Source organism: Chlorocebus sabaeus, chromosome 1, assembly GCF_047675955.1.
Source record: "Chlorocebus sabaeus isolate Y175 chromosome 1, mChlSab1.0.hap1, whole genome shotgun sequence".
NCBI classification, from domain to species: Eukaryota; Metazoa; Chordata; class Mammalia; order Primates; family Cercopithecidae; genus Chlorocebus; species Chlorocebus sabaeus.
Window position 1 is genome coordinate 102,004,528 of NC_132904.1, and position 576,716 is coordinate 102,581,243.

The 576,716-nt window shown below is 35.6% G+C and overlaps 4 protein-coding genes and 1 non-coding gene across 16 annotated transcripts; 3 read left to right on the forward strand and 2 right to left on the reverse strand.

Annotated features, from left to right (window-relative positions):
* Positions 1–82,467: 82,467 nt before the first annotated feature.
* GRIA4 (glutamate ionotropic receptor AMPA type subunit 4) lies at positions 82,468–458,426 on the forward strand. Of its 5 annotated transcripts, none has more exons than XM_008020706.3 (17): positions 82,468–83,606; positions 84,073–84,252; positions 85,438–85,596; positions 224,598–224,837; positions 332,931–333,115; positions 363,809–363,862; positions 374,254–374,412; positions 379,385–379,552; positions 380,778–380,882; positions 385,962–386,072; positions 394,222–394,428; positions 399,866–400,236; positions 402,184–402,382; positions 409,135–409,382; positions 442,093–442,207; positions 450,383–450,630; positions 455,907–458,426. In XM_008020706.3, exons 2-16 carry the CDS (start codon positions 84,165–84,167, stop codon positions 450,626–450,628), a joined length of 2,655 nt encoding a protein of 884 aa, XP_008018897.1. In that variant the 5' UTR covers positions 82,468–83,606; positions 84,073–84,164; the 3' UTR covers positions 450,629–450,630; positions 455,907–458,426. The 5 variants fall into 5 exon arrangements, with proteins under 5 accessions (XP_008018897.1, XP_008018893.1, XP_008018896.1 ...); XM_008020702.3 differs by having other exon boundaries at positions 82,469–83,606; positions 450,383–450,517; positions 455,907–458,411; XM_008020705.3 differs by lacking the exon at positions 442,093–442,207 and adding an exon at positions 447,996–448,110 and having other exon boundaries at positions 82,471–83,606; positions 455,907–456,005.
* Positions 296,868–297,004, forward strand: LOC119626668 (U4 spliceosomal RNA). The gene has a single exon (XR_012088731.1). It is a non-coding gene; the product is annotated as a U4 spliceosomal RNA (small nuclear RNA).
* Positions 458,427–484,218: 25,792 nt separating the features above from the next.
* Positions 484,219–498,558, reverse strand: MSANTD4 (Myb/SANT DNA binding domain containing 4 with coiled-coils). Of its 4 annotated transcripts, none has more exons than XM_008020713.3 (3): positions 498,465–498,558; positions 486,760–487,375; positions 484,219–486,419 (listed from the first exon to the last, which is right to left on the reverse strand). In XM_008020713.3, exons 2-3 carry the CDS (start codon positions 487,219–487,221, stop codon positions 485,844–485,846), a joined length of 1,038 nt encoding a protein of 345 aa, XP_008018904.1. In that variant the 5' UTR covers positions 487,222–487,375; positions 498,465–498,558; the 3' UTR covers positions 484,219–485,843. The 4 variants fall into 4 exon arrangements, with proteins under 4 accessions (XP_008018904.1, XP_008018905.1, XP_008018903.1 ...); XM_008020714.3 differs by having other exon boundaries at positions 498,111–498,558; XM_008020712.3 differs by having other exon boundaries at positions 498,107–498,558.
* Positions 498,559–523,856: 25,298 nt separating this feature from the next.
* Positions 523,857–551,584, reverse strand: KBTBD3 (kelch repeat and BTB domain containing 3). Of its 5 annotated transcripts, none has more exons than XM_038005263.2 (5): positions 551,443–551,584; positions 550,641–550,841; positions 537,524–537,600; positions 535,949–536,193; positions 523,857–531,498 (listed from the first exon to the last, which is right to left on the reverse strand). In XM_038005263.2, exons 4-5 carry the CDS (start codon positions 536,179–536,181, stop codon positions 529,893–529,895), a joined length of 1,839 nt encoding a protein of 612 aa, XP_037861191.1. In that variant the 5' UTR covers positions 536,182–536,193; positions 537,524–537,600; positions 550,641–550,841; positions 551,443–551,584; the 3' UTR covers positions 523,857–529,892. The 5 variants fall into 5 exon arrangements, with proteins under 5 accessions (XP_037861191.1, XP_008018909.1, XP_008018908.1 ...); XM_008020718.3 differs by lacking the exon at positions 537,524–537,600 and adding an exon at positions 549,173–549,353; XM_008020717.3 differs by lacking the exon at positions 537,524–537,600 and having other exon boundaries at positions 551,443–551,583.
* Positions 551,585–551,776: 192 nt separating this feature from the next.
* AASDHPPT (aminoadipate-semialdehyde dehydrogenase-phosphopantetheinyl transferase) lies at positions 551,777–573,771 on the forward strand. Its single transcript, XM_008020716.3, has 6 exons — positions 551,777–552,031; positions 553,603–553,828; positions 565,292–565,413; positions 566,053–566,214; positions 569,661–569,732; positions 571,835–573,771. Exons 1-6 carry the CDS (start codon positions 551,849–551,851, stop codon positions 571,997–571,999), a joined length of 930 nt encoding a protein of 309 aa, XP_008018907.1. The 5' UTR covers positions 551,777–551,848; the 3' UTR covers positions 572,000–573,771.
* The last annotated feature ends 2,945 nt before the right edge of the window (positions 573,772–576,716 follow it).

Below are 576,716 nucleotides of genomic sequence, written 5' to 3' on the forward strand. Positions count from 1 at the left end.
CAGCCTGAGCAACATGGTGAGACTCTGTCTCCACCAAAATAATTAAGGAAAAAAAATTAGCAGGACATGGTCTTGCACACCTGTGGTCCCAGCCATTTTGGGCTGATCACTTGAGCCTGAGAAGTTGAGCTGTGATTGCAACACTGCACTCCAGCCTGGGTGACAGGCTGTCTCCAAAAAAAAAAGGTTGAATAAATTTAATAATTATGCTAATTTAAAGAGTTATCAGAAAACAAAGCTATCAATATACCTCTCTTTTCTCCCCATTACCAATCAATGACACTTACATTAAAACTAGTTTAAGATTTTGGATTCTGTTAAATCAATTGAAATAAAGAAAAATATATCAATAACGGTAATAAATATAAACTTACCAGTTAAACAACAGAGATTCTCAGATTTAAAAATTAAAAACTAACAATATAAACAAATAAAACAAACTTTCAACATAAACATATGGAAAGATTTAAAAAATTATAGAGGAAAATGATACTATAGATAAATACTAATCAACTACTGACTTGCATAGGAATATTAATATTACATATTTCAATTTTTAAATAAAATCTATATTGGAAAGACAGTTATTAGATTATAACAACATTTAACTTACTTAAATCTATAACAATTCTAAATACAAAAAATAAAATGGCTTCATATGATATAAAGCAAAAATTAATAAAAATTAAATTGGAAAATTGACAATTCTACCATTGGAATAAGAGACTTCAATAAACCTCTCTCTCTTAGATACTGATAACTACAATACAGAAAATCAGAAAAGGTATAGAGGTATATTGGGGCAATATAATTAAGCTTAATATAAATGGACGTACTTTACACTTTGCATCAATTAGAGAATGCCTGTTCCTCTTAAACACACTGGAGCAGTTTCAAGATTAATCATGGACTGGGTCTCAAATTCTGGGATGCAGGTAAGACTTTAGGGTCCACCCTGTGAAACAAGGACCAGCCCAGTCTCAAGCATTAGGAGGCTCAGCCTGGCTTACTTACATAAAAATTTCCATGAAAAGTTTCTCCCTTTTCCTCTACGTTTTTTTACAAGTTATATTTTTCAGAAAATAAAAATTTTCAGAGACTGTTCTGGTTGTGTCGGTGTTTCTTGGAACTAAAAGAACTTCGTTGAACATGGTATTGCCCAGAACAGAATAGTTATGGCACTGAGATTCTAAGAATGAGTGTTGATTATGATGAAGAAGGCTGTGTGACTGCCAGAAGGCTAGGCGTTGGACTACTTGGTAATCACTGCTGTAGAGACATGTAAGAAAAGTAGTAGAGAGGAGAGTGGGTGGTAGGTAATTCCTTGATTTAAGGAAGCCTGCCTTCCTAGCCACTCTCCCCCTTTAGGTGCTTTGTTTCAGTCACATTGGTGGTCTTTCAATTCCTTGGGCATGGCTTTTACCAGCTTTCAAACTTTGAAACAAAGTTTCAAATTTGAAATTGTTCATGGAGTGTTCTTACTCCTTCCTCCAGCCAACTTTCTCCCTGAGGCCCAGTTCAGATGTTACTTTCTGTGAAAAAACTCCTTGAGATTGCTAACTAAATGTTTCCCCAGTTATTCATTCTTTATTTTGTTCATAGTATCTATCACTGATGCATTTATATGATCTTTGTCAACATATATTTTATACACACTTCATATTTGTTTATTCCACTAGAGAATAAATGTTTTGAAATTAGAAACCATGTGATTTGTTCAACACTACATATTCAGTACTTAAAATAGTGCATGGCACAATTTAAAGGTAAAGAGAATTTTTCCTCCTACTCTGAGAATTTAAGCCTGCTGAAGTAAGCTGACAATGGATGGCTTAATAGAGGAAAAGGCATACAAATGCATTAATGTGCATAAACAGAAGAGCAATACAGAACATGAGACTCAAAGAGAATGAAACTTAAGTAGAACCCTCTCCATAGCAGGAGGGAGATTGGAGAATGTAAGCAGTTTTTGAGAAGTATTAAGTGATTTTTAAAAGAGATGAATGGGCCCAAAGAGCAGACAATAGTTTGTAAATTACTCTCTTTGGACTGAATGGGAACTGCAAGTTATAGGAAAGCTGAGGGGTGGAACTGCATCGTGAACAAAGGTCTTATTATGAAGATAAACTCTCCCAGATAATCTCTTGGGGTTGGTCTTAGAATAGATGAAAAGTCTACCTGGATATGGTGAGGACTTTTAGTCTTTTGTTTTCTCTGGAGGTTAATATTTCCTGGTTATTTAATGAGATTCTTAGGGGTGCGTATTTCAAAAGTGCTCAGCATTGTGGTATTATGAGCCCCAACAATATAGTAGATGTAAAGAAGTAAAAGCTAATTGACAGCTCTCAATCCATTAGTAACTTAGGACGTTAAAAGGATTAACTAAAAGGATTAACTAAATTGATCCAGGTCCTAGTCTGACTCTCATCCCCATAAGCTATGACCATGAACATGCTGTTTAACTTCTTCAAGTCATAGCCTCTGTATCTCTAAATTATGGCTGGTGGTGGGTGGGGATATCTTCTTCATTGTAATCAAATAAAAAGAAAAATTCTCAATACATTTCAAATATCTAGTACACAAGATAAAATATGAATGTTAGCTCAGCCCACTCCACATATTCCCACCTCTACTCCTCCTGCCATAAGAAATAGGATACAGAGTTATTTCACGATCAATTCTAATTAGAAAATTATAGGAATGCTAACTTTGATTAAATATAAGGAAGATAGGTCTAATATTTATTGCTGTCTACCAGGAGAAAAGACTACTTCAAGAGAAGCATAGATTAGATCCTTCCTTGCCTCTGGTCATGTTTAGAAAATGGATGACTACAAAAAGGAAATTCTTTCTTTGTAAAGCAGATGATCCTGGACAACCACAAAGGTGATTTCTAATTTCAAGATTGTATTAGTCTAATCTTTCCTAATAAGAGCTGTATTTTTATCCTTTTTATCATTTTTTGTCCTTCTTCTGGTTTTATTGTTTTGAACTTTGATTCTTTGATGTATTGAGCTTTATAACTAAATGCACTAAAATTAAACCTTAAAGTTAACTAGAAATATGCTTTAATTGGATTCACTACAGGCCAGAGTTTGCTATAATAAGGCAATTGTATCTTGGATTCCAGGCAATAGCATTTAGATTCTGAATTGCCAAAAGGACCTTGGCTTAATGTACTTTATCTTGTAAGACGGTATTCCAGCATAAGTTGTCATCTCCATTGACATCAGGATCTCAGAGACATCCATTGCTAATAAGCACATTAATTAGTAATTATGTAATATCATAATTAGCCAGCATATCAATTAAATCCTTAATAATGAATAGTGTACTATATGAGATCATGAACAATTTTATAAGTACTCTAATATAATTTCTTAATGTAAATTTCAACATATAATTTTGGGGTGAAATAAGAGTTTGCACTGGTAAGAGTATCATGCCACCACACACAAGAAAAACATCTGAATTTAAAACTATCACTGTGATATTTGAAATTTTGTGGTATTTAAAGTTAAATTCTCGACTCTACTGCATGAAAAGAGTTATGAAGGATAAATGGTGAGGATCAAAATTTTGCAGAGTTTGCTCCAGAGAAAATACTATCACCAGCATCATAATTACACAGGGTCCTTAATAAAAATTTAGACATTTCAACTCTTCCTAAGAGCTATTGGCTAGAAATATTTGGGATTGCCTAAGAACCTGTCTTTTTACCAATGCCCTAGATGAATTCTGCAAACATCACAGTTTTGAAACTCCTTGTACTAAAATATAGCTGAGGATAATATATGAGGACATAAGCAAATTGACTGTACTTAAAATGATGACTCAGGTGAGTAGATTTTTAAGGTAATGTAAAGGATTAAAATACTTTTATGGATGATTCTCATCTTATAATATTATTTTGAAGGTGTGTAATCTTGTGGCAGAAGCAAAACAGTTTTGTCCAGGCGGAAGGCACTGCAGAGGGGAACAAACTATTACCTGAGAGATTAAATAAAAATTAATTAATATATGGATATTGAAAATACAGATAAGCTGCAAAGTAAAGCTTGCTAATACTGAGAGCCATCAAGTTCAAATTGCAATTTAGGTTTTAGGGAATATTTAGCATATGGTGATTAAAAATGTAGGTGCAGAGGAAAAGTTTCCTATTTACTCTTTTTTTGATTGTTTGTTTGTTTTGGTTTTTTGACACAGGGTCTCACTCCATTGCCCAGCCTCCTGAGTAGCTGGAACTATAATAACATCATCACACCGGGCTATTTTTTAAAATGTTTTGTATGTATGGGTTTTTGTCATGTTGCCCAGGCTGGTCTCAAACTCCTGTGCTCAAGTGATCCAACTGCCTCAGCCTCCCAAAGTGCCGGGATTATAGGTGTGAGCCACCACGTCCAGCCCCATTGACCCTTTCTGAAGGTTCACTGGAATGACTGACAATAGACAGATGAATAGGAGAAAAAGTCATATAAATGTATTCACAGCATATGGACTTGGGAGTCCTGCAAATATGAGACTCAAACAAAGGCCAGATGGTTGAGGCTTCAATCTCCTCTTCCTTCTTAGAGTGAAATGGGAGTCTGTCAGTAATTTTAGGGGTAGTAAATAATTTTCAGATAAAATGAGTAAGCCCAAAGAACGATGGCCAGAAACAAATACATCAATACATCAAAGATTCTTTGGCTCAATACATCAAAGAATCAAAGTTCAAAACAAAAGAATCAAAGTTCTGCATCCTGGGGCAGGTGGTGGGAAGGTGAGGGGTAGACTTCACTGTGAAGAAAGTTTGTGTTTTTATGCAAATAAAGACCCAGATAATCTCTCAGAATTACCCTTAGAAAAATAGATGAAAAGTCTGTTTGCAGTTGGTGACAGCTTTTAGTTTATTTTCTGTAGTAGTTCATCTTTCCTGCTTATTTCATGAGATTCCTATGATGGGGGTCTCCAGACAATTGCACTTATTTTGCAAATAAGGCATTTTCGTTAGATTTAAAAAAAAAAAAAAATCCAGGCTGGGCATAGTAGCTCATACCTGCAATCTAGCACTTTGGAAGGCCGAGAAGGGAGGATCACATGAGCCTCAGAGGTTGGTACCATCCTGGGCAACATAGTGAGACCCTGTCTCTACAAAAAAATATATATATATCTATATATATATAGCCAGTCATGGTGGCATGCACCTGTAGTCCCAGGTACTCAAGAGACTGATGCAGGAGGATTACTTGAGCCGGGTAGGTCAAGGCTGCAATGAGCTGTGATTACGCCATTGCAATCCAGCCTGGATGGCAGAGGAAGACTTTGTCTCAAAAAAAATTATATAAATTATATATGTGCATGTGTGATTATATATATAGCCAGAGAACATTCCTTCCTGCTCTTGGGTGGGAAGGAAACAATAAAAGTTTAGAAAGTTTTTGTTTCTGAGGGAGCATTTATGGCCTTCTGATTTCTTTTAATTCAAAGCATTCAACATGCCAACACTCTCAGGTGTTGTTCTCTGCACCCCAAAACTGCATTAACAAAATTACAGGACCATGGAATTGAAAGGGACCTCCAAATTCACCAAGTTCAACTCTTTATTGTTATTGAATCAGCATTACAAATCCTTGCAATATTGAAGTCTGTTTGTTCAGCAATGGAAAAGTTGTCCAACTTAGTTAAATGTCCAAACTCAAGTTTGTTTTACACAAATACAAAGATAGATAGTAAAAAAGGAAGAAAGGAAAGAAGGAAATAAAGAAAAATGGCTGGTCTAATTTGTGGAGGTTGTTACCATCTATAAAATTATTTCTTTGCTTTTTCCATGTATATAGAAAATGATAAATTTTAAGGAAAACTGAGAGTCACATCTGGCAAGCTATTTTTGATTTACTGAGCTAGGAATAGCTGCAAAAACACTTCCTCTTACAGACTTGCATAATCAATCATTTGTTGCTTTCCCTTGCACATCAGCATTAGTTTTACATTACTAAGCATTTCTTTCATCTTCCAGCATTAAAAGAGGTCACAAAGCAATTTAGTTTAATTTTATATTTAATAAAATTAACAATATGTTTACTGAGTGATAGTTCTTTGCTTGCCCTTTTCTAGATATAATGGCAAAGACAAAGTCTTTAACCATCACAAGCTTCTACAGGTTTCTAATTTTATGAAAATTCTATTCTCCCCTCAAAAAAGTAAGAAATGGAAGAGCACCAAAAATAGACATTCTAGAATTTGGGCTGAAAGAAGATTCTTATAAGAATTCAGAATTGGCAACAAGTACTCAGTAATAGTAGAAAGAGCTAGAGAAGGCTTTATGACAGATGAACACGTGAGCTGACTTAAAATTTGATAAGCTTTGAATAATTCTTCACCATTTATCAGGTAAAGAAAGATTTGAAGGTTGGCATGAGCATGATTGTGTAGAGATCAGTGAAGGGGTAGCTTATACCTCACAGAAGCCTCTGAATACCAAGTCCTTATATGCTATAGCTGCTCAGCAAGAATGTAAGCCTTTTGATCAAAAACTGGAAAGACAAAAAATTGTATAATGAAAAGATTATGAATTTTGCAGTCAGAACAATTTCATTCCCAATCTTGTCTTTGCAATAACCAGTGATACTATCTAAACATTTCCTTGTGTTCTTTGAGATTGGGTTTCTTTATTTATAACATTAGGAATTATCAACCCTTTCTCAGACGGTAAAGATTTAAAGAGAGTAATATTGTGTCCAACAAATAATAAGCACTCAAAATATGAACTTTCTTGGTGCCATGTATAACTTCTTCACATAATAAGAACTTGATTTGTGTGATGTGGCTGACAGGATGATGATACTATGGGTATGTGACATCATTATATTTTTTCAAGCATGTTAGCTACATAAAACGTGAGAATGAATTAGACTGCACAAGGGTAATATGTAGACAGAAAAATATATTAAAGATGGAAACACAGGAGCAAACATAATTGCAGAGTGAAAAGAGGTAGAGAATCCCACCAAGACAGAGAACACATGGCCAGTATATGCCACTGACCATGTGTGAGAACAAACAGTGGAGCGTAGGAATATTGATGGCTAGTGAGTGAAAAATGTCAATAAAGAGTGTTCAATAGAGTGTCATGTGGGAGGGAAACCTGCAATTATTGAAACTTTTTATTGGATGGAGGCCATAGTTGAGCTTCACAAGAGCAGTTTCACCTGCAAGGTTCAGTAGAGAACCAGAGCTGAGGAAGTGGAGGCAGTGAATTCCCACTGCTCTTCAAGATTTTGACTAATAATAGAAGAGAGAGAAAGCTAGGTAATCAGGAAAAAAAAAAATGCTGTGTTAAAGTTGGAAGAAAGCCAGGAGGAAACAGGCGTAGATCAAAACAGGTCTCCATGGTGTGGGCTGGGAACAACTATTTACAGGGAATGAAGTGAAAAAATGAATGGGGATATTTACAATCTGCAATAAATGAAGCAGTAGGAAGTGCATCTTCACCACCAATCACAGGAAACATGACAACATTTTCTTGGATTAATCACTGTAAGGGAGGGATGTAGGAGGCAGAATAGGGGGAAAAAGAGGGATGCAGCTTGTTTTCTTTGCTGGAATAAATACCAGCAAAACTAATGTATTATAAATAGATATTAGTTATGAATAAAAACTCTACTAAATATCATTTAGTGCCTGCCTAGTTTCCACAGGGGGGAAAAAAAAATCAAGAAACAGGGAGAAAGGGAAACACTTAAGCTTTAAATGGACTCACTAAATATAAAAAAAGTTTTCAATATATATTTTCTTCTCTATTCATCTCAGGTTATAAAATGAACAACCTTGTCATCCAGGGAAGAACTATGATAGTGTTGCTTTGAGAAAAATAAAAGTTCATGTACAATGCCCATCAAGTGATCTATTATCTGAGAGAAGTTAGAAAAAGCCATGAAACATACCAGAGAGTATTCTGTCATCTAAGTACTAAAATAAACACACACAAACACCCCTCAAATAAAAGAAGACCGAAGTAAAATAGGCAACGTATTTGTAATTTCTGTTATATAAAATGTGAAACAAAGTTTCTCATTATACATTTATGTTAAATATCTAATTTCTTCTTTTTCATGAGCAACATTGACATTGGACCTCAGAAAAGATTCCACTTTGTCTTATTACAGTCTGTTTTCCCATTTGCTAACTTTTATTCAAATTTATTCACTTCCTGTCTTATCATGTTTTGCATTATGTTGATGTTCACTTGGAAATAGTTGTTTTCCTAGATTCTAATGATGTCTATGCCAGCAGCTGCAAGCTCACTGAGAACACAGCGAATGTGTATGCACAGTACAAAATTCTTCCAATTAGGACTGCTGCTTAATTGGTAAGATTGCTGTCAAGTAGCATGACCACTGCATTACATTTGAATCTGAATTTCGTGTAAATGTAGATATTTAGGAGCTTATTAGAGAATTTGCATGGAAATTGAAGGAGAAAATAGTTCATGTGTTTGGGGGAAACAAATTTAACTCAATTTTAACATTATTATTTCCTTAAACTACTTGAGCAGTATAGCAAACTAGTTACATGTGTCAGCTCTGGAGTTAGATATTGATAAGAATTCTAGCTACACCTTTTGGGGATCATAGACAAAGTTCTTAACCCATCTGAGCTTCAGTTGTTACATACGTAAAATGGAGGTAATTAAAGCCTCTACATCTTATGATTATTTAAAATTGAATTAAATGATATATGTCAATCACATAGCACAGTGTCTGTCAGTAAGTTCTCAATGATTTGTAGCTACTATTTAGTCAAAGACATATTAGAGAAAGTGTTCCAGGTTTCTTAATTCAATGCTATATGTTATAGACTCAGTAAATAGCATTACTGTTTACATTCCTTTCTGTTAAATTTTATTTCAATAGATTTTGGATGCTGGCTTGAAATAAAAATATTTATTTTTAAATGTACATGAATATATTTTGTGCCTTGCTTCAGGATTCCTCTATTCCCTCAGCAGATACAACTTGCAATTTTCTCTCCTCCCTTCCATACTGACTCCTGTTTCATCTGTAGGGGCGGAAAAGGTATAATACTTTTCTTCACTCATCATAAAGGTCATGGCTGACACTCCAATAACAGAAGATGGGTTAAGAAGAAAAAAGCGGAAGATATTTATTTAATGGAAGTTTTATGTTACATGGGAGTATTCAGAAAGACCCAAAGACTCAGGAAAAACTGTCTGTTTTTATGCTTAAATTTGATGAAAAATCGGCAGCCACGTAAAAATGTGACTGAATTAAAAAAGCATTATTTCATGGTAAGAGACTGAGTGAGGAAACACAGCAAGACCTGTCTGTGTTGCTTCTTGGTCTGTCTCTGTGGCATCCCTTCTTCCTAGATACAGGGCAGTAGGTCTTCCGGACTGAGGATCTTATGTCCTACAACTAGACAAGGAAGGTCAGAGAATTCCCTTATGGCCAGCTCCTACACAGAAAGGTCAGGGAAGGTCAGAGTAATATTTCTAGGATTAAGATCTGCCTTGGGGTAGAGGAATTACGGTTTATATAGTTTGCATTGAGGGAAGGGGGGAGCAAAAGAAAGTAGAGCAGGAGAAGTTTTGAGGATACTTTGCTTCTGAGGCCCTTCCAATATCCTTCAGTTCGAAGAAAGCCGGTGTCACAATTTCAGGTATCATTTTTTGAGCCCAAGTAGGCCCTCCATGGATGTGATTGGGCTGACGGTGGTCACGGCTTTCAAAAGCAAGAATGTCCACACCGTTTTCTCATACAATGGAAAATGAGTTTTTCTCATTAATGATGAAGAACCGTCAGCTGCCACAAAATTGTCATGTTCTGATTCTACTTTACCAGCCTAATCAAGCTCTTAGTGCCTACCCTGATATTTCTTCCCTTACCAGAAGTTCAGATTAGCTAATCACCTCGTAAACAATTGTCAGACTTTATACCAGTCACCATCTTTCTCATCTAGCTGATCAGACTTGGTGAACAGTGGGGAACATGTTACCCCTTAGAATTTATAGTGACTGTATTACCCCTTGAAATTTCTAGTGACCACTGACTCAGTAACTGGACATTTACCATCTTAGCTATCTTCCATATCAGTCTCTAAGCACCCCTCAGCCCCACTGCCATCACCACTATCACACACTGCTATCACCTTCACCATGGCAAGAGATAAAATGCAGAAGTTGAAGTTCCCTAAAATGAAGATCTGCTTATCCATAAATGGTATAAAAATTTACATCGTTTTCAGATACAGATTCTACCTAAGTCGTATAGTAAGACCAAACACCACAAGTTAATTCAAAATTTCTCAAGGAGAGTACAAGAAAATTTCTTTCATATCTTATCAGCCTGGGACCATTCCCACCACCAAAACTGGTGCTGAGTTTTAAAGAAATCAGGAAGACTAAAATATTATCTTATATGTCTACCAAAGAACCCACTTGCTACCTGATTCTAATAAAAAGAACAGATGTTCATCATATGACTTAATCCAAGATCTTTCTGTTTTCCCTAGGTATTTATTGAGTCTATCTTATCTAAAAATAGGAAGAGATTTCGATAAAGATAAAAACTGTATGTTAATAAAAAGAAAGGAGCTAGCAAGCAGATCCCAAAGATCCAAACGTAACCAACCAATGGGTTATCTTTGCCTGCTGCCTAGACAGAACTGATTTATCAAGACAAGGGAATTGCAATAAAGAATTTAATTCACTCAGAGCCAGCTGTATGGGAGACTGCAGTTCTATTATTACTCAAACCAGTCTCCCTGGATGAGGATTGGGATTTTAAAGAATAGTTTGGTGAACAGAGGTTTGGGAAGTAGGGACTGTTGATTGCTTGGGTCAGAGATGAAATTATAGAGTCAAAACTTTCCTCTTCCACTGAGTCAGTTCCTGGGTGGGGGTCACAAGACCAGATGAGCCAGTTTATTGATCTAGGTGGTGCCAGCTGATCCATCAAATACAGGGTATGAAAACCATCTCAAGATTCAATCTTAGATTTTACAATAGTGATGTTATCCATAGAAGGAACTGGAGAGGTTTTAGAATCTTGTGGCCTCGATCTAGCTGCATGACTCCTATACCATAATTCCAACTGTTGTGGCTAATTTGTTAGTCCTACAAAGGCAATCTAGTCTCAGATGAGAAGGGGTTTGTTTTGGGGAAAGACTGTTATCGTCTTTGTTTCAAAGTTAAACTATTAACTAAGTTCCTCTCAAAGTTATTTCAGCCTATGCCCAGGAATGAACAAGGACAACTTGTAAGTTAGAAGCAAGATGGAATTGGTTAGGTTAGCTCAGGTATAATCTTTGCAAAGGCAGTTTCACAAGTGCCTGTTACATACTCAGGGGATAGGGTTTGCTGAATGGAAGAGTTATTGAGGGATAGTTGTGTTTTCTTTTTGTCAACTAGTGTTTACTAAGCCTCTCTGTACTTAGCTTCAGAAATCTAAGAACATTATTTTGTCTATAAAACTCAATGTCAGAGAAGAATTGAGGGCAAAGACTGGGTGGAAAAGACAAATATTGGACTTGGATTCTAAAAACAGTGCAGGTGGTGGCTATGGTTATGAGATTGATATATAGATACAATTATAGCTAGATGGCAGACAGATAATAGATAGATGATAGGTAATTATGTCTGTAACATCTGAAGCTTTTTTCCCTTGTGTACGATTTTTTTTTTTTTTTTTTTTTTGGAGACGGAGTCTCGCTCTGTCGCCCAGGCTGGAGTGCAGTGGCCGGATCTCAGCTCACTGCAAGCTCCGCCTCCCGGGTTCACGCCATTCTCCTGCCTCAGCCTCCCAAGTAGCTGGGACTACAGGCGCCCGCCACCACGCCCGGCTAGTTTTTTGTATTTTTTTTAGTAGAGACGAGGTTTCACCGTGTTAGCCAGGATGGTCTCGATCTCCTGACCTCGTGATCCGCCCGTCTCGGCCTCCCAAAGTGCTGGGATTACAGCCCTTGTGTACGATTTTAAATGGATTATCTTAATTTTCAAAACATATATTTGCATTTCAGTGTAATTCCTATCATTTTCCCAAGGGAAAAATAAAGGAAATTTAAAATATTTTACCTTAAAATATACTTCTGACATATTTTCAGATGGCTACCCAGAGAGGCTACAGACAAGAATAGCCCTGCAAAGTTGCCTTATATGGAGGAGAGTTGCGTCTGTAGAGAAAATATGCATGAATGAAATAAACAGCCAGGCTTTCTCTGAGGCTCTCCCCTCTTGTCCAAATCTAGGAAAGACTAAAAGAGGATTTGACTTGTTTAAAGTTCTGACAGAGAAACATTTGCCAAAGGATAAGGTTTCTTTCTGAAAGTTGCTACCTGTGAAATTTCATCTGCATAAAAATAACACCTTTGCTCCATGCCTTTCTTCCTCTTCTCTACTCCTAGTAACCTTTTGTCAGTTGAAGAATTGCAAGATTCATACATTTGGAAAGGAGAGCATTATTTTTCATAAAGCGTTGAAGTCTGTAAGGTGGTCACTCTGACAAGCTAGGAGGCGTACGTAGCCTTTGGCTCTGTCTAAAGCAAGCAATTAGGGAAGGGTTAAAGGAAACAGAAATTTATGCTTAGCAGGGTAGGTGGCTTATTATATATTTAATAAGCCATAAGCATCGTGAATATTTACTAAAGGAGAAACATGTGCATGCACAATGGAGCTTCATGCCCCTTTATGGGTTGCATGTTCAAAAAATGGTGGTGTTAGCATGATTCAAGGGTGGAGTCTCTAATATCAAAAGGTGGAACAAAGGACATGAAAACCCTTATGAAGCGTATCCTCCACAGACTGTCCAGAACCACTCCCAGGTTTATGGTCTGTAATCAGGAAGGAATGTTGGTCAGCTGCTATGTCTGGACAACAAAGCAGAAGAGAAGTTCAGTTGTGGCCCCAGATGATTGGCTCAAGGCAATGAAGGAATGAGTCATCTGTTACTTGTTTCCAGAGTTGGTTTATTCTGTTTACTCTTTAAGAAAGAAATTTCATTAAAGGTTAATAAGGGGCATATTGAGACATGTCTAACCTCTCATCACATCATGGCCAGGGACTCAGTTTTGAAAGTTTTTCCGGGGTCCCCTTGAACAAGTGAGGGGTCCATTCAGTTGGCTGGAGAGGCTTAGGTTTTGATTTTTATTTCTCACTGTCTTCTCCCCATAACCTATTTTGCCATGCTCCAAACCTTATTCTTTACTATAACCTTAAGCTGGTGTGAAAGTCTCAACAATCTGGCCCTCTTTTCTTGAGTTTTTATATTGTATGACTCCCAGGCACACATGTGTATGTTAATAAATTTGTTTAGCTTATGTTCCTTTTAATCTCTCTATTATCAGTTTGTGTTATAAACTCAAGTTATCAAACCTTCAGCAGAAAAACTTAAACATCCCTACAATACTATTGATAAACAAACTAGAAAAACCCTTTAGTCAATAATAAACCTGAATGTTTCAAACCTTCAGCAACATTCTTAAAACTGTCAGCAGAGGACATGATCCATGGGTGCAAAATTCAATCTTTAGAGGATACCCCAGAATTCCATGTGATACTCTAACATGGTTCTGAGTTTATTATATGTGTAACTGGCGTTTGGAATAAGTGTTATTCTTAAGGGAATTTTGATGATTTTTATTGTTTCTTAATTTTATCATATAAAATCTTATTATACCTAATATACATAAAAAATAAACCTCATTTGGCTGGGCGCAGTGGCTCACGCCTGTAATCCCAGCACTTTGGGAGGCCAAGGCAGGTGGATCACGAGGTCAGGAGATCGAGACCATCCTGGCTAACATGGTGAAACCCCATCTCTAGGGCGCCAAGATGGCCGAATAGGAACAGCTCCAGTCTGCAGTTTCCGGCATTAACGACGCAGGAGATGGGTGAGTTCTGCATTTCCAACTGAGGTACCATGTTCATCTTACTGTGGCTTGCCAGACAAGTGGATGCAGCCCACGGAGCAGGGCAGGGCATAGACTCAACTGGGAAGTGCAAGGGGTTGGGAAATTCCCTTTCCTAGCAAAGGGAAGCCTTGACAGACGGCACCTGGAAAATCGGGACACTCTCACCCTAAGACTGTGCTTTTCCAATGACCTTAGCAAATGGCACACCAGGAGATTATATCCCGCACCTAGCTCGGAGGGTCCCATGCGCAGGGAGCCTTGCTCACTGCTAGCACAGCAGTCTGAGATCGAACTGCAAGGCAAGCAGCAAGGCAGGGGGAGGGGTGTCTGCCATTGCTGAGGCTTGAGTAAGTAAACAAAGCGACCAGGAAGCTCGAACTGGGTGGAGCCCACTGCAGCTCAAGGAGGCCTACCTGCCTCTGTAGACTCACCTCTAGGGGCAGGGCATAGCTAATAAAAGGCAGTAGAATCTTCTGCAAACTTAAATGTCCCTCTCTGACAGCTTTGAAGAGAGTAGTCGTTCTCCCAGCACAGAGTTCGAGGTCTGAGAACGGACAGACTACCTCCTCAAGTGGGTCCCTGACCTCCAAGTGGCCTAACTGGGAGGCACCTCCCAGTAGGGGGGCGACTGATACCTCATAAGGTCAGGTACCCCTCTGAGACGAAGCTTCCAGAGGAAGTATCAGGCAGCAACATTTGCTGTTCAGTGCCTCTGCTGGTGATACCCAGGCAAACAGGATCTGGAGTGGACCTTCAGCAAACTCCAACACACCTGCAGCTGAGGGTCCTGACTTTTAGAAGGAAAACTAATAAACAGAAAGGACATCCACATCAAAACCCCATCTGTATGTCACCATCACCAAAGACCAAAGGTAGATAAAACCCACAAAGACGGGAAAAAAAACAGAGCGGAAAAGCTGAAAATTCTAAAAATCAGAGCGCCTCTTCTCCACCAAAGGAACGGAGCTCCTCGCCAGCAATGGAAAAAAGCTGGATGGAGAATGACTTTGATGAGTCAAGAGAAGAAGGCTTCAAATGATCAGTAATAACAAACTTCTCCGAGCTAAAGGAGGATGTTTGAACCCATCACAAAGAAGCTAAAAACATTGAAAAAAGAGTAGACAAATGGCGAACTAGAATAAACAGAGTAGAGAAATCCTTAAATGACCTGATGGAGCTGAAAACCATGGCATGAGAACTACGTGACACATACACAAGCTTCAGTAGCCGATTTGATCAAATGGAAGAAAGGGTATCAGTGATTGAAGATCAAATGAATGAGACGAAGTGAGAAGAGAAGTTTAGAGAAAAAAGAGTAAAAAGAAACAAACAAAGCCTCCAAGAAATATGGGACTAGGTGAAAAGACCAAATCTACATTTGACTGGTGTACCTGAAAGTGATGGGGAGAATGGAACCAAGTTGGAAAACACTCTTCAGGATATTATCCAGGAGAACTTCCCCAAACTAGCAAAACAGGCCAACATTCAAATTCAGGAAATACAGAGCACGCCACAAAGATACTCCTTGAGAAGAACAACTCCAAGACACATAATTGTCAGATTCATCAAAGTTGAAATGAAGGAAAAAATGTTAAGAGCAGCCAGACAGAAAGGTCGGGTTATCCACAAAGGGAAGTCCATTAGACTAACAGCGGGTCTCTTGACAGAAACTCTACAAGCCAGAAGAGAGTAGAGGCCAATATTCAACATTCTTAAAGAAAAGAATTTCAACCCAGAATTTCATATCCAGCCAAACTAATCTTCATAAATGATGGAGAAACAAAATACTTTACAGACAAACAAATGCTGAGAGATTTTGCCACCACCAGGCTTGCCTTATAAGAGCTCCTGAAAGAAGCACTAAACATGGAAAGGAAAAACCAGTACCAGCCACTGCAAAAACATGCCAAATTGTAAAGACCATCGATACTAGGAATAAACCACATCAACTAATGCACAAAATAACCAGCTAACATCATAATGACAGGATCAAACTCACACATAACAATATTAACCTTAAATGTAAATGGACTAAATGTTCCAATTAAAAGACACAGCCTGGCAAATTGGATAAAGAGTCAAGACCCATCAGTGTGCTGTATTCAGGAGACCCATCTCACATGCAGGCACACACATAGGCTCAAAATAAAGGGATAGAGGAAGATCTGCCAAGCAAATGGACAACAAAAAAGCAGGAGTTGCAATCCTAGTCTCTGATAAAAATGTCTTTAAACCAACAAAGATCAAAAGAGACAAAGAAGGCCATTACATATTGGTAAAGGGATCAATTCAACAAAAAGAACTAACTGTGCTACATATGTATGCACCCAATACAGGAGCACCCAGATTCATAAGGCAAGTCCTGAGAGACTTAAAAAGAGACTTAGACTTCCATACAATAATAATGGGAGACTTTAACACCCCACTGTCAACATTAGACAGATCAACGAGACAGAAAGTTAACAAGTATATCCAGGAATTGAACTCAGCTTTGCACCAAGCAGACCTAATAGACATCTACAGAACTCTCCACCCCAAAACAACAGAATATACATTCTTCTCAGCACCACATCACACTTATTCCAAAATTGACCACACATTTGGAAGTAAAGCACTCCTCAGCAAATGTAAAAGAACAGAAATTATAACAAACTGTCTCACAGACCACAGTGCAATCAAACTAAAATTCAGGATTAAGAAGCTCAATCAAAACCGCTCAACTACATGGAAACCGAACAACCTGCTCCTGAATGACTACTGGGTACATAACGAAATGAAGGCAGAAATAAAGATGTTCTTTGAAACCAATGAGAAAAAAGACACAACATACCAGAATCTTTGGGACACATTTAAAGCAGTGTTTAGAGGGAAATTTATAGCATTAAATGCCCACAAGAGAAAGCAGGAGAGATCTAAAATTGACACCCTAACATCACAATGAAAAGAACTAGAGAAGCAAGAGCAAACACATTCAAAAGCTAGCAGAAGGCAAGAAATAACTAAGATCAGAGCAGAACTGAAGGAGATAGAGACATAAAAAACCCTTCAAAAAATTAATGAATCCAGGAGCTGGTTTTTTGAAAGATCAACAAAATTGATAGACCACTAGCAAGACTAATAAAGAAGAAAAGAGTGAAGAATCAAATAGATGCAATAAAAAATGATAAAGGGGATATCAACACTCATCCCACAGAAATACAAACTACCATCAGAGAATACTATAAACACTTCTACACAAATAAACTGGAAAATCTAGAAGAAATTGATAAATTCCTGGACACATACACCCTCCCAAGACTAAACCAGGAAGAAGTTGAATTCCTGAATAGAGCAATAACAGGTTCTGAAGTTGAGGCAATAATTAATAGCCTACCAACCAAAAAAAGCCCAGACCAGATGGATTCACAGCTGAATTCTATCAGAGGTACAAAGAGGAGCTGGTTCCATTCCTTCTGAAACTATTCTGATCAATAGAAAAAGAGAGAATCCTTCCTAATTCATTTTATGAGGCCAACATCATCCTAATACCAAAGCCTGGCAGAGACACAGCAGAAAAAGAGAATTTTAGACCAACATCCCTGATGAACGTCGATGCAAAGATCCTCAATAAAATACTGGCAAACTGAATCCAGCAACACATCAGAAAGCTTGTACACCAAGATCAAGTTCACTTCATCCCTGGGATGCAAGGCTGGTTCAACATATGCAAATCAATAAACGTAATCCATCATATAAACAGAACCAAAGACAAAAAACACATGATTATCTCAACAGATACAGAAAAGGCCTTTGACAAAATTCAACAGCCCTTCAGGCTAAAAACTCTCAATAAATTCGGTATTGATGGGATGTATCTCAAAATAATAAGAGTTATTTTTGACAAACCCACAGTCAATATCATACTGAATGGGCAAAAACTGGAAGCATTCCCTTTGAAAACTGGCACAAGACAGGGATGCCCTCTCTCACCACTCCTATTCAACATAGTGTTGGAAGTGCTGGCCAGGTCAATCAGGCAAGAGAAAGAAAGAAAGGTATTCAATTAGGAAGAGAGGAAGTCAAATTGTCCCTGTTTGCAGATGACATCATTGTATATTTAGAAAGCACCATCGTCTCAGCCCAAAATCTCCTAAAGCTGATAAGCAACTTCAGCAAAGTCTCATGCTACAAAATAAACGTGCAAAAATCACAAGCATTCCTATACACCAGTAACAGACAAACAGAGAGCCAAATCATGAGTGAACTTCCATTCACAATTGCTTCAAAGAGAATAAAATACCTCGGAATCCAACTTACAAGGGATATGAAGGACCTCTTCAAGAACTACAAACCACTGCTCAAAAAAATAAAAGAGGACACAAACAAATGGAAGAACATTCCATGCTAATGGATAGGAAGAATCAATATTGTGAAAATGGCCATACTGCCCAAGGTAATTTATGGATTCAGTGCCTTCTCCATCAAGCTACCAATGACTTTCTTCACAGAACTGGAAAAAACTACTTTAAAGTTCATATGGAACCAAAAAAGAGCCCGCATTGCCAATACAATCCTAAGCCAAAAGAACAAAGCTGGAGGCATCATGCTACCTGACTTCAAACTATACTACAAGGCTACAGTAACCAAAACAGCATGGTAACAGTACCAAAACAGAGATATAGACCAATGGAACAAAACAGAGTCCTCAGAAATAATACCACACATCTACAATCATCTGCTCTTTGACAAATCTGACAAAAACAAGAAATGGGGAAAGGATTCCCTATTTAATAAATGGTGCTGGGAAAGCTGGCTAGCCATATGTAGAAAGCTGAAACTGTATCCCTTCCTTACACCTTATACAAAAATCAGTTCAAGATGGATTAAAGACTTAAATGTTAGACCTAAAACCACAAAAAACCCAGAAGAAAACCTAGGCAATATCATTCAGGCCATAGGCATGGGCAAGGACTTCATGACTAAAACACCAAAAGCAATGGCAACAAAAGTCAAAATTGACAAATGGGATCTAATTAAACTAAAGAGCTTCTGAACAGCAAAAGAAACTACCATCAGAGTGAACAGGCAACCTGTAGAATGGGAGAAATTTTTTACAATCTACCCATCTGACAATGGGCTAATATCCAGAATCTACAAAGAACTTAAACAAATTTACGAGAAAAAATCAAACAACCCCATCAAAAAGTGAGCAAAGGATATGAACAGACACTCTCAAAAGAAGATATTTATGCAGCCAACAAACACATGAAAAAATGCTCATCATCACTGGCCATCAGAGAAATGCAAATCAAACCACAATGAGATACCATCTCATACCAGTTAGCATGGCGATCATTTAAAAGTCAGGAAACAACAGGTGCTGGAGAGGATGAGGAGAAATAGGAACACTTTTACAGTGTTAGTGGGACGGTAAACTAGTTCAACCATTGTGGAAAACAGTTTGGCAACTCCTCGAGGATCTAGAACTGGAAATACCATTTGACGCAGCCATCCCATTACTGGGCATATACCCAAAGGATTATAAATCATACTGCTATAAAGACACATGCACACGTATATTTATTGCAGCACTATTTGCAATAGCAAAGACTTGGAACCAACCCAAATGTCCATCAATGGGACTGGATTAAGAAAATGTGGCACATATACACCATGGAATACTATGCAGCCACAAAAAAGAATGAGTTCATATCCTTTGTAGGGACATGGATGGAGTTGGAAACCATCATTCTGAGCAAACTGTCGCAAGGACAGAAAACCAAATACCCCATGTTCTCACTCATAGGTGAGAATAGAACAATGAGAACACTTGGACACAGGGTGGGGAACATCACACACCAGGGCCTGCCGGGGGATGGGGGGAGGAGGGAGGGATGGCATTAGGAGATATACCTAATGTAAATGACGATTTAATGGGTGCAGCACACCAACACGGCACATGTATACATATGTAACAAACCTGTACATTGTGCACATGTACCCTAGAACTTAAAGAAGAAAAAAAAAGTACAGCCCTCAAAGTCTAAATGCCTATCTAGTTCTTTCAAATTATGATATATTCTGTTAGAAATCAGTTTCCTTTCTTGCCTTTCATGCATTATTACATCATATTACTTCAATTTTCCTTTGTCTTGCTTCTAGGTTTTTCTTAGTCACCCAACCTTTTCTTTTATGAAGGCCTCTATTGTTTTATATAATTATCACTCTAATAATACAAATGAGTTTATCAAAAAAAAAAAAAAAAAAGAAAAGAAACCTCGTCTCTACTAAAAAATACAAAAAAAAAAAATTAGCTGGGTGTGGTAGCGGGCGCCTGTAGTGCCAGCTACTCGGGAGGCTGAGGCAGGAGAATGGCGTGAACCTGGGAAGCAGAGCTTGCAGTGAGCTGAGATCATGCCACTGCACTCCATCCTGGGCAACAGAGCAAGATTCCATCTCCAAAAAAATAATAATAATAAAACATTTTAAAAACACGCATTTTCTTGGCATAAAATTAGTTAAGCCTTATTCCCCAAATAAAATTCTTTCTTTTGAGCAAAAACTTCAGAGAACTTCTAAAGTTCACCCTGATAGATATCTACCACAAACCCATGTTTTTTCTTCTTTCTAGAAGTGTCTAGATTTTATTCTGTTATTTGATTTTTCTTCCACATGATTAAGGAGGAAAGGATTCCATTGAGAACAACAGACAGTGGATCATAATGAGCCTAGGACAGTTACAAAGATTCCACTCCACTTTGCAGTGTAGTAGAGGAAAAACTAATTTTCCTTCTGCCTGTCACAGTTCCTAGATAGGACTGACCCCTGTAGCACTACATAAATTAACGAGAGAAAAACAAACAGAAGCTTAATAAGATGTATGCCTTCCATATACCTGGGAGATACTCAGAGAAATGAGTAAGTCTCCAAGAAATAGTTCAGGCTGAAATACAATCTTCAACTGAAACTAAACTGAAAATAGTTCAGGCTGAAATACAATCTTCTTTCAAAAGAAAGAAGGGTGTGAGGAAACACACAAAACACACTAATGGCAAAGTGATCAGAAGTAAACAAGAGCAAGGTTTGTTAAGCAAGGTTTGGTGCCTGCTTCATTGATAGAAGTCTCTACTGGTTTAGAGTCATCCTTTTCTTCCTGTTACAGAGACCTGAGACGCCGTTACAAATTTTTTTTTAATAGATGTACATTTTCCTGACGCAGTAACTTCTACTCTCTTAGAAGTTTCTCCTATGTCTGCAGTTTCTCAAAATAATCAGCTCAAAATGGTCTTTATGCCAAAGTGACATATTTTGGGGTGGCATATTTGGGTTTTCTACAGCCCTACTTTGGGTGGCGTATTTTTAGTCTCCTACAGCAGTGATTGTTTAGGTTTGGGTATGTGATTCGGACCAGTGAAACATCAGGAGAAATCTAAAGGGAGAGCGCTAAGGAGAATCCCTCACTCCTAATAAAGAGTTAGAGAGACAAGTCTGCCTTGTACTTTGGGTATTATTCTACACAGATGTGACATCTGCAATTGTTGAGAACAACTAAAGTATCACAGCATGTTGTGACACTGTGATTTGTAATAGGAAATAAACATTTGATTCTTTTACTCCTTCCTGGCCAAAGCTCCTAGACTCCTCGGAATTTCCTAAATTATGGGGGTGATAAATGTAAGAGGAGTGTCTTTTGTTATTCATAAAATGTTTACCTGAGTTTATGTAAATGAGATGAGTTTTGGAAAGCCCTAGATAAACACAGGATGGAGGCTGCTCATTCCCAAGGGAACCAACCATGTGACTAGAGGGTTAGAATTTTCCTTCAGACTCCCCAATCTCTGGGGAAGATAGAGGAGCTACAGATTAATCACCAATAACCAATGATATAGTCAATCATGTCCATGTAATTAAGCCCCCATAATAACACAAAAGGACAGGATTCTGAGAACTTCCAGGTTGGTGAATGCACAGAGGTGCTGGGCATGGGGTACACCCAAAGGGCATGGAAGCTCTCAGCCTCTTCCCACATACCTTGCCCTATGCATCTCTTCTGTTTGACTATTTATGAGTTCTATCATTTTATAATAAACTGGTAATATAGGAAGTAAATGGTTTTCCTGAGTTCTATGAGCAGTTCTTATAAATGATCAAACCCAAGGTGGGGGCTGTGTAAACTCTCAGTTTATTGCTAATTGGTTAGAAATACAGGTGACAACCTGGACTTGTGATTGGCATCTGAAATGGGGAGGTGGATGTGTCAGTATTGTACAATTCAGCCCTTAACCTGTGGGGTCTAAAATAGCTCTCAGTAAATAGTATCAGAATTTAATTGAATTGTATAACACTACTTATTGTTTAAAGAGAATTGGAGAGTTGTTTGGTGTGGGGAAAACTCCCACACATTTGGTGTCAGAAGTGTGCGTGTATAGAGAGTAAAATAGTTTGTTTTTCCTATACGCATCCCATAGAGGATGATTGACCCTTGATATGCTGGAAGGGGAACCTGCCTGACCTCTACCCATTTCCTCACAAGATAATGCATTTCTGCATGGTTTAAATCAGTTTCAGATGGGCTTTTATTATATCTTAAAAATCCAGTTCTTTCACCTTTATGATTCAATGGAAAGGGGATTCAAATTGCAGACACTCAGATTACATGTGGGTTAGCTGCAGCAGAAGACAAATTGGATGATGGGAGTGAATATTAGCTATAATTAGGAACTCAGAGCACTCTTGGCAAATTTACTAAAGCTAACATTTCTAAGTGTTTGTCATTTTGGTTTTAAGTTAAAAGTTAAGAAGCTTCAGGAATAGCTATATTTTTTGTATGGGAATGATAATAAATTATTTATTTATTTCTATCCATTATAAGGTTCATTTTAGCCCAATTCTAGCTGAATATATTACATCAAAGATAAAATATGATTTTTTTTATCTTTAAATGAAAGATTTATCATTCAGATGGGATTTAGACAATCAGTTCTAAGCATTTACAAACTTACAGTCTAGTTGGGGGAGATACCAACATTTAATATAGTATTGAACAAAATGCCATCAGGTAATCATGATGCAAACATGTGTCAATGACTTCAATGCTATTGTAAACACCCAACAGGTTCATCTTGTCTGCTGCTCAGATAGAGCCAATTGATCAAGTCAAGGGGATTGCAATACAGAGAGTATCTAATCCATATGGAGCCAGCTAAACAGGAGACCAGAGTTATTCTTACTTAAATCAGCCTCCCTGAAAATCCAGAGGCTAGAGTTTTTTAAAGATAATTAGTTGGTGGACAGCAGGCTGGGGAATGGAGTGTGCTGAGTGGTCAGGTCGGGGATGAAATCATAGAGGGTGAAGTGGGTCTTCTTGCTGTCTTGCTTCTTCCTGTTCCTGGGTGGAATCACAGAACTAGTTGGGCCAGATTATCAGAATACAGGGTCTTAAAAGTATCCCAAACACCAATTTTAGGTTTTGCAGTAGTAATATTACCCACAGGAGCAACTGAAGAGGTTGGGAATCTTGAGGCATCTAGCTGTGTGACTCCTAAACCATCATTTCTAATCTGGTTGCTCATTTGTTAGTTTTACAAAGGTGGTCTTGTTCCCATGCCAGGGAAGAGTTTGTTTCAGGAAAGGCAGTTATCTTGTTTGTTTCAAAGTTAAACTGTAAAGTAAACTCCTCAAGGAGTTAGCTTGGCCTATGCCCAGGAATGAACATGGGCAGTTTGGAGAATAAAGGCAAGAAGGAGTTGGTTTACTCAGATCTCTTTCACTGTCAATATTTTCTCACTGTTACAATTTTTGCAAAGGCAGTTTCACTATGGGAACACAGGCATTTCAATGAGAGATGCAAATGTCTCTGCAATTATCCTGTAGGGGGTGGATATTAGATTACAGTGAAAATATGATTGTAACTTATAATAAATGATATGAAGGTGAAAAATTCAGAACACCATGATGCAAAATATCACATGGTGAAGGAATGCTCCTTGCCAGTTTCTGCAAATAAAATCAATATTCTACCGGTTGATAGACTGGGAATCATGTCTCTCTTTTTAAAGTTTTCTGCAGTATGTCTACTGAGTTATGTCAGTTCTTCCACCATGTTCTTTCATGCCTTCATCTTTTTTTCCACTGTGCTACGGAAAGCTTCCTAGTGAGACTTGTCGCTTTCAGTTTGCATGGATTTCTGTTCTCTGGTCACCCTCAATATAATATTTTCAGAATACTGATTTTTAACATACTTCTTTCCTTCCCAAAACTTTCTGTGAATCTCTACTACCTGAAGAGAAGAATAGAGAGGAAAAATATTATCTTTTCTATTATAAGATCTTACAGTCTGGTATGAAAGTACAAAAAAATCCACAAACATAAATACTATTAGGGTTCAAAAACAATATCCCAAAATGAAGTCCTCCAAATCAGCCTTAGAAGTAAAAGTTTTCTCTCATCTTCTCCTGTCCTCCCATCTCTCAGTCCCATTGTCCCCCAAACATAGCCCCCAAAACTAGAATCTCTTCCCCAGAGACAGTCGTAGAAACCAGCACCTCTTTTCCCCAAAGTCAGCATAAAACCTAAAAATATTACTCTAATTTTCCCCCTGCCTTTCTGTGTAAAAACTGGCCATAAAAAAAATTATCTGAACTACCTGTTTGACTGCAGGTCATAAAACCCTAAGTCTAAAGAGGGTCCTTCCCCATATCTGAGAGAAAGTAATGCCTGCTCAGAGAGGCTAAGCAGAATCTAAACAGACTCAATCTATTAGTCTATTAACATTAAATCATACCCTTTTTGTCCAGTGATATTTCTATAAAACTGTCCATACTTTGTTGAATACAATTACAAAAGTGGGCAATTTTCCCTGTATCTTTGGGTCTTCATACTGAAGGCTTTCATGTATACGCATTAAATAAATTTATATGTCTTTTCTCTTATTAATCTGCCTTTTGTAATTTCATTTTCAGAGAATCTTCAGGGGGCCAAGGGGAAAGTTTTCCCTTGGTTGCTACAGTACAATAAATTATTAAAGAATCTTTCCTTTGGGGATTGTCTTTGAGACAGGGTCTTACTCTGTCGCCCAGGCTCCCACTCAGCCTCCCGAGTAGCTGGGACTACAAGGGAAAGCTACCATACCTGAATATTTTTTGTATAAATGGGGTTTCCTCATGTTGCCTACTCTATTGTCGAACTCCTGCACTAAAGCAATCCTCCCGCCTTGGCCTCCCAAAGTGCTGGGATTACAGACACGAGTCACCACACCTGGCCTTATTAAGGGATCTTTGATAGAAGTTTATTTCTAGTAGAAAGTAGCTTTGTGACTGACCAATACAAACTCTTCATCTAGATAGTGCTACCCATTAGCCCTCTTCACTCAAAAAACTTTTTATTTTTTAATCACACCTTTTAAACAGGACAGTCTTCCTGTATGGAAAATTTACTCTATCCAATTTATTTAATCTTAAATATTCTTCGAGGCCTATTTAGAGTTTAGCTTTCTTCTTATTTCACAGCCTCTTATAACATTTTAAAAATGGATTCAACATAGCCCTTTAACTCAATTCCCTGTGCTAGAGAGCACTGTAATTTATATAGAACAGCTTGTTGTATTTGTAAGTGTTTGAATTATCAGCATAGACTATCTTAAACGAAAGTAAAATTTACTTCTATCAGTCTAAGTTAAATCTAATAAATATACATTAAAAAAATTGCTTCTTGTAGTAAACAATTACCTAAATATCTCAAAACTTTATGACACATCTATATTTTTGCTCTCCTAGGCCAGCTATCAATAATGGATTTATTTGTTTCTTAAATGGCATTCATTTAGAAGCTTCACTATTTTATTGTTCTTACTACAGGACTTTGTTATGGAATTGTTAATACTTCCAAAATAAAAATAGTGCCAGGACTTCTGCTTTGGCTGTGGAAGATGAGCTTGTATTGGCAGATTGTTTCTAAAGAGGATAACTAGAAAACTGAATAAAATATTTTCTATATCACTGTTGGAAGATTGTTGTGATCTACGAAAGCAAAGGACGTATCAAAAAGTATCACAAAGAGAAAGGTACATAAAGAGGTGAGCCAAAACTTCATCAAGGAAATTATCACTACTAAGTCTTAGCCAGGAAGCCCAAAGCTGAGGAGGAAATAAAGTAGGAGGGTTTCTAAGAAACCAAGAAGTTGTGTAGAGCATTAGGCAGATGCATGGGGCTGAGTAGAAAAAGTGCAGTTCAAACTAGCCAAGGTCTTAGGAAAACCCCAATCTTTCCATTGGAACCCAAGAAGGTTGATAAACAGCAGAAAACACAAAATTTAAAAAGACCAACTCTCACAAAAACTGAAATCAATAGCCTCAATAGAAGTATGTATTAATGTAATCTGGCCCTTCCTTAATTGACTTTCAAAAAATAAAGTAAAATAAAAATATAAATCCTCTTTAAATAAATATAACATCAAAGGGACTAAAATAACAGTAAAATAACTCTATATTTTCATACCAAATGGCTGGAATTTAATTTAAAAAAATTACCAAGCCCAGTAGAAGACCAAATGACTGAAAATATTTGATAGAAAAGCTATAAAAAATAAATTAACATGCAGAGTGTACTAAGCAATTCTTGCATTGCTGTCAAGAAATGCCAGAGACTGGGTAATTTATAGGAAAAGAGGTTTACGTGGCTCATGGGTTTGCAGGCTGTACCAGAAGCATAGTACCAGCATGTGCTTCTTGGGGGAGCCTCAGGAAGCTTACAATCATGGAGAAAGTCTATGGGGGACCAAGCATTTCCTATGGCAGAGCAGAGGCAAGAGAGATGGGAGTGGGCCGGGGTGCCACACTTCACAACAAGCAGATCTCCCAAGAATGAACTCACTCATCACCAAGGCGATGGGCTAAGTCATTCATGAGAAATAAACCCCCATAATCCAAACACCTCCCACCAGGCCTTAACTCTAACACCGGAAATTATATTTCAACATGAGATTTGGTGAGAACTCATATCCAAACAATGTCACAGGGGAATGAAAGATTTCTGTATCTAGGAAGCGATATTTAACTAATTTGATAAATTTATTCAAGGAAATGCATAACAAAATGAAGAATTTAAACTCAAAGACAGAATCAACATAAATATACTCAATTCAAAATTATAGAATTATAAAATTCAATAACTGAAATTGATGTTTCTGTAGATAGTTTTAACAGAACAATGAACACAGAAGATGAAGTAATTAAATTGGTAAATAAAACAACAGAAAATATCTAGACTTAAGGCTAGAGGTTGGAAGAAGATAGATAATATAGAAAAGAGTGTAAAAAATATGAGATTTAGAAAAAGTCTGACATAGATTTAATTGAAGTCCCACAAGCAAAGGGCAGGAGAATGAAATTGAAACATCAATTTAAAGTGTTATTAAGATTCTACATATTCAAAGAAGAATAAATACAAAGAAAATCACACCTGTACACTTCTTCAACCTTCTGAAAACCAAAGGCAAAGAGAAAATCTGAAAAGCATCTAGAAGAAATGGACATGTGGTCTTCAAAGGAGAAACAATAAGAATGAAACTTACTTCTCAATGAAATGATAGAATCCAGAAGATGATTGAATGTCATCATTAAAAAACTGAAAACAACAACAATATAAACCCTTATCAGTCTAGACTTGTCTGCCCAGTAAACGTACCCAAAATAGAAATAAAAAGTAAAGGTTTCTTTGTTCATATTTTAAAAACTGGGAAATTTTACTACCAACAGACCCAAACTATAAAAATACTCAAGGTAATACTCTGGGCAGAAGAAAATCCCAAATGGAAGGATAGAAACACTAAAACAAATATAATACAAAAGAAATGGTAGCATGTGGTTAAATTTAAATGATAAATGACTGTAAAGACAATGTCCTATATAAAAACTTAAGTGCAAAGTAAAAATGACACAAAACACGTAAGGTGAAATGGCACTAAAATATTGTAACATTACTGAATTGTCTGAGAAAAAGTAAAATTACCAAATTACATTAGTCTGAAATATATTGTAATTGCAAGAAGGGCTGCTAAATGAAAGCCAGAACGTATTTAAAATTAGCAAATGAATGTGGAAATGGCATGCAACAAAATATTTAATTAGTCACAATATGATAATAAGTAAAAAGTAAAAAAGAAATTAGAGTGAAGGACAGTTCTGGAATGGTGAAGCGAAGACTTCTGTTAAACTCGTCCTCTGTAAAAGCAAGGAAAACATTTGGCAAATATTGCTAGAAATACATTTTCAGAGCTATAGAAATTAACCAAAGGCTGGCTGCCCTCTGAAGATCGTTTATTCAAAAACACAACAAAACTAAACAAAACAAAAAACTCTGCTAAACCTGAGTGAAAAGAGCAGGACTGGTTGTATTTTATTTCATTTATTTTTGTTTTTGAGGCAGCGACTCCATCTGTCACCCTGGTTGTAGTGTAGTGGTGTGACCATGGTTCACTGCAACCTCAACCTCCCAGGCTCAAGAAATCCCAGCAACTCAGCCTCCCAAGTATCTGGACCACAGGCACATGCCACCATGCCTAGCTCTTTTTGTTGTTGCTCTTATTGGAACGGGGTCTCACTATGTTGCCCAGGCTGGTCTCAAGCTCTTGGATTCAAGTGACCCTTTCACCTCAGCCCCTCAAAATGCTGGGATTACAGGAATGAGCCACCGTGCCTGGCCTTGGTAGTATTATTCATTGGATGTACTCCAATCTTCTTCTCCCAGGCCTGTGGTAACTCGGAAGGACAGTAGTCTAACAACTGCAGTAATTGTGAACAAGTACAGCCTTGCAGCTAAAGGAAGGAATAGTCTGCATGAGGAGGTCTGCAAAAAGTCCCATCCCAGAGCATTGTCAGTATTTCATGTTGATTTCTGGTCCCTGAGAAAGGCCCATTCACAGGGTGCTGTTTTTATCTGGCCTGACTCAGAATTTGTTCCACCAAAAAAAATGCCCTATCACCAAGCATGTATTGAAAAAAGTCAGCAGCAATGTAATATTGCAGCTTACTGAGAATATACCAGTCAGAGCAACAAGAGAGTCCCTAAAAGGAAGATTTGAGGAATATGGTAACCATGGGGGCTTTGCAAAGTTCTGACATATTTCTAGGGACTTAGAAGATTATGCACATGTGCAGGGCTTTGTGCAGGCACCGAAAAATCCAAAATGCACTCCAGCCTCTCTCCATTGTCTGACCTGGAAACCCCACGCAAGTGAGAGAAAAGGCCGAGGCAGAGTTTTAAACTGTCTGAATGTTAATACTCTGTGTTCTCAAACAATTTCAAGCAGACTGACAAAGGACAGAAGGAAGACTCACTGGTTCAAGACATTCAAGAAATCTCTGACCAATCATTAGTTGACCACTAAGCTAACCCAACATAATTAATTCTAATATTACAGAATTAGCCCAGAAAATTCACTAAACAAACAGAAAACAAAATGAGGAGACAATCTCATTTCTAATTTCAAGAGTTGCCACATTAACTTATCTAAAATTTCCAGGTTTTAGCAAAATTATAAAGAGGAAAGTATAGACCCTAATAGGGGAACAAAAGAGTCAATAAAAACTGTTCCTGAGGGATCTCAGCTCCTGTACCTATTAGACAAATATCTTAAATCTGTTATTATGAATACAGTCAAAGAATAAAAAGAATCTATAGATGAAGAATTAAGGTAATTGTATGTCTACATGAAAAGAATAAAGCTGCACTTCAACCTCCAACCATATACAAGAATCAACTCAAAATGGATAATACATCTAAATGTAGTCATTAAAATTACAAAACTCTTAGAAGAACACAGGATTTCATCTTCATGACCTATGTTAATTAATTGTTTTCTAGTTATATTTTAAAAACTCAGGAAAAAATAGATAAATGTAAGTTTATCAAAATTAAAACATTTTGTGGCCAGGCGTGGTGGCTCACGCGTGTAATACCAGTACTTTGGGAGGCTGAGGCGGGAGGATCAAGAGGTCAGGAGATCGAGACCATCCTGGCTAACATGGTGAAACCCCGTCTCTACTAAAAATACAAAAATTAGCCGGGCATGGTGGTGGGCACCTGTAGTTCCAGCTGCCCTGGAGACTGAGGCAGGATAATGGTGTGAACCCAAGAGGCGGACCTTGCAGTGAGCCGAGATCACGCCACTGCACTCCAACCTGGGTGACAGAGCAAGACTCTGCCTCCAAAAAAAAAAATTATTTTTAAATTTGCTGCTAATAATAGCAACGAAAATTCAAGAGACAACCCACAGAATGGGAGAAAATATTTTCAAATATATATCTTATAAGTGGCTTTTATCTAGATATATAAAAACTGTCTTAATAATAAAATAAAAATTCAATTTTTTAATGGACACAGTGTTGGAATATATATTTCTTCAAATATAAATGACCAATAAACACAAGAAATACTGTACAGATTGTTAGTCATTAGGAAATGCAAATCAACATGGCTTTAAATTATTTTATACACACTAGGATGACAATAATTTAAACAACAATGACAATCATTGGTGCAAACGTGGGGAAATTGAAATGTTTATATGTATATTACTGGTGCGAAGTTAAAATAGTGCAGACGCTTGTAAACAGTTTAGTAGTTCTTCACCATACTAAATATAGAGTTATCATATGTTTGGGCAATTCCACTCCTGGATAAATACCCAAAAGAAATAAAAACATACATTCATACAAAATGTATACATGAGTGTTTACAGCATCATTGTTCACAGTAGCTAAAAGTAGAAAGGACTCAAATATCCATTAACTGATGAATAGATAAATAAAATGCCATACAGCAATGCAATGGAATATTTTTCAGGTATAGAATAAAATGAAGTCCTGATACACGCTACAACATGGATGAAACTTGAAAGACATACTACTGGAAAGAAAGTAGTCACAAAAGACCACATATTGTTTGATTCCATCTAAAGACAATCTAATAGGCAATAAAGACAAAAAATAGATTAGTGGTTGCCTAGGTTTGGGTAAGTGGAGAGGTAAGATGACTGCTAATGGGTACAGGCTTCTTTTTGGGTAGTAAAGAATGTTCTACAATTAGATTGTGCTGATAATTACACAACTCTGAGACTATCCTACTTAATTATACATGCTAAATAGGTGAACCTTACAGCAACATTATTATCTTCCAATAAAACTGGTTAAACCAAAAAAGGAATGTCAATGAGTAGAACAAATTTAACACTAATAATAAGGGATATTTAAATCAAAATATATTATATTAACTATGAATTGACTAAATAACCCACTTAATACTCAAATATTGTCAAACTGAAAAATGAAGATGAGAAATAACTTTTAATATAAGAATAGAAAAACATTGAAATTTAAAAACAGAAAAAGATATAACTTGCAAACAAATTTGAAGAAAGTCACAGCAGGTATACTAATATCAATATAAACATACTTTAAGACAAGAAGCACGACTTGGCTAAAGAGGAACATTGTATTAAAGTTTCAGTGTAAAGAAGGATATAGCATTTCTGATTGTGCACGATATTGTTAGCCTCAAATATATGAAGCAAAAACTGAAGTACTGAAAGGAGATGTAGCTAAGTTACAACCACCATTAGAGATTTTAACATGAAGTTCATATCACAAGTAGATTTAAAAATCAGGAAAAATCTGGAAGATTTGAATAACATGATTGAGCAATGTAATATAACTGACATGTGTAAAATATACACATATCAACTCCAGAAAACAGGTTTTGTCAAGTGCACATGGAAGATTTATAAAACATGTGTGCTGCCGACTGGGCACAGTGGCTCACACCTGTAATCCCAGCACTTTGGGAGGCCAGGGCGGGCAGATCACCTGAGGTCAGTAGTTCAAGACCAGCCTGGCCAACGTGGTGAAACTCCGTCTCTACTAAAAGTACAAAAATTAGCCAGGCATGGTAGCAGGCACCTGTAATCCCAGCTACTCAGGAGGCTGAGGCAGGAGAATCACTTGAGTCCAGGAGGTGGAGGTTGCAGTGAGCCGAGATAGCACCATTGCACTCCAGCCTGGGTAACAAGAGCAAGATTCCATCCCAAAAAAAAAAAAAGAAAAAAAGAAAAGCACGCTGTCCTTAAAATGTTTCAATAAAAGAAGTAATGAAGGTATATGTTTTCTAATCACAAAACATTTATGTTAAAAATTAATAACAAAGAGAAAAATTTTAAACCAGTTTAAAAGATTGGCAATAACTTCTAAATAGCTTATGACTCAAATCAAAACCGCAATGAAATATAGAAAGTGTTTTCTATTCATTGACGTGAAAATGCATCATTAAAACTTGTAGAATACAGTTAAAACCCTTCACAGATAAATATTTTTTAATCTCAAACTATATGTTAAAAAAAACACCTAAAAATCAGTGGTATAAATATTTACCTTAAGAAGTTAGGGGAAAAGCATCAAATTTTATACAAAGTCACAAATGACACATAAATCAAATATAAAAGTGATAATCAAAAAAGCCACAATTTGATTCTTTGAAAGGGTTGATTAAAATGGTAAGCTTCTAAAAATATTAATATGTTAAAAAACAAGAAAGAATATATTGTCAATATCAAAAATGCAAAGGGAACATCAGTATAGATCTCACAGATTTTTTTTTTCTTTTAGAGACAGAGTCTTGCTCTGTCACCCAGACTGGAGTGCAGCCATGTGACCATATCTCACTGCAGCCTCAAAATCTTGGGTTCAAGTGATCTTTCTGCCTCACCCTCCCGAATAGCTGTGACTGCAGGCATTCACCAGCATCCCCAGCTAATTTTTTTTATGCTTTGTAGAGATAAGGTCATGCTTTGTTGCCCAGGCAAGTCTCGAACTCCTTACCGGAAGCAATATTCCTACTTCAGCATCCCCAAGTGCTGAGATTACAAGTGTGAGCCACCATGCACAGTCAGAATTTTAAATGTTTACAAGAGGATACTATTTAAAACCTCATCCTGAAAATTTGAAAATGCAAATGAAATCAGAAAATTTGGTAGATAATACAGTTTACCAACATTAACAGGAAGCGCTAAAAAAATTGAAGTCTTAATTTTATTAAAGATGGAAATCTGCAACCTGAACTTTCTCATAAATAAAACTTTAGATCCAGATGGCATTAATCTTTCATTCTTTTAAACATTTACAGGAAGTATATTATCCAAACTCTGGGGAATAAAAAGATAAAATAACCCCCATATCATTTTATGAGCAATGCATACTTGATCAAAATCTGACAAGAATAGGACGAGGAAGGAAAATTACCAGGCAATCTCGTAAAAACAGATATAATCATCCTGAACAAAGGAATAGCAATCCATATTCAGCAAAGTATAAAATGAATAATATTTCATATCCAAAATATGTATATTCTAGAAATACAATCCATTAGAAAAACGCATCAGTGCAAATCACCACATTCATTGAATGAAGTAGAAAGATATGATTATTTCAATATATGCAGAAAAGCATTTAATAAAATACAATACCCATTTATGATTTTGGCAAAGTAGAAATAGAAGCAAAATTTTCATTCTCAAAATGAACATACAGCAAAAACTGCAGTAGTTATTATACTTTTAATAATAAAATATGAAAGATTTCCATCACTGGTCAAGAAATATCACCGTTTATTCTCAATATTGTACTGGAGGTCCTGGCCAATGTACTTAGGGGAAAATTGCAGAAACGTGAGCTTAAGAAAAGGAGCAACAAAGTTATCAGTATTTATAATTTTATTATAAACATAGAAAATTAAACATAATCTACAAATAAACTAAAATGAATAAGCACATTGAGCAAATTTATTGCATACAAGGGCAATATTTAAAAAGTCAATTTTATTTCCATATAGTAGCTATCTATAATGTATATTTTAAAAATATGTATATTTAAATGATAACAACTGTGGCACTAGAAATAACAAATATCCAAGAAAAAATAAAACAAAAGGTAAACAATAAAATACAAATATATTTTTTTAAAAATCAGTGAACTACCTCCAGTCTGCCATGTTTATTGATTGGAACAAATAGCATTATTAAAACAGTCTCCCAAATGTATCTAAATTCAATGCAGTCATAATCAAAATCCTAGTAGACATTTGTGTGTGTGCTTACGTTACGTGTGAAAATTGACAAGCTAATCTTAAAATTATAAAGGTGCATGCTTTATAGCTTAGTCAAAGAATAGCTTAAAAATACTGAAAGAAGAAAAAATTCAGGATGTACAACACTGAATATCAACACTCATCATAAAACTACAATTAAAATAGTATTAATGTTCAGGACTAGACAAATGAAACATTGGAACAGAATATTTTCCAGAAACAAACACATATAGCACTGCATACATAGAGATACTACATATGTGATAAAGATGTCACTCTAGAGCAGTGGTTAAAGGTCAGTCTTTCCAATAAACAGTAATGGGTCAATTTTCTCTCAATATTGAAAGAAAAAATAAATCTTTACCAATACTTCACACAAATCAGAAAAGTCAATTCTAGGTGAATTCCAGACCTAAATGTAATAGATAGTTTAATCATGTCTATTGGAGATAACACGGAAAATCATATTTATTTTTTCAAGCTAGACACATATTTCTTAAGCAGAATGTAGAAACCACTACCATAAACAAAAATGGATAAATCGGGCAATATTAAAATTAAGAACTTACATTCTTCAAAGACAATTATATTGATTATATCTTGTTCAAATACATTGATTATATTGATTCAAAAACTATTGAGCCAGGTGCGGTGGCTCACACCTGTAATCCCAGTGCTTTGGAGGCTGAGATGGTATGATCCCTTGAGGCCAGGAGTTAGAGAACAGCCTGGGTGACATAGAATCCATCTCTACAAAATATTAAAAAGTTAGCCAGGCAAGGTGGCACATGCCTTTAGTTTCAACTACTCAAGAGCATGAGGTAGGAGGATCCCTTGAGCCCAGGAGGTCAAGGTTGGCTGCAGTGAGCTATGATCATGTCATTGCACTCTAGCCTGGGTGACAGAGTGAGACCCTATCAAAACATAATAAATAAATAAATGAATAAATGAATGAAATAAAAGCCACAGATTGTGCAAATAAATACCATACATATAACAAACTGGGAACACTTGTCAGAATTCATGCAAATAAACAAAAGATAACAATTTATGAAGAGAAATTTCCGAATGACCAAAGAATAGAGAATGCGTACATCTGCTGGTTTTCCTAGGACAGTTCTGATCCATGCCTACTGACATTGCTTCCAATTAGTAATTCTTATCATTCTCAAGGATTTTTTAAATTATCATAATAATACAAATGAATACAATTAATATATATTATTTTTAAAAATTTGCTCTTGAAATCTTAATTCAGACCACCTGTAAGAGTTAACTATTATACTGTGACTAATATCTCCCTTATTTTAGATGCTGTCCTCAATATATTCAGAGTAAAATTTATTTGATTTTAAGTAGCCATTCACTGCCTCAGACTTGTAGTCACCCTGTCATTTGTTTTCACCTAAACTGCTACCTAATGGCATTTTCTGCCTTTAATTCTACATTGGACAGGTTTTCTTTTTAGGCCCAAGTGTAATACACCCATGTTAGTTATGATTTGATTAGTTCTATTATTTAGGCACTATTTTAACTTCATGAGATATATTAATATTTTAATTTTTGATCATAGTCAAAAATTATTCATCATTGGTTTCCTCTGCATTCGTACTTCTGTGAATATATTAGCTACCCATCTCACAACTGAACAATCTATAAATTTCATACACATGCTATTAAAATGCTGAATGAAATTCGGTGATCAATGTAAGTTTACAAATATATTGACAAATTTAAATATTTTTAATTATATGGCTTGAAATACATGTGTATAATTCTATGAAATGAGTCGATATATAAATGCTCTATAAATCATGAGGTAAGCATAATTTTGTTTGACTATTCCAAGTGATTGGCAGTAGAGTATAAAGTGTTTAGATTTAGAGCCGACTGAGGAGGTTTGAATCCCACCTTGGCCACTTCCTGACTGCAGCACATCTCTTAGCTTACTCAACCTCTCTTAACACAGAGGAGTTACTTAACCTCCTCTGTGCTGTTACTTTATCTGTAAAAAGGAGATAAAGTATTATTCTGAAGACTAAATAGTCTAATTCCTAAAAATCACACAGAATACAGTTGTGCAATTGTGCAATATGATAGTTTTACTTACACATACTAAATGTTCAATAAATGTTCCAAGGAGAGTAGTCCAAGCTGGTCTGGAAATTCAGTGACGTAGGCTCCTTACATCATGTTACTTTGTCACTCCTGAGGGCTTTGTTTTTGTCTACAAAGTCAAAGTGGGTCATAGACATGATTATCCTCCAGATTGCTGGAAGACAGAAGTGTATGGAGAAGTGCACATTCAATGCCTCATGACTCATAATTGGAAGGGTGCTTACCATTTCCACTCATATTCCACTGGCTGCAATGCAGTTAGGTCATTAAACCTAGCTCTAGAGGAGCCTGATGAAGGGAGTCTATTATTCTCTTACTCTGCAAGAACGAGAGTAGATTTGGATGGGGTAGAAGCAGCCAGGATCGTATTTGGTATTGGCAATACGACGTTGTTGCCCCTGAGTGGTTACAATGGGTAACGCTGATTTAAGAAAATGTCTCTCTAAATGAGTGTTTCCCAGATAATTAAAATTAAGAAATTCTTCATGTAAATAACAGTAAGGTAGGAGAGATGGAGCCAAAGCTCAAATGCGTTTTAAACAATCTATACATATTAGGACGCTGAAACTTTTTTTTTTTTCTTCTTGAAACAGTCTCACTGTCACCCAGGCTGGAATGCAGTGGCGCGACCTCGGCTCACTGCAACCTCCATCTCCCAGATTGAAGCGATTCTCCTGCTCAGCCTCCCCAGTAGCTGGGACTACAGGCGCACGCCACCACGCCCAGTTAATTTTTTGTTTTTAGTAGAGACGGGGTTTCACGGTATTTCGACATCCTGACCTCGGGATCCGTCCGCCTCAGCCTCCGAAAGTGCTGGGATTACAGGCGTAAGCCACCACGCCCGGCGGAAACTTAAAAAAAAAAAAAAAAAAAAAATGCCATATAGAAAAACTGTCTTTACAGATACTGAAGTAACAATTTAAGCAAAATTCCCTCAAACTGATGTAGACATGTAACCTTTCTCCAAATTTATTAAAAGTGCCAGAACGGGGACTTTGCAGAATATACTTTGGGAATTACTTTTCTAGTTACTGCATAATTTCCAAATCTTTTGTATTTGCTGCATTCAAGGATTATACCCACGGCAGCAGGGAACTCACTGAAGTCAACCCCTGCAGGTTCTAGAGCCTGTTGTGGAATGATTGTGCCTGATTACGTTTCATACCTAATCAGCGAAAGAGCATATTTATTTCTGATATGTTGTCAGACAAAGTTGTTTTCAACAATTTTTAAGCCTGCAGTAAGCCGCTGGTAAACCCTCTCCTTTATAGCATAGAGTGGCTGTTATCGTGACAGTATTTTGATGAACCCAGGATCACAGGGCAGTTGAGGGAACTATGAAACATCCTAGTTTCTTCAGCCACTGTCTTTCCTCCAGATCTTTCTCTCATCTGTGCTGATTGTGCTTCCATGAGTAAAAATCTAACACCAGACAATTACAGCAATAAACTACATTTTCCTTCCAGCCTATGTGCTTTTAATGAAAACTTGCTTTTTACTTGTTTATTTTTTGATTTTTTTTTTCTTTTTTTGAGACAATGTCTCATTCTGTCACACAGGCTGGAGTACAGGGGCGCAATCTCAGCTCACTGCAACCTCTTCCTCCTGGGTTCAAGCGATTCTCCTGCCTCAGCCTCCTGATTAGCTGGGATTACAGGTGCCTACCACCACACCCGGCTAATCTTTGTATTTTTAGTAGAGACGGGATTTCACCATGTTGGCCCAGGCTGGTCACGAATTACTGGCCTCAAGTGATCCGCCAGCCTCGGCCTTCCAAAGTGCTGGAATTACAGGCATGAGCTACTGCACCCAGCCTATGATAGCATCTTAATAGATGAGAAAAACTTGAAAGTTAACTATTAATGCATGGCAGTGTTATGATATTTCACATAAAAATATGAAACAATATAGAACTATTATTTTCGTCTATCCTACAAAGATACAGTGTTCTATTTTTTCCTTAGGGAACATCTTAGTATCTACAGTTGAGGTAATTAATTGAAGTGAAACAGTATCTAATCTAAGTTGTATTGGTGATTAAAATTAAGTTTGGTTTATTATCATTCAAAATGAATAATGAAATAAGGACATGAATAGAAACATGCAGCCCTGGGAGAGAAGAGTTAACTGCAGGCTGAGACAGGATATTTCCCATTTCCAACTTCCTAAAGTTGAATCAGGAATCCAAATATGTACAGTGACCTCAAAAATGTCAGTAACAATGTGATAACTGTGTGTGGGAGAGAAATTTGATGCAAGGGTTCTTTTCCTGCAATGCTAAATTTAATGTAAGCATAGCTATTGGAAATTGGACTTTGTAGTAAAGAAATAAAACTGCCAAGGAAGTTCCCAGAGAAGAGGTTAAAAGCAAGGTCAGCTCTAAGGACGGAGCACAGAGGTCTAGTAATAACCTACCAGAAGAGAACCCACAAACAGCAGCATGTACTTTATCTCAAATAGCAACTGCTTCTTTTATAAGTGGCACACTTTCCCAAGCAGAACAACTTTTGAGTATAAATGTATGTAACCAGTGATATCACATGAAATGTTATAGCCCAAAGACAAACTTTTGCGATCAAGCATATCTACATTCCCATTGTAAATTTTCCAGTGGGAATAAGTAAGAACTTTCACCTTCCTTGTCCTAAATGTAAAAATTATTCATACTTTATTGAAACTCATTAAGTGAAAAAAATGAAATTTTGAATACAGAAACACAGAATTAATTCATTTGACAAAGCAAGTAGTTGATCTTGAACAAACGGGTACAATGAGCAGATTTAGGACAGATTTAGAGCATCCAGGTTTCAGAGACAAAATTACAACAAATTTAGCTTAAATATTTCAGTTTGGCTTTTGTTTGTGATTCTAGAATCACACAACACTTTATTCTTATAAAATAAAATGAGTGCTCCAGTGAACTGAGTAGAGGAGTTTGACTTTATAGGCAGAAAGGTGCCACAGAAAGCAGAAATAGAACAAAAGTGGATTGAGTGTTTTAAAATTACTTTCTCTGTAAATGTTAAAGTCTGGGGATTTCCTTATCATGTCAGCTAAAACAGGCCTGTTTGGGGATTTGAGTGTTATCTTTTTAGCTCTCCTAATTTCTTGGAAAGTCAGATAAAAAACAGTTTTGGCTTGGTGATATGAAACTTCAGCATGAGTAACTCCATTTTGGTTTGGTCTGTTGAGCCTAGTGCAGGAGCTCATTCTAAAGCAATAACCTCCTATAAATTCTATTTAACACAGGTAAAAAGGTTGTTTTCAATTGCTTTAGGCGTCTCTAGATACCTAGACTTGAGATTTTTCTGGAGAAGCACTAGAAGCAAATCAATTTGTTTCTTTTGGTTCTTTATAGCTTCAGGGTCTTCATCACCAGAGGGCCAATTTGGGTGATCAGAATGATTTTTTTTTTTTACAAAACTATCTCGGACCAAAGAACTCCGAGTAGAGAAAATATGTCAGAGTTCACTTTATCTTCCTTTGTTCCTCACTACCTTTTTTGAGTGTTTGAGTGGCATCGCTTTTCCTGAACCTAGGGGAGAATTTGTGAGGAGGAACACATACATAAAGGGAAAATAATCACTAGAATAACTTAGTTTGTATTCTACTAGAAAAGAAATGTCCTAAATCAGATTTTACAGATATCTATGTGTGTTCTGAAAATACGTATTCATCAATCTTTTTGAGTGTTGTTTACTTTTGAAGTGATGTCCACAAAACTAATCAAATAAATAAATGGTTTCCTAAAAGGCAAATATGTCAACAAAATTAAGTAAACTAATTGTCATACTCAAAAATAGTGACTAATGCTGCACCCAAAGGTTTTCTCTGAATCTAAAAAGATTGTAGGAAAATTTATTGGAAAAAAAAAAGTGAGGTTTAATGCTTTGTTAATTGATAAATATGCAAATTGTACATGAAAATATCAAAATGTTGACATATGTTTTTTTAACAAAAGAAATTAAATATATTCATTTAAATAATATTTACAATCAAATAGTGATTATCTCACAATCCTAAAGCATATCAATTCTGGAATGCTGAGTTCACAAAATGAAATGCTATTTAAGACACAAAAATTAGATATATAAAGTAAAAAAATGCATATGCATAAAGTGCTTGACCTATAAAAATAAAAAGTATGTAACTCAGGAGAAAAGCTGAGTCATTGATATCTTGCATAATCTGTTTTGGGACCCAACACTGTACATAATGCTGCAGCAACAAAATGCATAATTTCTATATCAATCACTGCATATTCAAAAGAACATACACGAACCTTCTCCGCAGCTATTTATTTGGAATAATCAACCTAGTCATGAGGCAGTACTCCCAGGGACACACATAAATCTACTTTTCTCAACCTGCAAGCATTATTTCATCCTAGTTTTGAAACAATTAAGAAACCATGAAATAATGTGAGAAAGCAAAGGCTTGGAACCAAGGGCCTGCCTGTGAGCTGTGTGATCTTGGACGGTAATATTGCCCTCTACAGCCAAATTCCCCCACCTCTAAAAATGGAAAAACAATGTCTACCTCACTGAATAATTAGGAGGGTTAGATGGGATAATATTGGGGGCTTACGTTTTAATTTTTAAAAGCTCAGGTCATTCCAGTAATTATTACAATTGTAGTTAAAACAACATAAACTTCCTTCAAACCCAAAAGTACTATGTAAGGTGTCAGGAATCTCAATTAAGAGTGTTCTTTGGTGATGAGCATGATGGCACTAAGCCTGCTGTGTCAAATTGCACTCAAGTTGTAAAGAGAAATGGTTTGGGCCATTCATATTTATTCTTGAGATTTTCTCATCACGTGTTTGGGTACAAATAGATAAAGATCAGATCAAAATCTGATTTTTAAATGTGCAGATTGCAACACGAGTTCAAGGTACCATCCTACCACCTGTTTTGTAGTAAGTTAAGAGCACTAACTGGAAATGAATGAGGCCTTGAGACTTCAGATAGAGATATTCGTGCAGACACAAATGAGGCTAAAATCATTGAGCTCCATAAATTTCCTTGAATCTACTTTTTCATCAGAAGTAACTCCTCCCTATTCTGAAGGAATTTTGCTTCTCTTACATAAAAACATGACAATGAATTCACTTAGGGCATTTTCCTTATATGAGGATATTGATTCTCTTCCAGATTCATTCTTATTGAGACTGGCATTCAGTATAGCTCTATAGCCAAGACCAAAAAGCATGAGCTATATTCTAGGAAGAGATGCTACATATACACACACACACACACACATATATGTATATATATGTATATATAATATATTGCAATGCTTAAAATATATACACATGCATATATTTAGACACACATATAAACATATCTACACATGCATATATGCACACATATACACATATATACACATGCATATGTATACACACATATATACACATGTATACACATGCATATATATGCATATATATACGCATATAAATGCACACATATATACACATATTGTAAACATCGCAAGATTTTATTAAATTTGTATGAAATAAGGAGGAGCTACATCCTCTATCATTAAAAATGTACATTGTGCGTGTTGTACCCTGAAGTTTTATTTTACTTATAATACTATGAATAAGTAAATAGAATCCAGAATAATACAAACTTCCACATTTTTTTCTTCCATGCTGAAAGTCATGTACTACTCAGTCCAGTATTTCATGAAGTTTCAATGCATTTAATAAGTGTTTAGAAACCTTTTTTGAAGCTTATTACTTAATAGTGAAAGACACAATCAGAGAAATGCATATTCTTTCTGCTGCAATAAAAATGACTGAAAATATACACTGAAAAGAGTAAGTCAGGCTTCCTTTCTCAGCCAGTAGTGTCAGGAAGCTCGTATAAAACATTACTGAAGGTAAGAATAAACAGTATTAGAAAAAACATGCAATGTGGCAATATATTGGAGGTGCAGGCATTTATAAAATCTCTTTGATTATTCTATTTACTAGATTCTGATTCAACAATGAAATAGAATAAGAACAAATTGTTTGTGTTCATAGGCCTTTCAAGCATATCAGATCAAATGACACATACTGGGTAGTCCTTATTTATCCAGAAAAAAAATAAAAATAAAAAACATTAAAAAACCAGAGAAGTCGCAGATGCAGAGTTCTGCTGTTTATTTATTCTGAGGTAATGAAATGCAATCTATCCAAGTTGGATGTCAGATTTTTGAAGAAGGACCCTAGTCTTTGGACTGTGTAACTTATGAAATCTATGGCTGCAGAAGTACCTGGCCCTCCTATGGAAATGATTAGGCAGTGGGATTCATCATCCATTTGTTGTTGTGTCATAAGGCAGACCAGTGAGACCACCGACTTTATCTGCCACTTCATTCTTAGTTGAGTGTACATCAGTCCGTCTAATGGTATAATCAGACACTGGATTCCAAGCTTTGTTGATGAAGTTGTATAGTATGGTAAACCAGTATTTAGAAGCCCTGATTCACCATCTCATCATTCTATTTACCCTGGATATCTATCTTAAGCACTGATTGTAGTCAGTTTTAACAGGGGAAATTTCAGCTCACAAATAGTCCTGCTAAACAGGAGGCTAAGTCCTTCTTTGTCAGCCTATTATTCAAGGTATCAATCATGAACAAGTTATTTTTAGCTCTCAGAGCTACAAAAGGAAAGATTTATAGAGAAAACATTTATCCAACTCTAAATTTCTTAATTTGAATAAAAATATTTTATAGTGAAAATTTAGTTTTCTCCATTGATAGACCACCTTCTTTGACTGGAATCAAAAGTAATCAAGGGAAGAAGCTTAGCACCTATGGGTACTTTTGATTTCAACGCCTGCTACAATCAACTGAAAATGAGTGATTCAGTTATTCTATTGTCTGTGAAGACATTCTAACTTTAACACAATTAAGCATATAGGAGAATATTAACAAATCTTTCAAATGAGATGAATACTGATTATAATTTGTTTTCTCTCACACAAAGATTTGCTGATTATCTTGTGGCAAATGCTTATAGGAAGTGCTTACATATTTGTCTTATTTTAAAAGAAAAATGTTCAAAATTTTATAAGTTTTTGTGATAATCAGTGGTGGCAATTAGTATGCCATTGGGTAGTTTCAGAAAACTAAGCAAGTAATTATGTAAATATTATTTAAAATACATATGAACACATTCCTTTTTGAAAGAAATGTTGAAAACGAAGATCTTGAAAACATTTCTATTTGCATAATTTTGTTGCTGAGAAAATATATCAACCTATAAAAATTCTTAAATGCACATTTCAAACAAATGTGTTAAAATTACCTCACAACAATGCACAAAAATCAGTTCCAAATGTATCAAAGACCTAAATATAATAGCTAAAGTTATAAAATTTCCAGGAGGAAATAATTGTTACTTTAGGTTCAGCAATAATTTCTTAGCTATAACACCAGAAGCATAATCCTTTAAAGAATAGAATGATTAATTACACCTTCTTTATTATTAAAAATTTTGCTCTGAAAGACACCATTAAGAAAATAAAAACAAAATCCAAGTTACAGAATGGGAGAACACATTTGCAAATCACATATTTTTTGTGTCATTTTATTTATGATTTGCAAATCACAAATCTGGATACAAATGCTTGTATCCAGAATACAAATCAACAAGAACAATCCAATTTCTCAATTTTAATAATTGACAAAAGATCTGGATATTTTACCAAAAATATATACAAATAATTAATAAGCACATGAAAAGATGCTTAATATTGACACAAGATCTGGATAGATATTTTATCAAAATATATACAAATAATAAGCACATGAAAATATGCTTAATATTATTAGTCATATGAGAAATATAAATTAAAACTACAAAATGAATCAATACTGAATGACAATAATAACAATTCTGATAATACCAAATGTTAGCAAGTATATCCAGAAACTGAAATACTCTTCCTTTGCTGGTAGGAATATGGAAAGGCACATCCACTTTTAAAAACAGTTTGGGAATTTCTTAAAAAGTTAAACATAAACTTGGTATGACCCAGCAATTCCCACACTAGGAATCTACTCAGTAAAAATGATCACAGGAAGTTACCCAAAAACTGATATGCAAATATTCATGGCAAAATGATTCATATTAACCCCAAATTGCAAACAATCTAAATGTTGTCAACCGATGAACAAAACCCAAAATGTGGTAACTTCATGTATATTATTTTATGAATGGACCTCAAAGCCATTACGCTAACCCAGACATAAAAGACATATTGTATGTTTCTAATTACATGAAATTCCCAGAAAAGAAAAATCTATCAAGACAGAGAAGAGATTGCTTGTCTAGAACTGTGGGCAGAGGCATGATTTAAGTATAGTCATAAGGAGACTTTCCGGAATGAGGAAAATATTCTGTAGCTGAATTAAGGTGAGAGTTGTACAGCTCTAAAATGTATGACAAATCAATGAATTTTATACTTACACTAAGTGAATTTTATTGTGTGTAAATTATATCTCAACACATAAAGGAAGGAAAAAATAACTATCAAAAAACAAATAGATAAAGTAAAATAAAATCATTAAAATGTTTAATTTACTCCAAAGAAGACAGAAAAATAGAAATAGTTAATAGAGGCAGAGAGAGAAAGAGAAAACAAATGACAAGATAAAACCTTTAAATCAAAAATAGCAATAATTATATTAAACATAAAAGGTTAAACACTCCACTTAAAAAGTATGGGTAGTCAGTTCTTGTGATAGTTTGCAGAAAATGATGGTTTCCAGTTTCATCCATGTCCCTGCAAAGTACACGAACTCACACTTTTTTATGGCTAAACATCATTCTCAGCGAACTATCACAAGAACAGGAAACCAAACACCACATCTTTTCACTCATAAGTGGGAGCTGAACAATGAAAACACATGGATACAGGGAGGGAAACATCACACACCAGGGCCTATTGGGGGGTCGGGGACTAGGGAAGGGATAGCATTAGGAGAAATACCTAATGTAGGTGACAGGTTGATGGATGCAGCAAACCACCATGGCACGTGTACGCCTATGTAACAAAACTGCACGTTCAGCACATGTACCCCAGAACTTGAAGTGTAATTAAAAAGAAATATGGGTAGTCAGAATGATAAAAAGATAAAGCCTGGTAATATGCTGCCCAAAAGATATACACTATAAATATACAAACCAATTGAAAGTGAGAATTGGACAATATATACCAGGTACACTGTAACACAAGGAAGCTGGTATGGCTATACTGACAAAGAAAAGTAAGTGTAAATGGAATATTATGTAATGATTAAATGATAACTTTAATACAAATATATAGCCATCCTAAATGAGCATGTAATAAATAACAAAGCTTCAAAATACACTATAAAACTGACAGAAACAAAATGAGAAATCAAAAAATCTACAACAAATGTTGGAGATTTTAAGACCATACTCTGAGTAATTTTGAAAAAACAATGAGTATGGAGAAAGCCTAATCAACACTCTGGAAAAACTTGCTGTTACTGACAACTGCAGAACAGTATACCCAATACTTCAGCATACATATTATTTTCATATGAAACGTTCATCAAAATAGACTATATGCTGGGCGTAAAATTTTAAATTATTAAAAGATATCCGGAAAGGCCAAAACAATTGAAAATCAAACAATGCACTTCTAAATAATCCACAATTCAAATAAAAAATCACAAGGAAGATTAGAAAATATTACATATTGAATAACAATAAAAACTCAATGCATTATAATTTGTAAGCCCCATCTAAAGCAGTGCTTATGAAAAATGTATGATTTTAAATAATTATACCAGAAAGCCAAAGAGGCTGAAAGTCAATTATCTCCATTTTCACCTTGAGAAATTAGTAAGAGTAAAAGAAACCTAAAGACAGTGGAATCAAGGATATAAAAAGGATAAGACGTAGGGGTTAACGAAATAGAAGATGAACAATAGATAAAATTAGGAAAGCCAAAACTTGGTTCTTTGAGAAGTTCAGCACATTTCATAAACATCTAGCATGACTGAAAATAGAGAGAGAAAAAACAGACATCACCAAGATTAGAAATGAAAAAGAAATACACTGTAGATACTGCTGGCATTGAAAGGATAATAAAGGAGTATTATGATCAACTTTTCACTAATGAATTCAGTCACTTAGATGAAGTAGAGAAATGCCAATATAAGTTACTAAAAGTGATTTAAGAAGAAATGAAAAACCTAAATAACCTTATGTGTATTTATGAAACTGAAATACAAATTTATATAGCTCCTGCAAGTGGAACACTTTCCAAGTAGTTTTACTGATAAATTTTTCACACACTAAAGGGAGAAATTATAACAATTTTATTTAAAAAGTTTTAGATAATAAAGGAGAAGGAAACATTCCCTAATTTATCTCATGAGAACAGTAAAGCTACAAAGGGAAAGATCTGACAAAGACATTGTAAGGAAAGAAAATTGCAAACATTCCTCACAAACATAACCACAAGTATTTGCAAATTAAATCTAAAAATATATAAAAGAAATAAAACATCTCAGCCAAGTGGATTTTAGCCCAGAACTTTCCTAAATTTGAAAACTTCTACTCTTAAAAACAACTAAGAAAATGAAAAAAACAAGCAATAGTGGCAAAATGTTTACTACTGTCTGACAAAGACCTTGTATCCACAATATATAAAGATCTCTTACAGGTCAATAATAAGACAAAAACAAACTAACTAAAACAAAAATGAGCAAAATATGAGCAAAACACTTGAACAAAACATAAGTTAACTATTTAGATTCATAAGATGTATTTACTTAAGTGTTTAATATCAATAAGGAGTAATGTGGTATTGCATTGTGGTTCTGATTTGTATTTCCCTGATAATCAGTGATGTTAAACATTTTTTCATACATTTGTTAGGCATTTGTATATTTTCTTTTGAGAATTGTGCATTCATGTCCTTAGCCCACTTTTTGAAGGAATTATTTGTTTTTGTTTTATTTTTCTTGTTAATTTGTTTGAGTCCCTTGCAGATTCCAGGTACTAGTCCTTTGTCAGATGCATAGTTCATGAACATTTTCTCCCACTCTGTGGGTTGTCTGTTTACTTTGCTGATCATTTATTTTGCTGTGTAGAAGCTTTTCAGTTTAATGAAGTCCCATCTATTTATGTTTGTTTTTGTTGCATTTGCTTTTGGATTCTTGGACATGAAGTATTTGCCTAAGCCAATGTCTAGAAGGGATTTTCCAATGTTATCTTCTAGAATCTCCTTGGTTTCAGGTCTCATATTTAAGTCTTTGATCCATCTTGAGTTGACTTTTGTATAAGGTGGGAGATGAGAATCCAGTTTCATTCTTCTACATGTGATTTGCCAATTATCCCAGCACCACTTATTGAATAGGATGTCCTTTCCCCACTTTACGTTTTAGTTTGCTTTGTCGAAGATCAGTTGGCTGTACTTGGTTTTATATCTGGGGTCTCTATTTTGTTCCATTGGTTTGTGTGCCTGTTTTAATGCCAGTACCATGTGGTTTTGATGGCTATAGCCATGTAGTTTGAAGTTGGGTAATGTGATGCCTCCAGATTTGTTCTTTTTACTTTGTCTTGCTTTGGCTCTGTGGGTTCTTTTTTGGATCTGTACGAATTTTAGGATTGTTTTTTTCTAGTTCTGTGAAGAATTATGGTGGTATTTTGATGAGAACTGAATTGAACTTGTAGATTGCTTTGGCAGTGTAGTCATTTTCACAATATTAATTCTACTCATCCATGCGCATAAAACATGTTTCCATTTGTTTGTGCAGTATTTTGTAGTTTTCCTTGTAGAGGTCTGTCACCTCCTTGGTTAGGTATATTCCTACGTTTTTTGTTTGTTTGTTTGTTTGCAGCTATTGTAAATGGGGCTGAGTTTTTTATTTGATTCTCAGCTTAGTCGCTGTTGATGTATAGCAGTGCAACTGATTTGCGTACATAAATTTAGTACCCTGAAAATTCACTGAATTCATTTGTCAGATCTAGGAACTTTTTGGATGAATCTTTAGGGTTTCCTAGGTATACAATTATATAATTGGTCAACAGCAGCAGTTTGATATCCTCTTTACCGATTTGGATACCCTTTATTTCTCTTGTCTGATAGTTCTGGCTATGACTTCCAGTACTCTGTTGAATAAAAGTGGTAAAAGTGGGCATCCTTGTCTTGTTCCAGTTCTCAGGGGAATGCTTTTGACTTTTCCCCATTCAGTGTAATGTTGGCTGTGGGTTTGTCATAGATGTCTTTTATTACATTAAGGCATGTCCCTTCTATGCCAATTTTGCTGAGGATTTTAATCCTAAAGAGATGCTGAATTTTGTAAAATGCTTTTTCTGCATCTGTTGAGATGATCATGTGATTTTTGTTTTAAATACTGTTTACGTGTTGTATCACATTTATTTATTTCCATTTGTTAAACTATGCCTGCATCCCTGGTACAAAATCCACTTGATCATGGTGGGCTATCCTTTTGATATGCTGTTGGATTTGGTTATAAAGTATTTTGTTGATGATTTTTGCATTTATGTTCATCAGGGATATTGGCCTGAAGTTTTCAATTTTGTTTTGTCATTTCCTTGTTTTGATATTGTGGTGATACTAGCTTCACAGAATTATTTAGGGAGGATTCATGTTTATCTTGTGAAACAGTTTCAATAGGATTGGTACCACTTCTTCTTTGAATGTCTGATAGAATTCAGCTTTGAATCCATCTGGTCCTGGACTTTTTTTGTTGGCAACTTTTTTAAGTTACCATCTCAATCTTGCTGCTTGTTACTGGTCTGTTCAGAGTTTCTATTTCTTCCTGGTTTAATCTAGAAAGTTTGTGTATTTCCAGGAATTAATCCATCTTTTCTAGGTTTTCCAGTTTGTGCACATAAAGGTGTTCATAGTAACCTTGAATGATCTTTGGTGTTTCTGTTTTATCAGTTGCAATGTCTCTCATTTCCTTTCTAATTGATCTTATTTGGAACTTCTCTCTTCTTTCCTTGGTTAATCTTGCTAATGGTCTGTCAATTTTGTTTATCTTCTCAAATAATCAGGTTTATGTTTCACTTACCTTTTGTATTGTTTTTTGTTTGTTTCAATTTTATTTAGTTTTGCTCTGATCTTGGCTATTTCTTTTCTTCTGGTTTGGGTTTGGTTTGTTCTTGTTTCTCTAGTTCCTTCAGGTGTGACTTTAGTTTGTCTATTTGTGCTCTTAGACTTTTTGACATAGACATTTAATGCTATGAACTTTCGTCTTAGCATTGCCTTTGCTGTATCCCAGGGGTTTTGATAGGTTGTGTCACTATTATCGCTCAGTTCAAAGAATATTTTAATTTCCTTCTTGATCTTATTATTGACTCAAAAATCATTAAGGAGCAAATTATTTAATTTCCATGTATTCACATGGTTTTAATGGTTCCTCTTAGAACTGATTTCCAATTTTATTTCACTGCGGTCCTAGAGAGTATTTGATATAATTTTTATTTTCTTAAATTTATTGAGACTTGTTTTGTGGCCTATGATATGGTCTATCTTAGAGAATGTTCATATGCTAATGAATAGAATATATATTTTGCATGTGTTGGTTAGAATGTTCTGTAAATATCTGTCAAGTTCATTTGTTCCAAGATATAGTTTAAAATCCATTGTTTGCTGACTCTCTGCCTTGATGACCTGTCTAGTGTTGTCAATGGAGTATTGAAGTCCCCCACTAATATTGTGTTCCCATCTATGTCATTTCTTAGGTCTAGTAGTAATTGTTTTATAAATATGGGGCTCTAGTGCTGGGTGCATATACATTTAGGATTGTGACATTTTCCTGCTGGATTAGTTATTTTATCATTATATAATGTCCCTCTTTGTCTTTTTTAACTGTTGTTGCTCTAAAGTCTGTTTTGTCTAATACAGGAATAACTACTCCTGCTTGCTTTTGGTTTCTATTTGCATAAAATATTTTTTCCACCCCTTTATGTTAAGTTTATGCGAATCTTTTTTTTTTTTTTTGAGACAGGGTTTCACTCTGTTGTCCAGGCTGGAGTGCAGGAGTGCAGTGGCATGATCTCCACTCACTGAAACCTCTGTCTCCTTGGTTCAAATGAATCTCCTGCCTTAGCCTCCTGAGTAGCTGGGACTACAGGAATGCATCACTATACCCAGCTAATTTTTGCATTTTAGTGGAGACAGGGTTTCACTATGTTGGCCAGGCTGGTCTCAAACTCTTGACTTCAAATGATCCACCAGCTTCAGCCTCCCAAAGTACTGGGATTACAGGCGTGAGCCACAGTGCCCAGTCTATGTAACTCTTTATGTGTTAGGTGAGTCTCTTGAAGACAGCAGATACTCGGTTGGTGAATTCCTATCCATTCTGACACTCTTTATCTTTTAAGTGGGGCATTTAGGTCATCTACATGCAATGTTAGTTTTAATATATGAGGCACTATTCTATTCATCATGCTGGGCATTGCCTGAATACCTTGGTTTTTTTTTTTTTTTAATTCATTGTGTTACTGTTTTACAGGCCCTGTGAGGTTTGTGTCTTAAAAAGGTTCTATTGTGGTGTATTTCTTTTTTCACCTTTCTCTGATGTCTCCTTGAGTAGCTTAATAATCAACTTTCTTAGTTCTTTTTTTGGCAGTTCAGAGATTTCTTTTTTATTTGGATACATTGCTGGTAACTTAATGTGATCTTTTGGGGGTGTTAAAAAAATCAAAACCTTGCTTTTTCGTATTACCAGAATTACTTTTTTGGTTCCATCTCATTTAGGTAGATTATGTCAGAGGAAAGATGTGGGGAACTTAAGGGCTGCTGTTCAGATTATTTTTTTCTCATGGGGTGATCCCAAGGTTTTGTTTCAAGATTTAAAATACCTTCTAGCAGTTCTTATAGTGCTGACTTGATATGCTGGCTTGAAAATGGCAATTCTTTCAGTATTTGTTTATCTGAAATAGATTTTATCTTTCCTTCATTTATGAAGCTTAATTTGCTGGATACAAAATTCTTGGCTGATAATTGTTTTGTTTAAGGAGGTTAAAGACAGAACCCCAATCCCTTCTAGCTTGTAGGGTTTCTGCTGAGAAATCTGCTGTTAATCTGATAGCTTCTCCTTTATAGATTGCTGATGCTTTTGCCTCACAGCTCTTAAGATTCTTTCATTTGTCTTGACTTTAGATAACCTGATAAATATGTGCTTAGGTGATGATCTTTTTGAGATGAATTTCCCTGCTGTTCTTTGAGTCTTTTGTATTTGGATGTCTAGATTTCTAGAAAGGCCAGAGAAGTTTTCCTTGATTATTCCCTCAAATACATTCTTCAAACATTTAGATTTCTCTTCTTCCTCAGGAGGTTTGGTTGTTTAATATGATCCCAAATTTCTTAGAGGCTTTATTCATTGTTGTTATTTTTTTTTCTTTGTCTTTGTCAGGTTGGGTTAATTCAAAAGCCTTGTCATCGAGTTCCAAAGTTCTTTCTTCTACTTGTTCAATTCTATTGTAACTTTCCAGTGTATTTTGCATTTCTCTAAGTATGTCTTTCATTTCCAAAAGTTGTGATTGTTTTTATTTATGCTGTCTATTTCTCTAGAATTTTTCTGTACATATCCTGTATTTTTTTAAATTCCTTTATGTTGGTTTTCACCTTTCTGTGATGCCTCCTTGAGTGCCTTAATAATCAGCCTTCTGAGTTCTTTTTCTGGTTATTTGGAGATTTCTTCTTGGTTTGGATTCACTGCTGGTGAACTAATATTGTCTTTGGGGTTGTTAAAAAACCCTTGCTTTGTCATATTACCAGAATTGTTTTTCTGGTTCTGTTCCATTTGCACAGACTATGTCAGAGGAAAGATCTGGGACTCAAGGGTTGCTTTCAGATTCTTTTGTCCCACAGAGTGATCCCTTGATGTGGTGCTCTTCCCCTTCTCCTAGGGATGGGGCTTCCTGAGAGCTGGACTGCAGTGATTGTTATTGCTCTTCTGGGTCTAGCCACTTACGGAGCTATGGGGCTCCAGGCTGGTACTGGGGAATGTCTGCAAAGAGTCCTGTGATGTCATCCATCTTTAGACCTCTCAGCTGTGGATACCAGCACCTGCTCCAGTGAAGGTAGTAGGGGAGTGAAGTGGACTCATTGAGGGTCCTTGGTTGTAGTACTTTTTAGAGCAATGGTTTTCTTGAATGCTGGTTTTGCTAGCAGTGAGGTTGTCAACATGGACAGACTCAGGACCTCTGGTTAGACAGGATGTTACAGATGATGGAATTAGCTTTTCTTTTTTTCTACTTTCTTGAGTTGTTCTTTTATGAGTTACTATAATGGCTTGAGTTGGTTGGCCTCCAACCACAAAGTGGCACTTTCAAGAGAGCTTCAGCTGTGGTAATATACAGGGGATACAAGCTTGCCCAAGAGTTGCCTGGATAAGTATTTGGGTGCCACAGGCAATGAGCAGGAACCCAGAGCTCCCAAGAGATTATGGCTTTTGTCTTCAGCTACTAGGGTTGGCAGAGAAAGGCCAGCAGGTGGGGGTAGGTTGGGCGTGTCTGAGCTCAGACTCTCTTTGTGCAGGACTTGCTGCAGCCGCTGTAGGAGATGGGGATGTGGTTCTTAGGCCAATGGAGTTATATTCCCAGGGAGATTATGGCTGCCTCTGCTGCACCACACAGGTTGTGAGGGAAGTGGGGGAAAGCCAGCAGTAACAGGCTTCACCCAGCTCCCACACAACCAGCAAGGTCCATCCCATCCCACCATGCCCCACCTGTAGCATTGAGTTAATATCCAGGCAGCTGGTGGGCAGAGCTGATATCTTGCCCCAGACAACAAGCCTCCCTGCTGAGAAAGCAAGCAGGGCTTTCATACCCTGCCCCCGTGGCCACTTTTGTGCTTGTATCTGCACTTCCCATTTACTACCCCCACCTCCCCTCTGTCAGATTCCGCCCAGGAAAATACATGCACTGTCAAAATTATTACAAAGTTCAGCTGGCCCTTCCCCAATTCCAGTGGCAGGAGGAACCCTGTGAGATAAAGTCCGAAATGGCTTCCCTGGTACCGGCATTGCCTACAGGGCTCTTCCTGTTGCTTCTCCTACTTTTATATTTTGCTTGGCTGCCTAAATCTGTTTCAGTTGTATGAAAGGTTAAATCCTTCTCCCGTGATTTAGATTTTCAGGTTCCCCAGTGAGGATGTTTGTTCAGAGGTGGACTTTCCCACTCTCACACTTTGGGCACTCAGCTTTTCAGCCATCTCACAGAGTCTGCAGTGGAGAGCCACTTCTTTCAAAGTGTCTGTAAATTCTTTGGGTTTTCCTGGTATGTTCCTGGGGTGGCTCTTGGAGCAAACCTTCACAGTGTGAGTTTCCACATGTTGTTCTGTCTGAGTGGAAGCTGCAAATCAGTCCTGCTTCCTAGTCACCATTTTTTTGCAATTTTTAATTTTTGTTATTTTAAATGTATTACTTTTGTTATAAATAGTGAAAAAATAATACAATCTTTAAACACATTCTTATGTGGAAACAGATTAATACAATCATTAATAGAACAATTGCATTTTTGCTTTGTTGTATTATAAGGCACTGGACTTTTAATTATTTGGAAGATATGATATAGAACAAATTGTAAATGTATTTGAAATACTATAGAGAATAATCCAAATTAGCTTTTAAATATCTATGTTATCATACATAATTTTTAAAAATTATATGTGTACGGTTCTTCTTAAAAACTAGCATTTATATTGTTTGTAGGACATTTGATATCATTCTTCTCAGGGAAATTCTAGGTAGCGAAATAAAAATGGGAAAATTATTTCCTTTCCTATGCATGTTTTACGCAGTCCTGAAAACTTAAAAAGTATTACATAGTAATATTTTTTTCTTTCTCAAGGACAAAAGAAAATTATAATAAATATATGTTTGTACTTGAAATTGTACTTTACATGAGTAATTAGCAGATCTTAAGATAACATATTTATCTCTCAGAAAATTATTTGATGTTATTTCAACATTGAATTAATTTTATATTTTATTTTGTATGTAAAAAGGAACAAAGAGCTAAATCACCCATACAGAAGAATTCTACATACTTTATGTAGATACCTTGCTCTCAAGAAGTTGGAAATTAACTTCCCAGTCCTTAAATGTGGGCTATACATAGAGTCTTCCTTCCAAAGAGTATGGTATGGGAAGGCAAAGTTAGGTGGAAAATGACTCCACAGTGGAAAAAGCTGACAAACACTCCCTCAGCCAGGTGATTAAGGTCAAAATCAACAGTGATAAATCATGTTGAATGTATGTACCTTTGATATGATGTGATAAAAATGGTAGTTTTCCTATATGACCTACCTCCCCCAAACTCATATTCCTTGTTTAGCCATGAAAGTAAAATCAGACAAATGTCACCTCTGAGAGTATTCTGAAAATATCTGACCAGTACACTTAAATATTGTTAAGGTCATCAAAAACAAGGGAAGCTCAGAAATTGTCACAGCTAAGGGGAACTCTAAAGAGATATAAATGTTAAAGGCAATGTGGTATCTTGGATAAGATTCTAAAACAGAAAAAGAACTTTAGGGAAAAGCTAAAGAAATCTTAACAAATTATGTACCTAGGTTAATAATAATGCATCAGTATCTTTAATTGTAACAAATGTAATATACGAAGGAAATACCTTAATACAGTTATGTGCCACATAATGAGGCTTTGGTCAGTGATGAACTGTATGTATGATGGTGACCCCATAAGATTTTAATGGAGCTGAAAAATTCCTACAGCCTAGTTACTTCATAGTAGCTGTTGTAATGTTGTAAAGTAATCCACTATTCATGTGTTTGTGTTGATGGTGTAAACAAACCACTTGTTTGTGGTGATGGTGTAAACAAACCACGCATTTGTGGTGATGGTATAAACTGCATTGCTAGTCATATACAAATATAGTGCATACAATTGCGTATAGCATATAATAACTGACAATAATAATGAACCACTGTTACTGGTTTATTTGTATCCTATACTGTCAATCATTATTTTAGAGTGTAACCCTTCTATGTATTAAAAAAGTTAACTGTAAAACAGCCTGAGGCAGGTCCTTCAGGATGTATTTCAGGAAAGGCGTTGCTATCATAGAAGATGACAGCTTCATGCATGTTATTGCCCCTAAAGACCTTCCAGTGGGGAAAAAAGGTAGAGGTAAAAGACAGCAATATTGATGATCCTCACCCTCTGCAGACCTAGGTTCATGTTGTGTCTGCTTGTGTCTTAGTTTTTAACAAGTATTAAAAGTAAAAATACATAAATAAAACTTGTAAAACTTTTTAGAATAAGGATATAAAGAAAGAAGACATTTTTGTTCAGCTATACAGCGTGTTTGTGTTTTGAGCTGTGTTATTACAAGAGTCAAAAAGTTTTAAAAATGCAAAAGTTTATAAAGTAAAAAGTTACAGTAAGCTAAGGTTAATTTACTATTGAGAAAAGAAAAATCCTTTTTTTACATTTACTGTAGAAGTGTATAATGTTTATAAAGTATAGTGTAGTGTACCTTCCTGTCCTAGGCCTTCACATTCAGTCACCACTCACTCATTGACAACCAGAGCAACTTTCCGTCCTGCAAGCTTCATTCATGGTAAATGCTCTCTACAGATGTACTATTTTTTTAATCTTTTTTTTTTTTTTTGAGATAGAGTCTCGCTCTGTCACCCAGGCTGGAGTGCAGTGGAGCGATCTCGGCTCACTGCAAGATCCGCCTCCCGGGTTCACGCCATTCTCCTGTCTCAGCCTCCAGAGTAGCTGGGACTACAGGCGCCCGCCACCTTGCCCGGCTAATTTTTTGTATTTTTAGTAGAAACGAGGTTTCACCGTGTCAGCCAGGATGATCTCGATCTCCTGACCTCGTGATCCGCCTGCCTTGTTCTGCCAAAGTGCTGGGATTACAGTTGTGAGCCACCGAGCCCAGCCTATTTTTTATCTTTTATGGGGTGTTTTACTGTATCTTTTCTTGTTTAGATCTGTTTGCCATTATGTTACAATTACCTACAGTATTCAGTACAGTAACATGCTGTACAGGTTTGTAGGCTACATGATATAACCTAGGTGTGTAGTAGACTGTGCCATATAAATTTGTGTAAGTACACTCTATGATGTTCGCATGACAACAAAATCGTCTAAGGACACATTTCTCAGAATGCATCCCATTGTTGAGAAACATGACTGTAATAGGAGAAGCTGCCTGTGGACACATGGAAATTTTCTGTACTACCTTTGTAGTTTTTCTATAAATTTAAAGTTGTTCTAAAAAATAAAGGTTATTAAACTATGTCCTAAAGTAACCAAATAAATAAATACGGCATATTTATTTTTGAAAACTTAAATATCCATAAAATACAGTAAAAATATCATCTAAATCTCGCCGTCCAGAGATAATTACTGTTAATGGCCCTATGCGTTTCTTTTACCTTCTTTTACATATAAATAAGGATATGTAATTTTACTCCACTGGGATCTTAAATGCACTATTTTGCATTTCACTTTTGCACTTTACCTTGTATGCTAAGTATTTCATCATGATATTGCATAGACTTTTTTCCTTTCTTTTTTTTTTTTTTTCCTTTTTGAGACAAGGTCACACTGTGTTGCCCAGGCTGGAGTGCAATGGTATGATCTTGGCTCACGCAGCCTCGACCTCCCCAGGCTCAAGGGATACTCCCACCTCAGCCAAGCAGCTGAGACTACAGGCATGTGCTTCTAAGCCAGGCTATTTTGTGCAGTGACAGGGTTTTGCCATGTTGCCCAGGCTGGTCTCGAACTCCTGAGCTCAAGTGATCCTCCTGCGTTGGCCTCCCAAAGTGCTGGGATTAGGTGTGAGCCATTGTGCATGGCCTGACATTGCATAGATTTTGAAACATAATTATATTAATTGTATATCACTGAATTGAGTTTATATATTATAACTAATTTCTTTTAAAAAATAACAGCCTAAAGTTTTTAAAATTCGGTTAATTTTTAAAATAACTATTATTATTTTAGTAATAAACTTTTATATAATATAAAATTATTTCTTCAAGATAAATTCTGGGAGTGGGTTAGAGCAACAAGTAATGGCATTATTTTGATGTTTAATAGACAGTTTCTTTCTGGAGAGTATTGAATCAATTGGGACAATTCCTTGCCTGTTGGGTCATGATTTTTAATACTTTATGCAGATTTCCCTTCAATATCTTCACAAGGTATTATCTCAAAAATTAATTTACAACTTATAGCTATAGAAGTTTATTTTTGTACTTGGTCTACATTTTTTCTTTACACATAACCATTATATTAGTTTTTAAACCTCTGCTGTATGTATTAGAGAAACACTCTAGATCTAATTTAGAAATCACCTTTTTATTTTTAATTTTTTTGTTTTGTTTTGTTTTGTTTTGTTTTTGAGACAGAGTTCCACTCTGTCTCCCAGGCTGGAGTGCAGTGGCGTGATCTCGGCTCACTGCAAGCTCTGCATCCCGGGTTCACTCCATTCTCCTGCCTCAGTCTCCCGAGTAGTACAGGCGCCTGCCACCACGTCCGGCTAACTTTTTGTATTTTTAGTAGAGATGGGGTTTCACCGTGTTAGCCAGGATGGTCTCGATATCCTGACCTCGTGATCCGCCCACCTCAGCCTCCCAAAGTGCTGGGATTACAGGCGGGAGCCACCGCTCCAGGCCTAATTTAATTTTTAATTGAAATGTAATAATTGTACATATTCATGGGGTAGTGATGTTTTGAGACATATACTGTATAGTGATCAGAGCACGGTGATTAGCATATCCATCATCTTAAACATTAATCATTTCTTTGTGTTGGGGACATTCAATATCCTCCTTCTAGCTATATGCAACTACATATTCTTGTTAACTATATTCATCCTGCAGTGATATGAAACACTGGAGACTATTCCTCCTATCTAGCAGTAATTTTGTATCCTTCAGCAAATCTCTCCCTATCTCTGCCTTCCCTCTACCCTTCTCAGTCTCCAGTATCTTCCATTCTACCTTTTACCACTAAAAGGTCAACTTTTTTTTTTTAAGCTTCCACAGAGGAGAGAAAATATATGGTGTTTAATTTTCTGTTTCTGGCTTTTCACTTGACATAATGTCCTCCAGTTTCATCCATGTTGTTGCAAGTGGATTTCATTTTTTATGGCTGAATAATATTTCACCATGTATATGTACCACATTTTCTTTATCCATTCTTCTGCTGTTGGACCCTTAGGTGGTTTCCATATCTTGCCTATGTAAATAGTGCTGTCATAAACACGGGGGTATACATGTCTCTCTGATAAACTGATATCATTTCCTTTGAATAAATAATGCCCAGTAGTGGGACTGCTGGATTATATGGTGGTTCTGTTTGCAGTTTCTTGAGAAATTTGCATCTGTTCCTCATAGTAGCTGTAATAGTTTACTTTTCACCAATAATGTTTGAGTTTCCTTTTCTCCACATCCTCACCAACATTAGTAATTATTTTGTCTTTTTGATAATAGGCATCCTAACTGGTGTGAGATGATAGCTCATTATGGTTTTGATTTGCATTTCCCTGATAATTAGTGATGTCAAACATTTGTGTGTGTGTGTGTGTGTGTGTGTGTATATGCAATTTGTATGTCTTAAGAAGTATATGCTCAGATCATTTGCTCGTTTTTACATAGGATTATTTGGGTTTTTTGCTGTTGAGATGTTTGAGTCCCTTGTATATTCTGAATATTAATCCCCTGTCAGATGAGTAGCTTTCAAATATTTTCCTCTCATTCTGTAGGTTGCATTTTTACTCCGTTGATTCTTTGCTTTTCTGTGCAGAAGCTTTTTAGTATAGTATAATCCTACTCATTTATTTTTGCTTTTGTTGCCTGTGCTTTTGAGGTCTTCTTCAAAAAATTATTTCCCAATGTCCTGAAACATTTTCCCTAAATTTCCTTCCAGTAGCTTTATAGTTCCAGGTCTTATATTTTGGTCTTTGAAACAGTTTTAGTTGATTTTTGCATAACGGGAGAATCGGGAGGAGGGGTGCTAGTTTCATTCTTCTGCATATGTTTATTCAGCTTCTCAAGCACAGTTTATTGAAGAGGCTATCCCGCCATGTCTTTAATGGAAGCTTGTTTTCATCTGGATATAAAATATCTTTTAATGTTGTTCCCCCTCCGATTTTTAGAGCAATATTCATCGCAGAGTGATGGAAAAGCCATAAACATGTAAAGACTCATAAAAAACAATCAAACACCCGTAACCTCATTGTATTAAGGAACCAGTTTTAGCGCTTTGGCATTTTTGTTTCTCATCTCCTTTTTCTTGTTCACTTCATTTTTATTAGTGATCTATCTAACTTGCCTTCTTTTAAAGAACTCAACATCATATAGTAAACATTTTCCCATCGTTGAAGATTTTCATAAACATCACTTCAAAGTTTTCATAATATTTACTTGAATTGACATAATTTCCCTGACTGTTAAGTATTTGCGTGATCTTTTCCAAAATTTTTGTCACAAATGAAAGAGAAAATCATTTCCATGTATAAATTATATTGACTTTCTGATTATTTAGTTACTAGAAAAGAGAATAAGGATCACAAAAAGGAGAATAACCAGTTGAATAATTCAGAAAGTTATACTGGCTACATGCTCTGTAGTGACATATTTATCTTATCTTAAAGTCGCTAGTCTTGAATACTCAATTAAAATATGTGCTCATTATATGAGCATGAAAACGACTTTGTGAGTTTGATTTGCATTTCTTTTATTACTGGTGAAGTGAATCATTTTTATGTATGTATTTGTGTGTATACTCTTTTATTAACTATGCATATGTGCCACTGGGGCAATATGTTTTTATTGTCTATATAGGTTCTCTGTATATTTCAATTTGTTTCTTAGAGTTGCAGATATTTACTCATATAAACTGTTTCTTAAGAGGGTTGCTTTGTGTACGATTAATTGAGCTTATCTATATTATGCTGATAATGTGGAAAATCTTGATATCCCATAACTCAGACAGTGATAGTTCCTGAACCTATTTTCAAATTGAAATAGCACTGTCAGGAAATGGATTGTAGTATGCTAAGAATTGATTACAGTAGACTCCTAATAAATATTTTGATTGACTTATTGAAACAACCAAATGGTTCTTTTTCCAATTTCATAAAATCATATGCTTTATTATAATCTGACACTGTCACACTCCCTAATGTATTTGCCGTTACAAAGGTGCCAGAACCATTATAGTTTGTATTTCAACTAAAAACAGATTTGTTAATTGTATTTCTCAGTAAATTGAATTAAACTAATACCTCTAAACTAACACATGAGTAATAGGAACAAGGCATTAGAATGACATAAATATATTTTGGTTTACTATTTCTGGATGATAATTTTAGCACCTAGCCTATTTATAGAAAGAGTATAGACTTTCTTCCAATCCTGTATGTAAATAAATATTTAAGTAAAATATGCCAGATAAAATAAATGCTTATACAAGAACACTTAAATTTATTATTTTAGTACTGGTTCAGTGCCTTCTTGCAGTCCCTGCTAGTGAGATCATCTCTCATGTTTTATTCAGTATATCTCAAAACTTAGACCCTTAAATATCTAAAACCTTTAACATCACTTGTCTCATGTAACATGCTTCCTTAGGAGAAAAATTTGAACTAGGAAAATAAGACTTCTAAGCATTAATCTAGCTGCATCAAATTATACTATATTTAATTCATTAAAACATTTCTTTAAAATATCTGAAAATGAAATACTAACCAAGAAGGTCGCCACTATCAACTTTGTGAGTAGGGAGATTGGAAGAAAGAACTTTAAATTTCATGACAATTGGATTTGAATCATTTTTATAGAATTTGAAGAAAATCTTTTTTTGAAATAGTTTAGTAATCTTAATAAAGTGACCTTAGCATAAATGGAACCTTTCAATTTAGATCAAATATTTAGTCTTGTTTATTTTATTTTATTTAATTCAGCAATTAAAAATGCAACTCAATCCATTTGCAAATAAGTTTTTGAATGATATATGCGTATATACAATATATACATATGACTGGTACTATAGTGTATGCTATGTAGGTATAAAATTTTAGATGTGGATATAATATTCTTTTACTTAAACCACTCAGCCTGTGGTATTTTTCTGTGGCAGCTCAAGCCGACTAACACAATATTCCATGTCTGACTCACCTAACATAGTCAAAGAATGCACTGGATTTTTTATAAACAATTACATCATATAGTTATTTTTATCAAATTACTATCACATAAAATCTTCAAACCAGTACCACACATATTAATAAGTTGTGTTTGCTCTATTTTGGATAGATATTTATTAGTTCATTTTATATGGAGAACTTTGTGGTTACTGATTTATCATGCTGCATTTTGCTGTTTCTCCCAGTTTCATGTTATTCACAAGCTAATAGCATTTATTTGCGTCTTCATCCAGGTCACTGGTGAACATATTCAATAAACTTGAGAACAGAGCTTTCTGGCATACCAGTAAAAACTTCTCATCAGGTAGGACATCAATTTATTAGCCGATTTTTTAATGATAAGTATCAGGATGATTCTCATGGTCTATAGGCCTTAGTAAGTCTTCTCTTGTTTACCAGTTTTATAATGTTTTATCAGTATATGTCATGATAGAGAGATGCTGCTGCTGCTATCACTGGTGATTACTATCACTATTTGTAAAACTCCCTTCCAAAATTTCTCTGTCTTATATTATCTGAAGAATAAGGTCATAATTTGTTAACTTTTACATACCCAGTATCCAGAAATCCATGTCATAAATAACTACTCATTCTTTGTTCCTTAAATTAAAATATATGTTGGGCCTCCCTGATAATGTGGCAATAGCAATCAAGTTGGAAGAGCAACTGTTTATTAATCAGGGACATACGGTGGTGGTAGTTGTGCCAGTGCCAATTGTTTGATAAGGATTTTAAGTTACCTGTTTTATCTACCAGTTTAGCTAATATTCTAATAAGTATTCTATTTTACCTGCTACCATTTATTGCAAAATCAATAAATTCATTAACATTTGATTTGTATCAATTTTCATTTTATGCCACATATTACTTCAAAAATGATTAAGATGGCTTACGAGAACACCAATGATGCAGAAGGACATAATGTACATTTAGAGTAAATTTTTTAAAACAAAGCAAAGAAAAAGAATTTTGCAAAACTGATGGAGCCAGGAATGAAGTCTGTACACAAAGTGCAGGCCCTCAAGTCTTAGATACATGTTGGAGCCTGGCTACAATTTGCCTTTAATATTGGAGCAAGCAGCAGAAAGAGGAAAATGTGATTCACAATGCAATTCCTAACAACAAGGTTCCCCCAACACCCAAAGCTAAATTATTTAACTCTTTTTTAATGGATTTAGATGAATGGGCTTTTAAAGAAGCCCATTTTGCGCTTTAGCTGATTTAGCTGAATGGGCTTTTATAGAAGCTCTTTTACACTTTAGCAAGTTCAAAAGGCACGAGTCGGAAGGAACTGTGTCGACTTTGTGGAAGTAAGTCACCACGGTTCCTTCCAATTCTTGCCTTTTGCTCTTGCTGCCCCATCTGCTTAATTTTTTTCCATTATCAAGCATTATATATTTAGTGGTTTCCAGAAACATTCCATGTAAGCAGATGTCAGAACATCCATCCACAAATGTGTATTCATCTGTATCTATACTATATAACATATACATATAGTATAAAACAGAAAAATAAGTATTCTAATTTACAGGAGAATATTTAAAAATCTGCAAATGAATCATATCGACCAGACTGTCTAAATAATGCTAACTTCTCAAGACTATTAATTTAACCACACTAACAACTCAAAACAGTTTTTCTTTTTCCTTATAAAAGACAAAATGAGTATTCTCCATTTAGTATTTTTTACTTAGCTCCATAAAAATGTCCCGGTCATGTTTCACACACATAAAATATTGAACATTTGAAATAATAGTGTAATCTCAAGAAATATTAAGGATCCAAAAACTGATCTGGGACTTGAAGAAAATAAATCTGACATTCTATAAAAGTACAATTTATTTAGCAATGACTTTTGTTTTTCCTAGTGTTTATTCTATAGTGCTATAATTTAAACTTCCCATTTCACTGCTTCTTCTCACCTTTATAAAGTAATCTTCTAAAGACATTTTAAGGGACAGGGCATGGTGGCTCAAGCCTGTAAGCCCAGCACTTTGGGAGGCCTAGGCAGGCAGATCACTTGAGGTCAGGAGTTCCAGGCCAGTCTGGCCAACATGGTGAAACCCCATCTCTACGAAAAAAATACAAAAATCAGTCGGGTGTGGTGACACGTGCCTGTAATCCCAGCTACTCGGGAGGCTGAGGCAGGAGAATTGCTTGAACACGGAATGCAGAGGTTGCGGTAAGCCAAGATTGCACCACTGCACTCCAGCCTGGGCAACAGAGACTCCGTCTCAACATAAATAAATAAATAAAGACACTCTGAGGAAGACAGACTATAAGCTCTTTGAACTTCCTTTCAAATGAACCTATAATGCCCAGAACAAATTATGTTTTTAGTTACCATGTTTAAAGGACTTATCGAATACAAAGGTATTAATAACACATTGTGTTTGATAGAGAAAATTGTGTTAGTAATCATTCTAAAATTATATTTCTTAAATTACTTTATAAAAATATAGTTACAAATAAACTATAATTTTTTCAATTAAAGTAAATGCATCACACTGTGACAATATGGAATTTTAAAAACATTAATAGTATGGATGAAATGCCAATTGATGAAACTTTTTTTTTTTGAGAATGGAAAAAGAAAGACACTTTTTAAAATGAAGATCAAGTGTTAACACAGTGATTTATCCCTGGGTTTAATAGAGAGTTTAATTTATTATGATATTTTATTCAAGAAGACTCTTTTTAATATTGTGTCTCAGATGGATTTATACAAAACTGCATCAAGCAATATTAAGCAAGAACAGTTAAATTTGCACTAGGAAACTATTAAAAGCATAAATGTAAGAATTTATAAGGTGTGCTTGTTATTTGGAAGAAATGGAGGAAATGTAAGAAAAGGAAATAATAGTTATCAGTGCTTAAAAAAAGCATTTTTATGTAATCTGAAGGCCACATAAATGGCCATTACTTGGTTGTGATGACAATTATGGTTATTGATACTGACATGTCAATTTTCTATATGTGATCCAGAGTCACTCTTGATCAAGATCAGAATATAAGCAGTCATCTAACAGTAGACATTGGATTTGCATTTGGAAATAATGGATAAATTTAGCAAGAACAATAGTTACACACATACACACACACTCACACACACTCAGATGTTCTTTCACCATCTCTATAAGCTTCCTCCAGCGTTAGAGCTCTCATAACAACTAATATTCATATATCTTAATAAATATTTATTGTATTGTTTCTATGTAATTTCACTTGATCATCTCACTGATTTTTGTTTTTAGACATTAACTGATGAAAAACAAGGCAGAATAAGCAGAGCAGTATATGATCGGGGTGAATCTGGGGTCAGGTGTACAGGCAAGCCTTTTTCTGCCATTTTTTTCTAGCTGCTAGCTTACCCCTTTAAATTCCTTTCTTTAGGATCTTATTCTTGTTCAGTGGGTATAACCAATACCAACCCAAAAGGAACTTCACAAATATTCAAAATACTGATAGCAGAATGTTTAAAATGACAATAGTTACAAATATATAGAAAAATCTGAAAAATAATAGGCAAGAGTGACTACTATTGCTCTGGAAGGATTGTAAGATATGAGTGACTCTTCCATTTCCAGAATAAAATATTATTGCATCACAGTTTCAGCATGCACAAACGAAACAACTATGCTAATCTAAATCATTGCTTGGGTATCCATAAGGATTTCCGCCAATTTAATGAATTTAGTTTAGACATGCCGGCATCAAGAAATCAGAAAAAGTAGTGAGCATTTAGCAGCAGAAGTTGATGACTTTAAAGTCTGTAAGTAGGGATTAACAGATCTCATTTTAAGTGAGAATAGATAACCAAGCTGGGATAAAATGGAGAGGTTCTTAGTGCTTAGCATTTACTAACGCCCCATCATTTTTATACTTGACACCTGGAGTTCTTTATTCTATGCCTTAGATTTATCTATTTCTTAATTGTTCTCTGCTCCACAGGGTCTCCAGTGAATCCTCAAATAATTGAAAGCATTTATCTCCCCAGTGGTTGGGCTTTGGTCACTGTTGGACTGAAACAGCTCAGTAAACCGATCATCGTGTTCATGTAAAGCTGTCAGATTTTAAGATGAAATGGCACAGCATCCACAAGGCAGCCCTTTCAACTAGTTAATTACTTTAAATCATTTTTATATTGACATTTTTGTACGCTAGTGCTAGTTACGGTAGCAATAGCATTAAAATCTAACATGGATCTGATATCATGTCATGTAGTAATTCTCCCTCCGCAGATACAGAAACCATAGCTTTAACCCTTTAAATTGCATCATACAACTAAAATAGATGGATATTTTGAAAGGTACCATTGCCAATGGATGGCCATGGTAGAAAACTTTAAAGGAAATGGATAAAACTGAATACTGGGAATCAGAATCACAACTTTGTGATGGCCTATGTACATTAAGTTTAAATACTATGCAACATGTAAAAGTAGAGAATTAGAACAACACAGAAAAGCAATTATATTTTCATGTGCAATTCTACTCCCAAAAATAGTGTCTTTGAAACACTAGAGTCCTCTCCTCTAGTTGGAGATATCAAAACTTGAAAATATTTGTTTAGTTTTTCTCTATGAAATAACAAGAGTGGTAATATTGAAATATATTGTAAAGTACAAGTGGATTTGCTAATAATAGTAGGGCACCTAAGCTAGGTAGAATTATTTTACCAGCTTTAACTTTTGAAGGAAAGAATGAATTTAGCTAAATTTTCTTACTGATCCTTTAACATATACAATTATTAAGGCGAGTGTAATAAGAAGTCTACATTACAGAAATATCTACTACATTATAAAAACTGGAAACATTATTTAAAACCAGAAAACCTACAGAAGAAAGATGCAATGTCAGTAAATGGAGAGAGAAACCAAAATAGGAGGTAAACAGAAATTGTTTTATCATATAACATCTATTACTATATAATCAATAAAAAACAACAATAAAATATTAGCCATATAATCTAAAAGTTTTTAAAAATTACCCATGATAATCAGAAAGATCAAGGTACAATCCAAAATTTCATCGAGTTCAATGAATTGCAAATCATTTAAAATATCACTCTTATATTTTATTTATTTTATAATTAAAATTTCCTTATTAAAAATTACAACCAATATACTTTTATCTGTAAGTGTAATAGAATAATTTGTGAATAATTTATACAACATAAAAGTTTTCAAAATCACCTAAAATTAGACTACTTCTGAGGAAATAATAAATGCTTTGGTAAATATCCTATCATAAATCTCATAAGTTACATAAAAATACATAACTTACGTACATATTCTATGTACTCTTATTTGTTCCATCATAGATATTTATGTTGTGCTTTTTTCTCCCCTTCTTCTTCTCTCCTCCCAACCTCCCGTTTTTCACCCTTCCAACTTCCTACTGCAAGATAACTAAATAACATTGTACCCATCATCTATACCACTCCTCAAATATGCATTTAATCACACACACATATATGCTTATATATGTTAATAAGCAATGTATATACACACATATAGACATATATCTGCATGTGTGTACATATATACATACATGTGTATTCACATATAAAAGGCACTTTCATCATTTGTATTATAGAAATGATACAATAATATATTTGTCTTTGAATTTTTTTTCTCACTTTTGAAACAGACTAGAAACCCTTACACATTTTCTTCTATTAATTCATGGTACTTCATGGGATGCATATGCCACAATTTATCCATTCATTTTCTTTACATTTCTCCTATCTCTCTCTCTTTCCTTCCTTCCTTCCTTCCTTCCTTCCTTCCTTCCTTCCTTCCTTCCTTCCTTCCTTCCTTCCTTCCTTCCATTCCTTCTGCTTCCTTCTTGGTAATACTAAAAACACTACAGCCAATATATTTCTGTATATAATCTGATGTATTGATACACTTTTTTCCTTTGGGATACTTTCCTAGGACTTGGATTGCTTCATATTATATGTAAGCTTTTAAGATTAGTAGATGTGACCAGATTGATCTTGAAAATGGTTGTAGTAATACTTAATTAAACAATTAATATATGAGACTGCTGAATCTCCATTAGTACAAAGTGTTAGTATTGTTTAATTTTTGTCAGACTGCTAAGTGTAAATGTTACATTGTAAAGTCATACCTCATTGTTACTTTAATGTTTGTTGGTCCAACTTCTGGACAGTAAAGAGAACCTCACTACATTTTTTAGGCCATTTTATTTAATCTTTTCTGAATTTTCTACCTATACCATTTTCCTCTGGCTTCATTAGAATTATGAATTGTAAAAATCTTTTGAACATTATGGATATCAATCTTTTAAATGCATATAATCACTTTCTCAAACCATTATGAATTCTCACTTTTTATAGTAAGAATACATAAAATACTTTCATAATCAGAAACACTTGATATATGCATAGACATGCCTTTTATATTTTAGCTTTTAGATTTACTGTCTCAAAGTTCTTTCTAAATCTTAGGTGATAAAATAGATTATTATATATTTAATTCTGATCTAAAACACTAATTTTAGACAAAGATTGTCAGAATACATAAATAAAACAAGACCCAACTATATGTTGTCCACAAAAACTCACTTTAAATATAAAAAAAGAGCTAGGTTAAGAATAAAGAGGTGGAAAAAGATATGCCATGTTAACAACTGAAAAAAAAAATTAAGAATCAATATATCAATATCAGACAAAGCAGATTTCAAGATAAAGAAAATTATCAGGGATAAAGACTGGCATTACATAATGATGAAGGAGTCAAATCTCCAAAAGTATTGTATGTGTATGCACCTAATAACAAAGCATTAAAATACTTGGTGCAAATATTTACGATACCACAATGAAAAACAGACAAATTCACCATAATGGTTAGAGCTTTTAATGCTCCCTTGTCAGTAATTGATAGATCCAGCAAGAAGAAAATCAGTGAGAATAAAGATGTGATCAGTACTATCATCAACATGATCTAATGGATATCTATAAAATATTCTATCCAATAATAGCAGAATATGCATTCTTTTCTGGTGCACATGGAATATTTACCAATATAGACCACAAATGTACCATACCAATGCAAAATATTAATCATAGGAGAAACTGGTCATGGAGTTTCTGGAATTTTTTGTACCCTATAATTTCTCTGTAAATCTAAAACTATTTTAAAACAAAAATTACAATAAAAATGCAGATGAGAAATTTAAGTATATTTAGAACTGTAATAGTCTAATAAGTACATTATACATGGAAACTCATAACAATGGGTTTTAGATCTCTAAAAATATATAAAAAATTAAGATTTTAAATTGGTTACACATTTAGAAAGAAATGCAATTAAGTTATAAAACATATTTTCAATACTAGCATAGATCTCTTTTAATTAGCAAAATAGACAGCTTTGAACATATTTTCAATACTAGCATAAATATCTTTTAATTAGTAAAATAGACAGCTTTGAATATATCAAGTGTTGTTTCTAATTATGTAATAAATTTCAATATGTAATGTATGATTTAATTATAAATGAAATAAATACTCAGAGAAAATATTTTGGTACCTGTTATAGTTTGTTTGATCACTCCAATTCTCATGTTGAAATATGATTTCCAATGTTGGAGGTGGGACCTAATGGAAGGGTTTGGGTCATAGAGCCATATTCCTCCTGAATGCCTTGGTGCCTTTATTATGGCAGTGAGTGAATTCTCAACAGTTACCACTAGACTTGGGTGTTTAAAAGAGCCTGATGCCTCTCCTATATCTCTCTTGCTTCTTCTCTCATCATGTGATCTCTGCATGCACCAGCTCCCCTCTCCTTCTGCCATGAGTAGAAACAGCCTGAAACCCTCACAAAAAGCAGATGTTGGCACTATGCTTCTTGTACAGACTGCAGAACCATGAGCCAACTAAACCTCTTTTCTTTATAAATTACCCAGCTGCAGGTATTCCTTTATAGCAACACAAAGGCACTAAACAGTATCTCTATTATGTTGTTAACAGTAACACAAAGGGTCTAAAAAGTACCTCTATTATGTTTCTTAATTACATTGGTGCTTGTCTTAATAGTAGATTTTAAACATTAATATCAATGTTTATATATAGTCAAAGGCAGTGTCACGACAATCAAATGCTATGATAAAGAATTATGAAGGGCCTAATATTAACTATGAAAAAGCATTTGACAATAAGAAAAAATCTGCACAAAATGCCACTTAACATTTCAAGTTATTGTTTATTGCAATTCATTAACAAACCAGTCAATATACAAATGTATATAATGGCAATATAATTATTTCATGACAGAAGTCAGTGGTCTCCTGTTGACAAATGATCATGTCATTGCAACATGTCCTTACCACTATGTTTAAGGTAGTATGTGGCTTAAAATTTACCTGATTTAAATGAGAAGAGCTTTCTGTAAAGTTCACACTCCTTCACGTAGAAATCATAATTTAGTATTACTCTTCTATGAAAATAATATAACATTTAGGAATATGAGGCAATATGCCATCTTCTAGTACGATGTAAGTCTTCTTAGACTACTTGAGAGTATCTGAATTATTGAAGAATTTCAATCTTTGGATGTTTTTACAAGCCAGTACAAGAATTAATAATTGTTCCACAAACTAGACACACATTATTCTTATACCTAGATTATTATTATACCTAAAGTGTAACCAAACCTGTGAAAATAATTAAAACAGTTTTTTCTGAATCAGATAAATACACATTATATATTGTGTTCAGGCATTGCTTTGCTTTTTGTCATTTACCTTTTATAAACAAAACTGTTGGCTGTTTGAAAATTTACAAATCGTTTTGCTGTGTAAAATATAAAGAACTTGCCAAGTTTCAAACCCTTATTTCATATTATATATTCATTACACATTTAAGATTATTTAATTCCTATATATACAGACTAATCAGTTTTCAATGGATTCTCACAGAACTGAGTTTTACCCTCATTTTGTTTACAGCACTCTATCTTACACTACAGTTACTTGTGAGTTTGATATCTCTAGGCAGGGTATTTTTATGCACTTTGGTATCTTCCCCCAAAACACAGCATCTTCACATTGTAGGTGTTCAACAATCATACAAACTTTTGTACCTCTCTTCTCTTCTGGTCTCCCTTACCCTCCCCTCCCCTCCCCTCCTCGCCCTTCCTCTCCCCTTCTCTCTTCTTCCCTCTGTCCCTTTTCTTCTGCGAGTAAAATGGAAGGCTTATAGGCTGTGGAAGGCTTATAAGTGTGTCATAGAATACTGATCTCAGTTTTGGGGATAAACAGATGATGATTTGAGCTTCCAGAAACTTTTTGGCCACTCAAATCTATATTAAAGTAGAATTATCCAGGCCTTCTCTAAGGGAGATTCAGATGAATTGGAGTCATTATCTACTGTCTCACAGGCAGTTAGCACATTGAAGGATAATCAGCACTCACTGCTCATCTGCAAGGTCCAGAGGACAACCACAAAGGTGATCCACCACATGGCTGGATCCACCACATAGCGAGATCCACCACATGGCTGGATCCACCACATAGCCAGCCGCAGAACACTGTCCATTACAGAAGAGGCCTATGAAACTTCTAAGGAATTCTTCTAGATGCCTATGGAGCTTGTAACTCAACCCAAGGCACTGCCAACTGAGGGTCAGAGGATAGGGAAGTTGAGTGGGTTTCCTAACAGGTGACTCTTCAACTGATCACTCCCAAATTTTATCTTCAGATATACTGAATAATTCTGTACCTTTGCAGTTGATGTGCTTTGCAATAGCTTCATGTTGGCGGTGAGGTGACTCTTCCAACAATGCATGTGAGTTGTGTAAATCAAGAATCATTATTCTTTTAATACTCAACATGAAAAACTTTTATTATAGCCAAGATCTGTACCCATTTTTACAAGAAATTTCAATTTAAAGTTTTCAATTAAAAAGACAAATTGTTTAATAATCTCAACTCTGGAAAAGTGGTAAATAATTATAAAAATCAGTTGACATTTTTATTACTAACTTCTGTGAAGTTGTTAGTTTTTCATAGATGAAAACTAACAAAAGTGTGGAGAAGTTAGCAAATAAAAAGTCATGAAGAATTGCATTTAGCCATTCAAAACATAAAACCTGATTTAAAGAAAAATATAGACAAAAATAGGTTCACAGGAAGCTCAAATTTCTTCTTAAAAACTGAAACAAAATTATTTTGAAGTTTGACCCAGATTCATAGCTCAGTATTTTCCTTATACTTTGCAGTTAGTTATTTTTATTTGTATTGTTTAATACATTGAATACTTGCATATCTATATCCAAGCCTGATATTGATGTCTTCAAGTACATTTCAATTTTAATTTCAGCTCCTCATGCCATAATCTGGAAAAGGTGGAAGGCCCCACTTTAGAGAGACAGGCTCTATCCCAGATGTTCCATGAGCTCTGAAGGAGCTTCCCCTCTTACCAGTTAAATGAATATAAACTGAAATGTCTTCAGCGGAGTACCAGGCTAGCACCTGGGTGCTACAGAAATGCAGAATACTAAGTAATTGCATTTAGCTGGAGAATCACAACAAAAGTGAATACAAGAAGAAAAAAATGAGGGTGAATAAACATACAAAAAGAGAAGATAAAAGTTATTTTTCAGATAGAGAGAACAGTATGTTCAAAAATATAGGAGCAAGACATTTTTACTGAGTTTCATGCTCTCATATCATTTCCTCTCAACTCTCTGCAACTAGTTTTAATCACTCACTGATAAGCTTAAACTGGTTTTGGAACTTCATCAATAGCTTTTTATGATGAATGACCAATTTTCTGGCTATGTTATGTGTGATCTCTGTAGCATCTGGCACAGTTATCATTCTCTCTTCTGGATACTCTATTTTCACCTGAAGTCCCTGACACCATTTTCTCCTGCCCATCTGCTTAGTCTGATTTCACTTCACGGTGGACTCCTCTGGAAAAAGTCCTAGGTCATTTTATTTTCCTATCCTACACCCTTTCCCTGAATTTCCTGTCCCTTCCATCTGACGAGTGACCACAGGTAGGCTGACCTCTCCCAGATTTACACATCTGGTCCACATCTCTTAGCTGAGCCTTGGATTCAAATGTTCTATTGCCAATAAGATGTATCAATTACGTATCTATCAAAGTAATGAATGAATCATAAAATTAACTCATTTCTTACCCCCAATCTTTTCATTTTATTATGTCTATATTGCATCAAAAAATCATTACCCCATTCACCAAAACTGGAAACCCAGCAGCCATCTTTTCTCTTGATCTCTAAATCCTACGCCATAGTCATTTCATGCAGTCCTACCACTGCTATCTCTGAAATCCATCTACTACTATGTGCCACTGCTTTATCAAATTATGAGAAAAATACAGTTTATGAAGTTTTAATATGCAGATTTACATTTTGGAGTAAGACCCCTGGTCCCTATGTTAGCCCTCCATATGTCCATCCATCATACATGAGTTTTTCATAAAAATAGTGGGATTCATACAATCTAAAACGGTTAAGAATGATGCCTTAAATCATTGCTTTCAGCATTTCTGAGCAGTTTACATACTGCAAGATGCTTTCAAAATGGTTAATTTCATAAACACAGGTCTCTAAATTCTAGATATTTGTCATTATTTGCAAGGAGAACTGGACTGACTATAAAAACCATATGACAACACAGAGGTTTGTTATTAATCTAAGGCAAATTACTTGAAAGAATTGGCAAACTTAAGAAAAAGACAGTGTTCTACATATGCTGATCCGTTAGGTAAAGTCGTTGTCAGTAAGGTGTTATATAACAAAATTTTGTACACATGTACAGATGTTTGAAGCAGATGTGTAGACACAAATACTTTATCCCTTTAAAGCATAGATGACATTTTAGTCATTGAGAAAATAACTGCTTTTTGGTAAAACAACTCATATTATTTTTAAAAAATCCTTCTGAAAATGGATACTTGGGAGTATATCTATCATCATGTGGTTTTGTTGCTGATAAAAATGTACATGTATCTCCTAGGAAACAAATCCGCTTAGTTGAAAAACTCAGGAATGTAGCCTTCAAGTAAACAGTCCTGTATATTTTAAACCTATTACTAAAATAAGACTTTTGATAAAAGTACAAGAGTAATTGGATGAAAATTTCAACACATCAGTTTTTAGTAATTAGTGTACAGGATTGAAAAATAAATATGGTAACAAGGTAAACACAACACAGTGAACTTGTTCTAGTTGGAGTTATATGTTCTTATGGTGTATTTTTCAACTTTGATAGCCATTAAAACCAGTACCAAAACAAACTGAAATTATAACCCCACCTTCAAATATCTATAGCATAAAATATTAAAGCAAAATTTCGGAATGAATAGAGTACATTTGATCACACTGCTCTCACAAAAACATTAATAAATAAAATATACAATAATATGAAATGTAGAATCTTATTAGACTTTATTAAAGATTATGAAAACAATAACACTTAAGAAAAAATAAGACTTTTATCAAGTAAAACTCACTTAAAATACCTGTATTTTCTACTTTTCAATTTTTATATTTGCATGATCTTATCTCCAAATACATTATGTTGAAGTGTAAATATATATATTACGTATATAGATGTAATTTATAAATACTGCTAAATATATATTGGGACATATGCTCATTTTATTTTATTATTAGAAGGGTGCAATTAAGAATTTTGATATTACTATCTATGCAATGTTAAATGTCCTTCATAAGATTGAGGTATTTACAGATGCCTTGTGTTTTCCATGCCTATAATCTGTCTCACCCAAGTTCTAACTTACTCTATGCATCTAGAATGAAAACTCTGCAAATTCCCAGAAAGTCTACCAGTAGAAAACATACAACCCCTCTTCAATGTCTTTTTATACTCAATGTTTCTGTCCATTTGATATGTTCCTTCTCTGCCCATGTTACCAGGGATTTTGCTTATTTGATATGGATTCTACCTCCAAGCAAGACAGTCTGCATGCTTTTATGCTTGTTCCAGAAGCATTTTCATTTGTTTGGTTTTGGGTTTTTTACATTTTCTTTTCTATTCTCTTTTGAGATAGAATTTCGCTCTGTCGCCCAGGCTGGAGTACAATGGCGCCATCTCGGCCTACTGTAGCCTCTGTCTCCTGGGTTCAAGCGATTCTCCTGCCTCAGTCTCCCGAGTAGCTGGAACTACAGGTGCACACCACCACACCTGTTTAATTTTGTATTTTTATAGTGACAGGTTTCACCATGTTGGCCAGGGTGGTCTCAAACTCCTGACCTCAGGTGATCCTCCCACCTCAGCCTCCCAAAGGGCTGAGATTACAGGCATAAGCCATCGCGCCAGGCCCTGTACATTTTATTTTCTCCAATTGCAAAGCAAACTTCACCCACTTTTCTCCATCAATCCATGAAACTTAATATTTCATTTGAAAGTAATCTCCCTTATTACATACTTAATTTTTATTTTAAGGTAGGTCATGTTCACTTTTTTTGTGATTTTATTAAAATATATCTCAAGTAATATTTTACATTTGTACAGTACAATCAAATATTTTACTTATGTGCAATATCTATCCCTTCCCACAAAATTCCTATGAGGAATATAGTTATCAATTTTATCTGTAGCTGTACCCCACCCACTATTTCAGAATGGTGAGAGATTAGTAGATATTATCAATCTATTCTTTAATAACAGTACATAAAAGCATAACCAATTTGGTTTAGTATACATGTGCAACAGATTACAATTTACTGGCTTTAAAAAGTCTGTATTTATCACTTGTTGTGATGATTTTAAAGGATATATTAAACCAGCAACATCAAAATGATCACAATAATAATAACAATAAATTTTAATTTGAATGATATTGTCTGGGATAAAAGTATGCAAAAGAAAACAAAAATTACCCAGAATTCTACAATCCCTTGAGAATCACAAATAATGCTTTCTGTAATATGCGTGTGGCTTTATATGCAGAATTATATCATAATTCATGTAATTTTATAATACACTTTCTTACTATATTTTTTCTTTCTTCCAGAATGAAAGTATTGAACAAATATTCAGATTTCAATGGTATATTTAGAGAAGTAGTTATTCAGCACTTTTATAAATGCCTTATCTATAATCTCTACATTAGACTATGAGGTGTTCTCGGAAAACACACATTGCATGAGAGTTTCTGAAAGGTCAGGGAAGCAGAGAGGTTTGTGAGCAAAACCATCTTGAAAGTGAGGTCATTATGGCTCCATGTTATTTTTGTTAAAAATGCTATGCAAAATATATTCAGTCACAGCCAAGGATATTTTCAAGAGAAGGTAGTAGGATAAGGTGTGACTAAATATATACAACTCCATCTCCTTAGGTGCTAGAAAAGAAATGGGGGAGAAGAATCAGAAAACAGGAGAGAAAATGTTCGGTACAGAACTTAACTCAACAAACTGAGATGAATAGGATGAATAATAGGAACTTGGAGATGAAGGGGTGACTCCAGTATAAATCACTTTGAGTTGTTTTAAGAACCAAGATGGTTATATAACTAGAGTGTCCACCTTTATTTTCTTTATTTAATATTTTACCCTTCCCAACAAAGTAAATATTTCCATATGAAATAAATAAATGTCCTTCCTTCCTTCCTTCCATTCCTCCCTTCCTCCTTTCCTCCCTTCCTTCCTTCTTTCCTTTTTCAAAATAGAGTCTTGCTTTGTTGCCCAGGCTGGAGTGCTGTGGCATGATCTCTACTCATTGCAACCTCTTCCTCCCAGGTTCAAATGATTCTCCTACCTCAACCTCCTGAGTAGCTGGGATTACAGGCACCCACTACCACGCCAACTAATTTTTGTATATTTAGCAGTAACGGGGTTTTACCATGTTGGCCAGGCTGTTCTTGAACTCCTGACCTCAAGTGATATGGCTGCCTTGGCCTCCCAAAGTGCTGGGATTACAGGTGTGAGCCACTGCACCCGGCTTAAAGAAATACATATTATTTATCTAACTTTATTACCATGGCATTGTGTTAATTGTCTCAGTAATTACTGATATTTCTACAGAACTGTAAAAGTACATGTATTTTCCTTCCTAAATGTTGTATAAGCTTCAGCTTAAATTAGAGCCCAAGCAAAGATAACTGGTACAAACCAAACTCTTGGTTTTTCTCATACATATATATGAGAAATGTATAGTCCAAAAAGTACAGGCTCTACGCCAAAAAGATGTTGTTTTGAATTCTGCTGCACCATTACTAACTGAGTGACACTGGGCCGGTTACTTCATCCCTCAGAGCTTTAATTTTCTCATCTCTAAAACAAGGCGAATGCTATCTCAATTGGAGGATTGTTTTAGGAACTAAAAATTACATTATTATATCATAGTAGTTGCTTAATAAAAGACAATTATTATCACTACTGTTATATTGTACAAAGTAAAATTAAATTTTAAAATACTGAACATGTATTTTGTGAATATGTCCAGTGCAGATGTTTAAATTGGAAAAAAACATAATTTAACATTCACTTTACAAAATCTGGATATCATTTAAACGAATTTGGTTATCCAAATAATTTTATTAATTTTCCGTCAACCGCCTGAATATGAATCAAGTTAACAAAATGACCTGTGACTCAATAGGATAAATACTGTTAACAAGTAAGAGGGAAAATGTATAGCTCGAAGCTTCATTTTGTGTCATTTGTCAATTTAGGTAGCAAAATACATATTAATGTCTGCTCTATGCCAGGCTTTTCAGAATCTGGCTTTTTTTTTTTTTTTTTTTTTTTTTTTTTGAGATGGAGTCTCACTCTGTCGCCCAGGCTGGAGTGCAGGGGCGCGATCTCGGCTCACTGCAAGCTCCGCCTCCCAGGTTCACACCATTCTCCTGCCTCAGCCTCCCGAGTAGCTGGGACTACAGGCGCCCGCCGCCGCGCCCGGTTAATTTTTGTATTTTTAGTAGAGACGGGGTTTCACCGCCTTACCCAGGATGGTCTCGATCTCCTAACCTCGTGATCTGCCCGCCTCGGCCTCCCAAAGTGCTGGAATTATAGGCGTGAGACACCACGCCCAGCCCCAGAATCAGAATCTGGCTTTAATCAAACTCCTGAGCCTAATTGGCTACTAATCCCCATCATGATTCCTACCTTTGGCTACTCATTGTTCAACTAAAACACAATCACCTCTTCCCTTTGGAATGCGCCTCTGTTTCTTAGCTCATGAAAATCTTTCAGCCTTTTGTAATCCAGTACAAATATTTTCTTTCCCTGATGCTTTACTAGACTATTCCTCTCCTAGAATAGGCATTGAGATGCAGAACCAGCAGTGGGATAGAAGTATATTCTTGCTTAATATAATATGATGTTTGCCTAGAAAGAGATCACATCCGGTTTCTACCAGCAAAGTAGGGTTTACAACATAATTCTTTGTATTCACTTCCATGTGTGTGTTTTTGCATATATGTCTATGTTTGGGATCCTTTACGTGTTGGGAACAAATGCCATGATGAATAAAACACTTTCCATTCCTTCATGATACTGTGATCCATAGAAAATGTTCTAGAAATATGTGGTGAATGGATGAGTGAAAGAGGGAAAGACAGCCAAGTTCTCCTCAGTGACCTCTTTCAATTACAGTGACTTGAGAGAAGAATGAGGAACATAAAACAAGAAAAGTAATCTTTTTAGTGTAACGAGGATTCTCTAGTCCTGGAAGAGAGATAATTTATCAGCATTAAAGTCACGCACAATGTCAATCAGTTTCATGGAGGGACCATGTGAGGTAGACAGATGACAAAAGATTAATCAAGCAACTGCTATAGGGCAAGATTAGTGTGCTGATTTCATGCAAGGTTGACAGGTAGATAAAAAGGTAAAGCAATATATTCTTTGAGGCACTAGGGTATTGTTCCTATTGCTGGAAAGTGACAGCAGCAAAATATATGAAAATTGGAAAGTATCAGCTTAATTGGAGAAAAATATATAGACACTGAAAGAACTAGGTTTTGCAAAGAAATCATTAAGCTAATAAATACACAAATAAATTTATTAAATTGTTGGTAGTCATTTGAATAATATACTCACTTCTTTTAGGACAGAATATCACAAACAATGCCATGTATTTATACTAATGTTTGTAAAATTCGATGTTTCCCAGGAATACAAATAACTAACAATAATAGACACGGGTTTTCAGTAATCATCAGTAGCTGAAAACAAAAATATAGTACCAAAAATTCAATTGTTTTTGGAGAACTTAAGTTTAGGTTTAATATCATAGATAAACATGTTTAACTCGATTGTGGGAGCTAGGTTTCTTAATGTTGGAGAAGTAAGGTATGGATCAGCAAGAAGGGAGATTAGAATGAATCCTTTAGTACTGAATTTGAGTTGCAAACATCAGTAACAGCTCAATTTTAACTTAATACATAGATAGATAGAGAAACAATTATAGGTATGTACACCAACATCGGTTATATCTGTATATATATATACTCTCCTATGTGAGAATCTGGAAGCAATGATAACTCAGTAATAGCAAGCCCATTGCCAGATCTTGGTTTTTAAATACCATTCTGCAATGAAAAGAATCAGGACTCCTTATTGAAAAGGCTTATACTAAGGCTAGGGCAAGGAATACAAAAGATAATGTATAGAGAGCTTCCTGTAGTGACAATAAGCATGGAAATGATCAGAAAACAAAAGGATGGACTCATATCAATAGCTCCCAATGTCCAATGCTGGACCAACTTGAGCAGCACAATAAATAACAAATAGCATAGTATCAGACTATATAACCCAAAGTATAAAATAAACCTAAATTCCCATCGATGATAGACTGGATAAAGAAAATGTGATACATATACACCATGGAATACTATGCAGCCATAAAAAAAGAACAAGATCATGTCCGTAGCAGGAACATGGATGGGGTTGGAGACCATGATCCTTAGCAATCTAACACAGGAACGGTAAACCAAGTGATGAGAACCCATAGACACACAGAGAGGAACAACACACACTGGTGCCATTTGGAGGGTGGAGGGTGTGAGAAGGGAGAGTATCAGGAAAAACAACGAATGAGTAGTAGGCTTAATACCTGGGTGATAAAATGATCTGTCCAACAAACCCCCGTGACTCAAATTTACCTATGTAATAAACCTGCACATGTATCCCTGTGCTTAAATGTTAAAAAAAAATATAAATACATAAATATACATGTGTCCACCCTGATTTAAATTAATGAGTAAGTTTTTTAAAATGGGAGAGGAAAGACAATGCTTCAATACAAAAATTTCAAGTAATTTATGTAGATACTCTCCCCTCATGGAGAGTAGGATATACTTAGTTACTCACTTCCAAGGAACACAGTATGGAATGGAAACAAACAAACAGTTAATTTAGAGTGGATAAAATGTGCAAAAACACTTTAACCAACTGATGAAGGTTAATGTCACCAGTGATGTCAGGGGAAATCATGGATTCCATTGTATGATGTGTTGAGAAGAGCATTTCACCTGTATGGTACTCTTTCTGAAAATCCATAACCACAGTCTGACCCTGAGAAAAGTATCAAGCAAATCCCAATTGAGAGACATTCTACAAACACTAGTACTCATCAAGCTGTTGACATCATATGAAAAACAAAGATGAAACTGTCACAGAACAGAACAAGGAGCTATGACAACAAAATATAATGAGTTGTCCTGAGCTGGATCCAGGCACAGAAAAATACGCTAATGGAAAAACTGCTAAAACTCTAAATAAAGTCTGGTGTTTAATTAATAGTGACATAACTGTGTCAGTTTCTTATTTTTGACAAATGTACCAGAATAATGTAAGATGATAACATTATGGAAAACTGAAATTGGGTGAAGGGTACAGGGGAAATCTCCGTAATTAGAAACACTGATGTAAATAAAAGTTATTCCAAATGAAAGGTTTATTTTAAAAAAATATGGTTTGGTTTCCTAGCATCAGATTTCTGATCTAAAATGCAAATCTGGTCATTTTGCCCCCTTGCTTATAACCATTCATTGTTTCTCTGTTTCTGTGAGATGAAGAAAATACTTCTGAGTGAGATGGTACAGAACCATCTCTTGCTTTGCTTTCCAGCTGCACTTCCACTACTTCCCTTCATATAACCTGAAGTCTAGTTTTACCAAGCTTTTAGCAGTGTTCAGAAAGACATAATTTTTCTCCACCTGATAATCCCTACAAACACAGAGTAATTCAGTTCATTTTTTTTTTTAATCTCTGTGAGTTTTCCCTGAATTCCCTCCAAGTCAGAGTTAGACACTCTATTTTGCTCACATGGCACTCTGCACCTCCCTCTATAGGAGCCTTTATCACATTTTGGGGGGCAACTCAGTATTGACAAGAGTTGCCAGTTATGTGCCAGAACTGTGTTGAAAGTTTACATCTATCCTGTCAGAAAAGAAATGTTAAGTAATGTATCCAAGACAATACAGCTAAGAAATTGAGGGCCTGTAATCTGAAACCAGTAACTAATTATTATTCTGAAAGCCTGAGGTCTTTCAGGTAGAACACATTACCTTTCTGAATGCTATGGATTCTTGCACTTTCCTTTTCACCTCCCTGACCCCTCATCACACCTTAAACTCATTAACTCGGTAGGTTTTAATAAAGATAGCCCAGTCTCTGAAATCAGACAACTTGAGTCCCATCCTTAGTTATGGTTTCATCACTTACCAAGAATATAATCTTGAGAAAGAATCTACATCTTTAGTTGGGTTTCCTAACAAATGCAAGGAAACCTAAAGTTTTTTATAGATCAGGTGATATAGGTATGGCTTTAGCACAATACCTTGCACATTAGTGAGCGTTCATAAACATTAGGAGTCTTCTAAGAATCTCAGGGATTTTGTTTTGTTCAACTTTATATCTCAGACACTTGGAGAATAAATACACATCATAGGTGCTTAATATGTAACTATTTGACATATATGTACATCTGTGTACATGTACATAGGTATATAATACATGTATATATGATGTATTTCTATGTATCATACTGATAAAATATATTTGATACATATATTAATAAATATATATGTATACAATTCAGATAAAGAGAGTTTAGGTTTAGAAAGGAAAATAGAGGTTTTAACTACTTGGGAAAATAGAAATTAAAAACAACTGGGTTACTATTTTGGAAAAATATAGTTGTGTCCTCTGTGTTATATTAGTCCAGGTGTTATCATGACTGTTAAGTGGAGGGGGGCAGGGGGAGAACTTGTCCTGCATCTGCATCAATGATGCTATTACATCATATGAAAACTCAAATCTTTCAATTTTGAGAAGAATTAAAGTTAATAATTGCCTCTGGATCAGGAAGAGCTTCACTAGTTACCCAAGCAAGTGATGAGTTTGGTGGATTTTGAAATTTTAATTTAACTTGAATTTTATGTGTCATACTCTATTATCCTTTTACAAGAGAAAACAGAATGCTATTATTTACAGCCTTGTTTTTTAACACAGACAAATTAAAAAAGGAAAAATGCTTCAAATCTCACTTGACTTGCAAGACTAAAACTTCACAAACTAAAACAACAAACGTATGATTTGTAAAATACAGTTACGGGTAGGTTTTTTTTTTTTTTCATAACAATCTGTGGTGAAATGTAATGGTAAATCAGACACTTTTTTTTAAAGATGTGATTTTAAAAATAAAATGCAAAACTTAGGAAATAGAAAAGCACTCAAGTTTTAGCAGGGATTTTAAAATATCATCTATAAACTACAAATTCAGGTAATCAGTGATATCAAATAAAAAATCTTGAAGGAGTTGAGGTAATGCATATTTCAAAAAGCCGTTACCAGACTTTCTGCAAGTCCCTTGCAAGAATTCAACTTTAAGCATTGTATTCTCAAATATTATATCAGGCAAACCTAGGCAATTGCTATATTCTTTTAAAAAATTTAATGGCAGACGTCACCCTAAGTTCCCTAACTTTTAAGGAGAACCTATCCTTCTAATGATTCTCTCACACAGTTTTTTTGGAACAGGAGATTATATTTAGTAACTAGATCAGGAAATCTCAAACCATGCAGAGGAAATCAGAAACTGTTCACTTACGGCTACCACAGTGACTGCTTCTGAGTGTGGCACAAGCTCAGTCCAAGGCAGCCAGATGAAAGGAGAATCTTAAAGGTGACTCTGGAGAGGAAGTGAGACTGTAATCCCAAAACTTTCTAGGATAATTCATTTTCACTTCTACGCAGTCAAAACAACTATTGACATCATCAATGAAGTGCTTAAGTCTACCTGGAGGTGGCGTGGAGCAGAGTGAGCATTCCAGAGTCCCAGACAAGAGGAGATGTGCACGAAAAACACTATCTTCCTGTCAGACACCTGTGTCCACCACCCCAAGCACTGCCCTTCTGGTCCTTCATCAGCCTTTAGCTGTGTCCCTCCTTCTGCTGCCATGGACCACAGCACAGAAAGAAAGGGTCCTCCGGAATGGGTGACTGGGTAGAAAGCAATCGGGGCACTTTTCCTACTTTATACTTCACACAGTTCTGATTCCTATTTCTGCTTCACGCCTTTCAAACAGAATGTTAGAGGCCTCTTTCAATTTTCATTTCTCAGTCTTTCCCCCATCCCGTTCAGGACCCTAAACTTTGTCAGTTATTTAAATTAACCTTTTACCCCCTCCTCCCCTTCCCAGGATGTTTCAACTTCTCTGGCTCTCTTCCTCATCTTTACCTCCTCCAATTCTTTTCTCTTGGTCCTGGCCTCTTAAACCCGCCCGGGGCTGCCCTTTGCTTGTCTTTTCTCCTCCCATCCCTCGCTGAACCCTTTCACCTCATCCATTCCCTTGTCAGGCTCTCCAGATTCCCGGGCTGTTTGCTGGTGAGAAATCTTTGCTGCAGCGAGGACCGGAGTCCCCCGCGCGCAGCCCAGTGGCAGAAGAGGGCTAGGCTGAGAGGGAAGCCAGGACTATAGGAGAGGGAGGCAGCCCGTCCTCCTCGCGAACCTGCAAGGATGCGGCAGGGGCCCGGGGGCATGGGGAGGTACTAATCCCCCGGAGCCCCCGATTGGGGCTTGCAGACCTGGCCCGTGGACCAATTTTCTGCCTAGCGCAGCCGGGAAGCAGAGGTGCCAGGAAAACCAAGAGAGGGGCGCTGGGGGTGCCGATCCCCAGAGTCGGTCCCTCTGCTAACAGAGGAAGAAAAGAGGAGGGAGTCAGCGAGTGGTGAGAAGGGAAAACCTGTCTCCTGACTGGCTCCGGAGTGTCGGGGAGACTGGGGCGCTCCGGTGAGCACCCAGGGGGTGAAGCCAGCCGAGTGGTGGGCGAGGGGCGTGCGGAGGGAGTGCGCGCTCGGGGAGGGGACGCCAGGAGGGCAGCGTTGCTCCGGGCTGGTGCAGGCTTGGGGGGATGTCGGCTGGTGCGAGCTGGGGACCGCGTGCGGCGGCCGCGGCGCCAGTGTTTGTGTGTATGTGAGAAAGCAAGGGGCGAGCGCGAGTGCGAGTGAGGCAAAGATAGAGCGCATGTCTCATCCCTGCGAGCAGCCACTAGACGCTCCACCACCATCTTTTGCATGTGCAACATTTGCAGCCGGACAGAAAACCTCTCCCAGGGCTATGGAGACTGCGGGAAAAATCTGGCGGCTCGCGATGGATTGCTAAGGGGAAATAGTCATAATCTTAAACCACCGAAACCTCTTTCCTTTTTTTCTTTCTTTTTTTTTTTTTTTTTTTTTTTGGTTGATTTTAATTTTAGCGCCATCGTCTTCAATGCTTCTCTGAACAGCCTTTAGGAAGAGTGCGAGAGAAAGAGAGAGAGAGCGCTCGCCAGGGAGAGGAGAAAAGAAGATGAGGATTATTTGCAGACAGATTGTCTTGTTATTTTCTGGATTTTGGGGACTCGCCATGGGAGCCTTTCCGAGCAGCGTGCAAATAGGTAAGGTGTGTTCTGATGGGGTGTGCATGCGGCTAGTTGTAGCAGATATCCGAAAGTGAGTTAAATGAGTTGCTGATAAGCAATTCAGGGAAACCTTCAGCAGTTTCCTTCCCCTCTGTTTCCCTCTTCTTCCTTCCTCTCCTTTACAAAAAGACTTCCTTTTTAGTGCGGGTTCCTTTGGAATACACCCAGGACAGCCCACCCTTCCGTTCTCAACCCATAACCCTATTTCCACCTTTGGCTATAGTCGCTTAAGTAGGATTGAAATAAGTTGGGGGAAAGCTTTCGGGGAATTTGGTTGTATTTTGTATGATATTTATTTTCATCTCTTTCTCTAAAGCATAAAGTGATGTCGAGTTTGTTTAAAAAAGAAAAAAAAATCCACTTCTTCCCATTCTGGACGCCGCAGCTTTCTTGCTATTACAGAAAGACACTGTTTGGGGAAAAAGACATTTCCACCCGTACTCCCTGCCTTTTCTTGCTACCGGTTAGCAGATTCCAAAGTTAGATCCCTTTCCAGGAAGCTTCTCCCCTTTTATTTTGTTTTCTTCTTGAAGCTTTTGCCCTTATTTCTCTACCTCGACTCTATTTCCAGGGACACCCTCCATCCTTGGCTTTTCTTGCTATTCTCCTCTACTGTCTTTTAATGGGACGCAGCTATTGAATTTCTTCCAGCTAAGCCCAGCCTCAACACTGCATCATTTCTCGTGGATTGTGCACAAAACGGAGTTAATTAGGCTGAGTCCACGAGCTGCAGGAAAATAAAGTTCATTTCTTCTTTCTGATTTCCCTCTTCCCTGTGTGGCACTATATCCCTTCATTTCCGTATTTTAATGTAAATCTCTTTTCTGCTCATCTGCATGCATCTTAGAGAGAGATGCCTTGAGGTGGCTGATGTAGCAGTGTGCTGGGAATCACGGGGAGGGCAAGGGAGAGAAAGGAACATACACTAAATGGTCTCAGAGGTCATTGTGATCATGACACATTGGGACAAGAAAAAGCTAAGCTGCTCTAAACACTACTAAGCATGCACCTTAGGGACAAAGGGCAGTCTCCCTAGATGTGGCAAGTATAGCTCTTTAATTGTATGTGCTTGTGAATGGCAGTAGATTTGACTGTGCTTGGGGTGGGTATAATGTTTACAAGAGGAAACACTGAATGTGCTTTTCCTGCTGTTTTTAATAGGTGGCCTCTTCATCCGAAACACAGATCAGGAATACACTGCTTTTCGATTAGCAATTTTTCTTCATAACACCAGCCCCAATGCGTCGGAAGCTCCTTTTAATTTGGTACCTCATGTGGACAACATTGAGACAGCCAACAGTTTTGCTGTAACAAATGCCTGTAAGTAAAACATAAGTTATGAAAAATGAGAAGAGAATTAAAACCAAGCAATAGAGTCCTCTTCCTCTTTGTTATTATTTAATTTTTTTTAGAAAGAATTTCAAGATTCCCACAGTTGCCTGGTTTCAGGACAAATCAGAGTTAAAAACAAGACTTCATCTCAGGGATATTTAGCTGGTTTCTTTTGTTTTCTTTAATTTACTTCTTTTCTTTAATTTCTTTAATTTATTTTTCTTTTCTTTCTTCTCTTCCCTCTCTTTGCTTCTTCCTGACTTTCTCTTTTATTCATTAGCTGTCTGGATCATCCAAGTTAAATTCTCCTTTAACATTTAAGTGTTATTCCTATCATCTGAATGTCAATTTAGTGAAAATTGTGCTCAAGCTAGTTTTTTATTCTGTTGCTTTGGTTTTTCTTATTTGCTTTTCACTTGAGTAAGCATAGGTCTTGCATTTAAAGAAGACACATGCTCTTTTACATTGATGAAGGCCATGGAAGGCTTGCTAGTAGTGAGAAAAAGAGGGGAGTAGTGGTGTGGAGGATATATATTTGAGTCGGTTGGTTGACGCTGCAGATGATCTGGTGATGTCACTTGAGGCTGCCCTGCCCTTATATTCTGGGTTGTAAATGCCTCTTACTATCACGTAATGCATATATCCTGTGGATATAACTCCATGAATCCTTACCTCGATGCCAAATCACATTAGGCTCCCATCCACCTGAATTCACCAACCAACCCAGCTTTATCTACTATCCCACACAATGAAACTAAACGGGTGAGCTCACCTAATGCCATAAGAAAGCAGTTGTACAATTCCTTCTACTCTCACCAGGATAATGTATAATTTAACGTAAAAAAAAAATACAATCAACTCTGCATATTAGTTTAAAACACATTGAAACATGATCAGTCAATAGCAGTTGTATTGCCTTTTCCTTCTGGAAGGAAGTGCATGTTTCAAATACCTCCTCACATTTATATGCTAATTTATCAATGTTCTCAATTAATAAATTCAGGTAATGACTATAGATTTTTTAAGAAGCAGGAATAGTTTCTACATAAAATTTTGCATGTTTTCACGGTTAATAAAATGTTCAAGCTGAATTGTAAAGCCTTTTTATCGTATGAAGCTGGGTACATTTTTATTTAAAATTCTTTCAGTACAAGAAAGTGTAGTGAACAAAGAAACTAGTGAAATTGAAAACAATGTTTTTAAATTTGTCGGGAGGACATATGTTTCATCAACTTAAATTATTTAATTTGTGTGTGTCGGCTGTTAATTCATCTAGCAGATAACATGATTAATTTTTCTTAATTTTTGGTGTCTCTTTAACTGTTAATTCTTTTTGGAACTTAGTTGCATGAGGAGCTTGAAGCATGTGTCACTTTTGCAAAGTGTAGAATTATACTGTTTTTCAGGAAGCCTATAGATTCTATGAGTTGCTATTTAATTTTTAAAAATCTCTTGACATATTTGCTGATAAAATCAATATTGCATTAAAGCAAAAGGGAGTTATTTTTAATCAGAAGTACACATAAATTAGAACAAGGTTTGCGGGTAGTCCTTTTGGTAAAATTCCTCCGTTATTAGTTTTATGTTCTGAGTTTTAAAAGGGATGTCAGCATTCTGAGTAGTTCTAAGGAAAGCATTCTTGTTAATACCTAAATATTATTTGTTTATTTAAGTATTTGTTTCATGTCTCTCCTAAGATTCTGTCAGTACAAATCGTACTACCTTTAAAAGTAATCTATGATCCAAATACATGTGAAAGTACTTTATCAATAGTAATTATTTTAAAATATTATTATTATTAACTTTTCAGAGATTTCCTTACAAGTGGCAGATATATCTGTTTTATTTTGATTCATTTTTACAAATTAAGATCTTAAATATTCTAAAGTTTGTATTGTGACTTCCATTGTAAACTATATGAGGCTAATCCTCTTTTCCTCCTTTTTGTTTGTTAACCTCATTTGGGATAATTGTAACTAGTATTACTTTATTTATGTAATAAAAATATATGAGAAATCAAGTGTTACTGGTAAAGGACTTGTAAACATGGTAAGTATTAGCAAGTTGCATACAGAATTAAAAAGTAGAAAAAATATGAAACATAGAGTATGCTGTTCAATAAGGATTGAGAAAATTGACAAGAGTAAACTTTAAGTCTGTTTATTTGGAATCCAAGTAAAATGCAGTCTTAGTGATCTAATATTTGTTACAATCACATACAATTGATTTTGCGTATGTTTAAAATTTTTTTTGAGAAAACAAATTGTAAATAAGGAGAAAACATTTGCCAGCAGAGAAAAGGAAAGTTAATTTGACAAATGAGTATGCTGAACATCCTTAAGGCAAATCTAAGCAGAATTTGGGGAAAAAATCAACAGTCAGAGTGTGGGTCAGGTGATTGGTGTTTGTTGAATGGACTGACCAAGACCGTACAGACTCGTGATTTTCCAATCTAATTAAAGGTAAAACGTAAGCAGTAAACATAAGGCAGCCTCATTTATCAAGCTCTTTGCCTTTGAGTACAAAAGGGTAAAAATAGGTCTTGAAATTTAATATTCTAGAGAATTTACATGAAACTTACTCCTCACCATGAGATGGACTGGATTTTTAAATTTGTAATGTTAGATTAAATATAAAGACATAATATGTGGCTGGTTAAGTTTATTTTAGTCATGATTTTTCTACAGTGGTTCCTTGTGAAACTGCAGGATCTGGTCTTTCTGTGAATAAGGGCCATTAAACAGTATATGTGTAATTATTTTGTGGAATGTATACTCAAAAAAAAAAGACAAAGAATAAAGCATGTTAGTTATCTAGGGGACAACTTATTTAATGCTCGTTCATCTGCCTCAAAACTAAATTAGTGCTCTAAGAATACTATGGTAAGATAAACTATTCTATGTATAGAGTTTCCATACTCATAAGTCTAAACCTGATTAATTGAAACTTAAAATTTTGGGTATAAATCCCACATTCCTGAGGAGGGAACAATTTTGGCTTACAGTTTATTTCAATTATTCTATTGTTGGAAAGTCACACTTCGATGAATATTAAACTAAAATTATGTGAAATACAGATAATACAAAATTATGACCTATTATAATAACAAAAAAAAGTGAGTGTAATAGCCCTTGTAGTCAAATTTCAAGATGTAATTACAAGTATACATTTTTGTTGCGACGTATCCGAAATATGAAGTATGACACAATGGACATTTAAAAAATAAATTTAATATAGGCAACCTTCTTTAATTAAAATGTCATACTGTTGCATCACAGGTAAATAACAAAATAGTTACCTTTGCAAACAAAAATGCTAGTTTAATTGGATATGTGCAACACAAAACAATTTGAAATAACTCAAAAGCTGACTGCTTTCTCATATTTTTCAATAGTTAATGGATAGAAATATTTTGGTTTGGGGGATGATATATGTTCAGTTTGACCGGAAGTAATAATGAAAATGCTAAATTAGTCCATCTCCAAATTTTGCAAAAGATAAATATATTTTAGTCATTTTGATTATTAGTTTAATTCAGCTACATTGGAAATCCTGTAAAAGAATCAGCCCTTTAAAAATGCAGTCCCTGTCCAATATAATCCAGAAATATTCAGATTCTGAAATGAGTCATTTAAATCTCAGATGGCAATAGGAAGTACCAATAGAATGGATCAAGTACACATGTATTATCACCTTGATGAAATAATAATAGAATTTTATAGACTATTTTCAACTTTTTAAATTTTGATAGAAAGGACTAATTGATTAACATTTTTCTTGTTTTAAAGAGTGATATTTTTTACCTTGTTCTCTTTTTCTAGCTAGAATCATTTTATTCAGTTGTTTAATAGATAATGGATTGAAAAGGTAAAAATCACAAATAGAATCAATATTATGCTCTAGTAATGATGAAAAAGCTGTTCTTTTTTAAGTTAAATATGAATTCTGTGTGGACGATTTATTTGTGGACTCTTAAGTATCCAAAATGAGCAGTACTTTACAAAGTACTTGTAAAAGCATATGTAAAATAAAGCTGTTTAGTTAATTTAAATACATTGAAAATGTGACACTAAACTTAGTAGGCTCTGCAGGATTTTCCACATATAAAGTAGGTACTTAAAAAAAACTCACTGAATTTAAGTGTACTAAATAACATAATATTTTTTGTTTAATTCAACTATGTTTAAATATTTATGCACGTTTTCTCTTCCAGGATCATGAAGTCCTAAAAGGGCATTCTAAGAGTTTACATTGGACTAATATAATAATCTTAAACATGCTAAAGATAAAATTCAGATGACTTGACCTGCAAAGTTCTTAGTAAAGAAATACTAGAATTAAATAGTATTTGTCCTTTGCCTATATTTGCGAAAATGAGTGAGGTGACTCAACTGTGATTCTCATTGGCTTTTCTTGTTTTGAATTGGTAGCAAGCTTGTAAGTTGATTTTAAATAATTCTTTAGTTTTATATGTTTTCTCTCTTACTTTAAATTTTCATCCTGAGATTGATAAAGATATGAGTCATATTCTTACAGTTTTTGTGTTTCTTAAGTGATAAGATGATGCATAATTTGTATATATTTGATGTATTTTAGCGTTGTCATAGGATGAAGTTTCCATAAAGCTGTCAAAAAAATTCCTAATTTTTTTTCAATCTGGAAAGTGTTATTTCTCAAGGAGGAAATATTTTACTTCCTGACATTGGGAAATATATATATATATATATATGGATAAAATCTATGTATAAGATTTTATATGTATAAAATCCTATTAGTGTTATTATTGTTCTGGATTTTAAAATGAAGGATAAATAACAATACACCTTACACTTTATGACAACCCATAGATTTTTTTAAAACTATAGATGTGTGTGTATATATATATATTTACGTATTTATATATATATATGATTTTATTTGACCTCAAGCTAATCTTACAGTGAGACAGTCTAAAAAGAAAGTAATTATGTTCTAGTTAAGACAGCTTTGGTACAAATTAGTTACTTTACTTTCCAAAGACTCTCTGGTAATAGACTACAAAGCCAGAGCTTGAACCAATTCTTATACCTACTATCCTAGTACTTTTGCCAGAAGGCCATAAGGGTGTAGAAAAGATAACATCTATATTGAGCCTGCCTGAATTAAGAAAGAAAAAGGAATTGCCATTTATCTTTTCTCTAATTTAATTGCAACATTTTGAAGAAAACAGGGCAAAACAGTTCTGGGCAACTTATTCATGAATCACATGACAGTGAATGACAGAGCAAAGGCTGAAGTCATATTATGTAATGAAACCATCCATTCATTCATTAGATGAGATAATGAATTATCCGTTTACTCATTAAACATATTTATCAAGAGCAACTTTATTCAAGACATTATGCTAGCAGCTGGCAGCACAAAAACTTATAAGAGTAGTTGCTGACCTTAAGGAGCTGATAGTCCAGTGGGAAAGACAGACAAGTCAGTGATTACAGTAAAGATTACAGTGCAATATGGTAAAGTGCTGTGACAGAGAAATATTGCTAGGAGAGGGATGGACAGGGAAATGGGAAGGATAATTACACCAAACTTGGCATGGCATCCTAAGGATGATATTGCACGATCTGGTGTTAAGATCTAGTTGAGTCATTTGAAAAAGAACAAGGAAGGAGAGCATGCCTCGTCAAAGGAGTGGTGAATGAGGAGACACCAAGTTGTGGGAGAGCCAAGCGTCTTTGAGCCATTGAACATTGATTAGTATGGCGGTAGTATTGAATGTGAGGAGAGGAGGTGTGCTAAGGGGTGGGACTGTTGATCTCAGAGGTTATGTAGCTGTGGTCAGGACACTCTTCTGAATACAAAGAGGGACCCATAAATGATTGGAACACAATTAATGACATTTATAAAGAACAGGCTAGGTTGAAGGGGGAGAATGAATTGGAAGAGGACAAAATGGGACAAAAAAGACCAGTTGACCGAGTCTTAAAGTAATACTATTTAGAATAATGGCTGCTAAGATAAAAGTGGAAGCATGGAGGAAAGAGAAAAGCACAGAGATCTAATGCAGAATTTTTGATGGAACTTCATGATTGGTTGGATGTCTGTGTGGGAGGGTTCAGGGGAAGTGTGGTAAAAATAAAAGATGTTTTTCCAGTCTTCTGGCTTGGGCAAATGTTTAAATAGTGAGTAAAGAAGCAATGCACAGAAGGAGCAGATCTGAGTGGGGAGAGTGACTTTACAATGGACTTACTGATTTTGAGGTGTTAAAAATACATCCAAAGGGGGATGTGCAGCAGAGATTTGGACATGTGTGTCTGGAGCTTTTGGGTTCAGTCTAAGCTGAAGACAGATGATCAGTGAGCCTTGGAGACTTGGAAGTGAATGAGATCACCCAAAGAGAGCAGAAGCAGTGCCAAGAGTGCTGAGAATCAAACCCTAGGAAGAACCAATGTTTGAGGGGAAGAGAGAGGAAACAGGTAAAACAAAGAAGGCTGAGGACAAGGGGTCACAGAATTCAAAGGAAAATGAGGCAAGAGTAATTTAATAGAAGCCAAAAGATAGGGAAACTATCAAGTAAACAGTGCTCAACCTTGTTGACAACTGCAGAGTTTAAAGAAAGAATTGCAAAGATAATTGTAATATCTTCAACATAGGTCTTTCCTTTTCTTTTCGGAATGTTCTTCTGTACTTGGCCAGGGGGGGAAAAAAAAAGCAACCCCATAAAGATTCTAATACTACATATGTTTTTGGATATATTGGCCTAGAATGTTCTTTCACTTAGAGATATGGAGAGATAATCTCCTCTGGAGTTTTGAGCCAGATGAGTTTGAATTGGCAGCCTGATAGTGGGCAAGTTACTTAACACTTCTAAGTCTCGATTTCCTAGTCTATTAACACAGATAAATTATGTATATCACATATAAATTTTATGAATATTAGAAAATAATTTGGAAAATGTTCCACATATAGTTAGAAATCAGTTACATCTGTATTTCATTTTCTGTGTCATATGGAAATTGTATATCTGAACCAATTTTAACATTTCAAGTTACTTATATTTTATATTTATATTTTTTAAAGTCATTTTAAATAGATTTTTTGATATTTCATAGAAAATGTTTTGACTTCTCACTGAATTGTTAATTTGAAATCATGTACACAAGTCTAAAGCCATATTCATCGAAATTATTTTTAAGTCTTAAGAGAGGGTAAATTTATCTAAGATCTTTGGGCCCTTCAGAGAGAGGATTGTTTCATTGATAGATTAAAGGAGGTCAATGAATTCTCCTAATTTTATGCAAAATTGTGTGTGCTTGTGCACAGTGTGTGTGTGTTTACAGAGACACAATCAAACTTTTGAACAGCTTCTCAATGAGTTCCAGTCACAAAAAAGGCCCAGTACTTCAGCCCTAAAGGAGCCACACATAAATTAGATGAACAAAAGGCTCTTCATTCCCCATCTTCATCATTTTAGAAGCAGAATAGATTTTAGCCTTGAAACCAACCAGGAATTTTTTTTTAATGAAATCCATCTCTACTACCTTCTTCCTTAACATAGAAAATAATCAGTGTGTCTTAGCTGGAAAACCCCTTGGCTTGGTCCTCTGCCTCTCACATTGTCATCTTATAATTTTTATTCATTCTCTTACTACCCAAAGTGTTACATATTCTACATCAGCTCTTTCTATTTTTATCACCATTTACTTTTCCCTACCATCGCCACTCCTGGAACACTGTGTCCTTGAAGGTCATCAGTGACTTACAAATTAGTAAATCCAATTGTTATTTCTTATGCCTCGTTGTTTCAGAATAGTTTGCAGGATTTGACATTGCTGACAACTCCTTGTTCTTTGAAACTCATTCCTCCTCTTGTAATAATAATAACTACTATAATGAGTACTGTGTACCAGCTTTTGTGATCTCAGTTTTTACAAAACTCAAAAGTAGGCATTTTATTACTCTCATTTTATAGATGAAGAACCTGAAGATTTGCATAGCTTAGAAAATTTGTCTAAGACGACAAAGTATCCAGGGCATCTGAATTTAAAGTCAGTTTTCTTAGCCAATAGAGGATTTGCCTGCCATTCATACCACGGCATCTTGATCAGTATAGTATTGACAAAATGCCCAACATTCAGTGTGACTGTCGCCGGTTAACTCTTAATTCTGATATCAAGATGTTTTTCTTAAAGTTACCTCTGTCACAACTTTTACTTACCCCAACAAATATGGACATATTGATTTTTCTATGTGGTTTGTAACGCAGCACAAAAATTTCAGAATCCTAAATGGTAACACCCCCATTACTTTATATTGCCAAATTCATGTCATAAACACAACCAACTGTGAAAACGACTAAATGACTCTTTTGACTGTTATGTAAACAGTGTTGGATGCTTCATTAGTTGGCCAGCCTACATATTTTTATAGCAAAATTATTTGATTTCAGGATAACTGCAGATATTCAAAACTATTTTTCAGAATGCTTCACTTAAATATTTACTGAGCTATCAAGTATTTTGTTTCTATTTTTTTGGGGGGTCATATTTTTGGATTTCAAATAAATATGGTGATGAGTGTCCTAAAGAACACCATGCTACCTCCAAATTGCTCCGTTTTAGAGCATCATCAGGTGCCTCTGACTTAAGAAAACTATTGATATTGTCAATAAAAAATTTAATGCTATGTTAGAAATCAAAGATAGCAAATATTTGAGATATATTCCTTCTTTCAATAAGCCACTCTGTTTTTCCAGAAATAGCAAAAATTATACTATAAGCTGTAATCACTATTTGCTTATTTTTGTTGCTGATATGTTTATTCCAAAATGAGCAGACCTTAAATATATTATGCCCTGTGATTTTCCCATTTTTTATATTTTTATCTTAAAACTCACACATACTTGTAAAAATTTCAAATACTTTAGAAATCCTAAAAAGTTAGAATATTCCTTAATCTCAGCACTTGGAGCTAATCAGACTAAACAGTTTGCTACAGATCTTTCCAGACTTTTTTTTTTCTGTATAGACCTGGAGAAACAGACAGTACTCTAAACATAAGCTTCTAGTATATATCTAGAAATAAAAGTATTTAATAGATAATATTTTATAGCTATATCTTATTAATGGTTTATTTCTGTTAATCATAAAAGGTATTTTTTGATATTTAAAAACTGCTTCATTTTCTTGTACTGCTGCATAACATGCCATGGTATGAATTCTCTATTATTAATGTACTCAATCCCCTCAGGATCAACATTTAGGTCTTTGATATTACATTCAGGTCTTTGATATTACAAACTAAACAACAGTAAAACTTCCTGTACCTGAGTGACTATTCCTGCAAGATCAATTCCTGGAGGTGAAATTGCTATATCAAATAATTTAGATTTATGCTTTTAATAAATATTCTTTTCAAAATTTATTTAAATTTACAACAACCAGTATATGAGAATAATTTTTTTCTATTACTTGCCAACAGTAATGATTATCAGTTTTTTGAATCTTTGCTTGTCCTGATGGGTGAGGATGATTTCTCATTGCTGCTTTAATTTACACATTTTTGGTTAATTAGGAGGCTTAGACAATTTTCTCTTATTTATCAGATCTGTGTCCTTCTTTCTCTGTTCTTTTCCTTTGCAAATGTTTCCTTTTTCAGTTGTGAGAGTGTTTTACATACTATAGAAATTAACCCTTTGTCATATATGTTGCAAATTATTTTTCCACTTTCCCTTTGGCTTCCAGATTGATTTATGATGTCTTTTGCCACACAAACATTTAAATTTTTTATTTAGCCAAATTTGTGACTCATTTTCTTTATGGCTTCAGGATGTTGTGTTAGCATAAAAAAGGCATTCCTAGCCTTACAACTATAAAAATGTTATTCTGCTTTTTTAAACATATTTATAATTTTTAATTTTATATTTGTAATACTAACTCTTCTGAAATTTATTTTCTTATGTTAGAAACTGATCATTGTGAGGTTTTTTGGTGCTATTTATTTGCATAAGCTGCTCTTTTAAAAGTACTTTCAACTGCTACATTTGTGCAAAACCGATGCTCTTTTTTGACTGAATTTGAGCTTGGACAGAAATTCTGCTCTTTGTCTTCTGAAGCTGTCCTATTTGTTGTTCTTCACTTATTTACTCCTTTCTGATAGTCTTGCTCCTTCTATTATTTCCTTCTTTTTTCTTTCTTCTGATTGTCACTCACCACCTGATCAAATCCCCTTGCCTCTCCCTCCAAAATACATTACATTTTCACTTTCTCCATCTCTATTTCACCCTCCATGTTCAAATCAATGGTTCTACTTTAATTTTTTTACTTATATGAATTTATGAGGTAGAAATGCAATTTTGTTATATGTATAGATTGTGTAGTGATGAAGTCAGGGCATTTAGAGTATACATCACCTGAATAATGTGCATTGTACTCATTAAGTAATTTATCACCATCCACCCTTCTCCAACGCCCCCCATTATTCAGAGTCTACAATGTCTATTAGTCCAAACTCAATTGTCCATGAGTACACATCGCTTAGATTCCACTTATAAATGAGTGCATGTAATATTGGACTTCCTGTGTCTGACTTGTTTCACTTAAGATAATGACCTCTAGTTCCATCTATGTTGCTGAAAACAACACAATTTCATTCTTTTTTATGGTCAAGTAATATTCCATTGTTTTACATATATATATATATATATACCATATTTTCCTTATCCAGTACTCCACTGATGGACACTTAGATTGATTCAATGATGTTGCTGTTGTGAATAGCTCTGTGATAAACATATGAGTGCAGGTATCTTTATAATGATTTATTTTCCTGTGTATAGATACCCAGTAATGGGATTGCTGGATCAAAGGCTAGAACTATTTTTTGTTCTCGAATGAAAAGTTGTTCTCATTTGCATTCCCAATTGGTACTACTTTCATAATTTCATAATTAATCTCCTGCTTCTGCTTTTTACCTTTCTCCATCTACTTAACATATTTGAGCGGGGGGTACCCTTCTGAATTTATAAATCAGAGACTGTTACTTCTGTACCTAAAACCCTCCGATGACTTTTCATTGTTTTAGAATAAAATTCCAATCTTTACCATGGTCCTGCATGAACTGACTCTTGCCTACTTCTTTATCTTGTTCACCATTCTGGGGTCCACTCTGGTATGCCCTTGTACCTGCCATTCCCTTTTATTGGACTCCTCCAATACAGTTATTTGCCTAACTAGAGTTTTCTGAACCTTTAAGACTCAGGTTAAATGTCACCATCTCAGAAAACTTTGCTGGCTAACCTCTGTAGCCTAATTTATCCCACACCAAAACACCAATCACTCTATATCAAATTGCCAATGTAATGATCATCTTTGCTTTTTTTTGTCACAATCTGTAACTATTATTTCCAAATATTTGTTTACCTATTTATCATCTATATTTCTCATTAGAATAAAAACTTTCAGAGCTGTGTCTTACTTTTTAAACACTCTGTCTTCATAACCTCTCACAATGTTTGGTGCAAAATAGGAATCAGTAAATATCTTTGAATAAATGAATGAGAAATTGGTGGTGAGTTTTCTCTTCATTCATCTTTGGGGTATCCTTCAAATAGCTAACACTTTTCCTGTGTTATATTAGCAAAAAGTCAAGTGAAGGATATGAAGACAATGGGATAGTAGATCCAAAATAAATATTACATATTTTGTTTATCTTAAGCATTTTTTCTCATTTGTTTCCGTTAAATTCAATTTAACATATGAGCTGAGTATAAGGAAAATATATCCTAGAAGAAAGAAGTTAGGACTGTTAATGCAAATTGACGTACATTGCGCTGGTCAGATTGCACTTTGATAAATTTAAATCTGATAGAAGATAAATTCTAGGTGCATATAACATTTAGTGTCTGCTGACAAAAGAAATTGAAAATGCTTATACAAACCACTCTCAAAGTAGGAGAAAGCCCTTTTGGGAAGCCCAGGTGAACTAGCAAGCACACTCAGGAGAATCCCATCTGTTCAGACATTGGCTGCTTCCTCAGCACTTCTTGGAACTAGGAAGCTCTTGGAAAGAATGGGTTAGAGTCAGATGTATGACGTTACTCCTTTCAGTTCTTGATCATCTACATTGCACCTTCTATAGTAAATCTCACGAGCAATTTGTTAGTTTTCATAACCCTTTATTCCCTCCTTATTTGAAATTAAGTTATCCTTGGTTAATTACTTAATCTTTAACTACGTATACAGTCTTTCCTAGGCAAGTCTGAAAGGGAATTCATCACTTTTTGTTCCAAAAATTTAACATCAATACAAAGTGATCCCTTTTTTCCTCCCAAAAAAACATGCATGTCTCCTCCTTTCTTAATAGGAAGTTTGTTAAGTCAAAATGTTACTTTATCTTCTCTGACAACTAGGAAGCTCATTTCCAAGTGTACTATTTAGTAATAACATTACTCCTCATTTTCAACATTTTTAGTTGTTTTTACATCTTCGATTTTTCTAAAATCATATTATATATGTATGTGTAAGACATATGTATACAAGTACTACATATAGAATATATATACCTTTAGACTATGCACATTATTTTTGGAAAGTAGCACAGAGATACTGTGATTATAAATTTAAAAATGTCTATGTGATATCCCATTCAACACAGATGTTGGTCAGATTTTGCTTAAATAATCAAATTTCCTTTTTGGTAGTCTCTGTATCTTGTATACGCCTTGGAAGATAGAGAGAGAGGCAGACAGACAGACAGACATATATAGGCAGATAGATAGATAACCTGTCAACACTGTTAGACTGTGAGTTCCGTGACAACGAAGATGATACCATATTAAAAACTCTATCATGACGGCCTATTACAGTGTCTGGAACATTAATGTTCTGTACGCATATGTTTGCAGACTGTTCGTTGGAGGAAGTAGGGGAGAAAGAGAGAGAGACTGTTTCTTGACTGAATATCTATAACAACAAATTCTTAGCCAGAACTGAATAACACAAAACAAATCTGGTAAATCTTCTTATGACTCACACTCATTGCATTTTTAAAAAACAGGTATCACACATCCCTTTAGTGCTTTCTCAAGCTAAATAACATTTCTTTACATAACATAGTTTCTAAAACCTTTAACATCCAAATTCTGGCATTCTGGTTGTCCCCTGGACTTACTGAAATTTTGTTGAAATATAATAACTGAAATTAACTCCCACAATACGCTCCTGTTACGATCAGTATAGAATTAAACTCCACATTCCTGACACTCATGATTATGGCCTAACCTGATCTGTCTAGATGGGAATATTACTTCCAATTATTTAGGCATTATACATATAAAGAGTAGCCCAAGATTATTTGGGTCTTAATTATTCAGTTGCATCACTATATTGGTTCCTGTTAAGTCTATGCTCACACTCTGTTCTTTTTCCACACGAATTGCTACAAATTAACCTCTCCATAGAACATTTTTAAAAATTCACAGTTAGAGATCTTTTTTTATGTTCACTCTTAAAATTTAATTTGTTTGGAAACATCTAGACCATCCTCAATCTTAATTCAACTAGCTATAAACTATTTTAAATTCTGTTGGACTCTTTACTATATGATTATCCATATTGCTGATTAAAATGCAGAACAGGCTGTGATATAGGATAGATGTGGGATGATGCCAGGATATGAATGAATACATTTTAGGTACGTGTGGGCAGTTACATGTGGATTCTTTTAAAAATAATTAATTTGATCAAATTTCTCCATATTGTTCATAACAGTTGCCATTTCACTATACTGGTAAACTTTTTAAACTAAAACAAACATAAGGGCCGTGAAATCTTGGGGAAATATTTCAATGCAACTACATTGGATAAAGGAAAGCACACACACACACACACACACACACACACACACACACACGGCACTCAGATTGAAAAGAAAGGACAGAAGATATATAACAAATAATTCACATTGGAATAAATAAATAAGCCCAGTAAACAAACTGTGAAGTATATTTAACCTTAATAGAGAAAAATAAATTGAGATAACAATTTTACATAATAAATTAGCTAATTTTGGTGGTAAAGATGAAGAGAATGTTAAGTCACTCAAGATAGCTGGGACATTTAAAATTGATACAAAGCCTTTGGAAATCAATTTGTAACAATTTATCAAAAGCCATTAAACTTGGGAATCATTTGACCCCATGAATATAGGAAAACCTCTAGACACGAACATTTCATTACAGCATTACCTAGCAATATTTGGTTGGGGAATGGTTAAATTAATTAAGATCCAGCCAAGCTGCTTAAGGAAATCTGTTGATCGTGAGAGTTCTCCATCTGACTTGTGCCAACAGTTCTAGATTCAGGAATTTTTTATGTAGACACTTTATATGCTTTGTTTTTATTTTTATTATTTTTTATTTTCTTACAGAAGGGCCAGGGTCATGGTAGAAAAATGTTCTAGTCAGATGCAAAAAAAAAGATGCCCTCAAAATGTAATACTGATTTATGGAGCTCATAGAGCTAGTCGAGTAATTTTTTAAAGCACCAGTGATATAGAGGAGCACAGATATTCCACACCAGTCCTGACTGATGTTCAAGTAAAGATAGGGGCATTGTTTGTCTTGTGCAGATATTTGGAAATTCTAGTAAATGAATGATACAGGAAAACACTGCTGTTCATTTTACCCCAATATTTTCTATTTCCTTTTCTTCACCTCTCATAAGGTGTTGGGGAGAAATTCAGAAATTATATGACAATCTGCTTGGTCCTTGAAAGACACATGAGATTCTGCTATACTCTAAAGAGAAAGAAAAATATTTCAGGCAGAGAAAACAGCATTACAGGAAAAAGTGTAAGGTGTATGGATGACATTGGAGAACGATAATGTATCTGGAGAAGAGAGTAGGGGTAGCGGGGATGGCAGGTGGTGGAGTGGAGGGGTTGGGAGAGTGACTGAACAGCACTGGAGAGGCAGGGAGGGGCCTTGTAAACTGCCCTGGAGAATAGGATAAGGATGTTATGCCATATTCTGCCACAGAAGACAACAAGAATTATTTTAAGCAGTCTGTAACATAATTATATTTGTGTTTTAAAAAGACTTCTAACAGCACGGTTCATCATTCATGTATACAGCAAAATGTGGTTCCTTTCCTATAACAAATACACTAAGAAGCCGTTTCCTAGACAAGGAATGCTATTTTGTTACTTCAGTTGCTGTTTGTAAAACGCATTATTGTATGTAATCCTGCTCTCTGTTTTTCAGCAAGAACTGTTAGTTCTAGCCACAAATACTTAGCTTATCATTGCAATCATATATCTTCAGAATTGTAAACCAAGTCGGTCATAATAACCAGGTTGGAAAAGAGCTGGCATTTGGTGGGAGGAAAGTAAACAAAAATTAAGCACCTTTTATAATATGCATAAAGTCAATAAAATCTCCCTACCAATTAATACAGATGCCTATAGAACACTATATAGTCTATTACTGATTAAATATCAAGCATCCTTCACTTTTTTAAAGTTATTCTTGATAAAGGTTAATTATTTAATTTAGCTGGCACAAATAAGAATCTGTACTACAACTGTGACTTGCCACTCAATCCCATATTACAGAGTAATAAAAAATTGTTAAAAAATGAGTTGAACAATTGCAAGATTAAAATAATAATTAGTACAATTGCCATCATATATATGTGCGTATATGTACACACACACACACACACACACACACAGAGCCTGCCAAAGGGAAAAATACAGTGAGATAGTAACATAAATAATTCGCAAGATATGGTTATTCCTTCTCTTCAAAATAATGAATTATGAACTTTCATGTGCATACCTTTGCACACCATTATTTACAAATTTATTTCTTAAAAATAAAAATACGGCCAACACATATAGAGTTCAGAATAACTTTATAAATCACTATATTTGTTATGCATCATGTATCAGACCTTTCATGTACATATATAATATATACATACTGATACGGTTTGACTGTGTCCCCACCCAAATCTCATCTTGAATTGTATTTCCTGTAATCCCCATGAGTCGTTGGAGAGACCCGGGTGGGAAGTAGTTGAATCATGGGGGTATGATAGTGAGTGAGTTCTCACGAGATCTGATGGTTTTGTAAGGGGATTTCTCTCTTTGCTCGGCACTTCTCCTTCCTGCCTTCATTTGAAGAAGGACATGTTTGCTTCCCCTTCCACCATGATTGTAAATTTCCTGTGGTCTCCCCAGCCATGTGAAACTGTGAGTCAATTAAATCTCCTTCCTTTGTGAATTACTCAGTCCCAGGCAGTTCTTTACAGCAGTGTGAGAACAGAATAATGCACATACCTTTAGCATTTTATTCTTTATTTCACAAAATTTGCTAATGATTGTGTGTTATGCAAACAAAGTCACTGTGAAAATAAGCCTCGTTTTATAGAATTGATAAATCACAGATTAGAAAACAAGTTTCAATATTTTTATTGAGAGGACTTTGTTGCTAAAATAGTATTTTATTTTCAACACAGCAACGTCTTAACCTCTTTATCTTTAAAAAACCCCATCATCTCAGCCCAAAATCTCCTTAAGCTGATAAGGAACTTCAGCGAAGTCTCAGGATACAAAATCAGTGTGCAAAAATTACATTGTATCATATTTTAAAGGGCTAGTCTGGGCAAGATGGTCTTCTCCCCAAAAAAATAAAAATAAAAAAAATTAGTCAGCGTGGCTGCCACTGCTACATAGTCCCAGCTACTCAGGAAGCTGAGGCAGCAGGATCCCTTGAGCCCAGGAGTTGAAGGCTGCAGTGAATTATGATTGCACTCCAGGCTGGGTGACAAAGTGAGACACTGTCTCTAAAAAAATAAATTAAAAATAAATAAGTAAACACGTAAATAGGGACATTTTCCATTTCCATTTAGTGAGAGTAATACTCTATCTTTTGAAAATTATTGGACCGCAGGCAATGGGCTATTAGGCAGAATAGCTAAATTATAAATATTATTATATGGCTATTAAACTCATGATTTAGAGATTTTTAACATATGGGAAATACATAAGATATAATGGTGAGGGAAAAATATAGGTTCTCTTTTGATTGCCATTTCAAAAGAACAATAGTATATAAAAGAGACTGAAAAAGACTATATTCAAATGTTGATAGTGATTATTTTTCTTTTGTGTTATAATGCAGAATTTCCATTTTTAATGTACACAGTTCTAAATTTTTACATGTTTACAAAGAGCATATATTAACACTTTTCCTGATTCACAATACCTAAATAAAAGAAAATGTGGTGATTTTGTTACAAAATGTTGAATTTGTCTTGCTCTGTCCAAAGGAACAGATAAACTAAGGGGATCTTTTAGCAATTTAGTCATTATCAGCATTTGTTGTCTACATATCTTACCCACTTGGTAATTGCCATGCTTGATCTCTTTGGTTACATACTTTCATTAATTTAAAATGAAAATAAGCCTTAATGAACTAAAATTATCATCATTACATTTGCTTACTATAGCTCATTAAAAGAGCCAAGAAAATTTGTGATTCCAAGCATTTGTCATCATCAGTTGAAATCTATAACTTACTAACCATATCTTATTTTCAATTCTGTATAAAGGACAGTAGCTGCGTGAGTGAGCCTGTGGCTCTTGGCCATCTGGTCACTTTCTTTAGGTAGTCTTTTCTGACCACCCCAGATTGATTTAGGCTCCACTTTGCTATGATCTCAAGGCACCTTGAACTTACCTTACTATGTGATACCATGTGATATTATTATTTATTTACACTCCCCACACTGAGTGACTGGGATGCTATTGTATTTGTGAGTAAATTTCTACTGCTTGACTCATGGCTCAATGCCTGGCGTATAATAGCACTAAATTAACACCCACTAGGCGGGGCGCAATGGCTCACGCCTGTAATCCCAGCACTTTGGGAGGTCAAGGAGGGTGGATCACGAGGTCAGGAGTTCAAGATCAGCCTGACTGACATGGTGAAACCCCGTCTCTACTGCAAATACAAAAATTAGCCAGGCGAGGTGGCACGTGCCTGTAATCCCAGCTACTGAGGAGGCTGAGGCAGGAGAATCGCTTGAACCCGTGAGGCGGAGGTTGCAGTGAGCTGAGATCATGCCACTGCATCCCAGCCTGAGCGACAGAGCAAGACTCGGTCGAAAAAAAAAAAAACCCCACTAAATACCTGGATATGAAAACAAAGGGATTTAAGGATTGATGGCTATATGTTACTGTTTTAATTCAAATTTTGAGTATCCAAGTAAGGCATTAATGAAAAAAAAGATTAATAATTTTTTAAAAATATTAAAAAATTAATTAAAAAATGGAAAACAGTTTTTTATGGACTTTTCCATATGAGTAGGTGACTGGTGAAGGATCATAAAAGTCATTACTCATTAAAACACCTTGCCTTCAAGATTTACAATCTCAGAGTCCTATCATGAGAGTGTTGAAGTGAAAGGGACAGTCATACAAGTTGTCCTCCATCCTCCCTCTGAGTTCTTATGTCTCATGCGGACTATTTCACTTGAATTATGCCAGGATGCCTGCCCATGAGCAGGGACATCACAGCTCTTTGTTTAAAATTCTCATCTAAACCCCAAAGGTTCTTTCTCACTTCTACTCCCCACCTTGTTTATTACAAAGTATCTAGACCTACTAAAATCCTCTCACTTGTACCCAAAGACATTTTTTCTGTGTCTAAAGTAATATTTCACTCTAAGGACACAGGTCTCTTTGCTCCCAAGTAGATCACAGTCTAGTGAAGACCACTGAAAATCTCAGTGTAATGTGAAAAAAGCTGTGATTATATTGGGAAGGAGACAGCCAGCCCCACTTGTGCTAGTGCATGTATCTATAATATACTTTAAAATACGTTTTCTCTTTTCATGAGCCAGAAGGATAGTTTGGCTATCTCGAACAAAACTGAAATAACAGAAGAAAGAAAAGGACTGTGCATTACCCAGACTAATTTGATTAATGAAGTAAAATTGGACCGATTTACTTAGATGTCAGAATTTATATGGAGAGAAATGAGCAATGAAATAAAACAAAATCCTTTGGCAGCCCCAGATTAGACTCAACAATTTGTGAATCTGAACCACTTATATTGTCTCATAGATCACAAACTACTTGTCACTTCTATATTCTATATTACTTATGCATCTCTGTGTGTGTTTGCCACCAAGTTATTTGCCCCTGTTAATATGCAGCTTCTTAAATGTTCAATTGTAACTTTAATTAACTGAATGTTCACTTGGCAACTGTCTTGCTTTCTTTGCTGTGCCACACACTTTATTGAAAAAGAAAATCAGACTTGACATTGGGCCTTACAAAGCTTATAATATGCTGGAAAGACAGAAGCAACTTATTATGAAATAACGTGATAAGAATGTGTTAAATTACAAGGTGTTGTGCACTGTATCATAATTGCCAAAGAAATACTATTAGGAGGGGCCAGATTTTATAAAAATTAGACTTAGAAAGTGAAGTTTAATCTTGAGTGAATGAGGAGGCAAAGGAGGGGTATAAAAGAGTGTTGAACAGAGCAAATAAAAAACCCTAAGCTACAAAAAGGGACGAGGTGGCACAGGAAAGCATCTCATTTGATATGAATGAATAGTGTTGGAGGGAGGGAGAACAGGTGGGGAGAAGCCTAATTATAAATTCGGGACTTTAGAAGCAAATAAAATAAAAGTTTGAATTTGATAACAGGGATGATTTGGACAGGGGATTGATAATTCAAGGACAGTAATTCTGTCATGGGTATGTAGTATCAATTTAGAGAATGAAGAGGATAGATGTAAGAAAATGAAATGAACTGAATTAATGTCTTCCTCCTCTCTCATCTCTTATTATTTCTTATTGTTTTGGGTTTTCTTCAGTCTAAAGTTTTAGCTGACTTCCCATCTCATCTCCACAAAAGAACCTCTACTCCAAATACGTCTGTTTAAGCTTCCACTTTCCCAATTTCAAAACCATAGCACTGCTTTAATGTCTGTCATCATGTTTTTTCATTTGTAGAAACACTTCCATTCTTCCAAAATTGGCTCTCTGGTGTAGAAGAGCATAGCCTCTGGAGCAAGGCCTGGATTCAGCACCCAGCTTTGCTGTTCATTAGCTATGTGAATTGTTGGCAAATTAATCATCCTCTTTGAGTTTCAGAGTCTAAGTTATAAATTGACCGAACCTACAACTTGCCTTGATTTCACTAGAAATATGTAAAGCAATGTGCATTAAAATACATCATATGCAGTGTTTAGGGGCCAAGCATGTGGCTGACTATAATCTTAGTGCTTTGGGAAACTGAGGCAGGCAGACCACTTGAGGCCAAGAGTTCAAGACCAGTCTGGGCAACATAGCGGGACCCCATTTCTCCAAAATAATAAATAATCTAAAAGAAAGAAAAATGTTTGTAAAAAGTATTAAAAGTGTTTAGGCACAGACCTCTAAGCATTAATATAACCACAGTAAACACAGAAATAATAATTTGTAACATCCCCTGAGCCTCATATATACAAAATAAAATGCACACTTCAATGGCTGATGGAGGTGAGAGAAAAGGGGTCTTGAGAATTGTAACTTGGGAAGACGGTACTGTTCACCAGGAAATACATATGAAATAAAAGGTCCTAAAGCAATATTACGAGTTTGTTTCGGAGCCGACTGAGTTAGCTGTCAAGTGTGTCATAGTATGTTATGTTTTATTTTCTATGTTACAAGAAAGGTAACTTCTATAGGTGCTCACTAATGACTCAATGAATTAGTGCCATTTGAAAAGATGAAATTTATTATGCCATTATATGGATTTCTGTTTGAAAACGAACTTAAATTCAAAAGATTCATTTTTTAATGTGCATATGTTTCACAGCTGACAATGTTGGCATTTCTTAGAAGATTTATGCATATTTCTATTTATTTATTTTTTGTCAAATTCAAAGAAACTAATTTTAAAATGTCAATTTACAATCTGTTCAGTAGACTATGAGCTTCTTGAGGGCACAGTCTATATCTATTTTTCCTTTATATCCCCTGAATATAGTTCATAGCACAGTATATTTGTTGTAAACTCTAGTAAAAATTGTGGTAAACCCTTAGTAAATATTTCTGAATGCAAATGTGCATCATTATTCAAGCTGTGAATCTGCAGATAAGTGTAATTGCACTGGAGTTTAGAGACTATTAAAGAAAAACAAACTTATCTTCCATGACCATGCTTTTTTATCAAAGAGTCTCTAGATATAACTCATTACAATAATTGAAGGCAAGTTTAGGAATCTCTAGAATCACAGAAATACAAATTCTACATTCTTAAGACCTGTATTTCAGACTTAGTTAAATAACAAAACCAGACTCACAGACCTGGAAGAGAGTCTCTGAAATCACATAAATGACAACCAGTTTACTATTTACAAAACTTTTCCGTTAGCCTATCCTAACAGAGCCTCAAAACAATGCTGAGAAAGAACTACAAATGACCTGGAAACTGATACTTTTAGAAGTAACCTGGTGGTTGGTGCACTTAAGTTAAAAACAATTTCTTCCACTTCCCAGTTACCACATTGGGCAGGTTACTCAACCTTCCTAAGTCTCAGTTTCCTGATCTGCAAAACAGAGACAATGGTAGTAACCTAAAGGGCTGCTGTGAGCTTTTGAAAAACTTGCTTGTGGCCAGGCATAGTGGCTCACGCCTGTAATCCCAGCACTTTGGGAGGCTGAGGTGGGCAGATCACGAGGTCAGGAGTTCAGGACCAGCCTGGGCAATATAGTGAAACCCCGACTCTACTAAAAATACAAAAATTAGCAGCATGTGGTGGCACGTGCCTGTAGTCCCAGCTACTGGGGAGGCTGAGGCAAGAGAATCACTTGAACCTGGGAGGCGGAGGTTGTAGTGAGCCAGGACTGCGCCATTGCCATTGCACTCCAGCCTGGGTGACAGAGTGAGTCTCTGTCTCAAAAAAAAAAAAAAAAAAAAAAAAAAAAAGAAGAAGAAGAAGAAAGAAGGAAAGAAAGAAGAAAGGAAGGAAACAACGAAGGAAGGAAGGAAGGAAGGAGAGAGAGAAGAGAGAAAGAGAAAGAAAGAAAGAGACAGAGAGAGAAAGAAAGAAAGAGAGAAAGAAAGAGAGAGGGAGAGAAGGAGAGGAGAGGAGAGGAGAAGAGAGGAGAGGAAAACTTGCTTGTAAAGTGCTTAACATAGGGTCTGTTGCATGTACCAAGCTATTCCTGTGAATACTTTACTACTCGCCAAAGGACCCTCAACCAGAAATCAGACTGTAACTCAAGTCTCTGTTCACAAATTATACGATTTTTACCTATTTAAAGCCATGCTTAAGAGTTGGCCATTGTTAAAACTTCAGATTCTAACAGTCCCCAAATTTCCTAAGTTGCCTGTATTATTTTCTGGGTTTGCTGCATGATTTTGAAAATAAAACATTGCCAGTTATATTCTAGGTTTAGGTGAATGTCAGAAAAGCTTTAGAAAATCCATTCTAAAAAGTACACATTCTGTAGAGCTTGCACCAATATTTTATGAAATGATTTCAGGGTGTGTAATTTGGGAGTGGTGTCTGAGGACTATGGATACCTTTGTCTGTGTAACTGTGATGATGACACTTCACACATGTGTAGTACTTCACAGTGTTTCAAAAACGAGGCACTAATAAATTCAGTGATACACAATGTTTCTGGTAAGTGTATTGACAGTTAAAACTACAACTTTTCTTTCTCAAATATTTGCAGTAAGATGTAGTAGTCTTACATTTAAATATTTTCTAAAATAATAATATTAGAGACTTTAAATTATCTTTAATTTTCCTTCGAATACAAAATAGTATGGGGGAAGTTAACCTCTCTATAGGAAAATAAATGCTTAAGAGTGAAATAAAAAGTCAGTATTTGAATTACAAGCATACTAGGAAACTTTAGTTTAAATATATAATTTATGACTTGGAAGAAAAAAGTCAGGATTAGAAGAGGAAAGACAGTGTAAAGATCGGTCTTAGTGCTGATAACCATAGTAACTATCAAGCATAAGAATATATATTATACTTTTCAGTGGTTTTACTTGAGGAGAAGTGGCTAAATAAAATTGAAATATGAATGTAGAAATTACATTTTTGACAAAGGGAAACACTCTGAAGGACATTTTAAAATTTCTGTGGGACTCACAGGGGTGAGTCTTGTCCTGGATTCATGCCATTTCACAGATCATTAGAGACATGAGAAGAGGCTGCTCCTGCCCGCCTGCCCGGGCTGTGGCCTCAGTCCTATGCAGAGCTTCCAGCTCCGAGCATCCCAACCAAATCGTCCCTTTCGGTGACCCTCATCATCACTGCACTGGAAATTGTGTTAGTGATTAAGGGCAGACTTTGGCCTTGAATATGCAGCACTATTAACACGTTTTCACTTAGAATTTAAATATCACAGTAAATCCTATCCTCATATATTTTAACTGTTTTCTATAAATCATATTCTGAAATAAAAATAAGGTACTCCATATAGTTTAGAAATAGGAACTTATAGAAGATAATCTCTGTAGCACTGATATGGAAAGCTGCCAGAAGACCTAGCGAGCTGAATATTTCATATGAACTCAGAGGCAGCATTGCCTCCCAATTCTGTTTTCATGCATGTGTGCAGAAAGAACTCAAAACACTTGCGTTTAGTTATCAAGTGTATTTATAATCCATGAACATGAAACAGATAGATTTGGAATACAAAATAAGGAGCTTCCAATACACAAAGAATAAAAGACAAATACCTTCTTGCTTTTCATCAGTTCAGTTCTTATTCGATGATTTCTCAAATTGGATGCCTAATAGTATAACATTTTCATGTTTATTAAAGGCAGGTATTGTTCACGAAATGTACATTTTAAGGCAATGGGGAATCAAAGTTGCAAAAGTGGGAATAGTATAATATTCTTTACTTCTCTCATAATTTCCCATCACTTTCATTTTTATCCCTCAAGAATACCTTGCCATTTTACATTTTGTTCAAGGTCAGTCTCTTTTAAAGTTCAGAGTGACTTTTTATTCAAAGTCTCATTTACTTTCCTCACCCTACCTGACACACATACCAAATCAAAATATTGTATGTTTTTATCATTTTCTTTTCTCCATAGACATAATCACCTAAGTGATCTATACAATTCCAGCCTAAAATAGAAAGGATTTCCACCACCTCCCCTCTTTTTCCCTTGTGTTCCCAGGTTTCGGAAGTCCATTTTCTAAAGTCTAGCCTCATTTAATGCAGCCATATGGTGATACTTCCTCACTGGTGTGACAAGGTCATTGTTAACATATGCTTTGGAAAAAAGGATGCCTATTTAATCCATGAGCTCTTTGTAAAGGGAAATCATAAAACGATGACATGGAGTGACAATATCACTCAACAGTGAACCAATTCAAACGAACCACAGAAGCAAAAAATGCCCAAGTCTAACTGCACTCGACTAGAACTGAATCAGTGCAGTGTATGTACCTACCATCAAACCATACCATTCCTCTCAGTCCTATGTGTTTGAATTTTACCACGTAATCATTCAATCTGTTGCCTTTTCAGTTGGTTTTAACAGAACAATTACCTCAGCATGTTGCAATACAAAATGATTTTAGTGATATTGTTAATCTAAAATCTCAAGTATGGGACAGAGAAGAATTTAGAACATTTATAAGACTAAAACTCTACCAAATGCTGTTTCACTTAGATATTTTGTGCTCCCCATTATTGTGGAGAACATAACCATTTAAAAATAGTTTTATGAAGCTAGATAATTTTAATGATATGAGGTCTGAATAGAAGCTTTGTTATCCTTAACACTAGCAGTGGAAATACACAATTATCTCAATACATTTTATGATATTAACAATAGAATTCTACACTTGTCACCTTTAAACAATCCTTTTGCTTACAATAACATTATATGAAATTTTATTATAATATAATTGCTATTTAAAAAGTAATGCTTTTAAATTGGATTGAATTTCTCTGAGGAATAGTATCACCGGATTTAGTGCACATTGTGTAAGATGAATCACCTCAGGAAACAGGTTTGCATTTGTTAGCACAACTTTTTGTAAATATTCACTGAGTGCCTACCGTATGCATCATACCATACTAGGCACTGCAGAGAATTCAAAGAAAAGTCAAATAAATACTCTGCCCTCATGAAGTTTGGAGTGTAGTAGGAGAAATAAAACATGTAAATAGATAATTAACATGTAGACTAGAGAGTGGTAAATGCCTGCATGTTTTAGGACATGTTTTAGGAGAGTGTCTCCTGCATGTTTCAAGGTAACCGAGAAATTTCCAAGCTAGGAGAATATGGCAGTGCATCTTTGAAACCTAAGCAGATTTTTAATAACTCATATTTAAGGGTCATTATAGCATATTTTTACTTCAACAAGTAGGTAAAAGAAAATACAATTTGAACATAAAGATTCTTAAAAGCTAAGCCCAGGTGCAAATGACCACGAAGGAGGATGGCTTATCACAGATGAAGAACCAGTTACAAGTTAACACAGATAATTTGAGTCTAAATTCTTCTTTAAATTCATTCATTTATTTTTTAATTGACAAATACAAATTGTGTATTTTTAATTATGTACAACGTGATGTTTTCTAAATTCTTAATAATGATATATTTTGCTACTAATACATTATGTACATTTGAACTAATGTCACAGTGTTACTTGATAGATGACACAGGTTGCTTTTTCCGATAGAACCATAGTAGGATCCTGAAGTTGTCAGTTGCAACACATAATGGAAGCCATGCATGGTGATTAATGTTAAACCAAAGTAGCAGGCAGGTCATGCTGATGGGAACAGTGAAAGATGTTGTAAAAGAGATGGACCAGAAACATTGTGTTCAACTACAGGCTAACAAGGCCTGGAGCATCCACAAATAAGACCCAAAAGCAGAGTGTAGATGCAGCTACCCTGAACCTGCTGACAACTGGATTCTCTAGATCATATTGTTTTATTCCAGAAGTAATACATAAATCACTTTTAAACAAATATGATCAGGGCAAAGTAGTGATGTTTTCAAATACAGATTTTTCTCATCTGGAATCTGCACTTTAAGAGGGGTGTGTGTGTGTGTTTTCTCCATACTAGTTTCTCCCATAGTAGTGCATATTATTTGCACTCCATTTTTAAATAACATCTATGACAATTTGGCATTTTAATTAAAAATCACCATTCTCCATTTACTCTATTTCAATGTCTCTTCATTGATCCTCATTTTTTTTTCTTTTACAATTTTGCCGTTATAATACCTCAAATTTACTATCATTCTTTCACTTTGTACTCTTAAGGAATTGCTTTATTTCTTTTTCTATCTTTCCTTGAAGGATCAGAGCTCACTGTCTCTTCCTTCTCTAGCTTTCCCAAGATAACATTTATTCTTTGTTTTCCTTATCATCCTTTACTTTTTTATTAGTGAAGTTGCCGACAAATCCTTTTCTATTACCAAGCTGTTTTCAAATCAGTGTAGTACACGTAGGAGACAATCAGCAAACATTTCCTTAAATACTCAATATTTCAGTAGCATGTCTTCATTTTCTCTTAAAATGATAAACCAACCAAGAAAGCAAATAAACATAAAGCCAAAAATGCATCTTATTTCGCTTTTACTTGGAATGGGAATACTTAACTTAATCACATTAACTCCATGGGGAGGAGAGAATATTCATGCTATGTCAGATCTAATGTAGTGCTCCTTCTCTTTCCAACTCTGAGTTGAGCATTTCTGCATTCATTAAGTTCACTGACTTACTTTTGGGATAAAAGTAGAAAGAAAAATTTGGTGAAGGGACAAATACAAACATGAAATATATTTTAAAATTCTTTTTTTTTTCTTGAGACGGAGTCTTGCTTAGTCGCCCAGGCTGGAGTGCAGTGGCATGATCTCGGCTCACTGCAAGCGCCACCTCCCGGATTCACGCCATTCTCCTGCCTCAGCCTCCCAAGTAGCTGGGACTACAGGCGCCCGCCACCTCGCCTGGCTAATTTAAAATTCTTTTTAAACAGATGGAATTAGTTTTATGACAATAAGTTAGTTTAATGACAATATTTGAATAATAGTTGTAAAAAGGATCAGAGGTTTCTTGCCATATGAAGATCTCAGCATCACAGTCATATTTCCTATTCATGACTAGAGTCAATTATTTCTTGTATGTCACAGTATTTTTGAAAATAGAAATAATATTAAATGAAAGAATTCAAAGAATTTTTTCTAAGAGAAGTTCAAGATATCTTACATATTCAATGTAATATTTTGCTTCAAAATCATACCCTGTACATTTTTAATTTACAATGATGTTGCCATCATACTTTTCACATTAAAATAAAACCATGATCATTATAAACAAATTACGAAGTATCAATAAATAATGTTGTTTCTTTTACCAGGAAAATTAAATTACTTTCCTAAAGTGATGTGAAGTTTCAACACAGCTGAAACTATTGATCTGTATCTTTTTAGTTACTGTCCAGTGTTCTTCCATTGTTCCATAGTAACCTTACTGATATAAAAGAAGTAACAAATCATAGACTTTGAATAGAGCAGTAAACACTACATTTTTCACAGCCCCTTTTACAGATTACATCTTAATTTCCACTGAAATATGAAAATGACAACGAACACATGTTTCCTATTTTTTATGCTGCTTATAGCTTGGTAGCATTTGTCATACGTGTAATGGTTTTTTAAGTCAGCAATAAATGATTAATGGGAAAAATAGGTAGATAATACTTGTATTATGAGAGCATCATTTATATTAATTAATAACTACCTTTGAGCTTTTGAAATACAATCTAGTTTATTTCTGACAAATGATCGGATGCAGATGTTTCCCCAACATTCAGAAAAGGAAAATAAAGGGAAGACATTCGCTTACTTAAAAAGCTAGATATTTCCTAAGAATTTCAAACCCCAAAAACGCAAAACAAGAAAATTCATTTTAAAAAACTCATCTATTTCTTGTATTCTCAGTATTTCTTAGCAACACATTTACACTTGGTGGTTTATTTGGATAAATATTTTTAATTACAAAATTAATGTACCTGGGGGTAGAAAATTTGAAAAATGCAGTTATAACAAACAAAGCAATTAAAATAATAATTCTACTACCAAATAATAACAATGCACATACTCATTTTACTATTTTATAGACATTTAATTATAGTGTTCTATTCCAGATTAACATTTTATTCTATGCATTTTCCCGTTGGGTATTATTCAAAAATACTCTTTTAATTACCAAGTAATTATTTTATGAATGCTAGTAATTCATTTTTTTGGAATGTTTTTATTTTTTCCAGTGTTTGAGAACTTAAGTACCAGTTTGACCACACTTCTACTTATTTCTATTTAATGTATTTCTATTTTAAAGGTTCTTGACATTTGCTGTGAAATTGCTTTCCAAATGGACATATGTGTCCGCAGGCAGTGTATGATAACATCCTTTTCATCACATTGAATATTGTTATGCATTTTAGAATTAGATAACTAGTCATAGCTAATTATTTTCATTTTGTTTTGCTCTGTTTTTAATATATTTCTCAATATTCCATTTCTTTTGCTTATTCTTTGGTTTTCTATTCCTTTAACATGTAAAAATAACTTACATTAATTTGATGTTCTGAAGTCTCAAACAGAATATGTTTTATAACATTATTCTTAGCCTAATTATTATTTTTTATGATAAATAACTATGTTTACAATCATGGAACATTGCTCTATAGCTATTAATGAGCACTTATAATGTTTATGAGAATGTTTATCCAATATTTGTCATAATTTTGAAGAAAGTAAAAGTAAAATAAAATAGAGCTTTCATTTATTTTTTACATCTAGAATTATATTAGCATTTAGTAACAAGTAAGAATAATTATTACCCTCATATGTTAAATAAAATTCTGAAATTATCAACTATATTAATTTTAATCTGAGCACTACAGGTGTTAGACCTAAGGGCAGGTCGTAAGTTAAACTTAAATTCTTCTATTGTATTCAGTTTTTGCCCTCACTCACCATAGGCACTATCTTCCCAGCCCACTCTTGTCACTCATGCTCCTTATAGCAGTTACTGTAGCAGAAACTTGGGAATAACTTTTCTGCTTAATGACTTAGCTAAGACTAGAATATAGAGTGTATAAATGGAAACAGACCTGGCAAGTAAGACATCTCTGATTTTGAGGATATATTTTTTATTCTACAAAGAACCCTTGAATACATCAAGATAGAGCATATCTTACAAACATATGGGCAACCATATGACATCATTCTGTGTCACTACTAGTTTTGGTCATGTGAATCCAAAGAGCCCTTTGATGATGTTACTCACCAATACACTTTCCACTCGTATAAAATTAGATACCTCCCATCCTTAACTACCTTGTAGTAGGAAGAATGCCCTTCAGTCCACATTGTGTTACTAGGCCCAAAGCAGTGTTACTAGTAGTCTATTTCTTACAGCATACAAAACTGCTCTGTATCTGTTTGCCATGGCTGTCATAAGAAAGTACCACAGACTGTGGCTTAAACAACAGAAATTTATTTTCCACAGTTCAGGAGGCCGAAAGTCTGAGATCAAGGACGCAGCAGAGGTGGTTTCTTCTGAGGCCTTTCTCCTTGGCTTGTAGATGCCATTATCTCCTTGTGTCTTAATATGGTCCTCCCTCTGTGCATGTCTGTGTCCTAATTCCTCTTTTTATAAGAACACCAGTCGTATTGCATCAGGGCCCACCCTAATGACCTCATTTTAACTCAATTCTTTAAAGACCCTGTCACCTACATACAGTCACATTCTGAGGTACTGGGAGGTTGTAACTTCAATGCAGAAGCTTTAACAATGTATCCCATAACATGTCATTTGCAAGACTTGTCTATGTTCTTGCATATTTAGAAAAGGAGAGGTGGTCAGCAGGCCACTGAGAACACATGTTAAACTGCATCGCTCATGGATTCTGATTGAAATCCCTTATTTATGAAACAAGGTTACATGTACACTTTGAGTCTGTGAAATATTATGATGAAATTCCATTCATGTAATGGGTCACACCCAAGATTTCCTGGAAGGTTAGGGGTGACCCTTGCTCCTAAGTTGGGGCCTAAATCTTGGCAGTCATAAAAAAGTATTTCTTAACTAGGCTATACAATCAACATTCTCAATTTTAATGGAGAAAAAAAAGGCTGTCACCAGCACCTCTTCTCACCCACTCATCTACCCACCAAAGTTCCAGAAAACACCAGATGTATTTAATTGGTCTAGACGACATGTCCTAGATCCTGAGGTTGGGACTTTTGTTGGACTCATATTAATACCAAATAATTTTGCTTGATATTGTTGAGTCAAATACACATAGCTTAAAATCTTGTCTATGTTTAATTCTATTGCAAAGCCTTGTCCCCCACATACTATAACTATTCAGGTACATTTATTTTTGTGAAAGTATAGCATTATATCAGTCCATTCTCACACTGCTAATAAAGGCATACCAGAGACTGGGTAATTTATAAAGGAATGGTTTAATTGACTCATAGTTCAGCAAGGCTGTGGAGGCCTCAGGAAACTTACAGTAATGGCCAAGGGAAAGCAAACACATCCTTCTTCACATGGCAGCAGCAAGGAGAAGTGCTGAGCAATAGGGAGAAAACTATCTTATGAAACCATAAGATTTCATGAGAACTTACTCACTATCATGAGAGTAGCATAGGGAAACCACCCCCATGATTCAACTACCTACTACTGAGTCCCTCCCACGACATGTGGAGATCATGGGAACTACAATTCAAGATGAGATTTGAATGGGGACACAGCCAAACCAAATCAAACATCTCATATCTTATACCTATATTTTATTTCAGCTATAGATCATAGTTCAGTACAGTTTCCTATATTCATCATTCTATCTGTTTTTTGCTTTCTGAGAATATTATGATAGCATTCAAGGAAGTGACATTGATGTTAAGATCAAGAAAAGGAGAAGATCCTGTAGGATTCCTTAACATTGTTTTACTTTAGGAAATGTTGCCATCTATCAATTGTCAGCATCTCTGGGTACAATTACTTAAGCAGCTTTAAAGCTGACTCTCTTATCTATTTTTATCCCATGTTTCTTTATGATTTACTCAGGGATTTTAAAGACACTCTGCCATATGCTTTGCTGAGGTGCTGATATTCTCGGCTCTCTTGTTCCTGGTCTCCTACAACAGTAATAGTGAGAATTAGCCTCATTAAGAGTAGTGTTAAGACTACTCAGTGGTTATAGAAAAGGGGATAGTGGTGCTTCTAACACAGTGTTAGATGCAATATTCCTGCCTCAGGGTTTTTGTTGTTGTTGTTGTTGTTTGTATTTTGTTTTTTTGAGACACAGTCTTGCTCTGTCACCCAGGCTGGAGTTCAGTGACATGATCTCGGCTCAGTGCAATCTCCGCCTCCCAGGTTTAAGTGATACTCCTGCCTAAGCCTCCCCGGTAGCTGGGATTACAGGCCCAAGTCACCACGTTTGGCTAATTTTGGTAGTTTTAGTAGAGACGGGGTTTCACCATGTTGGCCAGGTTGGTCTTGAACACCTGACCTCAGTTGATCCACCCGCCTCAACCTCCCAGAGTGCTGGGATTACAGGCATGAGCCACCACTCCTGGCCCTTGCCTTGGTTTTAACTGAGTTATCAATATGATTGATATCAGGTATCAGAAGAGTATGATTAAAAAAACAGCATAGAAAGATTTTCAAAGGAAATTATTTATTACTTGATTTTGAAACAACTCATCTAATTCAAGGAGAAAAAAATGTGTGGTGAGAGAAAGGATTATCGAAATATTTTTTCAGAGAAAGTGACTACCATGCTATGAGGTCTCATGCCCCTCTTTGCTGTCCCAAAGCTACATCAAGCTCAGTGATCTATAATTGTTGAGTCTAACACTTTATCTTTTTAGGCCAGGCACCTGTGGTTCACGCCTGTAATCCCAGCACTTTGGGAGGCCAAGGTGGGGGAACGCTTGAGATCAGGAGTTTGAGACCAGCCTAGCCTACATGGTGAAACGTTGTCTCTACTAAAGATACAAAAAAAAAAAAAAAAAAAAAAAAATTAGCCCAGTTTGGTAATAGGCGCCTGTAGTCCCAGCTATTCAGGAGGCTGAGATGGGGGCATTGCTTGAACCCAGGAGACGGAGGTTGCAGTGAGCTGAGATCATGCAACTGCACTGCAGCCAGGGTGAAAGAGCCAGACTCCATCTCAAAAACTAACTTAATTAATTAAGTAAAAAAGAACATTTTTATCTTTTTAGAAAATCAAAATTGTACTTGCATAGTTGAAAAGGGATTGCTAGGAAATATGGTAAGGGCACATTGGCATAAGATGAACCTTAAAGAAGTTTTACTTATGCTGAGTTAGGAAATGATAGCCCATACCATTACATCACAATATGTAATTTTAAATAACAGGTATTTTACTTAGGTGAAAGAGAATAAATACTAATCTTTAATATATGTGCTCCTGAATTGATAAGAAGGAACTGTGTATGAGAAGCAAATAATAAGTTTCTAGAAGGTCTTACTAATGGTTTCTATTTTGGAAGTGGGAGGCCTGGGAGCCAAGCAGTGGGTGATGGGTAGGAGAAACAAGAAACTCCCAGCTCTTGACCTCCACCCCACTCCCAGGCAGACAATTGCAGGTGCCACAGGGCTGAAGAGGCGCAATACGACTATTCTATTTTGGTTTGCAGATGCAGCTTTATAATCAGGAAGTGTGATGAGAAGGCAAAGCTGAGCAGGAAAAGAGATGGGTCGGGGGAAAGAAGTGAAGGGATAAACCTTGTAGCTGCAAAAAGACACTTTACGCAAGTCCCATTAAAAAGAATTTTGTGACACAACAACTGTCTTGCTAGGGTGAGCTACTTGTGCCAATGCCGAAGAATGACAAAATTCAGATGTGCTCCTTGGCAGGGGAGTCAACCGATTTGAAAGGAAAGTGAGCAGAAAATAACAAACCCAGAATGCAGCTGTCTACTGCCTCAGGGCCTGCTTACACCCTCCTTCAAGCAGCTGAATAACCAAATAAAGCAACCAGTTCAAAGATTACAGAGAAAATTCCAACAGCATCTGTTTCAACAGGGAGGGGAAATCAAAGACAATTCATCAACACTATTTTGGGGCAATTAATAGGAATGGGTGGAATTGCCCAGATTAAGAAGTGAAGTTTATAAGAACAACAAAAGCAACAAAGAATTTTAGGGTAACTCTACAAAATTTCCTTTAAAAATGACAAGAAGGACACCACTGAGTAGAATTAGCATTTTTAAATTGATGAATAAAAGCAAAGGAGGATACAGTGGAAAAAATAGCACACAATGTAGAGCTGCAGAACCAGAACAAAAGTAACGATAGATAAGATATTACAGCCATGAAAGATAGTGTTGATCGAACATAGAAATAATTTTCTGAAGACAGATAACCGAGAGCAGAAAAAAATTGCAGAAATGAGTACAAGAAAGCTTATCTTGAACAAAAGTTCAATCTCTACATAGAAAGAGTTTGTTATATTCCAGTGAGCTGGTTGAAATTAGGGTAAAGAAAGATTTCCTACAAGCCATGAAGGAAGAAGAAGGAGATTACCTACAAGGCAAAATAAAGTCAGTATGGTCTTTGAAATTTTCCATTAATATTAGCTAAGAGATGATACTGTGATAGTATGTACAGGCATTGAGGGAAAACCATATTAGCTAGGAATGTTTACCAAGCAATGTGCTTACTTAGATGTGAAAGCAATATCAAACATGCAATAATTTGGAACATAAGTCACCTATCACAGTCTCTAAAAGCAGTACTAGAAAATGTATTTCAATAAACAGAAAATTTGGTCAAACACAAAACTTAATAGGAAATTTGTGGTATTGTAGATTCAGAGGAAAATATAATTGTTTACACAGTAATTCAAGATGGACATGGTGGCTCCACCTGTATTTCCAGCACTTGGGGAGGTCTAGAATGGAGGATTGCTTGAGTCCAGGAGTTCTAGACCAGCCTTGGCAACATAGTGAGACTCTGTCTCTACAAATAGTTAAAAATTAGACAACCACCCAATAGCCATGGAAATCCTAAGCAAAAATAACAGAGCTGAAGGCATCACACCACCTGCTTTCAAACTATACTAAAACTGTATCCCTATACTATAGGGCTATACTAACCAAAACAGCTTGGTACTAGTACAAAACAAACTAATGGAACAGAATAGAGAACTCAAAATAAGACTGCACACCTACAATTATCTGATCTTTGACAAACCTGACAAATATAAGCAATGAGGAAAGAATTCTCCATTCAATAAATGGTATTGGGATAACTGGCTAGCCAAACGCAGAAGGTTGAAACTGGACCCTTTCCTTACACCATATACAAAAATTAACTTAAAGACTTAAATGTAAAACCCAAAACTATAAAATTCCTGGAAGACAACCTAGGCAATACCATTCAGAACATAGGCCCCAGCGAAGATTTCATGACGAAAATGTCAAAAGCAATTACAACAAAAGCAACTATTGATAAAAGAGATTTATTAAATGAATAAATTAAATGAAAGAGCTTCTGCATGGAAAAACAAACTATCAGCAGAGTGATCAGACAGCCTATAGAATGGGAGAAAATATTTGCAAACTATACGTCTGAAAAAGATGTAATATCCAGCATCTGTGAGGAACTTAAATTTACAAGAAGGAAACCCATTAAAAAGTGGACAAATGACATGAACAGACACTTTTCAAAAGAAGACATCCATGCAGCCAACAAGCATATGAAAAAAAACTCAGCACCACTGGTCATTAGAAAAATGCAAATCAAAACCACAATGAGATGCCATCTCATACCAGTCAGAATGGCTATTACTAAAAAGTCAAAAAATAATAGATGCTGGTGAGGTTGGGGAGAAAACGGAACACGTATACATTGTCGGTGGGAGTGTAAATTATTTCAACCATTGTGGAAGACAGTGTGATGATTCCTCAAAGACCTAAAAACAGAAATACCACTTGACCCAGCAGCCCCATTACTGGGTATATATCCAAAGGAATAGAAATCATTGTTTTATAAAGACACATGCACATGTAGGTTTACTGAAGTGCTATTCACAACAGCAAAGACCTGGAATCAACCTAAATGCCCATCAGTGACAGACTGGATAAAGAAAAATGTGGTACACATACACCGTGGAAAACTAAACAGCCATAAGAACGAATGAGATCATGTCCTTTGCAAGGACATGGATGGAGCTGGAGGCCATTATCTTCAGCAAACTAATGCAGGAACAGAAAACCAAATACTGTACACTCTCACTTATAAGTGGGAGCTCAATGATGAGAGCACATGGACACATTGTGGGGAACAACACACACAGGGGCCTTTTGGAGGGTGCAGTGTAGGAAGAGGAAGAGGATCAGGCACGTGTCTGTAGTCCCAGCTACTTGGGAGTCTGAGGTGGGAGAATTGCTTGAGCCCTGGAGGCTGAGGTTGCAGTGAGCCATGATTGTGCCACTTTACCCCAGCCTGGGTGACAAAGGGAGCCCCTGTATGAAAATGAATAAATAAATAGTCATAAATTACTAATGATTATTGTGGAAAAATGGAACCAGGTTTAACTCTGTAAATAAAAGTAATAGAGTATAAAAATAATATCAAATTATATATAATTCAGTGTTACAAAAAATAAATGTGTTTACAAAAATACAGATTAGAAGATAAATGACATAGTGGAGGAAAGTATGACAAAAGACACTGTGGAGAGTGGAAGTCGATATAGTGAGGGAAATAAGCATGTTATCTAGAGTTTTAAAGGTAACTAATTGATATTTTTTCCAAAAAGAAGTAGGGAAATGGCTGAAGAACATACAACTATAGAGCAAAAGATAGAAAAATTTTAAAATATTATGGAAATCGAGAAAATTTAAAAATATAGAATAAGATGATAGTAATTGGATATTTACACAATAATATTCTATTTTTAAAAATTGAATATTTAAGTTATTTAAATATTATTTAAAATAATGCCTTTTATACTATATAAAATAATGCTTGATACTCTAAAGGGTACACAACCAACTCGAATGCCTCAAAGAGTTTAAAGATAAAATATTTGCAAAGATATCAATAAATGCAAAAAAAAAAAAAAAAGAACTAGGAAGGGAAGGAAGCAGAGAAAGAAAAGAAACAGTCTGGAGAAAGAGAAATCGAGAGAGGCTGAAAGGTAGAAAATTGTAATAATGAAAACCAACAACTGAGTGCCACTATTCTCAGCATTTGGCCTATGCCTGATAACTCATGTAATCATTTTAATAACACCTAAGATAGGTACTTAGGTTGGTACAAAAGTAATTGTTATTTTTGCCATTACTTTTAATGACCGAAATTGCAAATACTTTTGCACCAACCTAATATTACTACCGTTTCACAGACTGTGGACTAGAGAAGCCAACGGATTTTCTCAGGGTGACCTAGCTTGTGAGAAGTAGGACTGAGGTTCCAGCTGGGGCCATCTGGCTCCATTGCTCATCACCTTCACTGCCACACTCATGCTATCGTGCCTATCAAACAAAGCTGATGTTAATGCAGAAAAACATTAAATAAGACCAAAAAGGTCCCTTGCTACTTACAACTCTATAAATAAGTCACAATGAAGTTTTCATAATTAAGATATCAAACATTGTTATTGACATATATAAAACAAAAACCGTAAGATATATTAGGAAGAAATCAATAGAAATGCATTAGTAGTCATATTAGATTATAATAGATCAGAGAGTTAAGTAATAAAGATATAATATATTTTAAAAGACAATTATTCTGTTTATCTCAGCTAAATATCTCTGAGAATGTTTCAGCATGTTCATTTATAAGATCTTTCAATACTTTGATACAGAGTGTGAATTCATTTAGAAAACAATGTGTGCCATTAAGATAATTTCATCTAATTATTGGCCTTTGATTTTGTCTTAAATGATGTTTTCATCATTCCATTGTTCTGAATTCTATTTGATAGACAAGGCTTAAGATAAGCCAAACACTTTAGCTTTCTCTTTGATCTACATTAGTACTGGCCTATACATATAACCTTTCTTCTTTGTTGTATAACTAAAAATAACCTATGCAAAACAACATGCCTATTTCATAAGAAATTAGCAATTCTTTTAAAAGGATAAAAGATAAACCTCGTGAGATTTCCTTTGTGGACATTATTGTACAATGCTACTGCGAGTTTTAATTGGCTTCATCTTTCAGAAAAATAATTTTACTATTTTTATCAAGAATTTTTAAATGTTTATAACCTTTGATCTGTAAATTAATGACTATCTCAACAACAGAGAGGTAGATTTGAGCATTATTTTTAATATTGTAAATTATTCTCATTTCACAAACTAAGTGTTCAAATATAGAGCAATAATTATTGAAATAATGAATTACCCATAAAACTGACTCATATAATACACTAAAGAAATGATGCTTACAATTTTGAATTATCTAAGAAAATAGGTTTGAGAGAATATGTTAAAATAGAAAAAGAAAATCAGAACCCAAAACAACATGTATATAATATGATTTCAACCACGTAAATCATTGTATGAAGAAAAGACATTTAGAAAATAATGTGCAAAAATATTCTTTGAATGAGTGTTGAAGGAATAATTAAATGATGTTTCATTAAACTATTCTACATTTACAAATGTTTCAAAATTATAACTGAAAATGGCAGAAATACTTTCTTTTATTGGTTGTTGCAAGTCTCACCTCTTCGTGGGTTTATCCAGTGTTTATTTTCATGTGGAGGCCTTGAAGATTATAAATCTCAGTGAGGGTATTTTCCCAGATACCCTCACTGAGATTTATTGTCAGATAAATTAAAGCAACTTGTCCTATTTCCATGCAGTGGGAATTCCCAGTATCTACCTTATCTTTAGACTTCCTTATACTTAGAGCAGCTCTCTGAAAATGGAAAATAGGACATCAGGTATGAGAATGTGTAAAATTTAAATATTTTATTATGTATCAACCAAGAGTCTGAAAAAAAATGTTTCCATGATTGAAAAAGACTTGACAACAACCTAAAACTCTTGAACACAGCAAGACAAGGAAAACAGTTTAGATTCGAATCAAAGGGTTGCAACTTTTGGTGTGCATAAGAATTCTCTAGTTATGATGGGTAGACACTTTATAAAAATATGAATTCCTGCCTTTGAGTCTCTGCAATTCTGATCCAGTTGGTCTAGGGTAGGGCAAAGGAACTGGAATTTTTTCTGAGCATCCCAAGGCTATTTACACAGATGGTCCATGAAATGCGTTCACTTTAGACTTTGAAATGACAAGCTGGTTTTTCCTGTAGAAATCTCAGATGAAGATTGTCTATAAATATTCTCACTAAAATTAGACAATGTGTCAGTAATAAAAAAAATTATCTCTAACAGGCCCCTCTTCTAGCAAGAGTATATCAGTCAACAGGGTAGACCTCAATATTTTAAAGTAGGTGGTTGTTTGTGCAAACATTTTACACTTTAATCAACTGAAATACATAATTTATAGCGAATCTAATCTTATAACTTTTCTATTTACAAAATGAAATTTCAGGGAGATCAGTATCTTATGGATATCACTTGTCAATTTTCAAGTAACTTATTAAATACAAGTAAAATCTACTTAACTTTGGTAAAATAAAACTTCACAAAAGATGAATTTTTATGCCTAATGTATAAAGTCACTGAAAATACTAGTATAAAGTGGCAATCAATATAAATACTTTTTTTCAAGTAATATTTTCCTCAAATAATGCATACTTTGATTTGGCTCATGACCTCTTCGAAGTCTACAACTGTATTAGATGAACTGAAGCATTTGTGCACTTATTTCTGAATCTGTGATTCCCAAACCTCCATTAGCATCACCTAGGATATTTATGAAAATATTCAGCTATATCAACTCAGAAACTTTGGTGAAGAAATGGGAGACATAGTAAAATGGACATAGGAATCCCTCTTTCTCATTTTTTAGAGAAAACGTTTCCAGATAATTGTGATGCTCAGTAATGTTGCAGATCACTATTTGGGATGTAACTGGCTGGGTTGTGCCTGAACTGTTGGAGTCCTTTCCTAATGAAGACCTATCTTTTGGCTTCATTAGCCACTGGAGTGTTTTTCAAATACACCCAAATTGTTTATGACACTTTGATAACACTTTATATTGTCTTCATATCACTGCACTGTTTTCCTCTGCACATTTCTGCTTGAGGTTCCATTACTTTGGCTCAATATATAGTAACATTTGTGGTAGCCTGTTGTCATTTATCATTCCCATATCAGCTTAGTTGTAATGAGAATTGCTTCAATGCCAAAAGAATGAATAACACTAGTCCCTGAGCTAACTAATAGGACTGTGTCACTTTCTGTCCAAGACAGTACTTAAGTATTGTTGATGAAACAGGTCAAAATCCCACACACAAAGTAGTACATTTTAAACAACTTTAACTTAATTTAGAGCTTCATATACTATTAGAGCCAGAGTTGAGTGTTTCAGAAAAGTGAAGTTAACTTTCTGATATTTTACACTTATCAGGCATAAAGACTCCTTTTCTGTAATGGGTCATTAATGCAGTTACTGAAAAACCTTATGCCTATAGAAAGGGATTGAAATTCACTGGTATTTTATGACAAACATTCAGCATTTTGGCTGCATTAAGAAGAGGAGTCAAGGATTTTTTTAAATCAATGAGTGATAAGGATGTAAAACATGATTAGGTTCCAAATCATTCTAAGCTGAAGCAGAGAAGAATAGAAGGAAAAAAAATTAGAATTGTAGACAACTAGAAAGCACAGGAACAAGAACATACCGAGAAAGCATGGGAAAATGGAAAGAAGCTCATCAGATCCTTCTCATGCTTTATATTTAAACTGACTCAAGGTGGGCTGGGCCGAGTAGAGTTTTCTATTTTAACACAGGCTTCCAGTGTAACCCAACTTTGACTCTCAGGATTTTTTTAATGGAGTTTCTTTTATTTGTGGTTAATCAGAATGAAGAGAATAGAGTAGCCACCCAATAGTTTTACAAAATTGATTTTCCAGATGATGTGAAGCTATCAACTAGATCTTTCTGCCTCTTCATTTCAGATAAGTTCTGGCCTTTTTTATTTTCCAGGAAATTGGGCTTCTTTTTATGACAATATTGGGTCATGCTGATTCATACATGTATTCAGGGTGTTCATCCATCGATTATGTTACACTATAGTATCCCCTTATCTAGAGGGCATACATTCCACAACCTGCAGTGGATGCCTACAGCCAAGGATAGTACCAAACTCTCTACGTATACTATGCATGGATTTATTTTTCTTCTTTACAGTTTCACAGATGAAAGATTTGTTCTTACTCTAGATCTTAGCAACCTCAGCATACAGTTTTTTCTTGCTTTATTTATTTGAGAACTTTCATCTTTTTATCTGAAAGAAGCACTTTCCAGCTTCTCCTTCACATGTCTGAACTGCCAGCATCACTACCCTTGCATTTTGGGACCATTACTAAGTTACATTGGGATGACTGTACCACAAGCACTGTGATACCGTGACAGTCGATCTGATAACTCAGAAAACTGCTGGGTAACCAATAGGCAGGCAGCATGCACAGCATGGTGACTCTGGATAAAAGGATGGCTCATGTCTCCGGCATGACTGAGAAGGAGAGTGCAAGACTTCATTGCGTGACTGAGAATGGCATGCAATTGAAAAATGTATGGATTATTTAATATTTTTCAATTGTCATTGACAACAGGTAACTGTAACTATAAAAAGTGAAGTCTCAGATAAGGAGGGACTATTGTACTGGCCAACCAATCAGGTCATATTCAGGTGAATGTGAGCAAGTGTTTTTCAGAAAGAAATTTCTGGGTAAACATAAAAGGGTCAGTGCTGTGACAGAAATGTTTCCAGGATGTGAAAATTCTTGGCTGTAGAAAGAAAAATCAGGAAACACGGAGTCAAGAAAAGCATCCTGGGGAACATCCTGACTTAAGTCTTGAAGAATGAGTAAAAAGTGGGCAGCTGGGAAGGTAGCATGAGAGAAGCGTTTTGAGTTGGGCTTTGTTTTTGTTCTAGAATACAATTAGTTTGTGGGGAAAAATGACCTGAAAAAATAAGAACAGTAAAAATAAATAAAGAAAATGTAGTATGTATATGCAATGGAACACTATGTAGCCTTTAAAAAAAAAAAAAAAAAAGAAGGAAATGCTGTCATCTGTGACAACATGGATGGACTTGGAAGACATTAACTGAAATAGGCCAGGAAGAGAAAGTCTGTGAAATCTGAGAAAGTTGAATTCATAGAAGCAGAGAGTAAGGTAATGGTTAGCAGAGGTTGGTGGGATGGTGGGGCAGTGGTGGTAGGGCTGGAGAGATGTTGGTCAAAGGCTACAAGATTTCAGTTAAATAGGAATAAATTTGAGAGCTCTATAGTACAACATGCTGACTGTGACTATAGTTAATGACAATATATTGTATTCTTGAAGATTGCTAAGACTGCCCCCACTTAAAAAAAAAAAGATATGTGATGCAATGCTATGTTCATTAACCCAATCTGGCCATTCCACAATGTATAATTTAAAAATAATAATTTAAAAATAATCATAAGAACAATAATTTTATATCTATAATATTATGTGTATATTCATATACTGTTAACATTGTGAACTACACACACACACACACACACACACACACAAAGTGTTAACTTTCCTATCTTATCCTAGTTTTTTGGGTGGGGTTGACAGTAAAAAGAAGAGAAAATGATTACTGTGTCAATCTGGTATAATTGCTGGCTACTCAACTCACAGCAGCTACACCAGCAGGAGAATAAGTCTTTCTACGACATAATCCAGGAGTAACCACCAGGTAGATCAGCCGAAGTAGTCTGCATACATTTCTTACAATGACTGAGAAAGTTAATAGGGATGTGACAGGTCTGAGTATCTAGTAAGTCCCTAAGCAGCAAGTCTTGGTACAGACTCCTAAATACAACTTCAGATGACTGAAGTTGGCCTTCATGTTTTGTCCTCACAAACTCCTCTCAAAAACCTCCTGTGTTCTCTCTTAAGGTCAAACTACCTAGATCACATATACTTCTGACCCTAATTTCTGTTTATTTAATTTGTATCTGTTTTACTCAACCTGATATTGTTAATAAAAGAATGGGTGTTTGAGCATGGCAACTGGGAGAAGGAAAACCTTGTAGAGACCCTTTTCTTAATTGTGACTAAGGCAATATCCACATAACGTAATTCTCCAGGTAATCTATTCACAACATTACCAACACCCTCATTTCCCTTGCAACACAGCTTTTTAAAAATAATAGAATTATACTTTATAAGATAATTTTCTACATTATATGCATGACTCTTAGTGTGATATAACAAAGTTCTTTGTTTTATATTATCGCTTTGGATATTATCACTTGAGGAAAATAATGGCGTTTCGAAACTTTGAGTACTTACATCTATCTTTTTTGTATAGTAAGGATAGTTTCTTTTTTTATTATTATACTTTAAGTAATGTATACATGTGCAGAATGTGCAGGTTTGTCACATAGGTATACATGTGCCATGGTGGTTTGCTGCACCCATCAACCCGTCATCTACGTTAGGTATTTCTTCTAATGCTATCCTTCCCCTAGTCCCCCACCCCTCAACAGGCCCCAGTGTGTGATATTCCCCTCCCTTTGTCCATGTGTTCTCATTGTTCAACTCCCACTTATGACTGATAATATGTGGTGTTTGGTTTTCTATTCCTGAGTTAGTTTGCTGAGAATGATGGTTTCCAGATTCATCCATGTCCCTGCAAAGGACAGGAACTCATCCTTTTTAATGGCTGCATAGGATTCCATGGTGAATATGTGCCACATTTTCTTTATCCAGTCTATCAATGATGGGCATTTGGGTTGGTTCCAAGTCTTTGCTATTGTGAATAGTGCTGCAGTAAACATATGTCTGCATGTGTCCTTATGGTAGAATGATTTATAATCCTTTGAGTATATACTCAGTAATGGGATTGCTGGATCAAATGGTATTTCTAGTTCTAGATCCTTGAGAAATCTCCACACTATCTTCCACAATTGTTGAACTAATTTACACTCCCACCAACAGTGTAAAAGCATTCCTATTCCTCCACATCCTCTCCAGCATCTGTTGTTTCCTGACTTTTTAATGATCACCATTCTAACTGGCATGAGATGGTAACTCATTGTGGTTTTGATTTGCATTTCTCTAAGGACCAGTGGTGATGAGCTTTTTTTTCATATATTGATTGGCAGCATAAATCCCTTCTTTTGAGAAGTGTCTGTTTATATCCTTTGACCACTTTTTGATGGGGTTGTTTTCCTCTTGTAAATTTGTTTAAATTATTTGTAGATTCTGGATATTACCATCTGATCTTTTACAAACCTAACAAAAATGAGCAAAGGGAAAGGATTCCCTATTTAATAAATGGTGCTGGGAAAACTGGCTAGCCATACACAGAAAACTGAAACTGGACCCCTTCCTTACACCTTATACAAAAATTAACTCAAGATGGGTTAAAGAGTTAATCTAAGACCTAAACTCATAAAAACCCTAGAAGAAAACCTAGGCAATACCATTCAGGACATAGGCATGGGCAAAGACTTCATGACTAAAACACCAAAAGCAATGGCAACAAAAGCCAAAATTGACAAATGGGATTTAATTAAACTAAAGAGCTTCTGCACAGCAAAAGAAACTATCATCAGAGTGAACAGGAAACCTACAGAATGGGAGAAAAAAATTGCAATCTATTTATGTGACAAAGGGAGAGTTTCTTAAAGCTTTTAGATTTTTTTGTTTGAGTTATTTCCCTCAAGGTTGTAGTATTCATAGTGAATGTAGCTTTCCATAATCTGCATTGATATGATCAGAAATATACGTGTTTACCATATTAGTGACGTTTTCTTGAAGAAACAATATCAGTATGTGTTTCATATTCATAATTATTTTAATAGTAATAAACTTTGATTTACAAAGACGAAATGATATGCTGGAAAGAGCTAATGGGTGGAAGACTGTCTATCAGAAAATATGTACTCATTAATTCAATAATGAACCAGAGAAAAGAACATACATTAAAGGTACACTGATAATTAAATGGAATTACTTAAAGTCCTGAGTATAAACTACCATATGACCTGTACATTTAGCAAGATGGGTTTATTGCTCCAGAAAGCAAAAAGAATGTAAACCAATGAAGTTCAGTTTTTAAATCTTTCAGTCTAATAAAAGCCATAGAAAATCAATACCGAACCAAGGAAATAACATTATTTGATGTGATAACCTTCAGTTCCAATAGTTAACTCCAAATGAACAAGTCTACACTAAGAAAATAATTATTGTTAATTAATGTAACCTTAAGCTTTTCTCAGCCATTTTATCTGCAACAAACAAGCTTTCCAAAAGTGTACATTGCTTGTGTGATGGGTACACCAAAATCTTGAAGTCACCACTAAGTAACTTATCCATGTAACCAACACCACCTGTTCCCCAAAAGCCTACTGAAATAAAAATAATCATAAAAAACTCTAAAAAGTTAATATATTATTCAAAAATATTTTACAAATATTTGGATACATTTTTACCTTTGTTAGTTAACAAAAGAAAAGGGGTTATTCTTCAATGTATGTTGGTCTTCTATTGATTTTCCCTTAGTGTTACTGGTTGAGAACTGCTAACCTTAATGTAATAAATAATCACAAAAGCTGGAGAATAGATACAGGGGCTGGTTTATAATACTATCAGTGAAAGGCATTGCTTTTTAGTCTAAAGTATCTTTCCCAATCCCTTGGAAAAGCAGATCAGATGGGTCTCTGATTGCTACAACACTTTTCAGGTTCATAATCAACCACCTACTGATGGCACCCAGAAATGTTTCTGACTTTTATTTGATCTTGGCAGTATAATGTACTTTGTAGTCTGTATGGAATTAGAGGAACTTATGCAATATAAAGAGAAAAATATGATTCAAATATTAGTACAAATGGAATGTATTTTTTTCTTTAAAGGAGGTACATGGAAACTCTATTTTCTTCTCAGTTTTGCTGTGAACTTAAAAATATCCTAAAAAATAAAGTTTACTTTAAAATTTTAGATTTTATTATACCTTTTAAGTTAATTATCTATGTGTACAAGTATTTTTATCAGAAAAATTCTCATTTTAAAATATCCTTTCAGAGACACTGTTAACAGCATACTTCTTAAGTATAGTAGAATTTTTTTAAAAGTTAAGAAATATTAACATTGGTGTCCTATTGTCTCACCTTAAAAGATGTTTCAGTGTCTGGTCTTTCCTCATTCCAATTATCAGTACTATTATTGAAATAGGTATAGAAATTAATAAGATACATGTATTTCTAGTATTCAAATATGAAATACGTGTTTAGATGAGTTTGCTGCTTGCCATGAGTTTATGGGATAAAAAAGATAAGATGAATTTTTGTTTTTCAGCCTGAACAGCTTTATTCTTTTTAAACCTCTAATCTACATTGTAAACATGAGTTTCAGAATAACAATAACTGACCTTTAAACAGAGTATTTCAAATGGCCTGGAATTTATAAAATAATATATTTTGTCATAAAGGAATCTGGAATGTGTATAGGAAAACTAAAGAAAAAGTCACTCTTCTAGATAAAAAGTAGACATGGGATTAATGGAGGTGATTTCTGTGGGGACATGAATCCAAATATAACTAATATCATACAGAAAGAAATAAGGGTAAGAAGGAAAATTACTCATAAACAAAATGGCAGGTGAGAGAAATTATTTTGAGAGTTATATTTAACATTATCTTTGCAAGAAGAAATGTATAGGGATATAAGACTCAGCTCTGAAAGGAGCAAAGACCTCCTTAGTCTTTGTTGAATTTTTTGAGGAAATTTCTAAGAGATGTTATTTGTGCAAAAGTAACAAAATATAGTGAACTCAAGATTTTCTTCTGACGTGTGAATGGAAAGGATAGGTAAGTAATTAGAACTCCTGTTGAAATTAAATTCTACATTTCCAAGTCAAGATGATAGACTGAATCCATAGGTTATTCTCTTCTCCTTCCTGAAACCCCAATAAAATGATATTCAACTAGCAAACAGACATAAATCTACATTGATGACAATAATGGGATAAGTTTATCAGAATATTCTGGCATGTTAACAGAAACAAAGCCAAAAGGGAGTCAATGAACTTGGCCAAACTCCGAGGAAACTCGTGAAACAGAAATGCCTGGGAGTTCCAGTGCATTAGTTGCTTCCTCACTCATCATCTTTGTGGTAGCTGCTGGGGGTTGTCACCCAAATTTCACCTATGTCATCTTCCAAGCAAACTTGTTCTTATTGGCAGAGCATGGCTGTCACCACAAGAAGCTAAAATGCCAAGTACTTACTTATGAAGACTCTCTTACATCTTAGGCATGCGATTTGGCTCAATTCTGAACAAATGGAGGTGGAGAGATATTAAGAGACTTCTAGGAAAGGTTTATCTCACTATTGTAAAGTGTCTCTGAAGAAAACATTATTTTCCTTCATTGCATTTATTGTATCTACCCAGAATACCTGGAATTGCCACAGTTATTTGTGATTAGGGAACAAGCCTAATGCTGAAGTGAATTTATCAAGGATGGCAAAGAAGAAGGACAAAAATGAGTCTGTGCCCTAAGTAGCATCCCTAAACTTATAAATTAACCCTAGAACAACCTACCTCTATATTTATAGATGTTCCACACTGTGTAAGCCACTTTATGTGAATGTTCTTTTACTTGCACTCAAAAGCTCCTGACAATACAGCTTAAAATAAAGCTTCTTAATTGACAAGCTCCTTCTATTTCCAGTGAGTTCTAGTCAATTTTTTTTCCCCTAATTCTAAAATATAAACAAATGGCAGTGGACACCAGACTTTTTAGGAAAGGCTGTAACATAGGACTGAAATAACATCACAAAAATTACCACAGAGGAAAGTGAGAGATAAATAGAAGATACACTTAAAACTAAAATCCAACTAATGTTCTCAGAAAAATTCAATGTGATATCAAACAAAGTCATGATAATGTGAATAATGTAAGATACTACTGAAATTTAAAACAATGGCAAAATTTTAAAAATAATAAAAATGTTAAAATTCAAAGTCAAAGAAAGCTTCTAAAAGTAGAACTGCATACAAAAGAAAAACCATTAGACAGAAGAGAAGTCAGAGAGAATCAATTCAGGAGTTCTAACATTTGGTGAATAATATTTCTAGGGGGAGGAAAAAAATGAAGAGAAATTTAATTTGAAAATATAAGCACACAAAGATAATCCCCTAGATCTCAAGAATTTGAAATTCCAGATGGAAATACCCACTAGGTATCCAATACAATAATAAAATTAGAAATCAATCAGAACCCAAAGGATAAAGAGCAGCTGCTAAAAGGGAAAAAACTAGTTATCTACAAAGAATGAGATTGGGAATAGCAGCAGAACTCTCATCAAAAATATTGAATGTCCTATATCACACTAACAATGACTTTATAGATCTAGGGACATTTTTACCCTAGATTTTTTTGGGCTTAGAATACTCTAAGCAGTAAAACTATCAATCAATTTTGAGAGTAGAATGAAGATATTTTCAGATATGCTTGAACACAGAAAATTTATGTTACAGATACCGTTCTTGGAAAATTTATTTTTAAAAATGAAGGTATTGGGTTCAGGAAACAAGGAGAACAATAAGATGAAGTCTCATGATAACTTCTCTAGAGAATTAAGAGTCCATATTGTAGGACTGGGTTTTCTGAAACCGACAGAAAAAAAAAAAAAAAAAAAAAAACAGTTCTTAACACGTAATCTAATATTAAACAGATAGGGATTGGGGAATCGAGTATTATGAAGGCAAAATGTTGAAAGAAAAAGAATGCCCATGAAAAACTCCAAGAGATATCTATATATCTGTATCTATAGCTTCATATATAGATGCAATTGCAATCATTTGACACTATTTGTTACTGAAGTGAGAGAAGTTTCATTATCATAATAATGTAAACATGACTTACTTATTTTCAAAGTTTAGGATCTATCTGTAGATAAGTTTATAGAGAAGGTAAAGGAGACCTAGCTACAATTTCTGAAAAGAAAGCATATGTTCTTAAGCTTGACTATATAGAAGAAAAAATCCAAATTTCAAAATTAGAAAGGTGGATGTGAAAAACATTGAAGCAAACATTAGAAACCCTAACACCAATTTTCAAAGTGGAAGATGAGATATTTTCTAGAGTGACATAATAAGGAATTAAATATATTACTTAAAGATAACACAGATTATCAATAGATACCTTAGAAAGATGAAATACTGTGTTAGCAGGGTCTGGAGAGAAAAGCATGGGTAGACAAAATAGTTATATCTATTACAGTAGTAAGTTATGCCTTCAATTGATATACAAAGAAAGAGAAGTATAGGAGTATTATATAGAGATATAATAATGCAGAAAATGAGTATCGGTTTGTTTAATGAGGTACAGTCACTACTCCCTAGAAATTGCTTTAGATTGATACTGAATATACAAAACAAATAAACATAATACATAATATGTAACCCTTGTTTGGATTTTGATTCAGAGCTTTGGGTAAAAATTCATTTTGAGATAAGTAGAAAAATGTGAAGATGGGCTGGATATTAGATGAAATCAAGAAATGTATTTTGTTAGGTAAGAAAAAGGCATCATATTACATAACAAAACATTCATACTTTTAAATAAATTCATGCTTAATTTTTTATACAAGTTGATGTATAAGTTGATGAAAAAAATTACATATGGACTTTGCTTTTAAATAGTCCAGCTGAAACAGAGAGAGAAAGAGAAGAGGAAGAGATAAGTAGCATGGTAAATTCTTGGTATTTGTCAAATTTGGACGATGGAATATGAGGATTACACAAATATTTTTTGAGCCCACTTGTCCCTAAGGAACAGGACTAGAGAAAGATAGGCAAGAGATTTTCCTTGTCATTATAGAAATTTCTATATATATATTTTTTGTTTTTTCTTAATCACGCTCATGTATTTCTATGGGGAAAGGAAATTTAAAATGAATGTATTGTTTCCACATAACCATTAATGAACTGCAAAGTTGGATTAATAAGACCTTCAATGAAGAAAACTGTGTGTGTGTTTGTGTGTGTGTGTGTGTGTGTGTGTGTGTGTGTGTGTATACATCAAATGAATGTTTAAGAATATAAACTCAACAGAAGTTGGCAGAGTAAATGAATGCAGTGTGGCAAATCAGGTAAGAACTAATATAGCAGATGAGATTTTATTTGAGTCATAAAGTAATCATTGTTAATGCACTTATTGACTAAACTAAATTAAAAATTTGGCAGTCGAATATGTTATTATATTTAACCCTTCTAAAAATATTCATTTTACAGGTGAGAAAACTGAGTTTGATCAGTTGATTAGTTTGTCCAAGTTCATATATCTCTAAATGGCAAAACTGGAAGCTAAACCCAGGTCTGCCTGTCTCTAAACTCTATGCTTTTCCACTGATAAAAGTAACCAAGATCAGATAAAAAGGAAAGGAGAACTGCATTTTATGAGGCAGAAAGGCATGGGCACAGATACAGAGGAAGAAATGCTCTGAGTCTTTGGTGGGGAGAAGGATAGGGTGAGAAGCGAGAATGTCAGCAGACCAAAGTGGAGAGTTCAAGTTAGAGAGGAAAAAGGAATATGTCAAATCAGTAAGAAGAATCTGTAGTGTGCAAGCCACAGCAATATATAACTATTGAAATTTTAGCAAGAAAAAAAGGTTTTACTTGTTTACTCATTCTGAAGTGAAATTTTGAGAGAGATGGAAAATAATACATAACAAAGCAAGTGTTCCATCACAAAGGGGGCATCCATGGCAGAAAGATCTATTGATGAAAGTAAATGATGTGGCATAAAGCTAAACATTTCAAGAAAAGCTGGTGATTAAAAAGCAGAGAGAGTAAGTTCCCAGGCTGAAACTGAGGTTTTCTCAGTCACTGAGAATGACAGAAGGGTCCTCTGTGATCTTTAAACTCCCTATGTAGACATCAGTGTAGTGGCACTCACACTATCTCTGACACTAAATTACAGCCATGACACAGGGAGTAAATACATAAAATAGGAGTATTTCAAAACCAGTGAATAGGAACAGTTTTGCCAAAAAATAATTACATGACAGATAATTTAAAATATCTTTATATCATATCTTTATAAAGAAACATTGTCGCTGAACACCAGTAGTTATTATAAACTCATGCCTCTGAAAATAAAAAGTTTTAAAAAGGGCAACTGTCTTAAAAAATATAACTTTATATCAAGTTCATTGATTTATATAACTTTATTATCAAGTTCATTGATTTACTCAAGTCATTTTTAATTTAAAATATATATTCGAGGTTCATAACATTCCTAAGTAAAAAATTAAGAAAATTAATTATATTATAAAGCTCACAGTAGTACATTAGTTCAACAACTAGCTCTCATTTTAGTTATCAATAATTGGGATTCTCTAAATTCATCTATTTCTTCAACAGACATTTATTGCACATCTACTATATTCCAGGTCCTGAGCTATACAGATAAGTAGGGCACAGTCATTACTCTCAAGGAACTCATAGTCTCACGGGGAAAATCAACATGTGAATATGTTTTAAAGTGACAAGTACTGCAATAGAAATATTTCCAAAATGATACTTAAATAGAGACAATGACAGGACTAGCTTTACGAAGGGAATAGGGAAAGGCTTTGAAAAGAAAATCTAACATTTGAAATTCCATTTCTCAGAGAAACTAGATGATGAGGTGGATGACACCAGGGAGAAAGGTATTCCAGCATTAAGGAACAGCACTTATAAGAACATAGAGAAATAAACATTTTAAAACGACTCAAATATAGGGAAACTTTCAAAGCTTTATATGACTGGAAATTAGGGTCCATTTAGAAGATGAGACTGAAGTCAATAGGCCATTTATATCATAATAACATTTTCCTGGTGTATAGAGCAGAGTTTTTAAAGTATAAAAGCACACTTCTTAAGCTATATAACAGTGCTCAACTTTTCATTCATCTTTGTGAACCCTCCATAGTAGGTTAGTGGAAAAATAGCTTTTGGAGACAGATGCACTACATGAATGTGGGCCCTTACTAGATATAAAACCATGATAATAATATTTACCTTCCAGGGTTGTCAGGAAGATCGAAGGAAAAGCTATATGTATCACTAGTAGGAAAGAGTGTGAGCTTATTCTACTGCTCAAAAATTATGTGTTGAGTATCTAGTATGTGTGATGTTGTTGAGGGATGCCGTGAAGAATATAAGACAGCCAAGGTGTTGATTTTATGGAGTCTACATTCTAGTCATGTGCGTGATTACGATAGTCTCTCATATGAGGTCATATCTTTAGCTGAGATATAAGTGACTGGGCACCGGATAAGTGGAGGTCAGAGAAAAGAAGTCCAAATGAAGGACCCTAGGATCAAATCAACTTGTTGAGTTTGAGAACAGAAAGAAAACCAATGTGACCAGCAGCAGGACAGAGTAGCTGGTGAGCAAATGAGAAAAAGGCATAAGAGATCCAAGAGGTATGGGCACAAACAGACTTTGAAAGTCAGAATAAATTGTTTGATTTATATCCCAAATCAGGATGTAAGCAGGAAAGTGACACAATTTCATGTGCAAATGAAGAAGATAATTTTAGTTCTGTTAACGGTACTTTGTAACTTTGACACACATTGCCACTAATATTATCTAGCACTGTTTTCTGTGGTAGAACCAGTAGTCGTTTCTATCTGTAAGATAATATACTGAAACAACCAATTACAAATCTTATTTTGTTAAACTAGTGTGATCTAGTTATTCTCCTGTGAAAGACAGCAATATTCTGGCCAGTCTTCAAAAGAGAAATCACTTTTGGACCAATGGTTAAATCAGAAAAAATGTCATAGGATCTCAAATACAATTGTTTTTGCAGATTGAGAAATATGCTTAGTTTTAGTCTTTTGGGTTTTGTCTTTTTCTAATGTGCACCTCACAATAGAATCAATTGGGTGATTTCCATTTTGTTTAATGATGCCCCAAGGATCTAAACATTTGATTCTTTTTCCAAAAGAGTAAGCAATTATAAGAAACATTTTCAATTAATTTATTCAAATTCAAACTGGCACTATTTGTGAGATAATTTGGCAATATTTGGGAGATAATTCAAAAGGAATTAATTTGAGGTAATGACAAAGTACCTGACCATAATTCGATTTACCAAATATTTTAACTTTAGCAATTACTAAAAATGAAAATATACTCTTATGAAGAGATTTTTTTGGAATTCTCTTCTCAACTTTTCCTATTAGCATTCAAATACAAAATTCATTTTATGAGAGTCAAATTATTATATAAAGCAAGTCATTTGCCTCAATACTTTTCTCAACATCAAAAAGTATTATCTTAGCAATATTACAAAATTATGACTTTTTTGGCTGCTGCAATGTTTTCTTTTGCCTGTTTCTTTCTAGTGTGACAATATTGCAAATGGTTGCAATACTCTTAACTTAGCATTACATACTAGATCAAATACTAGTAATATATGTCTACCAGAAGAGAAAGTAGATGGTAACATCTATAATTAGAAGGTACTTTGAAGGAAGACCTCTGGACCTCCTACGACTCAAGAACTTTTACTTCTAGAAATGTATTCTTTTAGCTTAAGGGAAGTATCATAGATACTGTCTTACGCATCTGAATTGGTAAACTATCTTAGTTTGAATTATTTGTCTAAATAATTTGACCAGCAGTTACTCAGCAGCATGAAAAAAAAATAAAAGATTTGACATGGGATCATAATAATGGCCAATAATTATATAGTTCTTACAGTGTACCAGACATCCTTTTCAATATTTAGGGGTACTAACTTAAGACAATTACCTTATCAGATATACACTTTTATTCCCATTTTACGTAAAGAAACTGAGCCCCTGAAAGTTTAAGTTACTTGTCCTAATTATATAAATAGTAAGTGACAGTGAAGATTTTGACCCAGCCAGTCTGCTTTTGATCCCAGGTTATTCACCACTACTGTATCCTGGAGGTTACACTGGCCTTGGAGAATGAGAGCGGTATAGGACCAAGGATGATGCTGCAGGAAGCCAGGGCATTTTATGAGGCACTGGGCGCTGAAAGTGCAAGGAGCCCAGAAAATAGGAAGCACAGGTGTAAAGTGATTTCACTGCATTTAACATCTAAACAAAGCTATTAATTAATTCCTGTTTTTAATAGAGCCAAAATAAGAGGCATAAAGGACTGCTAGTTTCTCAATTATCACTGGAATTTAAGAACTTTCCCTTTGGGAATAATTTATGCCAAAATGACCCCAGGAGCATTGAGATAAAATTAGGGAGATATTATTATATCACATCTATTTGCGAGACACTTCCTTCAATGAATTTAATGCTCATAAAACATCTCACAGAAAGAAATACTGAGTTTGGTCTCCATTCCATTAATCAAGAAACGTTTATACTTGCTAGCTTGCTTGCTTGCTTGCATGTATGTGATGGATGAATGCTGTTGCCCAAGAAGGATCCTATTCATACCTTTCGGCTGGGCAGGGAATAACTAGTGATCGGTCAAATGAAATTCAGGTATTCATCAAAACCACGTGCCTTTCCATCTTATTTTGAATTTGTATTCTTTTAATGTTTTTCTGTATAGAAGTAAAGTGATAGCTATTAATAGGGAAGACTGTGTACTGAAATAACTTTAAACCATGGCCTCTGATCCATTGCTTCTCTTTCTCAAGAAAAACAATTTTAAAAACCATTATAGTTAAATATAAAATTAAGATAATTTATAAATTTACATTGATTGTACCATATTATTCACTAATCCCTTCATTCAAACAATTTATTTTGAATACTACTATATACCAGGTACTATGCTTACAATAAAATATATTTCCATAAATGCTTATATCCTTTCTAAACTATTCCATAGAGAGGTAAGGAAAAGAAAAGTAAATTACGTTTTATCAAAGATGCTATCTTGTAGATATGAAAATGAGTTTATTCCTTCATGGTTTCCAGATTGCCTTGCTTTAAGCAAGATATTCTGGAAAACCTAATCTCTTTTAAAAACTATGAAATAATGCATATATTCAACTGAAGTAGTGTTTTGCATATAGTAAGCTCTTAGTAAATGATTATTATATTTGTTGGTATTAATATAATTGAATAGGCCGGGCGCGGTGGCTCACGCCTGTAATCCCAGCACTTTGGGAGGCTGAGGCGGGCGGATCATGAGGTCAGGAGGCAGAGACCATCCTGGCTAACACGGTGAAACCCCGTCTCTACTAAAAATACAAAAAATTAGCCAGGCGTGGTGGTGGGCGCCTGTAGTCCCAGCTACTCGGGAGGCTGAGGCAGGAGAGTGGTGTGAACCCGGAAGGCGGAGCTTGCAGTGAGCCGAGGTTGCGCCACTGCACTCCAGCCTGGGCGACAGAGCAAGACTCCATCTCAAAAAAAAAAAAAAAAAAAAAAAATATATATATATATATATATATATGTATATAAAATTGAATAATTAAATTACTAAATATAATTCCTTAATATTTGGTGATGTAATATTTTTTGAATTAGTTTTTTATAAAAGCATAGCTAAGTACACTTTGTGGTTAACTTAAGTAAATCATACATACTGACTTTCTTTGTTTTTTCAACTTTTTAACCTGATCATTGCTGTACCTTGCATGAAACATTATTTAATTTTCTTTGTTTGCTTTTGCTTCTGAGTATCTCCTTTGTCATTTTTTAAATGCTTGTTTTGGTGATGTTTAAATTATGAAGTTCTTAAGTATCTTCCTAAATTAACTACCTTTTATCTCTGTGGAGTTGTACAGCACATGGTCTGTGCATACTCTCAAGATCAATCAGTATCTTCATTTGTTCATGTGAAAGTGTGAATGGGAGGCATGAAGTGGTTCCTACAATGAGTTTCCTAATTATATGTGTAAATCTGTTCAAAGTCACAGTATAACTACACATATTCAGAGCCAGTCAAAATACATATTCTGTGGACAAGATAATTCAACTAGGAAAAAATTTTAATCAAGAAAAACAATTATGTACACTATTGGATTTTGTATGCATCTAGCAAGGAAAAAATATAGCAAATTACCATTTATGAAGATACCCTATATTTAATCTCCTCTGGATTTAATGTTTATTAGAGATTATATATTATATTGTAGTATTATGCACAATAGCCAAGATATGAAACAATTCAAATGTCCATCAATGGATGAATAGTTTTAAAAATATTTTCTATATATACAACATATTTTATATATATTATATATGTATTATATATAGTCACTATGCTGTGCATAAATCTCCAGAACTTTTGAATCGTGTATAACAAGAATCTTGTGCCCTTTGACTAACATTTTCCCCTCCCCAAGCCCGTGGCAAACAGCATTCTACTCTCTGTTTCTATGAATTTGACTATTTTAGCTTAGACATATAAGTGAGATCACGCAGTATTTGTCTTACTGTTTCTGGTTTATTGCATTCCAAGTTCATCCATGTCGTTGCAAATTGCAGGATGTCCCTTTTTATGACTGAATAATACTCTATATACACACACACAGATATATATACTGTATTATATATTTGACATTGTCTAAGAGGGTAGATCTTTATATATATATATGTATATACACATAGACACAATAGAGTATTATTCACTATATGAATAGTTCTAATAATTATCATATATTGTATATGCATAAAATATTTTAAAAACTATTCATCCATTGATGGACATTTGAATTGTTTTCACATCTTGGCTATTGTGAATAATAATACAATAAACATGGAAGTGCAGATATCCCTACAAGGTACTAATTTCATTTTCTTCGGGTGTACACCCAACAGAGGGACTGCTGGCTCATAGGGTAGTTCTATTTTTAAATTTTTGAGGAATTGCTGTGCCATTTTTCATAATGACTCTACTGGTTTACATTCCCACACATCAGTATACAAAGGTTCCCTTTTCTCTACATCCTTGACAACACTTACTATCTTTTGTCTTTTTTTATTCTTTAAGATGGAGTCTCGCTCTATTGCCCAGGCTGGAGTGCAGTGGGCTTGCAAATATTTTCTCCCTCCCATCATTTGCCTTTTCACTCTATTCATTTCTTTGCTGTGCTGAAGTCTTTTATTTAGTTTGATACAATCTCATCATTTTATCTTTTTTGGGCTACCCTTATAGTTTAAAAGGCATCTAGACATTAATTCCAAATTGACTGCTTTAATACTGATGTCTTTCCTGAGCTCCATTTATCTGTCTCTAACCTTCTGCTGGACATTGCCACCTAGATATCCCAGGTATCACAATGTCAAAAACCCCTTACCCCTCTGCCATTTGCTGCTTTCTTAGAGTGCATGCCTTTCAGTTGTATGTGCAGAAAAGTTGAAGACATTTTTATAGTGTCTGCCACATTTGATACCTTTCATCAGTCACCAAATCCTGGTTGTTTCTACCACGACCCTCTCAGTTTCTCTCATGATCTGTTCCCTCTTTTCTGCTCTTACAACTTCTGTCCTAATTTAGACCCTAATTTTTTTCCTGGACAATTACAATAACCTTTTGTGTACCAGCTTTACACTAGTCTCTCACAACTTTAATCTCTCCACACCACAGTTAAAATATTTTTCTAATGTGTACATAAATGTATATATAAAAATATATATAATAGAGTCATATACTATGTCACATATATACAATGTTATATTCATATATTATGTCATCTATATAGATATATAAAATAGAATATCTTTTTGTTTAAAATAAAACAATACTATAATTTCCAAATTCACCCATTTAGGATACACAATCACATCTCCATGGTAATCTTCCTGACTTGGAGTATTTCAATCACATTTTTAAACTAACAAATGAAAAATCATGCTCTTTTTTCAAAATCCACCTCACTTTTTACACAGAGGTAATCTGTGTTCTCAGAGATCTGTTGTAATCCTCTATCACACTTCGTGATTTACCTGTTTGTGTCCCCAACTCAGATCTGTCCCCAATTCAGAGACTTTAAATATATGTATAAATTCTCCTTTATATCTCAAGTATGTAGAAGCTGGCCAGCTCATATTAGGTAGGTACTATTTTGTGAATAAATAAACATTGTGTCAAGACATTTCGTATGTGGCATAATTCTCTATTGCCAGTTTTAGTCATTTTTAACGAATTCCCTTAAGCAAAACCAAAGATGTAAATTTTGGAAAGTTGTTTCTGCAGGCTGCTGATCCCGGATGGATACATCTGTAAAACAGATATATTTTAAAACAGACATCTAGGCTTCTATACCCAATGGGAAAATTATACAGAAACAGCATGTGGGCTCAGAAAACAAAGGATGTTCATTTAAAATGTAGGCTCTCAAACCATCGTCTATTCTTCCCTTTAGATTAGATGGCTATAGTAAATGTGAGGTGGAACACAAATACAAAAATAAATTTTATTTTTCCAGAATAAAAGAGTAATAAGAATGTACTATTTGTTGAGTAAATTTACTTCTAGATTCTGGGAAAGTAATAAAAAATCTTAAGAGGTATTGTGCCTGTGTATTCAAGGAGAGCATATACAGTACATTAAATCTTCTGCTGTTTCCTTCTTATGTTGGTTTATTTCAAGGTAGTTTAATTTCCATGGATACTTTACTGCAACATTTTAAAATGTCATTCATTTGTAGAACACTTTAAAGTCCAAAAGGTCTATTTTCTAATTTTGTTTCATGTTAATAAAACAGAGACCCTGGGAAAGAAGGCTTTGCATTGCCATATCCATCGTCCAGATAAAAGCAGAAGTGTTTGTCTAATACCACCACAACTAAGAAGTGGTAGATGATCTAGATATATTTTAAGACCAGTTCTACTTTATTAAACTATATTACTTTTTCAGCAGTTACAAGTGCATGCAGCAAACATAATTTTGGTGATAAAATCTTCAATTCTAAATACCTGGGTATATTGCATACATAAGTGTATTATTGTAAATTTCTCATATCCTTAGCTACAGTTTGAAACAACTGAACTGGTAGTAACTAGGATATCATGTCAGCTAACAGTCATATCAGTATTTGGGTTATAAATAAAGGAACATAGGTGGGATCAAAGCCAATGCCTTCTGTACTAGCTTACTGTGGCTGCCATAACAAATTGCCACAAATGTAGTGCTTAAAACAAGCATCAATTTATTATCTTAAAATTCCAGAAGTCTGGAAGGGGTCTCACTGGGGTAAAATCAATAGATCAGTAAGGCTGCATCCTTTCTTGTGGAGGTAGGAGTCTGTTTCCTTGCTTCTTCCATCCTCTAGAGGTTACCTCATTGCTTGGCTTGTGGCCCACTTCCTCCATCTTCAAAGATGACAACATTTCATCTCTCTCTGCCCTTTGTCCATACTCAGTCACATCTTCCCCATTGACCACAGTTGGTTGCTTTTATGGATTCTTGAAATTACATCAGACCCACCTAGGTAATACCAGATAATTTTCCATATCTCAAGGTTTTTAACCTTAATCATATATGCAAAGTCTCTTTTGCTGTGTAAGGTAACATATTCACAGGTACCAGATATTAGAAAAGGGACTTCTTTGTGGGACCATTCTACCTACCATGATTTCTTATTAAAATAGATGAAGAAATAGCTTGAGGAAAAAGGAAGAGTTAAAGGCACTGTATAGAAAAGGTAGTCAACAGAGGTTTCATTTTTGACTTTGATAATAGATCAAATGAGTTTCCAAATAAGAATAACTTAGGGGCTGGGCACTGTGGCTAACACTTGTAATCCCAGCACTTTGGGAGGCCAAGGAGGGTGAATCACCTGAGGTTAGGAGTTTGAGACTAGTCTGGCCAACATGGTGAAACCCTGTCTCTACTAAAAATACAAAAATTAGCTGGGTGCGGTGGTAGACGCCTGTAATCCCAGCTGCTCAGGAGGCTGAGGCAGGAGAATCGCTTGAACCCAGGAGGCGGAGGTTGCAGTGAGCTGAGATTGTGCCACTGCACTCCAGCCTGGGTGATGGAGTGAGACTCCATCTTAAAAAAAAAAAAGAATAACTTTGGAATTAATTTTATAGTCAATATATTATGGGAATAAAAATTTTACAAGGTAATCATTTACTCTTAAGGAAATGACTGTTAATATTAGTAACGTTCTATTCCATTCTTACAGTTGATATTTAGGCTGTCTGTTAAAAATGTACATTCCCAGACTCCACTCACCCCATGTGCCTAATTGGGAAGCTTTTGATAGGGTTTATAAGTCTGTTTTTTTAATAGCCACAATCAGGTGATTCTGAGTGCTGTTTCCATTTACTTTCACATTGGAAATTCTGCTGTAGTGATTATTTCTGCAGTGCTGGCACTAGAACAGCTTAATCACTCTCACTGGTATTTGAACCTCTAACTGTGGAGAACATTTATCATTAAAAACTGACATTTTGCATGAGATGGCACAAAACAGAATTTTAATTGAGGGTAAATAACATGGCGAAAGCTTACAAAAATAAATTTTAAAGATTAGTTACTGCAATTCTTGTGCCATTTCAGGATAGCCTACAATTAAAATGAGTTGAATAATCACAGGTTTTGTTTGTTATTCAAAAGACAGTCATTGATTGCCCACTAAACACATAAAACTGGGCCAAGTGCTATGGGAAGATCAAACAAGTATTCTCTGTAGTCGCACCTTTAGAAAGCTTATTCAATCGTATCCACTTTGCTTCAAAGCTAAGGAAAGAACACTTTATTTATGTTAATTAGAAAATGAAGTTAGTATAACTCATAAGTTACCGAGAAAAATTAGTTTCAATATTAGTATATTCAGTTTACTATAAATATATCACAAATAGCAGGACACTTTCTAAAGATAATGTTAAAAATCTATGAAACTTTCCCAGACAAGTCCAGTGGTCCCATCAGAAACAGTTTAACTTTTGAACGTAAAACTTAGAACAATTTTCCAATGAAGAGCTCAGTATTAATCAGTATTTCCAATGATGATGGCATCTTTAAAGCCAAATTGTTTATAATTGTGTTTTGCTGCATTGGCACTTTTTATTCTAACCCAGAAACCCAGCCATACACACAATTCACCTGCGAGTACTGTAAGAAATACTATGTGTGCGTGTTAACCTGAGGATTTAGTATTTTAAAAATAGAATTACTTTTCCAAACTTTAGGACTTTTACCAATCTAAAATTACAGTTATATTATTTATTAAATGCAGGTATTCATTTAAAATTTTATTTTTAGACTATGACACATATTTCCTGATAGCCAAGTTGAACTTTCTGAATTGAAAATTAGATGGGAAAGCTCGATTAACTTCCCTGATTAAACCATTATAACCTATTCCCTATGCTCTTAGAGTAAACTCTAAACTCCAGATGTAGCTGAAAAAGTCTATACCATCTGATTCCTATTCACCTCTCCACTCTCACTGCATACGACTTACCTCCACCCACCTAAGTTCTCATTCATGCTCTCATATCTGAATGTATCTTATCATCTTACCTACCTCAGTGCATCGTACTGCCTACATTGTCCCCACATCATAAGTTTGTTGAAGGTGGAGCCCAAGAAGAAATTAACTAACAGAAGCGCTGTCCTCGGTGCTGAAACCATGGATTTGACTAAGTGCCTGACATAGCTAGCTCACAAAATAATGAAGAAATAAAGAAATGTAACATAAACAGTTATGCAGTAAGTGCTTAAATAGTGGGATGAACAAAGTGCTATAAATATGTGAAAGAGAATGTAGAGATCCAGATCAGTTATCTGAACTTACAATTTAAGTTGGCAAAACATACTAGATTGAGCTTCTTTTAAATTGATATCAGGAAGGCAGATTTTTCCTTCTCTCAGTTAAAAACAGTTTAACTCTTTAATCCTCCTTTCTGAAGAACGTGGAAATATCTTGTATCCACTCGCTAGCAATTCTATGAATTATGACAAGGTGGCAGATCATAATTTACTGTTCTTATTTTTTCCCACATTCATCTCACATGAAAGAGCTTTATTATACTTATTTTGAAGTTTCTCACTTTTCTTAAAAATAAAATTTGGACATTGAGTTAATGTTTGTTTAATAAATTAAAAATAAGTAAATATTAAAAACACAAAATGTATAAAATATCCATTATACTTAGAAATTTTATCACTGATAAGACTATTTCTAAAAATTAGCCATGTCAATTTATAAGATCAATGGAATATAGAATCAAAGTCAAGGAGAATCATATTTTTAAATGCAAATGAATTTTAATGTGTTCCTGGGTATTTTTAATGTACTGAGATTCAGAGAAAAGAATTCTTAACAATTATCTGTGTATGTAATCAACTTGAAGTTACATTTTCCATATCAAGTAGAACTTGCATGAAGAATGTGTAAATATATGTGGAACTGGATAGTGAGCACTTTTAATATGTATTTCTTCTATTTAATAGTGAAACATTCTACCAATTTATTACAATCATGTTTATGAAATATGCATATATTTCATTTTGATAGCTTGGTGCTTTAACATTTTACCACGCAAGTAAATCAATTTGACAATGAATTTTAGCAATGGTTGGTTAAAGAACAGTTTTGCTAAGTTGATGATTTGTGTGAGGGAGTTGCAGGGGAGGGGTGATTTTCAAATTTATTCAAATAGTCAAATTTAGACATCTGTAACTTAGCTACTAGATGATCTAGAAACATATCTGCCTCAGAATGATTTTGTATTGGCTTAGTTGAAAGAAAAGAGATGGAGCAGACAACCTATGAATATAGTAGTAACACTGTGGCCAAATATAGGCTATAGTATAATGCAGTCACTGAAGAAAAAATATTAATTACTATGTAGTTGGACTACATGACTTCCATTTACCCAAAAATTTGAAACTGTCTGAATAAGCAGTAAATCTATTCTAGCAATTTCATTAATATATGGGTGCTACTATACACATTGTATTATTATAGTTATTACTACTGGGAATTAAAAATTTGGATCCAGAGGATCCAGGTAGGTTTTCCTACTTCCCAAGTTTAAAAGAGGAGCATTGCAAGAAGAAAATGGAATCTTACTTTACTATTACTCTCCGATAATATAAAACAAACATTTTATTCCATGAAAAATAAAAGAAATGTAGATTCGAGCAAGAAGTTCAGTTGTCAAATCAAAACCTTAGTAGCGATAGCCCATCATCTTACAGATGAAAGTATTAACCTTCTCTTCTTAATCCTCAGAGACTTGTAAAGAATTGAACCTATAAGTGCCTATGTAAAAAGGGAAATCCCTGCATGGAGAACATTTTTAAAGTACTAAGAGAGCTCCTTGGGGAATGTGTTCTTATAGTAGCTGACAGGTAGAGGGTTCATCTTCTTTTCAAGGTTTTCATTATAGCTGAAACTCAGAAACGGTAGTCAATTAAGGGCACATGCTTTGAGCTGATTTCTACTTTTAAGTAATTAGGTATGACTTGATGGTTAGGTAGAGTAAATTCTCATGGGAAATTGCTTCCCCCTTGTGCTGGTACTATCTTTGTAAAAAATTAACATTTATTTATATGAAAAAACAGAAAATTTGGAGTGATTTTTGTGACCCAGTTAATTTGTAACTGAAATATTCTGCACATTTTGAATTTCATCAAAATGTAATTACTGGAGCCATCTGTTTATTGACATGGTAAAAAAAAGAATAGTTCCCAACATTTAGGATTCTAAGCATAGTTTATTTGCCAGTAAATTTAATAAACTAATCCAGCATTAGTGTTCCTCTGTTGCTTAAATTTTAATAGAAACTTTTAAGGTAACATAATTTGACTCTTCGAGATTTTTATCTCAGGTGTCATATTGTTCCCCAGCTGGAATTCAGTGTAGTGTCTTTGACCTATTTTGTTAAGAACAAGATCTACAGAGATCATGAAACATTGGAGTCATTATCCAGTTACTCTGAGTGTTTCCTATAATCTTGAAATCAGAAAACTATGTCTCTGTAATGGTTGATTGCCTACAGTAGTTGGTAGGCATGGCTTACCTAGTGCTTTTATAACTTCAGAATCCAAATACACCTTCTGAAATTTGGGAATCATATATTTTTGACAAATATGGGAATCTCTTAAATTACATATTCTGGTATTTATACTACTTGAGCTATTCAGTTTAAAAAATGAGAAATGTAGACACATTCCAGATGTCTTGAGTTCTTTCATTTGTTCCTAGTCTGGCTTTAGTAATTCCAAGGATATAATTAGCTACTTTTGAAACATTATCAATGTTTTCAATCCTATCATGTTAGTCTTCTCACGTTTATAAACATATTAATTTATTCAACAAGTATTTAACAAACACCTATGAATATTGCAAAATATGTTAGGAACAGGGATATGTTAATAAATAAAATAGAGAATGTTATTTTTTTAATTGTAGTATGTAATAAAGTATCTTAAATATTGGAAAGACTAAGGATTAGATTAGTGCTTACACTGCTGATGGATATATAAATTATTATAGAAAACGTATAAAGATATTAGGTAACAAATATTGTAGTTAAATATATATGAATATTTTCCAGGAACCAGCAGTTGGTATCTACTCTAGGAAAATACTAGCCCAAGTACACAGGAGGCAGCTTCAGGATTTTATTGCAGAATTGTTTGTATTAGAGAAAAAAGAGGAACAAACCAATGTCCTTCAGTAATGACTAAAAAAACAATTTGAACTCATAGATTCTAGTACTATGCGACATTTAAAGGACTAGGAAAATGTTTATTTTGATTTGTAAAACAGGTTTGATACCTCATATGTTAAAAATTGTAAAGAAAGAATCACTATATCTATAAGATATGTGTTTGTATATGTGAAAATTCATTAGAAGAAATCAGGAAATGTATGTATAAATTGATAACAGTAACTTGTAAAAAGAACTGGATATATGGGTGGTGACAGAAGTGAATTCTAGCATTGTCTTTCATATGATAGTGTAATATTTGTATAATTTAAAATCAATAGTGAAAATAAAGTTCAATAGGATGAACTCAATTATGGAAGCATGCACAGGCTAACCATGGGTGAAGAACAGGAAGTGACTTACTTTGGGTTGCTCTAGAAAAGGGAAAGAGTTCTTGTTACTGAATTCAATGATATTTATTGAGTCCATATATAACCCTGTCTGTGTTATCTTTAAATGTCTGTGTTACCAATTTATATCTTAACAGAAGTTTTCATGGAGATGTGATAGAGGATTTGTGCAATAGACTACATAAGTCACATGTTTTTAACAAGAAAAATATGCATTCCATTTGCATAATTCAATTACAGAATTTATAACGTACAAAAGTAGCCCTATATAATATTTTCAAATAAATAAACATGCATGAAAGAATTAAGATAAAATTATTGCTTTCACTGTTTTCAAGAGTGACAACCAAGTGATCCATTTTTAAAATTTTTTATTTATCTTTAGAAATGTTGCAAAGTTAAAAATTAAGCTGTAAACACTTAAAGACAAAGTACTTTTGCATAATCCCTGTGACTCTGTTGTGCCTTCTGGTCAATTAAAGAGAAGGTCAGAGTGATAATCACAGTCAAGAAATGCACTATTGATACTTGTAAAATTAACTGAGCAAATGGTTAATGGTGCAAACATAATTGAGATAGCATTCTAATTTTCCTGAACTAGGAAACATTCCTGATGATCTGCATGACCAGCTAATAAAATATCAGCAAATTAAGATGTCAAAAATGGGAAATAAGCAATGCACTAGAACTAGGAATTTTTTTCAAAAGGAATCTACAAATTCAAACAAAGAAGTAGTTTATTCATCTATCTCCTACCAAAAAAGAAAAGCTAAACGTAAATCAGAATCTGAGAAAGTGCTCGATATTGCGACTATACTTTTTTATGTATTTTAGCCCACCACCCTCTCAAACTTCTCATCTTTCATACCTAGTATTTCCTTTGAACTTAAAAAATAGCGCAACCACGCAGAAATTTTAGTCTACACAGAAGATAATAGTTGAATTGGTACCTAAATGAGGATAAGCAACTAGCCATGCCAAGATCTTACAGAAAGGGAATTCTAGATCCAGGAAATAGCAATCACAGAAGGCCAGTGTCGTTAATGTGCATGAATAAAGTTGATATTTTCAAATGATCAGGTCACAGAGACTGTGTGGATTACAATGAACTTGGACATGTTGCATTGTGTAGCATATTTATTTGTCTGTGTTTCCCATAAATCTGTTTATAATTCCATGAGGACAGAAACCATGTCCATCTTATCTCCCCATATATCACTAAGGCTTCACATAGTTCCTGGTATGAAGTAGAACTCGATAAATATTTGTCAGATAAAACAATAGATAATCAACCTATTTTTATTGAATTTGGTGATCCCAACTGTAAGGTTTTTTCAAGTATGCACTTTTAAAAATATTGTACTATAGGTATTTCATAGCTGAGAGCAAGTTATATTTAAGCCAAGATTTGAGTCACTAATAACAAGAAAGTCCTCTTTGAGTGTACATAAAGCTCACGTGGGTGCCCAATTACGCCCATACTTTAAGATAAATCTATTTCAGCATTGATGACAATGTTTTTCTTCTCACTTATAACTATAATGAGCCTTACTCATTATCTTCATTGTTAGTAAGCAAGTATTTCAGAAGATTAAAGAGGGAGTAATAGCTGAAAAATGTTGTCATTTGTTTTATTCACTTTAATTCTGTTTTTAATTGGGGAAGCTAATGCTTTTCTATTTCAATTTTCTATTCATAAGTGTTACCTCATGAATGCAATACATTTTTTGACACTTCATGCAGGCAGCACTGAATTTGTATTCTACACTTACTTAAGCAATCCTCATTACCTGTTGCTCCATCAATAGGTTCTATGTGTAACCTTCAAAATTTATCTCTAAATTTTAGCTTTCAAAATTAATTTGAGTGTTTTTCCAAAAAAGCTTCTCATTGAAATTGCCATTCAGTTGATGTTAGTGAAGTACATCAAGAAATTATGAGCAGATGAAACTCTGAATAAGTTATTCCAGGATAATTTTCTTAAATACCATTAAGGTAAAAGTATATTATTTGAGGAAATAAATAAAGTAAAGCTAATATTTAATTCTGGAGTGAAATATCTGAGGTTTTTCAGGATGAAGTGGCCATAAATGGGGGAGGATTATAGTTAATTTTCCCCTTGAAAAACTTCTGAACGTAAATCAGAATGCCCTAAAAAACATGTAAAAAATTTGTTTTGGAGATGCCACTAAGAAGAGCCTAAATTAGTAGATGTATTAGGCTTCTCTAGAGAAACAGAACCAATAGGATGTGTATATACAGAAAAAAAAAATCTGGCTCACACAGTTATGGTGGAAAGCAAGTCCAAAATTTGCAGGGTGGGCTAGAGACCAATGTAAAAACCTATGCTGAAGTTCAAGTCCACAGGTAGTCTTCTAACAGAATCCCTTCTTGCTTGGGGATATCAGTGTTTGTTCTATTAAGATCTTCAGATGATTGGATAAGAACCACCCACATTATGGAGGACAGTCCCCTTTACTCAGAGTCCACCTTTTTAAATGTTAATGTCATCCACAAAACACCCTCTAGAGAAACAGCCAGAATAATATTTGACCAAATATCTGGGCATCTTGGCCCAGTTAAGCTGACACATAAAATTCACTAACTGAGTCCACCACACGAAAACTTGGCATCCATATGCATTTCTTTAAACCTATATTCTCCAAATATAGGCAATAACAAAGCCATACTTTGGACTAACATAATACAATCATTCTGCATACAATTGAGCAATCCTTATCCCAGAAGAGAATGCAAAGTCCCTGGGTGATATTTACTATTCTTGATATACTGCAATGAAATACTATGATATAAAGATAACAACACTTAAATATTGATATAAAGCAAATGCATCTTATGTTGTATGACAAGAGAATAAGAACAGGAAAAAAGACTATACATATAAATATATATACACACACACACGAACATATTCATGACAAAATAAGGAAGAACTGCTCATGACATAATTGTAGTTGGTATTTATAACAACCTCCTTTCACTACACATTGTGCATTGCCTTTGTGCCCAGCAAGCACTTCAGCTGGCTGTAGTTTTCATCTGGTGTGGTGACTTAAACCTTCATTCCTGAAGGATTTGGGCCATTAGAATCCTTCCTGTATATTGCTGTAGGCTCCCATTGACTTTAAACACGGGTCATGGTAATACTAAAAGATACTAAAAGATGCCCTAAGGGATCACCTGCATTTTAGACCTACTCTTCCTTACCTCCATTTGGAGTAGCAGTTAAATTTCTCCTTGGTAGTCAGGATCAATCACCCTAGCCAGCACAACAATTCCTTCCTTTGCCGGTTGACCTGGAAGCATGAAGAGTCCAAACTGGCTAAGTGGTAGCCTTAATATCTACTTTAGTTGAATCATTGCTATGTCACCTGGTAGATGCATCACTCCTTTTGAAACTAAGACCACTAAGCCAGCAGAGTCTCTTAAGGACACGGGGACAGGATACAAACATTTTGCTAGTGGGTCATTAGGGGTAATGGTGAGTGTTGCTACTCTCATTTCTAGCTCTTTGTTCCTGTACCTGTAAGTCCTGGCTATAGAAGCAATAATACCATATATTGGATGTTGATTCAGAACATATACAGCCTCTTGAAGAACCTTGCTCAGTGCCCCAGCCCTGCAAGGTTAATGCCTCAGAGCTGGATCTTCAAAAAAAAGGTCATTTCACCATTTTATGAAACCAGCTGCTTGAGAATGGTGAAGAACATAGTAAGACTAGTGGTTTTTGTGTGTATGGGCCAATTGGCACACTTTATTTGCTACAAAGTGAGTTCCTTACTGGAAGCAATGCTGTGTGGGATTTCAAACATGACTGTGATCTGTAATGGGGTCCTGAAACTTCTGTGTGTGTGTGTGTTTTTAAATATATCCTCAAAATGGAGGTTAAGGAATGACTCAAATTCTGATCTGTATTTACCCTCCTCCCTTCCTCAGTGAGCTTTCTCAGCTAATTTTCTGGCAGGAAGTATTGTTTCCCTATGAGACTGTAGGGAGTGACTTCTATCACCTTGTCCTATTTAACAAGTACCCATCTCAGGGTAGATGACAAGCCACAATTACAAGTAACTCACGTCCTTGCAAGCAGACATCTTCCCTGAGGCATTTGTGCTCAACTTCGCTCATACTTTACAACATCCTCCATACAGATCATCCAATGACTCTGGACTCAGTGGATTCCATGTGGACTTGTAAACCCTCTCTAGAGAGGTTTGTAAAGTCTTAGAATCCAAACTCCACCCTTACAGTACTGGTATACTTCTAATGGCACATTCCTTCCTTTTACTGGAGTCTCCAAACAGACCAGAATTACTGAAAATCATGGAGTAAAGAGAGCAGCATATGATCCTTGGGGAGTTCATTTGACTCGATAATAAGTAGTTGAAAACACTATTTTGTAAAGCAAATAGAGATGCTGTGGGAGAAAATAATTTTGCATGCACATGTTGCTAAAATTAGAGATTTCAAAGACATGTCCTGATTCTTGGCCACTGAGGGACGTGAGGACAGACCTGGAAAGAGATATGGGGTGAAACAATTCAATTTGTTTACTGTTTTCTGAAGTTTATGATATTTCCTTTTTTATATTTGTGAAGTGGCACTTAAGAAAAGTCATGAAGAAATGTGGCTTCAATTAGAAGCTCTAAGAAAATATGAATGCTTATGTAACACAAAATTCAAATATCTATATTTCTAAAATGTAAGCTCTATAAGATCAAGTGCTTTGGCTCATGATTAGCGTTTATCACTGCACTATCCAGGACGGTAGCCACATGTGGTTATTGAGGACTTGAAATGTGGCTAGTCTGAATTGAGATGTTCTGTAAGTGTAAAGAGCACTCCAAATTTTCATGACTTCGTATGAAAAAAATCTTGTTAAATGCCTCATTAGTAATTTTTATATTGATTACATATGAAATTGACAATATTTTCAACATACTGGGTTAAATAAAATATATGATTAAAAACAGGCTGGGCGCAGTGGCTCACGCCTGTAATCCCAAACTTTGGAAACCTGAGGCTGGCGGATCACTTGAGGTCAGGAGTTCAAAACCAGCCTGGTCAACATAGTGAAACCCCATCTCTACTAAAAATATAAAAATCAGCCAGGCATGGTTGTGGGTGCCTGTAATCCCAGCTACTCGGGAGGCTGAAGCAGGAGAATCACTTGAGCCTGGAAGGCGGAGGTTGCAGTGGGCAGAGATCACACAACTGCACTCCAGCCTCGGCAACAGAGCGAGATTCTGTCTAAAATAATAATAATAATAATAATAATAATAATAATAACAACAATTTCATTGATTTGTTTTCTTGTTTGGCTACTAGAAAATTTCAAATTTCACATGTGGTTCACATTATATTTCTACTGGACAGTGATGACCTAGTATATAGTTTATACTCAATAAACATGTGTTGAAGTAATATTGAATTAATATCTTTATTTTATTTTACTTTTGAGATGGGGGTCTCACTATGTTGCCCAGGCTAGTGTGCAGTAGATAGGCACAGTTACAGTGCACTGCAGCCTCAAACTTCTGGCCTCAAGTGATCCTTCCACTTCAGCCTCCCAAGCAACTGGGACTATAGACATGCATCACTGCTCCTCTAAATGTTTTTCTTATAGATCATTGCTATATCCTTTCATCTAAAGAAAAGATGATGACAGAAACCAGAACATATTTAAGACAAATTTTCAGAAGTGTGAACAAGTCATGTTCCTTTGTTGTATTTGGAAGGCAGTACTTATGGTTTAACACCCTACCAGTGAGATTAAAGCAACTAGCAACCAACTCATTTCTTACACAGAGGTATGGTCAGCCCTGCTCCTACTTACAATTCCAGTTGTGGGCACTCCCCAACCCTGTGCACGAAAATCAATCATGCTCAGATTTTCTTTTTCCGCACTCTTATTTTAACCCAGTGTTCAGATGGTAGTTTGCTCCTATGATTAATTAAGCAACACTGCAATCTGAAGAAGAGCAGAACTTGGAACCCCAATACTAATCTCTAGGAAATGACAGTTGCCTTTACAGTAATGAACGATCTGAACCAAAGATGCAGTTGTCTTTAGCGAAAACCATATGCTTGAGCCTATGATGTACACTCCTGGTGTGAGCAATGACAAAACCTTCCCCCATCATGTAAAAATATCCCTTAAGTCATCCATTATTTTTGACAGGTCAAACACATTCTACTCAAAGGGAAAAAAATCTATCCTCTAATATTAATAGTACTTCTAAAATCCATAACCATTTATAATTATGGTGAGCCTGGATTTTTCTAGTCATAGAAATCTAAAAAATAAATTTGCTAACCTAAGGTTAAAACATTTAAGATGGAGTATAAAGAATAAAAAATCCATGATTTTTTTCTATGTACATTAAAATGTGTGTTACTTTTTCAGGTATTTAATGCAATGATATTTAATAACATATATACTTTAAATTTATATAGCACTTTATAATTTTCAAATATATCCTTGTATATGATGCCTCTTTAGATAACATATTAATAAATATTCTTAATATTTTTCTCTGCTTATATGCAGTACTTTTGGCACATGAAACTATGTTTTATTATAAAATACATAATAACAGAAAATTTAATTAAAATTAGAGCTGAGCTTAAACTTAACCAAGGCTCCTGAAGACTACAAGAATGCTTTTTTCGGTGTAAAAACAATGTATAACTCAGTTTTCAAGACATCCTTCAGGTTTTAATTTATGAAGCAATTATGAAAGATTTTGATCAAATAGTCTTTGTATGAAAATATTTAATTTCATTTGTTGTTTGTAGAAATATTTACTCCTTTTTTTACTCCTTCTCTGGTGTGGATAATAAAATGTTTACAATGTTAAGAAAAAACGAAGCCTTGACTGAGTATCATCTCCTTTAGCAAGTAATACTCAACACATTTATTTGAGCATTCAGCATAATTTTAAACAATGCAAGGTTGTTCACTCAATACCCTTATGACAAAAGCAAAGCAGAGAGAAAAATGAAGTTTTAAAGGCCTAATGGAATCAAATCCGTAAAGTAGAAGATACAGAAGAAATAGAAATAAATGCTTTTTTTTTTTTTTTGAGACTGAGTCTCTCTCTGTCACCAGGCTGGAGTGCAATGGTGCGATCTTGGCTCACCACAACCTCCTGGGTTCAGGAGATTCTCCTGCCTCAGCCTCCTGAATGGCTGGGATTACAGGCATGCGCCACCACACTGGGCTAATTTTGTATTTTATTAGAGACGAGATTTCTCCATGTTGGTCAGGCTGGTCTCAAGGCTCCGACCCATGTGATCCACCTGCCTCGGCCTCCCAAAGTGCTGGGATTACAGGCGTGAGCCACTGCACCTGGCCAAATGCATATTCTTAAAGTGAGGGAATGCCAAGCAGAATGTTTCAGGGGAAGACTAATATCAGAAGTATGATCGTGTTTCTGTCTTCAAGATGTTCTTATCTTACAAATATCATCAACGACATTAAACAGATGGAAAACACAGTAATAACACCATTTTTTCATGGTTCCACCAGGTATCAGTAACAACCATATATAATTCCAATGTTCTGTATGTCAGGCATTTGCTTGGATGAATGAGTTTGATTTCATTTCAATTACTAAAATAAAGTTAGATGTTGACTTAGAGTGACCACACTAAAACAAAACAAAACACCTTAGGTGGTTTTCTCTTCTGAGTAAAAATAAGGCAAACATATATACACACACACACACACACACCTTTATTTAGGTGTATATGTATACCTTAGGTAGATACCTAAATAAAGGTACATATATATAAACATAAAGGTATATATATATACACCTTTGTACATTTATACTTTTTTATATTTTTATATTTATACCTATTTATATTTAAACCTATATATATACACCTTTATATTTACCTTATATATACCTTATATAAAGGTATACATAGAAATAAAGGTATATATGTATATATACCTATTATATATAATATAAAAATATATTGTCTATAAAGGTATATGTATAAACACCTTATATATAATAGGTATTTTATAATATTATAATACCTATTATATATAAGGTGTTTATATATATACCTTTATTTATAATGCCTATTATATATAAGGTGTTTATATATATACCTATTATATATAAGGTGTTTATATATATACCTTTATTTATAATACCTATTATATATAAGGTGTTTATATATATACCTATTATATATAAGGTGTGTATATGATATACCTAATAAAGGTATACCTAAAGGTATATGCCTTATATATAATAAGTATATATATGTATATACACACACACCTTAGGTATATATATATATACCTAAATAAAGGTATATTGACTATATATAATATAGTATATATAATATATATAACTATATATAATATAGTCAAAGGTATATTGACTATATATAATAATAATATATATTATTGACTATATATTATAATATAGATATATGTTTATATTATATTTATATTTTATATTTATTTTTATATATTAATACATATGTATTTAAATCAGTCTTCCTCAATCTTATCTCAGAAGAGAAGAAAAAGAATTTGGTTTAAATAAAACCCATTCTAAAGGTAGGCACTTTGGAAATAAAATTAATTCTTTTAGAGTTGTTAATACCTTTTTATTTCATGCATCAGTATTTTTAATGCCCTAGAAAGCAGTGCATTGACTGATGATCTCATAATGAAAGTGGGTTTTTAAAAATTATCCTGTCTTACTAACTTTCATTGTAAAGATTACTTAACGACATTTGTTTCATGTATTATTTCTCATAAGTTATGCAAAGATTTGGAATTTGGAATAACTCTTTGCATTGATTCCTCTCGTCAGTTAAAACACAAAGTACTATTACTGGTCTTCTAGATAAAAAGGGACAATATTACTGGTATGCCTGAGTAGTGGTATTTATGATTACGTAGCACATCTATTTATCAATTATTTACCACCAGGATTTCTTTGGGAAGGAAGGAAAGAAGGAAGGAAGGCAGGAAGGAAGGCAGGAAGGAAGGCAGGAAGGCAGGCAGGCAGGCAGGCAGGCAGGCAGGCAGGAAGGAAGGAAGGAAGGAAGGAAGGAAGGAAGGAAGGAAGGAAGGAAGTTAAAAAAGAGACTCCTTATGAAGCATTTAGAAGACTGATACATGCTCACCAGCTGCAGTCTGTCTCTCTTCAGAAATGGATGACACTTCATCAAATTTAGATTCTCAGCCAGAGCTCTAATTTTCAAAATAAAATACAAACCTTACGTGATTTCATGTCCACATTTACCAGATTTTGACCCTGGCTTCAAATCACTGCCAAACTGGCTCTGTGACAGCATCAAATTATTATGTTAGCTTATGTGGTATTTCCATTTTAAGGGTCAGAACTGTCAAATGTCAGCACTTTCATGTAATTCAATCTAGTAAAAGAGCGCTAGTAACTGTGAGGTATATAAAGATTAATAAGATACACATTTGATACTAATTACTATTAATTATATAAAAGGGAGAAGATGTGTGAAAATTTATTATTTATATATGATCAGAAAAGTTTCAAGGTGAATTAGTTTGCATACAGAATGGAAGTAGGACGGAGGACATTCTAGGAGAAGAGAAAGCACTGACAAATATATGAAGATGGAAAAACTCAGGTTATATTAGCAAGGTTATAGGAGAAACATTACCCTGGTGTGGATTACTTGTGAAACAAAATAGAGGCATCAATCAAAAAGTCAACAGTAGCCTGATGGCAAAGATCCTTAAAATTAGGTGAACACGTTTGAAATCTAGTATACAATAAGAAAACAATAAAGATTTTTTTTTTTTAAGTCAGAAAAGTCACATTAAAAAAAGAATAAGGTGAGAATGTGGATGCTGGAGAAAGGGGTGGAAGACACTCAGTACTAAGAAATGAAATTGAAGCTACTGTAGAGAAACACAATAAAGGCCAGGATAAAGATAATGGCAAAAAGAGCTTCTTTTTTTTCCAACTTTTATTTTAGTTTCAGGTCCACATGCATGCTTGTTACCCGGAAATATTTTGTGATGCTGAGGTTTAGGGTATGAATAAGCATGTTGCCCAGGTACTGAGTAAAGTACCCAACAGTTAGTTTTCCAGTCCTTGTCTCCCTCCATCTCTCCCTCCTCTAGTAGTCCTTAGTGTTTACTGTTGCCATCCTTATTTTTCTGAATACTCAATGTTTAGCTCCTACTTATAAGTAAGAACAAGCGGTTTTTGGTTTCCTGTTCCTGTGTTAATTCACTTAGGCTAGTGGCTTCCAGCTGTATCTATGTTGCTGCAAAGGACATGATTTCATGCTTTTTATGACTGTGAAGTATTCCATGGTGTGTAAGTACCACATTTTCTTTTTCTAGTCCACTCTTGATGGACAAGTAGGTTGATTGCATGTCTTTGCTATCATGATTAGAGCTGCAATAATCATGCAAGTGCATGTGTCTTTTTGGTAGAACAATTTGTTTTCTTTTGGATATATACCCAGCAATGAGACTGCTAAGTCTAATGGTGTTCTAAGTTTTTTGAGAAATCTCCAAATTGCTCTCCACAGTGACTGAACTAATTTACATTCCTACCAACAGTGCATAGGCATACCCTTCTCTCTGTAGCCTCATCAGACTCTGTTGTTTTTTGAGTTTTTAGTAATAGCCATTGTGACTGGTGTGGGATGGTATCTCATTGTAGTTTTGATTTATATTTCTCTGCTGATTAGTGAATGTGTAATATTTTGGCATGTTTGTTGGCTGCCGTTATGTCATCTTTTGAAAAGTGTCTGTTCATGTATTTTGCCAATGTTTTAATGGAGTTATTTGTTTGTTGATTTGTTGAAGTTCCTTATAAATTCTGGATATTAGATCTTTGTTGGATGCTTAGTTAGCCACATTTTTTTTTCACGTTATGTTGGTTGACTGTATACTCTGTTGATAGTTTCTTTTGCTGTGCAGAAGCTCTTTAGTTAAGTTAGGTCCCACTTGTCAGTTTTTGGTTTTGTTGCAATTGCTTTTGAGGAATTAGTTATACATTATTTCCAAAGACTGATTTATAGAATGGTGTTTCCTAGGTAAAAAAGAAGAATTTGAGAAACCATGTGAGAAGTCAATCTATAAGAATTAACACATTAGTTGCTCTCCTGTTATGGACACGTAAACCACGAAGAAATATATATTTGAAAAAGACCTAGATTTGGCCCCCAGTGATCTTAGAGTGTAGTTAGGAGGATAATAAGTGTACATCAATGTTTATTATTATTATTAAATTGCCTAGTGCTCCTATGTGCCAGATTCTACTGCAGATGTGCTATATAGAAGGCAGAAAGTGATGTATTACTTGAAAGAGACAGGTGCTTGAGGGGCTTCTCCTGAGGAAGAGATCAGGAATACTCTGTGAAGAAGGTGAAATTATATTTGGGTCTTCAGATATTTGTAGACCTTGGACACATCAGGACTTGGCAATTGATCAGATATAAGATAGTTCGCAATTGAAGAACTAAGTTTTCCTCCCTAGAGAATGACAGTGCTGTCTATAGATATAAAGCATCATGGACAGTGACATAGTTCTCAGAATTATGATGGTGGATCAGGCATAGCCAGGTTGCAGGTGAGAGATACCAGTGCAGGTGCAGGGCTCTTAGTATTTAGAGGGCTCAGAGCTAGGCAGAAAACACTTGACACACTAAGATTTTCTCAATCACAGAGGCTCAGTGTCACTATAACACATCATTTTATCTCTAAAATGCATTAGAATATAACTGATCCTTAATGTTTCTATATATGTTTATAAAGTCATGATTATCAATTTTATTTATCTTCACTTTCTCTTCATTTCCATCAACACCAATAGATGCCTTTGATTTTAAAGTAGTGAAATTTTTAATCACAATTCAAGCATAACTTCATATATAGACCTAAGTAGAGAACAAAACACTGTGGTTATATGAAGAAACTAGGTAGTCTTCCTAGGTTTATAACCATCTCACATATTCTCTCTCTCTCTCTCTCTCTCTCTCTCTCTCTCTCTCTGTGTGTGTGTGTGTCTCACACACACACAGACACACACACATGCATCTACTAACTGGCACATTTCACAGATCTTCATAGTCTCTGGAAAAGAAGAATGAGAAAGATAGATTAAAAATAAAGTGGTATAGGAAATAAATACCTACTCTCAACAATATATATTAAGCTACTAATATGCAACAGAATTGTTTTACGTGATGCAGACACAAGGGTTAATGAAATAGAGAGGCATAGTTTTCATGATGCATATAATTTACCCATCATTCCTTCAACATAGCTGCCTTGCACCCACCTGCTATGGGAAAGAGATTCTGTTAGCAGAGTGGTTGTTGGTAACGCCATAATATGCAGATGATACATCATTAGCAAGATGGTGGTGCTAGGAAGAAAAAGTCTCACACGCTGTTTATATTGGAAGATCTGATCTAGTTTAGGTGATCAAGGAAGGCATTTCTGATGAGACATATAAATTGACAAATAAAAAAATGGCTTATGGTCGATGAATTGGGGAAAAACATTCTGGCAGATGAACAGAAAGGACCGAAGAGGGAGAGTGGGGTAGGTAACAAAAATAGAAGACAGATGTTTACATTTACTCCTAAAAATGGCATTAAACAAAGTATGATTATATGATATTTAAGACAATAAATATATTTTATGAGGAAAATGTTAAGTAGTTTAGCAATTATTCATGACCCTGGTTACTTGAAGGCATCACCAAGAAGAGATGGAATTTGATGAAATTGGAGAAACTGTAATTTGGCAAAAGGAAAAGTGTGTCAGAGCAGGGGACAGCACTTCTGCTGTCACTTAAGAGATAATGAAAACGCTCAAATAGCCTTTGTCTAAACCCTCCTTTGCCTGTTCTCCACTGACAAAATTTAAGGTTTTGTGCCTTAGTGAAATGCAAATATTCTAGAAAAGTGTGGTGAATTGTGTACCTTTTTTTTCTGACCCTTTTAATGACCTAGAACTTGGAGTCTCAGTTCTATTGTAAAACCACATGATAGTAAATTCAACTGAATTCTGGACAAATTAAAGCCAGCAATGTACTTCTCTATAAACAGGCCCCTAAAACCCTCAGTGTCATAATTATTTTCTTGAGAACATTACACATTTTATTGCCCAGATATTATTATCATTTAGAGAATTAAATGATGATAGATACCAAAAAAAGGACCACCATTAGGAACAAGGTTTTTGAAAAACACTGAACAGGACATTTAGCTTTCTGATTAAAACTCCTGATGTAGTTACAGCTTTAATTTGATTTTATTTTCTCTCTTCCTTTCCTTAGTATCAGCAAGCCATGTAATACAATGCCTCTGGTGCAGTCAACCCAGAACTTCGTGGTTCAGAGTCCAGCCTCTCTAGCAAATGACTTTTGCATTGCAGAGCTTTGTGAGGTTGTGACTAGTAGATACTGGGAAGCATGATTATTTCTTACTTTGAAGCTTAGTCCACCTCCACTGAAAACCATCAAGTTCCTGCTGGCAGCTTCTGGGCCACAAGTTTTTAATTAGTGCTTATCCTTACACCTTAGCTAACTCCCTTATCTAGGACCGCCTTCTGCTGGTCCTGGCAGGACCCAGGAATCATTTGATTTCATTTTCCCTTAGTGCCTATACTTACATCTTTTTTTCTTCAATGCTGTAGACAGAAAGATTGAGAGAGAAAGAAGAAATGCAATGCCTCCCTGCTTCTCGATGCTATAACTTTGCTGCCTTATTGGAAAGGGAGAATTCCTTGATTTCCATGGCAACTCCCACTGCTTCTGCCTTTAGCAAGATTACCCCTACCTTTCCCTTATGTTTAATAGTTTCCATTAATTCCTTAACCCGGCTCAAATTCACTTGCTCACACAAGCTACTCATTTTTTTTTTCTTCAAGAAATTAAGTGTTTGTACAAATTTAATATTTGAATAGTCTGCAAGGTGTATGTGTTTAAAGTTGGCTGTGTATGGCTTAACATTTTAATTAGTAATCATTCACTTACAGCCTAGTAGAAATTAGCCAACTCTGATAAGGGTACAGTACTCATAACAAGTGGGGGAGAGAAGGTCTGAATGGGGCTGTTGACGTACAAGAGATATTCCTCAAGCAAACATTCTAAATGCAGAAATTAGGAATGCACATAAAGCTTACTTAACAATAGGCTCACGGGCCGGGCACGGTGGCTCAAGCCTGTAATCCCAGCAGTTTGGGAGGCCGAGACGGGCGGATCACGAGGTCAGGAGATCGAGACCATCCTGGCTAACATGGTGAAACCCCGTCTCTACTAAAAAAAAAAAATAGGCTCACGTCGGTGTTGAAGATGTTCAAATAACAGAAATATGTAAATATCTGAAATTAAAAGATATGTGCATGCTCTCAGAACTTTAAGAGAATATTCACCCACCCATGCGGGGTAGTCATTTTCCTGCCAAGGATGAAGATTGATCTATGTGACCTTTTCCAGAGATTGTTTTTTTAATTCACATTGGAGATTCTGCTCACTTTTAATAAAGGCTAAGTTATTAAAGAAACATAATCAACTTCAAGAATAAATATTTAAACTCCATGAGTTAATTGGCCAATCTTTTTCTTCTTCTTCCTATGAATGGATATGTGTCTTTTAAACTCAGTTTTCATTTCCTCATCTTTAAAATGGGAAGGCTCAGTTTTTCTTTGGATCCTGAGGTCTGGCCATTCTCTTATATGAAGATTAGTTAGAACTGGCCTTTTAAGACAGGCTGTGCGTGTGTATGGGCTTGAATGTGTGCAAATGTGTGGAGAAGGAAGCATTGTTATGATTCCCTAATATAAAAATAACTGATTATATCAATTTTCTTTAATATAAATACATATTTCCATGGTCACAACAACCCAGTTAGATAGACTGATATATACTTGCTCAGAGTGACAAGACTGAACAATAATAAAAAAAAAATTGTTTCCAGAAAGTGGTTTTTAAATACAGGAAACAAAAATGAAGAAATAAAAATAACACAGAAAAAAAGTTTCTTAGAAAAAAATATAGTCTGTTTACTTTGAACACTTTAGCCATAGCAGCAATTTTCTCATGAAAATCGAATTTGAATTTTATAAAGATATCTGAATAATAAGTAGTTTGTTTGGCTTAATTAAAAATTAGCTCTAAACAACTATGCCTCAGTTTCCCCATCTGTAAAATAGGATAACAACAGCACTTACCTCATAGGATTATTTTGATGAGTAAATAAGTTATTTTTAAACCCGGGAGGCGGAGGTTGCAGTGAGCCGAGATCACGCCACTGCACTCCATGCAATCCAGCCTGGCGACAGAGCAAGATTCTGTCTAAATATATATATTTATATACTCAAAAATTAGCCGGGTGTGGTGGTGGGCGCCTGTAATTTCAACTACTTGGGAGGCTGAGGCAGGAGGGTCCTTTGAACCCGGGAGGCGGATGTTGCAATGAGCCTAGATGGCGCCATCGCACTCCAGCCTGGGAGACAAGAGCAAAACTGCGTCTCAAAAAAAAAAAAAAAAAAAAAAAGTTAATATGAAAATATATGTCTCTATATTGTAAAACTATGCATTAAAGAGAACATGTAAAATCAACACAAATTAAGCAATAAGTGAACCCCATGGTGGTGACCTATTTGAAAGATGCATCTCCAGAAGGTAACAGAATTTAGGAGATATAAAAATTTGATTGGATTGATGATAATGATGATGATGACAGTGATGACAACAATGATGATAGATAGAATAATAGTCCCCATTTATTAAGAACCCCCTATGGGTCAGATCTGCATTAGGCACATTACATATATAATCATTTCCTCTTTTAAAAAAAGAAGAAGAAAGTTGGCCTTAAACGAGTGACTTCTGGGTCTAAGACACCATAGCAAACATTATTATTTGGCATGCTTAGATTCTAGTGGGGCCTCTACTCTCAAGAAAACCAGTGCTATTGGAGATATGTGATATGAACTGGGACATGTTAAATAACACTGGAACATATGCTATTGCTTCACACTTCTGTAGCTTCATTCCTGATACTGGAGAGTAGCACTGTTTCCAAAAATAAGTCATAAGATCAACCTGGAAAAATCCATCTTAAGATGTTCCCCTTGACAAATCAAAAGGATAGCACACCATAATTATTTAACTGAAATAATTATTTAACTGAAAATAGCCATTTGTCTAATTGTGCTTTTATATAACTTTTTAGTAACTCATTATTTCAACTTTAAAAGTCAAATCCTAGGAAAATGGAATTGTGAAAGAGGAGACCTTGCATTTGCAAGTCAGTGCCTGAATTGCAGTCATGCAAAAATACAGTGATCTTATCTGTAACATATAAATTGGGTAATTTTTTATTTATGAAGTAATGCAAATAATTTAACATAGATTACTAACCTAACTCATAGTCTACTTTACTTCAGTTAAATGATGCCATTTTGTGCATTACTGAAATATAAATGGACGTGAAGCGTGCAAAATAAAATTATGACATTTTGGCACACTTTGTGCTTCTCAAAAAGAAAAAAAAAACACACGCTAGACTCTGAAGTCATCATATTCTGCTATTAAAGAGCTTGATCATATCTGCCTCATATTTCACTGAGGGCATTGAAAGTGTCAGTTATCTTTGCACCAGTTTATGTTATTAATAGGTTGTTATTCTTTATATTTTAAGCAGCCAGAGATTAAACGTCATAAACAAATAAAACAAAGGGCCATGGTCAAATCAAGCCATTATTAATAGAAAAGAAATTAGACTAAAAACATGACTAATAAAGTTTGCTATTTACTCTCTTGCAAACTCAACTAATCGTGCATGTTATGAAATAGTTCTTATCTATCACTCCACTCTTGCATCTGTTCAATATGCAGTTGTATCAGCAAACTGGCAGAAGACATCCGGGCAAGAGGAAAGAAAAACTTGTGAGATTATGGATTTCTGAAAATGACTAATTTTTTTAAAAAATCTCAAGCAGTGGTTTTGACTCTGAAAATACAGTAAACCTTCCCAATGACTGATGCAGAGCAGTCTATTTTTTTAAACTCAAGACTTTAAAAAAGGGAATGTAAATATTCTAGAGAGACGCATGATCTTACTGAAGACCAGAGTAAGAATCTGGCTTTTTTTTTTCTGCATATTTACACAGGGCAGTTCTTTTTAGCGTATTATTACACTCTTGGTTTGTAATTGCTGGTTTACATTTTTGATCATTGTAAATGCTAACGGAGTGCATGCTATTTCATATTTCTTTCCCTCCTTCCTTCCTAAATATGGATAATAGGCTCTATTTGACAAGACAGTTGGGGTTAGAAATACTGTATGAAATATGTCTTGAGAAATGTCTACAGCACAGAGATCAGAAAATTACCCATGAACCAAATCCAGGCTTTCACCTGTTTTTATAGTTTTATTGGAACATAGCCAGGCTCATTCTATGGCTAATCTTAGTTACAAAGACAGTTGAGTATTTATGATTGTATGACTCAAAAAGCTTTAAATGTTTACTATCTGGCCTTTAAAGAATTTTGCAAATTCATGGTCTACAGCACAGTAGGGACTTAATAAACGGTAATTATTTTTAATTCTGCAACACTGGGGAATTACTTATTTTACACAAACCACCAATAACTTCCAATGACCACCAACAACTTCCAGTACTTATTTTGAGTAGGCAAACTGTCCCTGTCCAATAGAATGACCGTTATATTTTCTAGTAATGCATTTTTAAGAAGAAACAAGTTAATTTTTTTTTTCTTTTTTAGATAGAGTCTTGCTCTGTCACTCAGGCTGGAGTGCAGTGGTGCGATCTCGGCTCACTGCAACCTCTGCCTCCAGGGTTCAAGTGACTCTCCTGCCTCAGCCTCCTGAGTAGCTTGGACTACAGGTGTGTGCCACCACACCCAGCTAATTTTTGTATTTTTAGTGGAGATGGGGTTTCACCATGTTGGCCAGGATGGTCTTGATCTCTTGACCTTGTGATCCACCCCCCTCAGCCTCCCAAAGTGCTGGGATTACAGGTGTGAGTCAGTGCTCCCGGCCACAAGTTAAATTACTTTAACAATGTTTTATTTAACCCAATATTATTATTTCAACATATGATATTATCATTTTAACATATAATCAACATAAACATTATTAAATATTTTATTAATACATTCTTTAAAATCTTCAAAATCTGATGTTTATTTTGCACTTACCGCACATCCTAATTCGGATGTCAATTTTCATCTATATTTCATCTATATTTAAAATTACTAAAGTTTACTCTTGAAAAATTTGATTCATATATTTACATGGTTCCAAGCATAAATATGTTTTTCAGAATGCTTTCTCATATGTTTTTATAAAGCTTTCTAATAACTAAACTAAATATCAAGGATTTTAAACTTAACTAAAGTTAAATAAAATTTAAAATTTAGTTCTTTAATTACACTAGCCACATTTCAAATGGCTACCATATTAGAGGCATTTTAAGCAATATAGGATTTTACTTATTTTTATTAATAACAATAAGTCATAACAGCCACCATTGACTGACCACTTAATTTGTTACAAAAATCTAAACAGATATGGAATCTGGGGACTCAAGTTAGCAAAGTAACTTGGACAAGGGTACATAGCTAGTTCAGTAGGAAGTCTGAACCCAAGATCTTATTTTAAATCACACTTTTTCTCCTATTCTACCTCAGCAGAATAGGAGAAATTCTGCTATGCAGACCCCAATTCATCTTTTATATGCCAAACCACTGTCTGTTTAATTAATTTGAACTTAAAAATCTTTGGGAAAAAAATAAATATGTATTTTCAACTTGTGTTTTAGCCCTGCAGAAGGCTATACTTGGCCTCTCAGGTTTGTTGGTTTTGATCTATTTTGGTTTGTGTTTGAGAGGTCCTATTATAGAGCTTTTATATCTTCCATCTCTTCCCAGCTGATTCTCTTCTCTGTGGTGCTGGTGTCAGCCAGGCATACTACCCCATGGCCTGGCCCACGGCCGGGGCCTTCTCTCCTTGTCTTGTTGAGCTCCTTATGCTTTTCATCCTGGAGAGAGAGAGAATGCGTGTGTGTGTGCGCGCATGTGTGGTAGGGGGTGGTTGTCTTGCTTTTCCAATTACTCTTACTTTGATTTGAAAAGGGTAGCCTTTCTTAAACAATGCCAGTCCATCAACATTTCTTTCCTAACCTGCAAGGCACCAATCTCTGACTGTGTTTGGAGCACAGCCTTAAAGTCCTTTTTTCTTTATGTAGTTACATTTATTTTTGTTTGCTAAATACCTGCTTCTTTGACAGGAGATGAGAATTTAGTTGCTAGTTTTTTAAGCTTACTTCCTGGCTAGGAGCCATTACTTAAACCTGAAGATTATGGAAGCCAAACTCTAGAGGCTTGAGTATTCAAACTAATTTCGCTCAGTTATTGACATCTAAACACTTCAAACATTGTATACCATTGTATTCTAGTCTCACTTGGATCCAATTTATATCCCCTTGTTAAAAGTCTGTAAAAGGTCCTCATTCCCTCTGAAAAGAAGGCAAACAAGCACTTCAGTGACATAAAAGACTCAATTCTTTGGCATTTCCGTTCTTCTGAAGAAATCTTCAATTTCTTGAAGGCCTCAACCTCTCTTTTATGTTGGCTGCCCTCACTACCTGGGTCATTGATCACCCACCATATCTGCCCACCTCATCTTCCTTGGGTCCAGTACACTTAAACTGGTAAACTTAAAAGTTATTCCCTCTTTCAAGCTTCCCCTGAGCCCCAAAGGCATGTTACGTACTTGACCTTGGCTCACACAGTGGCCCAGGTGTGCCCTCTGAGTAGGACTTCTCAGTCTATGTCATTATTGCCTGTCTCTACTACTGGGATTTAACTTTGAGGACAAGGACGATATACTAGAGATATCTCTAGTATAGTGTATATCACAGAAGCTAATAACAAAACAAAACCTTAATAAATATTTACTGATTTAATAAAACCATTTATTTTAAGTGTGCAAATAAAATTAAGTTCTGTTTTATATAGTCATTAAATCATATGTGGGGGCTTCCTAAGTGCATTCAGTATGTATCCAAGTGGATGTTGTCTATTAAAAGTGTTTAAAATTTCATAATAATAAGCATTCTATTAAATAGAATAAGCACTCTATAAATAGCACTCCATCATTTGCTAGATACCATTTCTTACTGAAATTTAATTAATTGAAATGTTTGCACCTGGGAAAAGGATTTTTAAAGTTTCTTTTATTCTGTACAAAATATAATATCAAAGAGATAAGAATAGACTTTTCCTGACATATTTATTTCTGTTTTATTATTATTATTATTTATTGAAATGGAGTTTTGCTCCAATCTCCCAGACTGGAGTGCAGTGGCACAATCTCTGCTCACTGCAACCTCTGCCTCCTGGGTTCAAGCAGTTCTTCTGTCTCAGCTCCCCAGATAGCTGGGATTACAGGCACGTACCACCATGCCAGCTAATTTTTGTATTTTTAGTAGAGATGGGGTTTCACCATGTTGGTCAGGCTGGTCTTGAACTCCTGACCTCAGGTGATCCACCTGCTTTGGCCTCCCAAAGTTCTGGAATTACAGCTGTAACCCACCATACCCAGACAACTTTTCCTGATATATTTTATATTCTGAAATAGCTGTTGTTCATATTCTCTAGCATACTTGTTACTTTATTATTTTCTATTATAGAACAAAAGGAAAACAAGCACTTAAATGGAACACAGAGTGTGACTGTTTTGGTGGTATGAGAAAAGGCACTTAATGGTAGTTCTTCACCTGTATTGGAAAACATCATGCCTTTGAAGAGCTGATGAAAGCTAGACAGTCTCTCTCTCCTTCTCTCCAGAGAAAAGCCCAAATGCATGTACAAGTATATATACCAATTTTGCCTACAACTTTAGGAATCTCATGATGCATTCAATAAAAAGAGATTTTAAAAACCCTAAGCTAAATTAAGCCTGAAAAGAGCCTGACTCCGCTAAAAGGTGGGGCAAAGGTGGAAGGACACGACTCTGAAAGATGGGGAGGAAGCATGTGCTTTAGAAGAGAAGAATGCGCAAATTTGCTTTGCAAAGAAGGCACAGGTGTGCTTTGCAAACCTCTGCGGAATGCTCTCTACCTTAGATGCTCCCTAACAGGAAGACCTGAATTGTTTGGAAGCCAAGCCCTTGTGCTCCTTCATACATCCACTCATTCACCCATTTAATTAAGATACATTTATTTGGTTCCACTGTGTGCCAAGAACTGTGTTTAAGAGGGGGGGGGGGGGGTGCAATTGTGAAATGAGCACAAATTGTGAATTGAATCTTTTATGCCAATATGTGATTTTCTTGGATGAGTCATGAGAGTCCTAAAATTGTAGGCAAAATGGGTACATATACTCATATATGCATCTGGGCCTTTGTCTGGAGAGAAAGAGAGAGAGCCTATACCTTTCATCAGCTTTTCAAAGGCATGCTGTTTTCCAACACAGGTTAAGAACCACCTTTAAGTGCCTTTTCTTATTTTCTTTTTCCTCAAAGTTAGAGCCCAGTAGTAGAGATGGCAATGATTTGAAACATGGCACTTCCTCTGTATTTCTCGCATATGCTAGCATGTTATGCTGGAAATAAGGAAAAAGAGTTCATTCATTTAGAAGTTTCTACTTACCACGTCACTGATTTTGTACTCACTAGCTATTTTCACTTATCATTGCGATTGATACTATGTGCAAACAAATGAGGTTTTTAGTGACTTCTAGAACTATAACATATAGATTAATTATATTAATGTTAAATGTCTATAATGGAAAAGTATTAATGTGACATATAATTAATGTAATTATAGTGCAAGATTATTGTTTTAGGCATCATAATACTGCCTAAAGTAGGACTTATGTTTTTGTATAAACCTCATGAAAAACATGGCATCTGTTGGTTGCCCTGAAATTACTTATGCACATAGGGAAGTATCAAATTAAGATAGTAGTCATATGGCTTCGGTGGCACTCAGGTGGGGTCAGAGGCCATTTTATTATAATTCTCGGCTATTCATTGGCACTCGGGGTTGAATTTGTTTCCCTGGTAACAATGAACTGCTTTGCAATGAGACACGAAAAGAATCAAATCAATGTAGAAGTAATTCCTGCCTCAAGTAAATTTCAATAGAACCAACGAAAACTTCTTGTATATAATCCATCAGAACACCGGAGAGAATGTGTATAATCACTTTGGAAATGAGGACATAGCACTCTGTCTTCCACTCTCCTATTCATAGCATATAACACATCATATTGTTATCTGTCATATTTGTTGATGACACTAGACACTAATTATGATCCACATGCAGGTGTGGCTGAGAGACCTATTTAGGAATGACGGGACTTTTCACTCTGCACATGTCATGATGATTCCTTCGTTTTGCAGCTGCAACTGCTAGTCGCAGAACATGCTGCTATTTAAGGGGCAGCCACTTAGATAGGAAGTCAGCCCCAAGTCTTTGCACAAAAGAGCTACCCAATTGCTGAATATGCCATGTCAGTCCAGTCTGTGCTGCTGAGTTATCCTAACTTCCTACAACTATTTCCTGTTTAAGAGTTTATAGACTTTTCACCAAGTGCTCATGTCTTCCTTTGTATTCTTTACTCATGCCGAAACTGACAAGCTATGTCTTCATGAATATCATTTAAATGCTGGGCATTTATTTTCTCTTTCAGTTATCTATTTATTCAGAATATATTTATTGAGGATCCACCATGTCCCTGTTCCCTCCTCTGTACTACATGCTGCAAATAGAGCAGGAAGAGGACAAACCCGTTCCTAGAACCCTTTTGTAGGATGTTCCCAACTTATTATTTGATTTTAAAGATAACCTGTGAGTGAGATTGATAGCATTATTCAGGACACTAGCTACACTGTCTATACAAATCATATCACATGACCACACTGAAATTGGAACATGACCATAGCTTCAGGCACTGTCAATCTTCTGTCATCTGGAGACGGTTGCAACATTGATGTCATTTGTTGTTCCAGTTCTTAATTAGTATTTTCTTTCTCAGTCGGTTCTGCCAGAAGAGATGTCATAACTTTTATCTTCATCTTGACATATTCTACTTTCTATTTTTTTTTATTTCCTGTATTAAGGTGTAAGTTCCTTGAGGTCAAGGACTATGGTTTTATTTATCTTTATTTCTATTGCTACACCTTGCATAGAAATGGAAAGGTCCTGCCCTTGTTATTTCCTTTGCATGGAACACTTATCCCATGGACATGCATGGGGCTGTGTCCCTCAGCCCTTTACTCAGTTTAAACATCACCTTATCAAAGAGTCTTCCTATACTACCCTACTTAAAGTAGTAACTACACAACTCTTCTATCCAATCACTACTCACACATTCCTTTCCCCTTACCCCGCTTTATTATCCTTCATAACGTTTATCACTATCTGGCATAGTTACTTGTTTATCATCTGTCTTCAACTACTAAAAACCCCATGAAAATAGGAACGCTGTCTGTTTTATTCACTGTTGTATTATCAGCACCTGGGACAGTGCCTAGATCCTAGTGGGGCACTCAATAAATATTTGTCAATTGAATAAATATCTGTCGTGAATCCACACATACTTATACTGCCTAATAAAGCATAGATACATGATATTTTATTATATGACACTGGTAATATGTGAAGAGTGCACACAGGTGCCACCTTATGCATCCCTCTGGGATGGTGACAAAACTCACATTGCAGAAACATTTTTGATAACCATTGACTTGATGTGATGCATTAATTATGTAGCTGCAGAAAGAGGGGAATGAATCAGCTCATTTATGTATAACACTTCAACCTCAGATAGGTGAACATATTTCCAAAATCCTACCATATCATTCTCCTCTTCTTTAATTAGTGAAACAATTGTGTTGGCAATTGCAAGCTGATGCCAGACACATCTTGCTAAGCCAGAGTAGAACATCCCTATTAGTAGTTCCAATCCCATGTGGCCCAATTATTTTCCTCCATATTTAAGCCTCACTGACAACAAAAGTGCTCAAATCCCATGTGACAATTAGGCAGAGGTTGGCAAACTTTCAATGAATCTATCTAATCCTGCATTGCATCTTTTTTTCTTTTCCCTTATTTGTCAGCAGATGTCTATACACTGATGATAGCTTCCATTTACCCAGATGCTCAGGCCAGAAATTGGGATATTATCTTTAACTCCTCTCTTTTTCAGCCTTCAAATCCATGCACTCAAAATGCCAAGTCAGGTCTACTTTGAAACTCCTCTTCTTTTAATTCCCACTGACATTAAATGAGTTCAAGCCACTGTCAACTCTTGCGTGGATGAATGCATTCCCTTTTCACTGGTTGTCCTGCCTCTGGCTTTGTTCCTCTCCAGTGCATTCACCTCACAGTAAACAAGATTGCCTTCAAAACTCCAAATCTGTATTGACTTTTCTTTCTCATTGATATAAAGTCAAATTCTTCAGGTGTCATGAAAGGCTATCCATGAACATTTATGCCTCACTCGCCAGCTTCTCAACCATCCCTATTCCTTTGAATGTCAATCATTCTGAGTTACCTGGAAACTTATGCTTGTTCTTGCCTCTATACTTGGTGAAACCTCTCCCCCATTTTGATGAGGCTTATTCCTCATTCTGGTTTAGTTTGAAGACTATCATATCCAGAAAGTTTTTCTTGATCTCCTGAGACCGAATTAGGCACTTTTCATCTGTGCCTATTTATCGTGCTGTTGTCATTTCTTTCGTAGGATTTACTACACAGTGATGAAATTGCTTGCTTACTTTGCTTTTTTACCCATTAGCTTACAAATATATCTCCTGTGCTTAACACAGTGCTTGGCATGTAGTCAATGTTCAGCATTATTTGTTGAATGAATAAGTTCTTGACTGCAATGAAAGTGTATTTACACAGATTGAGATGACATGGGATAGGATATGTCTTCATATTATATCTACTTTGAAGTTACTTTTGGAAGTTCACAGACCTCTCAAGACAATCAAGGAGCTTTAGAATATGTAACTGTGATTTTAAGTAAAGCATTTCTTTATTTTGAAGCAGCATGCATCTACTACATATTGATCAAGAATGCAGTTCCATTACAAGAGAGCGTATGTGTTCATATGAATAGGAAACAAGGTTTATTTAAAGTATTGGCTGTTACTTTCAGCAGGTGTGAGGCAAACATAATTTTAACCTCCTTAAATGCAATTAAATAGTGTGGGGAAATCATTGATTAAGATTGCACTTTCACTTAGCCTCTTCCACCTGAAAAGTGCTAATTGTTGAATGTGTGACAGCACCAGAAAATGCAGAAGAACAAATTAATAAGCATAATACACATTTAGACCTAATACTATGAAATTTTAAAATGACTTCATTTAAAATTAGGTGTGTAACTTTAAAGTCAATGTTTTAATTTATATATTTTACTGAAGAGTAGATATTTGATCATAGTAATATACCAATTATTTTCTCTAGCCACTTGAATTTTTTTTTAAGAGACAGGATCTCACTCTGTCTCCCAGACTGGAGTGCAGTGGTGCAACCATAGCTCACTGCAGCTTTGAACTCTAGGCTCAAGTGATCCTCCTGCCACAGCCTCCCAAGTAGCTGTGAATACAGGTGCTGCAACCACACCTGGCTAATTTTAAAAATGTGTTTAGAGAAAGGATCTCACTATGTTACCCAGGCTGGTATCAAACTCCTGGCCTCAAGAGGTCTTCCCACTTCAGCCTGGTATTACATTGCATTTGTGTATTAATATTTTTTCTAGTTGTTGAAGAAAAGCTATCTCTATCTACACTTTCTATGATAAACCATAATAAGTTTTTATTAATTAAATATAAAATAAAGTAGCTGAAAACAGAAATAAATTCCTAAGTCGTTGTGATGATTCTGGAGCAATAATACAAGAAAATACAATGGTAAATATAAGTGTATGAAATTTTAAACACACACATAAGCACATCTATATAATTAGAAAACCAAACCAAATAAAATAATAATAATAGTCATAATGAAAAACCAAAGAATGAGAAATATCAACTAATGCTACCTAGATGGGAACGGGCACGAAAAGACATTCATATAAAAAAATATAAAAAATAAATGTTAACAAATCAACGTAATAACAACAAATAGGACAGATGGCATTTGATGTGTGCCAGGCACTCTTTTAAGCACTTTTCACATATTAATACATGTAATCCTATAAGATATGCAAAATTATTCTCCACTTTTTTTTTCTTTCTGAGACAGAGTCTCACTCTGTTGCCCAGGCTGGAGTGCAGAGGTGCAATCTCTGCTCATTGCAACCTCCACCTCCTGGGTTCAAGCAATTTTCGTGCCTCAGCCTCCCATGTAGCTGAGATTACAGGCATACACCGTGATACCTGGCTAATTTTTGTATTTTTAGCAGAGATAGGGTTTCACCATGTTGGCCAGACGGTCTGGAACTCCTGACATCAAGTGATCCGCCCACCTCAGCCTCCCAAAGTGCTGGGATTAAAGGCATAAGAAACAGAAGATAAATTACTTGTCCAGTGTTGACTAGCTAGAAAAGTGATTAAGTGTAGATTGAATTTAGGCATGGATTATTTTTCACATATAATTATGTATTGAAAATAAAAAAAATCAACCTATGCTAATGTCAAGATGCAATAAGCACAAAACTTAAAAGCAACCAGCTAAATAGTGACTTGTTATTTTTGTTTTAGAGTACGGTTAGATAATAAAACAAAAATGCCTTCATTTTATCTTCTGATTCATATGGTCATTCCTTATCATTTTATTCCAAATAAATAATTCAAAACTGTAAAAGATTTGTGCAAAGACATTACAACATATGTGAAAAGCAGAACTGAGTATAGCAGGGGTGGGTACTTGCAGTAAACTCTGAAAAATAATGTAGCCTTAACAATTGAGGAAATGTTAAATAGATTGGAGATGTCAATGTAATGAAATTTATGTGGCCATAAAAATGATATAATTCAAAACTAAAAACCAATAAAGAAAAATGTTCATGAAATCACATTAGGTGAAGTACAAAATACAACTTTTAAATACACTCTTATTACAACTATGTTAAAGTTATATAAGCCAACAAATAAATATTGGAAGTAAACAGGAAGACAGTACTTATTCCACAATGGAGGTAAAATTATGGATTTTTTTAAGTTTACTTTTTTAATATTTTAAGTTTTCTAAAAAAATAACTTTACTTTTTGATACACTTATACATAGAAAAGAATTAAGACAATGATTTTATTTTTAATTTGCTAAACTGTCAAACCTATGACCTTGTACCCTTTCAGCATTAGACACCAACGCCTAATATAAATAATTAATAGGCAGGTTCTTATAAATTTTTATAGACTTAACCTATTTTATCTAACCTTTTAGCCACAGTACATTCAAGTGCTGGAAATGCTTTTCTTTGTTGAAAAGAAATACTAGTTTTTAACTGCTTTTGTAAAAATGTACATAAAAGTAAATAGGAGGACTTAAAAATCTATTGATATTTTAGCATTATACAAATATCTTATATCTATAATTCATTATTCCTCTATGTCTATAAATATAATGAATGCTTATTCAATACAAATCAACATGTATAGGCTTGCTTTCTTCATTCAATGAGGGTCTACAAGGTACAAAGTTCTGTAGCAGCCACTAAAGAAATGGCACATTCTCTCATGGTGCTTGTATTAGTCAACTTAAAACATTATTATTTAATTTCAGTGTGGGAAGTGCTAAGAAGAAGTATAAGTTTTATGAGTACTTGTTAAAAGGGTGTCCAATTTAGGAATCCAGAAAGGCATTCCAGAGATAGTGACTTTAATCTGAGTCCTGAAAGATGACTGAGAATCCACTAGATAATGAGGTATTGGTTAAGCACAGGAGAGCATTACAAGCTGAGGGAGTTAGATATACAAAGGCCCCATAGAAAGAAAACTGGCCAGTGTGGTTATAGTCCACAGAGAAAAGAGAATGGTCAGAGAAGTAGACATCTGGACCAGAAGACTAAGGTCTTGGTAGACCTAGCCAAGGAGCTCATTTTTCATCTTAATAAAAATAGAGGCTTTTGAAACGTTGTAAAAAAAATGCACAAATCTGCATTTTTAAAGAAGGACACGAGTGGTTGCCAGGAATTTCTTAAGTGGAACTCCTAGGAAAGATGTGAAAATACCTTTTACAATTAAAACACAAAAATTAAATATTCTAGAATATATGTAAAAAGAAATGTTTAAGACTTCTATAAGAAAAAGTTTAAAACATTCCCAAAAGATAATAAAAATCATAAAAAGATAAAATAAAATAAGTTGCATACCTCATACTATACACCAGAATAAATTCTAAATAGACAGGGAATCTATATGTAAAAAAGAAAAAGCAAACAAACAAGAACCTGAGGAAAAGAGAGGTGAATTCCTCTTTAATTTCAGTATAGAGTAGTGAAATATTTTGTATTTCTCAAACTCCATAGGAAATAAAACAAGGATAAACTCATCTACAAATTTAAAAAACAAAAAACTAAACACCGTAAATAAAATAACAGACAATTGATAAACTGGGAGAAAATGTTTGCAATGTGTAACACAAAGTACTAATCTCCGTAATACATAAAGAACACTTAAAATTGAAGGAAAAAGGATCAATATCCCAATGAAAAAAACAAGAGAAAGACCTGAACTGACGAGCAAGAAAGAGAGAGAGAGAGAGAGAGCTTACTCAAGTATATCCGGTCCCCCAACAAGTTCAAATACAAACACAATTAGAGAAATAGTACAAATTAAAACAAGGGCAGTTCCCACCTATTACATGGGCAAACATTAAAAAGTATGACAACACACCCTCTTGGTGTGGGAAACAGGGACTGTCACACATTGTTAGTGGCAACTAACACGAACCTGCACACCTTTCTGGAGAGGAATTTAACAAAGTTTAACAAAACTGCATGTATATTTACCTTTCTCTCTAGCAATCACACTTTTAGGAATTTACCCTGAGTATACATTGCTAATACACATGCATGAGGTTATTCACTGCAGCATTGTTTGTAATTGCAAAATGTTGGAAATGAAGTAAATGCTCACACATAGGAGAGTGATTGAACAGAATTTCGTACATCCACACAGTGCAGTACTAAGAAACTGTAGAAAAGAATGAGGAAAACCTCTATACACAAATACGAAGTAATATCCAAAATATATTAACTTAAGGAAAAAAAAAAACCAAGTGTAAGGCATGCCAGTTGCAGGTCCTTGCCAACATGAAGGGGATAGAAACTGCCCTCAAGGCAATGCTGTGCTGAGGGGCTGGAGGAGTGGCGGAGGGGGATGGGATGTGAGGCTTCTTTCTGTGTGCAGCCTGTGCATGTCTTGCTGCTGCTTTGCAGAAATGCTTCAATTACTTGCAGTCCTTTGCCAGATGAGGCAGGTGTTCAGTGCCCTGGTTCCTCATCTCATCTGGGCTTATGCCAATGATATAAAATTTGGTGCAGTTCCCTGAGCCTTAATGCTTCAAGTGTAGATTTTGTAGCTCTTACTAAGGGATGAAAGGAAAAGAGTGATTATTGAATAGAGTCGAAGAAGTTCCAAAGTAATAAAAGATGGTGTGATCATTGGAAAGTCAATTGACTTAAAGGATAAATATAAAAACATTGAGGCTAAACTTGTTCAAGATGTTGCCAGTAATATAAATGAAGAGGTTAGGGATGCACCATCACCACCGCTGTACTGTTGCTAATCCAGGGGAAAACAAGAGAGGTATGTTAGCCCGAGATGCTGTAATTGTTCAACTTAAGAAGCAGTCTGAACCTGTAACACCCTCTGAAAGACATTTCTCAGGTTTCTATGATTTCTTCAAATAGAGACAAGGATATTGGCAACATCATTTCTGATGTAATAAAAAAGTTTGGAAGTAAGAGCATCATCACATAAAAGGATGGAAAAACACTGAATGATGAATTGGGAATTATTGAAGGCCTTAAGTTTGATCAAGGTTCTATTTTTCCATGCTTTATATACATCAAAAGGTCAGAGATGTGAATTCCAGGATACCTATATTCTATTTAACAAAAATAAAATTTCTAGCATCCAGTTCATTGTACTTGTCCTTGCAATTGCTGATGCTCACAGTAAACCCTTGGTAATAATTACTGAAGATGATTATAGACAAGCTCTAAGTACATTCATTTTGAATAGGCTGAAAGTTTGTCTTCAGATTATAGCAGTCAGAACTCCTGGCTTTGATGACAATAGAAAGAACCAAGTTAATGATATAGCTATTGCTACTGGTGGTTCAATATATGAAAGAGGCTGACAATAAATCTTGAGGATGTTCATCCTTATCACTTAGAAAAAGTTGAAGAGATCTTTCTGGTTAAAGATAATGTCATACTCTTCAAAGGAAAAGGCAACAAGTCTTAAATTGAAAAATATATCCAGGAAGTAACTGAACAGTTAAATATCACAACTCATAAAAAGGAAACCCAAAATGAGGATCTGGGGAAATTTTTAGATGGAATACCTGTGCTGAAGGTTCATGGGACAAGTAATGTTAAAATGAATGAAAAGAAAGAGTTACAGATATCTTCAATGACAAATGAGCTGCTGTTGAAGAAGGCATTGTTCTAAGAGAGACTTGTGCTCAACTACAGTGTGTCCCATCCTCAAACTCAGTAGCTTCAGCTAATGAAGATGGGTAAGTTAATACAGGCATTATTGAAAGAACACTCTGAATTCTTGCAATGACCAATTTCAAGAATGCAGGTGTTGAAAGACCATTAAGAGTTTTAAAATGCAGAATTCGTCAGAAGTTGATTATGAGGCTATGTTTGGAGATTTTCCAAATGTGGTAGAGAAAAAAATTACTGATCCAACTAAAGTTGTAAGACTGCTTTACCATGTGCTGCTGGGGTGGGCTAGCAGCTAACTACAGCAGAAGTTGTAGTCATGGAAATTCCTAATGGATGGACCCCGGAATGGGAGGAATGGGTGGAGCAGGAGGACATATGAGAATTAGCATGTTCTAACCCTTAGACTGTTGGTTTGACATTTTTAATTAACTGATGAGAAGCTCAAGAAAGTGTCACGAATAGCTTCAGAGAAGTCACTGAAGAAAATTATTGAAGAAATGTCTGGCTGATATTTAAGAAAATCACTGTAACCATCAGTTACTAGTTTCAGTGGATAATATGATAATGATTCGATGCCATCATCATCCAGATAACTTATTTTATACTTTTGGACAAAAAGACATTTTTGCATTTTAGAAAATATTTAATGGAGTGTCAACAGTATGCTGTCCTTCGTGTAATAAAGAGGAATGAGAAAGTATACATTAATCCACTCATCTCTTCAAAACAAATGCCAGAAATAAATGAGATTTGTTATCAACATAGGGTGGCTGGGAATTGAAATGAAAGAATGTGAAAAGAATGATACTTCTTTCAGTATACTTTTCTGTAATACACTGCCCTTTATAACATTTCCTCCATAAAAACAAATACAACCAACCAGAATGTAGAGAGAAGCTAAAATGAAAAACAAATAATAACATATGAACCTAACTGTACTACAAATAACCCCATGGTTATGTTGTTTATTTGTAATGCAGTTAGGATCATATGTTATTAGAGAGGAAAACAACTTAGGTAATTTGGGAAAATATTATTTAATATTTTGATTAGTTACTATACACAAATATGGTATGCTAGTTAGTAATTTTGTCTAGGTGTATTGGTTAGCAATTCTGTAACTATTTTATATGTATACCAACATTGAGCAAATAAGTAAAACTATTATGGATGATAAGGACCAAGTTTCCCACTGTTGGAGAGAGAAGTTGCAAATAAAAAAAGGGGGGGAAAGCTAGAATAAGCACTCTTGTGTTGGGTTGAAATAAGAAGAATAAGTATGAGTTCATAGTTTTTAAGATAGAGATTGAATTTTAGATGTTGAAGTAAATGTAGTAAATGAACTAAATGTAGATGTGTAGATGTGTGTGTAAGTATCCACACATAATGTGGATATTCCAAGAATATTCCAGTAACGATGAACACACTTGGCATCCATTCTCCAACTGAAAGAGCCAGGGCTTCTTAGTAAAATGGCTGATTATATCTGAGGAAGGGAAAATATAAGATGATAAAGGACAATCTTGTGGTGCCAAAAAATAAGGAAATGCTTATGAAATGACTGGGAAAAGCATATGGAAAGGATTCAGGAGCTACAAATGAGTAGCTCTGGGACATCATGAGTAAAAAAATGAAATAGTGGTCATAATGTGTTATTACCATAAAATAAAAATCAATGCCATGAGCCCAAACTGATATAAGTAAATAAATGAATAAATAGATGGAGGAGAAGCTCCAGCTTTTCCATATAGTAAACTTCCAATGAATAATGTAGAAGGATGGAAGGGAAACAGAAAATCATCATTAGGTAAACAACACAGTCATAATTGCTGCAGGAAAGAATCATCAATGGATGCTAAAATTAATAGGTGAATGTATAATGAGAAACATAAATTTACATAGTCTCAAAGCATTTCTTCACAAAATTCTTTTTAATTATTAGAGGGGAAATAGTAACTTAACAGTGGAGAAATCTAGTGGACACCATCTTAACCAAGTGATTGAAGGTAGCACCACCAGTATTAAGACATATGGGCATGACATTCCTCCACACTGAGAAGGGTACAGCATCATTTCTGTGGTATTTCTGCCACATGCAAAAACATGAGACACCCAGGAGGAGGAGGTGGGAGGCAGACAGGAAGAGAGGAAAAAAAAAAAGGGATAGCTATTGATGGAGATTTGATACTCCACCTCCATTAAGATGTTGATAGTGAAGACAGGAAGATATGGAGGCAGTAGGTAGATTACAAGAAAAATTGTGAATCAACAGAATTTGAGGATCAATATGAAACCATCATTCTTAGCAAACTATCATAAGAACAGAAAACCAAACACCACATGTTCTCACTCATAGGTGGGAACTGAACAATGAGATCACTTGGACTCGGGAAGGGGAACATCACACACCGGGGCCTATCATGGGGAGCGGGGAGGAGGGAGGGATTGCATTGGGAGTTATACCTGATGTAAGTGACGAATTGATGGGTGCTGACGAGTTGATGGGTGCAGCACAGCAACATGGCACAAGTATACATATGTAACAAACCTGCACGTTATGCACATGTACCCTAGAACTTAAAGTATAATAATAAAAAAAATAAAAAATAAAAAATAAAAAAAAGAAAAGAGAAACAATGGATTCTGAAGAGACTAGAAGGAGGTTTAAGGAAGATACCTAGATCTGTGGGCTGCTGTACAAGTGGTTGATCTTGCCTTGTATTAACTACAGGATAAACTGGAGGAGACAAAGTTTTAGGGATAATTATCCATTAATTTAATGTTCTCAATTCATCAGTACTGCCATCCCAAGCATGTAGCATATCCTTACTGAAGTATTTTATTATTTTATTTGTTTATTATTTCTTTTTATATTATTAGAGTCAGATAATCAAATTATATCCAAAGAAAAGCTAGTCTTACATTGGTGAAATTCACACTTGCAGGCCAGCTTACCTTGCTGTGATACTTGTCCTCATGAGACCTGGGGTCAGGGTGTGAGAAGTCCTGTTCATTCTGGTTTAATCTGTAGTAAAAAGAAGCACCTTTTTCCTACTTCATGGGATATCTCTTTGTAGCTTAATGATATGTAGAAGGCAGTAATGGCCTCAGGTATGTCATGGAAGAGACCCTTAAAATGAGTTCTGTTCTCACAGTATATTGTCAGAAAGATCCCTGGCCCCTGAGCCCATCACCACGCAAGTATTCTATTTGAAACATAGAGAGAATTGCCATCAGTTTTCTCCTTTATTTTATATATAAATGTCAAAAAAAGAGACATGAGGATTTTAGATGTGAAATATTAGGCTTAAATTTAGATATTTTCTGTTTGAAGTTTGGTAGATTTATTCAGTATTAGTTTATAGACAGAATATCTGGAGAAAGAGAATGGGCCTTGAACAAGCTAGTTCTGGGTTCAAATTTCAGCACTGCCACTTAGTCTGTAACAGGTCTGTGAACCCTAACAATAGGCATAAATTATTGAAGCCTCATTCCCCTAGAGTGCAAAATGGAGTAAAAGACTTGACTCATAAAATTCATGGAAAAGTAACTGAAATCGTTGCAAAACCAAGTATGGTATCGAGTATGTGTGTTTTCACAAAATGAATGGATATTTAGCAAATATTAAATACATGAATGGGTTATATTTTCATTTTTGTTTCCTACTATTTTATTAGGAAACAAAAACTAAATAAGGTAAACCCTAGCAATGAAATCTCAAAATTATTTTTTTCTTGGTGGAGTCATTAAGAAAAATTAATTACTTAATTTGTTTGAAGAAGATCATAAATACCAAGGTAGTGAATCAATGCTAAAGCAAGCATAATTATCATAAAAGTATATAATAATTTACAGATTAGGTAAGTTTTAGGTATGTGGTAAGAAATATAATGTATTATTATTCACCTGATCTGGATCAAACCTAGTTGGGTTCTTCCAAAGACAACATTTAAAAATATTTTTTAAAAATTATTCCTTCATATGATAGAACATACTGTGAGTTTGTTCAAACTTTTGCTCTGATTATAGAACTTGATTTATATGAATTCCATCTGTATACTCCCACTGGGAAAATAACTTGTAAATGAACCAAAGAGTGACTGATCTCTGAAAATAAAATACTCTCACATTGAACACTATCTCTTTGAGCGAAATTATGAAGAAATTATGAATGGTGATATAAGGAAGTGGAGAGGAGTTATTTCAGTTAATCAACGTTGATTAATCATGTTCCATGTCCAAGACATTATAAGTAATGTTGTGGCTACATCATTTTTAAAGTGTGGCACCTGTCGTTAATATTGGGAATCAAGTAGGCCTTGAGGCTCAATTCCATTCTGGCTCAGGGATCTATCAAAATTATGATCATGGGCAAATTATTAAAACCTCTCTAAATTCCTCTTTCACCCTCTGGAAATGTGAATACCACAACACTTACTTTGTGAGAATTAAATGTAAGATATTGTTGAAAATAATTGGCAGGAAATAAATGTCTAAATATCTTTCTCTTTCTATGATAGAGTTTTTGAGAAGATTAAATTTAACATTTTTAAATTTTTATGTTTAAAATTTATTTATTTATGTATGTTAAAGGTTATAAATCATTATATAGATATATGAAATTGTTATTATAAATAAACATGTAAATAGGTATAGCTCACTGTCATTTATCTGGAAGGCCAACCTCAACCAATGAATGCATATTTTGGCATTTGCTTTTTCATAGCCAAACTCTCATAGCAAGACCTTGGAAAACAGGATGGATTTTTCTCCATGGTAGAGAACTGATGTCCTTAGTTTAAATGAAACTGTGTAAAGTGAAGTCTCTGTGTATAAAAAGAGAAAGCTGTTGTTATATTAGTCAGATAGTGAGGATAAACTAAAGAAAAGTGAAAGGATATATATATATACACACATGCATTCTTATTCATTGCTTTGTCAGTCCTTTACTAATTTATCTTACTTAGAATGAGAAAATACCATAGAAATGGAAAAGGGATAAGATAATGAAAAAGTTTCCCCAAATAAACGAAAATTGCAAAGGAAATTCAAATTTATTTTTCAAAAAGATTATTACAACATTTCAGCCTATCCTATTTTTTGTGCATAATTTTAAAAATTATGTTTCCTTGTTCCTTTTACTATACTTAGTGAATCCCTTTCATACAGGTCTTTTGTTTTGTTTTGTTTTTGTTTTGTTTTTTAATATGGAGAAACCTTTCAGTAAATTGCCCATAAATAAATCATTGCAGCCCAAATTTAAAAGCACATTTGGCCTTAGACCATTCCTCATAACTAGTGAAAGCTCAAAAGTATGAGCATAATGTGGGGAAAAAAAAGAAAAAAATTATAAAGAGCTCAGCAAAAAGGACTGAATAAAGGGAAACCACATATTTAATTTAAATGTCTTGTACAAAGTCTGCATATTACCCAATGCTTTTAATATAGGATGAGATATTGAATATCATAATGGAGATATAAAAATCTGCATTTATCTTTAGAACTCTAAACAAAACTCTTCTACTAAGTCACGATAGGTTGATATCACAGTATAATATAAAAAATACTAATTCTGAATACAGGCCAGGCATGGTGACTCACTCCTGTAATCCCAGCACTTTGAGAGGCTGAGGCAGGTGGATCACCTGAGGTCAAGGAGTTCGAGACCAGCCTAGCCAACATGGCGAAACCCCATCTCTACAAAAAATACAAAAATTAGCTGGGCGTCATGGTGCCTGCTTTTAATCCCAGCTACGCAGGAGGCTGAGGCAGGAGAATCACTTGAACCTGGGAGGTGGAGGCTGCAGTGAGCTGAGATGGCACCACTGTACTTCAGCCAGAAAGACAGATTGGACTCCATCTCCAAAAAAAAAAAAAAAAAAAAAAAAAAGTCGGAAATTCTAAATACATTTATTTCTGCACATATGGACACATACTCAAAGGAAATTTACAAAATGAAATTACTTGTTAAAATGATGGAATTATGGGATCTTTTCCAAATTTTTCTCTAATACTTGCACAGATAAAAGCAATGCTTAATTTAGAGAAATACTACCATGCATTATACATTCCAATTTTACCTGAAAGTTTTTGCCCTTTCCTGTGTGATTTGTGGGGGATAAAAGCTTTCAATCAATTTTCAACTACAGGCTTTTCTACCTTGTACAAGAAGCTTTTTAATTTGGGATTGTTGTTAAATTACTTCAGGAACATAGTTCAGAAATTATTAATTAATATATGCTAATTAACAGCACAAATATTTTAAAGGTGCACAAATAGGTCCAGAATGGAAATTTAAAGTAGCTTGAGGCCATTGAAGTAACAAAAGGACAATTCAAAAATAATTAACAACAGACCCAGAGGACCAGTAGTGGGTACAGCTGCAAGGAAACACTTCTGTGTGTGCTGGCCGACTGTAGACCATCAGCGGCTCTTCAGTGAGTACAGCTGTGCTCAGCTAATTTTGTTTGTTGCCGCAATAATCTAGAAACTACTAAACGTAGAGAGGCTTTGAGGCAGGATCTATAAGATTTAGGTTTTACAAAATGTATTCGGGACTTGTAGGTGAGAATTGTGGGATTTATGCCTCAACTTCCCCATTTATATTTATGGAAATATTATTTAGAGACTGCTTTGAGATATAAAATTAATGATTTTGCTTCTCAAAAATTGATGACTGTTTGGTAATTTTTAAATTAAAATATTATAAAAATTAACCAAAAATATTTTAAATTTTGAAAAACAAAAATATATATAATTGAAACTCAATTAATAAGTGCAATTTGTATGTAAAAAAATTCTGCTAGAGAATAAGTATCATCAAATCACATTGTTTTAAATTTCTTAATATTTTAGCAATCTGATACCACTTTGAGATAATTAGGTTGAATGCTTCCCTACAGTAAATAAGTAAATAAGTCTCCATCATAAAATGATATATCCATTCTGTCTGAAAGTAGCTGTGATCTCAATAAACAGTTGATCTTGTTGCCTAAATATCATCATATATAAGACTTGAGTATACTTTATTATAAAATATCAATTGTCTTACAAAATGATTCATTTCTAGTAACATCATCTTAGGAGATGTATTTTCAGATAATTATATTATTCAGATTCACCAAGACCCTATATTGCTGAAACAAGACAGACCAATAAAGATATTTATTAAACTATGATGATAACATCTGCTTTAGAAATGTAAATTAATTATAATGAACAGAATAATTATTTTATTATCTTTAACCATTTTAGGCCTTCAGTTGGGACAGACCCAGAAGTGTGTGTGTGTGTGTGTGTGTGTGTGTGTGTGTGTGTTCTGACTGTTTCTGCAGGTGTCTTTGAGAGACTTTGATTAGTAAAGGGTCTAAGTTAGGTTCACTAATGTCCACAAAAGGTTGACAGTCAAACCATCAGCTTTTCTGGTCTCCAGGGTAATAGATTCACCTTCAACCAGTAACTAAGAATCTACTGTCAAGGCCAGACTGGATGGCAATAACAATCACAATTGATTGCAATAAAATTATCATTTTAAAAATCTGAAAAAAACAGCTATTATATCTTATGGATAATTTCTAAAGGTGGACTTTCAAATCAGTGTAAATCTGATCTTTGAATTTTAGTCAATAAACAGCAATTACTTATTTTCTACATGTTACCTTAGCATTCTAAGGAGTCGCCAGTCACGACAATGGTCATAATCAAAAGATGCTGTAACCATACTATTAAATCTTTTCATTACACTTGCTGAAGGCATGTTGTCGAGGACATTTTCTATTATATGACTACCTTTCCTATATTAAGTTTTATGTTTGAAACATCTTTTAGAATTTAGTACTAGAGATATATCTTTAACCTCTGACCAGACCTGTTATGTTTAATCCCCACTGAAAATAAAATTATGTAGCTGTCTGTTTCCTTTTTTGTTTTGATGACCAAGCCTACAGATAGATGTTGGTCTCTCATTAATAGTCAAATGATTAGTACAATAAGTCAGACCAGGAAGAGGTCATTAATATCAATACAAAAGATTAAGAAAGCTGTACAGAAAATACCAAATTTGAGCCAGTTCTTAGAGAATAGAATATATTTGTGTATTAGACCGGCATAAAGGATTTTAAAGAATGTGATTCTGTACTAGTTAGAATACGCTAAGCTGCAGTAACAAAATGACCCAAATAATTAAGGATCATTAAAGGAGAAGTCGTAACTCTACAGTGGGTTTTCAATTCAATGGGGTTGGGGTTTCTCTCCACTTTGTCTTAAGAGACCCAGAATCCCTTCATCTTGTGGTGCTACCATCCTTTAAAGCATCCATGTCATCTGCCTTCGGCTAATAGGAAAACAAGTACAAAGTATACACCGTAGGTGAAATGTGTCAGGCCTGAAAATGGCCCACGTTATTTCTACTCAATGCCCAACGGGAAACACTTAATCACTCAGCTGCAACTAATTGCAAGTGAGGCCCAGAAATGTAGAGGCAGGGAATGCCAGGAAGGAGAGGAAAGTAGACATACAGGGCTCCATTACAAATATTAAAAATAGCAAATTAAAATGCAATTAATCTTGGCATAGTAAAAAGCATAATTTTATATTAGACATGACTATAATTTCCCTTAAGTTTCTTATCCACTGCAACCATCCTTTTTCTCAACATATGCAAGAACTTATCTACATGAACATACAGAGGTTTTGGAAACAATTGAAGGATCCCAGATTGACAGGAAACCATTATATCTTGTGGAACACATTTTAGCTACTATTAAATGTAAATTTTTCAATAACACAGAAGAAAGACATAAAACAGCTTCTATTTACATAGTAAAGTAGTATACTTATTTCTAATTCATTTGATAATGTATATAATTCAAATTACTTTCAGTTGTTTTATTTATAATTGGATTCTCAATTTTCTTAATTTTAACAATTTTAAATGGTAATACAGGGGTTAAAATGGAATCACAATCACTGAAAACCTAAATTATCTATGTTGTAACACACTGTGCTGTCCTATTTCTGATGACTCTGGTCAGAAAGCTATTGGTGGACAGTTTTGCAGAGACTCCTAAAGTGTACATCGTAATTGTACAGAAAACTCTATATATCATTAGCAGCATATCAATGCACACAGTATAATTCCCTAGAGAAGAATACTTTGCATTTAACATCAATACCACTTTCTCTAGACACATCCTATTATGAAGTTTCACAACTCAGCAGAAACATCTGTATGTAGCAGGGGGGCAAACATTATGTAAAAGCAGGGAATGATAAAAAAATTCACTCTCATTTGGACTGTAATTTAATCTTTGACTAGACAAGATACTATGTAATAATGTAAATTACCTTGATGCCTTACTTTTAGAAGAGGAAATTGTTCTCACATTTTACAACTTGATAGGCAGTTGCTCTAATCCATTAAAAAAAAAGAGAAACTGAGTCTTTGCCTTTGCTTACTCTCTGCAATCCTTATTATTCAGTGTTACATGTAGGTTTATCTTAACAAAGTCCTCCATGATAATTTATTCATTAATCCACAGAATATTCCAAACAAGTGAATATTTTCCCCTTTTTTTAAAATGAGGTTAACATTATCTTTATCTCCATAGAATGAGTCACTAGAAAAGGAGGATTGGAGCTAAGAATTCCTGAATCCAATCATGTCCAGTCCCATAAATCACCTTTTAAAATTCATTCTTCCATTTCAGAGCATGGCAAGCTCCATACTAGCTAATTTTTTTCTGTGACTATAAATATACCATATTTGCCCTAAAAGGGTAAAAAGAAAAAAAATCTTAATGGGAATTCTGCTCCTACCTGAGCCACTCCAGCAATTATTTTCTTAGCAAACTCTTAATTATAAGCCCTTAGAGAACAAGAAATAAAGCTAAATCTCACTATCTCTCCAAAAGCAAGATTCTATGTTGTAAGACTCTTTAATTAATCCAATGCTATATGTTCCTGAATTTCTAAAAAGACATTTTTAGAAATTTGTTTTTTATTTTTCTTGAAAGGGAGGAATAGTCATTCCAGGGGAGAGCAATATAAATTCCAATGATAATAAATTTTCCCAACTTTCAAGTCATCTTGCAAAGACTTACAACAAAGAAAAGATGTAACATAGAGTTAAATGAAGATTTTTAAACACAGGCTTTGTTCTCTTGAAAAAAGAAATGGATCAATGGTTGGTTAACTGTGCTCTAAAATTAAAATCAAAATTATTTACTATGGCTTACCTCAAACATATGCCCAGTGTATGGAAAAAGTAAACACTGAGTCTTAAAATACTTAAGGCTAGAACAACCTGTGAAGCCAATGTATAGAATTAGGTGTGGTCACACAAGTATATAGACTACATGGGTAGCACTGACTGAGGATCAGCCAATTAAGCTCTTCCAAGCTTTCATTAGTGCAATTATTTTAAGGGGGCATGTTTAGATCCTTGGCATAATTCACTAAGAACTGATGCTTGTAATGGAGAATGAGGCTCCAGACAATGGTACCAATAATATAGTACCATAAGCACAGTCTCTCTCCCACCTCAGCTGTTGTGATGCTTTGCGTAAAGTAAATGTCAACAAATTTGATTCACTGGATGAATAAATGGATGGATATTTGAGGGAGGTGGAGAAGCATTCAAAGACCTTAAAACCCATATAAATAACAACAGAAAACGATTGCTGTCTCATGATACTACAAATAGAAAAGAATGAGGAAACTAATTTCAGTCCACTGTAGGTGGAATAATTACCTAACACATGCACAGGGTTCATGGTGGTAATGGTTGTGTCTCTACCTAGTTAAGAAACACCTCCTAAAAGGAGTTACTTGAAGGCCAAAGTTTACTGTTAATGTGGGTACTCACGGAGGGAGAGGGAATGCACGCATGATTTTCCATTCCACTGCTCCCTTGGCAGCTCATTCCTTTGAGCTACCAGAGTACTGAAATGGAAAAGATTTGTGCTTGCTGAAGCTCCTGGAGCAGAATTCTTGTCAATTCTAATCAGCTGCTTACTTAGGAGTTTGGAACAAGCCAGGGGACACAAGGTAGGGAGTCAGGCATGAATGAGCTTACACCAGAGGTATGCCGTGGAGCTCCAGATCTGAGGCATTAACGCTGTTGAAGCACTTATTCTTAAAAAGCTGATCTCTCTTTTTTTTTTTTTTTTCATTTTAAAAGGAAGTTGACTGCTGACAGTTTAACTGTATGGTGTTGATTTCTAGAATGGACAATCTGAGCTTCTTCAGGCATTGGTACCTGATCTTAGCACTCAATTTTTACATTGAGAGTTTGCTGAGTGCTACAGAGCTCTATTTTTCACTCTAAAGGCAGGGATAATGGAATAGGATTCTCCATTTTCCCAATCAGTCATTGTGTTTGCTGGACAGAATTGTGATTGGCATTAGGAACTATTGGAGCGATTAGGTAAACATAAAGTTGTCCCATGAGCGGCTGGCTATGTTTTGGGAGATTAAGATTCCCGATCATTGGTGGACATTCCTCTCATCAAATTAGTAATCTTTCTTTGTGCATATGTCTGCTTTAAATTTTATGAATATTAGAAACAGGTCATTGGAAAAATCTGAGCTGACAAAATGCGTGTATAAGTAAGAGCCACTTAGAGCAGTGACTGAGCTTATGTAGTCCAGGATATGACACAGCAGGCAGCAGGACATTACAGGCACTCAAGGCAGAGCTCAGTTTTTAAATAAACATGTATGCTCAGTTTATTTTGAAAACTAATGAAGAAGCCCTCATGACTCATGGGGCTTTTCTCTGTGAAGTCCCTGAGTAAAGGGACATAAGTACGTACCACAAAGGTGGTGGTCAGCTTTTTCTTTACCAGTGACTCAGATGTGTTCAGGCTCTATAGGGAAAGTCACTGATTGGGGAAAAAAAGCCTGAGTTGGCATGAAAATTTTTCCCAAGAATGGCGACAGAAATTACAAATGTGGCAAGTTTCCCATTCTATATTGTATTTTTCACTGCAACTAACACTCTTACAGATCACATTTGCTCACATTACTGTAAAAAATCCTGACAATTGGTCTTTCACTCAGTCTATTTCATCCTAAGATTCCTCAGCAGTACTACTAATTATTGTATTTTAATTTTTAATGTACTGCAAAATGTATTCACTTGCCTTCTGTGAAAAGTACCTCTTCTGATTGTCTGCATTCAAGGGGTAAAAATGTGTCAGTATGCCACCTTTGACCTCTAAACCAATATTTTTTTTGGCCAAATGTACTTTTTTAAAAATTAGGAGCTAACACTTTAAAATTGTGAATTTCCTCATAAAAATTCATGTTTTTTTCTGACTTTTCCCAGAACATGTAAGATGCAACATTGCTGGGCCCACATGTCTACATAGCAATCACTGGCAGAGTAGCAGCAAACAGCCTCAGACAGCCAAGTAGTTTGCAGCCTGCCAGGAGCTGTGCCACCCCTCATCATTGCTGAATTGTGGTTTTGTGTATACAAGGCGACTTAAAACAAAATGAAAATCTTTCTTGTATCTGAAATTCTATCCAACCCAAGAAAAGGAAATATGTGGCCTATGAAATGATGAGTTTCTCAAAAGATGTGAAAAGGTGTATTTCTTGGTAGAAATGAAGAATGTGTAAACAAAATATGTCCATAGCTAAAGAGTGCAATTTTTGATGCCGTTAAATACCAACCAGTGTAAGAAGTGGGCTAGTTCATGACTTTACAGTCAAATTGCTTCACTCACTCATTCTATTTGCTTGACACCTTAGACATTTATGTTACAAATTAATGCATTAATACACATCTTGCTTCCTTCATTGTCAAATGGCCATCCACATTTACAAGGAATGTGCAAATGGGTTGAGTACATAAATCTCCAACCTGTCATATCACAGAGAAACTGCAGGATTGTGCAGCATCACAGATTCAGGCTTCAGCCCAATTGGCTGCTCATTTGGAATAGTATCCCCCAGTCCCCCTAGGTATAGCAGGAATAATTAATATTTTGAGATTATTTGATTTAAGCAATTCAATGCCCCATGGCCCCCAGACTTTATCCAATGTTTTAATAGAAAGACTGTTGGTTCTCAGAAGTCAAGTCAAGTGGGAATAGGGCTGCCTAACTTGATGAATATTTTCTCATGGACAGTGTTCAGTGGTTTTGGGTCCTTCTTCCTGGGATCAGAGCCTTGTTCCTATATTGTGGCTTGCTGCCTATTTTTCATCTAGCTGGTCACACCATGATTTGAGCCCTATGTTTAGGGGTTTTTAATATCTAGAATATTAAAATTAAAATATATAATTAGCAATCTCTTTTGCTAATTAAAGAATCTGGATGGATTCATTGCAAAAATTACTATTTTAGGAACAGATCACTAAGGAGGTGGAAAGATTTTGAAAAGGGATAATATTTCAGTTTTTCTGTTATTGGCTTAAGTTTATTTCTGAGTAGCACTTAAGACCCAAGAATGCCCTCCCCTTCCTTTTCACCTCTGCTGGAATTTTCATTTCCCTTTCACCTGTCTCCTCCATTCTCACAGACTGGCTGGGGAAATAACCAGATTCAAGGATTCTTACAGTTTAATTTTAGTTATTACCATAACATTCAGGAATGTGTTTTGTTGTTTACAAATATGATCTCTGAACCTGGACTCAAACAAACATATTAAGGAATATTCTATAATTCGATGTGTTTCATTGATTTTACATATATTAATATTGCAAAGCACTGTACAAATGCCAAAGAGAGATTCCTGCCAAAGATCCTGCCCTAGCAGGGTTTGCAACCAAACAGAACAGAAAAACTTAATTAAACAAGCAATTACACAAATTACTTGTGCAATTATTAATTCTGACCTTTATATTATCTCCCTTCTGCGTGGAATATTCTTCCTTCAGCTATTCCCATAGCAGGGTAAATTTCATCCTCCCAGTCATCAATATTGGGCATAAGGAGCTTCCATGGCCTGTGATTGGAGAGCGATTGGTCTTAGCTCAAAGACTGTTTGCTTTTTGTGGAAGAACTAGGCATTATCTTCCTGCACTGAAAATAAGGCTTAATTTTTTTCTTGACTATAATAGTAGTAAATGTCAATTACAGTAAATCTGATGCAAGCTGGAAATTATAAAATAATATATATATACATCATATATATAGTTGTCTCTCAGAAATAGCTATTCTTGATAACACATGTTCTCTCTTCTCTTTCCTAATTTGAAATCATGTTTTATATTAACTATGAAATTGTGAAACGTTTCCATAGTTAAAAATCAGATGGTTGCTAATTTCCCTCTACTGCTATATTATTGAGGTAAGAGTATTTTCATATACAGACAGTTCCTGACTTTTTGTGGTTGGATTTAACCATTTTTCCACTTCGTGATGGGTTCATCAGGGTATTAAGTTCATTTTCAACTTATGATGTTTGTGAATTATGATGAGTTTATTGTGATGCAGGCTCATTGTAAGTTGAGGAGCATCTGGACTTACAGTGTTTCAACTTACAATTTTTCAACCTGACAATGGGGTTATTGGAGTATTAAGTGCATTTTCAACTTACGACGTGTTCTACTTATAATGGGTTTGTGGAGACATAACCCAGTTGTAAGTAGAGAAGCATCTGTACTAGTCTTTTAGAATCATATACCAGAAGTTACCTGATATAACATTTAGGACTCCGCATAGGTAGTCATACATTTGTTCCTTAAAGGTTGTACCAATTCATTATTTCTATCAACAGTAAGCAAAAGTTCCCATCTCATCATAACTTTACCGATACTGACTATAATTTCTTTAATACCTTCTCTACTTTCTAAGGTTAAAATGGTAAAATTTAATGTGCTTTTCTGCAATTATATTTTAGTTTTGTTATACATGTATATATGTATAATGGTACATGTATTTTATTAAGATATAAATATATTCCATGTCCATTGTATTACACACATAAAATAAGTAAAAATTTAGATAAATATTTAAAATGTAATCTCTTCCACCAAATTTACATAGTCTAGGCATTTTTACAATGAAATAATATTATCACCAAACTAATAATCACATACTAAAAATTTGTGACTTCTATAAGTCGACTTAAGCGTATTTTTTCTTTTAAATGATTTTTACTTAACTAAATATTTGAACTTTTAGTGATATTGAAAATCAGTTTTAGTAATGCCACAATTAATTCTAGGAAGAACATATCTGGATCTTGGGACCCGCTGATGGGTAAGGTTGAAGAAGTAGACCACTGGCTAAAAAGGAAAGGGGGGAAAACCCCTCCTAATTACATACAAACATCTCAGCAGTGAGCAATCATGAGAAAGGAAATGCTGGAAAAGTACTTGACATTTAAATGTCAATTTAATCAAATTATGCAATTTTAAAATGTAGCTGAGTGTAATGGGCTCTTTAAATTCTTTAAAACATTCTTTTATCTAAAATGGTCCAGAGATTGAGCATTTAGGTTCATTGAACTGTCTTTTGAACCAATATCCTTAAATAATAACTTACTGAATTAGGTCATCACACTTTTAAAATAAAAAAAAAATTATGTTTTTTTCCCCAAAATAAAAGATATCAGCATATCTGATGTAAAATAATAATTGGTCAGCATTTATGGTAAGTCAACGAGATAATGTTGGAAAGGACAAATTGGAGAGTTAGGATGTATAAATTCTAGGAAGGAAAATATTTAGACTATGAGAAAAACAGGATATAGGGCTCTTACTTCCCTACTAATTTATTTCCCTTAATTTTGGCACGAATTAATCTTAACCCTAGCTTCGTCGTCATCCTTGATCTAGACCATTCACTGGAGAGAGAACTAATCATTGCTCGCTTCAACTTCCTAATATATCAAATTTGTGTGCATGTGTGACTATGGACAGTAAGTAGAAAGTGATGAGAACAAGATACCAGGGAAGTAATTGATTCAATTCGGTCCTAAAGTTCAATAAAATTTGAGCTCTGAATTTATAATGAACTCAATGCAGCGTCATCAACAACAAAACAAATAACGGACATTTTTCAAAAGAAGACATACAAATAGCCAACAAACATGAAAAAATGCTCAACATCACTAATCATTAGAGAAATGCAAATTAAAACTGCAGTGAAATATCATCTGACACCAGTCAAAATGACTACTATTAAAAAGTCAGAAAATAATAGATTGGGAAGGATGCAGAGAAAAGGAAATGCTCATACAGTGTTGGTGGGAATGTAAATTCGTACATCTCTAGAGAACAATATGGAGATTCCCAAAGAACTAAAGCCAGAAGTACTATTCGATCCAGCAATCTCACTACCTGATATTTACCCAATAAACATATGAGTGCAGGTGTCTTTTTTATATCATTATATAAATGATAAGCACTAATAAGTTTATTGTAGTGATATTTACCATGGCAAATGTAGGGACAGAATCAATAACCTAAGTGTCCATAAAAGAATAATTAGATAAATAAAATGTTATATATATATATACACACACACACACACACCCCATTATACACACACACACACACACATACACACAAACAATGTAATACTATTCAGCCATGATAAAGAACGAAATCCATGAAATCACATCTTTCACAGCAATATGGATGGAACTGGAGGCTATTATCTGAAGTGAAACAACTCAGAAACAGAAAGTCAAATACCACATATTCTCACTTATAAGTGAGAGCTAAATAGTGTGTATACATGGACATAGAGCATGGAATGATAGACATTGGTGATTTGCAAGGACTGGGGCGCAGTAGGGGATGGTGATAAGAAATTACTTAATGAATGCAGTGTACATTATTTGAGTGATGAATACACTAAAAGCTAAGACCACCACTCTGCAATATATCTATGCAACAAATTGTATTTATAGCCCTTAAATTTATAAATTTTTTTTAAAAGTTGAGCTTTGAGCCTAAACACGAATAATGTGTCATAGATTTTTTTCTTCTAGGTTGACAGTCAAATACAATTTTTATGTTGTTAAAGGAAAAAAACATTGTTTGATTACATTGTTTTTACCAAAATAATGAAGAGGTTGTCTATATGTTCAACTGGGAGCATCAAATTTAGAAATCAACATTTGCATTTGAATCTTATCTCTGCTACTTAGTCCTGTGAGCTTGAGAAAATCTTAATCTCTTTGAGCTTCAGTTTTTTCACTTATAAAATGAGGATAATCAATACTTTATAGGATTTGAATGAGGATTAATTAATATCTTGTTAAATGTGATTATATATAGAATAATTAAATATATAGAATAATTCAAGCATTGAAACAGTTTAAGCATGCAATATTAGCTATTTCTCATCATCTGTGTTCTTAGTAGCAAGCAACAAAATCTAATTCTGGCTCACTGAGTCAAAAATAAATTTATTAAAAAGTTCTAAGTATTCTCAGAATATCCTAGAGGACTGGATAACTAAATCTAGGACAAAAAGACATGAACGTTGCACAAATTCACAACATAAACGTGAGTGGCAAGTGAGGACACTCATGCCTTTGCCTGGTTTCAGCCTCACACACAGCATACAGAATGTCCCACCTGGAATTCACTGGAGCTAATACCTGATTATAGCCATAGAGGGCACCTATGATTGCTACTTCTACACATCATGGATAACTATTTGGATTAGCAGAATCCATATCATGACCTACATCAGTTAGGATCTCATCATGTGTCAGAAACCACATGATTTATTTGCATGGGGGAAACTAATATAAAGAATCATTAATTAAAAGAAGGAGATTGGAAAGCAGGGGCAAGATGGCTGAATAGGAACAGCTCCAGTCTGCAGCTCCCGGCGAGACCAACACAGAAAGAGGGTGATTTCTGCATTTCCAACCGAGGTACCTGGTTCATGTCACTGGGACTAATTAGACAGAGAGTGCAGCCCATGGAAAGCAAGCTGAAGCAGGGTGAGGCATCGCCTCACCCAGGAAGCACAAGGCATCTGGGAACTCCCTCCCCTAGCCAAGAGAAGCCATGAGGGACTGTGTTGTGAGAGATAGTGCTATCTGGCCAAGATACTATGTTTTTCCCATGGTCTTTGCAAACCGCAAACCAGGAGATTCCCTCGGGTGTGTATACCACATGGTCCCTAGGTTTCAAGCACAAAACTGGGTGGCTGTTTGGGCAGACACCGAGTTAGCTGCAGGAGTTTTTTTTTTCATACCCCAGTGGCACCTGGAATGCCAGCGAGACAGAACCGTTTACTCCCCTGGAAAGGCGGCTGAAGCCAGGGCGCCAAGTGGTCTTGCTCAGCAGATCCCACCTCCAGGGAGCCCAGCAAGCTAAGATCCACTGGCTTGAATTTCTCACTGCCAGCATAGCAGTCTGAAGTCAACTTAGGACACTCGAGCTTGGTGGGGAGAGGGGCGTCCGCCATTACTGAGGCTTGAGTAGGTGGTTTTCCCCTCACAGTATAAACAAAGCCTCTGGGAACTTCTAACTGAGTGGAGCCCACTGCAGTGCTGCAAAGCCACAATAGCCAGACTGCCTCTCTAGATTCCTCCTCTCTGAGCAGGGCATCTCTGAAAGAAAGGCAGAAGCCCCAGTGGCTTATAGATAAAACTCCCATCTCCCTGGGACAGGGCACCTGGGGGGAGGGGCGACTGCAAGTGCACCTTCAGCAAACTTAAATGTTCCTGCCTGCCAGCTCTGAAGAGAGCAGCGGATCTCCCAGTACAGCACTCAAGCTCTGCTAAGGGACAGACTGCTTCCTCAAGTGGGTCCCTGAACCCCGAGCCTCCTGACGTGAAGACACCTCCCAACAGGGGTCAACAGACACCGCATACAGGAGAGCCCCGGCTGGCATCTGGTGGGTGCCCCTCTGGGATGAAGCTTCCAGAGGAAGGAGCAGGGAGCAATCTTTGCTGTTTTGCAGCCTCCACCAGTGATGCCCAGGCAAACAGGGTCTGGAGTGGACCCCCAGCAAACTCAAGCAGACTTGCAGAAGAGGGACCTAACTGTTAGAAGGAAAACTGAAAAACAGAAAGCAATAGTATCAACATCAACAAAAAGGACAGCCAAGCAAAAACTCCATCTGAAGGTCACCAACAGCAAAGATCAAAGGTAGATAAATCCATAAAGATGAGGAAAAACCATTGCAAAAAGGCTTAAAATGCCAAAAACCACAGTGCATCTTCTCCTTCAAAGAATCACAACTCCTTACCAGCAAGGAAACATAACTAGTCACAGAATGAGTTTGACAAATTTACAGAAGTAAAGGAGCATTTTCTAACCCAATGGAAAGAAGCTAAGAACCTTGAAAAAAGGTTAAAGGAATTGCTGACTAGAATAATAAGTATACAGAAGAAGCTAAATGACCTGATGCAGCTGAAAAACACAGCATGAGAAGTTCATGAAGCATACACAGGATCAATAGCCGAATCTATCAAACGGAAGAAGGGATATCAGAGATTGATGATAAACTTAATGAAATAAAGCACTAAGACAAGATTAGAGGAAAAAAGGATGAAAAGGAATGAACAAAGCCTCAAGAAATATGGGACTATGTGAAAAGACTAAAACTACATCTGATTGGTGTACCTGAAAGTGATGGAAGAATGGAAACAAGTTGGAAAACACTCTTCAGAATATTATCCAGGAGAAATTCCCCAACATAGCAAGACAGGCCAACATTCAAATTCAGGAAATACAAAGAATGCCACAAAGATACTCCTCAAGAAGAGCAACCCCAAGACACATAATCATCTGATTCACCAAGGTTGAAATGAAGGAAAAAACAAATTAAGGGCAGCCAGAGAGAAAGAGCAGGTCACCCACAAAGGGAAGCCCATCAGACTAACAGCAGATCTCTATGCAGAAACCCTGCAAGCCACAAGAGAGTGGGGGCCGATATTCAACATTCTTAAAGAAAAAAATTTTCAACCCAGAATTTCATATCCAGCCAAACTAAACCTCTTAAGTGAAGGAGAAATAAAATCCTTTACAGACAAGCAAATGCTAAGGGATTTTGTCACTACCAGGCCTGCCTTACAAGAGCTCCTGAAGGAAGCACTAAATATGGAAAGGAAAAACCAGTACCAGCCACTGCAAAAACAAACAAAAATGTAAAAACAATCAACACTATGAAGAAACAGCATCAAATAATGGGCAAAATAGTGAGCTAGCATCATAATGACAGGATCCAATTCACATATAACAATGTTAACCTTTAATGTAAACGGGCTAAAAATGCCCCGATTAAAAGGCACAGACTGGCAAACTGGATAAAGAGTCAAGACCTATCAATGTACTGTATTCAGGAGACCCATGTCATGTGCAAAGACACACATAAGCTCAAAATAAAGGGATGGAGGAATATATACCAAGTAAATGGAAAGTAAAAGAAGCAGGGGTTGCAATCCTAGTCTCTGATAAAACATACTTTAAACCAACAAAGATCAAAAAAGACAAAGAAGGGCATTACATAAGGGTAAAGGGATCAATGCAACAAGAAGAGCTAACTGTTCTAAATATACATGCACCCAATACAAGAGCACCAAGATTCATAAAACAAGTTCTTAGATACCTACAAAAAGACTTAGTCTCCACACAAAAATAGTTGGAGACTTTAACACCTCACTGTCAATATTAGACAGATGAACAAGACAGAAATTAACAAGGATATTCAGGACTTGAACTCAGCTTGGAACCAAGCAGATCTAATAGACATCTAGAGAACTCTCCACCCCAAAACAACAGAATATACGTTCTTCTAAGCACCACATAGCACTTATCCTAAAATCAACCACATAAATGGAAGTAAAACACTCCTCAGCAAATGCAAAAGAACGGAAATTATAACAAATGGTCTCTCAGACTGCAGTGCAATCAAATTAGAACTCAGGATTCAGAAACTCACTCAAAACCTCGCAACTAAATGGAAACTGAATAACCTGCTCCTGAATCACTACTGGGTAAATAATGAAATTAAGGCAGAAATAAATAAGTTTCTTGAAACTAATGAAAACAAAAACACAACATACCAGAATCTCTGGGACACGGCTAAAGCAGTGTTTGGAGGAAAATTTATAGCACTAAAATGGCCACAGGAGAAAGTGGGAAAAATCTAAAATCCACACTCTAACATCACTATTAAAAGAACTAGAGATGCAAGAGCAAACAAATTCAAAAGCTAGCAGAAGACAAGAAATAACTAAGATCAGAGCTGAACCTTAGGAGACAGAGACACAAAAAACTCTTCAAAAAATCAGCGAATCTGAGAGCTGGTTTTTTGAAAAAGACTAACAAAATTGATACACTGCTAGTCAGACTAATAAAAAAGAAAAGAGAGAAGAATCAAATAGACACAATAAAAAATGATAAAGGGGAGATTACCACTGATCCCACAGAAATACAAACTGCTATCAGAGAATACTATAAACACTTCTATGCAAATAAACCAGAAAATGTAGGAGAAATGGATAAATTCCTGAACACATATACCCTCCTAAGACTAAACCAGGAAGAAGTTGAATCCCTGAATAAACCAATAACAAGTTCTGAAACTAAGGCAGTAATTAATAGCCTACCAATCCTAAAAAAGCCCAGGACCAGACAGATTCAGAGCCAAGTTCTACCAGAGGTACAAAGAGGAGCTGGTGCCATTCCTTCTGAAACTATTCTAAACAACAGAAAAAGAGGGACTCCTTCCTTACTCATTTCATGAGACCAACATCATCCTGATACCAAAACCTCGCAGACACACAACAAAAAAGGAAAATTTCAAACCAATATACCTGATGAATGTCAATGCAAAAATCATCAATAAAATACTGGAAAACTGAATCCAGCAGCACATTAAAAAGCTTATCCACCACGAGCAAGTTGCCTTCATCCCTGGGATGCAAGGCTGGTTCCACACATGCAAATCAATTAATGTAATCCATTACATAAACAGAACCAATGACAAAAACCACATGGTTATCTCAATAGATGCAGAAAAGGCCTTGAATAAAATTCAATGCCCCTTCATGCTAAAAACACTCAATAAACTAGGAATTGGTTGAACATATCTGAAAATAATAAGAGCTATTTATGACAAACCCACAGCCAATATCATACTGAGTGGGCAAAAGCTGGAAGCATTCCCTTAGAAAACCAGCACAAGACAAGGATGCCCTCTCTCACCACTCCTTTTCAACATAGTATTGGAAGTTCTGGCCAGTGCAATCAGGCAAGAGAAAGAAATAAAGGGTATTCAGTTAGGAAGAGAAGAAGTCAAATTGTCTCTGCTGATGACATGATTTTATATTTAGAAAACCCCACTGTCTCAGCCCAAAATCTCCTTAAGCTGATAAGCAACTTCAGCAAATTTTTTGAAGAATTTTACAAAATCTTCAGCAGATTTTGTATCTCAGGATACAAAATCAATATGCAAAAATTAAAGCATTCCTATACACCAATAATAGAGAGCCAAATCATGAGCTAACTCCCATTCACAATTGCTACAAAGAGAATGAAATACCTAGGAATACAACTTTAAGGGATGTGAAGAATCTCTTCTAGGAGAACTGTAAACCACTGCTCAAGGAAATAAGAGAGGACACAAACAAATGGAAAAATATTCCATGCTCATGGATAGAAGAATCAATATTGTGAAAATGGCCATAGTGCCCAAAATAATTTATAGATTCAATGCTATTCCCATCAAGTTACCATCGACTTTCTTCACAGAATTAGAAAAAACTACTTTAAATTTCATATGGAACCAAAAAGGAGCCTGTATAGCCAAGACAATCCTAAGCAAAAAGAACAAAACTGGAGGTATCATGCTACCTGACTTCAAACTACGCTACAAGGCTACAGTAACCAAAATAGCATGGTACTGGTACCAAAACAGATATATAGACCAATGGAACAGAACAGAGGCCTCAGAAAAAAACACTATGCATCTACAACCATCTGATCTTTGACAAACCTTCTAAAAACAAGAAATGGGGAAAGGATTCCCTATTTACTAACTGGTGTTGGGAAAACTGGCTAGCCATATGCAGAAAACTGAAACTGGACCCCTTCCTTACACTTTATACAAGAATTAACTCAAGACGGATTAAAGATTTAAATGTAAGACCTAAAACCACAAAAATCCTTGAAGAATACCTAGGCAATACCCTCAGAACACAGGCCTGGGCAAAGACTTTATGACTAAAACACCAAAAGCAATGGCAACAAAAGCCAAAATAGGCAAATGGGATCTAACTAAACTAAAGAGCTTCTGCACAGCAAAAGAAACTATCATCAGAGTAAACAGAAAATCTACAGAATGGGAGAAAATTTTTGAAATCTATTCATCTGACATAGGGCCAATATCCATAATCTACAAGGAACTTAAACACATTTACAAGAATAAAACAAACAACCCCATCAAAAAGTGGGCAAAGTATATGAACAGACACTTTTCAAAAGAAGACATTCATGCAGCCAACAAACATATGCAAAAAGCTCATCATCACTGCTTATTAGAGGAATGCAAATCAAAACTGCAATGAGATACCATCTCACACCAGTTAGAATGGCGATCATTAAAAAGTCAGGAAACAACAGATGCTGGAGAGGATGTGGAGGAATAGGAACACTTTTACACTGTCAGTGGGAGTGTAAATTAGTTCAACCATTGTGGAAGGCATTGTGGCAATTCCTCAAGGATCTAGAACTACAAATACCATTTGACCCAGCAATCTCATTACTGGATATACACCCAAAGGATTATATATCATTCTAATATAAAGACACATGCACACGTATGTTTATTGCAGCACTATTCACAATAGCAAAGACTTGGAACCAACCCAAATGCCCATCAATGTTATATTGGATAAAGAAAATGTGGCACATATACACCATGGAATACTACACAGCCATAAAAATGAATGAGTTCATGTTCTCTGCAGGGACATGGATGAAGCTGGAAACCATCATTCTCAGTAAACTAACAGAAAGAAAAAACCAAACCCCACATGTTCTCACTCATAAGTGGGAGTTGAACAATAAAAACATATGGGCACAGGGAGGGGAATATCACAAACTGGGGCCTGTCGGGGGGTGGCGGCAAGGGGAGGGTAGCATTAGAGGAAATACCTAATGTAGATGATGGGTTGACGGGTGCAGCAAACCACCATGGCACATGTATACCTATGTAACAAACCTGCACGTTCTGCACATGTATCCCAGAACTTAAAGTATAATAAAAAATAAGAAGGAGGTTAAGTACTAGGAAACAGAAAGGACTCTAAGCTGTCCAGTAATATTGAGTGCAAAATAATAGCTACTATCTCTAGGCTGAGGAAGCATGAACAATAAGGAATTAAAGAATGGGGGAAGGCTCCCTGCCAAGGTTGAAATTTAGACTTCAAAGAGAGTGTGGCTACTCCAGGAGAGTGCAGCCTGCAAGTAGCAAAGAGGTCACAAGCCATTGCTAGCTTCTAGAAGTGGCCTTCCTTTGCCTGAGGATGTGGGTGGCCCAAACATATCTATAGAAGTGTCCAGCGTTGAGTGGAGGGTGTGAACCAACAGAAGCATTAGAAGCTGCTGTTGTGTGGAGAGTGTGCAAGTTTATATTAGCAGCTGTGTGTTACTGAAGGGATGGAGACGGTTCTGATAGGATGAAGATGCTTACAAGCAGTCATGGTTTACGGAGAAGTGTGGTCTACTGTGAGTGCTGCTATAACTCCTCAGTGTGAACTACTGGACTCCTACACGGAAAAACAATAATAGAGGACCAAACCCCAAAGAAGATGTCTTCTTGCTGCTTCCACTTTGTAGGGTCACTCCAGTGCCTTCTATTAATGAAGTTAGGATTCTACCAGCTGGCAAAGCTGGATTTTTGCACAATCCAATGCCAGTATCACAAAGCATGGCAAAGAAAAGTAGATTTGGAGCTGAGAGGCAATGAGGCAATAAGTTAATATCTGGCACACAAGTTCACAGCTTTGTTGCCAGGGAGGCTGAGAAAACAGTATCTGGCACTTTCAGGCTCCAAGACTCATGAGGTGGTGAATTACCTAAACATAGGCAAGTTTTTCAGATGTCAGGCAGCAGAAAAGAATGACTAACATCCATTACGCTCTTATTAATTGCATAGCACTTTGCAGTTTATACATTCCTTTCACACTTATTACCTCATTTGATGTGTCTAAATGTCCAAATTGTGTATCCCACACTTAAACAGCCTCTTTATATTGTTATCTCTCATATTATATTCTTTCCCTGTCTAAATCAATGTATAGAAGTAGATTAATTGCATATACAAACTCTCTTTGTCAGATATATCATATACCTGAATGCATTGTTATTTTGAAAGACTTAATACATCTCCATATATTACTACCTTGCTGTCACAAAGTTAAGAAAATAATTATAACCAACGTTATCTTTAATATCACACTACTGGATGATGCCACACTTTAGAGAAGATACAGTGTCAGTATACGTATATACATAGATAGAAGTGAGTAGGCCATATATATGATGCATGTATGAAATTGTTATTTACCAGTAGACATTAATAGACTTCTACATAATACAGAATTGTTGGGAGGTTTTTTGTATCTTTAAGGATTTGTTGTGTTCATTCTTTAGTTTCTCCTTGGTTTCCATAAATGTCTATACTTTTTTTTTTTTTTTTTTGAGATGGAGTCTTGCTCTGTCGCCCAGGCTGGAGTGCAGTGGTGCAATTTCGGCTCACTGCAACCTCTGTCTCCTAGGTTCTAGCAATTCTCCTGCCTCAGCCTCCCAAGTAGCTGGGATTACAGGCGTCTGCCACCATGCCCAGCTAATTTTTTGTATTTTTAGTAGAGACGGTGTTTCACTGTGTTGGTCAGGCTGGTCTCAAACTCTTGGCCTCGTGATCCTCCCACCTCAGCTTCTCAAAGTGTTGGGATTACAGGGGTGAGCCACCGTGCCTGGCCAGACATCTATTCGTACTCTGCTTGTTGATTATCCTGCTCCAGCAGCAGTCGATACCAATAACCACCCTTTCCATTTTGAAACACTTTTTTTCTATTGAATTCCATGATATCACACTGTACTGGGTTTTCCTTACTTCTCATGCCTTTCCTGGTAAGGTTACTTTACTAGCTTCACTGTAAACATTTTTCCTGTGTTCTTTTATGTTCCCATAATGATACCCATATTATCATTGGTCATTAGATATATATGAATATATATATGTGTGTGTGTGTGTATATATATATATATAATCTCTTGTATATATTGACCCATGGCCTTTAGACACTAACAGATCTGCTCAATTGGCATTTTACCTTGAATTTTCTCCAAGTATCTCAAACTAAGTATGTATAAAATTGGACTCACTAAACCTCCCACAGTTTACTCCAATTTGGTAAATGGTAAACACAACAGCATTCGGCCAGTTGCTTTAGCAAGAGACTAGATGTAAATTTTGCCTAACACTCATGTGTAATTCATCACCAAAGCCTACTAATTCTACTTGCTAAATACACCTTGAGTCCATGTATTTCTCTTGCTCTTCACAGCCCTTGCATTCTAAGCTTTCAACAGCTCTTGCCTAGACTACTGCAATACCAGGATCAAGTTCCCCAGGATCCATTACAGTTCCATTTAATTAATTTTCCCTACTATAACTAGGATTCTAAAATCATAAATCAGATTATTTCACTCTCCTGTTTCAGAACAAGATGGCTTCCCATCATCCTTAGGATAAAGTCTAAAATCCACAGGGATACTTACACTGTTCTCCAAGACCTGGCCTATTACTTCCTCTTCACCCTTATCACTCACCACTTCCCCTCCCTCTCAGACACCAAACAAAATTGTTCAGTTTCTTTATAGCACTTTGCAATTTTCATTTACGTCTGAGAAAGTGTTTTCTCTACTTTGTGACTGGCATACTCCTAGTTATCAGTCAATTTAAGTTTGCATCCTTATTCTATCCTTTATTCCTTTATAAGCACTAATTTTATAAGCACTAATATTACTAATCAATACTTGGTCAATGTAAGAGTGAGGATCACATGTGAATTCTCTACTGGGGTGTTCCCCCAGCACCTGGCAGTGTCTAACTGAGAGTAGATGCTCAATATTGTTGAATGAATCGTTGTTACAGCCACGATGATATTAAATACTGCCATATAAAGTTTTAGTTTCACATATTCTCAAAATCATGTAACACGTTTTACTTATTTGTATATTCTCAGCCCACAACAGAGTACCTAAAATACAATATGCAAATCAGCAAACATGCACTGAGCTAACAGATAGCTACCTCAAACATGACACACTATTCAAAAAATTAGCTTTTAGATTAAATCCCTAGAGACTTTCCACCATGAAACCAGTGAACATTATCAGAAAAAAAAGAAAGAAAATCAAGTTGCAAAAATAAAAATCTGCTTAGACTCAATATAGTGAACCATGGATGTCTGTAAGTGAACAAACAACTCACTTGTCTTAATCAGCAAAAGAGAAAGGATAATAATTTATTAAACATGTAAATACTACTGATTAAATATTTTAATAATTAAAATGTGCTCAGACTCATTAGTAAATATCCACCGAAGTATTCATCCTACTCTCTGGGTGCAACAATTTCATAAAATATAGTTTAAATAACAAGACACAAGGTAGACATTCCTTTCTCACAGGTCTCCTCTCCCTATAGTAGCAAGAAATTCATTACATACATTTCTATTAATTTCTATTAATTTATAAGTAGGATCTTACTGTTAAATTGTTCCTACTATTTGAATGGACTTTGTATCTCTACTTTTTATCTAAGCTAAGGACATCTGCTTTACTTTGTCAGTGTCTAAAGGCCATGGGCAAGTGGCCTAATAACTGTCTTCCTCTGTAAAAGGAAAGAATCCATCTAGATAGTCTCTAAGTCTCATATAGGCATAAAAATCCATAATCTGGGAAAGTTGTTTTCTCCCTAGCACTAGAAGGATACACACTTACATGCTTAGATGTACATTTTTAAACCGACAATAAGCAGCTCAAATTTAAGAGCACCAGGTTAAAATGAGCACTGTGAAGATCAGAAATTTTCCTTTGGTAATATATTTAAATGAAGAAGGGGCAGCAATTGTCCCAGAAAACTGTCAGTTCTAGACAATATGCTGCCCACAAATAGAATTTATCTTGGCACACTCTAAAATAAATAAATGTTTTACTTGGTGGCCCATGCTTAAAAATTGGAAGAATATTCACAAATACTCAGTTATAAAGATTCTATCAAAAATTCAGAATACCCAGACACATTGGGCCTTTAATTCCTCTTGACAACAATCATTTTGGGATGACAGTGGCACCCCTTGTAGTGGGGTAAGTACTCTCGGATTAATTACTGACTTCACCACCCTGCCCTCGGCCTGTCTCATCCATTTACATTACATTCCTAGGCCCTGTGGATGCTGTACTTTGCAGTCTTCATTTAGAGTAAATTAATGGTAGGTGGATATCAGAGCCATGTTGAAAGAACAGTCATTCTATCTCTCTCTAAAAAGATGCCTGTGTATGCTGGAAAATGTTATATTTGAAATATTCATGATTATTTGTTCAGAATAATAACTGTTACTATACAATTTCTGAAAGTTATTATTTTCTTATGTAGTATACTAAATACTCAAGTTATTTAGAAAAAATTTAGAATCTCCTTGTATAATATATGTACAGTATACATGTTTGTTCATCTCATAAACACCTGATATAAGTTACTTTATATACATAATCAGACTTTACACTGCATAAATTATTTCACTTTAGATACAATGATTAAACTTTTTTATTTTATTAGCTACGAAACAGATATACATACATTTAAATTTTTTTCAAAAGGCTATATTCTAATATAAAGTCTGACCTTTTGGTTTTAAGGGATTCGAACTATTCTAATATATGTTATTAGAAAAAAAATGTTACTTTAGTGTAAAAGCAAAGAAATATATACTTCAAGTTTTAATGCCTTTAAGATTAAGAGTAGAGTGATTATTGTATCAAGCCATATTCTATTCTACTGTTACAATTTCCTAAAACCCAAGGCACTTACTGCTTTCATCACACACAAACACACATGCAGAAGCAGTAAGAGAAAATTATTAATGGTGTTATTTGAGTAATAAATCATGGTTTAATATCATAGGGAATGAAATAGCATTTTTATTAGATAGCATTCTATTCTGTAATATTCTAATAACAGAGAAAAGACGTAAAGAGCTTTATAAATCAGAATTTATTTAACTGTGAAATCTCTGGAAATGGTTCTGAGAATTCAAAAAGCTGTTGCTTTAAAAGTATAACTTTAATAAGTAACTGGAGTAGTTGATTATTTCCGTTTCGTGTTGTCCTTCTTGATGTACAGCCCAAATGTTTGAAAATTGTTTTTGAAATTTGAATACAGCCAAAAAAATGACAACACACAATTAAATTGACTGCTTTATGTCTTTTTGCTAACATTTGACTACTAGTTCAATTATTATATTCTAGAAGAGGAAGAAATTGTTTTTACATGTGAATATTAACCATGCAAAAGTTTAATATTTCCATCTAGCCATGGTTAGCTGTAAATTCTCTTTCAGGATTTTTGCAGGGGACTTTAGTATGGGACAACTACAAAAATAAAAGAAAAATGTATTGAAACATCGGTTACTGCAATTTTATTGTTCTGAGTTATATATATGTTTGTCCTTTTTAAATTGACAGCAAAAACTCAGTTTGCTTTAAGAAGTGGCTTCTTAAGAAGAAACCAATTTTCCATAATCCCTTAAGACCTACTTCTGTTTCCATGAAGTATAAGTATTTTTAGAGTGCCTCTTCCAGTGGCAATAAAGGTATAATGGTCAAAATCCCTTCAGCAGAGCAGGATGGAAGAAGTACTTAGCCAGTGATTTTCTTTTCAAGTGGTGGAATGAAATGAACATGAACTTTGGAAGCAGATATAGGTTACAAAATTGTTCTTTCACCACTTAGATGTATAAACTTATATTAGTTGCATAAATTTACCAAATTTCATCTTTCAAAAAGAAAAGGGAAAGCAAGAATACTTCCCTATAAGAATGTCATAAAGTTTAAAGGAGATAAGGAATATAAAATGACTATTACAGAGTCTCACACATCGTGGGTGTATAATAAGTTCTCCCCCAACTCCTACCCTCTTCGCTTTCCCCATCTAACTGCCTGGATGGCTCCCTCTTATGCGTAAGACATGGCATTAGGATACTTGGATAGGTATCCTTGGTCTAAAGCAGAGCAGGCAGTCTCATTTAATGAGTGTAAGTGAATTTAATGTGTAAGTGAATTCCAGACAAGTTGCATGTAAATTAACTTTGGTAACTTGTGCCATCTTCAATACAGTGAGGAATTATTCATTCTGTAGATTAATTGGGCTAAATATCTTCATGAATCTCAAATACCTTTCACATATGACCTCTTGTTTGCCTCCATTCACTGAGTTGTTCATTCAGCAAATATTTATTGGCCACCAGCTATGCGCCAAGCATTATGCTGAATGCTGGAGGAGAAAAAAAAAGAATGGTGATTAAAGCAGTCACAGTTCTTGCTACCACAGAGTTATGTGGAGTGGTAAAAACAGACATTAAACAAATGTCACCAAATTCTGGATCCAAAATAAGTGATGACACTTCAGTTATTCAGGAAGTGTAATATTCATGAGAATAGTTGTTTCTAAAACCCACTCAAATATCTGCCCAAATATTATTCCATTCCATTTTTAATTGCTGTTACCCACTTCCAAAATGCATTTAAATGATTTTCAGGAAGACAGCTGTGTCTCCTCCAATGAAGGAATGCTTTCAACCTATTATTTAGACCCTTGAAAAAGTGTTTCTCTGGCATAAAAAGAATATTACTGTAATTATGTGACTCAGTTATATAGTACAAAACATAGATGATGAATCAAATGTTTCCATTAAGGGATCACTTAAAGGTAAAAATATATCCTAAATCTTTGAATGCTAAACAGTAAATCACTGGGTGCCTCTTTCCCTATACTTTGTTTCTTCATGATGGGAAGTTGACAAGTTAAAAAAACAAACAACAAAAAAACCGCACCTGTTTTGATTAAGATGCTTTTTAGAAATGGCTTTCTTCCTTTTCTCTCACCTTCCTTCCTTCCAAAAGCTCACTTATTGGAGCCCTTACGGTTATAGATTAGTAGCATAAAAGAGTGATGTGATCTTTGCAGCACCCAAATTACTGCCAAGGAAGCCATCTTTACACTGAATGGAATCTTGCTCCTCGTGCTGAGTATTGCAAATAGCCTTCTGCTTATTCTTTTGTAGGCCTTGGAAGCAAAGTGAGCCATGTGTTTCTATTATGATGGCCTGACTCCGGAAAGAAATGTGCAAACAAGCCTGTATATTTTTACTGAGCTCTCAATTAGTTTAATTTAGAATTGAAATGTGCTTTCTAGCTGAGATGTCACAAAACTAAAGAGAAGCATGTGCAGGACTGTATAAGTGCAGCCCATGATTATATCTCATTGTGATCTTTGATGGTGTTGTCCAGAAGCAGCTTCAGAGAAGACATCTGAAACACTGAACATACTTAATTGGGATATAATTAAAGTGAAATATTTTTGTGTAATTTGCATTTCAACTTGTCATTTATGGTGATTAGCTTCAGTAACTTTATGTACTGTAGCTAACCACTATTCAGAATTCTAAGAAAATTAGCGTTTACATATTAATAACCTATGATAATGCCTTACAGGTATAAATTAATGAATTCTGGGCCCAGCATGCTATCCACCATCTGATTGAGCCTTTTCAAATCTGAACATGAGGAGCTTATCATTTTACCATCAAATAATTAGAGAAAGAGGAATTTCTTGCCTGGCTTTGTAAAGTTTTCAAATAAACTGTCAGTGTTTTAAGAAAAATCATTTTTTAATATCCAGAGGGGTAATAAGATTTATTTTAAAAGAAAGATAAATAGCAGGATTCTGAAAATCAACAGGTAAAAATTAAGTAAATATTGAATGAAAAACAAATATTCAGGATAGTCCAAGAGGCTGAGCAGTGAGAGTTTGGGAGAGGCTACAAGACCTGAAATTAACTGTGTTTCACACCCAATTCTAGGCTCTACACTGCCAGATGCACTGACAGCCTCATCACATTCTAGCTAGCAAAAATTAAATGTATGAAAATGACAACATAAGATCACCCTGATAAAACATAAAGAGGCAATTTGTGTCAAGTGTAAAGGAGAATGTCTTAACTGAGTTTAGATTGTTAAACAATTAATATATAGCTTATGATTATAATTGGTTTCCTCACAAGGAGTCATTATACTTCTTTGTTTTAATAGCCGCCAATTTTCGAAAACTGAGCTTTAATTAAAAACTATTGGTGAGTTAACGCATGGTTAAAAGGGGAGGGAGATTCACTGCAGAAACAGAAACTTAACTGCCAGAGTCAACTCAGCAACCTGAAAGTAGACTCTTACGGCTTTCAGTCAGTCATTCCACACCCTCGCAGTCTCTCTTCCTTTCTTATTTCTGTTGCCAGAAACCATGATATCATTCATTCTGCAAATATTAATTGAGCACTTTCCATGTGCCAATTTTAGGGGCTGGGGATATGTCAGTGAAAAACAATCCAGTTACTTCTTCTTGTGGAATGTGTATTTTCCTAGATAAAAGACATAAATAAGCAATCAAATAAATAAGATAATTTCAAATAGTGGTAAGAGCTATGACGAAAATAACTGTAGTAAGGAATGATGGGAGCTATGAGAACCTCAGGACAGAGAGGAGTCAGAAACGGTCTCCCTGAGGAATTGACAGTTTTGTTGAGAAAAGAATGGTGAGAAGTCCAGCAATATGAAGATCAGGCGAGAGCAGCTACTGTAAAGGCCCTGAAGTGAGAGGAGAAGATAAGTTTAAACAGGAGAAAAAGGGAGAGTTTGGCTATGGTTAGTGAGCGGTGCAGCGTTAAGTGACTTTAGTAAAGGCAAAAGTCATTGTGCCTTTTAAATCACATAGGTATCACTCATGATGAGAAGCCACTGGAATTTTAAGTAGGGATGAGATGCAGTGTGTATATATATGTTATATATATTATATATATACATGATATAGATAGATAGATAGATAGATAGATAGATAGATAGATAGATGCACGTACCCAGTTTAGGTACAGAACATAGAAGTCTGAGGGCTCATTCTGGTAATCCCAGAACTTTGGGAGGCTGAGACGGGTGGATCACATGAGGCCAGGAGTTCTAATGGGATGTGAAGGTGCATGGGTGGGGAGACACCTCATTTCACAGATTTCATAAATCAAAGATTAGGTAAGATATGTGTAGGGGTTTATAACTCTATAGTTGCACTGATTTACAATGGAAGGTTGCAAATCAGTGCAATATATATGTGTGTGTGTATATATATGTTATATATATGTGTGTGTATGTATATATATATTGCCTCTCTTGATACCCTGTAAAGTCATATTCCTTTGAAGATACATTTAGCATTACATAATTACTAAAGCCCACATTTTATTGGTATCTAACACAGTTGCTACTGGAATGGTGAACCCAAAAAATCAATTTTTTGTGTTCTGTCACCCAAGCTGGAGTACAGTGGTGAGATCTCAGCTCACAGCAACCTCCACCTCCCAGGTTCAAGCGATTCTCCTGCCTCAGCCTCTTGAGTAGCTGGGATCACAGGCGCCTGCTGCCATATCTGGCTAATTTTTGTATTTTTAGTAGAGCTAGGGTTTCATCATATTGGCCAGGCTTGTGTCGAACTCCTGGCCTCATGTGATCCACCCGTCTCAGCCTCCCAAAGTTCTGGGATTACCACATGAGCCCTCAGACTTTTATGTTCTGTGTGCCTAAACTAGGTATGCACATAAGGCCTCCATTTTCTTATCACTATGTTTTTGTTCAAGCAGTTGGTGTGCATTCGTTTACCTAACATTTCTAGGTATCATTTATCCCTGAGGTATTTTAAATGTGATTTTATTCAAAAATAGAAGTACAGGCACTGAAATCCCAAGGCATTTCTCTATTTCAGGGAGGTCATCTAGATGATTCAGCATATGCTTACACTACTTTAAAATAACCATTAAAATGTTAACAACAACTGGATAAAGTCTCACAGACAACTCAGGGACCTCTAAAAATAAATCCTCCAACGTAATTCTGAAAAATCTTTCTCTATATTATTTGATACTTTTGAGCTTTCATTTCTTGAAAAATTCTACCCTCTCTGACTTCATCTGCCAGATCTCCTATTCCTCCGATAATATCCGCTATTATTTTGAAATGAATTGTTTTCCACATTTATATCATCAGACAAGAGTTTTTCACTGCATATTCTTTTTGTAGAATCTCATGTGGACTTTCACAGCCATTTCCTTGAAAATTTACATATTTAAACCATTTCTTCTTGCTCCACTTCATTTTCTTATATGCAACTACCAGCAAGACACCTGACACCTCAAACTCAACATGTCCAAAATGGAATCCAGTGTTTTCTGTGTATTATAAAACTGTACTTCTCCCACAGTATCCAAGAAAAATCTTTCCAAGCTATCCAAGCTATCACCCAAGGTGATACCACCACTATCCATTCATTCATTCAAGATACAAACAAAAAGTCATCTTTCAGTCTTCCCTCCTTCTCCTCCCTCTTTTTCATCCTCCTCATTCAACAATTTATTAGATTCTGCCTATTTATCTCCTAAATGCTCCTAAATATTTATCTCCTAAATACCTCTACATTGTATGCCTACCACACCTGCTTTAATTTACCCTTTTATGATCTCTTTCTTGGCCTACTACAATAGCCTACTTATTGGTTTGTATGTCTTTAATTAATATTCTTCAGCCTAACCTCCACAGACAGGTAGGAATTCCTCCAGTGAGCCTTCCCTCCACTCCACCCTCTGAGAAGTACCTCTTCCCTGTGCTTCCCAGTTCCCTCTGACTGTTCCTTATTATATTCATCATCTTGGATGATCAGTTTAGAGCCCTGTCTTGTTCACTAGACTGTGAAACTCATCTTAGTGGGAATACTATTTTGTATTTTCTTGCAAGTGTTTAACACCGTGACTGAAATAAACTAGGCAGTACATAAATGTTTTTTGAATAAAGGAACGAGTGGTAGTGTTAAATCCACCTTTTTTTTTTTTTTCCCGGCAGTGCATGCTTTCTACTAAAGAAGGAGAAAACACTACTAAGCATACTTTTGACACAACCTTAAACAATTTGCCCCAAACCAAGAAACAGTTATATTCATATTGGAAAAAAATGCATAGATTACTTATCCGAATTCAGATATCCTACAAGGCTAGGAAGTTAACATAAATACTTGAAGTATCATAGTAGTAGTGATATGGAGTGGTAAGGCTTGCAGTTTGCTGAGGAATACACACCTCACCTCAGAACATTCATATTCAATTGGGGAAAAAATGTAGCTGTCAAATAAGGCTCATCTTCTCTAGACCCAGGACTTCAAGGTAGTGACCCTTGTTGCAAGATGTACTATAAAAACCTTTAGTTTCTGTTACCTTAGCTCAGAAAATGATGACACTTAGATAAATGCACCTTGTACATCACATAGAAATTGGATAATATTAAAGACAAGCCAAAGAGTTTTAGTAGCTTTTCCTTTTCTGTTCTGCTTTCTTCCCATTTCCCAGGCCCAGTGTAACCACATGTTTTGTGTTACACTGTTAATTTAGGGCCAACTTTCTTATAGTGCTTCTAGTTTTTATTGCTTCCTTCATAATGACATTTTCCAGCTGCAGATTCCAATCATGTTTCTGTTTGTATGGATACGGTACATTTCAAAAAGGGAATAGGTAAACCTTTTAATACATGAAAAACATTTTTAAGTCATATGCTCTAATCTAGTTGACTAAATAAGAAGAAAATAAAAACTCTGAAGACAGACTTTTGAAGTGTTAGATAAGGTTCTATAATCTCTCTTTTCTTGTGCTAACAACTAACTTTTTTTTCCCAAAATGTGAATAATAGTAACAATAAAATAATGATGATAGTAATAAATGAGGTTATATATGTTAAAGTTCTTTATAAAGTTCTTTATGAAACATCTATGTAAAGTAATATATTTGTTTGTATTGTTGTTTGTTTTTAAATATTCTATCTACCTATCCTAACCCTTCTTGGTAGCAACAAAGGCTAGCAAGATTATTACTCAAGGCAGCAGGCTTTTACAATGCTATCAACTTGAGCCAGTTTGCCAAACTGGAGCAGCAGAATGTGTTTAGTTCTTAAGTTTCCATCCATGTAGTAATGGTCACTTTTTAGAAGAGGTAAAGTGGCAGAAAAACACAAAACATCTACCATATCTACACCAACTAGTCCAGAAGAAGAAGAAACACAGAAATGCAGTTCTAAGCCAACATACCCAGAACAATGCCATTAATTCACAATCCTCATAAGTTTACCTCTATTGTCTCAAATGCCTTCTTAGTTTTATCTGTAAAATATAGTTTCTATCTAGTTCATATGTTGTTCTAGTTACCATTTACAATATTCGTATTAGTAAAATATCACTAATATGAAGAGGACTTTCATAATTAAGGCAGTCAGGAATGGGACTTGCGGAGTTCAGTCTATATTAAGACTTTTGTCTTGCTTGGCCTGGTTTTAACCTTGTTGTTAGCTTATCTCACTCATGTGCTTAAGAATGTAAACATTTTATAGCCTCCTCTATTTCAGCTTGCCTGCTTCTCCTCAATGTTCTGCTGACTGTTCTTTTTCCTATGAATTTACTGACTCAACACATCCTATTTCTGTAACTAAAATTAATACATTTCCCTCTTCCAATATTAGTAGGGATTTTTTAATACTACCCAACAATTATTGCTATAATTATAATATTTTCATAAACATTTATGGGATATGTTTGCTACATGTCATGTCTAATAATAATTGTGTGTGTGTGGGTGTATATATATATATATATATACACGTGTTTCCATACGTGTGTGCGTGTGTTTAGTAGGTAGGAAAAAGACAAGTAATTGTATTACAATATCATTACAGTATCCTAGTTATGAAGTAATAAATATTCTGAGATGATTATAATATATGAGATCATATAAAATGATACTATTCCTAAAAATATTATTGTGATTTTTTAATTTACTTGTTCACTCAGAAAATATAGCCCTTGGGAAGGTAAGATAAGAATCTCAAGAAAACCATGGCTATTGTTACAGATAGACAACATCAAAAATAATTACAACAAATACTGTTATGAAAATTCAGGTTTTTTGTTTTTAGAAGTGCACAGAGTATTATGGCAAAAAAGAGGAAAGGTTGTTAATTCAGTTTAAAGAAATCAGGGAAAGTTTGCGGAAAATGAAATTTCTACATTATCAGGATTGACAAGTCATAGAAAAGGTAAATATTTTAAGGGTTATGCCAAACATAAAATTGGATAAATTCTGACCTTAGATCACAGAATCTTACAAACAAAGGGAGCAAAGACCTCCAGTTCCATAGATTATGGATTCTATAACATTAGCATAATTATTAAGAACAATTAGAAGGATTAGGTTTTTATAATCGTTAATTTTTTCAAATGTATAGTGAGTCTACAGGAAAGTAAATAAAATATCAAAGGGACAGAACGAAGAAACAGAAAAAATTTAGACAACAGGAGCAGGTACTGAAGCTTCCCTTGGGGAGGTTTACATGGGAAAATGATTCTCAAGGCCTTGAACCAACAATTGGCAAAAAGCTGGAAATGAGATCACCATACAAACAAGGATTTGTAAAGTCTACAGCATCAGTGAGAAAGTAGACATAGGAAAAAAAAAATCTGTTCCCTGACTCAAACAGTAATCCTAGAAACATCCTGGCTTCCCTTGAGTTCTGCATAAAAAATAACATAATTCCATGAGAATTTTGATGTATTTGTCTGCTCTCATGTGAACTTTCTGTTCAAATTTGTACTATCTGCAATTTCTAGGAACTCATAAATGAAGAAATTCACAGACACATGTACACACACAAACACAGGCACATCACTTACAAACACATATTGGAATAATTGGGATAAGTAAATGCAAAAACACTCTGCAGAAATACTTCTTCAAAAGAGCCTTCTTAAATTCTCACAAATAGAGCTTTGCTGAAAATTAGTTCACGATTCAAAATTACAAAAAATATATGTTGACAATCCACTTAAAATACAAATTAGAATACACACAAAATAGTATTAAATTACCAAAGATTTTAGGCAATAGGAATATATGATAGAGGGAATGAAATGTTTAAGATGACTAAACACATGTGGAACTATAATACTGTACAACAGTAACACGTATGACAGGAGGGCAATGTCTAAGATTAAAATGCTTAAATGTCCATGTATTATTCAGATGGAGTATGGAGATATTTACTAAAATCAGAATTTTATGTCAAGTATCAATATAAAACAAGAGCAACAACTGAAAGAATAAATATAGAATATAGAAAATTAAGAAAAGTTGACAAACCCAGTAGATGGTTTACTATTGGGAGAGATGTGTATTAGTATAAGCTTGTGGAGAGAAATTTAGTGATATTGATCAAAACCAAAAAGATTCACACTCCTTATTTTATAATTTCACTTCTAACAATATATCCTAATGAATAACCAGGTATACATGAAAATGGTTATCATAAGAGCATGTTATCACTGCCAAAAATTAAAAACAGCCAAAATGCTCAATATTAAGTTCAACCAAAATGTTCAATATTAAGAAATGAAAAAAATAAATTTTGGCACATACCTCAAACAATATTTATTAATATACATGTCTATATAATATTTATTAAATGCTTACTATGGGTAGGCACACTCCTTAGTACTCCTAAGTACTGTACACATGTATTTTACTTGTTAGCTATTATTGCATAACAAACCATCTCAAACTGAACGGCTTAAAATAACAGTGATTTCTTCTGCCCATGATGTCACATTTGGGGCAAGGCTTAATCTCTACTTCACACAGCATCAACTGGGACAGTTTAACCGAGGGCATTTCTAAGATTATTTATTCCTAGTGCTGTTAACTTTGTTCTGGCAGTCAGCTTGGAACTTAGTTATGGCTGAGGTATTGGTTCCTTTCTATGTGGGTCTCATTATGTCACCTGGGCTTCCTCACAGCATAGTGGCAGAGTAAAATGTTTGTATACCCCCAGAGAATGAGAATGGTATCCTCAAAAGTCACATAGAATCATTCTTATGATACTTTTTTTTTGTGTGTGTGTGACAAGAGTTTCGCTCTTGTTGCCCAGACTGGAATGTAGTGGCATGATCTTGGCTCACTGCAATCTCCACCTCCTAGGTTCAAGCAATGATTCTCCTGCCTCAGCCTCCCGAGTAGCTGGGATTACAGGCACGTGCCACCATGCCCAGTTATTTTTTTATTTTTTTTATTTTTATTTTTTGAGACGGAGTCTCGCTCTGTCGCCCCGGCTGGAGTGCAGTGGCCGGATCTCAGCTCATTGCAAGCTCCGTCTCCCGGGTTCACGCCATTCTCCTGCCTCAGCCTCCCGAGTAGCTGGGACTACAGGCGCCTGACACTGCGCCCGGCTGATTTTTTTGTATTTTTAGTAGAGACGGGGTTTCACCATGTTAGCCAGGATGGTCTTGATCTCCTGACCTCGTGATCCGCCCGTCTCGGCCTCCCAAAGTGCTGGGATTTTTTTTTGTATTTTTAGTAGAGATGGGGTTGCACCATGTTGGCCAGAATGGTCTCAATCTCCTGACCTCGTGATCTGCCCACCTTGGCCTCCCAAAGTGCTGGAATTACAGGTATGAGCCACCACGCCCAGGCCCTAGAATCACTTTTGTGATACTTTAATAGTCAAGGCAGTCTCAAAGGTCAACCCAGGTTCAAGTGAGAGGAAAGACTCCATTCTGAATGGGGAATTAGCAAAGTTCTAGAAGATAACGTGAAAAAGGAAGAAAACCATTGCAATCATTTCTCAGAAAATTCAGAGGCACAAAAGAGGCAAAAGACAATTAGGTACATGATCTGGAGTTCAAGAGAAAGATTTGAAGTGGGTGGTACAGTTTGGGAGATCATGAGAACATAGATGGTAACTAAAGCCACAGAACTGGATGATTTCACTTAGGAAATATATTTAGAATGAAAAGGCAGATCGAGAGAGAATGTTAAGGTACACCAATTTTAAAGGAGCAGAGTAAGAAGTGTTCAAAGACACTAAGAAATGCCCAGAGAGAGCAGAGAGAGCATAGCTGTGGTGTTAGGAATGCCAGGCAAAGAAGCATCTGAAAGAAGTGTCCAAATGTATCAAGCATACCAGGGAATTCCAGTAAGATAAAAGCTAAACTCTAAGATTTAGGATGCAAGTTGGTCGCTAGCAAAATTGAAGAGACTAGTTTTGGTGGTTGGAAAATGTGGAAGCCAGATGAATTGAAAAGAGTGTGAGCAGAAGACTCCTTCAACTATATGGCTGTAAAAGAGTAGAGAGATAGGAAGCATGAGGTCAGGGAAGTTCTTTGCTTTATGAAAGAAAAGACTTGTGCTTGTTTAAAAGCAGTTAGAGGAACTTCTTAAGAGGTGGAAAACTGAAGATACAGGAGAAAGAGAAGGGCCATAGATGGAAGAAAGAACTGTGCTCTTCCTCACCATGCTGCAATGGTCAGTACAATTCAGCACATCTCTTGGATTATGTCCCATAACTTGGGAAACACTGAGCTAAGGCGATGTCCTTTGATTTGTATGTGATATAGAACTACAAATCATCACAAATTATATAATCTTTTGACTTAGCTTGGCATCTGGAAGGTGGCATCTGGAATGAAAGTGGGAATGATACTGATGAGAAGACATATTTAGTTGACACAGTCAGGTAAAAAATAGAGTAGTATCATGTGTTTATTGTATGTCTTCATTTATTTAATACATAATCCAAGTGATCTTGTTAGTGAAACAGAACACAGAACGTGCACTTAAAATTATAACATTTCATTGCAAGCCTTATTCTGATTAGTGTTTATACCTTAAAATATAGATCAACCTAATATCATTGCATGTATTTAGTGGCTAAGCATTAATTCTCATTTATTTTGCCATTTTATGAAAACATTAAAATTTACATTTTTCCATTTTATGTATTCTGAACACATTCAATTCAGCTTAGTTTACTTTCATTAATTTACGTTTGAGTTTATTTATATAATATAAGAAGTTTTATTGTTTGAATAATTATTTGTATGCTAAGTAACAATAGATGCCATAAGATTCAGCCAAGCAAAATTTTGATTAAAGAGTGTTTTCAAAGCTAGATTATAATACTATATATGGAAAGAGCTATATTTTAAAATTTGAACCATTGGGTCAAATAAAATACTATCCAAGTTAGCATACCAACATAACAACATTGAATAGTTGACTGACAATCTATCCTCATACACACAAAACCCAATAACGCTCACTTGCCAAGCCTATGATCTAGATAAAATAGGAAAAAATAAATGTTTAAAAGAATAAGACTACAGCTATAAATTTGCAAAGGGAATGTAAAATGCTAGTGACAGAATACATCAGAAGCAAATTTATCAGCCTAAGACTATAGTTTCAAAGTAAGTATATATGAATAGAGGAAGAATGACAGACAACTATGAAAAGCAGAATAAATAGATATGTATGATGATGCAAATGAATGAATGCAGTAGAAGACAATAAAATATCAGAAAATACTGTTTGTTGAGGTCCAGCATAATAAATTAAAATATTAAATAGTATAGTGAGTACCAGAATAGTGAAAAGTTATAATGATTACAATGAAAACAATATAATAGGAATAAAGAGTAGATGGATTTTATGTATAGCACAATTGTTGTTTTTGAACTTTAGCAGTGTAGTACACTTTGGACATAAAATTTTATACTGTCAGTTGTTCGATATTTAAAATAGATGAAAGCAGAAGTGCTCTTGGATTTTTGTGAGGGTGGAAGGGAGGGATACCAAGAAAAGGAGTCCAGCACTGCCCACCCAATGCTTTCTCAGCAAAAGTCTTCATATAAAGCTACATGAGTACTTCCAGGGAACTTATGGGGTTCCTAGAAAAACACAATTTAGAAGCCAAAGCTTGAAAATCGTATGGTTTTCAAGTGGCATACTTTAAAAGATTATGTAAATATTCATTATATGCATAAGTTAAAGTACATGACTTCTAAATCTTGTTTGTTTATATTTTCTAGAACAAGTATTAAAATTTGTGTATAGTTTCAGCACCAAACTAAAAGCCAGGATCTCAGATTTGAATTCCATAGCTCTTCAATTTACTTTTTTCAGTAGAGTAAAATAAAAATTAATCGAACCATATTATTTATCATGTAAAGCTTGAGAGTTGGCCCTCAGTTTGCAAGAAAACCAGTAGAACAAAAAATAGGAAAACATGAAGGAGCCGGGTAACTCCAGGTTCTACTGATGTTAAATGTGGACCACTTACATACTTGCATCCAAAGACTTGGTGGAACATTTACAGATTAGGGTCTAATGCAGCAACTTGATTTATTAAATCACTTAAGTTATCAGAATTGCATTAAGTTAAACTTAAGATGCCTGAAAGTTAAATTAGAATCTTCCTTATATCTTGCAAGAAAATTATAGCCAGTCACATTGTTAGAACAAGCCTGCCCTGTTGGTCAGTCTTCTCAGAGGATCAAATTCTAGTTCCTTGGTGAGCATAGAATTAGTTGATGGCTCTTCTTTGATAGAATTTCTGTATAAACCTTAATATAATATCTATCAGAATAAATGGTATTTCTGTTTAGAATCTGAATACCTCATTTCTTGGTTTTGAATCAACTGTAGTATTTCATTTACTAAACCTTTTATTCTCTTATTAAAAAATAAAACTATTTAACTACACAAGTGCATATAGAAAATCTGTGTTAAAATCTGCCACTTATTAATCACATCCTATGTCCTCATAGCATAGCACTTTTACATAATTTCATTTAATTCTTGCCATATTATGTATTCATAGCTAATGCAAGTAAGATTAGTAAGTAAAATCAGAAAACATAAAAATTGTATAGACCTAAACACTTCTTAAGCTAGCTACATAAGCCAAGAAGAAATAGGACTGTTAGCCATACATGATAAGCTGTAAGAATTTGGAATTCAAATATACTTTCTTTATGGTATCTCCTTTGCAGATTTCTGTCCCTTAAAATATAAATTGGAGAAACTCACACCAATTTGGACCAGAAATCAGTTCTGTTAAAAGAGTAATAAAAATATGATTGGAAAAGAATTTTGAGAAGAATCTTTTTCTATTTAGATGTTGCCTCACCGTTTTTGTAGCAACTGGGAGCATGGACCAAGAAAGGCAAGATGAGGCTGTGTACCTGTTTCCCTGGGGTCCTCTTACTTTATTTGGCTTGCTTCTGTTGGGTTTTGGAATTGGTTTATCTTTACTTTTTGGTCTGCCTAGAACGTGCGCAGCTGGCCCCAAAATTCACTAAACCTCTCAGATATGCCAAGAATGACTTTCTAGCAGCCTAACGTCTGTTTTCAAACATGATTCGAGGAGACTCTAAGACTGTGATTAAAATGAAATTGCCACAGCAAGCAAACAAAAAGTAACAATTTAGGCGGAGTGAAAACTATAATCCAATTCAAGAATAGAACATATGTACTTATAGTTTATGCGGGAGGGCAAAAGGTATTATAAATGTTCCTTCAATTAATACTCAAAAATTTCAAATTTATATTATTATATGTTTGCATGTAAGAAAAAAATGCAGAAAATAATTTTGGATTTGTCACACCTAAAGTTCTCTAGCATAGGATTTGCCACATTATTATGGAAGGCCATATTTTTTTTTTATTTTAGTCAAATTTCCCTTTAATCCAATTGTCTTCTTAATGCAGAATTTTAATTCAGATCAGCTTTACTCAATGTAAGGCTTTGAGTACAAGCCCAAGAATTCATTGATTGTGCAATTAATTCTACACTTCACTTTTACTCTTTATCTTATATTCCTGACAGATCCAATGATTCGGTAATTTTTATTTTTTTTTTAATTTTCTAGAATGTAGACTTTAAAGTCAACAATTTGAGTGTGCTAATAGTTTGTGGTGTTTTCTTCCTCTTGTTTCAGTCTGTTCCCAGTATTCTAGAGGAGTATTTGCCATTTTTGGACTCTATGATAAGAGGTCGGTACATACCTTGACCTCATTCTGCAGCGCCTTACATATCTCCCTCATCACACCAAGTTTCCCTACTGAGGGGGAGAGCCAGTTCGTGCTGCAACTAAGACCTTCGTTACGAGGAGCACTCTTGAGTCTACTGGATCACTACGAATGGAACTGTTTTGTCTTCCTGTATGACACAGACAGGGGTAAGTCCAATTTCTTCATCTATATCAGCAAAACTCTGATTTTCAATGTGAAATGGCCTTATATGACTTTGGTTTTTTAGCAAATTGTTTTGATCTCTAACATCGCTAAAATCAGAAAATGGTTGATGTGTATTTTTATCTTGGCGAAAAATTTCTAATTAAACGAGTTTCAGATTCACAAGGTTATTCATTAGCAAACCATGCTCTGTAACTTCATTGAAGTTAAGATAACTATGTGAATAAGAAAAACAAACCAAAGTGCTTTTCCTGCTCTCACACAACAATCAACAAAAACAATTCTGTGACCTCTGGTCACCAACATGTGTGGAGGTTATTCCCATACGCCAGCTAAGTGACCCTCCAGAGCACTTCCTTCAATCCTGACATTATCTACCTGGAGTTATTTGGCATCAGATCCTACAGGTTGAAGGCTCAGTCCTCCACAAGACTAAACTTCACTTCGGAAGCCAACCAGCTATAACTTGGGGTTCCTGTGACCCTTCTCCTTGGGTTTGATTGATTTGCAAGAGCATCTCAGTGCTCAGGAAAAACACTTTACTTTCATTTCCTCCTTCATATAAAGGATATTACAGAGGATACAGATGAACAGACAAATCGAATAAATGGATGGAGAGAGGTGTGGGGAAAGGAGTGTGGGGCTTCCATGCCCTTCCCAGGTGAGCTACCCTCCAGGAATTTCCTCATGTTCAGCTATCTGGAAGCCCTCCTACCTCTGTCCTTTAGGTTTTTATGAAAGCTACATTATGTAGGCATAATTGATTACATCATTGGCCATTGACCAACTTAACTTTCACGTTGCTCTTTCTCCCCAGAGGTTGGTGTATGGGACTAAAATTCCCAACATTCTGATCCTGCCTTTGTCTTTTGGTAACAAGCTGCCATCTTGGAGCTATCTAAGAACCCCCAACCACCAGTTATCTCATTAGCATACTGAGACAATCTTCTGTCCCTAGAAATTCCAGGGATTTTAGTAATGGTAAGTCAGGAAACAGAGGAGGACCAAATACATATATCATAATAACTACTTTTAAAATTTTTTCTGTGATATTTCAGGTTCAGTGATAACATAAATATGTTACTTTACTTCTAAGGCAAATGACTTAATGTTTTGGAACATATTAAAATAAGTGATCCATAACGTTGAGTTTGGAATACAAAACTCTAAGCAAGTAATTGAAGGGCCATGACAATAATGATAGAGGTTTGGCAATAAGACTTCTGCTTGCTGGCAACCTTTCACTTTACCAGTTTTGAAAGATTAATAAGTGATCCCATGTCACCTGTGTGTGGGAGAGACAAGGTAAATAACTCACATATTGCATTATTAACAATCCATACATTTTGTTCAGTGGTTGATATAGTTTTATTTTTCAGCTGGAGGAACAACTTAAGGAGTGCCCATGCATGTTTTGCAGTTCTTGTTTTTTATTTTTATGTTTTTCTTGTTTTTTATTTAGTGACTAGAATCATATCAATATATTATATTTAAAAATAAGCATTAAGGGATCATCTGTGGGTTCTGTCTTCAGTCCTTTTTTCCTTCAGGTTTAAGAGTTATGAAAAGATAAGAAGTTAAAACAAAGGTTGTAATAGGCAGCATTTTAAGAATATTCTTGAATGGAAGTCTATGTATGAAATGAGTAAGGGTAATAAATAGCCTTTTCTATCTACCAAATGAGTAAGGATAATAAATATCCTTAAATCTTTTCAAAATATTTTTTTCAAACTTTTGAAGACATAATCTACCTTCCAGAATCCAAAGTATAATCTCCTATATTCAAAGATGAAAACCCATTAAAAGAATTCATCTTTATTACTAAAATTTACATTTTTAATCAGATGCAAACAGTGTCATTTAAGGTGTCATACCAATAGTGTTTTTAGTACATCATTTCTATTGGTATTCTTGGTAAATTTCCCTTATAGAAACAAGCTCAGCAGATTTAATATCATCATCACATTTTCTGTAAGGTTGCGGCATACTTTAATTCTCGTTTGGAAATATGGGAATCTACTTATATTGCCTACTATTATTTGTTATTGGTTAACAATCTAAAGCATCCTAGGGGATGAATTACATATTAGAAGAAAACATCACCCTGTTCATTTCTAACTGTTGGAAAAATCCTTGAGCAACAGGACACTGAAAATTGAATCATAATGTCAATAAATATATATCATGGTATAGATGAGATGTTGCTACCTGTGGTTCATTATGACATATCCTAGTTCTCCACCTTGGGCAGAAGATGCTTATTTTACAACTTGCTCTCATGGAAATACCAGTGGAACCTGTATCTCACTTTTTCCTTATCTCCCTGTATAAATCCATCTCTGGCAAGAAGAGGGTTATAGGTATAATTCATGCATTAGTGGGGACACAGAACAGGGATTAAGTTGGCACTTTGCTTTTCTATCCATTTTTACTTTCCAAGGTCCTTCCTTATGCATAGCAAGTCAGATGCTCCAACCTTGAGTCATTCCCATTACCTCCTACCATGAGATCTCTCTACTATAAGCAGGCATATATGTGGTTATTTAAAAACTCTTTGTCTCATTAACTTTCGGCCTGTAGAGTCTTAAACTCATCATGGTACAGCCATGACTTCTTCTAACAGTAGTGTCTTATAAGCCTTTAACCTACTTACTGGCTTTCTGCCCAAAGCCTACTTTTTGCATACAGTCATCCTAGAATTTAACTGTTCTGCTTCTACCCAATTGACACAACTTCTAGAATTTCTTAGTTCTCTTCAATTGTTGCTTCAGAATGAATAACTAGTTCTTAGCATTTTCTCCTATAGTAATTATCCAACTCAACTTCAAAACAGATATCTTTATTTCAAGAAGTAATTGCCTAAACAAAAAATAACACGTCAGGAAAATGACTGTTTCTTGATGTTCATATGGTTTTCCTTGCCATGATACATCATGTTTCCCAACATTCTTGATCTAAATTGAGTGCTCTCAAAGCAGAAGGAAAATTTTTTCTCCCTTAGAAATTGTCGTGCTTATTTTATAAGTTTAAGATCACAAACTCTATTTATTTCCCCTTCGATACTGTGCTTATAATTATGTATCACTCTCACCAACTGAGGTATGAACAGATGATTAACTCATGATAAACATAGCCGAGAGTAATTCACATTTTCACATCATAAAGAGAAAAAAAGACTTCAAATAATTATACACATCAACATTAAAATCAAAATATTTCAAAAGTAATATACAAAATCCAAGTGTAAAGAGATAAGATAGTAAGTAAAATACTATCTTATTTCTTTTGATACTTTTTGGTATATCTTGGTACTTTTCTTTCCTCCTGTACTGTTATCATGAACTGATTATCTAAACATTTTTTTCCATTTTAAATAACTGGCTGAATGACTGAATTTCTTTACCAACTTGAGTGGAACACTATTTTCTGATGCGTCATGAATCCATATTTTGGAATAAGGTATTTTGTTGGGCCGCACAGTCATTCTGATATCTTAATCCCGACAGTGCCAAAACACTCTCTCAAAATACAAGAGCTGACTCTATCATACCTTGGAGTAGTGTTTTTATGTTGAATTATGGCAATTAAAGGAATGATCCTCTATTTGCTATGATAGAAGTCCTGTGATCTGCTACTAATTAACTGTATGAACTTGCCTATGTTGTACTTTTGGCTGTATCTGCTTTTAAAAAACATTAACTGCATTATCTTTAAGATCTTTTCAAATTATCTTTAAGATTTCGTTCTATTTTTTAATTCAAATATTCTATTCCCTACCTGGAAATGGTGAACAGCAACAGAAAGATAGCACATGGCATACCTGATCTTATCAGCAGGAAAACCTGCTTCTTTTCATTTGACTACCTCTCAAAGAAGAAAAAAAAAGCATTTGTTCATTTATTTATTCAATTTATTCATTCAACATTCAATAAATATTTATTTTTCAATTTGTCTGTATTGGACACCTTAGTAGGTACTGAGAATTCAATGATGAGCAAGACAGTAATGAAAATGAATGAAGTTCGGTGCTCTGACTTCATTAGGAAATAGCACACAACACTCTATTTAACAACCAGAAACTTGCTTTTGACATATAGCTTAATATTTTAAAATCTTAATTTGGAACACAACTGCTTTCCAAAAAGATCATTGCCTCTTTCTGGAAAAATAATTAGAAAAATCGCTTAACTACAAACTTTAATAAGATCTTTGAGTTGATAAGTAAACTAGTCCCACCATACTCATACTGGTCAAGAGAACTTTCTGTGATGATGGAATTGTTCTGTAATCTGAGTTATCAAGTGTGATTATCTCTACCACATGAAGCTATTGCAGGTTTAAAATGTGACACACAACTAAGAAACTGAATTTTTAGTTTTATTTAATTTTAAAAAATTTAAATTTAAATAGCCACATTTGGCTCATGACTACCATACCGGACAACATAACACATCTAACCAGTGAGCTCATATGAAATAATACATTTCACTATGACTGAAATTTTTAAATCTCTTATTGACTCATAATGTACTACAGAAGAAAAGAACTTAGTGAGCACTCTGCGCATAACACTTTTGCTAATAATTTTCACATGGTGTTGTGTATACGTTTACATATCTGTTCTTCCCCCAGAATTGTGTTTCTCTAGTAATCACTGTTTTTTCTTACATTTACACCTTTTTTTGTCTAGCATAGTAACCCCTGAGAGGCTTGCTATGGATATTAATTGAATTAATGAATTAATCTAGTGAAGTGCTTGACAATAGGTATCAAACAATTTTAGGGCCTTAATAACTAATGATGTAATTCATTTTTTATTAATAGTGTCATATTTTAATAGATCAAATAGCTAACAGAACAGCCAAAATGAAAAGCTGACTGGGATAGGTATTACTTGAATTAAATGCAATTTTGTTATCACAAAAAAAAATGTTGAGCAGGCTGAAAGATAACATTTTTGATTTAGACCTAATTAAACAAAATATACAGAAAATATTTTAAAAATCAGTTTTTCTGGTAATAGAAAACCTTTACTTTTTTTCAAGCCAAATTAATATGATGTCAATTCCTTGAGCGGAGAAGATATCAATTTAAATATGTTTAATATAAGCAATGGTTATTTTCCCATTTGAAATAAAGGAGTACACTTTTTACCTGTGTGTATTGTCCAGATTTTCAAATGTTTATGATGGGTTTATGGCCATTCCTAACACCCCAGGTAACAAGGTGAATTTACAATTGAGGGAGATATGAGCAGAATACTAACATTTTTTAAATTTCTAGTGATCGTTGCTGGTATTTTTAAAAGCTGTTAAGAGGGCCAGCAATTTTGATCTCATGCCCAGATTCTGCAATGGCTGACAATGACCTCGTTTTACATAATCCTGACTCTCTTTAATGCTTAATGTTCAATGTTTTGCTCACATTACTGCTATGGAAGTTTGTGGTATTATTTTAGAGGTTTCTAAATATCTTGTATCCAATATCTCAATAAATTTTGTAATATTATGTAAATTGTTCCTAGGAGAGAGATATTTGGCAAAGCATAGAGCAGAAAATTTTCCTTTGGCTCGTTCCCTTTGGTCTGTTTTGTTTCTTGTTAGCATTTTTTTTTTACAAAAGTATATTCTACATATTGCATAACATATTTTCAGAAACCTAGGAAACAATGTCCTGGGTGGTATAATATGCATATGCTGCCATTGCATGCTAAAGCCAATGCAAGAGGTGATGAGGGGATGGAAAGAGTAGCATGTTTATGCTGGAGGAGAGATAGATCTTATTATTTTATTTCTACTTTTTGGTTTTTAGTATATGTATGTCTTTTATTTTTAAACTGCCTTTAATCCTCTTGCAAAAAAAAAAAATGTTGAGATTCAGGTAACAGAAAAAGGAGCAAATGACGAGTTAGAGGCATGAAACACCTTTAAATGACATACCTTTTATTCCCTCCAAAATAAGTCTCTATAAATCATTCCAGAGAACTCTCCTATTTTCCTTTTGGGTTCTCGACTCCAATACTCTTCTTCTCCATTTTGTTATTGCATTACAATAAGAAATATTCTTTTATTCTTTCCCATTTTCTCCTCCTTCCTTAGGAACCTAGCGTAATGAGTAGCTAGGCAAGATGATTTCAGGCTCACTGGGAACGTCCGTCCTTCTCTTTTACCAGATATGGATGCTGCGATAGTTAATTTTATGTTTCAACTTGACTGAGCTAACGGATGCCTAGATAGCTAGCAAAACATTATTTCTAAATGTATCTGTGAGGTTGCCTCCAGCAGAGCTCAACACTTGAAATGGTAGACTGAGTCGACCAGATAGTTCTTACTAGTGAAGGTGGGCATGAGCCAATCCATTGAAGGCCTAAATAGAACAAAAATTTGGTGGAAGGGTGAATTTGTTCTCTGTGCTTAAGCTGTATCTTCCATCTTCTGCCCTTGGACATTGGTGTTCTTGGTTCTCAGGCCTCTGGACTCGGACTGGTACTTATGCCATCCATCCTCTGAATTTCAGTCCTTAGGACTTAGGGACTAAGACTTACGTCATTGGCTCCTCTGGTTCTCAGGCTTTCAAGCTTAGACTAAAACTTCACCACTGGTTCTACTGATCCTACTGATTATTAGATTTCTCAGTCTCCATTATTGCATGAACCAATTTCTTATAATAAATCTCTCTGTATGTATCTGTATATATTCTATTGCTTCTGTTTCTCTGGAGACTAATAAGGTGCCTCAAAACCCTTAAACCCTAATTCATAAGTAATATAGGAGGATGACAAAGCAGATATCTCCAAGGAATACAGCATATTGACATCAGTTCACAACGAATTAAAATTACAGATACCAACTGCTTTTTAAAAATGTCTTTCAGATAGAGGTAGAATCAGGAAGGTCAGGGGTAACTGTATACCTGTCAAGTGGATTGGGAGCTATGCACAGAAAAATGCTCAGTGTCTGGACTGCAGATCACAAGCACCATTCTTTTCCTAATTTCTCCCCATCTCTGATTCCTAATTACCACATTCCACCAACACAAATCTACCATTGATTTTACTTCTTAAAATTCCCATGGTTCATTTTTTCTTATTAAAAGCAAAATTAGAATAGCAAAAGAATTAGTTTACATATAACTTTAGAAAAACTAAGAATCTGTCAGGTTCCAAGCTCATATGATCCCAAGAAGAGATTTACCTTTAATGTTTGAGAGTACTAAACCCTGTTTTAATAACTCAGGGAAAAAACGTATTTCCTAACAAATGCCCCCTGCCCCCAAAAAAACACAAAACAAAACAAAACTTCAAGTCTAAAACCGTCACTGGGATGAAGAGGAGTTTCCTTTTTGTAAATCTTTTATGAAGACTCTCTGGAAAAAAGTCTCATCAGGATTTAGAATAATTTTTATCAGTCATCCAAATATATTTGCTTACAAACTCTTATTACATTTATAGCCAGACTGACAGTCAGTATTTACTTGTTGCCAGCTACCAAGTATGAGGATCATCCATTCCAGCAGGAGAAGGAGAACAGCTAACTGTGTCTTTGGAGCATACATTCCTGCCTTCCTGCTGGAGCCAGGCTAGTGGGAGAGCAAAAGGAGATACAAGTATAAAAATAACAATTGTGCTTCCTATGAAGATTCTCACTTGTAACTAAGGGAGAAATAACAATCAGAATCAGGCAAGGGAGTTCAACTCTCTTCAGAGCATCTCCTTTGGAGTCACCGCAACACTCATTACTTGCCTTCATTAACCGAGATTCCACAGGCTGTTACTACTTAGGATTAGAAAGTGGAGAAATGAACTAAGGGGTGAGTGAATGGGATAAAGGCACATAAATGACTGTCTTTGTAAAGAGGGTTATGTGTCCGGCTTCTTTTTCTTGGTGAGAAGAGGCAAAGGGAGTGCCTATCCCTCACCTCCCACTGTCCCTAGTTACAGAGTGAAGGATTCGAGGGCAGATGCTGGAAGTCATCCTGAAGGAGTACTGAAATCTAACAAGATGAATGAATCAGAACAGAGGTGCTGAGCAAATAATATTGATATGAAACTAAAACAAGGGTAGTCAAATAAAGAAGAGAGCAGAGCAACTAGCAGCAAAATAAACAGTGGGTTGACAGAATGGAGAAATCCTAGAGATGAAATACAGAAGCCTGCAGAGGGTTTCCAGGTGCCAGCAGTTCATTCGAAGGGTTAAAGAAGCCTGAATGGGATGGCAGGGACATAAATATGCAGTCCTCCATGAATATTTATACTGGGTCAGTTTCGTTGTCATCACTTACTAGGTTCTGGACACACATTGTTGACTGACACATCAACTGGGTGCTGTTCTTCCTTTCCTGATTCCTTCCCATTGTCAGTATTCAGGCACTGAATATGAGATGAGAGCAGATCTGAATAAGACCTCTAGAGGCCCTGCTCACTGGAAAGGTGATGGTGCCCTACTCCATGGAAATTCAAAATTCCAACAAACAGATTACAAAATAAGAGTATAGGAGTCCAAAAGTTCTGATTTTTTCCCATGGTGATTATTTTAATGAATTTTTTGAAATAATAAAATTGTATACAAAATTTTTTGGCTGGGTCTGGTGGCTCTCGCATGTAATTCTGATACTTTAGGAGGACAAAGTGGGAGGATCACTCAAGGCCAGCAGTTTAGGACTAACCTGGACAATATAGCAAGACCCTGTCTCTACAAACAATATAAAAACTAGCTGAACATGGTGGTGTGCACCTGTAGACCTAGATACTCTGGAGGCTGAGGTGGGAGGATCTCTTAACCCAGGAGTTCAAGGCTGCAATGAGCTATGATTGGGCTACTGCATTCCAGCCTGGGTGACAGAGGGAGATCCCCATTGCTTAATTTTTTTTTTGCTTTTATAGAGCCCTGAGCATATGCAGAAATTTTCAGTTGAGTTAGTCAACCATGTTCGAGGACTAAGGAAAGAGAACATGTTCCTTAAAAATCTTTAGACTGATGAAACGTGGTTATAATAGTTTAGCAATTTTCTTACCATGAAAATAAGGCTGTGTAGGTTTTCTTACTGGTTCCATGTTTTCAGTGACCCACAACTTACTTAAAGCAATAAATTTGCAAATGAATTATGATTTCCTGACAATATATTTTTTAAATGTCATTTATCTGAAGGTATGGAGGAAAAGATCTTTTGAAAGCTCTGATGGAACACCTTGCCTCAAGAAAAATTGCCTCAATGAATTTTCCCTTTTACTACAAAAAAGAAACAAATGTATATAAATGATAATGTACAATTAAGGTTGAAATACAGTATGAAATCTATGTCAAAAGTATGGTTTACTTAACAGATATGCTTTATAATTTATTCATCATGTTATAACAGGTATTGTATCAGAACTATGGAGAGTAGTAACTTCCTATTTGTTGTAGTGGAAGAGAATTCTCAGATACAATATATAAATTCCTTATAGTTGGACTTGTGATATACCTGCCAATATTTTTATTGTTAAATGGAAATTTTCTATTTTATATCAAATAGAAATTTTCAGTTCTATAGCACAGATGTTGTCAGTAGAGGACAGTCATAATATCGCAATGTTAAGTGCCTGAATTCAAATACCAGCTTTACAGCTTATTACATGTTTGACCTTGGATAATTTCCCTAATATCAAGAGATCTCAGCTTTCTAGACTGACAAAATAGCATTAATAATCAAATCTACTGGGTCGTTATGTGTTTTATATAAAGTCCTTATAAGTTCCTGGCATTATTATATTAAGTTATAACTATTATTCTTTTATTACCATCATCATTAATATGTTATTAATTTATTCTTAAACTAATAAATATTTATCATTTTAATATCCTTGATCATGAATCAAGGTGTTTGGTTAATATTTTATATTATGAGATTTAAACCTTCATGCGCATTTCTCATTACTACTGCTAAATTCATGAAAAAACAAATCAAAATATAAATTGTGATAGCTTATTTTCTTTTTCCTTCATAGACATCCCTTGCTCTCATTGCCCCTAAAATGCTGACATTTACCTGGGTTCTGTCCTCGGCTACTTTGACTGTAAACTTCTTCAATACAAACTACATATGTCACATTCTTAATTAGAATGATTTCATGAGTTCTCATTACTCTTCATATAAAGTCCAAATTTAAAAGATGCTCCACAATCTGTCTCCTGATTGTTTCTTCCATCTCATTTCATAGTCCACTTCCCCTGAAATATCAAGATTCAGAGAAAATGGTTTTTCCACAGATTTGTGCACACTAAGTTCTTTCTCTTGCCTTGACAGCTTTGCAAATGTCATTCCTTCAACCTTTTTCTTGGGTAACTCTTATTCACCATTTGGGTCAGAGCATAACTTCCTCTGGAAGTCTTCTTCCACACACTTACCTTCAAGTGAGTTAAATCCCCTTCTGTGCATTCCCATAGCATCTATATTATCTCTGTCAAACACTTTATTCTAACTATGTGTTTAATTATATCTTCATCATCAGGCTCTTTAAGATTTATCAGAATAGGGACTCTGTCTTGCTCATTGAACAAAAATGGTGCCCCCATACAGTCACACTTAATAAATATGAATGAACGAATCACATGGTCTCAATTCCATTTATATAACAATGACTTTAAAATATGTATTTAGAACTCATTCCTCTCCCCTGAGCCAGACTCATTTACATAGTAACTGTTAAATATCCCATTTGTATCTCAAAACTCATTATTTCAAGAGTGAATTAATGCTTCTTTTGGTTCACTACTTCCTTGCTTCTTTTGGTTCATTTTCTATCCTAGAGGGTGACACATGCTAGAAATACAGGAGCCTTCTTTACTCCATGTTTTCCCTTCATGCAATCATATCTAACCAATCATTAATCCTGCCAAATGTGTATCACCTAAAAATATCCTAAATGCATTTCCTCCTCTGCATTCTAACTACTGCTGCCCTTGTTCTGGGACTCTTCACTCTCCCACATCAACCAACTTTTCTCCTTGGCCCCAGTATTGCCCTCCTTAAATCCAACTTCTATGCACTTGCCACAGTGAACTATCTGCTAATAATTTTTTCTTGGAATGTTGTTCCTTAGTGATCTATAATTTATATTTATCCCAATGTACTTGACAATTTTGTAGCAAGGTTATATTGGCTTTCTAGAATATGATGCAGAATATGACATACTTTTCTGTTTTCTGGATGAGTTTACATAATGTTTAAATTAGTTTCTTTTCAAAAGTTCAGTAGACTACACCTTAAGATATTTGTGCATAAGCTCTGTAAAAGCTTTTTAACCAATGCTTTGATTTCTTTCATGATTCTAAGGCCTATTCATGTCTTTTTTTCACTTCTCTTTCTGTCATGTTTGTTAAGGTACATAGCATGCATTGTTGTGAAGTACTCAATGGATTCTGGCCAGAAAACGTGTTCTCTGATATTAATCCTTTGAAATCCTTTGGGATTTTTTTCACATTCGAGTACATGGTCAATTTTAACAATATTTCATAGGGCTTTAGAATAATATTTATTTCTGATTTTTAGCTACAAGGTTCTATATAATCATAATGCACTATTAAGTTTGAAATACAGTGCAAGACCTATGTCAGAGGTTATATTTGTTCAAATATTCTGCATCTTTATTAAATTTCTGACTGCTTGACCTAACTGAGAGAAGTACAAGGAAATCTCCCATCTTGGTCACATTTGTCAATTTCTTACTCTAATTCTATAATTTTTTACTTAGTATGAGATATACTTTGATACAAAATATTTTGGAATTTTTAGCATCTTCCAGGTAAATTGAACCATTTTTAGATTAGGTAATGAACGCCTCTCTCATTTGTCATGCTTTTTGTATTGAGGTCTGTTTCTTCTTCTACTAACATAGAAGTTTTCTTTTGGCTCATGCCCTATTTGTCAAAAGTGTATCTTTTGACATTTTTTATTTTCAATTTTCCTGCATCCTTATGTTTTAGGCATATCTTTTTGGCGCCACTACTGCCATTATGCACTAAGTACTTTATTATGTCTGTTAACATATTTAATTTTCCAAAAACTTTAAAGGAAAATATAATTATTATCCTGTATTATTCTTGAGTTTCAACACTTGGAGAGTTTAAATAATTTGCCCAAACTCACATAGCCGTCAGTGACAGAGCTAGGACTCAACTACCTCTGTCAACCCAACTCAACTCAACTCCAACGTGGCAGTGAAAAGTAGCCACTGACAACACATAAATAAATGAAAAGGCCTGTGTTCTGATAAAACTCTATTTATCGATACTAAAATTTGAATTCCAAATAATATTTATGTGTGAAAAAATGCTACTCTTCTTTTGTCCCACTCTGCTGCCCCAAACATTAAGAAATGTAAAAACCATTCATAGTTTACATTTTATACAAAGACAGGCGGTGGGCCAGATTTTGCCCATCAGCAATAGTTTTCAATATGTGTACAGATTTCCATAAAAGAATGCTACATTCTTTAAATATTGTGTGATTATTTAAAAGGTTAACCTGTGTTAATTGAAAATTCACTAATGCGTTAGAAGCAATTTCCTAATTATATGGATAGTGTTACTACCCATGTGTGAACACATGCACAACCCCCAAGATACCCTTTGCTCATGATCTTTTGAGAAGTCTTAATTTTTTTTTTTTTTTTTTTTGAGACTCAGTCTCACTCTATTGCCCAGGCTGAAGTGCAGTTGTGTGATCTCCGCTCACTGCAACCTCTGCCTCCCGGGTTTAGGTGATTCTCATGCCTCAGCCTCCGGAGTAACTAGGATTACAGGCACCCGCCACCATGCCTGGCTAATTTTTGCATTTTTAGTAGAGTCGAGGTTTCACCATGCTGGCCAGGCTGGTATCGAATTCCTGATCTCAAGTGATCTGCCCACCTCGGCCTCCCAAAGCGCTGGGATTACAGGCGTGAGCCACCACACCTGGCTTGAGAAGTCTTAATAGTTAAACTATAAATTGATACATTTTTGTTTAGAGTCAGGTAATAACGTTTCTGACAATTGTTTTCTGAATGGTTTTGCCTCTAATTAATGAGTGATTAGAATATCCTTCTAACCCAGCACAACATTAGCCAAATCTCTATCCTTTATAGTACTTATCTGTTTTGGAAATATTTACTTGCCACTTATGTTTTTGTTTGTTTTGAACATTTTTTTGTGTCATAGATTGATATGGTTTGGCTTTGTGTCCCCACCCAAATCTCACTTTGAATTTTAATAAGCCTCTAATGTCATGGAAGGGACTTGGTTTGAATCATGGGGATGGGTTTTCCCCGTGCTGTTCTTAGATAGTGAATAAGTCTCGCGAGACTTGATGGGAAGGGAAGTTCCCCTGCACATGCTCTCTAGCCTCCTGCCATGTAAGACGTCCCTTGCTCTTCTGCCATGATTGTGAGGCCTCTGCAGCCATGTGGAACTGTAAGTCAATTAAACCCCTTTCCTTTACAAATTACCCAGTCTGGGGTACGTCTTTATTAGCAGCATGAAAGCAGGCTAATACATAGATCAACTGTTTAATGCATCTTAACAGATTATACAATAGCAAAATTGTGTAAAGAGGTTTCAGAGATCAATGACAGAGATGCGATTGTTGAATCATATTGAGGAGTCATGTTTCAGTGCTTGGTTGGTTTATACATGGTGCTAAACTAAGTTGAGTAAGAGATACAAAATAAAAATATAGCATGGGTAAATATTAGGTTCAAAGTGTAAGAGAGTTTAATACTGTTTGAGGAAGGAAAAGAAGGGAATTAAGAAATATAATTTTCTAGAAGAAATGGGAGTGAGAGGAGAGAGCACTCTAAAGCAAGGAGGTAAGAAAGTTCATGGAGTTTTGCAGAGGATAAGAAGTCTGGTTTGATTAAAACCTTTGGCACATGGGATGTGTATGGACATGGAAGTTGGCGATGTGGGTGTGAGGACAGTGTTTCACTAAGATTTCATTAGGGTTCTGTGTTGGCTCTGTACCACTGTGTATTTATTTAAGCTATTTTTTTTTAAAGTCTGTAATGTAAATTGACTCAGCTATTCATGGCAGAAGAGAAAAGATCGATTGACCTGATGACAATAGCCCTAAAGATTTTTATTGGTTTTTTCCTTCATATGATAATGTCTACCATCTGGTAACAAATGCAAAGATTTTAGTATCTTAAGACAGGAGTCATAAACGTAAAAAAGACTACATCCTTACCCTCTTCCAAGGTTTGTTTTAAGGGTTTCATTCTGTTTTGATGGACGCCAGGTTAAGATCATAACAAATAAGCATCCTCTACAAAAGAAAAACAGCTTAACTCCTATCTGTACAGCCGTCTGTCATTGCCGTTTGGAAGGCACATGAAAGAATTTTGTGAGAGACATTCCTCTCTGGACCTTTTGCGTCCTTTCCAGATGATACCCTGCCAAAAAAGGATTCCATGCCATGGGTATTTGATGTGAGTACACATTATTCTCTGTCACTTCACTGGGAACCATTTAGCTCTTATGAATTTTAGCAACGGGTATGTAAGATTTCTATCAATTCTCACTTTAAAAAGATTTGAACTATGACTCATTTAAAAAGCACTTCTATTTGTAAGTATCTTAAAATACCCAAACACAATCTTGAAAGGACAATTCAGAAATAGTACATAGAATCTGAAAGTAACACTGAAATGTTGTCACTGATGCATTCTAAGAGATTATTTTTTCTGTAATTTAATATTTTGTTTTGTTTTGATTTTGTTTTGTTTTTTGAGATGGAGTCTCGCTCTGTCACCAGGTTGGAATGCAGTGGCACAATCTCAGCTCACTGCGACCTCTGCCTCCCAGGTTCAAGCCATCCTCCTGCCTCAGCCTCCCTAGTAGCTGGGACTACAGGTGCCCGCTACCACACCCAGCTAGTTTTTTTTGTAGTTTTAGAGACAGGGTTTCACCATGTTGGCCAATATTCTGTAATTTAATATTAGACATGATGAATTATGTTAATTCCTATTTGCATTTTGACCTGACATGTTTGTTATTTGAATCATTTTAGTCATTGAATGTTGTGAAGTTTATATTACCTACATTACATTATTTCTGTTTTCACTCAATTATATATGAAATAAATGGTATGAGGAACCACAGAGTCTACATGCTTATTCAGTCTTAAAAATACCCTTCTAAAGTAAATTTATATTAGAAAGAGACCCCGCTTCCCACTCCCACCCTGGAAATCTGTATGGATTTATGCAGGAACTCTATATAATACATTGAAGAGTTAGCAGATTTTAAATGGTCAAAATGGCTGTTGAACTAGAATGACAAGTTTGAGGTGAGTTGTGTTCTTCCATATTGTTTATGTTACCTTCATATTACTGTAGCCAGGAAAAGGTAGGTAGTTTATAAAAATAAACAGGAAAAAAAAAAAGCAGTAGAAAGGGAATTTTTTACTTTTTAAAAAAATAGTCCTCTTAGCAACACCTAGACTGGAAATTATTGTTTCTTGTCTAAAAACATGGGAACAAGGTAGATTTACCCTTACTAGATCCAAGAGACCAATTAAAGACATGTAGTTGTCAGCAGGAGGTCAGCACTACCCATTGGAGCAGATGTTACTATAGCAAGTAGCATGTGACCAGAAGTGTATGACCAATGATGCCTTCAGCCATATGTCTATACGGGGTCTAAGATTTGCCCTTAGAGGGAAGGGAGCATTGATGCAGTATAATATCAAAAAGTGAATTCAAACAGCAGCCCAACTTAGCAAAAGCCATTATGCAGCCTAACTCAGTACAGATTAATATAAAGTGTAAAGTGGAACAGAATTAATCAGGGTTTTTCTGATCTGACATAGAGAAATACTCCTATTCCAAACTATAATTCTGCACACAGATATTTAGATTAAAAAGACATAGAGTAACACTTTAAACAATAAAAACAGTATAACTGCATCAACAACAATAGCAAGGGTTAAAGGACTTAAGAGTCTTCTACTTTAAGCAAATCGGAGGGAGTGAGTTTGAAGAAGCCCAGATGCCAGTATATTGAAATCACTGATGAGAAAATGAACAGCTAAGTTGAAACAAATGTGGAACGGATGATGCTGAAGCCCACAGATAGTACCAAGTCTGAGGCTGTGCCTTCAGGCACCCACAACGACTAGTTTATCAGTAAACTTCAAATCTTCCCGAGTCTGAAGGTTTTCATTCCAAACCTTTAAAACAAGGGTCAGCAAACTACAGCCTGTGGACCAAATCTGCCCAACAGCATTTTTTATAAATAAAGTTTTATTGGAACAGAGCCATGCTCATTTATTTACATTTTTTTATGGCTACGTTCCCACTTCTACAGCAGTATTGAGTAGTTGCAACAGTTATAGTACAGCCTGTAGTATTTTCTAGCTGGCTAGCTCCTAACATAGAGGAGCTTGCCAACCCTTAACTTAAAACCTTCATTGAAAAAATGATTACTTCAATAGAATTGTCTTATGTGAAAAAGTTAATTAGGTTTGTGTTTCATTACTAAGAAAATGAAATTTGCATAGTATGAAAATACCTTTTCAAAACTATTCATAAAATCAACTCAATAAACATATGTAAAGTTTTTCAGGATTTGTGCATGGTGGTGACTATGGATGCCATGGAAACAGTACTATAAATCCATAATATAAATGTAGGTATTTACACTAGACCTAACAAAGCATTAGTTTTCATATCTTTAACAATAATAATTAAATATTGCTTTCAATTACTGGATAAATAGAACTCAAGTCTTTCTATTTAAAGAATGGTATTTCCCATTTTTCAGGCTATGATAGAATTGCAAGCCTGATCAAAGTCACTGGTGTGAAATATCAAACTAGGGATTATGCTGAACATCAATTGTTTGCTTTCATGTAAGAGATATGACTATGAAGAAAACTATTCCCCAAAGTCATCTCAAGCATTTAGAATTTTCTACTATTTATCTGTGCATGGTAGTTGAAGTAAATCTCTGCATAAAGTAATGGATTTTCACTTAAGTCATAATTTTTGTTTTGTTTTTTACTACCTTACATTTTGTGTTATTGATATGAGCTTTGGACATTAAATTTGGAATAATTGCAATGTAGTAACATTACTTTTTAACTTTAGAATGAGTTTAGACTTATTTCTAAAATCTTGACTGGGTCTGTATATACAACTTAGTTTTATTTGACAACTTACACACCTACTAATTCAATTAAGAAGTGAACTAAAGGTAGAGGCACCATCATCTTTAAGCTGGATTGTTAGCAAGTTACTCACGGACCATCAAATTACCCTTCTGCTTGAAGCTGTCCAGTGGCTTCCTAGCTTATTCAGTGTAAAATCAAAGTTCTTATGATGGCAAACCAGGAACACCCTATCCCACAGCCTTTGTGCATGCTCTTTGCTCTGCCTGGAATACTCTTGCCACACGTGTAAGAAGACCTCACTGCTTCCCCTCCAAGACTGCTTAATGTTACCTTCTCAATGTGGCCCTCTCTGACCACCACCATTCTCCATCCTGATATTCCCTACTGTCCTTTCTTGCTTTATTCTTACCTGTAGCATATTTTATCTCCTTATATTCTATTACACTTCACTTATTTAAGGTAGGCTCTGTTACAACAAGACATTTGATTTGTTTATTTGCTGCTGTATTCTCAGGATCTAGAATTGAAACTGTCACATAGGAGGTGTTTCATATATCTTTGCGAAATAAAATTTAATAAGTGAATTAAAAAATGGGGAACAATAATGATGAAAGCAGCAAAGGACTGGAGCACGTGCGATCACTGAATAGTTACAGGGGAAAGTGGTCAGGAGCTCCTGAGGCCCGCTAATGAATGATCAGGAATGCTTGGTCCCTAGGATATACAAGAATTCATGGAGTATCTGAATTTTTATCATTTACTAAGTTGTCTATACTTGAACAAGGAAAATATGTATGTTTTATTTTAGCATTTAACAACAATTAGTTACCATATAAGAAGTGTCTATTATGTTATTAAAAGATGCCTAAAAAGGAGGGGAAATCTCTAGAATGCTTTGTTCTCAATTTACCAGGTTTAGCCCAGTATGTTTTGATGACCCCTTATGCATGTTTTGGAGAAATAAGAATCATATGCCACAAAAATGCAAACAGAAATTTAAAAACTGAGCAGGGAAAAAGACTGATCATAGATATTATGAAAAAGTTGCTTTTAAGTAATATCCGAGGTTCTTCAAGAATTTATAATCTCATAATGATAGCAAACACTTATATAGTACTTCCAATGTGCAGTATAGTTTTAAAAGTTTTACACATATAAATGATTTTAATCTTTGTAGCATTCTAATGAGGCAGGTAGTATTATTTCCATTTTTCAGATGAGAAAACTGGGACCCATAGAGGTGAAAAAAACTCATCCAACATTACACAGGGAGTGGAAGATCCAGGCTTCAAGTGCAGGCAGTTTGGATTAAAAATCTATGCCCTTAACCACAACATTATGCTGCCGATGAGGACCTCTCCCTTTAATTTGAATCACAGTCAGCCAAAGAAAATAGTAGAGTAAGCAGGTCCCAGACAGTTAACACATAACACTATACAGCACTGGACAGTCCCAACAGTTCCTGAAAGGATAAAAGAAAAGAGAACCAGTCACAGATCCAAATATTTCAGCTTTAGAAATTTATTTCAGCATGGACATCTGAGTCCTGCAGCTGCTGTGTATGGTCTTTTGTGTGGTCACAGGTGTTGGTTGTACTATGAGAGCACATAATGGCAGATGACAAGGCAAGCATAGTAGGGAATGCCAGCCCCAGGAGGTAATGCCAAGTTTAATACTGAAAGTAAAACATATGTATGTGCCAATTTTCTTCTAAATGCATTTTTATTGAAGAAAAACAAAGTTGTCTTCTAAAAAAAATCATCTGTGTATGAATAAAGGATGATATTGGCATAAAAACAGTAGCACTAGTAGGCTTAAAAATTAAGATTTGGTTTAAAAACTGGAGGAAATAAAGTGATAAAATCAGGCAGTTACATCAAGAAACAATCACTTGAGGATGAAATCAACAACAATCAGCAGCTACATATTTCAAGTTTGGGAAGTCAAAGCATTGCTTCAGTTTTCATGTAAAAAAGTCTTTAAAAAAAAGAGAAGAAATAAATTATACTCAGTACCTTTTCACAAATAGAACACACCTGCTACTTTTCTATTAGCAGATGGCTTATGTGAATCAGTATGAATAAGTGATGTTTTGGGAAAGGGGGGTGAGGGCCTTCCTACTATGAGTTAAGCTGTTCTATTGGATTAAACAAATGTCCATGGATTATTTGCTATGTATACCATATTGGAAAAAATCCATATATAAACTATAGACTTAACAAAGAGAAAACAGAACACAAATCTCATGAATGTTAAGCGTACTAAGCAAGTAACACACAGGAAGTACAAAAAAATGTTAGAATTCAAACAAAGAAGACCCCATATCAGATTTGAGACTACGGTTCCAAGTAGGAGGTAGAATTTGAATTAGTACCTAAGACTTAATATAGCCTTTCAATGACAAGAAAGGAAAGGCATTCCAGGGAGAGGAAGTTGAAAGAGTAGAGTAGAAGAGGTGAAAAGGTGAGGATCAACATTCATGGCAAGTAGTCCACATTTTCTGGGGCACAGGCTCAGTAACTTGAGAAGCTTGAATTCTAGTAAGAGAATTATGAGGCAATGGTCAAAGACTAGGTCTTGGTCTGGCTCTCCAGACCTGGGACAATGACTGGCATATAATAGGTGTTTGGTTAAAGTTAGGTAAAATGAAATGGCAGGCTTCTGTAAAGATGACCATACTGCAATGTAAACTGTGTTCTCATTGAGGCACATGCAAGACTGTGCAGAGTTACGGAGAAGGCAAATCATTTTGTTTCATCAGGGGAGGCTTCAGAAAGGGTAATATTTGGGCTGAGTAGATCTTAAAGACTGAGATTTCCAGATGATGTGGAGGAAAAAGGGTGTTTCATAGAGAGAACAGTGTACCCATGAGTATGATATATTATGCAAATGGTAAGTAACTCAGTATGGCTCAAGCAGAGAGGGAGTGGAATGGAGGATACTTTGAGAGAGAATGGGGCTGACAAATTTGTTTGAGACAGTTGAGAACAGATAATGTCAGATTGTGAATATCCCACCTGAAAATTTGAATTCTGTGCTCTAGGTGAGGGGGAGGGGGTACCAAGAGTTATTTTAAAGTACCCGTAGTGACAGGACAAAAGTTCATCTTTCAGAATTATAACACTAAAGCAGTATGGAGGATGAACCGGAGGTGGGAAGAGTCTGCAGGCAAGAAAAAGTAACCAGGAAAGTCACAGCACAACACATGAACAAGTGAAAATGAGCATAGTAAAACCCACATATGTAAATGCTAAGAAGGCGTCAATTATATGATTCATCAAAATAGGCTGGCTTTAGTCAACATTTATCATTTGGATTTGGAGCCAAATCTTATTTTAGAGATATTTTTCCCCTAATTTAATTTAAAAGCAACAGAAACAAGTTACAAACTACTAGTTACTTTAACTCATGGATCTCTACACCTACTGTATATTTCCATATGTACTAAATGTGCTAGTAACCATGTCAATGCTACATTTTTGTTATGTTATAATATATCCTTTATATTACTTTTTTGGTGTGTTTAAGTGATACACACATAGAGTATGACTGATCAAGTGCTCTAATTTGCTATTCAACTTTATAGTTACTCTAACATCGTGATGCAAGGAGAGTTTCACCTGTGGTGACACCTTATTTGTATTCTTAACGTCCCCAGTTTGAAAACAGACTTTATTTGTGGGTAAATTTTTATTTGGTTGTTTAACTCTGTAGAATTCTGTAATTTCACAAGGAAAGAAAATTCCTTCTTAAAACCCTCGTGTTTAATATAGGAAATGTGTTGGTCAATATCTTTTTCCGTTTATGGTGCATATTTTTGTCAAACTATACATTTTCTTTCTTAGTTTCTCGACATATGTTTGTGTAAGTTAAATAAGTTTGGATACTTGGTCAAACTTTCTCAGCCTTCCACTTCACTCACCCAAAATAAACGCAAAATTTATTTTGAGCATTTCAATATATGGTTTAAGAATATCCTCCCATTTAACATTAGTTTTAAATAAACCAAATCATCCAATTTCCTCCTATTTTCCAGTTGTCAAGTAGTTCTGGAGAAAAGCATAAAACGGGATCACTTTGTTCCATTATGCACTGACTGAGACCCTCATTTCTTCTGAACAATTCTTCTAGTTATCCCAAGTTAAAACCTACTACTTTTCCCCAAAGCCCATATTCCAAAAATTTTTCCAATTTTCACAAATATCAAGCTGGACTTTCTCTACCCTTTTAATTCTCTACAGATTAGCTTGCCTTTACTAAGACCATTTAACGTGAGCCCTTCAGTGTTCTGAAAACATCAAAATGCTCTGAACACTCGTCCATCCATTTCCTCTTGTGTTCTTCGTGCCATCAAGAAATAATTATTCCCTTCATCCAAGGTTGATTCTCCAAATGAGCCCATGTTTTCATTCATACTCAAAGATGCCTTTCTTTAATTATCTGTACTCCCTCCTTAACCTTAAGTTTCTCCTCCTCCTCCGTCTATACACATGACTACACATATCCAAAATTTCCCCAACCTATGAACAATCAAATATCTTCTATAACCTGTACTCTCTTAAGCTGCTATGCTAGGTTTTTCATTGCCATATTCATTGAAAGCATACTCTACAAAGCTTTTTCTGCATCTTTACTCCTTAATCCTTTGCCATTCTAGTTCTATCAATGCCCACTCTACAGAATTTAACCTCTTCAAAAATTAACCTTCCTTTGTCCAAACGCTATTTTGCACTATTTTTTGAAACATTATGCTCCTATGATTATGTTCAGTATTGCACGTTTTCTGCCTTATATCCCTGATCCTAAACGTAAGTATTCTCTATGTTCAACCTTTATTACTCAACTCTGTTCTGTCAACATTCTCTTTGGGGCCAATGCTGTTTTTGCCATTGCTCTAAGATTTTGATATGAACAGTTCCCAGATCCCTATCTCTATATGAAATCATGCTGAAGCTTTCGTCCTTTTGGCAAACAAGTTTCTCTAAGAAAGTATAAGGAACATTTTTTTGTAAACCAGATATTGATTTACACGGTGTATGTATGTTAGCTCATTCTTAGAAACTATGCACTGAAGTAATTTGGAGCAAAAAATCATGATTTATGCATTTTGCTTCAGAAAAGAAGTTCAGCTGACCTTTGAACAATATGATTTTGAACTACGCAGGTCCATTATATGTAAATTTTTTAAATAATCATATTGGAAAATTTTTTGGTGATTCGTAACAGTTTGAAAAATCTTGCAGATGAACCACATAGCCTTGAAACATCAAAAAAAAGGAACAATTTAGGCATGTTGCGAATGCCTAAAATATATGTAAATACTAGTCTATTTTATCGTTTACTACAATAAAAAATATGTACATCTATTATAAAAATTAAAATGTATCAAAACTTACACACACAAACACAGACTGTACATAGCTCCATTTGCAGTGAAGAGAAATGTAAACAAACCTAAAGATGCTGCATTAAATCATAACTGCATAAAATTGACGATAGTACATACTAATCCAGTGTAATAATTTCATAGCCACCTCCTCTTGCTAATGCAGTGAGCTCAAGTGTTGTGAGTATTCACTTGAAGCGACATGTGATTCTAATCATCTCTACCTGAACAGCACAACTCTCCACTAAATTGCCTATTGCAGTAAAAAGAGATTACTCACGATTCTCCATTGTGTTCAGTGAATACCATAAACCCTGAATAATGCCAGCGTACCCATGCCACTGATAATGCTGGAAGTGCTCTCAATAAGCATAGAAATGTCATGACATTACAGGGGAAATTTGGATAGTTTGGTATGTTCCATAGATTGAGGTCTGCAGCCACAGTTGCTCACCGTTTCAGACAGACAATTCATCTTGTAAACAGACAATGGAAGCTTACAGCATCGAGAAACACAGTACAATGCGGTAAATGTATTTTCTCTTCTCTATGATTTTCCTAATAACATTTTTTCTCTTACTTTATTGTAAGAATATAGGATATAATACATATATAAAATATGTGTTAATCAATTTGGGGGGGAGTTAAAAGTCATACTCAGATTTTTAACTGAGTTGGGGGTGGGTGCCCCAACCGTCACGTTGTTCAAAAGTGTGTATATTGTCCATAAAATGTGCACACACACACACACATATTTGCATATACTTATATGTTTGTGTCCCTATTAACAATATGTAAATTTGTGTAAAGAATATATGTGTCTTTTTTGTATTATATTTATTTTTAAACTTTTCCATAAGTTCAAATTATTTCCAAATAAAAAATTATGAAAATGTGTGGGATGTAACTAAAGTACGGAAAGGAAATTTCATAGCTTTGAAGACATTTATTATAAAACAAGAAAACTAAACACAAATAAGCTAAGCTTTAACTCAAGAAGCTAAAAAAAGAAAGTGAGAGAAACATCTCAAGTCTAAACATGGTAAAATGAATTAAATAATGCAGATGAGGGGAGAAATGAATATACATGATTACAAAGCCACAGAGAATTTTAAACTACCTGTTCATTGCTAAATAGTGTCCATTTCCTCTTCCACCTCCCCCTACTCCTCCTTCTCATTCTTTTTTTAAAAAATGATTGACTTTATACATTAAATGTGCTTTTCTCCAAGTTTGTTTATTGAAATTTCACCTTCTTACAAGTACAAGGTACAGGTCTCTTCTTTGTCCTTATGAGGGAGAAAGAAGAGACAAATCTAAAAGAAACATAGCAATGGTTTCAACCAAGAGGTTGAGCATCTATTTAAGAAAGAAACAAACAAAATAGCAGGTATATATTAATTTTGTATAAAACAAGCAACTAGATTGAAAAAAATTAAATGAACTGTCTTTATAATAACTGAATTCATAATTAATATTTAAATCTATAATGTTTATCCATGAACTAATATAATATCAAATCCACACATATAATTAAAAACTATAACAATTATAGAGTTTTAAAATATTACCCTTGGTTTATACAAGAGTATCATTAAAAGTAAGAGTATATTTAAAGTAATAAGTACTAATAAGTAATAAAAATATCATTAAAAATAATATATGGGATTTAAATTTTGTTTAAGATATAAAATTAATTATGCTACAAAGAGAGAATATTATTTTATTTTTTGTATATGTTTTATGGAACATTTATAAAAATTGACTATATATTAAATTCCATAAAAATTAGTAGATTCCAGAAAAGTAAAATTTATAGAAGCCATATTTGGTAGTATAGTGGATAAACAAATATATGCTAATAGCAAAAAATTGATCATTATAAATCAAGATTTACATAAATATATTTTTAAATATAAAAAAAGAGCTTGAGGCAAAGAGGAAATCAAAAATTTAATATGAAACTATTTTAAAATAATGAAAAGAAACCAAAATAACACTTTAAATAATGAATCATACCCATACTGACATATAATTTATCGACTTAAAAAGTTTATTAAATAGTGAAAGATAAAAGTAAATCTATTACATGTAAAATAAAAACAGCACTTAAGACTTATAAGAAAAGATGGAAATATGAAATAATAAAAGTAGAAATTGAAGGAATAGGGAAAAATGTATATCTTCATTTCAGGAACTTGTTTCTTCAAAAGGCAAATACGTTTTAACATTCATCTCGAAGCAGTATTAATGTTCGAGGCTAATAAAAAATGCAAAGGCATACTGGCGGTAGGAGAAAGGTAAGCAGGAAGTAGGTGCCTTCTTACCAGATGTTACAATTTATAAAATAAAAATATTCAACTCTATTCCTGATCCAAAATTTATATCCCTATCAAAAAAAGAGAACAAAGAAATGAATTATACTTAGGGATTTAGTACAAGATAAGGATGACATTTCAGGTCAGTTTGAAACTTTTGGATTACACAATATGGTGCTTGATCATTTGGTTATTTGAAAAAATAAAATTAAGTCCCTGCATTTTATCGACTCTCACAACACATTATCAATATATATTAGTTTTCTATGGATGCTGTAATAAATTACTGCAAAGTCAGTGGCTTACAACAGCAGGCATTTATTCTCCCCCAATTCTGGATGTCAGAAGGAAAAATTAGCTTCACTAGGCTGAAATTAAGGTGTTCGCAGGGCCAGGCTTCTTCTGGAGGCTCTAGAGTAAAATCCATTTCTCTGCCTTCTCAGGCTTCCAGAGCTCCATTCCTTGCATTGTTCAGTACTTGGCCCCTTCCTTCATCTTCAAGCCCAGCAGCCTAGCATCTTCAAATCTCTCCCTGCTCCATCTTCACATGCATTCTCTTCCTGCATCCCTCTTACCAGGACACTTGTGATGACAGAGCCACACGGATATTCCAAGATAATCTCCACATCTCAAAACCCTTCATTTAATCACATCTCCAAAACACACATTTTTCACAGAAGATAATATTCACAGGTTCCAGGAAATAAGATCTGGATATTTTCAGGGACCATTATTTAACTTACCATACAAAATAGTAAATATTGACATGTAAAATCTGAAGGCATGCTAAAGATACTCTATACGCTTATTTATTTATATATTTATGTATTTATTTGGCCAAAGGAGATATGGCTAAGCATAAAAACAAAGAAAAAAAATTTAAAGACAAAAATAGGTCTGGAAAATACTTTAACTTTCTGTATGAAAACAAAATTCACAGGCAAATGACAGCTAGGAAAAACCATTTCACTGTATATGACTGGGAATAAATATAAAGTTAAATTACAAATCAATATGAAAAAATAAACCAAATTTAACCAAACCAAATTTTAAACCAAAATAAAGTCATTCCATAAAATAAAAAATATGAATGTCAACAGATATATAGAATATTTTCAAGCTTACATTAAATAGGTAAAATAAATATTAAATAGGTAAAATAAATTAAATATTAAAAAGGTAAAATACTATACACTTGTCAGAAAGTACCTTTTTAAATAATGACACCCAACTTTATCAAGCATTAAGAAAATAAGTCCCCCTCAAATATCATCAATGGCGGCATTAATTTTCTCCATTTTTTTGAGAATATTTTGTAATACAGACTAAAACCTACATTAAGAACTTCCACTTGTCAGAATTTTCTTTTTTTAAAAATCTGAAATTTGCATAAAGACATACTAAAAATGTAATGTAAATAAATATATTTATAATTTTTAATACAAAAGTAGATACTATTTATTGAATACTCCAGCATATCCAGCTTAGTATTTTGGAAATAGTACCTAACAATTTTATTATAAAATTATTTTTCCCATTTTAAAGATAAAGACACTGAGATTCAAAGAGGCTAGGAGAGTTGCTACAAATTACTTAACTACTAAAGAATAAGTCATTGTACACAATACACTAAAGATTGTATAGTTTGACAATAAAATCTGCCCAATTCATTATGATGTTAGGGTATTTATTACACTATTATTTATGGCAGCAAAAAAATATTTAAATATGCAACACCTGAATTTAAAAATCATATTTTACCAATATAATATGTAGAAAGGAATAATCATATTTTCAAAAAAATTATATGAATATATCGAACTTGTTTCAACATTATTAAGAAAAAATAGAACAGTATATTCTTTGTGACATACGTATGGATAAATAGAGAGTAAAGAGAGAGACTGATTCATAAAACAGATGGTTTATATTTGAATTCCACGTCTACCACTAACCACATTGGATTGTTATGGAAATCAAGTGAGATAATTCATATAAACTGTTTAGCAGACTGCCAGGTACATAGCAATGCTCAACAAACACATATATCTCAGATCTCACCTGCAGTCTCCCTAGTCTCTAAGGTCTAGATAGAAGTTCCTTGAATCACCGTTTCCATGGTTTGGAAAGTCCCAAAGATTCCTGTATTCAGTGTTGCATCTCTCCCTGCCTTGCAGAGAGCCAGATGTGAAAGTCCACCCTCACAAAGCATTTGTGAGTAGACTTTACTGAAATGCTTGGGGTCATGAATAGAGGTCCATCAAGCACCACCAGTTTAAAACAAAAATTCTTGCTCCCTTTTCCTAAAATTAAAAAAAAAACAAACAAACAAAAAAAAAAAGAACTGCGTTTTGGATAAATCTGTACCAAGATGTTCTACTACCATGACACTAACAGGGAGCTCTCTTGGCCCTGCATCCATGTGGTACCCAGTTTTATTCAGGGAGAAGAGTGTGACTTCTTCTTGGAAGTTTTAGTGCCAGCCAACACCAGCACATAACCACACACACATTCATGCACACACACAGAATGTTATAAATGAAAACCATGCTCCAAACGTTATTAACAGTGCTTATTTCTGAAATTGAGATTGTATAAGTGATTTTAATTTTTTTTCTTCCTACTTTATTTTACAATAGAGTTCTTCTTTAATGAACAGGTATTGCTCTTAAAATCGGAGGAAAAAAACATGTTTTAAAAGAAAGAAAGTTGGAATGAAATAAATCTAAGAAAATATTCCTTCAAAGCGGATGATTTTTATTGTCATTTAGTTACATGCTTCAGTTAACTAGAAATTTTTATTTACATGAGATGATTTGTGAAATTACCCAATAATGTCAGGCAAATGACAATATTCAAATATATCACTCCTGAATAAGATGAAACATTCTACATATTTAATATTCATGTGTCTTTCCTTACATTCTTATATTTTATTTAAACAAAAGCTATAATCATCTTATTAAACTAAGTTTCATTCATTTTAATACATGACCATTCAAGAAAATCTTTAAAATTGTTTCAATGGTACCTAAAATAATAGATTGTTCAAATAATATCTTTTCTATAAAAAACTTTATGGATCCAAATAACATCAAGATGAAGCATAGGTTCATGGAAAAATGGCAGAGAGCCTGGAAAAGTTCAGCTTTTCCATTCCGTTTCACACACTGAAGTGACAACCGTTCATCTCAATCATTTTAATCATAAAAATAATATATGCACAATAGGAACCACAAAAAAAATTACTTTTTATAATTATTCAGTTGAAACTAACAAATCCACTACAGCCAGCATTCAGGGTTACATCATAAATCGTATGTTCAAGAATGCAGAGACCTCAGAAAGGGACAGAGACGAAGAACTGAATGAAGACCCATCCGGGCCAGACAGTAGGACCCTTTTGGGTTTCATTCTTCATATTTTTCTATAGTCCAGCTTCCCTGTATTGCAAGGGGGACTCAAAGATAGTCACTTTGCAGATACTGATTTAAATACTGAAATTAAACCAAACTGAACCGAACTAGGTAAAGTCCTTTCCAGTTTTATTCCAAATTTCTAGAAAAAAAATTCAATTGGCTCAGATTTGGTAAGGAATTCTCTTTGTTCAAACAACTGAAGGCAGTGCTTTCCTCATGTGTAGTTTTCACCTATGCTTTTAAAGTCCTTCTAGCTTTTGTGAACTAATATTATTTTAATATAAATACAGGGATTCAGTTAATGAATTGGACAGTCAGAGAAGGGGATCATTGCATACTATGAACAAATCCCTAAACAGATCCTTGATGATTGCTTTTCTAGTTTTGGTAAATGAGTATAAATAAAACATTAAGAACACTAAGTACAAGGGGGGCTGGGCACAGTGGCTCACACCTGTAATCCCAACACTTTGGGAGGCCGAGGCTGGTGGATCACAAGCTCAGGAGTTTGAGACCAGCCTGGCCAACATGGTGAAACCCCATTTCTATTAAAAATATGAAAATTAGCTGGGCATGGTGGCGCGCGCCTATAATCCCAGCTACTCAGGAGGCTGAGGCAGGAGAGGAGGAATTGCTTGCACCCAGGAGGCGGAGGTTGCAGTGAGCTGAGATCACACCACTACACTCCAGCCTGGGCGACAGAGCAAGACTACGTCACAAAACAAAACAAAACAAAACAAAACAAAACAAAACAAAACACCAACTAAGCATAGGAAGGCATTATTAAAGATTAAATCAGTGTTGTAATAGTATAGATAGTATAGACCTTAGCTCATGCTTCATTCATAGGATCATGGTAAGCTAACTATAGAAGGATAAAATGTACACATATATAATAGCTCACATTTATAGATTATTATGAAAAATCAGTCATTTCCATTTAATGGTAGTTATTTCAAAGCTATGGAATCTTTCAGTGGGGGCATATCACACTGACTAGAGGAATTGCTTTAAAGGGTAGAAGTATTAAGATAGTGGAATTGTGGAACATTAAATAGTTCTCAAAGAGATCATCGCAACACACTGAACCGTAGGTGTACCCTGACTACCTGCTACAGTGGTCTCCTATGTGTAATCTTCCCCTATGCTTTTAAGCCCTTATTTTCGATACCTAACATTATTTCATTATTTAGAATATACACTTTACTGCCTACTAATAATAGGGAAAAAAGGGTCAAATTTATGGAATATTGATATGATTAACTTGTGATGCAGGCTCTGTTGTTAGTGGGAGAAAGAAAAGCAACAGACCTGAATAATAGAAACATGAAATATGCCAACGACCCTGAGTATCTAATACTCTGATGAATTAAGTATAATCTCTATTTTCTAGAATGGAACTATTATTCAACATCATAAAGTATAGAGTACCTATTTCTATCAATAAGATCTGCATTCATGCAGGTAAATTCACTGGTTCTCTACAGCACTGCGTAAGAAATTTAGCTCACACTTCACATTTTACTTTAAATGTTGCCCATAAAGTTTTTTTTTAAATCTTATTTCATTTTTAGGTATCGTATACAAAGGAGGACAAGACTAAAACTAAATATTCCAAGATGAATATAAATTTTAATGTAGATATAAAGAAAAATATTATTGCTGAAAGATTAAAACCTCACTAGAAGTAATGCCACTTCCTTTTTGTTCTTATTATTTTCTAATTAATATATGAATTTGTATTAGAAGTTTTACAAGATGAAATAAAAGAAAAATAATCATAACCATATCATAGCCATAATTCAACAATGAAAAATTATGCACTTTAGTCTTCAGGGAACTTGGCACACTCCAAACACTAACACCTTTTGTCTGCCTTCCAAAAATGTAATCATCTTATTTCTACAGGTTTGATTAGTTTAAAGTGACAAAAGAAAAATAGCCAGATACTCTTGTGTCATGCCTTTTTTTCACACACACACACATATCACAACTGGAGCCGTTCAACCTCTAGCTCATGTCACTATTATCTAATTCATCTTTTCAGTTGCCGTTTAGACTGACTCAAGTTCAAACACTGAAGGACAAAATACTATTTAGACTTTTAAATCAGTTTCAAAACTGATCCTACAGTCAAACTGCTAATAACTTTTGATCTTTATACTAATTTAATTACAGGAAGTTGAAAATTTGCATTTGTGTTTTCTAATTTAACATTTGCGACAAAACCCTTTGAAAATGTTAACATTGGTCAGACGTAATACATGTTTTCCCCCAGGACCCCATTCTGTCATATTGTTTCCCTGGTGTGTCTACAGGCCCACATCACAACCTGAAATTCTCTCACACAATGCTCCCATTCTTTTGGACAAGGACTCCAACAGAAGCATCTTATCTGTGGATCTCCCAGTTGTTTTACTGCCTTTATTTATTCATACATGCCCTTGTTCTTTTCTCTCCCACAATTTGAAGTCTAAATTTTGTTGGGTTTTTAATCACAAGTTAAGTTTCTACGTAAGTAAATTGCATACCTATTTCCTTTTTATTTTGATTCACAATTTCTGGGGTACATTTTATTTTATATTTTGATAATTCTGTTCATAGAAAACAAAACGGAATGCGTCTATATAGAGTAGGTCTTAGTTCTTAAAGAAAAAAAACTTACCTCATTGGTATTCTTTAAATTTATAGGTTGGTGTAATTGAATTTACAGTTCTTTTAACAATCATTTACAAACCCCACAAGAATCAGAGACACAAAAATATGCAGTGCAATTTCTGCTTGCTTTTGAAGTTACAGTGAACGCAAGAGTAAATTATACCCAGATGGCCTAGAACAAGTGATTAAAAAGACACCCTACCACCATTCAATAAAAAGAGGCATTTGTTTCTTCACTGCAGATTTGTTTATTTTACAATTAACAAAAGGGTATTAGGCTTTTTGAGTAATTTTGCTTAAGGATTCAAGGGAGACAGTACCCCTTTGTTAATTGTAAAATAAACAAATCTGAAGCAGAAGATGGTGCCTAGGAAAATTCATCTTGTTTTCCAAAGCATAGATGAAAGCTTGCAACCTGTTTCCCTTGCTGAATTTGAGACCTGTACGATCAGCTCGGGGGCGACACATTTGGCCCAGGTCTGAGTTTTCTTATCTGTTTCCTTACCAATATCCCTTGAGCTGATAGTTAAGATATCTTTCCGCTAGGGAAATATGTCTAGCCTGTGCCTCATTCCCTAAGAATTGTTCTAGATATTTACTAAAAAATCTCACAATTAATCAGTGCTAACTTTTTAATGAATAATTCTGAGTAATGTGCAACCTATCAAGATATGGGTTTGGTGTTAACAGTGTTTCTTAAAAATGAAGTTGAATTTTCAAAAGTTTTCATACCAAGAAATACTCAGCTTCTCTGAGGCTCCTAAAAGGTGTGCTTTTGTTTCAGTCATAATAATAGAAAATTAGTAATGACTTAGTAGGAATCTTTGTAAAAACAAATAATACATGATTTCCGTGTTTCTGTAATGGTGTAAATTTTCATTTTCCATTACGCTGCATCAAACCATTAAAGAAAGTTATAGAGTTCAGTTTGTAAGGGTGGTTTTTTTTTCACATTAGGCTCCGTGGAATCCTAGAAGTCTGAAGATAGTCTTTGGGGTCTGTGATTTCTCAAGTGTGAGAAACACCATCTTAACCTGAAGGCTGCATTGAACAGAGAAAGGGGTGTGGATTTAAGCACTATTATAGGTAAATGTTTGTGTGCCTCTCAGATCCCACCAAGGAACTGCCTCTTCCTCCTCTATGTAAGACCAAGATGACAATTCACAAACAGAAGAGCAATGCTAGTATGTTATGAGAAGGTCAAGGGCTTTTGGCTCAAATAGACCTGGCTCAGGTTTGAGGTCTCGTTTCAGCATTTACCGGCTAGTTTCTCAACTTTCTAATCTCAAGTAGGTTGGAAGACTGAGTGAAACATAAAATACATACATATATACATACATACATACACAAAATAATAAATGTAAAGTTTTATCAATATGCAACTCAATATCTGGCCCACCATAGCTGTTTAATAAGGGCTATGACCCCTTTACTCTGAGATGAACTTAAAACTGTAATCTTCTGAAACTAAATTTTATGTTCTTACTTGAATAATTCTGTGCTACCCTGGAAGAAAATTAAGAGTAAAATAATTCACGGAGAAATGTATTTTACTATGTCTATTTTTCTCCCCAAACATATAACTGTCAGAGAAGAAAAGAAAATATACATATTAGCTTTACCACTGCAGTGAACTAAAAGACATTTTGAACTAATCTAGTAGGAACAATTTAATGGATGCAGTTCTCAAACACTCGGGAAAGTTGAAACACAAAATGAAGGGAACACAAAGTCACATAATCTCATTTCAAGAGTCACTTTCAGTGTTAGCCCCACACAGCTGTTACACTGGGAATTATCCAATTGCACACAGATAGATCTCTTTCCATTCATTTGAATAATTCTGAATTCCTTTCAGAGGAAGCATAATGCCAGTGCAGAAGTATAAAGACTCAATAACGGTCATCCTAAGGAAGGATTCAACCCACCAGAACAGCTGCTCATCAGAAACATTGCAAAGCTTCCTTTATCATCCATAGGTTTCTTCCTAACATAGTTGAAATTTCAAAATGCATTGGATATTTTTTACTCACAGACAGTATTAAAACATTTTATGAACTATGCTTTTCAAAAAATGACAGACCTTGAAATAAAAAGAGATAAAACAGATTCTGGATGTTGTGTAAGTGTGTGTGTGTGTGTGTGTGTGTGTGTGTGTGTATAAAAATCTTATCAGTCTATCATAATTGAGGCTGAAAGGTCAAGAGACAGAATTATTTTAAGAAAATGCACCAGCACCTAGCTTCACAATACCCAGTGATGTGAAGCTGCATTGAAAAAGATGCATCATTTGAGTGTAGATTTAAATGTAACCAAATTATTAGAGCAGAATAGACTTGTTTGTAAGCTTATTTGGATTTATATCCTAACTTTGCTTCCTCTACCTACATGGCTGGGTTTGGATTGCTGAATCTCCCTGTACCTTAGCCTCACAAGTAAATGGAGACAATAATAGTGCTTTCCTGACATGGTTGTTTTTGGGAGATTAATAAAACCCACCTGTGAAAAACACTTAGAACAGTACCTGGGTCACTACTGACACTGTGAAGGTTATAGTTGTCTTAAGACTAATAAGTATTATTGACTTTATCCTAGAAATGTGCAGAAATATGTATTCCTACATTTGTTTTTACAAATTAATTGCAATACAATTTAGTGGCCTTATAACCAGAATCCATTTGGAGACTTTCAAAAGCACTTTTTGTAAACCCCTCATCATTTCTGTAATTTACATACAGGTTTGATCAATAGTGAATATTCACAATTCACTTTTGTTAATAAAATATTTAATTCAATATTCATCATTGAAAGGAGCGTTTCATTATTCTAACTGCCACGAGTGCAGGAGTCTGGCCTTTCTCATCTTTGAAACCCTGGTAGACAGCAGAGTGCTGGGCCTCTGTGGCCACTCAGTTAGCATGTGCTGCACGAATGAGAGCTATTTAGCAAATAGCAGATTTTCAGTAAATAATGAATGGGCTTGGGCTTTTTTGTACAAGCCATCTTTTCTACTTTACCCCAATAAACTGTCAATTTTTCACAAGTATGCAAAGTTAAAATTTTACAAGTCTTTTTTTCATTCAAAGTTCTAAACATTCTGTCCTCCTTAATTAAGCATTTTGTTGGCATCAATAAGATCTGTGTCGTAAGAAAGGGACCTGTTAAAGCAAAACATAACCCTTTTGCATAGAAAAAAATATATTTTTAAAAAAGGTCAACATCACTTATTGGAAAGAGTGCAGCCATGATTTGTAAATTAGAGATTCTGATTCAGTGGATATAGGATAAGGCCCAGGAAACTGCAGTCTTAGGCATCCCACATGATTCTGAATACCAGGGTTTGGGAAACACTGAGGTAAAAATAATAAAATCTACCATGTATTAAGCCCATGCAACATTCTAGCTACTGTTTATATGCTATATATAAATTAACTAATGTAATCCCTCAACATACACTTGTGCTGGATTTCAAATCCAGGCAGTCTGACTCCACAACCTATGTTCCTGCTGGTGCATACTGTAAGTTATTGGGGCTCCGATGATCAGAGACATTATCTAATCTCTCTGAACTTCAATTTCTTCATTTGCAAACTCAAAATTCATTTATTTAGGGTGAGAAATGAATGAGGTACAATCCGTCAATACCATGTTGAAAGTGTTTTGCATGTATATATAAATATGCATATATTGGTAATTGCTATTAGATTGATCAATTAGATCAATCTGAGAGACAGTATATTTTATTTCTATTAAATGAAGAATAAGCAGGGCTTTACAAAAAAGAACAGAATGAAAAATGGTAAATAAATAGAACACCAGTTAAGATCTATTTAGATGATTGCTATAAAGTACCAATGGGCATCAATTGTTTCTTGGAAAATCATCATGATCAAACATTTCTAAAGCATGAACCAGACAGATGTTGATGTATCTTAAACTTTTAGTGTTTTCTAAATCACAGTCCTTCCCACGGGAACTGACATTATAAATCAAGTGATGTTTATATCTTTAAGGTTATATGAAAATTAAAAGTTACTTGTATTATATTTGACATTGGATAGATGAGATTTCTAAACTGATATTATCTGCTTTTTACTCTGGTACTAAAATCAGATAACTAAAATAAAAGGAAATGGTGGCAAACTCTTGGTTTAATCTGTATAAACTGTCAATAATATCAACTGACTAAGAAAAAAGTATTAATGCCTCGAATGAAATATCTACTATTAGGTTGGGGGTGGTGGCTCACACCTGTAATCCCAGAACTTTGGGAGGCCAAGGAGGGCGGATCACTGAGATCAGGAGTTCAAGACCAGCCTGGCCAACACAGTGAAACCCCATTTCTACCAAAAAACACAAAAATTAGCTGGGCATGGTGGCCATGCCTGTAGTCCCAGCTATTTGGGAAGCCGAAGCAGGAGAATCGCTTGACCTCAGGAGGTGGAGGTGGCAGTGAGCTGAGACTGAGCCACTGCATTCCAGCCTGGGTGACAGTGAGATGCTGTTTCAAAGAAAAAGGGAAGAAAAAGAAAGTATCTGCTATTGACCAGCAATTTATGACAATGTTTTGTAAAATATCTATGCCCACATTATGACTCTTAAGATCACATTACTGAGTTGAATCTTCTATTCAAGAGGATTATGCACATGTACCCTAGAACTTAAAGTATAATAATAATAATTAATTAATTAATTTAAAAAAAAAGAAAGTGCAGCAATAAATTGTTTCTTTAAGGTTTACTACAACAAATTTCAAAAGTGGATCATTTGAACAATGTAGATGTTTATATCTCAGTATACCATTGATTTGTGGAACATTTAGCTTTCTTATTCTTGAATTTCTCCTTGTGTGAATTCTTTAGTTGAAAGATAACACACTAAACAGTATCCAAGATTGGAGTATAATCATTTATTCTTTTAACCTACAATTGTCATGTGTTGATGTTATATTATGTACTATGCTAGGTTCTGAGATTTAAAAGACAAATATTACACAGTATATAACCTAGTATTTCCCTTCTAATTCAGTAGAGGGAAAAATCTTTCCCCCAGGAAAGGTTTTTTATTAAACGTGTATGTGTGGTCTTTTAGTTTTTTGGGTTTTTTACTTTTTTGTAAGGTAAGCTTAAAAGCAATTTTGCTATTACTCTGCAGGAGAAGCTCTGTTAGAATCTTTAATTTACAAAACAGTGGTTTTAATTGAACCAGTAGCAATTATACTGTGAATTAGACTGCAAACATGCTATTATAATGCATCTTGGACTTTCAGAAAACAGAATTGGACTCCCATAAGCAAAGAGAGAAATCTCCTTCAGTGAGGAGGTAAACAGAAAGCTATCAGAGCCAACACTCACCCCCATGGAGACAGGCATTGTTCTCTGACTCTCCCAGCTTCTCCTCAGAAAGAGCTGAAAAGCACTCTTCCTTAGTGTACATTTTAAACTTTACAGTGATTTCCATCCCTGCCTTACGGCGAAAGGAACAGAGAGACTCTAACCTGGTAGGCCAAGCCAAAGACCATTCACTAATTGAGCACTGATCTCAGTTCCAGTTCAGAAGTCTTCCAAATTCATTTTTCTGTGTATAAAGAAGTCTAACGGCATTTCACTCTATGATAAATTCATATTCAAATTAATAAATACATTATTATATAAACCTTTATAATGTAAATTTGAGCAGTAGTAATTAATTTTCCCCAATCAAAGTACATAAGGCCCTACTGTTTGGGTAAAGGCTGTGTTAGACCCTCTGAAGTATACAGAAAACATAAGAACATAAGATACTGCTCTAAGTCAGAGAATTTAGAGAAATCCAAGACAGGGGAAACCTTTTGTAATCAACACAGGACAGTCTAAAAGCAGTCTAAAAGATGTCAAGAATTCCTTTCTCTCTTTTTTTTTTTTTTTTTGAGGCAGAGTCTTGTTCTGTCGCCCAGGCTGGAGTGCAATGGAGCGATCTCGGCTCACTTCAAATTCTGTCTCCTGGGTTCAAGCGATTCTCCCACCTCAGCCTCCTGAGTAGCTGGCATTATAGGCGTGTGCCACGAAGCCTGGCTAATTTTTATACTTTTTAGTAGAGACGATGTTTCACCATGTTGGCCAGGCTGGTATAGAATTCTTTACTTCGAGTTCAGAAACAGGAGAGCTGATGAAGACTGGGGGAATCACGTAAGTGCTATTCATATCACGCAAGTTTAATATTTGAAAATATTGCTTAAGTACTGTTTGTTTCTACATAAAAAGATGAATCATGACAGTTCCTTTAGTTTTGGGTTGTTTTATTGTTTTATTAGCATTACTATTGAAAATATAATATCCTTTGTATAATACGATCCTATTCAATGAATAGGAGTAAACTGCCCATTACAAAGAAGAGCTTCTCCCCTCAGATGAAAGATAGAACGGCATGTGGATTTAGTCAAGGTTTGATCAGTAAAGAAAGTACTATTGTTGACAATAAAATAATGTTCAATTAGAAAAATGAACTTTGAATGACCACATCTCCCAAAATACTGTATTTGCAATATGCTGTATTATAAAATGGCTTTCAGTTCTTCTAAATCAACTCATAAAATGGTACGTGATGGTTCTAAAATTAAGATAACTAAGACATTTTATTATTAGAAAATCAAAAAACGGATGTTGGCGTGGATGTGGAGAAAAGGGTACGCTTATACACTATTGGTGGAAATGTAAATTAGTACAATCTGTAGGAAAAACAGTATGGAGATTTCTCAAACAACTAAAAACTATCATTTCCCCTAGCAATCCCACTAGTAGTTATCTATCCAAAGGAAAATAAATCTTTATATTAATAACACAGCTGCAATATATGTTTATCATAGCACTATTCACAATAACAAAGTCATTGAATCAACCAAAGTGTCCATCAATGGTTGACTGTATTAAAAAAAAGTGGTACATATACAACATGGAATACTATGCATCCAGAAAAAAAAGAACAAAATCATTTCATTATAGTCACATGGATGGAGCTGGACACCATTATCCTAAATAAAATAATTTAGAAACAGGAAACCTAACACTGCATGTTCTCACTTATAAGTTGGAGCTAAACAATGAGTACACATAAACATGAAGAAGGAAACAACAGACACTGGGGACTCCAAAAGGAATGAGGTTGGGGATAGTGAGGGTTGAAAAATTATCTATTGAGTACAATGTTCACTACTTGAGTGACAGTATACTAGAAGGCTAAACCCTCCCATTACACAACATATCAATGTAACAGTCCTGCACATGTGTCCTCCCCAAATCTAAAATAAAATAAAATTGAAAAAATAGAATCAAGACTTTCTGCAACAATATCATTGTTACCTTCAATGAGCAGCTACAAATATCTGCAAATTAATGGTAAGAACAAAAAGCCTTTCCACTCACTACTAGTCAATATCTCCAGGACTGGTTGGATGAAAAACCAAAAATTGATCCTGAAATAAGGACAGTCAACTGTCCCTTGAAAAAATCTTATAGTTCTGATAAAATATATTTTTATGAAGACTAGGCGGTGACATGAAAATCACATTCAAAAAGTTGAATAATTAATGGTGGAATCCTTAAACCATAGGGAATTAGGACTTAGGACTAAATTATCTACAACCAAAAATACAAGTTAGACATTCCTAGTGACACACAGGTAGATAAAATAATTTAATGGGGTCTACCCTTATTCTGAAAATAAAATCTGACCAAAAGATAAAAAAGCATGTTTTTTAGAACAGAGAACATAAATTTTATAGCATTACAGATAGAACTGGTAAAGACCAAAAGGCATAAAAGGCATCAAAGACAACTTAAGATGTTAATTCCTTGACATGATGAAATATAGATCTACAAAAATAGTAGTCAAATGCTTCCAAGTCATTGGAATTGCAACTATAAAAGACCACTGAGAGTAGAGTCTCATCAATAGTTACAGGTTTATATTAGATCTCTGACTGCTGAGAAAGCTTTCCATGATGATTCAAACCCCCATTGATTTTTATCTTCTCTGAACTCATCAATAACATAAAAAGTCTAACACCAGTTATAACATTTATGTATGCCAAGCAAAATGCATATTCAAATAAGTGTTCATAGTGTTCAGAGACAGGTCATGTATGTCCTCCTGCCCCTCCTTTGTTCCTGGAGCATAATCAGCCTTGGTGCTGGATCTGACGGGCCTTCAATTAACGTGCTCTGTGACCATGAGCAGCTCTACCTCTTTAGGTAGCAGTTTTTCAGCTGGAAAATTATTAGAGTCAATCATACCCCTTTCTCACTGCAGCTCCAACAATCCAAATTCTTTTATCTTATTTCTGTTGACATGGCTTAAAAGAAAAACACTAAAGACAATATTTTGATGTGAAGTAAAATTTAAGCTTACATAAGCACATTCTCTAAGTGCATGTCATTAATTTCATTGTTGCTCAGGGTGACTTTACTGATCAAAAGAAGCAGCACCAAAAAATTGCTAAGTGAAGTCATTGTGGTATTCTTAACAGTCCTAAATGTCAATTTGAAGAATAGGCCGCTTCTTCTGAAGCACTCCTATTTAAAACGGAATGGACAGCAACACTGATGGATGATCAAGGCAGTCTGAATCACACAAGGGGACTTTATGCTTCTGCAAGTGAGAAGGAAAATGCAGAATTTTTTTCTATCACACTCTCACACAGCTATGAAATGCTGTTTGCTATTCAAAATGCAAAACTACCAACCAAAATCTAAGAGAAGATAATCCATTCTTTCCTTCCACCTGCATTGGTAAGCACCACAGGCTGAATGGGAACTTCTCCAAATCTTTTTATTCTGTCTCCCTTTGTACATTCTTTTACTACAAAAACTGTGTTCTCTAGCTTACCTGTCACAGAGACATCTGTTACCTTTATAGAAGCCAATGCACATTGCTGTGTGTCAAGCTTTAGTAATTCACTGCCAATACTAGGACAAATCTTTTTACAAAGCTTTGTATGAAAACTGTCTTTTGATCCATCAATCACTAAGGGTACATGTGTTGCTCACCCCTTAACTTCAGACAACAGTGGCAGATGATCTATGAGCTTAGTTATCTTCTCCCATGCAGCTAAAATGACACACTACCTCCATAGCTCCCTTGCCAGTTTTTAAACTACCCTGGCAAGCACAGAGAATTAATAACAAAACATGAAGCATCCCTAATGTAACCTTAATGCCCTTGTGCACCCATTCTTCCATTACTTTTTCATCTTTCTGCCTCAAGCCAGGGAACTAACAGGATTAGACATAATGCTATAAATTTTAAAATGTGGCAGTTCATGGAAGTCTTAGCACAGGTTTGCAAGACATAGAATTATCATGTTACTACTGACACTTTAAATGTAATGCTTTGAGATATGAGAAAAGTTCTGTGGGATTCAAAAAAGATGAAGAGAAAGCTGAGCTAAGTCTGGAAAATGCGAGTTAAAATAATGGATCATTAAATGTGGAAGCATATATCCTTCCATTTACTTTTTATGTGGTTTGATCATTTGCTTTCTTTGCTGCCCTGAAGAATCTTGGCTGTCCATTGCAAAATCCTCTTTGTATTGACAGCATTCTACTCTATTTATCATCATGCAGAGCCTGTGTCAGCAGATCCAATGGCCTCTCTGAGTGTGGCCCTCCCACTGGGTAGATGATGAGCTCGGCTGATCCATCCCTGAAAGTGCTGAGGGAGCTTCCAGCCCAGATGGCCTTCTTGCTGATCATGTCTGAGGGTTTTATTTTGCTTTTTTCCCCTTAAGTTGGCACATTTATTACAAGATACATGAGAGGCAGTTTGGTCTGAGCCAACAGCAACAACAACAAAAACTAGAATTATGAATTAAGAGTGCTGCTTTAAAATCTAAAGACAATGACCAAAGTAAAGATACTGTCTATCTAGAAGTAAAAAGAAATAATTGTGATATGCGTTTATATTTATATCAACACTAATAAGTCCAAACAAAGTGTATTTTGTTCGTTGGGCTCAACAAAAAACAATGATTGTGCAGTTAATACATAATGTTCTTCTATAGAGTTGGAAATGTTTTTCCAATTAATTTTTTAAGTTGAAAAATATTACAGATGCATTATACATGTGGGGCTTCCATATTCATCATTAATGAAGAGTACTCCCATTTCTGTCCTCAATTCTTAGTGATTGTTTCTCTTACCAATTTCTAAATGTGCCATGGAGTGGCAAGCTCTAGTCCTGTTCAGTTTTCTCAACTACCTAGAACATGTATCTGCACAAAAACTTGTACCTGGAAATATTATCTACTCAGTGGTTCTTTCAACCGTTCAAAAGGAATGACCTGGCTCAACTTATAGAGAACTTGTCATCATAGGGTAGAGGAAAATAAGGCACCTAAGTGTCCAAAGACACTACAGCAATATGAGTTTGAATGTCCATTTGAAGTTAACATCAGAAATTTAATGCCAAAGTGAATTACATGTGGGTAATGTCATGAATGCTCTATAGCGTTAAAGCTTAGTAAGAGGATTTATTCCAGGATGACAAATAGGAGATTTAGAAGGGCTGGGGACGTTCTCAGGGTATTTCATGTAAGACAGTTTATTCTCATGGAACTGATATAATGTTGACTCAAATGAAAATAGAAGCAGCAATACCACTTACCCTTAGATAGCTGAATTCTTTTAAAATATGTTTTATAAATGCCACACGTCAAAGATATTAGAAAAAAATTTCAAGAATGCCAAAGCATAAAACTATACTGGTTTCTTCTCATAGGAAAAGCAGGAATAAAATAATACTGAACTTCATAATAACGATTAAGTTTGTAAGATAAAAGTAAACATCAATTTGTGGAATATGATGAAATACACATAAAGTACAAGAAATAAACCAACATCAAGAACTAGAATTTAAATTATGTTAAAATAGTTTAAGAATATTCAGATATAAAAAGTCACTTGCAAAAGGGGCGGTCATAGTCAAATTTGAAATTTATTTTGCCTAAAAGCATTGTATAAGAGCATTCCAGTGAGAGAAGCACTTTTGACACTAACAGTGAACACAAAATCCTCACAACTTATAATTAAATTTTTTGGATATTTTTATTATAAGAAGCACCATTTCTTCAAGAATAAATTAGGTATTTTTTCATGTGGAAAACAAACACAACTTTTAGTCATAACTTTGTTACATGTTCCATATACCACCCAAAGTTTTGCTTGCATACCTTTATATTGGAGAAGTAAATTTTCAAAATTAGCAACACATACTTTTAACATACCTGAAGATATATGCTTATTTCTTCCAATAAATAGCAATAAAAGGAATGGCAGTTATACATATAATTATTTTAAAACCTATCAGTTTAATTTTAATTTCTAATTAAAATCCTTATCTAAATTGTTCAGTTCAATAAAAGTAATTTAATAAATTAAGACACTGCCTTCAACTGGCTTATAGTTTAGAGCAGGAGACAGACCCTAAATGAATATTTAATATTGCATCTGGGCACTTGGTCTGATCTGTGCCAGTTTACCAACCAGAGTTTGTCCAACATACAAAGATAGGCTGCATATGATCCCTACTGTATACTCAGAAATTGAATTATTGAGATGTTCAACAATACACTCAAAGTCATTTCAGATTCTCAGACTTTCCCTATATTCTCTTATTTAAGGAAAAGTACACAGTGTAAACAAGTTCTTGTGCCATCAGGCTAATAAATCTCATCATTTCATTTAAAATACTTTGAGTCAGTTCAAGAAACATTTATAGAGAACTATCAAATGCTGAGTACTATGCTGACTCCTGGAGATGTAAATAAGATGGAACTACTACTCCCAGGGGGGCTAGGTTAGATAAGGCCGATGGAGTGAGGTCCAGAAAGTCTCCATAAGTCTGCACCATTTCCCTTAGGTTTACAAACTGTGGACAGCGACAGGGATACTACATGGACCCTATTCTACCACTTCCCCAGGGGTAAATAGAGGCAAAGGGACAATATAGGTCAAGCACTAGGATTATCGCATCTAGGGTTCCTGCTGGGTCTGTCTTCTGCTTCATGGGATAACAGACCCATAGAATCCCACAGCAGGGACCATTAAAAATGCATATAATATCACTTTTTAAAGGGCTCTGAGAGCTCCACAATGCGGGACTCTACTACCTCTCTTAAAATGGATCTTTAAACATTCTTAAGACGGCAATGGATGTTCACAGATTTGAAAGCCTCCCGTGAAGTTGTTCTTCCCACAGGAATTTGGAAGCAGTGATTCAGTGGGTGCAACAAAATCTCTGCTTTCCTGGAGACCTTTAGCTCTACCAGACACGGGGTCATGGAATATCTGGTAGACATAGAGTTTAGGGGAAGGAAAGTGGGGATATCAATACACAGGCAGAGAATTTCACTCCTCCCAAATGTCCAAAAATACAGATATGTCCAATGTGCTATTTGAACACCAAAGGATGTTTGGAGGATTCCTAACCACAGTAGTTAAGCAGTGTGGGGAAGAATGGAGAGAACTCTTCACAGAGTAAGTGATATTTTAATCTCGAAGAGTTAGTATTTAATCAGGAGCAGTAGGCACTCATGAAGGAAAAATTGCACGAGCAAACACAGAGATGTGAGAATTATAATTCTGCATATCAAGAAGCCATAAATGTAGTCGGCAGTTATGATAATGTCTATTTTAAGAGTGATGACAATCACTCAGTTTCTTAAATGGCTCCTTTGTCCACCAATTAATTCCAAATTCCAATGGCTGATTAAAAACTATCATATTCAGTATTTGTGGGTACTTACTGATCTTAGAAGAAGACAAAGCAAAAAGAGGAACATTCATGTTTATGAACATTCATGTTTATCTGTGATGTGCTAGAGACTGCTTTCCTTTTCCAATGGAGTGAAAACCCTGTGATACAGGGGTTTTGGCTTGTTATTCACAGCTCTGTCTCCAGCAAATAGAACAGGAACTGGTGTATATACATACATATATATGTATGTGGTGTGTGTGTATGTGTCTGTGTGTGTATATATACACACACACATATATATCTCATGTATATATCTCATGAGATATTTACATATATATATAGGGAGAGAGTTATGGTTGTGGTTATGGTTATATGGCTATAAAGTAACAAATAGGGATTCAATGATAAGACAGATCTGGGACCTGTCCTTACGGAGCTGACATTCTAGTCCAGGGGGTTTAATCTTGGAGATGGAGAATTGTAAACTTCTATATAGGAAAAAAATTACATCTTAATTATACCTTTAGTTTTCTTAACCTGTAACTCAAATTTAGCATTAAATTAAATTATGAATATAGGCCATAAACCACTGAGGTATTAGCAGTACCTGTGACTTTGTGAAACATTAAAAATCACAGATAATTACATATCACATTCCAGTGTTGCAGACATCTGAGAAGACCATTTTTGCTCATAATGATTTTGAAACTGTTATTGACACACCATTAGGTTTTGTTATTTAATGCATTAATAAAGAATTAGGTATCTTATCATATCACAAATTTAGTTTTAATACTTTGAAATTGAATTTCAGTGTAACTGGTTACTTTTGTAGTCTGTGTAATTTATGCATTTAAAAGCATAGTTCTGAGAAAAAAATTACAGACTTCACCAGAATGTTAAACAGGTTAAGGATACCAGTAATTGTTAAGAACTCCAGTCTAGAAGGCGGAAAAGAAATTAATTAAACATGTGATTATTATTCAATGGTGTGACAAGTGAACTGATAGAGGAAGAATACAATGTTATCACCATACACACACATAGTAGTTCAGAGTGGCCTTCAAAGGATTCCTGGAGAAGTCATGCCTTGGTTCCCCCTGAAAAACCAGGAGGAGAGTATGAAATATTCAAGAAACTGAAGGAAATTTATTACAAAAGGAACTAGAGTATGAATGTATGATGTGGATGTTTGGGTGCAAGAGATGAGGGGTAAGAGATCATCTTAGGCCAAGTACGATAAGTCTCAAAAGAGTTTGCACTTCATTCTAAGGGTAATGGAAAGCTAGTGATGAGTGTTACAAACTGAAAATAAAAGATCACTCTGGAGAGAACTGATATGGGGTGGGGCAAGCATTAAGCCAGGGAAAGCAACACTTATGGTTGCAATAATTTGAGAAGATCAGAGATCTGCATCCTTGTTAGAAAAATAGAGAAATAAAGAAAATCAACATGGTGCCGGAACATCAATGCTTATTATGCATTTATATTCAACTTTATTACTATATTATTGTTGTTATTAGCATAAACTTTATAGCCGTTGCCTAAAAATACATTTATGTTTCTTTCAGTGGCTTAGATAGTACAAAGTAAAATAAAGGAAATAAGGTAAGAGCTTCAGCAAATGACAAGTGGCATTTTTGCTGAGAGTTCATGCAGGAAAGATTGCCTGCCACAAATGCCTTCAGGGAGACCCATTTCTAATCATTATCCTAAGCTTTCAGTTTTGACGTAGTGACTTCTTGATAACCTGTATCATTTTAAAAGATATTTAGATCAGGTGTTTCCATTTCAATTTTATCTTCAGTCAAAACCCTCTCTTTTCTGTACTGTTCATTCCCCAGGATGCAATTCAATATTTTCATTGATTCTATCCAACTTATCCATTATCCTAAAATCAAATGCAGTACATTTGGCAAGACCGTCCAAATGTTTTGCTCCCTCTAGCATGTGTTTATTTATTTGGGTGCTTTCTATTGATCAAATCTTCAATCTGTCATTTTTCTTCTTCAAACCTTGAATCTGAAACATGATACAACTTTGATATTGATTATATAAGTTGGCAGCAATTAGTGAGATTTGGAAACCATGTGAGCTGGCCTCTGAGAGCATTTAGAGTTTCCACTGTAACTAGCCTCATGGATATAAATTCTCATTTTAGTCATACATTTCCAAAATTTGATAAATACTGTGTCATTACTGCAATTACCCTCAATCAGTCCCCTTTTGTGTGGGATGATTGCCATCAATGTTCTGGTTTCTCCATCTTCCTGTGAGGTGTAAAAGAAAACAAGTAGACCATAGGTAGTGAGTAGCTATCTGTAGTTTATACATATGGGAAACTAAGAAAGTAACATTAAGAAAGAAAAGTTATCTTTTTGCTAGAAAATAAAGTGGTCCCTTAAGTAAATCCAGGAAAATCTATTTTTCCATAACATTTAAAAAATATTTGTACTAAACATGCACTGAGCAATAGATTAATACTTTCAGAGCTACTGACACTTTTGTAAACATCTCAGAGAAGGTTTTGTCATTGGCCTTTCTTTTCCTTACAATGTAAACTTTAAAGTTGTATTTTGGTAATAAGAAAGAAGTCCAAAATAAATCCAGGGACTATACAGAAGGCACCATGTTAGAAGCGTTGAGAGGTAAAAATACCACTGGCCAGGCTCACACCTGTAATCCCAGGACTTTGGTTGGCTGAGGTGGGTGGATGGCTTGAGCTCATAGGCAACATGGTGAATCCCCATGAATGTAAAAGATAAAAAGTCAGGCATGGTGGCACATGCCTATTGTCCCAGCTACTCCAGAGACTGAGGTGGGAGGATGGCTTAAGCCCAGGAAGTAAAGGCTGTAGTGAGCCGAGATCACGCCACTGTCCTCCAGCCTGGATGACAGAGCAAGACCCCGTCTCGAAATAAATAAATAAATAAATACATAAATACATAAATACATAAATAAATATATAAATAAATAAAACAGAAGAAAAAAGGAAGTAGTATAGCATTTGTGTTTAGGTTAAAAACAAGGCATAAGCAAAGCCCGCTAACAATACAAAGGTATGGAATAAAGGTTTATGAATAATGTACTCCTTTTAGAAGAGAACTGTGGTATATGTGTAACTTCTATAAAATCAATGTATTTTGGTTCCACAAATATAAATAATCAGGAAGCTGATTATATAGTGAGCATTTGGGCCTAAGGTTACACTGTAGCTTTCAAATTACCACACCATAAAGTCTCAACTCTTATGTATTTTTCTTGGAATACCACCTGCCATATTAAAATTTATTCCCCACTTTCACCTCTAATTCATTCGAGTCACTCAAGACTGCGGTGTCCTTAACTGTAACCTATCACTTAAATCAGCTTAATCATGCTACCTTTTCTGAAACTCCAATGAGTTCCTTTATGTCTTGTTCATTTCTCTTTTGCAGGACTTGTAATCAGTACCACACCATTGGCAAGTAATTGTATGCCATGTTCTGTTATTCACTCTTGGCTTTATGTGCTCTACAACAAGAACATAAACTCCATAAATGCTTGCCTTTTAGGGTCTAGCACAGAGCTCAATGTATTTAATTAGTTGATTGCTGACTCAAATTTAAACAACGGAAATTACATAAATTTTTGGAATGAGCTGATGCCAAGTTTGAATTCTGTCTCATCTGTGTATTCATTTATTGAGCAAATATTTATTGAGTACCTGCTATGTGCCAGGAACTATCCTAGATTCAGCAATAACAACACTACTAAAATCAATAACAATATGCATGTATATAAAACCACACATAGACATAAACACACACACACACAACACTTTCTATGCCCATGAAGCTTACATTCAAGTAGTAGAAGTGGACACTTAAAAAGATGAATTAGATAATAGCCTGACAAAGAAATATAAGTAAAGCAGGTAACAAGGATATGACGTATTAGATAAAGGAATAGTTGAATCACATGAGAAAGTATATTTAACAAAAGACCTGAAGAAGGTGAGGGAGTTATTCCTGAGGACTTCTGTGGAAGAGCTTGCTGGGCAGGAGGAACACCAAATGCTGATACCCTGAGTGAGCAAGCAGCGTCTTTACAGTGTTTCAGGAAGAGTGACAAAGCCAAAGTGGGTAGAAAGAGGGTACAAAGAAAAAAAGAGGAGAAAAGTATCTCAGGTATGTAATGGATGCTACATTTCTTGGGACTTTGCAGGCTTTCATTTTGACTAAGAAAAGGAGTGACACAATCTGACATATTTTAGGATCTCTCTGTATACTAATTAAGAATGGGTGTGGACAGAGACACAGAGGCCGATTAGGAGACTATGGCAATAATCCAGATGAGAAGATGGTTGAACTGACACTAGGAGTGGTGAAAAGTGGTCGAATTCAGAATATGTTTTGAAGGTACAGACAACAGGATTTGCTACTGAATGTGACAGAAAGGAAGGAGCCAAAAACCATGCTACGCTTTTTGACTCTAGCACCAGAAAACAGAATTGTCATTACTGAAATGAGAACAGAGGAAAGAATATTGGTGGGAAGTCAGGTAGTACCCAGGTTTTAACATTTTAATTTTGAAGTGCTTATCATTAAACCTACTGGACATATGAAGTAGGCAGTTAGATGTGTTGGTATGGAATTCAGAGGAAAGTTATTAGTATTAAGATGGTATTTAACTCATCCCCAGAGAGTGTTAGTTCATAGATAATAAGAGAACAATAAGAGAAATCCAAGTACCAAACTCTGCCCTATGGCACTCTGATTTTTAGAGATGGTTGAGATGAAAAGTAACCAACAAAGAGACCGAGAAAAAGAGTAGCTAGAGTAGCTAGCAAGGTAGAAGGAGAACTAGGTAAGTATGTTTAGATGCCAAGTATCAAATGGTTTTAAGGGAAGAATGATCAGTGTGGTCAAATGCTAAGAAATGCCCATTGGATTTAACAGCATGGTGGTTACTGGTGACCTTCACAAGGGCAGTTTCACTGAATAGAGTAAAAGCCTAATTTGAAGGTGTGCAAGAAAGAGCAAAAAGAAATAAATTGACGACGGCAGGAAGAGAGGACTCTTTCAAGGAGTTTCGATGTCAAGAGGATGGGAATGAGTCAGTTGCTGGAGGGAAAATGGGATTAAGATGGGAGAAATTACAATGTGTATAGGGCGATGAATAATCAACAGAGAAGATGATGACGATGCTGGAGACAGAGGAGAGAATTTCTGGAAATGTTGTTTAGTAGATAATAGCAAGTGGAACCCAGGATAGACATAAAGGATTTGGCCTTACCTAGGATTCACTCATAGTAACTGAATATTATTGTATTACTATTTTATTACTATTTAGTTACTGTGTGGAATATTTGCATAGACAGATATAGTGGTAGGAATTTGTAGAAGTTCTCCTATGAAGGCTTCAATTTTTAAATGAAGCATGATTCAAGGTCATCTGCTGAAATCGAAGATGTAGAAAAGTTGAGGAAAAAGAAGAAAGGATTAAAAATCATCTAGCAAATTAACAAAGGGAATGGACTAAGAACATATGAGTACAGTTACCAGGGATGATTTAGTATTTAAAGGAGAATAGTTTGTTTCACTGTCTTTCTCAAGTAACATTCAGCTGTAAAGACATAGGCTCAGAGTGACAAAGACTATTGGAGAGGGCAAAGGAGTTGAGGGTTTATGCATGCATGATTATGATTACTCATAAATTTTAAGTTGGGTTAAAAAGCAAGAAAACACATAAGGACAATGAAAGATAGAACAAAAAAAAAAAAGTAGGGCCAGTAGATTAATGATTCTAGTGGGATTACAGGATTCTTAGAGTATGGCTCTAGAGGGAATTGGTCAGAGGGTAAGTGATTGAAATTGAGATTATGGAGAACTGCAGTTTTTGCCTATGTCAAGAATATAAACGTGAGAGTGAGTGGCTACAGTGTGAAATGGTGAAATCAACAGAAATGACAAAGAGGAAGTTATACATAGCCTATATAAATATTGAGACTACCATTTACTAACTTTTAGCAAGTTATATTTTCTAAGCCTCAGCTTCTTTATAATTAGAATGAGGACGATAATGCCTCATTAGCTCAAAGTGTGGCTGTGAAGACTACTAATGATAATGTGTCAAGGTACCTATGCCTTGGAACACTAAGTCTAGACTTTTCAAATTATATCAAATTTAATTAGGGGACAAAAATTGTTTCTAAAAACAAAAATATATAAAAATTAATATAGACTAAATATTAAAAATTAATCATTTCAGCATATTTAAATTCAGACATGGCTAATCAATTAAAATAATTGATGCATTCTGAAAGAATAAGAAGTCAAATATTTATTCCTAAATCATCTTCAGTTATTTCCATAGTAAGCAAACTGTCCAATCTCCTTTTAGTTTTGCACCATGCAAGACTCATCTAAGCCACTAATTTACTTCTGCTACATTAAACATTTTTAATTTTAAAAATAACTTTAAGATTCATTCTAAGATATAAATAAATTAATTAACAAGGTTTTTTTCCATGAATGAGCTTCTTAATACTAGTCTAGAATCATAAAACACACTTAAAATATAGGATAGGTGCTTTTTAGGAGATAGATATTATACAGGAAGTCAACCCAGAACCTAAATCAATTAACGTAAAGTATAAATTAACTAACTATGGCATGGTATGAACAGTAACAAAAACCTAACTTACCCAGTAATTTATCACAATAGAAACATTAAATCCTAATAAAATTTAGCTATTTTGTCCAGGAAAACCCAAGAATAAAAATCTTAGAGAATGAAATTAGGAATAAACTAAGGATTTGGAAAACACAAAATCTTATTTCTTAAAACTCGGGGAGGAAAAAAGGAAGAAACTGTATTTAAATGTGTCTACCTGTTGAAATATTTAAATATTTCATATTTAAAATGATGAATCAAGTTTAAGTATGTGTGAAAAAATACAGAAAAATTAGATTGTGATATTGAATGTGAAGCCTCAATAAACTTTAGGACAGCAAATATTTAAAAACATGCAAGAAATTAGGATTATATACATTTGGGTTTTATTTTAATAAAGATTAGAGAGTAGAGAGAAAAATGAACATTTTAACAGAAAAAAATTAGAGAGTAATATGTTTATCTGAAATAATTACTTTCTGAATAAAAAAGTGCCAAATAGAATTTGAAGAAAGAAATTCAGAAATATCCCTAACTTCAGAGCATAAGTGAGTTCCATTAAAGTTAGAGACATGATTATTTTTTTATTTCAACTATATTATTTTTAATGAGGAGAAAAATCTTTCAATTGAAAACTTTTGAGTTATAAATAATAGCCACTACCATTTACTACCATTTATTGTCTACAATGTACAAATACTATGCTCATTGTTGGTGAGGTCAAACTAGGGAAAAAACTGTAGAGAAGCTGATTTTGACTTAACATAAGACAGGATTTTCTAATAATAAGTGTTATAATGAAAATGGAACTGAATTCCTTGGTAGATATCATGCTTCTGATCACTGAAGGTGTTCAAGCAAAGATTTCATGATGTTTAACTAAAATACTTTGTAATACCACGAAGAGTATGATACCTAGAGATGAGTCACAAAGGAAAAGACATGCAGGATAGCATTATCATAAAGCAAGGTTGAAGGAAAGGCCAGCATCTGGGATGCCAATTTGAGCAGGACAAGGCAGCAATTAGTGGAGATCCAAGTAAGGGGATGAGTTAACAAAGGCCTAAATTGGCAGGCAGCCTCACTGGGTCCAGATGGGCAGATGCAACTACATCAAAAAGACTCATCAGTTTAGTCAATGACCCAAAGCAAACTTATAAGCCCAGGGCATCTGAGTTCCAGAGGCTGGCGGTGAGAGAAGAGAGCAGAAGAACAGAAATTAGCCCAAAAGAGGCTGGAGTTCAAGAACAAGATTTCATCTGCTGGTAGAATACCAAAAGCAGAGTCCGCCTGGCAGTGCTGGACCAGGAGATGTTGAAAAAGAGCTTCCTCTATGCATTCCTATTTAAGACCTGAATCAACCTCTCAGATTTAAAACCATCTGAGATAACTAAGTACTTATAATATGAAGATGAGTAGGTATCCCTTGATAACAAATAAAATCCAAACACTTGATTAACCTCTTCGATGACCTAGCTGTCAAGATGTAGGAAGCATTAGTTAATTGAACTTTGGGCACAAAATGAAGAAAAGATTTTGAAATGCAACCAAGCTTAATATCAAAAAGTCAATTTATAACTATTAAAACTTCTCAGTCTATTTTCTCACTGACTCAACAATTTATTGAATCTATTGAAAAGTTTTCTAGATATTGCTTACTATTCAGGCCAAAATTTTTACAAATAAAAATATTGAGTATTTCTTTAGTGTTGAGCAAGATTTTTTTACAGGGATATAGACTACATCTCTTCCTAAGTTATATCCTACAAGGTAGTTAATTAAAAAGATTACGTCATTGAAAAAAATCAACATTTATTTTTTATTTGCTTCTTTCAAAATATAGTAATTGTTAGACTTTATTAATTTACATTAGATTTATTTGACTTACATTAGGAATATAAATATTATAGCTATTATGTAATATTTTATACACATGTGCATACATGTATACTAAAATCTTACAATAGTGCTATTCAATATAGCATTTAATTAGGTATATCTTAAATTTATCTTTGACTTAAATCACAGTAAGTAACTAACATTTGAAATTTTTAGCCAAGATCTTTCAACTGAAAAGAAATGTGATCTACCAGGTTACAGGAAATACAGATATGTATGCTTGTCTTTTATTATATTAACATCTCTAGGTTAAAATGTGTATTGAGCCCAGCACATTGCTTGTATGAAAATAACTTGTTTTTATACATCTAATGGGACCATTTAATGGTACCTTTTCATTTGCCATTTCTTAGACCGTTCTTATATACAGTATCTCTGTTAAAAATTACCAAATTCTTGCAGGAGACAAGGGAGATATTAGTTCCATACTACAGAGAAGAAGACTGCAGCTCTGAGAATTTAGGTTATTTGCAACTGTGAAATTTAGATATCTCTTGGCTAATGATAGATTTATGTTCATCTGTATAAATATATCTTCAATGTGCATATATAGATATATACATATAAAATTTTATATAGATGAGAGTCTCACAGGTGACATTAATATGCTTCATAAGGTGGAACAAAAGTCATCCATTATACATATTAATGTGAAAATTACATTACACTAAAAAGTTAATTGTTTTCACTGTATTAAGGCATAATTGAAGTAATTAAATCAATAGGCTGTTCTGAGAAATATTTTAGATAAATGTTCATGAACAGACCAATAAATTGAAGTGCTATTTCTATCATAATTCCATTTTTAATTAGTTAAACAACATATATTGTGTATCTTCCAAAAAAAGAACACTGCATGAGCTCCTAATGATCCTTGCTTGGAGCCTCAAAAATGTAGAAAAGGTGGCCAAGTTCTCAAAGTAAGCTGCTGATATAGTTGAGAAATTGAATAGATAGGTGATTCTGATTGGTGCTATACCAAAAAAAAAAAAAAGAGAGAGAGAGGGAGAGAAGAGCCATGATTACTAGTATCTTGGAGGTTACAGTGGAGACTAGCTGTCTGCTTTACGTTTGACCTTTTTTAGATTTAAAAAAAAAAAAAAAAAAAAAGGTACATTTGAAGAGGAGAAGAATGAGGAATTTGGGCATAGAAAATTAACAGACCTGTTCATTTGCTCTATATGACGGGAATTTTATTGTAGGATGCATTATTACTACCTATGCTTGATGCTGCATTTATTTAACGTGCAGATTGGTAATCTGGTGGCTCGCATTTATATTACAAACATAGAAAATGTTAACATCCTAATTGATAGATTTACATAATATGACATGTCACCATAATTTTTCTTAGCCTTTGAGGCATATAAACCTGATTATTAAAAACATGTTATGATGTAAAGCCGTCTTTTTGTTTTCCCTAATAAATAAGTGTAATTTTATGAACATCAAATGTTTTTGTTTCCAATTTATTAAAACACAAAAACAACACACGCACACACTAGACCACTGGACCATCCTCAGGAAATGACACACATGACATACTATAATAATGGGAGACTTTAACACCCCGCTGTCAACATTAGACAGATCAACGAGACAGAAAGTTAACAAGGATATCCAGGAATTGAACTCATCTCTGCACCAAGTGGACCTAACAGACATCTACAGAACTCTCCACCCCAAATCAACAGAGTATACATTCTTCTCAGCACCACATCGCACTTATTCCAAAATTGACCACATAGTTGGAAGTAAAGCACTCCTTAGCAAATGTAAAATAACAGAAATTATAACAAACTGTCTCTCAGACCACAGTGCAATCAAACTAGAACTCAGGACTAAGAAACTCAATCAAAACTGCTCAAATACATGGAAACTGAACAACCTGCTCCTGAATGACTACTGGGTACATAACGAAATGAAGGCAGAAATAAAGATGTTCTTTGAAACCAATGAGAACAAAGACACAACATACCAGAATCTCTGGGACACATTTAAAGCAGTGTGTAGAGGGAAATTTATAGCACTAAATGCCCACAGGAGAAAGCAGGAAAGATCTAAAATTGACACCCTAACATCACAATGAAAAGAACTAGAGAAGCAAGAGCAAACACATTCAAAAGCTAGCAGAAGGCAAGAAATAACTTAGATCAGAGCAGAACTGATGGAGATAGAAACACAAAAAAACCCTCCAAAAAAATCAACGAATCCAGGAGCAGGTTTTTTGAAAAGATCAACAAAACTGATAGACCGCTAGCAAGACTAATTAAGAAGAAAAGAGAAAAGAATCAAATAGACGCAATAAAACATGATAAAGGGGATATCACCACCAACCCCACAGAAATACAAACTACCATCAGAGAAAACTATAAACACCTCTACACAAATAAACTAGAAAACCTAGAATAAATGGATAAATTCCTGGACACATACACCCTCCCAAGACTAAACCAGGAAGAAATTGAATCCCTGAATAGACCAATAGCAGGCTCTGAAATTGAGGCAATAATTAATAGCCTACCAACCAAAAAAAGTCCAAGACCAGACAGATTCACAGCTGAATTCTACCAGAGGTACAAGGAGGAGCTGGTACCATTCCTTCTGAAACTATTCCAATCAATAGAAAAAGAGGGAATCCTCCCTAACTCATTTTATGAGGCCAACATCATCCTGATACCAAAGCCTGGCAGAGAGACACACAAAAAAGAGAATTTTAGACCAATATCCCTGAAGAACATCGATGCAAAAATCCGCAATAAAATACTGGCAAACCGAATCCAACAGCACATCAAAAAGCTTATCCACCATGATCAAGTGGGCTTCATCCCTGGGATGCAAGGCTGGTTCAACATACACAAATCAATAAACATAATCCGGCATATAAACAGAACCAAAGACAAAAACCACATGATGATCTCAATAGATAAAAGGCCTTTGACAAAATTCAACAGCCCTTCATGCTAAAAATTCTTAATAAATTCGGTATTGATGAAATGTATCTCAAAATAATTAGAGCTATTTATGACAAACCCACCGCCAATATCATACTGAATGGGCAAAAACTGGAAGCATTCCCTTTGAAAACTGGCACAAGACAGGGATGCCCTCTCTCACCACTCCTATTCAACATAGTGTTGGAAATTCTGGCTAGGGCAATCAGGCAAGAGAAAGAAATCAAGGGGATTCATTTTGGAAAAGAAGAAGTCAAATTGTCCCTGTTTACAGATGACATGATTGTATATTTAGAAAACTCCATCGTCTCAGCCCAAAATCTCCTTAAGCTGATAAGCAACTTCAGCAAAGTCTCAGGATACAAAATCAATGTGCAAAAATCACAAGCATTCTTATATGCCAATAACAGACAGAGAGCCAAATCATGAATGAACTCCCATTCACAATTGCTTCAAAGAGAATAAAATACCTAGGAATCCAACTTACAAGGGATGTGAAGGACCTCTTCAAGGAGAACTACAAATCACTGCTCAGTGAAATAGAAGAGGACACAAACAAATGGAAGAACATACCATGCTCATGGATAGGAAGAATCAATGTCGTGAAAATGGCCATACTGCCCAAGGTTATTTATAGATTCAATGCCATCCCCATTAAGCTACCAATGACTTTCTTCACAGAATTGGAAAAAACTGCTTTAAAATTCATATGGAACCAAAAAAGACCCCACATTGCCAAGACAATCCTAAGCCAAAAGAACAAAGCTGGAGGCATCATGCTACCTGACTTCAAACTATACTACAAGGCCACAGTAACCAAAACAGCATGGTACTGGTACCAAAACAGAGATATAGAACAATGGAACAGAACAGAGTCCTCAGAAATAATACCACACATCTACAACCATCTGATCTTTGACAAACCTGACAAAAACAAGAAATGGGGAAAGGATTCCCTATTTAATAAATAGTGCTGGGAAAATTGACTAGCCATAAGTAGAAAACTGAAACTGGATCCTTTCCTTACTCCTTATACAAAAAGTAATTCAAGATGGATTAGAGACTTAAATGTTAGAACTAAAACCATAAAAACCCTAGAAGAAAACCTAGGTAATACCATTCAGGACATAGGCATGGGCAAGGACTTCACGTCTAAAACACCAAAAGCAACAGCAACAAAAGCCAAAATTGACAAATGGGATCTAATCAAACTAAAGAGCTTCTGCACAGCAAAAGAAACTACCATCAGAGTGAACAGGCAACCTACAGAATGAGAGAAAATTTTTGCAATCTACTCATCTGACAAAGGGCTAATATCCAGAACCTACAAAGAACTCAAATTTACAAGAAAAAAACAAACAACCCCATCAAAAAGTGGGCAAAGGATATGAACAGATGCTTCTCAAAAGAAGACATTTATACAGACAACAGATACATGAAAAAATGATCATCACTCGCCATCAGAGAAATGCAAACCAAAACCACAATAAGATGCCATCTCACACCAGTTAGAATGGCAATCATTAAAAAGTCAGGAAACAACAGGTGCTGGAGAGGATGTGGAGAAATAGGAACACTTTTACACTGTTGGTGGGACTGTAAACTAGTTCAACCACTGTGGAAAACAGTGGGGTGATTCCTCAAGGATCTAGAACTAGAAATACTATTTGACCCAGACATCCCGTTGCTCGGTACCCAAAGGATTATAAATCATGCTGCTGTAAAGACACATGCACACGTATGTTTATTGCGGCACTATTCACAATAGCAAAGACTTGGAATCAACCCAAATGTCCATCAGTGACAGACTGGATTAAGAAAATGTGGCACATATACACCATGGAATACTATGCAGCCATAGAAAAGGATGAGTTCGTGTCCTTTGTAGGGACATGGATGCAGCTAGAAATCATCATTCTCAGCAAACTATCACAAGAACAGAAAACCAAACACTGCACGTTCTCACTCACAGGTGGGAACTGAACAGTGAGATCACTTGGACACAGGAAGGGGAACATCACACATCAGGGCCTGTTGTGGGGAGGAGGGACAAGGGAGGGATAGCATTAGGAGATATACCTAATGTAAATGATGAGTTAATGGGTGCAGCACACCAACATGGCACATGTATACATATGTAACAAACCTGCACGTTGTGCACATGTACCCTAGAACTTAAAGTATAATAAAAAAAAAAAAGAGAGAGAGAGACAAGTTTAGCTGCTCTCACTAACCATCTGGCCACTATTGGAGAGGACCTAATAGACTCCAGGCAATGACATTTGCCATGCAAGTCAGTTTAGTGAACCTGCCACAGACAGCTCCTCTTTAAAAAGCCACCCCATTAGGTACTGGAGGCATCAGTCCTCAAGAAAGCTAAAAAGGATGCACATCTCTGTCAGTAACAAAACATAAGCAAGCCTCTTCTTGAGGATGGGTCAGGGGGAGAAGAAAAGGAAATTCCATGAGGAGCTTTCTCAAAACATGCCTGACCCCGACCTTCCTCCTGAGATACAGCTGAACTACTAAAAAGAAGTTATGTATAAATTGTAAAGCCTGCCTGAATATTCAGATAATCTCCCCACCCGACCCTAGCACCTGTCAGAGTTTCACCTGACTCCTCAAGTCAGGAGTAAGCACTTTTGGGCATAACCCACAAAAAGGATAAGTTTGTAGGTCGCCTTCTCCAAAATTATTTTTATGAGAAAATGTAATATCTGTGACTGTGTTAAGCATTTTTTAAAAATTATTATTGATTACTGCTTATTTTTTATGGTAAGCATTTCTCAAGCTGTCTAGCGTGTATGCAATCCTGATTGTAGTGCCCCAATTTTTAGCAAATTTATATGCAAGATGAGTGGAGGGAGAGGGTTGAATTATTTGGGAGCGATGAGTTGCATTTTTACCAGAGCACAATTCCCCTTCCCTCAATTATAAAATTAACCATGCAGTCATTCTTTATGTAGTAAGATGAGAAAGAAAGCCAAGGATCAGCTGTCAAGAGGGCTGCGGGGAACACAGCAGCACAACTGAGAATCGAGGGTAAGGAAAATGTATTACAAACACATTGTGACTTTCAGATTTCCTTCACCAGTCTTAGACGATAGAAGAGATACAAATGAAAATTCTTATTGCAACTTATCTGGCAGGCAGAGGCAGAGAGAGAGACCTCTTATCCATCTCTTTAGTTCCTTTTTCTCTCACCCCATCTCACACATGCTTTTGGCCTGCCAAGTCCCAAATGTCACATCCCCAGAGGCAGCCTCTGGTGGTAGCAGCCTCAAAGCCCCATCCTGTTAGTGAACAAAGGGGTAACTGGAATTGCTCAGTCTGAGGATTTTAATGCCCCCCCATGAAGAAGAGAGTGGCATTGTCCATATGTTTTCTTGTTTTGAAAAAAATGAGACTGGGGTTGGGCTGCCTGACAAAATACAAGACACCCAGTTAAATTTAAATTTCAGATAAAAAATGCAGCTTTTTTTTTTTTGGAAAAGTGTGTTACAAATGTTGCATGGGACATATTAAAAAATATTTGATGTGTATCTGAAATTCAAATACACCTGAGCATCCTGTATTTTTACCTGCTATACCTGGCAACCTTAAACTGAGACCACATTACAAAACTAGGCCATGACGAAGCAGGTAAATGACATTCAGGGTTTGCACTCACTTTCCCTATTAAGTGCTTTCTCTGAGCTCGAATTCACAGAGACCAATACCCTTGTGATACCCATTTGTTCTGTTCTTACCCCTGAGCTTCACCTCCCCCTCTCTCCCCCATGCTTTTTAGGAAGGGAATCTGCAGACTGTGATTTTAGAGTAAGATGCTCCATTACTGCACTCAGGGCGGGTGACTAGAAGGCTGGGAGAGTGCAAGCAGGAGAAAAGAAAATAAAGCAAATTTTCAATACCTCACATCTTGCCAAGGATGAGCTCTGTTTAGTTAGAACATATTCCTTTATTTCACAAATACCTTTGAGTTCCTTCAGGGAGCCAGTATTCCTTTATTTTCTCCACATGATTGCCACTTGCTGGTGGAATCCCCTCTCAGTTTCTACCTGTGTGTCTCCACCCTTCACAGTGTAACATATAAGGGTTCCTTCGGCTTTATTTGATGTGAATTTATGGATAAACCAGGTTTGGTGGATGTGTTGCAAATAGTTGGCAATGAAAAATATTATTCCACTACCTGGGTCCATCTTCTAGTGTGATATCATAGTGGTCCATGTGAGGGCTTGGGACTCAGCCACCCTTGATTTGAGTCCCTTCTCTGTTAACTACTACCATCCTTGTCTTTTTAGGAAATTGATGTAACTTTTATGAACCTAACTTTTTATCTTTGAAATAGTAATAGTAGTGACTTAATTGGGTCTTGGAGGGCATTAAAAAAGAATATGAATATCAAGTGACTAGCAGGATGGGAATACAATGTCCCTCTTTCCCCTTTACTTCCCCACAGGGAAAGTACAATATTAACTACAAATAGTTAATATTGTAACCCAAATTAGAACTCTGGGCTTCTGATTCGTACCCTTCTTGCTAAATCATTCTGCTCATAAACAGATATTTTTATAGAGTTTGGAAGAGAAGATTATGAAAAAGGGCTTTGATTCTTACTTCAAGAAAGAAATTGGCCGGGCACAGTGGCTCGCGCCTGTAATCCCAGCACTTTGGGAGGCCGAGGCGGACGGATCATGAGTTCAGGAGATGGAGACCATCCTGGCTAACACCGTGAAACCCCGTCCCAACTAAAAATACAAAAAATTAGCCGGGCATGGTGGCGGGCACCTGTAGTCCCAGCTACTCTGGAGGCTGAGGCAGGAGAATGGAGTGAACCCGGGAGGCGGAGCTTGCAGTGAGCCGAGATCGCACCACTGCACTCCAGCCTGGGCGATAGAGTGAGACTCCGTCTCAAAAAAAGAAGAAAAAAAGGGAAGGGAAAGGGAAAGGGGAAGGGGAAGGGGAAAGGGAAAGGGGAAGGGGAGGGAGGGGAAGAGAGAGGAAGAGGGGGGGAGGGGGAGGGGAGGGGAAGGGAAGGGAAGGGAAGGGAAGGGAAGGGAAGGGAAGGGAAGGGAAGGGAAGGGAAGGGAATTAGGAATGACTACCTTGTCTCCTCATCTAGGCTGGGAAATACATATCACAGTGATCCTGAGGAGTGAGACATGCCATTTTTTATAAGGGTAGAGGGAAACGGGGGAAGGAAGAGGAATCATGAAACTACATCTCATCTATTCCTATTCAGACAATGGAATAACTGAAGATTATTAATAAGGAAGATTTCATCCATTAATTTGTTTCATATTTAGCAATGCTATGTAGAGTTTGAAATGTTTTCAGGAATCAACAGTGGTAATAAAATTCATGTAAAGAAAATTTCAAGGAGGAGATTGATACAGAGACAACCCTGCTTGTACTTTATAAATGACTCTTTAAGTGGATAAGCAATCAATATTTTCCCCTGGAGAAACATGGTGTTGGGACACTATTGCATTGCTTAGTTCCAGTTCTAACTAGGCTCTAGGAAAGCCCCTAACCAATAAGGATGATAAGTGGATAGGTTCTGGAGTCAAGAAATAAGGCTTTGAATAAGGGCTCTGCCACTTACCAGGTATGCAACATTTGGACATTTTACCAAAACTCATCTAACCCCTCATTTTCTTATTGGTATAAAATAGGATTCCAATAGTGTTCTTCTCTCCCCCGAGAGTGCTGAGTGCCTGATATGTGCTTGGCTCTGTGCTCAAAGTGCTGAGGACACATGAACAAAACAAGATAGGCAATGACAGATCGTAACAGCATGAAAAAAATAAATAAGAGGACATGAGAGAGACAAACTCTGTGTCATGAGAGAGAGTGGGCGGTTGCTTTAATAGGTGGTCCTGGAAAGCCTGCCTTTCAGGTGATATTTCTGCTGAGATCAGAATATAAGAGCGAATCAGTCCTGCAAAGAACAACAATAGCAGCAACAACAACCAAAAGGCAAAAACGTTCCAGGGGATGAAACAGCAAGTGCAAATGTGCTAAACCAAAAAAGAACTTGATGTGTTGCAAAATGAGCAAGGAAGGAGGAATGTGAGTTGAGGTCAGTGAGAGAATCAAGGCCTTTAGCACATGGTGAATAGTTCAGGTTTCATTTTAAGTGCAAAGTAAGTCATGAAGATTTTTAAAGGGATGGCATGATCTGATTTAAACTTTTGAAAATCACTGTGGCTGCTATGGGGGAAACTGTACATTAATATCTGGTATATAGTGACAAATAAATGCTAGTAATTAATATACTATTATTACCTCTAATATACTATTATTACCTATTAATATACTATTATTAGTACCCCTACTACACATTATTGTTGGTATTACTATTGATTCACACTCAAAATATTAATGACAGTGTCCTGTGTATGAGCCTGTGCAGAAATTAAAATGATATGGCAACTACTACTACATAAGATAAGGTATTCTGCAGCAAATGTTCCTTTGTGTGTAGGCTTGAGCAAGTTAATCTCTCTGAATTTCAGTCCTTTGATTTGTAAAATGGTAATAATGGTAAAGCAATTGTAGGATTTAAATGAGAAAACGTATATAAAATGCGTAGTAGAGTGACAGATAGTAGGCAAATAACTAATATTACCCATTATTACCATTTTAAGTATATACACAAAGGAAAAAAAATAATTGGCTACATTTTTCAACCTCAGGCTCTTAAGAACATGAAATATATACAGAAATAAATGCATAGCAATTAGTATGAGCATCTATTGTCTTACATTCCTGTATAGCCCATTCCCTTATTCCTTTCATTATAGGGAATCTCTCCCAATTAGTTCATGGAGAATCCTCACAAAAAATGGGGTAGATCTCGTTTTCCTGTAATCACAGAGGTGAACATATGGCCCAGAGTTGGACAGACTACAATATCCCCTTCCCAGCCATAGTGATTGGTTCAGAGTTGGGCATGTGACCCAAGCTTGGCCAGTCAGGGTCTATCCATGGACTTATCTGCCAGCCATAAGAAAAGACTGTTGCTTTGCTAGAGTGGAAATGCAGATAAGTTGAGTCGAGGGCTACCACTAGCCCTTTTTGCTTACTGAGAGATAGAGAGACAGAGTCCTGACAACAGGATTTAAGGCTCTAAACCAAACAATACCTAAAACCAGCCTTCCTACCTGACATCTCCAGTTACATGAATCAATACATTCTCTTTTTGCTTGAACCAATATGACGAATCAAAGATTCTTGTCTAATAGACCCATGCAATTGAAGATCAGTTCTGGAAGTACATTCATCCATTTGGAGCACAAATTTGCTGTTCCCCAAAACAAATCCTTTACTTGGTTTAGGAAAAGGGACTGAGAAATAGTGTTAGGTGCAAAAGAAGTGTTGATAGTTAAGACTCTTTTATCTAATGGAAAGGTAGATGGGAATGCTTCCTTTCCCAGAGCCCTGCTATTCTTCCTACTTTTCATCTGTTGTCTCACCTGACACCTGAATGCCCTCATGTGTCGGGTCACCTTCAATTCTGAGAGCTCTCTGAGTCTTTTCTGCTGCCTAGTCCATCTGCTGTTGACGTCGCTCCAGCTGTTACTGCTGAAAGCTGAGTGTGAAACTTTTAAATACACTGCCAAGTATGTTTAAGGGGTTTATATGAATGAAAAACGACCAAAAAAAAAAAAAAGTGGATGAGTCCTAAGAAGATTTCTTCTTTCTCACTTCTAAAGCATTAACAGAGTTTGGAAATAAAGTCTGCTATATTTAAGTTCTCAATAAATATTTTAGGAAATCAAGATAGCTTCAACAAATGTATAATTTTAAGGTCTTACCATCTTAAGAAATCTCACAGACATTTCATATGATTTAGTTTAATAGTATGTCAAGGTATTTATCCATTTATTCACACAATAAGGCTACACATTTCTAGGAATGAATTTAATTAAGCACAACTCTTCCTTACTGCCTAGCACCCCTCCTTTAATGCTTACCATGCTTTTGACCCCAAACTCACACTCTGCATGCGTGTGAGAGAGCATGATGTAACAAGAGGCAGCACAGTATAATAAGAACATATGGGCTTTGGATTTCCTATTCCCAAGGTCTCTGCCCACACGTCCTAGGTCTGTCGACCTTGGGCTAGGCACTTCACTTGTCTGTGCATTGGCCTTCTCCTCAGGAAAATATTACCTATCCTGTAAAGTTGTTTGTATTTAAAAATAGTATTAATACAGGTGTGTTGTGATAGTGTTTGGGTATGCATCCTCACCCAAATCTCATAGTGAAATGTAGTCCCCACTGTTGGAGGTAGGGCCTCGTCGGAGATAATTGGATCACGGGGGTAGATTTCTCATAAATGGTTTACCACCATCTCTCTTGGTACTGTTCTCATGATGGTGAGTGAGTTCTCATGAGGTCTGTTTGTTTAAAAGTGTGTACCACCTCACCCCTTGGTCTCTTACTCCTGCTTTCACCATGTGATGTGCAAACTCCTGCTTCACCTTCTGCCATGATTGTAACCTTCTAGAGGCTTCCCCAGAAGCACATGCTTTCTGTACAGCCTGCAGAACCATGAACCAATTAAACCTCTTTTCTTATAAATTACCCAGTCTCAAATATTTCTTTATAGCTATGCAAGAATGGCCTAAAACATGATGTCTCATAGTGTCTTACGTATCATAATAGATTATTTCCATCAGTAGCAGAGTAGAGTGGTTATAAACTCAGGCTCTGACTCGGTGCAGTGGCTCACACCTATAATCCCTGCACATTGGGAGGCCAAGGCAGGAGAATCACTTGAGGCCAGGAAATTGAGACCAGGTTGGGCAACTTAGTGAGAACCCATGTCTACAAAAAATAAAAATAAAAAATTAGTCTGGATGGTGGTGCACTCCCATAGTCCTAGATACTCAGAAGGAAGGCTGAGAAGGGAAGAGTGTTTGAGCCCAGGATTTCAAGCCTGCAGTGAGCTATGATTGTGCTACTATACTTCAGCCTGGGTAACAGAGTGAGACCCTGTCTCTTTAAAAACAAACTAACGCAGATTCTGAAATCCAACTGCTGGGGTTTGAATTCCAGCCTCTTCACTTACTAGCTTTGTTGTGTTAGGCAAGTTGCTTATCCTCTCAAAGTTGCAATTTCCTCATCTTTAATGGGGAAATATTAATAGTATCTATCTTGTTAGCATGCCATAGAGATTAAATGAAATGTTGGTAAATCATCATTTTTCTCAAACTTACTCAGTGAAATAGTAGTGAATTATCATAAAAGCAACATTCTAGTTACAGGATAACCTGGAAGAGGAATTAAGAGCTTTTGAATATCTAGTATGTACCATGGCTATTCTAGGCACAAGTCATAGAGCAGTGAAAAAACTTATGTTATCATGGTGTTTACACATCTGCATTCATATAGCATTGATACAACATTTGGGTGCTTTATAGTAATAAATCTGAAAACTAGCTCAGTGTTGTGGCCAAAGTAATAGTTTTTAAATTTTCTTTTTTTTCTATTCATTCCTTACAACTAGAGCAAGATGTGTCAGGTGTATCATACATTTCCAACCATTGTCATGTAAAGAGGACACTTTAAATTTTCAGTAAATCTCATAGTGATGGTTATAAATGATAGGATAAATTCCACTTCAAAATAATTACAAATATTTTCTGTAAATTCAGTGGATTATTGTGAGATTTATATTTTGAATACATTACAGAATATCATTAGTAGGTTATATTTATAGAGTATTACTTGCCTACCTGTGCCTTCTAATTAATGTTACATATTAACAGAAGAAAGATATTTCTAGTAGTGAAGGTCAGTGTAAGTGACGAACCATATTATTACAACACAGAAATCTGTAAGCACAATGAAAAACAGTCAAAGAACATGCACCAAAAATTAAATCCAGTGGAAAATATGGCAATCATTTTAATTTACTAAAGCAAGCACCTACACAAAGCAAGAACACAGAGCAGAGATACAAATGCTCTAGAATAGAGCTCAGGAAAGTAGTGTAAGAAGAAAAATAAATGGAAATAAATGTGGAATTAGAGAGACAAAGGAGAATCAACATTGCTAAAAATACAGTAAGGGTCATAAAAAGTGACCAAAATAAAATAGCTAAAGATTTTTCAAGGATTAGATAGCAAATTTCAGGTATAGAAGAGAAGACTGGCACAGGAGATCCCCAGAATGCATAAATTGAGTCCCAAGTGTTGGTTAGAAAAAAGTGATGTTTGGTTTGCAGCCTAATGAGCTAGAATTTGCCTGTGCCACCCTGATATGCAAAAGTCCCACAGTGTTGGAAGTGCAGGTCTGTTACTCAGGGGAGAGATGAATGCTACTTCACTATTACATTTGTTTTTACATTCAGAGAGTGGCACAGCAAAATAACCTGCATGTCTGGCTGGTGGTAATTCCATCCATTATAACCACTAATACTCACAGGTAAAGAGTGAATCTTCATCTTGCTTGCTTGCTATGTTATTTTTCTCTAACTATTCAATTAATATTTTATTACATACAATAGTAGTGACAGAGATAATTCAGATGGATAGCATTCCCAGAATGTTCACAAACATCCTCTAAATAAAGCTTTTGTCACCTTAGAGCATAAAATGCCTGCCTAGAGCAATTACATGACAAATACAACTTTCATATACTGACATCTTCCCTTCCTGTGCACTGGAGAGGGCATAATGGGAACCAAATGACCAGAGGCAAAGGAACAGGACAGAAAAGGCAGGCACAGAAGGGCTTGAGCTAATAGCCAGACATAAGTGACCTTTACTCCATGATGCTGACATCCATTTAATATAGGCCTCTGAAAATTGCTAGCAGTTTGATATGGGATTTTAGAAGTAATATGTTTTAAAATCTAACTAATCCCTTGTTTTTAATTTAATTTTTTATGTGTGTGTAACAAAGTCAAGCTACATTAATTAGGTTAAATTTCATGACCACACATTTTATACAAGGAAATCAGGACAATGGAAAACATTTTTCTCTTTAACTTTCTAAAATACATGGATTAAGGACCGAAAAAGCAGCCATTTGGGTTTGGACACTGTCAGTTTATTTTAGTATATAATTTGTCCTTTGAGGCATGGTGAAACATTTATGATTTCAAGAACTAGGGCAACTAAGGGTAGAAAAGTGGAAATGGCTCTTTACTTATTTATGTGCATGCTCTGATTGAAAGACATACAGAGCAGAATTTGAGAACCTGTGGTCTAACACCATACTATCTGATTTTGGATCCTGGCTCTAACTCTTACTATTTGTATGACCTTGTGTAAGGCAGTTAATAGCTCTGTACCTCCATTTCCTCGTCTGTCAAATTAAGAATGATCATGAGTCTATTTTGGTGACAATTAATTCTCATAAATCACTCATAACAGTACTCAGCACATAACATGCACTCAATTAACTTTAACTCTCATTAATTGCATCTTTACAAGCAATCAGAAAATTATACTTTCTTACTGAAAAATACAATCTTAGGTATCATTGACAGTGTACCAAAAGAGTTTCTGTACCCTCTGAGGGGTGACAGGCACATGAAACTCTCCTGAGTAGGGGATAAGGGTAGATAAAATTGCATGAAAAGTTTTCCTTTATAACATGCATACATTATCATACATTATTATATTTAAATCTCTCAGCAACACAATGAAATAGATACTACTATCTCTGATGTGCATTGAATTGTGTCCCTCTAAAAAATGATATGTTGAAATTCTCACCCTCATTACCTCAGAACATGAACTTATTTGGATGTAGAGTCATTTAAGATGTAATTAGTTAAGATGAAGCCATCCTGGAGCAGGGTGGGCCCCTAACCCAGTGTGACTAGTATCCTTATAAGAAGATGGTTATGTGAAGATGGAGATACACAGGAAGAACACTGTGTCACTACAAAGGCAGAGGTTGAAGTTATGCTGCTCCAAGCAAAAAAAATGACTAAGATTGCCAGTAAACCACCAGAAACTAGAAAGAGGCAGGGCAAGATTCCTCTCCAGGCTTTAGAGGGAGCGTGGCCCTCCAGAGGGAGCAGACTTCATAATTCTAGCCCCTAGAATTGTGAGACAATAAATTTATGTCGTTTTATTTATTTTTTTTCTTTTTTTTTTTTTGAGACGGAGTCTCGCTCTGTCGCCCAGGCTGGAGTGCAGTGGTGCGATCTCAGCTCACTGCAAGCTTCGCCTCCCGGGTTCACGCCATTCTCCTGCCTCAGCCTCCAGACTAGCTGGGACTACAGGCACCCGCCACCACGCCCGGCTAGTTTTTTGTATTTTTTTTAGTAGAGACGGGGTTTCACCATGTTAGCCAGGCTGGTCTCGATCTCCTGACCTCGTGATCCGCCCGTCTGGGCCTCCCAAAGTGCTGGGATTACAGGCTTGAGCCACCGCGCCCGGTCTTATGTCGTTTTAAACTACCCAATCTGTGGCACTTTGTTACCACATCCCTAGGAAACAAAAATAATTCTCTTTTCACAGATACGGAAACTCAGGGCTAGAGAGTAAGATCACATAACTCGTAGGTATAGGAAACCATTTCTGGATTCAAAGCACAACTTTTTCTATTGGGACATGTTGTCTCTTTCCATCTTTCCTTCACACACTGTTCACTCCAGCCATGCTCTTCAAATAACCCTTCCTCAAACATGCCAGGCATGGACCCTCTTTATCTTTTGTCATAGGGAAAAAATGTATATTTATTGACTGACTCCCCCATGCCAGGCATCTCACTGGGCAATTTTCATATGCAATATTATCTCAGTCTTGCATATGAAATGAATTTTCTGCCATTTTTCCTGCATGAAAATCCTCATTCTTCAACTGCCAAGTCAAATTCTCCAAATCCATCAGGTTTTCCATCTATGTTGTCAGAATTATTTTTTTCTGTTTATTTCTGTTGATCTCTAATTATTTACTATTATTCCATTTATCTCTAATTTTTGTTTGTAGGGGATGCACAGTCTGTAGCAATCTGTCAATTTCACTGAATTTTAAGATCTTTAGAGACAGGGTCAGAAATGTACGCCCTTCAAGGAACCACAGACGAAGTCACTAAAATTTTTACTTAGACTACACAATCTGAAATGTAGCTTTTCCTGATTTACATATGCCATATGCAATCTTTGTCCTATTTTCCAAGCCAAAAATTGATCAGCAGGCTGTTAAGAACAGAAGAAAGAGGGAAAACTTCCCTGATGATATATGAGGCCTGAACGTTTATTAGTTTTTGTTATTGTTTTTGTGTTTAAATTGATTCTCCATTTACTGCACTGTTGACCTCTGTTCCTCAATCTTATACCTTCTGTTCAGTATGAAATTTCACTGAATATTTAGACATCCAAAACTGAGAGCTCATTCAGTTTCAACACAATAAAATGGTAAGATAAAAGCTTAAACTTTTATGAAATAAAAGTCAAAAGTTGTATTTTAGAACATGGTTTCAGAAAATAATAACAACAATATAAGAAATCAAAGGAAAATCAAAATCTGAATGATTTAGTTAAAATTGTATTGAAGCAGTTTGTTTTTGGCAATATTGTTCCCTCTGAAGAAATTGTGGGAGGTGGGTATTAGGTCATTCTTGCATTGCTATAAAGAAATAACTGAAACTGGGTGATGTATAAAGAAAAGATGTTTAATTGGCTCACGGTGCTACAGGCTGTACAGGAAGCATAGTCCTGGCATCTGCTTGGCTTCTGATGAGGCTTCAGGAAGCTTATAATCATGGTGCAAGGCAAAGGGAGAGAAGGTGTCTCACATGGCAGAAGCGGAAGCAAGAAAGAGAGGGTGGGGGAGGAGATGTCTCATTTCACTACCACCAGATCATGTGAGAACCCACACGTACTGCAAAGACAGCACCCAGCCAAGAGGGATCCACCCCCATGACTCAAACGCCTCCCACAAGACCCCACCTCCAATAGTAGGGATTATAATTGAACATGAGATTTGGGCAGGGATAAATATCCAACCTATATCAGAGAGTCTTCATAATTTGAATTCTGTAAATTTCATTTCTTGTTCATAATTTTTCCGTAAAATTTATGCTAAAAAAATTCTTAATACCCACACACACTTAACACATTAGGCCAGTGGCTGGCACAAACCATGACTTATCATATTAAGCCGAGTCAGGCTGATCTCACTGCTGCTTCAAGGTACCCATAATGCAGCAGAACTACTGCACATTGCAGATGAGCTAGTCTCTGCTGCGCTCACCACGCAGGTTCCCAGAACCGGGAAGATCCTTTTGCTGTAGAACAATTTGCATTACAAAGAGATGCTAATACCTAAAGCCTAAATGGAACTGAAATGCTTAGCTTTAAGCCAGGCTATGCCTTTGTAGACGTAGGGTTATTTTAATTCTTGTAGCATCTTTCTTCAGAGTAATGAGGAACTTGACAAAGAATATAATTTCATGACTGGTATACAATAATAATCAAGATAAAGTTTAAATGACAGGCAGAAGGCATATAGCTAGGAGTGCTGCCCAATGCCTACCCCAGAGGAAATCAGAGTGGCTCTTTGAGTCAAAGGATGTGAAGTTTCTTTTACCCAAGACCTTTCTGTTTTCTTTCAGTTTGGTTTAACAGAATTGTGAGGGGGGGAAATACGAGAGGAAGTTAAACACTCACTATAAATGTTTATGCTTATGCAGGTCAGTGTCACCAAGTAGGTTGCAAAGTCTTAGGAGGGAAACTTGTTTTCATTACCTTTATGTGCCTGTAACACTTAGCATAATGTATGAAAAATGGTAGGGTGCCCAGGGAATGCATGGATTTTTCTACCCAAATTTTCCTTTTACCATATTTATTCATGTGCTTCTTCAACTATATGTTCATGTAATTTTACTTAAATTTTGTTTTGCTTTGGTAATTAAGTAACTAATTAAAACAAAGTATGGTGAATTGGAGTTTAATTATCCTTGTGGTATATTTTAATATCTTCTTAACATACTAATAGTATAATGACAGTTAAGAAAGTGAAACCATCTGGAAAAAGAAGATGGTCACAAAAGTATATAATAAAAATTGATTTTCTTATGGGAATGTGTAATATTTGCAAGGAAATTATTTGCAAGGACTGAGTAGAGTGTAAATGTTGAAAAAATGTATTTTTGGTTATTACTCTTTCTGCTGTCTTTAATACAATTGATGCTTCTGAACATTTCTTCTTCTATCATGTTGCAAGTACTGAGTTCTTTTCAGTATATATTTATAGCCTCTTCCAATGTTTTCTGCTATTTTAGAATGATAGTGGTACCAGGCAATATATTAATTCTCTTAGTTCAATCCCATTTCATATTTCCCCATTAATCTTGTTCAGGATTTCTGTCAGGATCTTCTCAAATGCATTGTGATAAAGCAGGATTCATATCGCTGCTTACAAAACTTCATTTGGAATCACAGTTAGTTGTTGGCAGATTCATGTATGTCTCCCAGCGGATTTAACCAGAGCTAGTTTTGACTTATAGAACACAGCTTGAATTACAGAAGCCACTATTTACAGACCGAAGAGGTGGATTTCTTTTTTTTTTTTTTTTTTTCCTTCTCTTGTCATAAACACCCAATTTCTTTTACAAGAACAGGCAAGAATTCTGTGGTTAGGTTCTTGTGGAAAAAAAATAAGGTAATAAGTCAAAAAGAGAAGAAAAAATACAGAAAATGGGGGGGGAAACCTGGGTAAGAGGCTTGAAGAACTGCTGATGGGAACTCAAGAAAGCAGGTGGTGGAAAGGACATTTTGCAGAATCAAGTGGATACAACTGATGGAAAGAGTGGTGCAGCACTCTCCCAAGATATTGTGGTTACTGCTATCTTATCCGAAACATAATAAATAAATCTAAAATTAAATGTTTCTAAGTCTTGACATAATGAACAAAGTATAATAAGATCTATGATATTGCAATGGGGACTGACAGTGGAGTTTGATGCCCCAGATAATTATTGACTTCTACATGGTTTAAATCTAAAGGAGGTTTTTGAGACGGGATTTTTTATTATTTTAATTAATGCATGTTTCATGGACTGAATTGTATCCCCCTCCAAATTCATATATTGTAACCCTAACCCCCCTGTACATCAGAATATAACTGTATTTGGAGATGATCCTTTCAAGATAAGATTAAGGTAAATTAAGCCATTAGTGTGGGCCCTAATCCAATTTGACTGATACCCTTATACAAAGGGAATTTGGACATACAGAGACACCAGTGGTGTGTGTGCACAAAGAAGACACCATGTGAGGATTCAGAGAGAAGGTGGCCATCTGCTAGCCAAGGAGAGAGGCCCCAGAAGAAACCAAACCTGCTGACAGCCTGATCTTGGACTTCTAATCTCCGGAACTGTGAAAAGAAATCTCTGCTGTTTAAGTCATCCAGGCTGTGGTGTTTTATTATGGCAGCCTTAGCAGACCAATATAGTAGGCATATAGTTTTAAAAGTCAAACAGTTCAGCTAGGCTTAAGAATATCCCACAGCCTCTGGTTCCACCCCCTGTTCATCCCAATTCTCACTCTCAATCACTTTCAGCTGTTTTCGTTTTTTCTTATGGTGTATACTTCCTTATTCTCAAATAGCATTTTATACTATTTCTTAATTTTTTATTAAACAATATCTGACTTCCTACCATGGAAGATGAAGATTTAGCTCCCCAACAGCTTATTCCACTATTACAAAACACACCCACCTATGCGTGTTGCTTCCCCAATATTCACAATAGAGTTGCATCACAATATTTGGTGTTCTCATTTCTATGCCTCTTTAAATATTATTTATAGTTGAGCCATGTAGAACAATGTGATTATATTTGTACCATATATTGTTCTCCCTGGAGTTAATAATTGCCTCACAGAATGCGCATAAATAGCTTTGTGCAGTGGCAGTATCATAGCCAATGAGGTTTATCTGAAGCACGATTATTACTAATTGAAAACAGAATGTGCATCAATAACAAGTCAGTTATTCCTCCAGGAAGATCTCCCAAGGAATCAAGGGTAGCCTTATCTTTGAAATATCTTGCAATCATCTGTGGGGTACATAATCTACAGCTGGAGATACTTGAGGCTTTTCATTTTGTGCCCAGTATAAGATGGCAGATGTGTTGCCATGGCCAGTATAATGATGCCTCCAGGGAGCAATGGTAGCCATCCAGGAGATACAGGCTTGATCAGACTTTGATTCCAATCAGTCTCATCAGAGAATGGTCTTCTCTCCATTGTTAGTCACTAAGGCCAATGAGCAACTCAGAAACTTCAATCAACAGCCACAATTTGTTTACCCTATTTATGGTCTCAAAGATGGATAACATTACTCTTCCAGTCTGTAGTTTTCCAAGTGTCAAACCAAAAAGCTAGGCCAATGGAAATCACCCAAGAATCAGTAGAACTATAACAAGATGTATCAAGGGGAATATTGGCCAAGACTATGAGAACAGCCTTGAGTTCTGTCCACTGAGCCAAGTGGCCACATTCAGTTTTGATGTTGCATGACTGGCACTTCACATGTACAGCTGCAGCAGTCAAGGGGACATCACTGGGTTTCAGCCCAGCCAAAATATTATTGAGCCAGGCCTAGGCATTTATGGGAACTGCTATGAACTGGGCATCCTGCTGAGCCAGCGATGTGGTTCAGGCAATGGAGTGCCTCCTTTTTACCTAAAGCTGAGATGCTGCTGGGTTCAGGCCAGCTACCTTCTTGAATAAGCATTTCTATCTAACAATTGAGGCTTGCTGGGCTTTTTCACCTTTTAACACAATTGAGTCCAAGTTGACTTACCCCAAAATGGAGACGTTAGGCCAGCCACAAGGCTTCTATGCCTCAGACATTCAGTTTTAACAAGAATACAGTAATTTACAAAAGCATGTACCTGGTATCTGCATCTAAGAGACAAAGAATTCCAAACCCCTTAGGGGTGCCTCTCAGTGAAGGCTGTCTCCCTTTGCCAGAGGATCCAATTGGCAAAATCATTAGTCGCAGTCATTTAGCTCAAGGGGTCGTTAGGTTTGGGAGACACATTAAAGGTACTAACACCTCTCTATTTGTGGCTCTTCTGAATTGGGAGATCCCTTATGGTATTTAAGAACATTCCTAGTACAGACATACAATACCAATTATATATTCTGCGTGGAAGCCGCAAAAATAGTACATTAAATTCTCCCAAAGAAACTGACTCACAGCACCACTTTAGCTTCCCTTTCCATGGTGAATTCCATCCAAACCCCATAGTTGAATTTGGATGTCCCCTCTCCTAAGCAGGACCAGATGGGCTGGTGGGCCCCGTATCCAACAAAGCCTTAAACATTTGATTCCCTTGCCTCCCTAGCAAACTCAGACATGTGTGTATAACCTTCAGTTCCCCTTGAGGACAAGCTGGCTTCAGCCCTGCCCCTAAACATCTTTCTCCTTAAAGCAGCTGAAATTGGGGTAGCATGGAATGGAGGGGATATGGAGTGGGGAGAGAGGAGTTACAGGGAGAAAGGAGTTCTATGCCATGAAAACAAGGCATTGCTTCACTTTTCATTTCAATCTATGCAGCCACTAGACTTGTAGACTTCTTTGGGTCAGTTTCTCATTCGCCATGGGACACCTGCGTCTGCATTACAAGCCAAATCCGGGGCAGTAAGAGCCTAACAACTAGTCAATGCCTCACTTATGGTTTCCAATTGGAACTTGTCTGTCTTAGGGACAACTATCCAAGAGGGCCAAAGCTTCCATATAGCAGCCAATATTCACTGCAAAAATATTCTTAGATGTCTTATTGTCTTCTCTGAATGGATCCAGGTTTGTCATGATAGATTGCAGGAGAAGCTGAGCCTTTAGATGGCGTTGCTGTTGACATTCATCTTTAACAAGAATTTCATGCTTCTCTCATTTTCAAGCAAATCGGACTAAATTCTTACAATTCTGGAAGTAACATATTTCTCTCCTTTCTCTCTCAGTGAGGGTATGCGATTCTGGAACTGTTTTCTGATAGGGAAAAACCTCTGCCTACCCAGAATTCATCTTCATAATACTTTTTACAATTGGGCAGACCTGAGATTGAACACCAAATTATCAAGGAAGTCTCCTGTGTGAAACAGAGTTAACAACTAGGGCACTATATTGGCAGCTGTCTTTGATCCTATTTCCTATTCTTTGGTCAGCAACCACCACCCCAGTTCCTTCTCATTAATAGGCAATAAGTGGAGAACCTTGTATAGCCTGGTTGACATACAGTTTAGTCAACATCTTTGTTATTGATACCTATGGATGTTTTTTCCAAATTCTATTAATCAACTTGTGAGACCTTCGTCCTTCCTCATCCAGAGAGTCCTACCTGTCACCATTCCAGCAACATTGCCAAACTGTCAAGAACTTTTATGGATCTGAGACTTTACTGACAAGCTAACAAGTTATCCTGGCTCCTGCTCTAAATCATAAAGCGAAAATGGTTTCCAGGCTTGGGGAATTCCATAGTTTCTACTTGAAACCTGAGCAGTTTCCAAAAGTATTTATTCAGACTAAGAATGAAGCAAATATTGTCAACGTAAAATAATGTTTGTTATATATGATACAATATCAATATCAGTGACATTAGTGGAGATTTGTAAATTATGTTGCTGATTCATTACTATTAAGCGGAATAGAAAATATTTAGAAGGAAAAAAATCAGTAAATTGGAGGAATAACCTGAAGTTGAATTTCTATTTCAAAAAATTTTCTCATGTTAAATAAACTTATCTTAAAATAAATCTTCATTTTTGAGTTTTACTAAAATGTTCTATAATTTTATTTTACAGTCAGAGGATGACAGAAAAGAGAATGGTGTGGATATTCTCGTACCACCATCGTTCATAAAAGGAAAAGATAATGAGATCTAAAAAAAACTGTCAAAATTTTCTTCCATTCATCAGTGCTGCAGAGCTAGAGAAGAAATAGAGCTACGCAGCATAACTGCTGATTATTTTATGATTTCATCACCAAAAGAACAGAAGAGAAATTAATGGGGATACCAAATAGGGAAAATATGCATTTATTACGTCTCCTTACATTTTATTACACTATATAAATATTTTTAAATCAACAACTTCTGGTTAAGTCAATAGACTATCAACTAAATTTGCTTTTTTATGTATGCCAGGATAAAATAATTAATCAGATTCTGCCAAAAACTTGACGTTTCTGGTATAAAGTAGGATTTTAGTGCACAATATTTAAAAACCATGTGGCAAGCACTTTTTATATGTAATGCTTTGTTAAGATACTATCAGTGGAAACGGGGCAGCTTTTTCAGTAGAATTTTTATTGCCATACTATTTTTAGTCATTAAAGATAGGTCCACAAGATCTTATTCCAATCTGACAACTGACATCACAAATGTGAATTAAATCAGTTTAGTCATTTTTAAATGCAGCTGAAGGGGAACAGTTCTGGATATTTCAAACATATTACTGTTTCTCTTTCACAAAATTTAATTTGTTTCTTAACTGAACTAGTGCCTCTGGGCGTTTGTAGAGGGAAAATAAAACCTCCAAGACTGTTTTGTTCTGTATAAAAGCCGCTGTGCTCAGAATGAACCCAGAAAGACATTTAAAGGTGAACAAATGACATACAAGCATACATTTCTTACGATGCAGTAGAAACTGTAGTTGGCACATTAACTATCACTACCCCTGTATGTGGTATGTACCCAGATAATTCCATATGTTGGAAATGCTACCGAGGCAGCATTGGCAGTTCCTACCTGAGACAGCTAATACAGGGTATTATCTGAGACTGCCAACATGGATGAAAATTATACTTTGGAAAGTTTGCACTTAGTCACAATGCAAAATGAGGACAGATTTAAACATGACATTTTGCCAGTCAGGAGACTTTCTAGAAGATGAAAGACTGGTGAAATAAATCCCAGTGTTTTCATAAAAAGAAATAAAATAAAAGAGTATGAGACTTTCAGAATTTCACTCTTTGTGAGGTCTGGGATCTGATTTTCCATACATGGTGTAACAAAATTTTCAGGAGGCAGTAATACAATTACTGAGAAATGGGTTATCTGAAATCCTCATAGCCTTATATCTTTGAGGACTACTTCTTGTTCCAGGGGTGTCCCAAGATATAATTTTTGACATGAGTTTCCTATGTTCAGCTACTTAAAGCGCTCCAAATGTTCAGAGACAATTTTCAGCCTTACCAGAAAGAATGGCTTGCTGATATTAAAAATTAAAAACTTGAAAATGGAGAAGAGAGATAGAGTTCCCAGTATTCCCAGACAGACTTGCAACAGGCAAAGGGGTTGGTTATAGAATCATCTAACAATAATAGCTGCTATTTATTGTGTGCTATATCCAGTGATGTACACACAAACATACACACACACAGACTGATAATCTCTAATTCTCAGCAGATCGTATTATAACCCTTTTACAGATGAGAATAATGAGGCTCATTAAGACTTAGTAATTTGCAGAAGACCATCTAATCCGTAAGGCAGAGAGCCTTGAACTGAGGGTATGTCTAAAATGAAGAAATGAGACATCAAGTCCCTTCTGAGTTGACACCCCAACTTCCTGGCAATGCAAGAGCAATGACTAGCTCTTTAGCAGGAGTTACGTGGAGTCAAGAGAAGAAGTGCCTCCTAATGCTTCATCTTACTCAGCCAGTCTGCCACAAATTGAGGAGACTTCAGCGGATGGCTGTGGAATGATTTTAATTACCACCCTATCTGCCAGTGACAACAGCGGCAAGGACTGCTAGCTTCCAGGAACAGCCATTGCAATCGTGTTTGTGGAAAGTGAAGGGACTTTGCCAGGAAGTTTAAATTTAAACATGATCAGCTACTCAAAGAGAGTTAGTCCTAGTGCCAGAGGGACCACTTAAAGTGGCCCAGCTATAAGAAGACATATTCCCCCACACTATGTTGACATATACTAACAGAGGTGCTGATATCTGTTTGGGGAGAGGTTTGCAGAAAGGGAGAAATGCATGTGATCCATTGGGACTGGTTTCACTTTCTGTAGATGACAGAAGTTGAAGAGAGAGAAGCAGAAAGCTATTTTATCCATATATAAGTTTAAAATTATAGACTCAAGGAAAGACAGACATAGGGAGTGCTGAGTTGGGCAGGCATGTGAATGAACGTGAATTGGAGAATGAGAAAATGTGCAGAAGAGAGGTGAAAAAGTAAAAAAATAGAAGCCTGCAGAAAATTATTTTGATGACTATAAAACAAAACTAACAGACTGATAGACCTGGTTAAAACCAAAAGCAGTTCATAAATCCGACATTGAAAGGATTGAAAGGACATTTTCAAAACACTACTTTGATTCTCTATTACCTGCTGCTTGAAACTCAAACCCTTTAGCTTAACATTGAAGATCTTCCAGTGCTCTTGACAAATTCACCATTCCGTATGCTGAGAATTTCACTAGTAAGTTTTCTAAATGGGCAGTGAGGTGACAGACTTGTATTTTAGAAATATCACTGACAGCATTATGGATTATTGATGGAATAAAATAGGAACCATAGGCAGGGTGACTACTTGGGAAACTAGTGCAGTGGCTTAGTCTCAAAGATGATGAGGATATGAACTAAAATAGTGAAAGTAGACGTGAGAATTGTGCTGGACCTGGATTTCAAAATACCAACTAAAATTTATTCAAGTTTATTCAAATACAGAATATTTTGTCTCAAGGCTATTTATGTAGAACCTGGAGGCTCCACTTAAGATGAAGACTTGGGAGGAAAAAGACAGACTTTTCTCTGCTGGCTGGCTCGTAGCCCCCATAGAGTTGATGGTGGCACTAGCCATGTAGATGATAAACTAGATCTCCGCAGATTTTCTGGTCTTATACACAGGTGCGCAGATAGTAGGTGGTCTATTTATGAAATTTCAAAGTGGAAGAAATGTTTGAAGCTTCTCAGTCATGGATTCTATTCCTTGCTTGAAGTTTTATCTACTCAATTGGACATAGGCATAACACATAAAAGGATAGGCAGAAGCCTGGCTTAAGAGACCTATTCTCCACCCAGGCAAAGGGCCTGTTTGACTCATCTCTGGGGCCTTCCTTTCCACTTTTCTATTGTTTCTCCCACTGCCTTAACAGATAGTTTTGCTGAATATTGCAGAGAATTATTTTGAAAACTATTTCAACCAAAAGTGTACATGTCACTTTTAGCTACTGATTTTATTTGTCTTTATCTTAGACTCCTAAGAGAGGTGAATTATGTAAATACACACACACACACACACACACACTTTTTTATTTATCTATCAACCATGCCAAATGTGGTTACTTTAAAAAGCATTTATTATTTCTAATGACTTTTTGTGATGACTTGACTCAGCTGAGCAGTTCTGTTCCTGTAATGATGGCTGGGTTTATAGTCATTTGGGTACTTGACTGGGATAGAATGTCCAAGATGGTTCATTCATATGACTGGCAAGTTGGTGTCAGCTCTCAGCTGGTATCTCCACTGGGTCTATTAACCAATATTCCTTTTTTCTCCTCCTTGTGGCTTTCTTGAACCATGACATCTAGGTTCCAAGAAGGAGTATTTCAAAGGATAAGTTCCAGTATGCAAGCACTTAGCAAATCTTCAATTGCATCTCTCTTAGCTCCACCTCATTGGTCAAGACTAGCCACAAGACCAGTGCAGATTAAGGGGAAAGGAAATAAGCTCCACCTCATGACATCAGGATCAGCATGAGCATATGGGAAAAGGACACTGTTGGGGGTTATCTTTGGAGACGCCTTACTAAATACACACACAACACTCATTTGTATGCAGTGTTAAAATGTGCGTTTAAAATGAATACAAAAATCCTTCCTGTGTTACAATATTCATACGTAACAATCCATGCTCAGAATATTGTCCCGTACTCATCAAGTAAAGGGAGAAACATTATAAAGTGTCATGGGTATTAAAATGAGTGCCTCTGATAAATTGTGAATTGTCCACAGACTCTTCTATATTGTAGGAAATCAAGGAATGAGCAACCATTGAGATAGGGGAGCAAGTGGTGGAGCTTTTGGGAGGGTTGCAGTGCTCAGCTCTGCAGGTTATGCTCCACATAGCATTGGCTTCTTCTGAGATGCCATTGTATGAATGACACCCTTCAGAGTTGTGCAGTGCAAAAACATCCACCATATCCCTGGCTCTGTACTTTCTAAATTGGGACACTGAGTAAATAGCAATGTAAAACTCAGGAGAAGTAAGCATAGCAGGGAAGACAGTGAATTCCACTTTGGACATGGTGGATTGGAGGGGCCTGTGCAACTTCCAGACTTAGGTATGTGATGGATAGTAGGATAGGAAATGTTGATTTGGAGCCCAATAAGGCTGGAGAATCAATGAGATCATCAAAGCAAAACAGATTTGGGAAGAAGAGCCTGAAACAATAACCCTGCAATGTATGCAACAGAAAAGTGGGCTCCAGTAGAGCATTCTGAGAAAGAGCAGTCAGAAAGCCACAGCAACTTGACATATATCTGCTGGAAAGAGACAGAGCAGTAAAAACCAATTCCTTAAAATGAATGCAAAGATGTCTGCTTAACACAGGGGTGATTAACTTTCTATCACTGTCTTTACACAAGTTCTCTGAGGGTCTCCCAGAGAGAAGGTGTTAATGGATGAAAAAGCTGCTTTTTCCTTCTCACTTTCTCCCTGCTGTGGAGCATCTAGGATGACCTTAAATAATGATTAAGTTTGCCTTGTGTAGTGCTTTACAGTTTACAGAGCATGTTCACTTACTTTATCTAATTTGTTCTCTACTGCAACCCTCTGAAGTACGCAAGGCTGGCATTAGTATCTTCATTTTACAGATGAGCAAACTGAAGCCGAGAGAAGTGATTATTCCAGAGTGGAACTGTCCTCTGACTCCCAATTCAGTTCTGTTTCCACTGAGCCGCTCAATTATATTAAAGATCAAGTCCTTGCTTTTCATTTGTCCATGGAGATACCTGGGTTATCTAAATTTTAAGGAGTTTTCTGTCTTAAAGTTTCTTCTCAGCCTTAGCAGAGAAGATGTGGCAGAAGCTGGGACTCAAGGGTGGCTGACATTGTCCTTCGTCATTTTTTGTGACTGTATTCCAACCCTCCTCTTTCTGGGGTACGGCTTTCAGAATATATGTTATTTTTTTCTCAAACAATGAAAAAAGGTAATTGGTGATCTCTGCCTTGAGTAATGCTATTGAGCAAATCTTACAAGTATGAAATTGAACATGCTTTTTTATTGATAGACACATCTCTCGTTATCTTTTAAATCTCAAATTTATGTCATTGTAAATCATATTTTTTTAAAATTTATCGTTACTGTTTCCTTCAAATTCCCACATCTTTTGGCAACCCCCTCTTTCAGCACTCCCTTATCAGAATTTTATTCTGAGAGCTACCATTTCTTCACACTGTATTTCTATTCAGTTTTCCTTTCTTGTCACGCGTACAACAGATCTTTACTGGATGCTTACCAGGTGTGAGAAACCATATAAGTTTTTGGGTTACAATAGGGTTATTATTCAAAAATAACCAGTGCTAATATTTGATGAACATTATTTCACCTATCTCCCTCCCTCTCTGTCTCATATGTACACATGTAGATATAAGCACATTCTTATTCTATATCTCAGTCCTTCCATCTCTTTGTAACATCTAAATTATTCAACACAATTATTAACCTGATAAATCAATCTGTACAAATAAACTGGAAGAATTATAGATGATATAGATATAGATACAGACAGATATAGGTCGTAGGATGGAAATAATTCTGCAAAAGTGAGTTCAAAAAATAATGCTATTTTTATACATAAAATAAATAATTATTCTACCTGAATTTATTAGAAGAAAAGGAAACTGGAACAAAAAGTTAAACAACTGATGAACTTCAAATAAATTCCAACAAAATATATTTCCCACAAGAATCCTTCACTATTAAGGAAAGAAAACTATAAATAATACTAAGAGGCCAGAGTCATTATAGTTGCTTTTGTTTTAGTCTTAACTACATGTTTCTATTTTTTAAAGTGTAGATTGGCTATGTGCTGTCAAAAGTGTGAAATAGAGAGCCCTTACATTTTCTCCTACCTATCCACAACCATATTCCAGTCCTGTTACCTTATTATTTCTACATGTTCAATACATGTTATATTCATATTATTTTTCTCTAGTCATAGTTTCTGGCTGAGTCTCAACTGTTTATTTTAATGAAATCAATGTTCACCAACAATCATTTTACTATGCCTTTCCAGAATACTTCATTTTAATTCATTTGCTGATTATTTGGATTATGTCAAGACAGTCAATGTAAAGGATGGTTGTTATAAAATGTGTTAACCGCCATGACTTAAGAAATACACAAAATTATGTGCTGCCAGGGACATCTAAGAATAAGTTGTAATTAGATAAAACGAGAGAATGGTCAAAGGAGCTGACACAGTTCCAGAAGTTGTTCTCTTTATGTCTCCACACTAAAGTACATAGAGATATATAAAGAAAGATATCCCTACTCCATATCTCAATCCTTTCATCTCTTTTTAATGTCAAAATTAATACTAATGTCAAAATGAGTACTAATACGGTAAGTTAACCCGTGCAAGTATAATAGAAGCTCAATGAAAAGTATTTAAGGTCTTATAGGACTTGGATCCCAAATTATTGCATGCCATTCATACATCTGTCCCCATGCATTACAAAGCTAAATTCCATGCTAATATCAGCCCAGACATTACATGAGTACAGCCTCACTAAACAGAGTGTCACTTGGCAGCATGCTGCTACATTTTGACTCCACTAATTAAGTGTGTTTTTGGAGAACCATGCTAGCATTCTCTGTGGGAAGCATACTGGCATTTTAAGGATAAGAGGACAGAAAAGGTCTTAAGTGAATCAAAGAAGTTATGGAAAATGTGGCTTTCACCAGAAATATGCAATAAAACATAGAGCTATTTAAAGAAGCTTTCAGACGTAAGTATTACTGTCCTGCTACAAAAAGACTTTTTTTATTTTTATTTTTTTGCTATCATGCTGTGTGGCATGAGCCGATAAGTTCAGTTCCCTGTGGGTTTGAGCAGACATCTAGGCCTAGAGCATGCCTGCAGCAAGTTGATGTACTAACAAAGAGAAAACCTATTTAGGCTGACTGTTTAAATGTCAGCCTGCTGCAAATAGTCTTCAATAAATTTTAACATCACCCTAGTAAATATAGTTCATTAGTATAGTGTATCTGATTCAAGAGTTTCAATCAATATATGTACAAGATCAGGGAATAAGACTTTTGATTCCTTATATTCTGTTATAAATACAAAGTAAGCCCTACTTTTGAGAAATGTGAATATTAAGTTGAAATTCCGAAAGACCTGAAATATGTTATTCTTTATTCCATGTTTCTTGTTACTTATTCAATAATTTATTTTAATATTTTATTTAATGTTACTATTAAATTTTATAGTTAATTATTTAAAAATTGAAACTGTACAAAGAAAAAATGTATTATATTGCCAACTTGTAAGTAGATAATTTTCTTCATCAGTTAAAATATTCTATGACCAGATGCACAAAATGTGACTTATACATGAGTGGTACAACCATCGAATGGCATAGTCTTTACTAATACATTTATACAATATTATAAATTTTACAAAGGTCCAAATCTGCGAAAAGACAGCTAGATGTGATATGATTTATATTGTAACTATACCATACCATGGTTTGCTGTCTTATCCTATATTATAATAAATAACAAATTAAGCTGTGAATGCAACAGTAGGCATAATCAAATGGTGTTGAAATAACAGCCATGTACACCTAAGATCTGCAAAGCCATGGATTGTGTGTGTTTCTTTTCTTTTTCTTTTTTTTCTTTTTATCATTTAAAGTCATGGATTTATATTAAATGATTATCTCACTAAAATTTGTGATTCATTAGCGATTTGGCTAGGAGGATTAGCAGGTAATACATATTAAACTACATTATTCTTTCACGGTTTTTAATCAACATGAAAAAGAGTGAAGGTCTTTTGAAAAAGCAGAGACTTCTGGTGTTAGTTAAGAGAGTGGTGTCATTAAAATGGAGAGCTAGAAAATAAAGTGGGTCACAAAAAAATGAATCTAGCAGATATACACTAGTCATTTGAGAAATCCGGTCTAAAAAAGGAGAAAATAAGACAATAATTAATTGGATAAGAAAAAGAAAAAAGCTTATCATGAGGAGGGTCTTACAATGTTTGAGGATAAAAGCTAAAAGCTAATAAAGGAAGATTTGGAACATCATGGAGAAGGAGGAGATAAAAGTAATAACAAAAATGTATTGTGAATTAATAAAATTTCAGTTCACTAATTGCTTCCTTCTCTTTTCTCCAGTAAAGAGAGGCCCCTAAGCTGGTAGAAATAGGCTCTTAGAAAAAGAAAAGAAAATACTTATAGAAGCATGGGAATCTTAAAATATCAATTATCTTGTATTCCTTTCTCCCTTCTCCAATCAGACCCAAATCATAGAACAAGAGGAGAAGGAACAGGAAAGTACTGGGTGCTGACTTGCTCTACTTGACCCACTTATCTTGCTCGGGAGGCAAAAGGAGGGAAATAATATTGGCACCACCTTATTTAATTTCAATGTGAAGGCTATCCGTAGAGATGCTTTCATTTTGGGGTGGCTTACTTGAAGGTTTTAGCCATTCCACTGGGTGATACAGTAATATGAGGAGCATAGCCTAGCTGATAGGTGGAGCTCTAATCCTTACCATCATGCCATCTGCCCTCTGTGTATTCTTTTTGTCCCTGCCTGGACAGGGTTTTTTCCTTCTCTTATGGACACTTGCCTCCCCTTAGGCTTCAACCTCAGCACACTTATAGATAACACTATCTGTACCATCATATTAAGTAAATTCTCAAACTTTATTTTCCACAATAATCACATGGAGAGCTTGTAAGCTCCACATCCAAAGATTCTGATTCAATAAATCTGGTACAGAGCCCAGAGATGTTCTTTTTAACAAGCACACTAGATGATTCTGATGTAGATGATTTAAAAGCCACACTTTGAGAAAACGTCTTAAATGATATTGTGCAGGGATGAATTTACTATAGGTGTATATTTCTTCTAATACTGATAGCTTTGATTTTATACTTAATGTGTATGCTAACCCAAACAACGTTTTTATAGTAGTCTTGACCTAGCAGCAGGTATTAGTCCATTCTCACACTGCTATAAAGAAATACCCAAGACTGAGTAATTTACAAAGGAAGAGGTTTGATTGACTCACAGTTCTGCATGGCTGGGGAGGCCTCAGGAAACTTTCAATCATAGCAGAAGGGGAAGCAGGCACATCTTACATGATGACAGGCAAGAGAGAGGAGCATTCGTGAAGGAGGAACTGTCAAACACGTATAAAACTAACAGATCTCATTAGAACTCACTCACTAGGAGAAGAATAGCATGAGGGAAAGAAGCACCCTCATGATCCAATCACTTCCCATCCGATCCCTCCTTCGACACGTGGAGATAATGGGGATTACAATTCGAGATGAGATTTGGGTGGAGACACAGCCAAACCCTATCACAGTAGGATGATCCAAGAGTTAAAATTAGTGCTTCCTCATTAGTGAGAATGTACCCACTACATCTTAGAACCACACTGAGTCTTTATGTGCTGGATCCAAGACCACAGCTGGAGTCAATGACACTGGAAAAAAAGGAAACATACCTGGTCCCTTCATTACTGAAGAAAGAATAAGGAGCACAGTGTGGATTCAAGTGTTCTGTGGTGCTGCAGATAAAGGAGGTAGATCTTTCCAGGTGTTCTTCATTTTCTCAGTGAAGTGGAACAATGAGGCCAACTGCTGAAGGTGAGATTAGTACAGGAAGGGGGAGAGTAGATTTGGAAATCAGAAGGCAAAGGAGAAACACTGTGTAGAACTCAATGAGGATTTAATGAGGTTATTTCATACTACTATAAAGTAAGTTCTCTCAGTGTGAAGAATTGTTTAAAACAAGAATTCCTGAATTTTGCATGATTTTTAAAAATTCTATTATTATATTTATTGTTTTTATCAATTAAGACAAAAATATTGAAAATATGTATTGGCATATTACAATTACCAAATAAGAGCTATTATTGTGTCTTGTAGTGCTAGGAGAGAAAACATGACAGAATGAGGAATTCTATTTCTATTACACTTATCTTTCCAATACACTCCTAATGGGACTAAAGAGATAACACCCACTCTGCTCCTCTTATTTGAACACACTTTATTTAGATTGGTTTCAAAATTATTGACCTGTTTTTGACTATTTTCAGATTTATACTAAGGTTTTGATCATTAAAATAAACTTTGATAAAAAGCTGATTGCAATGCTCAATAAAAGAAGATAAAGGTAAAAAAGAATTATTTAAGACTAGCATTATTTTCTAATAAAGATAAAGTTACCTAATCAAATAATTATGGTTCTCTTTCTGTAAGTTAAAATGTTTTATTTTAAATTAAAACATGGAAATTCCATTTCTGAAAATTAAGCAGTAACATCAGCCTTTTTCTACATGATGATGTAGCCTGTGTGTTTTATTTCATTCTGTATAGAGTAATGGAGTTTCTTCTGCTGTGGGGCTTGCAGACCCAGCCCACTACTTTATAGTTAAACACATTATACTGTCATGGCTCCCAGGTAAATGCCTTACTGCAGAGTCCTGGTTCTGATCCTGCAGAATGATCTAAGGAAACTGTGTTAAATTATATGTTTTAAAACAATTTGACCAACATTTGAAAAGTTATTCCAGATAATATTACTATATTTGCAATTGCTCTTATTTCCTTTGATTAGTAGGTTAAAATTCCTAAGGACTTTTGTTTATTTTTTAAGCAATAAGTCTTTCTTTCCATAAATTGAACTAAAATTTTCTGCCATTATAAACTCTTGGACACTTTTCTCATAGACGGTATTTAAAATCTTCAATAACCAATTTACTACCAACAAAATTGGTTACATTGGCTCAACAGATGCAGAAGAGCTGACACCCATTTGACTGTTAAAGGAGTCTAATCTGCCTGAGGCAGGATTGCTACCTCGCAAGTCAACTCAGGGAACTACTGCACTGAAGAAGATGCTGCCTCTCTCTTGGAGGCAGTATTAGTCACAGCATAGTGACTAATGACACACTCTGAAACCTGACCACTCCGTGAAACTGGCATGCAAGCTCCTGCTAACACTGCTTACTTCTTTGAGAATTTCTCTGGATCTTACCACCCACTCTACTTCTTCAACTTCCTCAGTGTCTTCATTGCCCTCCACCTGTTTAGAAGGACAGGGCCCTCATCCTACCCCATCCATGCATGCACGGGCCCCCTCTAGCTTTCCTTCTACTGCCAAGACTGAGTTCCCTTCCTTTCTGACATTATGAAAACATACATTATACAACAGTTTCTATTAACTCTAGAAAATGAGGCAGGATATTGTTGCTGGACTTTCGCAGTAGTGCATCTGGAGCGCTCAAATTCCATGTAATACTTTCCACTTTGTATGGAAGTTTATGTACCTGTTTATGTACCTGTCGTCTTTCTCGCTATTAAGTAGGATACCTCCTGCCTCCTTTGATGTAGTGTGAGCTGTTCATAGGCAGAGACCACTTTTACTCCTCTTTGCATGTCTAAATCCCTGATATGACTTCCATTATATTTACCGAAATAATAAGCACCAAGGAAATACTATTCTCTCAATTCTCATTTCTATTCTGACAGTGACTTCCTTTTTTTTTTTTTTTTTTTTTTTTTACCTTTTTTAGGTCATGTAATCGCTATCTCATTTTATTTTGCTATAAAATGGAAAAATGTTATTCTTCCTTACAAAACACACATTTCTGTGTGATGTTTTGTCAAAATCTTATATAAGCACAGCCAATAATTTCTGATAATTAATGGATTCAGGGTTAAAAATAAGAACCCCAGCCCATGAGCCGAGATCGCACCACCCCACTCCAGCCTGGGTGACAGAGCAAGACTCCATCTCAAAAAAAAAAAAAAAGAAGAACCTCAAATTACACACTTAATCATTAATAGTGGCCGATACTTCATTCTCATAATCAGCTTCTCTAGTTAATTCTCTAATTAGTTATAATTAGCATTGTTATTATATTATAAAGAAATGTTTTGAAAGTATATTGTTAATCATAATAAACTTTTTCTATTATTTTATTAATTTTGTTCTTTTACAAAATTTTATTTATAGGTAAGGGAAAAGTAAGCTTAAGCCTACCTTATCTAAACTTTCTGCAAATGCTGAACTGGCTAAGTCTACAATAACTAGATCCTTCTAGATTGTTTATGTTATTACCAAAATGAAGTTATATTGTCTTATAAGTTTATATAAATCAAAATTATTTTAAAACAATTTGACTAATATTTGACAAGTTATAACAGATAATATTACTACATTTCAAATGATTCTGATTTCCTTTGACTATTATGTTAAAATCCACGAGGACTTTTACTCAGTTTTTAGGCCATACATTTTTCTTCTTATAAAGTGAACTCAATTTTTTGGTCATTATAAACCACTGGACACTTGGACACAAGCATTTTCTCACTGATGCTATATAAAATCTTCAGTAACCCATTTCTACCCACAATAAAGCAGGTAATATTGTCACCAGAACACATTTATTCTTCTGCACTGGATGCTTCTACATGATTTTCATTTAGAATTCTGAAACTGTCCCTCAAATTTGACAGCATAACTCATGGGAACTTTATAATATGGTAGGGGAACACGAAGTGACTTATTTTAAAAGAAATGTCCAAATATATCTGCAGTATGTGTGTGAGGCATTTTAGAAGGCACCCTGTTGTGCTGTATAATATTGATGGCACAGTGCCATGCTGTCATAGACTTAAAAGGCTTGAGCAATGCAGTTTCTATACCATATTATAAGACTCTCCAAAATTGCTTCAGAGGCTCTCAAACAATTTCAGAATTCCCTCTTTAACTTTTATTAAACTTAAAATAGTACAAACATCTCACTGACTCAAAATATCGTGAAAAATTGTGCATTTCTTAGAAAGCTACAGTCTCCCAAAGAAAGTGGAATCTGAACTGCTTCTCCATTTTAGTATTTATATGGTTTCAGAAATTGTCTCTTTTCATCTATTATTAACCAAAAGGTTTTGACCTTTCTTTACTTTTGTAACTTTTTCATAATCAACTGCCCCAAATCCTCAAAAACTATGTTCTTGCCTTCCATGACTTAGAGAAAGCTCTAAAAACAAACAAATTAGCCTGTATAGAAATGGCTCCTTGTTTATTAAAAAGCCCTACAAATTTGAATTTTCTTTCAGTCTTCTTTAAGCATTTGGTTTGCTCCATGGCAAAATTTAGATGATTAGCACTGCTCTATATATCTTAATGGCTTCTCTTTCACCCTTGTTTCTCTCTGATATGTTTCATCACTGAAAAAGTCACATAAGTCAACATTCAAATACCTGAACCAAACATAAGGTACAGAGCGGGTTCTTAAAAAAAAAAAAATTCTTAAATCTTTAAAAAATTATTTTCACTTTTGTTTCTACATCTAATACCTTATCCTCAACACTTTTTCTTAAATCTTTAGTTTTGGCATTTGAGGACAAAATTAAGACACGAGCACTGTTCTTTGTGTGACCTTGTGGGCAGAAGGGGCCAGTTCTGCCTGTGGATGATTGGCACTCCTTCACAGCAGGACTGTAGGCCTAGAGTCCAATGCCCAGCTTTCTTACTAATCCACCTCCCAGAATTGGCAGGGAAGAAAATCAGGATAGTGTGGAGCGTTTTCTGGGAAGCTATTTTTTTTTTTTAATTTGAAAAAGAGTTTTTTATTCTAAAATTATGTCTTTCCTACTTTTCTAGAATTGAAGTGTTTCCTTTTATAAATTATGCAGATTTAGATCGTGGTTATAGGTTTTGCACTTTTTTTTTTTTTTTTTTTTTGTCATCCTGACTTATTAAAATAAAGACTTGGCAAATCCAAATGGGTGCCTCCATTTTCGTTGTTGCTGTTGATCCAAAGACCGTGGAGCCCTTGAGTCCAAAGTCACACTGAGATCTCACTCCATTTCGGATATGCAGTCTTCCTATTTAAACAGCTTATCTTATTCTCCCCAGGAGAAGCTAGAGATATCATAAAAGAGATTCTTGCTTCTGTACTGTGAATGTCACAGCTAATAGGAACACAAACAACTGTCTTTCACTCATTGAATTAATATTTACTGAGTACCTACTATGTACTAAGCATTGGGGGTATAAGTGGGGTGTGTTTTAATTTTTTTAATTTACTTTTTCACATGGAAGTCTCAGGGAAGAGCTCATTGAGAAGTTACCATTTGAGTGCAACATGAAAGGGGTGAGGGGAACATCTGGTTTTCTGGGGAAAAGCATTCAAGATAGAGGGAAGAGCATGTGCAGTGCCCTAAGGAGAGAGTATATGTTCTCTGACTGAGGAATGGCAATGAAACCAGTTTGACCAGAACAGAGAGAGCAAAGAGCCAAGGACAGGAGAAAGGTGTCCAAGAAGTAGAGGAAGAATGACATTGTAAGGACTCTTTCCTTTGCCCTAAGGGACATGGAAAGCTATTGGAGGATTTTGAGTAGAGGTGTACCAGGATATGACTTTAAATTTAACAGGATTAGTGTGACCGCCATGATAAGGATAGACTGAGAGGGATCACAGGCCAAAACAAGAAGAGACCTTAAGAAACTATTGCAGTAACTGAGGTGAGAGATGATGGGACTTGTACTAGGACAGTAGCAGCAAAGCTATTGAGAAGTTTCCATGTCTATTTTGAAGGTAGACCCAAAGGGATTTACTGACAAGATTAGATGGTACTTTCTGGCACACATTGATACTGAACCACTTTTCACATTGCTCAATCACCTAATACTTTGACTGTCAGTTTGCTTAAGCAGATCATGAGATAATCATATCATGAGTCTCAGCCACACCCTCTTAATCTTTTTCAAAGGTGTGGCCGCCACTGACTTTAAAGGAGAAATGAAAGAGTGAAAGCATTAAGATACAATAAAGATATCTCTTTCCCTGAAACACACAGGAAAGTGGAGTTTCAGGTCTGCTGAGGCTGGGATCAACCAATTGGTGAAGGACTCAGGAATTCTTACTGCACATCTGTTCCTGGAAGAATATGATGCTAAGAGAAAAAGAATCAAATTTTTGAATAACCTGTAACTGCCCTGTTAAAAGATTTATTATAATGGAAACTCAGAAACTTATTTTGCTCTTTTTTTCCTTTGCTGTATTCTGCAAATGGCTCAAATCCTCTTGAAGACTGTTGACTTCCCCTTAATTTTTCTCTGTCCAGAATCCCCCAAGGACAAGGACAATGTTCTCAGAGCCATGAGAGCAGTTTTGTTTTGGGGGTTTTTTGTTTGTTTGTTTTTAAGATCCTATAGCTCTTCCAAGTACTCTGCCTTGGGCAAACCACTCTGGTTCATCCTTTGTGTTCACATCAGGAGTTTGATTAAATTGTCACTATGATTCCTCCTAGCTGAAAAATGCTTTGATTCAACATGGATTAGAATTGGCTGTGGAATTTTCTTGCCTAATAGGGTCACTTGATCTTCAAATCTACTACTTTATGTTGTTTTATAAAGGATACTACTGGGTTTATTTAACAGTTTTAAATTGGTTGGAAACATAATACACAATAAATAATAACACTCAATATATAACTCATTAGAGCCTATCTTTGAATACTTTCATATACCTAAAAATTAATTTGGCTGTTCAGGAATAAAATCCAATGGATACACTCTGTCAACCCAACTGTATCACCTGTTTCAGTCTTCCAAAGCCAGGAAAGCCTTGACTGTTCTCCATGGGAATTTCACTGCGATTCCAATAATCTTGGTCTCAACATCTCGCAAACACTGGAGATCTAGAATCCTTTGCTCTCAAACACTTGATTCCAGTTCCTGGCCCTCAGTTCTAGTTACCTCAAAGAATTTCTAGTAGTTTCATAGGTTTCTGAAATAAAATGGAAGTGTTGGGACGATCCTATGTGACTCCTCAGAAGCATAGATATTGACCTTTGGCCAGATAAGGATGAGAAAAATAATACAAGAGACTCAAGAACTACCTGGATACTTAAGACCTCTTCATGGATAAAATCTGTGGACTTCATGTGACCTCCTCCATTGGTCACTTTTTTCTGTAAATGCTTTTTGCCAGCTCTCAGTTACAAAAAGAAGAGGAATTTGAAGATTATGAACTGCTTGATGGCAGTGTCTTATTTATCTCTGTTCTCTAAGACATAGCCTGGTAACTGGCTTCTGCATCTTGGTTTACCTACATAGTCCTGGTTTGTACCTGATATCCTAGTGTAATCTTAACAGTGCCCAATGCCCCCTTTCACTCTTGAAAGTGTCTTGGTATCTATGATAAATTGTACAGTCACTCTACTTACAATAAGCGATCAAAGTTAAACACTGTTGAGCTAAAAATTTAATGAAATGGATATAACTTCCCCTTCCAATTTCTATAAAGTGACCAACCCAATATGAGTGAGTTTGTGATACAAGTCACCTTCAGACATACTTGAAAAGATTTCAGATTATTCTGTGGACAAACAGTCTATTATTAAATATGCCAAATGGTTTTCTTTTCTGCTCCACTCTGACCTCATCATGTTTCAAGAACCTCTTCAAATGGAATATTGGGACATAGTAAATTATGAATTCTAGTGAGAGCTATGTTTTACAGCTGTATAATCCAGACCCTAAATGCCCTTGCAGGGAATAAAATGAAAATTAATGAACTGCAGAGCAATTGTAAAACAGGACCTTTGCATTAAGAACAAACTATTCAGTAACAGCTTTTAATAAGGTAACTATCCATTAACAGCATAATGTAGTCTTTGTACATTTCTAGGACTTATGTCACTGAGAAAATACATTAAGAATTATTTCTCCAAATATCCTAAAAGTTTCAGGTAATGGTTCCTTTATCTAGAATTGTTTTATTACTATCATTAGTGCTATACAGACTTTATTACTTCTGCTGCTGCTACCATTACTGCTACTACTACTATTAGCACTACTACCACTACTGCTACTACTATTGCACACATACAAACACACTTAGGGCACATTAGGGCAACAGTCCCCAACCTTTTTGGCACCAGGGACTGGTTTCCTGGAAAACAATTTTTCCACAGGGATGTGAGGGATGAAACTGTTCCACTTCAGATCATCAGGATCTTAGATTCTCATGAGAAGCACACAACCTAGATCCCTAGCACGTGCAGTTCACAATAGGGTTCATGCTCCTATGAGCATCTAATGCCCCTGCTGTTCTGACAGGAGGTGGAGCTCAGGCAGTAATGCTCCCTTGCCCACTGCTCACATCTTACTGTGTAGCCAAGTTGCTAACAGGCCAGGGACCAGTAGGGATCTACAGATCGCGGGTTGGGGACCTCTACATTAGGGCACAGGCTATAGTGTAAAATATATCGGCAACTTAAGGGGAAACATATTCCATAACAAATCTCTTTATCTCTAGCATTTGATACAAAGATAGCAGGTAATTCAAGAATACATTTAATGAGAGTCTAAAATGCTTTTTTTTTTTTTTTTTTTTTTGTTACTCACTGAATCAACATCCACATGTTTTAAGAGCCAGATGGTAAAGTGGCAGGATACGACATTTTATTTTGAATGCTGAAAAATTTACAGAAAAGGTATTCCCACCTCCCTATGGAAAGTTATTTTTAGACAAAGCTAAAATTTTCCCCAAAAAGCAACTTTGGATCTGTCAGGCAGAACATTTATATAATTGCTTAATTGTGACCTTAAAGTTCCAAACCATAATGGAGAAATATTAGATTTGGAAAACTTTAATTACTGGTGTTGAAACTGACCCATTCAAACCACTGAAAATCCCTGTAGATGGCCCTATAGAATATTTGGTTCTGGACATTGGAATTATCTGATGAGCCTGCCAGAATAGGTGGCTGGAAAATATACTCCATGAAATTTAACTAGTCGACTCGCTGAGAAGAATTTTGTAGAATTAACCACTTTAATTTTGGGTAATGTCTTCCAAAAATGATAATTTTGACATCTTTTGTATCAAGTAAGCCATTATTTGTGGCAGCAATTGGATGACAAAAGCCTTTGCTTTTCAGGCCACGTTTAGTTGATAAAAATGATGTCATTAGCATAATGGAGAACATTTGCTTATTATTTGTTAAAAAACTGTCTTTGTCTAAAATGTAAAAGGAGTACAAGATCACTAAGGTACAACTAAAATAAGAGAAGGGACAGCAGGCAGCACTTTTTTGTACTCTTTGAAATTTTTAAACTCTTGTGTTAGAGCTTTCTTAGTATTAAAAAAAAATTGATAAAGATTGTAAATATTCAACATGTACAACGTGATGATTTAGAATAAATGTACCCTCCTAATTGTTGGCACAATATTAAAATATAGTTTACTTTAAAGTGGTCATTTCAGAAGATGTAAGGTTAGAACATACGCTTTTTCTGTCCCCAGAATGTAATGAAAGCATAGTGAAAGTTACAAACTGTCTCAGGCAATTATTGGAATTTACATTAAAGTGGGAAAATAACAGGATGGGTAGAAAATTAATACCTATGTATTTCTTCTACCAAACATATTCTGCTTTGAGCTCAAAGCTACTTCAGTTAGTTGCTATCCTGGTGGGAAACTAATGGTGCACTCTAACTGTGCCATCAAGAAGTGCTTAATAATGGAACTGCTTTTAAAAAGGTGTGGGCAAGTTTTAGGGACACCAACAAGAAAAAAGATGGTGTCCCATCCCAGAAGTAGCAAGAGCAAGGAGTCTTTACCACCATAAGTCTGAATAGGCAAGGAAGGTGAAGATGTGGTTGTGTGGAGAGTGTAGCTGTATGGAGAATGCTGAATGGCAGAGACTAGGGCGTTTATTTAGAGATGCAGTCACCCCCAACATCAACCTGGCAGGAAAGGAATCATGTAAAGAATATGTGACTTCCTTGGGAGGCCAAGGCAGGTGGATCACCTGAGGTGAGGAGTTCAAGACCACCCTGGTCAACATGGCGAAAACCTGTCTCTACTAAATATCCAAAAATATTAGCTAGGCATTGTGGCAGGTGCCTGTAATCTCAGCAACTCAGAAAGCTGAGGCAGAAGAATTGCTTGAACCTGGGAGCCAGAGGTTGCAGTGACCCCAGATCGCGCCACTGTACTCCAGCCTAGGTGACAGAGCACTAGACTCCATCTCAAAAAGAAAAAAGAAAAGAATACCTGAATTCCCTCTTCTCCCTTTGATATGTCGCATGTGATTCCTTTTAATCAACTCAACTGGAAGCCAAAATACACAGCTGCAGACCATACTGGTCAGCCTCTTCTAACACTGATACAGAGCAAGGTCAGGCAAAATAAAAAGTGGATGTGGATCTGGACGGACACTAAGTATCTAGCTCAGTTCTTAAAGAGACACCTAGTGTAACCTCTGAGTGGCAATGACCAGCATAATAATAAATCTATAGATCTGGAATATACACACGTTTGCCTTTTGTAAAATGAATAGCTAATTGAGGAGCCAATTGGAGTGGTCCATTTGGCAATGATGCTGAACTACCTATTTAAACAGATTAACAGCAGCAGCACAGCCAAAGTAGTTTTCACTGTCAGGTGATGGATCAAATGAGGCAGGACCAGTGCACAAGCCCCAGATAAGGAGAGTGCTAAGCTATATAAGCTTGGGAGCAGCTCTGCTAGGACTATTAAGCCAGTATAAACAGAATTTCATACAACAGTGGTTATCCTTTACTTTCTGCAACCTTAACTACCAAACAAAACATAGACATTAATATCACACACTTTACAGTCATAATTAGTTCTGAAAACCAACCCTAGGATTCTCTACTGGAATTTGTTGTTCTCGGGTTTTTTAAGCCAAACTTATTAAAAGGATTTGAACTAACAAATTACTTCATGTATTTACTGTGTTCTGTCACACTGCAACTAAACTTGCCAGTTTTAGAAATATGATACCAGTGTTTGCCCAAATGTGTATAACAATTTAATTCGCCAGCACAATTCATTTGATTGTGCCTATCGGTTTCATGAAAGTAAACTTTGAGGCCGGGTGCAGTGGCTCAAGCCTGTAATCCCAGCACTTTGGGAGGCCGAGATGGGAGGATCATAAGGTCAGGAAATCGAGACCATCCTGGCTAACACGGTGAAACCCCGTCTCTACTAAAAAAAAAAAAAAAAATACAAAAAACTAGCTGGGCGTGGTGGCGGGTGCCTGTAGTCCCAGCTACTCAGGAGGCTGAGGCAGGAGAATGGCGTAAACCTGGCAGGCGGAGCTTGCAGTGAGCTGAGATCCAGCCACTGCACTCCAGCCTGGGCGACAGGGCGAGACTCCGCCTCAAAAAAAAGAAAAAAAAAAGTAAACTTTGAAAACCTTACTGAGTTTCTACCAAAATGTCAGTGGCACATGGTACCATTGTGAAAAAAAAGCAAAGCAAAACTGACGAATTGCCACATTGTAAATATTTGATGAAAAATAAATAATTTCATCTGACTTCTCCTCTTGATAATACAAACTTGGTTCCAATTTGTTACAGTTATATAAGTTATTGTATACTTTTTTTTGCATTCATTATAATTCTCAGGCACACTTACTCTAATTAAAATATAAGTACTTTTTGGCTTTACCATCTTAATACCTATTCAGAAAACTTGCCTACATTAATCCCTGCATCAATAAAAGTTATTCTACACCATAATTCAAACTTAATTTGTGAAATAATCCTATGGGATTTTGTGACTATTTCTAGAAGGGAAAAACTTGAGCAAGCATATAGCTAGATCTAAGTAGTAACTCAAAAGCTTTTTGACTAAAGTCGACCTAATTCTACGGTTTAATGTTTGATGTCCTTACAGAGAGAAGGCAGTTGATAGTGTGTCCTAAGCAGTGCCGGGACGACATCATTAACCAAACTGGACCACAGGGCAGCATTCACAGGCTATTCTGAAGAAAGAAACTGTGTTCATTATTGTAATCTTTGCAATAGTTGTAACGGTCGGGCTAGAGCAACCAGAGACATTTGGGGAAGGGAGAATTGGGAGAAGGGGGCTTTACCTCCCTGTGAGCTTAGAGGGAAAGCAGCAAACATACGCTCAATGTAAAGAGCAGAAGCCACCACATTCCTTGGAAATATCATAGTATCCAGCAGTGCTTCGTGGTCAGGGATATGTCTGGGTCAAAAATGAATCCTTAATAGGGGAATAAAATTAACCCAAACTGCATGGAATTAAGTTTTCATTGTATTATAGACCATATCATAGAGGAGAATAAAAAGCAGACTTTAATATCAGACGGAATGAGGCTTTACCAATTCATAGCTACATGATCTTGGCCAAGAACTTAACTTCTGTATCATCAGTTCCTTTATATAAAATGAAGATAATAAAACTAACACCATGCCAATAAAGCACTTAATACAGTATTGAAGGTCATGGATTTGTCAGGTCTTTAATAATTGTTATTACTATTACCTTTATTATTATTAGGCTTGATCAAATGGGAAGGGATATATAAAAAGGGCAGAATTTTTACCCTTGTCATTTAATTCAACCTAATTCCCTCTTCTTGAGCTTATTCTTTCCTTTGTGTGAAAAAAATAGGGAAATCAAAATGAATAAAAACTAGTCCCATACTTAAAGGGAACTAGACAGGTAAACCAGCAATTACAGTTATAATTTCACATCCCTGAGGTTAGTGACAGGCACACTGTACTTTCCAAGGTAGCATATAGAACTTATGTAATAAATGATTTAATTAATTCAGTGTAGCATGAGCTGTAATTACTGTACAAACAGCTAGGGAAATGTAAAGAAAAAAGGCAAAAACCCCACACGGATGAGGCCAGAGAAGGGTTGTGAAATGGTCTAAAGCTGAAGTTGAGGCTTAAAGAAAGATTAGAAGTTGCCAGTGAGTGTAGGGCATACAGACTCTCTTAGCACAGGGAATAGCCATTGCATTGTGTTAAATGCAAGAGAGAGTCTGGTTTATTCAGAGAACCACCAATCTTCAGTATGAGTTGAGTGATGCATACCTAAGAGACACAGTGAGAGATTGGTTTGGGAAGAACAACATCCATCCTGTCACCGCTCCTGGTCATTTATATTCCTTCTTTCCCTCATTTTCCTTCATAGCACTTACTACCTCTTGTCATTCTATCATAAATATATTTGTGTATTGCTTCTTGTCTGCCTCAGCCACTGGAATGTAAACTTCATGAAGGTAGGCACATCTTACTGTTCCATTTCTATATCTGCAGCCTCTGGATCAGTGGCCTGAAATATAGGAAATGCTCAACAAATATTCATTGAACGAAAAGTGAAAGAAGAAATAGAGAACTGCTCATGAAATGTCTTAAATGTAATATTTAGGAAGAAATGTCAGAATTGGTGTGGGATGAGGGTGAAGCTGAGCAATGAGTCTGAGAGAATCTCTTAGATTTCTGACTAAAGTGACTAAGTAAACGTCTAATGACCAAATATGGAATGCAAAAAACAGAACTAGGTTTTTGTTTTTCATCTGAAGGGAGTGTGGGATGTTGAGTTATACAGTATGACTCTCCCGGAGTTGTAGGGATGTATTTCTTCACCTATGAAGAATCCGCAATCTACTTCTCTCAAATGAACAGCAGCATTATAAGCTACTCTACCATGTGGAATGAAGCTGATTTTTATTTACAGCTATAGAAAAGATTATCATGACTAATAAAATCCTACATTAATCTTCTTCATTACATAGAAAGTCAAAGGTGGAAGATTAAGAAATTTAAATAACCTTCCTCGGAACCACAGGGTTGAAGTGGAAACAGAACGTTTGCAGTTAAAAGTAACAGAGGCTACCACTGACCCCATCATTTATCACCTAGCATGCTGTTCAAGAAATCACTCTGTATTTAGATAATCACCTCAGTGTCATTTCTCCACTAAAGAAATTTAATAGTGAGCAATCAAATGTATTCACTCTCAGTCCCTGACATGAGTTTACAATTACTTCTTAGAACTGAGCTAGCCTCAGTAGGATATAAAAATTAGGCTAATCATATGGTGAATACTTACTTCATCCTGTGTTTTTTCCTGCTAGGAACAGAAATTGTCTCCATAATTGTATGCAAATCCTTTCACCAGAATCATCACAAGAAAATTATGTACTGCTACTCCTGCTCTAAAGAAAAGACGAAGTAATGTTTTAAAATATCACTTTCAAATCAACCAAAATGAATGGTTTTGGCTTTGTGTATAAAAGCCAGATCCAAATTAATATTATTTACAGTACACAGCTTGGCATGTGAATATAACAAGCTGATACTTAATATGTTATGTAACACTTCTTTGAGTTTCGTTGCTAGTGATTGCTTTTATGATTAATTAATGAGATCTGTTGGACTCAAACTACAACATAGGGTAGAATAAATTAATTGGTCTTTTAAGAACCAGAAGTCTTCGGACAGCATTGGCTGTCTTGCACCCTCAATTAATGAGTCAATTTTGCAGGTTAGCTCAGGATTTGTTTTTATGAACCAAAAACATTTCTGTTTTTATCATTTAGAATGGAGTCCTTTCTGAAATGAATTTCACACTTACTTTAATTCTGAGTTTTTTGAAGCTTATTTTCCCTCTTATTAATGACTCAGGATGGTTGCTATGAATAAAGATTATGAAAATCGGAGATTAATATTAAGGGCTACCTTAGGATGTCTCTAAAGGTATTCCTGCTGAGATATGTGGGACTCTAGACTTCTACAACTCAAGACCTCCCTCTGCCATTTGTAGAGTTGTGGAGTTTTTGCATTTACTTGCCACATTATTTTAGGACCTAAATGTACAAAGTATAAATTAAGTAGTTTTCAGTCATTCAGATGCCACATAATATTACTTATTATTCATTCAGAAGCTGTCTCTGGGATGAACAATAAGATATTGCTGATATTTCATTATCTTTGATCAGCAGAAATGAAAATTTCATATGGCTCTACCTGATACAATGAAATATCTCCTGGCTCATATACAGATAAGTACAGAATTGGTTGGGGAGCGGGGGAGTGTAGAATTTAGAGAAAAGCAAACAATCAACACTCGCCTTTCTTTCCACTTTTTCTGGAGTGGGTCTCGGTGAGAGGAGCTTTGGCATCATGCCTGTATTAAGTTCAGTAGTCTCCTATTTGGATTCCCTGTCCTCTTTCTCTTTCCACTCTTCGGATGCATCATTTCCACTATATGAAGCTAACATTATAAAAGCAGTTTTATAAATCTGTCTCTTCTCTGCTCCAAAGCTTCCGAAGTTTCTAGTGTTTCACTATTGTTTCACGATTATCAAGGGAGTAATTTCTCAACCTTCAGTATTTAATTATCCAAAAGTATTTATTGAGTCCCTTTTAGATGCCAAGTCTTCTTCTAGGCACAGTGAACAAAACAAAGTTCCTGACTTCATGAGCTTACCTTCTAGTGGGGGAAACAGACAATAAACAAGGTGAGTGAGTAAAATCTAGAGTATATTAGGTGGTGGTGAGGTATTGAGGAGAAAGTAAAGCAGAGAAGAGAAACAGAAAATCATAGGATGAAGGAGTTGAAATTTTACATAAAGTGACCCAGAACGGCCTCACTGAAGAGAAGGCATTTGGGTAGAAACCTAAGAACATAAAGGCAGAACCCTGAAGACCCATCTTGGTGAAAGCACAGCAGGGTGAAGCCCGAGGCAGAGCACCCCTGGCAAAGAGGCCAGATGGCTGGTAATGTTTGAGAGTGAGAGAGAGGTAGATGACATCAGTATAAAGGAGCAATTGGAGAGTTTGGACCTGTAAGTGGTGTGATCTGGCTTGCCTGGAAAGTTCCATTCCTGAAGCTATGAGCAGTGTGAAGGGGAGGAAAGAAAAAACATGTAAACAGGCACTTGCAATAATCCTTGGCAAGAGGCTGGGGCCTAGGTGGAGGCAGTGTTGGTAGGGAGAAATGGTCAGGTTTTTGATATATTTTGGAAGGTAGTCTTTTTTTTTTTTTTTTTCTTTTTTTTTTTTTTTCGCATTTATTCATTTTTTTTTTTAATTTATTTATTATTATTAAACTTCAAGTTGTAGGGTACATGTGCACAACGTGCAGGTTTGCTACATATGTATACTTGTGCCATGTTGGTGTGCTACACCCATCAACTCGTCATTTACATCAGGTATAACTCCCAATGCAATCCCTCCCCCCTCCCCCCTCCCCATGATAGGCCCCGGTGTGTGATGTTCCCCTTCCCGAGTCCAAGTGATCTCATTGCCTGGGTATATACCCAAAGGATTATAAATTATGCTGCTATAAGGACACATGCACACGTATGTTTATTGCAGCACTATTCACAATAGCAAAGACTTGGAATCAACCCAAATGTCCATCAGTGACAGATTGGATTAAGAAAATGTGGCACATATACACCATGGAATACTATGCAGCCATAAAAAAGGATGCGTTTGTGTCCTTTGTAGGGACATGGATGCAGCTGGAAACCATCATTCTTAGCAAACTATCACAAGAACAGAAAACCAAACACCGCATGTTCTCACTCGTAGGTGGGAACTGAACAATGGAAGGTAGTCTTGACAGAATATGCTAAAATACGAGATGTGCTTGTGAGAGAAAGAACAGAATTGATGGTGACTGTGATTGAAAGGCCTTCACATCGCAGCCTCAGCCTTCCTTGCTAATTTCATCGCTCTCTCTGTTTCCATGCTGAAGTGTGCTGAAAAGTCCCTAAGCTGGAGAATGGAAGACTTGAGTTCAATTCACAGTTCTGCTATTTAGTGGGGTTATGCTTTGATATAAGTCACCTATGTTGCTTTTATTTCTTCACCTTTATGGTGGGGATAATATCTACTTCACAGGGCTGTTATGAGGTTCAATTGTATTGTGAAATACTAATAAAGCATAATGTAGTTTATGAATACATTACTCCAGCAGCCTGCTCTATTGACTATCAACAATTAATAATTTATTTAGCATTCTTCAAGCTCCTGCCTCTGTGCCTTTGTTTTATGATGCAGTAGCTCCTTCCTCCTCACCATCTTTATTCATCAACCCTTTCCATCCTTTAGGGACCATACCACAGTCCAAGTCATTCTCTCCATGGTGAAACCCCCTTTGAAAGGATCTATTCTTTTGCTTAACATGATTTCCCAAAGTATCGCAATATTGAATAGGTTTGACACTCAGAATTATGTCTTATATACTTTACATGCTTAATATTAGACAAAGACCTTGTTTGAGTGCCTGTTAACTCACAAACATATATTTTAATTCCCTTATAAAAACTACAATGGTTGTTCTTTATGCACATTGGAACTGTGAACTTTATACAATGTGACATAAAAAAGTATCAAATCAGAATTGTACATTTTATATAGTGTGATATATAAAATATATAGTAAAACAGATGAAAGAAAAAAATTATACTTTATGAGCAAAATAATAGCTGTATAGTAATTATGCCAGATATTTATTCTGATTGGAAATTAGTCGTTTGCTATTTGAGTTTAAAATTATTCAAATTTTTCAAAAATGCTTTACTTAAAATAGAAACACATTGCCTTTATTGGAAAAAGATGTTGGTGGAGGCCCACCATGCTAAGAAGATAAAAAATGGTGGAATCAAACTTGAAAAGAGATCCAGTGTATTCGCAGGGAATATTCAAAATCTACAGATTGTTTCCATTGATGTCTATAACCAGAGAGAAAAATGGGTTTCTCAGACCCCTGTCAGAATTTATTATACTACTTTGGGGGATGAAGGAGGTGGCTGCAAGGATAGTTTTCATCAGAAGTCAATTGACACCTGAAATCCAAACAGAAAAATATGTGCTTCTGAAGGTCAAAAAAACCCTAAGAGTTCAATCTGAAAATGGAAGTAGAATGACCACCAGTAGAATAGATAGTGGTCAGACTCAAATCATCTCTCTCTTTGTCATTTATGTGTCATTAATCACCAAACTAATTTATCCTGTATCCTTAATCTAGAAACTATTCTCCTTCCTCTGCATGGTCCTAAATCTGGCCCCTATTACTTCTCACCGGGATTACTACCATGTGGCTTCCTAAGGGATTTTCCCATTTCTGTGCTACCCACATCCATTCTATTTTCCACACTTCAGCTATAATCATCCCTCTAAGACACATTGTTCTGTCACTCTCTTCTGAAAGTCTATGAAGCAAAACCTAAATTCCTTTAAATGATAGAGAAAGCTCTTGTAATATATCCCTTGCCTGTTCATCTCTCCAGTCTTAGAAGCTCTTTCCACAGCCCATGCCAATTCTCCACATATCCCTTCTTGTCCTTCCAAACACACAAAATAAACTGAAGCTTTTGAAGCTTCTGAATGTGACCTGCTATGCAAGATAAAAAGTATATTCATAAAGTCTTTTAAGGAGAGTTTCCTGAAGCCTCCACACAACCTTTCCACTTACAACCCATTGCCCACAACTTAGTCACAGAGCCATATATCTAGCTGAAAGAGAAGCAAGAAAATATATTTATTCTGACTGTCCATAGGTCCAAGTTAAAATCTCCCCTTCATTGCTTTGGATGAAGGGGAGAAGTAGTAGAGAACCACCAACTTACAGACTCTATGACAGTGCTTTAACCTTAAAGATTTAAAGTATCAAATTTTCTTACAAGATGTCATCTGAACTAAATATGAATACTAGAGAATCAGAAGACAATAAATGTTAGTGTCAGAAAATGCCTTAGGAAAAATCTAGGACCCAGAATAACCACCTATAACAATGATTATTATCAATCCATCTTTGAAATTGAATTTTCTACTTTTACTCTTGAGTGTCTGTAGAAAAGGGAAAACTCAAGATACTCCATCTTATCTTGGGTTTACATGAATAGCTTCAAGCTGTAAAAGTAGGAAAATCTTTGCTTATTTTTAGTATGCCCTTTATGAACTATGGCATAAATAAATACTATAGTTACAGCTGCAGATAATTTTACCCAAGCTACAATGTTGGTTACTCCTCCATGTGCTGAAACCTGGGGGTCCAGACTGTGGCCTTTGAACATGTTATTTCAGTACTAAGCTGCTTTGGAAAGAGTCCAACCTAAATGGTTATTAAATCTACTCCACAGTTCCAGCATGGTGGCATTAAATTCAGTGAGGATTACAGAATCTTATTCCTTTCTGTAACTCAAATCAATATGTGGCATTAGAAACACACAGACATACACACCTTTTTCCTTGAATCTACTAGTTTTGGGCACTGACAAATTGTGCTAGACCAGAGATATTGATGATGTAGTAGCAAGTACCTCCATAGCAATTTACACAATTAATGAGGGAGGCTTTAATTTAACTAACTACAAGCTGCTGCTATGCCCCTTGCCATGTTCCCTTTTCAGGCTCAGCAACCTCCCATGGGACAGACCTAGTCTTCTCCTTCCCAAACCAGGTCCCATAATCTAGATGTTTCTCTATCCCATATTCATCAAAATGGCATACCCTTCATCTTATTACTTCATTATTCTGATGATATTCCTTGATTATTTCCACATTCTTACCTCTTCCCATTTTCTCCTCAATTTCAAAATCTGAAAAATGTCTTCTATATCCAGCATTCCATTAACCCTGCTCATGTTAAGTGCACCAATGACCTTCTCGTTGAAAAGCACAATGGACACTTTCTAGTTCTCATCCAAGTAAAGCTTTTTCAGGGCAAATGCATAACTCCTTCTTTTCTAAATACTTTCTTCCCTGGCACAAATGTATTCTGCTTCTCTTTCTGCTGTTCTGTGTGCAGACAGTTAAATAACTCTTGCAAACGAAAACATCAAATAAATAAGCCCAGCTATTGTTGTGAGTAGCAACATCCCTGAATTGGTGCTCATCCAAAATAGGTCATAATCCATGGATGATGTAATAAGTGTTGACGTGTAAGGGTGCAGTAGCTCAGGACTGCTTACCTCATTTTGATTTTATTTAACATAATTGATAAAATCTTTATGTGATATCATAACACTTAAAAATATTTTATATGTAATTGGCAGTGTTCTTTAGTAACTATGAAGAAGCCCTTAATTACTATTATAATCTAATAAGGTGATTATGTCAATGGTATGCTCTACTATTCTAAAAAATTATTTTCATCACATTGAATTTATTTATACAATGAGGTGTATTTTGCATAATGGATAGTTTACCTATCAGTTTTGCTAGATAGTAAATTATTTGTAAAAACAAGAAGCACATCTTTATCTTTTGTTTCACCTTTGCATTTCACATTGCCTATCTTTTTAAAAATGTTCTTATAGGTACATAGTAGCTGTATATATTTATGGGGTGCGTGAAATATTTTGATATAGGCATACAATGCATAATGATCACATCAGAGTAACTGAGTATCCATCACCTCAAGCATTTATTCTTTATGTTATAAACATTCTAATTATACTCTTAAAGTTATTTTAAAATGTACAATAAATTATTGTTGACTTTAGTCACCCTGTTGTGCTGTCAAAGACTATATCTTATCTATCCTATCTAACTATATTTTTGTACCCATTAACCATCCCCATTTCCCTCCTCCCTCACTATCCTTCCCAGCCTCTGGTAACCGTCATTCTACTATCTCCATAAGTTCAATTGTTTTAACTTTTAGCTCCCATAAATGAGTGAGAACATGTGAAGCTCGTCTATCTGTACCTGGCTTATTTCACTTAACAAAATGTCATCCAGTTCCCACATCTTTATCTTGATATACTTTATAGAATTCTGTATGTAGTAGGTTTTCAGTATATTATGTTGAATTAAAATGTTAGACAGCTTTTTAGAGTAGAAGCAATATTTAAAATATCCTTTACAGTAGTGAATTTCCTGTTCACTACGTGATATTCACCTAAAACTGAAGCATTCATTTTTTGGCCAACAATATTGTACGACAGATTTTCTAATAATTAGGAGATACAAATCATAGCCAGATGTGGAAATAGTATGACTTGACTTACGATTTTCTAGTTTATATAACAACTAAGTTACATAATCATAGATTCAACAGCAGTATTTTATCCTAGTTACAATATATTTCCAGCTATGTTAGCAAATAAATAAGACACTCACATCTGAATATCAATGAATAATCAGAGAGCATATCAGAATCAAACATAGCTTATAAAAGAATATAATTTTAGCCAAGCTCTGAAACTATTACTGCATGTCCTTTTCTCTGCAATGAAAGGATGCCATTTATTTCTGACTATGATTAATGGGGCTTTGTAAGTAACCAACTTTCTTTACCATTCAACAAAGATTGTGTCCTAGGGTTCTGTCTGATTCCAATTCGAGTGTCATTTTAAATCTAAAAAATCAGATAATGGAAGGCTGGATTTGAATTATAATTTTGTTTTTAGATTGAGTCCTTCACTTTTGTAAGGTAAGTGGGAATACCTATAAATTTCATCAGAAAGTGTGTGGCTCCACATTCTGTAAAAGTCATGTCAGCAGGAGAATAACAACATGCATCCCTAGTCCTGACATGAAGCCTGACAGCCACATGATGCCAGAAATGCAGCAATATTTAGAGAATCGTGCCAAGCTGTGAATTGAGCACAGGGAGAAGACTATTTCTATGTGTGGGGGCCGTTTTTATTATTTTTACAACACTCAAGCAAACAAAAAAATGTTAGCATTATTCTGGTATGATGATAAATAAAAGGAGAAAAAAGAAAAGTAATACGTCAATTGGTATTTTTAAAAGCATTCATTTTAAGTCAAAGAATATGTTCATAGGTGTCAAAAAATGATTTAAAGGAACATTGCCTCAGTTACCATCAGAGCATAAGCCCCCGCGACAGAATAAATGAGGCATGAACATATATATTAAGGAAGGTTTCATATCATCACGTTACATATGCGTTGAATGGGAAACAAGAGAAAGAGTGCTGGGGTTTTGGGGCAGGGGATCTAGGTAAGATTTGAAAAGATAATTACTGGCACGCATTACAAAAGGAAAGACTAAATGGAACAATAGATATACCAGAATAATTATATAGTAATTAACATGCCCTCTTTCTTCCTCTTCGGGGAATTTTTTTTCATTTAGATAAAAATGAATCCTGACTGCCACAGTATTTCATTTGGCAGGATATCAGGTAATTTATATTTCAAATATGATCTCATCATCGGTTCCATCTGTTGATCTTAACTGAGCATCAGTAATATTTGGAACTCTGATATGTAGAAAATATACCTGAAAAAATTAAAAATCCCTGAATCTATGAGACTCACATACCAATTAGAAAACTCAACGAATATGCCCTTATCTTGCAAGGGCTTTATATTTGTTTTAAAACTTCACTTTTAATCCACCCAGCTCTCTACCCAATTCCAGGATCACAGGAAGAAGAAACTACAGATAGTTGCTATAGAATGAGCTCAAATAAGTGTTAGACTTCCTTAAAGAGGACTAGAATATTTTGTTTATGCTAAACCATAAAGTAAAAATACAACTAACAGGCTCTGATCCTAACCAATCTTAGTGTATGGGATACTTATACATTCAAAGAATCTTTTTTTTTTTTAATCTTCTCTCACATTACAATTCAAAAATGAGAGATGGGACTGGGTGCTGTGTCTCATGCCTATAATCCCAGCACTTTGGGAGGCTGAGGCGGGTGGATCACGAGGTCAGGAGTTCAAGACCAGTCTGGCCAATATGGTGAAACCCCATCTCTACTAAAAATACAAAAATTAGCCAGGTATGGTGGCGTGAACCTGTAGTCCCAGTTACTCAGGAGGCTGAGGCAGAAGAATTGCTTGAAGCCGGGAGGCGGAGGTTGCAGTGAGCCAAGATCGTGCCACTGTACTCCAGCCTGGGCGACAGAGCAAGACTCCGTCTGAAAAAAAAAAAGGAGATGAAAAAAAGGCAAGACAATCAAGACAATGTTGGCCTGAAGATATACTCCAAATGCAGGAATTATGAGTTCACAGCTCCTGCCTTAATCCAGATGCTTGGACCAGATGCCTTCCCTTCCACATGCAGAGAGAACTAGATCAAGAACAGGGTGAAGACCATTCATTTTATTCTCTCATGGAAGGCTGTCTTCACATAATAAACGCCCCCACCTCTGGCAGTCTTGCATGCTCCTTCTCAACCTTCAAGACCCAATTCAAGTTGTTTCTCCTTTGTAGTATTTTTCCCTGTTCCATGCAGACAGCTCTAACCAAGCTTTCCCTTGAGCCAACCCTTTACCTTGAGTCGTGCTACACACTTTTTAAAACTAAGTTTCTCTTGTTTATTTGGTCATCAGTCTCTTACCGATTAGGAGTACCAGTGCCTCACCTAGTGGTCATTCAACTCATCCCCAGTCTGTATCATTCCCCTGCTGAGAGAGGAAGAGTTAAATAATGCCTCTCTAATATGCACCTGTCCTCATCTACAAATAAGGCACCGAGAATAATGGGTCCTCAGTAAATACTGTTGTACTATTTCTTTTACATCTTCTCTTCCGTAGTTGAACCAAAAATGTTGTTCTACCTTGCTCAAGGGCAAAGTCAAACAGTTGTTCAAAATGAGTTCCATCTAGTGAGTAAAATAACAAAAAGGGTTTATAAATTTCTATTGACTACAGGTGGATTTGTCTCATCAAAAAAAGTGTCTAGAGCAATGCAATGTTCTCCACTAAAGAGATTTTGAGAGTACAAGGTGTGGTGTTGCTACTTCATTCAATTGATATTTTAAGAGATTTTGTTCCCGTGACTAAAGAAAGAAAGAACAAATTATTCAGAAATCACCACACAGACTTTAAGTTTCTAAGCATTCAGTATATTTTGGAGTGTAACAGTGTTGATTTGGGCTCAGTGCCTGCATACGTCATTAAAGGGGAGTAATGTTTTTAGTAACTTTTTTTTCCCCCAATAGGATACTCGATACTCCAAGCTATTATGGAAAAAGCAGGACAAAATGGTTGGCATGTCAGCGCTATATGTGTGGAAAATTTTAATGATGTCAGCTATAGGCAACTTCTAGAAGAGCTTGATAGAAGACAAGAGAAGAAGTTTGTAATAGACTGTGAGATAGAGAGACTTCAAAACATATTAGAACAGGTAAGTCCTAGATTTTATGTTTTTAACCTAGACCCTATACAGAAAAATTTAACCTTTGATTGATTTCTCCCCATCAACATCTTCTCCCAACTTTTAATTTGGAGTGTGAGGTTTGAGAGTTTTCATTCCATGACTTATCTTCAGGACGAAATCACAATCTTTTATCACCAAAGACCCTTTTGGTTCTTAGGTCTCAACGTATTTAGAAAGCTATTTCTCACATATTCTTAAGACTTGAACAAGTGAAGGACCCTGTGTGAATCTTTAAGAGCTCCTGGCCTCCAGTTTTCAAAAATATGAATGTTGAAGATTAATCCCACCTAAAAACAGTACAAAAATTCTAAATTTGTGAGTGCATCTTTTTTAGAGGCACACTTACTTTAGAGAAGTGCTACATGAGAAATAGAAACATAAATTACTAAAGCAATAAAATAAAAGAAAATTCAGTGGCATACTGTATAAAATTTAGTGGAATACTGTATATAACATATTTTCTGCTAGGTATGATGAGTAAATACATTATTACCCCAGTGGAAATGGTTTTCAACTCTCCTCAAAACAGAAAAATCCTTGAATAAAGGTTTCAATAAATATTTGCTGATTTGATTTGAAGCAGCCAGGAAAAGATTAAACTGAGCTTTGCTGTTGTATTAAATGATAGGAAAATATCATCAAATAATGGATAACATCTGCCTTCCCCTACCCCTGCAGATCATGATAAAGCTTTAAAGGCTCTTTGGCTAAAATCGCAGTGAATGAATGCCATCTAGTGGTTTTAGAAATGCTTGCTCATATTTATCTATAGTATGTTAGTTCAGCCAGACATGGGCAACACAATTTTTTGTTGGTTAGTTTATTACATATCGTTTAACTGCATAATTATATGACTTGATTTCTAATAGTAAACTTGCCAATTTGGAGGCTTATTTATAGGAATAACTTTAGTATTCAATTATAAAAATGAAAATCAAAATATATTTCAGAGATTCAGCCTTACTATTTGCAGGCACGGGACTAGATGTCTTCAGTTTCCTTCCTCAACTATATTAACATTGGTAAAAGTGAAAAATAAAACAAAACAAACAAAAATGTTGTATTGCTAAAGTCTAAAGAAGCCAGACCATAAAAGGAAATAACAGAGTATTTGCTTCCTGTCATCCCTTTGTAGAAGAAAAAGCTATAGATAGATAGATAGATAGATAGATAGATAGATAGATAGACAGACATACCAAAGAAATATGTATATGTTATTTTGGGAAATATTAATTAAAAGCCTATACATTTATACATTACTCGGGCTTATTCTGAGAGAGTCCAAAAAATTATTGAAGTTGTAGCTATTCAATGTTTATGAAATTTTTAAATGGTTAGTTACAGAATCCAAGAAAAAAACCTTTCTTCTTTCTTAAGCAATACAGCCACTTTACCTCCGACTCCCATTGCCCTCCCTCCCACTCCCACCCCTGTATTGAAAGTTTGAGTTGTTTGACCTGAACAACTGAAGCTTTGTAAATAACTCACGATGAATCCCACAGAGCAGCCAATTCTAAGAACTGCCTGGATTGCCAAGTTCCTGTCAGAGGGTGAGTAAGGCTCAGAAAGACCCTCCACTTAGCACCTGTGCTTAAAAGACCAAGTCTGGAGGAGGCAGTTGAGTGCCTAAAGCACACTGACCTATTTCAGAGGCTTAGCTGGTTGCTAAGAAGAAAATCGGCACACCTGGGTGCTTTGGATAAACTCTTTGAATAAGCCATAAATGAGCTCTTGCTAAAGGAACTGGACATCTTATTTTTTTTGTCGTTTTAAAGAAATTAGAAAACTTGAGTGTCTACCTTTTCTATTTTTCTTGCCGAATTCTAAAAGGTTTCTTTTCTATCATGATTGCATGGTAATAATAATAATAATAATAGTAAGAGAACTTTGTCCATTTAAAATGCCTCTCAGGTATAAATCTCATAAATTGCAATAAAGTCGATTCCATTGTGAGAAAATAATGTACTCTTAATTGTCCTATAAAATTTTCCCTCAAGAAAAGCTGTGTTTTTATTCTGAACATGCTGTTGTTATTGTTGTTTACTATCTGTATTTTAATTCCTTGTAGCTCTAAATGAAACAACTTTTAATGTTTTCTTGGTTTTACTTTTGGCTCATCCACAAGAGCTAATCCACACTTTGTCAAGGATTTGTACATGTACCTTAAGACTCCTGTGTTTCAACATCCTCTTTCATAAATTAAGATAGCAAGAGGAAACAATTTCAAAACAAAGCATTTTTAAAAGGTAAAAAGTTAAATGCTAAATAGTCTTGATTAGAAAAATGCCTTTGAAAAGGTGGCCCTTTCTCAGAAGATGGTGAAATTAATACAATGATGATAACGTTCTAGAAGAATGGACACACTTCATATTAGTAAATTTCTATGGCTGGGCATGGTGGCTCATGCCTGTAATCCCAGAACTTTGGGAGGCCGAGGCAGGGGGATCACCTGAGGTTGGGAGTTCGAGACCAGTCTGACAAACAAGGAGAAACCCTGTCTCTACTAAAAATAAAAAATTAGCCGGGTGTGGTGGCACATGCCTGTAATCCTAGCTACTCGGGAGACTGAGACAGCAGAATCACTTAAACCCAGGAGGCGGAGGTTATGGTGACCCGAGATCGTACCATTACACTCCAGCCTGGGCAACAACAGTGAAACTCCATCTCAAAAAAAATAAAATAAAATAATTCTAGAAGGATGGGCACATTTCATATTATAGTAGCATGACATCAATAATTACTTCACTGACATCTTAATTTGTATCAATTTGCGAAAACATAGTAGAAATAGTTCAGACAATATTCTCTCAAAATACGTTAATGGGAAACTGTAGTTATAGAACCTTTTCATCTTCTATACATGTTTTCCAAATTATTTTTATGACATGAACTAATTAGTTCTTATAAATATATTCCTATTTAATATAGTAGTTAGACATACACTCATTCAAGCATGTCACAAAATGAGTTTAAGATCAAGTATTTGAAAATATGGTCTCATGTACACCACAAGAAAAAAATGGAAGAATATATGTAAATATCATCCACTGAGTCATTTAAGAGAGTAGAAACATATTGAAACCACAAAGTTAGATTTATTGTGATCGTATCAACTCCCATCAAACAAATTGGAATTTTGGCTCTCTAAATCCAATGGGCAATTTGGTCCACTCATTTGCAGAAACAAGCCTTGAAAAGAAACCTAAAACGAGAAGTATTTTTAAGTGTTTGCTGAATTTGTGATAAATTTTTGATAGAATATTTTTACTTAAATTGCTATGAGTTTGACTGAAAGATATAAATATCATTGTGGACCCTAGCTTTATTCCTTTCACCTAATTTTCTTCCTGTAACAATATGTCAATTATTTTGTAGAAGAGCTAGCAATAGCTTCATATAGCTGGAATCAAATGAACTGTTTCATATCAAAATAAGAGATTTATAGTGTGAGTCTTTTTATATATGATTTATACATGTATCTGTTAATTTTAAATTCTGAACTCTGTTGCTTGCAGAGAGTCCCTAGGGATTCTACCTAATAACGTTATCAATTGAACACTGAAGTATCAGATTTTGGTTCACATGTTTAACCTAGTAGCAAAAAAAGCAACAACAAACCTTATCTTAACTATCTTTCTGGCAGCCAAAGTAATTGAGCAAAATGGCACTTAAGGCTAGTGGTTGCTCATGCATTTTACTCTACTGTGATAAAAACCCAAGGGTCCAGCAGCTAGATTTGTGTGTTCCTGTTAGTGAAACCCTATTCCCATGAACTCCCAGCTGATCCTCTGGAACAGAATTATCACAATGGGTAGTTAGATGGTCTGCACTCGTCTACCTCTTTCTTTGGTCAGTTACATTATATCTCCCAAATTATGATGGTGCCAACAAAATAAAAATGAGTGTTTTCATTCTCTGAGAGATGGATAAGAAATCTTTAGTTGTTTATTTTTAAAAAGTAAATGGAATCACTTACCACCTATGATTCTTCTCCTTCTCACTTTAAATAAGGACAGTTGAGCTGAGATGACCTTGAAAACCCTTGCTCTCTCTAAAAGTCAATAATGCTGTTTCCAGTGAAGTCTTTTTAATGATTTGTTTGATCCTAAAGCAATGTATAATTTTATGCATGGGATATACCTGGAAAAGGAGCATGTATTAATAGTAAAACTTCAGTCAAGTGACCTTTTCTGGATATTTATTCATTCTACAAACATTTGTTAAGTCCCCACTCTGTGTGTGTGTGTGTGTGTGTGTGTGTGTGTGTGAGAGAGAGACACTACATATGCAGTGTGTGTGTATACATACATATATACACACACATATATACATACGCATATATGTAATATATATATAGTCAAGTACTCTGCTCTGCTGAAGATACAGTGTTAAACAAAACAGATACATTTTCTGCTGTAGTTAGTAACTTATGTCTGGTTAACTCAGGTTTAAACCAAAAATATTTCCTAAAATCCTACTAAAATATATTATTTCTTTTACAAATACATTATGTAGATGTACATAATGTATTGGATCTTACACTGCCTTGGGGATTTTGCTATGGGTGCCAGTTATTATTAAATAGATGAGATATCAAGGGCATTTGATAGAAAACTAGAACAATATTGATCCTAGTACAAACCATGGATGTATTTAAGTAATCTAACCAAGTATTTATCAGGAAAAGATAGGAAGTACTGACCTTACAGTATGAAGTAGATATTTAACAAAAGAATGGAGAAAATGTCTCTACAGTTAGACTCACAGATATCTTAAACCGCCTCTTTATCATGTACCCCAGATTTAATTGGAACCCCTTTCAGCAGTATTGCCACTTTTATTATATGAAAGGGAATTTAGTGTCCCATCAGATACAATGTGAATCTCAGATTACTGGCAAAACCAGTGACCTTCCCACACTGTTTGCAAATCAATCAAAAAAGCCTAAAAGCCACAGCTGACCTCTCAGAGGCTTATTGTGATGAAAAGAAGCCAATAATCCTACCTCAGGGCAAGATCAATAAGAAAGAGAGGAAAATTTCTCAAACCTAAATGTGGTCGTTTGCACATAATAGATGAAATGTAGACATGATCCCAGTTAACTTACTCTAAGCCCAAGGTCGCCTACCATGTTTAGTACCACCTAAGTGAGATGTTAGGACTCACAATTTTTGGCAAATGGTCAAATGCATGGCAATACTTAATAAACGCCTATGTATCTAGAGTTTGCATTTACAAATTTTCACAACTCTCAAACATCAGGGATCGTATCAAATCTAGAACTCTGCCAGTTCCCCCTGATTCCCAAAAAGTCTCTATATTGAATAAAGCATTAAAAGGAGCCAGAGGCTTAAAGAGCCTACCTCTGTATCCCATAACTGGTTGGGTCACTACCTAAAAGGAAAGGAACATTTTTGTTACTGGCTAATGGCCATAACGTCAATTTTTTGTACCAAAGCCAAAAAGCAAAACAAAACAAAACCCTCAAAAACAGAAGAGATAGAAGAAACAAAAAGAAGCACAACAAGAAGAGGAAAGATAGCTATAGGTATAAGGAGGAGAAGTCATTACAGGAGAGATCTCATAATTGGAGATTACAGCTTTGATTATTTGAATCATCTATATAGGATTCAGCGGCATGCACTCTGACAGTAGGAATGAGCCAACAACTGTAGGTGGGACAGCTCTGCACTTGACACTTCATACATTCATTCAACACCTGTATGTCACACATTGTTCCAGGCACTGCAAATGCCTGCTGTACAAACGTGAGCAACTCGTGGTCCTTACACAATGTTTACACTCAAGCTGTGAACTCAGAAACATGCATAAATAATTACAAGACAATTTGATGGCTTCAGAAACAGAGATATTACAAAAATGTATGAAGAATCCAGAAAATGAGGTAACTAAGTATAATCAAGGCAGTCCTAAATGTTTCACAGAAAAAAGAAGCATTTAAACTGAAAATGCATTGGATTTTCCCAGCTAGAGAAAAGGGGTAAGGGTATTCCAAGACAGAACGAACTGTAAAGAAAACAACATCTGAAAATCTTCAAAAAGTAATCAAGATTGGGCATGAAGCAGAAGTAGAAGCTGAAACGGGGCAGTAGACAAAGTTAAAGCTGTAAAGATTGGAGGTAGCAGAAACGTAGATTCCTTGCATTACACCAGTTTAGTTGTTTATCTTTCCTATTGAAATCTTATCTTTGTCAGGGCAGAGTCTATGTTTATTGTTACCAGTACATCCCCTAGTGACGACAGGGGTTCAAAAAACAAGTATTGAATAAATTGGAAGCCTAAATGAGCCTCACTTGAAGACACAGGCAGGAGACACATTTTGTATGTGTTTAAGGGAAGCCTTCAATTACCTGGGAGGCTTTCTTGTCCAGAATTTCACCTGTCCAAGACTATGGGACACCTACATGTCGCAGAGTTTGTTGTGCAGACTGAAAAAAGCAAGAGTTTCATTTCCATACATTAAAGCAACAATGGGCGAGATGCAACAGGAACAAATCAGGCATCCAAAGGAATTACTACAACAAAGAAATCATATCAGCAATTTCCCGCACTGCAGTACTGGCAGAGCTTGCTGCTTTGCTTCATTATAAAGCTCCTTTTGCATATCGAGCTTTGCTCAGTCAGGATCTACAACAAAGTAAGAAGAAACTCAAAAGATGTGAGGTTTTGCTAAGAAGGTGAATTTTACTTCTTTAATATTACTATTTAGCAGAACTGATTCAAATGTGCAAGTGCCATTATGATGCACTAGGTTTGTTTTCATAGAAAACAGAAACACCTTGACAGATCTGCTGGACTAGTGCAAATGGAATTGGTGGGGGTTAGAAAGGGGGGTCTAATTGTCTCCTAGCAACTGTTACCATGGTTGCAGCCATACCTCATTTTCTTATAAAGTAAAAAATAGGATAAAATAAAAGGAAAAGTGAAGGAGCCAAAGGATATAAGGTTTTCAAGGAAGAAGAAAAATATGATTGTCAGAATGCAAGTGCTTTTGTCTGGGAAGAATCATGAATTCTATGATTAGGTTAGGTTCAACTAAATATGTTTTAGTTGATGCTGCAAGAACACTTAATGGAACAATTTCTACTATTGTTTTTGACAGAAACATCCAAAACTTTAGCTTCTTTTACAAAGATAAAGGAAAATCTGCTTGATAATTTTAGAGGTATAAAATGAATTAGTTTTTCTAGCCTTAAATCAAAAGCAGCTGCATACAAGTATCTACTGTGGTTTAGGGAGAGGTAAGTTATATTCCTCATTAGGTAGAAAAGAGAGGATAACATCGTAATTATTTAAGTAGAATTTTGCATCTACTCCCCAAATGTTTAAAATGTTTAAAAGGCAGTGAGATTAACAAAAAGGAAGCAAAACATTCAACAGTACCTTTGAGGACCCTTTTCTGAGTCTTGTAAACATCATAAATATAACTATATTTTTATAAATTATACAGTATTTATATTAAACAGTTCAGTAATAAAGTGTACTCTCTGACAGTAAATGAAATGATACCCCGTTTTATTCACTTTGATTCAGTCAGAAAAGTAATGGAACAAATTCATTTCTAAACCTTCCCTCAAGATTAGCCACATAATTGGACACTAGTTCCCTGCTGATACAGATTTTCTCCAATCTCATATACAACTTGTGACAAGTTTGAGATTAGAAGGAAATAAAGTAGTGTAATTTTTACCAAAATAATAATGGTAAGGTTCACATAATCACTGGTAAAAATAAAAATGAAAGATGGATTAAGATTGGATAGAAGAAATTTATTTTCTATTTTTTAAAGTTTTTTCCCAGGGTCACATACACCAAACAGTTCTATTATTCATCCAAAGTCTGGACATAATTTGCTCCTGTATTTGACTTAAAGTGTTCTTTTTAAAACCACAGAACTCATACTGGGGGTTATATATATAGTGTGTGTGCGATGAAATAGACATATTCTATTTTTAATACACATTCTATTTTTATAATTTATTCTAATTCTTTTAGAAATTATTCTAATTTTATAACTAATTCCATGTTCATAATATAATTATATAAATATTATTCAGTAACACAAGAGAAACAAATTTTCTTGTCTCTGCCCACCACATTCTATTATTTTCCTTTCTTATACATGTACCACAACACTTATCCATTTGGTTATTTATTTAACACACATTTGTCCAGTACCTACTAATTTCCAAGCACTGCATATAAGTTACATCAATTTTAGTTGATGCTGCAAAGGAACTCTGAATGCAAAACAAAACAAAACAAAACAAAAAACAGAAGAACGTAATCAAATAACGTAGCACAATGTGGAAAGGTGCAATAAAAAAATAAAAAGGGGGAGTCTGAATTCTCCAGGCAGAGACACTGGGAAAGAGCATTCAAGGAAGATGGCCTGTGTGAGAACGGAGTAATAGGAGGGAGCTTCGTGTCCTGGGAAAGAAGTGAATGTGGATGGAGCCTAACCCACTGTGGGTATGAGATGGCCAAGGCGAATTAAAGACAGATTATGAGTGACCTCATGGGCTTTACTAGGAAGTTTTAAATTCATCATTGCATCATAGATGTCATTGGATGTTTTTAAACATGATTGACGTCGTGGTTTAGAGCCATAATTCCGATGACAACATAGAGAATGAACCAGAAGGTAGAAAGTGACTAAGCAGTGTACCTGATGACTAAGGAGTGTACCAAATAAGCAATGGTACTTCATCTGTAGACTGTATTTTTTATAGTCACATTTATACCAATGTATAACTTAATTTATTCAACATCTCCTTAAATATTTATTGAGTGCCTGTTACGGGTCAGGCCAGGCATATCCTCAGCTTAGGAAAAGCCCCTGCACATTGCAGTTTACATTTTAGTGGGGGAGCCACACAATAAAGAAACAAATATATAATGCCAAATAGTGATAATGAGAAATTATTCTTGCATAAAATTGGTTTATTAAATGTCTATTTTGCCAAACACCATTTTTGTTAAGATTTTAAGAAGTGTAACTAATCCAACTAGGGTTTTTAGAAAAATAAATTTGTTTTGGCAATTTTAATAGTATTGTTAGTCAATATGAATAATAGCCTTCAAGTTTTGACTGGCCTATGGGCAAACACAGGCAAAATAAACTGAGCTTGCTATGCAAAAATTACATACCCACAGCAAATGGGTCAATCTAGTTTATTGGGGACAGGTATTTTTTCTTGCCTTTTATCTCTATAGTTAGACCTTTGGGATTTTTAAAATGATATTTATAATAATATTTATTTTAATAATATTGGAGGTAATCATCTGAACAAATGTAAATGGTTCTAACTGATTTGTTAAGACAAGATATCTACTTACATCTGTGTCTTTATGAATCCACTTCAGAGGAAGCTGGTTGTCTATTACATATTTGAAATATAGCATAGCAAAGCCCAAATAAACTCAAATGTGAAAAAAAATCTGCTGAAATAAAAGCAAAGAGAATGACTCTGGAGTCATATGACTTTTAGAATTAATCACAATTTCATAAGTTAAATACAATTTAAAACATTCAAATGTAAAACCCTGACCAAAAACGATATTAGCTGAAGTTATTTAATATTGAAGGACATTACTTCCAAAATTATGAACAGAACATATTTGACAGTCTAATTGAGTCATTGTTGTGGGTGTAGATTATCAACACTGAAGGGAAATAAGAAAATGCTGCTAAAGCAACATTTATGTTTATGCCAAAGCAACATAAAGTCTGAAATGTATATGAAAGTTAGGGAAGGAGGTGAGCGAAAGATAATGCTCTAGGAAGAATGTCCTTAAACAACCTTTTAAAACTGCTCTACAGAACTGCATACCCTAGCTCTTGAGATTTCACTGTACATTAGCATATTGAAGTCTCTAAACATTCTTATGGCAAAGAAACCTCTTAAACCTTATTTAACCTAGTGTTCTTTGTAAAATTGGCCATAAAACACTTTCTTTGCAGGCACTTCTTAACAATTTATTTGCCTTGTATTCATCCAAGAAAATAAAAGAAAATATGATTTTAAAAAAATGAAAGAAGAAAGGACATTCAGATGATAGTATCTCAAATATAATAAAGAAAAGGTAATAACAGCAAGGGGCTAGGGTGAGAACATAACATATTAACAGAAGCCTCCCAGAGACAATGGCTCACACTGTCCTCTACACTGGAGAATCACGGAATCCTAGACTCTCAGGTTGACTGGATCTTAAAAGTTCATCCATCCTGTGAACAAAATCTTCACCAGGTGCTTATGAATTCCACGGTCGAACAATTTCATCTTCAACATATTTGACCTTAAATTTCAGCATATATTAAGCAATATATCCCTAACAATATATCCCTTTAAAACATTCATAACAGTATGTGATATTTGAAGATAACTCTTATTCCCATCACCACCATCCCCATCAAGTTTTCTTTATAATTCAAGAATAGATATCTACTCATTGATGATATGTCCAATTAGAGACATCTCAAGAAATTAGATATTTGACTTTCTGGTTAAGCAAAATTAACCGTATATACTACTACCTTTGGAATTATTATGTTCAAAAAGTATACCACAAAATGTAAATACCATTGAACTATACTGTGAATAGTTTAATTTTTTGTATATAAATGAATTGTTAATTTTTATTCTTTAATTTACTGAGAATTTTTTTGACAGGAATATCTTAGATTTAAAATGGTATATCATTTTTTTTCTTTTTGAAGTTCTGGGATATATATACAGAACTCGCAGGTTTATTGCATAGGTATGCATGTGCCACGGTGGTTTGCTGCACCCATCAACCCGTCATCTATATTAGGTATTTCGCCTAGTGCTATCCCTCCCCCAGCCCCCAACAACAGGCCCCGGTATGTGATGTTCCCCTCCCTGTGTTCTCATTGTTCAACTCTCACTTATGAGGGAGAACATGCAGTGTTTGGTTTTCTGTTCCTGTGTTAGTTTGCTGAGAATGATGGTTTCCAGCTTCATCCATGTCCCTACAAAGGACATGAACTCATCCTTTTATGGCTGCATAGTATTCCATGGTGTATATGTGCCACATTTTGTTAATCCAGTCTATCATTGATGGGCATTTGGGTTGGTTCCAAGTCTTTTCTATTGTGAATAGTGCTGCAATAAACATATGTGTGCATGTGTATTTACAGTAGAATGATTTATAATCCTTTGGGTATATACCCAGTAATGGGATTGCTAGGTCAAATGGTATTTCTGGTTCCAGATCCTTAAGGAATCGCCACACTGTCTTCCACAATGTTTGAACTAATTTACACTCCCACCAACAGGGTAAAAGTGTTTCTATTTCTCCACATCCTCACCAGCATCTGTTGTTTGACTTTTTAATGATTGCCATTCTAACTGGTGTGAGATGGTATCTCATTGTGGTTTTGATTTGCATTTTTCTAATGACCAGTGATGAGGAGCTTTTTTTCATATGTTTCTTGGCCACAAAAATGTCTTCTTTTGAGAAGTATCTGTTCATATCCTTTGCCCACTTTTTGATAGGGTTGTTTGTTTCTTGTAAACTTGTTTAAGTTCCTTGTAGATTCTGGATATTAGCCCTTTGTCAGATGGATAGATTGCAAAACTTTTCTCCCATTATGTAGGTTGCCTGTTCACTCTGATGATAGTTTCTTTTGCTGTGCAGAAACTGTTTAGTTTAATTAGATCCCGTTTGTCAGGTTTGGCTTTTGTTGCCATTGCTTTTGGTGTTTTAGTCATGAAGTCTTTGCCCATGCCTATGTCCTGAATGGTATTGCCTAGGTTTTCTTCTAGGGTTTTCATGGTTTTAGGTCTTACATTTAAATCTTTAATTCATATTGAGTTAATTTTTGTACAAGGTGTAAGAAAAGAGTCTAATTTCAGTTTTCTGCATATGGCTAGTCAGTTTTCCCAGCACCATTTACTGAATAGGAGATCCTTTCCCCATTGCTTGTTTCTGTAAGGTTTGTCAAAGATCAGATGGTTGTAGATATATGGTGTTATTTCTGAGGCCTCTGTTCTGTTCCATTGGTCTATATATCTGTTTTTGTACCAGTACCATGCTGTTTTATTTACTGTAGCCTGTATTTACTATAGTTTTATTTACTGTAGTTTGAAATCAGGTAGTGTGATGTCTCCAGCTTTGTTCTATTTGCTTAGGATTATCTTGGCTATACAGCCTCTTTATGGTTCCATATGAAATTTAAAGTAGTTTTTTCTAACTCTGTGAAGAAAGTCAGTGGTAGCTTCATGGAGATAGCATTGAATCTATAAATTACATTGGGCAGTATGACCATTTTCATGATATTGACTCTTCCTAACCATAAGCATGGAATGTTTTTCTGTTTGTTTGTGTCCTCTCTTATTTCCTTGAGCAGTGGTTTGTAGTTCTCCTCGAAGAGGTTCCTTCACACCCCTTGTAAGTTGGATTCCTAGGTATTTTATTCTCTTTGTAGCAATTGTGAATGGGTGTTCACTATTGATTTGGCTCTCTATTATTGGTGTAAAGAAATGCTTGTGATTTTTGCACATTGATTTTGTATCCTGAGACTTTGCTGAAGTTGCTTAACAGCTTAAAGAGATTTTGGGTTGAGACAATGGGGTTTTCTAAATATAACCATGTCATCTGCAAACAGAGACAATTTAACTTCCTCTATTCCTATTTGAATACACTTTATTTCTTTTTCTTGCCTGACTACCCTGGCCAGAACTTCCAATAATGTGTTGAATAGGAGTGGTGAGAGAGTGCATCCTTGTGTTGTGCCAATTTTCAAAGAGAATGCTTCCAGCTTTTGCCCCTTCAGTATGATATTGGTTGTGGGTTTGTCATAAACAGTTCTTATTATTTTGACATACATTTCATCAATACCTAGTTTATTTAGAGTTTTTGGCATGAAGGAGTGTTGAATTTTATCAAAGGGCTTTTCTGCATCTATTGAGATAATCATGTGGTTTTTGTCCTTGGTTCTGTTTATGTGATGGATTGTGTTTATTGATTTGCATATGTTGAACCAGCCTAACATCCCAGGGATGAAGGCGACTTGATCATAGTGGATAAGCTTTTAAATGTGCTGCTGGATTCGGATTGCCAGTATTGTATTGAGGATTTTCGCATTGATGTTCATCAGGGATATTGGCCTGAAATTTTCTTTTTTTGTTGTGTCTCTGCCAGATTTTGGTATCAGAATGATGCTGGACTCGTAAAATGAGTTAGGAAGGAGTTCTTCTTTTTCTATTGTTTGGAATTGTTTCAGAAGGAATGGTACCAGCTCCTCTTGTACCTTAGGTAGAATTCAGCTGTGAATCTTTCTGGTCCTGGGCTTTTTTTGATTGGTAGTCTATTAATTACTGCCTCAATTTCAGAACTTGTTATTGGTCTATTCAAGGATTTTGCTTCTTCCTGGTTTAGTCTTGGGAGGGTGTATGTGCCCAGGAATGTATCCATTTCTTCTAGATGCTCTAGTTATTTGCATAGAAGTATTTCTAGTATTCTCTGATGGTAATTTGTATTTCTGTGGGATTAGTGTTGATATCCCCTTTATCATTTTTTACCGTGTCTATTTGATTCTTTTTTCTTTTCTTCTTTATTAGTCTGGCTAGTGGTCTATCTATTTTGTTAATCTTTTCAAAAAACTAGCTCCTGGATTCATTTATTTTTTGAAGGGTTTTTTGTGTCTCTATCTCCTTCAGTTCTGCTCTGATCTTAGTTATTTCTTGTCTTCTGCTACATTTTGATTTTGTTTGCTGTTGCTTCTCTAGTTCTTTTACTTGTGATGTTAGGGTGTCGATTTTAGATCTTTACCACTTTCTCCTGTGGGCATTTAGTGCTACAAATTTCCTTCTAAACACTGCTTTACCTGTGTCTCAGACATTCTAGTACATTGTGTCTTTGTTCTCATTGGTTTCAAAGAACTTGTTTATTTCTGCCTTAATTTCATTATTTACCCAGTAGTCATTCAGGAGCAGGTTGTTCAGTTTCCAAGTAGTTGTGGGGTTTTGAGTGAGTTTCTTAATCCTGAGTTCTAGTTTGAGTTCACTGTGGTCTGAGAGACTGTTATGATTTTTGGTCTTTTGCATTTGCTGAGGAGTGTTTTACTTCCCATTGTGTGGTCAGCTTTAGAATAAGTGTGATGTGTTGCTGAGAAGAATGTATATTCTGTTGATTTGGGGTGGAGAGTTCTGTAGATGTCTATTAGGTCCACTTGGTCCAGAGCTGCATTCAAATCCTGAATATTGTTGTTAATTATCTGTCTCATTGCTCTGTCTAATATTTACAGTAGGGTGTTAAAGTTTCCCACCATTATTGTGTGGGTGTTGAACTTTCTTTGTAGGTCTCTAAGAACTTGCTTTATGAATCTGGGTGCTCCTGTATTGGGTGCATATATATTTAGGATAGTTAGCTTTTCTTGTTGCATTGATCCCTCTACCATTATGTAATGCCCTTCTTTGTCTTTTTTGATCTTTGTTGGTTTAAAGTCTGTTTTATCAGAGACTAGTATTGCAACTCCTGCTGTTTTTTGTTTTCCATTTGCTTGGTAAATCTTCCTCCATCTCTTTATTTTGAGCCTACATGTGTCTTTGCATGTGAGATGGGTCTCCTGAATACAGTACACCGATGGGTCTTGACTCTTTATCCAATTTGCCAGTCTGTGTCTTTTTATTGGGGCATTTATCCCATTTACCTTTAAGGTTAATGTGTTATGTGTGAATTTGATACTGTCATTATGATGCTAGCTGGTTATTTTGTCCATTAGTTAAAGCAGTTTCTTCATAGTATCAGTGGTCTTTACAATTGCGTATGTTTTTTGCAGTGGCTGGTACCAGTTTTTCCTTTCCATATTTCGTGCTACCTTCAGCAGCTCTTATAAGACAGTCCTGGTGATGACAAAATCTCTCAGCATTCGCTTGTCTGTAAAGGATTTTATTTCTCCTTCACTTATAAAGCTTAGTTTGGCTGGATATGAAATTCTGGGTTAAAAATTTTACTCTTTAAGAATGTTGAATATTGGCCCCCACTCTCTTCTGGCTTGCAGGGTTTCTGCAGAGAAATCCACTGTTAGTCTGATAGGTTTTCCTTTGTGGGTAACCCAACCTTTCTCTCTGGCTGCCCTTAACATTTTTTCCTTCATTTCAACCTTAGTGAATCTGACAATTACATGTCTTGGGGTTGCTCTTCTCAAGGAGTATTTTTGGTGTTCTCTGTATTTCCTGAATTTGAATGTTGGCCTGTCTTGCTAGGTTGGGGAAGTTCTCCTGGATAATATGCTGAAGTGTGTTTTCCAAGTTGGTTCCTCTCTCCTCGTCATTTTCAGGTACACCAATCAAATGTAGGTTTGGTGTTTTCACATAGTCCCATATTTCTTGGAGGCTTTGTTCATTCCTTTTCATTCTTTTTTCTATAATCTTCTCTTTATGCTTTATTTTATTAAATTGATCTTTAATCTCTGATATCCTTTTTTCTACATGATCAATTCAGCTATTGATATTTGTGTATGCTTCACAAAGTTCTCATGGTGTGTTTTTCAGCTCCATCAGGTCATTTACATTCTTCTCTAAACTGGTTATTCTAGTTAGAAATTCCTCTAACCTTTTTTCAAGGTTCTTAGCTTCCTTGCATTGGGTTAGAACATGCTCCTTTAGCCTGGAGTACTTTGTTATTACCCACCTTCTGATGCCTACTTCTACCAATTCATCAAACTCATTCTCTGTCCAGTTTTGTTACCTTGCTGGCAAGGAGTTGTGATCCTTTGGAGGAGAAGAGGCGTGCTGGTTTTTGGAATGTTCAGCCTTTTTGCACTGGTTTTTTTTTTTTTTAATTTATTATTATACTTTAAGTTCTAGGGTACATGTGCACAACGTGCAGGTTTGTTACATATGGATACTTGTGCCATGTTGGTGTGCTGCACCCATCAACTTGTCAGCACCCATCAACTCGTCATTTACATCAGGTATAACTCCCAGTGCAATCCTTCCCCTCTACCCCCTCCCCATGATACACCCCGGTGTGTGATGTTCCCCTTCCAGAGTCCAAGTGATCTCATTGTTCAGTTCCCACCTATGAGTGAGAACATGCGGTGTTTGGTTTTCTGTTCTTGTGATAGTTTGCTAAGAATGATGGTTTCTAGCTGCATCCATGTCCCTACAAAGGACACAAACTCATCCTTTTTTATGGCTGCATAGTATTCCATGGTGTATATGTGCCACATTTTCTTAATCCAGTCTGTCACTGATGGACATTTGGGTTGATTCCAAGTCTTTGCTATTGTGAATAGTGCCACAATAAACATACATGTGCATGTGTCTTTATAGCAGCATGATTTATAATCCTTTGGGTATATAACCAGTAATGGGATGGCTGGGTCATATGGTACATCTAGTTCTAGATCCTTGAGGAATCGCCATACTGTTTTCCATAATGGTTGAACTAGTTTACAATCCCACCAACAGTGTAAAAGTTTTCCTATTTCTCCACATCCTCTCCAGCACCTGTTGTTTCCTGACTTTTTAATGATCGCCATTCTAACTGGTGTGAGATGGTATCTCATTGTGGTTTTGATTTGCATTTCTCTGATGGCCAGTGATGATGAGCATTTTTTCATGTGTCTGTTGGCTGTATGAATGTCTTCTTTTGAGAAATGTCTGTTCATATCCTTTGCCCACTTTTTGATGGGGTTGTTTGTTTTTTTATTGTAAACTTGTTTCAGTTCTTTGTAGGTTCTGGATATTAGCCCTTTGTCAGATGAGTAGATTGCAAAAATTTTCTCCCATTCTGTAGGTTACCTGTTCACTCTGATAGTAGTTTCTATTGCTGTGCAGAAGCTCTTTAGTTTAATGAGATCCCATTTGTCAATTTTGGCTTTTGCTGCCGTTGCTTTTGGTGTTTTAGACATGAAGTCTTTGCCCGTGGCTATATCCTGAATGGTACTACCGAGGTTTTCCTCTAGGGTTTTTATGGTATTAGGTCTAACATTAAGTCTCTAATCCATCTTGAATTAATTTTCGCATAAGGAGTAAGGAAAGGATCCACTTTCAGCTTTCTACTTATGGCTAGCCAGTTTTCCCAGCACCATTTATTAAATAGGGAATCCTTTCCCCATTTCTTGTTTCTCTCAGGTTTGTCAAAGATCAGATGGCTGTAGATGTGTGGTATTATTTCTGAGGACTCTGTTCTGTTCCATTGGTCTACATCTCTGTTTTGGTACCAGTACCATGCTGTTTTGGTTACTGTAGCCTTGTAGTATAGTTTGAAGTCAGGTAGCGTGATGCCTCCAGCTTTGTTCTTTTGACTTAGGATTGTCTTGGAGATGTGGGCTCTTTTTTGGTTCCATATGAACTTTAAAGCAGTTTTTTCCAATTCTGTGAAGAAAGTCATTGGTAGCTTGATGGGAATGGCATTGAATCTATAAATTACCTTGGGCAGTATGGCCATTTTCATGATATTGATTCTTCCTATCCATGAGCATGGTATGTTCTTCCATTTGTTTGTGTCCTCTTTGATTTCACTGAGCAGTGGTTTGTAGTTCTCCTTGAAGATGTCCTTTACATCCCTTGTAAGTTGGATTCCTAGGTATTTTATTCTCTTTGAGGCAATTGTGAATGGAAGTTCATTCATGATTTGGCTCTCTGTTTGTCTGTTACTGGTGTATAAGAATGCTTGTGATTTTTGCACATTAATTTTGTATCCTGAGACTTTGCTAAAGTTGCTTATCAGCTTAAGGAGATTTTGGGCTGAGACGATGGGGTTTTCTAAATATACAATCATGTCATCTGCAAACAGGGACAATTTGACTTCTTCTTTTCCTAACTGAATACCCTTGATTTCTTTCTCCTGCCTGATTGCCTTGGCCAGAACTTCCAACACTATGTTGAATAAGAGTGGTGAGAGAGGGCATCCCTGTCTTGTGCCAGTTTTCAAAGGGAATTTTTCCAGTTTTTGCTCATTCAGTATGATATTGGCTGTGGGTTTGTCATAAATAGTTTTTATTATTTTGAGGTACGTTCCATCAATACCGAATTTATTGAGCGTTTTTAGCATGAAGGGCTGTTGAATTTTGTCAAAAGCCTTTTCTGCATCTATTGAGATAATCATGTGGTTTTTGTCTTTGGTTCTGTTTATATGCTGGATTATGTTTATTGATTTGCGAATGTTGAACCAACCTTGCATCCCAGGGACGAAGCCTACTTGATCATGGTGGATAAGCTTTTTGATGTGCTGCTGAATCCGGTTTGCCAATATTTTATTGAGGATTTTTGCATTGATATTCATCAGGGATATTGGTCTAAAATTCTCTTTTTTTGTTGTGTCTCTGCCAGGCTTTGGTATCAGGATGATGATGGCCTCATAAAATGAGTTAGGGAGGATTCCCTCTTTTTCTATTGATTGGAATAGTTTCAGAATGAATGGTACCAGCTCCTCCTTGTACCTCTGGTAGAATTCAGCTGTGAATCCATCTGGTCCTGGACTTTTTTTGGTTGGTAGGCTATTAATTATTGCCTCAATTTCAGAGCCTGCTATTGGTCTATTCAGGGATTCAACTTCTTCCTGGTGTAGTCTTGGAAGAGTGTAAGTGTCCAGGAAATTATCCATTTCTTCTAGATTTTCTAGTTTATTTGCATAGAGGTGTTTATAGTATTTTCTGATGGTAGTTTGTATTTCTGTGGGGTCGGTGGTGATATCCCTTTTATCATTTTTTATTGCGTCTATTTGATTCTTCTGTCTTTTCTTCTTTATTAGTCTTGCTAGCGGTCTGTCAATTTTGTTGATCTTTTCAAAAAACCAACTCCTGGATTCATTGATTTTTTGGAGGGTTTTTTGTGTCTCTATCTCCTTCAGTTCTGCTCTGATTTTAGTTATTTCTTGCCTTCTGCTAGCTTTCGAATGTGTTTGCTCTTGCTTCTCTAGTTCTTTTAATTGTGATGTTAGAGTGTCAATTTTAGATCTTTCCTGCTTTCTCTTGTGGGCATTTAGTGCTACAAATTTCCCTCTACACACTGCTTTAAATGTGTCCCAGAGATTCTGGTATGTTGTATCTTTGTTCTCATTGGTTTCAAAGAACATCTTTATTTCTGCCTTCATTTCCTTATGTACCCAGTAGTCATTCAGGAGCAGGTTGTTCAGTTTCCATGTAGTTGAGCGGTTTTGATTGAGTTTCTTAGTCCTGAGTTCTAGTTTGATTGCACTGTGGTCTGAGAGACAGTTTGTTATAATTTCTGGTCTTGTACATTTGCTGAGGAGTGCTTTACTTCCAATTATTTGGTCAATTTTGGAATAAGTGCGACGTGGTGCTGAGAAGAATGTATATTCTGTTGATTTGGGGTGGAGAGTTCTATAGATGTCTATTAGGTCTGCTTGCTGCAGAGATGAGTTCAATTCCTGGATATCCTTGTTAACTTTCTCTCTCGTTGATCTGTCTAATGTTGACAGTGCAGTGTTGAAGTCTCCCATTATTATTGTATGGGAGTCTAAGTCTCTTTGTAAGTCTCCAAGGACTTGCTTTATGAATCTGGGTGCTCCTGTATTGGGTGCATATATATTTAGGATAGTTGGCTCTTCCTGTTGAATTGATCCCTTTACCATTATGTAATGGCCTTCTTTGTCTCTTTTGATCTTTTATGGTTTAAAGTCTGTTTTATCAGAGACTAGTATTGCAACCCCTGCTTTTTTTTGTTCTCCATTTGCTTGGTAAATCTTCCTCCATCCCTTTATTTTGAGCCTATGTATGTCTCTGCATGTGAGATGGGTCTCCTGAATACAGCAGACTGATGGGTCTTGACTGTTTATCCAGTTTGCCAGTCTGTGTCTTTTAATTGGAGCATTTAGTTCATTTACATTTAAGGTTAAGATTGTTATGTGTGAACTTGATCCTGCCATTATGATATTAACTGGTTATTTTGCTCGTTAGTTGATGCAGTTTCTTCCTAGCCTCGATGGTCTTTACATTTTGGCATATTTTTGCAATGGCTGGTACCGGTTGTTCCTTTCCATGTTTAGTGCTTCCTTCAGGGTCTCTTGTAAGGCAGGCTTAGTGGTGACAAAATCTCTAAGCATTTGCTTATCTGTAAAGGATTTTATTTCTCCTTCACTTATGAAACTTAGTTTGGCTGGATATGAAATTCTGGGTTTAAAATTCTTTTCTTTTAAGAATGTTGAATATTGGCCCCCACTCTCTTCTGGCTTGTAGAGTTTCTGCCGAGAGATCTGCTGTTAGTCTGATGGACTTCCCTTTGTGGGTAACCCGACCTTTCTCTCTGGCTGCCCTTAAGATTTTTTCCTTCATTTCAACTTCGGTGAATCTGGCAATTATGTGTCTTGGAGTTGCTCTTCTCGAGGAGTATCTTTGTGGCATTCTCTGTATTTCCTGGATTTGAATATTGGCCTGCCCTACTAGGTTGGGGAAGTTCTCCTGGATGATATCCTGAAGAGTGTTTTCCAACTTGGTTCCATTTTCCCCCTCACTTTCAGGCACCCCAATCAGACGTAGATTTGGTCTTTTTACATAATCCCATACTTCTTGCAGGCTTTGTTCATTTCTTTTTCTTCTTTTTTCTTTTGGTTTCTCTTCTCGCTTCATTTCATGCATTTGATCCTCAATTGCTGATACTCTTTCTTCCAGTTGATCAAGTCGGTTACTGAAGCTTGTGCATTTGTCACGTATTTCTCGTGTCATGGTTTTCATCTCTTTCATTTCGTTTATGACCTTCTCTGCATTAATTACTCTAGCCATCAATTCTTCCACTTTTTTTCCAAGATTTTTAGTTTCTTTGCGCTGGGTACGTAATTCCTCCTTTAGCTCTGAGAAGTTTGATGGACTGAAGCCTTCTTCTCTCATCTCGTCAAAGTCGTTCTCTGTCCAGCTTTGATCCATTGCTGGTGATGAGCTGCGCTCCTTTGCCGGGGGAGATGCGCTCTTATTTTTTGAATTTCCAGCTTTTCTGCCCTGCTTTTTCCCCATCTTTGTGGTTTTATCTGCCTCTGGTCTTTGATGATGGTGACGTACTGATGGGGTTTTGGTGTAGGTGTCCTTCCTGTTTGATAGTTTTCCTTCTAACAGTCAGGACCCTCAGCTGTAGGTCTGTTGGAGATTGCTTGAGGTCCACTCCAGACCCTGTTTGCCTGGGTATCAGCAGCAGAGGCTGCAGAAGATAGAATATTGCTGAACAGCGAGTGTACCTGTCTGATTCTTGCTTTAGAAGCTTCCTCTCAGGGGTGTACTCCACCCTGTGAGGTGTGGGGTGTCAGACTGCCCCTAGTGGGGGATGTCTCCCAGTTAGGCTACTCAGGGGTCAGGGACCCACTTGAGCAGGCAGTCTGTCCCTTCTCAGATCTCAACCTCTGTGTTGGGAGATCCACTGCTCTCTTCAAAGCTGTCAGACAGAGTCATTTGCGTCTGCAGAGGTTTCTGCTGCTTTTGTTGTTGTTTTGCTGTGCCCTGTCCCCAGAGGTGGAGTCTACAGAGACAGGCAGGTTTCCTTGAGCTGCTGTGAGCTCCACCCAGTTCGAGCTTCCCAGAAGCTTTGTTTACCTACTTAAGCCTCAGCAATGGCCGGCACCCTTCCCCCAGCCTCGCTGCTGCCTTGCAGTTAGACCACAGACTGCTCTGCTAGCAATGAGGGAGGCTCCGTGGGCGCGGGACCCTCCCGGCCAGGTGTGGGATATAATCTGGTGTGCCTGTTTGCTTAAAGCACAGTATTGGGGTGGGAGTTACCCGATTTTCCAGGTGTTGTGTGTCTCAGTTCCCTTGGCTAGGAAAAGGGATTCCCTTCCCCCTTGCACCTCCCAGGTGAGGCGATGCCTCGCCCTGCTTCAGCTCTCGCTGGTCGGCACTCGCTAGTGAGATGAAACCAGTACCTCAGTTGAAAATGCAGAAATCACTGGTCTTCTGTGTCGCTGGCGCTGGGAGTTGGAGACTGGAGCTGTTCCTATTTGGCCATCTTGCTCCGCCTCCCTTTGCACTGGTTTTTCCTCATCTTCATGGATTTATCTACCTTTGGTCTTTGATGTTGGTGACCTTTTTTGTGTGGACGTCCTTTTTGTTGATACTGATGCTATTCTTTTCTGTTTGTTAGTTTTCCTTCTAACAGTCAGGCCCCTCTTGTGCAAGTCTGCTGCAGTTTGCTGGAGGTCTATTCCAGACCCTGTTTTCCTGAGTATCACCAGTGGAGGCTGCAGAACAGCAAAGATTGCTGCCTGTTCCTTCCTCTGGAAGCTTTGTCCCAAAGGGGCACCCATCAGATGCCAGCTGGAACTCTCCTGTATGAGGTGTCTATTGGCCCCTACTGGGAGGTGTCTCCCAGTCAGGAGGCACGGGGTCAGGGACCCATGTGAGGAGGCAGTCTGTCCCTTAGCAGAGCTGAAGCGCTGTGCAGGGAGATCCACTGCTCTCTTAAGAGCCGGCAGGCAGGAATGTTTAATTCTGCTGAAGCTGTGCCCACAGCCACCCCTTCCCCCAGGTGCTCTGTCACAGGGAGATGGGAGTTTTATCTATAAGCCCATGACTGGGGCTGCTGCCTTTCTTTCAGAGATGTCCTGTACAGAAAGGAAGAATCTAGAGAGGCAGTCTGGCTATAGCAGCTTTGCTGAGCTATGGTGTCCTCTGCCCAGTTCAAACCTCCCAGAGGAGGCTTTGTTTACAATGTGAGGTAATGGCAGAGGCATTGTGTCCCAGGTTGACTTCAGACTGCTGTGCTGGCAGCGAGAATTTCAAACCAGTGGATCTTAGCTTGCTGGGCTCCATGGGGGTGGGATCCACTGAGCTAGACAACTTGGCTCCCTGGCTTCAGCCCCCTTTCCAGAGGATTGAATGGTTCTGTCTCACTGTCATTCCAGGTGCCACTGGGGTATGAAAAAAACCTCCTGCAACTAGCTCAGTGTCTGCCCAAATGGCCGCCCCGCTTTGTGCTTGAAACCCAGGGTCCTGGTGGTGTAGACACCCAAGGGATTCTCTTGGTCTGCAGGGTGCGAAGACTGTGAGAAGAGCGTAGTATCCAGGCCAGAATGCACATTCCTCACGGCACAGTCTCTCACAGTTTCCCTTGTCTAGGGGAGGAAGTTCCCTGACCCCTTGCACTTTCCAGGTGAGGTGACACCCCACCCTGCTTCTGCTCACCTTCCATGGGCTACACCCACTATCTAACCAGTCCCAGTGAGATGAGCTAGGTATCTCAGTTAGAAATGCAGAAATCACCTGCCTTCTGCATTGATCTTTCTGGGAGTGGCAGACTGGAGCTGTTCTATTTGGTCATCTTGCCAAGGTCCCCAGTAGTTTAATTTTTAATTGATTGCTTTGAGCTTGTTGTACATAAATAAAATTATCTATTGGACTGAGTTGGATGTGCATGACATTTAGGATATGTACATGAACTGTCATTTTAAATATACATTTGGAAAAGTACAAGCTACACAAAACTAAATCCAAGTTATTTAAGCTTTTCTGCTAATTTGCTTTATTATGCATATATGAAGAAATTGTAAACCCAGACTAGGATGCATGAAAGTTTACCTGATAATTCTCCACCTGTGGGTCCCTGTCTTAGCCCCATGCAAAATGGAACTAGGAACACTTTGTGTATATACTGTTATTCAAATAAGCAATATATTCAGACAAGAGGTTATTTGTAAGAAAAATAATTGTGTCTTTGTTTCATTATGAGAAAGCTTGGATTTCTCATAAACAGGTTTGGTATTCATCGATTATCTAATATTATAGACAATGTTATTCTCACAGGTATATATTTTGTTCATTTTTCTCTTACGAAAGATACATTAATATTGGCCAAAAATAAGTCTGAATTCCTGTGGTCTAAAAAAGGGAACACAGTGTAGTGAAAACAGTGTGGAAACCATAGTCAAAAGACCCAGCTGGAGTTCCAGCTTCTTCACTTAATGACTATATTTATTTAATGTAATTATTTATGAAAGGAAGGAATTACCCCTTCCACCTACACCTTATTAGAATTATATTTATATTGTTTCTTACAAATGTCTAATTTAAAAAGAGCTTGCTTCTAACGGTTCTTTCAAGCTATTATGTGTGCTTCAAATTCATAATCACAAATGCCATACAATCGTTTACATCTCTTTGCAAATATTTGAAATCACTAAATTAAAATGCTATTAAATCAAAATGGAGCTGTGCTAAGAATAGTTCATAGTTGAGATGATGAGAATCATATTATCCAAGGCTTGTAGATGCAGAATTTTAGAACCACCATAATAGGCAGAGAGAAAGATATAATAATCTACAAGTGCTTTTCAATAGCCACTGGCAGTTCCTTGATGGGATAAAAGGGTGGCATGAAATGAACACAGGACCAGGAATCAAACAGCTGAATTTCAGCACTTGCTTTTCACTCTATAGTTGTAGGACCCTATCCAAACCATATCTCTTGTAGGGCACTCAATTTGCTAATCAATAAAATTGGGGAGAAGTGCATATAAAGTGATCTAAAATCTGTGACCTGAAAGGATGGAAAAGGTCATTTTTTTTTAACATTTGGAATAAAGTCAGAAAAAGAAATAATAAAAAACCAGTACTAAGAATAGATATTCACAAGTGAAGACACTTTGAAGGTGAAAATTTTGTTAGAAATATAAATAATTTACTAAATAAAGACACCGAATCATTACTATTAGCCTATGTGAGAGAGTAAACTTTTTTCAACAATTTAGATGTCTAAATAGAGGTATTGTATCTTATGCAACCTGAGTTTTTAATTATACCCAAAGAGTAAGTATTTAAATATAACAAATATATTATGCTACAGAGATGAAAAGCTTGGGATAGTCAGCCAACAAAAGTATTTTTTTACATTATCAATTCTACTACTACATTGGTTCAGTTTTTCACTTGGAGACTGTCATAGTTGATTTTCCCCAGAAGCTGACCTAAAAACAAAGATTGTGTGCAAACTGTTTGGGAGGTAAAGAACAGGCTGGAAGGGGAGTAGAGAAATCAGTCAATGAAAGACGCATTTGTCAAGCAAATCACCATCTGGGTGACAGGGGGTTAATCCCATTTGGAATGAGTATAAACTAATTACTGGAGGAGGCTAGTGTAGAACAAACACTTAGGAATCATGTCACTTGTGGGGCAAGGGAGTTGGATTACTTATGCGCCAACTCCTGTCAGTAATTGTATGTAGGCTGCTGGGAAGGAGGGCATTAATGCTCTGGCACTTCTAAAGTCTTCCCTCTCCAAGGGCAATGTCAGCTTTGTAAACCACGGAAAACCTTGAGGCAAGGAAATTCAGGTGCTGGCAGTTGGAAGGTGAGCAAGTATGCATTGAGATGACAAGGGAACAGATGGGGCAAGACGTTGATAGTATCTATTACGGTGACTGACCATAGAGACATCGGACTGTATGGCTTTACAGGACTCTGTCACCCAAAGGACCACCCTATCCCAACATCTTTCACTGAAAATCAGTCAGACTTTGCTAGGAACTTCAGAGACAGAGAGATCACTACTTTGAGAGGCAGCCATTCTCTTGATGGGAAACTCTTCTTTCTCTCTCCTTCCTCCAAAAAAGAGTTCTTCCTAATTAGAAACTTCCATAAAATTTCTGACATCTCCAAATATAGAAGAAAATAAACACATACAAACACACACATACACACACCCCTGCATACACATACACACACAGACCCACACACAAATGTGTATGTGCATTGGTATATCATTTCCTTTAAAATATCTGATAAGAATTTACACTACCTAGCCTCCTCCTAAATCTCATCTCACACTAAACGGCCTTAGTATTTTGGGGTCTGAAGTACTTTATTTTTCCCACCCCATTTTACATCACAGCCCTGAAACTGAAGTCCTACTGTTATCTTACAAGGTTGTAGTTTAAGTCTGTTGTTTGTGTGTAAAAGTCCCTTGCCTTATATTTTTCTTTTGATGGAACTGAAGTGATACTAAAGCTTTTGTTTTTATCTGCAGTAAAATATTTTAAAGCATTTTGAAAGTCAACATTTGGGGAACATTTCGGAGTCTGGAATTTCTGCAGAAAAAGAGGACTAGTGAAAGTGACGGCCCTCTTGACAATAAGTTTACAACATTTATCAGCATCATGGCCCTAACACCTCTGAATATGTTGTGCCATTTTCTCCATGTCACTGAATTCTCTGGAGCATGAAAACAACTGGGAGAGAAATTTCCAGTTGACTTATAAGATCAAATTAAGAGAAAAACCAATTATTTCTATTCTAGTGTGTCACTGTATGTCTTTACTTGGAAGATCATGTTCAATAGAATGATCACAGCCTGGTAGTAATAGTTAGAAATAATATACAGCAACTTTTATAGAAAGACCCCTGAGTACCTTATAAACCATTGATATGTAAAGGATCAATGTAAAATCTGATTGTGGATTAAAGGCCAAACTATCATTAATTTGCAAGTCTCAAATTGACCTTAATATATTAGTGTTTTTAACATTTGTACCCTGATTAACTTCTTTATTCATTCCTTGAGTCAATATTTATAGACACTATAATGAATAGACACTAGTCTATTCATTCTTAAAAGTCTGCCTTGTTCTCCTAAGCAAGTGATATCACTTCTTGAAACCCACTGCATTCCCCTTATTCTGCTCTGTATTTTAGCCATTTCTGTGAGTCTCATCCCCTTATGAGATAATAAACCCCCTTGTAACAGCAGCACTAACAGACTTATCTTTATAATCCTTAAATCTCTTAGCCTTAATCCTATAGGTAGGAAGCACTCCATTGACATTTGTTGAACTAAAGTGAACTGAAAAGTGAAGTCAATATGGAAAAGTGTCCTGATTCATTTTCTCCAATTTCTATCAAAGACTAAGGATTTGGATCTTGAAGATTGGTATGCCATAATTTGTTAATAAAACAGTTAAAAATTACAGTGTTTGTACCTGGCATTCACCTTATTAATATGCATAGGCCTAATTGCCTGATTATAGAACTTAATTATTTGACCAGCACCATGGATATTCCTAAACAACTCTCTGCTTCTTAAAAAACAAAAACAAAAACAAAACAAAAACAAAAACCCGCACACAGGGAAAAAAAAGTAATGACAAGAATCAAGTAGTGACTTCTCTTAAACACATTATTTTGGTAAGGATAATCATCGTTGAGAGTGTATGATTGATCCTTTCTAACCTATTCTACAAAACTCTAAACAGACACTTGATCATTATTTTTAGTCTAGTTGCACCCTCTGTTTCTTTTAAAAATATAAAATATGCAGATTCTCTGCCCCTACATTTTTCTGTCTTTAGGAAAGACCATAATTAATTTTGCAACCAAGTACTCACCCTGGGCATTGTTTTCGCATGACAACTAAGCCAACCACACTTGTGTGAAGACAGTGCCATTTTATATTCCTATCTTTCAACTCAAACTGTTTCTTTTCCCTATTTACATATTTTTAAAAGAGCAATTACATAGGAGATACAAGGTTTGGTCTGCACCTACAGTCAACTCATTCAAATTTATTCTTTACAGAAGATATTCTTCACTTTTGTTGAGAGGATGAAAGCCATGTGAAACCACAAATGACACTTTCAGTTTTACACAATCGTTTAAAAATAAGCAACACCCTATTTACAGGACACCACTCAATGGATTGTAAATCGAATTTTTTCACAAAGAAACTAAGGCAGTGAGAACTTCACAGCGTTTGTGCAGTACATTTGTTTTTTTCTCAGCCAGGATCTGGCTCAGCAGAGGTACTGATGCCCCTAGCATTACCAGCCAGGTAAAAAAATCTGCAGATCACTACTCCCCAAGCTCTTAGTTTCCAGAATGTTGATGCATATGGAGCTCTGCAAGACCTTTCATGCCAGGAATTTTGTCCCTGTCAGTTCCTTGTGGTATTATAAGTCCTCACCCTTTGAAAATTCGTTGTATAAGCTTTAATTTATTATAGTTTTTTGCTAAACAATCTTGAATGGACAATGAGTTCTCTATGGAAATACCCAGTGCAAAATTTTTACTAGTTCCGCATCTTTTTAACATTTACAAGAATTTGCACTTAAAATGGATTTTTAAAATAAAATTGACACATTTTTTAGTGCAGTCACAAAGAAACCACAAGCTGAGAGTGTTAAGAAATAAGAGGCAGGGTGGGGACAGGGGCTTAGAGAGAGTGCAAAAAGGCTTAAATAGCCACACCAGAAAAACATATAGTGAATCAGCAAGAGATAAATAATGGATTGCTGAGTGGCAACAACCCCTGCTGAAGCCAAATAGCAGGAATCTGTAGTAGACTCCATAATAGAATATGCCATTTCCTGGCTGAGTACCATCAAGCATCCTCCTGATAATTATCTTTTGCACAAGCTAGACTGGAGATTCCCAGAGAATAAGACGGCTCCATCCTGCTCCACCCATGTTAAATCACTCAAGTCTAGATTGCCCAATATGACACCGAATTCAGCTATTTCATAAACCGAGCTTTCTCCATAATCTCATCTATTTGTTGCTTGTCCTCATCTTCATGGAAAGATTCCCAAGGAAAGTTCTATTTTAGATAAATTGTGGACTAGGTAAATCTGGCAATATAAAACATGGAGAAAGGTTATATAAAATATTATAAATGTGTAGCTGAACTTCCAAGAAAGTAAAGAAAATCTTCAGCGGCCAAAAATGACAGGCAGCTGTGATGAAGGAAATTGCCAGATTGGGTAGGCTGATTGGGCATTTAATGCTTTCCCAAGAACAGAAGCTTTGTGTTCAGTCAAGTGAATACATAAAGCCAGACCATTGAACGGCAACAGCCCAATAAAAGGGTATAGTTGAAAAAATTCTGTCACCTGTACAGAGTCAACTAAGTGTTTTCTGCCTTGGCCTAGGCTTAGTGTAGTGAGGAAAGTATCTTCCTTCAGAATTTGTCATCACAGCCTTGTTCTTGAGACAGATTGTATTTTGAATTTATACCACACACTGTGGTCTAGGAATCTAGAAGCTGAGAACTTATCATAAAAGTGGCCCCAGGCCAATGATACCAGTGTTGCAGTATCTATTAGAAGCAAACAGAAAACATCTTTGGAGGGTTATTTTAAGAGATATTGGCAGTGAATTTCCCAGGATGGTTAAATGGCAATCAACCCTCATAGTCAGGAAGTACAACAAATCCTAAACAATATGAACAGAAATTAAAAAGTAAAATTCTAAACAACTTGTACTGAAACTGGAGAACATTTAAAACAGAAAGGTCTTGAATGTAATCAAAACAAAAACATAAGATGAGTAGAAATTTTATTTCACCAATAACCATGTATACAAAACTCTTTTCCAGCACAATTCATATATTCTGATTTTATTTATTTTATTTCTTATTTGTGTGGGTACATAGTAGTATATGTATTTATGGGGTCCATGAGATGTTTTGATACAGGCATGCAATGAGTAATAATCACATTATGGAAAATGAGGTAACCATCCCCTCTAGCATTTATCCTTTGTGTTATAAACAATCCAATTACACCCTTTTAGTTATTTTTAAAATGTATAATTAAGTTAAATTATTGACTATAGTCACCCTGTTGTGCTATAAAATAGTATGTCTTATTCATTCTTTCCAGCTATTTTTTTCTGTGCCCATTAACCATTCACACCTCCCTCCCACCCCCACTACCCTTCCCAGCCTCTGATAACCATTTTTCTACTCTCTATGTCCATCACATATTCTGATTTTAAAAGGGTTTTCCTATATTTTGTACAAAAGTCACTCAATTACACAGAATTGCTTGTGTGGGAATATTAAAATGCTTAAAATAATTTAATTTTTGTCTTTGACAATAAACATACATGAAAATTGTGGCTTTCACTGTTATCATTGACGACACCAGTGAAGTTACAAAGCTGCTCATTAGTAACTGAAATTAGATTTTCTCTTGTTGAAGGAATTTTCAGTTTTTCAGAGAATGAGAGTTGTAATCTCTAATGCAAAAATAAAACTGAACTTTTAAAAGATCTCTAGTATTTTTTAAAAGATGTTTGAGTTTCTAATTTCCTAAACATTTCTGAAAACATTCTCAGGAAAAAAAAAAAAAGAATCCAACAGAGAGAAAACCTTTTTGATGTTTTTTTTTCTTTTGTAATTATAAGAAAACACTACTGCATTCGTATACAGATGAGAATTCACTGAATATTTTCTGGCATCAGAGATGTCTATAAATAGATTGTACCTTAGAAAAACCTTGCTTGCTACTCAACCTACCCAGAGATGATTATTCTTACCCTATGAAGACACTGAGCAGCCTATCTTCCGTTTTTATAAATTATCAATAAGTGAAGTACATCTAAATTCTTCAGATGAAAATCATGTTAAGTTTCTACATTGATGCATTCTCATGAGAAATATATGTAAATGTTGGTTCATAGCATTGTCATTCTTTTTAAGGAGATTATAACATTTCCTGAACGAGGTTGATAGAATGTGATTTAAATAAAAGTGGTACTTTTCACCACTTATTTTGAATATGGCTTATCAGTTCTTCTAACTAGAATACGTGACTTTTATTTTTTAAAAACCTATCATTTTCCCATCATGATTTAGCATGATTCTACATGGAATTATGCTAAAATAGTTAATATTTTTTAAATAATATTTCAGTGAATTAAAATTGATTTTTCTCTTATTTTCTTATATCTTCACAGATTGTAAGTGTTGGAAAGCATGTAAAAGGCTACCATTATATCATTGCAAACTTGGTAAGAACTTCTTATTTTCTACTTTTCATAAGAATTGCTCAAGCACACAAGATTATTTTAACTGTGCCTTAAAATAATGCTTCAATAAATAGACTACATTACTTACTAAGCTTTTAATAACACACGTGATATTTTATTACAATGATCACTAAATTTCATAAGTAGAATTCCGTATAATTTTATGCAGATTAGCTTGGTATCTGCTAAAGAGACCTTTAAAAGAAATGATAATGGTTATTTTGCTACGATACCACTTGTCAAATTAAATAATTTTCTCTGTCTAAATGATAAATGCTACTTTATAGATAAAGATAGCCAATATTTGGATATTACAAGAATGATCTAAACTAACAGCTATGTTCTCTAATTTTAAGAATAACTGTATATAATGGCTATATAAGCAAATTTTTTAAATGGGAATAATGCAAATTTTTAAAAATTATGTCAACTTTCCATATGTAATATACAAATGGCTAACAAACAAAGCACTTCCATTGTTATGAAATTCTTAAAGGCCTGAGAGAAATCCTTTTAGATATCTTGGAAGGCTCATTGAATACATCTTGTTAACCATGCAGTGTAGGAGGTAGATTGTACATGGACTGGTCCATCCTCTCTTGTTTTATTATAAAGTACCATTTGCCCTAAGGGCCTGATTCCCAAAGTGATTTACACTGGAGAAGTTAAGGATGTTTTCTCCTTTTTCCATTTTTATGACACTTTTTTTTTTTTTTTTTTTTTTTTTTTTTTTAAGACGGAGTCTTGCTCTGTCGCCCAGGCTGGAGTGCAGTGGCGCAATCTCAGCCCACTGCAAGCTGCGCCTCCCAGGTTCAAGCCATTCTCCTGCCTCAGCTTCCCAGAGTAGCTGGGACTACAGACACCTGCCACCATGCCTGGCTAATTTTTTGTATTTTTAGTAGAGACGGGATTTCACCATGTTAGCCAGGATGGTCTCGATCTCCTGACCTTGTGATACGCCCACCTTGGCCTCCCAAAGTCCTGGGATTACAGGCGTGAGCCACTGCGTCCAACCCTTTTTATTTTTTATGACTATCTTGCGCTTAAACAGGAAAGAAACTGAAGGATGCAAAAGAGATTCAGATCTACCCATTCTTTCCATATGGCAAGTGAACTGTCCCACTTTGAGACAGGAATTTTCAGTCTTTAGTGAACTGGGTTTGGTTGTGGATCTGAGATATTAAAATACAGCAATATACTGTGAACCATTATTATATTGTGCTTCTTAGATAAAGTATAATCTTGCGACTTAATGGATTATCATGAAAATACTGAGAAATTTTGACTTGTCTTTTTCATTGCTTTTAGTAGGCTGTTTTAGTAGAGTGTTTCACTATTTTTTATAAAAATATAAAATTTAAGACAAATGTATTCTGATATTAATTACTATAAGAGAAAAAACTTAGGATTATGAGATATCTGTAAGTACAGTAAATTGTACAATGAGACTCTAGTGACTTTTATAGCAAATAGGAGGTTTTGTCATCTATTCTTACAAACAATAGAATTGAGGGGAAAAAAAATCAATGTGTTATATGTAGACTATCATTCCAAAAATGAGTTGTTGACATTGGCAATTAAAACAAATAAATCAGTACAAGATGGAATGAATTAATATTTATAACACTCCAAAGGATATCATAAACAGCCCTGGGAGATGGCAGTGTATTTAAGTTATCTAGGGTTCCAGTATATGAAGTAGAAAACCATTTTTGTTTGCAGTAGGGACTAGAACCATCACTTTCACTAAAAATCAGCAAGTTTTATTATATATGTTTGATATCTTTGTAATACATAATCAGATCAGTGACTGCCATGGACATACATTATAATATAGTATATTAATATGGATTATATTGACTTATTCATTTGTCCCTAAAGGACTCTTACTGATAACACTAGAGTAGTTTTTATTTTATTGAGCCAATCAACAACTATTTTTGAGAGTTATGTGCATAAGATTCTCAATGTGAAGTCAATCCAGAATCAAAATGAAAAATAACATCAACATCATACTTAAGGTTGAAAGATTGAATGATTTTCCCCTAAAATGAGGAACAAGATAAGAGTGTTCCCTCTCACCACTTCTACTGAACACTGTATTGAAGTTTCTATTACAGATATTTAGGTAAAATAAATAAATAAAAGGCATCCAGATTGAAAAGGAAGATTATATGTATATAAAAATACTAAGGAATCAAAATATATTTGTAGAACTAATAAGTTCCGCAGGGTTGCAGAATGCAAGGTGAATATACAACAGTTTGTTGTATGTCTATATATTAGCAATATATATTGTAAAAATTAAACCAAGAAAATATTTCATTGATAATTTACAATTACAATTTACAATTAATGGGGAACTGTTATACTTAAACCAACTCATCAAGGGTGATTTAACAGTATTAGTAAAAACTGATGTCTACAATAACAATTCTTACTTGTGATTGGGTGGTTACAAATATTCTGGAATATTTAAAATATTCTGTAGTCACAATGTAGAATATAAAAGCAGAAGGTATGAAGTCCAACCCATATTTACCAAAAAGAGAAGAATGAAATTTAGCAGACATCAATATGTGATGCATGAAATTGGGTCATGAATTTACAAACATGCATTTTTGTAAAAGTCAAGGACCTCCCTTATTTAAACAAGGTTAACTCTCTGGAGAAACTGAGTTTAAATATAGGTGTTCTTTAGATTCTTTAAAAATGATAATCTTTTAAACCAAGAAACAAAGTAAGGAATGTCACCAAAATACTGGCTTCCTAATGGTCTTTAAATTCTTTGGCTGAAATGCAGAAAGCAGATTTCACGTACTTAAACAAAATAATAGGCAATTTATTTGTGAATAAGGATGCAAATAGGTTGTGAATGCTCTCTGGCATTATTTAAAATTGTCTTCTCATTGTAAGTTGAACTTTTCTTCTTCAATTAACAACCATTCAATCTCCTTCATCATTGTACCCTGATAAAATGAGAATACATTTATGTATTCTTTGCCCCTCTGATCTTAGCTTTTGGAGCTATTGCAGTGTGCTGGCGTCTCACCTCCAACCAGGCCAAAAAAAGTAGAAATCCTTTCCCTTAATAATCAAGCCTGAACCTGCAAAAGGTCCAAGAGGGTCCACAGGGAGCTAACATCATCTGAAGAGTATGAGCTATGCCTGATATCTAATTGAATGGGCATGCCCCTCCCTGATTCTTGAAATTTCTCTGTGTTTATCTCTGCCACTATATTTAACAATTGGATATTAACTGTGAGTAAAACTTGTCAGAAATGAAAGATTGCTGCTATTCCTTTTTCTTTTCTATGTCCTATATGGGATTTGTATGTGGGTGCATGAATGTTTTATTAAACCCATCATCTAGAGGTACTGGTGAAAGCATATTATATCACAATAGATTAAATTCTGTTCCAAAAATTTCCCAGAGAAGTAGAGGCAGGAAAACCTTATCTGTTATTTGGTTTATCCTAGTCTGTTTCTTAAGAGATTCATGTAAGAAAATTGCTTCCCTACTTTGCCCCTAGACTTCCTCTTTCGTAGTTCTTCTTTCATTTAGCTGCTGGTTATTTTTTAAAAACAAGTATGATGATATTGTTTGCTTAAATTTTTTATTGGCCTCAGGCTGCAAATACAGTAAAAGACATCATATTTTTCATGACCTGATTCCCCATGGGTTTTCCAAACTTACTTGCTAATACGTGTCTCACTTCTCCTCAGAGTTTGAATGTCTCTCCAAATGACATATTGTGCCAACTCTGAGTCATTGCCCCAGTTTTTACCACTATCTTCAAGAGTAAGCATTCAAAACCTAAGCACTGCTCTACTTAAATATTTTAGGAAAAAGGATTTGCACTCTTGAACTTAATGCACAAAGCCCTTTAAGATTTTGTCCCTACTTGACCCCAGTCTTTCCCACTCCACCCCACAACTATCCCTTCTTCAGATCAAACTAATTCCCAGGCACCTAATGCAGCTTTCCTTTTCCCAGCTTTGTTTAGGTTGTTATCTCTATCAGGAGGTGTTTACCCCATCCAATCCCAGTCAGTGGTTACAGTCACTTCTGGAAAGCTATCCCTAAATATCCACTTTGATAGTCTCTTCTCTGGGTTCTCAGACTACCCTGAGTACCTGTGTACTCATAGTATAGAACTTATTCTTGTTTTTTCATTTATCAAATTATTATTTTATACCCCCTCTGTACCAGGTACTGTCCAACATCCCATGGTACAACTGCAAAAAAAAAACATTAGCACACTGCAAGTTCACTGAAGGCAGGAACAATGTCTCTTTTATTAACCTTACAAAAGAGTCCTTATCCCTATTCTTTATCTGTTGAACTCCTGCTTATCCTCCAGCACCCAGTTTATGTTATTGTAATTGTTTTTGTTATTATAATTGCTTTAATTTGGCCTTAAAAAAGATTTTTGATAGAAAAATGAGGTTCAGTGTAATTTAGCCAGGATCTCACAGATCTGAATTCTCAAAGAAAAGTTTGAAGCTCTGGCCTGATTGCAAAGAATAAATACACAAATAAATAAACAACTTAGGGAATAATGCCACCAAGTGACCATTTACTTAAGCATCTCCCACAGTACCCATCAGGGGGACCTAGCATTAAACACATTGCTCTGTATTGATATTCATTCCTCTAGCAGTCAAATAATTTAAATATGGCCACCAATAGCAACAAGGAACGGTTGACATTTGTCCCACTTGCAAGACAAATTCTTAGACTCTTGTTCTCATTTAGATTTTTTTATTTTATAAAGTATTATTTAATTTACATCTAGGAGAACACCTGGCTCAATCATTAAAGAGATATAAAATTACAAAATGTTCTGGATATATATAATTAAAGATGAACTGAACCTGTTTCTTACCTGTCCTCCACCATCTCACACACATACACCATTCACGCCTCATTCAGAACATAAAGGAAATTAAACATTAGGATACAGAAAGCAAAGTGACTTGTTTACATTTAGGTGTTTGGTTAGTTTCAGAATGGAGAGTAGACATGCTTCCCAAAATTTGCAGTCTAGCATGTCTTTATTGAAGTGCAGTGACCCTAGTTAAGATTCCATCAACTTGGCGACATTGTTTTACTTTTGTGCTTCCCATTTTTTAACTTTTCTGCATTAAGCATGTCTGACTGTACCACCTATCTACATGCACATGGAAAGTACATACTTTAAGTCAATTTCTTAACTAACCAATTTTTATAACATGGTAAGGGAGCAATTTCCCCCATTCTATTTGACGTTCTTTCCATTAATTGCACCGCAGCTATCTCATATGATTTAGTCAGCCTATGAACCTGAAATGCAAAATACAGCAGAAATGTTACCTAAATTAAGTAAAACTTAAAGATTGAGCATTTATTAAACAGTGACAAGATGATAGACTTGTAAATTTACATAGTCATCAGGATATCTGATACCTATAATTTTAAACATTTTATTTTCCCCCAAAAGATGTATGAACTGCAAATAGAAATTAAAGAAAAACCAAGTTGGATGTTACTCTAGAGAGGGGTAATTAACCACTGTGAAATCCAAGCAAAGTAGTAGCCCACTTTAACAAGTAGAAAGCCTTTCCCTTGATCTCCCCCTGCTCTCAGGGACATTATTTACTTAGTCACTTAACCACTGATTTCCTCCTGACTATGGAGTGAATAATTTTATTACAATGTTGCCCAGGAACTCTCAGTTCCACTATATTCTTCGGATAAAAACTGAAATCAAAATGGCCACTAAAATAAATGTTTCTGAGAAAACTGCTTCACAGTCTAGATCCTATCCATTTTCTATATGAAATGGTAAGAAAATATATGAAAGGAAAAATATTGCCTGTACGCAAAACAGACATAGCTGAAATTAACTGAGTCACCCACCATTCATTCAAAGCATAACTGAAAGGGGTTTATAATCAGACATGGCAATTTTTTCCTTTACCTTCAGCATAAGAATAGGATGGACTCTGAGAAATGTGAACTATTATTTATCAGCCAGACTTTACATCAGATGATTTTTCTGAAGGCTGCAGCTTTGCCTCTTCATCCTGCAGCTGTGGATAACGCTATGAAAGAAGGTTTGGCAGACCTTCTATTTCAGCCATGGTTGAAAGAAAATAATAATGTCGTCAATTAGCAGCTAATGCAATAGTTGAATTACTGTGGCTTTTAGAAAACATTGGAATCATTTGCCTGCCTGTGGGTCTGCCCTATAGTGTGATAGAAGCAAACAAATGTTCAACTGACATTTTACTCGCTGGAGATTGATGGACAGTGTTTTTCCCATTTCAGAAACATAGGCTTACTTTCTGGTGTCTAGTTTCTTTATCAACAAAATGAGAATGTAACTGATGAACTGTCAAATTAGCAGGCATATAATAGGCATGAAATAAATATTTGTTGAGTGACTTAATTGATAATAGTGATCATCTACTGAATTCAAACCAGATGTGCTGGATACCATAGCATTCTCATTCTCATTTTGAATGTGGAAGGTATAAGGTTAGAAAGTAACAGAAGTGGAATTCAAAGAGTGGGCTTTTCCAGGGGGTACAGTATCACACTGCCTTTCCTATAGATACTATGATAATTAATAAAATTTAAAACACCTCTGTGTAAGAATATGCAGGAGTATAAGGTGAAAAAGACAAACTCAAGAGGTGGTTTGTATGGCTGAAATCTTAGCTCTACCATACATTTGCTGGATGCCTTTGAATAGTTTTTCTTCACCCCCCTGAGCCTGTTTTCATATCTATAGGATAAGGCTAATAATAGGATCTATCTCATAACCTTGTTATGAAAACTAAACTAGATCAATAATCTGTGTAATGTGCTTAGCACAATACCTGGCATATAATAAGCTCAGCATATAATAGCTGTTAGCTCATATACCTGGGTCTCTTTGATAGCAATTTTGCTCAGTTGCCAGTAGACTGATATATTTTTTCTTAGATAGCCAAACAGCAATGCATATATGTTGGTTGGGAAGACAATCTACTTCATTATAGAAGAAAAAAGAGGAGGAGAAGGAGGAGGAAGGGAGGGAGGGAAGAGGAAAGGAAAGAAACAATCTGAAGACTCCAAAACCATAGCCAAGGTGCATTCAGAAGGACAAGCAACTCCAAGTCCTCATTACTTCTTACTCTAACTGCAGGATTATTGCTACACATTTTATTCCCACCAAAAAATGGACAAAACACTCTCCCTTCATTCTCTCAGCAAATTGAAGCATATTCATATTTTCAAAAGAACCTTTACTAAATACTAAGAGAAAACAAAAAGAAAGCAATTACAAAAGCTACAAGCTCTTGCGTGTGTGTGTGTGTGTGTGTGTGTGTGTGTGTGTGTGTGTGTGTGAGATTTACTTTTCTCTGAGCTAATACCTATGGCTTTATTAATTCACTTCCTTAATATGCTTTTTGCCCTTTTCTTGCTATTGTCTGTTTTACACTTTGTATTGTGTGTGGATTTTTATAAGGTACCTAAAATAGTGGCAATAAAAGGGAGTCGGGTATAAAACAAAGATGATAAATGGGTATATAGATGGAAGATAGATAAATGACAGATAATTGGTAGACAGGTGATGGATAATAGATGATAGATAATGGACAGATATAGATACATACATACACGGATAGATAAATAATAGAAAATGTGTAGACAATAGATATGATAGATAAGACGGAAGGAGGGAGGGAGGGAGAGAGAGAGAGAAAAACAAACAAACAAACAAATAATTAAATAAATAAATAAATAAATAATTATCCAGAATTTTTGAATCCTTGATAACTACCTCTAGGCAAGAAGGGATAGCATCCTTACCTCCCCACTTCTTCGCTCCATCTGGTGGACACCATCTTTTTTCCTGCCACACAGAAGTCCATGAATGGCCTATCTTGCTTTCGTCCCTTGGACTACCATTTCTCAGGGCACTTAGACTGATTCCATGACTTTGCTATTGTGAATACTGCTGCAATAAACATATGAGTGCTGATGTCTTTTTGACAAAATGATTTATTTCCCCTTGGGTATATACCTAGTGGTGGGATTGCTAGGTCAAATGTTAGTTCTATTTTTAGTTCTTTGAGAAATCTCCATCCTGTTTTCCATAGGGGTTGGACTAATTCAAATTCTCACCAACAGTTGCAGTTTTTATGTTTTCCCTTTTCTCCGCATCCTCACCAGCATCTGTTATTTTTTGAGTTTTAAATAATAGCCATTCTGACTGGTGTGAGATGGCATTTCATTGTGGTTTTAATTTTTTCTCTGATGATAAGTGATGTTGAGCATTTTTTCACGTTTGCTGGCTATTTGTATGTTGTCTTTTGGGAAGTATCTGTTCATGCCCTTTGCTCTTTTTTAAATGGGGTTATTTGGTTTTTATTTGTTGATTTAAGTTCCTTATAGATTCTGGGTATTAGTACTTTGTCAGATGCATAGTCTGCAAATATTTTCTCTCATTCTTTTACTCTGTTGATTGTTTCTTTTGCTGTGCAGAAGCTCTTTAGTTTAATTAGGTCCCATTTGTCTATTTTTGTTTTTGTTTCATTTGCTTTTGAGGTCCTAGTCATAAATTCTTTGTCTAGGCCAATATCCAGAAGAGTTTTTCCCAGGTTTTCTTGTAGGATTTTTGTATTTTCACATCTTATGTCGTCTTTAATCTATCTTAATTTTTGTATGTGGTGAAAAGTAGGAGTCTAGTCTTCCACATAGGGTCAGTCAGTTTCCCCAACATTGTTTATTGAAAAGAGTATCCTTTCCCCTTATTTTTCTTAACATTGTCAAAGATCAGTTGGTTGTAGGTATGTTTCTGGTTTCACTATTGTGTTCCATTGATCTATGTGTCTATTTTTGTACAAAAACCATGCTGTTATGGTTACTATAGCCTTATAGTCTTAAGTCAGATAATGTGATGCCTCTGGCTTTGTTCTTTTTGCTTAAGATGGCTTTGGCTATTCGAGCTTTTTATTAGTTCCATATGTATATTAGAATTGTTCTTTCTAGTTCTGCAAGAAATAATGTTGGTAATTTGATAGGAATTGCGTTGAATCTGTAGATTGTTTTTGGCAATGTAATCATTTTAATGACATTTATTCTTCCTATCCATGAGCATGGGATGTTTTTCCATTTTTATGTGTCACCTATTATTTATTTCATCAGTGTTTGGTAGTTTTCCTTGTAGAGGTCTCTAACCTTCTTAGTTAAATGCATTCCTGGATATTGTGTGTGTACGTGTGTGTGGGTGTGTGTGTGTGTGTGGCAATTTTAAATAAGATTGAGTTCTTGATTTGGTTCTCAGCTTCAGTGTTATTATTGGCTATAGAAATGCAACTGATTTGGGGGCATTAATTTTGTATCTTGAAACTTTACTGCAGTTGTTTATCAAACATGGTAGTCTTCTGGAGGAGTCTTTAGGATTTTCTAGGTATAGGATGATGTCATTAGTGAATAGAGATAATTTGACTTCCTCTTTTTCCTATTTGAATGCCATTTTTTCTCTTTCCTGATTGTTCTGGCTAAGATTGGAAGTACTATGTTAAATACAAGTTGTGAGAGTGGACATCCTTGTCTTGTTCCAGTTATTAGGAATAATGCTTCAAGCTTTTGCCCAGTCAGTATCATATTTGCTGTGGGTTTGTCATAGATGGTTTTAATTATTTTGAGATATGTTCTTTTGATGCCTAGTTTTTTGAGGATTTTTATCATGAAGGTGTGTTGCATTTTATCAAATGCTTTTTTATGTATCTGTTGGGAGGATCGTATGGTTTGTGTTTTTAATTGTTTATTTGGTGAATCACATTTATTGCTTTGCATATGGTAAACCATCCTTGCATCCCTGGAATAAAACCTACTTGATCACAGTGAGTTATCTTTTTGATGTACTGCTGGATTTGGTGTGCAGTATTTTGTTGAGGATTTTTATGTCTGTGTTCATAAGGGATGTTGGCTTGTAGTTTTCATTTTTGTTGTGTCCTTGCCAAATGTTGGTATCGGTATGATACTAGTTTCATAGAATGAGTTAGTGAGAAACAGGAGATTTTTTGATGCAATCATATTTATCTCCTGTATCCCCCTTTATACTTCATAAAAGGCAATCAGAGGCATTCAAGAAATACTTGATTTGGACTGAAATAAAAACATATCTTTGTCTCATTTATTGGATTTTGAATTACAGAATTTAACAGCTAGATATAGTTAGATTTTCCACATCTTCTTTATCATTTTCTACATTTTTTAGCCATTGCTTTATTTAGAATTTTTTAATCTGTACAGGCCATTAATTTATGTTACTATTGAAGAGCTGCCATGTATAATAAACTAAATTTAACAATCTTTGTATCAATTTTTATAGGGATTCAAGGATATTTCTCTTGAGAGGTTTATACATGGTGGAGCCAATGTTACTGGATTCCAGTTGGTAGATTTTAATACACCTATGGTAATCAAACTAATGGATCGCTGGAAGAAACTAGATCAGAGAGAGTATCCAGGATCTGAGACTCCTCCAAAGGTATTTGTTTATTTTTATCTACTGTATTACTGATAGTTTCAAAATTTAAGATGGAAAGTTTATTATACAGTTTTTCCATTAACATTTTGACAAACATAGTATGGCATGGGAAAAAAGCATTTTGTCTTTATAACTGCCTTGCACATGCACTTAATAATTTCTAAATTTCTGTATTTAAGAGTACAGTTGCTAGACATTAGCTCAAGCAGTTTACTATTATTATTACAGTACTATACATATGAATTTCCTTACAGAATTATATATATCTTTTTAATTGTTAACTAAATACTTCAAATGTGAAAGAGCATCCGTAACTTTTCCTCCACACAGAAATCTTCATGAAGTGATTTACAATGAGTAGGCAAATTAGGAAATTAGCAGAAATGTAAAATATACAAGCTTCTGCAAAAGTTTTCTTTCAAATTAACAGTGAAAAATCTGGTTGTTTTCATTGTTTTCTGACTGATATTGTGAAAGTATGCTATTAATATTTGCTCAGAAAAGGCTGGTAAATTTCTGATCATAAGCATATTTGATCAAACTAAACAGATAGATGACTTTCTTAGACCTCATGTTAAATTATGGCATAATGTTTCTTAAACTCCAACTTAGTGGTTTGAGCCCCTACCTAATAAGGCACCATCATCATCATTTGTTAATCTATTACTAACAGTGTATTCCAGTAAAAAGTTTTATATGTAATTTGGAAATTCAAGCCTAGGAAAAACACGATCTAAGGCTAAAGGATCTCAGCTTTGCTTCTATTTTCTAATTATAATATTTCATAGTGGCTATGTCAATTTCTTCTCAGAAATACTGGAATTTTGCCAGCTCAGCATACCATCTTCACTGCCTTATAAAATCACAGAATTTCAAAACAGAACATTAAATGGATGTCCACTATGTGTCAGGCACGGTTGTCCAATCCTTTGATTTTACAGATAAATACATGCAAATTATTAAATGGATATGTTAGTTGGCAGTCCTTGAGTCAGGGACTAGATTCATGGAATACACAGGATATAATTATTTTAATGTCTCCTATTTGATTATATCCAACTAGACTCGTCTATGCTATAGCTTTGGCCTCTCTGTTATATAATCGTCTCATCATTCACAACTCTTGGCATGATGCTAGGCATTCAGTAGCCATTTAATAAATAAATGCAGTACAATTAATTCTCATTATTCACAGTAGTTGTGTTCTATAAAGTCTTTTTAAATACTGAATAAGTAAATATAGAACTATTGCTCCCAGGGGTAATATAGGGTTAAGTTCTGCTAGCCTCTGGTTACAAACTTCTTGTCAACTATTCAGTACATAACCTTGTTTTATGGGTGTTTCTGTTTAAAGAAACCTTATTTAATGTATTGTTGGTTCACGGACATTGAACTCCTGGCCAACAGCACCGTGGCTCATGCCCGAATGAAGCTTATTTAACATGCACATTTTCTCCATAAGGCACATCACAGATTCCTTGCACTTAAGGGAACACTAAACAGCACGTCAACACTATGCTTTTGGGCCATGTTAAACAGTGAAATCATCAGCAAAAAGCACAAAACTGCAGAAAACATGGCACTAAATAGAACACAAAAAGGCCACTTGTTTACAGTATGAGAGCAGAAACAAGGAAACAGTGTTTCCTTGTGCAGCCACAGCTGGGACCTTGTGTTAGTTACTCAAATTTTTCACCACTCTATACAGTTCCACAAATAACCACAAAAGTGTCATAAGTATCGATTTAAGAGTCACAAATAAATATCAGCAAGGAGGAAAATTTGAAAATTTAGAATCCACAAATAATGAGGATTGATTATAATTAATTAAAGTGTACTCTTAAGTGTTTGATTTTTCAACCAAGATTAAAAGCATGACTTCTGATCGTGTCACCTCCCTGCTTTAAAAAAATCTCCTGGAATCAAGGTCTTCCATTCTATCGGCCAATCAAGACTTTACAGTTGCATGACCCTCTACCCCCTTTCTGATGCTCCAGCCAATGTGAGCTGCCCTGCATTTCCCCACCCTTTATCATTCCCTGTGCACATACTTTTACCTCAAAAGTCCTCCACCACCATGTCTACCTGTCGAAATCCAACCACCTTCCAAGGCTTTATCTCAAATTCCACTTTCTCTATGAAATCTTTTCTTTTTTTTTTTTGTAAATGTGATTCCTTCCCGCCTGTACTCTCCATAGTATTTGATTGGGCAATTCGCATCAGGGATTTAATATAATTATTTGCACACTTACTGTTTCACTCCTATAAACTCTCTGGGGCAGTAACCATCAAATACTTATCTTTGTAGTCTTCATGATTCCTAGCTAGAGTCTGGTACATTTTTCAAAGAGCTCTCAGATATGATATGAAATTTCATCCTCATAATAACCATAATAGAGAGTCACTATTATCTTGTTTCATTTCATTTTGCTCTGTTTTATACTCCATAGCCAAGAAAATGTGCTTCACATTCCCATAAACCTATGAGTCACAGAATTAAAATTCATCCCAGTTCTTTCTTCTCTAATCCCATACTTTTTCTACTGCACCATGATTCTGCCAATTCTGTCTTGTTATCTATAAATCTTAGTAAGTGAAATCATTTCATCATTCTAATCACTTATCAGAGCAGTAAATAACTATAGGGCACTATTTACCCTGCCTAAAAATGAAATGATTAGTAAGAATTTTCTAGGTGCCACCTAGAAGTTATCTGCCCGTAATTGTGGTTCCCTGGATTGTAGCACAGTAAGACACATAGAAAAGAATTACATCCTTTGAAAAGGTAAAACTGATTTAAACTACTGCTTCTTTCCATCTGTCAGCTCTATGACCTGTCAAATCCCAGGTCTTTGCCACTCTGGCTGAATGTCTCCTTTACTCTCACCACTCTGTGTGATACCTGCTCTTTTTTCTGGTTCACATATTTCATAAAAATGAATGCACTTTTTAAAACACAGCAAGTGTGTTTGCTTTTTGGTGCCATCTCTTCTCAGCTTCTTTCTTCCTGTTGAAAAAGCAACAATATTTTTATTTTTTCCTCCTTTGGTCCTCAAGTACCAGCATTGCACTTTTCTCTTGCCCTTTGCGACTTAAGCAAGATTCATTTTATTTCTCATTGTTATTTTCTTGCCTTAACAAAAAAAGATGGTTTGATGACTTTCTCTATTCAAAGATGTGTTGGGTCAGGCAGGGGAGGAGGCACATTCATTTTTGGTGTAGTACCTTGCTTAAACACCTTAGTTTTTCTCAGCTACCCCATCCTAATAATTGTGAAGGGCATGTCTCTCCAGAAGCTTGTTTTGTCAAGTCCTGGAGGAATATATAGGAAATTTACATGGTTCTTTTAAATACTTCTAATACAAGAGTTATATCCTATACTATTGAACAGTTCTTTGTTAGAATTAATGCTCCTTATTTTATCCATGTTTTAGTTTTTCTCTTCCCTGTAATGGTGGCTGCTGTGTCTCATGCCCATGTTGCCTAAGTTTACTTTCTTTTCTTTTCTTTTTTTTTTTCTGAGACAGGCTCTTTCTCTGTCACTCTGGCTGAAGTGCAGTGGCACGATCAGCTCACTGTAGCCTTGACCTCCTGGGCTCAGGGAATCCTCCTCCCACCTCAGCCTCCCAAGTAGCTGGGACTACAGGTGCACACAACCACGCCTGACTAATGTTTTGCGGTTTTTGTAGGGATGGGGTTTGGCCATGTTGCCCAGGCTGCTCTCGAACTCCTAGACTCAAGTGATCCACCCACCTCAACTTCCCAAACTGCTAGGATTACAGGTGCGAGCCACCATGCCCGGCCCTAAGTTTACTTTCTACAAATGGAATTTCAAATGATTTTTCTTCATTTGAAAACACAAAATCGAGGGGATCCTCCTCCACTTCCTACAGCACAAACCTACTGCTCATACAGGCATAGAAGGTGTTAATTATAAGGAACTGACCATATGGAATTTCTAAAGGAGACAATGTAGTTTTTGTCACGATAAGTAGTTAGTAGTTGATACTATTTAGCACAATGACTAGTACATACACATTTGCTGAATAAGTAGATCTGTCATGCTTCCAGAAAATCGTGCCCCATTTCCATGTGTTCAGGAATTTTCCAATAAATGTCTGCCAAAAGCGATCCCATGTTGATTTATTTTTATATTTAGAAAATTACATTTTTATCTCAACCTTTCCTCACTTTTTCTCCTAACCTTAATAATCTTTTCTCAGAGGTGGAGGGGAGCTCACTCTTTTCTCAGACAGAAGCAGATGGTCTATCCTTCACATCTCCACTTTGATCCCAGGTTATATCGAAAACTTAACAAAATGACTTTGCCTTCCTGTGCACCTTCATTGGGTGTAGTGTGGCAAGATTCATTCCTATTTAGCACAGTCACTGATGCATACACATTTGTTGAATAAGTAGATGTTATTTCTGGCATCATATTTCTGAATAACAATAAACAATTCCACTCATTCTTCTGGGAGACTAAACAAAGATATATACTTCAAGTCCATGAACTTATATTAAATCTCAGGGAACCTTGCTAGGCATTTTAGAGGAGGAAAAGATTAAGAGGCCCAGCCCTCCTGGGGCTCAAGCATAGAAACTGACTACAAGGCAGATTACACAGCTGCATTAGCCTTTGATACGTTACCTATTTGTACTGGGACACAACAGAAAGACCTTGCCTAAGGATCTTTCTTCTACCAACTGATGGAAAACTGTTTTATTAGAATTTCTATTTTTCAGAATGGTTTTTCTCCTTTTTGAGTCAGGATGATAAGATTTGGTATACAGGCTTTATATTAAAGCAAGAACAGAAATTTCTGAAGCTAGAGTCAATTAATTATCAGTAATTTAACCATCCTTCAGATAGAATGGTGCTTTATGTCATACACTTACAAAGACCCCAGACCGTTTCTAGCACTAGATAAGATGTTGACATTTACCATCATATTCATTTTCATTTGGTTAGTACACCTCTGCTCTGACTTATGATGGAGTCCTTGTGATGGCTGAAACTTTCAGAAGTCTTAGGAGGCAGAAAATTGATATCTCAAGGAGAGGAAATGCTGGGGATTGTCTGGCAAATCCCGCTGCTCCATGGGGCCAGGGGATTGATATGGAGAGGACACTCAAACAGGTAACTCACAATTTTATTTCAGTTCAATTCATTTCATGGTCTTCTTTTAGTTGAATGTTCAAAAAACAGACTAATTTATCCAAGCACAAATACGTACTACAATTGCTACTCAAATATATCAAGCCATCATTTTTGGGACATTTCTAGATAAAATACAAGGTAGAATTTTGCTGTTTACATTTTATGTGGATGCATAGTCAGGATAAGCTAGCTTATGTTTCTGTAATAACCCAAATCTCAGTGACTTAAAACAACAAAGGAGCTTTGCTTACTCAGACATATGCTAGATTAGCAGGGGCACTTGGCTAATTGTAGTCACTTGAGGACATAGACTGGCAGAGCAGTTACCATCTTGAATTCTGCAAAGGGAAATGGATAGTTGGGGGCACATTTCAAACTGGCAATTAAATTCTGTGGCTTAATAATATCACCTGTCCTGCCTATTTACAACTCACATGTCAGAAAGAGTCGCATGGGCCTAGCTAACCACAAGGTTAGCTAGGGTTCAGGAAGTATAAGCCCACCTGGGTCCCAGGACATTCCAGAACCAGAAATAATGACTACCTCTGGAGATCTTCAAATTGCTTTGTAACTTTGGATTAAGTAGTCAGTTTATTTCTGTCTTTTATAATTACACCAACACTATTTGTTCAGATAATTAAGGTAATATATACATATTTAATGTTACATTTTAAATGTTCTGAAATGTCACAGGTTCAAAACATAGGTAAAAGCAAATTAAAAGGAAATTTGGAATAAAATATATTTCAATATTTTCAAAAATGTCTTTATATGTTTTTGCTTCTTATATCTTAATTTTAATATTAGCAAGGTGAGAATATGATCTGGCATATATATCAGGGTTATTTAATCCATTTTGTGGATATACAAATAAAACTGAAAAGTAACCATAAAAAAATTGTGATTCCTATAAAAATACTTTATAATTGAGGGAGGATTCTTCTAGTAAAAATGGAAACTTTATAGTATTAAAAACAAATAAAACATATTCCTCTTCCAGGGGTATAGCAAAATTGCTTATATATCCCTTTGATATTTCTCTTTCAGATTCTACCCCAATAGCTCAAATACCTAATGGCATTTCAGTTAGTTGTTTATAGTTTATAGTTCCACTTTTTTAAGTAGTTGTAAGCCCAGCAGATGAAGTTGAAATTCCTATAAGTAAAATTGCAAGTGAACACATGTGGTTTTCTTTTTCACTTAGGTTCGAATTCAAGGGCTGACAGGGAATGTTCAGTTTGACCACTATGGACGTAGAGTCAATTACACAATGGATGTGTTTGAGCTGAAAAGCACAGGACCTAGAAAGGTGAGCCACAATCAAACTGAAAAACAGAATTCTCTGTTTACTTAGTTTGTATGTAACATTTTAAAGGCATACAGAAGAAAGATGGCTGGACATTTCCCTTTTTTGTGAGTACTTACAAATACTTTAGTACTGTCTTTATAATCAATGCTGAGATAAATGTGTGTGTCATGTAATTGATATTTAGTAGTGTGCCCAAGCTGAAACAAACTAATTTATACACTGTTTATATCCCTTATCCAAAATGGATGCAATATTTTGGGTGGGGTTAGCAAAAGGAATCCCACAAAACAAAATTGGCTCTGCAGAACAGAACATGAAGCAGTAAAGAGACATAAGCACCTCAAGGTAGTCATTTACAAAATTATTAGAGCAAGTATCAAAAAATTACTTCTAACGGGTGAACATATTTAGAATAGGCTGGGTGTTCTTGAAGTAATCAACTAGATAAATTTCAATGAGCAAAAGAGAAAGAAGACAGATGGTAAGATTATTGTTAGACTGAGAGGGAAAGAAACATCTAAGTTGTTCAGGAAGGTGCTGGTGCAAGGGTCCTGGATTTGGGAAGATAATTCTGCTAGTGGTAAGATGTGAGTAGATATAGCAGCAGTGTTCCCAGCATTCAAGAGGTACTTTATACAGTGCAACCATACAGCCCCACCACAGTAATTGGTTATAAGTGTTTTGTAGCTAACTCATGTAATTTTTAACATTCCTGTTATCTAGGAACTAGGATGTTCAGGGAAACAGACACTCAAGTTAACCTTATCTAAAAGCTGTATTTGGCTGTTTAAAAAAATTTCCAAAATATATTTTCATGCTTTTATGTAATAATGATAACTGCAACTTATGAAATGCCTGCTGTGTCCTAAGCACTGGACTTGGTGCTTTGCATGATTCCATCCTCATGACAAACCTATAATTTGAGTATTAGTATTTCTCTTTTTTATAAACGACAAAATTATGACCCAATGAGTTATCTTATCCAAAGCCCGTAAGTGAGAAAACATATTTAACTCTTAGTATTTTCTCCCTTACTGATCTACATAGGAAGAGACGATTTCCTGCTGGAGGAAAACAAATAAAGGAAGGCTGTATGGGGGAGGTGGGATTTTAAATTGCCAGGATGTTAGAGTTTGGAAGGATGAAATGGAAGGGGCAACAACCTGAAGAAAGGCTTGGAGGCAGGATCGTTAAAGTTAAGGTGATACATGGAAAATAGCAAAGGCTTTCCTAATTGCATTTTGCTTCAGACTACGATATGGGTGTGCTTCTCTATCTGTGAGAAGTTTGGAGCTGCCATGAAAACCATCTCTAGATTTCCATCTTCTTAATGGCATAGACTGTGTGGAGGCTGCCAGCTAATACATGGTAAACTGGAGCCTACCTGATCCAGATCCTGAGTGGCAGGAGATGGACAGCAGCCGGGGGGCCCAGCTGCACCTCAGGGCAGGCTCTTCTAAGGAGATTGACTGAAGCAAGGGAAGGAGACGTTAAGAAGAGCTCACTCTACCAGCACACAGCCAGCAACAAAAAAGAGGCAAGCTTTAAGCAGAGATCCTCTGCTAGCTGGGGAGCAGATAGGATATTCCACAGGCCTCTAAAAATGTTAACAAGTGGACAATGCTAAATGCTAACAGGTGGACAAAGGCAAGACTGACTCACCTCCTTGCCATACACCAGACCTTGCAAAATTTGCGATTTAAACAGAATCTTTTAAAATGCAAATGACAATTACTTATTTTACAAAACTTTAAGTGCAGAACATCAAATCATTCTCTATAAGAGAAAGAATAGTGGAAAAAGAAAGCTGGCGCTAACTAGAAGTAATATGAAGTGGGCTATTCATAGTACTGAATCTTTTCATAGCCTATTGAACCATGATGGCAACAAAAATTAAGACTTTTCAAAGAGAAACTTAAGGAATAAGTTGGGAGAGTGATGAACAGTACATCTTCACACCCAACTGACATTCATCTAAGGCTCCTAAAAGAAATATGCAGTATAAAATGGTGTAGACTCATCTATCTTCGTTTTTCCGTGGCAATGATCAACTCGGGCATTGTGTCAGGAATATTAAACTTAAAAATGAGCTACCATGAGAGACACTATGCTGGTGAAACTAGGCAATATGTCTGAGAAGTGAGCCATCATTCTTGTAAATTGAACACTTGCCAGCAAGGGAGCTATCTTTGAAAACAGATCAGAGAGTCAACCCATCAGTTTGTCTGACTTCTGCAACAGGAAAACTGATTGAGAGTCTCATTAAGCAGAAGCCACAAAGCTCTTTCTGAAGTCCCAGCTCCTAAGTATAGTGGAATCTTCTTATCACTCCAGTGACCCCCATCCAGGGCTGCAGAGGGAATGCTGCAGCGTTGCATGGTTTCAGAAATCTTTAATTGCAAAAATTTTATTTATTGAGAGCACATTATATGCCAGACACTGTAATGGAAAATTGATGTGCATTTTTTTATTCAATCCTCATGACAACCTAAAAATAAGAGATATATTTTTTCTCCTTCTATCGAAAAGTAAGGTTCAAATAAACTAAGTTACCTGCTCAGAGATGCTCAGCTAGAAAGAGGTGGAGCTTCAGTAGAAACTAAAATTCCTGCAGCTCTAGAGCATCACTCAAGATCTTGACTCAGGTTTCAAGATCTTGAAACGTCATCAGTCCCATTGCCTATAGGGATTTAGGGCTGGTGTGGGAATTAGGCCAGATTTTTCAGGGCAGGTCTAGTCAAAGCAGCTCTCCAAGGAACCAGCTTTGAGTAGAATAGGAGTTCCTCACAGCCGCTCAGTTCCTGTCTTTTCTCTGTTCTAGGCCAAGACTATCCTAAATACAGACACATTTTCTCACATATCTTAGTATAATTACATTTGCATACAAATCACCTTTAGGAGTTCAAAGAAGATTGATATTTTTCTGACATCCTTTATCAATTTAGTGATTTAAATGCTTCCATATTTCTGCTCTAGCATTACAAAATGACTTTTCACCCACTTTTTGTCTATAGGAAAAATATCCATTTCCCTGTTAAATGAAATCAGTCATGGGAAAAGTTCTTAATAAAATGCAAAATGCTATGAAGACTGGAGAGAGAAATTCCATCTTCTGTGAGGTCTGGGTGCAAACTTTAGGATCCCTTTCTTTAGGAACTGACTCCTTGTATAGACTTAGTTCTAAATAAGCCCATGGTCCACATGAAATCTAGCATTAATTGGTCCCATATCACAAAATATGACTTTCTGGTTTTTTAACCAGAATTGCATGTAGATATAAGGCAAAAAATTAAAGTTTGCTTTTTATTTTAATTTTCCAGCACTTCTGAATCATTTGTCTTTAAAAGGGGAATAACTGCAAACCCATGGTTTAGTTTTTAAATGCAAAATGTCAAGGTCTTGCCAATATCTAGGTACTCTCCAAAAATGTATCCCAGATCTGTGATTCTTTCTATTGTGGGACTCATTAATAAAGAAAAATTGTCTCTCCTGAAAATTGGCTGATGAGCTTTTCAGGATGGGTGCATTTTAATGGAGTGCTAAACTGTAAAACCCCTTTTCATGTCATATAACTTCATATGGAAAGGAGAGTTAACAAGAATCAACTGACTTAAGTATACATAAGAATTGAGGAGAGGGTGGGTCTCAAATATATACTTGTTTTAAATTAAAATTATCATATAATTATTAATAAATGTCAACCAGAAATTGATTCACATAGACTATTGAAAAAAACTTGCTGAACTTCTAATTTTGGATCAAAATAAGAAGTGTAGCAAGCCATATTAATAAAAAGTCTTTTTCTCCATCTGTTTTGTTATTGAATTATATATGCAACACTTGTGAATAATCTAGTGCCTCTTTCTGACATATTAATGCTTACTCTATTTTAATATGCTCATAAATACTAACATGGCAGTTGAGAAACCTGGATTAAGCAAGTGAGACTTCCAAAACATTAGAACAAATAGTGAATACAGACCAGTGAGCAAATGCATACATTTTATTGGAGACATGAGTTTTATCAACTGAATCAAGAAATTCAAGAAAGAAGTTTGTCAAGCAGTAAATGAACACCCATTTTGGGATGTCGCGTAGCATAACAGCAAAGCATGTAGACTTGGTGTCATAGAGACCTGAGTTTTGAATTCTGGCCTTACTAAAGTGTAACTTTGTGCAATTTCTTTAGCCTTCTAAAATGAATCCTCATCTCTAAAATGTGGATAATAATTGTCCCTACTCCATACTTGCTATGTATATTCACTTTAAGATGTATACTTTTAAAAAGCGTTGAATACATTGTCTGCCTCAGAGCAAGCACTCAATATGTAATAGCCATTATTATTGCTTAATGGTCTGCAAAAACCAAAGAATCCTAAATTTCCATTAAGATTCCATTGTAGCTTACTACTTTCAGAGTACTTAAAATTACTTAATTCATTTTTAAGAAAAAGTGTTTGACTTCTAAATTAAAAAATAATAATTTAAAATGAAAAAATACAAATTTAAATGTAATATTTGAAAGCAAAAGCATTGACCATTAATATTCATCTCTGATGCAGTTAGCATTTCAAAAAATGGTAAGATTGTTACCTAGTGGCTAGGTTATATCAAACCTAAAACCATTCCTGTTTTGCTTTAAAAATATGTAGGTTTCTTTTGCTTGGAAATATTCCATACATGTTCTTCTTATAAATCTGGCCATTCCCTTTACTATACAACCTGTAACTTTATTGATAAAGTCACACAAATTAATTTAGGGGGCACCAGTCTATCTCACTAGAGGAGGGGATCTGCATAAAATAATGCTCCGTGCTCATATTCCTTTTGGAATCACCCATTCCCAATCGTTTGGTCACTCCACTATTGTAAACAGTAAATTTTCCAAACATGTAACAAGACAGGATCCTTAGCACCAGGAAAACTGGCTCATGGGCAAGTAAGAACACTTCCAATCACTTTTTCTTTTCCACTGGCTTTTGTTTTGTTTGTTTACTTATTCATACCCTTCATTATTCTAAGAAGAACTAGAGTAAATGCTTCTAAAATATGTTTTCAAGCATGTTCTCTATTTGGCAGGTTGGTTACTGGAATGATATGGATAAGTTAGTCTTGATTCAAGATGTACCAACTCTTGGCAATGACACAGCCGCTATTGAGAACAGAACAGTGGTTGTAACCACAATTATGGTAAGTGTTGGTCTATGCTTTATGGTGTTCCGTTTTGTCCACAGGCAATTTTAACTCCCAGCGATGGTGAGCAGGGAGGGCAAAGCTGACTGTTAGCAATGGTGACATGGGTGTTCTGATCCACAAAAGCCTATTGAGGCTTTGAATAGGTTCGTCCTAAGCTTTGAGTACATATAGTACTTTTATTTGTATTATCTTTTGTCACATTGTTGTTCTTGGAAAAATGCTCAGATGTTACACATTGAGACTGTCAAACTCTAGTTGGAAATGTATGAAATGCTAAGACCCTAAAGCACAAAACAGTGAACATGACAAAGGTCAACCACCAATCACATAAATATGTCCAGTAGTAAACATATTATTATTGTTACTATGTTTTTAAAAAGCCAATGTAATAATAATAGTGTTTAAAATTATAATTTTCAGGTAGTTTAATCATTGGATAATGATTGTATTGCCTGTTTACAATAGCAAAGATGTGACTGTGAAGATTTTAATGAGCATGATTTATACAACTAAATGATTTAGGAATTAATTTTGTTTTTATTTTGAATGAGAAAAGGGTTTTCTTCCACCGATTATTTTTCTCATTGACCAGTGAGAAGTACACATTATAGTTTATTGAACTTCTAAAATTTAAGAAGAATACGATAGCTTCATTCGGCCACATCACAAAGTGAAAAGTCCTCTAAATTTTAAGACTGCTTTTTCAAAGAGATTCTGATGAAATTACCTTTTAAATAATAGAACATCTTATGTATTTTTCTCTTCTAAAGTCAAACATGCCCTTTAAAGTCAACGCTAGTCAAAAGAGATCAACAATTGGTGACCTTTTCTATCTCATTTAAAGTTACATATACTCAGTGCACGTCTCTTTAGGCAAAACAAGTTTTAAATTATTTATGGAAATCTTACTCTAAATAAATGGAAGTATTTTATGTAATTTAGTTTTTAGCTTTTGTCATTTTTAGTTTCAGGTTTTTAGTAATGTTGAGTTGTTCCCAAAAATGATATAAGGTTAAAGCATGAAAATGCCAGAGAGAAGCCTTCATATGTTGCACTTAGTTTTAACCGTGTTGCATCACCAGTCAGCAATTTAATGTAATCTGACAAGCCTTCAGCAGACGTTTATGATTTTAGAATGCAAACCAACCAACAGAGTTTTTGTGTAAACCTTCTAACTTAATTGTATAATATTTGCATGGGACTTGAAAGCAATATATATATATGTATGTTTCTTTTCCTAAAAAAGACACAGTAATGGAAAGTCATACTTCAGTACAGTCCTCCTCTTTTCAGCCTCTGATGAAGAATCCTATTTTAAGAAATTGATCAAGAAAGAAAAGAGTTCCGCGCTGTTCGACCATTCCTAACTAAGGCTCAACTCTTGTTCTCCAGTGTAGTAAATTTAAGCTTATTTTTCATGTGGGATTCTTCTTGGATGACCAACTCTGGACTACCAGAAAAAAAAATTTTTTTAAGTTCTGTGACTTTCCTGAGATACTAGAACAAAAGAAGAATTAATCTTCATCTTTCTCAAGAAATAGATGTTGACAAAGAATCATTTAGCGATTCTGACATATCAATTCCCCTATCTTGAAATGAGGTCACTGTACGTAAATGATGGAATTATATCACTCCATTTCCAAGGGTAGATTTTCTATAAGTAAATATCTTGGAATTTGTGTGCTTGTTTTCTGAATATATACAGTTGTTTTCTTTAAAGATCTCTTGGAATTTTGCCTGTTCTGTGTGAAATAAAGTGTTTTAATGTGCATTACATGTATAATATAGAGAATCTCCTTTCCATCCCTGTTATTAAAGGGACTGGACAAATAATTCTTAAAACCAAAATACTGAATTAATTTTGCAAGCATGGCTAGTTTTCAGGAAGCATGCTATCAAAAAAAGACTAAAAATGACTAAAAAAATCCAACTGTTTTCTATATATATCTATATATAGAAATATATAGATAAAGGATATTCTGTAAAGTTATATGTTGTTTGACAGTAAAGTCATCAATATTTTTGCTATCAAAATAGTATAATACTAGCATCTGTCTTTTTGTATGAAAATGTAATCTTTATATAAATAATACCTCTGGTATTTGCAACTGCATAATCATTCAGTAATTCAAAAAGACATATACTAGAATCCTTTTTCTGAAAGTGTTCCTTCAATTTGCTTTTGTTGAAAATGGTAGTCCAGGACCTGTAATATCCCTCCACTTCCTTCATTATGAAAGAAATCCCTTGTAGATAAACAAGATGTTGGCATCTGCATGTAATTATCCCCAAATTCAATTGAAAACTCCCAATACAGATGGAATTGGCTAGACATTTTAATATATGTGATACCTATATCTAGATATAGAAGAAGGCTGAGAGTGAGCACTGGATATAATTCATTTTGATTGACATTGATATGGTGTTATTGTTTTTCCAGTTGTCTGTCCTTTGTGTATGTTGTTATTTATATGTTGATATACTGTAACACTATATGCTATTGCTAAATAAAATTGATTGAGAAATTCAGTTACTCATAAATATTTATTGAGCGTCTGCTATGTACTAGGCACAGTTCTAGGCCCTGGGGATATGTCACAGACAAAAATCCTGCACTCAATGAAACTTATAGTATATTCAGAGAAAGCAGACCAGAAACATAATTAAGAATTATATTAGCTATCTTTATTAAATATAATGTAGCATTAACTTTTTATGGCTGTTGAAAGTTGTTTTTTCTTATAACAGTGTTGTATATCTTCAATGTGATTTTCATTTTAATAATAAATTTATTCTACCTGACTAATCATACTGAATATACCACAGCAAAATCTAGTGGAAACTAAATTAATATCATCATTTTTATCTTTAAGTCTTGTTGACTAAAAATTTTACAAAATCAATAAAATTTATAAGACTGTGACCATATTGATTTAACTTTTTGTATTAAAAGTAATAATTTCTACAAATAACCCAAAGAAGCCATATCTATTCCATGTGGTTTGGATAAATACAGCAATTGAGGGAAAAGCCGTTTACAGTAGATCTTGGGAGAAGGGAGGGTGGTGTTTTCCTCTGTAATCTTACTACTTTCTTGGCTATTGAACTCTCTGGAAAAGGGGAGATAATACAGTGATATTTCAGACGAGCTCCTTTTTTTCCCAAGGCTTTACTACCGAAGTTAAGAGATGCTTATGATGCATTGCTCAACTACAAAGATATTTCTTACCATCTCATGAACATAACAATCCTTTAAGCAAACTTTCCATAAAACCAAATGTATTCACTCCAGTATCAGAATTACGTTACAAACCTAAAAGCAATTATCCTTATCACACATGATCTTTCCAGAGCTTACTTTTTGTACTTTTTATAACATGCTTGATATTTTTTCTTCTCTATGTAAAATTCTGTAGATGCACTATACATATGTATGTGCATTATAATAACATACACACACACATTTATATAAAAATACTATATATATACACATACATACAGAAATTAAAATGTATTTTCTTCCTTATAAAAAAAATTAATTTTCCTCTTTCACACACATCACTCACTGAAGAGCTTATAAATCAGTTAGTTTTTAAATGATTTTGGCTACATTTAAATTTTTTCGGCCATTAGATTTACTTATTTTTTTCTGAATTGAATAATAATATCTTAATCTTCACTTTTAAGAATTTTATCTATGGGATAAATTATCTACATCCATTAAGATTTTTGGAGAAAACCAAATATCCACATAGAAAACAACATTGGTTAACACTGATCACATTATTGTAACAACTTTTAATAGTAATTGTAATAACTATATTTGTGATGTTTAGAAAATTTTGAAGCCTTTCTAATATTTTGTTTTGATAGTTCCACTTTTGCTAAATACAAATAATCCAAAAAAATTTCCTTGGTAGGAAAATTATATTTTATTGATTAAAAATCATCTTAATTAATTTACATAAATACTTCCATAAGTAAGCCCTAATGTAGCAGCTTTAAACAGAGAGTGACTTCTTTCCTGAAAAGCAGAGCAGATGTAGAACCCCATTCATCAGAGAAACTATCTTAATATAAAACTCCTGTGCATTAAGAAGAAATGTATTTTAAATAACTTTTAAAGAAATTACTGTCTTGCAAAACATAGTAGTTGATAATAATCATGGCAGGTTATATACATAAGACAGAAATAAGAGGTTACTCTATCCTTCTGATCATTCCGTTTTTATTCAAAATCGAACACCTGGGAATTCATAAGGCTGTCTTACAAAGATATCCCCACAAATCCTCCTTAATGATTTGCCAGAATTTATTTATTATATTGAAAAGATTTTGTATTTTCTTCCCCCTTAGTAGCCCCCAAACTTTGTATTAACTCTAATATGAAGTGTTCGAAGAGCTACTTGCAGACAACTTGTCAGATTGAGCATGGAGGAAATGAAGAGGTTGGGCGAATGTTGAATATTTGCTACTCTTTTGGACTTGACATGAAAGCAAAGCAAAATGAGACACAGTCAAAGAACCAGCAGAGCTGAGCAACCATGAGCGACATTGTTCAAGGAAAGCCTAGCCGTTCTCTTCCTTTAACCTCCCCACCTCCCTGGGTGCGATCATGTCATTTCTCTTATGCTGTCTGCATCACTCATCTTGAATCTCAGTAATTGTTTATGTCCCTGGATAGGCAAAAAAATCTAACTGCATTTCTAATCAACATCTGCAGTAAGCTGAAGTCTCTTCTAGTCTTTGTTGGTTTGCTCGGCAGGAAAACAATGACCTGATGGACTCCTGCTGTCCAAAATAAAAAAGAAAGAAAAAAACTGAAAAAATGAAAGAAGACATTAAATAAATATTTTACTCATATAGACGTGGGCCTGCTTCAGAAGAGATAACCTAGCATTTGTTAATATTTACTTTCCTTTAGAAAATCTGAATCAGAATTTCTGATAAAATTACTTTATAATGATACTGCTATTTAGGAAACACTGATAGGCCATGATATCTTTGTATTTATTTAGTGCATTCTCTACGCCAGACACTATGAGAAGAAATTGAAAGGTTTTTATCTACACTGTTTACATAGAAGATCATATGAAGAATTTCATTAAATGAATTTCATAAAAATGCAGAAATGCATTTCTTTAATATTGTTCCCTCATTAAGTCATATGAAATCTCAATTAATGGCACATATTTTGATAAATGCAATAAGTGCTTCAAAATTTTCCAGATATTTCATTAAGTCATATGGAATCTTAATTAATTGCACATATTTGGATAAATGCAATAGTTTCAAAAATTTCCAGATATTTCAAAATTGGCTAAGAACAGTGGCTCATACCTGTAATCTCAGCTGTTTGGAAGGCTAAGGCTAGTGGATCACTTGAGGCCAGGAGTTCAAGACCAGTCTGGCCAACATGGTGAAATTCCATCTCTACTAAAAATATAAGAATTAACCGGGAGTGATGGTGTGTACCTGTAATCCCAGCTACTTGGGAGGCTGAGGCAGGAGAATCGCTTGAACCTAGGAGGTAGAGGTTGCAGTGAGCTGAGATCGTACTACTATACTCTGGTCTGGGCGACAGAGCACAGCTAGACTGTCTCTCAAAAACAAAAACAAAACAAAATATCAAAATGCAAGATCAGCTCCCACCTCTTTCACTTGTTAGCTCTGTGAAATTGAACAACTGGCTTAACCTCCCTGAGTCTTCACTGTCCCATCTGCAAAGTGGGAAATGCCTACCTCAATGTGCCTGTGTCAAAAGTAAATGAAAAGACATGAAGAACTTTACATTGTGCCCAATACATAGTAAGCACTAAATAAGTAAGAGCTACCATTGTTTTTCACTACTATATTTTATTATTGTTCCCCACGCCTTATACTCCTTTGCCATTATTACAAAAAAAAAAAAAAAACCAGTGACTTTGATTGCAAGAGAACAAGGGGCATACTTTACTTATTTTTGTGTCCCTATCACCCAGCAAACTGCCTGGCACACAGTAGCTGCTTAATAAATGTTTGATTAAATAACAAATATGTAGCTTTTATTGAAGTAAATTGTTCATTATATAATGTAGTAGGCATTTAGCAAATTAGATTATAAATACTAGCTAGAGAAACTTGCACACACAAGCTAATACAGTAATATATGTATTTGAGTTCAAAAATTCATGTGTTCAAATATTGTAGACACTTGTGAATTGACCTTCAACCGTAGTACCAAATGGAGCCTTAGCTATACCCCTTTCGAAAAACTCTTCAACTTGTTACACTTATAGATGATAGTTGTACAACCATTTCAATCTGAATTGAAGCATTTTACAAATATGTGGCTCTTGCTTTTTTCTAAACACTCTTCCATATTTTAAAATGGTTATTGTAAAAAAAAAAAAAAAAACAGAGAGAGAGAAAATGTAAGAATTAGCTCCTAATGACTCTTAATATTCTATAGCATATTTTAGAAAATAATAATCCTTTGCAACAATTCACCAACTTTATAACCACATTTATAGTTTGCTAAACTCTTTACATTTTCACAATGTTTTCCATAGGCTACTGCATAATTTTCATCTATCTAAAGAAGAGACAATTGGTTGCCTTAATTTTATGCGTAGAAGAACTTTCTACCCAATTCCAGGGTTAGAATATTCATCAAATTCAAAAAAGTTGGAGGCTTCTGGGTCATTTGACCGTGCCAACCTAAGGCAGGATTTAAGAATACAGTAGAAGGACCAATCCTGGACAACTGCCCACTGTAGAATTATTTAGGGCATTTCTATGAGAAAATAAAATGTCCTATAATTCATATGTTTTATTAAATTTTTAAAAGAGGTTCTACATTTATGAAGTACTTAAAAACAATATCAGAATTAGTGTAGGTTGCCGTGTTATTCATCCAAAGTAACTTGCCTTCTATTCTAGAATTTTAAGAGCAAATTCAACTTCCCCAATTATGAATTTTCTGGGGAAAAAGAAAAGACTTTTATGAGAGATTACCAAATAAATGTTACAGTAAAATTTTGTAAAAAATGAATACATTATCTCAATAATGTAGCCAAAGGTGGCCACTCCTTGACTGCAAATGACTGGGAAAACTCAGATGTGACCAGGGACTCTCTCAATATTATGTGTTCAGCAGGTCTATCTTTGTTTGGTGGCTTTAGGTGCCACTTACAAAATCAAGTGCTTTTTGCTAAAATGTCTCTTTAGTGCATGTCTTTTAATGGTTTCGTTTAAGGGTGTGTGTTGTATGTGTGTGTGTATGTATGTGTGTGTGTGTGTGTGTGTGTCTTTAACTGAAAACTGTAGTAATTATCAGCCACGGATAACCTTTTTCATTTTATCAGGATTTCCATCATAATTATTCATCAAATTTTCTGTCTCACTTGCTTAGAAAACTAAATGGGAATATCACCTCAAGTGTATGCTCATTACAACTGGAGGAAAATTATCAGCATCCCTAGGGAAATGCTTTATAATATAACTAAAGTTCATGGAGCACAAACTATATTTAAAGCCAAAATATTGGACATTAGGAAAGCAGATTTAATGCAAATAACTATTTAAGAATTTTTAACTATTAATTCATTTTTTCTTTGAATGATAGTGTATCAAGTGCCTGCTCTGAGAAAGGCATCTTGCTAAACACTAGAGATCAAAGAAAAATGATGTAACCTTTTTCTTAAAGGAAGTCACAGTTGAATGTGGCTAAATAATATGCAGACTATGGAAACCTGTGACCTTGAATTAGTCTTTTATTAGGTGAAGCTGACTAATGAATAGTCTTTAATTTCATGAAATATTTTAGAAATACTCATTTCATTGCCAAAGAAGATAATTTATGCTTCTCTAGATAATTAGTAACTGATGCTTCTCCCATCACAGTCATAGTGCTAGGTTTTTAATACTTACTCCAATGGAAATTTAAAGATTTCCATTTTAGCATCCAATGCAAAGCAATTTAATCTCTGCTACCCATACTTACATATTCATCTGTTTTATTATTGATTTCTAGCTACACAAAATCAGTATGTGTGCCAATACTAAATACAATCTTTTGTCAAATTCTGAAATTGGAAATTTACATAAGGTTTTTCAAATGTTTTATAATTTCTCCTTTACAGTTCTACTTCTCTCATTATAGGAATCCCCATATGTTATGTACAAGAAAAATCATGAAATGTTTGAAGGAAATGACAAGTATGAAGGATACTGTGTAGATTTGGCATCTGAAATTGCAAAACATATTGGTATCAAGTATAAAATTGCCATTGTCCCTGATGGAAAATATGGAGCAAGGGATGCAGACACAAAAATCTGGAATGGGATGGTAGGAGAACTTGTTTATGGGGTAAGCAAATCAACTTATTGAAGAATTTACTTACATATACCTGAAACTTATTTTCCCTTGGGCACATAACAATTTTTAAATGTCTATTACTGTTTAATTTGCAGCTACATTCCAAGAAGCATAATCAGTGTTCAAATCTTCCTTTATTTTATTAATAATGCAATCCACAAACCATGAGAAAAACTGACACTTGATAAGATCAAAATTAGAAAGAAGATAAAAATTCAGAATATGCAGTCCTAGCTTTTTTAAATGACTTCAGGATCTGGAGTAACTGTTCTTTTAAGTTTAATGCTGCCGTGTATAGAACTACAAAACAAATACAATAGTAATCTTGTATTTGATAACTGTAGGAACAGGTTTCCTTCAACCATATAAAGATGGTCATTATTTTAGATAGTTATTTATACGTCCATTGTTTGTAATTACTCATAGATATCTTTTAAGTAATTGGTGAGGCAATCATTATATTACTTTATCCTCTATTAAATATTCATCAATAATGTCAGATTCTTACACTTCTGCTGAACACAGTAAATTTCAACTTTATGCAGTGCCGTCATTTTTTATACTAGTATACATAGCAAAACACAAAAGCTAGAATTTATTCCAAAGTGGACCTCACATGAAAGCATGCTGTGCTCCTCCCTTGAGTGTACTTGATATTGAGGGTACATATTCATAACTGAGGGCAAATACAGCATAAATGTTCCTGCCTGAATCAGAGCAATATCAAGATCAATGTCTTCAGCTACCACTGCAAAATGTCAAAATCAAACTGGCAATTATCACATGCTAGTAATAGCATAATATTTCAGAAGTCCAGAAACCAAATCTGTAGCTCGTAGGAAACTCTATTCATCAAGTAACCATTAAAATAACATATACTTGAAATGTAGTATGAAATTTCCTAAAAGCCAACTTATATTTCACCTTCAAAATGTAGTCTGATTAATCCTCACAAGACCACTTTGAAATGGAGAATTACACAGAATCATCCTTCTTTAGAAAACAATAAAGATAGAAAGATTTAGAACATAACTGAAGTCCTAGGAAGGACTCGCTTTCCAAGCCAGAACTGCAATTCAACAGTTTCATGATTCTGCATCTTGCCTTTTAGACCATGAAGCAATGAACATTCTTTGTACAGTACAGTAAAGTAACTAAAACCTCTGCAGAATGAGAAAATTGTTTGACATTATGAAGCAACTGGTTAGTTTTATATCCATAGGAAAGAATTGCTGACTGCTTAGGTGACCCTAAATGAGAAAAAAAAAAGGAGTTTAAAAAAATAGCAAAATGTATTTTACCACAGAGTTCATTGACTGTTTCATATTGAGCTTTAAATTCCAAAGAAAAGGGTTTCTAAAGCATTTGTTTTTTGGTTAATATTTTAAACTTTTGATACAGTAAGCATAACTTAGATGTTAATATTATTGAAGTTGTTAGAACTACTGTAATTCATTCCCTTTAGAAAATACTCTTGCATATTTCATCTCAAAAAATCATACTTGGATTACCAGTTAGTTATGAACAGCATAACTGACATGAGTTACTTTCTGGGGCACTTGTCATACATCTCTTCTCTGGAGTCCCTACCCACTGGAAAACCCAGACTCACTCTTTTGCAAGTGTTCTGACCACATTTCATTCAGGGCAAATTGTTTAAATAATGAAAACAAAGGATATGAAGGGAGTAGCATAATTCATGAAAAAGTTATGTCAGTCCTATACATGTCACAATAACAAAAATCCCAAAGTTATGCAGTTCTCAAAGAGACAAAAGATAACATAATGGCTATTAATATCATATTCATATTCATTCCTCAGCCAGTCTGCAAGTGGTTAAAGACTCCAATCTCTGATGCTTGAGTTGTCCACTCTTTTCCCAAAAGGAATCTTCTTCCGGGTCTCTTACACATTCCACAGTCTAGGTACTTTCCATTTTGGTGTCTGCAAAGTCTATACTTGTTTCTCAACTTTTTTTTGTTTGTTTGTTTGTTTTCCTACTGCTAACACATACATGAGTGCCTGGTTCCCAGGGCCCTAGTAAAACTAAATCCATTCTCTTCTATAGAACAAAGCCTAATATGTCTAAATGATTAACTTTGCAAAATTATTAAATTTGGATTCATTATATTTTTTTACTTTACTCGTTGCAAACTTTGTTGCTATAATTGTAATGAACCGATTGTCTGTGAAGCATTTACATGTTATCCAACACACCATGTGTGAGACCCAGAAATCCAGAACCTCTCTCACAGTCAGGTCCTTTTTGCTACCATGCCTGTGCAGTAAAGCAAATTCACCCTGATTTCCTGCAGTGTGCTGCTTCAGGGCCATCTCCTTGGCCTCTACCACACTTGGGGTGTGTGTGTGTGTGTGTGTTAATCCAAGGGAATAATTCTCAAAGCACATTCCACTAGCAGCAGAATTACCTGTGGGAGACATTTTACACACTCAAATTTGGAAATTACTGAGAGGTCATGAAACAATGCACATGCAACATCCCCGATGTTGGCAGAGGAAGCCCATGTGTAACCTATCTCTACTAGTCTCTTTCTAGACTCTCACATATCTCTAACTTTTTGAAAGTGTCCCTCATTGGACATGGATGTCACCACCTTCATCCGATGTTCACTTTCTATGGCACTTAGTTTTCTGTTCAGAAAACACCTGTATTTCTCTTTATGTGTCTTTTTAAGGCTTCTTCCCTCACTAGTGGGAACTTATATAAATTAAAAATTTCAGAAGATACCTCACAGAACAATGTAGTATGTGAAAGGAGGCATTTCAAGTAAGTGAAAAGATGTGTTATTTATTTATTCCTATTGGTAAAGGAGGATGACAACTTGGAAAATTAACAATTTTCTAACACTTCATCATCGAAGATACCAAAAAGTGATAGGAGAATTACAGATACTAGAATAAAATACATAATATTGATAGGAAAATGATTTTTCTAAAACATGAAACCAAAGGCTGAAAACACACAAAAAATAATTTTATATGGCTACGACAAAATTTAAAACCTATGTATTGCAAGAAAAGACCTGGAATTAAGTTATGGAAACAAAACAATTGATCATTAGGGGAAAAAACTGCAACATATATGGGAAATAAAAGTGAACATTTTAAATATATTTTAAAGTGCTCACAATTTACGAAGTTAAAAAAAATGAATACTCAATATGGAAAAGTGGGGGCAAATTATGATAGTAATACATAAAAGAACAAGTAGCTATTTGTTTTATAATAACAAATTCAAATTAGTACAAGGAGATCTAATTTCCTTCCAGATAATTGGGGAAGACAAGTAAAGATAAACAGGTCTTTTCTGAGGTTTAAGACAGAGCATGCCTTTACATAGTGCTGGAGACAGTAGAAATTTGCATAATGTTTCTGGAGAAAAGCTGGGCACAGCACATTATAAGCATTAAAAAGATTATTACTGTTTAGACCGGCCATTCCATTTCTACAAATTTATCTTAAATAATTAAAACATGTGTTAGGATTTGTCCTCAAAGATGTTGCATAGCTTCACTGTTCTAAATTTTATAAAACTGGAAACAATATGAATATCCCTCAAACTTAAAAAATAGTTGAGTACATTTTGACATTTTTCCATTAAAGCATTTGCAATCATTAAAACTTACTTTTAACTTGTATACTGAAATGGAAAAGTGTTCATTATATTATTTGAGAAGAGAAAAAGAATTGTAAGATGTAACGTTCTACATTATTCCTTTTTAAAAGAAATTAAAAACACTCTTCATAGCACAAAGTCTTTCAGAGTATATAGAAAGAAAAAACAAGAGTAGGTGATGGGAATAAAGATAACGTTTCCTAATAGGCTGAGTCATACTAATAAAATCATTAAAATATACTGATTTTTCTAAAGCTAGTTCACATATTACTTATGCAACAAAAATTATACACTAATGATAGCTATGGGGAAAGTAATAACCTTCCAGCAATGGTCTGACTCTTGTATATATGGGCTTTTATGATGTGAACAAAGTTTATTCCCTCTTAAAGGCATATGTGGTCAATTCTCAGTCACCCAAGGAGATGTGACTAAAATGTACCTTCCCCATTCTTACCCCACAGTTGCCCTTGTATCAAGCCCTTGGCCACTGTATAGAACCAGGAGTCCGAGGATATGTAAGAGTCATTGTAAGAGTGGCAGCCTCTATGTAAGAATTTGTATGTCTGAGCATGTTTCTGGTTCCATTTTAATGTCAAGTATATTCCTTTTAAAATAAATTATCAAAACTCCCTTTTATTTGTAGATCATGTGATAGTTTAGTTTTCGCACTACACTTGATTCCAGTTGATTTTAGAGGTGGGGTGATTTACACTCTACACCTTATTTCACTTGATTTTAGAGGTGGTGGTGATCTAACAGAAGCAGCCCAGGCTCAAATCCCAGAGCTGCCATGATGTGTGAATCTCCCTTCTCTGAATCTCAGTTTCATCATCTAGACAATGATAAGTATACGATTCTTATGAGGACTAAAAGAGAAGCTATTCAAAATATTTAAATCAGCATCAGATCAGCATCGGCCACAGAATCCCTTAATAAATGCTCACTATCACCTTATTAAGGCTTCCAATAAATAATCACAATAACATTATGAGGTAAACGGGGAAAAAGTATCCTCATTTTACAGCTATAGAAACAAGCTCAAAAAAATTGCTCAAAATCACAGAACTCTGAAAATGGAGGCTAGTGCCTTATGATTATAATATCTGAGAAATGAATCTACTGTTTTTCAAAATCTTTTTTTTTAATGAAGGTGGAGAAATCAAAATATGTGAATAGCAAGAAATAAATGCCAATTTCCAGATTTTTGTGTGTGTGCTGAATTGGAAAATATCGTCAAACAACGCATTTTCTTTTATCATACAAGCACAGGCTTTATGATCTGTTTTCTCAAGCTGGAAAGGAATAAAAAAGAAAAGACTGTTTGAAATTTGCAAGTCATAATATTAAGGGATGGCCAAGTAATGAATCAGTGGCAATGCTCCAAATGAAACAGAAAAGGCTGCAACATAGCAGCGTTCCTGGCCAGGAAATTCACAAATTCAGCCATATGGAAAGATTGTCAAGTCTCCTCTGCAGTGTCCCAGATCCTTAAAGACTAATACAGTAATTTGAGTTCAACTTATTTTTGCTTATCCACTCTTTTTCTATTTTCTATCCTTTTACCTAATTACTGGAACCTATAAAAATGTTTTGTGCAACTTAAGTAATATCTTATGAAAAAATTACTATTCATTTTCGTATCTATCACTCGTCTTATTCATTTTTGGCACTCCAAAAATAAATGTAGAATAAATGCATGACTGGTTAGCTTTAAATGGATCATTCCAATGCTAATTGCTTCATGAAATTCATTAACCTATGTGTCTCCATGTGTTTTTTCTCTTATAGAAAGCAGAGATTGCTATTGCCCCTCTGACAATCACTCTGGTACGAGAGGAGGTCATTGACTTTTCTAAACCCTTCATGAGTTTGGGCATATCTATCATGATCAAAAAGCCTCAGAAATCCAAACCAGGAGTGTTTTCCTTCTTGGATCCTCTGGCCTATGAGATTTGGATGTGCATAGTCTTTGCCTACATTGGTGTCAGCGTGGTCTTATTCCTAGTTAGTAGATTTAGTCCATATGAGTGGCACACAGAAGAGCCAGAGGATGGAAAGGAAGGACCCAGCGACCAGCCTCCCAATGAGTTTGGCATCTTTAACAGCCTCTGGTTTTCCCTGGGTGCTTTTATGCAGCAAGGATGTGACATTTCACCCAGGTTAGTTTCAAATCTCTTAAGTTCTTCACCAGTTTCCCAGTAATTCTAAATGCTGTGCAGATTCTCTCTCCACATGTTCTTTTCCTGAAGACAGAGGACTATTTGAAACACAGGAAAGACTTGCAATTCCCAAATAGCAGTTTCTTCCAAATTAGTACAAAATGTGGATATATCATAAACATTAACTTTCTCAATAGCAAAGAAACTATGCAATCTATCAGAACTCTCTCAAAAATCATTTAGTATTAATATTTCATTCACTAGTTTGACAAATGGAAACTGAAACCTAAATTGTAGAATAGGAATTCATTTCCATTTTGTTTCCTTTTAAAAACAAACACTTTTGCTATTATTGCAATTTTTTCCTATTATTGTTGTTGTTGCTCATTTTCAGAAATTAATGTTGGACTTAATTCTCATCTCACATAGCTTAAGGGAGATACCTGGAACCTGAGTCAACATAGTAGGTGCCAGATATACATTGTTTTACATAGCAATGAATAAATTAGCTAAGCAATAGGCAAGAAGCCAACCATGCAAACACTATGCTAGTTTTATGGAATGTTTTTCACTATCTGTGGAGTCATGGCTCCCTTCCTTTGAATACCAATAAGATATAATTTAACCATTATATTCACCAAAAATGCAACCTTCTTTTGCAAGAAAAAATACCTTATTTTTCTCATAAAGTAGCTGAAGGTGTGAAAAGTACTTGCTTTAATTGTTGACTATATATTAGCATCACAAATATATAGATTTCTTCCTTTTTAGAAATGTATGCTTTCTCAAAAAAGAGACATTTGGGACACAATGCAATTTGTGTTTCTTAAGACCTAGGAAAATTATAAATATGCTTAAATTCCAGTAACATAGGAATCTGACTCGAAAACTTTCAATTAAAGAACTAAACAGAAATCAAAGTAAATCAAGTAATGGTTTTTAAAAGCCAGGCGTAAGCAAATATTAAGTTAAACCCAATAGGTGTCTCTTTTATAATCATAAGTATTATAATAAGGGAGTATTTAAACTTTGTAAATGCCATGAAAAATATGAAATCATTCTTCAAGTTTTCAAACAAATGTTTTACAACAATTTGCCACAGGAATTTTAAGTAGTTTGATGGTTACGATAAGTGAGTTCAATGATGAACATTCTCTGAATTTTTTTACTCACCCCCTTCTCACATTTGCTCTGCACTCACACTCACCCACACATCCTTGATACCAGAGAAAGAGTGAAGAGAGAAAATTGTATATCAGTGTGTAAAGATGCTTTGAGACATGGTTCAACCTCCACTTAGCTCAGGAGTAGACTATCAAGCAAACAAACAAAAAATCCTCAACTATGGTCACTTCAAGACCAATTCTAGACCCTCATCTCACCCTGGCCTAAGTTCCATCATCCTGGCAGGGCTCTGACTGAAGGTAAAAACAAGTTCTCTCCTTTTGTCTCAGAAAGGTATCTACCAACTTGCATCAAATCTAAGACCCCAGTCACTGTTCATATGTATTGCTACTCTATGTACCACAAAGAGAGAAATAATGCTGCCAATTAAACCATGATACTATATTTTATCTCATCAACCATAGGCTGCATCCTAATTTCAGAGATGCTAAGAAATGAGGGCAGGAGATTATTAATGAATTCAACTAAGTATTCCCCTTACACAGCTGAAGAAAAGCTATTAAGTTTTACATTTCTGCCATATTCTTTAAACAATAAAAAGGAAATGGTTGTCATATTTTCAGTGGCATTTATATATTAAATACACCATAGAAGATATCAGATTATACAGAAATCTAGAATTATTCTTGAGTAGACTCTCAGAAAATAAAACAATACTTGCAATCATGATTTTTAAATGTGCATGGTGAATTGATGGTATTTCTTTTCTTTCTCTATGTTGGTTAGAGAAAGGAAAATGTGCATTATTTTATCCATGTTTAGATCCCTCTCAGGTCGAATTGTTGGAGGTGTTTGGTGGTTCTTTACACTCATCATTATATCATCTTACACTGCTAACCTCGCTGCTTTCCTGACGGTTGAGCGAATGGTCTCTCCCATAGAAAGTGCAGAAGACCTAGCCAAACAAACAGAAATTGCCTATGGAACACTGGATTCAGGGTCAACAAAAGAATTCTTCAGAGTAAGTTAAGGGAACAACTAACACTGAAATGTTTATCATTTTGAAATTCAGGCAATTTTTATAACAATTATATCATGGGCTTTAGCTATTATAAAGTTTACAAACACAATGGTAATAGCTACGTTTAAGGCTAGTACTTCTAACTGAATTTTATAATCACTTTAATTTGCAGAAGGTAATTGACTTAGTATATTGCAAGAGGAACACTCTCTAGGGAGTAGTAACAATGAAAAGGTAATTAAAACAATTTTACAACATAATTTATCCAAAACATTCCAATGTTGATAATGCTATGATAATATTGGATCTGGTAAGACTGGATTTATGTATGATTTTGGCTGATAGCATAAAAATGAAAACTTGACTTTTGAAGAATACATTCAACTTGCTGCATTTGAAACATAAAACCTTAATTGCAGATTATACTACTTATATGAGTTATATTATTCTATAATCTATTCTGTAACAATGAACTTCACAGCAACATATTTGCTTTCTCACAAGGTAATAACAGCAAGAACTTTTCCATTCTAGGCACCTCTCTAGGACATTGTATGGCATTTAGTTTGTGCTGATTTCTCTGCTTTGCAGATAAAAATTTTCCAATTGATATAACTGCATTACATATATGGATACCTGTATAATTGCGTTATATATATGGATGTAATTGCATTGTATGTCCCTTTGACCTTCCATCAGAACAATACAGGTTTTCTTTTAGGTTTTTTTAGTGTTTGTTCCATTATGGGGATGAATTTTTTTTATCAAAAAATCCTTTTTCTACTCATTTTAAATCCACAGCTCTACGCTTGGTAATGTCTGATAACAGATAGGCATTCATTTTGTGACTTCAAAACCCCAAATTTAAAAAGTTGCCAGAGTGACATTTTTATGAATATTGAACTAGGTAAAAACGAACTCTTTTTATATTTATGTCAATTGTTTAAACACTAGAATATGTAATAGCATAGAAGACAGAACATACATTTTATTACTTTCTAAGCTTTTGTGTGAAAGTAATAATAGTTCTTTGTTCGTGACTACATATAGCACTTGAGAGATTACATTTCCATTTTAAATGTATTTATTTATAATCTTCTCACTCAATTCGGCTTAATAATTATAAACAACAAAATGTGCTACTCCTTAGGCCAGCTTTAACTTTTGTATACTTGAATTTCTGTAAGATATTTATCCTTTTTAAAGAAAATTGATTATAGTATCCTAATATACTTCAGATGTTTACATAATATCATAGCAAGAGCAAATCACTCAAAAACTCAAACCCATCCTTGGGCATTGTTTAGAAAAGAAACTAGACAATCAACAATGTACTTGTCAACAATTTGGAGTATTATTATATATAATCCAAAATGTATAAGTTAATTACAAAACACTTACAGATTTTCTTAAAACTGTAAGTAATATTCATGACAGTAGATTTGATTCACAATAATCTATGGATAAAGTTAATTAAACAAACTTTTTTAAATTTACCTAGCACATCCCTATTTCTACAGCTTAATAATAGAAACATTACTACTCTAATGTATTTTAGCATAATTTCAGTACCGTGCTGTCAGTTTATAACTGCTCCCATCCATAAGTAAGCAGGTAAAATTTAATGATTTCGCCTAAAAATCACTATGTATATGCATCAAAATAAAATACAAGTTTGTGCTATCATTTGCACTTTACTGAAAATTGATGACTGTCATTTAAATAAAAGACATTATTTGCAGGCTCATCATTCTGCCTTGAGTGATAAAGGGAAGAAGAAATGCTATACTGATTCCCTGAAAATATTTCAAACATAACTCACTGTAAAGCTCTTTAGCATTAAGCACACTGAAAATGTTCATTTCTAATCTTTATAAAGTTAAAAATGCTTAAATTCAAAGAACTGGTGAGGTAGATAAGAGAATATATTAAGAGAAATGTAAGAATGGGGAAACCTGCTTCCTAGATTTATAGAGTCTTCCATACAAACTGTGCAAGCACCATTCCTTGTTTCCTTTCTCTCCAATCCAACTTCAGTTTTTAAATTGGAAGATTTTTATAATATAGGTATCTATTGTTGCAGAACATTCTGAACTCTCATGGGACAAGAAAATAATTTCCCCTGGCAGCACGCTTTCAGGAAAGCATAAATTTGGGTTCTTTGATAAAAATTTCATTCATTTCTTACCCTGTTTGCCTCCCTCCTCTCCCATACATGTTGACCTGGTTTAAATAAACCATTTGTCTGATGGGCTGAGGAAACCAGAATGTGAAGTGTATTTTTGTACCTGTCAAAATCATTTTCTCATAGGAACACATTAATGGTACATCTATCAGCTCCACTAGGCTGCCTCAGGCAATGACCTATACTCAGTGCTTCAGAAAAATGTAGCAGTTATAATCAACTGAAAAAAGAATTAAGCCACAGGGGAAAACTACATCTGAATTCAACTGTTGCCTTGGTTTTGCCCCATTATGAGACTTTATATGCTTCATGTTTTGTGTGCCATGGTAAGCCTAAACATAGAGGCATTTAAAGAGTCTGTACTTGTCACTTAATGCCAGCCTTGCTGTTTTGGTACTTTCACATTACTACACACCTGACTTAAACACAGTGATTTTCATTTCAATGCAGTTTTATCCTGTGCCTGTCTCAGTCATCAGTGAAATCGTGAATGCATAAATGATGTGCATTACTATCTCAGGGTTTATAATATTACCAAATAATGCATTGATGAGCTCTCACTAGAACATCAGTCTTGCCAAGTAAGCTACTAGAAGGGGGAAAAAATTCACCAGATAGATAGCAATGTAAACATTAACTATAATACATGACATTTGTACATAGTTTCTATTAGAAGCAGAAATGGTGGGATACTTAATTTAGGGACAATTAAAAGGATAGCACATTTTTTAAATTACAAGAATTGTTTTAAGCAATAAAGCAGTGCTTTAGATCAGATAGTTCCCCATGCTTTGAGTTTCACAATAAAGATGAAATAAATCGATCTGATATTAATTTTCTAATTTCAAAAAATAATGACTTCTATCTTTTCATTTTCCACACCCCAGTCTTTAAACATACACTACAGTTGAAGCTTTTAGGGACTTAAATGTTCCTTTATCATTGTACCACATACAATGACACTTGATACAGAGACCTACTGAGCTTGCTGGATCTGCAGAAATTTTCTTCATTTTAGCCTGTCTCATCAAATTTATAAATATTTGCTTGCCCTCCCTCCTTAGCAATCACTCTCTTGTAGTCACAGATAAGGCACAGGGATATTACTTCCAGTCCTACGCCACTCGATTCCCCCTTGTCCCTTTGTCCTGTGTATATGATCTTATCAGAATCAGATTTTCTAAACATAAGCGTGGTGACAAACCAGGCTAATTTCTTTTTTCAAAAACTTGCTTTTATCTTTCCATTTTATCTATATTTTTTCATTTTTATTGTACCTAAACCCTCTTATATTTAGCATAGCTACTCTGTGGATTACTCTTTCTTCCAGATTTTAAAGGGATTAGTTCAACTTATTTTGCACTTAAGGCATACATAATTCAATGTATTCAAACAAATGCAGCAGTAATTTTCCACATATTAATATATAGAAATGGACTATTAAAAATATCAATGACCAAAAGGTACTGTATTCTTTTTAAAAAGATTTATTTGCTTTAATACTATGCTGCATTCTATAGTCAAGTGATCTCTACAAATACCAAATCCTAAAAATACACGTTTTTCATTTTGCTATGTTAGTTTTGTTTAACTGTCCTATTCTTTTAATAAGCTACTTATTTGTAACTGGAAAATTGCCAAGTAATTAGCATGTTTTTCATATTCTTAATTCCATAAAATAGTTCAATTAAAGCAATATTCACACTGATTTTATTTCTTCTGTTTTCAATGTAGTGTACATAGTAAAGTATACAATGTATGTGAAGCTCTATACCTTTTTGGGTGAAACTCTCAAGTCAAGATTTAAATATATTTAAAAAGTAGTTATGTGTTTAAAGGAAGTTTACCAGAAGTTCTCTAAAAATTAAAATTATCAATATAGATATTGAGGGACAATCTGTATCAAGTGATTCAGAGAGGTAATATTTTTCAGAACTTGTAAAATGAAAGAGTTTGTTCTCTGGAACAGAACTCTATTTTTAGAGATGGGATGAATGAAGCATGGCAACATGGCATTCCTAGTGGATTCTATACTTGAGGGTTTGGAATCCAAGTACTTATCTGTCCTGGAAGGACATAGAATCATTGCAGTTTTCAAATATGAGGATTCTGTTGCCAGAAGTAATTTGTCATTGCCTAAATACACACACACACACACACACACACACACACCCCAATCTTTATATCATGAGATATTTTTTCAAGTGTTAATAGCATAAAAACATTACAAAAAATACTAAAAGATGTCAATTTCCCACCTTGATATTTATCAACATTTGGATATAAGTTACCGGCTAGGTGCGATGGCTCATGCCTGTAATCCTAGCACTTTGGGAGGCCGAGGCGGTGGATTACCTGAGCTCTGGAGTTCAAGACCAGCCTAGTCGACATGGTGAAACCCTGTCTCTATTAAAAAATACAAAAATTAGCTGGGTGTGGTGGTGGGTGCCTGTAATCACAGGTACTTGGGAGACTGAGACAGGAGAATTGCTTGAACCTGGGAGGCAGAGGTTGCAGTGAGCCAAGATCACGCCACTGCACTCCAGCCTGGGTGACAGAGCGAGACTCCATCTGTCCTCTCAAAAAAAATGAATATAGTTACCATAAAATATCTTTTCTTTGGTGTTCAAGTATATAAATCAGTGATTGTGTGGTTTATTAGTTAGGTTTATTGATTACTTATTTCCGAACTTATGAAATCAAAAATTTGAATCGTACTTTTATTCATTTCTTTCTTTGTCTGCCTGAATAATTTGTCTTTGTCCAGGTATTGAAGTTATATGTTGATTAGTAAAGAACTGCCTCTTGTTGAATTCTGTATTTTGGTAAACAAAGGAAGCTTAACGTAAATAAATGTACACACTACTCAGCATTGAGCCTCACACAAAGACATAAGTCTGAATGAGGTCTTCATTTTTTCTTTTTTTTTGGATTCAGATACAAAATTGCAGCCCCTTGTTATTGAAAACAAATGCAGTTGCACCAGACAAGATTCAGGCCTTTTTTTTTTTTTTTTTTTTTTTTTTTTCAGATGGAGGCTCACTGCAACCTCTGCCTCCTAGGTCTGAGCAATTCTCGTGCCTCAGCCCTGTTAGTAGCTGGGACTACAGGCATGTGTTGCCACGCCGAGCTAATTTTTGTATTTTTAGTAGACACAGGGTTTCACCACATTGGCCAGGCTGGTCTTGAACTCCTGATCTCATATATTGAACTTTATGATCAGGTGATCCACCTGCCTCAAGGTCCCAAAATGCTGGGATTACAGTCTGAACCACAGCACCTGGCCAAGGCTTTTCTATCTTATTAAACGTATCTTTTAGAGACATTTGAGTTCACTTAGATATATTCTCACATTAAAAATGTATGTGTGAATGAAAAATTTAATGCAAATGTAGATAACAAGAAAAAGGACTTGGGTAAATTAAGTAGTGAGAGTAACGCATTAATAGATAGAGCTCAAGTAGACAGAAGTAATTTACAAATATAAATAAGTTTCTTGGCTGGAGTCAAGAGGATTAGAATGACCAACTCCCTAAAACACAAAATTGGAAAATAGGAATCACTTCTCTTTGAAGTTCAATATATGTTCTATTTGAAAATTTTTTCATAAAAAGTCTAAAAATGTTTCAATCAACCTAGAGTTTGATTCTTGTGTTAGGGATATTTGGTTTATAAGCTATACCAGGTTTTGCCTCTTCCTTTGGTGTTCAATTACTGACTTGATATCGACTGTATTTTTGTATATTTCTTACTAGAATCATGTGCACTAAAATTTGGGGGCATGAAAAAAGAAAAAATAAAATAACAGTCAGACATGGTGGCTCACACATGTAATCTCAGCACTTTAGTAGACTGAGGCAGTAGGAGTGCTTGAGGTCAAGAGTTTGAGACCAGCCTGGGCAACATAACGAGACCTCATCTTAAAAAAAATTTTTTTAATCATCTGGACATAGTGGCATGCACCTGTAGTCCCAGCTACTCAGGAGGCTGAGGCAGGAGGATCTCTTGAGCCCAAGAGTTGTAGGTTACAGTGAGCTATGATCATGTCACTGCACTCCAGTCTGGACAACACAGCAAGACCCTGTCTCTTAAAAAAACTTAAAAAAAAAAAAAACAACAACCCTCCTTGTTTGTTATAACTAAAATACAGTATTAAAAGGAATTTTACAAACTTGAAGTAAAATCTTAGCTTTTTTAAAGTTTACCACGAATGTGATATAAAACATGATTTTAAACGATGAAGTCTCTTCATCGCAGTCTACATTGAAAAAAACAGTAATAGATCACTATTTAAGCAGTTGAGTGTCGTAACTGTTATGGCAAGAGGTTTGGGCTTCTTCAGATATGACTTTTAAATGTCTATCATTTCCATGATTTCCTTAAACAGTGTTAAAAGGCAGTTTTCCAATTTGAAAAGAGTAATATTACTATTATATTACTCTATAACAAATGGGAGTTAGAGAGCAATGGAAAGATACTAAAACTCTTTATTCTTATCTTGGTTCAGTGAATATTAACATGTTGTTCCCTTCTTTCCTGTATTTAATTTTATTTTAATTTCCTCCAGAGATCAAAAATAGCAGTGTATGAAAAGATGTGGACCTACATGCGATCAGCAGAGCCATCAGTGTTCACTAGGACTACAGCTGAGGGAGTAGCTCGTGTCCGCAAATCCAAGGGCAAATTTGCCTTTCTCCTGGAGTCCACTATGAATGAATACATTGAGCAGCGAAAGCCATGTGACACGATGAAAGTGGGAGGAAATCTGGATTCCAAAGGCTATGGAGTAGCAACGCCCAAGGGTTCCTCATTAAGGTGGGTGGAATAGTATAACAATATAACATGTGTTGTTATAGTATTCCACCTTCCCTGATGTGCCTGAGAGAATTATTTTGTTTTGTGTGTGAACATGGTATGTTTGTTTGTTTTCTTTTTCTCCATTTCATATATTTTGGTCAACAATCAGGTAATTTTTTTAAATTTTGGGATAATTAATCCTCGTTGACATTTATCTTTGAAGGCCATATAAAAACCAAACTGGTTGAACACTAGCTGCTTCCAGTGGGCCTAAGGCATGGGTAGCATATGCTTCTTTACATCTCATCAAATTTTTTTGGTCACCGGTATCTACACTATCATAATGTCAGTGATAATTCTACATTTTATCATTTTTTTAAATTATGCCTGGCCACTAGTCTCTGAGTAAGAAGAAATTAACCTCTTTCCAGCAAATCACTTTTTTTTCCATTTCGATATTTTATTTATTATGGCATCTTTCTATTTTAGATTATCTTGAGGTTGTTTTCATGCTAAGTTTGAAATCACATCTATTTATAAAAGCAATCATAGTCAGAGGAAAAAATGAGCTCTGGTTTTATAGTGCTTACTCAAGTCACACTCCTGCCTATTTTAAAGGGAGTGTGGTGTAAGTAAGATCTGTAAAATTAGACCCAATGGCAATCCAAAAATGCTTACAGATAGACCCCTGAAATGAGCAAACCATTACATGTGTGGATTAAGTGAGACTTTCATTCTTATGGAAATATTGGTTAAATCTGCCCTTTTCATCCTTTTGGTCCTGGACATAGAAAATTCACATGTTTATGTCCAGGAGGCAGAATTTCCTCTTTTCCTTAAGCAATAAAGGCTGCTGTTGAATTGATGGGGCTGGATCCCATCAAAAGCGATGATCGACAAATTACTCTGGTCTCAGTGCTGCTTAGGAGAAATGTACACAAAGCACAGATTCAAGAGGAAATCAGGATCTTTGCCAAAGGACTTAACCAAGAACCTGATCTTAAAAAGTGATGCCTCTGGTAAGCCATTGAAAAGTGAAGGTAATGAGACCTGTACTATTGCCTAGTACAAATGAAAGCAATATAAATATTTTAATTGTTTTCATTGGTTTCAAAAGGGTAACTGCAATGTGCTTTGATATGTGTGTTGGGTTGGGAAGGGTTGAGAGAGATATAAGAAATAAACATCAGTAATGGAAAAGGTTGTGTTAAAGCGATATATTGTGTTTGCAAGCAACACTGTAATAATTAGTGAGGGGTTTTATGGTATGTTACAAAAGTGCAATATTAAAAGAGATAAAACAAAACTAGCCAGTAAAGACAAATATGGTTATGGACTGTGGAAATTTTGAAGTCAGGCTTCATGTATGGAACATATATTCCGTATGAAACTGAAGAAATGTGCAGGGAGAAAGCCAAACAAATAAATTATCTGTACTATATTCTACCCAAAAACAATTTCAACCATTCAGAAACTTAAACTGGCATCAGGTTGTTTCATCTTTGAGGGTTTATTTTGTATGATGCAATATGAAGAATATGTCATTTCAATGAGGCCAAGTAGTAAAGAAATCTCTGTTGAAGGTATGGTTTTGACAGCACCTTAGCGTAAATACTTTTTTAAAAATAGGAGGGGAGAATGCAATGGTGGTTAATATGTAGATCAGTGTTCAGACTATTGATTACATTCACTGGATGTCTCTCTTGCACTTAATTAATTCTCTGTGGATATAGCTGCCTTGTCCTCTGTCTTGTGTCTACTGATAAAGTCAAGCTTCAGGGACTGAATTTGGCCTTCAGTGACGGGTTCGCCTGACTCCCATTAATGGCAAGAGAGTTCCCTCTTAAATGTGCCACTTTGTCAAATCCACACTACAGGGATTGTTTGGGGAAAAGCTGAAGGGCTTCATCTGTCCAGAACTGTATAATAATCACCCATTGGCTTCCCCCTCTTTTCCTGTCCTTCCCTGGACCTTGTTAATGAGGCAATTGTTAAATTAAGCTTCCTGGATGGAGAGTTTGTTTATGCACTTTGTTTTATATATGCCACAATTTCCTGAGCAAGCTGGCTCCTGCATGCCAAAACCACAGTCATTTTGTCCTGCCTTTGAGAACACTGGAAGGGAACTGAAGGCTGACCAGCATGCACCTCACCCCACCTCCTCTCTGTCTCATCTTCAGCCATCTAAGCAGGAGACTCATCAGGCTTAAATTCTCATTCTTATCCGACTAGGATTCTTCTGTTTCAAATGAGACAAACTAATGCAGAGATGGACTAATAGTCATCTTCTGTATAAATGATTTAGTTTGTAGAAGCAAATTCAAAATAATTGTATTCATCAGAGCAAGGTCAAGAGGACATACCTGTATCAAATTCTTTGAAACCTTTCTTATTCAGTTCCGTAGAGACTTAAGTCTGTTTTCCTATACAATCTATCTTTTTAAAATCAGGTCTTTAGGTTAATAGTTCTGGATGTAGTGAGACTTTTGTATTGTACTGTCATTAACAATGGCTTTCTCACAAACTCTGCTATTCAGATTCATTAGGCAACATAAGACTTTAAGCAAAAGAAAACAGTAATCTGTCCTATTTACATTTAAACAGAGAATGCAGACAAATGAATAGTTATGTTCCATTGGTCTAGGGAGTTTTAAATTCCCAGGTCTTGCTGTTTGTTTAAAGTGCTTCAGAAAAAACGTCACAGAAAAGAGAGAGTTTGATATATAATCAGAATTGAAAATTGGGACTTGGGTCTTTAATGCAGACTTTAAAATAAATGCAATAAGGATCATCGCAAAGAGTAGATCTGTAACTGGACTGAAAAATATCACAGCACTGATGACTAGCACCTGTCTTTACAGTAGAGAATGATTTACAGAGCTCTTTACTGTTCCAAGACTTTATTTCAGACTAGTGCTTGCTGGACATAAAGCAATTAAATTTAAAACCATTGATCTATCACTTACTAATAACAATGGCCAGAAATTGTTGGTTTATTGTATTTTGATATAGATTCTCCAATTCTCAAGTGACAGAACAATGCCAGGTATACGGATCTGGAATCTTTTTTTCACATGCACAGTACAATTTATACTTCTATCAGTGCCATGGTTTTCTTTCTCCTCCCTTTCCCAGTCCCCTTCGCAATCCAAAACAATTGTGAAAATCTTTCTCTGGTTGAGAAATGTCCAAAAGTTGTTTTAAAATATACACTTTCGATGGCATTGCAACGGAATGTAAAGTTTAGAAGAAAGAGGAAGTACATTTATTTTGACTTTACTCTCAATACTATCAACACTATCAATTTTAATATACAAATTGATTATAGTATAGACGTCTACTATACTATAGTATTTATGGTACAATAAAGTTGCCTACGTTACTGTCAAAATACTATCAACTTTGCCACGGTATCCATACTACACTGGTTACTAGACTATTGATTTTACTTTGTAATAAATAAACCTGTTAAAGGTTCTTTCGAGTGAATCATCATTCGGTTGATATGGATTTACTATTAAGTAGCTGTTAGATAAGAATATCCCTTTTAAAGATATTCATAGTGTCTAGTGTCTGTAAATACCTCCAGACAACAAAGCGGTGGGTCATATCTGAACACTTCCTCTGGACCTTAGAACGATTTGTATACTTGACCCTAATGTTTGAAGCCAAGTCAAAAACTCTAGTCACCTATACTTTTATTATTCAACAGTGGTCATTCCCATTCAGACTTTGCCTCCTCTAAAGATGTTTGTGGAACTGTGTCTAAAGTAAAACAAATATTCTGTCACTGCAAAAAAAAAAAAAAAAAAAAAAAAAAAGGATGCTTTAAAGGAAAGCAGTTCCAATAGAACTTGTATCGGGGGGTGGTGAGACCTGGAAAAAATGAGGCCCAGTTGTACTTGGCAATGACAAGTTGCAGGAACCCATGGCAACCGGAACCGATCCAGTGAAACCAAGCACATCACACTTAGGTTACAACAGGAAACTCAGAGCCCCACAGTAATAGCACAGCAGGGGGAGGAAGTACTCAGCATGAGAATTAGAATACCACATCTCTCATTGGACTTTTCCTTTCAGCATTGAACAAAACTACTGGCCTCATAAGACACTTGGCCTTAGCCTAGATCTACATTGGAGTGAGTAGAGTTCTATGTAGGTCAAATTATGCTTCTTCCACTTTGGAGAATTTGCTAGGGCAGGTGTATTAAACTTAGTATGAAAATTCATGTCTGAAAACTGTATTATCCTAAGGAGCTACTTTCACATATAAAATTTGTGGGATATATACTTTAGTTCAGGAGTACTTAGAAGGTTTATGAAGCACTTAGAAGGTTTTGGAAAAAGGAGTTTGCTGGATATTTTATGTGAGCATATTATTTTAGTCTTTTTTTGGTATTAGAAACAAGTCAACTGATAGTATTAAAGTAGATACTAGAAAAACTCAAGTGTACAGAAGTCTAAAGCTGAGTACTGAGTATATTTGGCCTCAAATGAAGAAACTTTTAACATGCCTTGTGGAAATGAGTTGCAGTGGGTTGGTACATAAACACATTTTTTTTATTTTAACTATTATGAAAAGAGATATGTATTTGCTTATGAATACCCTTCATTTTTAGTGCCATATTTAAAGATGCTATAGATAACTTATTTTTTCTAATCCCATTATATTTTGAGATACAGTCTGTTGGGCTAAGGAGTAGACAAACACACACAACAAAAATCATTTGCATCTCTCAACATATACACACAAACACACATAAATCTTTTCTGAGATATGCTTAAAAGAGCTACCTAGTTTGCTATTAAATATACTGCTATTGTGTGTACCAAGTATTTTGCATTTACAAACTAAGACATCACATGGTGAAGGTATCAATGCTACTTGTGTCCCAGGGAAAAATAATTGCACAGTAGAATCCATATACTTCATTCCTCTCTTCCCAGATGTTCACTACACTAGGAAGGATGAAACTTACCAGGGCCATTTTAAATTCTAAATTTTTCATTTAAATCCTTCCTATTTAATTAAAAGATAACTAAAATTACAACTCCTCATGAAGAAGGAAACAAAGGTTGCCCTTTTTCTAAATTTCTTTAAGACTCACAAGGCATTATACATGTTTGTGATTCTTCCCATTAGTTTTTAAAAAATGCTAAAATGATTTGCCCTCAATCTTTTGACAGTTCATTTAACAAATGACTCCTGAGTGGGGTCCAACTGATAATTTATCAGGTATGTTTTAAGTTGTTCATTCTTGAGGTACTTTATAGCAGCCTGAGTAGGTAACACCAAACTGAAAAATTTCTATATTCAAGGGTTAGCCTTTTGCTCTCCTTAGCGCTACACTTAGAAGTTGTGTTTTAGTAACTTTCCTGAGAAAATGAGTAATTTATGGCCATTTTAGTTTCTACCACTTCAAAAGGGATCAAATTTGACAAGATGAAACCGCTACCAAAATGTTTGGCAGCTTATGAAGTTTGATGAGAAAGCGAAGCTAGCTCTCAATTCTGACAATTCTAACAAAAGCCAGAATTGCAATCTGTTGTTCTTGAGCCCCACACAATTGTCTCACAGACAAAGCCTATGAATATAAAGATGATAGCATATTCAGATCAAAGGTAAAGCATTAATGTATGCATAGGGTTAGCATGTGAAGCGGAACGCTTGCTCACCCTTAGAAGTAACCAAAGTAGATATGAATGTATGAAGCTTCCGTGCTATTCCCTTTCTATTGAATTCGCCTTGATTTCCTCACTTTAAGCATTCTCTGGACCCATATTTAAATTCATCAAGAAAGAGATTTTTTGTTTCTGCTGTGCATACAATAGATTCTGACCATGGCAGCAAAGCCACTCTTCAGCCCTGTCTATACTAAATTATTAAAGAAAATATGTCAGATTAATTACTCTCCACTATAGGAATCTCAGGTTATAGGATCATGGCTTCTATAAAGTGGCTTACATTCAGTTCACAAGTGGCTCTCAATTTATCTTCAGAACGGCAGCAGAAGTCAAGTGACATATATCTATTGTTGTTGTTGTTCACACCCATTTGTGTTGGGTTCTATTCTCTAGATTGATGTTCCTAAAGGAAAGAGTGCCAGGAAGAAGCCACCCTAGGTGGCCTCAGCACAGGCTGAGCAGAGGGAGGAACCATTACCTTCTTCTGAGAGACCTTAACTCTTACATTAACTCTCACAACTCTGAACAGGCCAAGAAGGGAAGCATTATAATCACACTGCAGTGGATTCCTTCCCTTATGATCCCAGGGCCCTGTTAGCTGAGAGCCTGGTGGTAGAGTACGGAGGGACTGAAGAATAGAGGAAGGGGCCAGGTACAGTGGCTCATCCTTGTAATCCCAGCACTTCGGGAGGCCGAGGAGGGTGGATCAGTTAAGGTCAGGAGTTCAAGACCAGCTTGGGCAACATGGTGAAACCCTGACTCTACAAAAAATACAAAAATTAGCCAGGTGTGGTGGCACACCTGTAGTCCCAGCTACTCAGGAGGCTGAGGCAGAAGAATCACTTGAATCCAGGAGGTGGAGGTTGCAGTGAGCCGAGATCGCGCCACTACACTCCAGCTTGGGCAACACGAGATCATGCCACTGTACTCCAGCCTGAGCAACAAAGCAAGACCCCATCTCAAAAAAATAAAAATAAAAAATAGAGGGAGGAAGTAGCTCTTTATATTTGCAATAGGTAGACATGTGGAGAATATTTTAGACAAACACATGCAGGCATACAACACAGAGCTTTAGAGAGAGTTATGATAATCAGGTTTACCATAAAAATCCAAAATGCCTATAATACAGTACTAAAAATAGCTAACTTTATTGTGGATATATAATCTACCTTTCAGTGAAGAATTCTATATGATGCTGCTTTAATGCAGTTTTATGCTAATGATAAACATTTACTTAGTACATCATAAGTAAATAATGGTTTTGTACAAAACTGAAAATGTACTCCTTTGTTTCAGCACAGCATATGGGAAAGCACTCATCCACAACTTTAGGTGTCATTAGCTTCCTTTTGTCTCTAAAGATAGCATCAATCATGATGGGGCTAGTTTACAATTCTCATTTAATAAAAAAAAAAAAAGATAAAATAGTTTGGCAGTCATTTAGAATGAGCTGGAGAATAGCAATGACTCTGGTTTAGAATTATATTCCATTTTAATTTCACTAAAAATTAAAAAACTGTAGCTCATTTATTTTAATGTTTGTTCCTCTCCAAAATAATCAATCATTTAACTCTGTTTCTAAATGAAATAACATACATCTGAGATATTTGACACAAATATACAGTATCATACACCACCTGACAATATCTGAATTGAAAATTGCCATTCATCTCTTCAAAAAATCTAACCCTAGTCCTGAGCCTTCTCAGAAACAGGCATTATGTTGGTTATGAGAAGATTTTGTAAATAATTTTTATATTAATAGAAGTTAGAAATATTGTGAAAATATTGTTTATCCTCCCTAGCATCAAAAAAGTCTTTTTTTATGATTGAATGTGGTATCTTTTAAATGGACAAATTTCATACTTTATGAAAATCTAAAAATATTTGTTAACAGATGTCCACAGAATGAAATATACTTTGAAAAAGTTTGCGAAGCCATTTTAATACATACCTTTAACATCACACAATTCAAAAATAAAGAAAATTTAAAGGCACAACAACATCCCTAGTATCTAACTCCACCTTTCAACGTACACAATACTGAAGTGTTAGAGAAAACTATCATTTTAAATACCATCAACCACACAAAGTCATATTATATCCTGTTGAAGTAAACTAGATTTTACTGAGCTTTCTTTATTTTTTTTTTTAATTCTGGGGTACTCAATGAAGAAGTTGAGCCACAGATAAGTTTTTACAGAAATATTAAAAATTCAATCAGTTTTCTGTAAGTGCTAAATATTTGGGAGTTAGCCAGAATAAGAATTCAATTGTAGTCAATCAAACAAATGTGACACAAACAGCTTCCCACTTTCAAAGGCAATATGAGAGTATATAGCCCACTTTCTATTGTTGCTTCCCTACACAGAGGCCTATATAAAAACTGGCAAGAGCTACCAACAGGGCCTCTGCTATTGTAGAAGAGTGATTGTTTTGTATTTGATCCTGACAGATATGCAGCTTCTGAATATTTCTTTTTGAAATAATAACAGGCCAAAATCCTATTAGTAACTAAGAAAAGACATCATCAGTCCTAGTCCCTAAATTCTCATCTTTTCAGACATTTGCAACTAGAACCACACACACAAAAAAGAATCATAAAAGCATTATCAGCAAGTATAGCTATTTTGCATTGCTAGTGCCTTTAGCATAAAAAGTAAATTTTTTTCTGAAAAAGTATGAGTAAATTTAAAATGAAACCATGTATCGAGAGTCCTAAGACAGTCCCCTAACCTTTGGCTTATATTTGAAGCTAGTCAGAGGTAAATATAATTGAATAGGATCCAGGAAAAGTTGACTTCAGATTGTCTCCCAGAGGAAAAAGGGCATAGGACTAAAAAAAAAAAAAAGAGTTGCTTTCTACTAAGTGATACAGTAATAATATTGTATAAGCCATAGAATTAGTTAAATATGTCATTTAATTTTCTTTCCAAATTGTCCACTTTTAAAAGATTATGCTTAAATTTAGCTCATATAAACACCAAAAATTACAAAGCAGCATATTTAAGCGAAACAATAATAGTACCGTTCAGCATTATACTTTTTGAACCACTTCCACATACATATATATTTTCACTTGCTGTGTTAAACCCTCTTATGATGTTGTTTTATTATAGAGGAAGGCACTGTATAATAGACTTACGTGACTTGCCCACAGTCCTACAGCTGAGACTAGAAATGAGATCTTCTGACAATCTCCGGTGCTCTTAGGGGAGAAGAACAAAAAAAGGACATTTTAGTATAAACATAGATTCACTCTGAAAACTTACTAAATGGTTTTTGTGACGCTTTCATGCTGCAGTTTTAGCAACACATAAATTCAAGGCATAGTGAAAATATGCACATACAGCTCAACGTCCATAAATTTTAGCTTATTTTTAAAACCAGATAAACTCTTGTTGAGTTGAAAAAATTATGTACCTTTCAGGTCAACATAAAAATTTTACAATTAAAACTGCTTCCCAAAAATGCAGGGAAATTGGCTTATGATCCCTGACATCCGACTTGTTCAAGTAAAAGTAGAAGAGATTTTCACATCTCTTGGACAGGAAACAATGATGTGACATCTCTATTTCCTTCCCACTTTGAGAGTCTGAAATTCTGAGTATTACCCTAGGTCCTCTTAAGGAAAACAACAAAATTCTCATACCTCTTTAAAGTTGTGGACACTTAATAAAACTGAGAAAAAATTCATTCTCAGAACTTCTATAAAAGCTCAGCTGTTTTGGAATTTAAGTAAGTCACTTCTTTAGTAAATAGCTGCTTTTATTGCAACCTGTCTTCGTTATGAAATGGAAAACTACCTAAGGAAAGCACTCCTCTGTAAGAACCAACATAGCTAGAAATAAATGCAGGTCTTATATGCCTGTTAAAACAGACATTCAAAATTGTATGCCGACATCAAATGTTTGGCACGGTACAAATCTGACAAAATTCATTGGATTATATAAAAGGGGGAATAAAACAGCAAAAGTGAAGCACAGGCCTATAAAAGGACTTGTTTTGATTTTCTTAGAACAAAACTTCTATTTCCATATCTAGATATAATTTTAAAAATTGATCCACATAATGTGGTAGCCTGTGGTGTTTCAATATGAAATACCTGAGAAAGTGATTACTAAGGGCATCATAATAACCCTAACAACTTCAGCACTACCTAATTTCTTTTTCATTTTTCTCCTCATCACAAATAGCAATCACTTTATGCCCTGAAGCATGAAGACTTCACAGCCACTGTAATTTTACCCAATCCAGGCAGTATACCTATAGTTATTCTTATTCATAGATTCCCAGATCATTTCTAAATATAAAGATATCGTCTTTAAAACTCTGTTACGTAAGTGACTACCATGGATGAAATAGGTGTTTCATACAATACAATTTACTTTTTCCCCCCATTTTAAGCACAGCTTTACCATCTCTGCAGGTATTTGTTTCACAAAAACAGGAAATTCCTCTCTCTCTCTCTCTCTCTCTATATATATATATATAGGAATTTATAGTATTTCATAGATAAAAGGGCTGGTTTGTCAAAATAGCCATTTTTAGAATATTTATTAAAAACAATGAATGAAGTTAGATTACCAAGGAAGAACACAAAGGAACCCACATATATTATAGTTGGAGGAATTACATCATGCCATATTTATATCATGAAACTTTAAGACGATTAAAGTTCACAGGATAAATCTAACACTAAATAAATGGTAATAGTAGTAGATGGAGACAAGATATCATTGTACAACATAGAATCTGCCATAAAGTGTTTTTTCCCTGCACATTTTCATAATGGCTGTTAGAGTAATGATTACAACATCACTCATTTTTATGTCTCTGGAATATACTTTGACAAACTGAGGTTTCAAAGTACATCCATTATCTCACCTGATGTCATTTTACTTGATGAAGAATTTTAATAAGTTACCCAAAGTTAAATAACAATAGCACATGATCTTGTATGGGTTCAGGCTCATTCTTGGTCTCCACTCTCCTTCATGTCTCACAGAATTCAATCAATTGTCTGGTATTTGTTTTTTATGGGAGCCAATCACCCACCATCTCTGAAATTATGCCAAAGGGTAACTAGGACCTGATTCTAAGCTCTGTTAATTAGACAGCAGCCTCAACAGAGATAAAGTAATTTGAATAAGAAAACACCATATCATTTATCTACATAAATGAAAACAATAAAAAGGAAATAAAAATTTAATAACGACTATGTACCACACCCATGTATACTGGAACTTGATCCCCCTAACTCCTTGTAGTTGTTGCTTTTATCTTCATCTGGACAGATGCTGCTGCTGCAACTCAGGTTAAATAGCTGATGAGTGACAGAAGTAGAACTGGAGCCCACTACTGTCTAGGTCCCAAGCCCATGAGCCTCTCACTATGTTGCCTTGTTTCTCTCCAAAGTTACGGAATCCTGCTTAAAGACAAATTAAGGGAAAAAAAATCCCATCTTTATTCATCCTGCCATTTCCCACTGTGAAAAAATACAAGCACATAGTGTCGGATAATATCCATTTCCCAGATGTTTTTCTAGCTCTCCCATCTAATGACCGTTTAATTCTTTTTTTATTTTCACAATAATTATTGTTCATATCAGATTTAGTATTGCTTCAATCATGGTGCTGCTTGTAGCACTATCATTTTACTCTCAAAAGACAAAAGAAGGTCAGGGAGATGAGCTGAGAACACCCCAGCATACCCCTTCTTCCTAAGGAACTCCAGGTACTCACCATGATGCACCCTCCATTATTCACTCCAGCTGACAAAAATTACCCAAGCAATGCCCTTCTGTGAACTTCTACTCTAAGCCAATTTCAAGGTATTAGAGCTCTCTGGCAAGACAGACTGAAGGGCAGACAATATATTTTTCCTCTTACACAGCTAATGTTCATTCCCCTTTGGCTTAATTCTTAAAATGGGTTTTAAATTCAATTCAGTGAAAGCCCCAGTATATCAGACATTTGATAGTGTCTTGTGAGACCTGAGGAAAGGGCTGACCAGAACTGAACTTGACTTTAATACAAGACCATGTTCTATTTTTGTTTAACTTTGGGTATTTCTCCCCTAGGAGGAGGACAGAGGAGAACTAACCAGCTCCAGGACTAAGGTAAGAGGGGAGTTTTCTTTCAAAAGAATGGCTTCCATCCATTTGAAGGAAACCCCTCCCCCACCTGTTTTTTAATCCCTTTTTCTTTATATATTTATATTTTTTAACTCACCAGCATAAGGAAACCAGCTTGCCACTTGTGCATAATAGTCATTTGAACATTCACTTGCAAATGGTATAGCAGGAAAAAATAGAAACTTTCACAGAAGTCATATCAGTCATATGCTAATGCATTTATGTTTTCTATCATCATTAAATATTAGTACCAGTCTTCCATTAAGGCTTAGATACTTGCATAGGCCTTAGAAAATTTTTATCAGCTGTTAATTTCTCTATTTGGAGAATATACGTAGTTACTATCAGTCAAACCACAGTGGTCACAAAAATATCAAAACTAAAATCCAAAGCATTTGTATACAGAAATATATCATTATTAAGACAAAATTAATAAAATTAATCACTAATACGATTTTAATGATATATATTTGGAAATATGATCAGTCTGGACTTTTGGGTTGAAGCTATACAAACTTAATGAGATTTTTAAGGTGCCATAGGAAAACTGTGGTTAGAAAAATAGGAGGAAAGGGAGGAAATATTTTGTTAAGCAGCCTCTCTCCATGCTTATACACCCTCTTCCCAGGCCTCTTGTATATTTATTTTAATGGTTTTCACTATAACCTCTCACTTTTTGTGTTGCTGTCCATAGAAATCATTAATATTTCCTGACTTCGGTATTCTCTTTCAAATTAGTCTTTCCATAGAGCAAAACCAAGAGGAGAAACAAGTGAGAGAATTTAAAGGGGTGGTGCAGTGGCTCACACCTGTAATCCCAGCACTTTGGGAGGCCAAGGCAGGTGGATTTCTTGAGCCCAGGAGATTGAGACCGGCCTGGGCAACATGGCAAAACCCCGTCTTTACAAAAAAATAGAAAAATACTAGCTGGGCTTTATGGCGCATGCCTGTTGTCCTAGCTACCCAGGAGGGAGGATTGCTTGAGCCTGGGAGGTAGAGGTTTCAGTGAGTCATGATCATGCCACTGCACTCCAGCCTGGGTGACACAGCCAGACCCTGTCTCAAAAAAAAAAAAAAAAAAAAAAATGAAAGTTAAATTAAAAAATAAATAAAAACATCTAGAAGTTGAGATAGAAAAAGAAAAATCGACCATATGGATTATGAAAGGCACCAGCTTCTAGATCCTATTCAGCAATAATTATTTGTTATCATTTTCCACCAAAGAAGCTAGATCTTGTGTGACTCAAGTAGATTTTATGAAAGTTTTAAGATCAGGTAACAGAGACACTTGGGGCTCAAGAAGAAGAAAATTTTAGGAAAGGAGAAAAAAAAATGTACCAAAAAAATGAGAATTCATGCAATTTGTTGCAAAAAATAAAGAATCATCATCTTTCAGTAATACAGGTCTACCATTTTGCTACAAACGTGTTTAGAAGCCTCGCATATCCTTAAAGTTGGATTGTTAGAGCATGTAATGAAAGAAAATCCTTTCCAAAGGATATGTTTTTGTTAGAGGCTATTGTTTTCTGAGCAGGAACAATAGTGGCTATGTGATTAGGAACTTACATGAAAAGATACATTCAAAATAAGAAATTCATTTTAACATCAAAACATAATATCTATTATGTAGATAAGTATATTCTAATGGTTATCAAATCCAGAAACTTAAGCATTAAACTTTTAGAACATGGCATATTTTGTTGACTGATTGTCTGACAAAACCTAATTTTGACTTTCTCACTCACTGACTTCTTTAATGAAAAGTACAGGATATAGTTGAATCACATTATTTATTCTTAATTTATTCATCCTGAATTTTAAGATGCAGACACACAGACTCTCCACTGAAGCAGTCACACAAAAGAAGGAAATTGTCACAACATTGTCAGTGAACTCTTTATAGGTTAGAATTTGATGTTTACATGGACATTTGTTATATCAGGAAGATTTGTTGTACTTTAAATTCTTATAAAATACTTCATAGAAATCTCACTCAGGGAAACAATTGGTGGTAGTTCTACAGTGACTTAGCTCTTTTGGATAGCAGAACATTGAAATGAAAGCACCATTTTTCTGTTTTGTTGCTTAGTAAAGTGAAAAGCATTGATTTATAGTACTTTCACTCAATTTATTAAGTATATTTAAAATCGTTCATGAAAGTGTCCAAACTAATAGCTTAAGATACCCAACTTCTGACAAGTAGCAAATAACTGAACCACCATGTAATATGTTCTAGTATTAACACCAATAGAAGCAAATGTAGGTGAGACTATTTTAAAAATTTAAACTTTTTGTCACTTTTTGAAATTTGAGTTGTTTAAAAAACGGGCATTAGAATATATTTCTATTTTGAAATATGACTATGAGCCCTCTTGCTTTCAAAATAAGCTGCTTTGTATCTTCACTTAGAATCTCATAAACTTAAAATATTAAAGACTCATGGATTTAGAATCCTTAAGCTTCAACTATTTTCAGAGAGTAACAGAAAAGCTACGTATTCTCATAGATGTGAGTCCCCATGTATCTGAACTTTGAATAAAAAGCTCAGCTTCCCTTCATTAGCTTGTAATCTCTGTTTCTCTAAGAAGTACTCTTAGTTTGTAATCCCTATTTCTATAAGAAGCACTGTTTTTACTAAAGTTTCTTCTCTAATTTGTGTTGCTTTTCAGCCTAAACAAAATCCAGGCCAAAAGCTCTGATAGGTGAAGCAAGATCAATTAAAACACATTTTAAGTGATAAGAGCAATATCCAAATGCTGGCCTCCTGCTAAGGAACCTGAAATCTTAAATGAAAGAAGAAAGTGGGAACTTTTTATTTTTAAATTTTCATTCTCAAGAATTTAATGGAAAATTTATAGTCTTTGTATGTGAAGTTTAAATAAATTCATTTAGTGAGTTAAATACATATTAAAATATGCAGTGAAATAAATCTTAAACCAGATTTGACACTTAGTATCTGTTGGTAATAAATGTAATTTTTAATTTTTAAAATAAAGATAAATCATATTATTCTAAGAAGTAAATTTAGTAACAGAATAATTTTCTTCTTTTCTTTTTTTTTTTTTTTTTTGGAGATAGAGTCTTGCTTTGTCGCCAGGGAGGAGTGCAGTGACGTGATCTTGGCTCACTGCAACCTCCGCCTCCCAGGTGCAAGCGATTCTCCTGCCTCAGCCCCCTGAGTAGCTGGGACTACAGGTGTCTGCCACCATGCCGACTTGACTTCTGTGTTAGACAAACCCAGCTTCCTGTGTCACTTTTGCCACTTACTAGCCAATCAACTTTAGGCCTCACTATCCTCATCTGTAAAATGGAGATGTAATCCTACCATATGGGATCGTTATAAAGATTCAATAATAAGAACTTCACACAGTGTCTGGCTAAATAAAATATAATACAGTTATAATTTAAAAGTGTATGTAAGCTAAATTGTTGAGAAAACTTGAATGTCAGAAAAGTTAGAATAATATCTTGGAGGCAATCATGAATTCCTGAAGACTTTTGACAAGGCGTTCTAAACAAGCAGAGAAGCAAAGTTATTCTGACTCTGGGTAGCAGAGGATGGATTGAGAAAGCCAGTGGATCTGGTCTTGGGTGACAAAGCCTTCAACTAAAGTGATGCCAGTTGAAAAGAAATGAAAATATAAATATGAGAGTCACTTGTCATAAAAACAATTCTTAATGGATAATTGGCTAGAGGAAAGGAAGGGAAATGAAAATTCAAAGATGAGACTGAGTTTTTGTGGTTGGGCCTTATGATTTTGGCATTCCTTTTTACAGTTCTATTTCTTCTGTGTAGAATCTCCTAAGCCATGATACTGAAGCTTCTATATGGTACTGTTCTTGGGAGCCAAGATTACATGTCTCAAAAGATTAGAACTTAAATCAATATGAACTTTGTATGTGTGGAAAAAAAAAGACATTTTATCTTTGGAAGAAAATCCTACCATCTAGTTAAATCAAGTCATTTCATATAGATTACTGGTAATGCTTTTCAAAGAAAATTATCTGCTACCCTTCCTTCTCGGGTATTTAGGATGTATCTGTTCAGTTGACAAGACCACCTGCCTTTCAAGCTTTTTCTCAGCTCAAGGAGTATTTAGCCTGAGAGGATTGAAATTGCCATCTTACAATGGCTTCCAAATTTAATCAGGCATAGACCCTACCAAGCCTGACAAACTTCTCAGGAAAAAGAAAATTTCCCACAGAGAGCCATAGAAGGATGAATATAGTTTAGCTACACAGGGAAGAGTCACGATAGGAAATAAAAGGTATCCTGGTACTGTAGGAAGAGCACTGGACCAGAAGGCAGAAGACCTGCACCCCAGCTGGGCTTTGATGGACAAGTCACCTAACTTTCATTAGGCTCCAGGGTCTGCATCCTGGGGCCTAATGAGAAGGTTGGGCATAACCTCTTACCTACATTTTGATTCAAAAATTCTGGGATTCTAAGTCTTTAAAGCAGTTGATGAAAGTTTTTAGGAGTCAGCAAAGGATGGGAAAAGTAAAGATGATCTGTGGACCATGGAATGGAATTCTGGAAATCACATAAGGAGATGAAGAAATCAAGAGTCGGAGACAGTGGGGGAGTCCACACAGCAAATCACGGTCCAGGCAGGGCATCTGCATGAAAGACACAGTACTGTTGAACAGTTCACATGCTGTTTATGTAACAGAGACCAGTTCCTACATTTTAAAATTGTATTTTACTTACTTTAAAGTAAATTTACTTTAGAATAATATTAACCGCAACTTGAAAAATGAATGCTATTCAGAGATAACTTGAAGCACTTCACTAGCTAGCCATGGTCTCATTTGAAACAAAACTCTCATATGTATAATTTGAGCACAGTGATAATAACAAAGGAGTGGCCTGAGGCAGGGACTTTACTGAGTATAGTCTCAAACAGCACCCCAAGGCCACCACAAATAAATAAAATTTGTGGTATGAAATATGAATAGTTGATATTTTCTCAATATTATATAACTGAAAGCATCTTTTCACAGTTTTTTAAAAATTTTTATTGGTTTCACATTCAGTATTTAAAAATGGGAGTGGGTGTGGTGGCTCATGCCTGTAATCCCAGGCAAGTGGATTGCTTCAGCCCAGGAGTTCAAGACCAGCATGGGCAACATGGCAAAACCACATTTCTACAAAACATACAAAAGTTAGCTGGGTATGGTGATGTGCACTTGCAGTCAAACTTAGCTACTTAGGAGGCTGAGGTGGGAGGATTATCTGAGCCTGGGGAGGTCAAGGCTGCAGTGAGCCATAATCATGCCACTTCACTCCAGCCTGGGCAACAGAGTAAGACCCTGTCTCAAAAGATAAAAATAATAAAAAATGAAAATGTTCTGCATATGATGTAGCTGTACAATGATCATAGATTGAGGCTAGTACCTTGGAAATCCCTTCTCAATAAATCAGTCTTAAAACCTCTGCTCTATTAAAATTCTGAGCCACCGGATGTCATAGAAATGTTTTTATTTCTCTTACCTTTAATAGACAGACTTGGAAGTCATCACTAACTATTTTTAAAATAAATGTTATTCGAATTTAGAATAGATATATTTTTAATCTGTGTTCAAGATGCCCTTCCAAGGTCTGTGAACTCCTGAAATTATGTATCAGTCTGGGGTTTTGTAAGTTTGTGCATCTCTTCCTGAGAAAGTATTTGTAGTTTCATGGAATTCCAAAAGAGATCCATGATCCAAAGTAAGTAAGAAAATTCTACTCTGTGACCTAAAATTGACAAAATCAAGAAGCTAAGCTTCGTGAAATATTTGTAAATATTACCTAAAAAATACTCAACACTAAAAATATAATTAAAATTTTCATTTATCACAATCCCTAGCTAATGCTCTGGCTGAGTTACTGGGAGACATCCTCACAAAAATCACAAAGCTCCTTCAAAGAATCACATTCCTCAGACCCATGTCTCAACTAGAAATTAATCGTGCAAATTCCAATGAACATGCAATTTATAGACAATTGCTGGAATCCAGGCAAGTATCTGTTTAACTTGTTCAGCTCTCCTTGACTCAACTTGGAATACGAAATACAAAGATTTCCACACTAACTTAATTACATATATGTCATCCAAAACTCAAAGCAAAGACACTAAATCCTTCCTTATCAAAGGAGTTTTCAAGTGCTCATTGCAAATCATGCTGGGTCTGAATTGTCTTTCCACTTACAAAATTTTTTCTCTCCTTATTTTAATATTAAATTCCTGATCAATAGTACCATTTAATGCAAATCTTACTTGTCATTGCATAGGCAAACGAGTAAAAACTCAATATCTTTTCTAAAAACTTTTTGCATATATATGTAGAGCAATCTAGCCCAAATTCTGCCTTTGGAAATGAGTGCACAAATCCAATGAAGCAATAAGAGCCTTGTGCTTGTCTACTGGAAGGAATAATTTGGGAAGAAAAGTAATAGCACAGCTACAAGTTAAATTGAAAACTTAGTGGAGCATTGATAATGCTGAAAACTGGCTACTCTTCAAGGCCTAAATAGTTGATAAAGGGTAGAATTGTGAATGCAAAAGCCTTTCCTTAAAATTAGACATATTTAGTTCTTAACTCTTCATCATTTGACAGCCTATTCTTATTTACTTTTTGTGTTTTCTTGATTAATAAAATAGTCATTTGTTCTCAGTAGGTCATTAATTGACTTTACACAGAGTTATGGGGTTTGTTGTAAATTCTCAGCTTTTTTGCTAACTTGCTCCATTCACCTTTATTTGGAGGACATCATTAATTAAACTACAAAAGTAAATCCTATGTGATATTTGCTTCTCTCTACCTATTTCATCTTGTTATATGGAATATGCATAGAATTTTTGTGAAAATACTGACAATGGAGCTATCATTTAATAACAGAATGAATAGTCTATGTAGAGTTGGTTATTCATATTTCATGAAATTACTATTTTCTTATTAGCATGGTTCTGGGAAAACTATAGCACCTATATATGTATATGCATACACACACACACATATATATACATACATACACACACACACACACACACATGCACATACATTTGTTGCTCACGAAGCTTAAATCAAATGAGTTTTCTAATCTGGAATTTTAGTTTGATTTCAAGAAAGGTATAAAATAAATATGTAACATGATAGAATATAAAAATAAATCGTATTTTTTTAAGTCCTACAAACAAATCCAAAAAAAGACTTTTTCTTAGGGTCTCTAATACTTGTTAGGGAAAGAACATAGTTGCTAGCTATAAATCTCTTTTTCTGAAAACAGAGATATAAGCTTTTTCTTTTTTTGTAAATAGCCCACTAAGCAGGACTCAAGCCTATTCAGTCACATTCATTTAACTCAGCCTAAGGGAAAAGACTCACCTTGTCTATATAAATATGTGTGAAACAGCAAGTCTTCTCCCTAGGTCCCTAAGAGTTCTATTAACATCCTGTAGCTCCTATTTGATGGGGTATGTCTGCTAATTGATGCATTACTCATACTTCTCTGCCTGACCTGTTCCCATCAAATAAAGTAGAGCCCTCATAGAAGTCAAATACATCATATGTCCTCCAGCCTGTGACTAGAGGGACAAAACCAACTGAACTAAAGCAAACCACATAATCAGGAACAATAAATGTTTTTCTAAGAACTTTAAGAAAACACCTAATTTATACCTCAAATTTTATTTAATTTAAAATAGAGTATATTTTTTTGGCTTGAATAAAACAATTCCATTAGGTGTTATATTACAAAATAACTGAACAAACAAACAAACTTTGTTTGTTTTTTACTAATTAATACAGTATCACTTCCCACTGCCCAGAAAATTTTGGGTTTGTGGGGAGGCATAAAGAACAAATGCAATTTAAGTTCATCATAATCTTACACCCAGAGATTGTGATTCGTTGTATTTTCTTCCATATTCTTTTCAACAATCAACATTATATATACATATACTTATATATAAATGTATAGTTTATTCTCAGACTAAGATCAAAATGAATATAAATTTGTTTCTTTTTCCACTTAACATTATACAATAAGTACTTCCTCTTGCCATTGAAATTTTTTTAATGGTTATCAAACATCAATCATATGGATCATTCCTACTTATCAATACTATCACCCCAGAAGCTTTGTAACATATGGTACCCCAATTTAGAAAAACCTGATACAGTGGGGTTAGGTCTGAGCATCAGTATTTGCAATAGGCAATTATTATACTCAAGTCAAACTTGAGACCACTTGTGTAAACCAAAATCTCCTTAATCTTCCCTTCTTTTAGATATGTATATTGCGTTCAATGTTTTGCTATATATCCTCCCTTCTTTTGGATATGTATATTGTTTTTAATGTTTTGCTATATATCCTCCCTTCTTTTAGATATGTATATTGCTTTCAATGTTTTGCTATATATATATATATAATGCTATATATATAATGTTATATGTATGTATATAATGAGATTTATCATAAGTCATTCCGGCAGCACCTTTAATTTCTTAGGATTGATTGCTGAAAGGGGAATTATTTAATTAAGGGTGAGAATTGTTTTAAAGCTTTTGTTGTATAAAGCCAAATTATTTTCTTTTTGGTTTTTAATTCTTTTGAAAAAAAATTCTTCTTTAAAAAAGGGGATACATTTGCAGAATAGGCAGGTTTGTTATATAGGTATACATGTGCCATGATGGTTTGCTGCACCTGTTGACCCATCCTCTAAGTTCTCTCCCCTCACCCCCAAACCCCCAACAGGCCCTGGTGTGTATTGTTCCCCTCTCTGTGTCCATGTGTCCTCAGTGTTCAACTCCCACTTATGAGTGAGAACATGCGGGGTTTTGTTTTCTATTCCTGTGTTAGTTTGCTGAGGATGATGGCTTCCAGCTTCATCAATAGCCCTGCAAAGGACATAATCTCATTCCTTTTTATGGCTGCATAGTATTCCGTGGTATATATGTACCACATTTTCTTTATCCAGTCTATCTTTGATGGGCATTTGGGTCAGTTCCATGTCTTTGCTATTGTAAATAGTGCTGCAATAAACATATGTATGCATGTGTCTTTATAGTAAAACGATTTATATTCCTTTGGATATATACCCAGTAATGGGATTCCTGGGCCATGGTATTTCTGGTTCTAGATCCTTCAAGAATCTCCATGCTGTCTTCCACAATGATTAAACTAATTTAAATTCCCACCAACAGTGTAAAAGCATTCCTATTTCTCCACAGTCTTGCCGGCATCTATTGTTCCCCATTCTGACTGGTGCGAGATGGTGGTATCTCATTGTGGATTTGATTTGCATTTCTCTAATGATCAGTGATCTTGAGGGTTTTTTCGTATGTTTATTAGCTGTGTAAATGTCTTCTTTTGACATGTGTCTGTTCATGTCCTTTGCTCAATTTTTGATGGGGTTGTTTTTCTCTTGTAAATTTAAGTCCCTTGTAAATTCTGGATATTAGACCTCTGTCAGATGGGTAGATTGCAAAAATTCTCTTCCATTCTGTAGATTGCCTGTTCACTCTGATGATAGTTTCTTTCGCTGTGCAGAAGCTCTTTTTTATTATTATTATTACACTTTAAGTTCTAGGGTATATGTGCACAATGTGCAGGTTTCTTACATATGTATACATGTGTCGTGTTAGTGTGCTGCACCCATTAGCTACCATTTACATTAGGTATATCTCCTAATGCTATCCCTCCCCCCTCCCCCCACTCCACAACAGGCCCCAGTGTGTGATGATCCCCATCCTGCGTCCAAGTGTTCTCATTGTTCACTTCCCACCTATGAGCGAGAACATGCGGTGTTTGGTTTTCTGTCCTTGCGATAGTTTACTCAGAATGATGGTTTACAGCTTCATCCATGTCCCTACAAAGGACATGAGTTCATCCTTTTTTATGGCTACATAGTATTCCATGGTATGTATGTGCCACATTTTCTTAATCCAGTCTATCACTGATGGACATTTGGGTTGGTTCCAAGTCTTTGCTATTGTGAATAGTGCTGCAATAAACATACATGTGCATGTGTCTTTTTAGCGGCATGATTTATAATCCTTGGGGTATATACCCAGTAATGGGATGGCTGGCTCAAATGGTATTTCTAGTTTTAGATCCTTGAGGAATCACCACACTGTCTTCCACAATGGTTGAACTAGTTTACAGTCTCACCAACAGTGGAAAAGTGTTACTATTTCTCCACATAGTCTCCAGCACCTGTTATTTCCTGACTTTGTAATAATCACCATTCTAACTGGTATGAGATGGTATCTCATTGTGGTTTTGATTTGCATTTCTCTGATGGCCAGTGACGATGAGAATTTTTATATGTCTCTGTTGGCTGCATAAATGTCTTCTTTTGAGCAGTGTCTGTTCATATCCTTGGCTCACTTTTTGATGGGGTTGTTTGATTTTTTTCTCATAAATTTGTTTAAGTTCTTTGTAGATTCTGGATATTAGCCCCTTGTCAGATGGGTAGATTGTAAAAATTTTCTCCCATTCTCTAGGTTGCCTGTTCACTCTGATGGTAATTTATTTTGCTGTGCAGAAGCTCTTTAGTTTAATTATATCCCATTTGTCAATTTTGGCTTTTGTTGCCATTGCTTTTGGTGTTTTAGACATGAAGTCCTTGCCCATGCCTATGTTCTGAATGATATTGCCTAGGTTTTCTTCTAGGGTGTTTATGGTTTTAGATCTAACATTTAAATCTTTAATCCATCTTGAATTAATTTTTGTATAGGGTGTAAGGAAAGGATCCAGTTTCAGCTTTCTACATATGACTAGCCTGTTTTCCCAGCTCCATTTATTAAATAGGGAATCCTTTCCCCATTTCTTGTTTTTGTCAGCTTTGTCAAAGAACAGATGGTTGTAGATGTGTGGTATCATTTCTGAGGGGTCTGTTCTGTTCCATTGGTCCATATCTCTGTTTTGGTACCACGACCATGCTGTTTTGGTTACTGCAGCCTTGTAGTATAGTTTGAAGTAGGTAGCGTGATGCCTCCACCTTTGTTCTTATGACTTAGGATTTTCTTGGCAATGTGGGCTCTTTTTTGGTTCCATATGAACTTTAAAGTAGTTTTTTCCAATTCTGTGAAGAAAGTTTTTGGTAGCTTGAGGGGGATGGCATTGAATCTATAAATTACCTTGGGCAGTATGGCCATTTTCACAATATTGATTCTTCCTATCCATAAGCATGGAATGTTCTTCCATTTGTTTGTGTCCTCTTTTATTTCATTGAGCAGTGGTTTATAGTTCTCCTTGAAGAGGTCCTTCACATCCCTTGTAAGTTGGATTCTGAGGTATTTTATTCTCTTTGAAGCATTTGTGAATGGGAGTTCATTCATGATTTGGCTCTCTGTTTGTCTGTTACTGGTGTATAGGAATGCTTGTGATTTTTGCACATTGATTTTGTATCCTTAGACTTTGCCAAAGTTGCTTATCAGCTTAAGGAGATTTTGGGCTGAGATGATGGGGTTTTCTAAATATACAATCATATCATCTGCAAACAGGGACAATTTGACTTCCTCTTTTCCTAATTGAATACACTTTCTTTCTTTCTCCTGCCTGATTGCCTTGGCCAGAACTTCCAACACTATATTGAATAGGAGTGGTGACAGAGGGCATCCCAGTCTTTTGCCAGTTTTCAAAGGGAATGCTTCCAGTTTTGGCCCATTCAGTATGACATTGACTGTGGGTTTGTCATAAATAGCTCTTACTATTTTGAGATACATCCCATCAATACCTAGTTTATTGAGAGTTTTTAGCATGAAGGGCTGCTGAATTTTGTCAAAGGTCTTTTCTGCATCTGTTGAGATAATCACGTGGTTTTTGTCTTTGGTTCTGTTTATATGATGGATTACTTTTATTGATTTGCATATGTTGAACCAGCCTTGCATCCCAGGGTGAAGCCAACTTGATCGTGATGGATAAGCTTTCTGATGTGCTGCTGCATTCGGTTTGCCAGTATTTTATTGATGATTTTTGCATCAATGTTCATCAGTGATATTGGTCTAAAATTCTCTTTTTTTCTTGTGTGTTTGCCAGGCTTTGGTATCAGGATGATGTTGGCCAAATAAAATGAGTTAGGGAGGATTCTCTCTTTTTCTATTGATAAGAATAGTTTCAGAAGGAATGGTACTAGCTCCTCTTTGTACCTCTGATAGAATTCAGCTGTGAATCCATCTGGTTCTGGACTTTTTTGTGGTTGGTAGGCTATTAACTCTATTTCAGAGCCTGTTATTGATCTATTCAAGGATTCAACTTCTTCCTGGTTTAGTCTTGGGAGGGTGTATGTGTCCAGGAATTTATTAATTTCTTCTAGAGTTTCTAGTTTATTTGCATAGAGGTGTTTATAGTATTCTCTGATGGTAGCTTGTATGTCTGTGGGATCAGTGGTGATATCCCCTTTATCATTTTTTATTGCATCTATTTGATTCTTCTCTCTTTTCTTCTTTTTTAGTTTTGCTAGTGGTCTATCAATTTTTTTGATCTTTTCAAAAATCCAGCTCCTGGATTCATGGATTTTTTGAAGGGTTTTTTGTGTCTCTATCTCCTTCAGTTCTGCTCTGATATTAATTTCTTGCCTTCTGCTGGCTTTTGAATGTGTTTGCTCTTGCTTCTGTAGTTCTTTTAATTGTAATGTTAGGGTGTCAATTGTAGATCTTTCCTGCTTTCTCTTGGGGGCATTTAGTGCTATAAATTTCCCTCTACACACTCCTTTAAATGTGTCCCAGAGATTCTGGTATGTTGTGTCTTTGTTCTCATTGGTTTCAAAGAACATCTTTATTTCTGCCTTCATTTCGTTATGTACCCAGTAGTCATTCAGGAGCAGGTTGTTCAGTTTCCATGTAGTTGAGTGATTTTGAGTGAGTTTATTAATTCTAGTTCTAATTTGATTACACTGTGGTCTGAGAGAGTGTTATGATTTTGGTTCTTTTGCATTTGCTGAGGAGTGTTTTACTTCCAATTATGTGTTCTATTTTAGAATAAGTGCCATGTGGCACTGAGAAGAATGTATATTCTGTTGATTTGGGGTAGAGAGTTCTGTAGGTGTCTTGAACCAGAGATGAGTTCAAGTCCTGAATATCCTTCTTAATTTTCTGTCTCATTGATCTGTGTAATACTCACAGTGTGGTGTTAAAGTCTCCCACTGTTGTTGTGTTGGAGTCTAAGTATCCTTGTAAGTCTCTAAGAACTATTTTTATGAATCTGGGTGCTCCTGTATTGGGTGTATGTATATTCAGAATAGTTAGGTTTTCTTATTGAATTGTTCCCTTTACCATTATGTAATGCCCTTTGTATTTTTTTTTATCTTTGTTGGTTTAAAGTGTTTTTTTTTTTTTTTTTTTTTTTTTTGCCAGAGACTAGGATTGCAACCCCTGCTTTTTTTTTTTTTTTTTTTTTTTTTTGCTTTCTATTTGCTTGGTAAAATTTTTTCCATCCCTTTATTTTGAGCCTGTGTATGTCTTTGCACATAAGATGGGTCTCCTGAATACAGCCCCCCAATGGGTCTTGACTCCTTATCCAATTTTCCAGTTTGTGTCTTTTAATTGGGGCATTTAGTCCATTTACATTTAAGGTTAATATTGTTATATTTGAATTTGATCCTGTCATCATGATGCTATTTGGTTATTTTGCACACTAGTTAATGTGGTTTCTTCGTAATGTCATCAGTCTTTATATTTTGGTGTGTTTTTGCAGTGCTGGTACTGGCTTTTCCCTTCCATATTTAGTGTTTCAGGAGCTCTTGCAGGGCAGCCCTGGCAGTAACAAAATCCCTCAGCATTTGCTTGTCTGGAAAGGATTATATTTTTCCTTCACTTATGAAGCTTAGTTTGGCAGGATATGAAATTCTGGGTTGAAAATTCTTTTCTTTAAGAATGTTAAATATTGACCCCCAATCTATTCTGGCTTGTAGAGTTTCTGCTGAGAGGTCTGCTGTCAGCCTGACGCACTTCCCTTTGTAGGTGACCTGGCCTGTCTCTCTGGCTGCCCTTAACAGCTTTCCCTTCATTTTGACCTTGGAGAATCTGATGATTATGTGTCTTGGGGTTGATCTTCTCATGGGATATCTTAATAGTGTTCTCTGTATTTCCTGTATTTCCTGAATTTGAATGTTGTCCTGTATTGCTAGGTTGGGGAAGTTCTCCTGGATAATATCCTGAAGTGTGTATTCCAGCTTGTTTCCATTCTCCCTGTCTCCTTCTGGTACTCCAACCAATCATACGTTCTGTCTTTTTATGAAGTCGTGGAGGCTTTGTTCACTCCTTTTCATTCTTTTTCTCTATTCTTGTCTGCATGTCTTATTTCAGTAAGGTAGTCTTCAAACTCTGATATCCTTTCTTCCACTAGGTCGATTTGGCTGTTGATACTTTTGCATGCTTCATGAAGTTTCCATGCAGTGTTTTTCAGTTCCATCAGGTCTTTTATGTTCCTCTCTAAACTGGTTATTCTAGTTAGCAATTGCTCTAACCTTTATCAAGGTTCTTAGCTTCTTTGCATTGGGTTAAAACATGAATTTTTAGCTCATTGTAGTTTTTATTACCCATTTTCTGAAACCTACTTCTGTCAATTCTCTATCTGATCTTCCGTCCAGTTCTGTACCCTTGATGGAGAGAGATTGTGATCATTTGGAGGAGAACAGGCACTCTGGCCTTTTGGGTTTTCAGCACTTTTCAGCATTTTTCCATTGATTCTTTCTCATCTTCATGGGTTTGTCCAGTTTCATTCTTTGAGGCTGCTAACCCTTGGATGGGGTTTTTGTGGGGGCCTTTTTGTTGTTGTTGTTGTTGATGCTGTCGTTGTTGCTGTTTGTTTTTCTTTCAGTAATCAGGGCCCTCTTCTGTAGGGCTGCTACAGTTTGCCAGGGATTTACTTTAGGCCTTATTCATCTGATTTGCTCCTGCAGGGACATGTCACTCAAGGAGGCTGGAAAGCAGCCAAGATGGGTGCCTGCTCCTTCTTCTTGGACCTCTGACCTCCAGGGGCACCAACCTGATGCCAGTAGGATAGCTCTGGTGATAGGGTGTCTGACAACCCCTGTTGGAGGGTCTCAATCAGTTGGGTGGCAGGACCTATTCAAGGAAGCACTTTGTCCCTTGGTGGAGAGGGTGTGTTTTGCTAGGGGGAAACCCAGCCATCTGAGCTGCCCGGATTCTTCAGAACTACCAGGAGGAGAGGCTGAGTCTGCTGGTCCGCAGAGACTGCAGCCACCTCTGCCTCTAGGAGCTCAGGCCCAGGGAGATCCGAATTCTGTCCCTGAGCCTCTGGCTGGAGTTATTGGAGATCCTGCAGGGAACACCTGCCCACTGAGGAAGGATGGGTCGGGATTAGGCCTGAAGAGGCACTCTGGCTGCAGACTGCCACAGCGGGAGCAAGCTGTCCAGCCTCCCTGGCTCTAGCAGGGAAAAAGCACAGCCTGGAGCTATAGAAATGGGTGCTGCCCTTCCCCCACCCAGGTAGCTTAGCATATTAGGCAGTTGTGAGTCCCAGTGCTGGCGGCAGCCCCTCCCCCAAGCAGCTGAAAAGGCTTAGACAGCAGGCAGAGGCAGCTGGCGCTGGTTGCCCCTCCGCCCGCTCCCCCGCCCCGCCCGGAGTTCGGTAGGTTCAAGCAGATTCCAGCTGAGAGGCTGTAAGAATCTACATGTTCCAAGGTTGGGACGTTAGACCCGGGTGGCATGGGTTCGCGAGTGGGATCTTCCCATCTGTGGGTTGCACAGTTCCGTGGGAAAAGCACAGTTTCCCCGGATGGGTAGCGTACTCACCGCCTTCCTTGGCTGTGGGGAGGAGGTTCCCCTTCCCCACGTGGGTCACCACACCACACTGCTCTTCCTTCTCTCAGTGGGTCACGCAAGCCCTCTAGTCAATTTTGATGAGAGAACCTGGATACCTTGGTTGCCCGTGAAGGATTCAGAGGCTTATTATGTTTTTTCCCCCACGGAAGCCGCGGAACACCACAGCTTCTAGTCAGCCATCTTGGCCCCGCCCATCCTATCTCCGGTGTTTAATTACATCATCAGCGAATGACAATGCCTGTTCCTCTTATTAAATACTCAACTATACAAAGCACATCTTTATCTTTGCTAGTATGAATGGTGAGAAATGAATTTGCATTGCTTTAATTCACATTAGTTGTACTCCAAATAAGGCAGAATTATTTTTATATGATTTTAGTTTAACTTCAAATAAGGCTGAATTATTTTATATGATTTATGTTTCTTGCTGCGTAAGTTATCTATCCATGTTTTTTGCTGACTTTAAAGGAAAGTTCTTATTTTTACACAATTTCTTGTTGTCACACTATTTTTAGTGTTTTTAAACTATGTTAAGATTTATCGAGGACTATGAAAAAAACCTCTCAGCCTCATTCAGGTAAATATTCTGGATATTTTAACACTGGATATTTAAATTATATAGAATATGGTATGAAGAGAGCACTCCAGTGAAGAGGTCACAGGACTCAAACTATGTATACAGTACTCATACTCCTTATCTTGGAACCAGAAGTGTTTTGGATTTCAGATTTTTTTTTTTTTTTTTTTTTTTTTGGATTCTTGAATATTTGCATTATACTTACCACCAGTTCAGCATCCCTAATCTGAAAACCTGCAATCTAAAACGTTTCCAAAAAAAATTGTTTTAAGTGCCAACATGATGCTCAAAGGAAATGCACATTGGAGCTAATATTTAGGATTTCAGATTTTTGGATTAGGGATACTCAACTAGCATAACTAATGGATACTGGATACTTTCTTATAAGGATAATAATCCACTAACACAATTACACAGTAGTTAAGACAGATAAATTGTATTATTTCCTTATACTATTGCCATCATAGTCAACAATAAAGTGTTCATCCCATTAAGTGAGATGGAATTGAATGCGTTTAAACCAGACCAAAGAGAATACTGCAAATTATTTGTTCTACAAACTACATGTGTCCTGAATATCTTGTGGGCAGACAATGACAAAATCTATGAAGTTGTATCATTTGTCGTTTACAACAATATTTACAAATCCAGGAAATCAGAAAAATAAAAGTAAACTTTATGAAAACTTTTTAAATTTGCCCTGTTTGTTTAGGTTGACATTTTGTCAGATATACACTTTAATACCTCACCAATAGAGAAATTATACTATAAGAAATATGATGTAGAAGTAAATATAATGAGTAAGGCATAAAAGTAAGCATAAAAGCATATCCAGATCTATATAATTTAATGATAAGTTATTTATGGAGGGGGAAAGAATAAGCAATAAATGTCTTAGCCTACATTAAGCATGCTTTTCACAAGGAGATCTTACTTTGCACTAGATTAATGTGCCCCAAGTTATTAATAATAAATGGAAAAAATGTGCATATGTTAGTTCCCATACTAAAGTTTTGGTTTTATATGACATTTCAACAAAATTCTCATTAACAAAAGTAAGTCTCAAATGCTAGGTCAGTAAAGTACAGATTTTCATAATCTAATTCATTTGAAGGAAATTCCAGGAATAAAAACATTTGGAAGTTTTTCAGAGGTCCTGGAAGTTGACCAAGTGAGCATTTCATTCCAGGCCTGAATCAAATTCCCCATCATCTCATTACTATGAGAAAAGCTATTTGGGGAAGGGATTTTCTCACCTAGATTTTCACTAAAGCATACAAGGCAAAGGCAAACACATTACCTTGAACCTATTTCAGTCTATGCAAGTTCATTGTCAACACATCTGGCTCTCCAATATGGTTTACATATCTAGAAAACATGTGGTTGCTTTTTCCTCCTCTTCTATTTTTAAATGGAAAGCAATTCATTTCAAATGACTTTGCAAAAGCTACATTTAATGGAATAAAAGGAATAATTAATGTAAGAAATAGCTAAAAATATTTTTCTTCTACGCTTATCTGCTTGGCAGGTCACTATTACAGTGATACTGATATACTTAATCAGGGCAAGAATACCCCTTACAATCAATATGAATTTCTGACTTTGATTTTGAGTCTATGTCTGAAATATTTGAAGGGGATTTCACAACAATAATAAAATGTGCTGCAGCGAGTATCTGCTTTCTATGTCCCTCATTTATCAGACTTCTTATGGCTTCCTTAGCCTTGTTTATTATTACTTCTTCAGGATTTCGCTTTCTTCTTAGCTTGACAAAAAGTACTTTTCAACCTAGTCCAGTAAAACGAGTGAAGTAATTATATACATATATATGTCATTGATGATTTTTATTATTAATAACATGTAGAAGTGATTCATTCTATAAAATAGAACAGATGTCCAAATGGTCATTATATATGTGGTTTATGTTAAAGTTTAAATAGCAATCTAAGGAGGCCTTTAGACCTAAACTTATTACACGAGGGAATTACATATTTGGCTAGACAATTGTAGAAAACCACAGACACTTTTAACATGCACAGAAATCTTGAAATACTATCTCCAGATATTGATTACAAAATGCCTTCCACTATGCATCATTAAAGAAAGGTAAATTTCATATATGATGGTATTAAGTGGACTCTATTGAGGGACCACATGTTTCTGGAAGGAAAACTTGTAGATTAATTGTGAACTGGGTAGTAACTTATCTGTTGGTTCAGGGTATAAAATTACACACGTATGTGGATAGCAGTGTGAAACTAAACTGTTTTTACATGGCCTGTTAGATGGTATTAGAAAGATAATGTTTTAGAATAATTTTGTAGAAAGCTTGATTCCAAATAATTTTCTCAACGTAAAGCTTTTTTTCCTTATCCATTCCTTTATTTTGCTTTTTCGTTTTCTATTGTGCTGTGAAACTGTCTTTGGATATGGCTAATAACCCTGTTAAATAACCCTCTCATGAAATAATTTTAGTTTTATCAGAGAAATGGTCTAAACCAAGACAGAAAATAATTGGAATACTACTTCATTTTAAAAAATCTTAATATGAATATTTAAAGCTAAAATAAAATAGATTATAAAAATAATTTTCTCCAAAATAGAGAATTTTAGTAGTTAACCTTAATTTATTGAAAGACAAATTTAGTTCCTCGTAGACACAAAATAAAACAATTCCTTTCTTCCAGCAGAATTTTTTAAAAAATAGATGTCTCTGTCTTTATTCCTACATTTCAGTTTGGTCCTTTGGTGATTAAACTAACAACTTGATATTGTCACATTAGGAAGTACCTGCATTATTTTACACCACTATTGTGGCACTTACTTGGAAATGTAGGAATAGCTAATTATTTAATTAGCATTCAGTAAATGGACAGTCTAATTCTTAAGGAGAGTTAATACTAAAAACTCTAAGTGTGTGATTTTACTTATGAGAACTGTTTACTCTCTGAGTGGATCAGATCATCACAAAATGGGAAAGCACATTGTTGTACTGAAATATTATGAATACATTTTAAGACAATAAACATTTTAGTAGGCTAATTAGTGGTAAAATATGCAACACTTTAATTTATTGGTCAGCTAAATGTCATTTCGCTTGCAAATCAATTATTCAAGTGCTATTTGATAATATGATTGTTTTATTTTACCTATAATTCATTTACCATTAAGTAATCACCAAACTCAGTATTTATAAAATAGTATATCACAAACGTTACCCAGATTCCCTCAGTATATGATCCACTCCTTAAATTTAACAGAAATTTGATTAAATGATGGAAAAATCTCTTGAAATACCTATCGTGTCATTTAAAAACTGTAACTTGAAAGCAGGAAAGAAACCAAATGTATGGGAGGCAAAAGCCCATAACACAGTTTTTGTTGTTGTTGTTTATTTTTTTATTTATTTATTTTTTTTTTGAGACGAAGTTTCACTCTTGTCACCCAGGCTGGAGTACAGTGGCGCAATCTCGACTCAGTACAACCTCTGCCTCCCAGGTTCAAGTGATTCTCCTGCCTCAGCCTCCTGAGTAGCTGGGATTACAGGTGCCCACAACCACGCCCAGCTAATTTTTGTATTTTTTGTAGAGACAGGGTTTCGCCATGTTGGCCAGGCTGGTCTTGAACTCCTGACCTCAGGTGATCCACCAACCTCCGCCTCCCAAAGTGCTGGGATTACGGGCATGAGCCACCACACCTGGCCCATGACACTATTTTTTAATCCTCTAAAGAATAGCCAAAATAAGCTCCCCTATTTCCCTTTACAGAAAAACATGGAGGAAATCTAATCTAGTGGGTTTGTTTGCAGTCAGTATCACATGCAGCACGACATCCTGGGGTTTAATTACTTAAACAGTCAAACTGGATATGCAGTCCTAATTTCTAAATAGCATTCAATGCCTTTAAGAATCAACACAAAATTTAGATATAAGAATTTTTCCCTAGAGCTGCTGCTGTCTCTTTACTATCATGTAGCTTCCAGTCCATGAAGCAAATGATCAGGAAATCCTAGATTCTGAGAACAACTAAATTGAGCAAACTAAACCCATATAAAAAATAACGGGAGTGATAATTACTCTTTGTTTTCAGGGAATCAGTACAGAAAAATTAGTGGCTGGTTTGATGGTTTGTGTACGCCATTTTGTTTTACCTTGTGGGAATGAATTTTAATTTCATTCTCTTTTGGATCATTGGCATTCTTAGAGGCAAAGGAATTCAAGACACATTTCTTTCTCAATTACTAGTAAATCCCAGTTTATTACTGTTTTGCCAAAAAAAAAAAAAATCTATGTAATTGATTGATGATGAGATCAGTTATTTGACAATAAATGAACTGTGAAAGTGAACAACACCAAATACTGCATGTTTAATACATTTGAAATTAGTTACAATTGCTTTTGGTTTGGACTCCAGTGGAAGGGACCGCAGGATGGTAAAATGAGAGGTTTATTTAGCGTCTGGGAGAAGCTTATAAAGAGCTTAAGTCCTCATTCCTTCTAACATCTTAACAGCTGTGCAGTTTCTTACAAAATATGTTTTATCGTTTCAAGAAATGCTGTTAACCTCGCAGTTTTAAAACTGAATGAACAAGGCCTCTTGGACAAATTGAAAAACAAATGGTGGTACGACAAAGGAGAATGTGGCAGCGGGGGAGGTGACTCCAAGGTTAGCCTCAATGTCACCAAAAGCGGGTAAACAGTATGTAAAGTAATAGGTGCATCTGCTGGGAGACTTATGGTTTGGACTACTAATACTGGTCAAATTGCTAGTCCAGTCCCTTCACAAACTTACATATGCAATTACTGTCAATGCAAAAATATTTGCAACTATTATCAATTTAGTGACACACTAACAAACCTAATGAAAATTGTCACTGAAAATCTCTGCCTTTGAAGAGGTTGTGGATCAGACATTATAAGCCTATGAATCTCAATTTTGGAAAGTAGGAATGGATGTAAGTTTCTGAAACAGCAATTTAGGGAAGAGAGGGGAGAGAGCAGGGGGGTAAGCCTGTCTTGTTTTTTTCACCATTACTTTACCAGAACTTCTACCAAATATTGTTCAGTATCAACAATAGCCTGACTCCACATAGACCTGTCTAGGGTGCCTACAAAAAAGTTTTCTCCATCTAAAACTCTCAGATTCTATTCAAGTTAAATAACAAATCAAAGACTCTCATATGAACTACACATTTTTTGCCTTCCATAAATGGATCAAATTGCAAAATGATCAGAAAACAAAAACAAAATCAACTCAACTTTGTCTTCACTTCATATCTTAACTCCAGCTTCCTAAAATAATAGGGTTTTTTTTTTATTTCTAAGCAATATCTAAAGAACAAAAAAGTAGGCAATTAACAGAATATACTAGTGTCCCAGAGCCTTTCTTCATTATGTATCAATATTTTTAGACTTAAAGAAAACAGTTCATGGATGGGAAATTTCTCACCTAATCTAAAAAGCCTTTCAAATTAAGCTCACTTACACCTTCCCATCTAATAACTAGTTCTATTTCAGCAGGAGGGAGGACAAACTTTTGTCTCCATTCTAGGCACCGTCTTAAGGAGTAATAGCTTATTTTATGTTTTGGAGCTCCAACTATCTCAAATTTTCTGATCGTTTTCATAAATATATAAATATATACATAGAGAAAATTATTAAATTTTATACTAATAACCTAGCATTCTTTCATGCAAATTAGAAATAACAGAAAATATCACAGAATAACATCAGAGAAAATCAAAACAAAGATGATCTATTCCATTAGAAAAAACTTTGTTTTCAAATTTTTATTGTTATCACAAATATAAGAGAAGTAAAACACTGCTTTACAGATAAAATTTTCCACAAATATAAATAATGAAGTCCCATTTTGGTGTGCATTAAAGATGTTTTCTGGAGAAAAATAAACAAGCATAATAGAAATATATACGTTAGAAAAATCTATGTAACAAAAGTCATTTTAATTTATTGAAATGAACTGAACAACTCAGTCAGATTTAATTAGCTTGTATCCAACTCATTGTTTGGTACATAATGGACATTCAGTAAATATTTGTTGTCCAAAAGAATCAATTTCTATCTAACCCTGTAGTTTCCAAAATCAAATTGCTTGCTCTTACAGTTATGCAGTGACATTACTTTCACCAAACATGAACTAAAAAATGTTTTAGAATGAATACTATTTCAAAATTTAACAAGTAGGTTTCCAACATGTTATAAAAAAATTAACATAAAATGTTCTCCCAAAATGAAATACATTATGTTTTATTTTGTCCTCCAGGAATGTGTTTTTATACCAAAAAAAAAAAATCCACATAGGTTGTATATTGGTCTAAGGTTTATCATCAAGAGAATAGATTGTTGCACTCTAAATGTTAATAATACCCTACTCTGAATTTTAACTGGCCTGACTTAACTTAAATCACAGTAAATTACTAGGAGGCAGTTGTTGCTTTTTCATTTTCATTTTGTACCTTCTTCGGGTGACTGATTTTCTTTATAAACTTACCTTGCCCCTCCCATTTGGCCTGATCTTCATCAAAAGAGGTAAAATAAGGAGAAGTCTTGAAGTGAGAAATGCAGCTGACTCTAAAGCCTTTGTGTGTAAAACTAAAGCAGAAAAGACCAATGCTGCCAATTCAGTGCGGAAGGAAAAATACAGAGAGAACTCAGCACACACATGCTGAAATCCTGGCTTAGCTGACCTTCAAATACAGAATCTTGGTAGGAGAAAACTAACTATCCCAACAGTGACTCATCTAATGAAGAAAGGAAATATGGAAACCTGTACCACACATGGAAAGGTTTCTATGAGAGAGCTGACTCATTTGTCATTCACAGGACTGTAACCTCTCCAGCCTTCCATTCAGCAGCAAATTATTAAACTCGTGTTTGAACGCAGCCATGTGCCAGTCCCTGTGTAGAAATAGAGAATTACCACTGTCCTTTCCCTCAAGGAGCTCAGATTTAATATAACGAACAACTAGACTATTTGGGGTCACTGCAGCCGCTTCCCTGTCACACTCCAGGACGTGCAGTAGTTAGCGTCCTCACTCACCTGACAGCCATTCTCAGTGCTATAAAGTTCTGACCATAGCAGTCCTCAGCCAAGAGGCTTCACCTTGAAAGGTAAAAAATTAACAAAAGATATGAAGAACAAGGTCCTGCATCTTATATGAAATAAATTAAAGCAGAAATGCATGATTTGCAAGGTACAAATTCCTTCATTTGAAAACAATCCTTTGATAGTGTTCATATGAGTTAATATCATTGTGATATGGTCCTCTCTTATGATCATAGGAAATTCATCCTCACTCTTGGGAATAAAATAACAAAAATTTACTACTTGACAATGAATGAGCCAATTTTAAAATACTGATTGCAATGTCTAAAATGTATTCTCCACTTTGGTTAACCTGGTATGGTTTAGTCAAAGCACAAACCAGACAAAGAATTTTAGGCCAATTTTTATGCCAGTTATTCAATCCTGGTTCTAGTTAGAAATTTTGGCAATAGCTGCAACCATCAATCACCCATTATTGCAGCTACAAAATTATTTTTTCTGTTAATTTGATACTTTATTCTGTTTCTGCATGTGTAAAATATGCACACTCATAGATGTGGATATTCATATAAAAATTATTTTGTAAGTATGACTTTATCAATAATGTTTTCTCTAGGCATTATATTTGGTCGTGCACTTCCTGATAATTTGGCACTTTGAAGAATACAGCCATTTCTGACTTTGATAGATGCTATACTTACAAATAAGCCGCTTTCCTCTATCACAGCCTGACAACCAATGCAAGAATAAAGGAACTAGTACAGAAAATATGCATTCATCACCAGGAGAAAATGGAAAGGAAAAAATTTGTAGTAAACAAAAAACACTGAAGGAATCTAGCCCATGGAGAAGGACTCTCCTGGTAATGAATTCCTTGTTCTGATATTCCACCAGTTGAACATTAATTATGGTTGATACTAAATGTCTTATATTCAAAGTGTTAATCTAGTTTTACCCTCTAAAACCGGGTTACTGGTGTGAAATAGCAGAAAGAATAAAGAGGCCAGAGGGAAAAAGAAGGGCGTAGGAGAAAAGATTGCCTTAGGTGAGAGAGCCTAATGCAGTCTTCATCTTATTCACAATTTTGCCTTCAATTGTCCCTTCTTGGAGAAACTTAAAGGAAACTCTCCTCCAGTTTTCAGCACTGAGTCCTCCTCCTCCCAACCCACCCCATTCAAGAACTGCAATATAGGCTAATATAATTTAGCTACACATGTGTTACAAAGGCTTTGGGGAGCTTGTCTGGGGACCTAAAAACCCTTAGAGTATCAGTTCCAGACAAAGCTTGCTCTGGATTCAAAAATCTTGCTCTGTCATTTTTTAAATCGAGCTACTTTATGGTGCACCTACTCTGAGTCAGATACTCTGGAAAATACCTTTTTACATAGATAAATGAGATGTGACTTCTGCTCTCAAGGGATTTGCACATCACTAGTAAACCCAGAGGTGTGGTTATTGTAACAATCAGGTCACAAATGGAGGTTGGGGGTCAGGTGCGAGAGTAGTGGTTGGTATGGATAGAAAAATCTAGATTAATTGGCTTTAAAATAACCAGGCACCCCAATTAACGATAATCCTCAACTCACCCCACCCCTAAATTCAGCTTTCAGTAGAAAGTATTAAATCATGCTCATGTCAGATTTTAATCCAAAAATCAACATCATATCTAGGATCATGGCAAATGTATATTACTTCTTCAATGGAACAATAAACCTAAGCCATAGTTATATAACATTGAAACAAAATTTAAATTATATCCAGAAACCATATAAACAAAAATAAAAATTTATATTTTAGAATTTTTTTCAAAACTAACCATATCAAAAAAATGGGTTTTAGTTTAACCAGAAAGCCCAATTAACTAGAAACATCATTTTGTGAGTCTTCTGCTATTAATATTTTTAATTGCAAAAGTTATGAAGTCATACTATCAGGAATCCTGATTAGGCTACTGCCTCGCTGTGTAACTTGATAAATGAAGCTGCCTGTGCTTTGGATTCCTCATTTGTAAAATGTAAATGATGTTAGTGAACATGAAAAATGCTTTTAACAGTGCCTGGTACATAGTAAATGCTCAGTAAATGTTAGCTGTCATGATCACCATCATTCTTAATGCAATTCCTAGTTGTGTAGATAGGTTTTTGGAATGAATCCCCAATAAATGCATGTGTTGTAACTCCAGATGCACTCAGCATTTCCTAGAAGAACTGAGGCACATTAGGGGATACAGCCAGGCAAAGTGCCCAGAGGAATATGACAAGTCTGTCTCGGGACGAAACGAAAAACCAATAAGCCAACAAAACAGTAACAACAAAAGATCCTAAAAGTTTCTGCTTTCCCTTCATCATCTTGGCCTTCATATTATAATATGGGAGTGAAAACTGAAAGAATTATTAAATTCCTTGGAATATTGATGCCAGGTAATGACTGATGTCCTCCTCCCTGAAACTCCTAATACAATATTTAGTGTTGAAGGAATCAAAGATGGTAGAGGAAACAAATAGAGTCTCTTATAAATATAAATAGAGTCTTCTTATAAGAGGAGTTTGTCTATTTAGAAAAATCTTGATTACCTCTAACCTGTCTTTTTTTGTTGGTAAGAATTTGTGGAATACATTATAGTCACTTCACCTTGTACTTAAGAGTACATTAATATACTTTAAGATTCAAGATAGATGAAAAGATAAATAGGTGATAGATTCAAGATAGATGCTTCTGGTGATATTATTCATGTTAAAGACTGCAATTTAGAAGGAAAGTATCATCATGGGCTTATACTTTATAATAATTATTTAAATATTTGTCTCCTGATGACCTTCCTCTGCATAAGATGGTCTTTTGTAACACTGAAATCACACTCCTTTTTCAATTAGGTATTGGATGAAAGTGGTCAAGAAGTCGATTTCATGATGGATACTGTAGACATACTTTTACAGCATAAAATCAAATACCATGAGCTAAATCATAATGCATGCAAGGAATGAAATCAGTCCTACCTAGCTTCTATTTCAGTCTGTCTGTCAACCTGCAGCTACTTCCTTAATTTTGAAAGAGAACAAAAAGAAGCTTCTGGATTTTGAATGACTGCCACATTTATGTGGGGAAAATGGTAAATGTTCCAGAAACCCAACCAAGGCCAATAGTTTTGGATTCACAGTAATTGCATACATTTTATTTAAAAATCCTCCCTAGCAGTATGTGCCTGTTACCTAAAGCGATGGAGCAGGCCCCAGTTTTATGTCTGATTCTAAACCTGGGCCTACAGTACAAGACATAGCACCTACTGTGGCCTCTGCTCTGTCACTTTGCCATGCGATTCTAATGTAGTTTTACTTGAATAACATAAAATAACATATATAATGTTATTTATGTTATTTTCCACGTGAAGAACTCCTGTAAACCTTGCCGTTTTGAAACTCAGTGAGGCAGGCGTCTTAGACAAGCTGAAAAACAAATGGTGGTACGATAAAGGTGAATGTGGACCCAAGGACTCTGGAAGCAAGGTCAGTCGCTGCAGTTCGGTGCCTCCTCTTGTGTTCACAAAGCAGTAAACGGGAGCAATTGTTAAAAGTATATGGAAACCATAAAAACTGAACATTATACACTCAGCCACTGCCTAAATTAAAAGCTAACGTCATAAATTTCAACCATAGGGATGGTCTTTCCAGGAAACTGCAACCTGCTCCCCAATATTAAGACTTTCAAATTAAATTTAAACTGCAAAATTTTTTAAAATAATAAAATTCCTTCTATATTATTCTCAAACTTACGTACCACTAATAAAAGTAGTGTTTTGGGGGGTAGTTTTTATGTTCGTTTCGGAGGCAAAGACTTCATGAAATCATGTTATTTCAAGAACTGATGTATTCTCAAAACAGGAAATCTGTAGTAAACCAGAAAAAGGAGATTCTAAATATTAAATAAATGCTTACTCAGAGGTTCTGTCTTTTGTCACCATAGTGCCAAGCATTCCAATTTAGTTTGAAGAAGCCCTATTATATTTCTGTGCTGATAAACAGAGTGAACCTTTCAATTCTACTCACCCAGTTGAAATTGTTTTAATTAATCAATGTGTATGAATAATATTCTCAAGCTCTAAGATCTCTTAATCATAAATTCTTTTTAAAACAATGTAGGAAAAAAATTTTAAAATGCAGGAACCTACATGCCTAATTCTGTTGAGTAGAAATAAAAGTAGTGGAAATAGTTATGTTTTTATTTTAAAAAAAAAAAAACACAAGTTTATCAGTGAATCTAAATACCTACACAAGTTGATAGACTATAGTAACAGCACCTGAAAGCCAGAGCTGAAGGTTCTTGGAATCCCCTTTTATTTCTTTCTGTATTTTCTTTAAGAAAGAAAACAAATTACTGGATATTCTAAGATATTAAACACATGACTGGTTTAAATAGGAGAGAGCCTCAGTTAACTTAAGGAGACAAATTAATGTTAATGAATCCCTTTCAGGTCTTATCCCTATATTGTAATCCTTTCTGTCTGTCTTTTAACCAGAGTGGAATGAGACAAGCTTGGCCAGATAATTAAACCATTACCTGAAATCCTGATGTAAAGTCAGACAAGCGCAAATACTTAATGAGTAATTATTTTAAAAATGAAGCTACCCTAAATTGTTTGGCCCAGTCAGTTGATGTTGTGACTAAGGTGACAGTGTATATAGTGCATCTTTTGAATTAAATACTCACCTATAAAACTCTTTAAGGGTCGGAATCACATTTTGCACAAAACATCCTGCTGAGAAGATAATGACTACGGGGCATCCTTCAAGTAGCCTACCAAAATACTTCTTGCAATAATATTATGTCATAAACATATTTATAATTTATTAGACAATTTTGAATTCTTGTTACAATTTTAGTATCTTCCAATCACAAGAGTAGGACTTAGAGATTATTCTGGATTTATTATGAGATCATATGTGTACTGAAGCTCTGAAGAATAATATCTCTAAAATATTAATGGATTAAGCATTTTTAAGTGGGAATGATATTGTATTTTTACTTAATAAAAATAATTATAAATTCATCCATAAATAACTTATTTTTCAATTGACCATAATAATTTATATATTTTTAAAAGTTATCTTTAAAAAGTACTTGAGTTACACATATATAATTATTTATAAATAGTGTATAATATGCAAAAGTAACATTTTCCATGAGACTTCCCTTGTAGAAACTGAAAGAACAGATAATATGTACCTTGGCATATTATTTTCATATATTTGGTAAATTAATGATGAACGAAATGTGAAACTATCAGCTCAACAACTCCTTAGTTGCTCAACTAGGAAATGTGGAGTTGGCTTTATTCAAGAGAAATCTCAGATGTTAAAAAGCATATTCTAATAGAAGCAAAGCCAAAAGAGGTCCCCTTTCTCCCATAATTGGATTTTAAACTTGTCATTTTCAAACTTAACAATAATAACCCCACTTCTGCCACCCTGTGTAAATATATAAATGCTTATATATGGCTAAGTATAATGGTTTTCATTGCATATTTAATAATGATAAAATGTTACTGATTTCACTGAATGTAATTAGATACAATTTGTTGATAACTATTATAATTTTACTTCTCCCAAGAGCTATAAGCTTTATGTTTAAATTATAAACCTACATCAGTGACTTATACTTGTAAATAATTTCAGGTTAAATTAAGTGTTTACTTTCATTGGCTTTTTGGATTTCATGTGTTCTTTTACCTTTTGGATGTGACATTTCTGCAGTTAACTGAAATGTCTTTATCCCCCCCAGGACAAGACGAGTGCCTTGAGCCTGAGCAACGTAGCAGGCGTCTTCTACATTCTGGTTGGCGGCTTGGGCTTGGCAATGCTGGTGGCTTTGATAGAGTTCTGTTACAAGTCCAGGGCAGAAGCGAAGAGAATGAAGGTGGCAAAGAGTGCACAGACTTTTAACCCAACTTCCTCGCAGAATACCCAGAATTTAGCAACCTATAGAGAAGGTTACAACGTATATGGAACCGAAAGTATTAAAATTTAGGGGTAGGACTTAGGGCCGACTACAGTGAGTGGGGGATGCATCCTGTGAACGCAGTGTTGTGACCTGTCTGTCCGGTGGTGGTATTGCTTGCTTCTAATTAGAGCTTTATATTTTTGAAAACTTCAGTGCAAATTGGTTCGGTTTTCTTTGGCTGCAGATGTACTGTTTGAAACTTTATGTTGCCAATAGATATCTGCATTGCAAGGGTCAGAAAGATAAAAAACAAACCAGAATTGCTCTGTGAAATGATTTAAACAGTATATTCTACCTGAAATTTGGGGAAAATTGGAAATTAGATCTGGGCTTCCTTGCATATCGACTGGGCAAATCTTTCCTGTAACAGTTCAATTTTAGGGTAGGTGCTAAAAAATAAGCACAAAATCTGTTCCAAGTGATCAAAACCCAGATAGTTGCCTATTTTTGACAAGGTCATATTGTTTTCTGAGGACCAACACATGTAAAAACTCCAAGGCACAGAGTATGTGCTCAATGAATTTTGGCTCCTCTTCTAATTTGTTGTACATTAGTCATTATTCTACATTTTTAAAACATGAAATTCCACTTTTTATTTATCCGATGGTAGTCCTTGAGCCAGAACTTTAAGGAAGAGTGATGATCAGAATTTTGACTACAATTCACATTTATTAGATGAAATTCAACTTTTATGCTCAAAGTATCACAAAGGTAAATAGACATTTTAGGCAATACAGCAGTTTTTCCATCAGAGACATCAGCAATATTTGTGTCCTATAAGAAAGATTCAGAAAAAGATAAAAATTGCAGTGAGTCATTATGAGCTATTTTTTTTTTTTTTTTCATTTCAATTGCTTTTAAGCAATCCAGGTCAGCACCACTTACTCACATCCTCTCATCATGGCACAATAAAAAATTGTAAGCATTCAGTAAAATATAGGAGATGGAGGTTATTTTTAAAAAAATTTAAATGTGTACTTCTTCTTTCCTCTAGTAATAGGAAGTCGTTTTAAAATAAGATCTGAAAGGATTTGTTATTGCTCTTCCTAAAATCAGGACTCTGAAACCCATTTTCTAAAATTATCTATAATAGCTAACTGAATAGGCTGCTCAGTTTCATTACAATGATAAATGAGTCTTTGAACTTCCAAGAGATATTTGGTACTTGATGTACCCTAAAGTCAAAAACCCGATATACTTTCAGTAAGATGTACATCTGAGTTTACACCAGCTAAACACACTTGATTTTTATATTTGTTTATATGAAAGCTTTTGAAATACTTGTATCTTAAAGCAAAGAGTCAATGCCATCCCTTTTAATCAAGATATAATTGCTTTCATCCATAATGTAGAAATCAGTGACTGAGTACAATAGCACATAGATAGTTCCAAAATGATTCTTTCCTAATTTTGTGAAAAAGAATTAAGAACTAAATCCTCAATTCACTCGATCCAAACATTTTTAACATGTCTTATAATAGCAAAACTACAAAGTGGGATAATATCAAGGTGTCTTAGCCATTAGAGGAATGCTTTCATCTTAACGTTTACAGAGTTGATGAGAGACTTTTTTCAAATTGAGAAAAACAATACTTGATTAATTTTCAGAACCAATTATTTGGACTGAATTCTGAGATGAATTTTGTAAGATGTCCTTACTAGGTTTTGTTACCAGTTCATTAAAACTGACTTTTCTTTGACATAACAAAGGCACTCCAGTCATCATCAGCAAGGTACAAGGGTAGGAAGCAAAGCAAATAAAAAAAGGGTATTAGAAATTTTTAGAAAGAAATACTATGTATGCTATTTCATTTCTAAGTTCAGGGAAGTTATTAAAAGGAGATGTAAATTTGCACATCATATATATACAATTTATATATAACATTGTATTTGGAGTTACAACTTGACATTGAAGTTCACATGAATTGCCTCTTAGAGGTAGATTTGAACATTTAAGACAATACATTTCAAATAAATAGGAAGCATTCGTCTGACATTTTAAAAGGCAGTGGCATTCAAGATAAATGAAATAATCGGTGCCTGTCAAAACTTATAAGTAAGCAGTTTTTATTGTATTCTCAAATTAAAGGAAAACTTTCATAAACTCTATGACCATAATTATGGAAATGATTGGTAATTCAAAAATAATATTGCCCCAGAATCCCAAAAACAAAACCTGACACCTTCAATCTGTGGTAGATTCTAGTAAAAAGTGATCATCCCTCAAGGGAACATAAGCCACAGCAATCCAACAAAACCCAGACCATATGTAAAATTACTAGAAAGTTTTCCAGTTTGAGGAGTCTCAAAAGGTTCACATCAAGATGAATAGAAATGGCATTTTATGGAAGATGCAGATGATGTTTAAGTATAGGAAATAAAAATGCTAAAACAGATTTAAAGAAAAATAAGTCAAAATTTTATTAAGTAATACACTTCATTGCATTAATCTATAAAAAAGAAGGGTGTATTTGAGATTATATGGAGTTGTTCAACCTTTGGAAGTTTTCCTTTCCTCACAAACATGATCAAGAAAAGAAAGAAGGCCAGGCGTGGTGGTTGACGCTTGTAATCCCAGCACTTTGGGAGGCTGAAGTGGGAGGATCACGAGGTCAGGAGACCGAGACCATCCTGACTAACACAATGGAACCCCGTCTCTACTAAAAATACAAAAAATTAGCTGGGCATGGTGGTGGGCACTTGTAGTCCCAGCTACTTGGGAGGCTGAGGCAGGAGAATGGCGTGAACCCGGGAAGTGAAGCTTGCAGTGAGCTGAGATCATGCCCCTGCACTCCAGCCTGGGCGACAGCCTGGGCAAGACTCTGTCTTAAAAAAAGAAAAAAAGAAAAAGAAAAGAAAGAAAGAAAATAAAAGAAAGAAAACAAAACCAGATTTTTATGGCAAAAACCTTCTGTAAACACTTTTTAAAAATTACCATGCTTTTATTAATGGTATTTTAGCATTTCCTCTTGAAGAAAAATTAAAACAAAGCTAAACTAGTGGATTTTAACAAATAATTGTCTATTTTACTTAACATTAAATGTTGAAAGGGAATCTAAAGAAACATATTCAGACTTTGATCTTGGTTTTAAGTTTAGTGATTAGTATGAATTCTCTGGATTAGTGATTAGTATGAATTCTCTGGAACTATCTTTCCTAAATCTCTTGTTAAACAACAGATGAGTGGTTTGGAGACTGAGTGGTTTGGGAACTCCAAAGATTTAAGATGGGCTAATACAATGGTTTGGATCAGACTCATAGATGCTCATTTTTCTTGTTTTCCTCAGCATCTGGTTTTATCTAACTAATATAAACTTCCTAAATCTGCTCCCAAATTGTTTTCTTTAGAAGATTATGAAAAATGCCAATGCTGTAACCGGAGTGTTCCATATAGTTAGGTACTCACTAAAGGGTTCTGACCCCCAAAATGTCCATCTAAAACACATAAAACTGAAAAGATTACACTAGAAAGCTATTTAGCATCTTGATACCAAGTCTTGGCTTATGTTTCTTAAATCCATTTTGTTGCTAGATTTTCTTGATATAAATAGTACTGCTTTGCTAATGCTTCTTTTTATACACACACCCAAAAGCATACGTACTCTAATATTGAGTAGGAAAATATTCACCTCCAATAAAACAATCTCCCAAGAGTCTCACTTCAAAAACCGAGACTACTGCAACCATGTATCCTTTTTAGTTCCTTTGGTGAGATTATTCTATGTGAGTGAGGTTCTTCATTAAAATAGTGGGCAATGTATTCATTTACATTTTTAAGGTATCATTTACATACAATAAAATCTACCCTTTTTAGTGTACAGATTTGATAAATTATGAATAATTTTAGAATATTATCCTATCAGTTTCATTTACAAGAAAGAGAAAAAGTATCTTCCTATTTAAGGTCATTCATCCACTCAACAAATATTTACTGAGTGCCTATTATGTGACAAATAAAAGTCAGAAGAACTTTGATTTCAAGGGGCTAATAGAAGATAATCAGGTAGAAGTGTTGTTTTTCTCTAAAATCCTCATTATATTTCCATGATTTCTAAATATAAAAGCTATCCATGTTTCTGTAAAGACCGTATCCCCAATTCTGATTATGATGATAAGCATTAATTTTTAAGACTGTTTACTGAAACAGAACTGTGATATTGACCTTGATTTTGTCATTTATATGTCATTACTAGCAATTTGACTTCAACTTTCTGAAGTTTTCAGAGTAACTGATCTGTAAACATTTTTATTCCACCGGTTTTTACACTATTTACTGATTTCATTACTTAATATATAATTATTCTAATATTTAAGCTCCAGGGCAGAATAAACACAGGGATGGAATTTCCTAAAGATTTGGATAAACTTGAATTCACAACAGGAAATTAGATACATGATGAGTTGTGAGTTATGAACTAAGTCATAACAAACTTAGGGAATCGCTCCTTTACCCTATTTTCCTCTTAAGTTATAATTCTAGCTACTAGAAAGAATTTAGACAGTGAATGAACAGTAATGAGACTAACATAATAACAGTGCCTGTTTCTCCTTTGTATAATATTACCTGCTACCTAATGGATAAGGGACAGGAATTTACTGATTTCAGTTCCCTGACTCTTTAACCTCAATATGGGAGGTTCCCCAGTGATGACCATTCAGTTGGCTTTGAAACATATCCTTTTTCAGTGCACCCCTTTTAAATACAGTTCTTAAAATATGGAGCCTTAGTGTCCATAATAGCATAGAGTGAACTATATGTCACTAATTGTGCTGTTCTGGGTCATGTCTATAACCGGTGTGAATGAGTGAAGTGTCTGTGGATAGGTCTGTGTTATAAAACAGGAAGATCTGTCACGAAGTCTATACATATAGTTTGTTTAGGTACTTCATTAGTTCTGAGAGTCTAATCCTTGCACTGTAAAGACATTTCATAACAAGGAAATACTATCTAAAGAATGTTGTCAAACATAAAAGAGCTTTTAAGCTCATCCAGAAGTACTAAGATATACAGTGCAGCAAGTTAAAAGATGTTTCCTGCCCAGATTTACTAACAGTAGTTAAATATTATGATTTTAGAATGAGTTTTTCCACAGGTAGGACCACAAACTCTAGACAGATTCATTCTTCGGTGTAGTTAAGCTTTCCTTTCCCTGGATAAGCAGTTTTCATATGACCAAAAGAACATGGAAAAAAATGCAGATGTCTAATTATTGATATTTCGGTGTTTGTTGTGGAATATTTTGTTGAAGAAACAGAAATATGGTAACACTCCGCGTTCTTTCTGCTTCCTTTCCATGCAACCCAGCTGACCTTTTCTGAAGCCATAAGAAACAAAGCCAGATTATCCATCACTGGGAGTGTGGGAGAGAATGGCCGCGTCTTGACGCCTGACTGCCCAAAGGCTGTACACGCTGGAACTGCAATCAGACAAAGTTCAGGATTGGCTGTCATTGCATCGGACCTACCATAAAAACCAAAAAAATAATTGAGTGCCTTAATTAAACTGTGTTGGTGACTGATGGAAACGCAGCCCTGAGGAACACGCCACGCGCGGGTCTTTGCTAAACCAATCCTTTGGCTGAGAATGGGAAGTCCGTCCTAACGGGCTGGCCGAACATCAGCAGCAGCAACGTGTGCATGAGCTCAGCTCGGAAACCCAAACTCAGATTTTATATCAGGAAAACTCACAATTTAGGTTTTTTTCGGGGAGTGGGTGGGGGAGGGATCTGGGATGGGTGTATTAACAGCAACAAATTTCATTTGAGTGGACTCAAAAACTAATCAGACTTGCGAGTTAGCGCATTAAACTGTGAAGTTCTTGCTCAGAAAGGCCTTTGTCTTCACCGGAAAGGATAAAATAGTTATAGAAGTCCGTGAACATGCTAACCTGTGTCTCCAGAACACCCATATAGTCCATGGAAGAAAATCCAGCTGAGAAAACAAATCACTAAACTGTGATAAGAAAATAATGAACAAACATGTAAATCCTGTGGGAAAAAAAAATAATGGAAGTATTTACACTTACTTTGGAGAAAACAAATACTGAAACATGCTTGCTTTTTAACTGATGTAAATTCAGTAGAGGACAACACAATTCTTTTTTCTAACCATCTTAGGGAACAATACATTGCAATAATTGATATAAATGCCATCACTGTAATAAACTTTAGAGACTTTTTTTTATAAAAGTTGTTGGTCATCTTCTTGTTTGCTGTAAACTTCACTCTGTCACATGAGTCGGTTCACAGATTGCTTTTGTCTCACAACCAGGAAGAAAAGCAAAAGGAAGAGAACGTTTAGGTTCAATCACTAGTCCGCGGTGTAGACTCAGAAGAGACTATGGGTCACTCATGTTAACAGTATTATTTATAATCTTCTGTGTACAAAATTGTGGTTTTTGTACCCACCAAAAAGAATAAAACAGCAGATGTTCTTACAATATCTACAGAGCTTAAAAGTTTTTTCTTATCCTTATAAAAGTTATTTGAGAAATTATAAGACTATAAGAGAGATTGTAATAGTCGTGGGCCATAGTGGAAAATGTAGCTAGCCCTCATTATTTTTTGCATACTAAGCGACCCCTCTTTTTCAAATCTTTGACTCATTAACAGATTGAATTGTCAAATATGGAGTCTTTGAGTTGGGGAATGAATCACTGTCCTAACAACAACATACCTTGTAATTGTGTGTTGAAATTTTACTTGACTGTATTTTGCTGCATAAAATTGTGTGTCTCTTGGGCTTTTCCCCTTATTCCCATTGTTCCCTTTAAATCATATGAAGGCATTCATAATAGTTTGGGGTAGATAACAAATGAAGAATTAGTCTTTGTTTTCAACTGGAAATTGTAAAAAAAAATTATACCCATGTTTATTTATAAAAATCACCTTATGTATGAATTAAACTAATATGGTCCAAAAGAAGGTTTGGTTCATTTGAAATAATAAATAAATACTCTAATACAGATAAAAATCATGTACTTAGGGTATTGGCAGAAAGCACAAGTTAGGATGATTTCAGAAGTCTGGTCTTGAAGGATGAGTTGAGTTTTAATAGGAGGAGAATATGTAAAGAGCCATATGAGTGAGCAGTGGCCCAAAGCCATGAACATCAATGGCTCATTTAAGGAATGAATGCCATTAGATGGGCTAGTGAGAGCACAGGGTATGATATTATGGAAAATAAAGTTGGAAAAGCTGAAGGATTGATTTTCTTCCATCAACTCTCAAGATCCCATTCCCCATTCAATCTGTGCTGCAGTAAGAGCAATCTTAAACAGTATAAATCACACACACACACACACACACACACACACACACACACACACGTCCCTCAGGAAAAATTTCAAGCTCTTGAGAAGATCACATGAGCCCCTTCATGACCTGGCCCTTGCTTATTTCTTCCAGGACTTCTCTCACTTCTATCCAGCTACTCCCATCAGCAAATGAACCTCCAAAGCAGCACATGGAGCACTGCATAGACTACTTCCTCAGTGCGTAACTCCTCCCTGTCTCCTCTTTACCTGACTAACTTATAGTCATCTTTCAATACTCAAATTGAATTTTACTTGCCCTGAAAATGTTTCCATGGCTATCCACCACCTCCCTGCCTGTGAGACTGAGTTAGGTGCCCTTTTTAATGTCTTTCGCCCATCACAGCACTTACCATACTGCGTTGTAATTGCCTGTGTACTTGTCTGTATAACTACTAGACTGTAAGCTCCTTGAGGGCAGGGACTGTGTCTATCATGTTCACAGTTGTATCCCCAGCACCCAGCACAGTGCCTGGCATATTGTAGGTGCTTAATAAATATTTGTTGAATGAATACTTGAATTGAATTGAGTTAATTTAATTAAGTGAAAGCAGAAAAACAGCATCTTTTTCTATTAAGAGTCTCTAGAGTATATTTTAAGTAATATGGTCCCCAACTTAATGAGCATTCGACTCATGATTATTCAAGTTTATGATGATGCAAAAATGATATGCTTTCGGTACAGTACTCAATAAGTTATGTGAGATATTCAACACTTAGTAATAAAATAGGCTTTGTGTTAGGTGACTTTGAGGCTGATATAAGCGTTCTGAACACATGTAAGGTGTGCTAAGCTAACCTATTATGTTCAACAAGTTAGATTTATTCAATGTATCTTCAACTTACACTATTTCAACTGAAGATGGGTTTATTGGGATATAACCCCATTGTAAGTCGAGGAGCATGTGTATATGGTGAGCCAAATGAAGGTTGCAGGTTGGCTGATTTCATAGTGTTGTCTATGTCACTGGAAAGCATGGCTTTAAAAAAAAGTTGATCTGATAAATTTTCTGATCAGATGAGACTATATTCCATGTAATTGTATATAGCTGTGGATCATTTGTTTGACTGGATAAACTGTTGTAAAAAAAAAAAGAAAGAAAGAAAGAAAGAAAGAAAGAAAGAAAGAAAGAAAGAAAGAAAGAAAGAAAGAAAGAAAGAAAGAAAACCCACAACAGGGTTTTGGTGTGGTTTTTAGCCATATTTCCAAAGGTATCTTTCATTTAAGCCTCAGAGTGGATTCATGATATTAAGTTAGAGAGTTATTTCTTATAGTAAAGAATAATTTTGGCCAAAACAAAATTTTAAGTTTGACATCAGTAAAACGGGCTCTCTCTCTGGATTCCAGTCTGGTGATATGCTTTAAAACTAGGAAATATGACTTTAAAACATTCATGTTTAAGTTAAACATAAACTTAACTTTTCATTTAAAACATTTGGTCCCACGAAGTGAAGAACCCAGTTACCAAACAAGATCACCGTGTATTGATTCTGAACATATTGGCTAAAGCCAACTTTGAGGCTAGATCAGCTAGTTAAATGCATTCAATGTGCATATTAGAAAGATCTAAAGAGCCTTCAAGAGAACAACTTTGTTACACTCAATTCAATAACTATTTGTTCAAAATGTACTTGCAGATTATCAACTCATTCCATTTCCCTAAAGAATAGCACAGAGTAGTTGTTCAATATATTTTTGTCAATTCATAAACAAAACTTTACATATTAAGTTAGTATCCGTGGAAAAAAATATTCAGATAATTTTCCTAGAAAGTAAAATATCCCAGTTTGCAACACCAGTGAAATGGTGATAGGAATAAGAACTAAATGAAAAGTGACATCTAGGAAAGTTTATGGAAAACAGACAAAAAAGTGCAGATTCATCTGCCTTATACCTATTTAAACGATGCTGCCTGAAAAATGTACCTTTTCATACACGTTTATAGAAGGATTTCAGTTTCAGATAGTTCAGCGAGCCGGAGAACTTAACTTTTGTAAAACCAAATGCAAATATAGTAGGTGATACAATTATGCATTTTCTAAGCAGCTAATACCAGTAGTCTTTTCAAAGGAGAACTTTTCTTTTTCAATAAAATATTTTAATAAATTATAAAGAGCAAGAGATAAGACTTAGAAATTGTATCTCAAATAGCAACAGAAAACTCAATTGTTTTCCATGAAATAAGAAAAGCCTGTTTGTTGGTCTGTCTTTGACTTTATTTTCCTTTGGGGGGGAAAGTAGATTAAGAAAATGAGGAAAAGTGAAAGATAAAGGGAAAGAAGACATTTAGAAAGCAGAAAGCTGGGTAAAAGACCCATAGGATCCCCCTGGGTGGCCAAGAGGACTTGAGAGAACAGAAAAGTTCACGTATAATTTCTACACTGTTAGATGTGGAATGTTCTATGTAATCTTCTTCCTGTGACATGTGTGCCTCCAGTTTAAGTTTCCCTACATGCCACAGACTGGCATTTGTGGTTTCCTTGAAGGAGGGAATCAAAGAGAAAATTCTAAGTCCCATGTTTCCATGGATGTTAGGTTATAAATAACCCTAAAAATACGTCTCCTTCCCACAGAGATATGCAGAAATCTAGATTGAGATTTTGCTTCCATGTGGCAAAGAACAAGGGTTCATTTAATTTTTTCTGAATCTGAAGAAAATGGCAGGTTGACGAAACCTCCATTACATAAATACCTGTTTTTTAGCCACTAGTACTGACTAGAAAGTGTCATCAACAACAAAGTAAGCAAAAAACACAGAAAAATATATATCACTAAAGAAAATTTTTGTTAAATCACAATGCCTAGTACATGGCTTGAGGGAAAAGGTTACTTAAGAGTTTCGTAGTTCCGCAATCCCAAGTATGAAGACAGCCTGTTCAAGTAATATACCATTATGATTTCCTTCTCAGAGTTTGCACATTTCACCAAAACTTCTGAAGTTCCTAAACACTTAGTAATGGCTTAAAACCGTGTCTATAGAACATTATTTGTGCAGTTGGGTAGGTCTGTAGTCATAGGCAATCAGTGTTTCAATAAATGATTTAATGAACTGTTTGACTAAATGAATAAAGAAATGAATGAATAAAGACCCTCTAAAGTAATTCATGATCATTCCCTGTATAAAAACTTCTGCCAGCTCCTCAGAGCTAATTTCCAGCATAAATGGGAGTTTTTCAGCATTTATTTTTAAACAAAGAAGGGATTTGGAACAATTTTGTTCACAGCTGGCTCAATCTAGAAATTTGCCTAATCCTTTGACCACATTAAAGTGGTACTGTGTCAAACTTCTAAAACAGGGCATTTAAAAAATCCCATCTGCCTGAGATTTTCGCAGAACCATACTTCTCACCAATATTCTGTTTTTACATCTAAGCACAGTCAATGTCAGCCAGCATCTTTATGCTTCCAAGACCACCATCACAGTAGGTGGTTGCAGGCTCATTGGGACTTGCACAGGAACTGGTGACACTAATTAGAATAAAATGAAAACCCTGAGGCTCAACCCAGTAGGTCTATATCCATGTCATCTTTGGTCACAGTCTCACATCAAAATCATTCCAATAATCTCTCTCTGTCTTGTCCACGTTTTCCTCCCAATACTCTTCTGCACTTTTCTTCCTTCTCCCCATTCATCTTCCCACCACTTTTCTCTCTCTCTGACTTTGCCACCATTCTCCCTAGGACCCTCATATAAAGTAAGGAATCCCTGAACACCCTCAAGTTCTCCCCAGAGCACTGTCCCATCTCCTGATAATACCACTCCATGTACCACAAACCTAGAAGGAAAAGGAATGTCAGTCCTTAACAATTACAGCCCACATATAAAAATCCTTCCCCCTGAATGTTCTCAACATGAAGAAATGATAAATATTTGAGATGATGGCTATGCTAATGGTCCTTATCTGAACACTATAAATTTTATATATATACATATTAAAACATCACTATGCACCTCATGAATAGGTACAACTATCATCAATTAAAAATTAAAATTAAAACATGACAATAGTAAAAAAAATTTCTTCTCATCTAATCATACTGTTAAAATGCACTGCCTGCTTGTTCATTTTTGCCTGCTGACTTATCTATAATTGCCCCACATTCATAAATGATTTTGGCATTTGGCTTATTCTTCCTGTGCACCCCAAGTTATAGTATCATCCTAAACAACTTCAAGGTCAGTACAGATGATTCATCTAACCCTTAGCCCTACAGTTCTTTGACTTCCCATGGGTCTTTGCCTCAATGCTATTTGCACCAAAGGAAATGCATCAGACCTTGTGATCGTTTACCTTCTCATCTTGCTTCAGATGATGACCCACTTCTCTTCTTCCTTGCACCCTAGTGATTGAAAAGAGTGGCCTTTAATCCACTATTGAACTCCTCTACTTGGCTACGTCACTTTACCAAAATGTTCTTCCCAAGGTCACCAATAAATATCTCGTAGTCATATTTAAATAAACATTTCAATATGGAACAAAATCAAATTGATCTCTTTATGTATTGGCATGGATGATACTATTATATTCCCCCTAATTCTCTATTTATTTTTTCTCAGTCTATTTTATATTCCCCATTTCCCTCAACCAGTCCTTACATGTTGCTATTACTCAGGGTTGTAACCTTTGCCCCCTTCTCTTCTCATAGAAATATTCCACCTGGTTGATGTCACTATTATCAAACTGTCTACAGTCACTTATACATTATCAACAATGAAATCTGTGTCTTCCATTCAAGTCTTACGTACTCAGTTGCCTACCATTTATCTTTTTGACTTTGCTATTACAACATATCAAATTTCCTCATTTTTCATTCTACATTCCCACCTCCTCTTGTATCCCTGTTTCAGTGAGTGGTATTAGCATTCATCTAATCTCCCAAATCATGAGAATCATTCCATAACCTCTTTTCTTCCTCATTGACACATCCAATCAATCAACATCTTAAATTCCCTTATCTCGCATCTCTCCTTTCTCTGTCACGTACTCGTCATCCACATTGTGACTGACTTGATTCAGGGACTCAGAATTTCTCACTGTTATTACTACAACTATCTCCTAATAGGTTTCCTTACTTCTTGTTCACTTATATCCCCCTCTAGTTCACTTCCTACATGGCTACCAGAGTAATTTCCCTAAAACATAAATATGATCCTGTCACCTTCCTGATTAAAATAACTCTATGTCCAATATATGAGGCCTGTCAACATCTTCAGTGTTGTCTGTCACCTACTTTCTACTCCAATAACGTTAAATCACTCACAGCTCCAGTTTCCAGAATGCTTCATCTTCTTCCCCTTCTAAGTTTTGCCAGTTTTTCCCTCTACCTGGATTGCCCCTATTTCAGACAAGATTTCCAGTTATAATCAACAAAATCTACTCTAGCTTAGTTAAGCAACAAGTACATTTGTTAATGGAAATGAAATAGTTTCCCAGGTGGGTGAAGATAGAGAATCAGTGCTGAAGGCCGAGTAGCCAAGAATGATACTCAAATCAGGCCACAGATCTGCTCCCAAGCCATGTCCAACTAATAGTGGACACATATATGGAAGCTGGCAGGAAGGACATACAACATGAGAACATAGAACACTGCCGCTAGGACTTGTTTTTCTACTGCCTCTGAAGTTGGGATACCTCTCTGTGTACTCTATTACCTTCACAGGAAAGAGCTCCACGTATGGTCTCTTTCCAATTCAAACCTCAGGTAGGAGTATCTAACTGGTGGCGCTAAGTCACATGCCTATGACATAGCAAAAAGGGAGACCAAATACTAGCTATTACTAGAGAACCATAATGTGGAATATATACAGAAAATTATTCAAAAGAAGCTGAGTGGGCACAAAGTGTTGCATATTGCATTTTTCCTTTACACCTAATTGCTACTCATTCATCAGGAAACATTCTAAAAACCACTTCTTCAGGCAGACATTCTTGATTCTTTTAGTTTGGAGATCCTTTTCAAAAAAATTCCGTAGATCCTACGTTTACCTCTACAATAGCACTTATACCACTGTTACATGATTATTTTATCAACTTCTCCACTCTTTGGTTCCACAGGCAACAATGAGTAGCAGAAAGAACAAATTCTCAGCATTAGAATCAGACAAAACTAAGTGTGAATCCTTGTTCTGATACTGACTCTCTGACCTCTGGAAAAAGGCTGTTGTTCACATGCAAAATAGGAGCAATAATACCTAGCATTTGATGTGGCTATGAAGTTGAGAATAAATGTTTACAAATTGCTTATCACAGCAGCTGGTAATAGGAGCTCAATAAATGAAGCCACACTTATTTCTTTGTATAGCCCTGGGTTTCTGCTTCTATGAAATAAAACACTTCAAAAATGTTACTTTTGCCCTAACAATAGGAAAAAGCCTAATCATCTACAAAATTATATTTTTTGTTATAAATCAGAGCACTGCTCATGGTGACCAAGTAAACTGAATTCCAAAGAAGGACAAGCCCCTTCAAAAAGAGATGAGCTACACAGTTTCACAATCGGTACAGCAGAAAGGAAGTGGGCTGTACTGGCAGTAGCACAAATGGTAAGAATAATTCAGGTAAATATTAACCAATTCTTAAAGACCAAGTGTTGGTGAGTTTGTCAGTTTGAAACAGTTGAGGTTGCTGAACAAAGAGAATTTGAATTCACTTGGAAGCTGCTTCTTATGACCCTCCACTGGGTGATTAGAAGAAAGAGTGGGAGCAGGGTAGGAGACCCGACAGAGACTTCATTGGAGGGTCAGGTGTGCAGGAGGTCAACAGCAGCTACTGGGATACTTAACATGCCTGACTTCGCAGATCCTTATCTTCTACAAAGTAGAAGCCTTTTTAGGCTATTGGAGGAGAAGCAACACATTCTTTCATCTTCACATCACAGACAAAGAACCATTGCCTCCAGAGAAGGAACAGAAGCAAAAATTCTCTACCCCTGGTAGAGAGGCAGGAAACTGTCATGGGCCCAAGATCCTACACCTGTATCATTCAGAGGGACACTATGATGGAGAGAGGCAGAAAACTCCCACCCAAGATCAACCACAGTTTTCCTTTCAGGAGATGGAAGGGTAGAAATACTGAGAAAGTCCCATCCTTGAGGCTAAGGTGAAAACTGCCTGCCTAAGACTGAGGCTGGGCAGGCACAACAGAAAATTCTAGCTTGCTTCTAATACAAGCACAGCATTGATTAACAAACAACACCTGTCTACTACTGAAATGAAGGATAGGCGCACAGTGGAATAGAGGCCTCCACTGTGGCAAAGGAGTGCAGGAATGAAGGCAGAAATAAGGAGTAAGAGAAAAACCTTCAGGCCGGGCGCGGTGGCTCACGCCTGTAATCCCAGCACTTTGGGAGGCCGAGGCGGGCGGATCACAAGGTCAGGAGATCGAGACCACGGTGAAACCCCGTCTCTACTAAAAATACCAAAAAAATTAGCCGGGCGCGGTAGTGGGCGCCTGTAGTCCCAGCTACTCGGGAGGCTGAGGCAGGAGAATGGCGTGAACCCGGGAGGCGAAGCTTGCAGTGAGCCGAGGTCGCGCCACTGCACTCCAGCCTGGGGGACACAGCGAGACTCCGTCTCCAAAAAAAAAAAAAAAAAAAAAAAAACCTTCTTGAAATTCAGCCTACACCTTAGGCACAAGGGAACAACTGCTTATTACTAGATGACTTTCAAGCTGTCACTGAAAGTGATGATAGCAACAACAAAACCCAAACTCAGCTCAACCCCTAACTAGATTTACTCACCTCTCCCCAAAACTAAGTCCTTACAGAAAAAGAGAAGAGTCATTTACATATGTGTTGTATAGTACTCCCCTCAGTCCCTATTGTTCTTCTCCTACAAAGTCCAGTATTTAATTTTTTAAAAGTTTGAAAAGCAACAAAGCACACTTTGGGAGGCCGAGGCAGGTGGATCACGAGGTCAGAAGTTCGAGATCATCCTAACCAACATGGTGAAACCCCACCTGTACTAAAAATACAAAAATTAGCCAGGCATGGTGGTGCACCCGTGTAATTTCAGCTACGTGGGAGACTGAGGCAGAAGAATCACTTGAACCCAGGAGGCAGAGGTTACAGTGAGCCGAGATCATGCCACTGCACCCCAGCCTGGGTGACAGAGTGAGACTCCGTCTCAAAAAAAAAAAAAAAAAGCAACAAAACAATAACTCATTGCCAAGAAATAAAGCAATAAGTAGAATCATACTTAGAGACCCAGATGTTGAAACTATAACACAGGGACTTTTAATAAATGCTTTCATCAGAATTCTAAGATGACCCCTAGTGATGCGAGCCCTTCTTCTGTTCTTGAGTGTGGGTGAGATTTGTGAACATGACAGCGTATCACACCTATGATTATGATATGCTATATGAGAAAAGATTTTTTTCAGATGTTAAGGTCCTTGATAAGTTTAGTTTATCAAAAAGGAGATTATCCTAGGTGGGCCTGACCTAATAAGGTGAGTTTTTAGAAGGAATTCTAGAGGTTCAAAACAAGAAATCAGATAGACGTGCTGCTGTTAGTCTAAAAGAAAGGCATCTTATAACCTGCCATGTGACAAGGATCTGCATGAGTCTAAAACACATGTAAAAGTAAAATTGATGACAACAATTGCAAAAAAAAGGGAGAGAAGAATTTGAAGTATACTATTTTAAGATTCTTCCACTACATAAAATAACATAACATTATTTAAATGTAAATTTGATAAGTAGAAGTATACTGTAAACCCTAGGGAAAACACAACAAAAAATTCTATTAAAGGCATGACTAGTAAGTTATTACTGGAGATAAAATGGAATCATAAAATAAAACTCAAAAGAAAGGATGAAAAGAAAAAAGGAACAAAGAAACTGATGGACAAATAGAAAACAACTAGAAATATGATAGATTTAAATACAGCTATATTACTAATTATATTTAATATAAATGGTCTAAACATTCCTATTAAAGACAGAGACTGCAGTTAGAAGAAAAAGCAAGGCCCAGCTGTATGTTCTGTACAGGAAATCCACATAAAATGAAACCACAGCCACAAACACAATTTTGTAAATCCTTGATTCAAATTACTGAATGAATGAATAAAATTTGCAAATGTCAGAAAAATATAACATATGAGAAAAGAAAAAAATTAAATGGTGAGAAAGTGCAGAATCTGACCAAAGCTGTGGACGTGTATATATCTACAATATTTTACCTAAAATTTAAGGTGACTCACAAGCATCCTCTTAAAATCTATCCCTATATGCTCCTAGCTATACATGGATTGCAATTTTATCAATAGTATTTTCAAAATCTAATTCTTTGTTTATTTAATTTTCAACTGAGTTTTAAGGTTGCAACAAATGAGGTAAAGAACTAATAAGGCTCTAAACTTAATCAACAGTTTACTGTGTGCAGTTATGCAACAACTCAAAAACACTAAACTTGTGTGGTTCTCTGCTATACAATAGATAGCAGAAAAAGTATTCGAGCCTGATATTTACATGATTGTTATGTACATATTGAGGTGAGAATAGTTACAGTTAATTATTACCATTTAATTTAACTGTTAAATGTATGTGTTAATGTAAGTGTATGAAACATAAATTGGTATGAAATATAAATTGTTTCATACCATTCACTCATTCAAAATGCATTTGTAGTAGATCAGAACTTTAAGAATGTGTTATTTATTTGAATAAACCTAATTTATTTTCCAAGGCCAGGATTAAGATGAGGTAAATGTGGCATTTGCTTCAAGCATAAAATTTAAGAAGGAGCCAAAAGACTCAGTATGACAGAAATTTAAGCTTCTGAGTCTTTGCTTATGCAATGCCCTCTAATCAAAAGCTCCTCTCTGCTGTTTGTGTCTTTGCTAACAAATTCCATCTAGGACTCAGCTCAGGAGTCACTCATTCTAAGACTTTCCTGAACACCACCCTTAGGAAAAACTGGCCCTTGTACACGCTTCTGTGAGATCACTTACCATCTGTGTACTCTAAATGCATTTACTGTAAGCCAAATCAAAGGCAAAAACTGTTTCATACAATTTTGTAACTTCTATGCCAGTACAGGCATCCAGGAGCACTTTATAAACACTGAATGAAAGAAGGGAGGGAAAGAGAGAAAGAGGGGTAGAAAATGAGGGAGGTAGAAATAAGGAGTCATCTAATGACAAAGAAGGGAATGGATCATTATCCGATTAGGAAACACCTGGAGTAAAGTTTTGTTTAGGTTCTCTAGCTACATCAGTTAGGACTATTTCAGTTTGTTTTTTTGTTTTGTTTTGTTTTTTTGAGACAGTTTCGCTCTGTCCCCAGACTGGAGTGCAATGGCTCTATCTTGACTCACTGCAACCTCTGCCTCCTAGGTTCAAGTGATTCTCCTGCCTCAGCCTCCCGAGTAACTGGGACTACAGGTGCACGCCACCATGCCCAGCTAATTTTTGTATTTTTAGTAGAGACGGGGTTTCACCATGTTGGCCAAGATGGTCTCAATCTCTTGACGTCGTGATTGCTTGCCTCAGCCTCCGAAAGTGCTGGGATTATAGGCGTGAGCCACCACGCCCGGTCAGACTATTTCAGTTTTAAACAACAGAAACTCCAACTCAACTAGCTTACAGCAAATCCAATACAAAGAGAACAGACATATTCTAAAATTACACCCCGGATTTAATTTATGGAGCTATTACTAACTGACAACATAGAAAGGCCAATGTCACTGAAAAATGTGTATTACTTGCATTTCCTGAAAGAAGAGGGCATGCCACAACACACCATGCCAGGCTCAAGAGATGCATAGGGTTTTGGTCAGGAGGCAGAAGCAGTAATGAGGGGAAAGACCAGGCCACAGCCCTTATTGGCATTTCCATGGAAAAGGCAAGGCAGGAGAGGATGAACAGTTTAAGATTAATTAGTTTGAATAATTCAAGTGGGCTCTAGGCCCACCTAGGTGGACTGTGATTATCTAGTATCTGGCTCTGAGTTGATTTAGGACAGGGGAATTACAATCATGTGTCACTTAACAATTGGAATATGTTGTTCTGAGAAATCGGTCATTAGGCAGTTATGTCATATGAACATCATAGAGTGCACTTATACAAACCTAGATGGTACAGCCTGGTACACACCTAGGTGATAATGGTAGAGCCTATCGCTCCTAGGCTACAGACTTGTGCAGCATGTGACTGTACTGAATACTCTAGGCAATTGTAACACAATGGCATTTGTGTATCCAAACATATCTAAAGAGAGAAAAGGTAAGTAAGAATGTAGTATAAAAGATTTTAAATGGCACACCTGTATAGGACACTTACCATGAATGGAGCTTGCAGAACCGAAAGTTACTCTGGGTGTCAGTGAGCGAGTGGTGAGTGAATGTGAAGGCCTAGGACATTTGTGTACACCACCACAGGCTTTATAAACACTGTATGCTTTGGCTACACTGAAGTTATAAAAATATTTTTCTTTCTTCAACAACAAATTAACTGTAGCTTACTGTGATGTTTTTACTTTATATAAACTTTTTCCATTTTTCAAACTTTTTGATTCTTATAATAACGGTTTAAAACACAAACACATTTTACAATTGTACAAAAATATTTTCTTTCTTTTTATTCTTATTCCATAAGCTTTTTCAATTTTTAAATTTTTTTTGTTAAGAACTAAGACACAAACACACACATTAGTCTAGGCCTACACAGACCATCAATATCACTGTCTTCCACTACCACATTTTGTCCCACTGGAAGGTCTTTAGGGGCAATAACATGCATGCAGCTGTCATCTCCTAGGATAACAATGCCTTCTTCTGGAATCCCTCCTGAAGGGCCTGCCTAAGGCTGTTTCACAGTTAACTTTTTTTTATAAGTAGGAGTACATTCTAAAATAATGGTCAAAAGTATAGTATAGTAAATGAACTAGAAACACAGCTGTTTATTATCAAGCATTATGTACTCTACAAAATTGTATGTGCTAGACTTTCATACAACTGGCAGCGCAGTTGTTTACAACAGCATCACAGCACACACGTGAGTAATTTATTGTGCTATGACATTAAAACTACGACGTCACTAGGGGATAGGAATGATAAGTTTCATGATAATCTTATAGTATTACCATGGTATTTTTGCATGGTGTTGGAGACAGGCTAAAATGTCTCCTTATCCTGTGCATGACTGTATTGGTTTGGTGTGTGAGAGTTAGATAAAGGAGGTGGTTGAGGCATATAGACATGGGATTAGTTGGTTTGCATATGAAAGGCCTGCTTGGTGGAGTCATTTGCTATTTCTAAGAATTGACTAGCCCTGGTGAAAGCAGTCTCTCTTCAGTCAGAAGGGCCAAAAATACCAGAGCATTAAGAAATCAGAAAGGAACTTGCAAATATTTTCTCCCATAATATAGATTGTCTGTTTACTCTGTTGATAGTTTCTTTTACTGTGCAGAAACTCTTTAGTTTCATTAGGTCCATTATCAATTTTTGGTTTTGTTGCATTTGCCTGTAAGGTCTTAGTCATAAATTGTTTGTCTAGGACAATGACTAAAAGAGATTTTCTTAGCTTGTCTTATAGAATTTTTATAATTTCAGGTCTTCCATTTAAGTCTTTAACCCATCTTGAGTTAATTTTTGTATATGGTGAGAGGTAGGGGTCCAGTTTCATTCTTCTGCATATGATTAGCCAGTTTTCCCAGGACCATTTATTGAATAAAGGGTATCCTCTCCCCATTGTTTATTTTTGTTGACTTTGTTGAAAGTCAGTTGATTGTAGGTGTGCGGCTTTACTTCTTTGTTCATTATTCTTTTCTATTGGTCTATGCGTCTATTTTTGTACCAGTAACATATTGCTTTGGTTACTATAGCCTTATAGTATAACTTGAAGTCAGGTCATGTAATTCCTCCAGCTTTATTATTTTTGCTTAGGATTGCTTTGGCTGTTCAGGCTCTTTTTTGGTTCCATATGAATTTTGGAATAGTTTTTTTCTAATTCTGTGAAAAATGACATTGGTAATTTGAAAGGAATTGCATTTGAACCTATAGATTGCTTTAGGCAGTATGGCCATTCTAATGATATTGATTTGTCATATCCATAAGTTTTTCTATTTGTTTGTGTCATTTATAATTTATTTCATCAGTGTTTTGTGGTTACTTTTGTAAGAGAACTTTGACCTCCTTGGTTAAATGTATTGCTAGGCATTTTATTTTTGTGTGTGGCTATTGTAAATGGGATTGTGTTCTTGATTTGGTTCTCAGCTTGAACATAATTGGTGTATAGAAATGCTCCTGGGTTTTATATGTTGATTTTGTATCCTGAAACTTTACTGAAGTTGTTTATCAGGTCTAGGACTCTTTGAAGGAATCTTTAGGGTTTTCTAGGTGTAGGATCATGTCATCAGTGAATAGAGATAATTTGTCTTCCTCTTCTCCTATTTGAATGTCTTTATTTTTTCTCTTGCCTGATTGCTCTGGCTAAGACTTTCAGTGTATGTTGAATAGGAGAGGTAAGAGTGGACATCTTTGTTTTGTTCTAGTTCTTAGAAGAAATGTTTCCAACTTTTGCCCATTCAGTATGATACTGGCTGTGGGTTTGACATAGGTGGCTCTTATTATTTTGAGGTATATTTCTTCAATGCCTGGATTGTTGAGGGTTTTCATCATGAAGAGATCTTGGGTTTTATCAAATGCTTTTTCTGCATTTATTGAAATAATCATAGAGTTTTTGTTTATAATTCTGTTTATGGGTGGGTCACATTTATTGATTTGTGTATGTTGAGCCATCCTTGCATGCCAGAAATATGTTCACTATTTGGGTGATGGGTTCAGTAGAAGTCCAAACCCGAGCATTACACAATATATCCATGTAACAACCCTGCACATGTACTTCCTGCAACTAAAATTTTTAAAAAAGAATACAGAAAATAAGAAAATATATAGTTAATATTGTTGTGTTGAATGGATGCCAAATAGACAAATATTGAATCTAAGAAAACAGAACTTGGAGAACTTCATAAAACTAAAAATTCAGAATTATTTGATAGTTCCTGTAATAAGTAAGGTTGATCCAGCAGTTCAAATGATGTCATCAGGAACCAACTTCTCTCCTCTCCCCTCTGCCTTCTCTGATAAGTTCTACATAGAGGTTTCCTGAATGTACCATTCAATGTAGCAAAATAGTTTAATATATGTCTTTGGATCTCTCATCTCCATGGGGAGCTAAGCTGTTAAGGGGAAGAATTAAAGCTTCTCTTTCTCAGAAGTTCCAGTAAATACCTTCCCATGCTTCACTGTCTCTGAATGAATTATGTACATGTCTCTGAACTAACCAGTCGGAACCAACCAATTCCAAATAGAATATATGAAAAGGCTTAAGCCCATCATACACTACCCCTAGAGCTCGGAGTCAAGTCAGCCCCACTTGGATTAAAAAGATGAGAAATGCAATCATTCCTGGAAAAAAATTAGTAAGCCTAGGAAGGAGATATGGATGCCAAGTATCCCACAAAATGCCTGGTAATTATCATTTGTCACGTTGCTGGCACCAGTACTTATATCATAATAGTAAAAGATTCCAGATAACCCTTCCTTACAGGACAGTCTAGCATAGATTTACCCAAGTAGTAACTGCACTTGTTTGGAGATGTTTAGAAAACAATATAAAATTTATTCATGCATATTTTACCAAATAGAATGACAAATATTACAAATATCATGTTGGTACTTTATCTAAAGCAGTGTTGACAAAAAGAGTCAAATGCTGTAAAATATTTAAATGTATTTATTCTGAGCCAAATATGAGTGACCATTGCCTGTGACACAACCTTTAAGGAGGTCCTGAGAACGTATGTCCAAAGTGGCCGGGTGCAGCTTTGTTTTATACATTTTAGGGAGACATGACACTTCAATCAAATACACTCAAGAAATACATTAGTTTGGTCTAGAAGGGCAGGACAACTTGAAGCAGGGGTGCTTCCAGCTTATAGGTAGATTTAAAAATTTTCTGGTTGACATTGGTTAAGTCTATCTAAAGACCTGGGATCAAAAGAAAGGAATGTCTGGGTTAAGAGGTTGTGGAGACCAAAGTTCTTATTGCAGAGGAAGCCTTCAGGTAGTAGGCTTCAGAGAGAATAGGTTGTAAAATGTTTCTTATCAGACTTAAAATCTGTGTTGATGTTAATGATGAAGAGGTATAATGAGGCACATTTGACCCCCTCTTCCTGTCATGTCCTGAACCAGTCTCTCAGGTTAAATTTTAAAGTGCCCTGTCCAAGAAAGTCCATTTAGATGGTTGGGGGACCTTAGAATTTTATTCCTAGTTTACAGCAGTCTTTCATATCAAAAGTGATAGTATTTTAGTAGCACACCTGAAGTAAACTAGAAAATATTTAGAGGCATCTATACAGGACTTGGTGGAAATAGTTAATTCCATTTTCTCTATATTATGTAATGGTAATAGAAAATAAAAATAAAAATTACTATTGAATAAATTTCTTCATAACTTCCAAATAAAATATTTTCCAGACAACTTTATTGAGAAACTTGAGCTTGTTTCTGTAGCCATAACTTTTTTGAAATCAGATTGTATACTTAAATGACTACCCATAATTCAAGACAAAAAAGAGATAATCTCTTGAAATTCTTGATAGATGACATCAATCAGAAATACTATCTGCACAAGTAGGAGATTAAAAAAACATTTAAGTCATTTTTACAACCATTTGAAATTATGCAACAGCTGAAATTATATTTAAAGGATATAGTACATCTTACTTTTTGTTGATGAATGTACTACTAAAAATCCTTGGGAAAATGTGAATGGATTTGAATCCAGTCAAATTTTTTCATATCAATTATTTTAAAATAATGATAGTCTATTTTGGAGAATACACATGCTTTTGGAGCAGTCACTCTGAAGCTGGCATGAATGCCATTAAAAAGCACATGTACCACAAAGGTTCAGAGGACTGATATACATATATGAGGACAGAGATTTTTTGCTGCTGCTGAGCTACACTTCGTAGAGCTGCCTTCTCCCATTCCCATTTCCCACCCACATGTACCATGGCAAGACCTTGGGCTGGGTGCAGTGATCCTTCGGCATCTCCTCCAGCAGCTTCTCAGGCTTCTTATTCACAGTGGGCCGTGAGATACTCTGCAGTTAGCTACTGAGTAGATATTCAATGGGTGGCTGATTAACTTAGTTGGTTAAAGCATGGTGCTAGTAACGCTGAGTAGATATTCAAACCTCCTTAGTCTCATTCCTACCACTTGGCAGAGCAGCAGGTGCCAGGTGAATCAGCAGAAACTATGGGACTTACCTTTATGTCATGTCCCTGACAAGGCATCTTCTAGTTTGAAGACTTTCACTGACATTTCTAGGGCTGAAGCACGTTTGGAATCTATTCATAAACACCTATTAGGAAGCACTGCCATGAAAGTGCAAATTGCAAAATTCCCACTTCCGGCCTATTTTTTGGTAACAATGTGGTAAATATGTTGTAGTCAGGCAACCCATCTGTACCTCTCTTAGCTTTCACTCCCGATTTCATGTTACTTTCTTCAGTCAGGAGGCTGCTGAGATTGTGAGTGATTGGGTGTGGTAAGACTTCTGCCTCCATTGGGGTTCCTGTAGAAGAAACAGGGTGGTCCACTGGAGAACAGCTAGAATCCCAGGAGTGATTCCAGAAGGTAGGAAATCCCAAGAAGATCTTGGACTTTGGGGTTCTGTGAACTTGAAGGAGAAATTTACCAGTAACCTTATGAGTGTGTTAGATGTCAGTGACTCCAAAAGATAGAGCATAATCTGAACAGGTGGCCTGAGTCTTTCCAAACTTGAAGCCGGGAAGGTCCTGGAGAGCAGCGTCTTCCAGGTGATTTGGGCAGGACTGACAGCCTATCCTTATCGTGCAAGACCCCTTTTAAGTGTTCCTGCATTAGGAATATATTAGCAGCAGCCAGGTACGGCGGCTCACACCTGTAATCCCAGCACTTTAGGAGGCTCAGATGGGAAGATCTCTTGAGACCAGGAGATCAAGACCAGACTAAGCAAGATAGCAAGACTTTGTCTCTATATAATAAAAATTTTAAAATTAGCCAGGTGTAGTGGTGCATCTCTGTAGTCACAGCTATTTTGAAGGCTGAAGAGGGAAGATTGAGCCCAGGAAGTCAAGGCTGCAGTGAGCGAAGATCACACGACTGCACTCTAGCCTGGGCAACAGAATAAGACCTCGTCTCTTTAAAAAGAAGGAGGAGCAGGAGAAGGAGGAGGAGGAGAAGCAGAAGCAGAAGACGACGAGGAGGGGGAAGGGGAAGAGGAGGAGGAAGGAGGAGAAGGAGGAGGAGGAGGAGGAGGAATAAAATTAGAAACAAGGTCAGAGTTTCACTGAATCATCAGAGAAAAAACTGCCTATCTGAAGAGTTCTAGAAGGCAGAGAATCGGATTGAACAATCATAACATATATCTTGTCAAATAGAACTACTGGAGGAGAAAAAGAAACACATGTATTGTTTAAAGTTTTTTTTTTTTAAATATGTTGAGATCCAAGTGAAATAAAATATTATTAGATGGAAGCTACTTAACTCATTTATTCAAAAAATGAATTAATAATGTATGATGGGCCAGGCACTCTTTTCAGTGCTTGAGATAAAGCAATGAACAACACAATTAAAGATCCCTATTCTTGTGAAGCTTATATTCTAGCAAGAGAAGACGACAATACGTGGTAATATAATACATAAGTAAATTATGTAACACATTAGAAGTGACAATGTTCTGGAATAAAAAGAAGAGCAAGGTAAAAGGGATTGCAACTGGTGGGGAGAGGGATAGTTTGCAATATTAAATAGAGTGGTCAAAATCAGCCTTATTGAGAAGGTGACATTTTAACAAAGACTTGAAAGAAGTGTAGGAGTAAATCATACAGATACATGAGAAAAAGGGTCTTTAAGGCAGAGCGAATGGTTAGTGCCAACACCTAAGAAGAGAGCATGCCCAACACGTGCGAGGAATGAGAAAGACACCAGAGTGGTTGCCTTGTTGTGAGGGGAAATAATAGTAAGATACAAAGTCAGAAAGGAGGTAGGGGACCAGATCACACATGGTCTTCTAGGCCATTGTAAGGCTTCGACATGGTGAGATCTCTATCACTACAAAAAATGAAAAATTTAAGAGGTATGCTGGCATGTGCCTGTAGTCCCAGCTACTCGGGAGGCTGAGGCAGAAAGATTGCTTGAGCCCAGGAGTCTAAGGCTGCAGTGAACTATTATCACACCATTGCATGCCAGCCTAGGTGACAGAGTGAGGCTCTGTCTCAGAAAAACAAAAACAAATAAGCAAAAACAGATGGGAAGTAGTGCTGGGCACAAGTCAAAAAACTTTGGGTGTGAAGGGCCTTGGGGAGAGATGAATATCTAGGAATTATTCAGTCATTTTGTATGTGCTATTTTTAAGTGGGAGAGAGAAGAGCACATTTATGCAGTGATGCAAATAATCAGATACATAGGCTGAAGTCGAAGACTCAGAAAGGAGATAATTGATCATGTAAGTCTGAAAAGGCGGAAGAGGATGAGATCAAGACAATACCAGAACAGATTCTCTTTTAATAAGAGTAAGAACTACCCTAGGACTACATTCATTGTAATAATACACTGAACATATGGAATTGCCAATATTTGAGCATTTTTTTTACTTTTGCTTACTTACAAATTCTATAGGCTCAAGTTTCCTTGCCCTACAGATTTCAGATTTGCAAACTCCCACAATTGCATGAGCCTATATATATACATATGGTCTATACACACATATATACATACACACACATAGATACATATACACATATATACACACACATACGTGTGTGTGTGTGTGTGTGTGTGTGTGTGTATAGATAGATAGTTTTTCTGTCCATTCTATTTCTCTGGAGAACTGTGATAAATACATCAGATCTGAGGCGGGGTCTGAAGAGGACTATGAGTCACTGAGAAATTAGATATTTTCCCCAAAATTACACAGTTGGCAATTGATGAGTTCAGATTTAAAACAAAACGTTTTGACTACAGAACCTGCACCCTTAATCACTACTATATTTGCTACCATGCTGTCCTTCTTCGAGGAGGGATAAGAGAGGATAAGTATAGGTTTTAAGTTTGGTGTCCAGAAGTTGAGGAAGTTACTGTCTGATGGCTTCTACTTCCTCAAAAGCAAGGTTATTGACTGAGCATGAATGGAGGGCCAAAGGGAGGTTGGAAATGTCCAATGGAAAGACTTCAACATCATGTGCACTTGTTTTCTAGGGTGGCCCTAACAAACTACCACAGACAGAATGGCTTAAAACAAGAAATTTACTCTCACATTTCAGGAGGGCAGAAGTCTGACATCAAGGTGCCAGCAGGGTTAGTTCTTTTTGGAGGCTGAAGGAGAATCTGTTCCATGCCTCTCTCCTAGTTTCTGATGGTTACTGGCAAGAGTGTTCTTTGGCTTGCAGCTGTATCATTTCAATCTCTGCCACTGTCTTCACATGTCTTTATTCTCTGTGTGTATCCCTGTCTCCAAATTTCCCTCTCCTTATAAAGACACCACTTATTGGTTAATTCAGTATGGCCTCATCTTAACTTGATTATATTTGCAAACACTCTATTTCCAAATAAAACCACATTCACAAGTGCCTCATGTTTAGGGCCTTAAGATATCTTTGTGGGGACACAGTCCAACCACAACACCATGGTTTCGAAGAGACAGAGCTGTGAATTTAGAGTAGCACCAATCTGCCTGGGTATGAGTGAAATTGTGGTCATCTAATCTGAGCTGAGAAAGGATAGTTGTGGTAGGAGAACTTGGAGGGTTCATTGGACTTTAAACCCTGAGGATGAAAAACACGTGCAGCAAACTAGGAGGATCATAGGTTTTAGTCACTGAGCTGGTGTTAGGGTTCATGATCATGGAGGAGGAGTAGTAACTGGGCCCAGAATAATACTGTAGGACAAGGACAGGTGAAGTGGAAGAGATAGAACTGATGACAAAGATGCAGAACTAAGAAGCCAAAGCTTTCAGATTTTCCACCAGGACACTAGTTTCCTGGGAAACTCCTAGGATGACCAGGGTGAAGAGGAAGATGAGGCAGTTGTTAGCAAACGAGATGTGAGCAAGGTAATGAAAAAAGGAAGATGGCTTTAGCCAGCCAGCAGGTATCAGTTTCAAAGACAGTTTTTTAAAAATAATAGAGAAATAGTAATCTGGAAATACCATGGGGAGTCAAGAGGACTCAAAACCAACAATTGACCCAAGTCTCATAGGGGGGCACTGCAGAGTATATAGTAGGCAGGTAAGAATTGAAATCTTTGCCATCCTACTCATTTGCAAAATCATCAAAAACAACATTGTATCTAGATCAGGACACAGATAATCTTTAATGGGAAAGAGAATCCTCTGCACAGTACAGTCATCTCAGGGAACACAAAGCCAAGCTATGACCACGCCTGGTTCAAGTATGTACAGTACAGCCAAAGCAGCAGTCACAGAACACACGTGACTGCCAGGGCCCACTGCTATGGTTTAGGGGCAGTTCTCAGGCAAGAGGAGAATGAGTCATAAGCTGGACAGACTGGTGTTGACTTTAACACCTGTATTCAAAAAATTCCCAAGGAGACTTTGAAAGACATGATACCAAGTTTATATGATAAAATATTCTAATTTTATTCAGTGAAATTCATTTTGACACTTTTAAATTATGGTAAACAGTAATAGAAATGATAAAGCCCGTCCATCCTCCTGAAGTTTTGTGCCGCTAAATGTCATTTTAGAATAGAAAATGAAAAGGTGAAATGGGCACGGTGGCTCACACCTGTAATCCCAGCACTTTGGGAAGCAGGAGGATCTCCTAGCCCGAGTTCAAGGCTGCAGTGAACTATGATTGCACCACTGCACTCCAGTCTGGATGACAGAGCAAGACCATGTCTCTAAAACTAAAATTAAAAAAAATAAGAAAAAAGAAAATGGTAAGCTGAAGAGTGAAAGTGATATGATCAAAGGAAAATACAGGGAATATTTGGAGAGCAGCTTGACGAGCATACTTAGTTATGATAGCAGGAGGAAATCTTTAAAGGGTAGGCAAAGGACATTTGTGGACTTTATACTTCTCCTGACTCCTTACAAGAAAAATCAGTAATACCTCCACACCACTTTCCAGTTTTAAACTGCATTCTCATAAGTTATTATTCTAAACACGGTGAGTGACAGCGCACATATACTAGATATAATACAGAAAAGAACAGTGAGGCTCAGAGAGACTGACTGCTCCATATCAGTCATCTGAAGTGGATCTGGGGCTGGACCTACGGTCTCCCCTGAGCTTTGCTCATCTTCACTACTTCATGTCCTGTCAATTCTCAGGATGTAAGAAAAGGAGTACTTTGGTGTTGCGGGAAGTCAGGGACCTTGAATAGAGGGACTGGCTGAAGCCATGGCAGAAGAACATAAATTATGAAGATTTCATGGACATTTATTAGTTCCCCAAATTAATACATTTATAATTTCTTATGCCTGTCTTTACTGCAATCTCTGAACATAAATTGTGAAGATTTCATGGACATTTATCACTTCCCCAATCAATACTCTTAGAATTTCCTATGCCTGTCTTTAATCTCTTAATCCTGTCATCTTCGTAAGCTGAGGACGTATGTCGCCTCAGGACCCTGTGATGTGATGATTGCGTTAACTGCACAAATTGTTCATAAAGCATGTGTATTTGAACACTATGAAATCTGGGCATCTTGAAAAAAGAACAGGATAACAGTGATGTTCAGGGAACAAGGGAGATAACCATTAGGTCTGACTGCCTGGGAGCCAGGCAGGACAGAGTCATATTTCTCTTATTGCCGAAAATGGGTAAAAAAAAATATCGCTAAATTCTTTCCCCAGTAAGGAATGTTAATAATTAACAGCCCTGGGAAAAGAACGCATTCCCAGGGAGAGGCTTCTAAAATGGCCGCTCTGGGAGTATCTGCCTTATGCAGTTGTAGATAAGGAATGAAACATGCCCTCATCTCCTGCAGCACCCCCAGGCTTGCTAGGATTAGGAAATTCCAGCCTGGCAAATTCTAGTCAGACCGGTTTTCTGCTCTTGAACCCTGTTTCCTGTTAAGATGCTTATCAATGACAATGCGTGCACAGTGGGACATGAAACTTCATCAGCAATTCTAGTTTTGCCCTGGCCTTGTGACCTTGCCCTGCCCATTTGCCTTGTGATATTTGCCTTTGAAGCATGTGATCTCTGTGACCCACACCCTATTCGTATACCCCCTCCCCACTGAAAATTACTAATAAAAAATTGCTGGTTTTGTGGCTTAGGGGGCATCACGGAACCTGCCAACATGTGATGTCTCCCCCAGACACCCAGCTTTAAAATTTCTCTTTTGTACTCTTTCCCTTTATTTCTCAGACCGGCCGATGCTTAGGGAAAATAGAAAAGAACCTACTTTGGAATATTGGGGGCTGATTCCCCTGATACTTTGGGAAAGCTATTCTGGAAGTATAACACAGGGAGGACTGGATAGGAAGAAACTGAGAGGTTGCTGGAATACAGGCTACACATGCCTCCATGCTAAGGACTACATGTGAGATTGAAGGAGGCTGTTCTGAGCCATCAGCAGGAGAAAATACAGGACTTGATCAACAACTTGGATAGAATGAAGGCAAAAGACTCAAAGACACATCTAAAATTTCCAAGCAACCTGATACAAATGGTGTCCCTGCAGAGAGAAGATGATTCACAGGTATGAGAGAAAAGAGCTAATGAATTTGATTCTGGCGTGCATTGTGTATTTGGAGGAACAAAAATACACAAGGTGAGATGCTTATAACTTATAAATTTACAAGCTTATAAGTGCTTGTAAATTTATATTTCAGCTCAAATGTTGGAACTGGAGATTTTAAATTAGAATGGAAATGACATTAAGAGTTGACTGACTATATTTCAGTTTATTTTTCTAAAGATGAATGGGTCACATCAAAGAAACAAATGGTAAATAATAAAGGGTATTGATAAAGTTCTCTGAATGTACAAAAATTCAAATTTTATAATAATTGCCATTTCTTGTTTCTTCTTAGTCTTAATTCAAACAGCACAGTCTGAATGCCTCTATCTACAGTGGTAAATTAATCTGTGATTTCAGCATCCAACTTTCCTATTTTTTAAAAAGAGGTATGTTCTTCTCCAGCTGTGTCCCAGTTATATATAAGCTAGATCCCTTTCAATATGCATTGGGAGATATTTGAAAAATGATACATTTGACAGACAATCCTCATCTGGATTTTAATTAAGGCCCCATGCAAAACGCTGCCTGGCATGTATAAAGAGGATCTACACATGTCAAAAAAAAGTACAGGTGGAAAAAGGAAACAGGCTGGTAGTTCTCTGAGAGCTTTCAAAATTATAACTTCAGGTCTGATGATAGTGACTTGAAAGCCCTGATAGATTAAAAATTAAATATTTTATAAATTAAATTTACTTTTGGGAAAGTGTAATGTTAAAACAAATGTAGAGCAATACAGTAAAAATCATTTTGGATTCAAAACAAAAATGTTAAGGACAGAGAGGTAGAAAAAGATATCTATTCAAAATAAAATATTCTGGAAGCATTATGATCTGCTTTTATATACAGGATAGAGGTGACAAAGCATGAAGAAGTAGAAAAATGAACAGAGAAGCAGCAAAGTAATATAAAATGGACAAATTAGGCAGAAAATGAAAGAAGTGAAGCAGAAATTCCCTTCAATTACAAAGACTAAAGTGTTTAATTTAGAAGAAAAAGCCTGAGAGAACACTATATATTTCTTTTCTGCAAATTTATGGTCCCTTCCTTCTCCTAAACCAACCATTTCTACAAAATAGATGGGAAGGTGCTCCTTACAATAAGGATGCCCATATAATTCAAAGTCCTTATCAAGGCACTTTTGTCTAGAACTAACCAGATAGAATATCAGAACCACTGGTATAATCACAGTATCCCAGGCAAACCAGAGTGAAGATGTGGTAGACTGATTGCAAACATGGCCACAATTCCTCAGCCCTCCCTGTATCCCATTTTTTTTTCTTTTTTTGGAGACAGAGTCTCGCTCTGTCGCCCCGGCTGGAGTGCAGTGACGCAATCTTGGCTCACTGCAAGCTCTGCCTCCCAGGTTCATGCCATTCTCCTACCTCAGCCTCCAGAGTAGCTGGGACTACACGCACACACCACCACACCCAGCAAATTTTTTTTTTTTTTTTTTTTTTGTATTTCTAGTAGAGATGGGGTTTCACCATGTTAACCAGGATGGTCTCCAACTCCTGACCTTGTGATCTGCCCACCTCAGCCTCCCAAAGTGCTGGGATTACAGGTGTGAGCCACCATGCCCAGCCCCTGTATCCCACTTTTACCCAATTTAACATCTCCTCTTATCAGTAGGTGGATTCCATTTCCCAAGCCTTGACTTTGGTCTGGCTCTGTGATTAGTTCTGGCCAATCTGGTGTGGCAGAAGCATAACGAAGTGCTAGTTCCGAGACTTGGCCTTGCCACCTTGAACACCTCTGCTTTCTCTCCTCTACGCTTGCCATCTCCATTAGAACAAGCCCAAGCTACCATGGCTATAGGATCAAATACCATAGGGAGAGCTTAGCTCCACCATTTACCACCCCCTGCCCTTCTGTTATTTAGCTAACCCCAGAAGTTGAACATCATAGCCAACCTGTAGCTGACACTGAGAACCCAGCCAAGAGCAAAACCACTCAGTTAAGCTGTGCCTCATTTCCTCTAAAATTTTGAGCAAAATAAATGGTTGGGGTTTCCAGCCATCAAATTTTTGATCAGTTTGTTACACCGCAGTAGCTAATAGATGCACTCACTATGAGTGTGCCTGACACCTCAGAAGTACAGCAACAGTGTTTCCTACTGGAATGAACCAATCCAACCCATCTGCACCTAAAGCAGGATTAAGAAATCCAAAGCTCTTCAACCAAAGCCCTAGAAGATATGCTTCTTTTTAGTTTCTTACTTCCAGGCATTTAAGAGTGCTCTATCCAAAAAAAAATTATTAGCTATTTTCATGCTTTGCCTAAGAAATTAAAAACTGACCAGACATGGTGGCTCACACCTGTTATCCCAGAAGTTTGGGAGGCAGACGCGGGTGAATCACTTGACGTCAGGAGTTCAAGACCAGCCTGGTCAAAACAGTGAAATCCCATCTCTACAAAAAATACAAAAATTCACCTGGCATGGTGGTGGTGGTGATGCTTGCCTGTAGTCCCAGCTACTCAGGAGGCTGAGCCAGGAGAATTGCTTGAATTTGGGAGGCAGAGGTGCAGTGAGCCAAGACTGCTCCACTGCACTCTAGCCTTGGTGACAAAGTGAAATTCCGTCTCAAAAAATCTTGGATCTCAAATCCAACATTAATACCATCTTTTACTTAGGTAATATTTTATAGTTTATATATTTAACAGATACCATTTTCTTTAAAAAACAAAACAAAACAAAAACAAAAACAAAAATCTATGTAGCACAGGCAGAGTACGTATCATGCCCAGGTTACAGAAGAAACCAAACTGAAGAGCAAGTTAAATGACTTTTGCAAATAGCAAATGGCAAAGCTACAATACTTATAACTATACCTACAAACTTTCACTACTTTTCCTTAGAGCTCTTATGCTAAAATCTTGGGTCAATATTGGTATGTAACTTTTAAGAAAGATGGTTAATTAAATCAATGAGGCTTTTTGTTGTTGTTGCCGTTATACAAGTGGAAATAACATGATGTATTAGTCTGCTTTCATGCTGCTGATAAAAGATATACCCAAGACTGGGTAATTTATAAAGAAAAAGATTTAATGGACTCACAGTTCCATGTGGCTGGGGCGGCCTTATAACCACGGCAGAAGGTGAAAGGCATGTCTTACATGGAAGCAGGCAAGAGAGAAAATGAGAACCAAGAGAAAGGGGTTTCCTCTCATAAAACCATCAGATCTTGTGAGACTTACTTATTCACTACCATGAGAACAGTATGGGGGAACTGCTCCCATGATTCAATTATCTTCCACTGGGTCCCTCCCACAACACATGGGAATTATGGGAGCTACAATTGAAGACGAGATTTGGGTGGGGACACAGCTAAACCATATCACATGAGTTAGATCTCAAGGGTTCTTTTGAGGAGCAAATAACGTATGCAGCATACATGGCTCAATGTTCAGCCAAAATGTTAGGTCTCTGTCCTCATTGACTGTGATAGGGCTCTCTTCTAAGCTTGATAACCTCTACCCTTAGAGCACTGAGTATCATTTGCAATTACAAATTCTCAGATGGTATAGGCAAATTTATTTCTACGGTAGAAGCATTTATTTCAGATATAGAAAAATAACACTATTTCAAAGTCAGAGTAAGTAAACAGAAGTATATTTTTTCCTTGCATACCCATCCTCAAATGTCAACATACAATTTCCAGCTATTCTTACAAGGAACAAATGCAGAAGCAAGGTAGTAACTGTCAACAGAAGAGCTGTGTTAAAGCTACATATCAGCCTTGAAAATCAGAAAACACAAAGTGATCCAGTGCAGAGATTCTCAACTTTAGTGTGCATCAGAATCACTTGGATTGTGGAAAACGCACCTTCAGAGAGCTGAAGGAAAATCATCAGGTCAAGCAAGCCCTTGGTCTCAGAATAAATATCCAAGAGACTAAAGATACATACTTTGTTCCTCAGGGAAGGGGGAAGGACAGAATACACTACAATATAAAAGATCAGCCATTTACTCTGTGTGACTCCTCTGGGCTTCAGATTCAGGAATAACGACAGATACAACTCTCAAGAATTGTTCTACATACTGGGTTAGATAGTGTAATAAGTGCTTCTCCAATCCATAATACATAGCTACTATCATTACTTCAACATCATCATAATTATTTGATACAGAGTACATCTTCCCCCACCCGCCGCCCACTCCCAAATGGCTGCTATTACTTATTTTAAAAGTTAAACAATCAGTTATTGGGTTCAAGCTCATGGACTACAAATACCATTTTTATACTGGTATCATTTTTACTAGCTTCAACTATTCACTTATAAGATCTCAGTACATTACTGAAATGACAATTTTCGTACCCAAACTAAGACAATGACTGAAAGAAAAGGAACTAAAGCTTTAAAATTGTGTCTTGCTTCTAGAGCATTAATAGTGAGATAAAGAATTCTTTTCAGAGTGACCCACTTTAGATAATCTCTGATGTTCCCTGTATTGTTTTCTGAATCTGAGAAGGCTATTTATAGATGGAAACATGGGAATAAAATACCTATAATCTTCATCACTTCCTATATTCAATATACTACACAGTAACATTTCGTAGTTAAAGTTTTTGGCCATTTAAGTACCTACCCACATAAATATCTGAGGTTTTAATATTCTAAAACTATAAAACATAGCTATAGAGGTACACAGTTAGGCTAGGACAGGGTTTCTCAACCTCAGGACTAACGATATTTTGGGTCGGAAAATTCTTTACTGAGTGTGTGTGGGGCTTGAGGAGGTATGCACTGCACAGTAGCAACCTTCTCCCCACCCCAGTTTTGACAACCAAACATGTCTCCGGACATCACCAAATTGGTCTTCTGAAGGCCAAAATCTACCCCAATTGAGAACTTCTGGGCTAGAATTTTATATAGACATAACTGTAAACTCTGGGTACACAGACAATACAAGACTCTATGTAATATTATAAGGTAAAGAATCCAGCACAGTACATTTCTGCTATACTGTTTACGCTAGGGCACAGTTTTTATATACTACTTAGGCATACAGTTATCTACATATAACTTTTTCCTACTGAACACTGATATTAGACGAGAAAAGAAACCACAGCTAATCCAGCAACCATCATTATATCACCTGATATGAGAAAAATCTACAATTTTCAAACATTTGCTAAATGGAAGCCTGGAAAAATCACTGCAAGTGTCCTTCTTTCTGAATTCGAAGTCTGTCTTTCTCTACTTGTAAGCGTTCCTTTTCAATCTGCAGTTTCTCAGATTCAAATTTCAAAAACTGCAGTCTATCCTTTTCCAGTTGCAAGCGTTCTCGCTCAAGTTTTAACTTCTCTGTTTCTATGTCCTGTGGTTGAAGCATGGATTTTTCTCCTTGACCAAGTTCATTTTCCAAGGACGGTTTCTCTGAATTGACTATCTGTAACCTCAACTTCTCTCTTTCAATCTGCAGCCGCTCCTTCTCCAGCTGAAGCCGCTCATGCTCCATGTCTAAATGCCGCAACCTCTCTTTCTCAATTTGTAGGCGTTCCTTTTCTACCTGCAGTCTTTCAGCCTCAATATCCAGTCGTCGTTTTTCTAACTCTAGTTTCTGTTTCTCAATATTTACAAGCAAATGAGGCTCATCATATGCAGATCTAGATGGTGTTGAGTTAAGGGTAAAAAACTCATCAATGTGGGGGAAATCGGGAAGTTCATTTTCTCTCCTGGAATCTGGTATGACGGATGACAACATTTCTTCCTCCTCCTCAATTTCAAACTAAGAGCAAAGAGAAAAGCAATTTTCAGTATTGACTGCTACTTTGTGGCAATTTGTCTAAATATTTCTTAAAAGCTTTCTGCATTGTTTGGGGAAAATAAGTTGAATTTTGAATACCATTTACACTGAATTACTTGATGTCTGTAATACCCATAACCTAGGTAATTATATTTAGGTGGGAAGAAAAGTATTAATGATGTAAAGAGAAAAGCAGAATGACTTGTTATGTATTATTTTTAAATAAGCTTGAAAATCTGGGAAGGACTTAACAGTTCCTGAACAATAATCTCCCACATCAGAATTGAAAAGATTAAAAGAGGGTACAGAGGCTAATACTTACTTCAGGACTCTGCGGATCCCTTTCTTCCTCTTCCACCTTGACCTCAGTTAAGGATCCACCTGCATCCCTGAAATCTGCCACATTTTGCCAGTCAAAATTTGCATCATTTCGGAATCCAATCTTTTCATCTATCTCTTCAGTGAGAGAGTCATCTAAATCAGAGGAGGGAAGGGGAAATCCCGAACCGACCAGCTTAATGTTGGCCTTCATCCTCTTTCTCTTCATAAGTGCTCGCCAGTCAAGGTACCTTCTTTTCACCTCTGTCCCTGTCCTCTGTTCTCCTTCTCCTACAGCATTCACACACTGTGCAATCTCTTCCCAAGCCATTCGCTTCATCACGTTAATTGTTGTATTGAGCTGTTTGGAAAAAATGACTTCTTTCCGTTTTGTAATTTCTTTCAAAAGGGTCTGAGTTTCTTGAACACTAAAATTGCTTTTCCTTTTTCTTTTCAACTGCTTCATTTTTAACTTCAATGCAGTTTTTATAATAAGAGAAGATGTGAAAACAATTTGAGGAATGCTGCAAAGCACAAAAACCAAGGATAATTCTTTGCTGGCACTTAATTCAAATCATTGTCTTCCATTCATCTAGTGGCAGAGGCAGTCTGGATAATTCCTAAAAGGAAAAAAGTACAAGCAATCAATCAATCTGCAACTTCTACAACATACTTCAAACTAATGAACGATATAATTTTTAAGAGAAACAAAAAACAACCCTCTAAATACAGCTTAAAATTGTGTACTTTATCTTTGCCAGTACCAACATAGTCCAAATTGCCACCTTCTCCCCACTGGAGTGCTGCAAAGGTTCCTAACCAGTTGCCAGTATTCACTCCTGACTCCCCTCCTGCTGCTTCAGCTCCTTCTCCCACAAATTCTCCCTCTCTCCTCCAATTGCACTGGCCATCTTTCAAGCACCTATTCCTGTCAAGCTCTTTCTTGGTTCAGGACCTTTGTCCACACTGTTCCTACTGCCTGGAAAATGGATTTCTCCCTTCTTGGTCTACTTAATTCCTCTTCATCCTTTAGCTTGCAGATTAAGTATTCATTTCTCAGGGAAGCCTTTCCTGACAAATCAAATTACTTCAGCATAAAATTTGCAGTACTTTTCCTAGACTGAATTTTACACTTGTGCTAACATACAGCTCAGAGTCTGTCCCTTTCCCCAGTTCACTGCAAAGTTTCACAAGGGCAGGGATGTTTCCACTGGCCATCACCTCCCCAGAGACTAGCAGAGATTCTGGCACATGGCAAGCACACCATGAATATGTTTTGAATGAATGAAAGAGTCGATTTGCCAAAATAATCATTAGCTCAAGATATCTAAAAGAAAAAGTACACTTTACAGAATAATTTTAGAGGAAATTGAAAGGCTGAGCTGCAAAATCAATAAAACTCAGAAACCAATTTGAGACAACGTAATCTGATCAAATAAATGCCAACTACCTACATTTTACTACTTCACAAATTCAAACTCATTTTAAGGTTAATAAACCAACATAGAAACCCTAAATTCGGAATATAATTTACTGAAACAATGAAAGTATTGTAGGAATATGACAAAATTAAAGGGGTAACCAAAAAATGGCAAGGATTTTACCCAGCCATCCCACCTAATTAATCATGTAAGTAAAAAGATCATCAAAAAAGATCAACAAAAGAAAATGATCGCCCAAAAATAAAAAGGAAAAGATCACCAAAAAATTTTTTTAGATTCCTAAACCTTTCAATGACTGGTGCACACTGCATGATTTGCCCTTGTAATTCTGTTCCTCACCCCATCCTCCCCTCCCTTAAACCACCTAAACAAAAGCCCCTGACATCAAACAAAACCAGGCCTGGACTATATTTTTGTTTCTAATTAAGGCTCTTAATTATGTGCCTTTCTTTGGAGAATTTCTCAGCAGTACTTTGTACTTTTCTGGGCCACTTTAACTGTAGAGTTGAAGATCACAATATAGGAAAGTATCTATACTTGGAGTCTCTATTAAATAAATTTTAAAATATCCATGTGGCAATATCTGTATACAGATTTTGAGTGGAAAAGATCTTCTCTTGTAAGCGCTTCTTCTAGAAACGAGACGTGTTTCTCCAATTTCCAGACTCTCAGGTTGTCAGACTGTCAAAGAAGGTATACCTGAAACTTGTCAGACGTGTAAACTCTTTTAGGCTCCTCTCCAGACCGGGAACTCTGGAAGTGGGAACTAGCAATCTGTGTTTCAATAAACCCTCCAGATAACTCTAACTCAAAGATAACTCTTTGAAACCCTCTGTGCTACCCACACTAGTAGAACAGATGCTTCACATGCCTGACTCTCTTACCTACCTTGAATTCAGGCCTTACGTAAGTGCATATGGTGGAATCTAAAGCATATCCACAATCCTCACCGCAATGGGTTGGGGAAGTGTAGTTTTTTGTGCTAGCTAGCCTTTGCATTACTAGAAAGCATACTAGGAGGCTAGAACAGATGCTGAGTGAGTCAGGGACTCGATTTTCTCATAGTGACAGAAAATGAGGTCATCTATCAAAAAGGTCCCAGTGTCTCACACAGTATAGTACATATTGCTTTATTAATATTGATTTAACTGAGGAGAAGTGGGATAGATGTCAAAAAAGTATTTTGACTTGGAAAAGAGATTTTAAAAGATGTAAGGGGAAACAGGGCTCAGAAAGAGTAAGGGGTACCTTACACAGACCATGCTGTCTGACTTCAAATTCACTCACTGATAACTGCTACAGAGCTGACTTTTCCTCCCTTATAAAATGTGAAATGGGATGACATTACCAAGATTCCTTCCAGCCCTATCACTGTTTGACCTTAAACTTTTCCTATCAATATGAAAAAAAGTATCAAAATATCCATGAAGTCCCAAGTCCTGTCATTTAAATCCCACCATGTCATTATATGGGAGATACCAGCCTTTCTATTTATAAAACAAGACCCAGAGAGGTTAATTTGCCCTCAACACAGCTAGTTAAATGGCAAGACTTATTACAACCAGGTTCCCTCATGTCACGTCTATTTCGACTTTATTAGCAGCTTGTGGTAGCTAAACCTTAAAAATGTGTTGCTGGCCAGGTGCAGTGGCTCATGCCTGTAATACTAGCACTTTGGGAGGCCGAGGCGGGCGGACTGCCTGAGCTCTCAGAAGTTCAAGACCAGCCTGGGCAACATGGTGAAACCCCGTCTCTACTAAAAATACAAAAAATTAGCTGGGCATTGTGGTGCACACCTATAATCCCAGCTACTCGGGAGGCTGAGGCACGAGAATCACTTGAACCCAGGAGGCAGAGGCTGCAGTGAGCCGAGATCATGCCACTGCACTCCAGCCTGGGCGAAAGAGCAAGACTTTGTCTTAAAAAACAACAACAAAGTGTTGCTAAGGTAAGTTTTGAGATGTCATTTAGTAAAAGATTTTCAAAAGGAGATTCTTATCTATGTGGAAGGTCCAGATAAAATTCTTTATATTGGCAGAAAAGGTCCTCAAAGCTTCAATCGGTTATATTTCCTCTACTTCCTGTTAAAGTAAATTAGAACAGAGACCTGGCCTGAAGAATCCCTGAGCAGACAAAACCAGTTAGGCCTCATGAGTGACTTTAATTTTGCTTGATTTGCAAACATACGCAACACTTAACTTGGGCTAATTTTTTGGTAAATTCCTATTTTTTTAAAAAAAAAACTTAAGACTAAGCAATCAGAAACCACCAACTAACTTATGTAACTAGGGACCTTCCAGCAGGACAGATCAAATTAGACAACCTTATAACTGTAACCAATCAACTATTTTCTTTGCTTTACTTCTGTCAGTCCTATAAAGATTTCCTGCCTTGCATTTCCACTGCGGAGCTCCCAGACCACTTCTGGTTTGGAGCTGCCTGATTCAAGAATCACTATTTCCTCAAATAAACTTGTTAAAAGTTATCATGTCTCAGTTTACCTTTTAATACATGGTTTCTTTTCTCTTACTCTGTCTGCCAATTTAAACTTTCCATTAGTGTGAAAAATAGTTCTACTGTAATTCACAATACAAACAGCATCTTCTACTGAAGCAAAAATACAGCAATTAAGCAAGGCTAAATTGAATAAGAAAACACACATCTTTTCTATCATCTTTTCTTTTAGACTGAAAAGTGGATGCTAACACCTTATTTTTAAACTTTAATAACAACATATTTCTTATCATCATTGCATTAAACCTTTATGCATTTTTCTTTTTCAAGCTCTCGGTATTCCTTGTTCAGCTGACTTTGTACGTGTCTAGTAATATCACCAAAAATATGCCCATCACCACATTTTTGTTTCCAATCACTCATGTGGAATAACCATCTCCTGAACTGCCACTTGCTGCTGAAATAGAGGTCAGAGAACTAAAAATTCAAAACAGCTGAAACGAACTCTCAAGAAATCGCTGTCAATTTCATATACCCATATAAAAGGGCAAAGTATGCAAAAACAAAAAAGAGAAGACTGCAAGCCAACTATTTCTAAAGTAGACTTATAGACTTTCAAAATTTCTCAAGAGAATTTTAATGATAAAATTGAAATCCACAAAACTGGAATGTATAATCAACAGCAGCACTCTTGATACTGCCCTAGAGACATAGTCCCCTTACAGTCAAATGTAAACCTTTTATCCTCTAGAATATAAGCAAATAATATAAGCAAAGGTTATCTATAAATGGAAACATCAAAAGAGGTAGTGTGTGTAGTAGTTATGAGCACAGATTCTGGAGTCAGACCACCCGGGTTAGAGTCCTGGCTCTGGCAATTCCTCGCTGTGTGGCCTCAGTTACTTAACTTCCCTATGCGTAATTTTATTTGTAAAATGACAATAACATTACTTCATAGAAATACTATAAGGATTAAAGGACTTAGTCAAATAAAGAGAACAGTTCCTGGTGCACATTAAGCACTATTACGTATTTGCCACATCAAAGGCAAAATATTTAAATAATTTTGACAAAAGGAAACAGAAAGGTCACAATAATATTGTAATTGTTCTAGTTCCTAAGTTGAGGGATAGGTTCATGGGTCTTTATTATTATGCTTCAAAACATATACACTTACATTAGGAGTGTGGTGGAGCCTACCCATGAGAGCTTTCAAGAATCAACCGGGGACATCACTTTCCGCCTCCACATTCAGCCATGTCATGTTAAGAGCTAAAAATTGGCCAAGACAGCACTTACTAATACTACAGAATTGTCATATTAGAACTTTTTTTTTTGAGTGGGCAGGGAGCTTTTCATTAGAACACTCCAGCTATATTATTTTTGCGTGTATCAAATACTATCTAATAAATAAAAGAAAGTGAAATGTTTTAACATCTGATCCCAAGGCAATTTAGTGAACACTGTAGAATGCTTATACTTTTATTTTTAGAGATAGGGTCTCACTCTGTTCCCCAGACTGGAGTACAGTGGCTCAATCATAATTCACTGTATCCTCAAACTCCTGAGACCCAGTGATCTTCCCGCCTCAGCTTCCTGAGTAGCAAGGCAGGTGCACCACCATGTACAACTAATTTTTAAAATTTTTATACAGACAAGGTCTTGCTATGTTGTCCAGGCTGGTCTTGAACTCTTTGACTCAGGTGATCCTCCTGCCTTAGCCTCCTAAAGTGCTAGGATTACAGATGTGAGCCACCATGCTCAGCCTAGAATGCTTATAATTTTAGAAGATCATATTTAATTAATACTCTGGCCTAACATTCCTATGTAATTCAAATTATCCAATAGGGTGGGCAAGAATTTAGCTTTCCTCTAGAGGTGACGGAAAATATTCATGAGGTACCATGTTTATAAGCCACCATATAAAAAACTGAAGCAAACCGATTTATACACATCATTAAACCAGCCCCAATATGCTGCTTCTTAGTAGCCTATGTTGCAGGACAAGTGAAAGAATTATTAGTCAAAACTTGGCTGTTTCCTTCTACAATTTGCCCCTAGGAGATAGTAGCCCATCTGCTCTAAAAACAGTATCTTCAATACCTGGCACTGTGCGTAACAAATAGGAGGAGGTAAAAATACGAACCCAAAACAAGAAAATGATAAAGGGATGGGAAAGGGTATAGAAAGAGAAACAGAAACTAATTCAAGGAAAGTAAGCCAGGAAAACTGAAGTTTCCGTAGGCACACAAAACATATGCTTGTAAGAAAACAGAAGCAAGTCAACATAGGCAAGAAGCAGTTAGCTTGTAAGTGAAGAACAGATGTCCACCCTGTAACTACACTAAAGAATGAAACAGTTAACAAGTTATTCAAAATTCTGAAGAAAAATCTTCAGTTAACAGGCTGTATTGCTAGTCAGGCATATTGACCAACCGTAAAAAGGTTATCAAGGACATTAAAAAAAATGAAATCAGCACATTTGATGTCCTCAAAAACAGAACAGAGAGCCAAAGATATATTCCACCAAATCAAATGCCTACATGTGATAAAGATACAAACTACACAGAATGTTTCAGGGCATTGACATAGCCTTTTGAGTCATTTAAAAATCACTATCACATTTTTAAGGTAAAAGCATGGTAAAAATAGAAATGTTTATCAAAACGAGACTGGATGAATCAACTATTAAGTCACATAATGGAATATATGCAATAAATGTCATGTTAGAGTATGGATGTCTTAGCCCATAATCCCCATGTAGATGCTATAGTTGACGCAAGCCAACAAAATTGGCAAAGGAAATGCATCTGTCTGTGTGTGTACATACATGTTCACAGATCAACTTAGGAACATTCGCAGACATAGAACATCCTATGCTCTACAACAGGTTCATTAACTCTGTCTACCACCAACCTGGGGATCATGTGCACGGTCATTTCTGTCTCAGCCATATGGCTGTTTCTTAGCCCACAGCACATTTATTTTATTTTACTTTGAGGTCGTGAACATTATATTAAAAATCTACTTATGAGAAATTTTATTATAGAGAACTACATTATTTAAAGTCCCATATTTTTTTAAAACAGCAAAATATACACACAGAAAATCTAAATAAGAATGTAAATTCACAACGAAGTGAAAAATTTCTACCACCAATGTAACTACTATCAGCAATTTCTTGAAATTCTTTCCAGAAAAATCATGTTTATAATAGCATGTAAATATTTATGGACAAATTATACGTATTACATGAATACATACTAATTCCATCACATACATTAAAAAGCTATGTCTGTTGAAAATGTTAAGCGATAAAAAAATTAAAGAGAATTTATTGAAAAGATAGAAATGACCTGCATATGAATGATTCTAAAGGACAAATGAAGAGCCAAAGTTGGAATCCACAGTGAAAAATAGTAAGAAACGAAGAAAAATTATACAATTGAAAAAAATTATTTAGATGTTGCCAGAGCTGTGTCTCTCAAACTATACTATGTATATGAATCACCCGGGAACTCTGTTAAAATGAAGATTTTGATTCAGGTCTGCAGTGGGGCCTGGGAGTCTACATTTTTGACAAATGATGTCCTCGGATCGCATCTTGAGTAGCAACAGTCTAGGCTAGAGCGGCACTGTTCATTAGAAATACAATGTAATCTACAGTGTAATTTAAAATTTCCTAGTGATCCCAGTTAAGTAAATATGAAATGAAAAGGTGATTAATATTAACAGCTTTTATTTCACTCCATATGCTGTATAGTCAATATATTATTTCAATATGCAATAATATAAAAATTATCAATGAGAAATTTTCCATTGTTTTCTTTTGCTGTCATTAGAATACAATGTATACTTTACAGTTACAACACATCTCCTTTTGTATTAGCCACACTTCAAGAACTCAATAGAACATGCCACACTTCAAGAACTCAATAGAACATGTATTCAGTAGCTAATCTACTGAAAAGTGTAGGTCTATAGCACATCAAAATAACCTAAAGAGCTTTTAAAAATACCTATAACCAGTTCCCATCTCTGACCAATTAAAACAATCTCTGGAATAGGGCCAAGAACTCAGAGTCTAAAAGCTCTCCAAGTGCTTCTCATTTGCAGCCAGGATTGAGAACCACCCAAATACAGAATCAATGTTAAGAGTTCACTTGCTCCAATATGTAGAGAAAGGCAAGGCAGAGAGCAAATGGTGTAGCTGCTAAGAAATTTCCTTTCAGAGATTATTAAGAAAAGACCTCATCTGCCACAAAAGACTTATAATACAGACAAAGCTGGTTTATTTATGAAAAAATATGCCTAAGAGAATGTTATGTCAAATGCAAGAAGAATATGCTAGTTGTAAAGACCAATTCACACTCCTATTTGTTGGAAACACAGCAAAGGAATGAATACAAGCTTAGATGATTTAGACTTAAGAAGAAAAGGATGGCTGTCTTGAGAACCAAATTTTCTTCTAAGTAGAATGTCTTTAGACACCTATCCATAACTTCATTAGGAAAAAGTATGACTGAATTAGGAGTATAAATCAGGAACATGCATTATTAGATGAAGTAATTAGGATACTGTCTCACTCAACAGATATATACTGAGTGTTTAAAACCTTTCGAGGCTTTCCATTGCACTTAAGAGGTAAGTTTACTCCCCTTGCTCTTCCTCTCTTCCTATTGTAAACCCTATCTGAACCCTACCTTTACACTTTCCTATCTACCTTTTCTGGTCTTATCCATCATCTCCAATACTGACTCCCAACCTACTTTCCCAATCCACCTTCCCCATCAAACGTGTACTCACAAGTAGGTGGCACACAAACACAATACCGGTCATTTTGAAATCCCTCTAAATTCTAGATCAGTGCTGTCCAATAGAAATATAAGAGCCCTACATGTAATTTTAAATCCCCAAGTAGCCACATTAAAGCAGTAAAAAGAAACAGGTAAAACTGAGTATTTTATTTAACCAAATATATCCAAAATGTTATTTTGAAACATAATCAATATAAACAATTATTGAGATATTTTACATTCAGTAATGTAAGGCTACTGGCTACCATACTGGACAGCACAGCTCAAGCCATCATGGTTCCTGACCTTGGACTATCACACATATATTTCCCCAGGTCATCTTCCCAAAATTCCATGGTGTCTGCCTTTTCGTCAGGCCAATGCCTACTTATCCTTCAGCACTGGGTTTAAATGTCTTCTGTTCCAGGATCTCTTCACTGTTCCCATTCATCTAAGTCTGATGTCTTCCCTATGTGCTTCCACTATCAGCTTTATTATACCACTGATTTACATTAGGAACAATAAGGGATCAGATATGAATATATTATTCCTGCTATCAAATAATTTACAACTTAGTAAAACCTGTAAAACATAGATGCATAAAAAAGTACATAAACAAATTGTAATGAAGTCTGTAACCTGAAGGTTGTAAATAGACTACCTAAGGTTGTATGCCAATTCCACCACTTAACTAGCTCTGTGATCTCCAGCAAATTACTTAACCTCTTAAACTTGTTTCTTCATCTATAAATGGGAAAAATAATAGACTAATACTCGTGATGCTTTGAAGATTAAAAGAGATAATCCGATTAAGAAGCTTATTATGCCTACGATACAGTAAGCCCACAAATGTCAGCTATTATCCATTGCCCAGTACAGTATCTGAACGTAATTAACAAATATTTCTTCACTGGATGAATAATGCAACTATACAAAAACTACAATAAAGAAATACTAACAAAACACTCTGGATATTCATAAGAAAGACAAATCTTTGACGGGATCAAGGAAGGTTTTGAGTCGGAATCAGCACTTGATTTGGGTCTTATAAAACAGACTAATGAAGGATAGAAATAAAAGAAAGAAGTATCAGGAATTAAAACGAGAAAATTAGGATGGTAAGAGAGAGAAATCGTACTAAGCAAATTCTGGCTTAGTAAGACCTATTCTTTGCTAAAAAATGAACTGAAAGAGACAAATATATCTGTGAAAGTTTTTTTGAAATTCAAGCAGGCTACCATTAATATGGAACAACTGTCACTGTAGTAACATATAAATATATAACCAATATAAGTATATAATAAAAACAATTGAAGTTGTCAAGAGAATCCAAATTTATGCAGATATCCACCATAAGATTTTGCTCTTAGAATCTGAGATCAATTTAGAAATTGCATTGTTGTAAATGTATTGGTACACGGCAGAAATAGCAGTCCTTTTGAAGTACCACTGAGTCAATATATTTTAAAAATTTGGCAGCAGCTGTTGCTATTGGCAGGGCCTATTTTTTACCAACAGTTCCTAACTCCATACCCCTAACTTACAAAGTGGTATCCTGTTGTCCCTAACTGACCTATTCTGAACCGATGAACTATTTCATTTAATAAAATGGGCTTTAATACCTTTTTAACCTGACTGAAATTGATATTGGGATGCACCTTAGATATCCAGTCTTGGCTTAATTGTGTGAAAATCTTCTTCTAAAACCTTGACATTTTCTGATTAAGTGCAAGAAAGTGCCAGCACTGATGCATCTGGAGTTGCTGAAGTTCTCTAGATATGCTTACCTGGATAAAAGCCATTTCCAGAAATGTTTGTCTTTCTGTCCTCTCCTTTATATGTTGGTATCCAAGTAACAGAAGCTTGGGGTTTCTACCATCCATTCATTCCCCAATAATTTCCTCAAAAAATACTTATTGAGCTGCTACTGTGTGCCAGGCACTATTTTTGGTAGTGAGGATATAACACCTCAAAAAATGTGAAAATATGTCATTTTAGATGTCAAACACTATCCCTTTTGTATTGGCTGTCGTCACTCTCATAGCAGAAAGGATTCAACAGCTGCAGTCTCTAAAACTTACAAACCTTCCATGCCCAATCACAGAGAACAGCCATTTTCTAAAATCCCATTTCACAATCGTTCTTTACTGGTTGGAAATAGGAATGAGATGTAGTTCACTTAACCCGTAATCCTTGTGAAGATGACGTACCGCCAATGGCGTAATATAACCCGGCAACTTTTTACAAGCACTAAAACTTGAGAATGAAGTTCCTAGATACTTCATGATAAGACAGAATTAAGAAGTCTGAGAAAAACCAGACGGTAAGTTACGGATCAAAAAAAATTGAGGGTAAATTAGCTAAGCAGTTCAAGAAGAAAAGCATCACAAATCTACATATCAACCCTACCCCAATTCTCTTTAAAGTGTCACTTTCCCCTCCCCTATATTATATGGAATTCACTCCCCTGCCAAAAAAGATGTTCTTCTCTAAAACTCGTGGTAGGTACACAACAAGTTTACTTCAGGGTCGACGGTTATCAAAGTATCTTTCACCTCCCTCCCGCTGCCTCCTTTGGGACCGTCCAAAAACAGCCTCTGGGAAGAATCGAGTTAGACTGGGCTCCCGGAAAGCCACCCAGGGGAGCAGGGGCGCGCACCTGCCTCGGCCACAATGATGCGGTTGCTGCTGGTAGGAGTCCGGGTAGGAGTCGGAGTAACCTGGAAGATTTCCTCTCTGGATATTAAATGAGAGTCCCGACTGAGTGCCCAGAAACTTCTGTAATCTTGTTTCCGTGGCCTGGGCCCTCCCCAGCCTCCCCGGTCAGGCGACAGACGCGCGTGGCACTTCTCCCGAGCGAGCAGTCCCGCTACGCCGCAGCCCTCGGACCAAACCCGGCAGCAAGCGTTGCGGCCACTTGCCGCTGACCCCTCCGGGCCCCTCCCCACTGCGAGGGCACCCACTGGTCACGGAGCCACCGCTTCCCTGGCCGCCTCCTCAGGCACAGATCCGCTCACCTGCGACCCCGGCGGCACCTCCCCACCGTCGCCCCGGGGGGGGGTTGGAAAAAAGATGCTTCATTGATCCCCCGCCCACTGACTGCGCCCGCCCATCTCCTGCCACCCATTGGCTGACGTGGCTGCCGCTCATTTGGTAAGGCTCATCTATTGGCTAGAAGGATGTTGCCATTCTGGCTGAGAGCCCGCCCCAGGCCTGGCCTCACAATGGGAATCAAGTCCCAAACCGGTTCCGGGTTAGTGCCCTGGAATTCCGCCCCCTCGTGATTCACCTCCCTCTCTGCGCTCCGTCTGTGGTGCGCGGCTCTGTCAGTCAAGTGGACTCTAGGAAGGGATTGGCTCCTAGTGATCCGCTTGCTGCGCTGTTCCAACTGATTGGGGCACTGGCCGCTGCATCTGCAACTAGTCTGTTGTCCTTGACCCTCACCTGTTAAAAGGGCAAAGAAGAAGTGGGAACCGCGTGTTGCTCCAGTCGGGTTCCTAGACCAGCATCACCTCCTCGACCAGGCTGCGACCTAATTGGCCTCAGCCATTCCTCTAAGACTGCCCGTGCCAAAGGTCGCTGATGACTTCCATATGGCTAAATCTAGGAGTCACTTCTCAGTCCTTATCATGCTGTACTTCTCAGAAGACATTTGATTTTTTTTTTTTTTTTTTTTTTTTTTTTTTTTTTACCATTCTTCACTGTTTCCCCAAATATGTCCTTCTGCTTTCGTCTCTCCCAGTCCTCCTCTATATTCAAGTTTGCAGTTGCTTGTTTTCTGCCGCGTCACGTTCAGGTGTTCGTGACTAGTGCACCTTTCTTTCCGCTGACTGTCCAGGCCTCTGTGGACTCACCTGAATTCCATCAGTAGCCTCCTAACTGGCCTCGCAACATCCTGTCTGCCGGACTGTAGTTCATTCTTCACCTTGTAGCCAAAATGAGCTGCTTAAAGTTTTCTAGTGGAATCTCACCACTGGTGATACAGTACAAATTCCTTATCGAACCTGAAAAATAAGGCACCTACTTTTCCCTCAAGCTTCATCTCTCAACATCGTACCCACTTTTCTTCTTCCTTACCCCATTCCCTTTGCTTCTTTCAGTTCCTGAACTCTACAGTGGCCTGGGAAGTCAGTTGGCATTACTGTGTTTTCTCCCTGTTTCTCCGCTATGCCTAGCATTCATTTTAGAAATTCCTTTCTAAAGGAAGGCTTCCAGAATTATCTCCATTCATCCTCCCTCCACTTCCAAGCTTTCCCTTCCATGTAGGTTTGCCAGATAAAAATAGGACGCTCAGTTAAATTTGAAGTTCAGATAAAAAGCAAATAATTTTTAATCTGTCCAGTGGAATATTTGGTATCCATATGTTTATTTGCTAAATTTTTAAAAATAAAAATTTTTATTTACTAAATCTGCAAGCCTACTTCAGCGAGCTCTCATCACGGCCTTTCCTCTGACAGCTCTTGTCACGTATTTTATGTGGGTGGGGCTTTTCTTGTTCACCGTTATGAATAACGCAGTGTCTAGAATGTGACAGACACTCAAAAAAGATTTGGTAAATAAATGGTGGAATATTCTGGACGAATGGTGAATCCTTGCTGGATATTCTTGGAGGAACTCTCTCATAAAATAGGAAGTAATTATGAAATATGCTCTTTAAAATGTAATGATCGGTTTAACCTTACAGATTGTTACTTACGACTTTGTCAGTAAGCATAGACATGCTTGTCAAAGAAGCATGTCTATAGTTTTGCCTACGTAGATCAAAAGAAACTTTTGTAATTTTGGGAAAAATACAAGTTGTATTTTATAATTTTAGATTTTGTTTGTGGTGGGTGGTTTTTGTTTTGTTTTTTTGTTTGTTTGTTTGTTTTTGATGAGTACAGTGGAAAAAGTAAGAGAACTAGCTATCCCCATCTTAACCAGACACTTATCAGTTCTGTTCAGAGCCTGTCCACCACTTGAATCTGTTTATTTACCTCAGTAACGGGGACAAGAATGGTAAATCAGTATTAACAAACTTTTGCTTTCATATCATGAACTCTAAGCTTTCCCCAATTAACTTCAGTCTCTTTGCTAATTGAAGTATCTTTTTCAAATACCCTCACTATTTCCTCTGAGCTACATCTTGTCTGAGTGGATATGGACCAACAAGGAAGAGTTTGAAAGTAATCCATAATGTTTACTATTAGTACTACATGACCAACCTGTTTGCTGATTTAATTTTTCTCAATATTAAGTCCAGGCTAGAGATTTGACCCAGAGGTACTTACACACTTATTTTACAACTATGCTGTCCAACCGTAATAGCCAGATGAGTCATTAGAATGTGACTAGCACAATCAAAAAACTGAATTTTAATTGTATTAATTTTAATTAACTTTAATTTAAAAATTGATATTTGATTCAAGTTACTAGATACTTCTAAGTGTATTTGGAAAATATGGGTTATATGTATACTTTTTCAATTGTAAACTTTTTGAAATCTAAATATAGATCAAGTATTTCTGATTTAAAAATAGTGTCTGAATTGGGATGTGCTATAAGTGTAAAATATATGCAGGATTCCAAGATTTAGTATGAAAAAAATTAATATCTCACTAATAATTTTTGTGTTGACTATAAGTTGAAATTACAATATTTTGCATAATTGTGTTAAGAAAAATATGTTATTAAAATTAATTTTACCTGTTTTAAATTGTTTCCAGCTTTATTGAGGTATGATTGACAAATAAAAATTATATATATTAATGATTATTTGATATACATATACATTGTTAAATGATTACCACAATCAATACATCCACCACCACACATAGTTGCCATTGTGTGGGCGGGGAGCGGGGTGGGGGCTGAGAGCACTTAATATATACTTTCTTACAAAATTTCAAGTAAACAATATAATATTAACTGTAGTCACCATGCCATATGGCAGATTCCCAGAACTTACTCATTTTAAAACTGGAGGTTTCTTCCCAACCCCCAGCCCTGGCAATACCATTCTGCTCTCTACTTCTTTGAGTTCTATTTTTTTTTCTTTCCTTTTAGAGACAGAGTCTTACTCTATTGACTCTGTTGTCTAGGCTGAAGTGCAATGGAATGTTCACAGTTCACTGCAGCTTAGAACTCCTTGGCAAATGTGATTTTCCCACCTTGCCTAGGACCCCAGACATCGCTGTCACATCTGGCAATTTTTTTTTTTTTTATTGAAACAAGGTCTTGCTGTGTTGCCCAGGCTGACTAGAACTTCCAGCCTCAAGCAGTCCTTCCACCTCAGCCTCGCAAAGTGCTTACAGGTGTGAGCCACCGCCTCTGCGTAGAATTCAAGTTTTTGTGATTCCACATATAGGTGAGATCATACAGTATTTGTCTTTCTGTATGTGGCTTATTTCACTTAGTATAACGTCCTCTTGATGCAAATGGCAGAATTTCCTTCATTTTTATGGCTGAATAATATTCCATTATGTATATGTATATGTATGTGTATATGTATATGTATACACATATACACACCACAGGTTCTTTATGAACTCATCCATAGATGGACACTTAGGTTATTTCCATATCTTGGCTATTATGAATAATGCTGCAATAAAATGGAAATGTAGATATGTCTTTGACATACTAATTTCATTTCCTTATTAATATATACCCAGTAGTGGGGTTGCTGAATTGCTGAATTGTATGGTTACTCTATTTTTAAAATTTCGAGGAACCTCCATGCTGGTTTTCATAGTAGTTGAAAACCACTATGGGAGGTGATTGAAGTATGGGGGTGGGTCTTTCCTGTGCTGTACTCGTGATAGTGAATGTAACAAACACTCAAAAAAGATGTGGTAAATAAATGATGGAATATTCTGAATGAATAGTAAATCCTTGCTGGATATTCTTGGAGGTACTCTCCCATAAAATAGTAGTTGTACCAATTTCCATTCCCATCAACAGTGTACAAGGGTTCTCCTCTTGCCACGTCCTCACCAACACTTGTTGTCTTTTTAAAAACTAATAGTCATTCTAACAGCTGTGAGGTGACATGTCATGGTGGGTTTGCTTTGTATTTTCTTGATGGTTAACGATGTTGATCATCTTTTCATGTACTTATGGGCCATTTGTATGTCTATTTTGTAGAAATGTCTATTTAGATTTTTTTGTCCATTTTTCAATCAGGTTATTTTTTTGCTATTGAGTTATATGAATTCCTTATATATTTTGCATATTGATCTCTCATCAGATGTATGGTTTACAAATATTTTTATTCCATAGGTTTCTTTTCCCATTTTGTTTTCTACTTTGTTTCCTTTGCTGTACAGAAGTCTTTAAGTTTGATGTAGTACCACTTATTTTTGCTTTCCTTTGTGCTTCAGTGTCCTATCCAAAAAATCATTGCCAAGACCAATGCCAAGGAGATTTTCCCCTATGGTTTCATTTAGGAGTTTTAGAGTATCAAGTCTTACATTTACATCTTTAATCCATTTCAAGTTAATTATTGTATGTGTTGTAAGATGAGGGTCCAATTTTATTATTTTCTATATGGATATCCAACATAGCAAAAGTTTTCCAACACCATTTATTGAAGAGACTATCCTTTTCACATTGCATATTGTATATATTCATTGACACCCATATCAAAGATTAGTTGACTGTATGTGAGTGGATTTATTTCTGGCTTCTCCATTCTGTTCCATTGGTATGTGTGTATGGCTTTATGCTAGTACCATACATTTTGATACTGTATCATTGTAATACAGTTTGAAATGAGGAAGTGTGATACCTCCAACTTATTTCTTTAGCTAATTGTGTTTTTTTTATTTTTTTTAATGTGGCTAATAGAAAATTTGAACTTGTATGTTGATGTGGTTTGTCTGTGTCCCCACCCAAATCTCATCTTGAATTGTAACTCTCACAATTCCCACATGTTGTGGGAGGAACCCAGTGGGAGGTGATTGAAGTATGGGGGTGGGTCTTTCTTGTGCTGTACTCGTGATAGTGAATGTAACAGACACTCAAAAAAGATGTGGTAAATAAATGATGGAATATTCTGAATGAATGGTAAATCCTTGCTGGATATTCTTGGAGGTACTCTCCCATAAAATAGGAAGTAATTATGAAATATATGCTTTAAAATGTAATGATCGGTTTAATCTTACAGATTGTTACTTATGACTTTGTCAGTGAGTAGAGACATGCTTGTCTATGCTTACTCATGAGAGTCTCATGAGATCTAATGGTTTTAAAAATGGGAGTTTCCCTGCACAAGCTCTCTCTTCTCTTGTCTGCCACCATGTGAGACATGCCTTTCACCATCTGCCGTGATTGTGAGGCCTCCCAAGCCACATGGAACCATAAGTCCGTTAAGCCTCTTTCTTTTGGAAATTGCCCAGTCTCACGTATGTCTTTATCAGCAGTATGAAAATGGGCTAATACATATGTCTTTCATTTTATTTCTATCAAATGCTGTTCTAAACTGCCTGGCCACAGGCAAGCAGGAATATAATTAACTAAAATATTCTTATTTCACTGCTTATTATGTAACAAAAGAGAAGGGAAAATATCACTTTACTTCTGCTGTCTCCAAATGCAGTTTACTTAAGAAAAAAAAATAACTCAGTGAACATATTATAACCCCTGTTGTACAATAACTATGCTTATCGGATTTTGCTATTGACTTTTTTCATTTTTGCCTTTGCAAATGCTGTTTTGTCTTCCTGCAATGCCCTGCTCCCTCCTTTTCTTATCCTTATGACATATTCTTATTTTCTTCAAAACTCACTCTTCCTTGACAATCTTAGAACAGATCAATTTTTCAATTTTCATAACAGTTTTAGACATATATATATTCTATTTAGATATCATACTGTACTTCTAACCTTTTATTATTTATTTTTTTTTTTGAGACGGTGTCTTGCCTTGTCACCCAGGCTGGAGTACAATGGCGTGATCTCAGTTCACTGCAACCTCTGTCTTCCGGGTTCAAGCAGTTCTCCTGCCTCAGCCTCCCAAGTAGTTGAGATTAAAGGCATGTGCCACCATGTGTGGCTAATGTTTGTATTTTTAGTAAATACGGGGTTTCACCATGTTGGCCAGGCTGGTCTCGAGCTCCTGACCTTATGATCTGCCCGCTTCATCTTCCCAAAGTTCTGGGATTACAGGCATGAGCCACTGCACTTGGTCCTTTTTACCATTTTATTGCCAGCACCTAGCATATTACCTGGCACCTAGGCTGACAAATATATATTTGCTGAATTTAACAGAATACTAGACAAAGTAAAACTCACTCTGTTTTGTTTTCTGTAGTGTTCCATCAAAGCGCTTACAATTTTTGTTACCCATCAGGTAAATTACAGTGGTTTGTAAATAACATTGAAAGCTTTCAACAGCAAATTGTGTGTTCCTAAAAAATTTACTTTGAGTGGAAAACCAGTATGGTACCTCTAGAAATTGTTGCAATTATTTTCCTTTAGTTTTTTTGCCCCATATAAATGGTAAAAATAGGAAATGTTGGGACACTAGTTATGTTTATATGGTAATCATTATAGCAAGAAGTAGGGATGACAGATTGAAGTTTCAAAGACCAATCTGCTATCTTGAGAAGTCAAATGGGTCCTGACACTCCAACTAGCATAAAGTGTAGTTAGGTTGCCATTTTTGTTTATAGTGGGAGGTTGGCCAAACTTTGGTTTCTACTGGAACAGCCTATGTAATGAGATGGCCAGTCATGATTAGGAGAATTATTAACAATTCTTTTTAGAAAATCGTGTTATCTTCATTACGGTGTACGTATACAGGCAATGTCCTGTGGAAGAAACAAATCAAGTACAAATCTGTGCTTGCAATTTAGAACGTGTGTCCTAGTGACTTTCTATTTGGAGCTCATTTTGAAAAATCACTTTTTGTATATCACTCCTGTTTGGTAGTCAGAAAGGCCTCTTTGTAGAACAATAATTTTAGTATTTCTGTAGTATGATCACCTGTTTCTTTGAGTCTCCTAAGGAATGAATTTTATTTATGCAAAATAGCCTATGTTTTACATCACCCCATGCCAAATGCACCCTGAATATTTAGTGAAAGTGGATCCAGCTGTTTTTGTATGATGATGTATCAACAGAAAAACAGATGCACACATTGTTAGTAGTAAAGACTATGCATGTTGTTGTCTCTATTTGAGAAATTACTGTCTTTTTGTAACTTTGTGTTTATTTGCATGTATTCTTGATTTCCTTTTTATAAGAATTTCACAGATTTTTTTAATTGGAAGCTTTTCATTCACTGGCCATATCTCAACTCATTTAATAAATATTGAATATTATTCTGTGACAAGCACTGATGTATGGCCTTCTTATGTATTAATCTATTTAACTATTATAACAGTCCTATGTGGGAAGACTACTAGTATTCTTCACATTTTTTTCGATGAGGAAACTGAGTCTAAGAGATATTAAGTATCTTTCCAATGTTGCACAGTTAGTAAGTAGCAGAGCTGGAGTTTAAACCCCAATAGTCTGTGCACTTAAAACGTTATACTGTACCATCACTTAAAATGGATGTGATTGATACCCTCAAGAAGATTATATTAGAGGTGACCAAAAGGCATGAAAGGTTTTAGTGGAGTAAGAGGACAACAGAACTCCCTTCACAATCCACAATTTTTTGTCTAAAATTTGTTGACTGTGTTGTAAGCTGTCAAAGGAAGGGATCTTGTTGTTAATCTTTGTTTTGTCTCCAGCACCTAGCACTGACCTTGCATTTACTATTTATTACAAAAAAATAGAATTCAGGTTATGGAATAGACAATGATTATATAATTACTTAGAATAGTAGCCTCACTCGGTTAATCCATCATTGTTTAGCAGCTGACTGAGAGTTCTTTCATCCCACATTGTTCATTGCTTTTAGTTCACTTCTTTATCAATTTTCATGGAACACCTAGCCCTAAATACCAAAGACTGTGTTGTCTATAAGCAACGTTCTTGATTTTTTTTTTTCTATTTAGTTGATTTGTGGAGAGTAAAAGAGTCTGTGATCAATACATAATAACGGCAATGAAATGTAAATGTAATCCTAAGATTGCTAAGAAAAGTTGCCTTTCATTTAACTTATGTTGAACTCATTTAAATTTTTTAAATGCAAGAGCTATCATTCCTGGCAAGGCTTTTTGGGTTGTTTAGCAATAGAAACAATATGTATAAATGTTTTGCTGAAGAGGAAAAGGCAAAAGAAACAACAATCCCAATGCCTTGCGAGGCTGAGGCGGGAGGATCATTTGAGGCCAGGAATTTGAGACCAACCTGGGCAACATAGTAAAACTTCATCTCTACATCTCTACAAAACATTTCAAAAGTAGCTGGGTGTGATGGCATGTACCTGTAGTCCTAACTATTCAGGAGACTGAGGTGAGGGCAGGGGGTAGGATCACTTAAGCCCAGGAATTTGAGGCTACAGTGAGTTATGATCAAGTCATTGTACTCCAGCCTGAATGACGGAGCAAGACCCTGTCTCTTAAAAAATAAAAGTAATATAATAATATTCTGGTTCCTGATTATAAGTTTAAAAGTAGATGAGAATATAATGTATTTAATGTAATATATGAAAGCCTCTCAAAACCCCAAGAGATATTTTTACTCCTTTTGGTGGCCCTTAATTGCCAATTATTCTACTATATTTTGTTCTAAAAAGAAACAAAAAAGATTCTGCTCTTCCTTCTGCAATAATATTGGATGTTCAATTTTAACAGGTCATACATGAAAGCTGTTGTTATATGTATTTAAGATAAAAGGCTGATTTTTAATAACAAAAATAACTTTTGTTCTACTTTGTGTATTTTTCCTCTTTATTTTTCTACTTTTTAGGCATGTTTTCCAGTTTAAAATGCAGCAAAGTGTGTCTCATGTCATCTGTGTCTTAGTGCTAGAGACATTCTAATACATTTTACATATTGATTCTACTGGCTCTCCCTCCTTCCTGGGGGATGAACAGGGCTTTATTTTAATACAATTTGGAAATGGTGTCAGAATTCAAGGTTTTATTACTATAGCAACAGAGAATAATGGAAAGACTAACTGTCAAACATTCAATGTTGCCATAGTGACAATCAGTTGCTTTACAGATATGTTTACTATTCCATTATGGTCAGTTTTTCAAATATGCTCATCTATATGAATGCTCAAAAAGGGGAGGAAAAGTTCAGAATCATTTAAGAAAGAAGGAAGCTCCTCAAGAGATGAAAGTAATTTGTTTCACTGCCCATTGTTTAATAAGAAACTCACAGAATCCACAAAAAAGGATATAAAAGAAATAGAAATTCACATTTCTGTCCTAATAAGTATTCTTCCTATTTGCAATCAGGGAAATTGAAGCATGGAGTTTAAGGCATGTCTGTATTGTCACTTCATGCTATTTCAAACCATTTTCTCAAAGCTTCTGAAAATAAGGGATTCTGCCATATTGAAATGGAAAAAAATTTTCCTTCTTAAGCAATACCATTGAGGGCACATGCCTGCCAAACAATTGTACTGACCCTAGAGAAAATCCTTAAAGCAAGCAATAGTTTATTCTTGTCTATCTGATTGTCTTCCTTTTCCTTTCAGAAGCCTCCTCCCCTTGCTGACAAAACATTCTTCTTATAGTAACTCATCAAGACTATTAGTGCTATACAACTTCCTAGTGACCTTGTTTCATACCTGTCTCTTCCTCTTCCCATAATTATTTTCACTAGACTAAACCTAGGAAGGACAGGGGTGATGCTCATTTTCACCATTGAAAATGTAGTTTTTAGCACAATACCCACCACATTATTATGTAGGACATAATAAATATTAGTTGAATGAATAAACTTCCATTAAAGGATATCCTTTGTTTCAGTCACTCTAAGGCTCTACCAGATGACTGAAACACTAAACTCAAGGTGTTGTGTAAATAAGCAGCAATGACCTAATAAGTCACTTTTTTCAAAGTACAAACTACTTTAGAAATGACTGGTATTTTCTGATTCATCTGGGAGGTGGTTGTTGAGAAGTCAAGATGCACTTATCTATTCTGTGGATGTAATTGGCTAAATGGTAGTTAAGTTTCTGGATTGACTAGCAAAACTATATGTAATGCAAACTGTGCCTGGGCTATAAATACAATAGTACCACTTTAATAATTTCTAATTCCTTTCATAAAATTATTTCAGTTCTTCAAAATGAACTGCCATCTCCAATTCAGGATTTTAGGAGCTTATCTCCACCAGCCAAGAATGGTATTTCTGTCAACAGGAAACATTCCCAGGTGCCACTAATTTGTGGCTAATTATACTTCTGTGGTAGGAAGGATAACACCCCCTGAAAGGTGTCTAAGTCTCAATTCCCAAAACACATAAATATGTTACCTTACATGGCATAATGGACTTTTCACATGTGATTAAGGATCACATGATGGACAAATTATCCTAGATTATGTTGTTGGGCCAATTTAATTGCAAGGTTCTTGTAAGTAAAAGAGGGAGGAGGAAAGTGAGTGTCAGAGCAATGGCTGTGTAAGAAGACTCCACCAAACAGTGCTGGTACGGAAAAGGCAGTAAGGGGCCCATGAGCCAAGAATAGGGGGAAGCCTTTAGAAGCTGAAAAAGTAAGGAAGTTGATTTTAACCCAGTGGCTCCAAGTTTGGTCTTCTGACCTCCAGAACTGTAAGATGATACATTTGTGTTGTTTTAAGCCACTATGTTTACGTTGATTTGTTACAGCAGCAATAAGAAACTAATACAACTTACAGATCTATTTAAAGGAAATGAGCTTTCAAAGAGCAAAATTCTGAGATGCTTTGGATTTAGCCCACTTAACACTGAGTTACAAACCCTTAGCTCACCCACTACAGTTATCTTTATTTTCTAGTGGGCAAAAGAACTCCAATCATATTGAGGAGGAAAAAACTAAAAATAATAATGAGAAACAGCAATCATAAAAAGACAAAAAAAAAAGTAAAAATTTCACAAATACATTAATAAGAATCAAAAACCCCAACTAGGTTAAATCAATACAGATGATTCAGTAATATTTATTTTTTCTCTGGAAAATTTTGGGGATTCTAATGATCTGCATATCCATGAACACAGAGGGACTTTGATGTGTTGTCAAGCATTTTATGCAGTCTGATTCTAAGTGAACTTATGATGTGTTAGTTTTAGTTTATGAGCATCAAATTTTATTATTCCTTAAAGGACTCCCTTGGAAGGTAACTCAGAGTTAGCCCTCATCCATACAAAAAATTAAAGTCTTTGAAATGGACTTGTAAGAACTAAAAAAAAAGCCCTTGGTTTGGAACACCTCCAGTGCAAACAGTAGGAAACCAAACTTTGAGAAACAGTGCATAATCATTCTTCCTGCAAGTCTTGTATAATGAGTTGGAGACAAAATCCCATTGTGGCATAAGATAAAGAGTGGTTGAAGGGAGGTAGAAAAAAAAGTGTTTAACATGTTTATTCTCAAGAGATGATCACACTCATTAGGTAGATCACTGTAAAATGATTCTTTTTCTTGGGACACTTGGGTTTGAGCTTTTATTTTTTATTTCATCTGTAATGTTTCCAAGTGTATCTCTATAAGATAAGGAATACTATACCATTATTGCACCTTACACAAATGGCAATTGTTACAATTGAATCTAGGTATTAGTTACCTTACCAGATAAATATGTGGCTGTGACGTGCTTACATGCCATGTTTTCCAAAAGCTTTATAGATAACTGACAACAGATATTCCAAAGATTAAGATGCGAATCACTGGACACACAGGAGTAGAAGTGTCTCCATAGGTGATCTAGTTCAAATAGCTGAATGTTCAAATCCCATTACCCCAGCAGCACTAAACTTTTCTAGCAAAATTTATTTGGATCCTTTAATTAATTCTCATAAGATTTCAAGCCTGTTTACACTTTGGTCCTTAGAATACTTCTAGTGTTCTACATCTTTTCAAATGTAATACACAATATTCTAGACATAAAAGCTGTATTCTAAATGGAAACTCCTGTGGCAGAGTAATCAAGTGATCATTTTTCTTATTCTGGATATTAGACTTCCATTAATGAAATCTAAGATTACATCAGTCTCTTGATTATCTATTTTGATTGTCACATTTATTTATTCAACAAAAATTTACTGGAGGCCTACTATGTAAACAAACAAAAATCCCTGTTCTTACAGAGTTTACTCTCTATGACCTATATCATTGACTTATAAATGTATAAATTCTAAATTTACTTTGAACTTATTTTGAAATGTACTTCTAAGGTTCTGCCAGCTTCACTCCTGCTATAAGTCACTGCTTTTCCAAATGGTGTCTACTTCTGCTCTGTTCTGAAAACAGTTTTGAAGATTTTATAGCTTACCATGTGTAAGAGTCACCATTTTTTCATGATCAACAGATCTTTAAATAGAAATATTTTATACACTTTTTATACTTGCCATTTAACTAAAAATTATTTATGAAAACCATAACAATTGAAAATGAGCAGGACTACAGTGAAAAACCTAGAAAACAAGGCAACAATAACAAGAAACTAAATGATACAACTTCAGCACTTTTAGAAGAATATGCACAAATACAGGAAGCCAAGCATTGCCTTGTAGTTAATTGCCAAAATGAGAGCAGTGCACTACTGAGGACAGTTATTAAGAAGCACATCACTTGGCATTTTCTGTGTTGGCCATTTGATTATACTTGTTTCCATTTGTGCGTGTGGACTTTGGACATTTTTAAAAATTATGCTTCAAAGAAAGCCAAGCATGTTTTTCTGTTTTATGTGGTGAACAAAATTGTTTTGCAGCATCACTGACTAAAGTAATAACTGTTATTTCACGGCACTTTTTCTGGGAAGCAAAGATACCTAAGGTCATTTGACAAACTGATCCATAGGGAATTTCTCACAGCTAACAAAAGAAAGAGTCTGTTCAACATTCTAATACGACTGGTTGTGTTCTCCCTCACCCCTAACTCTAAGCAGTTTTTAAAACTTTCCTTCAGTTCTTTTAAAAAACTGCTCTATCCTATCTCCCCTGTGCTCAGGTGCTCAACATCTTTTGCCTATATAAAGGAATGATCCCCCAAATAAATCTCCACTCCAATCTATCCCCATTTGCTCTTCTCCAGATTGTCATATTAAAGCATAGATCCCATCTTGTTTCCTTTTTCCTCAAGAACCTCTTATCCTGCTTCCTGATGTTCTTTTCTATACCAACACCTCAACTTCTGAGTCTTTACAAGGTAATTTCCACTTTTATTTCTTGCCACCAACAGGCAGGAATTCTCTATTCTCTACCTGTACCTTTTATTTGGGGTTTTGTTCACATAGAGATTTTTGTCTGGTTTTATTGTGTGCTTAGAGGGAAGTTGGGGAGCAGAATGGTGGGGTTTATATGCTAGGCTGCAATATATGCCTATAAGTGGGTGAGTTTCTGCGTCTTTGGCAGGAAAGGGGGTTATTGTATCTTGGATAAGCATTGAAAGTTGGCAAAAAGAATAGACAGGACAGTGGAGACTGCCTGACAAACAAACAAACAAAACTTCAAAGACAGCACAGGAGGAGGGGTTTATGTGGGCACTGGTGAAGGAAGAGGCAGACGGTTGAAGATCTGGTTGGGTAGCAAGCTGGGCCTAGTTATACAAACAGGTGTCAGGTTCACAGCAACACAAGGACTTATAGTAGAGGCTATATAAAAGGTGAGTTTTGACCATTTCTCTATGCATAATTAAGTGAGCTTTGTTAGTAAGAGCAGTATAAGATATTGCCTATTCATGGCTGAATTAGAAGTTTAATCAGATAGAAATATTTTAACCATTAATATACATGTTTTAAATCGCATGCATTGATTGATGAGTCATTGTTGTTCTTCCTATCAAGCAGTTTTGTGTAGTGGAGGCATCACTGGATGTCGATTCAAAGAGGTTTGAGTTCATGGAAGATGATATATTGCAAAAATGGCTGCAATATCTCCCATGCCCCTCAATGTTCTCCTGCAAAGTGGCTTTGCCACTCCCCGATCAAGAGAAGGAGTCTACTTCTCTTTCTTGAATCTGCACGGGTCCCGTGACTATTTTGACCAAAACAAAAAGGAAAACAAACAAACCCAATAGCAAAAAACCAGCAGAAGTAATGCTATGTCAGTTCAGACATAGCCCTTAGCTGGCTTGGCAGTTTCCACTTTGCCCTCTTACAAAGCAGCCACCATATCAGAAGTTTGGCCACACTGATACTACCAAGCTGTGAGAATCCCAGGCATTGTGGATAGGTCCTAGAGGAAAAGATGTCACATGGTGAAGAAAAGATGCCAAGAAGCACTGAGGCAGCAGACAGGTAAGTGAAGAAACCACCTTGGAAGTTGAATCCTCACCATCTGCCCCTGATGCTTCATAGAACATAAACTACAAAGCCAAATCTTTTTGGAATTCCTGATCCACAAAATGGGGAGGGAGGGAGATACAATGGTGGTTCTAAACCACTAAATTTTGGGGTGTTTTATTAAACAGCAATGGATAACCAAATAGGATTCTTGTTTCATTTCTGTCATTTAGTAATCCAGTAACTTAAGTTTTTTATCCACATCTGTAAAATGTAGACATTGATCCTGGTCTGTCTACCTCATGTACTTACTGTGATTTTCAAAGAAGATAAATAGATGAAAGTATAGTGAAGGCAACATATTATTATTGCAGTTTGAAAAATCTTTACGTCTATAACACTGATTTGTATGTGTCCATTATATATGTTTTCATTATCTCATGATGGTTCTTTCCAATTATAAGCATGGATATTTGAGATTAGGTCACTGTATTTAATTTGCAGACTTTGAGATAGGTTTCAATTTAGGTGGAATGTCTTTTTATTATATATAGAATTTACCCTATTATGTTGTTCTGATAATATTTTAAGCAATTGCTAGCATTTTCCCTTCAAATATATTTTACATTACAGTTGAATATGATTAGAAAGCATCCCTACATTTTTTAAATGATCAAAATGATTTTCCAATCATTTGAACAAATCACAAAGCCTTGCAGGAATTCTATGGCTCATTGTTTCTTGACTAAAGTAATTTGAAACAGGAAATAAAAATCAATTCTGCTTCTCTAAATAATAGAAAAGCTAAGGAGAAATTTTTTAAACAGCAGTAAAATAATATTGACTGTTTGTTTTTATTTCGATAGAGCCAGCATATTTTAATTTACAGTCAGCAGAGAGACTCTTAATCTGCAAAATTGGTCGATAATGTAGTTCAGTCACTCTCAAACTTGGAGGCATTCTGGTTAATGAAGGAAGGGCTCACTTTTCAATTATAATTCCTGGCAATAATAACCTTATAATGTTGAACAAAGGCTAAATGTGTATTTCTTCTAGTAATAAAATAGAAAATATTGACCAAATAAAGTTTCAAAACTGTGCTACTTCCAGGCATCATATCTTGGAATTGAGTGTTCTAGTCAATTTAATAATCTAGTTAATAAAAATTTTAATAGAGAGACAATGGAGTTTCGAGAAAATAGTTTAGGTTCTATTCTAAGCCCATCTTCTTACTAGTTGTGTGGGCAAGACATACAACCACTTAAGCCTCAGTTTACGTTATCTGCTGCCACATAAAATGGAGATTATCTATATGATTAGGGTTATGATGGTTAAGTAAAATAAATGTAAAGTACCTATCATTATGCTTTATGTCACAGAGCTTTAATTGGAATTTGTTGCTGTGATATGTATCCTGTGGTCAGGACTGGCCCCATTGCTGGATGTGTTGCTAATAGCCTTGACACTTCTATAACCACTGTTATCAGCCCTACTCCTATTACTTGTTACTGCACCTGCCGGGTCAGAGGCAGAACCTCTCTTCACCAGAGGCCCCTGAAAAGATATTTTAGGTTTTCTTATAATCCGTTTTTCTAGATAAGCGTTCCTTGTGCTTGGTTAGTGGAAACTTGAATCCTGCCTCCAGTCCATTTCTCCACCTGCCCACTGTCAAAGAGCCATGAGATGTCCTAGTCCTGGGCCAGCTACTGCTGCTTCCTCTGCGCCACCTGATATGGTTTGGATATTTGTCCCCACCCAAATCTCTTGTTGAATTATAATCCCCAGTGTTGGAGGTGGCCCTGGTGGGAGATGTTTGCATTATGGGATTGGATCCCTCATGAATGGCTTGGGTCATCCCCTTGATGATAAGTGAGCTCTTGCTCTGAGGTCATATGACATATGGTAGTCTAAAAGTGTGTGGCACCCCCCACCCCAAACACACACACTTGCCCCTGTTCTTCCTATATGATATGCCTGTTCCCCCTTTGCTTTCCGCAATGATTGGAAGCCTCATAAGGCCTCCCCAGAAGCAGATACTGCTGTGCTTCCTATGAAACCTGAAGAACCATGAGCCAATTAACCTTTTTTTAATAAATTGCCCAGTCTCCGGTATTTATTTGCATCAGTGCAAGAACAGCCTAACACACTACCCAATAGACACACATAACACTTCTTCGAGACTCATAATTCTAATGTCTCTTGTTTAACAGCCCCGAAATCTGTAGATGCATGTGACCAGGACTTCTAGTGACCTACTCCTCCTCATGCTGGACTTTCCAGTAGGTGCAGTCTCTTTACTAAAGCCTTTTGGGATATTGCACCTAAAGGTTTGGATTGCCTGTAGAAGATTTTCTATGTGAAATCGTTCTTTTTGTACCTGCTGGTCTTGCTGAAGTCACCTACTGCATCAAGTCAGAGGTCAGATCTGTGGCTGGGCTTGCCTTGAGAATGTCATATGGCTAATGCGAACTCAGCCTAGGTATATAATGCTGCTTCTTTGATTTACATCTCTAACATGGTAAAAGAAACCAGGACAAAATGAGAAAAGAAAGAAGAGTGCCTTGAATTTTATTCCATTTAAGAAAAAACATTTCAGCAAGTAGGCCACATATATTTGCATCTTTAAAAAATTAAATCAATACAGTAATCAAACAAAAATCCATTAAGCTATGAAACAGCAGAGCTACAAATCTACATTCTTTTTAATGAATGCATTTAATCGTTAAGGGATAAAATGTTCAGAGGAAAAACTCAATGTGTCCTTGGCTTTAAATAGATTTAACCTTGCAAATACTATTTGTATATTCAGCCTCTACCACTAAAAAGAAATTATTGTCAAAAATGCAATTTACTTTACCAAAAAAGAACAACAAAACATTAATTACTGCTTGTGAAAATGCTGAAATACTAAACATTCACCGGACATCCAGAGGATGAACTGTACTCTATTAGGTACTTTTGGACCAACCTAATTTTAGTTAGAGCAGTTCTTGTCCTCAGAAGGCTTAGAATGAAATAAGGAAAGAGGTGGATAAACATTAGATATAGTAAAAATATGTTGATTTAGTTAATATTAAGTATAAAATTTGTTAGATCATAAATTGACTACTATTTAAAAATTCTTACTCTATACTGTTCTCTATACCTTTAGTATGCATCCTAAGTTAAAAAGCCATATAATTTTATTTGAAAAGAAATATAAAGTATCAAAATTAGAAAGAGAAGCAGTCTTCAGAACTAATCCTTATATGATGCTATTCTGGGCCTGATACTATCTAAAGGGTTCTATACATATTAACACACTGAATTCTCATGATGATACTATAATGAAGACACCACTACTATTCCTATTTCTCAGAGGAAGAAACTGATGACTAAGATGATAAACAACCCGCTGGGTCCTTGTACCAAATTCAAGTAAAAGAGGAATGACTTGTTCAAATCAAAATAATTTCACGTTGCAAAATCGATTTTTAAAACTTTCAAATATTCACAAATACAGGACAAACAAAAGTGTAGGACCAAAAAAAAAAAAAAAAAAAAAAAAAAAAAAAAAAAGCCAGTAGTTTAGAGAAGAGTTTTGAACTGAATTTTGAAAATAAAATTTTTGTTATAGGCATTTTCCTGATTAAGTACCTACTTTAAGTCATTAGAGATTAATATATTAGCAGGAATTAGTTTATATCAGAAAAATAAGATAAGGAGAGAAGGCCAGCTGGGCATGGTGGTGCACGCCTGTAGTCCCAGCTACTTGGGAGGTGAGGCAGGAGAATTGCTTGAACCTAGGGGGCACAGGTTGCCATAAGTCAAGATTGTACCACTGCACTGCCAGGGTGACAGAGTGAGATTCCATCTCAAAATAATAATAATAACAACAACAACAACAACAACAATAATAATAAAATAAAAAGATTTCATGACAAAGACACCAAAAGCAATTTCAACAAAAGCAAAAATTGACAAGCAGGATCTAATTAAAGAGCTTCTGCACAAATAAATAAACTATCATCAGAGTGAAGAGACAACCTACAGAATGGGAGAAAATTTTTGCCAACTATGCATCTGACAAAGGTCTAATATTCAACATCTATTAGGAACTTAAATTTACAAGAAGAAAAAGTATTAAAAAGTGGTCAAAGGACATGAACAGACACTTCTCAAAATAAGATATACATGCAGGCTGGGCGCGGTGGCTCATGCCTGTAATCCCACCACTTCGGGAGGCTGAGACGGGTGGATCACGAAGTCAGGAGATCGAGACCATCCTGGCTAACACGGTGAAACCCTGTCTCTACTAAAAATACAAAAAATTAGCAGGGCGAGGTGGCGGGCGCCTGTAGTCCCAGCTACTCGGGAGGCTGAGACGGGAGAATGGTGTGAACCCAGGAGGCGGAGCTTGCAGTGAGATCCCGCCACTGCACTCCAGCCTGGGCGACAAAGCAAGACTCCGTCTCAAAAAAAGAAGAAGATACACATGCAGCCACCAATCATATGATAAAAAGCTCAACCTCACTGATCATTAGAGAAATGCAAATCAAAACCACAGTGTGATACCATCTCACACCAGTCAGGATGGCTATTATTAAAAAGTCGAAAAAGAACAGATGCTGGTCAAGTTGTGGAGAAAAAGGAGCACTAATACACTGTTGGTGGGAGTGTAAATTAGTTCAGCCATTGTGGAAGACAGTGTGGTTATTCCGCAAAGACCTAACAACAGAAATACCGTTCGACCCAGCAATTCCATTACTTGGGTGTATACCCAAAGGAATATAAGTTGTTCTATTATAAAGGCACATGCATGTGTATGTGTATCGCAGCACTATTCACAATAGTAAAGACCTGGAATCAACCTAAATGTTCATCAATGATAGACTGGGTAAAGAAAATGTCATACATATACACCATGGAATACTATAAAACCATAAAAAAGAACGAGATTATGTCCTTTGCAGCGACATGGATAGAGCCGGAGGCTGTTATCCTTAGCAAATTGAATCAGGACCAGAAAATGAAATACAGCATGTTCTCACTTATAAGTGGGAGCTAAATGATGAGAACACATGGACACATACAGGGGAACACCACACACTGGGGCCTATTGGAGGGTGTAGAAGGAGGGAGAGGATCAGGAAAAATAACGAATGGGTACTTGGCTTAATACCTGGGTGATAAAATCATCTGTACAACAAACCGTCATGACACACATTTACCTATGTAACAAGTCAGCATATCTTGCACATATACCCCTGAACTTAAAAGTTTAAAAAAAAAATATGCAAAGAGAAAAAACAATGTTATATGAGTCTAACAATTCCATAAGAAATGTATAAAACCAATGAAGTTTAAAAATGGCAGCCAGTGAATTATGTCTCTCTTGTTTCTTCGCCTTTTACAATATGTCTTTACTGTTTGCTATGGAGTCTGTTGAAATCTGTGCTGTTTTGTGAATTGCTTGGACCGATAGAACGCAATACTAGTAGTATCTGGTACTTCCAGGGCCAGGCCTTGAGTCCCTGTAGCTCTGTTTTCAGTTAGAGGGAAGCCAACCACCATGGAAAGAAGTCCAGGCCATCCTGCTGAGGAGAGGGGCCCTAGAACAGTGCTTTCCAATAGATTCCTGTTATAATGAAAGTACTCTACATTGTCCCGTGTGGTAGCTGCTAGCCACATGTAGCTATTGAGCACTCCAAACATAACTTGTAACTGAGAAACTGAATTTTAAACTTTATTTAATTTTGATTAATGTAATTTTCTATATAAAAGACTTACGTGGCTAGTGCTTACCGAATGGGTAAATGCATCCCAAAGGAAAGAGGTCACATGAGGAAAGAGGCCACAAGAAGAACTAATGTGTCCAAAATGACTGCCAGCAACAAGGCACCAGATGTGAGAGGCCTCCAACCCTAGTTAAATCTCCTAGCTGACACCAAATGGAACAAAGACAAGCCTGTCCCTGCTGAGCCCTGCCCAAATCCCTGACCTACAGAATCATGAGCAATAAGATTGCTTTCAGCCGTTGAATTTGAGGTGTTTTGTAATTCAGCAATAGGTGACTGATATAGACATGGTGACTGCAACAAGGTCTTGCCATCCTAATGAGGACCTGTCTGGTGGAGCCAACTGCCCCTTTTCCAGGTGAGATCTGATGCTGTTATTCCACAGAAATGTTGACTGCACATAGGCCCCAGCTTAAGAAAGTAAGGTGCTTGAAATAAAAGGTGCAAGAAATCAAACCCATTTTCTTTTATTAAGCATCAGGACCTTCATATGCAGATTTCAAAGAGGGGTCATTGTCATGGGAATGGAAATTTACAACAACAAAATCTGGGCTCCAGTCACTGGATTTCAGTGTTTCTTCTTTGTTCTTAACAGAACCTGTAAGTCTGGATCCCTCCTGCTCTCCATAAGATAGCCTTCCACCTTTTTCTTCTCAAAGACACAGAATGTCATAACTCTGGGCATATGTAAGTGTAGTATCTGTAAGGCCAGAGATGTTAGCTGAGCAGACCAGGGCTGAGGAGTGAGTTTACAGCAACTATTGATATGACTCCTCTTGTAGAATCACTAATTTCTTTCCTTCAGCCGTCACCTTTTTTACTGAATTCCTGACTCTGCATTGTATAAACGTCCTCAATATTCCTGATCACATGGCATTTTTACTACTTGACTCCTTGCCTCTGCTTTCTTTTACTCTCCTGGTGCTACATCAATTACATTTTCAGAATCAAGGAGAAATATTAAATTATTAATGAGAGGGATCTTTGTATACAACTAGACTTTTTAATGATTGACTATTCTTGTTTTATAAACATTAATGAGCTGACCTCTGCACACTTTCAGGTCTGATATTATTTTGGTGAGAATATATGATGGTGAAACAAATGAGAAACGGTATTCTCATTTAGCTTATTAGGTGAAAAAATATTAAAGTAATACCCTGTATGATATATGACTGCTTGCCAACATAAAACTTTATATATGGCTGGATGCATGTACCATGGTAGGAGATTATTGAGAAAAAAACTTTTGGATTTTGCTCATTCAAAAATGTATACATCTTCTGCATTGCACTTTGTGAAAATAAGTTATTTAATATATTAAAAATTCCTTGTAGGCTGCTAAGATCTCTCACCCATTTAATGACCACTCTAGGCTCTGTAAACTGATTTTCTGACTCCTCTACTCATGGGTGAGCTGGAGAGCTAGCTTCATGCTTTGGCTGTCGTCAGTCACAGGAGCCCCTGTTGATCTTGAAAGCTGTGAGTCATGGAGCAAAGGGGAATGTTCATCTGGGCAGAACGGATGTGGAGGCTAAGGAACTTTTGAAGGCTTATGGTTCTGGGAGAGCATGGAAGACACAAATGGGGCCAAATTGAAAGTGTTAGCAATAGAAGCCAGTCAAAATCAAGAGATTCACAGAAACAGCAGGATGCTCAGTGAGTCAAAAATAGGAAACACACTGGTTTTCTTGCCACAAAAATTCCAAGCCTAGTATAGTGACAAACACAGTAAAAGCACAGGAAATGGTTGTTGAATGAATTAATTAATATAATTATTAATATAAGTGAGAAACTCATGGTTGAGTCTAAGAGGGAATGTTTAGAACCAAGTCAAAACTAAACTGTGCATTAGGCAATGTTTTACTTTGTCACACCAATTTCTTTACCAAGGCAGACTTGAGTGCTTTTCAGATTTAAAATTTCATCCCTAATTGAAGAGTGAAAGACTGTGGTAGCATTTGGGACAGTTAGGGGAAGATGGCTTCTGTTGACATCAGGGAAAAAGAGACAAGGAAGACAAAACATTTGTTGAACAATTTCTATTTGCTAAGCATGTCACATGCATTATTTTATTTAATTCTCACAACATCCTTTTGTGAGTGCTTCATTTCTCTTACCCAGTTTTATTGATAAAGAAACTAGAGCACAGGATGTTTAAGTAACTTACTCCACCTTACGCAGCTTGTAAAACAACCCCTGTGGTGGAACTGAGATTCAAATCCAGGGTTGTCTGATTGAGAGCTAGTTTCTCAACCTTTAGCCCAGTGTGTTGTTCAACTTGCCCACCAAAAAGAATTATTTGCAGTGCTTATTAAAAATTTGTATTCCCAGGACCCAAGTCTAGAACTTACTAAATCAAAATCTCCAAGACTGAGGTCCTGCATTTGGTACTTTTAACAGGCACACACCAAATGATTGACTGATTGATTGATTGACTTAAAATGTTTGTAGAGAAGGGGGTCTCACTGCGATGCCCAGGCTGATCTCAAATTCTTGGGCTCAAGCTATCCTCCCACCTCGGCCACCCAAAGTGCTGAGATTACAGGTGTGAGCCACCCACTGCACTGGGCCATTATTTTAATTTTAATTTTGAGACTTGGTCTCACTGTGTCACCCTGGCTGGAGTGCAGTGGCACAATCATAGCTCTCTATAACCTTGAACTCCTGGGCTCAAGTGATCCTCCTGCCTCAGCCTCCTGAGTAGGTAGTACTACAGGTGTGAACCACAATGCCCAGCTAATTTTTTTTTAACATTTTGTTTCTATAGAAATGGGATCTTGTTATGTTGCCCAGGCTAGTCTCAAATGCCTGGCCTCAAGCAATCATCCCATGTTGGCCTCCCAAAGGATTGGGATTACAGGCGTGAGCCACCGTGCCTGTCCTAGATGATTTATTTCTGAAGCAAGTCTGAGGAGCACTGCCTAACACAGTGCATGCATGGTAGACATTCACAGAAGTATTGGTTGGAGTTTCAATATTTCATTTATCAATGAAAGAAATGTAGATGCTTTATTTTAAACTATTGAATAGTTTTCTTTATAAAAATTCTTAGAAACAAGGGTGCATATTAATTTGTTCTTGTAAAAGAAATTAAATGGAAGAATACTGTGGTAATATTTTACTCCTTCAGGAATACTGAATTCAAAGGTGAATACCGTTTGTAAAAGAAACACAAAATTTACTGATTTGTTAAAAGGTTGTTTTAAAAGGAGCTATAAATAGTTTGAATTCCAATTAATGTTTCATAACATAAAAGGGTGGTTAATCTCTAAAAGGAAAAACATTAAGGCTAATTGGATTTTTAAATCTGAAAAGCCCACAGGGAAAGGCTTTTCTTGATTAAAAAATTTAAACTCATTTTACAGTACACATTTTGGTCAGGGTTAGGAAAGGGTAATTAACTTCCCATGGAAGATTCACTAATTACCATCAGAGCAAAATCAAGTTAAGCAAGTCCTAAACTTAGAAGAAATGCAAAAATATTTATTATCAGGTGCAGCAAAATCTAACACTGTAAATACTAGGATAATGTATTTAATATTTATGCCTAAATTATATTTTAAGATAGCTCCCACAAATTTCTTGTGTTTCATGAATATTATTATTCAGTGTTTCATGAATATTATTAAGTTGGCTATCTTAGGTTTAGGCTCATTAAGCTTTATAAAAGTCTTTAAAATTGTAAAATTTAATAAGCACAAAGTCACTATAGCATGGGTTTTATAAAAAGCAGTAATAAAATCTTCAGTTTTAAATAATTAATGTTTATTATGCAGACTGGTCTAGTGCCACATTGCCTCAAAATTCAATATGCTGAATTAGTTTCAAAAACCTCAAAACACTTTATAAACATTTTGAAGCTTTTTACATCCATAATGGAAAGAATATTACATTTTTAGAGTTTTTTCACTGGAAAATATATGTATGAATCAATTAAAATCTGTATATTAGCTAAATAATTACCAATAGTTTTCAACAAAACTTATTTTGTTACTTACATTCTAAATAGATAAGAGCCTGTAGCCCAATATTACCTAACTCTTGTTGATTGGAAAGGGGAAAAACTGCTATTTTAAATGCTTTTCACAATTTTTTGTAAGAATGGAGACTGAGATTTGTCATTGAGGGGCTTCTGTCCTTTTCTCTACTGAGTGGGAGGAAAAGGACTAATTCAGATGGGTTCAGAATTTTGGGAAAGCACTTCAAATGCCAATGCATCGGACTGCAATGATTAACCATTCTGTGTAATGACTTAAAAGGAAAACTTCAATCAGGGCCTGTGAGTATTAACATGTTAACTCAGAGAGGAGACCTTGATTTGAGGAGAACATCTCCAACAACCTGGCAGGCCAATTCCCTATGATATCCTTAAGTTTTAAAATGAACTCTGTTAATGGCTTCTGTCTGGGGGATTGAAAAGAAGGAATGGGTCTATGTTTGAAAGCAAAGTGACCTGCAGAAAGTTGGAGGCACATTGAAGATTGGAGGTATTAAGAAGTCTGGAGTGATACGATTGGAACAAGGCCTAACAAGTAAGCATCAGAGCTCTTCGGAAATTTGGAGAAGGCAAGTGGCCTTATGCAGTCATGTGAGATGGGGACAGAGTTCACTTTTCAAGGGTTGGGTTCCCAAGGGGTAAATCTGTTGCAACCTGTGCCGTAATCTGTAGGAAGGACTTGGGAGTCAATATCACTTAGAAATCACAGCTCATCGCGGAGGAAAGCCAGACACATGATAGAAAGTGGCCCTGTCCAGAAATGAGAAAAAATTATAGGAACTGGAATTAAGAGAGCATCTGTCCAATGCAAACACATTAAAAGCCCTTTTGAGGTACTACTTAGTCTCTCAAACTTTGGCTCCTTCACTAGCTCCTCCCGTGAGTATCTGGGTATATGAAGTAGATAGGTTCATGGTATGCCTAGTGTCCAGTGAGGCAGGGTTGGGAAGTTCCTGGCCCTGCAGATTTGACTAACTTCTGCTACTGTCATCTGCAGCCCATGGACATTTGGCCCATTCTTCTTAGCTCAGTCAGGACCTGGAGATCTCTCTCCATCTATGACTCGCCTGAAGACTGGTTGTCACTATATTCATTTCAGACCTAGTTTTCCACCTTGAAATCTATGTTGCTGGACATACCCCAGCTACAGAAGCCCCTTTTGATAATCCTCCACCTTCACCACCACACTTTTAGTACTCCTGAGACCATTAAAGCCACTCAGAAACCCAGAACACCTGGGAAAGGAGCAGCAAGAAAATGAGAATCCTGGCATTCACCTTTCTCCACTTCTTTTATTTGTAATAATAAATACAGACAATATATATATTTTTCTGAGATACATTTTAATAAATTATTTTATAGAATTGAAATGTTTTACTACATGTTAATATGGTTAACATGGACCTCAAAAATGCTAATTTTAGTTCTCATAGCATATGCAAAAGCCCACATTCCACTAACAGAGAAATGAAGTAAGTTGTGTGTGCAATGTAAATAGCTTTGGGCACTACTCCCCTGCCTGAGTGGGAAAAAGGTCGTTGACACTATTATGCTCTTGTAGGAGAAATGGGAAATTTGCAATCATTGTTTTATCCATTATTGCCTTTGAAAAGAAACAGAGAATTAAATATTATAATGAAAATTCACTGAAAACGAATACTCCCCAAGCATTAAAAAATTAAGTGGATAAATGACTTTGAATCTATAATTTCACTTTCAAGACCCAACAATACATACGTAACTATACAGTCAATTATAATATATACATGCTCTGCAAAGATTGGCAATGCACTTGTATAATGCAATTTCACTCTAAAAAAATGCTTTTGATTAACTTTTCCAGTTATTGTACTACAACAACTAAAGTTGCATAAACTACCTAAACCAATTTTCTCAGAGACTTTGAACATAAGCAAGATTAATATTACAAAAAAATTAACATGTACATTAATAAAGTATAATGTGGTAGCATTCTAAAATGTGAAATTCTAACATAAATCAAAATAATTTCCTTTTCATATGAAAATAAGTAAAAAAAAATACAGATATACCAAACTGATTCAGAAACAACTAAAATATATCTTGCTTCACATATTGGCTCAATATACTATCAGTTTATTGGATGCTTTATTATATGGCAGGCACTCGCCAACTGCTGGGCCCAGAAATGCTGAAGATGTGTCCTTATCCCTAAGAGTTTCTAGTTAAGTGAGGAAGACAGACATATAAAGAAATATTTATACTACAATATGATACTCATTAATGGAGGACTGTACTCTGAGTTATTTCAGCAATCTTGTTACCCTTGAGACCATCAGCACAATTTGTTGAGCTAGTTCGACTTTTATGGTTGGGAATGTCAAAGTTAGTGAAATGAACAAAACTATCTGACTCATAGACTTATTTAATTATAGTCTTGTTTTATGAAAATATCATGCTCTATCCAAATGGACTAGTTGCACAAATGAATCTCCAAATTTAGATTGTTATTGTCATAAGGCTGGTCAGTATTGATTTGTGAGCCTATTGTCCTCTCATTCACCACCAAGGGTGTGACTGCTTTGGTTTCTATTTTTTGTATAGTTTCTGGAGTTTTCTTTAGTGTTTTTAAAAGTCTTCAAACCATATCTAATGACAAATTGTTTGACTTAATACAATTTGGCTTCATAATTCCTCTCCCAGAAAATATGGTTGTGATTATGTTGATGGGCATGAGTAGGAGAAGGGAGACACAGCAGGACTCCAGTCCAAATGGAATATAGAAGATTTAAAGAGCTAAATGAGGAAATGACATGTCTGAATTATCAAGCACACTGAGAACAGACAGGGAGGCAAGGTCCATACAGAAACAGATTCTGCAACACTGGTCACGCTCAATCCACCATAAAATCAATAGAGCTAGGTAGGATAGATTTTCTGAGGTAATTGTACAAGAAGATACGTAACATCAGCTATTGTGGGAGATGTTAAAGTGCCAAGCATTTGAACAAGAATAAAAATGAGGTCTTGATTTTGGAGGAATGGAAGACATGGTACTGGTTCAAACACTTAAATGACTGGCATGTGAAGATAGCAACCTAGGACCAAGGCCTGGAAGTTATTACAGGGAGGCAGACTTGTTTTCAGTGTTAAGAAGAATTTTCTATTAGAACTGTTCAAACATGGAGATAGTGATTCTTAACCACTGAAAACACCAATTTAGAAATTGGAAAAAAAAAATTGCATGTCAGGGTGTTTTACAATTTAAAGGAAATTTCTATAGCAGGCTTGGAAGCTGCATTGGCTTCCAAGGTTATTTTCAAATTTGAATGAGTTTATGATTTAGAAGAGTTATCTTTTGGTAAATGTATAATAGTATTTCCCTGTGATTGAATTCCCCATTTTGACATTAAATTTGATCAAGCATCAGTCATTGAATATATTTTATAAACACATCTAGATGTTTAAGACATATTCTTTCACATTATATAATATTTAAGTAAAATTACTACCTTTGCCAGTATAAATACTATGCAGAAAAATAATAATTTAAGAGAAAATTGTAGGTACTGATCTTTCAGTTTCTACTCATTATAAAATGAACATACCTCTATGGCAAACCAAGGAAAAATCCCAACTAGCAGCTCACTGTAAATGTCAGCACCATTTACAAATTTTCCTAATTAAAAAAATTATCTTGAATAAATATATAGTTCCAAAAATGGTGTAGTTTTAAGACTCAGTTTCTATTGAAAAATCGTGAGTATCAAGAACCACTGAATCAAGTTATTCACAATGCCTAAAATGCTAAATAAGTTGGAGGAGAAAACATATATCAGAAATGATGGAGATTGAGATTGTAATATAATGTAGAAATCTTTGGTCATGCTCTTTCATATAGGAAATTATGGAGCTAATGATCTTCCATATGCCACAGTTTTGGGTAACTGGTTTCATTCTAAAGTATGACTTTATAAAGTTGTTTCTTACACTGGACAGAAATATGCTCCCTATAATTTTCAGCCTTTGTGTTTAGGTTGCCATTCAGAGCTGCCCCCTCAGAGAACATTTTTGAGATTTATACTTTCAATTCTAAATAAGAGTTTCCACAACACTAGATCCAATTAAACTGAGCATAATGATCTTAAAGTTACATTATATATTCAACTAATCATGACATTATAATATTTATTACATTCAAATCTCAAAATGTAAACAGATGTCTCCCTCTGCGCTTAATTCTGATTTTCAAATGGTATACCTTGAGCTAATAAGCACACTGAACATATATTCAATTGCTCTTCTTGGTATCTGAGAAATATGGAATCATATTGCAGTATGTGGTCGCTCTTGAATACTAATCTAGCTTTCAAGGGTAGCATGTAATGAATATTGCTGTGATAATGACCTCCTTCTCTCCCCAGACCAGAGCTGATTATGGGAAAATAGTTAGCTTTGATTATGTAAATATTCCTCATACTACTTAGTTTCAAAGGGTGTAGATGAACAAAAGGTTCTCCACATTTTAGGATTGTCCATTAACTTTGAATGGATCTCATGTGTTAAATATACTCTTTTTTGTATTTAATAATGCCCTATACCTACTTTCAATTTTAGAAGACATTACAATATTAAAATATTTTTGGCATGCATAATGCAAATGTAGTGGAGCAAGACAAATGGTAATGGATTTAGAAATGTTAAACAGAATTTTTCCACAGGAATGATAGCAATCCGGATAATGAGCATAATTATTTTGTCTCTTACACTGTAGCACTGGCTGAAGGTATAATGAAAGGAAAACAGACTTTAAAAAAGACTAAGAGCCCATAAAAGGATGTTATTTTCTCTTACCTAACCTCACAGACAGAAAAAACAGCTCCTTCTGGAGGTACTGAGAATAGACTGGATGGATCACTGAGATTTGCAGGTCAGAAATCCAGAAAGGAAGGTGAAGTCAGAATAATATATATGGTTCTTAGACAGTGAAGCCACAGTCATTAACAAGACCAGAGGATATAACCAGAGTGTAGTCATTGCTCCTGTGTGGTCGAGTTCCTTGAGGACTTTGAAGACACAAAACCATTCTCCAATAAGGCAGACAGATCAAATGAAAGTGCTATCTTTATAAGGAGAGGCAAAATACGAAAGGAGAGGAGTTAGTGGAGTGGAGTCTAGCACAGATTGCTATGGTGACCGGAAAAAAAACAGTCGCGAAGAGTTGGAGGTTTTTTGATTAGACAGAGTATTTTCCTTGCAGTGATAATTGGTGGAGAGAACAAAGGTACAGATGTAAAGGGATGGCAATCAGTGAAAATGATTAAAAAGTAACCCACAGTAATTATTTAAAAAAAAAAAAAAAAAAACTAGGGCAGAAAACCTTCTGCATTAGAAAATGTATTAAATCAAATGCAGAGGGAGCCACCTAGGCTTTGATAACAAGAATGTTTCTGGAAACATTAGCATAAAGCAAAGGCCAATCAGAACAGTAGTGGAAATCAAGAAGATGATAGAACAATGAAGCAACATCAAAAAGGGATTTGATTTTGGGTTTCTCCTTTCTGAAATAGATGAACAATTCCTAAAGTCAGTGATGAAAACAATATTTATTTTAAACATACTCTATTAATATATATGCTTAAATTAACAGTTCAGTAAATCCACATATAGGTTATTCACTGTGTTATGGTCTTTCTCAAATAATTTGTTTTCAAAGCCACACACACACAAACAAAAGCCTCCACTGAATTTTCCATTTTTTTAAACACACAAACTACAGAGCCAACTACTCATGTGCTTAGATAAGAAGGCCACCAATTTTACAGAATACTCCTTACAAATATGTCATCTAATCAGGAACATTCCTTGATTTTTAAACATCATGAAAATGTACTCTAATATTCAATTCCACTTTGAAAAATACATTTGGAACTTATGGTTGCATAAATTTATATGATAAAATAAGAGAATCTTCATTTAAGTATATTTCTACTCAGGAACATACTTTTAAAGAATGTGCATATTTGAGAAAGATTAACATTTACAACTGAGTGTAGAAAACTACATTTGGTTCCAGAGAAATACAATCTACACATTACCTGAGATGTAAAGCAGGGGTCTTAAAACCCAAAATGCCTTTTATCTTTTAAACTGATTAAAGAAACATATATTCTTGGAAGGCAGAATCACCTACCTGAGAACAATGACAACAGTACTCTTACATTGTTTGAGTTAAAGATCAAATATCTTAACAGATGCAGGTTGTGAATACTATTATCAATACCAATAGCCAAGTCATTTTTTTTTAATTTAGAAAGTAATTCACTGAGAATAATTTACTGAAGTAGTAAACCAACAAGGTGCTTTATAGTTGGTATACATCATCACAGAAAATTGATATGGTACTAATTTAAATCCTGAAATGTTTTATGTAGCTCAAATTTAGACAAAGCTTAAGAAATGCAATAATAATGATCCACGTAATTAGAGGTCAATTTTCTATGTCCTCAATTAGGCTGGAATCTAGCAGTGATACATAAAAAGTATTTTAGTACTAACATCCCAGAATCCAAAAATTTCCCATTGAGGGTTACATGCTAACATAAACTCAGGCCAGGTGTCACTTAGAACTACTAATTAAATCCAGAATGTTAATTTACTAAGATTGAACCAGAAAACGAGAGAGAGAGAGAGAGAGAGAGAGAGAGAAAGAGAGAGAGAGAGTGTGAGCTAGAAATTGAAACCAACTGACACTGACAATAGAATCAGCAATTTTTAAAGCATTTAAGTAACTGCTAATGGCATTATAACATGGTACATTATGCTCTTAATGAAAAAATGAGTCATTAAAAAAATTAAACTATGTTTAGTGTACTGTTTATAAAGCTGGGAAAATTATTTCTGAACTAAAAAAGGGTAAAAAGGGTACCTAAAAGAAGTTAACCAATCATCACAAATGATAGGAATTCAACAACTCATACCCGCAGTAACAAGATTCTCACCTCTAATTTGTTTTTTACTTCATATAAGATGCAGTGTAATTCATTTTTACTCTCTCAAGTGATTTCTCCCATCTAAATAGTACAAATCTTTTATGGGGAGACGGAGTACTTTAAAAATTAAAGTGTCAGAGTCTATGATTTGTAGTTTCATGTGAAAATACTAAGTATTCTGGACTCTCCAAGGTTAAATTATATTCAATATAATTTTTGGTAAAATATATTTTGTATTTTAAGTTTTGGGAAACTGTTTGTTTATATATGGTGTACATACATAATAACTAAAAGCAGGAACGTTTTATTCCATTAAGATGTATAGACCTTTTTACCTATCATTTTGGTTAACAAGTTTACGTTACTAGAACTGGACTCGTTTTAGAATATTCAAGCACATAGATTAGAAAACCATGGGTCTCTGTATTTATTAAACTGAATCACCTGGCAGTAAAATTCTGTTAAGGCTCTAGGCATTGGTGAAACTTCTTCCCACTCAGACCTGTTGCTGTGGTAGACCTGCACTTCATCTGTGATTTCATCTGGTGCATAATCACCACCTAATATATAAATTTTATCTTCAATTCCAATTGCACCTGCATTAAAGCCTGCACACTCAAAAGATCCTTCGCCTTTCCAAACACAAGTGTCTGGACAAAAACTATAAACCTTATAGGTGGAAAGGTCACATATATACAGCGTACAGTTTACTGGTACAGCTTTAATTAATGTTGCATGAAAAAATTGTCCAAACTCTGCTACTAGTTCAGACCACTGATCAGTTGTAGCATTATATTTAAAAAAGCAATCAAGTGATGGGTTAAAAGCATCGGTAATCTCTACCTCTGATCCAAGAACATAAATTACATTTTGGCATGCACTTGCTTCTGGATAGTATATGCCTCTGGGTAATGGGCTAACAGATATCCATTCTTTGGAAAGCGGATTGTAAGATTCAACATCTAAAAGACTTTTAATGTCCCGGGATCCTCTAGTTTTTCCACCTATGACAAATAATCTATCGAGAGCCATAACTGATGTATGCATGGTTCTTGGTGTTTTCATAGTTGATACCAAGAAGAAATCATTTTTGACTGGACAGTAGCACCAGGTTTGATCAGTGGCATCATGATATGACTCAGCAATATGCAGTCGAACCGTTCTACAACATTTCCCTTTGCAACCGCCTGTCAAGAATATTTTCTCTCCGTAACTCGAAAGACTAGATCCTGGCAAATCAATCAGGTGTGATTGCGGCAGTATTTTCCATGAATCAGTTTTAATATTATAGCAAAATGTATATTGATTTTCTCCATTTTCCTCAGTTTTGTGAATGAATATATATTTCTCAGTTGTGGATGGTCGAGCATCAGGGAAGAGTCCACCAGAACCTTGCACACACTTAATTGCATCCATGATTATGTCAAAACAGTCTGTGCTTTTGAGTAAACTCTCTTCGTTGAACAGACAGTCCTGAAGTGTCTCCTCAGATAACTGATGCAATCTTACTTTTTCAATCAAATGAGGCAGATACTTTTGCCTTGATTCTAAGTTATGTTTAGTCCAACTAAGGACAACTTTCAGTACCATTTCTTCTTCAGGAACATTTAATTCATCTGATTCCAGACATTTTTGTAGTACTCCAAAATTCATCTCTAAGAAATCACTGGATTTAAATAATAAAGAAAAGTGATGTTGTACAAAGTGTAGTGCATGATCAAACAAACTGGTGGAGCCATAGCTATCTGATATAGATAATAACTGTAAACAATTGACAAGATTAATACTTTTTATTAAAAAGTCACTGCAAGCTTTGGATAGGAAGGAAACTTGAAGAAATGATGACAACTGGAAGAACATTTCTACATTATCATCTGTTATTTTTGTTTTTCCAGTATAGGCATAATCGAGAAATGCTTTTACTGCTTTGGAGGACAAATTAGTAATGGTAACACTTCCATCATCTCTTTCTTTCATGTTTACTTCAAACATAGCCCTGCAAAAATAAAGAACAGAAAAACAACAGGAATATTTTATTCCATAATTATTTTCAATATTACCTTAAGGAGGTTTCCTTACTCTTGACTTAAAATATATTTATAAAATCATGTTTTAATTGCATCCTAATATCTAGAATTATATACCATATTTATCTGCCAATAAACATATTACAAAATGCCTATATTACAAAATATGTACATTACAGCTGAGCTATAGCAACTAATAAAAAAAGACTATAAAAAGATTCAAATTTTGTATACTGATTTGATTCTTACTTATTATTAACACTATTGGGGCAAAATCTTGCTGATGGCCAAATTTCTTTATTTATGGATTAATTAGTAACAACTGTGCTGGTGATAAGTAAAATTACTTAAAATATAATTATTTAGAGCTTAGAATTTAAAAGTCTCTTTCAAATTCATCTTTGATTTCACATTAATGAAATAGAAAAGAGTACAGTGAGATACCTGATGTCTCCAATGACTCTATTGTGCGGGCGAAATTCACCAAATAAGATACATGTCTAAAAAGATATTTCATAAAGTTCTTTAGGAGAAGGGGAATGTGATCTCCTAAAACTAAACAGCAACAGTGAACCACATCAAGCAAAAAGGTGAAAAAAAAAAAAAAAGAATGTAATAGGCACTGAGAGATGGAGATAGGTCCCCAAATTTGAATAATTAGACTAGCTTGAAAGTTTTTCATAATAAGTTTTGTTTTATTGCTACATGGTAAAGTTGACAGAATCTAAGGAACTGGGAATTTCTTTGGCTCAGTTTAGGTAAAAACATAAATTATTTGGAAATGTATTGTTACGGAGCAAAACGTACTTTACTATTGGTTCTGGTTTAATAATGATTTTTATTTGTGCCAGTATTGTCCAGGATGTCTTTCTGAGCAATGTTCATAGTTGCCCAAAGTATTCTAGGGGAAAACCAATTTACTTATCAGAGTCTATTCCAGAAGGTAATGAAATCTATTTAAAAAGTACAACATCCAACTGAAAAATACGAGGGAACTTGCAAAATGTTACATATTATGCAGGGTTTTTAAATAATGAATATCAATAGAAATATTAACCTGTGATAATAATTATATAGATTATTAAGACATCTACAGCAGTTTAGGATAATATTAAGAGTCCATATAGTCCAGCTGGCTATGTGGTCCATTGGGCCCCCCTGCCAGTGTATGTAGCCTCTGCCACTTATTAGCTGAGTGGCCTTGGGGAGGTGACTTAACTTTATTGTGTTTCGAATTCTTCATCTGAAAATGGAGGTACTGGTCATATCTATGTCATTGGGTGCTGAGAGGAATAAATGGGTTAATTGATGCAAAGTATTAGCTTTTATTGCTATCATTATTTTAAGAAATGTTTTCTATCAGAGTTGATGTAGTTATAATTTACTATCAGCTTCCATATTTTCTTTGAAAAGACACATGTAAAATTATATTTCTATACTTCATCCTATTCATCTTAAAGTATCCAGTTAACATCTATCTCCAATTTACCATCTTATCATAAAGTATGTATAAAATGTGTGTGATTCCTTTTCAATTTCTTGTCTCCAATGAGACCTTCCGTCTCAATAATAATTTTCATTTTCCAAAAACACTGTAAGAGGGATATTTTCATGCATTGTGCACTTTTCCGACATTTTTATTTTACACTTTCAGTACTCCATTAAGTGAGTTTGATCATATTATGAATTAGCGGCATTATAGGAGAGTGTAAACTGTCAAATGTCTATTACATATGTACATATTTTAATGTGAACTATGTACTCATTTAATAAAGTACTATAGGTAATAAAGGATCTGATACTTTTGTTATTTATACCAGGTAGAAAACTTTAAAAATACATTGTTCTAATAGTAATTTTAAAAACTAAAAGCAGACCTATAAAAAACTAGCAGTAAGCTGAACAAAGAACTATGTGCAAAAATTATGTATAAATTGAATAAAAAACAACATCAAGAAGAGTGCAGGTCTAGACATTGAAATGCCTACACAGAGTATTTTATTAGCATGAAAACATTACAGGGAAATCAAGCTGTGTGTTCACACCAGATTATTTATATTTTTGCTAGGTTTAGAAATAATAATCATAGCAGCTAATATTAACTGAATGTAGTAGGTACGGTGCTAATTATTACTTATACATTATTTCATTTAAGCAATACGATAATTCCATGAGTTAAGTCCTATTTTTATAATCTTACTATTTTACAAATGAGGAAACTGAGGCCTGAAGCAGTTAAGTAACTTGACTAATAAAACATGTCTAGTAAATGGCAGAGCTTGGATTTAGATTTAGGGCATATGTATTAACAGGCCAACTACTTAACCATTGTACTACACAGCTTCCTGTGATGAAGAGGGGACCTGAAGGATAACGGGAAAGAAGAGAGTTACATGGAACAAAAGAGAGGAGGGAAGACACTGGTGGAAATAAGAGTGACAGGGTATAAGACAGTAAGGGCCCCAGTGAAGTTCAAAGAACAACTTTGATTACCTGAGAGAAGAAATAAAAATAATAGATGAAGGCATATAGTCAAATTAGGCAAACAGCTAGTTCAAGACTGTTGTAGGCTCCATGGCCCCAGTAAACTGTGCTGCAGTACTAAGCCATTGCTCCCAATTTCAAAGCAAGAGCCCCTACAGGAACAGGTGTTCAGCAGGAAGTATATATCAGTAAATATCAGTAAATTTATGTTTAAAAAAGTATATATCAGTAAATGTTCGTTGAATGAAATCTAGCTTGTAAGATTTACTCTAAAGGCAATAAGGGTGAGATCTAATAAGATGGTGGTAAAAAAATAAGGGTTAAAATGAGGATTCAAAATAATATAAATTAACTTGCATATAAAATATGCATCTTGGTATTTCTATATCTTAAACTTTATTTTTTTAATGGAGTTTATTGGAGATTTAAACCCTGCTCAATTCAAATTAAAATTGCTTTCACGAATGAACATCATGCAAAATATTGCTATTAGGATTTAAGTTTATTGTAATATAACCAGGAAGGCTGAAGATCAGGGTTTCACCAAAAGGGGCTTGTCTATTGACCAAGAAGCCTCACAGGATAGTACTACCTTGATACAATTAACACAGTAATTGCAAGGTCACGTGTCTGGCCCTTAACCTTGCAGAATCGGAAACCTGCTGTCATTATAGTGATTACTGCAGTGTTAGGAATAGGACATTCTCTTTACGGTGATCTACATGGGAAACCAAATTATATTCAGAAGGTTGCTTAAAATTGGAACAAGCTGAGTGCTTTTAAGAAATGCCTTATAGCTAAGAAGTACTTTTCCCTAATAAAAAGATATCTTTGCTAAGGAGAGGATAAATTTTTAAATCGGTTACAGCCTCCTCTCCCCATAATACAAGAATACAACATAGGACTGAAATTTGCTTTTCTCTCAGAGTTATTTTCTTCAAATTTTGCTTCCGTTTTTGTTCAACCTGTTGTCTTCTTTTTCTAAAATAATACAATACAGGGATCCCCCAAACAAAGCTGACACCATAACAAATTTTTTTTTTGTCCCAGAGTATTTCAAGGGATTAATGTTCCAGAGAACTTTGGTAAATGCTGACCTGGGAAGACCTGTACTTTTAAAAAAAGGTAGTCTTAAATTCTCTCCTACTAAAAAATCATGGCTGGGCGCGGTGGCTCACGCCTGTAATCCTGACACTTCGGGAAGCTGAGGCGGGTAGATCACGAGGTCAGGAGATCAAGACCATCGTGGTAAACACAGTGAAACTCCGTCTCTACTAAAAATACAAAAAATTAGCCGGGCGTGGTGGCGGGTGCCTGTAGTCCCAGCTACTCGGGAGGCTAAGGCAGGAGAATGGCGTGAACCTGGGAAGCAAAGCTTGCAGTGAGTTCAGATCCAGCCACTGCACTCCAGCCTGGGCGACAGAGCGAGACTCCGTCTAAAAAAAAAAAAAAAAATCATTAGATAATCTTGGTTCTAATTAGGTTTTTTGTTTTTTATTTTGTTTCTTTGAGATGGAGTCTCGCTCTGTCACCCAGGCTGGAGGACAGTGGTGCGATCTCAGCTCACCCCAACCGCAGCCTCCTGGGTTCAAGCAATTCTTGTGCCTCAGGCTCCTGTGTAGCTGGGATTACAGGCACACGCCATTGCGCCCGGCTAATTTTTGCATTTTTAATAGAGACAGAGTTTCACCATGTTGGCCAGGCTGGTCTTGAAGTCCTGACTTCAGGTGATCTGCCTGCCTTGGCCTCTCAGAGTGCTGGGATTACAGGCGTGAGCCACCGTGCCCAGCCTAATTAGATTTTGTTTTTGTTTTTGTTTTTTTTAAGAATTAAAATTACTGTTACATGTTCCTGTGGGGGAAAACTTGAGTCCAGTATAAAATAGAACCTAATTATCCAAATCATAAAATGTGAGGCATAGACAAGGTAAAGTACCTGAAAAAGTCACTGCATGCTGCTAACACACAACGATGACATGGGATTATTTCATCTTTCATAATTATTTTGAAATCATAAAAGACATTTTGTTCTCTAAAATTCTGTAGTACACTTAAGATTTTTTGTCCATGATCTTCTGACACAAGAAAGTTGTTTTTCTTCTCAGATGGAATTCCATTACAGGTGCTTCGTTGATTGAAAGCATATGAATTATCCATAGCCAATTCCATATGTCCTTAGAACTAGAATAAAAAAAAAATCACTGATGTAGTAGAGACCTAATGTAAGTTTCAGACTCCAAAATTTGCCCTCTTGATGTGAAATACACAAAAATAGCCACTAAGAAACATAATAAGACAGTAAAACTTGTTTTAAACATTTGTTTTCCTGACATTTAATATTAAATTCCTTTTGAATTTTCATAAATGTTGAGCTCATTGGAATAAAAGTATATTTTTCATAAGGGCTAACATTCAAGCCTATGTAACTGTGTTAAATAGCCAAAGGTACAAGTTGTATAAATAGCTTATATAGGATTTCACTACATAATTAATATTATTATTATACATAAGAAGTGTTATTTCTAACATAATTATTGAGTATATGCCCAACACAATCCCCCTCTTTTCCAATCCATTCTCTTCTGGTAGCAAAGTAGCTGTTAAAATGCTGATCTTGGAGCATAAACTATATGCCTCCTGAGGTTAGACTTTTACAAGATAATTGGTTGAAAAAGATCAGTGTTAGATTGCATTAATTATTTATGGCTTTAGTAAAGAAGAAAAAGGCAAGCACATTTCTAAGTTGGGCTATTTAAAAGTAGAAAGGAAAACCGCATATATCTTAATTAAGAAAGATTTTTTAAACGTGAGGTCAGAAATCCAAGACAGGTAAAGATCAGATAATTGTGAGTATCTTGGAACTGCAAATTCAGCTCTAAACATAAAAGTTGCATTATCCAAAGCAAGGAAGTGAGAAACAGAAAGGAAAAGAGGATTGGGAACTTGGGGAGCCGGACAAAGAGAAAACCTTGATTCTACATTTCTGTTCTAGTTATCACCCTAAAATGTAGTGGCTTAAGACAACAATTTATAATCTCTCATGCTCCTGTGAGTTGAGGTGATGCTGCTTGCTTGGGAGTTTTCATATAACTACAGGCAAATGGCAGCTGTGACTGAAGCCATCTGAAGGTCTGACTAGGTTACATGTCCAGTATGGTTTCCTCATTCACATTTCTTATGATTCAGCTGGGATGGCTAGAAGAGATGGGGATCTTTCTTCTTTTTTTGTTTTTTTCTGAGAATACTTCAATATTTATTGATTCATTTAAAAATAAGAAAAAAATTTATATAACTATATTCAATATATCTAATATACATATTCATATATATCCATTTTATATACATGCCTATGTATACAACCATATATAACTACAAAAATATATAAATGGATAACTAAAATAACTATTTTCCAAAACAAAAAAAAAAGTTTCTTGAGAAGGGTTACATTCTTTTATATTTTTGCAAATCTCTTCAACATCTGGCTTAATGGAAGACAACTAGATTCTCATACCTGCTTCTTTATTCAATCTTTTGTGAAATCATATACCATGTGGGCACACATCTACAACCATCTTATCTTCGACAAACCTGACAAAAACAAGCAATGGGGAAAGGATTCCCTATTTAATAAATGGTGTTGGGAAAACTGGCTAGCCATATGCAGAAAACTGAAACTGGACCCCTTCCTTACACTTTATACAAAAATTAACTCAAGATGGATTAGAGACTTAAATATAAAACCCAAAACCATAAAAACCGTAGAAGAAAACCTAGGCAATACCATTCAGGACATAGGCATGGGCAAAGATTTCATGACTAAAACACCAAAAGCAATTGCAACAAAAGCCAAAATTGACAAATGGGATCTAATTAAACTAAAGAGCTTCTGCATAGCAAAAGAAACTAGCATCAGAGTGAACAGGGAACCTAAAGAATAGGAGAAAATTTTTGTAATCTACCCGTCTGAAAAAGGTCTAATATCCAGAATCTACAAGGAACTTAAACAGATTTGCAAGATAAAAACAAAAAACCCCATCAAAAAGTAGGCAAAGGATATGAACAGACAACTCTCAAAAGAAGACAGTTATGTGGCCAACAAACATATGGAAAAAAGCTCATCCTCACTGATCATTAGGGTTTTCTCTTTCTTAACGCACCCTCTCCAAGTGGCTAGCTGGCACTTCTTCACAGCATGACAGTCTCAGAGTGACTGGGCTTTTCGCATGAAGCTTGGTTCTCCCAGAGCAGGTGTTCCAAGAGGCCTAGGTGGAAGCTAGATACTGGAGTAGTAGTCTAAATTGTCCTACAGCATCAATTAAAGCTCCATTCCAGGACCAAGACAATCTACTGTTGCGCTATGCAATACAGTAACCATGAGCCATGTGTAGCTATTTAAATTACTTGTAAGTAAATACAACTAAAAATTTAGGTCCATCATTGCTCTAGCCACATTTAAGTGGTCAGTCATATGTGGTGTGATGAGTGACAACTTTTTTGGGACACAGAGTGCCCACATTTTTGGTTAAACATTACTTCTGGGTATGGTCTGTGAGGGTGTTCCAGACGAGATTAAACACTTGAATTGGTAGACTGACTAAAGCAGATTGTCCTCCCCACTGTAGCTGTGCCTCATCCTGTCTGTTGAAGGTCTGAATAGAACAAAAGGCTGAATAAGAAATAACTCTTTCTTTCTGCCTGACTTCAAGCTGGAACTCAAACAGGAATTATACCACTAGCTCTCCTAAGTCTCCCGCTTGCTGACTGCAAATCTTGGGTCTTCTCAGCTTCCATAATCACCTGAGCTAATTCCTTACAGTTTTTCTGTCTCTCTCCATATATATATACACACACATATATATATAAAACGAACACATATACATATAAATAGTAAAAATACCTATACATATGTATAGTACAAATACATATACATATATATGTGTGTGTGTATCTATATCCCTTTGGTTCTGTTTTTCTGAATAAGTCAGATTAATACATCTGCCTAGTGACTACTGTATTAAACAAAGCAAATATAAAACATTCTCATCATCACAGAAAGTTCCACTGGATAGCCATTATACTCTGTGGAAAAATAGTGTGCCTGTGTGAATGTATGTGTGATTGTGGAGGTATGTATGTGCCTGTGTGTGCAGGAGAAACTAATAGGTTGTAATTGGCAGTACTGCTGGAAATCTAAGTGACTTGTAGAAATCATTTTGTGTGCAGCATTCTGAGTAACTGTGAATAGGGAGACATATTAAAAATGAGAGTGGGTATCATGGAGGAAGAGAGATAATGAAAGGCTTGGAGGTTAATTCTGAGGAAAAGGAACTAGAGAAAACAAAATCAATATGATGGGTGAAGATGAGGGCAGAGAGAGAGAGCAAGAGAGACAGACAGTGCAAGATTGATTTATTATAAGCTCACATGATAATAGAGGCTAAGAAGCCCCAAGATCTATAACTAGTTAGCTGGATACCCAGGAGAGCTGACAGTACAGTTTCAGTACAAGTCCAAAGCCCTGAGAATCACAATAGCCAATGGTATAAGTTTCAGTTCAAAAGTTGGCAAGCTTAAGACACAAGAGGAGTCAATTTTTCATTTTGAGTCCAATGGCAGGAAAAGACTGATGTATGTCCCAACTCAAATAAGCAGGATAAATTTCCTATTACTCAGTCTTTTATTCTATTCAATTCTTCATTTGATTGGATAAGGCCCACCACACAGGAAAATCTGATTTACTTGGTCTCCTGATTCACATGTTAATCTCATCCAGAAATATCCTTACAGACACGTTCAGAATATCTGACCAAATGTCTGGTCACCAGATGGCCCAGTCAAGCTTATAAATGAAATCAACTATCACGACAGTTCAAGTCTTGACTTAACAATGTTGATAACATATGACCTAGGATGGAAAAAGAGTATTTCAAATTAGAGTGAGGTATAAAGACAATTACACATGGCTAATGTCAAAGGACTAATTCTTTACCTCACAAGGCATCTTCATAAGTCACTTGTAAGACTGTTTTTAAAACTATGCATGTTTTATCTCCTTTTCTAATATTTATAAAATACACAGATGTGACATATTAGCTTGTATAAAAATCATATATCTTCCCAAGAGTATGATATAATGTTGTTAAATAAGATGGCTATTAGCCTGAGATTACCTCCATAACAAGGACTCTTATGTAAGAGAACTGAAACTTAACTTGGAAACATTTATTGTAACTGACTTAAAAACCAAAAACCAAAAACAAGCCTTAGCCAATCACAAACAGTCAACCAATCTACTGGTTACAAATAGAGAATTTCCATCAGACAATATCCAAATATGGCAAATGCCTAGCTGTAGTCAATCAGGTAATTTCTCTACTTTGTTTCCATGTTCAACCTATAAAAGCTTGCTGGTCACACTGCTGGAGTAGAGCTCTCTGAACCTCTTTCAGTTTTGAATGCTACCTGATTCATGAATTGCTCTTTGCTCAAACTCTGTTAAATTATATTTGTCTAAAGCTTTTCTTTTAACAAAGTGAAATGAAAGAAAAAGGAGGGCATTAGAATCAGGCTTGATTTCTAATGCTGGTTCAGCATTTAGTTGTGATACATTTGAGGCAAATAACTTCTAATTTTTTATTATTGTTTTCATCATCTGTAAAATGCAGATAAACTGTATCTATCTAGTTGTGTTGTTGAGAATATTTTGAAAAAACACATAATTGGCTGGGTGCAGTGGCTCACACCTGTAATCCCAGCACTTTGGGAGGCCAAGGTGGGTGGATCACGTGGTCAAGAGATTGAGACCATCCTGGCCAACACGGTGAAACCCCATCTCTGATAAAAATGCAAAAGTTAGCTGGGCATGGTGGCGCACGCCTGTAGTCCTAGCTACCCGAGACGCTAAGGCAGGAGAATCGCTTGAACCCGGAAGATAAAGGTAAAGGTTGCAGTGGGCCGAGATCGCACCACTGCACTCCAGCCTGGTGACAGAAAGAGACTCCATCTCAAAAACAAAAACGAAAACAAAACAACAGCAGCAGCAACAAAAGTAATTTAGCATATAATGTGTGTAAAATAAGTGGAAGTTAAGGCTTATTTTCTAAGAAATTTAACAGAAAAGAAAAGAAAATCATTTAATTGACAATAAGTTTACACTTATAAAATGGTGGAGGAAGGGACAAGAGAAGCAGCTGGGTGTGGTGGCGGGCACCTGGGGTGGTGGGCTCCCAGCTACTTGGGAGGCTGAGGCAGGAGACTCACTTGAACCCAGGAGGCAGAGGTTGCAGTGAGCTGAGATCGCATCACTTTACTACAGCCTGGGCGCCAAGAGCAAAACTCCGTCTAAAAACAAAAAAGCTATTCAAAGAGATAACATTTATAAATTATTATAGCTAAATCAAAATTAAATTCTAAAAAACTTCAAGAAAGCTACAGGAAACACACAAAAAAAACCAGAAATAAAAACAGAATAAACAGAAAACAGAAAATAAATTACAGACTTCAATACTGACATAATAATAATCGCACAAAATGTAAGTGGTCTACATACACCAATTAAAAGACAGATTACCAGAGCAGATTAAAAAGTGACCCAACTTTATGCTTCCTACAAGCAAACTGACTTCAAATATAATAAGTAGGTTAAAAGTAAAAGGATAGGAAAAGATATACTATGCAAGCATTAATTAAAATAAAGCAGGCATGGCAATACAATTACAAGATAAAGCAGACTTGAGCAAGGGAAAAGAATGTTATGTAATGTCCATCCACCACCAAGAAGACTAGCAATCAAAAATCTATATGCACCAAAAGATACAGCTGTAAAATATGTGAAGTAAAAACTGATAAAACTGAAAAAAAATAAGACAAATCCACTATTATAGCTGGAGACTTCAACACTCTTCTCTCTAAAAATAATAGAACTAGACAAGAAGTCAGTAAGCATATAGAGCTCAACAACACCATCAATCAACAGAATCTAATCAACATTCATAGAAAACTCCACCTAACAACAGCAGAATACATATTCTTTCCCAGTGCTCATGGAACATATATCTAGATTGACCATATCCTGTCCCATAAAACAAACTTCAAATTATTTAAAAGAATTGGAATCACACAGATTATATTCTTTCACCACAATGAAATCAAACCAGAAATCAGTAACAAAAAGATAACATAAACATCTCCACGCACTTTGAAACATAATAACACACTTCTAAATAATCCATGCATCAAAGAGAAAGTTTCAAGTGTAATTTAAAAGATACATTGAACTGAATAAAAACTAAAATACAATATATCAAAATGTGTATGATGTGGCTAAAATAGTGCTGAGAGGAAAATTTTTAGCATTAAGTGCTTACTTTACTACAACTCACCCAATATGAAACATATAATTTGAACAGCCCTGTAACCATTAAGGAAATTAAATTTACCAAAAGTTTAAAGAAGAATTACTACCAGTTCTACACAACTTCTTCAAGAAAACAGAAGCAGAGGGAAGATTCCCAACTAATTTTATGAAGTGAGTATTATTGTGGTACTCCAGACAAAGGCAGTACCCAAAACAAACAAACAAAAACCAAAACCCCATACTATGGACCAATATACTTCACAAATATAGATGCAAAAATCATTTTTAAATATTAGCAAAAAAATTCAGCAATATATAAAAGGAATTATACACTATGGCTAAGTAAGTTTATTCAAGGATGTAAGGCTGAAAAGTATTTGAATACCAATTAGTGTAATTTATCCTATTAGGCAGCTAAAGAAGAAAAACCACAAGACCATATCAATTGATGCATAAAAACCGTTTGAAAAAATACAACACCCAGTTATGGGAAAAACTCTTAGCAAAAGAGAAAGAGAGGGGAAAATTTCCCCCTTCTTAACTTAGTAGAGAAAATCTACAAAAAACCTATAGATAATACTATGCTAAATTATGGAATGCCTTCCCCCTAATATGAGGAAAACAGCAAGGATGTCCACCCTTACCACTGCTATTCATCAAAGTTCACACTTATTTAGAAATGTATTATTCAGTTTCCAAGGAAATGTAAGCTCTAGCAAGCACACTAAAACAAGAAAATTCAATAAAAGGCATATACATTGGAAAGGAAGAAACAAAACTGCCTCTATTTGCAAATTCCGAGATAGCCTATATAGAAAATCCAAAGGAATCTATGAGGAAAAAACCTCATAGAACTAATCAGCAAGTTCAGCAATGCCACAGGATACAAGAGCATCACAAAAAAATCAATCATATTTCTATATACCAGCAATAAACACAAAGAAATAAAAATTAAAACAAAAACAAAAATTAAAAGTATAACAGTTCAAAAAAATAAGTGAAAGAAATACTTACGTATAAATCTAACAAAACATGCACAGGACTTGTATGCTGAAAAATATAAAATGCTGAAAAACTCAAAGAAGACTAAAATGGAAAGACATGCCATGTCTGCAAATTGGAAAAGTCAACTTAATAAAGATGTCCCCTTAATTTCCCCTAAACTGATATAAAGGTTTAACACATTTTTTAATCAAAATCCTGGCACAATTTTTTGTATATACAGATGAGATTACTGTAAAATTTACATGGAATGATAAAGAAAATAGAATATCTAACACAACCAAAAAGAATAATAATGAGGGAAGTATCAGTCTACCTGATTTCAAGACTTACTATAGTTATGGTAATCAATACTGTGTAATATTAGTGAAAGGAGAGACACATAGATCAGTGGAACGCAATACACAATTGAGAAATAGCCCCACACAGTATAGCCAAGTGACTTTTGACAAAGGTGCGAGTGCAATTCAATGGAAGAAAAAGAATCTTTTTTAACAAAAAATGCTGAAGAAAATGGATATCCACAGACAACTTTACTTTACGTAAAAATTAACTCAAAACAGTTGATAGATTTAAACGCAAAATATAAACTTTTTAGAGGCAAATACAGAAGAAAATCTTTGTAACCAGGGTCTCATTTAATGAGCTCTTAGACATCAAAAGCACAACACATAAATGAAAAAAATTACTAGATTGGACTTTATATCAAAATTATATTTTTCCTCTGTGAAAGTCCCTTTATTTAAGAGGATGAAAAGACAAGCTATGAGCCAGGAAAAAAAAAATTGCAAACTGAATCTGATAAAGAAATAATATATAAAGAAATCTGAAAACTTACCAGTAAAAACACCAAATAATTCAATTTTAAAAATGCGCAAAAGGTACAAAGAGATATTTCACCAAAGAGAATATACAGATGGCAAATAAGCACATGAAAAGATGTTCAACATCATTAGTCATTATGAAAATGGAAATTAAGACTGCAATGAAATATCCCTACCCATCTATCAAAATAGCTAAAATAAAATATAATGACAACACCAAATATTTGAGGGCTTGCAGAGACACTGAATCACCCATACACTGCTGGCAGAAATAGTCTGGCAGTTTCTTAAAAAAACTAAACATACACATACCATATTACCCAACAATCATGCTGCTGACCATTAGAAAGAAAAGCTTATGTGTACACAATAGCCTCTACATGTTTCAAAATGCTTTATTTGTATAGCCAAAAGCTGAGGGCAACCAAAATGTTGCACAATAGGTGAAAGAGTAAACAAATCATGGTACATCCATACCATGGAATACTACTCACCATTAAAAAGGGACAAAGTTTGATACACACAATTTAGATAGGTTACAGCAATCTGCACATGTGAGAAAATTACAAGAAACTACACACAAACATTGTACCAATGTCAAATTCCTGGTTTTGATCTTTTACTATTATTATATATGTACCCATTTGGGGAAACTGGGTGAAGGGTACATGGAAATTTTATCTTTACAACTTGTTGTGTAATTATTTTAAGATATTAAAAGATAACAAAAGATCAATCAATTCAGAAACTATTTTGATGTTCCAGCTTTCTTCTTGCTCAAAACATAGAAAATGCAAATAAAACATAATTTTTTAATTGGTATAAAATCATTCCTCTGTATTTTAAAATAAGTAGGAAATAAAATAGGAAAAAGGTGACTAAATGAGATACTTCCAAAAGAATAAAAACTATATTTCTGCATAGTGGCGTAGGTCCTGAGAATATAAATTTTTAAGACTCTAACCACAAACACTTTTTAATTAACTTTATTGTCATGAAAATCATGTATGTAATTTAGATCCTATGTTGGATTAAGTCTATTGAGCCTCATGGTTCATGAATAAGTGGACCACATGATGTAAACACAAAGTTAATTTTATTCCTATAAATAGTAACAAAAACAAGTTTTACTAGAAAATTTCAAGTATCCTAAAATAATATATAAGAATCACACAAACCTATTCACCTTCGCAACACTGTTTTAAAAAGTCTGCCGGCCGGGCGTGGTGGCTTACGCCTGTAATCCCAGCACTTTGGGAGGCCGAGGCGGGTGGATCACAAGGTCAGGAGATCGAGACCATCCTGGCTAACATGGTGAAACCCCGTCTCTACTAAAAATACAAAAAATTAGCCGGGCGTGGTGGCGGGCGCCTGTAGTCCCAGCTACCTGGGAGGCTGAGGCAGGAGAATGGCATGAACCTGGGAGGTGGAGCTTGCAGTGAGCCAAGATCGCGCCACTGCCCTCCAGCCTGGGCGACAGAGCGAGACTCCATCTCAAAAAGAAGAAAAAAAAAAAAGTCTGCCATGTACATTCTACACAGAATGATAAATCCAAGGAGCTGAATATTTCCATTTCTCAAATTTCATTTGAGTAAATCCTACTTGTATAAGTGTATTTTGCAAATAACAAAGAATATGGCATTTGGAACTAGAGAAATAGTCCTAAATGGTTCATCACTTACTAGTGATTCCTACTTAGGCTTTCTGAGGCTTTGGCTTCCTCATCTGCAAAGTGGACACATCTATGACACTGGACTGTTGTGAGACTTAAATGATACAATGAATATTAAGTTAATACTTTCAAATTATATGTAAATAATAATTAAAATCAATAACATTATTAATTGTTAAACAATTCTCAATTCTTGGCAAAAGATTTATAAGGCAATTATTTTTCTTCAAATATTCTTCAAAATCAATTACGTTATTTCGTTGCTTTTAAGACACAAAGTTTTTCACACTTATCTGAAACTGACAGGCATCTTATAATCACTCTGGTTGGGTAGTAGTCATGACATATTTGTCATTACATGCGTATTACATTTGAAGAATGGATATCAGTATGTTGGAAGAAAACCTTGGAGATAATAATGGACATTGGTTTAAAAAATGATATATCACTAATGCTCTAAACAGAGAATGATACTGTAAAAATAAAACATGGACACAGAGACTCTGAGTTGAAAATCAATGAAAAGACACTTTGAATGTTAAGAAGTTTTAGGAGTGCCTCAGCCAATTAATTTCGCTTATATTGTTCTTTGTATGTAGGTGCAAGGGTATTATATGATTTTTTTAAAAAAGAGGGCTCTTTGCATAAGTAGAAAAAATTCTTAGTGATAAAGAGTTGTGTCATAGTTGGCATTTTTCTTAGTAGTATATAAAATAATAGTGTACTTTATAAGATTGCACCCCAGCTTCAATGAAACACCTTCCTGCCCAAAACGCTGACTCAATTTTTAAAATGATTCTGTTATCCTTTTTAAAAAAGGCTTCCATTAAAATTTGATTTAAATAATTGAATAAAGGTACAAGAGTCAAGCCTAAGAATGAAGCCTTTGATAAAAAGTAATGACAAAAATCATGTGCCACTTAATAAAAGTAGAACATTAAACTAAAGCTGTGCTCTGCCTGATCTGAGCTTTGACTGGGTCCTGCAGTGATCTTAGTTTGGTCACTGATGTTTCAATATACAGCATGATTTCTGGCCTATTCTAGTAAATATTTATTGTAGATGCTAACTATATGACAAGCACCGAATTAGGCACTAGAGTTAAAGAGAGAATAAAAGACAGACATGGTCCCTGCTTTTTTGCTGTCAAGTATCTGGTGAAAACGACATAATAAATAAGGTACGCAAATAAATAATTATGAATTTTTATAAGTATCGTGAAGCTACAAGTAGGAAGTGGAAATGAACAATTGGGGCATTCAATTTCAGACAATAACAAAAGGGGTAACAGGGAACATTTATATAGTGCTTATTATGTGCCATGCTTTGTACTATGTTTTTTGTTTGTTTTTTTTTTTTGAGACAAGGCCTTGCTGTGTTACCTAGGATGGAGGGCAGTGGCAGGATCACAGCTCACTGAAGCTTCAGCCTCCTGGGCTCAAGCAGTCCTCCCACTTCATCCTCCTGAGTAGCTGGGATTACAGGTGTGCATTAGCACACCCAGTTTTTTTTTTATTTGTTTGTTTGTTTGTTTTTTGGTTTTTGGTTTTTGTTAGAGATGGGATCTCACTATGTTACCCAGGTTGGTTTCAAACTCCTGGCCTTAAGTGATCCTCATGCTTCAGCCTCCCAAAATGCTGTTGACTACAGGCATGAGCCACCATGCCTGGCCCCATGCTATATGTTTTACACACACTCTTTTAATCTTCGAAAAAAACTGGATAAAGTAGATACTTATCTTCACTTTACAAACAGAGAAAATGGGCTTTGATAATTTAAGTAATTTGGCTAAGATCATATAGCAAGTAACCAGGGAGTTGGTATGTGAAGTCAGTTTGGCTCGAGAGCCCTTGCTTTCAGCCACTACAATACTAGGGAAAGCCTTTCTGAAGTGTCATTTGAGAATTGAATGATAAGAAGGTAAGGGTTTAGTGGCGGAAATCACATATAAAGCCCTACAGAGGGAAAGGAGTCCTTCAGTTTTAGGAAATTAAAGGTGGCCAGTGTGGCTGGAGTAGCTAATGAAAGCAAGAGGGTCAGGAGATAGGGCTGCAGAAGGCAGTTGCTACCTCAGTCAGGATCCTATGGGTTCCAGGAGCTGGGATTTTATTCTAAGTGAAATAGGAATGACTGATCACTTTAAATTGGACAGTGACATGACATCATTTTTTAAAAAAATATTTTTCTAGCTAATATGTCGAGAACGAATTGAAAGGACGAGAAGTAGGGTCCAAGTCATTCATTTATTCAACAAATATTGGATAGCTTATGGAGTAACAAATATTGTGGCAGGCACTATTCTAGATACTAGAAATACAGCTAAAAACAACACAGACAAGGTCCTCTATGCTGGAGTCTACTTTAGAATGGTGAACACCTGCCCCGCCTGCACACACACACACACACATACCCCTTCCTTCTCATACATTAAGTTTCTCCCACCCTACTGGACATTTTCCATTAGCATGCAAATTCTAGTATCTTCCATCTTTAAACAAACATCAAACAAAAATCTATCCTTTGACCTTTTATTCCCTCTAGCTACCATTCCATTTTTCTACTTCCTAAATCCAGAAAAACTTTAAAAGGACACTCTGTAGTAGCGTCACCTCCAGTTATCATCTCAACTCACTACAATAAAATTCCTTTTACTCCATTAAAACTGCCCATGTCAATGTCACCACACTACTATCTTGAAGCTAAATTCTCACTTCTCTCTCCTCATCTTCTTTCACCTCTTAGGAATATTCACACCATTAACTAGTCCTTGAAACACTCGTCTTTTAGTTTCTATGCCACAACATTCTTCAGGTTTCCTACTTTGCTGGCTTCTCCTTCTCAGTCTAATTAGAGGGCAATATAACATGAGAATTAAGGGCATGTATTTCTAGATTTAGCTCTGAAAGCAGGTTGTGCTTATGGCATGGAAGACATTGGAAGAGAGTGCTCCCCTTTCTCAGGCAGGCTAGAAAACTGATTAGTATTTCAGATGAAAAATGATGGTGGGTTATACTTCATTGTTAACAGTGGGAATAAAGAGAAACAAATGGATTTAGCTGTATTTTAGAAGTAAAACCAAAAACACTTGGAGATGGATTGGATATAGGGAATCAAAGAAAAGCAGCATCATGGTTTCTTCCTTGAGAAACTGGTAGAATTATGGAGGTATTCAAATAAGTCTTGAGGGAAAAAAAAGGGTTTGAGGTAGAATAAAGTTTGTGACCCAATAAAAAGTTAGTGAATACATCTAAAAAACACCTAGACTTAGAGATGACTCATACAATGCCTTTCCATTGAAATTAATACCTGGAAGAGGTTATGTCACGCATAGGATCCTGTGTGACCAAAGTCACACAGACAGTTGGTGGTAGAGCTGGAAATAGAACACGAATCTCTCAGAATCCTGCTAAGAAGTCACAGATTGGCACCAAGCAAGATGATCATTCTAGACTGAGTGAGCCCCTATTACTTTAATCCTCTTCTTCCCCTGACCAATGCAATAAAAAATATTTTAATAAAATTGTTGGGTTCATTTAATACAGTTAAGCAAGTTATAAACTGCATATTTACATTTCCTTAATAAAAGTGAGGGAAGTGAAGGCAGATAGAATATAAAAAGCAGTGTTACTCTTGACAGTAATAAATCTATTGTGGCATCATTAATAATATTTACTCATGTACACTATTTGTAAAAGGTATACATGATATTCCCTCTCAAGTACTGTACATTCTATTTTGCAAGATAACAGACATGCAAATAATTCAGGACAATAGGAGAGATGTCATAAGGCAGTACTAGAATAACTGCCAAATGAATTATATAAACAATACTGTTCTGGAAAAAGGTACTCTGAAGTAGGCCCTAAGAGAAGGTTTAAGCTAAGTTCTGGAGAATTTTTAAAAGCACACAGGGAAGGGGATTCAACAAACCTATAAAATATGTTCACGAGGGTAATAGGTCTGGGGCTGAGGTTTGGAAGTGGGAAGAGTGAGCTATTTTACACTGGGTGAACGAAGACATTCTGTTTGGTATGACATTTGGGCCTGAATGATACAGAGGAAACAAGGAATGTGATAGGGGAGAAGGGGAGAATATTCTACATTCTAGACCAAGTACAAATAATCCCTAAATTACTGTCTGTGTATTAGGCTCCATAGATCTAATACACAGAGCTCTTGTTCGATGGTAAAATAATGGGATATGAATTCCCAAATTTAAACAAATTCTCTTTCTGAGCTCATCATCTCCATCAGTAATAACTAGTACACAGAACATGCGCAATAACGTACACAGAAGTGTTTGGAAACAGAAACTTAATGTACCAAAGTTACAAAAATCAGTTTAAAACGACAGGAAGGAAGTTATATGATTCTTAGTTAAAAATGGAGAAGTGAGTTATGATCATTGCTGATATGGGTATTAGTATTACTTACATATATCTTTATACTGTCTCTTATTGTACTTTTTATGCATATGATTTATTTGCCTTACCAGATTGTAAGCTCCCTGCAGCTGGTAACCAGATTTTCAATATGGCAGCTGACACAGGCTTTTGGTTAGCTAAGATGATATATTAAGCCAATAATTCATTTTAGTGTCCTTTGGGGATCTGAATTTGTGTGTGTGTGTGCTCAGAATCCCATCTACTTTCGAGGGATTCGGGGGGCTTATGATATCACGAAAAGTTAATGAAGACAAGTATGGATAAAAACATAATAGAACCCATCTTAAATAGGACAGAAATCATAATCAGGTAATTGTGTTAATTAGTACCGCTGGCTATTGGCTGATATTTCCGGGCAGTCAGAGGAAGAAGGAAATCGGCTGAATCCCGCAGTACGGCACTTTAATCGACCTCCAGGTAGTCATTTACAGTCATCTGCAGAGACCAACTTTTCCCTGGACCAAAACCTGCAGGGCACTTGGATCGCGTGGGCTTTCATACGAGAGTCAACAACAGCCTACACGGAACAACTAAGGAAACAGACATACATCAATATGACCCTTCGCAAAGTTTGAGAAAATAACTGAGTAAAGTTATTTACTTGTTTCTGCGGCTAGAGCAAGGACCTCTTGTCATGATGGAAACACTGATGCCTCAACAATGGAATCCTGTTTTCTAGCTAGGGCTCTAGCCCAGGCTTGGCAATAGCAAAACAGCACCTGGGTCGCTTCATCGCCCCAAATAAACAGCCAGCATTAGCCCAGCTGCTCGCTGGCAGCCTCTGATTCAGGCGGGTCGGTGTCCCGCACTGGGGGCAGTGCCTCTGCTCGGCCTTCGGAGGGAGGGTTTCAGGTTGGCTGCTGCTAAGGGTCGGGAACATACTGTGTGAGGGTGGGTCTTAGGCCGATGGGGATGGGGGTAGGGAAAGAAGCAACTCAGGGTTGCCGCGTTGCACAACTCCAGGGGGCACCACTGCAGACCCCCTCCTAGAGGTGGAAATCTCTCGTGCCCCGTACACGAAGCAGCTGAAGCCAAGGACATTCTCTTCTCTGTGGGCCACAGGGGCCAACCCAGACCCCGAGAATAAAGGCTACCATCCCACTCCTCCCTCAGACCCCGGAGCTCACCCACCTGCAACTGCAGTCTCCGAAGTCTCCACCCCAGTCTCCCTGCCTCCAGAGGACTGGTTGCGATTGGCCTGCACCGCTGTCCCGTCAACTCTTCCGCAAGTGTGAGTGGCGTAACTGCCGTGCTCTTGGCCTTGGTCCCGCCCTTCGCTCGCCTCCGAAGCTACGCCTACGTGACGTCATACAATGCCGCAAAGCGCAGAGCTGATCTCCGTCTCCGCCCCCAGCTGCTTTCTCCGAGAGGAGGTGGCTGAGTTGGGGGCGGGCTGGGAGGGCTGTCGGTGGGCCACGTGCCCGTCTGCGTAACGACGTCCCGCCCCCTGCGCACGGACGCCTGGAAGAAGGGGGTGGGGCCACGTTTGCGACCGCGCCATCAGGCCCGAGGTAACGGCGAGGTCCGCTTGCAGTGTATGGTTTTCCCTGCCAAACGGTTCTGCTTGGTGCCATCCATGGAGGGCGTGCGCTGGGCCTTTTCCTGCGGCACTTGGCTGCCTAGCCGAGCCGAATGGCTGCTGGCAGTGCGATCGATTCAGCCCGAGGAGAAGGAGCGCATTGGCCAGTTCGTCTTTGCCCGGGACGCTAAGGCAGCCATGGTACTACAGGTCTTTCTTGGTATTTACAGCCTAGGAAGCAGATGTTGGGGGAGGCGGGCCGGGCTGTGGAGACCCCACACTCCCGCGCTGGCGGCGACCTTCTCGCTGTGGAGCCCGTGGCCGGTCCGGGCGATAGCAGCCGGCGCTGCGGAGTTGCGGGCGACACACGGCCTGGTTTCCATGGCCTTTGTAATCGCCTCGGAGGCCGCGATGGCTGTAAAAATTATCTCTTTCCCCCTGTTATTTCAAATGGGAGACCCTCCTAAACTATGAAATAAGTGTAGGGAAGGCCGACAAAATTGTATTTTTCTGTAATGAATGTTTTTATGTCTTTATCTTTAAATGTTTTTTTTTTCTTTGCGTGGGTTCATAACCCATGCTTATTCTGCCTGTTAAATATCCCACCATTCTCCGAGGACTCCCTGCACGTGGTAGGCCCTAGAAATTATTGACAGTATGATATAGTTCGTAGCCCTGCGCTCCCCGGGATTGAAGCCAATGAACCTGAAGCCGGAGAGGATACCTTCCTCACTAGATGCCATGGGAAACAGTGTTTTACGTAGATTTATTTTAGCTATTATTTTGAAGCAACAAATGGAAAACGGGATTTCCAAATAAATAATCTCTACAATATGGTGCAATTTGAAACAACCGTGAATTACCATCATTTAAAAGACAGTCCTTTCTTAAAAATGTCCTATATTGAAACACCTTTCTGTTTGAAATGATGACTAGTTGATAATTATAAGGCACATTGGTGAAAATTTTGTACACTTATAATTTGTAAGGAATTGTGAAATGAACAACTTTTAAAAGCCTGCAGTTTTTAAAAGTCAGTGTTAGAATTGAAGAAGAAAAAAACCTGAAAGATATTTTAAAAAATACATACTTTGTCATCTTATATTCTTATTTTTTGTGTGTGTGTGTTTTTAGTAATTATTTAAAAAATAATATTTGGAGGTGGGAGAGAGCAGAACAAGATAGGTCATGTCTTGCTAATCGTTGAAGCTGGGTGATCAATATATGGGATCTAGAAATACATATGCACAGATGTAGATACAGGAGGGCTGTCACTGCAGAGTTGTTTATGACAGCAAGTCTAGAGCCAGCCTAAAATGTCCAATAAAGGGGAAATAATGTTATGAAATGTGCTACAGTTAAAACTGCATGGACCAGACGGATGTGTACAGACATAAAATAATTCCCAGTACTTTTAATCTAAAAGCTTATATGTGGTAGAATACTACATAAGTATAATTTCATGTTTGTGTTTATATGTGGAGTTAGCAAAACCATGTAAATGCACATATATTTAAATACAGAAGAGACTGACAGGATGCCAGCTGTTAACTTTGGTCGCTAGCAAAGGAGAGGAAATTGTTAAGACGGGCTTTAACTTTTTATCTACTTAAGCATTGGTTAAGTTTAAATTAACATGTGTTTAATCCTTAAGTATTTTGAAAAGTTTTAAAAATGAAAATTTTAGAAACCAAAAAAAATACTTTTACACGTAGTGTGGTTGTATCTTTGGCAGACATCAATACATACCAAATGTTTTATGTACTTAACAGGCTGGTCGTCTGATGATAAGGAAATTGGTTGCAGAGAAATTGAATATCCCTTGGAATCATATTCGTTTGCAAAGAACTGCAAAAGGAAAGCCAGTTCTTGCAAAGGACTCATCGAATCCTTACCCAAATTTCAACTTTAACATCTCTCATCAAGGGGACTATGCGGTGCTTGCTGCTGAGCCTGAGCTACAAGTTGGGATTGATATAATGAAGACTAGTTTTCCAGGTAACATTTCATTTTTGTAGTACAGCAGTTAAATGTCTTGATGCCTCAGTTCTTACCTGTTGAGTAATCTCAGGCCAGGAGATATATTAGAGATATTTAAGTTTAGAGAAAATGTGCTTAGTACACAAAGGTAATGGAGAGCATAAATCTGAAAAGGGTATATTTCCATGACTGTTTACAGACTTACAAATAAATAATAGATTATCCATTACTGGTGATCCATATAATACTTTGCCTAGAGGTAAAGTGAAATTCTTTTTGAATTGTACTTCAACTTATTTCACTTAAACATTAACCACAATTTTTCAGTCAAATTGTTAGTTTGTTTTTTAAAAAAGAATCTCAATCGTACAGTGCATTGTAGTCCTTATGTAGAGATAACATATGCAGTTGACCCGTGAACAACACAAGTTTGAACTGCATGGGTCTACTCCTGGGAATATTCTTCAGTAGTTGGCCCTCTGTACCCGCAGATTCTGCATCCACAAACACACACATATCAAGATTCAGTATTTGCAGGATATGAAACCTGAGGATATGGAGGGCTGACTTCATATATGCGGGTCCCACAGGGCCGCATGCACAGATTTTGGTATCTGAGGAGGGTCCTGGAACCAGTCCCCAGTGGATACCAACAGACGACTCTTTGTTCTGTATCTAAATACAGCTCTTTTTAGCCCATTTATGCAAGTAAAAATGAGGAGCAAACATTATTAAAATAGTTAAGTTGCTTGTATATTGCCTTAGAAATTTGTTACTGGTGGTTTTAAGGACTACTAACATTTGTGGTGAGGTTGAATGTACACCCAGGCAATTTAATACATACTAAATACAGGTTCTCTTAATTACTGTATACTTGTCGTCGTCACATTTAATGAACGCTTAACCATGTGCCATGGCATTTTACATAGAGCTTTAGATATATTCTGTGATTTAATTCTCTCAACTGCCCTATGATGCATATACTGCTACTTTTACAGAAGATAAGTAACAGGCTAAGAAGAAACCTTTTAATAAAAGAAGCCACATCTTCCTAATTTCATAGTAAAACTGTCTAATCTCCATACTGCCTGCACCATATGTGGTTTGAATATGTGGCTCTCTCAGTCTGTAAGGCTTGTATTAATCTTCTCTCACTCCCATTTCTGCATAGATAACTCCTATTTACTTGTTAGGTTTCACCTTAACTTTACTTTAGGGAAGCTTTGTGAGCCTTCAATCTAAGCTAGGTTCTTTTGTTGTAGGTTCTCATAAAATGTATTTTCCTTATTCCAGTAATGTGTCTCAGTTGGTTATTCATCAGGATGGTTGATTATCTTTTCCTGTTACTTAAAAGCTGTGTGAGAGCAAGAACCATGTTAGCTACATCAGGGTTTAATCACTATCACATCTCTTAGTACCTTGCCTAGTATATAATAGTAAAATATTTGTCAAATGAATGAAAAAACACTGTGCTGTTGTAGGCTTCGGTGTAGCTGTGAATCTCTTCTCCCTTTTGCTTTTATTGTCCTTACCTTGCATTTTCCTACTAGCTACTCTTTCTCTTACGTACTCATAAACCTTTCCAGTATAACTCTATTCTCAGGTTTGCTCAGAGCAAGGCCCTACTAGTGATTTCGGAAACCTTGTGACAGATTGTTGATCGGATTCCCTGGATAAGGTTCAAGGAATTTTGTTTAACCTCCTGAAATTGTTTGCTACATTTTGTATGATGTGTACATGTGCATTTTTCTTAGGAAAGGATCTGGTATTCAACAGGGGTATAGGTGGCTTACTCTAAAAAAATTGCTGCCATAGAAGATTCTTAGCATGGGAATTAGCCCATATATTCTTATAGCTTTCTACTGTCATTATAGGAACTTTTTCTGAAATCAGAAATGGAAAGACCATTATTTTTTACAGTGCAGTCAGCACAACTACATGGTAAATAAATTGGCCCAGTGGGTTGGTATCTGCTTGGAAATGATACGTCTGAGAAACAGATTTTATTACCAGTTAACTTGATGGGCAGTGTTGGCTATGGTCAGTGCTGGATAAACAAGTAATTAATAACAGAAGCTTTTAATAAATGATGGAAAGACAGTTGAGCAAAAATTTCAGATTTAGTTTTCCTGTTAATTATGTTTTATTAGACCTCCCTCCGCCATCTTTTTTTTTTCAGTTGATCTTATTTGACTAATCACAATGTCTAGGCCTTTTCTTTTTCCTTATTTTGTTGTGAAAAAGCTATTGCTATCTCCAGTAATACAGAAAAGAAGAGAGATTTTCCAGTTGTCACTAGTATTGTTACCATGCCACTGATTTCTGAAGCATGAATGGACACAGCATGATTTCTTAATGAGGATGGGAAGTAGACACTGATTTGCTTCATTGGAGATTCTTTGAATTGCTATACTTATTGTAGTAAGTGAGGAGATTGAGCAAGGGATTTTTCCTAAGAGTCTTGCTAAGTGATGGTAGTCAAAACTTAGGATAGCAGCAAGGAAAGTACTGTGTTTCGTACTAAGCATCATTGCTAGATTGTCAACTCTAAAGACAGAGTTGGCTTTGGAGGTTATCATTAGTGCATTGAAAGAGTCAATTCCATTACTCCGTCTTGTTCTGTAGGTAAGAATCCTGTAGGAACTTAGAGAATCTTTTTCTTTCATGGTGCATTAACCATTTCTACTGAGTGCAGCTCATTTCCCTCCCTCTACCTGTTCTCCCACTGTTGGCTGTGGCCACGCAGGAGAGAACGTATCTAGTATATAGCCTACTGTAAATGCCAGGGCGGTAATTCTTACTCTTAGGAAGAATAGTGTTTTCCTGGTCTTCATCTTAATTTAAATGAAGGTTTTCCCTTCGTTTTCTAATTTTTTCTGCTATTAAAGGTGTTTGAAGTGCTGAGCATAAAGGGTAACTTTTGAATTGTTTAGTTTTGTGACCATGTTTACAAAGTAAGGCAAAATAAGAGAGACCAAATACATAAAAATTATGACTGAAATTTGGGAAAGGGCCAGAATTTTCCCCCTGTGGTTTTACATGTTCATCTTTACATTTTTAAAATAAACTTTGCTGAATTTTTTTTTTTTAACGCACTTGGGATTTAAAACCTTTAAGTAGTTTTAGAAAGTCACACGTCACTTTGTACTCTGAATTCCTTACTGGAAAACCAAGTCTCCACCCTCAAGGAGTTTTCCCCCTTCCCAGTTACAGGTGGGTCTTTTTCTATTGTCAGTATGATTTGATTGTGTAACTAGTATTTATTGAGCAATTCCTACAAGTGTGTGACACTATGTTAGATGCCTAATAGGTATTATTTCATCTTCATAAGACTAGTGTGTAAGTACTACTGTTATTTTGTATAAAAGGTTAAGACATTTGTCCAAGTTGACTTAACTAAAAAGTAAAAGTTCATATATTTAACCACTGCTTTCTGCAGTATATGACCTCAGTATGAGATTTTATTGATTCCTATTAAAAGAATTTGCAGATACCAAAATTTGAAAAATTTTGTGAAACTGGGTTACATACATTTAAAGTTGTTACGGAAGAACTGATGACTAGGAATATGAAAAATATGGTAAGGATCCTGCCTTAGCAGTTTCAGAAACTTGTGTTAGGCATTGTAAACTAAAAAGAGTATAGTACTAGTGAAAGAATAGACAACTAGAAGAGTTAATCTTAGGATATATACACATTTCAATGCAGTGAATAAAAGATTATTTATTAAATGGTGCTGGTAGAATTGGTTAGTCATGTGGATGTAAAACATACTATATACACCAATTTGGAGGAATTAGAAGTTTAAAAGTAAAAAAAAAAATTATAATTTTAGGACAGAATAGGTCAAGTTGCAGTAAATCTTTTTCTGAATTCTTTTCAAACAAGATAGAGTTCAGAATTTATCAAAGAAAGAATCGATATTTAAATTTTAAAAAATTATATTCCAAAAATATAACCAAATACAAAAGATAAATAATAGAATAAGGAAAATTCTTATAACAAATTTGGTAAAGTGTCAATATCCATAATATATAAAGAGCTTCTATGAAGTGATTAGAAAATATTAATAGGCACCTTACAGAAGAACAAATTCAAGTAGTCAGTAAGCTATTACCTTAATGATGAGTAATGCAAATTAAAGTAACAATGAGATGCCCATCAGATTTGCAGAAAATTGGAAAAAAACACTTGGAGCTTGTGAAAATGTCGGAAAAGAACAATCATATAGATGGAAGCACTAGAAATTGCTACAGGCTTTTTGGAAAATAATGTTCAAATTGAAAATACATATAGTCTTTGATTTAGCGATCTTGTTTATGGTACTGTATCCAAAATATTTATGAATAACAACAAAACCTGAAGCTACTAATAGAAATTGGTTAAATAAATTAATGGTGGATGCATTCTACAGATAATTATTAGCTGTAATAAAAGAATTAGTTAGGTCTGTATGAACCTGAAGGGACTTAGAATGTATATGTATATATCTATTTAATATCATAATAGAGACAGGGTTTCTCCATGTTGCCTAGGCTGGTCTTGAACTCCTGGGCTCAAGTGATCTGCCTGCCTCAGCCTCCTCAGTGTTAAGATTACAGGTGTGAGCCATTGTGCCCGGCCAATATCACATCACAGAAAAATATATGTAGCAGAATCTTTTTGTTTTTTTTTGAGACGGAGTCTGGCTCTGTCGCCCAGGCTGGAGTGCAGTGGCGCTCGGCTCACTGCAAGCTCTGTCTTTCGGGTTCATGCCACTCTCCTGCCTCAACCTCCCAAGCAGCTGGGAGTACAGGTGCCCGCTACCATGCCCAGCTAATTTTTTGTATTTTCAGTAGTGACAGGGTTTCACCGTGTTAGCCAGGATGGTCTCGATCTCCTGACCTCGTGGTCCGCCCGCCTCGGCCTCCCAAAGTGCTGGGATTACAGGCGTGAGCCACTGCGCCCTGCCAGAATCTTATTTTTTTAAAACAAATGCCTCTCAATCTCTTTAAAAACAAACCAGCTATGTAAAATAATTTTTTAAAACTTACAAAGTTATGAGAAAATTTCAAAAGCTAAAAGACTTAGAAGAAATGTTTTTCTCTGAGATAAAAATTCTCCATGAACCTTTTTAATTTTAATTTTAAGAGAAAATTGTCCTTATTACTAAATTCAAGTTAAAAATGTACAACTCTGTCCCCCGCAAAACCCTTAATCCTCCTTTCTCACAAACGTCAGTACTGAAAGAATCTGTATAGGAACCTGTAAATAGACTAGCTTTTACAGAAAATTGAATTGATGATATATAGGATAAATCTGAGAAACACTTCCAGAATGAAAGGGAATGAGTAAGGAGATAAAGAGGACTGAACATAGAGATTTGGTTTATGAAAATATATATTATTGAAGAAAATGACAGATTAAATGGATAAGAAACAAACAAGATTTGGGATTAGACAGATTTAATTCCAGTTTTAAAAAGAATAAAAAATTCTGGAGACAGTTAATAGTGATGATTGTACAACAGTATGAGTGTACTGTATACCACTGAACTGTATACTTAAAAATGGGTGACATTATATATATTGTACTACAATAGAGAAGAAATCATACATAGAATATCAGAATTAAATTTTCTGGAAAATGCAACAGTCCTGCTAGTATCCAAATAATAAAATAATTTATCTTGAAACTAGAGTCCGTTTAGTCTTAGATTTCTTTTCTATCATAATAATAGGACCATAGCATGTTATTTTAAAATTTTGATCAGGGTATCAAAATCAGCTAGGGTGGTCATTAAAAATACAGATTCCTTGAAACCACTGCAGACCTGTGGGAGCCAGAATTTCTGAGGGTACAACAGGGTTTCAATTTTTTTTGAGATGAAGTTTCACTCTTTGTTGTCCAGGCTGGAGTGCAGTGGTGCAATCTCAGCTCACTGCAACCTCCGCCTCCTGGGTTCGAGTGATTCTCTTGCCTCAGCCTCCCCGAGTAGCTGGGATTATAGGCATCTGCCACCATGCCTGGCTAATTTTTGTATTTTTAGTAGAAACGAGGTTTCAGCACGTTGTACAGGCTAGTCTCGAACTCCAGACCTTGGGTGATCTGCCCGCTTCAGCCTCCCAAAGTGCTGGGATTACAGGCGTGAGCCATCGTGGCCGGCCGGGTTTCTATATTTAAACAATATTCCCAGTTGATTGTTAGGCATATTAATGTTTGGGAAACTCTGTATTGGATGTAATTTACAGAACTAACAAAAAGAAAAATTATAGCCCATTTACCATTTTTTATGAGTGATATCAGAAAGTCATTGCCTCAACTCTAACAAAATTAAAGTTTTATTAACACTTACTAGAACATAGTGTAATTGCATATTTGAGCAGACTTCTGAAAGATGACTTTTGAAGCTTAAAATGATAAAAGGAAACCACAAAGTCAACAGATATGATTTCGTATTAAATCATCTTTCACAAACCAGAGAATGTATTTGTGGCAAATTTGATAGACAAAGGTTAATGTTGTTAAGGTGTGAAATGCCCCTCTAAATATCAACGGGAAAACCACTTAAGTCCTACTTAATGAATACAGGAAGGACTTCATAAAAACAGTTGACAAAAGAAGATACACATTTAACAATGACTTTCACAGCAGCCTCAGAGCTAATACTTATTATGTACTTGATAGTTCCAGGCGTTTTACATGTTTATTCTTCATCTGCCCAGTTCTTTGTCCCTATTTAATTTGAGAAACAGCCATAGAGATGTTAAGTAAATGTTAAATAAATAACCTACGGGTAGAGTATATCTCTAGTGGAAAATCCACAGTGCTCCCCTGAGTTTTTCCTTTGAGTATAATTTTGATGCTCAAAAAGCTTTGAGTTTTATAGCATTTTGGATTTCAGATTTTCAGATTAGGGATACTCAATCTGTAGCTAAGAAGTGATGAACCAGCATCTGAAAATTTGACTCCAGGGACATAAAATTAAAGCTCCTAAGGATACGTGAATGTGTGTGCTTATGTATAATTTAAATTGTATCTATGTGTATATTAGTTTCTTCAGGCTGCCTAACAAAGTACCTCAAACATGGTGTCTTCAAGTGACAGAAGGCTCTTTAAGTTCTGGAAGGCTGGAAGTTAAGGTGTCAGCAGGGTCATGGTCTCTCTAAAGGTTCCAAGAAAGAATCGTTCCTTGCTTCTTCCTAGTTTCTGCTCATTCCTAGCAGTTCCTGGCTTGCAGTTGCATCACTCCAATTTTTGCCTTCACCTTCAAATGACTTTTTCTGTCTCCTCTCTGTGTCTGTCTCTTCTTGTAAGGACCCCAGGCATTGGATTCAGGTCTCACTTTAATTAGGTATGACCTGATCTTAACTTGATTACATCTATAAAGACTCTATTTCCAAACAAGGTCACATTCTAAGGTTCTGGGTGGACATGAATTTCAGGAGACACCGTTCAACCCAGTAGAGTCCATTCTCTGGCCCCCTGCAAAATTTATATCCATCTAACATACAAAGTAAATTCACCCCATCCCAGCATCAGCAATTCTCAGCCCATTCCAGCATTAACTCTAAATCTCATGTAAGTGTTAATATCATCAACCCAAAAAGTGGCAAAATCTCATCATCTCAATCATCTAAATCAGCTATGTGTGAAACTGGAGTATGATCCTTCTTGGGGCAAAATTCCTCTCCATGGGTGGACTTGTGAAAGCGGAAAACAAGTCTTCTAAAATACAATGGTAGGAGAGGCATAGGATAGACGTTCCCATTCCAAAAAGAAGTCTGAAGTAAAAAGGGGTCATGGTTCTCAAACATGTTCCAAACCCAGCAGAGTAAGTTCATTAGGTTTTAAAGCCCAAAAATAAAAGGCTTCTTGCTCTGTCCTCTTGGTCATCATCTTCATTCTCTGGAGTTCTTCCTAAAAGGATAACATTCACAGCCCAGTAGTTCTAGCTCTATCAGCCTGTTTCTTGCCTCTGTGTGTTAATACCTGTATGTGTTGGTAAACAGTGTAAGAGCAACTGAAGTTTAGGACTGCCTAAATGGTGAGTCTCAAACCTAGATTGTCGTATTTCAGTCTAGTGCTTTTTCTGCTCTACTTCACGAATTGAGGGCTTAAATATAAGTACATTCTTTGATAGTAACATGCAAGAGGCTTTGTGCATGTAGTTTGTGAAACCTATATTGGCAGCTCAGATATTTTTGTGTTATTCTAGGTTGGTGTCTGGGTAAGTTCCTGGACAAATGAGCTGATAAGTCAAGCGTTATAGCGTATACATACTAACTCATATCTTAGAAGACTGCCACTTCTCATAGAAACAAAATTATATATAATTCTATTATATACAGTTCAGTACTTAGAAAGTGAAACTATTGGAATTTCTAATATGATTTGTTATCTGAGGCTACATTTTGGTACTTTGAAGCAAGCACATAGTTGGGCGTTGCTTAACTGTCTTCCACGTGCCTCAAAAATGGCCAGCCCATTTACCTAAAGGCTGAAGTACTGTTATATATACATATTTATGTATACATATTGGCAACTTTGTTTTGGAGAGGGATTAATGTGGGTAGGCCCTGAGGTTCTGGTACTACTAGAATTTTTTTTCATAGGCCAGCGATAGTTGCTCAAGGCATTAGATCTAAATGATTTTGTTGTATGTTACTACTGTGTTTAAAATAAAACATTAGTTTCTGTGTGGTCTTAATTAGTTAATCGTTGCACAATACAATATCTAACACCGCTCTCCTTAAAGTCAAGCTATAAGATGGAGGATCAGGTTTTTCTCAGCTTGACTGATGATTCTCTGTGTATGTAATGGTAGTATTAGAACTTGCCAACATGTATGTCCAGTAATTGTGCTGCCTTCAAATAGCTTAAGGGACAAATTCACTGTTCTTCCTACCAATTTTTCTTTATTCCAGTTTCTGAGGTAAACTGTATTTAACACTTTAACAGAGTATATGCCCACTGTATATCCACCATAATGCCACAGTGTGGCGCTGCTGTGCTTTGGCCGAATATTTACAAAATCACCTTTTCCTATTGCTGTCAAATTTTTATTTTGTGGTCTAAATAAGATGCTCTAAAGTATATGAAAATGCACTCATATCGGTATTTCTTGACTGAACATAATGAGTTATGTGATTGCTTTCTAGTGATTGTGCCAGATTGATTGCCTTTTATGTTAATCAGTTTTTTAATAGTGTGCTTATTTAAATTTTTGTCCTTGATTGCCCCATCTTATTTAGTTAAAAATCAGAAGGCTCCTTGGAGGTTATAAAAATAAAATTTGAAGAAAGCAGCAAGCAAAATGACACTATAGATGACAAAATGCATATCTTTTTAAGTGCAGATTTTTTGGACATTAATCTGTTACAACTACAGTTTCACTCAAAATACATAATGCAGTCTTCCAAACCAAAGATAGTTTGTTCCTCCCATTATTGTTACATATGCAGTTTGTGCCAAAATCCATTGAACAGGAAACAGTTTATGATTTTTGTAGATATAGTGTCCCCAATGTTTAAAATTTCCAGATTTACATTAGTTACTTCAGAAGCTTTCTGTCTTTACTTTCTTTAAGGTGTTCTTTAAGATGTTATTTATCAAGCCAGTATGTACTATTGATGCACTGAACAAAACAGTTTTTATTGAGGGGCTTCTATTAATGTTAGTCTCAGGAAGGTGTTGAAGAGTAAACACCAATCAATCAAAGGGATCCATGGCCGCAAAAGGGGTAAGAATTTCTTGCCATTGAACTCTTAAGATCACAATTTAATATCTCAGTGCCTGAAAATGAATGAGGATCCTTATTTTGATCCATAGTACCACATATCAGCAACAAGATCAGCAGAAATACTTCCTGATGAGCTAAGAGGCGACTATTTTGACTCTTGAAGCGGGGGGTACTGGGAGAATCATAAATATTTCGTGAGAGAACCAATTTTTAATATATTCTACCCTTGAGATGAATGTGGGAAAGGTATTTGGTTACTGCAGGAGAAACTGTAAACTCTCTATGAAGATAAGGACCATGTCTGTTTTGCTCATCATGTGGTTCGTGGTACCTAGCACTTGTATGCTTTTAGTGGAATTCTAATTGTTGAATTATCATAGAGAGAATTAGTGATTAAATGCCAGTGAAGTATTAAGAAAGGGACATTCAACATCTTCAACATCTTTTTTCTCCACATATTTATTTACATAAGAAATGCCCATAGAGAGTGTTGTATCAGCTATCTCTTTAAGAATTGTGTTAATCATTTCAGAATGTCAAATTTTGGAGTTGATTATTTTAGAAGTGAGAATTTGAGTAAGCCCATATTAACAGAATCCTCAAAGGGATTACCTTCAAAAGGTTTTCTGGAAAATAATGTAATAATGAACTAAGGATACAGGGCAGTTGAATATTTAGGAAGTAATTTACCATATAATAGTTAACATTCATGTATACACTTAGTAAATGTTTGTGGTTCACCTACCTCTGATAGGCCCATTAGGCTGTAAGTATAAAAGGCAAGAACAGTGATCAATTTGTTTTTAATATTAGTTGAATACATATTTGTGTAAATACTTATACATATTATGCATATTTATATAAAATGAATGATGGTAGAAAGTTCGTGCTTGGTGGTAAAGACACACAAACACATAATTTTAATGTCTGGGAAAATTCAATACTAGAGACCTACCATGAATTTTAATATGTATTTTACCCCTTAGTTCTGGGAATGAGATCCTTTGGGTTGTATCTTTTGTCATTTATTTTTCGAATGCTATGTAATATTTTGTTATCTATGAAATAGTGGCACTAAAGATATGTTTCAAGTTTTTTTAAATGAGCTTATTTTGCAACTGCAACCATGAAAGAATAATGAAAATCTTTTTATTTGAAGAAGTCATATTAGAAAACAAGTTGGAAAACATTTAAAGAAGGTAAGTATTAATTTTTTAGCCGTGGCAATAATGTAGAATAAAAGAACAGTTTTCAGCTTTCTGCTAATTTTCCAAAACTTGTGGTAAAATAATTATTCCCTTTTTTTGTCTGTTACGTAACAAAACTTTAGAATAATATGGTTCTACTTTAGGAGTATTTTAATTGAGCTTCTGATAAATACCGTTTTATATAAGAAATTTCCTGTTATTTAAAATTTATAACAGCTTTGGCTGCTAAATTGTATCAAAACTTTTTGGGGCATATATTGATGCAACCATATGGTTTTCCTGCTTAAGTAATAATTTATAGAATATCACCAATTCCTGTTAAACTACTCATATTTCTGGGCTAACTACTGCTTGTCATAATGTGTTTACTGTTTTAATTTTCAAGTTGTTTTGACTTGCTGAGATTTTGTTTAGGATTATTTTAAATGTATTCAAAAGAATGGTTGCCCTTTAGATCTTTGGGGGGTGCTGTCTTGAACAGTTTTAGTAATAGAGCAACTTTTTATTTTTTAATAGAACTGCTATTTAATTTCTTATTTCCTTAACTGACAGGTCGTGGTTCAATTCCAGAATTCTTTCATATTATGAAACGAAAGTTTACCAACAAAGAATGGGAAACAATCAGAAGCTTTAAGGATGAATGGACTCAGCTGGATATGTTTTATAGGAATTGGGTATAATTCTTTCTAATTTTTAAAACAAAAGTCTATAATGATTCCATTATCTTCATTTAAAAGCAGAGTCCTTGGTTACCCAGTAGTGTCCAAACAGTGCTTGAAGGAAATGGATGATTGCTTGAGAATGTTATGGTTTTTATGCATATATTACATTATAATGACATATCATTTTAAGAAAATTTAACCTATATGTAATGCTCAGGTAGAAAGTACTTAAAGCTAAAACAAAACATTATGATTTATAAATAATGTTTTCTGTCATAAAGGAACTAATACACATGAGGTCTTATGTAACAAACACTGATATATTATATTACTGCATGCCAGAAGACATTACTTCAAGCTCTTTATAAGTTAGTTAGTTTAATATACATAACATCCCTATGAGGAAGGTGTTGTTATCATGATCGCAGGTTACATACAAGGGGATACAGGCACAGAGAGCTTAAATGATTTGCCCTAAGATCATGTGGATGGTTTGTTTTCATGCTGTAAGGGTTTTTTTTTTAAAAAAGCTTATAGCCATATAGCTGTAATGTAGCACAGCATTGAAACTCCCTATTTGTTGGGCCTGTACATTCTATGAAAAATTTTTGTCCACTGAATTCTAAGAGAAAATGTCTTTCTGTATCTTAGGCACTTAAAGAAAGCTTCATAAAAGCCATTGGTGTTGGACTAGGATTTGAATTGCAGCGGCTTGAATTTGATCTATCTCCATTAAACTTGGATATAGGCCAGGTTTATAAAGAAACACGTTTGTTCCTGGATGGAGAGGAAGAAAAAGAATGGGCATTTGAGGTAAGAAATTTATTAGAATTGTTATAACTAAGAATTTCTATTTTTTATGCATGTATGTATGATTGATTTGGGTAGGCTAGTCACTGAATTTGGACGCAACTGAATCCAGTCCTGCTGCTCTGAAAGTGAAATCAGGGCTACTATGAGAGCATGTAACATTTATGCTAATACTTGAAAGATGTTGAAAGATGAGTCATTGTGAGTTCAGAACGGAAAAAGAAAAGAGGCTCTGAAAAGGAGCTTTGCATGTATGAACAGCCAAAAGCAGCCACTTTGGCTGGGCATAATGAGGGTATTTAAGAGAGATTCCAGATCAGGCTGGTAGATCCTGCAAGGTATTGATCAGGTTAAGTATTTTGGTCTGTTACTGTATTTTGTTTCTGTCACTAGCAGTTCCTGGTTGCTAGTGAGAGAAGCCAACACATACTAATTTAAGCCAAAAAACCCCCCAAAACAGTATTATAGGTTACTAGAGTTATTCAGCAGCTGTCCCCAGTATTAGCTAGAATTAGGGGATAAAATATTCAGAGCTCTTTTTGTCTCCTACTTTTGCCTTTCTCTACATTTTGGCTTCAATTTTCTCCCACCCATGTTTCTCATTCTATGCACCAGCTTTCTCAACCTCTCTGGTCTACATGACAGAAAACATGACTCTTGCATGTAACATACTGTTGTTGCATGTAACAATTTACGGTTTACAACAATTTACAGTTTAAAACCCCAAACAAACTGGTAAACTCACTTTCTGTTCCAAGTCCAAAAATCCTAGAGAAGGGACTCCCTGACCTAGCTTGGGCTAGTTGTTTATTTCCAGACCGGTCATTATACTGTGGTTGGTCCTGCTTGTGTCCAGCAAATGGGCTGTAGAGCAATTCTCTGACTTAGAAGATAATCTATTAGAAGATAATCTAGCAGAATACTAGAAAATAAATGAGATGTTAAGTTTGAGATACCAAACATCTAAGTAAAGATGTCAGATAGGTGAATGGAATGGAGGGCTGGGCTAGAGGAAAAATATTATAATGGTTTTAAGTATAACCATTATGTCAATGGTAGTTGAAACCATGGATTTGAAGTTGGAACTATGAGATTACCTAAGGAGCAGCTATATATTGAATCTGTGAAGAGAGAAGTGCAAATTGAAGCCACAAGAAGTTAGAAGTATGGCCGAGGCCGGGCGCGGTGGCTCAAGCCTGTAATCCCAGCACTTTGGGAGGCCGAGACGGGCGGATCATGAGGTCAGGAGATCGAGACCATCCTGGCTAACACGGTGAAACCCGTCTCTACTAACCATACAAAAAAACTAGCCAGGCGAAGTGGTGGGTGCCTGTAGTCCCCGCTACTCGGGAGGCTGAGGCAGGAGAATGGCGTGAACCCGAGAGGAGGAGCTTGCAGTGAGCTGAGATCCGGCCACTGCACTCCAGCCTGGGTGACACAGCAAGACTCCATCTCAAAAAAAAAAAAAAAAAAAAAAAAAGAGAGAGAGAATGTAGAAGTATGGCCGAGTATAGAGCCCTGAGAATATAGATGGTCCCCAATTTATGATGGTTCAACTTTTTTTGACTTTATGACAGTATGAAAGTGATAATGCATTCAGTAGAATTCATATTTGCAGAACCCACACAACCGTTCCTTTTCTCATTTTCAGTACAGTATTCAATAAATTACATGAGATATTCAACATTTTATTATAAATGAGGCTTTGTGTTAGATGATTTCGCCCACTGTAGGCTGATGTGAGTATTCTGAGCACATTTAAGGTAGGCTATGCTATGCTATGATGTTTGGTGGGCTAGGTGTATTAAATGCATTTTCCATGTAACCATATTTTCTTACAGTGGGTTTATTGGGATATAACATCATTGTGAGTTGAGGAGCATCTATACTAATATTCAAAGGCAGATTTGTGGAGGAGACTGATAAAGAATGACCAAAATGGTGTAACAGAGTAGTGTTGGTATCCAAGGACAGAAAGCATTTTGAAAAAGAGAGCTGGGTCGAAAACTGCTAGGGACTAGTTGTGGTGGCTCATGCTTGTCATCCCAACACTTTGGGAGGCTGAGACACTGTCTCTACAAAAAATTTTAAAAATGAAATGTTCAAAACAGTACATCCATTAGTTAACATTCTTTAGTGTCCAACTATCAATTGTTAGTGTACATACACCTCTAATTATACATTAAGCATGATTCTTATTTACTGAAATATTCTATACATGTAAGAACTATATCTTACATGCTAGATTTCTGAAAAATTATTTTGGATACTTTTAAATTTGTACATTCCGGTTACTTTTTTCTTATTTGTTTAAAGAGAAAACAGAAAAGGGCTACATAGCAGACTTACTGTGTGATAATTTTGACATAGTAAATCTTCTGACACTTAGTCTTAATATTTTTCCTCTTTAAACATATCTTAAATTTATCCTTACTGAATTTCACTTTTTGCTGATTTGGGTACCTGAAGGTATGAAGATAGGAAGAAGAAGATAAAAAATGAAAGCTCCCTAAGTACTATTTCTAATTGTAGTTTCTTCTGACGTTTTATGGAAGAATGCTTTAGTAAAGTGGTTTTTCAGTGAAAAGTTTGTTCAGCTTTTAAGTGTTCATAATTTTTTCTGGTGACTGTCTCAATATATATTACATTTTAAAGCCTCCTTCCCCTTTGTCTCATATGTAGGGGAAAATAGAAAATTGCATATTGGTTATGTTTTATCTATAAATTTCCACCATGATTTTTCATACATGATAGTATGTAGTTAACTAAATGCTTACATACCAATGTTGCAACCTGATATTTTTTTATAACCTTGTACTTTATTAAACATAGTAACATCACCAGGGAAGGACAGATAGCTATCAAGTACCTCTAGGTAGGGCACATCACCTATGTAGTATTCTGGTTGAGAATGCATAACCTAAATCCGCTCATTACGAAACATCAAACAAGCCCCAAATGAGCAAAATTTTATTAATAAAAAGCAGATTTGGGGGAATTTGTACTTTAAAACGTTAATGTCATAAAAAACAAAAGAAAGGCTGACAAGACGTGACAACTGAATGCGATACTTGTCCCTACTTGCCCATTACTGGGCTCCTGTTCTGAAGGAGGGATATGCCACAAAAGACATTTTTGGATTAATTCACAGAATTTGGAATATAGCTAATAAAGTATAGTTTCAATGTTAAACTTACTGAAGTTATTAACTGATGTGGTTATGTAAGAGAATGTGCCTACTAGAAAATACATGTTGAAGTATTTAAGAGTAAAGGCCCGCATGTATGTAACTTCTAAAGTGGTTTAGTGGAGATGGGGAAATATATATATGCATGTGTGTGAGCGTACATATATATAGAGAGAGAGAGAATGAGATTTAGAAAATGTAAATAAAACTACATCTAGGTTTGCATATTTTATCATCTATATTTATACCTTTTATCTTTCAGGAAAGCAAAATAGATGAGCACCATTTTGTTGCAGTAGCTCTTAGGAAACCCGATGGATCTAGACATCAGGATGTAAGATTTTCAGATTTCTCTTTTTCGTAAATAGCATGAATCAATGTTAAATTTGCTCTTTATTGATGGAAATAGTCATTTGCCTTATAACAGTTTAGAAAATTTTGAGATTATAGATATAGTAATACTTTTTATTAGCAAATATTAAGATCACTAGGGATTTTGTAGAAACATTTTTAAAAAGCATTTGGGTGCAGTGGCTCACACCTGTAATCCCAGCACCTTGAGAGGCTGAGGCAGGTGGATCACCTGAGGTCAGGCGTTCCAGACCAGCCTGACCAACATGGAGAAACCCCATCTCTACTAAAAATACAAAATTAGCCAGGCATGGTGGCGGGTGCCTGTAATCCCAGCTACTCAGGACGCTGAGGCGGGAGAATCGCTTGAACCTGGGAGCCAGAGGTTGCGGTGCACTGAGATTGCGCCATTGCACTCCAGCCTGGGAAACAAGCAAAACTCTGTCTCAAAAAAAAAATAAAAATGTTACCCACTTTTTCACATTCATATATGCTGAAGCATTACAACAACAAACGTAATAAAAAATGTGGTAATACTGTCATACTACTCATATTTCCAATAGACATTCAAGATTATCTTAGTCATCTTAATGGTAGTTTATTTCTTGGTGAATTGGGGTTGTGTTGAATGTAAGAGTACCATGTTGAAGGTTGATGCATAATGGAATTACCTTGGGAATTGAATCCACTCCTCCTTTTAAAGTAATATCCTAAGTTATTCCCAAAGTTACAGTGTCAAACATAGAAGAGCCCTTGTGTCATATTGTGGCATAATATCAGTTTCAATTCTTCAGCCACAATGTTTTTATACTCTCTTATCCGATTACCTGGTAAGCAAGCGGGGGAAAAAACTTAGGGTCGAAGACGCTTAGTTTGCTTATAATTGTGATTCTGCGGAAGTATTTATTTAAGGAAAACAGGTATGTTTTAATGAAAACTATGTGCATGCCGTTATTTTTAGTAAATCAACGTGAAAGAATGTAGCATGATCAATATATATGCATTGTTACTTCCACAAAAGTAGCTCAGGCAACACACCATACCTTTGATAGATTAATCAAAGGATTAAGAATTCTCCATAGATTATCTTCCTTATAAAGCGATGGCATGTTAAAATTGACACCTGTTATCGGAAGATGTTCTAACCCAGGTTACTGGTCCTTCTGTTTTTAAATCTCAGCTTCACACTCCCTGCAAAATACCTTTTGTTTTCATAGAGCTTTATAATTGTTGAAACATGCACATTCAGTACTTACTTTTTATTTCCCTGACTAGAGCCTATTTAGGCAACAGTGGCATATTGGGAAGACTAGAGTACAGTTCACAAACTTGGGTTCCAGGCCCGCATCTACCATTTAACCTGTGTTTTGAGCTTGGACAAATTGTTTGAATTGTTTGCTCTTCCTGAGCCTCAGATTCCCCATCCATAAAACTGAGATAACCATATCACAACATAGCTATGAGACCAGTCATATAAAGTAAGTACTGGACCTTGTTAAAAGTGCTGTACAAAACCCAAGTACTATTTATACTAGATTGTGTGGAATATTAAAGAGGGTCTACACTGGGTTCAGTTGTGAACAAGGACTCTATCTCAGAGAGTAAGATACAGTTTAAATTTAGTATTGAATAAATAATTTCCTAAAGAAGTAAACATCTCCGTATAGTTATGGCAGTTTTATCCGACCCACCTTTTAGAGTAGTATTTCACAAAAGTTCACTTTCTCACTCACCTCTATGAAAACATCCTGACTGCTTGTTAAAATTACAGGTTTTGGGATCCCTTCTAACTTATATGTACGGAATAACACTTTTTGAATGTGGGGCCCAGTAAATCTACATGTTAAATGCCACAGGTTTTTGTTATATAAAAAAGTTCAAGAATCAGATTTTCTGTTTCATATTTTTTTGATTTGTTGTATTGGCAACACTAATATAAGGAATAAATACAGTGTTCTAGGAATCCTACTATGTTGTCATTTAATACTAAAATGTAAGTTGGTCTTACTTATTTTCGTTATTATGAAATTGATCATAAGATTAACATGCAATATAACAATAAGGTAATCTGCTTTTCCCTTTTAGGTTCCATCTCAGGATGATTCCAAACCAACCCAGAGGCAATTTACTATTCTCAACTTTAATGATTTAATATCATCTGCAGTTCCCATGACACCCGAAGATCCTTCATTTTGGGACTGTTTTTGCTTCACAGAAGAAATTCCAATACGAAATGGTACAAAGTCATGATGATTCCCTGAGTAACAAAGGGAAATGAAAACTGTTTGTAATCTTCCGTATTTGCTGAAAAATGAATGCTTGTTTAGTATCAAATTTTACTTCACAAAAGTTTTTTTTAAAGAACAGAAACTTTTCCAATTAAAAAGAAAAAGTAGACTTCCAGTTCAAGATAGCTCACTGAAATACATGTTTACCTCTTTCTCTCCTAAATTGCATTGAATTGATAGGAAGGATGGTGGAATCTTAAAGTGATACATGCTAACTGTAGAAAAAAATAGAAAATGCACATAAGCAAAAGGAAACATTTAAATGCTATCATTCAAAGATAACTACTCTTAAAACCTTGAGTATCTTTTCAGACCTTTTTCTTGGCAAATGAATCCATGTTAACATATTTGATTTTTAAAAACATGGGAACATACTGTTTTGTAATTTTTTTTTTAACTGTGCATCTACTGTTCATAAATATACATCTAACATAACTTTTTGTGGTTCTAACATACTCTGTTGTATAGCTAATACAAGTTAGGATGCTTTTGGCCAGAGGTAACTGTGTCCAAATGTAACTGGTCTAAGTAACCTAGGACATTGTTTAACATAACACAGGGTTCAGTGGTGTCATTAAAGACACATTTTTTTTGCCTTGACCTCAGTTGGTTTGTTTTGCCTTAGGCTAATCCACCTCTCAATCACAAGAGCTGCTGCTATTACTTCAGTTTTACATCTTTGTAAAATTGTATCTCAAAGGCAGAAAAGGCCATTCTCTCATTTGTTTTATCCATGAAGATGACTTTTAACAAAAGCCTCCAGAAGATTTCCCCTCAGTTTCCATTGACTTAGATCAGATTACAGAGAAAGGCAGTGTCTGACATTTTTAGTCTGTTAGAAGTGGACTCTGTTGAAAAGAAAGAAGCTAAGCTAGGTGTGGAGAATGGAATTGGAAGCCCACTGCCTTCCCATAAGAAACGTTTGCCATAATTTACTCATTTTTTTCTGTTAGAATTTTGATTATCTGCAGTTTATTACTACAAGCAGTGGCAGAGTGAATGTCCTTGTACATTTTGAGGTACATGCTTAATTACGTCCTTGAGACAGTTTCTAAAAGTGGAATGATTGATTTGACTGGTTCACAGGGCTTTAATTGTACAATTTCTCTCTCTAATTAGTACTGTGTGTGTGTGTGACCTCCCTCCCCCTCCAGAATACTCCTTGGTCAATTGTAGGTATTCTTTTTTATTTAATTTTTGCCAATATAAAAAGTGGTATGTCACTTTTAAAATTTGCATTTCATTACAAATAAGGTTGATATGTCAGTGTTGTTATTGGCTTTTCGTATTCCTCTTAACGTGAACCGTCTGTTCATTGTCTTTACCTGTTTTTGTTTTTAGCAAGTAGTACTTAATTTAAAGTGTGAACATAATATATAAGATGCCAAGACCATCATATTGATGACAAAAATATATTATGTGGTTGTAGTGCATGTCTTGGAGTTAAACTCTTACGTATCAAGAAATAAAATAATTTCGTTGTCTCTGTTACTAACATTAAAAGTGTGCAAATTGTATAAAATTAGGTACTTTGATTAGTTAAAAAAAATAAAGAAATTGAATGTTTTATATTTTTTTTATTAAGCATGCCTAGTTATGCCAAGCATAGTAAAAATAAAGGTCAAGTAGCATTTATAATAGAAGTACTGTTACCCCTAGCATGAGTGTAATGGTGATATGAAAAACTTTGTCTTGTCATTAAAATAATAAAAAAGATGAACATTTATTATGGAATTTCTATGAGCCTGACACTGTGTTGGATTTGTATTTTTTAATTTTTAGTTTTTCTGTAACTTTTAATCAAAGTTTCATGTGTATACAGCTTTAAAAAATCAAATAGATCTGTAAGATTTTTTTTCCTAAGGAAAAAGGCCACTACTTTGACTTCTGCCATTTTCTGTCTCCAGGGCAAGCCCTTTCAACTCTTTTAGCTATTTGTTTTTTGTTGTTGTTGTTATTTATTACCATATCTCCAAATGACAGGCTTATATTGCTTTTACTTGATTTTTAAATTTTAGGCATTGTTTCTTTGATTCTCAAAGCGTCCCTCTTCTGCTTCCCAGCATTGCATATTCCCTTTTTATCCCCTTTTCTCCTCCCAGCATAATTATATCATAATTCAGTATTTACATTGTTGACTATGATTACACTAAGAATATGTGTACATTATTGAGATTATGTAACTGCTGTGTACAGCTGATTGATGTATTATCCTTACCATATACTAATTTTTATTTCCTTTAGTTAATTGACTTTGCATAGATTTCTACCATATGTTTGAATGTCTTCTCTAACGTTCAGACATAACGATTATTCCATCAGTTTCATTCGTCTTTTAAAAAATCACTCCTAGAGCAATCTGCTTTGTCCAGTTGGACAAAGGCAGACTTTCTGCCTTCTATGGCTGGTGTACAGCTGTAATCCTGAGATCTCCTTTGCTATGATCCTGGGGATTGTTTGTCTCCCCTGTGTTGGATTCCCTGTTTCCCCATTTGCTATCTCTCACTTCTTAGATTTACTCCATTCATGTGGAATAGCTTTTTGAGAACAAAGTAGGCATAGGAGTTATATTTTTTGAGACTTATAAGAGGAAGGGACAATCCTCCTATGCCGAGTGGTATGGGGATCTAGTTTCTTAAACCTATTATCCTATTCCCCTCCACATGAAGCCATTTGTTAGCTGTGTATTCATACTTGCTTTTTCCAAGTATTTGATGCTGCATTTTGCTGAGTTTTGTGCTGGGCTGGCACATGCTGCTTCATATTCATGTCTGCTGGGTCGAATTATAACATACTGACCAATGTATGGCTTTATTGTTCTCTGTTAGTACGTTTCCTGCACAGGAACTCTCATAAATTGATTTTTAAAATGAATCTGTATATTTGTGTCTCTTCCATTTCAGACTCAGAAATTTAAAAGACTTGGATAAATTTTCAATTAAATTTTTCACTATCAAAATTAGAATTGTTACCTATTCAGCATCTGAAACTCAAAATCCAGTTAGGATTGAGTAACTCAACAGCTCCTCACTAGTGGAACTATTACCATCTGAACTTGAGGACCAGATAGATTTATAAATACACATATGCAAATATATCTTTGGTCAAAAATATTCCTGAAAACTCCAAGTATCAGTGCTTTTAAAGAGGATGTGAAGAGAGCTCATGATGATGGATTTTATTTTTATAGGGTAAATAAATACACCTTCATAGTGTTGTGAATTTGGGATTGGCAAAGGTCTTAGGATGTATTTCCAGTTTATCAGTTAATGTCAGGTAACTGCTGCATATGTCTTACGGTATTTATATTAGAAACTATTTTGCATCTTAAGCACTCGTGTATCAGGCTATTTAATTCTCATAACTCTTTGGAGTTTTATTGATGGGGAGAGTAAGTTACTAAGTTCTTGAACAACTTACTAAAGGGTATATATTCATTGAATAATGAAGCTTGTTATTTGGTCAGAGTTAGGTTCAGATCTTTAGATCCAGAACCTAAGTCAACCACTATACTTGGTGGTGTGCTGCTGGTAAATATTTAACAACCAGCAATCCTGGGGCAGGGAAGGAGAGGCCTTTATATGTAACTTTTGCTTATTCCATGAAATATGACGTGTAACCAACACCTAGGTTTAACACATGTTGGCATTCTGCCATATTTGCTTCAGATCTTTTCTCCTCTCATTTCAGGAATGAAACAAATGCAACTGAAGACTTCCTGCCTCCCAGTTACCACCCCTTCATCTTTCCCTTTCCAGGGATAATCTCCAATATTTGTAATTTTATGCTCTTATGCACTTACTATTTGTGTATGTATAGTGTTTTGTGATTAAATCTTACATTTCCCTATGAGGATTGAAACATTAGGATGGAATCTCTTTGTGTGCTACTTAGAAGTAGCAACAGTGTCAGAATAATTGGGCTCACTTAAGCCACACTTCTCAAGGAGTATACATACTTAGGAGTAGGCACTGGTGTGTTGGTAGTAACTCATCGAAAGATAGCAGTTGGTCATTTAGAGGCATTCATTTTACCTGAAGTTTTGGAAAGAATCTTTTCATAATAAAAGTGTTACAGACATTGTAAGTGGCATGCAAATTTGCCCATGTTTTAAGTAAAAAGGTGTGGGGCTTCAGAGGAATTTTCCTGCCCGTGAGTACATAGTTGCTGTTCTTTACTTTTAGGGTCGTTTTTGAATGAAAGAAAATGGGAAAGGAGCCAACATTAGAGAGGGAAAAAAGTAACATTTGTTGAGTACTTAAGCAGTAGAGCTGAAATCTTGGTGTGGTATACACCTTTGCAGGTCACCTTTAGGGGACTGACCATGTTGCAGGTGTAAGACCATTTTTTTACTATCCTAGAAGCCTTCAGCAATAGGCAAGTGAAATCCCATAAATTTGGTGGTCCTGATAGTTCCATGAGTGTTTTCTGTTGTTACTTAGCAGCCTTGAATACTCTTTTTATGCTTTTTCCAGTGTTGTGTGAGCAAGAAGCCTGCTAAACTAGTTGTTCTTTTCCCCTCTAAATCCACTGTCTTTCACCCTTCAATATCCCAGGTAGCTGACTTCTATGTACCTTATTGGCCAGGCTGTCTTTTCCTTGATCGGGTTTTGCAAATAGAGGTGGGAGAGGGTATTAGCGGAAGACTAGGTAGAAAGGGAAATAGGATGATTATCCAC

Excerpts from the sequence above, each read along its gene's own strand:
- GRIA4 (XM_008020702.3), top strand. The coding sequence starts at position 84,165 with ATGAGGATTATTTGCAGACAGATTGTCTTGTTATTTTCTGGATTTTGG. Across the intron at positions 224,838-332,930 it reads CCTGTATGACACAGACAGGG|GATACTCGATACTCCAAGCT; the intron begins GTAAGTCCAATT and ends TTCCCCCAATAG. Across the intron at positions 400,237-402,183 it reads GGATGTGACATTTCACCCAG|ATCCCTCTCAGGTCGAATTG; the intron begins GTTAGTTTCAAA and ends ATCCATGTTTAG.
- MSANTD4 (XM_008020713.3), bottom strand. The coding sequence starts at position 487,221 with ATGAAGCAGTTGAAAAGAAAAAGGAAAAGCAATTTTAGTGTTCAAGAA. Across the intron at positions 486,420-486,759 it reads GGGATCCGCAGAGTCCTGAA|TTTGAAATTGAGGAGGAGGA; the intron begins GTAAGTATTAGC and ends CTTTGCTCTTAG.
- KBTBD3 (XM_008020720.3), bottom strand. The coding sequence starts at position 536,181 with ATGGAATTGGCTATGGATAATTCATATGCTTTCAATCAACGAAGCACC. Across the intron at positions 531,499-535,948 it reads GCATGCAGTGACTTTTTCAG|GGCTATGTTTGAAGTAAACA; the intron begins GTACTTTACCTT and ends TTATTTTTGCAG.
- AASDHPPT (XM_008020716.3), top strand. The coding sequence starts at position 551,849 with ATGGTTTTCCCTGCCAAACGGTTCTGCTTGGTGCCATCCATGGAGGGC. Across the intron at positions 552,032-553,602 it reads GGGACGCTAAGGCAGCCATG|GCTGGTCGTCTGATGATAAG; the intron begins GTACTACAGGTC and ends TGTACTTAACAG. Across the intron at positions 565,414-566,052 it reads ATATGTTTTATAGGAATTGG|GCACTTAAAGAAAGCTTCAT; the intron begins GTATAATTCTTT and ends TCTGTATCTTAG.